Source organism: Megalobrama amblycephala, linkage group LG8 (genome assembly GCF_018812025.1).
Source record: "Megalobrama amblycephala isolate DHTTF-2021 linkage group LG8, ASM1881202v1, whole genome shotgun sequence".
In the NCBI taxonomy this organism is placed as follows: domain Eukaryota; kingdom Metazoa; phylum Chordata; class Actinopteri; order Cypriniformes; family Xenocyprididae; genus Megalobrama; species Megalobrama amblycephala.
The window spans coordinates 14,489,911-15,066,626 of record NC_063051.1 but is presented as its reverse complement, the minus strand read 5'-3'; the positions used below and the strand labels follow the sequence as shown (position 1 = coordinate 15,066,626).

General features: G+C 37.7%; 13 protein-coding genes across 35 annotated transcripts; 9 read left to right on the top strand and 4 right to left on the bottom strand.

Annotated features, from left to right (window-relative positions):
• Positions 1-39,938: 39,938 nt before the first annotated feature.
• znf644b (zinc finger protein 644b) lies at positions 39,939-76,243 on the bottom strand. The gene is made up of 7 exons (XM_048200941.1): positions 76,112-76,243; positions 70,346-70,445; positions 47,601-50,342; positions 46,909-47,445; positions 41,661-41,786; positions 41,461-41,566; positions 39,939-41,384 (listed from the first exon to the last, which is right to left on the bottom strand). The coding sequence occupies exons 1-7, from the start codon at positions 76,241-76,243 to the stop codon at positions 41,171-41,173; spliced, it is 3,957 nt and encodes a 1,318-aa protein (XP_048056898.1). The 3' UTR covers positions 39,939-41,170.
• A 40,644-nt stretch (positions 76,244-116,887) lies between these two features.
• tgfbr3 (transforming growth factor, beta receptor III) lies at positions 116,888-250,395 on the bottom strand. 2 transcript variants are annotated; one of them, XM_048199611.1, is made up of 16 exons: positions 250,152-250,395; positions 242,007-242,159; positions 206,847-207,034; positions 176,433-176,570; positions 152,541-152,724; positions 150,100-150,262; positions 147,668-147,815; positions 142,710-142,899; positions 141,860-142,152; positions 140,955-141,110; positions 139,997-140,143; positions 139,341-139,523; positions 134,729-135,025; positions 131,586-131,742; positions 127,214-127,324; positions 116,888-119,656 (listed from the first exon to the last, which is right to left on the bottom strand). In XM_048199611.1, the coding sequence occupies exons 2-16, from the start codon at positions 242,074-242,076 to the stop codon at positions 119,538-119,540; spliced, it is 2,544 nt and encodes an 847-aa protein (XP_048055568.1). In that variant the 5' UTR covers positions 242,077-242,159; positions 250,152-250,395; the 3' UTR covers positions 116,888-119,537. The 2 variants fall into 2 exon arrangements, with proteins under 2 accessions (XP_048055568.1, XP_048055569.1); XM_048199612.1 differs by having other exon boundaries at positions 127,214-127,321.
• Positions 250,396-257,480: 7,085 nt separating this feature from the next.
• brdt (bromodomain, testis-specific) lies at positions 257,481-278,708 on the top strand. 4 transcript variants are annotated; one of them, XM_048199607.1, is made up of 21 exons: positions 257,481-257,633; positions 260,125-260,421; positions 260,608-260,745; positions 260,844-260,985; positions 261,066-261,190; positions 263,560-263,925; positions 264,013-264,141; positions 264,312-264,524; positions 267,177-267,358; positions 267,484-267,758; positions 267,988-268,080; positions 268,182-268,310; positions 269,676-269,737; positions 269,896-270,058; positions 270,275-270,616; positions 270,891-270,979; positions 274,768-274,879; positions 274,975-275,042; positions 275,134-275,327; positions 275,601-275,799; positions 277,495-278,708. In XM_048199607.1, exons 2-21 carry the CDS (start codon positions 260,224-260,226, stop codon positions 277,561-277,563), a joined length of 3,288 nt encoding a protein of 1,095 aa, XP_048055564.1. In that variant the 5' UTR covers positions 257,481-257,633; positions 260,125-260,223; the 3' UTR covers positions 277,564-278,708. The 4 variants fall into 4 exon arrangements, with proteins under 4 accessions (XP_048055564.1, XP_048055563.1, XP_048055565.1 ...); XM_048199606.1 differs by having other exon boundaries at positions 257,523-258,241; XM_048199608.1 differs by lacking the exon at positions 270,275-270,616 and having other exon boundaries at positions 257,524-258,241.
• Positions 278,709-279,427: 719 nt separating this feature from the next.
• On the top strand, positions 279,428-301,026 carry ephx4 (epoxide hydrolase 4). 5 transcript variants are annotated; one of them, XM_048199604.1, is made up of 8 exons: positions 279,428-280,634; positions 283,093-283,272; positions 284,308-284,393; positions 286,951-287,108; positions 288,644-288,772; positions 288,849-288,958; positions 290,223-290,326; positions 300,108-300,241. In XM_048199604.1, exons 1-7 carry the CDS (start codon positions 280,392-280,394, stop codon positions 290,301-290,303), a joined length of 987 nt encoding a protein of 328 aa, XP_048055561.1. In that variant the 5' UTR covers positions 279,428-280,391; the 3' UTR covers positions 290,304-290,326; positions 300,108-300,241. The 5 variants fall into 5 exon arrangements, with proteins under 5 accessions (XP_048055561.1, XP_048055560.1, XP_048055562.1 ...); XM_048199603.1 differs by lacking the exon at positions 300,108-300,241 and adding an exon at positions 294,064-294,196 and having other exon boundaries at positions 279,435-280,634; XM_048199601.1 differs by lacking the exon at positions 288,849-288,958 and adding an exon at positions 294,064-294,212 and having other exon boundaries at positions 279,514-280,634; positions 300,108-301,026.
• Positions 301,027-316,878: 15,852 nt separating this feature from the next.
• Positions 316,879-356,363, top strand: btbd8 (BTB domain containing 8). Its single transcript, XM_048199600.1, has 19 exons — positions 316,879-317,115; positions 319,584-319,742; positions 323,357-323,536; positions 323,663-323,796; positions 323,989-324,106; positions 333,977-334,066; positions 337,590-337,670; positions 337,764-337,860; positions 340,317-340,405; positions 342,771-342,873; positions 343,465-343,647; positions 343,727-343,900; positions 346,814-346,943; positions 348,022-348,083; positions 348,904-349,489; positions 350,332-350,419; positions 350,528-350,649; positions 350,742-352,550; positions 355,428-356,363. The coding sequence occupies exons 2-19, from the start codon at positions 319,639-319,641 to the stop codon at positions 355,958-355,960; spliced, it is 4,683 nt and encodes a 1,560-aa protein (XP_048055557.1). The 5' UTR covers positions 316,879-317,115; positions 319,584-319,638; the 3' UTR covers positions 355,961-356,363.
• A 6,866-nt stretch (positions 356,364-363,229) lies between these two features.
• si:ch73-389b16.1 lies at positions 363,230-367,820 on the top strand. The gene is made up of 2 exons (XM_048199598.1): positions 363,230-365,029; positions 366,818-367,820. The coding sequence occupies exons 1-2, from the start codon at positions 364,849-364,851 to the stop codon at positions 367,033-367,035; spliced, it is 399 nt and encodes a 132-aa protein (XP_048055555.1). The 5' UTR covers positions 363,230-364,848; the 3' UTR covers positions 367,036-367,820.
• A 14,236-nt stretch (positions 367,821-382,056) lies between these two features.
• Positions 382,057-392,328, top strand: scinla (scinderin like a). The gene is made up of 17 exons (XM_048199597.1): positions 382,057-382,250; positions 383,583-383,768; positions 383,965-384,119; positions 384,847-385,008; positions 385,113-385,262; positions 386,357-386,446; positions 386,562-386,694; positions 386,812-386,900; positions 386,982-387,197; positions 388,310-388,443; positions 388,567-388,657; positions 389,823-389,993; positions 390,092-390,266; positions 390,397-390,512; positions 390,603-390,680; positions 391,498-391,558; positions 391,778-392,328. The coding sequence occupies exons 2-17, from the start codon at positions 383,588-383,590 to the stop codon at positions 391,936-391,938; spliced, it is 2,163 nt and encodes a 720-aa protein (XP_048055554.1). The 5' UTR covers positions 382,057-382,250; positions 383,583-383,587; the 3' UTR covers positions 391,939-392,328.
• A 5,135-nt stretch (positions 392,329-397,463) lies between these two features.
• On the top strand, positions 397,464-403,080 carry zgc:109982 (uncharacterized protein LOC553564 homolog). The gene is made up of 6 exons (XM_048199594.1): positions 397,464-397,868; positions 398,870-399,025; positions 400,020-400,199; positions 400,391-400,484; positions 401,226-401,409; positions 401,535-403,080. The coding sequence occupies exons 1-6, from the start codon at positions 397,772-397,774 to the stop codon at positions 401,757-401,759; spliced, it is 936 nt and encodes a 311-aa protein (XP_048055551.1). The 5' UTR covers positions 397,464-397,771; the 3' UTR covers positions 401,760-403,080.
• A 4,582-nt stretch (positions 403,081-407,662) lies between these two features.
• dr1 (down-regulator of transcription 1) lies at positions 407,663-411,614 on the top strand. Of its 2 annotated transcripts, none has more exons than XM_048199595.1 (4): positions 407,663-407,937; positions 408,017-408,401; positions 410,050-410,213; positions 410,351-411,614. In XM_048199595.1, the coding sequence occupies exons 2-4, from the start codon at positions 408,182-408,184 to the stop codon at positions 410,495-410,497; spliced, it is 531 nt and encodes a 176-aa protein (XP_048055552.1). In that variant the 5' UTR covers positions 407,663-407,937; positions 408,017-408,181; the 3' UTR covers positions 410,498-411,614. The 2 variants fall into 2 exon arrangements, with proteins under 2 accessions (XP_048055552.1, XP_048055553.1); XM_048199596.1 differs by having other exon boundaries at positions 407,677-407,937; positions 408,021-408,401.
• Positions 411,615-412,623: 1,009 nt separating this feature from the next.
• gng12b (guanine nucleotide binding protein (G protein), gamma 12b) lies at positions 412,624-479,849 on the top strand. 3 transcript variants are annotated; one of them, XM_048199592.1, is made up of 3 exons: positions 412,624-413,054; positions 473,986-474,098; positions 478,660-479,849. In XM_048199592.1, exons 2-3 carry the CDS (start codon positions 474,006-474,008, stop codon positions 478,783-478,785), a joined length of 219 nt encoding a protein of 72 aa, XP_048055549.1. In that variant the 5' UTR covers positions 412,624-413,054; positions 473,986-474,005; the 3' UTR covers positions 478,786-479,849. The 3 variants fall into 3 exon arrangements, with proteins under 3 accessions (XP_048055549.1, XP_048055548.1, XP_048055550.1); XM_048199591.1 differs by having other exon boundaries at positions 412,727-413,054; positions 473,981-474,098; XM_048199593.1 differs by lacking the exon at positions 412,624-413,054 and adding an exon at positions 427,136-429,238 and having other exon boundaries at positions 473,981-474,098.
• Positions 479,850-487,268: 7,419 nt separating this feature from the next.
• On the bottom strand, positions 487,269-489,625 carry gadd45ab (growth arrest and DNA-damage-inducible, alpha, b). The gene is made up of 4 exons (XM_048199590.1): positions 489,423-489,625; positions 488,970-489,071; positions 488,578-488,791; positions 487,269-488,037 (listed from the first exon to the last, which is right to left on the bottom strand). The coding sequence occupies exons 1-4, from the start codon at positions 489,470-489,472 to the stop codon at positions 487,924-487,926; spliced, it is 480 nt and encodes a 159-aa protein (XP_048055547.1). The 5' UTR covers positions 489,473-489,625; the 3' UTR covers positions 487,269-487,923.
• Positions 489,626-490,486: 861 nt separating this feature from the next.
• Positions 490,487-525,916, top strand: sec16b (SEC16 homolog B, endoplasmic reticulum export factor). 11 transcript variants are annotated; one of them, XM_048199576.1, is made up of 27 exons: positions 490,487-490,625; positions 491,778-492,067; positions 493,746-493,846; positions 493,928-494,021; positions 494,117-494,201; positions 495,085-495,205; positions 495,379-495,524; positions 497,876-497,937; positions 499,945-500,083; positions 500,231-500,467; positions 502,668-502,765; positions 507,651-507,732; positions 508,537-508,654; positions 508,768-508,879; positions 508,970-509,075; positions 512,620-512,757; positions 512,862-512,975; positions 514,779-514,860; positions 515,043-515,387; positions 516,643-516,671; positions 516,894-516,995; positions 517,105-517,197; positions 521,694-521,793; positions 522,663-522,684; positions 523,254-523,577; positions 525,085-525,134; positions 525,212-525,916. In XM_048199576.1, the coding sequence occupies exons 2-25, from the start codon at positions 491,802-491,804 to the stop codon at positions 523,354-523,356; spliced, it is 2,895 nt and encodes a 964-aa protein (XP_048055533.1). In that variant the 5' UTR covers positions 490,487-490,625; positions 491,778-491,801; the 3' UTR covers positions 523,357-523,577; positions 525,085-525,134; positions 525,212-525,916. The 11 variants fall into 11 exon arrangements, with proteins under 11 accessions (XP_048055533.1, XP_048055536.1, XP_048055534.1 ...); XM_048199579.1 differs by lacking the exon at positions 490,487-490,625 and adding an exon at positions 490,905-491,058 and having other exon boundaries at positions 516,897-516,995; XM_048199577.1 differs by lacking the exon at positions 490,487-490,625 and adding an exon at positions 490,905-491,058 and having other exon boundaries at positions 523,254-523,464.
• Positions 525,917-526,231: 315 nt separating this feature from the next.
• znf648 (zinc finger protein 648) lies at positions 526,232-529,587 on the bottom strand. Of its 2 annotated transcripts, none has more exons than XM_048199588.1 (2): positions 529,098-529,587; positions 526,232-528,670 (listed from the first exon to the last, which is right to left on the bottom strand). In XM_048199588.1, the coding sequence occupies exon 2, from the start codon at positions 528,576-528,578 to the stop codon at positions 527,127-527,129; it is 1,452 nt and encodes a 483-aa protein (XP_048055545.1). In that variant the 5' UTR covers positions 528,579-528,670; positions 529,098-529,587; the 3' UTR covers positions 526,232-527,126. The 2 variants fall into 2 exon arrangements, with proteins under 2 accessions (XP_048055545.1, XP_048055546.1); XM_048199589.1 differs by lacking the exon at positions 529,098-529,587 and adding an exon at positions 528,950-529,069.
• Positions 529,588-576,716: the final 47,129 nt, after the last annotated feature.

Sequence of the window (576,716 nt, the reverse complement as noted above, 5' to 3'; positions counted from 1 at the left end):
TAAGATAAACCCCCACAACTGTAAGTATACATTTTCGCAGTAGCTCTGAAGTGAACATATGAAACATGACAGTACGTTAGACATGCTGAATGTGACAAACACAACCATTTTCAACGTTGAAAACCAACATACATGAACACATGCCACACTCAATCTCCAGAAAACACACATGCATGCACATGCTTCAAACCATGCGCTCATAATTCATACACAAATGCTCACACTCTCACTCTCACACATATATAATTGAGATTTTTCACACAAGGACACAGAGAGCCTGAAGCCAGAGCTTAATTGCACCAGCTATCATTAGAGGGGAAAATCAACAATTTTAAAAATACACCAAGCACCTTTCATCTTCTCCCCTCTCTAATCGCACCAGTAAGAGGCATGGAGAAGAGGAGCTTGATGTAGTCAAACTATCTAAACAGCGCCGGCGGGTGCTGGCGCAATCAGCCGCTCTGAAGTCGATACTACAGGACGTGTCCGTGTGATGTGCGGCCTGTTCCCTCACTGTCAGGGCTCCGTTGGGAAATGTGATGTGACCTGTATCTCGTATTGGGCACATTTCCCCCCTGGTGAATACAGCTCTAAACGGAACCCAGATTCAGAGGGTTAGCTACACTGCTCAGCCAGCACCGCCACACGATTTGTTTGTTTGTTAACTGTAATTTGATGTAGTTTTCATCTGCTCTGCTCCTCCCCCCAACAAATATTCATGTCATGGAGTGAGAGGAGAGAGAGCACGCGTGAGGGAGAGAGAGAGCGTTTTCTTCTTGTCTTCCTCTGACTGAAAGGCTGCCTTTGCTCCCCCTGAGGGAAATAGGATAATGAGGATCTGTATGCCTCCGTTCTGTCTCATTTCAATTGGAAATGCCGCACACATTCTAGCAGTCACACACCCTACACTTTGGGTCGGTGATGGCCGTATTATCGTCCCTCGTTTCTTGTCTGACAGTCTATCATGTCCAAGCTCGCACACACACACAAAAAACACACATCCCCTCGTCGCACTCACTTTTTTGTACACTGTTTTCACACAAACTCAGTGAACATAACAAATGCGTTATTTAGCATTTCAGCTTGCTTTCTTTGCCATATCCTCTAATTTATATATATATAACCAATTTAAAGCATATTTAAACCAATTACAGAATCCATGTCAGTATGTCTTACTAGCCTGAAAATAAGATGAGCATCAGTTTTGTAAACAAAATAAAATAATTAACACAAAGTTAATGAAAAACTGAAATAGAGCTTTTGTGTTAATAAAATTCTGTCCTTACTTTTTTTTTTACATTGAGAGTAACTCTTGTATGAATATAGAGATGTAAGTTGATTTATCAAAGCTCTTGCATACTAAAGGATAGTTAAAAAAGAAATACATAAATTTAAAAACATCACTGCTGAAATAACTGGCAATATTCTGTTGAATGCTTCGTTGAATAATTTGTTAACTATATAGAACTAAAAGATAAAAACATTGAAAATATGCTCATAAAATAAAATTAAACTTAAACTACACTAAAATGTACCTTTGAAAATATAAAATAAAAACATTAAAATGAAAATAGACTCATTTGAAAATACAAAACTATAATATAAACCAATTATGATCTTTAATTTGTACATAAGAATGGGGAGGACCTATATTTTGTTGTGTAAATGCTTTAGCAATTAGCAGTGATAGCAGTGATGAACTCTGTGGTCATCTGGTACATTACAGTATAGGTCAAAGGTCTAGCGATATTTGTGATGGCACGGTGCAGCGAGCTGCCAATTTAAAGCCAGCGGTCCCCACCTATTATCCTTAATATTGACAAATGCATAAATGTGGTGTCAAGTGCTCATGGTTATCTGCTTGCCTTTCTCTGTGATGCCAGCCCCCCTAGAGTAAACGGCAGATAAACATATTCTCTTCAAACAATCCCAATGACAGCCAAATAGCCTGCTTGTCGCTTGTAAAAAACCCTCTAATGATGCGTGTCGAGGGAGCGGCCTGCCTCCTTGTAGGAGACGAGTCCCTCGTGTATGAGGATGGGGGGGGGGGGGATAATAACAATCCCTAAAATATTCCTAAACTCAAAAGTCCCGCAACACACAGGCAAAAAATCCTACTCACCAAACCTTTTCAAGATCTAGCACTGTTTTAATGTCTTATTCCCATTTTCCTGTTCTTCTGTTTGTCACGCTTCCCTTCGCATGCAGAGTCAACATCCATTAGGCTAACCATTAAAATGTAACTTTTGTAATTTCGTCCCAGCCATAGCAGAGTGGGATTTTAATCACAGACAATTGGACATGATGGGTACATGCGCATCAGAGTAGAGGCCTTCCTGTTTGAACTTAGTCTCTGCTCGAGATTTGTCTCAAGTGAGTTCTGGCTTCTGCTTAGTGCTCCACTTTTCATAATTAGAGCTGAAACGTTGACGAGACTCTCAGAGAAGCAAGCCGTTATTTCCGAAGCGCAAGTCCTGATACATTTTCCCCGAGGAGGGGGTGAGAGGTAATACGCAAATTCATATCCATGTTATTTTTATTCATTTTCGCTAATGTGATGCTGTGTTAAACATCACACTACTTCCCTCACCATCAGCACAATCAGAGCGCACTACTCCACCAATTAATGGTGAGAGGAAACGCAAGGGTCCGCTAAGCTAGCTTTTATCATCATATCATCAAAATCATGTTAACAGATTTTTGGTAATGAAGTGGCTGATGACACTCATACGAATCCTGCCATCAAAATGCTCCTTGGATCTCTTGAATGAGACATTTGCAATTAACAAGAACTGGAGGCATCATTTGAACTTTTTTATATCTATATATGTAATTGATCCATTACAAAAGTGCTAGGTTTTGAATGAGTTTTTTTTTCAAGATCTCATCTCTGTGTGCATACAGTAATGTTCTTGGATGAATGCTCTGTAATCTGAACAGGTATACTGTTAAAATTTTCTAGGCAATAGCTAAAGAGCTGCTTTGAAGCAGCCAATGAGAGAGCGAGAAGCCTGTGTGTCTTAATGACGAGACAGACAGAGCGCTAACGGCTCTTGATTAGCTCCGTTTATCTCTAATTAATTACCTTTACCTAATTAGACACCCTGTTTTGGCTAGACACGGAGTCAAGTAGACTAGATTATTAGCGTGCTCGTTGGGCCTTTACAAAAGGCTGAAATTAATGTAACGCTGGGAAAGAATCCTCTGTTTTAATTGCGCAGGTGTTGCCTTATGGCGCCGCTTTATCATCCGCTGGCTCCCTTGGATTATTAGTGGGGTTTTGTACAGGGGGACTATTCTGTGAAATTCACCTTGGCAACGGCTCATTAGTTTGGCTTGTTATTGTATTATTTATTACATTTGGCCTTCCCCCTATTACACAGATTGATTCATGGCTCCTTCCCTACACACACACACATTCTGTCTCTATCTCTCCCCTGTTCTCTGTGGTTTTATGCCATGGCTGGCTGAGGTGACTAAATGTGACCCTGGAAATACTTTAGTAGTTTTACTGCTAAAAAATATTATTCGTTCCCAGACATGAAAAATGACCACATATCAAATTATCATTGAATTAAAATCTACTCTACAAAATACTGGCGGCAATGTTTAACTAAAGCAATACACCATGAAAGGTTGTGGTAAATTCACTGTAACATACAGCCTCGAGAGGATTATTGCTGTTAAAAACAACATCAGGAGAAATAAAATGAAATACACCAAACAGTCACATTTCTGAGTAGTAGTAGTAGTTGTAATATAATAAACTCAGTAACACGTTATTTTAGTGTATTGTTACACATGTAGTAACAATGTAGTAACAATGTAGTTACTGTAGTAATAACTATAAATGATGCATAATTACATGCAATTAACCCTCAACCAAACCCTCATCCTAACATCCTAACTAATATAGTTCATTAGCCTGAATGTAGATCATTTACAGTTGCAGAGCAACATATCACCTTTTATTTTTTATTTTTTTTTATCTGTGTTTTACTATCATTTAATCAAATCGAGTTGGAAGCTATCCATTTTATGTTCAATCATTTTCTCATAACAGGATAAAGAATCCTCAAAAGCTTACAATAATAAAGAAAATAACAAGAAAATTAAACCAGTAACCCTGAGCAAAGTTCCTGTTCGACATTTCGTCTGGACAATAGCTTAATCAAAGATGCTGTTTTAACTTATAATTCCAACAAGCTCTATATATGTCACCCCTCCTCCGCCATCACATGAATATTATTTCAACAGAATGTGCATATATAAAGCGTATGGTGCACATGTAAAATTGATCACAGGCATTATGCATGGAAACAAGCATAAGAAGGCAACGACACCTTCCTCGACCAGCACTTGACATCAAATGAGGGAGTTGTTGAAGCATTACAGGTCTGCATGGAACGATGAATATTTAAACAGGGAATTAACAATTAACATGGTCCTCTTACTTTCACGGGCTAAATAACAAGTAGTTTTGCATCAGAGAATGAGACCTTGAGTGATAGAAACATGCAAGGTGAAATAATGATTTAATTCATTTTCACACCTGGTGTAGTATGATAATGCTTAGTCAGGCTAAATCATCACAGGACATCTTATGGATAACTACAGGCCCTGGAGATGTAGAATACTGTTTGGTTGTGTCTATTAAAGCTATGGAGCTTCTGAAAGATTTGCCAATAATTCTGATTTCAGTTATTTTTTGTCTATTATTTCACCTAGTGAATAATCTGTTAACTCTGTTCATTCCCTCAAATTTTAACATTTAGGTCCAGAATTGCAATTAAAGGGTTAGTTCACCCAAAAAATGAAAATTCTGTCATTAATTATTCACCCTCATATCGCTCCACAACTGTAAGACCTTCATTCATCTTCAGAACACAAATTAAGATATTTTTGATCAAATCTGATGGCTCATAGACCTGCATTGCCAGCAAGATAATTAACACTTTCAAACACCCAGAAAGGTACTAAAGACATATTTAAATCAGTTCATGTGACTACAGTGGTTTAACCTTAATGTTATGAAGTGACGAGAATACCTTTTGTGTGCCAAAAAAACTAAATAACAAATATATTCAACAATATCTAGAAATGGGTGATTTCAAAACACTGCTTCATGAAGCTTCAAAGCATTACGAATCTTTTGTTTTGAATCAGTGGTTCGGAGCACGTATCAAACTGCCAAAGTCATGTGAACCATTGAAATTTCGAAACACTTATGATATAACGAAGTCTTGTTTACTGAAATCAAGTGACTTTGGCAATTTGAAGTTTAAATTCATTTGCTGTCAATGCAGTGTTCCGAAGATGAACAAAGGTCTTATAGGTGTGGAACGACATGAGGGTGACAGTAATTAATGACAGAATTTTCATTTTCAGGTGAACTAACCCTTTAACATTAAAGGTTAAATAGTTTTAACATTATAGATATAGTTATAAAGGTATAGGCATTTTGCTGCAATCCTGTAAAAATAACTTTTTTTGTCCATAAAAGACAATGGGTCCAAAACAATAAAAACAGTTCAAAATATATTCTTTTGTGTTAAGGGGAGTAAATGATGACATATAGTTTACCTATCTGTTTAATGTAAATTGTAATGTTATTTTTGCTGTTTTACATTGTAATAATAATCATGGACCTAAATATAAAAATTAGAAAGAACAAAAGAAAGAACAGTCTTTATGCATTATGCACTAGTCAAAATAATAGACAGAAAATGGTGAAATAATCTGAAATGCTTCAGTGTAAATACATCACAGACTTGGCCTGACAGGTCATTCCACTGGAAGGCAAAGACATGCCATGACATGAAAAACGTTAGCCTTTTGAAAATGGCTATTGATTGTAAATGTCACTGTATAAACCTTGTGCAGGCTGACAGCTTACTGTGAGATGACTTAGAAAATGTCTGAGCTGAAAAATATCACTACAACCATCATTTTCGGTGGCCGGGGGAAGGAAGCGGGGGAATGGAAGGGTTTAAAGGATAAAAATAAGATGCACCTGTGACAAAGATGCATCGACTTGCGTCACGCACAAAGAAAGATGCCCTTGACCAGAGCTAGTGCAGGCTGAAGGTAAAATGCTGGCATAGTTTTTCAGCTTTGATTGCCAGGGCTTCTTCACCCATCAAACTCTGACTCATCACCAGCTGTTTTCTCTTTTCTCCTGGTGAAGCATGGCTGACAGTTTCAGAAAGAGGCTGACACACAGAGGGTCCAGGGTGAGGGTCTGTCACCAACAGGACAGAGAACTTCTGATTAAGTCTATAATAAGAGCATGAAAAATACAAATACCATTTAAACTTTATTCCTAGACTGCAATTAAAGGGTTAGTTTACCCAAAAATGAAAATACTGTAATTAATTGCTCACCCTCATGACGTTCCACACCCGTAAGACCTTCGTTCATTTTCATAACACAAATTAAGGTATTTTTGATAAAATCCGAAGGCTCAGTGAGGCCTGCTTTCCAGCAAGACAATTAACACTTTCAATACCCAGAAAGCTACTAAAGATGTATTTAAAACAGTTCATGTGACTACAGTGGTTCAACCTTAATGTTGACATGACAAGAATTCTTTTTGTGCACCAAAAAAAAAAATAATAATAATAACAACTTTATTCAACAATATCTAGTGATAGACGATTTCAAAACACTGCTTCAAACACTGCTTCAAAGCTTTACGAAACTTTTGTTATGAATCAGTTGTTCAGGGCGTGTATCAAACTGCCAAAGTCACGTGATTTCTGTAAACGCGGCTTCGTTATGTCATAAGTGTTTTGAAATTTCAATGGTTCACCACTGGGGGGCGTGACTTCGGCAGTTTGATACGTGCTCCGAACAACTGATTCGTAACAAAAGATTAGTAAAGCTTCGAAGCTTCATGAAGCAGTGTTTTGGAATCACCCATCACTAGATATTGTTGAATAAAATCGTTATTTTGTTTTTTTAGCGCACAAAAAGTATTCTCATCACTTCATAACATTAAGGTTGAACCACTGTAGTCACATGAACTGTTTTAAATATGTCTTTAGTACATTTCTGGGCATTGAAAGTGTTAATTGTCTTGCTGGCAATGCAGGCCTAACTGAGCCATAGGATTTTATTTGTGTTCCGAAGATGAAAGAAAGTCTTACAGGTGTGGAATCATGAGGGTGAGTAATTAATGACAAAATTTTCATTTTTGGGGGCGAACTAACCATTTAACTGGCATAGATATTATAAAAGTAAAGACTTTACTAACTCAATTACATTTTTCTACAGCATGACATTACTCCAGCTGTTTTCATAATAGCTTTTCCAGTACTAAGCTCATTTTTCCAACACCTTGCAGTATATTGTGACATTAAAATGTTTTTAAATGTTTAAACAATGCCATTCTTTATTATGTTTTCAACTCTGTTATATTCTATTTATTTAGAAGAGTTTTATTACTTATTTTTTCTTTGCAAATTTATATCCACTGTACCTTGAATCAATATTCATTCACGAAAACCCCTTATTTTTGGTTACATTATAAAATAAAGAATTTGTATAATTTCTACTTGTTGTCATTTCATTGATTTTTTTTTTTTTAAATTTAATAAATTTTAAATTATGCATAGCTTGTTGCTTCAAAAAGCTACAGTGTTAAAATAGCTTCCCCAAACCTGCATAAAGGTTGTAGATTCATGTAGTTTCTAACTGTACAGGGATTATGCATCACTTTCAAGCCATCTGATTTACCTGACATCCTCCAATCAGCATGACTAATTAGTACAGACGTCTCTGTTGCACAGCTTTCTTTTTGTCTTCTGTTCTTTTCCCGCTTGACAAAGGCTTTTATTTCATCAGTTATCTGTAAGCGATCACGCAAACTGACTGTATCTTATTGAGGCCTGTCTCTGCTTCTTTCTGCAGCACATTGTTCTGAAAGAAACACCATCTTGCCTTGCTCACTCAATCAGAATGGGTGAAATTAACAAAAATGGAATGACACAATCTGTCTTTAGCGATTTGATGTCATTCGGCTCAGCAGCGGCTAAGAATATTCCCAGCGGCCTTAATTTGTTAAACGTATGGCAGGTATTTAATATGGGATGAAAGTTGGTGTGTGTCATATTACGAATAAAAAAATGAGGGACACGTGTCTTTGGAAAACGAGACCTTGTTGTTAGAAATCTCTGTTTACACACACAAGAAAGGAAATCAGCGGAAGAGGAAACGGCTTTGATCTGCTGAGACACTGTGGTGTCACTTTTAAAGTCGATTAAGGCCCATTAAAGTGTGTCTGCATGTGGGACTGTTCATTTCAAACATTTAGTGATTAAAGACCATTCATGTCCTACTATAAATCTGCCACAATGACAGCATGTATTGCTTCCACATAGATAAGATTGAATCATTTGGGAAACTTCTAGTAAGTGTGCATGGCAGTCAGTAGTTTATTGTCCTATTTTACTGACGCAGGTGTTGGCCTCTTTCAGATGGAGCGCGGCTATTTAAAAATTCTGCCATCACATTTGTTTCACTTTGTTCTGCATTAAATTCACTTATGCAGTACTTTAACCAGTTCTGTTGAGCTGTCCTGTGCTGTTTCAGATAAGTAAGCAGATTTAATTGTAGAACGTTAGGCCGTGGCACGTGTGTCCGTGGCCCAGGACTCTGTCAGCGGGCGACTGAACAGAAATAGCACATCAGGGGCACATAAGGTTCTGCTAGCATCCAGAAGGTCATTCATAATAGCCTGAGTGTTTCCTCTTACTTTCTCCTTCCTTGTCTTTTCTCGGCAGCGGCTGAAGTGCACCTCTCTATCTTCCTCATGCACACAATCGTTCTTTCGCTCTCCCCTTCTCCATCCACCCCTCCTCCTCTGCTTTCTCTCTCTCTCTCTCTGACACTCTCGCTCCGCTGCTGTCCTCAGCATCTCCGTGGGGCGGTGACTAATTGCCCCCGTAAATCATTGAGCAGGCCGCACGCTCCTCCGTTTATTTTTCCTGACAGTAATTTACTGCTTGCTCTTTTACACACTTGTCATTGCGTGTTTTTCCTCACATTAGAGTCCTGTGGAAAAAGGAGTGTAATTAACGGTGTGGAGCTCGCCGGCCGCCGCTCTTTCATCATGGTGTGATAATTGTGCTCCTTGTCTGTCACTGTAACCTCTCTCTCCGTTTCCTACCCGGCTCTCCCCACCCTATTTGTCAACCACGGGAATCGTGTGGCTTTCCCAACGCCCTCGCTCCGACGCCGCATGCCAAGGCACCAGTTTTCCTATTTGTCCGAAGCCTGGGTCATTTATATCCCCAGTGCCGCTTGTCAAAAATATTAGCCTGATGCGCTGCGGAAGATAAAAGATTCATGGTAAACACACCTGGACTGGGTCCTGTGGTAACTAAGGATACCCGACTTTGTATCCGAATTACAGCGGCGCATTGAAATGAGGGTCACGCCGAAGCATTCACAGGTTCGCTGAGCTGAGCAACTACTTCCTGTCTTTATCGCAAGACGCGTGCTCATCAGCATACGCACATACTTCTCTTTCACAGACCGCCGTTCATGAATAATCTCTGCTGCCGAAACAAAACACAATTCTATTTGCAGGACATACAGTGGATTCTATTTTTAACAGGGGTGGGACAGTGATTCACGGCTCGTCTCATTATCCTGTGTGGTTCTCCGGTCCCAATATATCCATCACCACTAACCTGCGCCCAAGAGGTTAACTCATCAATAACTTTCGTTGGGAGATGAACCCATCCGAGAGACTCTCTGGCTTTGACCCTGCTCTCTGCCCCTCTGCCACAGCCCCCTAGCCTTCCCTCAAAGGTTTCAGTGGATTTTGATAATATCTTTATTGGGGCTGTCATGGACAGGGGCTAATGGGACGTCTGGTCAAGATTTCAGGATCCATCACGGCCAGGCTGAGGAATTAGCATGGAACTCATGCATCAGCTGCCAGAGCTGTCATCCCTCTTCCCGTCCCCCCGCTCCATTCATTACAGGCCCCTGCCGTGTGCTTCTGCAGGGCTGCTGCGCACCCTGTCTCCGCTTGCACCATCCTCTTCTCCTCAGCTACCTCAACCGCCCCACGGACGGTGCCACCGCTGCCAGGCTGAGCTGACAAAGACCCCTCACCACGCCTCTCGGTGTCAGCCCCCCGAACAGTAGCCGCTAAATTAGGATCCACCGTCAGCTCTTCCTTTTTAAAATGAGAGGACTAGTCGGGGCCAGAAGTGTTCTGGGAGGAGAGGGCTGATTCACCGTTCCTCCTTCCTCTTGTCCTTTAAACTCCTCCTCTCCACACGTGGGTGTGTTTTTGCAATACGTGAGGGGGTAGCGAGATGGAATTAGTGTGTTTAAAGCTATTAAGGGTAATTAAGGAGCCTTTGGCCCGTGCTGTAATAGAGTGGGCCTTGACTTTGATTGCTGTTGGCCCTCTCTGTGCTAGCAGGGTGCGTCGGTCTCATTTACGGACCGTGACCTGCGGCACACGCACCGTTGAGGGCCGGGGTCCCGTCGCTCCCGGAGAGAGAGTCGTCCGCTGTTCTCCAGTTTTCCCTCTCTTTGTCTCCCTCCTGCTTCAAAAGCAGCATCCACTAAGAAGGTCAGAGTGAAAATGAAGGCAGGCGAGCGGGGCTACAGCTGGGGATGGTGGCCCGGTCCTATCCCCTCTTCCCCTCATTAGCAAATCAAAGCTGCCCTGGATAGATTCACACTCCTCACCTGATTTTGTCCTTTTGCTCTAATCACGTAGCCACACAATCTTGACTGACAGTTTTCTGTATAATTGGCCCATGATCTGGCGCTGCTCTAATAACCAGAAAATCCCCTCTGAGAGACGGCCAGACACGGGTGACCTATCTCTACATCCCACACACACACGCTCTCGCTCCTCTAGATATACTGTATCACGCAATACTTACATAGATCTGACTTATATCCACACGTTCCACGCAAACACGCGCCAGTGTCACCAGCGGCCACCCCCCGTCGCCATCTGCACGGGCAGTGTTTGTGCCATGCTATTTGTGCATGGAAGAGAGCTAATCCTAATGTTCAATAATGATGTGAATATTGGATGAGCAGCTCAGACAGAGGAGCCTCACTCGCAGCCTCTAATTACTGTTCATTTGCCAGAGTATCAAAGCCTAATTACTGCTCATCTCAATATTCCCCAGGACAGAGGGGGAGTCAAGGCAGGGTTTGGAGGAGACGGCCCCAGGAGATCAGTCAGTCAGCCTTTATCTCCCTCTCTCGCTCTCTTTCTCCCTCTCTTACTCTGAATAGGTTAACACGGGTGTTTGTGTGTTCAGTTCCTTCCTGCAAGCAAACAAACAAAGATTCTACAAACAAACACACTGATCAGTCTGAGAGACAGCGAGAGAACTGGGGCCTATAATGCCAAGCTTATTGTTTCTTTTGCTCTCTTTGCCTTGTGTTTTTAATGTGTTTTGGGTAAATATGAGACAACGGGAGGAGATGGGAGAAAGCTGCCAGCATATCTCTCATTCTCTCTTCAGATAAAAAGCATTTTTTTCCCTTTTCCTCTCACCTAATCCTGACAGAAGCCACTGCAATCACTAGCTGCCACCCGTTTGACAGTTTCTGTCACCAATTAGCAGCTAAATCGACATCACCCAAAACAAGAAAACGAGGCAATTTATACGTCTGTTATTTATCGTTGGCTTGTGTACTGTATGTCTGGGTGCTTCCCTCTCATCTCTATCTCTCTTTTTGTCTCTATCTCTGTTTGCGTCTCTTTCTTCTCCTCAGATGCCTGTTCTTCCTCTCGCCCATCGCTCGGTCCTGATGGGCGGGGACTGAATCTATCCTCTTCCCTTATGAGTAAGTTTGGCGGCTGATTTTTACCAGCCCGTGCTCCTCGAAAATTTACAAGACGTCAACAAGCTTTTAATGAGGTGAGCCAAGCTGTTCGCCGGGCCCTGCCACTCGTTCCTGCCTTTCTCTCTTTCTCTCCAATGGGTCGTTAAATGAGGAGATGCTTGTAACTCGTGCACTTTGTTATCATTCAATCAACGCGAAACACAAACCGGTCATTGTGCTGCTGTTACACTGGTGATTTACTTTACTTTGTGATGCAGCATGTGTGTGCATGTCACATCCTTTATTTCTCCTCCCTGTATAACAAATGATGCTAGCTTGTGCTATTTGCATCTACACGATCTGGATAAGTAGACTATTTGACAGCCATCGTGATATTTGATGATGTTTTAATAGTAGATAAAAAAAGTGAAGGAAAAAAAAACTAAACTGGACATATAATTAGGTTAGACTTTTATATAATTAGGTTAGATTTTATTTTGATGGTCCCCTTTAGACATTTTGCTGACTAAAAGCAAAGACTACAGAATAACACAAGACGCGTCACTTATATTGTTTTGAATGGGAGAAAGTGCAACGCGCAATATGGCGGGATAAGTCCCGCTTTCTAAATAACAACGCGTCACTGCAGCGGCCGTTAGAAGCTCCGGTTCCTATAGAAACAGTCAGACACGTGCCTCTGAAATGAGACACAAGAGATACGCATTTAAGATTGCGTATGTGCATTAGCTTGAACCAGCCTGAAAAATACTGCTTTTTTGTCATGATTCGAGCGTTTAGAAACAAAATTTATGAGACAGTTGTTGTCGGATTTCATTGGTAATTTCAAATATGAAATTTAATCGAAAGCTTGGCAAACAGTTTTGGAGAATTTGAGGTTTCCCCATTCAAAGAGGTAGGAGATGCACTTGCATGCCCGAGAGGCATTTCTAAAATGGCCGCCGAGTGAAATGACCTGTCTTAAAGGGACTTTGCTATAAGTAACACAGCACCTAGATTGTATTAGTAGTATTAGTATTAGTACACTGTTAGGGGTAGAGTTAGGGTTAGTAGAATAAGTTGACGTATTTGCAAAGTTACTTAGGCCCCGTTTACACTAGTGCATTTTTATTTTAAAATGGCATTTTAAAATTAAAATGATCCTTGTCTACACTGGTGTTTCCACAACGTTTCAGAAACAATCTCCGTCTATAGACCTTATGTAGCCCCGCCCCCTTTCAGCACTGTGCATGTTGTCTTTTGACTTCCGTTTTGTATTTCCACAGTATTTATGAATGAACTGCTTATTTTAAAATCTTCCTGGTCTACTGACATTTGTTAAGACATCTGATTTAAACATAACAATGCTCATGATAACTTTCATTTACTCTACAACAGGTAAATCCACTTTACCAGCTAATTATTCTTCAGCAGCGATGCCATAGAAATGTACAGGGCTACCGTAAAACCGGAAGTTCAAAGACAATATTCTAAAGATGGCGGCGTGCTTGTTTCTCTGGTAAACAAGGTCTATACTACACGGCCGAAAACGCATGTCACGACCGTTCATGCACACTGGGCATACGCGTACAAGTGTAAACAGTTGCCTCTTGTGCATGTAGGCAGCTGCAGTATTAAAAAAATGCAGTGTTTAACTGCACAATGGCTGCTAAAAATGACAACAAAGCCAGCAAAGACTGCAGTTCAGTCTCCATGTTATTATTTACACAATCGTCAAGGATACGCAGAGCGAATGTGGGCAGCCACACCATCGGCGTTTTGGTCTCCGTTTTGGTCCGTTTATACTGAAATGCAACCCCGGTGTTTTCAAACTAAAACGGGGTTTAGTTTTCAAAAGTCTCCGTTTTCGAGGTTCGAAAATGCCGCCGTAGCGTAAATGACAGGTGTAACCGTAGTAAAAGTTATCCATTTTAAAATGAAAACGCACTATTGTAAACAGGGCCTTAGTCAGTAGAATGTCTTAGCAGAATGTCCATCAAAATAAAGTGTCACCAGTAACCAGTTTATTTTGAAATTGGCATGCAAACACACCCACATATAATAAATCACAGGATGTATTATTCTTTCCCTAGGCATGTATGGTGCATGTGGCGTCTGTCTGTGGACAGCTGTGCTGGTGTATGCTAGCTTTATAATTATCTCTACTATTATATAGCAACCCTGTAGTGTGTAAGATAATAGGTGTGGATTACAAGAATGCTGGAGATTCTAGAAAATCTATATTTCACACAGCAAGGTGCAGGGGCAACACATGTCAAATGTATTATAGCGGAATGCTCAAGATGTCAGATATGCTACAAATATGTACAAAACAGATGAGCCTCTCAGAGGTGCATAGCTTATTGGCAGGTAGGTAAACAGTATGACAATGGAGTTGTCCCAATCAATATTTGCTTTAGAAAGTAATTTGTTACTAAATGACATGTGATGAATATGCTGCCAATAAAGTGAGTGGATTGTCATTAAAAAAATGATGTAGAGGATTTAAATGATACCTTATTTTTATTTTATTATTTTATTATTTTATTTAAATTTACATCAAGTGAAGTAAATTTGAGTATTTATTCAAAGGTCCTTGTTATCATATATGAAACTTCTATTATATAAATTTATAATTAAAGGGAGAGTCTTTAAAAGACTTCATTCACCCATTGTGTCAAACTCTAGAAAATGTACAAAGAACAGATTATAATGTAATTATAGGATAGCAGAGCACATCTCAGTTGGTGTGAGAGTGTGTGCTGTAATTACTTGTAACATGGCAGCGTGGAGCTCAGTTAACCCAACAGAGGACTGATGGCTCAGTGGTGAGCTCTTGGTCTAAAGTGCTCCTTATTTAAACCGATCGAAAAAATCAATGAGGTGAAGTATGATTCTACACTCTTTCAGCTCTGTCCCTTACTCCCAAGAGCTCTCTGTTAACTCTCTTTTACCAGCTGAGCTCATTCTGCAGAGTTACTGTGTTCATGCACTCACTCACACACACACACACACACACACAGGTTTGTTTTTGTGAATCGTGGGGACATTCCATTGGTGTAATGGTTTTTATACTGTACAAACTGCATTTTCTATCCCCTTACACCTACACTAAACCTACCAATCACAGAAAACTGCACATTTTTACTTTCTCAAAAAACAAAAAAACAAACAAAAAAACTAATTCTGTATGATTTACAAGCCTTTTGAAAAATGGGGACATGGGGTAATGTCCTCATGAGTCACCCTCTCCTTGTCATACCCATGTCATTATACAAATTTGTGTCCTGATATGCCACAAAAACGCATGCGCGCACACACACACACACACACACACACACACACACACACACACACCATATCATGATGTTAAAACAATTTTAGATAATCCATTAAAGGTGCTCTAAGTGATGTCACGCGTTTTTAGGCCAAAACATTTTTTGTCACATACAGCAAACATCTCCTCACTATCCGCTAGCTGCCTGTCCCCTGAACACACTGTAAAATAAACACGGTCTCTGTAGTCGCCACAAGCTCCAAAAACGGCAACAAAAACTACCTGGTGCAGCCTGGACCACGAAACATAATAAACATGCTCCAGCCAATAACCGACAAGAATGATTTTAAATGCGCGTTCATGACTGTTTCAGGAAGCACGGAGGGGAGGGGGAGGAGGAGGAGGAGGGAGGGTCTAGCTAGCCTCTGTTTTGTTTGACAACACTTCGAACGTCAACAGGAAGTTACTCCACCCAGGATCGCTTAGAGCACCTTTAAATTAAAGACTTTACAAATGACAGATTATTTTGCCTTTTTATATAATTGCGTTTTAATAGCTGATACATACAAACACAAACATTTGTGACCTCAGGTACATTACATTCTTTATTAATTTGTCATGTCACAATCTTGCTTGGCAATCATAAACTAAACTCACAACCAGTTTTTCCTCATCTTCAACTGCTTGGGACACATCCCGCTCTACATTTGCTCCATGTTTCTTCATTTCAGTGTCATGCAAAATCGTATCCTCCCACACAATCCTCTTCCTCTAGTACTCCCAAATGGTGTAGAGCCATGTTTCAGTTTCCACCATAGACCTTATTCACAGCAGCGCCATCTTTGTTTTTTAACGAGAATGAAAGCGAGGCTGTGAGGGATAGACATCTCGTCAGTGGGTTGTGCTGTTATTTACTGTGCTTTCGTATTGTTCTGCTGATGAAACACTGCAAAAATATCTTTCCAAGACAAAAACTTTCATTAGACAAAAACTGACACAATATGAGCTGTGGAAAATTAAAAAATGATCTAAGAGCTTTATACAGCTTTTTACAGAGGATGCCACTGAAAACACAGTAAGTCTATCCCTCACAGCCTCGCTTTCAAACCTGTCATGGTGCTGCTCAGATTAAGGTTTATACTATAGCATACTATAACTATTTCCAATTCAGGTTTATTCGTATAGCGCTTTTCACAAAACATATAGTTTCAAAGCAGCTTTACAGAAAATGCTTATTTAAGTGCTTCAATTTAGGTATTCTGTTATCAGCCAGAGATGAGTGTATGAAAATAGTGTCCATGGCAGTAATATACAGCTATTTAGTACATTACGTGGTTATTTAACTGTATTCAGTTATCAGCAAATACAACTAGTGCTCGTAATAATTGCAATGTAAGGATAATATTACAATAATAGGATAACATGTGAAAGTTTTGCGTGTTGATCAAAAATTACTGTCATCTTTGCAATTGTTAGTGTCACCTAAAACCATTGCAAAGGCTGGATCCAAACTGGAGCTGGTGCAATCTGTAGTTACTCCAGGAAGGGCATTCCAAGGAAGAAACAGAGAAGCAAAAGAAAACAATTAGCATAGCTGCTTTTCATAGCATTTTAGGCAAAAAAAAAATTATAATTTGGTACTATTTCATGAGATATAATTGTAGTACAGTTTTATGAGAAGCATTATGTGAACGTTTATCTAAAGGGATGTGTCTTTAATCTAGATTTAAACACAGAGAGTGTGTCTGAGCCCTGAACATTATCAGGAAGGCTTTTCCAGAGTTTAGGAGTCGAATGTGGAAAAGCTCTACCTCCTTTAGGCTTTGATATCCTTGGTACTATCAAAAGTCCAAAGTTTTGTGACCTTAAAGAGTGTGATGGATTGTAGTGTGATAGAAACTCATTAAATACAAAGGAGCTAGACAGTTTAGGGGTTTTTAGGAAAGAACATAGGCAGAGCACGTCTAAGGCTGGACTAGGCCTAGCCTTCCCGTGGCCATGGATTTTTAGAGTGTGGAATTTTCTCACTTTCTTACTGACTGCTGCTGATTCCTATTGCTTTTAAGGGAAAAGCATTTTAGCCAACCCCGCAACCGTGACTGAATCAAAATTCTTATTTATTCTGAATCATTGCTTTAAGACCGAACAATAGAAATCTAAATTGTATGATTGATTTGTTTAAAAAAATGCTTTTTCTAACTCCTCCTAGGCTGTTTGTCAAATATTCACTAAACTTTGCATACATCAGGTCTAGACCATGCTGACAAAATGTTATCAAAAGAATTTCGACCCGTTATGACTATTATGCCTATTTCTTGTGTGCACAAAATACAAACTTCTCAAAACTTTGTATATGTGGAGAACAAGTCATTCTGAGCAAGTATGCTTAGTTTCATGAATTTGTGATGCTCAGAGGGCAAATTCAATTTTAGAAACCAACAAAAAAACATTTTTTCAAATAAAATTTTCCTGATAATTTACTTACCCCCATGTCATCCAAGATGTTCACGTCTTTCTTTCTTCAGTTGAAAAGAAAGTTTTTGATGAAAACATTCCAGGATTATTCTGCTTATAGTGGACTTCAATGGCCTCCAAACGGTTGAAGGTCAAAATTACAGTTTCAGTGCAAAAAACTTCAAAGGGCTTTAAACGATGCCAGACGAGGAATAAGGGTCTTATCTAGCGAAACGATCGGTCATTTTCGGAAAAAATTTAAATGTATGCTTTATATAAACAAATGATTGCCTTCCAAGTGCTTCCGCCAAAACCACACTTTCGTATTCTTCAAAAAGCTTATGGTGTATGTCCTACACCTTCCCTATTCTACTTATGGAACAAACGCACCATGTAGGACATACACCGTAAGCTTTTTGAAGAATACAAAAGTGCGGTTTTGGCGGAAGCACTTGAAAGGCGATCATTTGTTTATATAAAGCATATACATTTCCATTTTTTTCGAAAATGACTGATCAATTCGCTAGATAAGACCCTTATTCCTCGTCTGGTATCGTTTAAAGCCCTTTGAAGCTGCACTGAAACTATAATTTTGACCTTCAACCGTTTGAAGGCCACTGAAGTCCATTATAAGGAGAATAATCCTGGAATGTTCTCATCAAAAACCTTCATTTCTTTTCGACTGAAGAAAGAAAGACATGAACATCTTGGATGACATGGGGGTGAGTAAATTATCAGGAAAATTTTATTTGAAAGTGAACTAATCCTTTAAGATAAATGCTTCAGATAAATCAGTTTTGAGCAGCAAATGATATCTTTACATTTGTTTGAAATTGTCTTGTATCCTCTTATGACATGCAATTCATCTAAATTTAAATGTTGAATATGAGTGTATATATATATATATATATATATATATATATATATATATATATATATATAAAAGGGAGTCAAAAGTTTGAAAACCCCTGATAAAGATCTCCTCTCTGCCTAACATCACCAGGTGTGTTTTGGAGAGAGTTCGGTGGAAGCACCTGTCAGTCACGTCAAATGGCCCTGCTTAATCATGTAAGGCACTAAGGGGCTGAACTGATTCTGTTGGAGGGGGTGAGGATTGAAAATGCTGACAGACAAACCACTGTGCCGCAAGGAAACAGAGCGACCACCACCGACACACTTTCTGCATGTTTCTGCTTTACAGCCATCTTTGCAAATGACTTGCAGAACACTCAAGGGCAAGACCTTGTGCAACAGCGCAGTCGCTTAATGAATTTAACATCTTTTGTGAACAGTCACATTTACAGCACAACTCCCTGCAGTGACGCTGTGACTGAACCCCCTCAACCTGCTGCATTTAAATCCTTCTGTTCCTGTTAAAGAAAGCGCTCCTCCTTTTATGCAAACACTCACCTCGAGTGACTAGGATATGTCTCCACTGCCTCTCGCTCTGTACTTACCCACACACCACTGCCCATCCATACACATGACCTACAAAACAATAAATGACTTTTAGCCCTGCTGTAAAGTATAAAGTATTTAAAAATAGAGCCCTGGGGGCTGCTTTGTCCGTGGCTGGAGGCGTTATTATAGCCGGCCTGTCACGCGCCATCCCCTCAGGTCATTACTAGCGGGCAGAGCTGCAGCCCTTGGCAGCCTAACAGAGGCAGAGTGCTCCATTATCTGGAACAGGGAGCAAGGGATTGGGAGAGGGGAGGAGAGGAGCGGCCTGGACACTGATCTGAGGAATGAGAAATGGAGAGATGGCAGTGAAAGCTGGGGGAAAGGGGGAATGCTTTTCGGGACTGGCCCAGCTCCTAGATGCCACCCATTTGGAGGCTGATTTGCAAATGCTGGTGGTTTGGAGCACTGGCAAAGGAAAGCTTAACCTGATCAAGGACATAATTGCATGTTTTTTTCATCCGTTTTCTTTTTTTGTTTGATGCATATATTCCCTTTAGTTAAATTAGATCCTCCCTGCCAATGTTGAATTTGCGGAGCAGGGGCTGGTTCTGCAGATGAGCAAACACTGCAAGGTGCTATAAGAGGTCTTTATTTTACACAATTCAAAAGAATGAGAGTGCAGTCACATCGCAGATGGTCTGTAACTCACAGATCTTTTATTCGTCTAAAAGTCTCCCACGTCCCAAAAACCATGTATCAATGCCCTCCTGATTGTTCTAGTATGGCCTGACATGAAAGGCAGAGCCGACTGAGAGAATAAATGGTAGTAAGAACTCAAATCCTGACTTTTGACAGTGGATTAGAAGCATCTGGTCTTATGATGCACCAGTACATTAGAAGACTAAGGCAATAGGTTACCTGAAAGGGGTGCATGAGCAGGTTCCAAGGGGTTTAATCTATAAAACAGAATTGAGAACTTAAAAATGTTAATATATAATACTTTTATTAAACGTTCCATCTGCTCTCTCTCTCTCTCTCTCTCTCTCTCTCTCTCTCTCAAAAAAAAAAATTAAAATTCTGCACATATTTGCTAATGCAATTGTGACAGTTCACTTCCTATTTAAAAATGTAAGACTACTTAAGTCATTCATGTTGATTACTTGAATTATTTATATTACCATCAACTTGAGGTTTTTAAGTGTGATATTCAAGCACTTTTACAAAACTTTCAAGTAGCGAAACTTTCATAAACTGTGAAATTACTCAAAGAAAAAAAATACATTTATTATAAGAAACCTCTGTTAATATATTTTACGTCGGGTGGTCACGATTGCCTGGCAGAATGGATAAGTTAACAGCTGTCAGTGTCATGGATGTTTTGCAGCGCGAATTCTGACTGAACGATTATAGACTGGAAAATAAAGGTAATTTGGGTTTGTTATTTTATCTACAGTCGTTATCTAGAATTCTGAAGGGAAATAAAGTAGCAGGTAAGATTACATTTATTTGAATGAATGATAGAGAGCGAGCGAAGGAGAGACCGCACACGAGAGAGTAGCCTAGTGAAGCTTTTGGTTTATTAAAATATAAAAAACAAAAAAACACGACGGTCTTGAAACAGAGGTGTGTGTGTGTAATTTCTTTCAAGATAAAACTAGACATATAAAAAGTTTCTACCTCAATAATAGGTAAAGCTGCAATTTTTTTGTGCGAGTGCATACAAACATACAGACACGTCTGCTTCATAATACAACATTAAAGCTACCTTTTAGTAAGCAAACGTGTCGCCCTTGTGGTGGCTTGGAATTCGGATATGCATGTTTAGACGTAGGTTGCATGTCCAGAGAGATCGAATATGGATCTGATTTAAATCCACATTTGGAAGTGGCTCAGATTGGATGCGAAAAAATCGGATCTCGGATCTATTTTTGTGTTTACACGAGTGCAACTAATTCCGATATGTGTCAGATGTGAGCAAAAAATCAGATTTTTTTTTTTTTTTTTTTTTTTTTGTGCCAGTGTAAACACAGCCAGAGCGAACTAATGGCAATATACACAGCAAACAAATTATCTAAACAAAGAGCAGGTGAATGAAATCAATCAAACAATAAGTAGGCCTAACTATGCACTGGTGTCAAAAGTATTCACATTCAATACTCAAGTAGAAGTATAGATACTAGGGTTTAAAAATACTTCTGTAGAAGTTGAAGTATCAACTCAAGCTTTTTACTCAAGTAAAAGTGTAAAAGTACTAGTTTTAAAACTACTTAAAGTATAAAAGTAAAAGTAATGTAAGGAAAAAAATGCCATTAAGGACAAAAGCTTAGGCCGCGCCACAGGGGTCTATTGTGCACTCCACCTCCTCAAAATGTTATCAATAACATTTATTGGAATGTAAATGTACATCCAAGCTTAACAGCAGGAATCTGTGAGGGCAACGGAAAGAAAAATGCGGGTAGTAACAATCAGGGCTTGACATTAACACCCGCCAACCCGCCAAATGCGGGTAGATTTCAGCTGTTTCAGTTCACACCGCACCGACAAACACCAACAAACTCGTCTGTTGGAGTTTGTTGGATAGGTGTGATAACCCTGTTGGCGTTGGTTGGAGTCTGTTTTTACCAGACTGAACATGTTTAATCTGCATTTGTTTGGTCGTCTGAGCATCCAACAAACGGCAACAATCATGGCCGCCATATTGAAGGGTCGTTCCAAACCGAAGTGTTCAAAACTGGCCACTTTAAAGGGCCCTTCGGAATGAAGGATTTCGAAGGGTACAACTGATGGACACTTCGGGCCCCCATGATCCTTTGCACAGGGAAGTTGTTTGTCATCACAGAATGGGTACAGGAGGCTCGGAGTTCGATTTTACCTATGAATGAATGTATAGTATTTTTCTATAGGCTACTACTGTAATATTTATACGAGTTAGATTTAGTACATTATTATGGTCAAAACGACACTGTACTTAAAAAAAAATACTTTACAGCTTTATCAGTCCATTCAAATGTTTCAAATACATAGACACAATATACATTATGGTGCGATAAACCAAAAATAGATAAATATATAGGCCTAAACTAACGTTAAACAAAGGGCGCAGCTTGCGCAATCTAGTATTTTTGACCCCTACACCCTTCATCCCTTCGAAGCTCTCCCTCCGGAGGGTAAACCCTTTGAAGGGATTAGGGCACAGGGATGAGCCCTTCCGAATGGAACGCAGGGCCTGACGTAATCTAACCTGGCCACGAACCGTTGCCATGACGACGAGACAAGTCCCTGGCAAAGGCAGCTGTTTGATCGCGCCCGCGCCTCACGCACACACAACAAAGCACTGGAAACGTAACATCGCAGCTTGTTCGTTATAAAAAATAAAATACAGTTAAAAAAAAAAAAAAAAAATATATATAAATTGTACAATAGTTCGTAGTGCAATCCGTGCCATTCAGCAAGAGCACTACTCCACTTCACCGAAAGAGAGAGGTATAACACCATGAGAGCAACGCAGGTTTACCTTCAGTTTCGTTTTAAATTAATTCGTTTAGGCATGTTTAGCTACATGGTTGTATATGACTATGGGTCATATAAATAAAAAGGGTCGCGCTAAAAAAAAAAAAAAAAAAAAAGATTAAAAACCGGTGTATACGCTAATTTATTCAAACGTCTCTCTACCGAACTACCTAGCATAATTTGCAGAGGACGAAGAGAAAACAGCCGTTTGATAGCCTAAATGAGCCAGTAGTAGAGAAATAATAACTTTTAATAAATAATCTTTTTTGAGTAACGACCCCCAACACTGTCGTCCTTGCTGGAGTGTGACGTGATTTGTGATTTGATGTGATTTGTGTCATGTGCAGGTGTGATGGATCGCGTACAAACCAATAGGGTGTCAGAATGGTATAGCCTATGTTTATTCGAGCCTTCTCATCCAACCACAATCAAATTCACTCTATCCGGATGGTGCGATTTATGTGGATAGTTGTTTTTTTGTTTTTTTTCAAGCCGGAATGAAAACAAGCTGAAATGAAATAGGAGTAACGAGGCTATTTTTAAAATGTAAGGAGTAGAAAGTACAGATAATTGCGTGAAAATGTAAGGAGTAGTAGTAAAAAGTCGTCTGAAAAATAATTACTCCAGTAAAGTATAGATACCCGAAATTTCTACTTAAGTAAGGTAACGAAGTATTTGTACTTCGTTACTTGACACCTCTGTAACTATGACAACAAATGAAAACATGCATAGAAACCATGACAACAGAAAGGAAACACTTAGATACAAACTAATCTCAATAGGTTGTTTGCAACCACGTGGTTCTGGTGACGCGCGAAATACCGGTGGAGGGCAAGCAGTGAAAATTAGAATGGAAGAGATGGAGAAAAGTCCTTTCTGTGCTGGTTTAGAAAGGTATAAACAGAAAATCACAACATATGTTGGACGTGATCTTTATGTTATGAAGATGAGCAACTTTTCCATTGAATTGAAAGACTTTCCTGCCATCGAGGAGGTAGATATAGAGAATGTGAAGCTGCCGTCACGCCGCGTTCAGTTCTAGTCTGCGTTTGTTTATATTGCGCTGCCTTTCTGCTAGTTAAGTTAGGGCAGTATTTTTGATTTTCTGTCGCGATTGTGAAAAATGTTGCCATTGTAGGTCATGCTGAATCAAGAATCGCAACAGGAGCTCACGTCATCGTTCAGGGAAAAAACTGGACAGTGTAATATATGGAAAGCCGTTTTAACATTTAAAAGTTAAGTTCGACTATCCGGAATTAACGTTGTAGATATCACCGACGTCTTTCTGACTAGTCGTAATTACATTTTGGATAGTCGGAATTGTCATTCGAGATATCCGTAACGTAATTGTGACTAGTCGAAACGACCGACAGAGATATCTGTAATGCAGTTTTGACTAGGCAAAACTGAATTACAGATATCTGCAATGACGTCATTGAAAACGACATTCAACTCGTCACACATCTTAAATGACAATTGCAGATATCCGTAATTCAGTTTTGCCTAGGCAGAATGAAGGTTGAAGATATCTCAAACGTCATTATGACTAGTGACGGCATGGTGCCAATCAGTGCTAATTACGAGTTAACAGGTGCGATTTGAATGATTAGAACAACAACACGCTCTGCTCCCGCCTAAAAGTGCCGGCCTGATTTGCATAAAGATATCTGCAACGTCATTTCGCCTAGTCAAAACTCTAATTCGAGATATCTGCAATTACATTTTGACTAGGCGGAACGAAAGTTACAGATATCTCAAATTTCAGATATCTCTAATCAAAATTCATTTCAAGATATCCATAACTTGATAATAGATATCTACAATTAAATTATGACTATCCCTAACTCCAGTTCGAGATATCTACAACGCCATTTTGACTAGTCGTAATTCCGGTTACAGATATCTACAACGTCATTTCGCCTAGTCAAAACTTAATTTGAGATATCTGAAAAGGAACATGTAGATATCTTGAATTGAGTTGAATTATAGATATCTTGAACTGGAGTTGTGACTAGTCAGAATCAAATTGTAGATATCTCAAACTGGAATTACAGATATCTACAATTCAGTTACAGATATCCGTAATTCACATAGTGGATATCTGCAACTGAATTGTAGATATCTGTAATGATAAACCCCATACAAATGAATGGCAAAAGTGACGTCATTTGTCCTAGGAAGAATGTCTTTGTGGATATCTGAAATGACAGTTACGGATAGGAAGAACGTAGTTGCGGATATCCGAAATGTTCTTTTTGACGAGGCAAAACTGAAATACAGATATCCGCAACGCATATCCAGTCTAGCTGTTAAATGTTAATACGGCTTGCCATAGTAATAGGCTACAATTGTTGCCTTTTATACGTGAAAAAAAACACATTAAGGGAGGTTGGTTGAGGAGGTGACGGGAAGACGCCGTATCAAATCTAGTAATGTCACTAATTTAACCCACTGCATATCACCCAATAAAATAATCACATAGCTGAGTGTTTTTAAAAGTGTTGTCTTTGTTGATGAATCGACTTCTGTCAGCTTGTTAAACATTTATTTATTTGGACATTTTCTACCATATGATGGCTGAAGCAGCAGCGCGTGACACTGTTCTCATTGTAACCAGATCAACATTGTGAATAGGCAAAACTGAAATGAAAACACCAAATTATCATTCAGTGGGATAAAATAGCTTCTCTCAAACGATACCATGAAGAATGTGGATATTTAACCAAGTCAAAAACAAATAAGGTAAGCAGGTATCCATTCATTTCAGTATCAGCAAACGCAAAACGCTATTAAAGGCAACTTTTAAAGGTAGCCTAAAAAACGATATAAGTTATAAAAACGGTATAAGTTATTTAAACAATATAATCATGTAATGCACTAAGGGGCCATTTCTCATTATATGATGTTTTATTAACACAATTCGGGAGGAGCGCTCACCAATCATCACGTCATTCCAACCAGCTGTCAGCAATCAATAATCAACATGTCTACCCAATGAGCATAAGTGGAGGACATTTTAAGTAGCCTACACAGTCGACGCATCATGTTTCTCAACAGTTTTTCAGCCTCCCTCCACCACCCCGTCTCCTCACACTGGCCCGGTTATCTTCCTAACCAAATCTCACACTTGCCTTGTTATCTTCCTAACCAGAATACGGGGGCATACTCTGGGCTTGGGCCAAATACCGAGTTCGGAACCCTCTCCTCGGACAGTACGCCAAATATGCATACTATTTATGTATCTGACTTATTTGTAAGTGTGAACTCGTGAAGTGTTCTTATGTGATTTTTGCTACCTTGTGTTCTCAAACGTCATCATAAACCGTTGAAGTTCAATTCCAGTGCTCATGAACACAAGTACAAATGACACATGTAAGAACCCAGATGTGTTGATGATCTATCAGATGCAGACTTGAGAGAATTGAACTGTTAGAAATCCCAGAAGTCATTGCGGGTCGACAATACAGAAGCCCGTGAGCTCTCAAGTCAGCATGAAACTGAAATTGCGATAGTCTTTTCTTCCCTATTGTGATGTAGCCTATAGCCTATCTGAATGTAGCGGGGAATGTGAAAAAGAAAAAGGAAGGGCAGGACTGGATTTTTTTCCTCGGAATTGATTGGAGCTAAATAGGGGCAGATCTGAATGCTATGTTGCACGATAACAATGTAAAAACGGAAAAGTTTTTTTTTTTTTTTCAAATAGCTGACAATGCTATCAAAACTATCCCTGTTCACACAAATCTGCGCAAACGACTAAAAACAGTGTTGCCTACTAAGCATGCCAGACAAGTAGTTGGTGATGTCACTTTGTAAAGAAAGTCTACGCACCTGCACACATACGCATTCTTTTACAGAGCACTCGCCTCAAGCATTCCTATCCACCTTATTTTTACAGTTTAATGCACTTTGATATTTTTCTCGTTATTTCCCTATAGCAGCTAATAAATCGGAAGTCTCGCACATTCACAGAAAACACCTTATTTCCACGTTGAAAAATAAGGTGGATAGGCTAGACTAAACACGTAATACGCATGTGCATGCCGTCACTGTTTTCACAGATTCGCGTTTTTGCAGTTTACAGGGAGATGATAACGGTGTCATTTTCTAAAACTTCCTCTTCAACCCGAACAGATAACAGATATCAGGAGGTTAATGATTTTGATTATGAATGCACATGAATTTTTTTTATATATATATATATATATATATATATATATATATATATATATATATATATATATATATATATATATATATATATATATATATATATATATATATATATATATATATATATATATACACTGTATATGTATACTGTATATATAGAAGAAGAAGAATTGTCAATTTTGATTTCATGCTGAATATTTAGATTTTGTGCAAGCGAGAAGAGCATCTGTTGCAGAAATCAGCCTATTTCAGATGTCTATATTTAAGCAGTACATACAGCACCTAGGCCTGCACAAGCCCTTTTTCCAGTTTTGTAAATGATGTTTCAGACAAATCACCTGACTTTTGATTGTATGTACCCATTCAATATGTTTATTACAGATGTGAGAGTGTAACTGAGTAGAGAAATCTAGGCGAGTACCTTACCTGACACTGATATCAAGTCTGGCCAGTCATGGTAGATCCCGTGATTTAACTTCCCTTATTCATTTTTTTTTTATTTTATTTATTTGTTATTTTATGTTTTTCATTAGATGCCATCCATATTGAATGGCGCAGTATGCAGAAGATTGGCAGGCAAATTTAGACTATTTTAAATACAATTTACACTATTTAGAGGGGCCAGGATAGTATGTGATAGTATGCCCTTAACTGAAACGGGCAGGGGTTTTGTAGTTCCCAGAATATAATGCATGTGAATTAAAGAGTCTGTATGTGTTTTTGAGCAAGATGAGACCTGGTAGTTTTACATTGTGCTGAATTGAAATGAACTAACTATATTTTCTGCTAAATAATTACTAAACTAAACTAAACTAAACTAAAAAAAAAAAAAAAAAAAAAAAACATTTATATAACTTCATTGATTTGTGTGGAATTGGTGTACATGATTAAATCATGTCAATTCAAAGCACTTTTTCGTTCATAAATAAAGCCGTCTCATGAAAGGGAGAGATGAGAGGAAATTTTGGTGAGTCTGTTATTCAACAGTTTTGATTATTTTTGGTTAAATTATTGTAATCATTTTAAATGCATAAATGATGCTATATCATATTCACTATAATGAATACATTCCTGGTTTGGTGCCAGTTAAGGGTATTTGAGCCTTACTGATAGGGCTGTGCTGGTATAAGAGAAGGTCTGGAAACATTAGACTTGGGAATCCGGGTCAAGAGCTTCACACCAAACCTCACCGGAGACATCATTATCTATCTGCCCTCTCCTCTGTTCCATACACAACACACCAAATAAACACTAACACCACTCCAGTGCGATCAAAGCTTCATGATCTGTGCTCTCCACACATACACTCTCAATCACTCCATTATTACAATCTGCCATCAAAAACAGATCTCCAATCTGGTCGTTTTCAGTGTCAGTTTAAGCCTCAATAAACTTCAAGACCTGTGTTAAGTACATCAGAAAAACAACATTCATTCAAAGACACCACTGTATTGTAATATCCAACACGTTGACAAAGATGTAGGTGAAAAGCATGTGTCTTTTCCTGTGAGGTCCTTTCAGGTGTTCACAGTGTCTTACATCAATGACGACGTCTCATCAACCACTCAGTGGCGATAGAACAATACAGCTGTCGTAAATCATTACTGTGCTTTGTCATCGAAGATGCAAAGCTCGGTAACAGAGAGCAGGGATTAATAAACATGTTGTCCTTTGTGAAGTGAGGTGTTTGTCCCCTCATTGTAGTCTTTGTGGATGGTATTGATGACTGCTCTAAACATCTACCATTGTGTCTCCTTTCATATGAGAATGCCTGTTAAATTGGTTTAGCACTTTGAAACATCTCATTCACGTATCTTTGACCAGTCACAGCATGAAAGCAGTTGTAAGGAACGGCAGACATTGACTGTGATTAAAGGCAAAGCGAAAGATGTGAAGCATCTGTCTCACTCTCTCTCTTTTTGGCAGTGTGGTATGAGTTTGAACAGAGAGATGGAAAAAGCTTTCTCTTGACATGTGTCTCAGCTCTGGCCAGGCTGAGGGAGAGAACAGGGCTTTCACACAAGAGAGTCTGGCCATGTCGAGTGTATGTTAGCCTGTCAGTCAAACATGACAGCTGTTTCCAGACTGACTGAGAGAGATGAAAAAATAAGAGAAGGGAGAGAGAGAATAGAGCGAGTGCTTTATTCGGAGTCTGTTGAATCCATCCAATTCTTCTCGCTGGTGCCCACACTACCTGCTCAAAAATACCAATCACAAACACTTTGTCTTCCTATCAGTCTTTTACTATACCACACATCATACATCTAATATGTCATTACCAAAAAAAAAAAAAAAAAAAAAGATTTAGAATGTTTTACTCAGTTGCAAACATGGTACATGGGCTAATGATGTATATTAGTGTCCATGATAAAGAAAAGGAAAAATCTAGTTTAAATCATATTTAATGACTCGTAAGGTAAAACGTAATAACATATTTTGCTTACACTTTTAAAGGGGTGGTTGATTATTATGGTTTCACTTTTTTAACTTTTAATTAGTGTGTAATGTTGCTGTTAGAGCACAAACAACATCTGCACAGTTACGACACTCAAAGTTCAATGCAAAGGGAGATATATTGTTTTAAAGAATTTGCTGTTTAAGACAAATGGCTGGGAGGGACTACAAGCTTCTTCCTGGGTTAGAGACATCACTAACCCTAAAATGTAAATAACCCCTGCCCCCAAGAACACACAACAAAGGAGGCAAGGCCATGCTGGACTGCTTTAGAGAAGAGAAAGAGTTGTTTAGTAGAGTGTTGTTGCCATGCCGTCATTTTACGCCGGCACATTTTTGCACAAAAGATGACTGCACATGCTAGTTGATGAGTTGAATCAGCTTCACAGCAACTACATAAATTTATCCACTAACCATTCAAAAACTTCCAGCTGAATTATAACTAAATCTTGGCAGCTTGGCACTGCCGGACAACTGAAAATGGGCAAAGAGGCGGGACGTGGTTGGAACTGAGGTGCCTGGTTGCTAAAAAAACAGCTCAGTGTGACCAAGTTAGCTCAAGCAGCTATCTAAAATATTAATAAAGATAACAAGTTATATCATTTGAAAGTTCTAAAGGTTTACTGTCAACCTACGGTGTCTGTTTTACGATATAGATGCTCCAGCAACAGTAATATTGTAATTTGTGTCGTGTGTGCAAATGACAACATGCAAAAAAAATCAAAACGGGACTTCATACCTTTGTAATGAAATAGCGATCGCGAGATTTTAACATGGGGCCCAATGAGATTCTGCTCTCTTTTGGAGCCTGTCCCTAGCGGCCAGTCGATGAATTGCAGAATAAGTCACTTCCGTATTGGCTTCAAGAGAAACTGGGGGAGGTTGCCGCTTGTTTTGGTTGCGTAAGATTCTCCAGCTTTGTTGTTGTTGAGCAACCGAAGCGTGAGCTGTTAAAGCTCTGCACTCTTTTGGAAAGCGGTTGGGAGCAGCAGCTCATTTGCATTGAAAGGGACACATACAAAAACAGTGTGTTTTTGCTCACACCCAAATAGTAGGTCAATTTTTTGTTGTTTTTCATTGTTTGTTTTATTTTTTTTGTTTTTTTTAAAGGATTGACACAACATGACATTTTACGACCAAACTAACCTGACTGAACTAACTTTCCATGTAAAAAAAAAAAAATCATCTGATATTTTAAGAGATTTATTGACCTTGAAAGATTTTTTATTTTTTTTTGCTTCTGGATGTTCCATGCACCACAACTTTGATTTGGCTTTTTTCAAATATTAAGCAGTAAAGCAATATTATTAAAATTGCACTGTCTATATGCCATATATTATGCCAAACTAGTGATTTTTAAAAACAATTTCATTCTTCAATAAGATTTTTTTTTCTTTATAACGATATCTGAAGTTGTACCTCACTGACATGTTGACTTTATGCCACCCAAAAGATAAACTAAATAATAAAAATGAAATGAAACATTCTCATCATAAGTGTATTGTATGAATTGTATTTTTAACATATTATAGTTTAGTTACAAAACATTATTCACAAGCCATAAATCATGTTACCTGCACCAAGAATTTGTTAGAATATCAGTCACTGTCCATTTCTAACACAACATTTTATGCATATTCTATTAGATGTGCATCTGTTTTTGGAGAATAGAGAATCTTCACCTCCTGCATGTTCATATTTTACCCATTTGCTTGGAACGTTCTGGGTGAGAGCTCACACTGAGACCAATGGATAAGATAAGCGTAAAACTTATACATTTATCACCAATAATCACACTTCTCTCTGTGTGCCAATACTTTCAGACAGAAATAATGAGATGCCTTGCCGGGACAGGTTTTGAATATAAAACCTCTGCGTGTATGCGAACATCCTGGGACTGTCGCGCTGAAGGTGAGGAAAACACTATTAGACAGCTGTAAAGCACCATCAACAATTTACCAGATTAAAACGCCTTTCCAATTGATATATAAATAGTTACGATTTTGGTGCCTACTGTTTCTTGCAAGAACTGAAAATGATAACATCCTGTGTGAAATGGAGAAGCAGAGTCATTTTGAGTTACTGAAACATTTTCTCAAGGGATGAGGACCTATACTTAGTTCAACCCTTTAAACTCAGCAGTGAACTCAAAACTCTTGCTCCTGTGGGGTCAGAGCTTGTTTACTCCACCTACTGGCAGTGGGGTAAAATGCAAGAGTTGCTTTCACATAGTAAATTACCAAAGCTCATGTTAAATCTTTTGCTTTGCACTTACCAAAAGGACCATTTTAAGTCACGCGACTGGGAGCATGACCCAATATTTTCCAATGAACATGTCCATGACTTGGCCCACTAAGGGCTTCATTTTCTAAAGCCCACCTTAATTAAAAGTTGTTTGCTATTGTGAAGCAATTTGAAATCAAAATGGCGAATATGATAATGTAATACCTAGAGATTTGAGGCAATATCAAGACTAATCCGTAATATAAATTAAATCAGCACTTTATTACAAATTATTTCCCATAATCAAATGTTTCAAGGATAACACAACTTATTAGAAGTGTAACGTAATAGTTTATGATGAAAAGAGGGGCAGTGTGTCACTCTCTTTATAGAACGTCTCTGTGGTGCTGTGGTTCTTCAGTATATATTGCTCTGAACTCCACCAACTGGAGACTAATTTGCTGCGTTTACAACCAGAACAAATGGGCAGGGTACTGCTGTGTGCTGTGTGACATACGGACAGCCCTTTCCTGCTGAAATGTGAATCTGAGGGACTTTATGGAAAGGTGTATATCACTTGCCACTTGATCATTAAAGATATGATTACCATTGAATGGGCTCAGACGGCAGAACATTCATTAGTATGGCAACAGATGGGGATGTACATTTTCCCCGCACATACTTCGGAAATGGCTCTTCGGGTAGCCATATAAATATGATGCACTGCTTCACGTCTCACTTTATAGAGGCACAAAGTCAAAGCAACTACAGGGGACAAATAACACCACATATTTGGCAACCCTATCATGAATGATCTATTCCACACAATGGTATGGTTTACTAGCTGTCTTGCATATTTGCATTTCTCATAATTTATAGTGGGTTGCAAGGAATACAGAGTAGAAACATAGCAGGCAACCCTGATTTCTTCCTTCATGCAAGTACATCTCCCAAGTGAGAATACATCATTTTCTATTATATGAACAATTTTCACTGTCAGTGGAAATATAGGGCTGTAAAAAAGTGGGATTGGGTTTGACATGCACATCAGGAGAGAGTATCACTGTTGTCATATACATTGTTAAGCCAGACAAACTGAAAGCTCAAACCAATATTCATTACCATATTGATTGAAATAATTCATCATAGTGCGATTTTAGGTTTAGTGGTTGAGAGAGTGAGAGAGAGAGAGAGAGAGAGAGAGAAAAGGAGAGAAAGAGACAGGCAGTAAAGAATTATCTAACAAAAGAACAGCATTGTACCATGGGGACGTTTCTCTGTTCCAGTTCATTGATGGAGTTGATGAAGTTTAAATGAAGCAGACACAGGATAAAAGTGAGGGTATTGACCAGCGGGCGCTTGAAAAACCTGATACATGCGCAAAAGCAAGATTTGCTAAATGCTCTAATCTTCAATCAAATCTAACATCAATACAGACAAAGTTTGGTAATGAGAGATTCAATGAAGCATGAAGGAGAGAGAATTAATTCCCTTCGCCTAAACTGGGTTCAACTTTGAAGCTTTGCTCTTTGGGACAGACAGTTATCTAAATGCTAAATAAGAAACGTATTGTACTTTTCACAGTATGCTAATCATTTGTTCATTTCATCTCCATTATTTGTTCTCCCGTAGATTTGAGTTGTTGATCTAGTGATTAGAACAACATTGGACATCGTCTGGAAGTGGGCAGAATACTTAACAGTCAATTCAACAAGGCCCATGTGCCTCTAATTTAAAATCTCAATATTGTTCAGCCTGACTGACTCCAATTACGAACGTGACAAACTACAGATTTTATGTCCATCAACCCTATAATATAGTTCAACGCAAAAGCTAAATTTGATTTTCAGTTGAATCAAATAATACACTATATATTAATAACACTTGAAAAAGGGGGGGGGGGGGGGGGGAAGTGGTATAAGGTATTAACTGATTACATGTTGTTAATTTGTATTACTAAGTTATTACATGTGTAACTACTAAGTGATTACATATGTAATTACTAAGTTATTATACATGTAATTACTAAGTTATAACATATAATTACAATGTGACATGAATCTTGTAATCTAAATGATGCAGATTGGGGTTTTGATCTCACACCATTTTTTTTTATATTCGTGTATTAAATGTTACGATACTGTGTCGAGTGTGTTTTGGCCTTTTTACACATTTTGGACCTTGTATAAGAAGCCAGATGTTACACAGATTGCTTATATATCATGAAAAATTATGAAATGATAAAAATAGAATTAATTCGTTATCACCTCTTACAAACTCATGGTGAGCCGACATGTTTTGGCATGAGTATCACATTGTTTTTACAAAAATGTTTCTGAACTTTGGCAGGATCGAGCAATGATCACAGCTCAGGATGTAGCTAGTAAGCCTGGAGGTGGCAGACGCATAACAGGTGACAACTCCCTGGACGAGCTGTGATATCTACACACACTGTGTCAGCTATATGACCCTTAACAGCACCGGAAAAAAAGAACATGGAGAGAGGGCAAATTGTTAAAAAAAAAAACAATGCAATTTCTTTTTGATCGTGTCAAATCAGAGCAGTTTAACGTGTTGCATATATTGCATATGTTGCAATGTTAGTCTCTACACCAGCAGGTGAAATATGGCAACACTTTCCAGGCACACATATGTACCACCATATTTTCAGTTGAATAAGACATATGTTTGTGCCATGAAATAGTTTCTCTATTTTACATAGATAAAATGGCTTCATATTAATTGAAAGTTTAATGTATAATTAAATTAAATACAAAACAATAAAATGTTTAAGTACTAAATGTTTCCTTTAAATAAAATTTCATAGAACAGGTGTTATTAATTAGCATTATTGACCTGCGCTTGCGTATTAAATTTAATTGTAACGTGCCGAATGTAAACTATGACCATGTTTTTTTTGTTTTGTTTTTTTTTTTTTTGCTGAAAGGCAATACTACATTTAGTAAAGCAGGTTCTGCTGCTCTATTTGTGTTGGTATAAGCGCGATGGGACCTGGAATCTGCAAGTAAAGAGTGCCTGTCAAACCCCTATCTAATCTGCATGTTTGTTTCTTAAACAGGGCGTGTTAGTTTCTTTCTTCAGCCCGGGAGATGTGCACTAAAACAAACTGCGCTCTCAAAGCTCCGCGCGCCTTTGTACTGCTGCGTGTGTCTTTCTACTGTCACTTATTCCCCCTCTGTTTCTGTCATTTGCTCTATATATTCACGTGTCGCCTGACACATTTCACAACAGTAGTATACAGTTGGGTCGCAATTATATATATATCAACAAAGCAAAAAGCAAAAGAAAGCATTGCTTACGGTGAAGATATTCCACGTTTAAATGGTAAAGGAATAAACACACGGCAGGATGACGCGCGCGAACAAGTTTGTGTTTGTTTGTTTGTTTTTTGCACTGAAACAACAGACATGTCAGTGCAGTAAATGCAAAATTATTTCGTTTTTCTGTGTGAGGCGAAGCTTTCTAAAATTAGACAGCACTATCCCAAAGTGGGGGGAAATATAAATAGGCCTATAATATTGGAAGACAATATTAAATATTTGGAGTTCATTCATCCTTGCCAAATCATATGGTCTATAATGTTTTTGTGTAGGCTTTGGCTATATATTAAAGCAGGCTGTATTTATATATGTATGTATGTATGTATGTATGTATGTATATGTGTGTGTGTGTGTGTGTGTGTGTGTGTGTGTATATATATATATATATATATATATATATATATATATATATATATATAGGCCTATATATGCCAATAAATGTAATCTTACATTACCTATATTCTAAATGCATTAATAACTACAGTACATTTAGTAACCAATGATTAATTCTAAAATACAGAATATATATATATATATATATATATATATATATATATATATATATATATATATATATACAGTATATAGGCTATTTGAATGTTGTTTAATTTTATTTAGCGTTTAGAGTTGTGTTATATTCTAAATGCATTCTAAATGCATGATATTCATGAAATGCATGAAAATGATATTCTAAATGCATTAATAACTAGAGTACATTTAGTAACCAATGATTAATTCTAAAATAGAGAATATATATATATATATATATATATATATATATATATATATATATATATATATATATATATATATATATATATATATATATAGGCTATTTGAATGTTGTTTAATTTTATTTAACGTTTAGAGTTGTGTAAATCACAATACTGACTTAAAAATCCTCAAAATCGAATTTTATACACTAAAACATTTTTTTTAGGTGAGTAGCTAGATAGGTTAAAAGCCAGTTAGGCAGACTCATCTCAAACGTTTAATGTTGGCTCAACAAAGCATCCGTAGCCAAATGCGAGTGCATCTAAATTGCAGTGTAGCGACTCCTGGTGGCCAATATCTGCACTGCATGCATGGCCACTGCAGTTTACATTTCAAAATAAAAAATCCATGGCAAACAGAGGCTTCAAGCCAAACACAGCATACGCGATCTTATTTGATTGGCTCAATTCTCTCTACATTTTCATTGGTTTGAAACGATCAATTAACACTCGCAAACGGAGCTGGGAAGACCAAATTGGCGCCGCATTTTATTACAGAAGAGAGAGAAATCTTGCATTTTGATATGGTTGTTATTTCCCCCAAAGTGTGAGAAAAGCATAACATGTTTTTTTTTTTTTTTTTTTTTTTTTTTCATCATGAGTTAACCCGTTACAACCAATAGCCTACATAGCGAGATAACTTTAATGAGATACAGCAAGAATGAATTAAGTCGCTTAGTATTTAATTTATTTATTTTAACATAGCCTACGATTTAAGCAACACACTCATTAATCTTAGATCAATAACACAAGCATGTTATATGATGCTTTACATAACGCAGGGGAAAGATGTAGACTATTTATGTATTTTTTTAACAGTCTATATAGGGCTATGTGTTGTTGAAAAATATTTGAACGGAGAATAAAGAGGCGCCGTATGTTTCACGCGTGATGTCTCATGCCCGGGATACCCGTCCGACTCGTCACTTTTGGCTCATATTCTGCATTTCTTCCCGAATCCAACTCAAATCACTTTCATTTTGTGGCTTGTCAAGCCTCCAATTTAGCGTGGTATGAAAAGCAGGTCATGGTGCGCCCGGAGGGATGAGCGCCAGCTGCTCAGTGACCAGTCACACCTATAACTCTGCTATTCAGCCATTCATTTATCAAAGAGTCCACCAGCATTTCAAAACATTATTATTACTCTTATTATTATTATTATTATTATTATAGTTGCTGCTCTTGTTCGGATTTTGCATGTGACACCAAATCAAGAGCAAGCACAATGTGTTAGCCTATATACTGACTTATGATTGTTGCTGTTGTTATTTACAGCCTTTAACTTTATCTTCTTCTGTTACTCCAATCCAACGATCACATGCCGAGTTTATGTCCTATAGGCATAGGCTATTTAAACAACGGTGGCATATTAATACTAGCCTACAAAAACGCTTTAATCAAATTAAAGAAGAAGAACTAGAAGCACACTGTTATTGGAATAAAAAGCAACATATAAAAAATATATTGTGTTTAATTAAAATTCTCAAGGATATAATATTAGGCTTTTTTTTTTTTTTTTTTTTTCCCTTATACGTAACACATATTACATTTCAGCCTGACCATTAATTGGAAACATTTGAAAATTGCCGACTGTAATTATGTCGTCATAATGGTACGTAATGACGTGTCTTTAGGGCAGCTGATGATTAGGACCTGCTGTCAGCTGCTGAAATGAACCGAACCAGCCGAGCGTGCACAGCGACATGACTCGCTATTGTTCGAGGCTTGTCAACATATTAACCTGAATTCCCTGCAGTCATCCACTATACCGAATTAGTGCACTAGACAAGGCAAGGGAACTCAGGGAGAAAAAAAAAGAAGGCGGACTAATTGAAAAACAATTGGCGGGAAAGCGCATTAATTAATAGGCTCTATACCGCATGTCAGATGATGCCCCGAGAGCTTGAAGCCTTTTGAAAAAACCGTCCATTAGAAATAATTTAGAGGGAATGGGCGAGCTAATTTCTCATTAACCTTTGTTATAAGTCCTAGTTCCACATAATTAGTAATGATGCAGTTGCAATTTCACCTTTGTGTTTAAAAACAAACGTGTTTAAAATCATAGTATACAAGAAATACAGATATAAACAGTGAGACTGAGAGTAATGGATTTCCTGCTCCATAAAAGCTGACTGTGCCAGAACCTCAGACAAGCAATACAGATATAATTGAATGTGACAAGGGCTAAAACATATTTTTGGAGCACCAAAATGGTGCATCCCAAACAGGTTTCATCCTTGTCAAAATGTATTGATTTCTCTGGTTTTGTGGAGTGGTTGATGTCTCTCTTACTCAGCGGTCAGCGGGAGAGGGTTGGTTTAAGCGGGTTCAAATGGAGGGCTGATACTAACACCTCATAACGAGTCTGTACAACTGGATTTATCTTAGACTGTCTCTCATTGTTCTAGAGATACTCTAGAGGCAAAGAACTCTGCCCTGTTTTTTTCTTTTTTTTCTGTCTTTCTTTCTTTCTTTCTTTCTTTCTTCTTTTTTTTTCTTTTTTAAGTAAACTACACTTAAGTTACTGTGTTTGTCCAATTGATTTTTCCAACGTATTTGAATAAACAAAATAAAATAAAAAAGTTATTCTATGTTAACTTTTGAGATTAAGTAAAACTCAAAAAGCCCATGCCAAAAAGAGCTGATCACATTACATAAAATCATGAGATACTGTGTAGATTGCTTACATTTTTAATTATCTACATTTAGAGACACAAAATACACCTACATGCATATTCAATACTGTTTTTTTATTATTTATTTTGTGGGACAGGGAGATGGGTAGCAAAGGGGGGAGAAAGAGAAAGAGAAGAAACGGAACAGAGAGCTCGAGCTTGTGGCGACCACGAAGGTGATGAATTTCTCTTGGACACAATCAGTGCACCTGGGTTTCCTTTGGTGTATCCAGAGGTAAATAATTGATGGGAGGATAAAAGCGTTTGTGAGGGGGAGTGAGACATTCAGACAAGGGGTGAAAACCCGGCCAGAGCCCCCTCTACCATGCCCCCCATCAGCCTGAGTCTGGCCCCTCGTCGTTTGGTGGCCCCCTCACACCGCCCCCTCGGACGAGCGCTTGAAGTGCAAATCTGTGTTCTGACTTGTTCCTGGTTGCTGTCAGCATGTTTTCCTCTTGTCAGTGGCGATTGACTGGGGGCTCGTCTCACCCTTGTGCCGGGACTGTAGCGGGATCATTGACAGGCCAGTGACACTGCCCAACCAGATAATGGAAACCTATTGATTTTTTTGTTCTCACACTCTCTCTTTTCTTCTCTCTCTTTTTCACAGAGGAAGTGAAGGCTCTTACACTTTAGGAATGACCGAAAGCAAAAGCAAGGGCACGGTTGACAACGGCGAGGGCTCGGTCACTGGTCCTGATCCCCGAGTCGCTCCTGCCACTTCAGAGGAGGGGGAAAAGTCAAGACAAGTGGCAGTCTTAGGAGACAAGAAAAACACTAAGAAAGGGTTAAAAGAGTGTCCATCCATCAATCAATCAATCAATCAACAGTATCTCCTGGTGTTTGTGTCAGGTGCACCTGAGACTATGATCGGGAGATACATGTAATATGAGATAAACCCTCTCTATCCTTCCTGCGGTCCCTATAGTCTGCCTTTGTCACAACTGCGCCAATGAAATATTAAGAACATGCTTATCCGCCAGAGGGCGATTTTAATTACCACCTAAGGTTACACCATTAATATGAAACAACATAGCATGCAATCTCTTCCTTATACATTGTGGAGGTTGGATTTAACAAATAAAATATGGTGATTAATAGAAAGCCTCTTTCTTGTTTTCCAAACGCCTCCTGATTCAGATAAGATGTGCTCTCTTGCACACCGAGAAGTGATGACACTTGTATACTGTTTTAATGGAGGAATCTCCAGAGAGCAGGCCTCTTTGATTCACGGCCTAATGATAAGCGTGCTCTGGTCTGTCAGCGGCACAGCCCCGTGGCAGATGGCTGGTGTGGATCTTACACATTTCTTTATGTTCCTGCCTCCCCCCTCGTCCACCTCATTCTTAAAGCTGCCAATGGTATAATGGAAAAACTCAATCCTGGTCATGGTTAGCTCAATCTCATTATAATCCCTCGTTTTTTATTCATTCGGCCCTTTGGGACACTGTCTGCCCACCATGCAGCTTCCAGCCTTGGTGGAGTGCCTTTTGATTCGGCCAGGAGAGCCTAATGAAGTCACAGAGAGATACAATTATTTCCCAAAGCAGGGGCATTAATGTACTCCAAATTCCCTCCGGAGGAACGTGATGACAATTGGTTTGTACAGCTTTGATCGCCAGTCTAAGCCCTGCCCGGGACAAACTGTGAGGTCGCCTCCCGGTCCAGACGCTTACTGATGAACCCCGGTCAAGCCGCTTTCTCTGATATTATCAGAGCTATTCCTCTACACAAAGACAGAGCTGATATCATGGAGATCCTTGATACTTACATAACAACAGTGTTGGACAGAGTCAACAAAGTGTCAGTGTAAAGTAAATAAGTATTACAGCAGAAAAAGATACAAAGGTTTAAATCACAATTACATTTTAATTGGCTATTAGTGACTTAACAGAGACATAAGTACAACGTGTTAACGCTTGCTCGGCTCATTAACACATTGTATACCTTAATTGATCGGTATGTGCTTGCACATCATCATCACCAAGTAATGGTACATAGTTACATGGTAACTATTTGAAGGGTTGACCAGGGCATGGAGGACTATTGCTCCATTTGGTCTTTACAGCTTTATTTACAATCAAATGCTAAGAAATCATTTACCTCAGAAAGAATGAGTGGTAAAGATTCCCTTTAGTATCCTAAAGTAAAACATGATAATTAGTTGCGTTTTCATACTTTTGTGTGATATACCTTACATTGTAGCACCATAAAATGATGAGCAAGAATAGCATTTGCATGGATTTTAGCAACTTACAACAATAATATAGAACAATGACTTTTTTGACATTATATAGATAGAACTAATTAATATTGCATTATGACAGTATTGCCCATGATATTACTTAACAACTAGAAAGCTTTGAAAAATATTCATTGATGTATTCATAAAGTTCACAGTTCTTTTCTTTGATAATAGCATTAAAAATATGGTAATAGGCTGCATTACATGTTTTGGCCTCTAATGCCCAGTATACGCAATATGACATTTTTTCCCTAATGTGTTAAATGATGCATAAGAGTAAATATAAGAATTTTTAACCAGAAATAAAGCACTACTGTAGATATATTATTATGTTAATATACTCTCTTAAAAATTGGTTATACATGTTTTTTGTCAGTGTAAATAAACTTTGCGGCGCAAAATTACAGTAAATAGCATTAAGTCAAGTGACCTTGATCTTGATAGTCATAGTGCCATGTTCTAAACAGTGACCTCTGAATTCTACTATCTTGGATAGTTTCTAAAATCTAGCTGCTGGATTTTAGACTTGCAAGAATTGCAGTCTACAGCGAGACTGCCTAATGTGCACATCCAAGATATAAATATAGCCGAACTCTAAATCTATGTTGCAAATAGCATGCCCTTAAGAATAACCGAAGATCGATACAATAAAATTGGGATATAAAACAAAGAGAAAAATTAATAATATGCAATATAAGAAAATCTTTCATTTATATTATATATATATCTATTCTGTATTCATATATAGAGATGTATATGCAGTATTATATGTGTATTTGTTTATGAACATGTGCAGAACAGGTGTACAGCGAGCGTAGCTGGTGTGTAAACGTGGCTTAGGAGACCCCCTCAGGCAGACTGAGAGGAGGGTGTGTATCCAGGAGCAGGCGCTCGGGGGGAGATGGGGAACACAGCTCTTTACACAGCGCTGAAACCTCCACCATACCTGCACCCACGCCGGGGATACTCGTGTGCATAAGATGCCTCTGCAAGTGCTTGATCCAGTCTTCCTGAATAGACTGAGGACCCTGGAAGATCAGATCACAGAACCTGGGGGAAAGAAAGAAAGATATGAGAACTGGTAGGAGAGAGTGTGGTGATGAACTACCGGAGTGCTGTAAAGTACCTGCAGGTCATTCTGTAGATCACTTCAGAGGCGGCGTGTGAAGATGAAAACGCCTTCCTTTTTGGCCCAGGCCTTGATCTCGGCCTCTTCTGTTTACAATCATATGCTGTGAAACAAACAAAGTAATTATAATCAATGAAAAGCTGAGAGGCTAGATGATTAAATTAGAAAAGATTGGAAGAGCAGGTATGAAACCCTACTTGTTCCTTCTACTAAGGCAATTTTCTTCCGTCTCGCATACGCTCGAAGATGATTGGACAGGCTTACGCCGCTGTGGAACGTTGTGTTGCAGTGGATGCAGATCTTCTTATTCACTGCAAACTTCTCTGGATTACACATAAATAAAAAAGTTTTGAGCTAATGAGTATTTAAATAACAGTTAAATGACCTCATGCTTTTTTTTCTGTAGCTGCACTCCACTCATGACTGCTCTTTAAATAGCAAAAGCATGGTTATATGGCTGCATGACTGTGTAATTTAGAAAAGGAACACAGCAGCTTGAAGAAAATAAAACTGTGATTCCCTGAGTGTCATCACCTCCCACTCCATCTGTTTTCATATAATAAAGATCGGCTGTGCACTGTGTTTTTGAGGACATGTAGTTGTACTGTATATTCTCAGCAAGTATCTGCAATCAGTTTGATGGTTTGTTTGTTTGTTTGTTTGTTTGTTTTTAGGGGGCAATGTTTGAAACTACTCATCTGCTCTCATTGTACTTTCAGATGAAATGTATCCAGTTAATGCAAATCTACAGCTGTTATATGAATCTTGAAGCTCTGGAGATAATAATACAGGAAATACAACAAATACAAACTAGGGCTGTCAATTGATTAGTTTTAATAAAATTAATTGCATGATTCAAATGATCAATTAATCTGAATTAATTACTTTCCAATTTTAAATCTAACTCGCTGCTTAACTACCATATGATGCATCGTTGAAGAAATCAACTAGCTAGTAACGACTGTTAACCAAAACCTTATTGTCGCAAATGTGTTGTTCAAATGTCGTTGGTTAATGATGTCACGCAGGTGGTGGATAATAATTAATTAATTAGTTTGAGATTGAATAAATGCCAATTTTTTTTTGCGGTAAATTACAGACATGGCATCTGAGGACTGATTCTCTTTTTTCTATTTCTATTTTGCTTTATTTCCAAAATAGTTCTAACGTACTAGAGCTCCGGTTTGAACAATGTAAGGCTGAACACCGTTACTGACAATCATCATTTTGGCTGCGTAAGATTCTCCAGCTTTGTTGTTGTTGAGCAACCGAAGTGCTAGCTATTAAAGCCCCGCCCTCTTTTAGACAGCTCATTTGCATTTAAAGGGACACAAACAAAAACAGCGTGTTTTTGCTCACATCCAAATTTTACAAGCTCTAATAAATGATCTGTGGGGTATTTTTAGCTAAAACTTCACAGACACATTCTGGGGACACCAGAGACTTTATATATTACATATTGTGAAAAGGGGCATAATAGGTCCCCTTTAAATTTATATACATTCAAAATGAATGAAAGATACAGATTGTACTGAATGTCAGCATGCTTCTTTTGCTCCAGATAAGGATTTATTAAGTCCACATGTCATGCAAACAAAAACTATGCTTCTAACCACAGGTTGAGAGCAGTTGTTCCAACCACACAACTTTGCAATGCTGTTTGCAAATGTTCGTTGGAACTTTGTTTTCTGTAAAAAAACAGATTTGTTGAACTATGCTGAAAACGGCCAAACTTGTGACCATAGTTGGCTAACGATGCTTTAGGGAAACATAGAACTATCTGAGGTAATTTTAGGAAACATTCACACAGAACGCATTCTTGCATTCTGTCTGCATTATTTTTTAATGGTTGTACATGTAGAGGTCAAAATGTTGCTGTTTTTCAGCGTCTTGTACCTTGAGTGACACATTTTTTAAACACTGGGGAAAGATAACAAGGTTTCAAAACTGAGTCTCCAGACCCTTACATTATGTTCCATTCCATGGTCTTGATGTTTTTGAACACAAGAATGTGTCCTGTGCGGATGGTAACTCATTCTGTGCTGTAGTAGCAGCTGGGCCATGGCAGAGTTTGCAAAAATTTGATTTGCATTTAGGTAGTGTTTCTTTCTTGTATTGTTCTGATAATAGTACAATTTTATGATTGATTGATTGATTGATTGATTGTACCAAATGTTGAATTGATAGCCCTAATTCAAACAAAATGGAAGATGGAAAAATACACATATGAACAAAGTCATGGTCTTTTGGTCACTCTGGGTAATAGTGACAAAAGCTTTTGGTTCTAATTTTCAGTCGATGAGCCACAAGAGAAGCGATGTAAGTCTTTACTGCTTTACTAGCGATAAGCAGAGAAAAGAATGGGACGTTGTGAAGAATGTGGACGAATAAAACTTCCTAAAGATTCGCGTTTTTGTTCTCTTCTCAAGCCCTGGTGCCTTTGAGGCTTTTAGAAGACCACAGCTGAAAGAGCTTACAGTTGCTGATGGATATAAGTGTATGCTTTAACAAATGCCGCACCTGTCGTGGAGATGACGAAGGTAGCCTTTAACACATCTCGATTGAGACAGACTGCCTCAAAGCTCGCGTGCGCTGTGATGCACGAGATATCTGTGATCGCATAAAACAGCAGCATCTTCTCATCATGTTTAACTGTGTGTAATGCATTCGGGTGATCAGACGATTTTACCACGTCAATCATACAACAGTAGTTTGAATAGCTACAGAGACACTGCGCAGCTTCGATGTTTTCATCCTCACTAATTTTGTGCGTATGCGTTACTAGATTACCGTTGCACCAAAACATACAGATAAAAAGCCTCAGTCATCAGGACTAAAGTGAAGAGAACAAAGATGCAGTTAGGAAGTTTTATTCGTCCACATTCTTCACAACTTCCCATTCTTTTCTCCTTTTATCGCTAAAGCAGTAAAGACTTACATCGCTTCTCTTGTGGCTCATTGACTGTAAATTACAACCAAAAGCTGCACAATGTGGCATCGTATTTTATATTCCGAGTTGTGATGAGTTAAAAATAGCAATATGACAGTGTCAGTAGAGCAGTGAGTGCAACCATTTGACGTCACCGACATAGAACGCAAACAAAATGGTGCCGCCCATTGTCCAAATATGTCATGGATTTTTTAAATAACGTAAATCTTTCATGGGTTTTCCACTACATATTTCAGTAAGAGACATAATTTACGTTATATTAAGCCATACAAGTCATAACACCAGTGGTTCCCTTTTAACAAAATAAGACAAAAAAAATTGACATCAATGCCTGCTTTCTTTCTTGATTAAGGAAAAATATTACGATTTAAAAGTCACGATTTACAGGTGTATCTATCTAATCTACTCTGAAATGCACAAATGTCCTTTTTTTCCCCTAACTGGCCTCAGTAAACTTCCTGCAATAGTTGTCAGTGTTCCACCTCTGATCAGAGAGTTCTAGCAGAACATAAAGCTACAGACCTGATTGTATGAATCTGGTTGAACAATCAAATCAGATTAACTAATCATTTTAAATTGGACAACCTGTGAAATAATTTTGATTGTGGAACTTCACTAATTAGTTTTTTTTATTTATTTATTAATGAAATTAGAGTTTTATTTGGGTACGCATGAAACAAAGATGTGCAAATACAGCTGATGTGTTTCCAGTAGTACATAAAAGAGCGCTATGCGTTTTACATTTGAATTTCAAAGCCACTTTTGATGACATTCATTCTTTTTGTACCTGCTACAATATTTCAATGAGTGGCAAACTTTTACCCTGCACTCTCTGAATCTTGTGTTCCCTCTCTCTTTTAATGGCATCAACTGGCAACTTCAAGGTTACAGGAAGAGAACTTTGTCTTAAATATGAGGCGTCTGTCATACATATTTAATATGGAGTGTATGACTGAAATTGGGTTTTAAGGTGCACTGTAAATAATGAAGGCAGTAGAGGTGGGAAAACATATGAGAGCGGCTGTGAAACAAGACTGTGCAGTCATGCTACACTGTATTGATCATCTCTACCCATGCTTACTGTAAATATCTCAAATCAATGCTACAGCACTTAACAAACTACTTTATTATTTGCACTTCAAGGGCTATAGCTATTAACTAAAGACTAACAACAACAAAAAAAATCCTATGTTGTGGGAATAAAGAATGTTCAACACTGGATTGTGACCCAGATATCTGAAACCTCACCTGTCTGTCACTCTCACATTCTTTGATTCAACATCACTCGAAACAAGACAGATCACACGCTCAGCTGTCAGTGAACAGGCAAAAGATTCTTGTTATGGAGGGGTTTTGTTTTCACTAAAATTGCTCAGTATCAATGGTACTTCCAAGCTCTCTTTGTCCATTCACAACGCATGAGAAAACAGAAATGAATGGCCAATTACGAGCCTAATTATTTTTCAACCACTAACTTTAATGCTAAATGGACATATGTAATTAAACTTAAGTAAGGTATTGTCATCTTAAACATGAAATTTACATTTCTGAGCCACTAGGGACACCAAAAAGAATTTTAAAAATAATAACCTCTTTCTGTTGTTTGCCAAAAGAATATTCTGACTGGTGCGCTATATAACTTCAGTAATGTACGATATCTTTGTGTAAGGAACAAACAAAAATTTAAGATGCTATCCATTGATAATTTTCCCTCAATAAATCTATAATAGCTGTAACCAAATCAGTTCCGAGCTGCGCTTTTTGTTTTATTATTTATTTTTGACATACTCAGTCTTTATGAAGTGTTGTTTTCACACAGTTGCAAGTTTATATCTTACAGTTTTGACTTCTAGCTTATATCTCACAACTCTGAGAACAAAAATATCAAAATTGTTTGATAAAGTCATAATTAGCTTTATTTTTTTATTCAGTGGTGGAAACATGCTTCCACAGGACAGATGTGAGAGTGAGATACTTTCATATTTGGGTGAACTATCACTTTACGGAAGACCAGGTACAGCTTTTTAAGCATATCGAATATTGGTTTGTTGGTTTGTTTAATGCTATTATCAACGAAATAAAGTATCTCTGAACAAACACAAAGCTAAACAACTTTATGTATTTTGGTTGAGAAAAAAAAAAATTCTGTCACTGACTGGGGGTCTAATTATTAACCCGTTCCCTATATCTCAGAGACACTTACACAAGTGTAAGCTGTTGGTGAGAAAACACATAATTAGAAATGAAATGTTTCATCATTAATGGTTGAGGGCCATTTCTTCATCGAGAGACTACTATGGTTTTCAAATTTTAAATAAAGAAATTTTACTGAAACTTGTTACTAAAACAAACACATATCGGTGTCAAAAACTTTTTCATCTTAATTCTGAATTTCAGAGGCTGATATAAAATAGGCTTCCCTGTGTAAATTAATATTCAATTTGATTTCTGGATAACAGCAAATGACACGATTGAGTGATTGTGTGGTTCCTAACCTTGGCTCCAGGTAGGATCCAGCTTCACAGATGGCGATCTGGGTATACTGCCACTAGTGTAGGAGATGGTCAAAGGAGTCCCGGCATCCTCATCCTCCATTTCCTGCTCCACTTTCGTATTTCCCAGAAGATCCTCTAAAGTGCTAGATCGGACCTCATCGGCCCTCTTCCTCTCCCTGTCGACCTGGGGGGACCTGATCATAGTCCATTGCTCTTGGTCTGGTGTGCCCGTGGCATGATGGATCTTCATGGGAATGCCAGAGGATGTAAGAAACAGTCCATCGCTGCTGGCAAACTTTTGAGAGACAAAAGGTTTTGATAAGTGCGGTCTGGAACCAAACACCCTCATAATGTTCCTGTACTCCTCCTCATCCTGAAGAAGTTCTGTCAGAATGCAGAGAGGTGACTTGCTAGCACCCGAAATAGGCTTGCCAATCCGCTTCAGGTGACCCCGCACATGATTGGAGAGGCCGGTCTTAGTGTCAAACCAGCCCAGGCACAGCGGACAGGTGTGCTCGGTTTTAGACTCTGGCTTATCTGCCATGATGAAAGCACATAATTACTTTAAATTAGGTAACATGTAGAAATGTTTGTACACATACATAAATATAAGTTATGCATGTGTGATTTTAGTTTGAGAGCATTATCTAAAATCACAATGACTTGAACAAGGAAAGGTGAACAATAATCACCTTTTCTGATTCTGCGATTCACTGAGGGAATTTTTCTGCGTATGCGAGGCTGGCGGTCCTGAGATGCCACTTGCTCAGGTGACACCACGTGACGAGCATCATAACTCAGCCCAACCCTATGTAAGTGTCCTCTCACATGGTTAGACAAGCCCACCCCAGACTCAAACACTGCGGGGCAGTAGGGACAGCACTTCCTGCCGACCATAGACAAAGGGTTGACAATATACTCTGCATAAGGATCGCTTTGCTGATAAACAACCTGATCAGGGTTATCCTCACTTATTATACTCTCAATACACTCCTCCTTCACTATAAATGTACAAATATCATCACTGTCCTCCACTCTGCTATTGTCTGGATTATTAAGATTGGAATAGTCCAAAATGTTGTTGTTGAGAGGGATGAAATAATCACTGGTGGTATTGCTATAAAACTGATCTTTGGTGCAGTCGCTGAAATCCTGAGCACCTTCATTGTCATCTCCCTCTTGTGGTGTACTTGAGTCCCATTGTGGAGACTCAGGCTCACATTTTGGAAGACGCACATGAGGAATATTGGCATGGGTGTTGCGATACGGGATTGACATTTTTCTTTTAGATGGTATTTTGTGCCTCAGCGGTTGCAGCGCTAAAGTACTGCCAGTTGAAGGATCTTTGGGATGGCTCTCAGTGCCAGGGTTCAGACAGGCTGCTTTACTCACGATCTCTGTTTTCGTTGTAAGATGTACGTCAAAGCTGGAAAGATATTTTGTCCTCTTTTCTGAGACAGCGCTTTCATATTCTTGATTGTCTTCTTCGACATACGGGAGACCTGTTGTCACGTCTATTTTCTCTGTAGGCAGAGGGGATAATTTGCTTGGCTTGTCACTTCTCAGTGAGAATGGTGACAGCTTGTTTGCTGGGCTGCCAGGGCTCCATTTGATCAGCGAGGAGCTGAAACCGTCACAGGCTTTTTGTGTTTGTTTGCTTCTCACATTAAGGTCAGCTGAGCCATTGGGCCTAAAGGGCAGCTCACCTCTGTCCCTAACAGACCACTTCTCTGTGCTTTGAATCTTTGGCATCAGTAAAGATGAGTCCTTGGTTTTAGGTTGGTCAAACAAAGCTTTTATGTGATCATCCATATTGCGGTGTGGTTGAGCTTCATAACTCTCATAATATGGCTGCCCGTGGATGAGCTCCATATGCTTTCTGAGACTATATCTATTCGTACTTGTAAATGTGCAATTTTGACATACAAAAGAGTTGCCAGTCTTGCCACATGTGTTGTGGTGAGATGTACACTCGTGTGCCTCCATTGTAGTCGTAGTCATGTGATCACATTCCTCACAGCTATAAGACAACTTCTCCTTCTCATTAGTTTTGCCATGATGGACGAAAGTTTTGGGGCATTTCGTTCCAAAGACACACTGGGGACACTGGAGGCAAGCTCTTCTTCCCTCGACATCTATCTTACTGAAACCTTTAATCTCCTCCATCAGCCTCTCCCTCTGCACCTGGTGGATTATAATGTGCTTTTGCAGAGAGGTTAGGTCTCGGAATGAACGCCCACACTCTCTACATATAAAGGGTCGGGGAACGTGTTCTTGTCTCACCTTTTTATTCCTATCTAAATGATACATCATATGCCTATGCAAATGCCTCTTCTCCTTGAAATTATCGTTGCACTTTGAACACGGGAAGAAGGACAGCTCTTCGCCTGTTTTTGTCTCCGTCTTTAACCGTGCCGATTTTTCACCCATGTAGGTGTTTGTTTCTACGTCGCTGCCGCCTTCATCACATCTCTCTTCCTTCTCGCTTGAAATTAGCTCCTTCATGGCAGCTGACTTGTCGCAGAATTTCTCCAGGCGCAAGCCGGCATATGCTTTCAAACTTTCCGGCTCTTTCCTGAAGGCATGTTCTTTGTTAATGGACGACTCAAAATCGGAGTCTTCGTCAGATAGGGAATTCTGGGATGCGTAATCAAAGCCATCATAAACCTGTCCTCCAGTGTCAGCCCTCTCCATGGCATGATTTTTACGCATCCTCCGTCTTTGGTTGGCAGGTGGAGCTCCATCAATCTCCACCTTTGTTCTTACCCCATCACCTGCTACACTGCTTTTCAACAATATCCGCATGAACTTCTCCTGCAGGCCCCAAGTTAGACCATCACAGTCATCAGAAGAACTCTCTGACAACTCAGAATCAAAGTCCCATAAGCACCCTGCTTTGATTTCCTTTCTAGCCAACAGTCGGCTGATTGGCCTGTTATCCAAGCCTTCCCCCACCAGCACATCTAGGGGGGCCTCACCGTCACTGTTGTTTGATTCAGATGAGGCCCGTGCGGGCTGCACTTTTAGGGCGCACCCTTCTGCTTTCTGCCGGGTGTCTGATTGAAGCTCACTGGGAGGCGGTAACACCTCAGGGCTAGTGTCTGTCCCGGGCAGAGGGGACATGTCTTTGTTGTGGACGCAGGACTCCTCTGAGGTACAGTGTGAAGCAGCTCCATTAACAAGTGCTCCTGAAGGCAATGAGTCGTTTGTGCTGGGGGCAGCAGGAACGCTACCACAGACAAATGGGTTCGGCTGGACTCCATTTAAAGGGTTTTGGTGACTGTCCAAGGGCAGGGGCTCTGGTGGATCCAAGCTGTTATTGTTGTTGTTGGGAGAAGATGTGCTTGTCAAATCTTGAGTGTCAGAGGAAGATTCTACCTCTTTGTCTTCCTCTGTGCTCTCTTTTACTGCCGCCATAACAGAGACAACACGATCTGTGAAAGAGAGACAAGTGATGAGTTTCAAATTCGCATCTCCTTATAAGGGTCAAAGACATGGTGGACTGTGTCCTTGACAAAGAAAAGGAAAAACACATGTGCCAAGTTCTTAGACAAGTACTTTTTGTATTCATGTTTGTTTCATGTGTTTTTTAAACTTTTCATGAAATGCTTCAATTTAGTGAATATAATAATAATAAAAAATATATTTTTCAAGATAATAAATATCAATAATATTCATTAAGAAGGACCTCTCTATGATATCATTTCCTGTTGCATTTTTTTTCCTGCTTATTTCTGTATGTTGTTTGGAGCACATGACCTTGCACCACATACCTTTGCTGCTCAAAATAAATTCAAATATTAATAAGCAGTTAGGCAGTTCTGTTAAAATATTACAATTCATTATGATATAAGGATAGTTGTTTCAATGATTTTTAATTCAAAAATTGAAAACATCATCATAAAAGAGTTCATTCATGTATTAATTTACGTATTCATGTATTTTTATATAAATTCATAGATCCTATGAAAAAAAAAAGCATCCTGAATATAGGGAGCATCAAAGAATTTAGAGCTCTCTAAAATGTACTAATAGTGTCCTAAAGAAGATGGCCGTCTTCTTTTTTTTTTTTTTTTTTTTTGCCACAATATGAGTCCCAAACACCCACTGTCACCACTTCTTTTCACAACACACCCCAATGTTAGCCCTGGAAGTCCTGGTGAGGAAGCTTAATTATGTGAATGCACCTCTGGGATCTAACCTTCCTGTTTCTCCCACCAAAGTTCTCAGCCGTCTGCTAAAATTGACCAATTTCCATGGGAACAAAGCACACCACCAATAAGATCATATTATTCTGTCTTATCACTCTCTGATGGTGCCAAAGCACATCCCAGCACGAGACTGTTGTTGCTTCAAACCTGACAAATTGGCACACTGCACAAACATACACAGAGAGACACACACACACACACACACACACACACACACACACTCAGGTAGAAACGCTCCCGTTCATGACTAGCCAGAGAAATATACCTCAGGTGTCATCATCCAATCTAATTATATTTGATGGTTTTAAACAGCTCGACACCAGCAAACCTGTGGGACAACAGGACTGTGTTTAAAGGGTGTGTTAAAGGGGCCCAGGCTTGCTGTTGTCCTGCTAGGCCACAGTGTATGCTCTGAGGATTTGACATTCAGCACTAGCTGCTCTCAACAGGAAGCCGCGTTGCTAACGAAGTGTTAAATTCAGTGTTAATGAGTGGCTTCACTGTTACCACCTCCTAGGTAAACCTTCCGAGCTCCATATTCTCTCCATCTGTTGGGGTGTGAGGGGCTTTCGGAGGGAGAACAGACGCTCTGCATTTAAAAACGAACTTCACTGCAAACCCCTAAACAGCAGGGTGGCAAAGCCTCAGAATATGATTTTAGCTTTAAATTTACAGGCCTCATTAGCTTCCAGTTTCCACACTGATCTGTTCCATACATAACAAACAGGGTTCAACTGCAATGCGTCTTTTAAAAATTCATTCGCTTCTATTTACTTCATTTAGTCAATGTTAAAAGGCTGCCTTTGCCTTGCTGGAAGCTATTTACAAGGATTATGAGCTTAAATACATTTACGCTCAGCGCGGAGATCAATCTGAAGCGATTAGCTCTTTTTCTCAATCTCGCTCTAACTCGCTTTCTTCCCTCCTTGAAATATGCTCAGTAATGAACATGTTTGAATTCACAAACAACAATGAATCAGAGGAGGTCCCCCTGTGATCAGTCTAAATTAACTGCACAAGTAAAAGAGCACTTAACACTTACACGACACACATATGTCATATGCTCTCTCTCTCTCTCTCTTTCTCTCAGCCCTTATTCTTTCCATCAGCACTTGTTCTAACACTCAAGTTGCACCTCATCTTGAGGTTACTGCTGAAAAAATAAGAGGTGATAATTGCATATTATCATTACACATTATTCTAGAACCCCAGAAGGTAAACTTTTCTTGGATATTTATTAATCATAGGAGAACACAAACTACTTGCTATTTTCCATATGGGTGTCTTTAACTTTTTTTTACCATCTACTAGACTTGTATGTTGGTGACAGAAGGCCAAAAGTTGCAAGTATATGTTTTAAGAATACAATTATATGGTGTACTACAAATGCAGAGAACCATAAAGTGTGTTCTATAAATATGAGACACATTCACAGAACTCAAATTAATCTCTATTAAAAAATAACTTCTTAAAGTAGGGTGAAGGCACAGACCTATATTGCATTTTCCTTCTGTATTTTTTCCTAACACATTCAAACTACGTGACAGAAATTGATTACCCAAACACTTCAAACACATTCAGTTGGATGAAGCTGTGAAACCTCTCATATTTCCTTCAGACTCTTCCTCTAAAAGAGAGGACTACAACAAAAGTCGGAAAGACCAAATGGGAGAAGTCATTCAGAGCAGTTAACTGTTTATGTGAATCGGCAACATGCCCAACTCCATTTCACTTTGTCCATTACTCTCTCTCTCTCTCTCTCTCTCTCTCTCTTTATTTCTTTTACCTGTCCTTCTTTTTCCCATCCTCTCTTCCTCTATCACAGGAAAAAAAACTTCTAAACAAAAAAGAGAGGCCGTGGCCCCTCAAGTACAGAGCAGAGAATCTTCCTCGGTTAATGGGAGTTATTGATTTGTTTGACACACTGTGAATTTATGAAGTCGCCTCTCAAGTGTGAGAGACTAACAAAGCTCAGCTGTGAGCAAACAAACAGGTAGCTATTCAACCTGACACCTCACAGAGACTGAGGAGAGCCTGTCTTTCTCTTCTTCTCTTGCCATGTTGAGGAAAAGCATTGAGATCAACTCAAACAGTGTCCTTAACACACAGAGCAGCAGTGACAGGAGGAAACTCTTGCTGGGTTTCACAGCACATGCAGCTGATGGGACAAGAGATGTTTTGGGAAGGATTTATTTATTTACTTTTTGCAAGAGAATGCTCATATATTTAGGAATTTCATATTATTTTAGATTAATAATGAAATAAATGATTTGTAAAATGATTTTAGAGGTCTCAGTTAGTCTGAATATTTAATCATCACACCGTACAGTAGTGCCTATTACATTAGTACATGCACAGTTACAATCAAATCACAAATGTTAATGTTTAATATAGAAAATTTAAAACTTGACAGTTTGTACTAACCTTTCCACATAAACAAAGCTGCTTTACTGCACTGTAAAACCGAACAGTGAAATTAATTGAATGAAATTAGTGTTTCACTCAAATAATAATGAAACTTCATTGTACTTAAAAGAAAAAAGTTGTGTAAACTCAACATTTCATTGTAGTAAGTTGAACTTAATATGATTGAGTTGAGTTGCAGCAGATTTCTAATTCCCAGCATGCTTTGTGTCAGACTGTATAAATAAATATTGAAATTAAGCGTTATTTTGTGTGTTTTTGCACAAAATTAACATAAGTCAGTGTTTAATGTTGTGTTATGTTGGGATTTACAAGGGGTTCTGGGATACCATTGTGGTGAAGAGTAGCGACTGTGGTTAGGTTGAGGATGGGCTGCAAAACATTTAAAGGGTTAGTTATGAATGACATAGAATTATGTCATTCATGACTCACCCTCATGTCGTTCCGAACCCGATATTTTAGATTTAGTCCGAGAGCTTTCTGTCCATCCATTGAAAATGTATGTACGGTATACTGTCCATGTCCAGAAAGGTAATAAAAAAACACCATCAAAGTAGTCCATGTGACATCAGTGGGTTAGTTAGAAGTTTTTGAAGCATCGAAAATACATTTTGGTCCAAAAATAACAAAAACTACGACTTTATTCAGCATTGTATTCTCTTCCGGAATCCTTTCCATTGAATTGATTCCATTGAATCCTTTCATCTGTCGGCGTTGGTAATGCACTTTTACGTCATTGTTTTTGGCGATTAGGACATCCGCGACATGTACACTTACGCACCATTTTAAAAAATATAGCAATACCAAAATACAAACAATGTAGAATAGCTTGAATACAGTGTGCGTCTCCCTCAGACTGTAAACGAAGCTCGGGCGCACCGGATAACACGTCAGCAGCGTCTTACGTCAGCAGCGTCACTGCGGAGTCGTGAACCCGGATTGACAACAGACCCGGAAGAGAATATAATGCTGAATAAAGTCATAGTTTTTGTTATTTTTGGACCAAAATGTATTTTCGATTCTTCAAAAACTTCTAACTGGCCTTGCTCTGCTTCCAAGACTCTTGGCCCCACCCCACTTGTCACAAAAATTTTAAGTTCTACTAACTTAAAAAAAATGAGTTAGTTTACTTACTTTTGAGGTATTAAGTTTCCTCAAATGTTTTGAGTTTTCTGAACTTACTCAGCTTTACAGTGTGACTGAGTTATAGGAAAGCAAATATATGTCATGAGTTGCACACAATGCAGGTACCATACATTACAACCCTTGACAGTTTTTGATTTTGTTTTTCCCCCCTCTTTCCCCATCGTTTGGAAAAGAAAATATGATGCGCAGAGAGTGGCAAGAATCCAATTTCTTTTGAATGCTGTGTGGAAATTGAGAGCTCAGCAATAAATCTGCTTCAATACACAATCTCCACAGAGCGCAGGGGCAGCTACCTTAGCGATCTCTCCCTCTGTGTCTAACAAACCGCTGCTTAACCAGGAGCCAAGGCTGCCAACTCTAAGGTACTGGTTGCCACGGCACTGCAAAAGTTGCATTTTCCAAGGGGTTGCCATTCATAGCCAAGATGATGCAACGTTGCAACTCTGTAACTCTGGTCCACACAAATTTGGCTCTGGAAACAAAAACAAAAGAACGCATCCTTCCTCAACCCAAATTAAAAGAGTGCCAACACGTACTCAAAGACTCAATCACGCGTCTCTCCTCAATACTCTTTCCTAAAATAGAGCAAGTGAAATGGCTGCTCCTCCTGATGGTAGATTTAGAATCGGGGAGAGGGGAAAGGGGGGTCACTGGGCATGATAAAAGGGGACAGGGAGTGAGTGACAGTTGGGTTAAGACAGAAGTCATGTTCAATAGCAGGTAAGGAACATCAAAAGGCGAGTTCACAGGAAACCTATGCAACCTTATCTAGAAGGAGGATTTTCTGTTGTGTGAAGTAGATTAGTGGTGCCAGAGCTGCTGACATGGCCTCATTTGCTGCCCTGTAGTGTTAGAGGAGGATTAAACCATATAAACTTTGAAGCCTTAAACAATACCTTTCAAAATTAGACGGATTAAGGGAGGGATGTCTGATGGGGATTTCCCGTGGCTTTGTCAGTTTAAAACTTCTCTTTTTTAAAAAGGGAGTAAGAGAGCAAGAAAAAAAGCTGAGCAGGTCTGGGGTTTCAGTTTTAATGAGGGCGCTCTTATCATGAGCTGGGCAGTGGGTGAGAAGTAGCGCAGGTCGACAGGCCTTTAAACCAGTAGCCTCTCTCTCACATTAAAGAATGATGCAAAGAGTTTGTCACGTAAAGAAGGGGGCGAAAGTTTTCTGGCAGTTGCATCATTCTGGTACTTTTACATGGCAACACATCTCTTGATGAAAAATAAACATTGATTGTTGCACTTTATCCTGTGTAAAATATAAAAGCAATATGCCATGAAATATACTTCCTCTCAGGTCACGAGTTGCAGGCGCGTTTTCAGCTGTTGTACGGCGTTGATTTTTCTTTATGTGAAATGTGATGATTACTGGAGATCTGATTTAAATACGGCGGGGCTGCACGGGTACGTATCTGCCGCTGTGATCGAGGGCAGACTCACATACATCTGTCTTGCTTGAGTAGTGTGAAGAAAAAAGCTAACTTTGTCACTGCCGCTTTGCTGAAGACACGTGACCAATCAGATGAAAGCATGTCAGTGTCAACGCTTGTCTACACGCTGAGGACGGGATCGGGTCTAAGCGAGCAGACATCAATATGCTTAAATTTGGAGAAATGTCAAGCGCCGCGGGTTTCGGGATGAAACAACTTTTATTACCTTTTCGTAAAACGTAATGTGCCTAGCAAGCTAAGACATGAGCAACATAATAAAAGTGAAAAAAGGGCAAATAGTGGCAGAGGATTCCTATCTAAATCAGGACTAAACTGACGGATGTAAACACATTCAAACTGACTTTTGTTTAACCAAAACTTAATCTAAAATAACATTCTGCTAATAGAAAAAACAACCCATTCTTAACAGCATAAAGCAAAGCTTGCACTTTGTGGTCCATCTCCCCCTGAACAGGCTCCCTTAGGATATTAAAAAATCATCACATTTTTATCAGTCCCTGCTGCTTGTCAATGGCATCTATTAAAGCTGAATGAGGGGGCGGAGCTGCATCCAGACTGGTCATTAACACCAGAGCCCCACTCAATCAGAGCAACTCCCAAACATATCAAAGAGGAGGCTGCATACGTGCAGAAGGAGAGGTAGGGGGTGTGCTTGGTAGCCTGAGAGAGGCCCCATGGAGAGATGTAAATAACCTCCCGAGAGACTCCCGGCGGGCTGTAAAGAAGATGCTAGCTGGGAGACGACGGGAAGCTAATGAGTATAACAGTAAATGTATACAAAAGACAGAAGGATAGGCCCTCCCTCTTTATTCCTCTTTATTCCAATTAATGTGCTCTTATCAACATCAGGGCACCGAAGCCACTTTCCTTGGTGCACTGTCCGGTTGTACTCAATGAAGTCAAAATGCAGCCGACCAAACCAAAAACGTAACAAATGTGGCATTTGATAAACAAGAGATAAGGCAATCACTTTAAAAAATTCTATTGAACTATACAAACAAACAGGCATGGTGTATGCATTGCATTTCAGAACATATGTAAACATATCAATTCTGAATCGATTTTTAAAGCATCAATTCATTTTTATGGAATCTGTTTTCAAGTGGGACTCAGATGTAATCTGCACAATTTGAAATTGAACTGTGGTTCTCTTTAGCCACACAAAAGTGTAAAGTAAGGATCATATTTACTTAAATATAAAAAAAACGAAGTCTCCAATCAATAAATAATAATAACAATAATAATAATAATAATAATAATAATGATTCCACTTTATATTAGGTGGCATACCTACTATGTACTTACATCAAAAAAATGAGTACAATGTACTTACTGTGTTCATATAGGATTGCACTTTTGCTGCTATATTGAGGTGGGACACGGGTAAAGTTAGGGACATATTTGGTGGTATGGGTAGGTTTAAGGGTGGGTTAAGGTGTAAGGGATGGGTCAACAGTGTAATTTTAAATGTAATTACAGAAGTGAATTACAGATTTAATTACAAGTATTTTTAAAAATATAAGTACAATGTAAAAACATGTATGTACACAATAAGTGCATTGTATCAAATGATGCATTGTATAAATGTAAGTACATAGTGGGACCATAATAATAATAATAATAATAATAATAATAATAATAATATTTAAGCCAATAGCTGGCTGTATCAGTATTTCCTACTGGTAACTACCCCTGATGACCAACAGATGGCTCTGGCAACTTAACACTGGTCCAGACATTTCTACATCCGAGATAGCACAAAATATCTACATTAAAACAAAGAGACAAATACATAAATAAATAAAAAAAGAAAGAGAAAAAAGATGAAAAAAAAAAAAAAAACTTTGATATATATAGTCTGTATATATGTGTTTGTGGACAAAAGTAAAAGACTTACTTTCAAGCATGATATATATCAACGCAACAATATATATATATATATATATATAGGTACTCCATACTCAAAATTTAGTTGTACAAATTACGTTTTAGAACCTGCTTGTGATCAACACATCAATAAGCAGAATATCACTATATGTAATGACTGCACTGGTAAACCATTCACACACTCTCATCTAGTCTCTTAATACCACATATAATTCAGTGATCTCTTCCTGACAGAAATGCTCTATAATCGCACATCACCCTGCAACCTCTTTTCAAAGCTCTAAAATATCACATCCAACTCCAGGAATAATTGGAAAATTTAATGAGATTGGTGAACCACAACCTTGAAGGATTTCACAAGAAAAAGGTTTTGGGGGCTTGACAGTTAATTCTCAGGCAAACTTTTGCCTTTACCCTTTCAATCAATAGAAACAGTGGATTTAATTTTGGTTAATTGGTACTCAGTAAGAGACACCCTTCAGGTTCGATAGAACATTCTTACGGCCTTGGTCCTATTGATTCTGGAATCTCTTGTAGGCGCTTACAAACACGTCTGTTCCGATGGATTGTGTTCCTCTGCAGTCATCTTTTCTTTTTTCTTTTTTTAAATCGAGAACCTGCGATAAGACACTTCAAATAAGCGTGGTATTAAAGTAATTTCATTGAAGTATGTTCAATTTACCTATTATCATGCAGTACAAAAAAAAATAAAAAATCAAACAACAATGTAATTTTCCACTAATTTTTCAGCTGTTCTTAAGACTAAGTAGCACTGTCATATTGTGACCAACATTTCATACTGATACATCTATGATTATTTAAAACAGACTATGAATGCCAGAGCAGTAACTGAATCTTCAGAGAGATGCATTCATATCTTTAACTGTTACCAAGTTTAGCACCCCGCAGAGCATTAGTGATCAAATTCTGGCCCCTAGTGGTGAAGTCATCATCAGTGTGAGATCTGGAGCCTGAGGCAGCTGCAGTCTGTAGCATTTGGTGAGCTGAAAGATTTTACGTGTGTAACTTCCCTCATAAAGTCTTTAATAGGTAGAAGTGTTCTCATTTGCCTATCCAGGGTGTAGATAACTGACTGCCGGGGCACCCATGCCACATCTGTTTCAAAGTTGTAAGAATTGCGCTAAGAGAGAGGCAAGCTCTCAACTTGGATCGAGACTAACCGGTGACAATCACATCTGTCAAATAATTTTGGCACACATCCCAAGACAAACTTCAGAGACAAAGATATCTTTTGAATGCAGAACGCAGACAGGTTAACATTTTTCGCACTATCATCTCGATTCTGTTGGATCATTGTCCAATTACACAAAATTATTTTGGCAGTTTTGCTCACACAACATTATACCCAGATTCCCCTTTTTTTGGCCTTTTTCTGGAGGGCTGCTAGAGGAAGATGAAGGTTGCCAGGTTTCCAGGCTGACGGGAAGTATGCCTCTGACAAGCGTAACTGACAGCTCTGATTTAATTTGACTGGTGATCACACCCAGCTATAGTATCAGAGCAGTTCACACATCTGTGCCTCAGCTCAAGGTGTTGAGACATGCCACCAAATATCTGGAACATTACACACACCCCTGGTGCTGTGTACAGACAGCCAGAGCGCTGTCACTCCAGCTTTCCAGCAACATTAGCGAAGACACAAATCTTACGTTCACCGTTTCCATCCTAATTCTGTCAGTATTTAATCTTCTTATTTCTACACCATTTATAATAACATTCATTATTGCAATTACAGAGAGAAAACAAAAAGACACTAAATGATTATTTCAATAAATAAATAAAAAATATCCATTATGCTGTGTTGAAAACCTTGTAACACCTTTGGAGTTCCTGGTCAAAAATGGCAGGCCTTTAAAAAATTGCTTGTAAATCGCTCATTATGCTATATCATCACCAAATATTGGTTTCAATCTTTTTGTCAACTTGTTTTCTTTCAATTAGGACAGGTTTTGTATTTATTTTTGAAACTGATTGATCGTAGGTCTCATTGAACTGAGGTGCATAAGCTCAGAGCTGGATTTCCCATAAACATTGTCTCTTAGAGCGCTACGAAGACTCTAAAGGTATACCTTAACTGAAGATATACCTTTTCTAGGTGTGTTCCCCGAACTATACCTTAGAATCAACCTTTCTTAAGTGCGACGTTACCACATGCTGTCCATGGCGGTGGTGCTGAATTGCTTGATATCGATGGCTCGATAACCGATAATTCACTCTGTGCAGGGCTGCTTTACTGTGTTATGTGAGAAAGTGGTGGTCTTTATAAAAGAAGCACTTCAGAAGTGGAAACTGCATTTATCAAGACTCATGGGATTTTATAAAAATAATCCAAATTGCAAACTAAATCTATATTGTAATTTATCTATATTCTGAGGGCTCTATATTCTAGCTGAGCATCCAGCTTGAGTTTAAGGCGACCGTTATTTTAGAACATTATTTTAATTCTGGAGATGCGTCATGCAGCTGACAGATATGTAGGTATTGCGTTTATATTGTTTTTGCTTTTTTTTTTTTTTGCTTTTTTTTTTTTATATTCACAAACCTGTTAACTATATCATGAATTGTATGATATATTCCGATTGTAAAATATGTGGAAGTGAATGTGTTTTGTCACATGATGAGTTGGCACTGCAATTCAGAGCTGTTGGAATTATGAAATTTTCCCCAAAATACATAAAAGTATGTAGCCGGTGAACTAGGAGAAGAATAGAGTAAACGTTATTGTTTCATATACAATGTGTATCTGAAATGAATAAAACACTTCGTCATAATATATAATTGAAAGGGTTACTATTGCAGCTTCCATAGACATCACATCAGTGTATAGAATTTGATTTTAACAAACTATAAATGTCTTTTTTATATAGCCTAGTACTTCATTTGAATGTGTATTTAAATGTCTAAAACCTGACGTTGTTGAAAACACTGAATAGTTGTGATATATGACAAGCACTGAACGTGTCTGTCTCTAGCTCAGCACCAATGCACATTTGAATTTAGCAGGGAATCTTTGCATTTTATTCTTTGCCATTTTTCTAATTGAACACTGGGTGCATTACATCTTTAGAATTATATTCTTATAGACTGTAAACAGTGATAGGGTATAGTTAAGAGTGGTCCAGACCAACCTTACGAACGAATGACTTATCGAAGGTATACTTATCTAAGACCATTTTGGGAAACACGTATTAATGTTAAGGTATAGCTTAAGGTATACTTTAAGAACAAACATAGAGTTAAGAAGTTTTCAGGAAATCCAGCCCTGATCAATAAGGGCCTACAATCAATCAGTTATACCCTGTCTGAGCAAAGTCAGTAAGTTTTAGTCCAATGCAATAACAATAACTAACATTTTCGGGGGAAAGAATATCTTCTCCGGGTCCAAATGACCCAAACACAACATTATATATATATTCAGGTTACAGGTGAACAGAATAACACTAATTATCTCTTCATCATGGCACCTCTTAGTGGATGGGATATATTAGGCACCAAGTGAGCATTTTGTCCTCAAAATTGATGTGTTAGAAGCAGGAAAAAGAGGCAAGTGTGTTTGACAATGGCCAAATTGTGATAGCTAGATGACTGGGTCAGAGCATCTCCAAAACTGCAGCTCTTGTGGGGTGTTCCCAGTCTGCAGTGGTCAATATCTATTAAAAGTGGTCCAAGGAAGGAACAGTGGTGAACCGGCGACAGGGTTATGGGCGGCCAAGGCTCACTTATGCACATGGGAAGCGAAGATCGGACCACATAGGCCAGCCTAACAGACGAGCTACTGTAGCTCAAATTGCTCAAGAAGTTAATGCTGGTTCTGATAGAAAGGTGTGGACAGTGCATTGCAGTTTGTTGCGTATAGGGCTGCATAGCCGCAGACCAGTCAGGTGCCCATGCTGACCCCTGTCCACCACTGAAAGTGCCAACAGTGGGCACGTGAGCATCAGAACTGGACCACGGAGCAATTGAAGAAGGTGGCCTGGTCTGATGAATCACATTTATTTTTACATCGCGCTGATGGCCGGGTGCATGTGCGCCGCATACCTAGGGAACACAAGGCACCGGGATGCATTATGAGAAGAAGGCAAGCTGGCTGAGCCAGTGTGATGCTTTGGGCAATGTTCTGCTGGGAAACCTTAGGTCCCGCCATCCATGTGGATGTTACTTTGACACGTACCAGCTACCTAAGCATTGTTGCAGACCATGTACACCCTTTCATGGAAATGGTATCCCCTGGTGGCTGTGGCCTCTTTCAGCAGGATAATGTGCCCTGCCACAAAGCAAAAATGGTCCAGGAATGGTTTGAGGAGCACAACAGTGAGTTTGATGTGTTGACTTGTCCTCCAAATTCCCCAGATCTCAATCCAATTGAGCATCTGTGGGATGTGCTGCACAAACAAGTCCGATCCATGGAGGCCCCACCTCACAACATACAGGACTTAAAGGATCTGCTGCTAACATCTTGGTGCCAGACACCACAGCACCCTTTCAGGGGTGTATATATATATATATATATATATATATATATATATATATATATATATATATATATATATATATATATATATATATATATATATATATATTAGTCACAGTAAGAGGTTAAAAAGGATATATGTGACAACATACCTAAATTATGAGCAGTTAAGAAACAGTAAGAACTAGTAACCTTCAACATAGTGATCTATCTATCTATCTATCTATCTATCTATCTATCTATCTATCACAAAAACTCAGTCCCTTAATCATAAAGGTCAACATCTCATTTAAAGGGTTAGTTTACCCAAAAATAAAAATTATGTCATTAATGACTCACCCTCATGTCGTTCCAAACCCGTAAGACCTCCGTTCCTCTTCGGAACAGTTTAAGATATTTTAGATTTAGTCCGAGAGCTTTCTGTCCCTCCATTGAAAATGTATGTACAGTATACTGTCCATGTCCAGAAAGGTAATAAAAACATCATCAAAGTAGTCCATGTGACATCAGAGGGTTAGTTAGAGTTTGTTGAAGCATTGAAAATACATTTTGGTCCAAAAATAACAAAAACTACGACTATATTCAGCATTGTATTCTCTTCCGGAATCCTTTCCATTGAATTGATTCCATTGAACTGATTCCATTGAATCCTTTCAGCTGTCGGCGTTGGTAATGCACTTTTACGTCGCCGTGGTTGTTTTTGGCGATTAGGACATCCGCGACATTTTGAAGCATCAAAAATACATTTTGGTCCAAAAATAACAAAAACGACGACTTTATTCAGCATTGTATTCTCTTCCGGGTCTGTTGTCAATTCGCGTTCACGACTCCGCTTCTTCTTCTTCTTCTTTCCTGTTTTACGGCGGTTGGCATCCAGCTTATTGGTGCATTACTGCCCCCTTCTGCCCCGGAGTGTGTCGCGAATGTCCTAATCGCCAAAAACAACAACGTAAAAGTGCATTACCAACACCGGCAGATGAAAAGATTCAATTCAATGGAATCAATTCAATGGAAAGGATTCCGGAAGAGAATACAATGCTGAATAATGTTGTAGTTTTTGTTATTTTTGGACCAAAATGTATTTTCGATGCTTCAACAAACTCTAACTGACCCTCTGATGTCACATGGACTACTTTGATGATGTTTTTATTACCTTTCTGGACATGGACAGTATACCGTCCATACATTTTCAGTGGAGGGACAGAAAGCTCTTAGACGAAATCTAAAATATCTTAAACTGTGTTCCGAAGATGAACGGAGGTCTTACGGGTTTGGAACGACATGAGGGTGACTCATTACTGACATAATTTTCATTTTTGGGTGAACTAACCCTTTAAGTAATAGAGCATGTTATATTGTAATACACTAATGAGTCTGGTGGCTGTAATGAGAGGTCATGCAGGAGGTTAAATGATATGGAATGGGCAGCTAATAGTCATAGCATAGCACAGGATAAATAGGCCTCTCTCTCTCTCTTGGCCTCTTCCACTAATAGATTTATGCAGGTCTCAATGTTCTGGCTAGATCAACAGCTTACTGAAATATCTCTCCGGCCCAGCTGCAGTAGTGCTGGCTTGCTAATTCAGGCCAGTGTACTTCCATTAAAACAGTCCCCTGTGTCTTCATTTAGAACACTGCGAACTGGGAGCCAAGCAAAAACAGGGAAGATGGGACCGATTTTTATCATTCTGCACATTCCACAAATGCGTCTCAGTGCAAATATTTGACCTTGCTGAGTGACACATAATCAATTTTTGTGAAATTAAGTATTTCATTTACTTAGTCATGCTATGTAATCTATCTTTACAGGATTTGATTATGAATTTGTGAGCGTGCGTGTTGCAGTCTGTGTGTGCCTGAGCCCTGCTCCTGGTCTTGACCTTCTACAGTTAGCTTTAGTAATCTGATTTTTTTCCCCATAAATCTCTGTTAAGTCTGTGGTTTACATTATATTAAAATGACTACTATCAAAATGCACATGGACTGAGATATGATTCTGTCATGAACTTTTCTCAGGACAAAAAAAAAGGTCTGTGCCTTTCAGTGGTATCTAATGTATGCATTATAATATTACACAGCTCTCTGGTATTCTTGATACTGATTGGTCAATCGCTAGATTCAGGAGTGAAATATTTCAAAGTAATGATCGTTGTCTATAGCGTCAATTTATAATTGATCTCTCATCCAGGAACAGATTGCTCATTCTGACATCCACAGACTCCACAGTCTCTACAGTCTCTACAAGTAAATTAATAACAAAACTCAAATCAGTATTTAAGTAGGTGTACAGTAAAACAATAATTACCTCTTATTTATCAAAAACTAAGCAGAGAAAAAAGCTTTTTTTTAATTGTTGATTAAATTATGAAGTAATTTGTTATAATTGAAGATGATTCTAATAGACATGATTTTGAAGGGGAAATGACCATTAAATCTGCTAAAGTCTTTATCCAGTGTCTATGGTAACAACGCATCAATATCTGCATCATCATTGTGTGTAAAAATAGCTTCATTGTGAACACATACTTAGATGATTAAGAATGAGAAAACAGAGTTGCAAAGAACTAATGATCCATAATAAGGGTACTTGGAGCATATGAAAAAAAAAATTAGAAGAAAATTATGCAACTCAATACAAGGGTTAGTCACACATTAGCAATAACAGTCCACAGAAGCACCAACACAGAAACAACCTAGGTCATACTTCAAAGCAACCAGCCAAACTGTCATTGCTATTAAATATGTTTATATAACTATTCTGATTGGTGAAGCGGAGTTCAAAGTGTGCAGATATATATGGGGTTGGAGACTGAAACTGAAACACTGGCCAATAGTATTGGTAGTTTCATGCCTATATATGCGTGGCCTGGTGGCCAATCTTCACTGATTGTACATTTCATCAGTAAGAGCAGTGTGAAGGCTGAATAAGCAGAATAATAGCACAGCTGTACATAAAATATTGCAATCCACACAACAATGGGGGACATATCAGAGCTCAAAAGAGGACAAATTGTTGGTGCGAGTCTCGCTGGCTCATCTGTGACCAGGACAGCAAGTTTTGTGGTGTATCGAGAGCTATGGTATCCAGGGTAATATCAGCATGCCACCATGAAGTAGGAACAGCATCCAACAGGAGTAACTGTAGACGCAACAGGAAGATGTCTGAAAGGAATATCCGGGTACTAACCCGGATTGTATCCAAAAAACATAAAACCACAGCTGCCCAAATCACTGCAGAATTAAATGTGCACCTCGACTCTCCTGTTTCTACCTAAACTGTTCGTCGGGAGCTCCACAGAGTCAGTATTCATGGTTGAGCTGCTATAGCCAAACCTTTGGTCACCTGTGCCAATGCCAAACATTGGTTTTAATGGTTCCAGCAGTGGAAATATTGGGGAAAATATGGAACATGTATTGTTCTCTGATGAGTCCACTTTCACTGTCTTTCCCACATCTGTGGGTTACAGTGTGGAGAAGCCCAAAAGAGGCTTAACACCTGGACTGTTACAAGGCCAGAGTGAAGCACGGAGGTGGATCAGTGAAGGTTTGGGCTGCCATATCATGACATTCCCTACTGTGCTTGATGGGCGTGTCAATGCCAAGGATTACCGAACCATTCTGGAAGATCACATGCACCTAATCGTTCAAACATTGTACCCTGAAGGGGGTGTCATGTTTCAGCATGTTATACTACGGGGCTGTTGAATGCCCAAATCTGATTGGTTGACCATGTTCTAAGGTGTGCAATTATTTTCAGGGAAACACATGGCTAAAGTAGTTCTAGCAGGTCTTGACCGCATTACAGTTCCATATCACTTCGCCAAATTTTTTCAGTTATTTCAATAGGTCCTTACAGCCTACAACCACAAAAGAAACAAAACCCACAACGACACTGACCAAGCAAATAAACAAAGTAAACAATAGGATGAAAACGACAAATTATTGTCATGGTTTTTGCCACAAAATACGTTTTATTGTGTCCCAAAAGTGCATACTCTCTTGCGCGCTCTCTCTCTCTCTTTCACGTTACTGAATAGTACTGACACACACTTGCACAGAAACATTTGGTCAGCGCTGTTCTGACGAATTAATCAGAGTAAAATAGTTTAACAACTTAAGATACAAGACTCACCAGCGAGGTAATAATTGTGCGGTTCTTGAGATAAAGTTTCACTATTTGTAGAGACGCACAGATCAGGTAGGCTAATTCACATATGCTGCTTACTCTCACTCTCGGAACAGTGTCTTGAGGTGTGGTAACCATAGTGTAAGCAGAATAATTGACTCCGGGCCATTGAATTCTTAGAAAATAATGCACACCTGAGATCTAAATATTTTTGAGCCAAGTTGGGGTATTTTGGAGGAGCAAGTCAGAAAACATTTTCCTCCACCAGCATCACATAGTGGTGACTGTTCTGCAAGAGGAATGGCTCACAATCCCTCAGGCTCCTGTGCAGGACTAACTGATGTTGTATTGGCTGCAAAAGGAGGCCCTACACCAGTATTTTTCAACTGGTGGGTCGCAACCCAAAAGTTGGTCACAAGACCATTTTGAGTGGGTTATGGAGTGTGCAGTCAGAAAAACAGCAACGTTTTGTTTGTTTGTTTGTTTGATTTTTCTAAATCAAGTAGTGTTGTTGTCAAGACCACCTAATCTGAGACCAAGTCAAGACCAAGACTTTAAGGGGTTGAGACCAAGACAAGAAATTTTACATCTAATCACAATAATGATGTTAATAAATATATCAGACAATGCACTGGTAATTTAGTGATATCCTCACAGTTGTGGTCTTGACCGGTCTTGAAACAAAATCCGAGTCCTCTTAGTCTGAGACCGAAACAAGACCGAGTACAAATGTGGTTGAAACCGAGACAAGACCAAGAGCTCCAAAAATGGTCTTAAGACCAGTCTCAAGTACAACAACACTAGAATCAAGACTTTTATTTTGAAAGACATGTGTGAAAGCTGTTCTGTCAGACGCAGTTTAAATAAGTAGTGCCTCAGAAAAACGCATTCCTGATTCAGTATCTGTAGTCAGATGAGATAGTGTCAAGCTATATGTCAGTGACATTATTATAACATTATTTTCCTAACTTGTTACAAAATAAAAAGTCTCTCACCTCAGAAAAACAAACTTTCCTGTCCTGTCAAATGTTATACTGTGCTTGTAGAGCTCAATCTTCAATTGCACGTGCAAATGCGGCGGCGCGCACTATTTAACATCACTATATATAAAGAGCAAAATAAATTACGAGCATGCAATGTCTTAGTTACGTTGTCAATAAGTAAGTTATGAAATTACCAAAAAGTACCAATAAATTACGCATCTTCTACTTTGTGTGTTAGCTGGGAAGGATTAGCATGCGGGCATGATGCCCATTCTATTCATAAGGAGCAGTGTCCATATGTTTCATTAACAGTTCATTTTAGTATTGTGTATTTACCATGGTAACTGCTTTCAAGGCCAAATTATGTTAGTGGTGCAGAGAGGAGATTGTGTCATTGTGAGTGTGGAGTCTTTTTCACTGCTTGTTTCTATCCCTAGTTTAATTGTCTTGCTTATGGCTGAATCACGGCAGTGCTGATATACAGTCCAATTGCAATCTTTGTTATGATATTATTTTGTTATTTTATAGATTATATTAAATATAATCAAAGGTGAAATTTTATGTGTATGTAAAAAGTCTCTGAGTTACAGTTGACAAGTCACATGCTTTCAAGTTAACCATTGGACTAGTGTGCAAATGAAAATACCGAATCTTGACATGGTTGGCAAAGAGCTTTAGGGCAAAAAAAAAAAAAAAAGGTTAAAGTTGGCATGAAACCAAAGATGTGATAGTCTTTTCTTCCTTATCGTGTCCTATATCCAAGTGAAACAGCTTCTGGAACAAGAAAAAATGTAAGCAGGACTTGATTTTGTTTGACGGGAATTGAATGGATCGGTTTTGTTGTTTGTTATTGCTTCAAACTCATGCGAGTGACAGGTTGTCCCGCCCTCACGCCAGTGAACATGTCACCAGAGAAGAGAAGAGCTGTTGTTGAAAGTAGGAGAAGTTATTTCGATTAAAGATTAGGAGGGGGAACATGAATTAAAAATAATAATAATGATGATGATGATGATGATGTAAACGTATGATTTATTTATAATAAAAAGGCCTACTCAAATATTTCAGAGGTTTTAAGATTTTTTTCAATTTTGATTTCATGGTGACTTTAAAGGGTTAGTTCAAACAAAAATGAAAATTCTGTAATTTATTACTTACCCTCATGCCGTTCCACACCCGTAAGACCTTCGTTCATCTTCGGCACACAAATTAAGATATTTTACTTGAAATCCAATGGCTCAGTGAGGCCTCCATAAGGAGCAATGATATTTCCTCTCTCAAGATCCATAAAGGTACTTAAACATATTTAAATCAGTTCATGTGAGTACAGTGGCTCTATATTAATATTATAAAGCAACGAGAATATTTTTGGTGTGCCAAAAAAAAAAAAAAAAAATGAAATAATGACTTATTTAGTGATGGCCGATTTCAAAACACTGCTTCAGGAAGATTCGGAGCATTATGAATCAGTGTATCGAATCATGATTCAGATTGCGTGTCAAACCGCCAACGGATGAAATCACGTGACTTTGGCGCTCCGAACAGCAGATTCGATACACTGATTCATTGTGCTCCGAATCTTCCTGAAGCAGTGTTTTGAAATCGGCCATCACTTAATAAGTCGTTATTTTGTTTTGTTTTTTGGCGCACCAAAAATATTCTTGTCGGTTTATAATATTAACATTGAGCCACTGTACTCACATGAACCGATTTAAATATGTTTTTAGTACCTTTATGGATCTTGAGAGAGGAAATGTCATTGCTCCCTATGAAGGCCTCACTGTGCAATCAGATTTCAACTAAAATATCTTAATTTGTGTTCCGAATATTAACGAAGGTCTTACGGGTGTGGAATGGCATGAGGGTAAGTAATAAATAACAGAATTTTCATTTTTGGGTGAACTAACCCTTTAAAGCAGGATTTTACTTCGCCACAAAAGTTAACATGCAGCAAAACATAGTTTGTCCATCTGCAAGACCAGAACTACTGGAGGTGAAGCAGGATTTATCAAAAGGATGTCTACTGCCATACAGTAGGCCACACACGCATATCAGTGCTGTTATTTCATTTGAAAACACTATAAAATGTGCTTTTACAGCTATTAAAAGTTCAGGGGGCATGCAAGAATCTTTCACATAGGGCCTATTTTTAAGCACCATTCAAAATGATCGACTGTGGTTTACGAGTGAAAGCAATAGGCTGGCGGCATGTTTGTTTGCCGCGGTGCGCAAACGCGTAGCGCACAGATTCCCTCCAATCAAGGTCGCGCCGAGCGCTTTCAAGAAGAGCGTCTGAACACGTCTGCGCTCTTCAAGTGTCAAACCCGCGACTTAGAGGCCGCGACACAAACTCCCCGCTGACACGGAAAACGGCTCGTCTCATCCAGTGACTGACACCGCTTTGAATCGATTCTGACACCCACCTTGTAAAAGTGTGTATAAAGTGTTTTGCAGGGGGAAAACGAGAAACCTCAGATGGAAGAAGAGCGTCCAACTTTCCCCCAAATGCAATACTATTCAGAGCAATAGCGTGACAGCGGAGGGGTGAAATGTTAGCTTGCACGATTCGTGACTGGCACGGTGTTGACATACCTGATGCCCGTGTATTTAAGCTCTTGTGCCCATGCAAGGACTCACTGTACCCATCGCGCGCTCTTTTTTCAACACGGTTAAACACACATCCAGCAAGGGAAGACGTTTGTAAGCTTTAAACCTACCTTTCCAGAGAATGACACTATAACATGAGACAAGTTTGTCATGGTACTTGATTACAGTCCTTTTTTTCGTCCTCCATCTGTTACAATGTCGCCATTTTGCCTAAAATTCTGCAGGTTGAACTAAAACTCCAGGAGGGATGTTCGGTCTGTGCTTACTCAAATCACACCATGTACGAAGACCAAAAGAAATGTTTACGTTCTTTAAAAGAGAAAGTGAAAACGTAAGGTCGTGTTATTTTGTCAAGGAGAAATAGTTCATTGGGTCTTTATAAAGTGAGGTGATGTTGAGACATAGGCTACTGTAAATCCCCCGCTCGCGATATGGATTATTCCAGAGACAGAGGGTGAATTCTTCTTGGGTGAAGTTACTGCCGGTGTTAAAAAATAGACAGAAAAGATGGTGGGGAGGTGGACTTGCACACCTAGGGATGTGGTCAATAAAAATGTCATAATTGGCTGGAATGCTTATTAGGATGTGATTATAAGCATTTCTTGTTGAAAACTGTAACAATTTTAGTGGAGATTGCAGTTTTAAGTTGTTTGATAATAGATACAGGAAACAGTCTTGTTTATAAGGATACAATAATGAATTCCTGAATTGCATTTTTGTTTTCTTCTGGTTTTGTTGTTCACTGTTGTTTGTAATGTCAGATCACAATTTAAAGGAATAGAATAAGATGTTTTGCAAATCAGTTCTGTTACCATAAAGATGTGTCAAATGTATTTTAAACCACATATTTAAACTCTACATGCTAGAGTGTAATTGAAATTGAAAGTTTTCATTCATGACATTGTCAGTGACTGGAATCCATTTTTTAAAGAATATTTTAAACCACTGGGTAAGACTCATGACCTAAATTTCATGACTTTCCCACCAATTTGAACACCATTAATGGAACACTCCACTTTTTTTGAAAATAGGCTCATTTTCCAACTCCCCTAGAGTTAAACAGTTGAGTTTTACCTTTTTTGAATCCATTCAGCCGATCTCCGGGTCTGGCGGTACCACTTTTAGCATAGCTTAGCATAGTTCATTGAATCTGATTAGACCGTTAGCTTCTCGCTCAAAAATGACCAAAGAGTTTCAATATTTTTCCTATTTAAAACTTGACTCTTCTGTAGTTACATCGTGTACTAATACTGACGGAAAACACGATGTAACTACAGAAGAGGGGGGAGGGGGGGGATTGTTAAACAAAAAGTAAGCTAAGCAAAGTGAAAGTTAAGAAGCTAAAGTTTTAATAAAATCAAATGTAGTAAATGTGCATCAATAGTATTTTTTATTTTATTTTATTTTTCAATATTTTAGATTTTTCTTATTTTGACTCTGATTGGTGGAATTTTATATACAGCATCATGGGTAATGTAGTTTTTCACCACAAATTTCACTGTTAAACATGATTATTTTAAAACTAAGATGAAATAAGATTGGCTGAGGGCTTCAACAGAAGCAAATTCTATCAATTAACAGCCTCGTAGCTCACAGTATGGCTGTCTTTAAAGGTTTATAAGTTATTGTTAAAAATCAATTTCCCTATGGAGAATGTGAATGGAGTTTTTACTTCTGGAACTCAACTGTTGCACTCTATTAATGAGAGAGAGAGAGAGAGAGAGAGAGAGAGAGATGTGAGTGTGAATTACCTGTGTCTGTACACTGTCTCTGTGTGATATTGAAACTATGAGTTTAATTACAAAAACAGCAAAGTTATCACCTCGTTGCTGAGAAATATAAGGTAGCTTTCAGTAGTGACACTGTTTTATTTATAAAATTCACGGAGAAGAGGTTGAAAACCAGTTTCTATGCTCCTGAATGTTTCTGTGTGTGCACAATTTCTATATGTAAAGTTTCCACCTCAATAAAAAAAAAAGCCATTTGTTTTAGGGTCTGTTTACACCTTTTTTCCCCCCCACCATTTCAACTAAAAATGAAACACTTTGTATGCGGTTTGGCTATTCATTTACACGGCAATGGTATTTTGGGGGGCTTGAAAATGCAAAATTTTGAAAACAGGTTTCAAAGTTTAAGTTTTTGAAAACGATAACGTATCATCTCTGTGTAAACAACAAAAACGAGGATCTATGAAAACGGTGACTGCATGCACGTGCATCACGTGTTTAGTCTATGGGATGCGCATTTGGCGTGAGTGTTCTGTTAAAGAATGCATATGTGCGTAGGCGCGTAGTCTTTCTTTACAAAGTGATAGGCAACTACTGACCTGGCAAGCATAATACAGCGTTTTTAGTCGTTTTCACAGATCCGTGTGAACAGGGATCGTTTTTATAGCATTGTCATCTATACAAAGAAAAAACTTTTCTGTTTTTTTGGTAACACTTTACAATAAGGTTCATTAGTTAAACATTAGTTAATGTATCAACTAACATGAACTAACCATGAACAACATTTGTTACTGTGTTTACTAATCTTCGTTAACGTTAGTTAATGAAAATACAGTTGTTCATTGTTTGTTCATGTTAGTTCACAGTGCATTAACTAATGTTGACAAGATGTTAAAAATGTATTAGTAAATGTTGAAATTAACAAAGATTAAAGGAATAGTTCACCCAAAAATGAAAATTCTGTCAGTAATTACTCACCCTCATGTTGATACAACCATGTAAGTCTTTCTTTCATCTTCGGATCACAAATTAATATTTTTGTGATTAAATATGAGCGGTGGAATACTCCTCCATTGGCTTTAAGGGGGCCCAAACTTGTCCGTCCAGAAAGTCAGTGAAGAAAATGTTTAAATAGTCCATGTCACTACAGTGGCTCAACCGTACGTTTCTCAAGCGACGATAATACTTTTCGTGCGAAAAAAACAAACAAAAGAACGACTTTATTCAACTGTTCATTTTCTCTCTTGTAGGCCTCTTTAATAAATGCTGTATAAGTGCAGTTCATTATTAGTTCATGTTAACTAATGTAGTTAACTAATGTTAACTAATGAACCTTATTGTAAAGTGTTACCGTTTTTTTTTTTTTTTTTTTTTTTTTTTTTTACATCATTGTCGTGTAAACTTACCTTTAGTGTCAGTGCATACAGGCATGTCCGATTCTTAATATGACATTAAAAAAATCTATCTTTGCCAAGTGTGTCTGACTGTGTCCCACAGCAAACCATGCCCCTACTAATTACACCCCCTACAATAAAACTGCTATTTGTGATGTCATCAGAGCCTCTCTCAAATTGCTGTGTTGTCACTAGTACTGCTCTTCTTCTACTTCACTTTCCTTGCTTTTTAAGCTTCAATATCGCCACCTAGTGTTAAGGCATACAGATAGTACAGTGGGTACGGAAAGTATTCAGACCCCCTTAAATTTTTCACTCTTTGTTATATTGCAGCCATTTGCTAAAATCATTTAAGTTCATTTTTTTACTCATTAATGTACACACAGCACCCTATATTGACAGAAAAATACAGAATTGTTGACATTTTTGCAGATTTATTAAAAAAGAAAAACTGAAATATCACATGGTCCTAAGTATTCAGACCCTTTGCTCAGTATTTAGTAGAAGCACCCTTTTGATCTAATACAGTCATGAGTCTTTTTGGGAAAGATGCAACAAGTTTTTCACACCTGGATTTGGGGATCCTCTGCCATTCCTCCTTGCAGATCCTCAACAGTTCTGTCAGGTTGGATGGTAAACGTTGGTGGACAGCCATTTTTAGGTCTCTCCAGAGATGCTCAATTGGGTTTAAGTCAGGGCTCTGGCTGGGCCATTCAAGAACAGTCACAGAGTTGTTGTGAAGCCACTCCTTCATTATTTTAGCTGTGTGCTTAGGGTCATTGTCTTGTTGGAAGGTAAACCTTTGGCCCAGTCTGAGGTCCTGAGCACTCTGGAGAAGGTTTTCATCCAGGATATCCCTGTACTTGGCCGCATTCATCTTTCCCTCGATTGCAACTAGTCATCCTGTCCCTGCAGCTGAAAAACACCCTCACAGCATGATGCTGCCACCACCATGCTTCACTGTTGGGACTGTATTGGACAGGTGATAGCAAGTGCCTGGTTTTCTCCACACATACCGCTTAGAATTAAGGCCAAAAAGTTCCATCTTGGTCTCATCAGACCAGAGAATCTTATTTCTCACCATCTTGGAGTCCTTCAGGTGTTTTTTAGCAAACTCCATGCAGGCTTTCACGTGTCTTGCAGTGAGGAGAGGCTTCCGTCAGGCCACTCTGCCATAAAGCCCCGACTGGTGGAGGGCTGCAGTGATGGTTGAGTTTCTACAACTTAATCCCATCTCCCGACTGCATCTCTGGAGCTGAGCCACAGTGATCTTTGGGTTCTTCTTTACCTCTCTCACCAAGGCTCTTCTCCCCCGATAGCTCAGTTTGGCCGGACGGCCAGCTCTAGGAAGGGTTCTGGTCATCCCAAACGTCTTCCATTTAAGGATTATGGAGGCCACTGTGCTCTTAGGAACCTTAAGTGCAGCAGAAATTTTTTGTAACCTTGGCCAGATCTGTGCATTGCCACAATTCTGTCTCTGGGCTCTTCAGGCAGTTCCTTTGACCTCATGATTCTCATTTGCTCTGACATGCACTGTGAGCTGTAAGGTCTTATATAGACAGGTGTGTGACTTTCCTAATCAAGTCCAATCAGTATAATCAAACACAGCTGGACTCAAATGAAGGTGTAGAACCATCTCAAGGATGATCAGAAGAAATGGACAGCATCTAAGTTAAATATATGAGTGTCACAGCAAAGGGTCTGAATACTTAGGACCATGTGATATTTCAATTTTTCTTTTTTAATAAATCTGCAAAAATGTCAACAATTCTGTGTTTTTCTGTAAATATGGGGTGCTGTGTATACATTAATGAGGAAAAAAATTAACTTGCTATATAACTGTAACGATTCGGGACTCAGGCAGAGATCCATTTGCAAGCTTTTATTGAAGTTAGAGTGGTCGTACAGGCAGGGTCGAACAGGAGCAAACAGGAACAGCAGGGGACAGACAGAATCGTGGTCAGGGTGCAGGCAGTAGATCGAGGCAGGCAGAAAGCGTTCACAGTCCAGGAAACAATACACAGTCCAAGGGTATGCAGCAAGGAATCAAAAACGGGTAACCAGACAGGATCAAGAACAGATAGGCAGATATGGAATAAAGGCTCAGAATTGTTACAGGGGTAATCAAGACTTCGCCGTGAGGTGGTGTGTGTGACAGTCCTTTATAGTCCTGGTAATGAGCTGCAGCTGGGTGTGGTGATTAGTGGAGTGATTGGTGGAGTGAGTGCAGGTGATTAGCAGAGAGGATTATGAGGAATGTAGTCCAGAAAGTGACAGGAGCAGACGGTGAACGTGACATAACGCCCCCCTCCCGGAAGGCGCGTCCTCGCGGAGTAAAAGGAACAGCTAGGGAGGGGGGATGGGTGCATTGGAGATCTAACGGTAGACAGGAACGGAGTCTCCAATGCAGGTTCCAGGAACTCGGGGGGGGGGGGGCACGGCAGGTCAGGTGCCACGAGCAGCCATGGCGGGTCAGGTACCACGGGCAGCCACGGCAGGTCAGGTGGCTTAAGCAACCACGGCAGGTCAGGTGGCTCGGGCAGCCACGGCAGGTCAGGTGGTTCAGGCAACCACGGCAGATCAGGTGGCTTGGGCAGCCACGGCAAGACAGAGTCCGTAAATGACCACGGTGGGTCAGAGTCCATAAATGGCCATAAAGAGTTATAGTCCTTAAATGGCCATAGCAGCTCAGAGGCAGTTGCTGGCCATGGCCGGGCAGAGTTCCCACCCACAAGCTCCCCACCCTTAGGTATACTGGCTCTGGAAGATCGGCAGCTGCGTGGCGTGGGTCAGGAAGATCAGCGGAGACATGAACTGTTGTTGGTGTGATGGTAGTCGCCATTTTGTGCGTGTTCCTTGGCACGGCGGCCATTATATGATTCACCATGGTGTCGCATTCCTCCGCGACCCCCACAGTAAACAGAGAACCAACAGACAACAACGCATAGTCCATAAAGTTGCTAAGTGATGAACGCGGTCCCTCTTGTCTTAATTTATTCTGGAGAGGTTGGTTGATGCCATCACAAAAAAAGTCAATCAGTGCGCAGTCAGGCAGATCAGAGAGGTAAGCAATGTCCAAATATTCCTTCACATTCCTCTAACGATCGTGTGCGCTGCGTACTCCACAACAACAATTGAGCAATGTCCATACCGTACAAATGCTCTCCGGGAAAGCTGCTGGATCGTGGTGAAAATAACAAAGAGTGAAAAATTTAAGGGGGTCTGAATACTTTCCGTACCCACTGTATAACGTCACCAGACACCATAGTCATCCTGTTTGTTTTTCATCAGTTTTTTAAATTTTTTTAATTATGAAACTTTACAGTACATGTTATTTTTATGAAAGGTTTAGGTTTAGGGTAAGGTTTGTGTGGAGGATAGGTTTAGCTATAATTACCATAAGTCTGTATTAATTTGATATTATAATTAATTTTATAATTAGTTTTACTAGCTGTTGTCATAGGTGTAATTTACAGGGGGGTGGTTTGTAGTACTGCGCGACGCAGACAGACCCTTCTCATCTTTGTGGGCAAATGTGTCGCCCTCGCCTTGTGGTTGCTTGGAATTAAACGGGGAATCATATATTTATACATGTGCAACAAATGAAGGTGGTCGCTTCAATCCGTGGACTAAAAAATCACAACAGTGTAAAAGTAGACCAATTCTGTGGGAAAACCGTGGACTTCGCAACACTGCCTTGTAGCACTGTCTTAGGCATGCAATTTGCAGTTTATTGCTCTGGCCACATCTGCAGACCTCATGCCTCCCTGCTGCAGGACTATGGACTATAGTGTTTTGCAGAAAAGTCTCTTTAATGTCCTTTATTGTAACTGTGACCTTAATTGTCTAGCGCCTGTAAACTGTTAAGATACATGGGGCAACTTTTTGAGCAATGCTGCTGGGCAATTTTGCCGAGCAATGTTGCTTGGGCACTTTCCCATTTAGAATAGGCAACACATTTCTATCTGTATACTTTAGATCGAAATTTGTTGCCTATTCTCAATGGGGAAGAGCCCAAGCAACATTGCTTGGCAAAATTGCCCAGCAACTTTTCTCAAAAAGTTTATTTCACAGTCCTGTACAATTTAACATTTTAACATGATTGAAATCACTAAAGATTTATGAGCACATGACAACTTATAGCATCAAATGTGGGTTACACTTTATTTTAAGGTGTCCATGTTACAGTTTAATTACGCATTTAAGTACTGTGTAATAAGAATACATGAACTTACTATAGGGTTAGGGTAAGGATTGGTGTTTGGTTTAGGGTTAGTTGCATGAAATTATGCATAATTTATAGTAACAGTAACATGTAACGTGTAACAAGGATGCTAAAATGAAGTGTTACCCAAATGTGTTTCCCCGCTAGAAATTTTATGTTCCCAGAACATTCTCAGAACGTCCCCACTGGTGTTAAACGGATTAGTCCACTTTTAAGTAAAATTTTCCTGATAATTTACTCACCCCCCGCATGTCATCCAAGATGTTCATGTCTTTCTTTTTTCAGTCGAAAAGAAATGAAGTTTCTTGATGAAAACATTCCAGGATTATTCTCCTTATAATGGACTTCAGTGGTCTCCAAATGGTTGAAGGTCAAAATTACAGTTTCAGTGCAGCTTCAAAGGGCTTTAAATGATGCCAGACGAGGAATAAGGGTCTTATCTAGCGAAACGATCGTCATTTTTAAAAAAAAATGTAAATGTAAATGCTTTATATAAACAAATGGTTGCCTTCTAAGTGCTTCCACCAAAACCGCATTTCCATATTCTTCAAAAAGCTTACGTTGTATGTCCTATGCCTTCCCTATTCTACTTACGGAAAAAATGTAACTGGCGCTGCGTTCATTCCATAAGTAGAATAGAGAAGGCATAGGACATACAGCGTAAGATTTTTGAAGAATATGGAAATGCGGTTTTGGCGGAAGCACTTAGAAGGCAATCCCGGCGGGTGTTCATTTCATACTCACTAAACAATGATAGCTTATTTAATGTATAAATTAAGATATATGTCCATAAAAACAGTAAAGAAATGCTACATACTTTGCTATTGTGGCGTAACAATCTGTTTGGTTGTAAAATGTTGGCTATTGGCTGTATGAATTAAAATCGATACCTATGTGGAATGTGGCATACGCAGTTCAACTAATAAAGATCTTCATCGCTGGCAAACAATAGGATGCATTTGCAGATTTGCTTTTAATTGACTGTAGATCCACTGCCACTTCATCCAACGCTCCGAGTGAGAAACCGCTTCAGACGATTCAGTGCGTGCAGGAACTGAATCATTCAAACTGATTCGCGAACCAATTTAGACAGTTTTGCCAGCTTATTTGATCAAGGCTTTGAACAGAATCGATTCAAAAGAGTGATTCATTTGTGAATGGGGCAACGTTTACGAAAAAAAGAGACGGCGCTTGGAACTACGCATTTCTTAACATGTATAGTATTGCATTAAAATAAAGTAACAAGAGGAACGTCGCCAAATGTAGCGAAGTAAAAGTACAGATTTTTCATTAGAAATGTACTCAAGTTAAAGTAAAAGTTCCCACATTTAAATCTACTCTAAAAAGTACAAATTTTCCAAAAAATAAATGAACTTCGTTACTACCCACCTCTGGAAACCATATTTTATTTGTGATGTTCCCAGAATGTCCTTGCTGCCCATATCAAAAAATTGAATTGAAAAATACAAAAAGAACAAAAGAGGCTGTTCAAAGAAAAACGAATTTTTCTTAAACATCTTTAAAAAAAAAAAAAAAAAATGCATTTTACAGGTAATTCCTGGATTGTTATAATGAAAATTTTTCATTAAAATGCAAATCTCTTGCAGTAAGTCATTAGCTGACAACAGTATATGCATGAGATAATGTAACAACTGTATCACTGTATCAGCAACAACACAATTATTGCCTTTAAATAAAGCAACATGCAGCATAACATCAGTGTTTCTCAGCTCATCATTGACTGAAGCACAGGATCTACTCTCCAGCACAATGATAACCTCATAAAACTCAGATAACAGAAACAGAACATTTTCAGATTAACTCTGAGCATCACAAAACAAGCTACTAAAGTCACAAAAAAAGATTTTTGTTTATTGTCACCATTGTTGAGATTCATACGCTGATTCATGATGAATTTTAAAATCTGAACATTTGACTGTCATAAAAAAGGAAAAAAACTAACAGCTATCACACAGAGTTTAGACCCTGGAGAGGATCAGTGAATCAGGACACTCCATGATGATTGAATCACCATCACAAATAACCAAATTCATCCGACCAGAATTTCTCTTGCAATTTTTGCTATAACAAGTGTGTTTTGTAAACACAGTTAAAGCAGCCAGAAAAAAACTAATCAAGAGCCCATCTAAAGCAAAAGCTCACCTCCATAATAGTGACTTTAAACTTGATTATTTTCTATAAAACATCAACATCTAACTTGTCACCTGGTAACGTTCCCAGAACGTTCAGTGACGGTCACGATGTGGAGTTCTTTTAAGGTCTGGGGGACGTTATTTGGTGGACCTTCAGGGAATATTCAGGATGTTCTGGGAATGTTTAGGGGACTATTACTATAGGACACTCTGTTAACTTCCCAAATGTCCTCTTTGTAACGTTCTCGCACGACCATAAAATAACCTAAAAAGAACTTCCACCTAATGTCATATCGGGTACGTTATTAAATGACCAACAGAGGACCGTGTGGGAACGTTCTGTTAATGTCCCAAATGTCCTCTTTGTAACATTCTTATGTGACCATAAAATAACCAAAATGGAACATCCCCCTAAAGTCATATAAGGAACCTTGAACTGCAGCACTTTCATTACCAAACGAGGATGTTTTAGGAACGTCCCAAATGTTCTGTAAAGGTTCGGAATTTTCATCTCCTTTAGAGAACTTTTAGGGAATGTTGCGCAAGGTCACGAGAACGTCGCCTTCTACGTGGGTTGACATCTGAGCTGTGGGTTCAGAGAGACATGTGATATGAGAGACAACAAAACCAAATTGATCTTTAAATGTGAAATGATTATAATAAATCATTAATTTATAATAAAATAAAAAAAGAAATAACTGCCTGTAAACCTCAAAAACCGACACTTACAGTTTAAAAATATCTGGATCTAATGCTGGAGCAACTTATTTTCTTGCAGATAACATTAAACACAGGAAAGTTAATTAATCTGGAGAGTGTACTGTACATTTCTGATGAAATATCCAAATTAACATCAGGCCTCTGTTTTCAGAGCATGAAGTAATTCTTTTAATGGCCTGCCAAGCATACGGTGAAAAGTTTGATTTTGGTCTGCTGGAACAAGAGCAGAGAATCTCTAATAATTTATTATGCTGTTTGTGCCTCACGTTAGTAGTTATCATTCCCTACCTTGGGGTACAATGGGCCATTTTTATCCATTTTCACTGGCTCACATTTTTTCTTGATCCCATACGCTGCCGACTAAGCTTGAGCCTGGAGCAATGGTGTCGAAACATCACAGGAAACTACATTATTATACTGCTGCCTGTTAACAGGCAGAAAAGAGACAGTGTACCCGTTTAAATCTGGGGGCAGAAGAATGAATACAAAGGATTAGAGAGTTCATCATTTCACCAGAGGTGGTTTGTCTTTAAAGCAGGGCAGCGCACAGAGCTCACCGCGTTTCATCCATCCTGTTTCACTGGCAGCTCTGAGACCTAAACATATTAATGAAAGACTATTTTTCACTCGCTTCGCCCATCAACTCAAGGTCACTCGTCTGCGTTCACCTGTCCTTAAGGGAGATGTAGGAGAAGTTCAATGTTTGTGGGGGCACAGTTTAATAATGTCTTTTGATGACCTGATCACTTTGAATATGTGTGTGTGTGTGTGTGTGTGTGTGTGTGTGTGTGTGTGTGTGTGTGTGTGTGTGTGTGTGTGTGTGTGTGTGTGTGTGTGTGTGTGTGTGTGTGTGTATACAGGTTTATATTACATTGTGGGTTCCCCACAAGGATAGTAAAACCTGAAATCACCTACATAGGGACCAGCCACCAGATTGGATTAATGAATTGAACAAATGGATTAATAAACATACTTAATGATTTGTTTTGTTTTGTTTTGTTTTGTGTTTTTGAAAATATAAAAATGCCAAAAGTTTTCTGTTATGGGTAAGTTTAGGGGTAGGGTTAGTTTAGGGGGATATAATATACAGTTTGTACAGTATAAAAACCATTACGTCTATGGGGAGTACCTACAAGGATAGTGAACCAGACATGTGTGTGTGTGTGTGTGTGTGGATGCGATGGTAACTGCAAAAACATTTCTTCCTTCTCTTTGCAGAAGATGACAAAGCCACAAGGTGGCAGAACGTCTCAATGTGTGGACGGACATGCAAATCCTTGGACAACATGAACTGAAATTATTCAAAAGAATTCTAATAAATTATACATAATAGGGCATCAGCCTTTACGATGTGTTCATGCAACAATTCAGTAGATGTAACATTTTCATATAACAGCCTTCATGTTTTTAAGGAATATGTTGTTTTTTTTTCTTATCTTGTGTGCCGTGTATCAAACGGTATTATTTAAATCGCAGCATTTATTATTTATAACCATTTCATTTTATTATAATAGAAACATGATCTTACTTCACAAATAGCCAACAAGAATAATGATCTTATTTGCTTTCTCGTGCTTCTCCTTTTATTCAGTCTGTGAGTTGTTTTCAGTGTCACTTTATGCAAATGTATTGAATTCATCTCCACTTAACTTCGTGGAGTTTGTTGTTGTGGGTATAGTGTTGACAGGATTTTTTGCTATAGGTTTGATTCTTTTTGTTATCATTCGTAATCATTCACTTTTCCATTCTGTATTGTCTCTCTTCCTAGTTTGAAAGTGTTCTCTGAGTTTCAAAACTCTGAAAACTTTCCCTGCCAGAGGCTTTCTCTATCTCTTTTAACAGAGTATTGCATGTGTGTAAACTTAGCAGAGCTGTAGTTGATATTCTTTGTGCTGCGCTTTGTGAATGTTTTTAGCAAAGCAATTATGGCAAAACAGAGAGTTTAAGGTTATCACACCAATTCAATTATTCATGTCAGAAAGGTAGTGATGTCTTCCCATGGAGTTTTGTAGTTGATCTTTCTGTAAACAAGTTTTAAGAATGCAGGATTTGAAGTAGATTGCAAAGCCGGAGCTGTTTTAAGCGCAAGGCTTCGGCTTTGATGTTGCCTTTGTTGGGGGGGCTGAACAATGTTCATCAGAAATGGAGAGACCTTGGGCAAGAAGCGAAGACTGATTAGTTCTGCCCACTGGAGATATCAGCAGCAATGGATGTTTCTGTAATATTTCTTTTCATTCCTCTGAATTTCTGAGGAAGAATAAAAAGAGAAAAGCTTTACATATCACCGATTCTTTTTCTCTTCAAAAGACTGAGAAAATCTTGTGTTTCTTTTGGTATGTCCATTGTTCATGCTCATTACTGCAATAAGCCGTATTGAGCCTCTACAGATCATTCTAGAAAGAGAATTGTCAATGACCCACTGCTGTTTTCCACTTAATGTATTATTACAAAAGAATAAAAGATAGTGGTGGGTTTGTGCCAAGGCTACAGGAGCACTGCCCAGGAAAAAAAAAAAAAGAAGACCTCTGGCTGGAATGTTTGTTATGGGGTCCCGTCAAATAAATTGAGTCCTTTGGTAGATCGCTGTGTTTTAAGCAGAAAGCTAGAGATTTGCACTGTCTGTTCATCTCCATTATTTGACAATTAGAGGCAGCATCGTTGAGAAACAATGTTTTTTTGTTTTGTTTTTTTTTCAAAGAGAAACATAATTAAAGCAAGTGAATCGTATGTCTGTGCAGATGTGTATTATTTGCTCTGAGATCTGGATAACTACACCGGGGAATCAAAGTTGAATCAACACTGCCTTAGGAATCCATGATGATGTATCAAGGCGCTCTTTTTATTTCGCCCTCTTTTGTTTATTTTACAATTTTTTCTATCCCAGTTTTCTTCATACAATATCATCCAATTTTAGATTTTCACTTTAATTGGCAAAAGTGTGAAATAGAAAACAAACATTATATCAGTGGGAGACAGAGGCTAGTTGTCACTTTTTACCTCAGTGATTCCCCCCCCCCCCCCCCCTATTGAACATTTCCACCATTATTAAAATTATACAATTCACTAAACACACAGACCTTTTATGATCCAATGGCATGTTGTCATATATTGGGTAGGTACTACTCCATTTCAGGGTTTTAATATAGATTTAACAGGAAATAAATAATATAAATAAATAAATCCCTGCTTGGTTTTATTGCGTTCACTATTTTTTTACCAAACAACAAAAATATGATAGGCTATTTAGTTTAGTTTCACAAAACAATACCCTAATGTAAGGCACTTTGAAACCTACAATCACTGCTAGAGAAAGCAAAAAATTGTGTAATTGGACTTTTGACTTAAAACCTTGTAGTTACTGAAATACAGTTCTTTTAACAACTTGCCCCCGTTCTAGCACTTTTCTCAAAATGTGAATATCAATATAATGACAATGATAAAGACTAAATTAGTAGTAATTCAGGTTATTAATTCTGATTATTTACTGCTGTTATGGTTTAGTTAATGATTGTTACTGGTAAGGCTGCATCCTAGTTATTTGTTCTGACTCTTGAAACAGCAAAGACACCAGTGTTAAAGGTTTAGTTCACCCAAAAATGAAAATAATGTAATTTATTACTCACCCTCATGCCGTTCCACACCCATAAGACCTTCGTTAATCTTTGGAACACAAATTAAGATATTTTTGTTGAAATCCGATGGCTCAGTGAGGCCTCCATAGCCAGCAATGGCATTTCCTCTTTCAAGATCCATTAATGTACTAAAAACATATTTGAATCAGTTCATGTGAGTTCAGTGGTTCAATATTAATATTATAAAGTGATGAGAATATTTTTGGTGCGCCAAAAAAACAAAATAACAACTTATTTAGTGGTGGCCAATTTCAAAACACTGCTTCAGGAAGCTTCGGAGTGTTATGATTCTTCTGTGTCGAATCATGATTTGGATCAAGTGTCAAACTGCTGAAATCACATGACTTTGGCGCTGCGAACCGCTGATTCGACATGCTGATTCATAATGCTCCGAAGCTTCGAGCAGTGTTTTGAAATTGGAGAGAGGAAATGTCATTGCTCCCTATGCAGGCTTCACAGAGCCATTGGATTTCAACAAAAATATCTTAATTTTGCGTTCCGAAGATTAATGAAGGTCTTATGGATGTGGAACGGCATGAGGATGAGTAATAAATGACAGAATTTTCATTTTTGGGTGAACTAACCCTTTAAGACTTGATTTCCGCAGCTTCATCAGACGTTAGGTCTATATTTCTCATATAAAAGGTAATTATGTCTAATATGGGCCTCACATTTAAAGCTGGATACAGCTACAAGGTCTGTTTATCATCAGCAACTATGAAAAATTATCTGGTGATCTAGAGAAGATGTAGCAAATAAAAGTTACAACGGTTGTGTAGTTTATTTGATAAAGACAGCCAGTTTGAAGCCTACAGAGATTCTTGAGTGGTTGTCTCATTGTGCAGAAGAATGGAAGTTTATATTTCAGTAATTCGCCCCCTGTCTCCTTCCACTGGCATAGTAAACTGTGCCGTCCAGCCAAGTAACATCCTGTTACAACCAGCTGCAAATGTGCACATATTCAGGAAGCATACGGCAAATGACTGGAATGCAGACTCTGGCATGCTGAGCACACTCTCTCTCTCTTAACAGACAAGCGGCTGCCTTGCCAAAAGCACAAAACATGGCAAGAAATGGTCTTCAAACTGACAGTGTGAATATGCGCTGGACAGAAAATTAAAAGCTGTATGACCACTAGAGGTCGCTGCAGCTAATAAAATCAGCGTGACTGCGTAAAAACAGACGAACCTGACAACTCATAACAAACACATTCTCTAATGTTACATCTCCAACCTCTGTTATGTAACCATACGATATTAAATGTATTCATCGTGCTTAATGTGTCAGTGAAATCTATTTTATTGTAGCTAGTAGAAAGTAGAATACATTAACTTGACACCAGGTGCTGTGTAAAAATGGTAACAAACATTGAAGCTAAATGTGAGTAGAGGTCTAGCATAATTTATTAGGCTACAGTAAGTTTCATTACAGTATATAAATAAACTAATAAATACATTTATACGAGTACTGTGACATGTCAGTGTGATGCTGAGTATCATACTGATCTCAACACCTCACACTTCTCAGAGGAATAGAGATGAGCTATGTTACATTATCTGCCTTGAATATTGGCCTTGAGAGAACAACAAATGTGCTCATACTATGTCTTCCACACATACACACACGCGCCTGGACGTTGTCCAGCTGTGAGGGTGTAAACAGGAACTCACCAGAGAAGGGGAATCGGACACCATAAAACATCATTAGTGCTCAAACTTTCCCCGTCCACCACAGTCACATCCTTCTAGGGAAGAAAGACAGTAGAAGAGAAGGACACATAGAAATACTACAAAAAAATAAGACATGAAGTTCTTCAGTGAATAAAGCCACAGGGTTACAGCTGGGTGTTACAGTGATACAGTGCAGGTCTGTCTTACCAGAATAGGTCTGCTTTACCAGGGAACGACACTACGCATGGTGGCCGGGTTCAGTTCCTGATATAGGCCTATAATATATTTTTTTATAATGAACTCAGCAAAATTGCAACTGAACTTGATGGCTAGTGATCGCTCAGCATTTTCATGTATGGAAAACAACATAAATATTTGCGTTTCATGGAAAATAACTATTATTATTTTTCATAAATAATAAATAAAACTGTACTCAAAGCAACTGGCCCTCTAGTGGTCAATAAATAAAACTTCACGCGTCTTGCAGAATAATTGTTTTGGGTGTGTTTGGTTCTGAGCTGACAAATGTGTTTCCCTGTACTGATGTAGGCTACACATGTTGCGTTCAGACTGCAGGCAAAAGTGGCCAAAAAATGCTCATATGTGACTCAGGTCAGTTTTCTGTTTGTTTGTTTGAACAGTTGAACAATGTGTACAGCACAAACAACATGGAATGTGGGAATCTTTCATTTGGGTCATGTCAATATATGGTCCTCTTAAAACAGATAAATGTAACTGTTTTGCAATGTGACCAGTCAGAATTCTTGCGACTTTTACGCTATTTTGCCATAAATCATTCGTAACAGTTCTGTACAGATGGGAGTCACGCCCAAAATTTTACATACCATTCTTTGGTCACTCAGTGAAATGGAATGTATCTGTAAAAAGTAATACGCTCTATCGACTCAATAAAATTGTGGCAACAGATTACAAGCAATACTATTAATTAAATTCAACATATAAGAATTGAGTTAGAATTAATCAAATTAATTCCTTAAAAGTCAACCATTTAAAATGTGTAAAATTAGTACCATTACAAAAACCACAAACTGACATAAAAAGCAAATAGTCAAACTGCCCAACTAAACGAAACACTGAAAACCATAATGGTGACCAAACATTTTCAATAAAAACAACATCTAAACCTCTGTTAATTCTTGTGTTTCTCTTTCCTTCAGTGATTCTACTTGTTATCATCAGGTGTCTTCAATGCTGTCTGTTATTCAGATAGTTTTGGGAATTTATTTGATTAATTCCAACTCAATTCTATTTGTTGAATTTAATTAAAGATATTGCTTGTAATCTGTTGCCAAAATTTTATGGAGTAGATATAGCATATTACTTTTTACAGTGGCAGCGAAGTTAGTCAGTTGAGGACATAAAATTACGGCGACAGCTCTATAAAAGCAAATCTTGAGCAAAAACTATAGGCCTACGAGAAAAACTTTTTTCTTTCTCTTCATCATCGTCTGTCCTTTATCGCCTGCGCACAAATTCACTGGCCTTCGCAGCCCATCATCACATAATAAATGAATGCATAAACACTGACTTCAGTGGCCTCCATGTTTTCTTCCGTATGACAGATTGCTGTGCACCTTCTTTGTTAATGTTCCTGTGCGCAGCATGGGGTTCAGTTCAGAACTGTGACCAGTACACACTTGAATCTGATATTGGACACATTTAAAAACATAATGTGAACAGCCACACAAAGAAATCGGATCTGAGCAATAAATCAAAATTGAGCACTGAAGGGCTGTTTACACACCATTTTCAACTAAAAACGGAAAACGTTTTATGCGTTTTGGCCATGCGTTTATTTGACAAAGGCATTTTGTCTGTGAATCTGTGAAAACGTTGACGGCATGCACATGCGTATGACGTGTTTAGGCATGCGCACTTGACGCGAGTGCTCTAAAAGAATGCGTATGTAGTAACTTTCTTTACATCGACAGCTACTTGTCTGACATTGTTTTCAATCAGCTGAACAAGTTCTTAAGCTTGAATGGATACTTTGACAACTTTCAATCTGGTTTCCGTCTGCATCACAGCACAGAGACAGCACTCATAAAGATAATAAATGATATTCGCCTTAACACAGATACAGGTAAATTATCAGTGCTGGTTCTACTCGACCTCAGTGCTGCGTTTGACACTGTCGATCACAACATTCTTCTTGACAGGCTCGAAAACTGGGTTGGGCTTTCTGGGATGGTCCTTAAATGGTTCAGGTCATACTTAGAAGGGAGAGGTTATTATGTGAGTATCGGTGACCATAAGTCAGAGTGGACATCCATGACATGCGGAGTCCCTCAAGGTTCAATTCTTGCACCCCTCCTGTTCAACCTATATATGCTGCCACTGAGCCAAATAATGAGAAAAAACAAAATTGCATATCACAGCTATGCAGATGACACCCAGATTTACCTAGCCCTATCACCTAACGACTACAGCCCCATTGACTCCCTGTGCCAATGCATTGATGAAATAAAAAATTGGATGTGTCTAAACTTCCTTCAGTTAAACAAAGACAAAACTGAAATCATTGCGTTTGGAAACAAAGATGAAGTTCTCAAAGTGAACATGTACCTTCACTCTAGGGGTCAAACAACTAAAAATCAAGTCAGGAATCTTGGTGTGATTTTGGAGTCAGACCTGAGTTTCAGTAGCCATGTAAAGACAATAACTAAATCAGCATATTATCATCTCAAAAATATTGCAAGAATTAGATGCTTTGTCTCCAGTCAAGACTTAAAGAAACTTGTTCATGCTTTCATCACCAGCAGGGTGGATTATTGTAATGGGCTCCTCACTGGTCTTCCAAAAAAGACCATAAGACAGCTGCAGCTCGTACAGAACGCTGCGGCCAGGATTCTGAGCAGAACCCGAAAATATGAACACATCACACCAGTCCTCAGGTCCTTGCACTGGCTTCCAGTTGCATTTAGAATTGATTTTAAAGTACTGTTACTTCTTTATAAATCACTCAATGGTCTAGGACCTCAATACATTGCAGATATGCTCATAGAATATAAACCTAACAGATCACTCAGATCATCAGGATCAAGTCATTTAGAAATACCAAGGGTTCACTCAAAGCAAGGAGAGTCTGCTTTTAGCTGTTACGCCAGCCGCAGCTGGAACCAGCTTCCAGAAGAGATTAGATGTGCTCCAACAGTAGCCACATTCAAATCCAAACTCAAAAAACATCTTTTTATCTATGCATTTGCTGATTGAGCACTGTGCTATGTCCGAACTGTTTGCACTTTATTTTATATGTATTATCTTTTTATTCTTTTAATTCCTTTTCCTGTTTTTTTTTTTTTTTTTTTTTTTTTCATGTATTTTATATCTTTTATGTATCATCTTGTTATTCTGACTTTTAATGCATTTTAAATATTGCTGTCTGGTTGAAAGAGCTGGGAGAATTAGGAAGAAAGTGATTAGGTTAAAATTTGGTAAATTTGGATAAGGGGGAAATTCTCCAAATGGAAAACCATGGGGAAATTTAAGCTGTGGTGCATGGTTAAGATATCTCTGGATTACAGTCAGGACACTTTCCAAAGGGGGAAATTTCCAAAGGGGAAACTTGAACTGCATTGCATAGATATCTCCGGAAGGGGGATTAGGGCTGTGTGGTGCAGTTTTAAGGGTGTCTTGGCAAAAGGGGAGATTGAAACTGTGTTTATCAGTTTGAAGTGCCTTAACAGGTAGCAGTCCTGTTGTGTGAGGAAGATCCATTCTGATCCGCTCTGATGGATAGATCCGTTTAGAACCACTCTGATGGACAACAACAACAACAACAACAACAACAACAACAACAACAAACTCCCTAAGACTTCCTAGCTCTTCCTTCCAGATAGCAAAATTCTCTGTTTTTACTGTTATTTCTATTCCTTTCTATTTTTATTATTCTTTTTTATGTAAAGCACTTTGAATTTCATACACCATTGTGTATGAAATGTGCTATACAAATAAAATTGCCTTGCCTTGCCTTGCCTTGCCTTGCCTTGGCATGCATAATACAGCATTTCATTTTCGCGGATCACGACATCACACACAAATTCACAGTACTCATAATAGAATAGGCAAAAAGTGCTCAGATGACTTTCTACTTCATATGAGATTTTGAAGTCAAGATTTCGCACGAGAGGAGACCTGCGCTTTTAATTGGTATGTGTATACTGTATCAGTGGCATGCACTTTGATTGCGAAAGTGAAAGTGCCCTTTGCAGTCGCATCGTGGTGTCTCCGCGTTCCCATTTCTCTCGATGTGAAATCCAGTCCATTACAATTTAGGGCCCTGGTATACTTCATTTCCCGCATTCCGCGAGCCTTTCAAAGAAACTCTACACGTGCACCGTCCGTGGTCACAACAATAACAATAACAATCTAACCCCCCCACCAACCCCCATTTTGGTCCCCCCCCCCCCACTTTGAAAATGTCTCCTGTGCCCCTGGTTATGAACAAATGTTATGAACAAATATCTTACATGTTGAGTAAGGAATAAGCTATCTCTAATAATTACTACAATGTCTTCAGACCTAATTAATTATTTTGAATAATGAACCAAAGAGAGAACATACATTAATAATGGATAATGTCACTCCAGAATATTTAAAATATTAGGCCTTTTTTACATCTTCTAATGATTCAGTTTTCCATTTATTCTAGCTATAGCTTATAGAAACAAATTAATTTAAAACATAAGCTCTCTAGCATATACTGAGTTTGGTCAAACGGCCAAAGTAATTTTCACAAAAAAACAAAAAATAATATTTTGTAAAATATTGGACTGATTCCCCCAACCATACATGTGCATATTAATTTGGTACCTACAATACTCATGGAACTTAACAAATCTAAAAATTTTATTTTTTGTCTTTTGGAAGCTGCATTCAAAATTCATTTAAAAAATGCATGTGGGGTGCACGTGTCCCCACGGTTTGAATGAGCTTTCCCAGCTAACAAAAAAAATATTCTAAGAATGTTTTGCTAATGTTTCCATTAAGTTATGAATATGTTATTTCTAAATGTTCCCTGAATGTTCAAAAATAATGTTGTTGTTTTTTTTGTGTGTTTTTTTTTTTGTGCTAACATTTTGAGAACATTATTAAAGACCATATAACTTTGAACAGATGTTCTATTAATGTTACTGAAGGAACGTTTGTTCATAACTTTGAGAGAACCTTGCCAGAACGTTAGTTCTTAGAATGTCCCCTGTACACACAAACTTACAGTTTGGACATTCAGGAATGTTATTATTCTAATTTGCACTATTTTAAGTCTTAGGCTATTGCATTAGTTATACAGTGTATGAAAAGAAAATACAAGCCTGAGTACTGAAATGTGACTAAGCTTTTGTCACTGTTTGGCAGTATGGTTTACACAACCCAGGCTGGCCCAAATCCTTCTCAAACCCTTTCTGTCATAGTGAAAAACCTCAAGTTTCCAGTCATGCCAATCACTGTAGCTCAGAACTGCACTGCCAGCACCATCTAAACACACAAAGAGTGAAGAAGGACAGCTGGATAGGCTATACTCTCACCGCCACACACTCACAGGAGATGACTAAACAATATATGAACATGTAAAAATACTGATTCAGTTTATACCACCCACAGGTTTCAAGGTGCTTGTCATAAAACTGTAATCATTGGCCTGTGTATGACAGATTTGGATTTTGGATAATTAGGTCAGTTTCTTGTTGAATAGTCAATTGGATTAAACAGTTTATTCTGACTCAGAAAGACAATGATCTCCAAAGTCAACTCATATAATACTTGACATTGACGCAAGCACATTTCAAGTCATGGAGTCCCAGGGCCCTCTAGTGGTCTTTTTAGATAATTTTGGGGGGGGGAACATTTATTTCTGTCAATCTTTCTGAGAAAAAGGTAGGCACAAGTACCTTCTACCATTCATCTCCATGACTGTTGCTTGGCTGGTGGAAGCAAGTGCGCAATGCCCCCCCAAAAAACTGGGCACTGTTTAAACCTCTACAATTCTATAATGAAATATAGAAATATATAAGTTGCTTTCATTTTTCACATAAAATTTCTAATATGATCTTAGTCAGTGTAGATGCCATATTTCATTTTTTATGAATGAATACAACACTATGAGGGATAGATTTAAGGTCTTGTGTCATTTTTAATTTTCACAATATCATTTCCATAGGTGTTTTTTTTTTCTCTTCCCATTTGTGTTTAAATTAGAACACTAATGCAATGTCTTGTTTTAAATGATAGAGTCTTTAGGAAACAATTCCTATAATATAGAGTTGAACTTTTCAGAATCAAGGAATTGACTCTTTTCGAGTTGACTCCTTAGTTGTCCCAAAGTTATGGAGGAAAGATGTCCTTTAGTGGTAATTTAATTAGGTGAGAGTCTCTGAGAGCTCATCTTAATAGTCTGCCAAACAAACCCATCGTAAAGGTCCAGAGCGGCTTGCGGACTGCAGACGGTGGTGTCAGAAGTCTGCTAGCTGGATGAGTTATCCCTGCTCCTCGTCCCGCCAAGGACTAAAGCCTGACTGATCCATAGCGTCCCTGGCCAGAAGATCCTCACGGGAGCCCCTTCCTCACTGCACGGAACGTTCCGTCATCTCTGTCTCTCCTCCAATGTCTGAATGCATCTGTCTGCTGGCACAAGAGAGAATGTCCTGCTACACACACGCTCACACACTTCCCTTTCTCCTGCATTTCACCCCACTCTGCTTTTCTCTGTTTCCCTCATCTTTACTCTTCGTTGCTTTACAAATACAGACGGTTTTCTGGTTGCTGTCCTAGGACACAGCAGGTGGGACTGCAGCAGGTACATCTCAGATAAAAGCAAGAAAATAACACGATGTATAGGCAACATATCACAAGATACATTACATCTCAGTGTCAGTGCACAAAAATATACCAGTACCATATTTGTACTTCAAGCTATGTTAAAATGTAATTTATTCAATGTTTTACCTATTTTCCCAGCACAACACCTGAGCAATACATTTACAAGCACATTTGTTTGCTGTTCACACCAGGAAACCTGTGTCAAACCTGCTGAATTTATTTTAAGAGTTCTAAGTTCACATTTTACAGCCTTATTGGGTTAAAAGTACATAAAAAACATCAATATTTGTTTTCTTTTTTCTTTTTCTTTTATTACACTGAACTGGAAAGAAAGTTTGTGAAATTTGTTTGCATCAGCCATGTCATCTCTCATTCTCTCAGTTTCCAACCCAATCTCACAGGAAATCGTATAACCATTTTATGAGGTGGGGATTTTGCATGAATTCATACCCCAAACCCCACCCCTAAATATAACCATCACTGGGAAGTAAGAAGATTGAATTCATACATGGGTCCAAAGGCCTAAATAATAATAAAAAACAAAGATATGACATCCAAAGTATGTAAGGTAGTACAACTAGATCTCTTATATTGAATCCAAAAGGTTTTAATTATATTTTGCTACATATAAAGATATTTTAAAGATTTTGAAGTGTCGTCCTAAGGCCAATACAGCCAATTTTTGTAATTAAAATATCTTAAAATCTAATAAATGTATATATTTTTTTTATTCTGGCATAGTTTTATAACATCATATATCAACATAGCGCAAAATGTTATTAAGATTATGTGTATAAGTCATTGCTTTGTTGTGAAAAAAATGTCTGGAAAAATAAATTTCATTGATGTAATTCGGAGTAACCAATATAACCATTTTGGATTAAGTCATGCGCTCAATATCATGTGACAGGATGTGATTTCATTCAGGCACCTGCAAAGGACCACATGGTCGTGAAGCAAAGTAACTAACTCTCTCTTAACTATTAAAAAAATTAATGTTTTCACTTGCTCATACACATGTCCCAAAACATCAGGTCATTCGGTACAACCGATATAAAACATGGAAAATGTAATATTTTAAAAACTTGTACTAATTATAAAATGTTTGCTTGTCCTTTTGCCTGATAGCTAGCAAGCTAACTATCTAGCTAGCTAGATATCAGCCTATTAGCATTGTTTGAAAATATTGTCAAAAAGTGTCATTTGGTAAAACCGAAATTTTGGTTAAACCAAATGACTTTTTTGGTGGCAAATTTTGTCCATCTTCTAAACAATGACAAAATAAGTATTAATTGATTATAAAAACCACATAATCTCTTTCATAACATATAATAAAACTGCAAAATGAATTATATCTCCAATTCTCCATTATGTTTTTTTTTTACACTTTTAAAAACCTTATTCGTCAATGAACCACATATTAGCCACCAATTTTCCAAAACAAAATAGTTTTGAATTGCCATCAAATTGTGTTGGTGTTTCTCTCACTTCCCTCTGTTTTTTTTGTTTTTTTTTTCCTGTTCTGCTAGAGTAATTTCCTGCAGGACAAACAGATTTACAATTTAAAATGTGTAAAGTCTTCATTCCATAACAATGACCTGTTGTCTGAGCTTCTGCTGTCTGTTTAATTTGCTTTAATTTCTAAAGCGACAAACTGAAGAAGGCTAATGAAATTCTCTGTGTCAATCTTAGCAAAAGAGAGCCGTATGGTCAGTCAAAATCCTCCTCATATATACAAATTTTTTCCATAGTTCATGAAGTGCTAATGATACTATATGCTAATGAGAGTGAGATATATTCTTCCAAATTTAAGAGATGTGGCTGAACATGCAGAGTTAATAGTCCACTGGTAGCTGCAAACCACATCAACACAATCTTTAGAAAAGATGAATATTCCAGGTCCCCTACCATTCAACCAGACATAAACAGAATTGTAATTCAGCCTGATTATGTGTTAACATATATGTACCATATGTTTTCAGCCACATGGTACAGCACTTGCAAGACATGCTGCAAAAAGCATGCTTCAAAATCTCTCAAACAGTAAGTTAAAGGGATTATTCACACAGAAATCTTAATGTCCTCATTTACATACCCTCTAATGTGTAAATCCATATGACATGGAACATGTAAATATTACTCATTTATAGAACACTAAATGAGAAGTTTACCAGAAGGTCTCATGCATTCAAGTGAATAAAATGGAAGCTCTCAGGCTCCAAAATGACAAAAACGCACCACAGAAGTATCAGAAACATGGTAAATACTGTATAAGCTATATTCTAAGTCAACAGAAATTGTGTGAAGAAGAAACCTAAACTGTCATTCAATGATAATCTTCCGCTCTGTTTACCATTAATTTGAACCTGAGAACCGAATCAGTCTGATTAGAGCATGAATCAATAGATTCATTAAAAACTTCAGACTCACGAGCTCTCGTGAACGTACAAGGAGAGCGAGAGTGCTATTAAGAGCTCGTCCACATGGAGACGCGTATAGATGAATACGTAAAAATTTTGTATCGTTTCGGAATTTTGTATCATTTTGTCCAGTTGGATCCTGAAACCGCTATTTTTGAAACCGGGTCCCAGAGTAGATAAATCTGAAAACAATACCCTTGCATTTTCATGTGTACAGCCAATCCATATATTTTGTGAAACGATGATGTCATCACCCCACCTCTCGACCCTAGTCAGGCAACACTACGTCACGTAACAGCAACAACAACAACAATAGCAGACTACTTGTTTTCGTGCCCCAGAAGCTACTGAGCCTATTAGCTTTACTAAAGTAAAGCTTTATTTCTAAGCTTAACTAAAGTTTGTATACAGCGAGCAAAGTTTATGTGCATGCTCCAAGTCTTCTTCTCCATATTAAGTGTATCTCTGTGGCAGAATTACAGCACCACAAACTGCTGGCATGTATACATCGTTTTAAGTCGGTTTCAGTGCTTTCGTGTGTACGCAGGTATTTCTTGAGATGAGAAAAAAAAAAAAGATCTGATAGGGAAAGCTCTGGCTTCTTGTGGATGTAGCCTAACCCTCTTGAAAAATCAGCTTATGCTGGTTAGGCATGTTTTGAAACATGGAAGCTGGTTTAAGCTGGTTATAGCAGGTCAAGCAACTAGCTCCAGCTCAGGACCAGCTTAGGACCAGCACTTGACCATCTTAAACCAGCATAAACCAGTTAAAACCAGCTCAAACCAGCTAAGGACCAGCATAAACCAGCTTCCATGTTTCAAAACATACCTATCCATGCTGTTTTTTTCAACAGGGAAGATTTTCAGTGAATAACGACTTAATTTTTAGTATTTTCCAAACTCAAAGCTATGGCTTCAGAAGATATCAACAACTTTTATGATGCTGTTTTGTCATTTTGGACCTTGACACTTTGATTATAAAGAAAAGACTGGCAAGGATATTCTTCAAAAATCTGCCTTTTGCATTCCATGGAGGAAAGAAAGTCGTATGAGTTTGGAACAACATGAGAATAAGTAATGATGACAACATTTTTAATTTGGGGTGAACTTTTTTTCCCATAACTCTTAATTATGGACTGAGATAAAAAGGGTTGGGTTAGTTTAGCATCACAGGCTGTTCTTTTGTATCATTCACTATGGTATAATGTAGAAGGTCACATACTTTTACACAAGCTGTCCCAAATTATAACCAGTGTAGCATGTCCTCCATCAAACTCTGAGCCTTACATAAGATTTAATAACATATATTTTATTTTCTTCTATGGCTACAGTAGAGAAAGATTTTTGCACAAATAACATAGTCCCAGGCCGAGATCCTAGATAGAAAGCACAAAATACCCCATTCTTATGAGGTTTGGCCATGTCTGCTTTAATTTTATTCCCTAGAGCATTTTTTTTCTGGCCCTTCACTTTAATCATGCTTTTGAATAAACAAAACTGAATCAAAATCAAACTCCAGAACATTCTCTCGCCCAAATCATTGATTGAAACATCAATAAGCTTGTCCTAGATCTTTGCTGTGGAGTCAACATTTGGTTCTTTCATAAACAGACACACAGCTTTAATTATGCATTGATTACGTTAAATAAAAAGCCAACAAATGTCAAATCAGTGTGCTGAAAGAGTCCATTGGGAAATGAGTTTGTATGTAAAAATGTAAATCATTTTTAACATCTTGACTTATTGCTTGCAATTTTGTTGCCACACTTTCCTGTTAATTACAGTATATATCAAGCACCATTTATAGGCTGGCATATTAAAGTCTGGGGAGTAAGGGATAAAGACTGCTGAAAATGTAGTTAGCTAACATCTTAGTGCAAGCCTGGTAATTATTATTGCCTTTGCAGTAATTGTTTCCTCTTGTTTTTCTGATTGTTTAATTAGCATGATGGAGAACACCTGGGTTACAGATCCAGATATTTAAAAGGGGCTCAGGTAGCCTGTTAAACAGTGATGGTAAGATGAGAAAAAATACAATATGTATCAGTTTGCCAGCAATGTTTGCGTTGATTTTTGTGTGTGTCTTATATTCTTGAATCCCTCAGACAACATTTAAAAAAAAAAAAAATACTGTTTTTAGATTTTAAAAATATAGATTTAAACCTAATCTTATTTTAGTCTTCTCTATCAATACACCTGCAGTCAGACGGGTGAAGTCATCCTTCTGCATACAGGAACACTAAATGGTTTCTAGTTATAGGCACATTCCCTTGTGTGTACAAGTCAATGTTGCGAAAATATCTCGAGTAGAGGGTTGTGACAAAAATGTGCAGATGGAGAAACCAGCTGCTGAAAGCATTACTCATCAAAGTGTGTTTCTCTCATTGTGAGGTGTTTGTGCTACAGTTTGCCACCTGTGCAGGCCATAGAATCAATAAGAGCCCTTGATTTAAACAACCAATGAGGTGCTAGTGGACCAATAAAAAACACTTGTTAATCTGTGGGGAATTTGTTTTCCACTACACCACTATCATACCACGACACAACAGGGAGAGTAGGAATAGCCAATATTTTCATGAGCTATAATAAAAGATATTTTAATTTTTGGAAGTTTTAACACTCAAATGGGTGAATTTTAACCATTGGAGTCCTCGTTCATAGCCCTCCCAGTTGGCAAATAAATTAAACATTTGAAGGTTGATTCGACACATTTATGTCATGTGTTTTTCATAGTAATCCATGGTATTTTGCACAGCTGTGCTCCACTATAGGATAAGATACCTCAACAGTATATATAAGCATGAAAGAAAAATGGATACAGATAGTATCATAAACAAAAAGGTCACTGTAAATAAATGGTTCTGGAATTAACATTGTATTTCTTTTACTCTTGCCTTATTTGGGGAAGAACTTAACTTAGTTTGCACTCCAGAAGTCCACTGAGAAGCTGGTGGGGGATTGTTTACATTTGGAATAATCAAAACGGTATGATTTTTGTGAAAACCCATTGTGGAACTGTTAAGAGATCATTTATATCACAGTCCAACCATTTGACAGGTTCAAGAGCAAACAGATACAAATGTCTCAGTAAGGCCAATCCACAGATGAAAACTGGCCTTCAGATCTGGGTTTTCTCCGAGCTTTTTATGTGATCTACACATGGTAAAGTCTCTGGAACGTTATCGATCCTACAGGAGAGGGAGGTTAAAGAGATCTGCACTTTCTGACAGCATAAACTGATAAACAGCCTCCAGCCCCAGTTTCTTCTTTCTTTTTTCATTAAGACAAGAATGACCTTAACAGAGCAACTGACATGACGTTCCCGTGGCAAACTAGCTGTAGTGTTGCGTAAAGTGCTATTTAATATTAATATGAGAATGATTGAAGCATTTCTTTAATAAATAAATAACTAGTTATCATACATAGAAACAGGGCATATTAGAATGTAAGTAAAGTTGAGATGTTTAATAAAGAGACTTTCATTAACTCTCTACAACAAGTAAATCCACTTCACCAGCTAATTATTCTTTGACAGCAATGCCATAGAAATGTACAGAGCTACCGCAAAAACGGAAGTTCAAAGACAATATTATAAAGATGGCAGCATGCTTGTTTCTCTGGCGCATATTAGGGCTGTAACGATATGCGATATGAAACCGAAATCGCGATACGCAGGTCCACGAACCTGTATCGCGATGTGAGAAGGCAGAATCGCGACACACCCCTTCCAACTCTTAGGGTGCTTCTCAATTCTTATTTATGCATCCTCGTTTCCTTTCCTTGCTTCCTTTCCTCACGTCTTAGCTCCACCCCTTCAGGATGCCAGGGAAGGACGCAAGGAAAAGACGAGAGGACGGAGGAATTGAATCAAGTGAAATGATAAATCCTCACTCCCTTTAGCGTCACTTCAAAGCGTCATCAGCTGCGCTCGAGGGATCTATCCACATGTTGTTAAAGTTTGGTTATTTAAAAAATATAATAAATATTAATAAAGCAAGATGCCTAGTTGAAATATATGAGATATAAAGTTTATTTAATCTGTAAAAGTAAAGCATACATTTATATTATTGTGACAGATATGAAGGGGGAGGAGAATTTATACGTGCGTCACGTTTCTCGATGAGAAAGACTTCCGCAAAGGATGCACCTGTGTATCCTCGCTCATAACTCCTCAGGAAGCCTCCTCACTCCTCGATCCTCGCCTCCTCGCGGTGCAATTAGAGAATTGAGATATCCTTATAGATGGCTGAGCTCTATTGTTTTCCGGGTCATAGGATGGAGGACGGAGGAGCGAGGAGACGAGGAGGGATATTGAGAAGCACCCCCAGAGTTATCCTTCCTGCCCAGGGGTGCGTTTCCCAAAGCGAACTATGGTCGCAAGTTCCGTCGTTACCAATAGAGTTCAATGGACTTACGACCATAGTTGGCTAACGATGCTTTCGGGAAACTCACCCCAGATCCAATGCTACCACATTTTTAAATTACTATAAGTATTAGGGGTGTAACGATTTATCGTAGATGGTGTGTCTCAATCAGCTCTCTAGTTCAGTAAGTGTTTCGGGCACACATTGAATCTTGCAAGCAGGTTTAAACGTTTCTCATGTCAGTCTCTTGCATGGTCGCGTGAGAAAAGTCGTGGCTTTCTTTCACCGCAGTGCACAGCAACAGCTGTGCTCACAGAAAAGCAAAAGACGCTTGCGATGCTTTGCTTTAAGTTAGGGGCCGTTCACATATTGCGTCTTTTCCGCGTGCAAGTCAGTTATTATTTTCAAATGTAGCCGGGCGGCAGGCGCGCTCATAATGGGATCAACGCGGTCGCGACGCGCATGCAATTCTCAACTTCTCAGAATGCCGCAAGCGCACCGCAGGTCGTGTGACAAGAATCAACCGATCAGCTATGGCCTTTCCGTAACAAAACATCAAAAGCTCAGCCGAACAGCTGATCATAGCTGTTCATGGTGGTTTTTATATCTTATCTCCATCAATATATCTCGTAGTAAAACTAATGCAAGGGCTAGAAATCATTTATCCTTTGCAGAAACATCCTGATCCTCTTGGAGAGCTCAGTTCATGGTTGCATAGCAACGACCGACGCCACAGGAGCGCAAGCGCTTTGGAAAGAAGGAGAAGCGGTGCGGCCGCGCCTTCCACGCGTTTTTAGACGCGATATGTGAACGGCCCCTATTCATAATTCTAAGTTCATGTTAAATTTAACATTTTTTTTCAGTGACAGACAGCCCTATTCAACTGTTAATTTGAATACAGAAGGTTTTTATTAAAATTTTATATTTATTTATTTTATTGAAATGTGATCTTGTATGTACAACAAGGAAAATTATTGAAATTTGTTCATGTTTTTTTAATAAATCTTGTTTGAATTTCAGTTTTATTCTGTTCAAAATATCGTGATACGTATCGTATCGTGAACTCTGTATCGAGATACATACCGTATCGTGACCTGAGCGTATCGTTACACCCCTAGCGCATATGCATGTACTACGATGCATGAGATGAATTGAGGAATTGACAGTGGGAATGAACCTAGGACCTCATTCTTATAAATCATAAAGTTAGTTGTTTTGAACATCTAAAAATGCAGAACGTTTGGGTAGGTTTAGTGTAGGGGGATAGAATATACAGTTTTTACAGTATAAAAAAATCATTACATCTATGGGAAGTCCCAAGACCACTGAGCTACATCCGATTCAATGGGCTATTTTTTTAATGGTGTATGTTTTAGAAACTGATTTTCACCAATATGTACATATTGGGAGACAGTTGCTCTAAGGTGAATGGACAAAAATATTGCATTAAAGCATTGACAGCACTTGAACATGGATTGAACCCAGGATCTCATACATGTAATGCACTCTACTGCTGAGCTACATCCCCAAATATCAGCAATTTCTTGTACGCCTCCTTTTCACTTCGGTCATAATAAATTGGTCCATGTCAGGAGACTAATGTGCAAAAAGACAGTGCTTAGGGATTGAACCAATGACCTCATTCATGCTAAGCATGCATTCTACTATTGAGCTACATCCCTAGCTCTCTTTTTTTTTATGTGTATATGTGTGTGTTTTTTGATAGTTCTGTATGTTTGCAAGTGCTTTTTACTACAATTATAGACAATAAGAACTAATGTGCATGCATTACAGTACTGTATGTTTTCAACTGATTTCTTTTGTTTGATATATTGCTTTGAGTGTTTTTCCTCTTTTGTAAATCCTCTTTGGATACAAGTGTCTGCTAAATGAATAAATGTTAATGTAATATAAATTATTTCACATTTATAGACAATATATACACACTGGGAGACATTTGCTCTAAGGTGGACCTGGAGAAGCTGGAATTTACATGCAAAACATGTATTAAACCACTGAGCTACATTCCCATATATCAGCTCTTTTTTGTACTTTATATGAGTCATTCTATAATTTAGGCTACATTTCACTTCAGAAAAAAAGAGTAAAAATAATATGCTTTCTCAATAAAACAACTTGGTTTCAGTTTTTATATTTTAACAGTTTAAAAGTTTATCTGCTAGGTGCAAAGCTTAATTATTAAACACTAATGTGCATGAGATGCACTACAAGTTACATGTACTTACTTTAGTAATAACAGCAAATTATGCATAATTACAAGCAACTAACCCTAAACCAAATTACAAATTAAATATTCACAATTCCTCAAAGACACTGGGGTTCAAACCCAGAACTTCATGCAACACATGCGCTCTAGCTACACTGGAATGTGCTCATTAAAGGGTTAAGAGAAGAAAGATTGAGTAAAAGAGAATGACACATGGAGAGAGAAGAGACACAAACTGTGGCCAGGACTGACCTAAGTGCAGAACAGACTAGATGTCTGCTATTCTGTTATTGACAAAGCAGGAAGTGCCTCAGGACTCCTCAGGGAAACCTTAAGGTAACAAGCCTGAAGAATCCAGCCATTATGTCAGCAAGTGCCAACAGCACCGCCCTTCTCACAAATGCCAGCTGCTGGCAAAACACATTCACGGAAGTGCCAGTATGCTACTCACAAATACCAGCGGCTGGCTGCAAAGGGAAATTAGAAACACTTTATGCAGACAAATTCTTCTCTCATAATTTAGTAGACATAAACATGTGAATAAAGGGACGTATGATAACATATTTACATTCCAAAAAATCCATCAGAGAGATATGATGTGTGTGTGTGTGTGTGTATGTGTGTGTGTGTACTTGTATTAAAGGATTAGTCCACTTTTAAATACACTTTTCCTGATAAATTTACTCACCCCCCGTCATCCAGGATGTTCATGTCTTTCTTTTGTCAGTCGAAAAGAAATGAAGGTTTTTGAGGAAAACATTCCAGGATCCCACAGTGGATTTCAATGGCTACCAACAGATTGAAGGTCAAAATTACAGTTTCAGTGCAGCTTCAAGGGCTTTGAACAATCCCAGATGAGAAATAAGGATCTTATCTAGTGAATCGATCGGTCATTTTCTAAAAAAATACAACCGTTTATGCTTTATAAACAAAATATCGCCTTGAACGTACTTTCCGCTTCCGCATTCTTCATAACGCTTACGCTGAATGTTCTACGCCTTCCCTATTCTACTTACGGAACGAACGCGGTGCCAGTTTCGTTCAAAGTATGAAAGATACGGAATGTTTGACTTTGTGGGGTCCTTTAATTGGACCCCACAAGGACAAAATCTTTTATATGAGACTAAATGTTGACTCAATTTACTATCGTCCTTCCCTACACTATACCTAAACCTACCCGTCACAGGAACCTAACGTAATTTTAACATTCTTATATATATATATATATAAGAATTTTTTAACATTCTTATAGAAACTTATAACATTCTTATATATACAGGTGCTGGTCATATAATTAGAATATCATCAAAAAGTTGATTTATTTCACTAATTCCATTCAAAAAGTGAAACTTGTATATTATATTCATTCATTACACACAGACTGATATATTTGTTTATTTCTTTCAGTATCTCAGAATCAGTATCTCAGAAAATTCAGTATCTCAGAAAATTAGAATATTACTTAAGACCAATACAAAGAAAGGATTTTTAGAAATCTTGGCCAACTGAAAAGAATGAACATGAAAAGTATGAGCATGTACAGCACTCAATACTTAGTTGGGGCTCCTTTTGCCTGAATTACTGCAGCAATGCGGCAGTGGCATGGAGTCGATCAGTCTGTGGCACTGCTCAGGTGTTATGAGAGCCCAGGTTGCTCTGATAGTGGCCTTCAGCTCTTCTGCATTGTTGGGTCTGGCATCTTCCTCTACACAATACCCCGTAGATTTCCTATGGGGTTAAGGTCAGGCGAGTTTGCTGGCCAATTAAGAACAGGGATACCATGGTCCTTAAACCAGGAACTGGTAGCTTTGGCACTGTGTGCAGGTGCCAAGTCCTGTTGGGAAATGAAATCTGCATCTCCATAAAGTTGGTCAGCAGCAGGAAGCATGAAGTGCTATAAAACTTCCTGGTATACGGCTGCGTTGACCTTGGACCTCAGAAAACACAGTGGACCAACACCAGCAGATGACATGGCACCCCAAACCATCACTGACTGTGGAAACTTTACACTGGACCTCAAGCAACGTGGATTGTGTGCCTTTCCTCTCTTCTTCCAGACTCTAGGACCCTGATTTCCAAAGGAAATGCAAAATTTACTTATATCAGAGAACATAACTTTAGACCACTCAGCAGCAGTCCAGTCCTTTTTGTCTTTAGATGCTTCTGACACTGTCTGTTGTTCAAGAGTGGCTTGACACAAGGAATGCGACAGCTGAAACCCATGTCTTGCATACGTCTGTGCGTAGTGGTTCTTGAAGCACTGACTCCAGCTGCAGTCCACTCTTTGTGAATCTCCCCCACATTTTTGAATGGGTTTTGTTTCACAATCCTCTCCAGGGTGAGGTTATCCCTATTGCTTGTACACTTTTTTCAACCACATCTTTTCCTTCCCTTCACCTCTCTATTAATGTGCTTGGACACAGAGCTCTGTGAACAGCCAGCCTCTTTTGCAATGATCTTTTGTGTCTTGCCCTCCTTGTGCAAGGTGTCAGTGGTCGTCTTTTGGACAACTGTCAAGTCAGCAGTCTTCCCCATGATTGTGTAGCCTACAGAACTAGACTGAGAGACCATTTAAAGGCCTTTGCAGGTGTTTTGAGTTAATTAGCTGATTAGAATGTGGCACCAAGTGTCTTCAATATTGAACCTTTTCACAATATTAAAATTTTCTGATGAATTTGGGATTTTCCTTAGTTGTCAGTTATAATCATCAAAATTAAAAGAAATAAACATTTGAAATATATCAGTCTGTGTGTAATGAATGAACATAATATACAAGTTTCACTTTTTGAATGGAATTAGTGAAATAAATCAACTTTTTGATGATATTCTATTAATGACAGCACTGTATATATATATATATATATATATATATATATATATATATATATATATATATATATATATATATTTCCTGATGCAACGTCAGGGATTCTTCCAGCATGTTAGATAACCGTGCCGAGAATTCCGGGCCGAAAACGGATTGTAATCGTGCCGTGCCATACCAGGCTCAAGTGGAAACACAACTGGAACCATTCCTTACCATTCTAAGAGCCGTTCGGCCCGACGGTGGAAAATTCTTTCTGAACATTTATGATTTTTTTATCTGGTGAAGAAAAATATGTGGACTAAATTGCCAAATTTTATTTGAAATGTGCATTCTCAAAATAAAGTTCTTGTTTACTGAACTGTTGTATACAAGCAATATCACACTCGCAATTGTGCAGTTGAAGACTACTGAATATTAGCACAGCTGTGATTATCTGATTGTGTGGCCAAACCAGCACAATATGTGTTATGTTGCTTAAATATACAATACAGTAGCCTATATGATATACACTATGATAATGATATACATAGATTTCATCTACTGCCATTAGGTTCTTAAATTGACCTTTCGCCGGGAGTTTGATTGACAAGCGATCTAACCAATCAAAACGCAGAATCCGCCATTTTGTCCGACAAAGCAGTCAGGAATTAGAAGATTAACCTCGGTGGACTTGAACTAGAAAAATGGTGCATATTTACGTCTTTCCGCATTTCCTTCTCATGTTCATTCATGCTTATTTTATGCTATAAATTAACTAGCAGGAAGAGATGATTGGTTCACGAGCCGCTTGAGCTGAGGAGCTACAGCGATCTGTTACGACACATTAAAGAGCCACAAAACAGTTTTTATTGTTTGAATTTCTTAACAAATTACACAGCTTGAAATCTGGGACTTTTTTCAATATCATAAGTAACTTGCTCTGTCTTGTCTGTCGACGTGTTGTCAGTGTCCTCTTTGCTCCGCGATGTATTTTTCACTGCGTGTGGTGTGACAGCGCCATGGCTTGTCGGACAAGCCAGTAACTAAGGGGGACGGGTATTTGTGAAGGGTCAATTGTCTTCTTCCCTGTCTGTTGCAAGGATTTTGATCATCATTTCATATGTAAGGGAATGGGGTTTCTCGTTTTGAGAATAACCCATTTCCTGGTCACAGTATGAAAACAGTAAACATGCTCACATGCTTCTGTGAGTCCTTTCAATGAGGCTGAGCGGTCACCAACAAAGCAACCTCTTCTTCTCAACATGGGCCATAAATCAAACACTACGCTCTGATGACTGAGAGCTTGCTCTGAAAAACAGAGCTCTTACCACACATGCACTACTCCCTGACCGATTTCAACATTTCTCACATTTTTATCTTTGAACTGTACATGGCCTCTGCTCCCAGAGGAGTCAATGCAAATACACAAAATAACTGACCCCACACTCCACCGATGACCTTTATCTTCTACAGCCGTGGGACACACTCCTCCACTGGCTGCATAGAGGAACATACCAGATGGTTTTCAGGTAAAACCAAACAGCATTTAGTATCTATAAGTCTCAAAACTGAGGCTGTATAATTGCAGTGAAGAAAAGATTACATCTCTGGCAGTGTTTGTTTATTCATTTGTTCATTGGTTTCCTTCCTTCCTTGTAGTATTTTTATCCATTATTGAAATTTACTTTAAATTTAGTAGTTTAATTTAGTTTACATTTATTTTCATTACATTATAGTAATTAATGTTCTGCCCTGACATGGAGAGTCTGACATGGTAATAAGTATGACAATATGTTTGGTCTTGGTGGAATAGATTTGCTACACTGCTGCTTTTATTGCTGCTGCAGAGCAAGTACATGCCACTGCCAATACAGATTACATTCTGCTATGAGCAAGCAAGACACGCTGCTGCTGTACAAGCATATATGAATCACCCCAGTGGTAGATTTCTACAGGTGGAGCTGGGGAAGGTGGAGGGTTTGAAATGGGAGCATTCACAACATGACATTCTTATTATCATGTTAATTGGTTCAAGTTTATTACATCATTTTGTGCAGATGCACGTTATAATATAAAGTTTATAAAGCTGATTAATCTCACATGTACAGTATACAGTATGTTTTATATAAAGTAATTTAATTATCATCATAGTGCACATTTTTACTTGTTTTTGTTATCATTTATGAAATCAAATATCATTTTCATCAGTAATTTTGTTGTCACAAACACTGATCTTTGATCTGTCAAAATTTATTTGGATTTGTACGTAACAAGAAGAACCATGAAATGATACACAGTAGAAAGCTCAGATTGGTTGGCAGTCTCACACTACATCTGCCAATTCCAAACATAAAACCATGTGCAGCGTGACCTAATAAAGGCAGAGGCTTATTCCAGTCACGCTGTTTGACAGGAGGTCGCAGGAACATGTGATCATAGAGGCCCATTCTTGAACTACATTTCCAGTATTGAGACTTATGTCTTAACACCTGCAGCTGTTAAGTGCATGTCTGTTTCAGACTTATTGCAGAGCCAGTGACTAAAAGAACTTGCAGTCATGCTTCAGAACTTTCTGCATCTGCTTTAACTTTCAGCAGATTGATTGGGGAGTTTGTCTCCACTAATCAAAATTCAGGTGCTTAGTGATGGCAGGTATAGCATCTGGTTATGTTTACAGCTTGGTGAAAAATGGAGATACTGAAGGAGTGGTGGAGAGCAACTGCAATGATGTGGTCCTCCTAGAGAATCTAGGCCATCTTGCTTGCAAAAGACAACAGCTCTCAGGTCCTTTACTGAGGGAACTTCTGGAGATAGCTGTCATATTTTCACAAATGTCTACCATTCAAACAGTTAAGCTGCTGTCCGTAACTCTTTTTTTGTTTGTTTGTTTGTTTGTTTGTTTGTTTGTTTGTTTGTTTGTTTGTTTGTTTGTTTGTTAAAAATTATCCAAAATCAATTTTTGAGCAAAACTATCTCTTACCTTAGACCGATTCACATCGGTAAGCTTGTAATAATGTTTCATAATTCATGTTTTACTGGTGGGTTTCCGCGGGGAGCTACATTTCTGGGTGTAGTATGGTAATCAACTTTGATGCGCGCACGTCCAACTTAATACCTGTGCAGTGGTGGCTCAGGACCAGGGGGTTCTCCCTGAGGGGAAGCCCATTCCGCAGGAGTAGAGTTACGCGCAGATGCCTTCGTTCTCTAGGCATGTGGAAGAAATCATGGTTCCTGTCCCAGATTCCTGAGTTGGGTCCTTCACAGGCTGGGAAGCAGTCATGGAAGGCTGCTTTACAAGGGGATATGGCATCATCTCTCTTGGCACATAAATTGCCTGGAGATGATGGCTGTGCTTGTAGCTCTGAGGCACTTCCTCCCAGACCTCAGGGGCCATCATGTTCTAGTATGAACAGACAATATGTTGGTGGTCTCATACATAAATCAGCAAGGCCTGAGGTCGCGCCCTCTGTGCAGACTGGCGCATCAGATCCTTCTATGGTCCCAGGGCAAATTGCTCTCACTCAGAGGATCCCTGGGGATCAAAATCTGGGAGCTAGCATCCTGTCGAAGCAGAGGCTGAGGCCTGGGTGATGGAGATTCTACCCAGATCTATTGCCATCACAAGAGATGATCCACTGTCAGCTCTGGTTATCCCTTACACATCCAGCCCTGCGGGGCCGGATGCCATGGTGCAGACTTAGCTGAGGCTTTGTCTGTACACATTTTCCCCCGATTGCTCTGCTCCCAGGAGTTCTAGAGAGATGTGGGCTGACCATTAAGGCGATCAGTTCCTGGATACAGGTCTCTCAACTGAGGTTGTGGAGACCAGCCCCAACTCTAGAGCTTCCCCAATGAGGAATCTTCATACCATAAGCCAAAGTTCACTTTTGCTGTTTTTTGGACCCAGTTAACTGCCCAGTGGCTTCAGTGCTGGAGTTCCTTCAAGACCGTCTCTCTGCCTGTCTTTCCCCGTCCATACTTAAAGTCTGCGTGAGGACCAGTTGCCTTCCACGCACCACTAAGTGGTGGACCTCTGGGGGAGCATTATTGTTAATTGATTCCTTTGTGGCATTATGAGGGTGAGGCCTGCAGCTCAGTTTAGAGTCCCGGCAGGGGGATCAAGCCGTAACTTTAGAAGAGTTGTCCCTGGCACTCTTCAGACCTTTGGTCTTGGCTTATAGTCCTACAGGCCCTCATCCTTTGACTGTGTCAACGGACCAAGAGAAGCAACATCTACTTCTGTATGACTGCTTGGTGAAAAAGACTGACCAGTTGTTGGTATGCTTCAGCCCCCTAAGAGGGCTGCCCAGCTACCAAACTAACAATCAGCAGGTGGATTCTGGAGGCAATTTCCTGATCTCGAGGTGCGCTGTCTGCCCTTGCCTCTGCCAGTAAGCCCTTTCCACCAGAAGTATGGCATTAAGTATGGCAACAAAACTTTTGTTGTAAGGTTTTATAGCCTGGACCTGCTGGCTACCCCGGGGTCTTGAGTGCTCTCATCCTGAGCTGTGCCTGTACATTTTCACACCAGGACAGGCATTTGTCAGTATGGCGTAGTGGGCATTTCATTCCCCAAAGCATCATCATCGACGCAGCATGAGTTCCCTCGAAACGGAACGTCTCAGGTTACGACTGTAACCCTTGTTCCCTGAGAAGGGAATGAGATGCTGCGTCCCTATGCCATACTCCCTGCATGCTTGGGAGTGACTTGCTTCAGCCTTTTAAAGCTGATGCTACTGTGTTGCCGGCTTCAACCTTGTAGCTTCTGCATTTCACCATCACAAGTCACGAGGTGACACAGTACCAATCAGGACTGGACTAGTTGTACATGAGCTTCAGATACTGTCACGCTGAATGCGTTCCCCAAAGCATCATCATCGACACAGTGTCTCGTTCTCTTCTTAGGGAATAAGGATTACAGTCGTAACCCAAGACGTTTTTCAAATATAAATAAGCAAATATTAATAATATATTATTGCCTTTCAGCTAAGGCACAGTATTTAATATTTGCCTCTAGAGGTCACATTCAAAACAATAAAAAATGCGTGGCTTGATGATACTGTGAAGGAGAGTGGAATGATGGGAGCTGTCATCTTCACCACCACTGCTGATGGAAATCGATCCAACGGGACTCACAAATCATGTTCATGGATAAGGTAATGAAATACATTTTTTTTATAATCGTTACGTTTTATCACATGATTTTATTTCATTCTAATGAATGACCCACAAGTAACAATGTTGAATACTAAATTACTGCTCATAGATGTATGTATTTAATAACACTGCCATAGACTTGTTAAACTGTGTTTAGAAACACCACACCAATACTTATCCTTGTTTTATTTCGCCTCTTGTCCAAAACTGTTCTTGGGTCATTTGATTCGCCCGTAAGATTACATTTCTTGGAGTTATCTTTGGCGGCAGAATCTGCTGCAAGTGCAAAGGATAACAAATAATTGTGGTCCAAGACAACTGTGCGAAAAAACAACAGAGTGGCGTGCTAGACGCTACAACTACTTCTGCATTTTTTCATGACACTCACTGTGTTGCCATGGTTTCTACGGCAGAACAAGCATAACATGATGCCATTGACAGGCAACGCAATGAGGAGGGACGTTACACTGGTCAAAATTGCAAATTTCTCTGGATTTAAACATTGTTAGCAACATTTGGGATAATGTAAGTACACAGGTGAACAAAATATATAACACTGTGCTAGTGGTTTTCGAATATTTTAATGCAAAAATCTTGCATATTTTGCATTTAAGTCTTGAATCTCAAACATGCAAATTTGAGAAAATCTTTAAAACATGAACCATCTTTTTAAAGTTATAATCTTTAGTAGCCTATTATCTGCAAGAAATGGCAAAATCTGGTTTTAATCAATGATATTTGAAATTGCAAAGAAAGAAAAAGATTTATGTTTTTGATGAAAATTGACTAAAGGAGAGGAAGGGATTTGTGTATTTTGACTATTAACTCAGTTGTGGCCTCTTCAACGAGCAAAACAAAAAGAACAGCGGATGAATAATAATCCTTCTCTCTTTCTCAGGGAGTGCTGTGCTGTATTAGAGTCAGCCACAAGTGCAGTTTTACTGGTAAAGAGCCAAATGTCCATGACAGAAAATACAATTCATCACCAGCAGTGTTTTTCTATTGGTCATAGTGCAGTCATTACAGTTTACATGTGGGGTAGGGTCTCAATTCAGTCCCACTCCAACAGCTGGCCAATTTGCCACATGAGGGTTTAAATATATAGCATTAAATATGTCTGCCAGTATCAATAAAAAGCATTTAATTTTGCTGAGTCACCAACTCTGTTTTGATGACAGCACTGGGGTGGCTGTATATTTAGCTAAAGAGGGAAATGGAGCTCTCCCATGAAGGAGAGTGGAATGATGGGAGCTGTCATCTTCACCACCACTGCTGATGGAAATCGATCCAACGGGACTCACAAATCATGTTCATGGATAAGGTAATGAAATACATTTTTTTTATAATCGTTACGTTTTATCACATGATTTTATTTCATTCTAATGAATGACCCACAAGTAACAATGTTGAATACTAAATTACTGCTCATAGATGTATGTATTTAATAACACTGCCATAGACTTGTTAAACTGTGTTTAGAAACACCACACCAATACTTATCCTTGTTTTATTTCGCCTCTTGTCCAAAACTGTTCTTGGGTCATTTGATTCGCCCGTAAGATTACATTTCTTGGAGTTATCTTTGGCGGCAGAATCTGCTGCAAGTGCAAAGGATAACAAATAATTGTGGTCCAAGACAACTGTGCGAAAAAACAACAGAGTGGCGTGCTAGACGCTACAACTACTTCTGCATTTTTTCATGACACTCACTGTGTTGCCATGGTTTCTACGGCAGAACAAGCATAACATGATGCCATTGACAGGCAACGCAATGAGGAGGGACGTTACACTGGTCAAAATTGCAAATTTCTCTGGATTTAAACATTGTTAGCAACATTTGGGATAATGTAAGTACACAGGTGAACAAAATATATAACACTGTGCTAGTGGTTTTCGAATATTTTAATGCAAAAATCTTGCATATTTTGCATTTAAGTCTTGAATCTCAAACATGCAAATTTGAGAAAATCTTTAAAACATGAACCATCTTTTTAAAGTTATAATCTTTAGTAGCCTATTATCTGCAAGAAATGGCAAAATCTGGTTTTAATCAATGATATTTGAAATTGCAAAGAAAGAAAAAGATTTATGTTTTTGATGAAAATTGACTAAAGGAGAGGAAGGGATTTGTGTATTTTGACTATTAACTCAGTTGTGGCCTCTTCAACGAGCAAAACAAAAAGAACAGCGGATGAATAATAATCCTTCTCTCTTTCTCAGGGAGTGCTGTGCTGTATTAGAGTCAGCCACAAGTGCAGTTTTACTGGTAAAGAGCCAAATGTCCATGACAGAAAATACAATTCATCACCAGCAGTGTTTTTCTATTGGTCATAGTGCAGTCATTACAGTTTACATGTAATGAGGACGAAATGATCCTCACACTCCTCCCTTCTCAACCTCCACTCATATCGCTGCCCTAAGATAAAAGTCATCTGTGTCCAATTTTTCCATTATGTGTACATAGAAATATTAAGTCATTTTCATCTCTCCCCAGATATTGGATGCGTGGAGCTTGAAGCATTTGGTTCTCATTTGGGGCTGAGGTTACAATTTGGGGCACAGTTTCGTCTCCATGGTGATATGGTTGTTGATGTTGGTGTGTGGCCCATGGGTGGCATTCCATTATTCCTCAAGTGCAGTTAAAAAGTCTGGAGTCTCCGGTGATTTGAATGATAAAAACGAATTATAAACAGCTTTAACAGTTAAGAGCTATTACATAAATGTCAACACATGCTGGATGGTGACACAGGATAAAGAAAGTCTTGTTTTTGTTTTGTTTTTTGTTTCTTTGCTCTCATATGACCCTGTTGTTTAGTTTTTCTGGTAACACTTTACAATAAAGTTCAGTTTTTTGCAGGAATAGTTCACCTGAAAAACAAAAATTCTAGCATCCATTGGATCATTGATGGATCATTTACTCCAAACTTGTTTGACTTTCTTTTGTGAAACAGAAAAATATATTTTGAAGAATGCTTCAGCAGCATATTAAGTCAATGGGGTCCAACAGACAAGCTATTAAAAGGACATAAATGTAGTGTGCAATAAATCAGTACATCCCAACTAACATCAAACATCATTGGTTCACATGAATTTAAATCTGTTCATCATACTGCACTAACTCCAATAACTCCAATAACTTTTATTGTTATGCCTCAGAAGATTTAGAGTCATATGATTTAATTTCCTTTTTGGAGCTTGAAAGTTTTGGATCTCGTTGACTTTCATTATCTGGATATAAACAGCTAAAACATACTTTAAAATATATTTTTGTGAAAAAGGAAGACATGAGGGTGAGTAAATTATGACCAAATTTTCATATTTCATTTTTTTTTAACATTAGTTAATGCATTATGTATCATGAACTAACAATAAACAAATTAATTTAAATTAATGTTAATTTATAAATATAATATTGTTCAATGTTCATTCATGCTAAAAATGTATTAAAGATAACCTAGATTAACAAATGCTATAGAAGTATTGTTCACTGTTAGCTTAATATACCTAATGCATTAAATAATGTTAATTAACGTTACTGTATAAAGTAGTTTTTAAAGAAAAATGCAAAAGCATGTTTCGGTACATGGCAAACACAAATGTGTGGGTGGGTGAATGAATGAACTGATACATATATGCATGCATACGTAGACTTGGGATTTGTATGATGCAGTACATAAGAATACACACGTGCACTATATGTGCAGATGTGTGTATTTGAGTGTTGGTTTGTGTTGGCGCACAATCATGACAGAGCACTTTCATTATATGTGGTATAATTTTATGGCTATAGATTTCAGCACTGGAGACTCTCCAGTGTTTCCAGCCATAAATACTGAGCTCCATTTCCCTCTTTAGCTAAATATACAGCCACCCCAGTGCTGTCATCAAAACAGAGTTGGTGACTCAGCAAAATTAAATGCTTTTTATTGATACTGGCAGACATATTTAATGCTATATATTTAAACCCTCATGTGGCAAATTGGCCAGCTGTTGGAGTGGGACTGAATTGAGACCCTACCCCACATCTGTGGAGATTTCAGCCTGTAGAAAAGGCTTTGCCAAGTGTATAGAATTTCAGGTGCAGGTGTCAGACTGTTAACTAAATTGTATTCATTTCTTTATGGGACCATCAATACAACAAAGAATACAAGTGATATTCAGAGCAAATACTTGTGCCTACTTAAAAGTCATCATACCTCACCTCATTTGCTTGCTGATAAATTAGTTAAATTAATTTCATATTTGTGAAATGTTATTATCATTCCTGCCTGACAACACATAAAGGCTAAGCCCCAAGAAGCCGTGGGTTACTTAAGCAATAAGATATGAGAGGCTGTGCTCGTGAATAAGTCACGGCTGAAGGACGTTGTTAAGCATGACGCAAAGCGGAGTGCCTGCAAACCCTTCAGCCGTGACTTATTCATGATTACAGCACTAGCCTCGAGTACCTTATTGCTTTAAGAAAACGGTTACCACACAATTCTAATATTAAAGCCAGAAATATGTATCAATGCAACTTTCATGAAGTAAACTTTTTCTAAAAGCCTTCCTTCCGCCGGAAAAAATAGTCCCTGACCATGAACAGAAACAGAAGTTACACTTTCACACCATTAGATGGCGGCAAAGACTGTCTTTATGAGTGTGTCAGTCAGTAATAAAGACTTTTATATTGAAAAGACTGAATTGTTGTGAACACGGAACAAGACACAACCAACAAATGCTTGGACTAGCGCTGTCAGTCACGGGAAAACCCCTTAACTGTTAAAAGGACAAGATAATACATTGGACATTTAAACTGATTTTTTATTATGAACATAGGACTGACCTGAAGAAAAATGCTAAATCTGAATGCAGGTAATAAACTTGATCTCTTTCTCACAACACTCTTCTACATAATACAGTAAGCTTCAATGAATATCAATCGAGAACAAACGGTTTACGTTGCTAAGAGTGGTTGCTAAGGGTGTTGTTGTGTATTGATACACAGAACCGTTGGGTGAAGCAGTCATAGCTGTGTTTTACTGTGAATAAAACACAGCTATTGACCAATCAAACTCAAGGACAGGAACCAAATGTTTTATAAAGTGAATTTATAACAGCTAAGGGCGTTGTTAGGCACAACACGGAGCGGAGTACCTAAAACCCCCTTTGTGTTTTAAATTCACTGTAAACCATGGATTCAAGGGGCTTACTGCTTTAATAAAAAGGGTTACCACACAATACAAATATTAAAGCCAAAAAATATGTATCAATGCAACTTTCATTAAATAATATCATTAAAAGCCTTCCGCTGGAAAAAATTGTCCCTGACCGTGAACAGCAACAGAAGTTACATTTATTAACTTACACCATTAGATGGCGACAACGATTGTCTTTATGAGCAAGTCACTCAGTCACAAAGACTTTTATATTGATACTTGTTGTGAACACGGAACAAGACGTAAATGACAAATGCTTTGACCAGCGCTGTCAGTGTCAGCAGGGCACGGGAAATCCCATTAAAGTACAAGATCGCAGCGGACATTCAAACTATTTTTTTTATTATGAACATAGGACTGACCTGAAGGAAATGCTAAATCTGAATGCAGGTAATACACTCAGTCACTCGATCTATCTCTCTCACAATACTCCTCTACATAACGCAGTAAGCTTCCGTGAACAAAATCAATAGAAAACAAACATATGTTTACATTGCTTAGAGACAGACGCAGCAACATACACTTCCAGTGGCGCAGCGATACTTATGTAATGCGGTCAGCTGTATGTTTTCGGGAATTTTACAACGGCTTCAGACGTGGCTCAACCAATCAGAATCAAGGGCTGGAACTATCCGTTTTAGAAGTTATTTTTTAAACTATATGTTTAAAGAGGTAAGGAGTTTATATAAGGGTCAAGAATACAGTTACATGTTAAATATAGTATTTTGTATTTTAGGAGTTCTTGCTCCATGGACTAAAACGTCCTGTGCTTAGATCCTGGACAAGGCCCCTCATTATTCATATTCCACTTTATATATTCCACTTGAGTATTTTAAGTGGTTCAACCGTGAATATCAACAATGGGCCTCAATCTCAAAGTCAGCCCTTTACCTCACTCTCTTTTGAAACATCACCTAAACCCAAAATAAACTCTGATGACCTACATTGAGTCACTATTGTGTAAGACACAAAGCCTGCTCCATATCGAGTAAATCCCTCCTAATACGTTTTTTTCTGGAATCTATTGTGACTTGGTCATCTTATAATTATCATTTGATTGAGGGATTTGATAAACAATATGACAAATTACATTATGAGTTATATTACTCTGGAAAAGAACATTTATGGAAACTTTCCATAAATGACACAGTCAGCTGATCTGGTAGACTGACAGTCTGGGCTCTTCCTAGGAAGGTGATGTCATACTGAAAGTCCATTGCCCCACACTGGTCACTGTTGGCCAGTTTAAAAAATGATGTCACCACTTTGCAGTTCTCTCAGGGCTCCTTTCTTTATTATTATTATTTAAAAAAAAAAAAAAAAATTCCATTCCTTTTTATATTTTAGGAATATTTAACTTGACTCTGAGGCTGTGCAATTAAAGTATGGCAAAGGCCAATATTGTCCAAAAGTCATTAATGTTGGTTTATGCATATGTATACATATGTTCATCAGCGTGGATGCCAGATCTCCATATATGGTCTACATAAAGTAATAAACTCATTGTCGAACATAAGATGACTACACAGTACTAACACAGGATAACAATACTTTATAGAGGCAATCTACATAGCGATGTGGGTCTTATGACAAAATGCTTTATATATAAACAGAAGAATTCAAGTGGTGCTCACTGCAGAGCTGAATGACATCCTCTTTGGACATAATGTGTGGAGTCTGACCTAGTCCAGAATTTAGGGGCTGTTTACATGACACTGTTTTTAACCAAAAACAGAAAACTTGTCATGCATTTTGGCTGTTCATTTACACGACGATGGCATTTTGGGGGCCTGAAACGCAAGCTTTTGAAAACAAGATTCAAAGTGCACCTTTTTGAAAACTATCATCTCCATGTACACAACAAAAAAACACAAATTTGTAAAAACTGTCCTGTGTGTGCGTATTCAGATGCATAATGTTTCTTTACAAAGTGACCGCAACTACTGGCCTGGCCTGAATAACGTTTTTAGTCATTTTCATGGATTCGTGTGAACGGGGATCGTTTGTCATCAAAGGAAAAACTTTTCATTTTTAGAAAATCATTGTGGTGTATGTACGCTAAGAAATGTCTTCATTGACCCACTTATTGTGGTGCACACAATGAGCACACAAACAAACTCCCAAAAGATTACAAGAATTTATTTGGTATATACAGAGCATACATATAGCATGCATATTTACAGCACATTGTATTTACAAACACTACAAGGTTTCACATACCATTGGAGAAAAAAACAAAAACAAACTATTCACAAATAGTGTGTAGTTTCAGAGCAAGACAGCCTGAAAATGTTCACATTTACATCTTTCAGACTTTCCTCTTTTGTTGGAAAGCCTGGTGACTGATATGGAGAGAACTGGAAGATAAAACATTTGATGTGATATATTTTATGTAACATCAAGATCCACACAATATGTACAGTAACATATTCTTGATGTCAAGACAGTGAAACCTTATACACACATAGACACACTGAGGTAGATAAACAGAAAGACAGCACAATCATTTCACCATTCAACGTACAGGAAAACCACTGTGTCAAACACAGCAGTGTGAACTTACAATACAATAGTGTTTACTGGAATGAGAGAAAGACCTTTTTTATAAAACCAACAAGGCCTCTGTTACCTCTACAGCCATTACATGACTCTTGATTACACCTATAAGAGATTCAAACTCTGTTTGACATGACAGCATTGTTTTAAACATTCCCAAAAGACACAATACAAGGACTATGCATATAATCATTCATTTAAACCCACATACATGGATACATAGAGCTATAGTGTGACCAAACACACGCAGACACTTAAATGGTGAAGAGCTTAAAAGAGAGATAAAAAAATTTGCATCATCAAAATATATTTTGTATTCCAAATAATATAGTGTTCTCATATAAAAGATACTTGTAAAAAATATATCTATAATAAAATCTTATTTTATATGATTATGTCAGGAACATATAAGTGAATGCAGCTCACTTCAGCATTATGGACTATGTTTAGATTTAGAGAAAACACGCAACATTTTATAGAAATATGCCCACAAAAATTCACAGTATGTAGATAGAATTATAGGGTGGCTCTATGTATATATATATATATCTCTGGAAAAATATAACTTTATACACAAATAAATGTTAAAATTCTTACTCTCTTTCCTCTTACAGGAGACATTTATACACGTTTACAATGAAATAAAGTACATTCTATAGGTACAGTCTGTAGCAAGCAACACAAACAAAAAAGCAACATTAGATATTAAAAACAACCACATGCACAGATTTGGCAGATTTTCACATCAGAGGGTATATACTGTGCTTAAAGCAAAGCAAACACCACTTCCCTTCTTGCCTCATTTTATCTCTGAAATTATCATATACTCAAAGTTAAGGCACATATAATGTAATAACATTCATGTAAAGTTTAGACGGTGGGATTACTCTGGCTTTGTTTAAAAAAAAAAAAATCCCAAAATGTTAACTTCACATACACAGCAGAAATAAAGTAATGATTTTGTTGAGAAATGTTGATTTTGTGTTGACTTTAGTGGTAGGTTAGTACCTGAACGTATACGCCCATTCTTTGAAATCAGATTATGTACATCTTTTGTGACTAGGCACATGGAGACTGTTTAAATCATTCTCAACAAATACTCATTTTGATTTAGTAATTTAAGGACAAAATATAACAGTCTGCTGTTTCTTGAAATCATTACCTTTTATACTCATGTTGAATAATAATGCCCAGCATTTAAAAATAACATTCTATAAAATATAGAAGTCCATTTTGGACTCATAAAATGCTTATTATCTGTAATTATCTGTACAGAGACTAACAGTGGCTATCGAACATCAAAATTTGGGAGGGAATTAACTGAACATCATATTTTAAGTTAGAATTTTCTTTTTATTATTTTGCAACTATCTTTAAAAGGCTAATTCTGGAAAAGAGCTTATGCATGTATATATGTAAATTCTTTTATATTAGGCTTTATGATTAATTGTTTAATTTTAAAATTATCTTCTAAATGGTGTATAAAACGTTTGATAAATATTTGATTTAGCTTTTTATGGAGTTATTTCCACTTTAAATTTCTATGCATTCCATACAATATTAACAGAATATACATTATTTTACAATATGCCAAAAACTGTCCTCTGATAAAGGCTTTTTACACCATTCACTCTCGGCGTCTGAATCAAGAAGACGGCTGGTCTTCAAGAACACTATACACTATAATGTAGAATTCAATGATTGGCATCTGGGTATTAAAAGTCAGACATGGACAAACTGACCATTAAAATCATTTATCAGGACTAAGAAATGTAAAAGTAATTTCTCTTGTCAAATTTCTTATATATGTATGCTTGATTGGGCAAAGCACTAATCTTTGTTTAGGTGCAGACAGAACCCTTGCGAAACCTCACTGAGTACTAACTGTTCCTCTGACCGCCTTCATGCCATAATGGCTGGTGTAAACAGCCTTTGTTATTTTCACGTTGATCTCAACCATATAAGGCAAAAACAACACTCTCTTGTGGGGTTAAAAAAAAAGCAACATTTAAAAACTGTCTGGGATCTTGATTTTGTTATTTCCCTCACCTCTAAACGTAGCTTGTTTCATCCAGTTGTATATTCAGCCTAAACATTTCAGTTCAAATAATGAAAATAATAAGGCCTGGTGTTTTCAAGATGTGCTACTAAATCACATATTCTTCCATTCTTCTCCAAAGCATAACACCAATGGAAGCAGCAGTCTGTCCAGCTGCTCTATGCATTACTGCTGCTTGAACACGGCGTGCTCTGTGTGCTGCCGATACTGTGAGCCGCACTGCTGTTCTCAGACACCGGCTGGGATTTTGGCACCTGCTGCCTCGCTCCTGTGCCACCTGAAGAGGGAGATTGATAGTAGACGTTAAGGCTTTCAGGGACACTTGGAAAAACACATTGTTTTCTAGATGTCATGAATCTGAACACTATGACTCGCACTAAATGTGACTTTCTGTGGTTCAGGTCTTTCAGAATGGCAGAAGTTGTTAACCCCAAAGTCATGAAAACATTACGGGCTTTAGAGTACCAAGAACTGAACAGTTCTAGGTACTCAGTTAAAGGAACTAGCCACTAGGACAGTTCCCAGAGAACTAATTTCTCCCCCGAGCCATGTTCCTGGTTGCATTTGCACTGGGAATAGGAACTGTGAAGTGGCCGACAGCAGCGTCTCTAAACACGGCATTTACAAACGCTAAAAACCGGTGAATGGAGGATGACGTTTTCAGAGCTGTGTTTGTTGTGTGTCGTGGGTTATGTGAGAATGGAGATGGAATGTAAATGCATAAAGTAAATATGTAAATATGTTTACGCGGCTTTTTAAAAATGCAGGGTGCCGGTGTTTGACATTCATTTGACCAATCAATGTACACTCATGTCACTGATAGTTCCTATAGTGCTGGTTTAGACCCTACTCTGAAGTAGGAGCTAATTTAGTTCGCCCAAAAGGAGTTCCTAGAACTAAAATCGTTCCTAGTTCCTGTGGTGCGAACACGGCAAAATCCAGGGACTTCAGCCAATAGTTCTATGAACTATGAAAAGGTTCCTCCGGTGCGAAAGCCCCTATTGTAACCCTTTCAGGCACAGACACAACATTTATTTCATTTGTTGTTTTTCCTGGTGCATTAAAGGTGCCCTAGAACCAGTTTTTACAAGATGTAATATAAGTCTAAGGTGTCCCCTGAATGTGTATGTGAAGTTTCAGCTCAAAATACCCCATAGATTTTTTTTAATAATTTTTTTTAACTGCCTATTTTGGGGCCTCTTTAAATCGCGCGCTCTCTGCCCCCCGAGCTCTCGACTATAATACAGTACATTTACAAAGTTCACACAGCTAATATAACCCTCAAATGGATCTTTACAAGATGTTCGTCATGCATACTACATGCATGCATCGGATCATGTGAGTATAGTATTTATTTGGATGTTTACATTTGATTCTTAATGAGTTTAAGGCTGTGCATCGTGGCTAAAGCTAACATTACACACTGTTGGAGAAATTTATAAAGAATGAAGTTGTGTTTATGCATTATACAGACTGCAAGTATTTAAAAATGAAAATAGCGATGGCTCTCTTGTCTCCGTGAATACAGTAAGAAACGATGGTAACTTTAACCACATTTAACAGTACATTAGCAACATGCTAATGAAACATTTAAAAAGACAATTTACAAATATCACTAAAAATATGTAATCATGGATCATGTCAGTTATTATTGCTCCATCTGCCATTTTTCGCTATTGTTCTTGCTTGCTTACCTAGTCTGATGATTCAGCTGTGCACAGATCCAGACGTTAATACTGGCTGCCCTTGTCTAATGCCTTGAACATGGGCTGGCATATGCAAATATTGGGGGCGTACATATTAATGATCCCGACTGTAACGTAACAGTCGGTGTTATGTTGAGATTCGCCTGTTCTTCGGAGGTCTTTTAAACAAATGAGATTTACACAAGAAGGAGGAAACAATGGTGTTTGAGACTCACTGTATGTCATTTCCATGTACTGAACTCTTAACTATTTAACTATGCCAAGGTAAATTCAATTTTTGATTCTAAGGCACCTTTAAGTGGTTTGGCTTTGCCACTTACAGTAGCACCATTGCACAGAAGGTTCTTAGTGGAAAATGTTTCATAATTGAAATGTTACATATATATATATATTATATTTATAACATAACTTTTATATCTATCTTTAAAATGCTATATATATAGCAACGAATTATATATATATAATTCGTTGCTTCATAACATTACGGTTGAACCACTAGTCACGTTGACTATTTTAATGATGTCTTTACTATTTTTCTGGACCTTGAATGTGGTAATTACATTGCTTGACATTGCTTTACATTGCTACATTGCAATTGGGAATTAAAAAATATCTCAGATTTCATCAAAAATATCTTAATTTGTGTTCTGAAGATTTGTTCAGTGACACATTTTTGTGTTGGTTTTGATAGCTGTTTTGGATCATTGTCCTGATGGAAGATACAATCATGGCCCATTATAAGATTTCTAGCAGAAGCAGTCAGGTTTTGATTTTTATCTGTTAGTATTTGATAGATTCCATGAAACCATGTATCTGAACAAGATGTCCAGGATCTCCGGCAGAAAAATAGGCCCACAACATTAAAGATCCAGCAGTATATTAAACCGTGGGCATGGGGTACTTTTTATCCATGTGTGCCCCAAACCCATCTGGTGGGTTTGCTGCCAAAAAGCTCTTTTTTTTTTTTAGTTTCATCTGACCGTAGAACCAGGTCCCTTTTGAAGTTCCAGTCTTGTCTGACAACTAAATATGCTGGAGATTGTTTCTGGATGAGAGCAGAGAATTTTTCTTGAAACCCTCCCGAACAACTTGTGGGGATGTAGGTGCTGTTTGATAATTTTTTTTTAGGCTTTCTGACACTCAAGACTCAACTAATCTCTGCAATTCTCCAGCTGTGCTCCTTGAAGAGTCTTTGTCCACTCAAACTCTCCTCCTCACCGCACATTAGGACGATTTAGACACACGTCCTCTTCCAGGCAGATTTGTAACTTTTTTAGTTAATAAGAACTTCTTAATTATTGCCCTGATGGTGGAAATGGGGATTTTCAATGCGTTAGCTTTTTTCCTATAGCCATTTTCCATTTTGTGAAGCTCAACAATCTTTTTCTACACATCAGAACTATATTCTTTGGTTTTTCTTATTGTGATGAATGATTAAGGGAATTTGGCCTTTGTGTTTACACATATTTGTACTGCTGTGGAACAGGAAGTCATGGCTGGACAATTTCATGCTCCTAGTCACCCCGGTGTGCTACAAAATGCAAATATAAATGGGAATATACTTCAGAGATATTTTACTCATAAGAATTTCTAGGGGTGCCAATAATTGTGGCCAACATATATTGGAGAAAAACATCATTACTTTATTATTTCATAATGTGAGTTTCCCCTCACTTTCAATTGTTTTATTTCGATGGAAGGTTAGAATTTTGTGAATTTTTTTGAATGAAAGAGCAAAAGGATAAACAATGCAGATTTATTTTCATAGCCGCCTTTGCTCATATTTACTAAGGGTGCCAATAATTGTAGAGGACACTGTAAATTAAACATAATCCTTATTAAAGTTACAAAAGTTATTCAGTCAAGAGCAGTAAGTGATTTTTCTTAGTCTTTGTTGTTTGATTAACATTAAAAAACAGCAGCAGAAGGAATATTAGGCTGCTGTCACTTTAAGAGCTAATGCACGGATCCAATATACTGCTGATACACGTGCATTTTCTTTCTCAACTGTCTATGTACACTTAAAACCTACTCACCAATATGGGTATTTTGACATTTGTATTTGTATTTTGTTTGAATATGCCTGTTCAAGCGCAAGACATGAAAGAGAGCTCAATTCAGTATTTGAGAAATGTCTGAGATGCGGATTTCTTGCCACGTGCTTTGGATGTTAAATTGGCAAGGCTTAAACTTTCATGACGATGCAGCACTGACCCGTCAACTGTCCTAAGCGTCATTCACGTTCATGTTCTCACAACACTGCATTGTTAAAATTCATAAAAAATGTGACCGGCCAACTGGTGATTGACACTGTTTCATATACTCACCAACACCGAATCTTGCTCACATTTGGCTCTTGGCGAGTGCAAATTTTAGGCTCTGGATAGATGCAATGCTGTCTTTAAATTCTAAGGAGGCTGCATGCTAGGTTTTGGAACAAGGTTTATGTCCATCTCATTCTTCTGCCTTTTTCTTCACTGATTGTTGTTCTAGATAGACTTAAATATTCCACTATCAGAAGACTCAACCCTGAATCAGAGCGGCAAGTAAGAATGCATGTATTTCATCTTGTAGATAGTTTGCCTGGGTTGAAAAGTTTTTAATCAAATTCCAGGTTTGCTTTACATACTTGACATTTTAAAAAACAATATTAATAAGCACTCTGCTATCCTACACTACATACATCTGAATTCTCTGTAAAAATCATCTGTAAATAATTTCCACCAACCCACCATTGTAAATTGTGAGTGCGTTTATATATGTGTGTGCTTCTCTTCTCAGCTCAACTGGACGTGTCTCTGCTTCCCTGTTTTAGGCCCCTCTGCTGCTAATATGTGCCAGAGATGTGCTGCCAAGAGCTCCAGCTAAAAACAGCCTATTTCCTCACACAGTGCTGTGTACTAGACTCTCGCTTATCTGCCTCCGTACACCTCACTTTTACGACCAATCATCTTGCGAACGTACACAGTGACAGCACACAGACTAACAACATATGTTGGCTATAGTTAAATGAAACACTACCCCAAACAAAGATGCATTTTGTTGTATGTGTGAGAAAGAGTTTGATGGCAGCTTGTTGACCTCTTCCACTCAACCGTGTCATTTCGTTGTGTAACTCCCACTCTGTGTGCACAGGGGCAACGTCCTTAACCTATCAGTGTGATCTACGACAGGGATGGTGACAGGATTACAGGAGCTGTTTTTTAACAGACCCCTGCAACATTCCACACATAGCTTTCCCTAAAATAGTAAGTATCCCTAATGTATAGAACAATTATGTACTCATAAACATTATACACATCACTCTTTTAGTGTTAAACAGTAGTGTTATTATTGTTAAGTAAAACAGTAAAAATATAAAACAACTAATGCCAATGACAAAACCACACAGAATTAACTTAAAATTAAAATGAAAATTTTAAAAATCTAAAAATAAAACTTAATTCAAAATATAAACAAAAACTATATAAAAAAAGGATATAAAAATACTAAAGTAACTTTATACTATACTAGGAGTTTTCAAACTGGGGTCTGGTTGACCACCAGAAGAGACATGGGTTCCTCTGGGAAAAAAAAAAGCTAAAAAATAAGTACACACACACACACACACACACACACACACACACACACACACACACACACACACACACACACACATATATATATATATATATGTGTGTGTGTGTGTGTGTGTGTGTGTGTGTGTGTGTGTGCTTGTTTTTGTGATTTATGAGGACACAAATTTGTATAATGACATGGGTATTACACTGGTATTATGATGTAAACAGATATTTCACAAGTCCTCATATTTAAAACAGCTTTAAAAACATACTAAACAATTTTTATTAAAAATGTAAAAATGCAGAAAGTTTTCTGTGATGGGTAGGTTTAGGAGTAGGGGTAGTGTAGGGGGATAAAATATACAGTTTGTGCAGTATAAAAATCATTATGCAGACGGAATGTCCTCACTAAGATAGCAAAACAAACCTGTGTGTGTGTGTGTGTTTGTGTGTGTGAGACCCCCCGACCACAAAACCAGTCATAAGTATAACGGGTACATTTTTTAACAATAGCCTACAATACATTGTAGAGGTCAAAATTACAGATTTTTCTTTTATGCCAAAAATCATTAGGATATTAAGTAAAGATCATGTTCCATGAATATATTTTGTAAATTTCCTACCGTAAATATATCAAAAATGTATTTTTGTGAGTGGATATGCATTGCTAAGGACTTCATTTGGACTTTGGTCTATATTGTCCTATCCCAACAAACCATACATCAATGGAAAGCTTTTTTAGCTTTCAGATCCTGTATAAATCTCAATTTCAAAAATTGACCCTTATTACTGGTTTTGTGGTCCAGGGTCACATATTATACATTTAGCTGTATTCTAGTAAGTAGAAGAAAGATGCTGTTAATTAACAACATTAAAGTAAATAATTACATATAATATTTTAATCACTCTTTGGCTGACTTTGATTCGAACATGTTTTCAATAGCTAAATTAGGGCTTCTTGGCATAAAAAAGTCTGTAAACCCCAGTTATATTATTATATTATTATATTATGTTATATTATTTGTTATTCTTTGAGGACCAAGGTAACATACAGTACTAAGAGAAAAACAGGATCATTCTGTGGGTCTAACTGACAGAGAGAAAGGGAGGATTTTGCCTTTCATTCTACCAAAGCCTCTATTTGGCATTTTCCTGCACTTCCCGGGGGGGGGGGGGAAGCACCACCGTGTTTTTGATATTTTTCATCTTTTAGCATTTTTTTCCAAGAAGCTCTAAGTCAATAATTTAGTCTGTTCCAAACATGAACAGCACTTGGGGTTAACGTCAGTATCAAAAAATGATTCCATGTAGGGCTATTTAAGTAACATGATTGAATACTTTACAATACCTTGCTTAAATAGCCCTTTGGCTTGTATGAAGTAATCAATGCCATTATGAGAAACACATGGCTGGAATGATCAGTATGCCACAACTACACTTTTTTTTCTTTTTCTTTTTTTTGAATTTCAACATTTTACACCTGTTTCTGTCAAGAAAGTGTCACAGTTTTAACCTTAAATTAACTTGGAGGGTAGTCAAATGAAACACTGTGTCTAACCAGTAACACAAAAGTGACTCTGATCTGAAATGCTAGCATAAAAAGGTAAATAATAACAAACTCAGCAACTGGAGTTACCTGATCTAAACTCTTCAGTCTCATTTAACAACAACGAGCAGGAACACAGCTGGATAATATCATCCCAACTGAATACCGCAGGCAATATTAATAAAATTACACTGATTTATGTTTTTGAACAAACTCTAGAATAAAAATGAGAGCTAATAAAAGCTGAACATGACTCCTTTTATGTCAAGACACAGATATATCCAAGATACACATGTGCAAAAAATATAAATAGCTCGAATCCAGAATGGCTTTGATCCTTAGTCAACATACTGATACTCATCGGCCTACACTACAGATTCTGGAACAGTGCTCAAAATGGGAATCCCTTCAAATGTGTGCCATAAAATGGTAGCAGGTCAACGCCACTCAAGACAAAAACCAGAGGCCGGACTAAGGGTGAATGCAAATGGGCGGAAATGGGGGCTAAGAGCGAGTATGCGCTTCCTCTGAAAAGTCAACAGAGGTCGTCGGCCTGGCGACAACAGGGCAATGCAGGGAGGAGGGGTGGAGTGAATCTTGGCATTCAGCTGGAGGATTGTATATGTATTTTCCTGTGAGGCCTAGAGACACCCTCACAGTGGATAAGGGGAATTCCAGTCCCTTTCGGGCTATTGTACCCAAAATACTGCCGACCATCCAGCAGTCCCCCCAATGCTTGAAAGACCGGAAAAGACAGATGCGCTTCTGCTGACGAACGGGATATATTTACGGGCTGGGAGTCAATATGTTATTGTTAATTTATTGCTGTTAACAGAACTGGCTAGCCCTTCCGATGATCAAAAATGAACATGTTTGCTTTCTTTTTTTTGACGATATGATAAATTACACAGTGCATAACTCTCTCAATACTAATTAGCTTGAGGCAGGGAATGAGAACGAAGGTCAGATGAGTTCAAGGGTGTTCTGATGTGAATATGCAGGGACTTTGGATATTTTCTCACCTGTATGTGAGTAGATGAACCATAGAGCTCCAGTCAGAAGGGCTCCGATCACAAAGGCAGCAAAAGCGATGCCCACTACAGTCGGGGTGTCCAACATATATATGATGCCTGCTAGAAAGAAATCAAAATATAGATTAAAGTATGTCTGTTAAGCATGTAACAGTTCAGATTTTTCACTCTGTGGTCAGGGTTTCAGTACAGTTTGGTAAATATTTGGTACATCGCAATTAGGAGTGCATCAATCGGGAAAATGTAAGGAATGTGATGAAACCAATCCAATTACAGATATTTATTTTTTTATTAAAGAAATATTTTCAATCCACTTTTACATGCATTCAGCCATATACTGCAGAAACATGGACAAACACTGTAAAATTAATATGATTTTTTTTTTTTTTTCAAATATCAACATTTAATCAAATATACATGTAAACAGTTCTTTTTTTCCTCAAGTACCTGAGTTATGTTAAAAACGAATGTGGGATAGCCAGTACTTTATCCATTTATTTATTCAACTGAACTGATTTCATCTTTCTGCTGATTTACAGCAGAATTGAATTGTGTTTGCATCATTGAATAAAATAATCACTGTAAAGCTGCTTTAAAACAATCTATATTGTATAAAGTGCTATATAAATAAATGTGACATGACTTGATTTAGCTCCAAAACTATCCCAGTAAAGCAAACAAAAACAAAAACATGAATAACTAAACCTCTTTGGGTTTTATATGTTAATTAACACAAACTACTAATTCAATATTTGCAAGATTACCTAACAGTGCTGTTAATGTCTTTGTGTGTACAGTATGACCCTCTGCATATATACAAGTATTGGCCATTTATTTATTTTTATTTTTTCCATAAAACATTTCACTTCTAATGTCTGTAATTTAACTCAGGATAGTGTCGATGCGGTTCATGATGTTTACACGCTGTGTGGTGCTTGGTGACCACATGTAAAGCAAGAGCACACACTTGGTATGGGATTTGCAGAGCAAGCCATCCGAGAGCAAGCCAAGCATCCAAGAGTCTCCTTGGACTTGCGCCACAGACTGAATGACTTTCAGAGCTCTAATTAGCTCTAATGATCACTGATCACACAGCACAATAGACCCTGTGTGGCCACCAGCTTCATAGCCCGTCTGGACTAGCGCCAAAATCCCAAGCACAATAGAGGCTATTCTCAGAGAGAGCACCTTCATATTTTCATCCCCTCTGACAGAATGATGACAGACTATCACTGGAGCGCTCTGTTAAAACAAGAGCGAGTGCTATGTAACAGCTTCTACCTCAGGCTTTACCCTTTACCCCGAATCACCACCAGAACCACCCCCCTATATCATATCTGTGCAGGGCAGCTCAAAAATATGAAGCTTGTCATCAACACTCCTGTCTATGTACATGTTTTGAGGCCTGAGCAAAGGGAAGAGAGACAGTAAACACAAAATAAAACACTACAGTTCAAAAGTTGGGTCTCTAATGATCACCAAAGTTGCATTTATTTGTAAAAAATATATAATATATATTCATTTATTTCAGGATTCTTTGATGAATAGAACGGTTAAAAGAACTTTAAAATAGAAACCTTATTGTCACCTTCAAGCAAAATCAGTTAAATTCATTCTTACTGAATTAAGCATTAATCTGAATATATGAAGTATTAATTTCTTTTAAAAAAGCATTATTAACTTTCAAATGGTAGTATATCTTTGATAAATGTCTTTTTTCATGCAATGAATTTAATAAGGTCTAATGTTGTTTGGACTCCACTGACTATCAAAATATCTTATTTGGTGTTCAACATAATATGAAAAGTCATGCATGTAAATGATGACAGAATTTTCATTTTGGGGTGAACTATAGAAAATGAATAATAAATGTACTGTATTTATGGCTTAGAAGAGGAAGCAAAACAGAAAAGAGAACAAAAGCTTGTATGTTCAGAGGATTCCTGGGAGAAGCTATGTCAGCTCGAAGCAAGGGATGTGGTTTGCTCTGCCGTTGCCATAGGTTTGTCTGAGCTACTCCACCCACAAACCCTGTAAAGTATCTCGGAGGGAAGTAAATGAACTAGCCCTAATGACTTGGACAACATTCTATGTAGTCACCACCGCCCAAGATCTCCTCCTGGGTGTCAGAAAATATTTGTGATGTTCTTTACTGCGCCCTTTTTAGGGCTAACTGGGTTTCTCAAAGGAAGTATGAACACAAGAACAATACTCTTGTGTGTATTTTTTTGGACAAGCATGGGACAAACTTCAACAAGATGATGTGTTTGCCTGATTCAGCAGTATAGAGCACAGCAAAAAGTAAAAATACCATTCATTTTATTCATAAAGAAATAATTTAAGCAAAAACAAAAAGTCTCTCTACACTCTCAGTCATACATTTGAATATTACATACGTTGCATTTAGACAATGTCTTACTCAGTAGATTTAATTAGTATCGTTGCTGATTTGATTACTTCATTCACAATGCTTCAAGGGATGAGCCTCATACACAAAATCTAAACAAGTTTTCATCACAAATCAAATTTTGTAGTGTTGTGATTTATCTTGGAGCTGATTGGTTTAGGTAAATACTTAAAATTTCTTTGTTGAAAATGATTTTATTCAGAAGGTTTTGGAATACACTACATCATTTTTAAACAGATTTTTGCCCCGATTTGCAGTCTGGAGGAGTCAAAGCTAGTTGCTTAGACAGTCAGAACCACACGGTAGAAAGTCAGAGCCGGTCTGCAGATTTTTGGGCAGACTGAGTTGACAGATTTCGCTGAAAATCGCATGGTTTATGATGGGCGGAGAACAGGATTTTTTTAGCTTCAGATTATGAATCTGTCCAGTTGGAGGATATCATACATGTTTGATATGTTGAGAAACATTCAACAAGTTCAACATTTACAAATATTCAATTTGACATTGTACCTCTGCTTTAGACCAAAAGGGTAGGGAATTATTGATGTTTTCTGATCATAAATCTTGTTTTGGATGGCAATGTTTTGTTCTGCCATGTTTTTCTCAAAGCATGGCACTCCCATAAACTGCCCTCTTTGATTTGTAGATTAAGCCAAATATTTTGGGATCCTGTCCAGAGCGGCGCTTTGAGCCTTTTTGAAAGCTGCTTTTCTGCCATGTCTGTACAAGAGTCGTCTTTGTGTTCAAAATAAGACTCAAGGCCTGTTTCCATTACTTTTATGGCATATCTGAGTTTACTTAATTCACACCAGATAGAATAAGCCTGACATTGGCAACACACACAAGCTCATTCATCAAGAATGAGTCCACACTGGTTTCACACTGAATTCACATACAATCTGGATTCACTCCAGATTTCACTGGTATGTGTCATCTGCTTGCTGTGGAACAGATCTTTGATTTTGTTTCCATTCAGAAACAACTAAACCTACATAAAACTTGACTTGGGCCAATAAAATCCCAGCTTGCATCCTTTAGGAGTGGCAATCATTTACCTAATCAAGTGTGACTAATAGATGCATGCTCCATTTGCTACAAGCAGCACAGCAACATTGTGTTATTAAACCAGAATGATTTTCATTAGAGCTGCGAGTCAGTAAAGTTGATTAACTCCAACCGCAATAGGTGCAATAGTGCCAAGAGGATGCAGGGAACAGAACAAATCGGTCATGGTCAAATGAAGTTTCTTTGTGAAAAGTTTAGACACCACCCTGCTGTCCTCTTGTAGGCCACACAGCCCATCTACGGCAAATTAACTGCACTGTATATCAGGTACATAGTGCACAAAGGCCGCTTTCTTTATCATGATCAAGTTTTTTCCTTATCGTCCTTCTCTCCTTTTTCCCGCAGTCTGAATATCCCTCTCTCTCTGTACAAAAAGGGGAGGCCTTAAAGAATGTTTAAGTGAAAACAAATGCTACACAGAATTGGAAAGCTGATCTTTTTCCTCTCCTCTGATGCATCTGTGGGTCCCTTCTTCCACATCTCTAATGAACCACAGACACTTTAAAATCAAACCACATTGAATGCACAATAAACACACACATGCAAATGCACACATACTGTACTCAACACTGCCACATACTAAAAGACTCCAGATGGGTGTAATACGCCGCAAAGTGAGACAAGACAGGAACTCTGCGACCTGTGATCTGATTGACACACATATACAAACTCAGACGCACACATTTTCCCATGATGCTCCATATACACCACTCACAGCACGATGTACATCAGAATATCTAAGGCTTAAAGGCTCAGATATTAAATTCATCAAAACAAATTGACTGAGGTTTGCAAAACAAACAAACAAACAAAAAAAAAAAGAATTTTCAAAAAATTGCACCTTTAATACATGTCTGAATGTTGGATGTTGTATTGACTTGTGATCCTTACCTTGATGTTTTGGAAATATGTCCTCAGGGACCTTAACAGTGACAGGTGTGTTGTCGGAGATGACCACCATTGGCTTGGTGAAGGTCTTGGTATTCATCATCATGAGTAGGATGTTGTCCACACTGAGGGAAGTGCACGCTTCATCCGGTAACATACACTATAAAGAAAGAAGCAGAAATTTTAGAATAAGATCCAGCTGTACTCTTTGGCATATAGGCACCACAATCTTCAAAGAACAGCATGAACCTCACTCATAAGATAAAAGAGCTTATTATAATAAAAAGGCTTACAATTGCACTTCCTTTATTATGAGGAGAGGCCAGATTTTGGAAACTGTTTCAGTTCGGCAAGGAGAGAAAACACAAATATTCTGAATGTATAAAAGGGATGCTATTCATTATCCATTATATATCAATATTCATTTATTTTCCCTTTCAAAAGGTAGAATGGTGTATCCCCTGAAGTATTTAACATCCTTCTGCGTACCCTGCGTACTGCGTGATTTTCAGGTGATTTTTTTTTTACCTTTATAAAGGCAAAGTTTTTCTAACGCTATTAAATGCATGTGTGATGTTTAATGTCAAATTCTTAAAATTCAATTATTATAATTATTAAAATAATAAATAAAGCAATAAATTAAACTAAATCAGTAATTTCAATCAAATGAAATCAGTATCAACAAAAGCTATTGCACTTGCAGTGGTACAAACTACATCTAGATGTATTTATTTTAAACATTGTTTAATGATGCTCAGAGGTGGCATGTTTGAAAAACAATAGCATAAATAATGTTATGAGATAATGTTTTAAATAAAAAAGTTCAATATGAAATATGAAATGATGGTACCAACAAAGTGATAATTTTAAATATTAAACTAAACCCACCAAAAATTGGCGGCAAGTCACATCTTAATGAGCGAGTCATTGAGTCATTCAATAACGAAACAGATGGCTGTATTTATGAATGGGTCATTAAATCATTGACTCTCCCGATTTGTTCAAAGCTGCAGATTCGTTCACTAAGAAACACCGTTATGTGTTGCTTGGAGATAAAATAGTTCTGCTATGGCGTTCATTGGAACCATTTCATTATAAAATAGATCAAACAATATATATAATGTTGTGTTTAAAATTTATGTCACTTAATATTATCTTTTTGTTTGTTGAACTGTTGTATAAAATCAATGACGCATTTGCAATCACGTGGATATTTGGGAAAAAATGCAATCTTGCGCATATAATATATTATCAAAATTAAAAACAAGAGCTCACACAGGGTATGTTTCTGTATCAAAGAGTTTGGGTCTTAAATCAATCTCTATGCACAATCTGTGTCCATATTTATTCTTCATGCTAAAACCCCACTTTTACAAAGGTATGGTTGAGAACGGCAGTAATGTAGCACGATTTGCTAAGGCAGCTTACTCCGCACACAACCTATCATATGCATGCTGCTTGTGTGAATGCAGTCAGTTTTGACCACAAAAGATAAGGTAATTTGATTGGATACCATGTATTTGACCTTTTACGACACTACTATTTTCCTGTTTTTACACTAGAGGTGGCATTTTGCTTTGCAGAAATACATGCTGTTTAATGTTATTTTAAGGTGGTAGAATCAAATGAACAGCAAAACTCTGCATTTGTTTGGGTACCTTCTCTGTCACCTCACATGCCCCCAGGGGTACACATACCCCAGTTTGAGAACCAAACTAAATGGCAAAACTCGACATTTTGTTTGGGTACCCCCTCTGTCACCTCACTAACCCCAATTTGGCTTAAAGGTTAAAGGCCTTAAACTGCCTTAAAAGGTTTTTTGAAATGGTACAATCAACTGGCCCGAAACACTCTCAGAGTGACCCCATCTGACCATCCTTATTGTTGAGCCCTGTGGTGTTTAAAATTTTCGCTTTGTTCTTCATAAGCATGGATTAGTGTATATTTCAAGCCATTAAAGCCATCCCATTTGTAGCAAACATTGTGCCTGAGCCAAACCGAACACACGCTCTTCGAAGCAAAAGCACATATAATTTTATACACAGTTTATACGGTTTGACGTGTCACATCTCTTATCCTCATCCAGATTATGACTGAACTGTAAACATATACGACCAAACAATGAGTCACTTTCAAGACCATGTTAGGTGAGACATAAACAACCTTAAAGTGCTATATGATGATTAGAGTGGCTCAAAATGCAAAAGATTAAAATGATTACGACTAGAAGTGAGGGAGGAAGGAAATTTGAAATAGGACAGTGAAAGTTGAAGATTTGTTTTTCTTCTGTGGATGGTAACTGAAGTAACCTGAGATTTACGCATCCCGCACTCACAGAGAGTGGATTGATGCTAGCAGCTGGTGTAGAGCGACCCGTGCCAAGGCAATGAATTGAAAAGCAACACTTAGGATGGACAGCAAAGTCAAACAGATTATATAAATGAATTAAAGAGTGTGTTCATGTTATCCATATAATAAAGCAACTACTCTAAAAATATGAGCTAGTGTCAATAAGTTATATGCATTCCTGTGCTCTGACTTAATGACAAATCCGATAACCCCGTGCAGCCTAAAATCAAACAAACACACAATGCAGCTAATTTTGATTTTGTAAATGATAATGCAGTTCAATCTGATTGACTGAAATCAGCTTAAATTGATTAGTACTGGAGTTAAATAGTTTTAAGAATTGGAACTGTGTTATCACAGAGTCATCGATAGAGATCTTTATAAACAATACAAAGATATTAACAAAGAAACGAGGGAGAAATGTGCGTATGATGAAAGCAAAGATAATGGAGATGAAGGCTGTGTTCCGAAACCTAGTGAGCTGCCGCACTGCCTACTGCCAAAAAAAGGAAGCTTCCTTCTAAGGCAACATCATAACTGAAATGGAACTTCATGAGGAACTCATTTGGAAGGTTCTACATAGCAGTACCTCTGGGATTTTGCTACCTTGAACGTAAGAATTACTGCAAATGTATTTTGCAGTATGCATTTTTCCACAATTTTTCTGCAAAAAAAGTTAACCTCAGCATTTGCATCATGAACGCAACTTCTGTACAGTGTGACGACTTGAAATACTGCCTACGAAGGCAGCTCAAAAGATCTTGAACAAAGCTGATGTGTTAGATGATAGTTTGTACCTCTGGCAGGTTCATCTCCTTGTCATTTCTTCTGGAGCAGAGGGACATCTCACAGTGCAGGAAGAGCAATGATACGTTGAACTTTGATCTGTAGGTGAAACTGAAGCGTTTTTTGTCCATCTGGGCGTGAGGGATGGGGAAATCACTTCGCTGAGGGTAATAGAGAACAGAGTCATCCTTGGGACATATGTTCTCTATGACAACGTAGTCCGACGGCATGAGAGGATTGGAGTCTGGAGATATGAAGCAGGTCTGGATCATGAACCCAAGGTTAGGGTCGGCTTTTGTGGCTGAAATCTGCAGAGAAAGGTCACATGTCTCTGTTAATAAAGGAAAAGTACTTTTTCTGTGAGACAAAATATGCATCTGCTGCAAACAATAAAAGAGAGAGACAGCAAGACAAAGAGAAATAAAAACTGCTTTCTTTATCTTGAGTAATACAACACTTTGACAGTTTTTCATAAATATGAACAAATGTGATTCATATAGTATGAGATGGATAAGCAGAGTGATGCTTAGATGCTATATATTATGTCTAGTCCTCTGCCAGACATGCTCAGTCTATCTTTTTTGACTGATCTGAGTGATTTTTTTTTTCCACAAACTCTCAGGCATCGGTTCAAATCAGCAAATAAGGCACAGAGGCTGTCCATTTGTTTTAACACGGCACACTGTCTAAAGAAACATTGTCAGAGTGTTCACCGCTCCAAGAATCACAAATTCTTACGTCAGATTTCTGTGCCTCGAATAAATCTTTGACGATCTTTCAGTTGTAATAGTTTGGCCATCTGATGCTGTAAAAGCACGCATAACAGACGAGAGCTGCCACAAAAAACATCACATCCCATTTCCTCAATATAACTGTGCCAAGGTGGTGTCAAACTCAGAAGAGTGGGCAAATCATTTCAGGTAGGCAGACTGTGATCGTCAAAAAATAATGTGAAAAATGCATAAATAATAGTGACTTTTAGTGACAGGAACCACAAAAATGACTTGCTAGATTTCTGAAGGCATAAAATAGCTTTGTCTGAGAACAGTGCAAAATTGAAGTCATATTCCACTGAAAATCTAGCTCTCCGCATCTCATATCACTTCTGTATATATTGGAATTCATATTGGAATTGAGCAACACATTTGGTTACAAGACAAAGGAAAATCAATAACATCACTGATGTCAAGCCTAGTGTGAAATAATTGAGATAAGCAGACTTGGATTTATAGTCAGTGATCACTGTCTAAAATGTTGGAAAAGCTGGAATCTATGTTTCAAACAACATGAGTGAGTAACATGAGTCAGCATTTTTATTAGTGGGTGAACCTTTTGACATTGTAACGCTAGTAAATCTATAGATTTACTTGAGAGGCAATACTGTAGAAATGGACTCATTAATGAACTTGGCAATCGTTTCCCCTCAGTTTCTTCTCAGGTTAGGAACCTTGGTGTCATCTTAGACTCAGAATTATGCTTAACCAAGCAAATAAATTTGGTTGTTAAGAATAGTTTTTATCAATTACGGATTATTTCTAAACTTAATCATTTTTGTCTTTTCAAGATTTGGAGAAGGTCATTCATGCTTTCACATCGCGTTTAGATTTTTGCAACTCATTGTATTCGGGCCTTCCTCAGTTATCCATTGCTCGCCTCAAGATGGTTCAAAATGTAGCTGCAAGGATGTTAACCAGAGCGAAGAAATTTGATCATGTCACCCCAATCTTAGCATCGATCCATTGGCTGTTTGTTTTTAAAGCTCTTAACGATCAAGCCCCCTCTTATCTAAAAGATCTTCTTATTCCACATTCATCCACCAGATCCGTAAGGTCTTCTGATCAGTATCTCTTGTACGTCCCTCGATCACGTTTAAAAACCATGGGCAACAGAGCTTTTTCAGTTGCTGCCCCTCGCTTATAGAATCAGTTGCCACTGGATATTCGCCTTGCACCTTCTATTATCATTTTTAAGAAGAGGCTGAAAACGTATCATTTCTCCCAGGTGTTTCAATCAAATTTTAGTACTGTGTTATTGTAGGATTGTCTTCTATGTTGTTTTATTCTGATTCTATTTTTTTTTTTAATATATACTCTGTTCAGCACTTTGATCAGCTTCGCTGTGTTTAAATGTGCTATATAAATAAAATTTACTTACTTATTGTATATAATCTTACTCACACAGTTGTCTATTAAAGGTGCCGTAGAACGTCTTTTCAAAAGATGTAATATAAGTCTAAGGTGTCCCCTGAATGTGTCTGTGAAGTTTCAGCTCAAAATACCCCATAGATTTGTTTTAATTAATTTTTTTAACTGCCTATTTTGGGGCATCATTAACTATGCACCGATTCAGGCAGCGCGGCCCCTTTAAATCTCTCGCTCCCTGCCCTCCCGAGCTCTCGACTATAAGTGCAGTTATACAGTGCATAAACAAAGTTCACACAGCTAATATAACCCTCAAATGGATCTTTACAAGATGTTCGTCATTCATGCTGCATGCATGCATCGATTCCTGTGAGTATAGTATTTATTTGGATGTTTACATTTGATTCTGAATGAGTTTGAGGCTATATGCTCTGTGGCTAACGGGCTAATGCTACACTGTTGGAGAGATTTACAAAGAATGAAGTTGTGTTTATGAATTATACAGACTGCAAGCGTTTAAAAATGAAAATAGCGACGGCTCTTGTCTCCGCGAATACAGTAAGAAACGATGGTAACTTTAACCACATTTAACAGTACATTAGCAACATGCTAATGAAACATTTAGAAAGACAATTTACAAATATCACTAAAAATATCATGTAATCATGGATCATGTCAGTTATTATCGCTCCATCTGCCATTTTTCGCTATTGTTCTTGCTTGCTTACCTAGTCTGATGATTCTGCTGTGTACAGATCCAGACGTTAATACTGGCTGCCCTTGTGTAATGCCTTGAACATGTGCTGGCATATGCAAATATTGGGGGCGTACATATTAATGATCCCGACTGTTATGTAACAGTCGGTGTTATGTTGAGAGTCGCCTGTTTTCCGGAGGTCTTTTAAACAAATGAGATTTATAGAAGAAGGAGGAAGCAATGGAGTTTGAAACTCAACATATGTCTTTTCCATGTACTGAACTCTTGTTATTCAACAATGCCGAGGTAAATTAAATTTTTGATTCTAGGGCACCTTTAAATTATATGATATTTTTCTCAAGTCACTGGAAATGTTCATACTTACTTCACATTGCATATAGACTTTTTTTTTTTATGTAACAAGTTCGTCTTTTTGTGGTTTGACAGCTTAACTAAAGTTCATGCTATATATAGGGAAATTGTATGATATATATTGCCCTTTCATTTTATTTCATAGACCAAACTTTAAACTCATCCATGCCACTTTGTTCATTCTTAATAAATAACTGGAGAGTAATTAGATTAACTGTTATTGTTCTGCCACTTTGAACTAAAGCTAGCATGCAGCATGGCACTTTCTGTTCCGTGTGTGACCAGCTATATTAATATGAGTGTAATCTCAACTCACTGATATAAGCATAATAAAACAAGTGGGGGAAAAATCTAATAGAAAAAAAGAGAGTAATTAAAAACATTTTTGCAAGGCCCAAAAAGAAAGTGGACACAAAAAGCTCTTTTTGATTTGACAAAGCAGATCCTCCACTGATGTGGCCATAAATCAAGAACAAACTGCACTGATCTGATGTTTTCATATGACATATGAGGCGGAATTTCAGTGGAACACATTTAATAAAAGACTCTTACCCTGGAAGAGAAAGAGTTAAAAACATAAAACAGGGACCTGAGCATTTCACTCTGAGACTGTCAGCCTTGCCCCCTTGAAACCCCACTGATTAACGACAATATGACATGCTCCCGGACCAGACAAAATGTACACACACAGCAGACAGCTGACTTCTTTCACAGCGATTGACAGAGAGACATCTATACACACGTGTGTACTTTTGCAGCTATAAACGCTCACATACCCAGGACAATGTCTGATCAGACAGGCAGACACCAGGCGCTTATGGTATTAGAAACATGAAACCATACACAATGAGAACCACACATTATGGTTAAAGGGTAAAAGCAGATCTTGTATTTTAAGAGCTTTTGGCAGTGACTATATTTGTGTATATGGTTTCTCATTCAATTATTAAATTAGATTTCTAATGTGGTTACAGCACTGGAAATGGTTTTATTGAACCCTGAAGGAGTCTTTTCCACCATAACGCACATACAGAATGTATGTATTGCACATTGTAATGCCCCATGGTTTCCACATGTGCACTACTGTTTATATATATATATATATATATATATATATATATATATATATATATATATATATATATATATATAAATTAATACTATTATTCAGTAAGGATGCATTAAACTGATCTGATCAAGTGACAGTAAAGACTTTTTGGTAAAGACTTTTGGTTTGTGTGAAGTTTTTGTGTTTTTTTTTTTTTTTTTTTTTTTAAGTTTGTGTGTAGAGAGTATGTGGTCAACAAACCAGGAATGTATTGGAACATCTTGGAACCAAATTTAATCGATCAGAATCAAGAATTCAACCATGTTGTAGTATATGTATATGTATATGCATATATATATGCTTACCTCCACATAGATGGGCCTGTTCTCAGTGATGGTAAGGAATGACTGAGTGATGGGGTAGTGGAAGGGATTGTTATACAGCTCCATGTTGAAGGTAACATTGTCTAGAGAGTCTACAAGGAAATCATCAGATCCAATATCACTGTCAAGTGGAGTGTCCTGGTTCTTACGGTATGTGCAGTTGAACTAAAGACAGAGAAATAGAGAATTGAAAAATATTAATATGCATCTTCTATGTAAGTGACTCTTCAACTTAACTGAAGGGAAATGTAAAGGTGAGAGAGACAGAATATGTTATTATTATCCTGATGTATTTGATCACATACAGCAAATACAATCCTAATTAAACCTAAATATATTATGATAATATTATAAATTAATATTTTCCTATGGTGATGCCATTAAGAATGAAAAATATTACCATTCAAACAACTGAATATATAATATAAGAGAAAATAATATAATGATATGTAGCACTGAGAAATATGTGATATATAAAAGACTGATGTATTGATTGTTATGACTACATAGTAATTATAATATTATAATATTGAGAGCCACAAATGTTTGTATGAGGATACAATACATTGTTTGTATATACTGTAAATATATTGGTTCTATTCCTGTAGTACCATTTATAAATAATATAAATATCATACCAAGATATTCGCACGATGTCTGCTTTCTGGAAAAATTCTTTCTGTCACCTCCGGATCTCCTGGTGATACGACATCTCCTGACTCCAGATCTTCATCATCAACGGGCCAGCCGCTTCCATCCTTCTGTTCCGATTGGCTAATAACAATCTGTCAATCACAGACACACGTAGTTCGTGATAAGGTAAGTTAAACCCAACAATTTCCTAACATTGACATTTCTTCACTCTGGTGCTTAGCTCAGATACAGCCAGAGATAATCAAAATCTATACTTGCCAAAGGTCTGCCAAAACAGATGAGAAAGCTGGATTTAATACATGGGAATGCACAATTTCAGCAATGTAACTCCCAAGGCAGATGAACAAAAAAAAAAACCCTCTCAGTTCTTCTCATCGGAAAAAACATCGGCAATCCATTCCCATTATAATATGAGAATCGCCTTCTTATGTGACCTCAGGACAGTTTATGGGTTCAAAGGTGAAAGAGGCCTGTGAACACTGTCTAACAGAGGTAAAATTCATTCACGCAAGACTTGCTAATTTGTCACAGGATTGTCATTGCAACAACATCCTCATTTGATGCTCTGTGGATCTCGCTCTGTGAGCCAGTACTGTGCTCTGACCATACGGGTCACATCGTTTTAATTGCCCTTGAGGCTTAGAGTGCAGAATAAAGGATACATATTTGGGAGGTTGCCCAGTTTTTTTAATAGGTTCAAGGCTAAAAGTGTTGTTAGGAATTTCCGCTAGAAATTATCGCAGAAAATCAGTGTGGAAGTGAATCATCCCTGCTGGGTGAAAACATACATGCAGGACCAGGAAATACAGAAAACAGATACAGCGTGTCGGACGGGACACTCCAACTGACCCTGAACACCGGCACGCATTGGACAAAACAAAGCAAACAAAGACTAGATTTCACATTGGATATTATTGATTGTATATTGGCTTTAGTACTCACTGAATTGATATAGAGGACCACTGGGCTGGGGTGGGAGGGGAATTTGGTGGTTTGGCAGCCAGACAGGGGCGTCTCCAGTATATAGTGGGTGGTATTGGAGGTTGCTTTGCATTGGGAGTCCTGAAGAGTGATATTGGGTTTTCCAAACCCATTGGCCTGTGAGGACATTAGGAAAACATGACTTCACAGGAAAAATCTTAACCTTTGACAACACATCAAACAATATCTATTATCGGTCCTCAAGTTACTGCTGTCTAAATCTGAGATCCATTGTGTTTCAACTTCTGTCAGTGACAAACAAGACTCACGAGCTAGTCTAACTCTGTTCAAAAGCATTTTGATTGTAAAATGAGATTTCTCTCCCTCTGAAGTGGTCTATTGCACCACTTCTGGTTTCTGACGTCAGTGCATATGGCCCACACATTCTGGTAATATTCACACTGCTTCAGCTTGAAGGAAAAACAAGGTGCCTCTCACACATCACTTCTGCACTTCTTTAACCTCTTTATGTTGTTCTTACCACTGTTAGGGAAGCTACTTTAAAAGCTACACTATAAGCTTCTAACTATAAACTGTTCAAAAGTTTGGGTTCAGGATTTTAGTTTTTTTTAAGAAATTAATACCAGCAAGGATGCTTTAAACTGATCAAAAATGGCAGCAAAGACTTTTAGACTATTACCTATTATATTCATAAAAGAATCCTGAAAAAAATGTGCCATGGTTTCGACAAAAATATTAAGTTTTCTATCAAATATACGCAGTCTTGAAAAACATAACAGACATAATATCTACTTAAAAATTTAGTTAAGTTAGTATCCTCACTACTTTTAGTTAGTTACTCTGCAACACTCAATCCAATATTTGCATGTACAAAAGGTTGTGCATTTGTCACTTGTGTTTCCTACCTGTAGAGTTTCCTTGTCAATGCTGACCACCATTTTGTTCTTCTCACACTGCACACTGAATCCTACATTCTGAGATCCCTGCTGCTCCTCTGGACCCCCAGCCGGGTTGACTCGTTCCTCGAGAGATGGCATCAGAGGTGGAAATGACAGGCCCTGCTCCATGGATGGCAGAAAGGGGAATGGGAACCCATTCGGTGCAGGGGAATCCCGGGCGCTTGGCTTTGGAAGTGGGTTGGTATTGCGGAGAATGGACAGCTCTGGTGGGAATATTCCCTCATCCATGATCCCTAGGTCTGGAAGTGATCAAGAAAGAAGAGATTAAAACAACAATCTGGCTGTCAACTTCTTGGTAATGCAGATACAAGAAAATCACACACAAAGCAAACACAGAACCAACTGACAACAACTGCCAATGTATAGTTATTTTTATTTTATTTTTATTAAATAAGTATTTTTTTCTTGTTTTCTAGTACACAATATATATATATATATATATATAATTTCCAGTATAAAATATTATTAATATATTATTATATTAAGAATTGTTTTTAAAGAAAAATCTTGATTTAGGTTTTAAATTTCTTTATTTTCAAATTGGTTTTTATAGCTTTTAAAGGGACAGTTCAGTCATTTGCTCACAATCATGTTGTTACAAACACATATGACTTTCTTTCTTGTGTGGAACATAAAAGAAGATATACAGATAACAATTTATCTCTGTGTGTATTGTTTTTTTTTTTTTTTTTTGCAGTCTATTCAATTAAATAAGCATATTTATATTTTAAACTAATTAAGTGTATTGTAACTATTTTAAGTTGATATTATTCATGTCTTTGGTTACTGGTCTTGCCTTGTTCTCTGAGGCGCAGTTTGAAGTGGTTGGCGACAGGGGTGCTGGTGTAGGAAGTGACGGGTTTAAATCCATTTTCCTCTGCCCACTGGATCAGAGCCTGAGATCCTGCGGGCAGCTTCTGTTTGACCGTCTTGGACACCTGCATCAGTCTTTCTGTGTCATCATTCAGGCCGACAGTATCTGACGTCTGAGAAGGACGAATAGAGGAAGAATAAGATAACACATTCACTTCACATGCAGAAACAGAGGAACGCAGTCAAGTGTTCATTCTTTGCTGAATGGAAAGGAAATAAATTGATATCTACTTTTGTTCAAATCCATTTTTCATTTCTGAGACATATTTCACAACCCTTTAACAATAAGCCTTCTTGTTTTAATTGACAACATTGTCACCTTGGAATTACAAGGTTCTATCTGACATTTTTTTGTCAAAATTGAGTTATTCACATTTTTTTTTTCTGTGATAACTTATTTACATTATGTGATTTTTTTTTTAAGTTGTGTACATTTTGGGACTTTTTTATTTAGAAAACAAAAAGGTTCTACAAAGAACTCCCAATGCAAACCTATCTACAAAGCCAAATGGAATGCAAAAACATTGAAGCTCAATATCTTAAAACCGCTCAGAATGCAGACAGAACCTTATAATTCCAAGGTGGTGATTTTCTGATCTAATACCTTATCTTAAAAGTCCAAAATTACACACACACACACACACACACACACACACACACACACACACACACACACACACACACACACACACAAAAAAAAACACTAGCCAGTAAAGAAAAAGGCCAAAAAAGGAATTGCATGCATGAAATGCATGTTTTAAATCAAATTGCAAGAACTAGAGACTGATCCGCAATAATGGAAGAGAATTGACCTTTTCAGCATAAATTTACCAATAAAAAGTAATTCCTGATCTCTTTTTATGTCAAATATCCCTCACATTAGGTCACCCAAAAAAAAAAAAAAAAAAAAAAAAAAAAAAAAAAACATTTTTTTTGATGGTTTTACTGAGAGATTGGGTCCTCATCTCATAAATACTCATGTGACTGAGCTTAGGGTCATAAATAAATTATTTTAAAACAATAAATAATTAAAAAATATATGCAAAATGCAATGTGAAATGCAGTCTAATGCATCTGCAGTGTCAAATCACATGCCATTGGCAGGTACAGAAAAAAAATATTATTTTCTAATTATTTTGGCACATATTTGGCATGATAAATATAAATATACATGTATATATACTTCTAAAAAGTAAGACAATTTACCAGGTTCAACATTATCATGGTTTGAGATCGTTGCCAAATTATGTAGGAATTATACACTAGCTACTGTTTGTTCTCTGTTGGGTGTGAAGGGCAGATGGCCCTCATTCCCAGCCATCTTTCCCACAAATGCCTCACCAGGCTGGACAACGAGCTTGAGCCAATCTGCCAACAGTAGCAGGGCTTTGATTTTACAAGGCTGTGGATCGTATCACACGCATAACTTACATTCTCCTACGCTCCAAAACACTGTAACTGATTCACTCGGACACAGACAAGTGCAATCGAACACATTCATGGAGACAGATGCATTATACACACACTTAGACATTCACATTAAAATTCTCTAATGAACTTTATGACTCTTTGATTGTCAATGCCAGAACACCATAGCATAATGCAGGGCCTACTCCTAATAGTTTGATCCATATATTTGTTCATCATATATACACATTTATAAGAATTATAACACTTTACCTTAGCATTTATCTATATTTTTTTATTTATTTAATCAGGAAGGTCTCATTGAGATACAATATCTCTTCTACCAGGGAGTCCTGGTCAATGCATTATGAAGTTATTAAAAATGTACGTTATAATGCATTATGTCCTTTCATAAATAATTGTAACAAAAGTTAAAATACATTATAATATTTGCAGATTCCATGTTACATCTAAAATTGGTCGTTTGTCATGTGTTTTAACGCATTATACTTTCTAAAGGTGTAATGTTTTATAATGTATTATAACTGTCATTACAATTTTTCAATTTATATAAATTGTTATATGAATTGCTGTCTACTGTACTATTTTGATGTCTATCTTTGTGTATGCAGTGAGAGGTCAGTGTGTAAAAGAATTGCATGGCACTTGTGTATATAAAGTATTGTTCTCTTCATTATACTTTTCCAGCTCAGAAACACATCTATAAATTATCCTATAAACACCTTGAAACTTATATGACTTCTCCTAATGACAGTGTGGATTTTTTCCCATAAGCAGCACATAAAAAGCGCACAAATATTTAGCACTAGATTACACAGAGTGTGTGCAAGTTTCTCTCTGAGAGCCGTGCAGTGTAGTGACAGTTTCAGTGGTGTAAGTGTTATGCTGTGCTATCTGAAACCAGCAGACAGACACTCTCATAATTCATATTCTGGAGTGCCAGGCCAATGCTACAATAAAAACTCTCCAAGGATCTGGCTGAAGAAAAACTCACTACATGCCTCCTTCTGTTATTACTCCATCTCATAACAGGCCTCCAGATCACATAATTCATTGGATCAACTTATCTTTTTCTCAGCCTTTTCACACAGTTTGAAGAGTAAGCATCACATATAGTTTATTTACAAAAATAAAATCATATTGTTCAAAGGTTTGGGATCATCACTATAATTGCTTTTTTTTTTTTAAAGAATGTGATACTTTTATTCAGCAAGGACAAATTCAATTGATCAAAAAAATCTAACAGTAAAGACATTCATAATGTTATAAAAGACTTCAATTTAAAATAAATGTTGTTCTTTAAAAACTTTCTTTTCATAATCCTGAAAATATACACTGTATTATGGTTTCCACACTAAATTAAAGAGCGCAACCATTTTCAACTGTGATAATATTAATAAAAGGTTTCTTGTGTACCAGATCAGCTTGATAAAATGATTTCTGAAGGATCATGTGACACTGAAGACTAGAGTAATGGCAGCTTTACCATCACAGGAATAAATTATATTTTAAAATGTATTCAAATAAACTGTTATTTCAAATTGTAATAATATTTCACAATATTACTGTTTTTGGCTGTAATTTTCATAAAATAAACATAGCTTTGGTGAACATAAAAATGTTTCAAAGACTTAAAATAATCTAATTGATTCCAAACTTTTGAACAGTAGTGAATAACAGTAATATTTATCTAATCATTTTCAGCATTTTTTTCTCCATTAGCAGGACCTTTATATACAGTATCAGTGGCTGTCAGCACATCCATGGCTGTACAAAATGTAATTTTATAAAAATAATACATTTGTGCTAAAAATTACTTGCTTTATATGCATCTTTAATCGGTTTCTTTGTATTATTCTTCCTTTATACAATATAAATTACCACGTAAAGCAATGTTATATATATATATATATATATATATATATATATATATATATATATATATATATAAAACATCTGTTTAACTTATAACATGAAAATTAGGTTAATAATATAACTTAGAGAACAAAATTTTCAGTTTTACTCAAATTAGGGTGATGCAAAAATGAGTACACTCCAATGAAAGTCTCTGGAGCAAAGCTAAATTTTAGACTACAAATGTCTAATTTATCAAGAATTCAGCCACATGTGAGTCTAATTATTCATTACACAGGTGTCCAGCAGACAGTTGACTATAAAAGGGTGTTAAACCCCTTTCCCATTTCATGCTGTCAGCAATGGCACCACATGGAAGAGAAATATCACAAGACCTGAGAAAGAAAATAATTTCTTTACACCAGAAAAGTGAAGGCTACAAGAAGATCAGCAAAGCTTTACATATCAGTCAGAAACTGTAGCAAAAGTGGTACAAAAATTTAAAAAAGATGGAACTGCAACCATCTCACAGAGACGTCCAGGTCGTCCATGGAAGTGAACACCTCGACAGGAGCGTCTTCTGATGAGAAGGGTTGAAGAAAATCGGCATGCAAGTTCACTGCAGTTATCTAAAGAAGTAGAAAGCTAAACTGGGGTGACTATTTCCCGTGACACAATATGGCGTACACTGCAGAGGAAAGGCATGCATGGGTGCCGTCCATGAAAGAAGCCTCTCCTAAAGCCCAGGCACAAAAAAGCCCACCTAGAGTTTGCCAGGGCCCATGCTGACAAAGATGAAGACTACTGAGCAATACAAAGAAAAATGCATGATGCCTACAGTGAAACATGGTGGTGGCAGTGTTCTTATGGGGGCTGCATGAGTGCTGCTGGTGCCGGGGAGCTGCATTTCATTGATGGCATCATGAATTCACAGATGTACTGCTCTATACTGAAAGAGAAGATGCTACAATCACTCCGTGCCCTTGGTCGTCGTGCACTTTTCCAACATGACAATGATCCTAAACACATTTCTGAAGAAGAACAGGGTGAAAGTGATTCATTGGCTCTTGATCTGAACCCAACTGAACACCTATGGGGAATTCTGGAGAGACAAGTTGAGCATCACTCTACATCCAGCATCCAGTCTCTAAAAAAGGTCATTCTTGAAGAATGGAAAAAGATAGATGTTGCAAAATATTGCCAACTTGTTCATTCCACGTATAGAAGACTTGGTGCTGTCATTAAAAATCATGGAGGCCATACAAAGTACTAGATGTAGTAGTTTTTGTTGTGGGGTGTACTCATTTTTGCATCACCCTAATTTGAGTAAAACTGAAAAATGTGTAATCTAAGTTACATTATTAACCTTACTTTCATGTTATAAGTTAAACAGATGTTATATTAAACTTAGTCTTATCAACATTTTGAAAATTGTTTTTGTGTTCACTGAGATACTGTTTAAAATGTTACTTTTCAAAGGGGGTGTACTCATTTACGATGAGCACTGTAATATATACACACACACACACACACACACACACACATACACATATATATATATATATATATTGCATGTGGCCAACAATTTAAACAACATACCACAATGTCCAGTTTGCCGATGATGCTGTGGGCTTTGATCACCCAATTCACTGGCTTTTCACACTTCAGAATCAACACAATGTCACGATGGAGTGGGGTGTCACCATCCAGCGGCCTTAAATCCACGATCACATCCACTTGGAATGCACTACTCAGAGAGAGAGAGAGAGAGAGAGAGAGAGAGAGCGGGAGAGAGAAGAGAAAAGAGAGAGGCAATGGAAGGAAGGCCATAAGAATCTTGGAAAATTTAAACCTCAGTTTTAACATGCTTTCTGTCTGGCCAATTGATTAAAAAACTGGATCGTTTCCTAGAAAACAAAGCTGGACACATGTGAAACAGACCACATAATGCAGTGCTGGGATCCATCATGATGCTTGCATATCTTTAGATCTGTTTTTCATTTTTTGTCACTATTAGGCAACACTGATTGACATTGGTATGGGCGGAGAGTTTTACCCTGCAGTGTTTTCCAATATCAACAATACTCTAGTTCCTGCCTATTTCCAAATAAACTGTACAGAACCGGAGGAAACACAATGACAACCTAAAATGACAAACACGCACGTACACTTACACACGAAAGCAAACACACCCATCCATGAACAGTCAAGTGTAAATATACACATCATGGTATACTAAACACACCCCATATGCACAGAAATATTGTTTTTCATGTGAAATGGTTGTCTGGTAAGGCCTTTAGGTGTTCACTTTGAACAGCAAATTAAATGATGTACACTGCTGTTCTAAAGTCATGGGTTGGTGAGATATTTTTTTTTTTTTAGGATTTTTGAAAGATCTGCCAACAGACAAGAATGAATGAAAGAGAACATGAATAAGAATTACAATATAAAATCAGTATTTGTTTTAATTAGAGCAAAAACTAAATGGTATGACTTTAGCATTGTAAAATTACAAAAAGCAAAAGAAATAAAATCATTTAAAACATTATGTTAAGCAATCAGTTTGCAATGAGTAAAACAAATACCGGTATGCTAGAGCAGTTGTTGTTTTTTAAATCAAATTATGTCAAGGTAATTTTAAGATAAAAGCTATACTGTATTTATGGCTTTTCATTCAACAGTGTATGAAAGTTCATTTTACAAAAAGAAGCATTTTAGAAGCTTTAGGTGCGTTCACGCCATGTTATAATTACCAAAATTCACGTGCTGTCATCTCAAGACTATGGTAATTGCAACATGGCATGAACGCAGCATTGGTTATAAGCAAGTCTGTTTCTTTTCCTGTCTACCACATGATCAACTAAGCTGAACATGTTCATTGTCTAATGTAGGGTGCAGGCAGGTATACGGTCAGGCAACTTCAGCAAGCACAGGAAAGTGGCTCTTATTTGAATGTCAGCAGACCAATGCCTGTTCGCTTCTTGGTGTCTGCGTCAGTTTGGCATTATTAACATTTAAATTACTCATCACGGTCTTTCGGGTGATGGACTTTCAAATGTCTGATCAAATTTGTCATGCTGAATGTCTTGCTGTAATTAACTTTTCCTTTGTGCTTTGCAGACATTACAGTTTGCAATCTTAACGTCCTGTTCACAGATTTCATTTGGTAAATGATTCCAAATGCAGTCTGCGTGCCTGGGTGTACTTCTGGAACACAGATCAGTCAAAATAAAACACAAAAATCAGCCGGTTCTGATTAATGACCGGTCGACTGGTACATCTCTTAGTTTAATCGGTCCTTGCTGTTTTAATTTCTTTGATATAAATGAATAAATAATTTAATGCTCACTTCTGTTTATTTAATAGTTATTTAAAATAGTTATATTTAAAAGTTCAGTCATGAAAATATTCTGTGCGGCTGATTGGCTGTCTCGTTGCTGGCTCTGCAGCCAATCAATTGCTTCTTCCTATCTACGCTCGCCTTTCTTTTCCAGTCTGACTAGATGGAGCACAGTTCTGCACGCTATGTCTATATCCCTCCTCCTCCCCAGCATCACCTGTCTAGATCTGCTATAGGGTTCTCCTTTGTCTTGCAGCAGCACGTTTTACAATCATACACTCTTGGGTTTCACGCTTGTCTCTCATTAGGAATCGCAACGGCCTCGTTCCGCTCCAAAGGCTTTCAGCCACACCCTGCTTCATACTACAATCTTTAATACATCAGCTCATCCATGAATATGATTTTTGCCCGAGTCTTATCAGATTCTTTTCCACTGGCTGTAGACAACACCTCCCATGACTCCGTGAAATCAAGGCGTCATCAAGCTATGCCTTTGTTTTGAATAAAGCGACCTCTAGCAGCGAAAAATTACATATTGTGCCTTTAAAAGTCTAAAGTATTTTAAAGAGAAATTAACATGAATAAATAATATGAATGTGACTGTATTTTACTGTAAGGGCTGTATTACAGAAACATCCAGAAACTCTGACAGAAAAATCCTTGACTTGTACAACAGTCTTCTCCTCACCTGCTGGAGTTTGGTGCCTGGAGATCAATGATGTGGACCTCCTGCTCATGATCAGGACCTGAGAGAACACACCCTGTGGATGGCTGGGGCTGGATGTAGCTGGCCAGGTAGTTCAGGGAGAGGAACTTGTTATCAATCTTACAGGTCTCAGAGAAGACGGGGTCTGAAACAAATATGAGATATGTTTATGCCAAGGGCTTTGAGGACACAGAAAAAAAAAAGAAGTTTGACTGACAAATAGTTAACCAACAGTTAGTTACAGTCCTACAATCTGATTTTTTAATATAAAAGCCCTGGAACATTTCACTGTTTGTATCACTTGGCTTGTCTGAGTTTTGCGGTGCTCCAGACCACAGTACATGAACAGTAATGAAAGCAGAGTGGATTTTTCATAGTGGTCAAAATTTTTAGTGGTCAATGATGATACCGATATCTTGAAAGCAGGTTGACCAAATGCCAATATCATGCAAATGAATACAATAATTTCTTGTCACTTCTGATCAATTTAATGCATCCTTGCTGAATAAAATTATTTATTTCTTAAAAAAAAGTACTGATTCCAAACTTTTGAACAGTAGTGTACAATATAATTAAATGATGGCAAATTAGTTGTACACAACATTTACTAAAAATTCCCTTGAAATAAAATCAGCAGTCACTAACAAACCTGTCAGTGAATTTTGGAACTATCACCGTAGGGAGATAAACATTTCTGACCAACCAACTGGAGATGGTTATCAGTCAATGTTTATAGTTTTGAAAATGGCCAAATACTGGCAGATTTTCCTCATTCAATCATAAACACAGCATGACCTGTCCTGGCCCAGTTTAACTACTCCCTAAAAAAAATTCTCTCTACTCTTGAACACCGTCTCCTCCACAAAAGAGATGACGGCTCTTCTCTTTGCCCCAGAGAAACAGAAGACAGATGCTTCCTTATTTGGCCATTACACTTATGGAAAAAAAAGCGCAAGGGTGATGAGTGTCAACTCCTCATGAAAGGCTGGCATCTCTTACTCTCTGCTCTTCCTGGCTCTTTGAGGTACTGGGGAAAAGTTGCCTGTTCTCTACAGCAAACAGATCAGAAGCATGTCCGCTCTCATGCGGAGCTACAAAGGGTTGAGATAGAGTAGAAGGCCAGAACTCTCCTGTAGAGGTAAACACAGCCTTTTGAATCACTGCCAAACCTCAAATTCAAACACCGCAGGGCCAAATGTTTTACAGGGCTGACCGAAACAAGCTTAGAGACTGGAAAGAGAACTTTGAATGATGCAGTCATTACTTTCTTCCAGAACTGGAATCTTATGTTCTTTTACGGACTGAAAAATTAGCACCAGCAGTTTAACTGGGCAACCTGACAGCTGATAGATGCTGAAGTCAGACGTGTTGCTGGTTTGGTCTTAGAACTCGGCGGGGGAAACACAATGGAGCCCTGGGTGAAACACACAGCCGGATCTGTCCTTTTCTTCTTTCTTCAAACAATCCCTGCGGCTCGCTGTGCTAATGGCGCGTATTTGCAAGTATCTGTTTCTGCTTTCTCTCTTTCAAGCTCTCAACAAGTAAACAACAAACTATTTGAATGTGGCAGCCCTGTCTGACTCAAACATCATATCAAAGTCCAAGAGTCGGTTTTAAGTTAAACCCCCCCTAAACCGTTTCCTCTGATAATAAGCCAATTTCCCCCCTACGGCTCATGTCATTGGGCATATGGCTAAGTCACTTTCTTAGCAGAATCTTGCAAGGCTTCCTGGCACTGCTATAAATTTGGACTTTCTGTTTTGGGCTCTATTTTCTTTTGTGCTTCTTCTATACCCTCCCTGCCAAACTTTCCCTTTGCTCATTCCCTTTTTCCTCTAGGTCTGCTATTCTCCCTCATCCTTCTCTTTTTAAAAGGACTGTTGTGAAAGGCTTCAGATTTGGCAAAGGGCCCATACGCACAAGCTGGCAGTCAGGGCTTTCATCTGAAACTCTTCCCGTATGTTTACTTGGCCTTTCCATCATTTCTCCATCTCTCGGCTGCTTATGAGCCTGACATGCAAGCAAATCAACTGATTACAAACAAGAGACAGAGAAAGTCTGCCATTTAAACAGCCCACAGATTTTGCCATGTTGTTTTTAAATGAAACTGAATGTTGCCAAGTGGAAATTAGAATGACTTGAGGTGGCTTCACTGGGATTTGCTTTATTACCCAAGGGTCCAGTTACTAAACACAGTCAATAGGCACCATTGAGAGTGAATTAACATGTGCAGGGCCATGCCTGCAGTTCAGAGGTGGCTGAAAACAATGGCACAATTTATTATAGGCCAAATAAATGTATTTTTTAACAAAAAAATACTGATTAAGAAAAAGTGTCATGAGCTCTAAAAACATTAATAATTTTTTTTTTTTTTTTGCCATAGGAATAGGTAAAACATTCTGTGCATGCTCAGAGATACATACCCTCTCCAACCTTGATGTAGATGTCGTGGGCCATCTTGAGTTCGCTGAAAGAGGTAACAGCACGATAACGATGATGGGCCCAGGAAAGCAGGTGCTCATTGCCATGAGGAAGATTTTCCAACTTCACCTCACACGACTCAGAGAAATTTCCTGCCTCAAAATGCACTTCAGATCCCTCTGCAACCTAAGAAATCAACAAAATAAATTGGTTAATGTATTTTCTACCAGAGTGTTGATTCTGATTGGTTGATAGATTCATTTTCAATAACTAAACAAGTATATCGTAGTTCCAGGTTTGACACAGAACCTTCTGAATTAGTAATCTTGGCTTTTGTCAACATACAATAATTCTTATGTACCCATGATTTTTAACAACTGTGTTACAAAGAGAAATTAGCAGATTTTATCTATCTGAGCTACCCCGATGTACAATACAAACCCCTTTTGTTAACTCGTGGAGCATTTTTTCCTCTTGACAGTTCAAGAAACAAAGATCTCTCTGTTGATGAAGACAGGCCCATAAAACTCAAAGCTGTATTGATATGCACATCCCATTTCACGGGAGAAAGTGTGAGGTAATAAAGTTTAAGGGCAAGACTACAGATTATGAGAGGAAAGGAAAAAGAGTATCACAACAGGCCTTTCCAAAACGAAAGCTTCCACACAATCTTTGCCAAAACACATCTTTAACACTCTGTCTTGATGGTTTTCTGAAAGCCTCTTCGAATGCGTGCTCCATATTTTTACACATGGTCCTCTTACACAATAAGGTGTCTGCTTTCCACTGTTTATATAACACACTGCTGTGCATCAGAAGAGACGGGCAGGAGGCAGAATGGAGAGCTCATGGCTGCGATTAACCTTATAGACAACATATGTACACACTTTCACATATGCAAAAGCAATGCAGACAATCAAAGTCAGACTTTAAGGGGATCAAATACTTTGTCATGCAGTATGCAGACTCAGCACAGTATGCATATTGTACACATAACAGTACATTTGCGAAAATATGCAGTATACAAATACAACACACTACACTATGCACTGTATTGTACAGTGTACTCTAATTGATCCTTTTCAGTGTAACACTGAACTGAAAGTAATTTTTTTTTAATTATTATTATTATTCATTACTTGATTATATTTCAGTTTTTCTTGGATACCATTAAATAAAATATGGAAACTAAGTTAATATGCCAAAAATATAGCATTCTATGGTTTCAAATGGTTAGAATTAATATTAAAGTTAGGATAATGCATACTTAAAAAAATAGTAGGTAGTTTGCAGTACACTGGTATTACATTCTGGGGTTAACAAAGGCCTTCTGAAGCGAAATTATGTGTTGAATAGGGAAGGCATAGGATGTAGCGTAAGCTTTTTGAACCGGTAGAGTTTTACACTTTCTTCGTAAGTAGAATACGGAAGGTAGTATGGCAGAAGGACACTTATTAATATTTTTCTGATTGTGTTCATTAGAAAAAAGAAAGTCACCTAGGATGGCTTGAGGGTGAGTAAAGCTTGGGGTAATTTTCATTTGAAATTGAACTAATCCTTAAAAAAAAAAAAATTCTGTTATCATTTATTCACCCTCATAAACATGTATAATATAAAATTATATTCTGAAGAATTTTGGTAACCAAACAGTTTCGACTCCCATTGACTTTCATTGGATGGACAAAAATATAATGGAAGTCAATAGGAAACAAAATTGTTTGGTTACCAACATTCTTCAAAATACATTCGACTATTTTCCACAGAAGAAAGAAAGACATACAGATTTGAAACGGCATGAGCGTACGTAAATGATGACAGAATTTTAAATTTTTCGGTGGACTATAACTTTAATGTTTAGCAGACAGTGATTGTTTACATGCACAGACCTTTTGTCTACGTGAATAAACTGAAACTGATTGCAGATTGCAAAGTTGTAAAAGTTTGTTTACATCTACAGATGTGCATCACATGTATTCTGAATACAATATCTGTGCATGTGAAGAGCCACATTTATACTGGGAAATGTAACCAGCAGTCACGAGAAAAACAAGATTAAACTTTGAATAATTTAGAGTCTCAAAATAGTTTTTCCCCTCTAATAACTAGACATGGATAAAAGTATGTAGCAAAGATTGGTGGGAGAGAGATGTCCTGCTGGAATTCACAGTTTTAGGATAACATGGCATCGTTTTTTGTGCTATGGATTTTATTAAAGAAAACATGTCTCTCGCAGAAAATAAAATGAGAGCCCCTCTACCCCAATAATATGTGTTGTTTTATATATTCATAAAAACACAATAAAAGTTGCTTATTTATTCTGCAAAACAGTTGAAATCAGTTGAATTTAAAGGTTTACATGCCAATTATTCGTTAAAGGGTTACTTCACCCAAAGATTTATTACTCACCCTCATGTCATTCACCCATAAGACTTTCGTTCATCTTCGGAACACAAATTAAGATATTTTTGATGAAATCCGATAGCCTAAGAGAGGCCTCTATTGCCACAAATGTCACTGAACCTCTCATGATCCAGAAAGGTATACTAAAGACATATTTAAAACAGTTTGTGTGAGTACAGTGGTTCTACCTTAATATTATAAAGTGATGAAAATACTTTATGTGCACCAAAAAAAATTAAAAAAATAACGACTTTTCAACAATATCTAGTGACGGCCGGTTTCAAAGCTTTGCGAATCTTTTGTTTCTAATCAGTGGTTCGGATCACGTAAATGAAGCCTCGTTTACTGAAATCACGTGACTTTGGCACTCCGAACCACCGATTCGAAACAAAAAATTAGTAAAGCTTCAAAGCAGTGTTTTGAAGTTATTATTTTGTTTTGTTTTTTGGCGCAAAAAAAGTATTCTCATCATTTTATAATATTAAGGTTGAACCACTGTACTCACATGAACTGTTTTAAATATGTCTTTAGTACCTTTCTGGATCTTGAGAGGTTCAGTGACGTTGCTGGCAATAGAGGCCTCACTGAGCCATAGGATTTCATCAAAAAATATCTTAATTTGTGTTCCAAAGATGAACAAAGATCTTACGGGTGTAGAACGACATGAGGGTGAATAATAAATTACATAATTTTCATTTTTGGGTGAACTAACCATTTAAGGTAACAAATTATTTCAAATATGCACCTTCCGAATATGCTTCTTCCAATCACATAAAAGTTTCATGTCGAATCCAAATCACAATTTCTTTTTTCCCCAACTGAGGTGTTTTTATTTTAGTACTTTTCATTGTGATTGAGCTATCATTCTGATTATAAACAGATTATTATTTTATACGAAAACATAATTAGAAACAAGAAAGAAAGAGTAGTGTTAATGTAGTAGTGGAGGACAGGAAAAATAACACAGTATGTACACTTCACAGCTGTCATAGCAACTCATGACTGAGGACGCCTGTCAGCTTCTGCCAGCTAACCTCCAGGATACTCTAAATATGTGTTATGTGCTTGATTTCTTTCAAATGCTATGTTTAAAGAATGAGGTGCAAATTATAGAAATTAAAGAGAGTTAAATGTGAGCGAAAGATTAAAGTAAAGAGAGAATATGAACGTGTTTAAGTTTCATTTGATTGCTGGCAAATGTGTGTACGCTCTTGCAAACATATAAAGCATTGCGTTGTGAGTTTCTCTGCATGTCGTCTTGCTTGACTTGGGCGGGCTTTGCTCTGAAAGTCCTCCCTTTTGGCTCCAAATGGACCCTGGGTCCACATGCTCCATTTCAGAGAGATAAACATTCACATATGTTGAAAAACTCGCCGTACAGCTCCACACAGCCAAGCACACGGTCTAGACAGCCCAGACTCATTACATTTCCATGCTTGTGAGGTTTTTTCCAATCATTTCTCTCTCTCATTCTCCCTAAGGTGTTCTTTCTACTCTCAGCCGGCTCTGTGCTGGCAACCCCAATTAAACCATTATATCACACCACAGCTTTGATGGACCCCATACGAGCTGCGCAGAGAGCCAGACAGCCAATCTGAACCACAGCCAGAGACTTGTGTACTATTGTGCGGTGACACACAGAAGAGGTGGAGTGAGGGAGAGGGAGAGATAAAGAGAGGTATATGACGTGCTGAATGAGCTGAGATCTGTCCTGGTGCACGACCCAGTACCATGAGGAACATCTGCTTGACCTCTGGACGGCTCCCCAAGCAAACGCCCCATCCTTGCCAGGAGTGATAAATTTCAACAAGAAAAAGAAAAAACATGAGAAAGTCATGGAGGCCGTTGAAGAATTTAGGTCTCGGTTGAAGGTTATTTTTAGGGTTCCTCGGTACTGTAGACAGTGTGTAAAAGTGTGCAGTTTTCCTTTTAAAGGAATATTGAGGGTTTGACCCAACATCAGTTCAATCGATACCAAAAAAAGGGGGGCAATTACACTGGAGAGAAATAGGGTGTATGGAGTTGATATAAAGTACCATTCAAAAGTTTGGGGTCAGTAAGATTTGTAATGTTTTAAAAGAAGTCTCTCAAAAACTTGTGTTCACCCAAAAATGACAATTCTGTCATTAAGTACTCACCCTCATGCCATTCCAAGATCTTCCTTCATCTTCAGAACAGAAATTAAGATATTTTTGATGAAATCTGAGTTTTTTTTATTTTTTTTTATTTATTTTTATCTCCCATAGAAAGAACGAAAGAACTAAATAACCACATTCAAGGTCCAGAAGAGTAGTATAGACATCAATGACTACAGTGGTTGAACCTTAATGTTATGAACCTTAATGTTATGGAGCGCATTAGGGTCTGATTGCTCTGCTCCTGTTTGATTGCTCGATTGCTCCTGTCTGCCTCTCTGCCTCTCTGCTCAGTGTTTTGTATCTCCGTATAGCTTTGTTTTCTCTTACTTTTATTGAATCTCGTACTTTTTGTTGCTTATATTATCATTACTTTATATATACAGGGAGTGCAGAATTATTAGGCAAGTTGATTTTCTGATCATATTTTTTTTCCAAGTACATTTTACCAATTCCAATCCACATCAATCATAATAACTACTATTAATATTGTTTTTAATCATTTATAAGTGATACATAATTGTTCATGAAGGCTGGAAATGAAAAATGCCTTATATTCAGGTGTGCAGAATTATTAGGCAGGTTTTCTTTTACAGGCCAAATGAGCCAAAAAAGAGATTTAACTCAGACTGAAAAGTCAAAAATGATTAAATACTCATGAGAAGGACGCAATACTAATGCAATACTAGAAATTGCAAAGTTAAAGCATGACCAATGGACAGCAAAACGCTCATTGGGTCAGCGGGGTCATACAAAAACAGGTGGAAAAGAAAAGACGCATGTTAACTGCAAAAGAATTAAGAATTAAGGTGAAGAATTAAGTGTGAAACCATCAGGAACCCTTTAGTCTCCAGCGCCACCATTTTCCAGAACTGCAACCTACCTGGAGTCTCCAGAAGTGTGAGGTGTCAGGATATATACTATTGCCCACCACATTAATCTGACGTCGCCAGCTTGTAATCTTTGAATCTAAATCGCTGTTACAAACGCGTTTGCATCTCGCTAGCTTGTTTAACTTGTCATCAGTCTCGCGCGCTTCTCTTCCAACGCGTTCATCAAACAGCTGTGGCAACTCGGATCAGTCTACAAACACGGTGAGTTATGTCATCCTTTCCCAGTGTTATATCGTGTTCCATCTGTCACATGTTTAGCATAGCCCTCTCTGTCAGCGATGAGGGATTTACATGTCATAAATGTAGGGAAATAGTCAGGCTGACAGAGAGAATCTCAGAATTAGAGACATGCATCCAAACTTTAATCGAGGATAGTAAGAATGCAGGGGCTTCAGATACTGTTTTGGATGCGACTAGCTTAGTGAACTCTGTACATTGTTCGGTTCCGGCTGTAGAGCCTGCGCAGCAGGGCACTTGGGTAACGGTGAGGCGGCCTAGTCGCGGAAAACACCACTCTTCCGTTCCATTAAGAACATCAAACAGGTTCTCCCCACTCAGTGACTCACCCACTGAGAATCCTGTTGAAAGTGCCCTAGTAATTGGCGATTCTATTACACGGAACGTGAAAATAGAGACACCAGCCACCATAGTCACATGTTTGCCGGGAGCCAGAGCACCTGACATCAAAGCAAATTTAAAAGTGCTGGCTAATGCTAATCGTAAATACTCTAAAATTATTATTCACGTTGGCACAAATGTGTATTATTGTTTTTATAATACACTAATATGCCAATAGGCGATACACAAAAGTACAGATATGAATGAATGCGTGACTTTGTAGGCTAGTGTGTGTGCGCGTGTTGTTGTTTTTGGGGAAGTCTTCAGGACATTTTGAGAGGTTCAGAGGACTTGCAGGGAGAAGAAATACCTGAGCTCTCTTCTGCAGGGAGATGGCACGGCGTTGCTCTGTAGCCAGTGTTAGGAGCAAAGCGCTGCTTTGATCACTCTCGTTAGCCAGGGCGAATACAGAGTGCGAGCCATGTCGTCACTGAAGAACGGGACCCGAAATTTCAGAATGCTTCAGCAGGGAAAATGACACGGCATTTCTCTGTAGGCAGTGTTAGGAGCAAAGTGCTGCTTTGATCACTCTCGTTAGCCAGGGCAGATACTGTGAGCCGTGTCACGGAAGAGCTGGAGCTGGTTCAGCAGGTAAATCAATTCTCGAACCTCCCTCGAACACTTTACTTCCTCTCTCCAAGTTTTACTTCCCTTTTATCATTTAAACATAATTGTTTCCTACCAGATATAGGCATGGACGATCGGAAGGTTCACAGAACTTCCGCACCGCCACATACACAGACTCTGTATTGGCCAGCTCCTGCGTCAGCATTACACGCATGCGTTGTGATGTTCACGTGAACATCGTCGGTTAATACTAAGCCGCCGTTTAGACATAAACACGGAAGAGCTGCACTGTGTCAACTGCGTAGGAGATGTTGCTTTCTATGGGAGATAAAAAAAACTCTCGGATTTCATCAACAAATATCTTAGTTGATTTGTTGCTCAAGAAACATTTATTATTATTATTATTATTATTATTATTATTATCACTGTTAAAAAAAAAAGTTGTGCTGCTTAATATATTTGTGAAAAACATGACATTTTTTTCAAGATTCTTTGATGAATAGAAAGTAAAGAAATGAAAATCTTTTGTAAAATTATAAATGTCTTTACTGTCACTCTTGATCAATTTAATGCATCCCTGCTTTAAAATGATTCATTTCAATAAAATAAATCTTACTGACCTCAAACCTTTGAATGGTAGTTTAACATAACACAGAAAAGGTAAATAAGATGTTGTGAGGAGAGGAGAGGAGAGGAGAGGAGAGGAGAGGAGAGGAGAGGAGAGGAGAGGAGAGGAGAGGAGAGGAGAGGAGAGGAGAGGAGAGGAGAGGAGAGGAGAGGAGAGGAGAGGAGAGGAGAGGAGAGGGTTTGGGGTTTCTGTTGGCAAGCCCAACTGAACACAGAGGAGTTTATCGATTTAATTGCGGGAATAGGGCTGTAATTAGTCTCAAAGAATTAGAAGGAAAAGCCTAAAACTAAATTAGCTCCAGGCTTTGGGAAGAGTTTCAAACCTCAAGAATTTCAAAAGGGAATATGAAAGCAATAAACCCACTCTGGAGTTCAGCCAGACCCCCAGCCCCCAACCCCAAACCATCTTCATCCTTTCCAAAGCCATCAAACTCAATGCCAGCATACAGATGGACATACATGTTTTTAAAAGATTATAGCATATAATAAAACATGAGTCCAAGGCATCAAAAGTACTAGTTATATGACTGTCATCAAATCTCTAAAGAAATTAAACAGACTACCAAACCCTCCAACAATGCATCCTACACGAGCAAAAAACAAAACAAAAAACATATGCTGAGTCCGAAATCGAATACTTCTCTATAGTACGCAAAAAACAGTAAGCGAACAGAGTAGTATGTCCGAATTCATAGTATTCGCAAAAACAGTGGACGAAAAGTACCCAGATGACTTACTATTCCGGCGAGATTCTGAAGTGCGCATCCGATGGACACTTTACTATCCCATGAGGCAACAGGAGAGGATTTGTGAATAAAGTTGAAGGGCCGACACTGGTAGGTCATGTAACAGTAACAACATGGTGGATGTAGTACGTCCGGATTTCATTCATACTACACGCATCCGTACTATTAGAACATACTTTTTCAACGGTCGTGAAGTAAATTTAATGTTTAGTACCTACTCAGACAGTATGCGATTTCGGACGCAGCTATAATTTTAGGATAGCTCAGTGCTGGGTTTCTCTCACCAGTAAGAAAAGGAAAACTTGGAGTTTGTGTAAATGCTGTAACTCCACCCAACTCACACGATCGGCTCATGGTGACATGCAAAGCTTGATACTTTGACTTCTTTTGGACCTTTTTTGGCAGAGAAAGAATATACACACTAATGTGCCAAATATTGACTGAGGCAATATTAACTTCTTGTTTATAGAACTATTGTTTAAAAGAAGGACATGTACAACAGTAGAACCTTGGCATAATCATGTAAATACCATGGTGTATCACACAGACATTCAGAACCATAAAATATATCGAAGTATTGCCTGCTATAGAAAAGACTTGGCTTGATAGCAAATGCTGTATCTGAAAATGATGCACAATGTACATTTAAAAAAATATATTTGAGGTAATAATGACTTCAGAGTGACTTCAGAGTTTAAGGTAAGTAGGAACACAGGGCAGATACTGTTTTAGTTTACTTTACATAGACTTTTGTAAACAGAAATAAAACAGAGAACGATTAAAATGCGAGTTTCTCTTTAACGGTGTGTCTCATGAGTGATGTGGTAAGTGTCAGTAAAGTGTGCTGAAAGCTGCTGCTCACCTTTATTGAGCATAATTAGTGGTGTGTGTTAACAGCATAATCTCTCAGTGGGAGGCAGTTACATCAGGCTGTAAACCCTCATCTCAATCCAAATTACAAGTCAATTTTTACTTCTGCATCATGTGAAACAGGTTCCAGGGTAAATAAGAAAAAAAAAAAGCTTTCTTTATTTGTGTGTTAAAAAATATGAACAAACAATCTTTATTTGTCATTAGATTATGATTATATTTGTTATCTCTATAAACCATTTTTAACAGAGCATCACAAAGGTAGCTTGTGCTTTTAATTTAAATGGAAAAAAATTGCATAAGCAATGCATACAAAATATTTAAAAACATTTCTCAGGTGATAGTGCATCTTAAGAGCAACAGGAGTGAAAGTCCTTAAATGGATATGGTTTGGGTGTGTATATACCAATTACAAACTGTGTTAACAACAGTCTCTCATTTAGTAAACCAGATACATCAAAATTAGAGGGTAAGAACCAATTTATGTGTATACGCACCTGTTCCGGAAGAAGTTCTAGCGTGAGAACCACTCCTGTACACGTAGACTAAGAACACTTGCATGCAATTATTAGTGAACATGACCTCTTGAGTGATATTGCTCAGCTTTCCACTGCACCTATCCAACAAAGATGCAAAAAGGCTAAAAAAAAGTTTTATATCCACTGCAAAGTGTCTATATTGGAGCAGTGTCTCATTTGAGAAGAATGACGTTTCCCTCAGTGTCTTGAGTGTCATCACTTCTCAGTACTGCTCTTCTCACACTCACAAGAACCCTTCTGGAACATGTCAGCAGACTTAGCGCAGCATAAATCTTCCTGTTTATGCGTTATCTGTCGGTAAACAGGTCCAGACTGGAGCTTAGCCCTGGGTTTGCTCAGAGATATGAGCTAATGTCCATGCTCTGCTCTCTGGAGTCTGACTCTGTCTGAGTCTGTGTTCAGGCCCACATGATCTCCGAAAGACCCCGTGAGGTAACCTGACAGATTCAGAAATGTCCTACAGAGTTGCTGAGTCTTACACAACCCAGCTAAATCACATCATGCAGCCAAACCAGAATGTTTTATCTACTTCTGCTGAGAAAGCAAGAACAGCTTGACATCTGGCATTTGCTGATCCAAGGGTTTGAAAAATTGGGTTATGAAATTTTACACCCCACTGCTGCCATAGTTTTCGCACTGGTTTTGTAAAGGTACCTTCGTTTACACCTCGGCCAAAGAAGGCAACATATGCACCATTTCCATCACACCTGTGTCCTCCTAATATCTCAGATTAACATCTGTCCTCAACCTAGTAACCTACATGCATATTTCACTGGATTTCCTGCACCTTCTGCCTATCAGCATCTACATATTACAACCATATGTTAAGAATAAGAAGAGATGGTGTGCCAAATGCTATATCTCAATTATAAGTGCACACTAATCTCCAAAACGTTCACTATTGAAACACTCTCTCCTTGAGAAAGCACAAATATCTGCAGGAGATGATGAAGTGTTTAAAACTGACGTGAGAGTGGGGGAAAGAGATGCGTTGTGAGCTCCCGAGATGGGGGGAAACAAACGTGCCATGACGTGCTGAAATGATGAAGGCAGTAAATAAATTTGTGGGTGATTTGTTCTGCTCACTCCAGAAAGCTAATCAAGTTCCTGGCAAAGTTCCATTGTCGTGTTCCTGTGAACCGGAGAGAGAGTCTGTCATGGAACAAACAACACCATCTGTCTGCAAGCGCCACAGAAGAGCATTCTTGCAGATCAACCTCCATTGCAAAACCAATATTGGTCCCACAATGGTTTCAATTAAAAATCAGAGGGAGAGGGAGACTGCTTTTGCTAACTTCCCAAGGCAATAAAAATCAGGAAAACAGCCACTTGGCAAATACAGAAAGAGCAACAAATTTACAACAGCCAAACTTTTTAAGATGTTGCACCATCAATTATTTCAGAAATGTTTGCCAGATCGAACACAGTCCCCAAATTAACAAGGCCCTGCTGAAGATCACAGCTTAGACCAGAACAATTTGTGCAGTCTGGTTAGTTCTGCTTTAGTGCTAGTCTAGTTTGTGGATCATAACAGCTGTTGTTTACCAGAAAAACGTTCTTTTTGGTGAAGCATCTTTCTGGTGACCAAGAAAGCTCAGAAGCACGTTGAAGATGCCAATTTCCCATGCTGGTCACCAACAATGAAAGTTAAACATATGCCAACTATTCTGATTTTCTTTAGACCTCTCTTAACAAAAACAATGTTTTGAGATTATTCTGATAAACAAGTATCTACCCATAGCCCCTCTTGAGGCTCTTTCACGACTGGCGGAAGATTGGCAATAGCGTCACAGGAATTGTGTTTTACAATGAGATGTTTGGATTTCAGGCCTTTTGTTTTAGGGCGGGTGGTGAAAGCAGCCAACACCAGCTTTCTGCTCAGACTCCAGGACTCCCATCTGCCTCTTTGGACCTCCAAGTGCTGGAACCAGGAAACAAGGGTTGGCAGGGCTAATCCATAGACAACCAGCTTTATAAAGCCATTACTCAATTGTAAAAATATAGGGCCAACTTTAAGGGCCTGAGAGGTAGAAACTTGGTTCCAGGGTCAATGACAAATAACAGTGTCCAAAATAAAGAGATGGAAAAATCTTTTCAAAACAAAGTTTAAAATGGATGTAGAAAGTTCTTAGAAATGTATTCTTTGTATTCATATGGGGTTTGAAAAACATTTTCATCAAAAGTTTATATGTAATGTGATGTGGTGTGACCATCAAGTAAAGAGTAATAATATATTTCCTTAAAAAATATATTTTTTTCACTTCACTTTTTTCTCTAATAATTAATAAAACATGATGCTAACCTTAAGGTGTTTTTTATTATTATTATTATTATTATTATAATATTAATATTATCAAAATGAATTTTACAATTTAGAAACTTAAAACATGTTCATCATAGAACACGTTTACTGAAGTCATTGTATCAATTCATTTTTTATTATCTTTCTTTAAATAAATTAAAAGATCTAGACAAAATACAAATGAGCATCATGTCATTGACCCTAGAGTAGTCGGGTTGAACTAGTTGGGTTGATTTGTGCTTAGACGTGAGCAGATGTAAACCCTCTGCTTCCTCTCCAACCATGTTTGTAAGTTTTAAACAAAATCGCACATGACTTGGCTACGATGCTCCATGCACTTAAGCCATCTGCTGCAGCTATGTGCTGGAACTGAGATCAGTTCACGGAGCACTGAGCTGGAAATAGTTCCGGCATGGAACAGGGAATGTGTGAGAGTTTAGAAGAGCTACACTACGAAAGGATGAATTCTGTCATTGTGTCAGGATGCCTGGTAAGGAGGTTCTTGTAGTAAAAAAAACAAAAAAAACAATAGTGTGAGCTCATTGCCTTGGCTGATCCCACACTAACTGAGAGGGCTGTATGTGTATTCAGATGATGTCATCATTAGACAAGGGCTAATAAAATCAAAGCCAAAAGCAAAAGGAAGACGTGAAGTGAGGGATGAATGTAAGTGCTGACAGCTCAACAATGGGATCATGTCTGTTTTTTCACAGTCCTGACTCATTATTGAGATGTTCCAGTGAAGAAAGAGGGCTTGAGGAGTAAAATTCCCATTTGCGACAAAAGGGGCCAAACAGATCACATCATCGGCTCACACAAGGCACCAGTATTTCTGTGCTATCAGTAGTACTGGTCAGTGACTTTTCAATGGCCGATGTTGATGCTAATCCATGTAGAATAAAGGATGGCTAATATCAAATTATCAGAGGGGAACTGTCAGGGCCCTCAGAGAGGGTCTAAACTATTATAAATATAACATTTACAAACTTTTAAATATTAGTTTAAAAATTAAAAACTTTTTAAATAAAAAGTCATCAGTTCTAAAGTTATTTTTGGAATTTATAAATCGACAATAAACATCTAAATCTTTTTAAGGAAATAAACTCTTAAAATCCGCCTATTCAGTGTGTTGTGTGGAAGCCCATTTTCTCCATATTAGAATTTTTCCACCTTACGCTTTCAAATCTGTGATTGGCAATGAGAGTCAATGAGAGACTAATTTCATAAAGAGCTAGCGCTGTTCACAATGGAAAACGCAAGTAATGTTTGTGAGGAGGACATCGTTGCTAATGTATATTCCACACCGTTTAAGATTAACTTTTAAAGTGGGGGTGTAATGCTATTTCATGCATTCTGACTTATTTACACTGTTAAAGACTTGCATTCTCATGCTAAACATGGCCAAAGTTTCAAAACACGAGTTGGACGTATGATGCAGTATTTCTGTGCCAAATATACTACTTCCGGTTGTGGACACGTTTCGCCAATTTTTTTTCGAGTATGGCCTGTTTCACGTCATAAAGGGTGGAATTCCTTGCATAGGCACTTCTCCCTGATAAGCGTGCACACACACATCACCCAGAGCAAGAGCAAGAGCACGCCCATCAATACGCTTTGTTCGGGATATGGAAGCCGAGAGATTTTTCAACAATGTCTGTGTCCCAATTCAGTGGCTGCACCCTTCGAAGGCTGCATACATCATCGAGGCAGTCTCATTTAAGAAAAATAACCATTAGATTGCAAAGTAAGAAAGAAATTATAGTATTTTACACCTCACAATTAATATCAGTCAATTTTATTACAGTTACTTTTCTTAAATAAGTCATCCTTAATGACGTATGCAGCCTTCAAATGCGACCTCCGGAGGACGCAGCCTCTGAAATGAGACGCAGCTCCTGTCACCAAAGGAGTGTGTTTTTGGTTGTGAGAGAAAGATTACCTTTTCCAGCTTCCCAAAGAACCCAGTGTTGAGGGAAGAGTGGATGAAGTTTGTTTTTCCGGGGCAGCAAAGAAGTTTTGCACGTATGTTTGTTTGTTCCCGGGATTTCGGTGATTAATGCTTTGTAAACAAGTCCCAGTTCGGTGCTGGATTTGCAGATCGCAATGATGTCACAGCTTGCAGACGATCTCTACGCAAAAGCTGTGCGCGCTCGTGACTCTTTAGCTCCGCCCATGGCACTGACGGCAGGCACGCCTCCAGGAGCTTGGCTTTTTTCGAAAAGACTGATCTATCTTTTTATAAATATGATAAAAGTAAAGAATTTTCGGAGATATGGAGTAATATTGCATCCTTCACAAGTACTCAAGATTAACATGAGATTGGCAGAAACTGTGTGCGATACCCCCCCCCCCTTTAAAGAAAAGCTGTAGTTAATCGGCAATGGTAAACCTACACTAGAGCTTAATTTGGTGCAGAAAGCCAAAGCTTTTGAAAGCATTTCAAACAATTATATATGATACACCTGGATGACAGCATCAACCAAGAAACTAAAGCTTTACTGCTGGAATTGTTCTGTTTAGTTAAGTTATTGAAAATCTAATAGGTCACATGCCAACCGATTTTATTCTGATGCCTCTTTTTTATGTTACGTTTATTTGAGAGTCAGACTTACTGGTCAACCTGTAAATTTACCAACTCAGCGACCATTATGCACATTAACTGTAATTCTGCATACTAGTTAAATTTTTCCCAAGTCTTAAGTTTATTACAGTCTGTTACATTCATTTAATCGACTGCTGTGAAAATGCCACGATCGCTGTTCTCTGTCTGTGATGTGGAAGTGTCTGTCATTAATTTGCTATGGTCTGAGTGCTGTCATGATGTGTTGGCTTGCAGTAAATTTTGTTGGTTTTGTGTGCCATACGTTTTGCAACCCGGCCAGTTTTCACCATATTCCGCTGAAAAGCAAATTGTAAGATTAAAGCGATTTGAGAATAAAGTGGATTTCTTACATTTTGTTTTATTTTGGTGATAACTCTCAAACTCATTGAGCTGATTGCTTGTTGCATTTCTTGTCAAAGGTAGCTTATGCACTACTATAAAAGAGAACATGGTAAGCTAGGCTTATTTTAGGCTGAGTTTACTTTTTTCCTGACAAGGGAAGGGGTGAGAGGGCCAAGGTTCAAGAGTCACAGTTTGCTGCTGAAATTTTCGTTCATTTATCAAGTCAATCATATTGGTTCTGAGCACTTTAAGGATTTGTCTTGGCCTAACTGTAGCAACCTGCACAAACACAATCTTTACCCTTTCTCATAATTTGCATAAACATGCTCTTTATTAGCACTGCATAAAAAGCTAGACATTTACAAGAGTGCTGACATGCTAATAAACAACCACGGTTTACCTCAATACATTCTCCTCTGAAATACATTTTGGCCATATAGTCGTCTGCCTGAAATTACACGAAGCTGACATGAGAATACATCCTGTCTCTACAGGAAATAACTCAATTTGTGGTCTAGCACGATATTACATTTTTCTTTCATAATCTCAAAAGTATCTGTAACCAGAGTCTTGGTTGCAGACCAAAAAAACATGTTTCACTGAGGTTCGTTTTCATTCTGTGCTCAGTTTGTGCCATGCAACAAGAGTTGTGTTGATGGGCAGTTTTACAGAATTAATAGTCCCTTCCCACACCCAGGTGATGAATGATAACTACAATGTTATGAATTCTGGAGGAAAGACCGACTCTTACATGGTAAAATTGGACTGACTCACACAAAGAGAATGTAGGGTGTAGTAGAGTTGGACATCTCTCTGTGGCCACGAAAGGAATTATGAAGATAATTAATATACTTGTCAATATGCATATTTAAGAAAGTCCTTTACACAGACAAAGAAATAAAGCATGTATTTTATTTGCACATACAGAGTGTCTCTGTACATCCGCATGTACAACACAAGCAGGAGAGCAGAACGTATCTACACACATGGAAATAATAGTGGCTCTCAGCACTACATTCCTCTGGAATGCTATGGTTTAAAACACATTTGAAAATGATTATTGCATAGAACCGCTAGCTACATAAAGGCATTTACAGTGTACATAAGGCAGGAAGAGAGTGACAGAGTTAAACCATTGAGGCCTCTTGCTCTCATTGCATTGTGATTTTCTCATGTGATAGGGACATGATGGGGAATTAAAACCCGCTACCAGCCAAATTTGGGTATTTTGGTGCATAATTTATTTACCAGCCACTGTGGTGGGCGATCTGTCTCGGATTGGAGTTTACAAGGAATTCTTAGCAACAACAGCATGCACGTTCATTTCTAAGAGGAGAATTTGTATTATATGTATCTCAGGTTCATGTAAAAGAACGCAAATATGCCTAATTTTCACTTTATATGTGTAATTCCAAATATTTTAGTTTGTTAAGGATAATTCACATGCACCAAAAGACACCGATCACTGGCAAAAGGGGCACCACACTGATCCAACACAACCAGACGAATGCGTTTGTTGCCATTGGTCAGCGGCTGTTGGTGCAGTGTGAATTAGCCTTTATATACGATCAAATCGTGCCACACGAGTCCTGAAAAGTGGAGCCAAAGTGTCTTGATCATCTCCAGGTGGCTGGATGCGGTATAGGTCATAAACCCCGCCCTCTCTATGTAATGTAATGGGACATGAGACAAACTAAACAATCAAATTACACATCAAATATTTTTTTACAAAGATGGTTTCTGTCATTTTAGGCAGTTTTTAATCACGCTGATGTTAGTTCAAGTGTTCATTCCTGAAATAAGTTTGGTTTTAGTTAGTTATTTGATGCTATAAAAATGCTTTGATATCATGACTGACAGCTGAGATTGACAGCTTTTCTGAGCGAAGAAAACTGACTTTTTTCTGGCACTTCAGGAGGAGATTGGAGCTTTAACTTTAATTTTAACAGTTTATTTCACACCGACATAATGAGTTGTTCTGCAGTAAACTGCATTAACCGATTCTGCGGGAGTATGGGCGGGACCTTGATATCGCGGCTCCATTTCGCGTTCACTACTGCGCAGACTCGAGACTCAAGATATCAGGGCCATATTGGCACACTGGCGGCTTCACTTACTGCAATAGTAGAGAGTAAATGTGTGTCGTCCATCTTTTTTTACAGTCTATGGATCAAACTAATAAATAAACAACACTCGCAAAACATTATTGCTTGCAGGCAGCCATAGATAAGAGCAATGTCATTATTGTTAACTAAAGGCTGGCCAACACTAAAAGATTTAAAAAATTCTTATCAGATTTCCAAAATGTGAGAAACCACACACATGACGATAAAAAATATCTTCATATAGTGTGTGAAGTGCCGTGATGTGACCGAGACAGCACACCACAAACTAACAGATTCCATTCAAAAACAACCAGAGTCCTGACTGTGAACATGAGAAATCTCACAAATCTCACATTGTCAAACGTGACTTTAGAGTAAACAAACATGGCGGAGGACGGACAAGAAGAAATGGCGATAATAGTGTTTGGACTGCTTTTTACAGAAAATTTGAGTGTGGATGAAGTTGTGTTATGCTTCTGTCAGCTCACTTTCTGATTGGTTATTGTTTTGTTCCACGTGACAATCTACAGAGTACATGCGTCTGTCCTCGGGGTTCCCCCCACACAACAGGACTTCTGATCGTAAATATTCAACATGGACATTTATGATTTGAGATTGGTGACATTCTTCGGAGCATTCTTCGGAGCAGATTCAATCACTATTAAAGGTACCCTAGAACTTTTAAAAAAAAGATATAATATAAGTCTAAGGTGTCCCCTGAATGTGTCTGTGAAGTTTCAGCTCAAAATACCCCATAGATTTTTTTTAATTCCTTTTTTTAACTGCCTATTTTGGGGCATCATTATAAATGAGCCGATTCAGGGCTACTGGCCCTTTAATTCTCGTGCTCCACGCCCACGGAGCTCACGCTTGCCTTGAACAGTGCATAAACAAAGTTTACACAGCTAATATAACCCTCAAATGGATCTTTACAAAGTGTTCGTCATGCATGCGGCATGTATGCGTCGGATTATGTGAGTATTGTATACTGTTATATTGTTTACATTTGATTCTGAATGAATTTGAGGCTGTGCTCCGTGGCTAACGGCTAATGCTACACTGTTGGAGAGATTTATAAAGAATGAAGTTGTGTTTATGCATTATACAGACTGCAAGTGTTTAATAATGAAAATAGCGACAGCTCTTGTCTCCGTGAATACAGTAAGAAACGATGGTAACTTTAACCACATTTAACAGTACATTAGCAACATGCTAACGAAACATTTAGAAAGACAATTTACAAATATCACTAAAAATATCATGATATCATGGATCATGTCAGTTATTATTGCTCCAACTGCCATTTTTTGCTATTGTTCTTGCTTGCTTACCTAGTCTGTTGATTCACCTGTGCAGATCCAGACGTTACTGGCTGCCCTTGTGTAATGCCTTTCATAATGTTGGGAACATGGGCTGGCATATGCAAATATTGGGGCGTGCACCCCGACTGTTATGTAACAGTCGGTGTTATGTTGAGATTCGCCTGTTCTTCGGAGGTCTTTTAAACAAATGAGATTTATATAAGAAGGAGGAAACAATGGAGTTTGAGACTCACTGTATGTCATTTCCATGTACTGAACTCTTGTTATTTGACTATGCCAAGATAAATTCAATTTTTAATTCGAGGGCACCTTTAACACACATCAAGCCAGAGGAAAATCTGATAAGATAATTTGTAGAACCATCAAGATAATCAGGACTTTACATAGGATTGTTGGAAGGGGAAAACTGAGCCTAAAATCGGCCCTATTATCTTGTAGTGTGGGTGTCTTAAAACTAAATATGTTCAAAATAATTTTCAATAATTAATTAAAAAATAACACTGCAAATTGCATAGGCCTAAATATTAGATGTCAATTTAAACTCAAATAACCTAAACGGAAATCAGAAATGTTGCCTTAGCAACTAACTGAAATAAAAAAGAATTAAATTACTAAAAATAAAAGTGAAACAAAAAACTGAAATATATAAAAATAATAAAATTAACTAAAACTAAAATGAAACTAAAAAAATAAAAGCTCATTCAAAATATAAATAAATAGTACAATAGCATATAAAAAATAATGACTAAAAGAAGAGCATGTTATCGCTTAAAAAATCCATTATGAAAGTCCATTTCCTATAGCGAACTATGGTCGCAAGTTCCGTCATTACCAATAGAGTTCGATGGGACTTACGACCATAGTCGACTAACCACGCACCCCAGGATAGCAATGCTTATTATCAGAGATCCTGACCAGTCCACTTTCATTTTCTCATTAAGCCTGACTAAATATGGTTGGCTATTCAGGGGGTGGCTTTCTTTACTTAAACCAGCTCCAGCTCTCCTCTGAGCTCCCTCAGCGCAGGGTGGAACGCCCTGGATCTTGTCATCTTGTTATTTTGGGGTGAAGAGGAGTGAAGTAACTCTGCTCTATTTCACAGGAAAACAATAATGTTGTCAGGGAGAGTTGTTGTTACTGATCTCATTAGTTATTTGTAAGTAATGTTGCTTCAATCAAAACAGTGTCTCAATGGTTTCCATGAATAAATAACTCCATGACAACCAAATAAGAGATTCTATGTGTGTGCGTGTGTGTTTTCCTGGTTGTGAATATTCTCTGCCGTGCAGTAAATACTAAAGGGTTTTCGATTTAAAATAGGTGTGTAGAGATGGATTCTGATTATGTTCCAGGGGAGATGTTTTGAAAGCAGATACAGAGAAACGAAAAATCTCAAAGGAGATCTTTTAAGTATCTCAATTGTTTTTTTCTATAGTAGAAAACAATAGGCCTCATTCATAAAACACATGAATGAATGTGTATAAATCGTTTGTAAAATTCTTATGCAGAGACAGAGATATAATGGACATGGATGTATGGGGGGAAAAAAATCTTAATTTAGATTTACGCCATCGATAATGTGATTTAATGAGTGTTACTTAAAGTCTAACAAAAATAGTGACAGGCCATTACTTCCGTATTGTGAAGTACATCAGATTATCGAAAAACAAAAAAACAATCTTGGGCGGGGAGTTGGTTCTTTTCATCATTTGTTGATTGGATGGAGGAAGATCTGAATGTGAGATTGCAGTCAGCTGTTAATAAAGGACAGAGTTTAAATGGACTAAATGATTGGAGAAGTCTGCCGTACGTCACCAGAAAGGTCAAACGTTTTTTTTTTTTTAAAATTGAAACAATAAGATCATCAAGCTGCATACAGAAGATACTGTATGGTGAAATTCTATTTCATGTCAACTTTAATATAAAAAGGTGGATGACTATACAGTATTATGTTCAGTCCTGTAATAACATCCAGTTATTTGATCATTTTATAATTTAAGTTCAGAAAATATACAGTATATTTTGACACATACTGTAGTAATATTAATTTACCAGCATCTCACATTAAAAACATTGATAATAAATCCAGATGCATGATTAAGGCGGTGAAATTCATTTCATACCAAACACAAGAGTTGCCAAAACTAACTTCGGTACCAATCGGTACTGAAATTTAAAAAATGTGATGCTTTGAGCGCTGTTGAGTGGATTCGTAAACACCTCTGATTGGCCATTTTATTTACAGTGGGTACGGAAAGTATTCAGACCCCCTTAAATTTTTCATTCTTTGTTATATTGCAGCCATTTGCTAAAATCATTTAAGTTCATTTTTTTTCTTCAATAATATACACACAGCATCCCATATTGACAGAAAAACACAGAATTGTTGACATTTTTGCAGATTTATTAAAAAAGAAAAACTGAAATATCACATGGTCCTAAGTATTCAGACCCTTTGCTGTGACACTCATATATTTACATATATTTAACTCAGGTGCTGTCCATTTCTTCTGATCATCCTTGAGATGGTTCTACACCTTCATTTGAGTCCAGCTGTGTTTGATTATACTGATTGGACATGATCAGGAAAGCCACACACCTGTCTATATAAGACCTTACAGCTCACAGTGCATGTCAGAGCAAATGAGAATCATGAGGTCAAAGGAACTGCCTGAAGAGCTCAGAGACAGAATTGTGGCAAGGCACAGATCTGGCCAAGGTTACAAAAAATGTTCTGCTGCACTTCCTAAGAGCACAGTGGCCTCCATAATCCTTAAATGGAAGACATTTGGGATGACCAGAACCCTTCCTAGAGCTGGCCGTGCAGCCAAACTGAACTTTCGGGGAAGAAGAGCCTTGGTGAGAGAGGTAAAGAAGAACCCAAAGATCACTGTGGCTGAGCTCCAGAGATGCAGTCGGGAGATGGGAGAAAGTTGTAGAAAGTCAACCATCACTGCAGCCTTCCACCATTCGGGGCTTTATGGCAGAGTGGCCCGACGGAAGCCTCTCCTCAGTGCAAGACACATGAAAGCCCGCATGGAGTTTTCTAAAAAACACCTGAAGGACTCCAAGATGGTGAGAAATAAGATTTTCTGGTCTGATGAGACCAAGATAGAACTTTTTGGCCTTAATTCTAAGCGGTATGTGTGGAGAAAACCAGGCACTGCTCATCACCTGTCCAATACAGTCCCAACAGTGAAGCTTGTTGGTGGCAGCATCATGCTGTGGGGGTGTTTTTCAGCTGCAGGGACAGGACGACTGGTTGCAATCGAGGGAAAGATGAATGCGGCCAAGTACAGGGATATCCTGGACGAAAACCTTCTCCAGAGTGCTCAGGACCTCAGACTGGGCCGAAGGTTTACCTTCCAACAAGACAATGACCCTAAGCACACAGTTAAAATAACAAAGGAGTGGCTTCACAACAACTCTGTGACTGTTCTTGAATGGCCCAGCCAGAGCCCTGACTTAAACCCAATTGAGCATCTCTGGAGAGACCTAAAAATGGCTGTCCACCAAGGTTTACCATCCAACCTGACAGAACTGGAGAGGATCTGCAAGGAGGAATGGCAGAGGATCCCCAAATCCAGGTGTGAAAAACTTGTTGCATCTTTCCCAAAAAGACTCATGGCTGTTTTAGATCAAAAGGGTGCTTCTACTAAATACTGAGCAAAGGGTCTGAATACTTAGGACCATGTGATATTTCCGGTTTTTCTTTTTTAATAAATCTGCAAAAATGTCAACAATTCTGTGTTTTTCTGTCGATATGGGGTGCTGTGTGTACATTAATGAGGAAAAAAAATGAACTTAAATGATTTTAGCAAATGGCTGCAATATAACAAAGAGTGAAAAATTTAAGGGGGTCTGAATACTTTCCGTACCCACTGTATATGTCTGTGATTGGCTACAAATGTTCAATGCACGGGAACGTTTGAAAGTATATGGAAGTGTTTGAATTTGAAAGTGTTTTGAAAGCGGGAGCATTTGAAAGCAGGCGTCTATCAGTGGACTGGTCGGTGATAGACGCCTGCTTTCAAACCATCCCGTGTGTATCTGTGTAAGTGCTCGGTGCGTTGATCATTGAAGCCAATCACAAACATATCCGATGAGTGCGTTAACACAATGGCCAATCAGATGAGTTTACAAATTCACTGAACAGCACTCAAATCGTCACATTTTTAAAATTTCAGTACCGACATGGTACCGAAGTCGGTACTTTTGACAACTCTACCAAATACTATGTATGTTTACATGCACTCATTTTCATCAAACAGAATGCATCCAATCTGATTCCAGATTCTGAAAGTTCTGTGTAAAGTAGTTTTGAACCCTAAATGTTGCGATTCAATTCACATATTAGTTTACATGTGCATTACACTGCATTTGGAATGCCACCACGATAATGTCACTAGACCTACCATGAGTAAAATTGTCATTTTTGCCTTGATCACATATGCCAGCTTTCTTTTTAGATATATGTGAATAGAGTATTTTAGCAAATATTTAGTAAATATTCAGTCTCATAGACTGACCAGTTTATAAGACATGAGATGCAAATAAGATGTAAGTAAGACACACATTCATATAACGTAAAATGTATGAAAAACATATGCATCATGGCACTGTGCCTGGGCATTCAAGCATTTACATGCTTATTTTTTCCTTTTGATTGGATTATTTCAGTCCCCCTTTCAATCTGAGCATAATTTCATTCGGATTAAGCTCAAATGTATCGATTAAAGTGTTTACATGAAGGCTTTTCAGTTCAATTGAGCCCTCAATCCGATTATAAACAGATTATTTGGGTGCATGTATACATAGCTATTGAGGGGACACATACATCCCCAAAACTATGCAGATGGTCTCACAAATAATTTACACACACACACAAAAATGTTCATCTTGAGTTTCATAAATGAGGCTGTCCTGCTGCTCAGTTTTTTTTTTTGCTTTTTTTTTTTTTACTGAAAGCGTCCCGTCATCTCACATATGTCTCCTCTAGAGTTCCAGTAGAGCTCTCTGCAGACTTTTAAATTGCCAAGATATAAAACTCTGCAATCCAAAATGAGAGATCTCAACATGAACATTTCTCATTAAAGTTTTCCCAGACCAAATAATCTAAGCAATGCTATTCACATTAATAACTCTACACTCTTACATGCTTATGTCAACAATTGTCTCATTTTTGTCCATTTTTTCGATACAAAGTTGATGCATATCTAAGATCTCTACGTCTCCTGAGCTATGAAAGAGCACCCACTGAGCAATAAGTGTTTCTGTGGCAAAAGCGATGGGTAAAGCAGTGGGGAAGAGAGCGAAGCCACAAATAGAGAAAAAAACGCGACACCGTCTCGCCACCAAACATCCTTTTCTGCAGCGTGGTGAACATCCACAGCAGTCAATATAAACCTGTGAGCCTGTGCCAGATGCAATTACACAAGCCTCTGTCTGAAAGATGGTTGTGTTGGCATGGGGTGTGTTTACGTGTGTATATGTGTGCGTGTGAGCATGTTTGTGTTTCCTCTTGGTACACACACCTGAATGCATCTTTGAGCTAGTAAGACCTCTGCTGACAGGAGAGTGGAGAAGTTTATTTGAGGAGGGTAAGACGAGCCAAAGAGAGTGTAAATGAATTGTGTGTTTAAAGATGCTTGTTGATTTGGAATGAATGAGAATCTGAATATTCATTGCTGAGAAAATGTAGATGCAGTTGGCACAAAAGCAATGCTGTGGAGGAAGGAGAGAGAGAGAGAGAGAGAGAGAGAGAGAGAGAGAGACAGGGCGATGATAGAGAGATGGTTTGAGAGTCATAAAGCAGCTCAGACTCACATGGAAGATGCGTTTGACTCCTGAGACCAGTTTCTCTGTCCGAAGCTTCCAGAGGACTGGCTGAGGGGAGTTCAGGACAAAGACCAGTGGTTTCTGGTGCATTTGCAGGGACTGGATGGGCCGCAGATGTAACGCCACCTGAAAACAGCAAAGAAAGGGGTCAAATGAGAGCGAGAGAGAAAGGAAATTACATGAAAAGCATACAGTGCTGAAGACAATGAGGACTTTCACTAAAGACAGGAAGGACACATGGAGCTCTGAACTGTATAAAGTCCACAGAGCTTTTTGGCCTTACACACAAAACTTACACACAAAATCCTTACTTGTCACACACTTTCTGAAACCTGACACTGAAACACTAGAACCACACACCAAATCTGCAAAACCATACACTAATTCTCTGCTTTCAATTTCATAAAACACTTTTTGCAAAACACAACACACAATTCTCTATGTAACACACAAAAATCTAACAGGAAGTATCTTGATTTCCTTTTTCAAACCACTGTTTCTGTCCAACTTTTCTTTCGTAGTGTGTAATACTGTATTCACAACCACAAATGCTTACAGTAAAATATAAATTTAGTTTCAATCTTGCTTTCATGATACCGTGAATTTTTCAACATTTCACTGCCATTACATTCAATCTTGTACAGAAATGTACAAAGGAGCTCATGAAAGAAGAGCTTTAGGTTTTTAATAACTGTGTGTATATAATATATCCAAAAACAGAATATTATGGCAAAGGTGTTTGCAACATATGACAAAAGTTTGCTTTTGAGATGTGTTTGTGATATTTTGAATGCAGTGCTTCATTTTGCAATAGATGTAAGGCATTTTGCATTTTGTCTGTGTAATTCTTGGATTTGTGTGTAAAGTTTTGAAAAAAAGAGGCCAAGTTTTGAATATATATATATATATATATATATATATATATATATATATATATATATATATATATATATATATATATATATATATATATATATATATATATATATATATATATATAAATATATATACACACAGGTGCTGGTCATATAATTAGAATATCATCAAAAAGTTCATTTTTTATTGTAAATTATTTTTAAAAATGAAACTTTCATATATTCTAGATCCCCTACATGTAAAGTAAAACATTTCAAAAGTTTGTGATGATTAGAGCGTACAGCTCATGAAAGTCCAAAATCCAGTATCTCAAAATATTAGAATATTTCCTAAGATCAATCAAAAAATGGATTTGCAAAACAGAAAAGTTCAATTTCTTTAAAGTATGTTCATTTGTGCACTCAATACTTAGTCGGCAGCACATAATACAGCAAATGACTTGCTCCTAGCATAAATTACAGCATCAGTGAAGTGTGGCATGGAAGTGATCAGCCTGTGGCACTGCTGAGGCACCACTGAGCCTTCAGATCATCTTTATATTGTTGGATCGACTGTTTCTCATCTTTCTCTTAAATATATACCATAGATTCAGGTCAGGCATGTTGGCTGGCCAATAAAGTACAGTAATATCATGGTCAGCAAACCACTTGGAAGTGGTTTTTGCACTGTGGGCAGGTGCTAAAGTCCTGCTGGAAAAGGAAATCAGCATCTCCATAAAGCTTGTCAGCAGATGGCTGCATTGACTTTGCACTTGATAAAACACAATGGACCAACACCAGCAGATGTCACGCCCCCAGCCAGCTTGGATTCTGTGCCTCTCCAGTCTTACTTCAGACTCTGGAACCATGATTTCAACATGGAATGCAAAATTTACTTTTATCTGAAAAGAGGACTTTCGACCACTGTTCACTGTCCAGTTCTCTTTTTCCTTAGCCCAGGTAAGATGCTTCTGACGTTGTTTATTTTTCAGAAGTGGCTTGGTAGTCCTTTTCCTGAAGATGTCTGAGTGTGGTGACTCTTGATGCTCTGACTCTGGCTTCATTTGACTCATTGTGAAGCTCTCCCAAGTGTTTGAATCGGCTTTACTTGACAGCATTATCAAGCTTGTGGTCATCCCTGTTGCTTGTGCACCTTTGCCTACTCAATTTCTTCCTTCCAGTCAACTTTGCATTTAATATGCTTTGATACATCACTCTGTAAACAGCCACCCCATTCAGTAATGACCTTCTGTGACTTACTCTCTTTGTGGAGGGTGTCAATGATTGTCTCCTAGACCATTGCCAAGTCAGCAGTCTTCCCCATTAGTGTGGTTTTAAAGAACAAGAGATACCCGGAATTTATACTGTAGGGATGGTCATTTAATGAAACTCAAATATAAATATTCTAATATTTTGAGATACTGGATTTTGGACTTTCATGAGCTGTACGCTCTAATCAACAAATTTAAAAAAAAATAATAATAATATTTTGAATTGTTTTACTTTACATGTAGGGAATCTAGAATATATGAAAGTTTCATTTAAAAAAAAAATAATAATTTACAATAAAAAAATGAACTTTTTCACAATATTCTAATTATATGACCAGCACCTGTATATATACTGTATATACAAATCATTATTTTTGCAAATCAACAAAATGTTATTAATTTCTATTAGATGTTTACACCATATGACATTTTTAGAAAACCAATGATGAACATGTTTTTTTGAAACTGTGGAACTTTTAGAAAAAAAATATTTTATAATAATAATAATAATAATAATAATATTTTTTTTTCTTCATATTAAACCAACAAGCATTCCTACAAACTTGTCACCTGCATTTAAAACTAGATTTTTTTTTCCCTTTGTCTGGTCACTCTTATTTGTCATTGACTCTCAAACACTGATTTCACATTGTAGCCTACATCTCTCATAATATTGTAACCACAAATAAAGCTTCTGATTTTATTTTATATATGGGATTAGCCTACGGCTATAAAAATCATGCTAGCAAAGCTTTTATTTATATCATAAACAAATCCTGCTTCAACAGTTAAAATTGAAATCTCCCCCTCGACTCTATTTGCATTTATGGCGAACCCACGTAAGGCTGCGGCCCCAATGAGTAGAACCTCACTGTCATAAAAACCTCTCATTCCTCCAAATGTCTCCCCTGTCCTCTTTTCTGTTTCTATTCCATCCCCTCCTTGGTTGCATTCTGTAGTTGTTGCAGTGATGTTAGTGCCAAAAACATGACTACAGCAGCACTGTGGACGCCTGTTACTCCTTATCAGAGTTTGTGCTATTTATGTCTCCACCCCACTGATAATCACACAGAGACTGAGAAAGCCGTGTTTTTCTTTGGAGGTCACAATATGTGGCCTCACTGGTATTTAAACTTTCACACACACATGCTCTTTTGTTCAAAATAGAGAGCTGTACAGCATGGAAGGGTCAATTAATGAGGTTGTACAGGTTATATAGGCTTTTTTTTTATTTTTAGTTTTAGCTTTCAGTTGATATATATATATATATATATATATATATATATATATATATATATATATATATATATACACACACATATACATATATATATATATATATATGTATATATGTATGTATGTATGTGTATATATATATATATATATATATACACACACATACATACATATATATATATATATATATATATATATATATATATATATATATATATACACATACATACATACATATATACATATATACATATATATATATATATATATATATATATATATATATATATATATATATACACACAGAAATTTAGCCTATTTATTTGTTGAATATCTGCAAGTTACATGACTTTATATTACATTCCATCCGCATGGAATTTATAATAGTCCTTTACGATTGTTGCTTGTCAGACTGTATGAACATGATCCTCATGTCACACTGTGGGCTCTCAGTTGTCATTAATGTTAGACTGTGCGTTAAAAACGGACGCGTGCATGAAAACTTGTTCGGAGTTTTACATCATCAACCCATACACGTTCGGTGACAGTGAGCTGCATTACACGCTGGACTGAAATGGTGGCTAACGAAGAAATCTCTAGCGTTAATATCGATCATGGCTTGTCTTGAAAAACAAAGACAATATGACGTTAGTCACAGAAGAAGTCACACTGCAGGACTGTGTGCCAAATCTTCTGACACTGCCAGAATTTCATCTGAGGTAAAATTCAATCATTAAAGGATTAGTTCACTTCAGAATTTAAATTTCCTTATAATTTACTCATTTACCCCATGTCAACCAAGATGTTTATGTCTTTCTTTCTTCAGTCGAAAAGAAATTAAGATTTTTGTGGAAAACATTCCAGGATTTTTCTCGAAGACTTCCGCCTACATCGCGCGTGACCTTTCCAACATGATTACGTAATGCGTGCTGCATCACAGTGCTAGTGCAAGACGAGCATTTGTGGTTAAAAAGTAAATACATTTTTTTTTTTTTTTAGAAAATGGCAGATCGTTTCACTAAACAAGACCCTTATTTCTCGGCTGGGATCGTGTAGAGCCCTTTGAAGCTGCACTGAAACTTCAGTTTGGACCTTCAATCCATTGTACCCCAGTGAAGTCCACTATATAGAGAAGAATCCTGGAATGTTTTCTTCAAAAACCTTAATTTCTTTTCGACTGAAGAAAGAAAGACATGAAGATCTTGGATGACATGGGGGTGAGTAAATTATCAGGAAATGTTCATTCTGAAGTTAACTAATCCTTTAATTGGCTGGCGGTGAACATGTCAAACTAGCGATCAAAGACTACAGAGTTTAGCCAAGAATTATAGGAATCTTTTAGGATTCTCAAAATTTGTCTCGGACGACCAAATCTTGGCCAAAATTGCAGTGTGCACCCGTCTTTACAAGATGGCTACAAGATCACAGAATCTGCATTATTTTTTTAAATGCTGGTGTTTGCATGAAGGATTATAAAAACATAAAAACATATATATATATATATATATATATATATATATATATATATATATATATATATATATATATATTATACACACTTTGCATTTCCCTATAGACAGTGTAAAGTGACAACGGAAGCTGTGGATTTGGATTCTGTCGCTTCAAATATTAAAAAATCTGTTTCAGATTTTGAGGAGGCATTTAGATGGTGTTTTGTTGCACTATACCCGGCCTGCAGCCTCTGACGGGGCCCTATGGGCCAAATATAACCTGCTGATTTAGGGCCTGTGGTGGGGTCGAAACCAAACTCCATTCCAGACATGGTTTGATTAACTACCTCTCAACACTGACCTGACAAACAAGCACTGCCTCATCACCTTTAGAGCTTTATTACTCACCCTTTTCATCCATCAGGCACTGACCGATTACCTACACTTCAATTTGCAATCATTCGAAATGAAAATAACTTCTGTTTCTGTTAAATTTATATATATACACAATATATATATAATACATGTCTGTTTGTTCCTCACACAAAGATCACAATCAAAAGATCACAATTATGATACATTTATGATATTTTGTATTGGATGCTTATTCATTGTATTTGCAAGGAAAAGAGTGACCGGTGCATTCTTCAATATTTCTCCTGGAATGAAATGATGGTGAGTAAATGATGACAGATTTTTTTTTATTTATTATTTGTATTATTTTGGGGTGAAACATTATTTTAAACTCTGAGAGGTCATCCTGAATATTTCATATAGTTTGAAACAGTTTTGCTCAAATATTCTATAGATTTAATATAAATTTTAAAAAAATTGTGACCAATAAAATCATGTTGTCAAAATGCAGAGCCATTTATATTTATGAATAATTCAGGTAAAAGAAAAAAAAAATGCCTGAAAAAATATTTTTAAAAACCTTTTTGAAAATAATGTTTAAGATATGTAGACTCACATATATTCATAGTTTACTTTTATTAGTTATTTTTATTTTGGGGTGAACCATTACTTCAAACTCTCAGAGGTCATCCTGGATCTTTCATATAGTTTGAAATAGCTCCTTTCACAGTTGGTCCTTTAGATTGTACTGATCTAAACCTGATTCTCAGGCTAATACTATTACATGCCTGAGAACATATTCTCACGACTATATCAGAACAGCTAGTGTCAAATTATTCACTTAACACATTAGTCAGTTAAGCAATCAGACACTGAAAACTTAATTTGGAAATGATGTTATCTTAGATCCAGTCAAAACACAACTACAAAGACTTTGCTTTGATGCAGTTACTCAGTGTGTAAGATAAGGAAAAGTTCAATTGAACTGCATATGAAAGCTTTATTAATGTATTTATAATTATTTGTAAATGAAACATTGCATTATTTTATTCCTCTCTCTCTTGAGTGCAACATTCAGGCCTAGAAGGTCATGTCCATCCAAACCATTTTTTATAACTTAGATTTATGTTTATAGCGGAAAACCGTATAGAAATGCCTTATAACTTTTATGACCCATTTATGTACTGTATTTATGTACATTATTGAGTATGACTCAGGGTAAAGAAGACCTCATCCACATGGTAAAAATCCCAAAAATCCCAAAAATGTCCCAAATGAGACACTTGATGAAGACATGTGGCCTTGTGACTTTCTCTTGTGAGCATCTATCCACCAGATCACAGGCTGTCACATATTCATATTATGGTTCAAGTGGTGCTCAATAGCGCCCTCTATGTAGCCAAAATGTGCTCTTGATACTCCTTTTGCAAAACTACATTATCAAATTGTGGACTTGATCTAGTAATGTACTGTACATTACTGAGTATGACTCAGGGCAACAGAGACCTCATCTGCATGGTAAAAATGGACATGTCCCAAATGGAACACTTGATGTGAACATGTGGTCTTGTCCACAAGATCACAGGCTGTCACATTGTCTTCCTATGGTTAAAAAAGTGCTCAATAGCATGCCCTATGTAGCTTCAATAGCTGTGTTTCCACTGTCGGGCCTAAAGCGGGTGTGCTATTGCGTGCCAGGGCCAGTTGCGTTTCCACTGTCACTTACGGGGCTTGATCGTGCCTTGTCGGGGCTTCCTCTGGGCCAACGGCCCGGGTTTTTCGGCCCGCCGAATACCTTAGTCCAAAGCGGTCCAGCTCGGGCTTGAGGGAGTGGTTACGAACAAAGGCAGAGTTTATTTGTGTGTGGAGATGGAGGCGCTGATATCCATATTTAGCTCCACATATTTCATAAAATAAAGCAACACCATGTTTTCGGGATTGTTTCTCTGTCACTGGAGAGAGTGCTAAAGTTCCTCAGGTCGTATTTTTGGTGGAAAATTTGTAGAAATTATTATTCTTTGTAAATGTGATGTAAACATACTGTCCTATGACTACAAATAAACATAAACAGACGTGACTGAATAAGTAGGCTACGTGTGACGTTGTTCCAGAGAGGCGTGTTACGGGCGGGTTTTAGTGAAGCGCTACGGAGCTTCTGGCCCGACGGTGGAAATGCAGCGTGATTTTGGGCTCGGTGCTACAAGTCCGGGGCTGTTAGCCTAGCCTGGCCCGCCGAAAGCCCTGGCTCGCACTGGCCCGACAGTGGAAAAGCGGCTAATGTGCCCCTGATACACCTTTCTGGCAAAACTTAGGGCTGAGGATGTCATTTGGGACAAGATCAGTGTGTGCCTAGTCCAACAATTCCGAATGGGATAAAAAAGCAGTAAACCTTGCCATTTCAAGATGTCCGTTTTAGAGAAAGCAGATGTGTTCATGGATGGAACTGTGATGTGTTTATATGCTGCCCTAAATGACAGGCAGTTGAGTTACATCTCGAGTGAGCTCTGACCGAGGTTTGGAGCAGCGTAATAAGCATCTCCCCTGCAGATTTGTGGGAGAATGCTGGAGTAAATGAGAGTGTTTAGCAACAAGTGCAATAAAAGTGCAGCAATAATCATAACAGTGGGGCCTTTGGAGAGTAGAGAATGGAAGATATTACAGAGTGCTTATCACAAAGGGTCTGGCAGAAACAGAGCAAACTCAGACGCACAAGCAAAAGACCCTCGCTTTTCGTTCCACTATTTTTTTCCCCACTCACTTGCCTTCCTAATGTCTGTACTCAGTGGAAAATTTTCAATGAGCATCTAATAGGCCTATCTACCCAAGCCTCCTGCTTGGCTCAGTCTGAGCAGACATTCACAAACAAATCCAACCTGCATGGAAAGATTTTGAGTGGGGAGGAAAAAACTAAACTGATAAATGGATCAATTTGCTGAACTATTAAAGGGGTCATTCACCCAAAAGTGAAAATTCTGTCATCATTTACTCACCTTCATGTTGTTCTAAACCCATAACACTTTAATTCATCTTTGAAACACAAACCTAAGAGATTTCTCTCCTTCGAATGAAAGTTATTGCACCAACATTGTGATGCTTCAAAAAGTTCATAGAGATTGTAAAAGAAATCATTTGATTTGAGTGGTTTAACCCATGCTTTCTGAAGAGACATGATCACTTTATATTATGAACAGTTTTAATTTAGGCTTTTATTCAAGTATAAACACTGTTAAACATACATATCTAAAGCAAATATGGTAAGCGGAAGCTCAAACATGCTTGCTTGATGTGCGAACCAATGAGGTTCAATCTTGCATATCAAGCACAGCAACCTGTGTTTCGAAGATAAATAAAAGTCTTACGTGTTTGGAATGACACGAGATTGAGTAAATGATGATAATTTTCATTTTTGGGTAAACTACGCATTTCAGCAAGAAAGAGAAAAAGAAACAGGAGGAAAGTTTTGTCTGAATAAAGGAATGCAAAGAGTTATAAGGAGAGGGGTGCAAGCACACTCTCCTGGTTGTAAAAATCGTGGAATTTCAGAATCAGACAGAAACAATTCCAAAAAAGTGAGTCATTAAGAGGAGGTAAAAACACAGTCGTGCTGCCGTTCCAAAACTGCTCCAAGGTGAGAAGCAAATTATCTTGGCTAGGCATGAGCTAAAAACCCAGCTCTCCAGGGTGAGCTCACATACTCCGCATCACACATTGGCAATGCTGGGAATTGGGAGCGTTGATTAGTCCCACATTGCACAGGTTCTGTGAAACTCCATCTGCGATGCTGTAATGCATCTGTAATGCATGCACAAACTGAACAATACAAAAGGGTTTACAAAGGATTTCTACAGAAATTCAATATCATATACAGTATGTTCATAGAGAAATTTAGTCTCACATAGCCTGACCTTCAGACTGATGGCAGAAAGTCTGGACTCTATCGCAGCTTTCACTGGACAAGAACTGCCCAAGAAGATATTTGACTGACATGGAGAGTAACCAATCACAGTTTGTTTTGTTCCACGTCATGTTTATGGGCGTGCAACGTAAAGTCGATGTCCCTACAATAACAGACCGTGTGCATAAAATAAATTATTCATTTAAGAACATTGTGCAAGTTTACTGCAATAATGGAGCCACGAACTTCACCTACTTTTAAAAATCCAGCGTTTAGTTGATCCTGGTAAGCGCTCATTGTCACAGCTGTAAACATAACAGCGTTCTTCTACAAGGGGGTTTGGCATCACAGCATTTGTTTCCAGGCGGACCGTTAAAAAACACGACATACACAACACATCTCCCAGACATCCTGTAGATTTCAACCAACCAGATGACGACTTCAAAAATCGACTTTCAAAAAGTGTGCCATATGCATCAGATGTTCAGCCAACGGTCCGTGGGCAGAGAGAAATTAGTTCATCCTTCTATTTTGCAGTTACAGAAGGCATACAGATAATTAATTTCACTGCACACATACATATCTCTTTCCACTGACAAGGTGTCACTGGTTGTTCTTAAACCCGCTGGTCCTCAACCAGCTACTACTAAAGTTAGTTGTTCATCATAAATAACATTAGGATGCTAGTCCATCTGCCTCCATTTTTTGGTGCAATGACCAAAATATCAAAATCCAACCAACAACCAATGGATAGAACCAAGTCCATATTTCTTTTCCGATAATCTGTTATGCTTAAACGTACTTCACAATAAGGAAGAAAAGATCTGTTGCGACTTCCAACTTCCAATTGCAACTTTAAAATATGTTCTCAAAACCTGCATTAAGACTTATAAACAAAAGCATTGATGTACTATATTTGTTTGTAGACTGGCAGAGTGTGTAGTAACATACTAATTTAAGTCATCATTTACCCCTTTTCCACCAGCATGAACCAGGTGCTAGTTCAGAGCTAGTGCCGGTTCGGAGTTGGTTCGACTGATGAGCCTTCTAAGAACCAGTTTGCCTTTCTGTGGGCTAGAGAGCCACCACAGAGCCAGGTCTTAAGTCACTGTATACATCTCATCTTTCCCAGCAACCCTAGTGTGGCAGCGCCAACCACAAACACACTAACCCAATTTCACGGCATTTTGTACGTATTTTACGAGGTGGCTAATTCGTACAAACTCACTTGTACGATTTCATATGTTTTTTGCTAAAACTTATGTATTTTATGAGTTGCCAAATTTGTATGAATTTGTACAAATGACCTACCCCTAACCCTGCCCCTGAACCTACCCGTCACTGGGATTTAGACAAATCAAACAAGTGAGGTTGTACGAATTAGCCACCTCGTAAAATACATAAGAATCGGTCGTGAGATAGCGTTGAACACACCAGGCTTGTTTGAGATTCATCTACCGATGGGCGTAAGACATCAAAGTACCGCGAGAGAGATACAAAAGCATAAGGAGTTGTACGCTCTCTAAACGCTCTTTGCTCTCCAAATGAGGTACTTTGATGTCATAGTGTCACACACCAATCGGTCTGCGCAGCGCACATTCATCTCGAACAAGCCTCCCATTAACAATGGCAAACATTGCATTACTATTGATGCTCAAGGCTTTGCGAACATACATCGGCGTCCAAACACGCCGAATCCAACACGTTCGTGCAGCTGGCCATAATTTGTATATACGGAGATTACAACCAAACTGCTATTTGCTCGATTAGCTGCTATATAAAAAATGGTGGTCACAAGTTTCTGCTCATCTTGTTGGTCAGGGTTATCCTCGCCCCCAGCCCCTGACGCAAACAGTTCTTACTTCTAGACCAGCAATGTTTTGTAAGACCACTTTTCCTGGTTCAGAACTGGTGCTTTGGGTGTCGAAAGACAAATAACTGATTTGAAACTAGGCTCTGGCTCTGAACCAGCACTAATGCTACCTTGGTGGAAAAGGGGTAACAGTCAAGTCAGCAGAAATATGAGAAGATTCCAACAAGATTCTCGGATCTCCCAGTTGAGTACTGGCTATGGCACCAGCAACAGCACCATTGCAGTGGAAAACACATTACAGCCCTCTTCAATCTCAGTGTCACCACTGGAACTACCGCAGAATTAAAAACAGAGTTGTTAATCTGACCAAAGCCAGGCCTCAGAAGAAAGAACTGGTTGAGATGATCATGTTGAGAGATAAAAAGTAAGGCATGGCCAGTGCGAAGCCCAGAGTGGGAATCTGGACCTGATTTCACAGGTCACTGTGCTAACCGCTGTCTGATGGTTTTGCAAGGGGCCCGTCCGGCCAGATTGAGTTACAAAGAAACTACAGGCTCTGATAGGAGACAGCTGCACCTCCCCTTACAAACCTAGCCCAGAGGCTAGCGTCACTGCAGGGGGTGATGGGAAACTGATCACACCATGTCATTTAACACACCAGCAACCCACCATTCAAATCAACAAATCAACTTCAGTGAGAACAAACAGTGTCAGCAAGACACTGCAGTTCCTGTGCGGAGACCATGCTGTTCTTGTCTATCTGTCTGTGAAACCTTCATAATTCCTGCATTCTTGTGTCAAGCACTAATTAATCAAATCTGTCAGCTCTCGGTGTACTGTAAATCTCTCTCTTTTACTGCTGACACCGATTCCCTGCTTAAAGGGAAGGGTGTTGACTCTATCGATAGAGTTTGTTATGTGACTGATAGTCCTCCCAAAATTTCATTTCACTAAACATCCTCCAATTAGATGCCAAATAATTCAAGATATGCAAAACATTAAGCCTTGTTGAACATAACAGTCACAGTGTTCACTTGGGCCATGTGAAGTTTTGGGGATTAGGAGACGTTTGTGAGAAATGGCAGAACTTTTAGGGAAGATGACAGACAAATGATATGGAATAATTCAGAGAGACATGGGGAAACTGAGAAAAAGTTGGAGATCAGATAACTATTCCCTTTTAGGGATGTCAAACGTACTGGTAATTTGCTACAAATCTGAGACTAATACAAATAAATACTAATAATGCAGTCTTTCTACAGTCTGGGTAATATAAGGTTAGGCACAGAGTTTTTTCTTTATTTAATTACTAACTTTAACCATTACTTGAATAAGAGAGGATTTACTTTGAATATGTGAATTAGAGCTATTTAACTACTTAAATAATGTTACCATATTTGTTTTTTGCTGTGGTATCGAAATTGCTCTTGAGAATTTACACTGCCATTGACTGTAATCATGATTTTATTTCTTGTAATAGAAACTTTGGTAACACTTTATTTTAGGATCCTTTAACTAGTTGCTTATTGGCATGCATATACGTTTATTAGTAATTATTAAGCACATATTAATGCCTTATTCTGCATGACCTTATTCTACATTCTTAATCCTACTCAATACCTAAACTTAACAACTAACTTACTAACTATTAATAAGCAGTAAATTGGGAGTTTATTGAAGGAAAAGTTGTAGTTAATAGTGAATACATGTTCCCTATACTAAAGTGTTACAGAAACTTTTTATCTCACAACTGCAATCTATGTTAAACAGTATCTCAGATGTGGAAACAGTCTTTTATATTTAACTGCACACATTCAGAAAGGCTGTTTTATCTAAATGCAAAAATAAGAATGTTAGATCTCAAAAACAACTCTTTCACTTATTTATAATGTTTGTTTTCTGGAAGTAATGCAATGTTTGCACATTTTCTGTGACTGTGTCAGAGCAACACACTTAACTACACTTAGCAAAGCAGAGATTTGTGCTGTCAAGAGATTTTCTTGTAAATTTGATAAAATTATTGCCATGTGTCTGTACATGATCTTCGCTACGACTCTGTTTGAAACAATGTAGAGCTATGTGAGCGTTTGGCACTGTTCTACACTCAAATCTTTGTGTGTGTTGTTTGACTGTGCATCTTGGTTCTTTCTGCATGGCTGAAGAAGAATAAATGAGGTAAAGATTGAGGGTCAGATCAATCTGTTGAGCTCTGTTATCACCACGGCTCAGTGATCTGTGACCTCTCAACCTGAAGTCACTTTAGTGTACTGTGATGTCAGCATCTAAATGTGCAAACACACAGATATATCTACCTCATCAGCCCTCTACGCAGATACATCAGAGCATGTGGGTAACCGATAGCCATCACTCTGTGTGTTTGTGTGTACTTGTATGAATTTGGGGGCAAGTTTGGATGATAAATCTGATAGCCCTAAGCCTCTATGTGTGTTATGTGCACAAACACAAACTTGGATTCATTAAAGAAGAGAACAGACACAGGTTCCACTTTTTGATGAACATGCAATGTTTTGTCTGCACCAAACAGTTGCCAAAGACTCATTATATATTCATTTTATAGATTTGCTATAAAAAATATGATTTTGTCATTTTTTTAAATCTCAAAATTACATTTATGCATTTTACATAAACGGCTTAAATATTTAAAGGATGTCTGTGCTCATTTTCCAAATGTATAAAAGGATGAACAAGTATTTTTTGTCTACTTTTTCTTTTAAATTAACTAAAAAATACTTAATCCATGACTATAACTTTACAGATGTTAAGATTTGTTTTTAGAGAATATATTTTCAACAGAATATGTATATAGTGTACCATCTTGCTACAATGATTTTCACACCTGTTTAAAAGTCGGCATGAAATCAAAATTCACCCTATTTACTTTGTCAGTGCACATTGTGGTAAAAAATTCATCCTTGCAAGTTGATTCACAAAAAAACATAAATAAATAAATAAAAACTGTCTGTAATCTTTGATCAGAATCTGAAAATGAATGGCCTTCCTTCCCAGCAGGATATAACAAGCCACACCGTCTATTTTCAATAGGAAAAAACGTCACAATACTGAAGTAAAGTTGTTCGCAACTTCCAGTTCACAGTGATATTAAGTATAAACGTTAAAAAGATGTGAAAAAATATACAAAATACACTTAATTAGGATGCAATCTATGAGTCCACAAGTAAATAAAATAGATCTTCATTTAATGATTTTTAGCTATTTTAACTGTAAAACATATATCTGTAAAATATTAACAGAAAGACACCTTAAAAAAATCATTAAAAAAATCAGCACTATTTAGTGCAAACATTGTGCTACAACCAAATGTTGTGCTATTACTGCAGAATACAGCGATAATATGATAAAACAATCAAAAAACAAAAAAGACATTTTGTGTAATTTATCAACTTAATGTTAAAATGATGGAGAATAGCATTAGATTAAACGGCAATCGAGATTGATTCTCAGGCTGGATGTGGCAATGTCGCTCCTGTCCACTTCACCCCGTCAAAAACTCATGTTTGGGTTTGCGAGGCTCCAGTCTCTCTATCTAAGAATTCCACCTGATAAAACAATCATCCGCTCTGCCTCACACTGAGCCGCGGCCAAGAGCTGGTGTTTGATGTTTAACTTTCGCTAAATTGATTAGACAAAGATGGCCTGTGAGTTAGATTAAATGGCTTGACTTTGTTTATTTTCAGCCATGCTGTGGACTCACACTCTCAGAGAGGGATAAGAGACACAGGCTATCCGCTGTTTGCTCTCATGTTGCTAAGAGAAAATTATGCTTGTTTGTCAAAAGATAGAACGTGGTTATTTTTGTGACACAGACAGTTTGACAAGGGAAATGCCACACCCTGTAAACGTCTGATAACTCCCATGGCTCTGCGCTGTTCCGGAAGCGAAAGAATAAAAGTATGCCAAAACTGGTTTGCATAGAGTAGTAGACCACAACTAATACCACACGATTTCACCTGTTATCATGTTAATATAACTTCAGATAACTTGAGTCCTGACCCCAAACATCTTTATCTAAATGTTTGTATTACTGGTATATATTCAACATCTAAACAATTATTTTCTCTTCTTCATGATTGATTGATTGATTGATTCTTTCTTTCTTTCTTTCTTTCTTTCTTTCTTTCTTTCTTTCTTTCTTTCTTTCTTTCTTTCTTTCTTTCTTTTGCTATCACTGAGTTGTCTCATCATCTGCCATCCTTCTTTTGGAATCAGCCAATGAAAAACTGTTTGACAAGAGTATGGGGTTAAGACTGAAACAACAACAACAACAACAACAACAACAACAGGCTTATCAACTTAGAAGGGAAGTAAAAATGTTTGTCATATTCTTTGTTGTTGTTGTTGTTGTTGTTGTTGATCTTAAACCATAGACTTGGATCAACACAAATTGCCACAAATTCATTTGTGGCTTATAGAAATGAGCCAAAAACCTGCACAGATTGCATGACATGCCTTCAGGAATACATAAACTATTCAAACATTTGGGGTCAATAGATTTTTTTTTGTTTTTAATACTTCATACTATTATAATTTAATTAATACTTTAGTATTAAGAGACATTTTAACAAAAGAAACTATAAAGACTTTTACAAAAAGATTCTATTTCTTCTTTTGAACTTCCTATTCATCAATCTTGAAAATAATCATGGCTTCCACAAAAATATTAAGCAGCACAGCTATTAATATCAACGTTGATAATGATAAGAAATGTTTCTTGAAGACAAAATCATATTAAAAATGGGTAACACTCTAGTTTACAGTCCAACAGAAAGTTACTCCACCCAGGATCGCTTAGAGAACCTTTAACTAGTTGCTTATTAGCCTGCATATTACTAGGATATTGGCTGTTTATTAGTACTTATAAAGCACATATTAATGTCTTGTTTTGAATAACCATTTTCTACATTACTTAATCCTGCCACTATTAATAAGTAGTAATTAGGAGTTTATTGAGGCAAAAGTCATCGTTAATAGTGAGAATTGGACTTAATGGTGCCCTAGAACCCTTTTTCACAAGATGTAATATAAGTCTAAAGTGTCCCCTGAAAGTGTCTGTGAAGTTTCAGCTCAAAATATCCCATAGATTTTGTATTATTCAATTTTTTGACTGCCTATTTTGGGGCATAATTAAAAATGAGCAGATTCTGTGCGTGTCCCCTTTAAATGCGCATGCTCCCCGCCCCCAAGCTCGCAACTCTATAAATACAAAATGTTCGTCATGCAGCATATCAAATCACGTAAGTATAGTATTTATTTGGATGTTTACATCTGATTCTGAATTAGTTTGATATTAGCCTATGCTCGGGCTAACAGGGCTAAAGCTAACATTACACACTGTTGGAGAGATTTATAAAGAATGAAGTTTTGTTTATGAATTATACAGACTGCAAGTGTTTAATAATGAAAATAACAACGTCTCTGGTGTCCGTGAATACAGTAAGAAATAATGTTAACTTTAACCACATTTAACAGTACATTAGCAACATACTAACAAAACATTTAGAAAGACAATTCACAAATATCACTAAAAATATGATATCATGGATCACGTCAGTTATTATCGCTCCATCTGCCATTTTTCGCTATTGTCCTTGCTTGCTTACCTGCATAAAGTTTTTTAATTCAGCTGTGCGCACAGCTCCAGATGTTAATACTTGGTTGTCTAATGCCTTGAACATTGGCTGGTATATGCAGAAGTTGGAGGCGTACATATTAATGATCCCACAGTCGGTGTTATGTTGAGATTCGCCTGTTCTTCAGAGGTCTTTTGCACAAATCAAATGTACATAAGAAGGAGGAAACAATGGTGTTTGAGACTCACTGTATGTCATTTCCATGTACAAAACTCTTAATTATTTAACTATGCCGAAGTAATTTCAATTTTCAATTCTAGGGCACCTTTAATCTAAAGTGTGACTTTGTCACACTAAAGAGTGGAGTAACAGCTAAAATTTCAGCAATGACTATCACATGAATAAATTACATTTAAAATACACTGAAAAAGAAAATGTTCATTTTAAATTGAAATAATATTTCAAAATATTACTGTTTTTACTGTATTTTTTATCAACTAAATGCAGCCTTGGTGAGCATAAAAGACTTATTTCAACAACATAAAAAAAATCTTACCAACCCTAAACTTTTGAATGGTAGTTTAAGGGTTAAATCTGCAACTCTGCAAAACCAGTTGAGAAACACTGCTCCAATCTCCTCCAGCTGGTATATTTATTCACATTCTGAGTAGTGCATCTAATCTAGTGTAAATGTGCCATAGAGTAATTCTTCTCTTATCAGACTACAGTTTTCCTCTCCAGAATATACACTCTTGTCCCCACTATACTTACTGCCCTTATCACATCTACTGCCGCAGAATGAACGCTTTGTTTCGCCTCTCTTTGAGAAGCTCGATCCATCCACACACACACACACATAGGCAGAGAGAAAGGTTCTGGCACTTTGATCCTTGGGTCACTGTGGAGACTGATGAGATCATTAGAGTTTTGTGCATTGAGATGAAGGAGTGAGTTAACCTGGAACTAAAGGATTACCGCCCAAGCGGCCTGTGTCAAAACACAGCCATTCTCTGCCGCTTACCGCAAGGGTATCAGACTACCACCTTCCAGCCAGGCCTTTGTGGAGGTGGCAGTGATGGAGGGTGCAGATTGCAGGCCTGAAAGGGTCTCTCTGACTGGGCTGGTTTGCTCTCTGTAGCAGGGCTTTCAATGCAAGTGTGTTTGAAGTCGAGAAAATCCGTCTCCCTGAACTCTTTAGATAAGGACACTGAGATCCATGGAAATATCTCTTATTTCTCAACTCTCAAAGTGAGGAAAAAGCTGTCTTGATGTACAGGGCTGTAGGGATGGCCACAGACACAGCTCTTTATCAAAAGCACAGAAGGAAGACTCCTTAATGAGTCAGGATCTTACTGCTCTGCCAAAAGAACATTCCACAGCATCATCTAACGTCATTCTAACCTATATTCCCAGAAAAGCCAATGTGTCGTAACAAATGCATTGCGATTAAAACCCCAAGACCATGCCCGTTATACCTAAGGCCATCTATATGTTAATAGTTAACTCCTAAAAGCTGACAAAATATTTTAGCCGGTACAAATATTTTAAATGGTCAACATAAAAAAAATAAATTAATTAAAAAAATAAATAAATAAATAAAATATATATATATATATATATATATATATATATATATATATATATATATATATATATATATATATATATATATATATATATATGTATACAGTCAAACCAAAATTTATGTTCATACACCTTGAACATTTCATTAATACAATTTATTCACTATAGTTTAAATAGTTTTAATAATTTTACTGGTAGTCCACTGTATGAAGAATTTTTGGGTATAATGTCACAGGTTACTTTATTTTGCTATCCTCACTTACATAAATGAACTATAGTGTCCTGCACACTATAAAATATATCAAAAATATAAAAAAATGTCTGAATAATTTTTGGCTTGACTGTACACATACATGTGTATATATATATATATATTATACTTTGCTGCAATAACATTAATATTTATTTTACCTTATATTTCATAACATAATTTGAAATAATTTGACAATTTATTAACTAATAAATCATTTTAAAATAAATAATAAATCAATGCACTATTCTGAACTATAAAAAATATATATCTGTAAAAAAAAAGAAAGAAAGAAAAAAAAAGACACCAATTAGGAAAAAAGCTGCCAAATATTGGTTGAAGACTGCTAAATTTTGCTGAATTGACATAAACTGAAGGCTACTGGCTGGTTAAAAAAAGTTATTTGATAGACAGAGGGAATGGAATCCAGGGAATGTCGCAGACAGGACTCGAACATGAATTTCCCACATGAGCACCATTACTCAATATGTCCGCTACGCTACAGCCCTGACAAATTTTTCATAGGGAAAAAAATCTTGCATCATAAAAAAATCAACAACAAAAAAATCACTGAAGCGAAATAAAGTACTGTTATATTTTCAGTGAGAGTGATGAGGAAGTGAAAGCAGTATGCACAGTCACTGCTAGGTGTTTAGTTTCACTTAATTAGCCAGTGCTGCGGTTCAGTCTGGACCAGTGCCATGGGCATTACAGAGCAAAACGCAGCTGTGCACTTCTCTCTGTTATTGAGAGGATAACACAGCCTGGGCCGTCTACTGTAACACTGTACAACACACTGGCACTGGGAAAAGAGAGAGGGACAGGAAACCGTTCCTTATGATTTGTGCAGTAAAATGGAAATGTGTGTATGTGTGAGGGGAGCAGAAGGAGGGAGGCTGTGCTTGGGAAAGATTTTACACAAGGATGTTAGTTTAATGTGAATAAGAGGGCAGCACTGACACCTTGCAGCTGCTGTCTGTGTGAGTGTTAATGTATTTCTGTGCAATATACAATAAACAATTATTCATATTCATACTTTTTCAACATTTTATTTTTTTCCCTGAGGTCTACTTTTAATTTTAATCAAGGTTTTTGTGCCAAAACAGATATAATTTAATTTTACGTGAATATTTTTCAAAGAAAACAGGAAGGGAATTAACTATTAGAAAATAAACACCCTGTTTGCATGAGAAATAGGCAGCACTTACACACAGGCTGTAAGTGATCTGTCTCATCAAATATTGTTTGAGCTTCTTCATCCTTTAATAGTACTATAATTTTGTCCATTAAGATTTGTCCATTTGTTCCTCTGTTTAACACCATGTGTACACAATTAACTGCAGTTCAGCGCTTCCATGTTTATGTCTGAACGCCGGCTTAGTATTGGCCCATGCTGTTGCGTGTGATGCTGACACTAGAGCCGGCCAACACTGAGCCGGTGTTTGGACGTAAACACGGAAGCACTGAACTGCGTTCACTGCGTACGAGTCTGACAGGGTAGAGAAGAAACTGTTGAATAAAGTAGTTATTTTTGTTTTGTTTTTGCACACAAAAAGTATTCTCGTCGCTTCATAACATTAAGGTTGAACCACTGTAGTGGTCTAATGCACGGATATAGGCCTACTGTTAAGCGTTTTCTTTCTCGTAACCAACTATGTTTACATGAATACTCGCCTAGACAGGCATTTTGACATACTTTTGTCAAACCTTCAGTCCATAAATCACTCTGAGCTCCTTCAGTGTGCAGTTATGATCAGCTGTCCAGAATCTGCTGCAGTGGACGCTTTTTTCCAGTCCAAATATCTGGGTTTTTATTGGCTACCGGAATGCCGGTCAAAGGTTTGAATATTAATTCAAACTGCAGGCATACTCAGTAATGGATTGTGATTTTACAAGTAGTGAACAGACTTATAATTAAATATACTCCTAAAAGTACAAGTACCCCAAAAAAACTACTTAATTACAGTAACGCGAGTAGTTGTAATTCATTACTTCCACCCCTATCAATTACTATTGATACTTAATTATTAATAATGGTTATTATCAGTGTGGAAAACTGCTTATTTTTGACTAAGCAGCTCGATGCTTAATATTTCTGTGGAAACTGTTAGACACATTTTCAGGATTTTGAATAGAAAGTTAAAAAAACAGCTTTTATTTGCAATAGAAATCTTTTGTAACAATTTAATGCGTCAATTTAATGTGTCCTCGCTGAATTAAAGTATTACTTACCCAAAACGTTTGAATGATATTGTGTAAAACGGTTTCTGCTTAAAAATGTTATTGAGCAAGACTTCAAGCTTTAGTTGCAACAGTACTTGGATGAAGTGCAAATTCCCAAAAATAATACCTAAGCACGGCAATGAAGTACAATTACTATGTACTTGAGTTTTGACTATGACCCCAAAACACTCTTCCACACAATTCAGACTCAGTGTCTTCACCTCAATCTGACAGAGTTAAGCCTGTGAGGGGACGTGGAGGATCTGGAGCATTTGGAGACTAACCTTGCCGTAATTGCTGACTGACCGGCTGCATTCATGCTGACTCTGTAAACAAGCATCCAAGACCCAGTCCAAAACAAACAGGAGAATGGCCACTTCAAACAAAATGAGATGAATTCACGAACTCTATGACCTGACTTACATTCCAAGAGGATTGACAAACAGCTTGCAAATTTCACACAACATGAAGGGCAAGTGATGCTGTTATTTCTAACAGGAGGATGTGAGAAAGACAGGGTGCGTATTTGCTCAGTCTCTGAACTCAGAGGAACAAATTTAAATTAACACAGGATCCATGATTATAACAGAACAGTAGGTCATGGCTTATCATTATTTAAAATATTTTAATACATTTAGTATAGTTATATTTAATAATTTTCTAGAACTGTTGATTATAATATGAAACATATTTCATTTAATACTGAGAACTATCAACAAAAATAGTTCAATAATTAAAAATGGATTCTTTTTTACCCTATATTTGTCACTATATCAGCACACTAGGTTTTGGAACAGGGTTCATTGTGGGAAACAAGTTGAAATCTATCTTGGCACATTTCAATCAATAAATAAATCAATAAACATTATTTTTAAACTGAAGTTTAAATCAATGGCAATTTGATTCACATCTCCATACAGGCCACTGTCATGGATATTCAGAAATAAAGGGTTAGTTCACCCAAAAATGAAAATTATATCATTAATTACTCACCCTCATGTTGTTACAAACCCATAAGACCTTCATCTTCGGAACACAAATTAAGATATTTTTGATCAAATCTGATGGCTCAGTGAGGCCTCCATTGCCAGCAAGTTAATTTCCTTTGTCAATGCCTAGAAATGTACTAAAAATTTATTTAAAACAGTTCATGTGACTACAGTGGTTCAACCTTAATATTATAAAGCGACGAGAATACTTTTTGTGCGCCAAAAAAACTAAATAATGACTTTATTCAACAATATCTATTAATGGGCGATTTCAAAACACTGCTTCATGAAGCTCCGAAGCTTTACGAATCTTTTATTTCGAATCAGTGGTTCGGAGCACCAAAGTCACGTGATTTCAGTAAATGAGGCTTCGTTACGAAATAAGTGTTTCGAAATTTCAATTGTTCAAGTGACTTTGGCAGTTTGATACGCGCCGAACCACTGATTCGGCCATCACTAGATATTGTTGAATAACAACAAAAAAAAAAATAACAATGTTGGTGCACAAAAAGTATTATCAGCGCATTATAATATTATGGTTGAACCACTGTACTCACATGAACTGTTTTAAATATGTTTTTAGTACCTTTCTGGGCATCTGAAAGTGTTAATAATCTTGCTGGCAATGGAGGCCTCACTGAGGCATCGGATTTTATCAAAAATATCTTAATTTGTGTTCTGAAGATGAACAAAGGTCTTATGGGTGTGGAACGACATGAGGGTGAGTAATTAATGACAGAATTTTCATTTTTGGGTGAACTAAGTAATTAATTGATGATAAATAAATGACTATAGACTTACTATATCAGACTGTACAGTTGATAACCTCTGCAAATCAGAGCAAATTTTAATGGTCCATAGTGTATTACAGACAAGTCCTGCTAGTTGGCAGAACTGGGATGGCCAGTAATCCTATCGCCCCTCTAGGTTTTCAACATTGTGTTTAGGAGCAGTAAATCAGGGCTTCGCTGAATTGTTTATGTCTTGGGATCTGATCCATCTGTCGTTGAAGGCCGGTGGCGCCTGGGCACATGAAACACAACCCTACCACAGTCTCCATGCTGGATTAGAACTGAAGGACAGTGTGTGTATGTGTATGTGTGTATGTGTTTATCTGTGAAAAGAAAGAGAGAAGGAGGTTTTGGTTGTGCATTTAGATTGATTTAAGTGTGGGTGTGTGAATCCAGAAGGCCACATCTGTGCCAATGCCCCAGGTAGGTGGTTGGTAATGTCAAGGCTCATTGTGATTCAGCCAGATGTCCTTGGGTGCTTATCTTTCTCCATTTAAGTGAAAAAAAGAAGCAGGGCCAAACTTTCTCTCTAACAGCCATGACCCCACAAACTGGCCTCAGCCCCTTCCAAACCTCTCTTTGCCGCCAAGGAGACAGGCAGATTTATCTGTCCTCCAACCATCCAGCCAGGGACCACACAGGTGAACAAGGCCTAAGAGACACTGAGCTAGGTGTCAGGACAGAGTCAAGTTTCGTCAATACATAAAATCTCTTAAATATATAACTGGTGAGGAAAGTTTTGGCATGCCGGGTAACCCAGCACTCCTTCATTAGCACAGTGAAGCAAGCCAACGAATACTGTACACGCTAAGCACACGGCCCCGCAGAGAAATGGTGAACATCTGGAAGCGGTCCAAAACAAATAGTCCAGAGGGGTTCACATGTAAACCATAAGAAATGCGGCACTTTCTGCTGCATAAACGTGTCAAGGACAAATAGTCTTGCATGACATTAGAACACTTCTAAAGTCCGCAATCCCAAAGGAAGGAAACCAATGCCCGGGCTCAGCATTCTGTGTGATTAGCAAGACAATGCTTTTTTTTTTTTCTTGCAGAGGACCACAATGGACAAAAACATGAACTTCAACCACAGTGAGAAACAGATATTAAATAAATGAGAGTCTTCTGAGAATTTGACCATTAGAATGACCCTACAGTTCCCCTTTGGGACATTATTGTTTACTGGTTTCTGAGCCACACAAGCTGAATTCGAGACCAGTAACTGGAGTCATGGTTTTTAAAAGAAACATCCGACCGCAAAGGGCACTTTGGACACAAGGTTACAGTGTGTCCAAAAAAAATATATAAACAAATCATAATTTGCTTAATCTGTACTTTTGACTTCCATCATAATTGTCCTTAAAACAAGATACGTTATTTGGAAAGCATATTAAACTTTTTTAATTTTATTTTTTATTTTCCATCAGAATTATAACATATAGTTATGTCTATGCTTAAAGCAAGATGAAACATTTCAATAGGGAAAAAAATATATGTTAAATGTAAAGATTAGGGATGCAAAGACTTAAAAACTTAAAAAAAGGAACTTGCCATGGCAACTAACTGAAATAAAAACTGAAAAACTACAAAAAGAAATCTGAAAAAAAAAAGTCTAAGTTTAAGTAAAATTAAAACTAAAATAAAAACAAATTAAAGCTAAATAGAAACATTAAAAATAAAAATGTCAAAAGCACAACTAAATTTGAAATTAAAATAGAAAATAAAAATAAAAGCAAATTCAAAATATTAATATATACTACAATAGTATATGAATAATATATAGCCAATATTAATACTTGTACTATTTCTACACTGAAAACTAAAATTAAACAGCCATCAAAACATTAAAATTTACAGAATGTAATATGGATATTCATTTCATTTTGCTAAACAATACATTTAACAGTGTTATTGAACTATTAGAGTTATTAAAAAATGAAGTGAGTGTTGGAGAGAGCAAAGGTAATCTGAATATAAAAATTGTGAAAATGTGCATGCACAATTAAAAATCCAATATTGGTTGATACAAATTAATTTTATTTAAATATATATATATATATATATATTGGCCAATATCCAGTATGATATACGGATATATTGTGAATTCAATATGAAGTCTTATTAAGTACATTTATGTTGTTTTATGGATGTTTACATATTCATTACTTAAAAAGATAAAAATACAGATAAGAAAAACATCAGAATTGGTGTGCATGTGTTAACAACCTGGTTCTGTAGTTTCCAAATATGTGTGTATGATTACATTCTGATCCATAGTCCCTTAGATAGTAAAGATCACTAGTCCGGATGTGTCTACATCAACAGCTGTCATTATACTTTTGTTCAGTGAATCCTTAATCTTCTCTTCCAATCACTGAACACAATATCTGGACCGGTCTTTGAAATATCTGTGGCTTGGAATGCAGTGAGAGGAACGGTGTTATCTTCCTGTGTGTGTAGACAAAACTCACCTCATATAAGGCTTAAGGGGGAAGCTTAAAATCCGCTCATATGCACGGTGCATGAAGAGCACGCAACTGTTAAGTTGCAGCCTTTAAAGGCAAAGTGTCTCATTTTTGGGATGTTTCTCTAGTTTAATGTAAAGAGATCATTTTAAGTATAAGCATTTTTTTTTTTTTCAAAAATGTTGGTTGACAGTTTGTCTTTTTTGTAGTTTTGTTTGGTGCCACTAATGGTGCTGCAATTAAATCTCCACAAACTTTTTACATATTTTAGGGAGCTACATGGAAACTTGTAATGTTATTTTGTTGCATTTGTACTTGCCAAGCTAGCTGCAGCATTTGCTTTGTATTATTCATGTTATACATATCCTATTCTCCCTTTTTCCACTAAAATGAAGAAAAAATTACATAATAAATCTGCATAAGGAAAACAAATCAAGACATATTGCAGTCAGCACTCCAACAAGGCCCTAGAATGTGCTGAGTAAACACAGTCTTGGCCTCCATTCAATTGTTAACCAGTTATGTGCAAATAGCACAAAAAAATGGCAAATCTGTTACCAAGATACCGATACAAAACCACAACAATGGCATCATAGGGAATTGAGCTCTTTAGCCATTTGCCAACAAAAACGAAGGGCTAATGGCATTACAGCATAGCAGAAAATGACACGTCTCATTCATCATCGCCAGAGCTCCAGTCCGCTTTCCGCCGTAGGCTGCAGGAATCCTGATGGCTAGTTGAGACATGTTGATTTTCACACATCTCCAGCACATGGTTTCAGGCCATTGCAAAGTCCTGACAAAGCACATTTAAAGAATGGGATCCAATAGTATGACCTGTGACTCATGGTGCTCGTGCACTGAGGAGTCTTGCTATCAGACGTGCTGTTGTTTATCCATGACCTGCTGTTTGAATCAATCGCCTAGAGACGCTTACACCTTCAGAAATCCTGCTGAAAAAGCTAGTCTCCCAGTCTGTTCAGGCTGGGCTGGTTTGCGGCACTGTTCAGACTGAATACCCAACCAGCTACAGCAGTTTCTTAGTGCTCATGAAACTTTTCTTAATATTATCAGCATTGAAAACAGTTGTGGTTAATATTTCTTTTGGAAACCGTTATACACTTTTTGTCAGGATTCTCTGATGAATAGTTCAAAAGTTCAAAAGAACATTTTTTTTTTTTTTTTTTTGGTTTTACAAAAAGAAGGTCACTTACAAATTTTCCAATAGATTCTTCACACTTCACACTTCGAAGCTTTATGAATCTTTTGTTTCGAATCAGTGGTTTGGAGCACGTATCAAACTGCCAAATTCATGCCCCCCAGTGGTGAACCATTAAAATTTTAAAACACTTATGACATAACGAAGCCTCGTTTACTGAAATGAACAACTGATTCGAAACAAAAGATTTGTAAAGCTTCAAACAAAGCTTCATGAAGCAGTGTTTTGAAATCGGCCATCACTAGATATTGTTGAATAAAGTTGTTACTTTTGTTTTTTGGTGCACAAAAAGTATTCGTGTCACTTCATAACATTAAGGTTAAACCACTGTAATCACATGAACTGTTTTAAACACATCTTTAGTAGCTTTCTGGGCATTAAAAGTGTTTATTGTCTTGTTGGCAATGCAGGCATCACTGAACCATCGGATTTTATCAAAAAAATATCTTAATTTGTGTTCAGATGATGAACGTAGGTCTTACGGGTGTGAAACGACATGAGGGTGAGTAATTAAAGATGATTTTCATTTTTGGGTGAACTAACCCTTTAAAGAGGTTATATGTAGAATTCAGAAACCATTGTTATTAGCGACACCAGTGGCTTTTAAGTGAACTGCAGCCAGCAACATATCAGCTCATTCTCGCACTCGTTCTTTTTCGCTCTTTGCTTAGAAGTAAAAGGAAGTTCTAAATACCTTTGCAGCGATATAATGTTAACGAACATCCCAATGCGTCCACGCTGCTGAGAATGGTATGAATATGTAAATATGTGCTGCATGCTTTCTTCTCAACAACAAAATAAACACACACACACACACACACACACACACACACACACACACAAAAATGACAGCAGTGAGAAAACAGCAGTTAAGAAAGAATCTGATCATAGCAATGTGTGTATGTTTGCACAAGCTCTTCACCGGCATCATGTCGACGGATGAGGTAATTCAAATTTATACTGTTATGATAGTTTGATTATAAAGTATATTTTAGACTATAAACTATATAGATCTGGCTATGTGCGACTGTAGTTTGAATTAATCTCTTTTTTTTGCATGACATATTGACATTACAGTTCAGAATAGCCCTTTCGATATTATCCTGATTTTGTGATTTTGCTCATCATATTTTCATTTTAGTAGCTTAATGTTAGATATATTACACAGTATTTGTCATCACATGGAGTTCTGGAGATAAACTTGATAAATGTTACAGTAGCTCCTAATAAAGTTACAGGCCGATATAGCTTTATTTTATTTACTCACAATTGCATTTGATTGATGAGTCTTAATTTTTAGAGACTGGATATACAGAAAATAAAGTCTGAAAGCCTTGATTAAGATAGAAATTGAGCATGAGATTGTGGACTGTAGTGAATTTCAAGCAGCTGCCAAAAGAGTGGAGTGAATTTTGCCTATAAAAGCATTTATTTTGTTTATCAAACACTTGAATCTTTTGTTTGCAAATGACTTAAGGATTGACAACTTGCAAACAAAAGAAGCTCTTTCTCTCTCTCTCTCTCTCTTGCTCACTCCATGTTGCTTAGTCTTCTGAGATATGTCAGATAGCATTCCTCAGGCTTTTGTTTCACATACTGAAGCCACCAACAACAATCTGATCTCTCTGGCACGGATGTTTACAGCACTCCGCTCCTGTGCTTTGGCCAGTGCGCTTTTTCTTCTGCTTCCTGTCTGTCAGGGTGGAGGGAACAACAGCGATCCTGATTACAATGCTCGAGGGCACACAGTACATGGTATGGATATGAGCGGCAGTCTAATGGAGCGCCTCGGAGTAAAATCCAAGTGGGCTTTGAACCCTGGCAGGGCTGAAGAAGAGAGCCTTTTGTCTGCGCCGACCCAGTTGAGTGATACTTGCTCCCTGATGCAAAAAACACACGACAGTGAAAGCGAGGCGGTTTAAAGCCATCATTGTCTGTGTCGGCAGGGACCAATATTGTATTTCAATAGAGCTGTGAGCCCAAGCCACACAGAGTTCAGAGGGAGAAAAAGCCTCTCTCGATCCGCGTGGCTGATAGTGCCCGACAACTGCATCCATTTGCACTCTTTCTGTCTTTCTTTCTTCTTCTGGCCCCTCTCACTGCCTCGTTCTTCCTCCCTTTTCACTCACAAAAGTCCAGACTGAGCCTCAAAAACTTACCCCAACTTTCCTGAGGCCCAATGCTGTTTTTCTTGGGATATGTGAGTGCTGAAAACTTGAAGGCCAATCTTTCTCCAAGTATATATTCTCTTTCTATACTCATTGGTTACTAATGAGAATAAAAAATAAAAAATAAAAAAACCCACACAACTTGGGCATAAAGGGTTCATATCAGAATTGTATCTCATTATTTTGTGAACCCAAGTGTTTTTTGTGCATGTGATTAAAGAGAAAGCTCTAATTACAGAAATGATAACGCAAACACGAGATTGTACCGCCTCGCTGCGAACATCTAGAGTCAGCAGTGCTCTCAGCCAAATAGTTCTTCCAGCAATTACAACATCAATTCATAGGCGAACCCTGTGGACGCACCCCACGCTGTTTCTACAACACCCCCACCAACTAACAAGAGAACTAACAACTTAACAATCCAGCCAACTCACCTCAGCTCAGCCAAGTTCAAAATCAAAGTATGTTTATAACCACTTCATCATTGCAAGTTAAACCTACAAGAAACAGCTCTGCCAAGAAGCCATTTAAACAACTCTTGGTTTCCAGGTTTAGTGGTTTGATGTTTCATAACAGTGAAACTGCTATTTGAACAATCTAAAATAGCGCTCACATCGGGTCCTTAACATCCATTTTGTCATACAACATTTCTGCTGGTCTGTGTTTAAGGCTGCATGAAAATACCGAAGGATATAAGTTGGGGAAGCTATTTTGAAAATGTAGCTTGCGATGTAACAATCTCATCACAATTTCAAATTTATTCAAGCTACCCAGTAATAAATTACAGTTTAAAATAGAAGTAGAAAACATAACATTAAGGTTGAACCACTGTAGTCACGTTGACTATTTTAACAATGTACCTTTCCGAACCTTGAATGACAGTAATTATGTTGCTTTCTATGGGGAACAAAAAAAAAATTCCATCAAAAATATCTTAATTTGTGTTCTGAAGATGAAGGAAGGTCTTACATGTTTGCAACAACATGAGGGTGAGTAATTAATGACAGAAATTTCATTTTTGGGTGAACTAACCCTTTAAGTTAGCCTGTATGCTAATAGCATTTATTTACCGAATGCTTTTTGGCACAAGAGATTGTAGATACTAAAACATAACTTAATTACATAACATAATTATGTTTGGGGTTTGTTCAATTCTCATTTTTTATTTATTTTGCAAAACTGTTGCATGAAAGCAAGAGTTTATTTGAGGTCATGCTATTATTATTGATACCATACATCCCGCTCACATTCTAATGCTTAAGCCGAGTTCAGACTACGATATTCAAAGTAGTCAGGTCACTGTTCTTTTCACACTGCATGACTATCTTGGCCAGCATTCAGTCGCTGCAGTGTTCAAACTGCACGATAGATCGGCGACAGAAGGTTTCACACTGCATGACTTTACAATAGGAAGAATCGCCGACAACTCTTTCTGGGATGCAAACTACGATTCACAACCAAACACACGCGAGATGTGACAAGGAAACAACGCAATATCACGCAATGAGTTCTCACGTGAGACTTATTAAAAATGGTAGCCCGCAAAGAAGCTTGCAATACGAATTGCCTGTGTGCTGATTTGCAGCGAAAACAAGAAAAAGAAAAGAAGAATATGGAGGAGGAAATGGTTGGGGAGACGCGAGGAACAAGGATTGTGTGTTCTGCAACGAGAGTTGGAGGTAAATACATAACTTTTCAATGTGCTGCTGTTGCGGATGGTCAAGCAAATGTTTGTGCTTTGTTTCTGTTTGATAGAATTGTAATGTTTTTCTGAAACGAAGCCATGCTTGCTGATATTGTGGTCTATAACTCCTCCCCGAACTCCCCGCTGCTCTGTATCTTACTCTCTCATTGGCTGTCGGTCATCACCGATGTAATTTTCAGTCAGAACACTTTTCACACAGCAGGATTTTGAATCACCAACAGGTCCAGATATTTAGCATGCCAAATATCTCACGGGCGTCAGCAACTCGTCTGCGATTCTCTCAGATGGCGTCTTTGCTCTTTCACACTGCGTGATTGTCACTCGCGTGAACGAGCACAGATTTGCCTGTGATTTCAGGCATTTGTCAGCGATTTCTCAAAACCTGTTGGCGAGCCAAAATCGGGGCTAAAATCGTGTAGTCTGACATTATGACATGACTGAAATGAGCTGTTGGATGCATATAAAAAGGCTTGTGCACATAAGGACCTGAAGCTGCATTTGAGGCCTAGTAGTAAAGGAACCTTACCTCTGCTGGTTTCTCTCTGGCTCCTTGTGCATTGCCTTTTCGTAGGTTGATGATATGCACCTCCTGAGGAAGACTGGTGGTTCCTCGGCTAGCGCAGCCTGATAGGGCAGTAAAACTCTTTAACATGGCCTGAACCGGGTGACCCACCCCAACTGGCAAAAGTTCACAAGGGCTCCGAGACAATGGACCTGCGAATAATAGAAAACATGGCGTGAACATCTTAAATAAACACACTTTCTGCCTCATTATTCTGAAAACCTGGTGTTGCTTTTACTTATGCAGTGTTTGACTATTTAAATTTTATCACTGGCAGGTATACAGGCTTTTACATAGAACTCTATGAAGTAACATCAAATCCACGCCACAAGTATGCAGGAGTTTAAAGCATGTTCAAGCCAGTTCTAATAAAAACCCTTAACAACAATCGAAGATGAAAGCGACATTTTCATATTGCAGTTCTGTCATTGTTAAATGATAAGAGTCAGCCATTATGCAGCATGTAAATAGACAAAACAGACAAAAAATACCACACTGCAATATTATCATTTTGCAAAATTCATTACCTGCCCCAGCATAATAATGGGCATAATAAAGCACAGTTCAGAACAAGAGATATTCATTTAATGTCATGAAATATATTTACATCATAATCACTTTCTGCAATTTATACATAAATTTTATCCATATAGGTTTCTCATTCACACTCTTTATGGTGCAATTTGGTTTGCAACGAATTTCACTGCATTGAAGGTAATACTGAGGAAATATCAATTTGCTTACATCATATGCATGTAAAACTAATTATAAATTATACACATCATTAATCATTATTTATTTATTAAATTTATATAGTTTTTAATTATTTAAAAATAATTGATTTTATTTTCCATTGCATTTTGATTAACATATAGACAAAATCTAAAAATGCAATACTAAAAAATATATCTTATTTAGAAATTAAATTTATAAAACTTTTTTAAAATTATTTACATCAATAATAATAATAATAAAATATACTGTATATAAATTATTATTATATTATTTATATATTATATTATATTTTTTATTTATTATTAATTATTATTATTATTAATATTATTAATAAAGATTATACACAAACACACAATCTGGCACACAGCATACTTCCTGCTTATTACGAAGACTCCTATTCATCTGTCCTCTTTAATAGCCTCTACTCTCTCTACAATTTTCTCTCTCTCTCTCTCACTCTCTCCCTAAATGGGAAGATTTACCCTCTTAATCACTTTCACAAAGCAAAAAGGCTTCACACGTTAGTGCCCTCCTATGTCAGAGACTCCTCTAATTGGCCCACATTCGAGAAACTAAGCAAGCAGTGATGAGTTTGTACTGTAGAAATGGAACGGGCACACGCTCTGAGCCATGACCTTGAAACACAACAGAGAAAGAGATCATGGAATAATGAGGAGAAAAACAAGCACTGTGTGAAGATAACAGCACCTAATGATACTGTTCAGCCATCGGTGATGAATGTTAAACAGGACCCTCTTGGCACCGACATTGAAATGATGGCCAAAAGGTTCAAGGTGCAGTTCTATTTCAAATGGTCACAAGACTTGTCTGGTCTAATTCACCGCAGGTCATTAGATCTCCATTTATGTTTAGGTTGTGCTTTAATAAGCTGTGCACCTTCCAGCTGAAGGTCAACTTTAACAACAGACATGCCAAATGGCAGCAAGATCACAAGGGAGGATGAATGAAGAATGTTTCTCTCAAGCTCAGAGGGTAATCAGCAACCAAATCTAGTAGATGAAGGACCCATAAGGGTGAGGGTGTGTGTCTGTGAGTGTGTGTGTATGCTGCTGATTGTACAGACAGAGGTCCCTACAGCTAGGCTTATGTCTCTCCTGCCAAGAGAAACCGAAGGAGCATGGGATGATTATATTTACCCATCAGCCGATAAAGCTCAGGACAACCTGGGCAGATGAGCAGACTCAGACAGTAAAGCCAGTGTGTCTCCAAAGAGTCTCAAAGAAAAAAAAAAAAAAAAAAAAAAAAAGATAAAGTGGGGAAACTTTTCATTTTATTTCATTTCAACTGTGGCACATAATAACAATTTTGTTGATTGAAAAAAAAATAATAATAATAATCACAGGTTTCTGAGACACAACTTCAAAATTGGTAATCATAAATATATGTTAACACTGAATCTTAATTCTGATATTTTAAATATTTGTTTAATCAAATGCTGGGTTAAAAACAACCCAAGTTGGGTTAAAAATGGATAAACCTAGGGATTGGATTGTTTTAACCCAGCGGTTGGGTTAAATATTTGCCCAACCTGCTGGGTAGTTTTATTTAACTCAACTATTGTTTAAAAATTACTGTATTGCTTACTTAAAATGAACCAAAAGTATGTCAGAAATTAACATTAATTAAAATGTTTAATAAATGAACATTTATTAATAAGTTTAATGAATAAACAATAAACCTTTTTTAAATTGCTTGTTAATAAATGTTCACCTTTTGATTATTATTGTTGCCTCTAGTAATTGTGTGTCTCATTTTTAATTTCCAACCTATTTTGGGTTCATTTTAAACATGCCATATAGTAATTTTTAAACAACAGTTGGGTTTAATAAATCTGCCCAGTACGTTAGACAAACATTTAAATCAATCCAATCGTTGGGTTTGTCCATTTTCAACCCAACTTGGGTTGTTTTCAACCCAGCATTTTTTAGAGTAATCTTTGTTTGATGATTTAATGGCATCTTTTATGCAATTTTACAGTTTTTGGAAGTGAAAAAGAACAATGCATTTTGTAATTTACAGTAAAAAAACAAACAAACAAAAAACTGACCACATTCCCACAATTCTCTGTGCACCAGCACTCGATTGCTTTTCATTGAATAGCCATTTTCTTCTTAGTTTGTCCTTATAAGTTATGTACATTAGGGTTTTATTATACAGCACATTTTGCTCAATTAATTTTTATTGCATTAATTTAATGACGTGTTATCATAATAGTGTTTTTTGTGTGTGTGTGAGACACCGTACTCCTTTTATGCACCTCAGCTTGTAAAAAAATATATTTTATTTTATTTTTTTACTGTAAATTTATAGTCAATCTGTAAATGTTATAATGCTGCTACCATATTTTTTTTTACGGTAAAGTTCTGCCAACCACAGCTGCAAGACTTTTTTACCATAAATGGAGATGTCATAATCGATGTAGTATGTAAACACATGCATACTAATAGAGCATACCTTTGAACTTGTAAGAAGTATGATCTTGCATTCTTGCAAATGCATTACCTACTTTGACAGCACACAGTCTCTCGGATGCAGCGTTTGTGAGCGGCCAGCTGGAGCGGCTAGATTTTGCAGATTTCACCAGAGACAGCCATTTTAGTAAGCAATATGTAGGAGGTTGAAACTCATAATTTCAGCTTAGAATTGCAGAATATAGCTAGATAATCATATCTATAATCTATATACTGAATCATCATACAGCAGTGGGGAACTGCCCACTAACCCTGAATGTAGCCAATAATACTTAGAGCTGACTGACTGATTGTGAAATGAAGGTTTGTTTTTTTGACATATGGTAACTTTAATGCACACATTCTTAAACCGCACTGAGTGGTAAACGCACAAACTTTTTTCCTGAGGATGTAATCTCCCGTGAGAGAGCTTGAGGTTAAGTTCTCTTGCAGGTCTCTCTTTCTCTCTGTCCACAGGGACACACACCACTCACATTTCAGCTCTAACACGACAAACACACAACCACACTGCGATAATGATCAGAAAAACATTTGGAAACTATTATAGTGTGAGAGAGAGGGAGAAAGAAAGATTCCTCTCTTCAAACTGTCATATGTTTGTCTTCAGGTAAAGTGTTATCCAAAGACTGCTTTAGCTGTTTGTTCATCCAGAAATGAAAATTTGGTGATATTTTGCATTCCTTCATGTTGTTCCAAATCTGTATTACTTTCTTTCTTGTGTACAACACAAATTATACACTTTGAACAATATTATGGTCACTCTTTTCCATATAATGAAAGTAAATGAGGACAGGGGCTCCATAATAAGCAAAAAGTACTACAAAATAATTATAAAAATGGCCCACAGGACTTGTGTGCTATTCCAAGTCTTCTGAAACCTACTTTTTTTTTTTGTTGTTCCACATCAGAAAGAAAGTCATATTAGTTTGGAATGACATTACATTAAGTAAATAATATCAGAATTAAAATATTTCGGTGAATTCCTATATACGCTACCATTCAAACATTTGGGGTCAGTAACATTCAATTGATCAAAAATGACAATAAAGAATTTATAATGTTTATTTCACTTACATTTTGTTCTTTGAACTTCAGAAATACATAAGAATCCAGAAATACATCACAGTTTCCAAAATAAGCAGCACAACTGTTTTGATTTTTGGAAACATCATTTTTTATGTTTTTGAAATAAGACCGCTCACCAAGGCATTTATTTCATCAATAATACACTAAAAAAAGTATAATGTGAAATATTATTACAATTTAAAATTATTATTTCTATTTTAATAAATTCAAAAAAATAAATGTGATTTCTTCCTGTGATGACAAAGCTGAATTTTCAGCATAATTCAATCTCACATGATCCTTCAGAAATCATTCTAATTTACTGTAATAATAAAAAAATGTTTATTGAGCACCAAATCAACATATTAGAATTTGAAAGATCATGAGACACCGAGGACTACACTGTAAAAAATTACTGTGATTTTAACAGTAAAAGACTGTAAAAATGCTGCGGTGAAAAACCAGAAAGTTTCCATACTATATACGGTAAATAACTGTAATAGATCTAACGGTACATTTTACAGTAAAATACCGTTAAAGTCACAGTTTTTGGAAGTGAAAAATAACAGTTCATTGTAAAAATTTACAGTGAAAAAACGTAAATTGACATTCCCACAATTCCCTGGGTGACACTTCACATTTGATATATTTTCGTTAAAATAACTCTGTTTATTCTTAGTTTTTCTCATTTTTTTTCTAATCAGTTATGTACATTAGGGTTTTATGTTACATCTAATGTTGTTAAATTAATGTTTATTGCATTTTTAAAATTTCATGCATGTTACCATGATGGTGTTTAGTGTGTGTGTGAATGACACTGTGTGCACCTTCTATATGTTAGTGTTGTACTTCTCAGCTTGTGGAAAATCTGCTTGTGATGAACTTTGATTCATCATGTGACTGATTATCACCAGTGTTTGGTGACTGTCAGTGTATTATAAAGGTACAAAACAGATATTAGTACTTCATTAGGTTGGTAAATTAACATTATATCAGTTAATGAAATACGTTATTTTACCGTAAATTTAACATATTTTTTTTTTTACGTTGCTACTGTATATTTTACGGTAAAGTTCTGGCAACCACAGCTGCCAGTTTTTTACTGTAAATTTTACTGGGATTTTTTTTACAGCGTAAAATATTTTCAAATTGAAAACGGTTATTTTAAATTGTAATAATATTTCACAATATTAGAGATTTTTCATTTTTTGATCAATTAAATGCATCCTTGGTGAGCATAGACGTCTTTCAAAAACATGAAAAAAAAAATCTTACAGACCCCAAACTTTTGAACAGTAGGGTATTTGTTGTGACGACAGAAATGCTTGCATTCAGGGCTCAAATGACCTCTGAATTTCTGTTTTCTTCCTTTCCTATCGGTCTCACATAACCCTTGACGTCATCTCGTAAGCGCGCAAGGAAACTGCACTTTGATGTGCTCTAATAGGAACAGCCATTTTGGGAGAACACGTAGATCAAGAATGAAAGGTTTTAAAATCACAGATAAAGAGGTTAACAGTCACATGTGTGACTTCAATACTCCATCCTCCTCCACTACCTCCTCTTCCTCCCAGCGGAACAGAGTTTGTTGCCTGTCTAACTGACGGCATCACGCCTTCGTCCCTCACCAAAGTCTGAGATCACTCAAACTCACTTTTTCCTTCACAGAGTGAACAGAGGAATAACAAGCACCAGCCAGCCAGAGTCTGGAAGACAGCCAAAAGATTACGGCTCTTATTGGGCAGCCATGTTGTTTCTTTATTTAACTGCTTAGGGAAAAGGGCCCACAAGACAAAGAGCTTCGGGGAAGAAAATATAGATGATTTGGAGAATAATAGAGGGAAGCCAAGCATTTGTTGTGTGATTCTCCAACAAAAATGGAATTGAAATCAAGGGCCATAAATAAAACTGCATTCCCATCCTGACGAAAAGGATGTTTTTGACTGTGGGACATACCATTAAAAATCCTATGAAGAAAAAAATGAACCTGAATGCTTTCAATACATTCATTTTCTATAGTGTATATATTTTAAGAGGATATTTATTTTTAAAACATAGGTCTTCTGGGGGAGAGTTTTATTCTAAATTGATGAGGTAAGATTATTCTTTCAAATTATCTGGAAAAACACTACATTTTTTGACTACTATAAAACATAAAATACATATTAAAGAAAAAATCTAAAGGTGAGTGAAATATGCGTCATCCATGGTTTCCTGCTGAGCTTAAAGAGACAAAAAGAAGCCTTTAGTCCAACGCAAGACAAATAATAGTTATTAATACATTTCATTACATTCTCTTAACTGAACCAAATGGACTGTCCTCTCACATCTGGAAAGACTACCAAGGCTGACGCTCACTCCATTATAAAGCTCGGATGCGTCAGGATATTTATTAATAAATCTCCGATTGTGTTCATCAGAAAGAAGAAAGTCATATACACCTAGGATGGCTTGAGGGTGAGTAAAGCTTGGGGTATTTTTCATTTGAAAGTGAACTAATCCTTTAATTTAAAAAAACAGGACATGTATTGCTAAAGTCACCATATTGAGCTTTTCAATTTTTCCTATCAAGTTGCCTTCAAGTGGTCCATCTTGCCCCCCTTATACTGTCTCTGGTCATAATTTCTGTTTTATTGGTTTATGAAAGCCAAACTGATGCGTTTCCACTCCCCCTGGTTGAGAATCACTGTTCTACATATCTCCATTCTCCACGGTTTTTTTTTTTCTTTGCCTGTGTGTCTGCGCTCCCTCTTTCAGCGAACAGAGGACAAACTGGTCATATCTGGCAGCTGTTAGGGTCTGTGGCTGTCTGCTACCTCCAGGCTGGACGCCCACAGAAATACAAGAATGAGAGACACCGTTGTTCGGTTCAGCAGGCCTGAAGGTTTGAAAAGCAGCCCAGCTCTCTCGCACCGTAAAGAGCTCAGCTTCAATCCCAACACTTCAGATACGCCTCTGATCTTTCTTATGATGTCGTATTCAACCAGCTCTGCGCTTTCATCCTCGGTCCCTCCAAAGTCGTCTTCTTTACGCTCATGGAGGTTTCGTTGCCTTGTGTCCCCTCTGAGGGGTTTTAGGTCTGACACCCTGTAAAGCTGCTCTATGGGTCCAAAAAGTGCTAAATAAGTAAAAATGAATTTAAAGTTGTCATATAATGAAAAATTTAATTATCCTTGATCTTGAGAAATAAAAGTTCATTGTACTATGAAAACATACTCGAACTTTGAGAACTCAAAACTCCCTCCCCAGTCCAAAAAGACCATATAGTGAAAATTAGAGGTGGACGATATACAGGCGAGACATTATTAACCAGCAGAAATCTGTCAATTGGTAGAGATTTTGGACTATTGTCTTTATCGCGGTTACGCGTTCACATGACATTGCCGCGCTGCACCGTCACAAAAGCTTATCGTTTGCTTGCATTTTTAAGAATTGCTGTTTAAAAACAAGTGATTTTAAACTGCTGAAGCGCAATATGCAGAAGGGTTGCACAGTTACCGGTACTGGGAAACTATTGGTATAGATTTGATTTAAAACAGTACAATATCACGGCTTCTGTTCTGAAGTTCAGCGCTAGGTGGCAGTGTGCTACCCAAACTGATGTGAAACCGACCGTCAAATGTGACAACATAGAGGAACAAAATGGATAATTAAAAAATAAAGGATAGTAGAAGTCAAATTTGGAATTACTTTACTTATAAAACCAGTCTGGAAACATTGTTATAAATCATGTGTTGCCTCAGGAAGCAACACATCAAACCTTGCCAAGTATTTGTTGCTTGACCATCCTGACTTGTATAAGGCATTAAGAGATCAACAGGTGAGTGCATCGTTAAAACAATCTACTTTAGACTTTTCTTTTAGACTTTAGACTATTTTCTTTTAATACTGATCAATACTAAAAGTGTATCGTTTAAAGGGGTGGTTCAGTGTTTTTTTTCTAGGCTTGATTGTGTTTTTGGGGCACAGTTTAACATGTCCTAATCCTTCGTTTTTTTTAAAAAAGCCATATTTTTCATACATTTTACCTTTATTCTACACCTCTGTATCCATTGTTATATGAATGGCTCGTTTGACTTCCTGCTTCTCTGAAGCCGCTCCCTCCAAAATACGCAATGTGCTCAGATTGGTTAGCTGTCCCAGTGTATCCAGAGCCATCGTGATTCACTGAAGTGCCTGGAAACGCCACGCTCCTTAACATTTTAGTTGTTACCGGTTACGTGGGCTTCGGTGAAAATGTAAATAATGGCGTCTATATTGCTGTATCAAATTGAGCCCGAATCAGACCCAGATGAAGAGGGTCAAGCAGAACCTCTGCAAACACGGCTTTTAAAGGACGTTTATGAATGGTATTTCATTTAGTATTTATGTCATTTAAGTGTTTAGATATTCTGTCACTGCTGTTTGTTGCCTTTCAATATACAGTTTTATCCTGATTAAATCTTTACTGTAGCCGAATACATGACTGAGTAGTCGCATTTTTGTAAAGGTAGTGTTTAATTTATAGCATGAACAACTGTTTGTCTATGAACATAGAAGTTTGTTGGTGTTTGTAAAATTTAGCTAACTGGCTAGCTAAGCAAAAACGCATTGGTCTTTGTTTACATCCTTGATGCAACCAAAAAAATAGCAACAGAACTAACGTTATACGTTTAAAAGACATGTACAAACAATAAAACGTACTTACAGTTTGAAGCCAATAAACAGCAGCTTCTGCTTTTAAAGTGGGAATCTTTCATTTTTCAGTAATAGCCTTTGTGCAAATCCAGCATTGTACTCGTGTAGATTCTGGAAGCTGTCTTCCACGGCACATCCAGTGTAAAAAATATCACAGATTATAATGGGTTCTATTATCTTTTGACGAGTCGCATCGCGTCGCTCGCGTCCGGTGTACACAACTCTTCCGCTTTCATTATGCTGCGCCACATGGCCTCGCCCACTTTGTTTTGTGTTCCCGGGGGCGTGTTTTGCAGGGTTTATGATGTCACCAACCCGGGAAGAAGCTCGGTGTAGTCCAAACCGGTCGTTTTTGTAGGCATTAAACTGCCATAACTTAATATCTCCGTTTGCATTGAACTTTCAGCGCTGTAACTTTGTAGATACTGTTTATGCTCAAGCAGCAACATTACACACTAACTAAAGTTAAAAAAGTGAAATTGCATTGAACCACCCCTTTAAATAACATGAAAGCTCCAGCTCATGCATTTTCTGTTTAGATTCACTTAAGACATAACTGACTGTGTTTACGTGAATACTCACCAAGATGGACATTTTGACACAGTTTTGTGTATTTGACTGAAATTCAGACCCTGTATGGTATTGATTTAATATCGATACAACAGTATTAGCTTGTGATACTGAACCAACCCTAACATGCAGCGAAAGAGAACTCATTTTGTTATATGCACGTACTGTCTGACAGATGGATTCTGAAGGCTGTCTGAGAGATGTGCGCACATGAAGCCGCTGTTCATAGAGCCCGTGAGTACTGAACTAAGTTCTTTTTGCTGCCTTATTGGGTTTGAATGGTTAAATAAACATACTTATGTGACAAAATGCTCGTCTTTGCGAGTCATTTATGTCTTAAGTAAATGTTAACAGCTGAGAAAGAAAACACATGTGTGACAGTATGATGTTTAGTAAATTTGTGTAAAATGGTTATTATAATTGGGTCTAAATCATACATGGCAATTTTCCTCTCAAAACAGGGTTTCCACTTATTCTGACCTATGAATTTTCATGACTTGTCCAGTTGTTCTTGATTACTGATTGGGATTTGTTAACAATATTGCATTCACATTGAGCAATTTCTAGCTGATAAAATATTTTAGAATTGGAACAAGAACTAGAATACTTATCCACTCTGAAGATTTCCTGAATTTTAAAGACTTAATTTTCATTAACATTTCAAGGACTGGAAGTCACAATTTTGGTGATGATAACTCTCCAAAAAATATAATATTTTCAAAATGTATAAATGTATCACTCACATGTATTCAATGTGTAAGGTAAACCATGTGAGTAAACCTTTCTTAAAAATGTTTTTTTAAAAAAATGTTTTTATCATGAACTCTCTTATTTGTCAATGACCCAATGGGAGCCATTAACACCATAAACAATATCTACCTCTTAAAAAGTTGCCTTTTCTAGCTCCAGAAAAACTGTAATGTAAACATATACTGTGTGGCAAAAAAAAAAAAAAAAACATTGTGACAACCTGACAAAGCCTGTGTTGCCTTGCAAAGATAAATGTGTAACAAACGCCCACATGCACCTGTTTCATTGATGCTGAGTGACAAATCCACACCACATCTGTAAATGGGTCTACACCACACATTTCTGACAACACACACACAGCTCCCTGCCATTTACAGTAAATACACTTCTATCTCTACCAGCATCATTATCTTGCTTACTTGCAAAAAATACTGCATTTGCACCTCTGAACAAAGAAACCACACACTCACATCCTGTCACAAATTCTCAGGTGGGAAAATACAAACAGTGTCCGAACTCAGAGTTGCCAATTAAATGACCTGAACGGCAGGTTGTGGGCAAAACCAAGGAAAAAAAGAAAAAAACCTCCCACACTGTTCTGACCAAATGAGACGATACAGCAGAAAATAGAGATGATAGCGCAGTAGTGAGTGTGTACAAAAGTAAGAGTGTAAGAGTAACAAACACGTGCACGTGTGCGCAGCCCTGTTGAGCTCATACAGCGAGAAGCATCGAAGCATGACTTTCTGGAGCTTTACATGAGACCACGTGTTTGAGCTTCCGTACTGTACAACACAGAAACTATTCAGAGTGCTCACTGAGTGGGAGAAAGTGAAAGATGTGAAAAGAAGAACCCCTGCATCTGATGAGGCTCAAAAACCTTTCTGTTGCACTTGAGGCTTTACAGGAACAGTTCACACCAAAATGAATGGTCTGTCATTCTTTACTTTCTTGTGTCGTTTCAAACCTGACTTACTTACTTCAGTGGAACACAAAAGGAGAAATTCTGTAGATTGTGCTTTTCCATGCAATTATAATGAATGGCGACTGAAGATTTCAAGCTTCAAAAAATGGGTAAAATCCCCATTAAAGTATTATAAAAGTATAAAAATTTCTTAAGAGACTCAACCGCTTTATAATGAACAGATTTAATTTAGGCTTTTATTCACAAATAATCATTGATCAGCGAACATAAACAGAAGCTCAAACGAACCTGCGTGATGTGCAAGAACAAACCTCACTGGTTCTTGTGGAAGCTCAAACATACTGCGTAACACATGAGAATGAACCTCATTGGTTCTTGCACGTCAAGCGAACATGCTTGAGCTTCCGTTTACCATAACTGATGTGTGAGTTGATGAATGTTTATATGTGGATAAAAGCCTAAATTCAATCTCATCATAAAAAGCGATTGTGTCTCTTCAGAAAATTTGGACTAAACTGCTCAATTCATATGGATTACTTTTACAATCTTTTTATCAACTTTTTAAAGTGTCAAAGTAGTTGTTGTGTAGCTGTCAACAGAGGGACAGAGTTTTGGGTGAACTTTCCCTTTAATTTCAGATCAATGCATTAACACAAAGCTATCGTTTGACTGGTAGTGGGGCTGCACGAATATGGCAAAAATCATAACTGTTGATTATTCCCTTAAAATTGTAATTGTGATTATTAATTACGATTATTACAGTTTACACTGAATGATGTTTTGAATAGCTTTATACCATTATTTGAAGCAACTGCATGCTATATTTTTATTAGAAAATAAACAAGCTGAAAAAAATCTTCCTGAAAATCTTTATTGCTCTTCTATATCATTAAGCCTCAAATGTCAACAAATGTTTGGTTTCTTCTTCAAATAAAAAAATAAAAATATGCATGGCAATATAATGTTATACTAAAACTAAAAATGAAACAATGGGGAAAAAAACCTTAACCCTCTGGAGTCTGAGGCTGATTTGGGGCTTGGAGAAGTTTTGACATGCCCTGACATTTGTGCTTTTTTCAGTTTTTCATAGACATATAAATGACAAAAGTGTCATTACACTGTATTCAGCACAAACTAGGCTACAATAATATGTGAGGAACATGTATGTACATGTTTGTATTTTTGAAGGAATAATGTTTATGCGTGGTTATTGAAAAAACAAAAAACTTAAGTCACTGAAATAAGGCCAAAAAAAGTATATTAAATCTGTGTTCACAAGACTTTTGGGTATTGGAGGATGTAGACTAGAGTTTTTGCTTCAGAATTATGTAAAAATTATGCTGCCTACTCCTTCATATAAAACAATATATTGATTTAGTTTTTGTAAGACACTTTATGTCAAGAAACACAGTATGCGTGGAGGCGTGAATCTGCATGAATAATGGGCCATTTACACCTGAGAAGACAAAAGAATTACATAATAATGACCTGAAATGACTTGCATATTAATGAGGCCTTTCAGTCAGGTAGGCTGTGAAAAAAACCCTCTGTAATAATGTCTCAGCTCATCATAAACAGCAATACTGTGAAATATTATTACAATTTAAAATAATGGTATTCTATTATATTCTATAAAATATAATGTATTTCTGTGATGCAAAGTGTCTGAACAATTATGTTACCTCTATGGCATTTCATACAGGCTTTTAGCTTAAAAGCATGCACATTTGGAGAAATATTGATGGATTCTTATATATTTATGTCAATTTTCTATACTGAGAAGCAATATTTATTGTCAGTTGGAACACAAGTGCTGGATACTGTGTTTTCAATTCATACTTGCAGCCGGAGGGTGCTCTCTGTACACCTTTAGTCCACAAATTATTCTAAAGAAGAAGAGGACATTTCAGGAATGGTGTTTTCAATTCATACTTGCAGCCGGAGGGCGCTCTCTGTACACCTTTAGGCCACAAATTCATATAAAGAAGAAAAGGAACTAGGAACTAACGGCATGTCTTCTAGAGATCGCAAACCATTGCTTTAACATCCAAATAAACACTTTTCAAGACAATAAATACACGATTGAGACGATGAATGCATGTATAGACCACTTTGTAGCAGACGTCACAATGACGTCACTTGCAGCTGCGCGCGCATAGTGGTTGCAGAAAAATAGCGGTAGCAATTGGAGGAAAATGTGCAAAATCCACAGAATAAGAGAAAAATGTTTTGTTGTGCCTCTGGATGTTGGAATCAGAATGCAAAAAATATATAGTCTTCATTTTTAAAGAAAACCATCGTTGAAAACGTCCTTTGAAGCTAAACGGAGACGTTTCACAGCCTGGACTGATGACACCTGCAAGGATTAGTCTACTATTAAAGCAGGAATTTGATGCACACAGTAAGTCTACATAATATTCACACATGCAGTTCAGAGGACATACATACATAGCAGTTACAGCATGAAATAATATTTAAACCTATAACATTTTACATAGATAACTTTTAAACATAGTCTATCAAATTTTTATTTCACAATTCTGACTTTTTTCCTGCATTTGTGTGTTTATTACTCCCAGTTCGGACGTTATAACTCGCAATTGTGAGTTTATTTCACAATTCTGAGGGGAAAAAAGTCAGAATTGCGGGATAAATTGCAATTCAGAAAAGACAGAATAACGAGTATATCTCACAATTCTGTTTTTCTTTGTAAGAAATGTGAGATATAAACTCAGATTTGTGAGAAATAAAAGTCAGAATTGTGAGATATAAACTCGAAATTAACTTTTTTTATTCTTTTATTTCGTGGCTTCCATAGACTGCCACTGCTCAACTGTCATTTTCTGCAACTAGGTAGGCTCCGCCCATAAAAAACGTCATCGCTGTTTGCAAACACCAAATTGGTCTATTGCCTCTGAATTTGCGTCTGAATAGCGCTGGCTCCGTGGGCGTGGCCACATTAGCGGATAATGAGCTGAATCACAGACTTCTGACATGGCTCTCTTTTCATACAGATTACATAAACACAGAATGTTTGTTTTCGATTTGACTTGCACGATTTAAAACCTGACATTTCAACGTTTCTTTAGACGTAAGTGTCATTTTTTGTCATTAGTATTCATAAGTTACAGTTCATTTTCTGTGAACTATCAGATTGGACTTCGTTCAGAGGGAGAGGAGAGATCACGCATCATGTTAGTTTTCTTTATTTTACAAAAAGCACAACATTGTGTTTTTACTCTGAGTGTACACAAATAAAAGAAGACATTCTATAGTTTCAATTGATATATTACTTAAGTCTCTATGACAAGAAATGACGGAGTATTTTAAGTCTGTTTTGCTGCAATGTGAAAAAAATCCTGCAAAACGCGCCGGCGCGTTTTCAGACCTCAGGGAGTTAAGATAACCTGTATAAAGAAATCTTAATCTTAATCTTAAGTATGCAGAATAATGTAAGTGGACATTTTTATTTTTTTGTAATTGCGCATTTGAGCAATTACGTAATTGTGGCATTCGTAATTGTAATCACGATTAGAAATTTGATTAATTGTGCAGCCCTAACTGGTAGTATAGCGCTAGGGCTGACCGATATATCGCATGCGATTGTCACGCGCATTTCGTCAGTAAAGCCGGTTCCCTGATTGCCGTTAAATCGGCACAGAGCCGTAGTTCACTGACAAGCCACACAATATCGCGTTCATTATCGAAGGCGATTCATCTGCGATATGAATGCGATATTGCATGGCTTGTCAGTGATCTATGGCTCTGTCTATTAAATGCCGCTCCATTTGAAAGCAGGTGATGGCGATTTAGCGGTAATCAGGGAACCGGCTTTACTGACGAAATGCACGTGACAATCGTATGCGATATATCGGTCAGCCCTATATAGCGCAGAGTAGCCCAGATTCTTTTATGGTGCTTTTGCAGCATTTTTGAAGCTTTAAAGCTTCAATCCCCATTTATTGTAATTTGGCAGAAATGAGCAACCATCACAGTCTTCAAAGTTTCTCCTTTTGCGCTCCACAGAAGAAATTCATACAGGTTTGGAATGGAACAATGCGAGGGTGAGTAAATGAAGACTTTTCATTTTTGGGTGAAGCATTGCTTTTACAGAAGCAGAGAGCGGAGAGGGATTCTGGCACTTCCCTCTCACTCCACTTTTAATACGCTACAGTTTGCTTTTATGTCCTCGGATCTTCAGAGAATTATTTCTGCTTTCACGCAGATTAAATCTTCAGGGTAAAATAACAGAGGGTTTTCTAAAACCGCAGATACTCAAAGCAGTGTTTGAGCATTATTAAATTTAGAGTGAGTGAAACATGGCAAAGAGTTATAAGGTCGCATGGAGAGGCAGGAAATGCTCTTGTAGAAATTCAAAACAAGAACGTTTCTGTCACTGAGGGTACTCAAATTACTTCTAAAGTGGCCACTTAAAATGAAGCAATAGAAACTTCCAAGAATAATACTTGATTCCTAGTCACTTTTGGTAACAAGCCAAGGGCCTGGTTTTGGGCACAGGAAGTGATGTCAGTCCCTCATTGCCAGCCAAACCAAATCTAATACAGCATTTCGGAAGGGAAGCAAACAAACCCTCTAACTCAACATACAAAAAACTACAATGTTTTTCATTCTCATTGTTCCTGGATGTGAAAGTCAAAATAAAATTCGCTCTAAACATTCTTAATATGTGTTTTTGGACTTAATATGAATGATTCTGTGCACATTATTTAAAAAAAAAAATGTATATTTTGTCAGTCAGCTTGTATTAATTATCATGTTACTACTATGTAACTACTATGTAATAACTACACAATAACTTGTCCTAAATATTCACCTGTATATTTCAGTCCGTCTTTTTTAATTACTTTACAATAAAAAAAAAAAACAATTCCCACCCTACATGTATTTGCATTGAATATTCTGTTTCACTTCAAAAGCATTAAATTATTAAAGTAAAATGGTTTGCGAGCAACATTTCACATTATCATCAGTATTTTTAGACACACCTTGAACAAAAACAATGTTCCAACCATGCTGAGTTATGTTACATAACCTGAAACCTGATCATGTGCAGCAAAGCAATGAAGAATATGTTTTTAATTAAGCTAAACCATTGTAAGTCTAGTCTCATGACAATAAATGTGAGCAGAGAAGGATATAGGCTCTGAGGGGTCACAGATTCAGCATGATCATGGACTCTATATACATAAACTATAAGGAAACAAATCTTTGTTCTCATATAGAATGAGGGATTAAGGTCAATCCTCAAAACCTTCTGCCTCTTTCCTGCTCTATGAAATTCCCAGGCTCTGTGAAGCTACATCAAGCACTTTTAATGAACACAATATTCTCCCTGCTTGTGTTTTTATCTATAATCACTAGACCAGAGGCCACAAATACAGGAAGCCAATGTACTCCTTCACAGGGAATAGAGGGAGTTCAGTTCATCTGTCTGTGGATGAAATATGGTTTCACAGAACACCATTGAGGAGCAACATGTAGGTAAAGAGACGGGGAGAGAATATGGATGAAAGACAAGAAAGGTAGTGGGAGGTAATTCTGCATGCTGTTAGCAGATATCATAAACTTCAACATCAGTGTGATGTTAAACCAGCATATCAAATGCCAGAGGAAGCTATTTTAACATTAAGTGGTTGGTTTTAAACAACTAAATTATCAGCTACAGTTCTTTTTTGAAAACATGAAGGCAAGAAAAACACTCATGTCTAGGAGAATATAGTGGGCTGATCAAGGTATGGCAATGCCTTTGCATCTAGGGTGCAAAATTATTTTTTGCCACATTAATTTATGTTCCTTATAAAGTTATTAACCAACTGTCGAATAATTAAATTTTACTCAAAAAATGAATTTCAATTTTAACAAAGCTACTTTTTACTCACATTTGGCACATTTGGACCCCTTTGGCAGCCATCTAGCTTCCTGTAAAGGAACTGCAAGTGACAGATTTAAAACGCACTTCACGGCCGACATTGTTAATGGATTCTTGTGTGGCACATAAATAGATCATCTTTTTTGAATCCCACACAACACTTGCTCAGGTTTCTTGTTATCTGTCATCGTCTTGTCATAGCAGTGTGCATACTAAACAATGCTGAAGAGGTGCACAAACTACAAATTTGGTCAAAAGGCAGTCCAACCAACAGCGAAAAAAAAAAAAAGTTTTCTCACATAAATTCACACGAGAAATTCATGCAAGTGATTATGACATTTTTCCGTTTCATACCATCTGCAATGTGATTGGCCGAAATAGTTACAACTTGTCGTTGCATTGCACACACTACAAGATCACGAGGCAATAATAGCAAACAGGCTCGAGACAGGCTCAGATCACATCCCTGACTTGCTTGTACTTAAAAAGCATTAGCGACCGCAACGAACACAGAATTGGCCGCGATCTGGGGGTTTTGTCTTGTCCAGCCATTTTTGTCATGTAGTGTGAGCTTGCCTTAAACAAAATCCTTCAGACTGAGTAGGGCTGCACGATTAATCGCAATCAAACCGCAAACGATTTGGTAAAGGCTGCGATTATTTTTATGTGCAGCTTGTCAGTGCTGTACGGCTATGTGATCAGTAGCAAATGCTTCTCCATCTGAAAGCCAGAGGGCGCTTTTGTGCAGAAACTCCAAATATGCCCTGCCAAAGAAGTAGATAACATGCGTCATTCCAGGAAATCCCGCATCATACCATCGCTGTAGCTGAATAAACAGAAGATTGAAACGCTTTGATTAAACATGACTAATAAACACACCACTGCCTTATTTTGTGTAAGAAGCCACATCATCTCACAGAAGGATGCTCAACTGTCATTATGAAGTGAGTTTGGAGTAAAAACATGTTATTAAATGTTGTCTTTTGTTGGAAAAGATGTTAATAAATGCTTCTCTTGTCTGGAAAGATATTTGATACATGATTTTCCCTTGCGGTATTTTTGAGTGGCTCAATAGCGCAATATGCGGTTTTACCGCAATATATATAATCTGTGTAACATGGTCATATTCAATAATGAAACTAAATAGAGCATTAAAACAGGAAGTAAGTAACAGAAGAGAATGTTAAAATAAGGTTTTACATAACAGAACATAAACCTGACAGTAAGATTATAGGGCAATTGTTATATGTATAATAGTTAGTTCTGATCCTCAAATCTGACTAAACGAGAGACTTTCTGCTGATATTTCACGAGTATAAGCAGAACTACTCATCCCTGCGCGTTCCAGACAGGCTGTCAGTCAATGCAGTTACATTGTTGCGCCACAAGGTGACGGCAATGGACTGTCTTTCGGTGCGTTCCAAACGGGATATTATCGCCCTCCAAAGGGCACTTCGGAGTGAAAACAATAATGGCCGCCATATTGAAGGTTTGTTCCAAACCGAAGTGCTCAAAACTGGCCACTTCAAAGGGCCCTTCGGAATGAAAGTTTTCAAAGGGTACAACTGATGGACACTTCGGGCCCCCATGATCCTTTGCACAGGGAAGTTGTTTGTCGTCACAGAATGGGTACAGGAGGTTAGGAGTTCGATTTTACCTATACATGTATGTATAATATTTTTTTATACTACTGTAATATTTATACGAGTTAGATTTGAAATGTTATTATGGTCAAACCGACATCGTACTTAAACAAAAACACTTTACAGCACCCTTTATCATTCCATTCAAATGTTTCAAATACATAGACCCATGGTGCGATAAACCAAAAATAAATAAATATATAAACTAACAAACAAAACGCGCAGCTTGCACAATTTATCCTCCTTGATTGTCTCGTTAAGATGATGCAGAAGTGCGTTCCAAATGAAGAGGTTTTTTTGACCCCTACACCCTTAAACCCTTGGAAGCTCTCACTCCGGAGGGTTAACCCTTTGAAGGGATTAGGGCATAGGGATGAGCCCTTCCGAATGGAATGCAGGGTTTGAGTCTTTAAAAGTCATTCAACTGCACGTTCAAAAACGCTGATTCATTTAAAGAGCGATGTAATGAAACAAGCTGTTGAAATCATTTTAACTTTGAGCGCCACTTTATAAGGCTCAGCTGACCAGTAATGTGTCGATGCTCAGGGAGAGATTTCTATCCTTGGACATGACAACCTTTTTTCACGAATATATGTCTCGGCCTGAAGGACAGACGCAGGTAATCGCACACGCTCAGTCGATCTTGCTCACATTCAATGTCTGTTTAGGCTTGTTTAGTGCAAATCTACAGAGCCTCTGTACACATTACCATGGTACAAATTATGCAATCATTATTAACTTATTTAATATTTAGTACACACGCAAGTGTAAAACGAGAAGGACATACCTTTCAAAAAATAAAAAACAAGCAAATATCGCGGTTGCTGTGGTATTTGAAGTCCTCTGCGGTTGGCTCGTAAATAGCACAGTATTACGATATTGCGGTTATCGCGACAGCCCTAATTTGGAGCCATACTTCATTGACAAGCTGCGCAAAAAAATAAATCGCAGCCTCTGCGATTTCATAATCGTGCTATGAATTGTGTTTTAGGGTGATTTCTATGTTATTTTTCTAATTGTGCCATTAATTGTGCAGCCCTTAGACTGAGTAACTCTCTATTTCATGTCCAAATATGTTACCAGGTGTATTTTTATGTGTGGATAAAGGGCTGTAAATCAGAGTCTGGGCAAACAGTAAAAAAAAGTTCAGGGACAATCGTGGCATTGAACAGGGTTTCAGATGTTCAAGCATGTATCAATAGGGACACATCTTTCATTTCTCAGGCAGGAGGAGAAAGAGGAAGAGGCAGCTCCGGGGTCAGAGAAAAATTCATGACCACCGTTACTAGTCTAGAGAGACAGCAAAGCTCACATAAGACTTTCCCTCCATCCTGCTCTCATTTTGTTTCTCTCTCTCTCTCTCTCTCTCTCTCTCTCTCTCTCTCAACAGTACTTCTAAAGGTAGGTATAAATCAATGGTCTTTGAAGTAAAAGATGACATGGTCATTTCCCAGAGGACAGGAGAAGAAAAGAAAAGAAGAGAGGAGAGGAAGACTCTCAACAAACAGGTTGACAGCTGCTCCATACAGACCTGCACATGTGTGTGCATGAACCGCTTTAATGTCCACCTTTCCGAAACATACAGTCCACCTTTACTGCTGACACACGTAAAGAAAAAGGAATGTATGCATCATACATCAACATGCACATGACAAGGGAGATAAGAGAGCAGCTTAGCTAACATTCAACAGCAAGAGTACAGGCAACACAGTCTCATGGCAAATCGTAACTATTGTATGTTTTGGCGAATTGACGGATTTCCATGACAATATGTGGTGGAAATTAAATATTGAACATATTTGGAATAAAATGGCCTTGGTAAACTAACTTTTGTTTAAAAAAAAAAAAGAAAACAGGGAGGGAATAACTCCACAACTATGTGTCAGTTGTAATTTATATGATGGATTTCCATAGACTGAGTGGCAAAAAGTGGCAAAATTAATGATGAAGGCATGATTAAAAGTTTTCAAGACAACTGTAATGTCTTGAAATCTGTTACATTTTAATAAATATCAACCATAACCCCTTAACTGTCACTCCCATTTTTGGGGAACAGACCCCAACTTAAATTGTTTTAAATCTTCAATACTTTTGACTTAAGTTTGGTCTCCTTATAAAAGGGATAATTGGCAGATTATTTAAGAAGTGAAAGAAAAAATAAAATGAAATAAAACAATAATTTTTGAAGTTTAGGTTAGGAAAACGTAAAATGTAAAATTATGATTTCTTATAATATATATAAAATATATATTTTACAAAACTGCTTTACTCTAAAAGAAAATCAAAGCCAAAAACCAAAATCTAAAATCTAATCAAGTTGTGTTTCAAATTTTAGGTTGATATCTCAAAAATTGAGCTTTCAGTAAGATTTTGTTTGGGCGCAGTACCGAACTTTTCCACTAGATACTATCCAGGCTCCATTGGTAACCACATAAGAACTCTTCCATTTCCATACAGCCTATGGCTTGAGTGACCTGAACCATTTATTTCCATAATGTTCATACAATGTATCAAACTAACATTATTCAGAAGTAGTATGGGGAGAATTGCAGTATTTGGTTTGAATTCAACCATTAACAAACACATAAAAGACATGCAAAAAGAAGAACAAGATTTTTAATTTTCATTGCTATTTCAAAATAAATGTCTGAACATGCCTTATGAGTCTGAACATATTGTTAATAACTTACTGTTCCTCTGTCAATTGTCTAGAAAATCAGAAAACTACAATTTGTAAGCTTTCAAATGGTATATAGTTTGTCAATATTATTTTAGGTTTATAATGGCAAACGTCCCACTAGTAGGACGGTGACTTACAAGTGCCCAAAGCTGAAGCAGCCAAATACAAATGATTACGAATGCAACAGTTCACCAAGATCAATAGAGAAAACAATGACAGACACACAATCTCTCTTAGAAGGCTATTGTTTTTGCAGTCACTTCATCAAAATCAATAGTTAATCAATCAAAAGTGCCATGAAACAGCAGGATATTCATGGGACATGGTGTTTGATTGGTAGAAAATAGTCCTCCATTCAGTCAGGCAGGGAAGAGTGCTTTTCAATGATACTTGTACAGCTTGTTCCCCGTAGCGCCTCTTACCGTAATGGCAAACTAAACATTCCTCTGACCTCACTGCATTGTCAGCATAAGAACAGCACAGCACAACTACTGGCTGACTCCTCAACAATGGGGTGCACAAAGGGGAACATGCCTTTTCACTAGTTTTTAGCAGATACGTACACATTTTTATTTTTATTTTTTATTTTAATCAGAAAACAGTCCTTTGGATACTCTCAAAAAATAAATTTCTTGTTTGAACATACAAGGAATTGAAGGCAAGACTAAATTTCTTCATAAAGATTTGTTGTTCACGTATAAGTAAATTTCATCAATAATGTTCAAAAAGAAACACATAAGCACACACAGAAGAGTCTCTTCTGTAATAGCACCTGAATAAACTTGAGGGAACTGTTGTCTGTTGCACATAAACAGGGAAAGAGAGGGTCCAATATCAGAGTAAACACTCCAAGTCCTGTGGCTATTTGGACAGCGATTCTTCTTCCCTCCACGGCAGCTCCTCTACTAGGACTATCCTCAGATAAACAAAGACGTCATGTTTCTCGAGTCATCGGTGAGAGCCGCCACATCCTCTCAGAAGATATGATCCAAACCTTCCAAAATAGCTGAAACTAGCAGACTTAAATGCAAAGCTTTGCATTTCTGAACATACGTGGATTGACTGATGTTTTTAGTTTCAAATAATCTTTGGAAGAACCCAGATGCTATTGTTATAATTTTTTATTGTCGTTTTATGCGGCCACCCGTCTCAATGATTGATGCCACCCATGACAGGCCTGTCAGAGTGGGCACACAGGAAATAAAGACCATTCTGTAAGTGTGAGTCAGGAAGGGCAAGCTGAGGGCATGAGCATGTTAAATCAGTGTTTCACAAGCAGTAAAACACTCAGAGGGCATCCCATCAGCCCCTTTAAGGTCAGAGGGCAGGCAGTCAATAAAAGTCAGCCCTCGTTCTTCTAAGCACATAACAGTCTTTGGTACTCAGCAGATAGAGCGAGGTACAAAGGATTGGATGTAGTGTAAAGTTATCCCAAATGGCACCCTAAACCCTGCTATTCGCACTTTCGCGACATACTGTAACGCTGTCAGGGACAAGTCTGCTTTAGTGCGGGCTTGACAAAAGTGCACATCGAGGGCGCATATCGACTGCAATGCTGAAACTAAAAATGACAATGGGACAACACTACTGTCTCGTGGACATCACAATCACGTACACGCGGAGGCCATTGTAAGTCCACAAGTAGGGTTGGATGTACTGGACCGAATCAGAATGCAGATTTCGGTGTCTCATTTCGGTGCCACTTAAATGCCTGAGCTGTTGAATGAAATATTCAATGCCTTTTTTTTTCATTAATTTAGCCGTTCTTTAATGTCATCCACCATTGTTTTGTGGCCCTTTTGTTTAAGTATTGGTTCAGGCACTGTTTAGGGACCAGTACCATTTTAAAAGTATCGATTTGGCACCGGTATCGTAAAAACCCAGGCGATACCCAACCCTATCCACAAGTCCGTAAGTGCATGAAGTGTGCCATTTGGGACAGGGCCTTAGATGAATGTCCTCAGTAGTAGGGCTGCAATGAATTTTATAATCGATTAGTTGGGCCTGTGCGCTCTACTGATACCCCTTTTCCACCAAGGCCGTTTGAGTGCTGGTTCGGAGCCAGAGCCTAGCTTCAAATCAGTTCTTTGTCTTTCCACACACAAAGCACCAGCTCCGAACCAGGAAAAGTGGTTCGTAAGTAGCACCAAAACATTGCTGGGCTAGAAGTAAGAACCGCTTGCGTCAGGGGCTGGGGGCGGGGTTACCGTGACCAACAAGACACCCGTGACCGCCATTTTTGAAATAGCAGCTAATCGAGCTAATAGCAGCTCAATTGTAATCTCTGTCTATATACAAATTACGGCGAGCCGTGTTTGGATGCCGATGTAGGTTCGCAAAGCCATGAGCATCAACAGTAGTGAAACATCCGCGATTGTTGATAGAAGGCTTATTTGAGATGCATCGGAGCAGCGTGGACCCATTCGGCGGGTGCCGCGGATCCGCGGGAGCGTCTGTAGAGCATACGACTTCTTGGCTCCATATTAATTTTTCTGACAAAGTAAACTTGCTTGGTAGCTCACCTGGTACAGCATTGCACTTGAGATGCAAAGCGTTCGGATATGAGTTCCGTTAAACACAAGTCTCGTTAAAAGAGTTAAAATGGCATGGTTTATTCTAGAAATGTGTTTTTATCTCACATTTGCTTTTGGTAACACTATTGGTTAGGTTTAGGTCTGTTATTTTTAAACGTGAAAGCATTTACCTTTTAGTGCCACTTTTCAGACATGTAATTTCTGAACTGCCACGGTATGCACAACAACCAATGTAATAAAATCCTGCACTGAAGATCAACACTTTAAGGGTTTGTTCAAATATATAACACTATTAAACTTCCCTTAACAAGCATTTACTGCACAGATCGAGGAGTCCTGGAAATGTGATGACATTTTACAAAATACATCTTTGAGGTCTTTCAGAAATATATCTTAAAGGTAGGAAAGAGGAAAAAAAGCAAAGCCACAGCACCGTAAATATCTCAGGACTAACGTCTGAGCGAGAGACTCCTCATAACCTATGCTGAAGTGCAGAGAGTACTAAGCTCAGTCAACAGGACTGTGCATTGGACGGGATCAAATGGGGGGGGGGAATGGGCAAAGAAACGTCTGTTCATCTAAAGTAAAATATGTGTGCAAAGTTGTGGCCATAATGAACTTCATTATGCTAATGGATAACATATACCTGTGCATTATAGTAATACATATAGTTCTGATTGTTATTTTAAAAGAATTCTGTAAGGTTTATGTAAACTTGGCCCGTGCCATGTAAAGTAATTCATATAATGCTATATTTTTATTCAATATTTTTTTTAGGATTTTATCTCTCCTATTTTTTGTATCACAGGTTTTGAAAGTTTAACACATCTGTGTGAAGAGATTTATTACAGATTTCATCAGGCAGTTTTATCTACTTGTTCTTCACACACAGCCGGTACAAAAGGAGTTAACTGTAGCTACGATTCTTCTCATCTTTTTCAATGAATTCACGGCACGCTCCCTAGACCTCTCCAAATCTTGTGGCCTGTGTTTTTCGTTTTCTTTTCTTTTTTCCAGCACTCTATCAAACACAATGGAAAATGCAGGGTCACCCCAGCTGTTCTCCATTAGGTTTCTGGCTGAGGTCGTCTACGCACTCACTTACTGGCATAACGGTTGTGGTGGAGGGGAAAGAGATAGAGAGAGAGTATCAGACCGACGCGGAGAGATTGCGAGCCGTGGTGTAGATTGCAGTAACCTGTAATTAAGCCAATGGCGGGTTGCTGTTGCTATGTAAACATCCCTACACCTCTCCCTCGTGCCAACACAAGAGCAGCGAAGGAGTCTGGTTACTAACACTTAAATCACGGAGCAACATCTGGTTTAGGAAGGAGATCTCTCTCGCTCTCGTTCCTTCCAGTTTGGAGTGTGGAGTGTAGTGGTTTGGATCTCACTGCCTCCGCAGCACCACGGCTCAGATTGCAGTGGTTGCGCAATACAATTTGGAGGCCCTCATATATACACACACACACATACACAGACGAACGCACATTCAGACGTAGTCAGTCACACAAACCATAAAACAGCACATAGATCATTTGTCCTCAAACATTTGGAGAGGCACTATTATAGTCCGTCTGATTCTGTGCCTGGTTCTTAAGAGAGAGGGAAAGCAGACAAGTCATTTTATAAGAATATGAAAATAAAATGTTGTTTGGGGTCGTTTCTCAGAGCAAGAGACTAAACAAACATGTCTTTTACATTGCATGGCTCAACAATAAGGATTTTTTTTTCTCCATGTTTTTTACCTGCCTATTTCAAAAAAATATTCATCGAAGAATCCTGAAAAAAAATGTATCACGGTTACCACCAAAATATTGAGCAGCACTGTTTTCAACATTAAAAATAAAAAATGTCACTTGAGTACCAAATCAGCATATTAGAATGATTTCAAAAGGATGACATGTCATGATTTCTAAAGAATCATGAAGAGTAATGGCAAATGAAAATTCAACTTTGCCTTCACAGGAATAAATTATAATTTAAATTATATTAAAATAGAAAACAACATTAAATTGAAATAATATTTGATCATTTAAATAGGTTTTTATTTTGCAATAACTGCTGGAAATTATACAACTATAAATAATTTTTCCCAAAAATTAAATACGCAGTTTGGAAGGAAACATAGCTTGTTAGCCAGTTAGTTAAATGGGTGGTATAATGCCATTTTTACAAGATGTAAAATAAGTCTCTGATGTCCCCAGAGTGTGTATTTGAAGTTTTAGCTCAAAATACCCCACAAATAATTTTTTATAGCATGTTAAAGGGGTGATGAACTAAGAAATCAAATTTTCCTTGAGCTTTTGACATATAAGAGGTCATAATACTATAAGAATATCCTGTAAGTTTCAGAACTGAAAACTTCCTTGTTAGTCCAATAAAAGCTTTTATTGACACCAGACCCAGCAAACAACAGGTTTTTAAAAGTGGGGATCTATGGCGTCAAAGGGCAGCGAGCACCGCCTCCGCAGAAGAAGATCAACGCCTACTTCATCACTGCCTGTTTAGCCCCGCCCACCGTTTCACACATGACATGCAACAGAATAGGTAGCCTAAGTAACATAGGCCTACGTGGGGCTAAACCGGATCGAGCTACCAAGCAATAGACATGCCGTCAAGGATTACAAATTATTGTGCAGTGCCTGGACTCGACAGTAATGCGACAACATGTAAGTAACTGTGTTAATTCTAATGCCTGATCATTAAAATATAATGTAGTGTAATGATTCATGTAAAGTCATGCTCTTTGTCTGTGTATCAGTAAATCAAACCCCTGACTAAACGTCAACTTGCTTTGTTTCTCTTAGTAGGATGAAAATAATCAGTTATTTAACAGTGATTAAATCATATAAAGAAAGCGATCAAAGAAAGCTCCCTTTGCAAACGTTGGAGCAGCGCTCGCTGAAGCTGTCAATCAAACAGCGCAAGTTTATCAGTGACTGACAGCCGCAAAACTCCCGTTTTATTCAACAAATCTCTTAATTATATCGCGTTTGAACTGTTAGTGAAGTTGAAACCATTTGTCAGCGTACAGAAATTAATTGAGTTGCAATGACAAGATCACTGCTTTCATGCGCTCAACATGTCTGTGATTGGCTACATTGTTCATCTCTGCAACCTTTCATGCCATTGATCTAAATGTAATGCAACACGATTAGTTAACCTTGAGAGCTGTAATAGTAAAAACACGCTAAAAGAGAGAGTAATACTTAGCTATTTCAAATGGAAAGACTTTAGCCAATCACAGCAGTGGACGTTTACACTGAAGTCTCACAGCAGACACGCCCCTTAAAATAGAGCGTTCAAACCAGAGGGCTAAAATCAGGGTAGGAAAAATGCCTTTTATTTATAAATTATGACAATTTTGGATGTAAAAAGCATGCACCCCAGGAAACATTATAGAACAATAAAACAACGCAGCTCATGACCCCTTTAAATTTGTCACTTTTTGAGGGTGAACAAAAACGCTTTGTCTTTGTGTGTGTCCCTTTAAATGCAAATGAGCTGCTGCTCCGAAGCAGAGGGCGGAGTTTCAAGAGCTCTTGTTAGCAGCTGTGATTACCTCAGAATCACTGAAAATGTCAGAAACTGTTCAGCCTTTTATGTTCAAACCAAAGTCAGACAATGATGGAGAGACTTAAGAAGAAGTGACAACATGTAGAATGCAACAAGACGTTTCTGAATGGTTAGTTGCTTAATTTATGTAGCTGATGTGGGACATTGATTAGCACATTCTGTCATGATAATCTATAAATCCCTCTGTGGGAACTGTTGTAAGATACCTACAGATCCAGAGAATATTTGCTGCATGAAGATAGAACAGGTATAGTTTAGTTTAATTACGATTAAAACTTATGTTGGCATTTTGCTTTTATGACATGCTGTTGCATTTGTGTTACGTACTGTATCGCAATAACATGGCCTCACCCTTTTGTTGCGTGTTCTTGAGGGCAGGGTTTATGTAAATTTTAGGGCTAGTGATGTCACCAACCCTGGAAGAAGCTCGTTGTAGTTCCTACCAGCCATTTGTTGTAGTCCTTAAACAGAGAATTCTTTAAAAGAAAATACCTCCCTTTGCTTTGAACTTTGAGCATCGTAACTTTGCAGATGTTGTTTGTGCTCTAACAGCAACATTACACACTAACTAAAGTTAAAAAAAGTGAAATCATAATGAACCACCCCTTTAAAGTCACTTTAGTGACATGTTTAAAACAAAAACAAGCTAAAATATTGTTCAAAACATCCTAAAAAAAATTATGTTTAAGTCATATAAGCACATGCACATTATCAATGAACCTAAGATGCAGTGAAACACACATGACAGGGCAAGTGACAGTTCCGTCAACAGGCCTGAATCTTTCTCACACTGGCTGTGAGCCTATTGTTGAGCCCTGCCTTGATATGGTTTATTTAGTATTTCGGGTCATTTGTCTCCACGACGCAGAGCCTTTTTTGTTTTTAAATGAGAATGAAGGACGGATCCCTTTAAAGCGTGTCATTGAGCTGAATATAACTACTAGTATATTTCTGTAAACTCACCTTTCAGCACTAATTCTATTCATGTCTTTGTCACATGACAGAATGGAAGGTTAGACGAACAATCTGTATGGGGCCTACGGGCATGACAAGACTGTCACTCATCCCTGTGAGCTGTGGGAGGGTAAAAACTATGGAGCGATGAGGGGAAAGTGAGGCGTTTCACCCGGGTACATGAGCCAACGCGTGTTCCTGCAGCCGCCCCACAGGCCACACGCTCGGCCTTCGGCGTAACCAGCATCCTGCAAGAGCTGTTTTTGGCAAGTGCTGCAAATTAATTTCTGGCAGGATTTCTGCTCCATTCTCCACTTCACCAGTGAAATTTGAGGGCTTCCAACAGCCCTGCCATCCCATAATAACAGACCGTACTGAGAATCTACAGCTTGGCAAAATGAGAGACCAAAAAAAGGCAACTCAGATGTACAAAAAGTGCTTAGAAAGGAATGTCTGACAAATGAAGGGATGAAAAGAGGCAGTGAGAGAGAGAGAGAAAATGTATTGAAGAACAGACAGCTTATTTAAAAACACTTATTAAAGAGAATGTTCATCCAGAAAATGAAAATCATAGCATCATATATTCAACCTTTCAAATCTGTATACTTTTTTCCTCCATGGAACACCAACAGAGATATTTAACAGTTGATCTTTTCCAATAAAATGAAAGTGGATGGGGACCACTGAGAATGGCTAGTGCTTTTTTGACAAAAAACACTATAAAAGTCATTCAAATTACTTGTGGGTATCCTCTAAATTCATATGACAGTTTCATATGAACAGACAGAAATTTAAGTTGCTATTCATTTTATTCTTGCCTTGAAAATCTTGTGTGACAGCCATGGTCAAATGGCTGAATGACATGCGGGTGAGTAAATATGACAAATTTATATCAAATTTTGTAATAAAAGTTTAAAATATTAATCAGACTATTTAAATATTATCCAAAAACTTTAGGCCTGTTCAGACCAACACGAATCTTCCCATGCTCAGACTAATGAATAGTTTCACTCGGTGATAGTAGTTGGCTTCTAGAAAAGCAGAAATACTGTGGTTACCCCAGTAGAAAAAAAAAAACATTGTAGTTTCCTCCCAAATAAAAAAAACAATGAAAAAGGATGCCAGCTTTCACAGAAGTTTTCAAACTGATTTTTGTATTTGCTATGGTGTTTATCAAACAACACCAATTACAAGCAGACAAAAGAGTACAGAGACAAAAGAGACAGTTGAGATTTCTTACTAATCACTGTCTCTTAGGCAAGCACTCAGTTCATGAGTGCCACCAAGTCTTAGTTTTATGTAACAGCAGCGGCTCTGGGAATGTGACCGATGAGGTGAATCTCATTGGTTGGCCTGCTTTAGTCGCAGTGTGATAGAACAGAGATTAGAACCTCTCTCCGTAAAAAAAAAAAAAAAAAAAAAAGTCGTACTGAAAATGAACTGAAATGTTCATGTCGTTCTGAACAGACCAAGTGGCAACCTCCCGCGATCTCTCTTAAATTCATTGACTGGCTGCTAGAGACAGGTTCCAAAAGGGAGTCAAATCTGTATCTCCTCCATGTTAAAATGCCCAACATTACATCAAAAAAATATTTACAGCCTTTTACAAAAAGTGGTTTTGGTCTATACAGCTAATTTTGCCCTTCACGACAACTGTGAGGGTAGTCATTTTTTTTTATAACTCATCCGTTTAAATTATATTAAGCCTTAAAGTGCTGCATAATTATGGGCGTGGCCAACTGAGTGACAGGTGGATTGCCGCTGCTGTCAATATACTAGCCATTTGTCTCCGGTCTACGAGCTATCACATCACCTAAGCTAATTTCAGCCGCTGAACTTGGCATCTCTGCTGTGTTTGTGCTTTTTTGGGGATTATTTCATACAATTATCAAATAATATGGCTTTCTGTGCGGTTAATGGTCGAGACAGATGTACGTCTGTGTACATGTGCACCAATGCGGAAGATAAAAAGAACACCAATTGTTGGATCGTCTTGGCATTGGCTAAAAGTTTCATCAGATTTACAACAATGACAATGGCTGGAGAATATGCCTCTCAAGACACCACAAAATCCGACAGCATTGCTTGAATATTATTACTAAATCTGCTGCACTGTTTTGAAAAATTATATTTTGGACGCGGACTCCAATGTATACAATCATATACAGTTTTATAAACGGTGCTATTTTATAAACATAAACGGTGCTCAGATTGCATAATTTCTTGAAGAACGATGATGGAGAGCAGATCGTTCAGAAGAAATTTGATGCAAACAATGGACAATATATCAATATTTCATGTGGACATTTCTGTGGACAAAAAGTGCTGTTGGATGTTTTTCAATGGACGCTCATGGACATTTTACTCAAGTGCGACGGATTGGATTCATCTTGCGATCGCTATTTCATTACTTTTAATATTTTAGATAGTATCTAAGATAGATAGATCTTAGATAGATCTGCCAAGATGGTGACGGCCCACTTTATGCTTCAAAAATGCTCTTCAGAAACGGTGACGTCATGGACACTACGCCCATATTTTGGCATTAACCGCCATTCATTCAAATTAAAATTCTGAAATAAAAAAAAAACATGTAGATAAAAATGTAAACAGTTTGCACAGGATGAATAAGATGAGATGAAGGAAAAAGAACACATTTAACCCTTTTTTAACATACTTCATTAATTCATTATGGCCTAGTATTAAGCAATTACACGTGAGTCTCTTACCTTGCTTCATACATATTTAGACCAAAAATACACCTCAACTGTGAAACACTATTCCTACTTTTAACTGTATCAGTCACGTCACATTAGTACGAACCATCCTGGGACACACTGGGACAGATCTTCTTCCTAATATATCATATTGATTACACATTTCTCCATTATGACAGGAGATACAGTGTTGAGGAAGAGACGTTCTGATGACAAGGTCTCAGAAGACATGGAGATTTTCATATATCACACTTCTATCATCTCTATAATCAGATGACTACGGCTAAACACAGGTTATGACTGGCAGTGATTTGAAGTCCATGTGGAAAGGGCTCAGGGCTGCAGACACTCTGATGCTGCAGATTAGATAATGTCCTAGTTTTTTTAGAAAACAAGAGACTTCAGGGAGTTTCTGCCGCTATGCTCTAAAACAAAAAGAAAAAAATGGAGTACAAGGAAAATACTGAGCATGCCCAGATATGAGGCTCAAAAAGTTTGTTTAGACTCCAATTTTATCAGAGTCAACAACACCCAAAACAAGGGTTTGGAACAGCTTCATCAACAATAATAAATTAGACCTAATTAAAAGAAGGTAGAGCTTATTAATAAATATGCTCCAGGTAAATGTGCCAAAATGTCTGAGAAAGACTCTAAGGAAGCAAATATATAGTGCGAAGCAACAATGCTCGCTCAACAGCATTAAAGGAAGGGGTAGGTAGAATTGTATTCTGGCCAAATTTCACTAAACTCAAGGGACATTCTGACACAGTGGCCATTGTCCTCCTGCTTTACCATCACTAACAGGAACCGTTCCGCTTTGAGCAGCTCGAGACTCAGGTCAAACATCTCGCTTTACCAGCCGTGTTGATGGAGGTGTTTACCCTCTGTTAGCGTTACGCTGAACTACAATTCAGTTAACATTATTAAAAAAGTCCTCTACTTTCTTAGCTTATTTATATATGACATAATTCTTACCTCTGAAAATTGCATACTTTTATAGCCCCTGTTAAACTGTTAATTATATGGCTGGTTAACATCAGCTTCCTGACAGCTGCATACTTCATATAATTAGTAGATTAGTGAATTTAATACATCAACTTAGTGTAATTAATTAATTTAAAGTGTAAAAACCATAGATTTAATCATGACCCCGCCCCAGTCTTTCAGCCAAATATTTACACTACTTTCTTTCTTTTTTTATTTTTCTGGAGAAGAAAAGCATTTGGTTTGAGTGACAGAGAAATCATAAAACCGCTGAGAATGGCCAGTGGGATCTGTTACCAACAAAGAGACATTCGACAGAACAAGTGGAAGTAAAATCATAGAACGGTGTGAAATACATTCACTCTTAAGTCATAACACTCCATTCCGACAACCCAGACTTGATGACTGTCATAATTTTGCCTGTTCCTTCAGTTTGTTTGGTTGCTGCCATATTGTTTTCTTTCCCTTTTTCTCTTGGCATCTGTCAGGCTGTTGTGCCAGAGGGGAACAAATCATCACTCTTCTGAAGAGACTGAGCCAACAAGCCCTGATCAATCACACAGATAGAGCTGCATGAGTCGGGTTAGAGGACGCATAGCTGACGTGCGGCACTGGTGTTTCGGGCTGAGAGATTGAGGCTGTCAGCACTTTCTTAATGCAAATCCCCCCAGCCTTTGCTCTCTGACAGGCAGATCTGGAAGACTCATGCTGGGAGGAACCGGGGAAATTCCGAACACAGGGGGCGAATCGTGATTGCCTGACAAAACAGGCAACACTGCCTCACTCTGTCAAGACAATGAGCGCCGAGGCACAGCTTATCGAGAACACGCCCTGCGAAGAGTCCCTGCAAAGAACATGCCCCGCTTTCTGTGAAAGACTAGATCCAGGCATGCTTACGGTCAAATACAGTGTTCAGTGTCATTTCATCATGAATTTGTTAGTTAATGAAGGGTGTCTTTAATTTCGTAATTGATGAAGCACACAAGACGAAAACATATACATGAATTTACTTTTCACAAGTCGGGGGTCAGTACGATTGAAATTAAATTGATCAAAAGTGACAGTAAAGACATTTATAATGTTACAAAATAGTTTACATAAATTCTGTTCTTTTGAACTTTTTATTCTTCAAAGACTGCATGAGTTTTTACAATGATTTATGAAAGATCATGTGACAGTGACACTGAAGACTAGAGTAATGATGCTGAAAATTCAGCTGTTCCATCACAGGAAGAAATTTTTAAATATATACTGATTTGAAAATTACGGAGCCCCGCACATGACATGCAAGAAAAAAAATTAAATCTTGCACACGATTTACTAATTCTTTCCCTCGATTTACTAAATCGTGCACACAATTTACTATCTCGTTCCCTCGATTTACTAAAACCTGCACGCGATTTATTATTTCGCAGTCTTGGTAAGCATAAAGGCAGGAACACACCAAGCCAACGCCGACGAACTAGTGGCGACCAAAGCGGGGGTTGGCTCACGTCGGCAGCGTCTGTGTCCAAAGTTGGCCTGACACACAAAACCAACGCTCAACAGCCGAGAGCCAAGTAGCACGTCCGTTCTGCGCCTGCGCGAGATGAAATGTCTTTCCGTACCAGCAGGTGGCAGTAGCTGAACAGCCAATCAGAATGATCAGATGGCCCAACGGACCGACAAGCTCTGTCGAATCAGCCGAAAAAAAGCCAACGAGGACCAACTTCAGCCGATGGTGCAGAACATACTGAGAAGACGTAGTGGGCCAACGAACAAAAACTGCCCGACGGCCGACCGTCGGCTTGGTGTGTTCCTGCCTTAAGAGATTTCTTTCAAAAACATTCAAAAAATCATACCGACCTCAAACTATTGAACAGTAGTGTATATACACACAACATAAACGTAAAATTAATAAAAATGTTTTACAAACTAAAACATGTCTAATTCCCAGAAAATTCTAAACTAAAGCAAAAAGAATTTCCAACATTATATTATAATGTGTACTCATTATAATGTTATTTCAGGAGCTCAGGTAACTCAAAATAGTTTTCAAATGTTGTTTTTGTTAAATGTTGATAATTGAAGTCACTTTTACTTTAGTCAAAGTAAAAGTGACTTAAATTAATTAATATGACAAGAAATTGTAATGGATATTTTCATAACTAAAATTGATGAATTTAGACATTAGTGACTAAAATCACTGTAAAATGTTGGCATATTTATATTTAGCTACAAAAAAAAAAAAATATATATATATATATATATATATATATATATATATATATATATATATTGATTTTAATGGAACAAACATTTACAGGTAACTGTAATCACCACCTTAAGAGATAGTTCACCTAAAAATAAAAGTCATTATTTACTCACCCTCAAGTTGTTCCAAACCTGTATGAAATTCTTTTTTCTGCTGAACACAAAAGAAGATACTTTAAAGAACAACTTGAGTGTGACTAAATAATGACAGAATTTTCATTTTTGGGTGAACTATACCTTTAAGCACTGAGACTTGTCCCTGTCACAGTCATGCCACAATGCACGTTAAGCATGTTCAGCTGTCTAATATATCAGCTTTTGCCTATCTAACTTTGCCAGACTAACTGTTTGCCCCCAAAAAAAGGCAGATGGGGTCCATTTGGCACTGCTTGGTGACCAGAAATGTACGCTTCACCTATAAACACGCACTTTAAAACATAAAAATTAGCCTAGGGTGCTTGAGCACTGGTATTCACTTTATCATGAGCCATGGCACTTTTGAAAGGTTTTTAAAACACCCCTCATAAATTGTCAGCCTTCCCTTCATCTTCATAAGGAAAATGTAACAGATGATATAGACGGCTCATGCAACGTCATGCCACATTCACTCACTCTTGACCTGTTATTCCACAATCCCAGGAGAGAGATGATGGGTTACAAGGATAACAGCGCTTACCTGCAGAGGCCAAGCAGCTGAGGGTCAAAAACAGGATGGTGGAAGGGTGTATGTGTGCCGTTAGCCACATGGCTGGAAGAGAACGCTTTCCTGAAGCCAGACGTGGCAGAAACAGAAGCAGCGGGGTGTCTTCTTGAATGGTCCCCACACACTCTGTAGAATGAGAGAGAGAAAGATGTCAGTCAGTGACCAAGCAGCAGGGTATTAGGGTCTTAATGTCACATCCTGTGGGCTTAGATGGGAAGAGACAGCAGGGCTCTGGTTGATATGGCGGCGCTTTTTAATCACAACCCACTAATTAAGCCTCATGTGAATGGTGGGAATGAGGAGAAAATGTGATGGGTCATTATCTAACAACTTCAGCTGCAGTATGAAAAAAAGGCCAGTTTCAACTTACAGAGTGATTTAAATGAATAATAACACAATAAAAGAAATGCTGAGGTCAAGATAGCGGTCAGATTAGACACCTGGAGTTTGCCGTTAAGAGCATTAACAGATGACAGCTAATTAACACGACCACAACTGAACTCGAGAGATGAAGTGGCCAACCGGAGTTCACCGGAGGGTGGGCTAATGCCAACACATGCCACACCAATAGAGCTTAAATACAACATGCATTATCCACATGAAGTTTCACTTACTTCACTACCTGACAAAGCGTTGCAGTAATAAACCTACCATCTACATGGTGAAAGATATTTAGTCATCAAATAAAAACCTTTCAAACAAATCTACACTGGCATTTAAACATTTATGTCTGCTCAGAGAGCCTTAAATTTCACATCAGACTCGATTCAGTTAGTATAATTCCATTCTGACAAAATGAAATGAGTTTTCCATAGCCACCGTCCCAAATCTGAGATAGAGGTTTAGGGTTTTTTCAAAGTAAATAATGGTGATTTTAGGTTAATATCAAGCCCTTCTGAAGTGAAACATCAGCAAAAACTTGTCTTAAAATTGTTTTTAGATAGTTTATTATTATGGCAACGTTTTACTGTATGTTAAAGGATTAGTTCACCCAAAAATGAAAATTCTGTCATTAATTACTCACCCTCATGTCAGTTTTTAATAAAATCTGATGGCTCAGTGAGGCCTGCATTGCCAGCAAGACAATTAATACTTTCAATGCCCAGATAGCTACTAAAGACGTATTTAAAACAGTTCATGTGACTACAGTGATTCAACCTCGTGATGACTTTGGCAGTTTGATAGATGCTCCGAACCACTGATTCGAAGCTTCGAAGCTTCATGAAGCAGTGTTTTGAAATCGCCTATCACTAGATATTGTTGAATAAAGTCATTATTTAGTTTTTTTTGGCGCACAAAAAGTATTCTCGTCGCTTCATAACATTAAGGTTGAACCACTGTAGTCACATGAACTGTTTTAAATACATCTTTAGTAGCTTTAGTAACTAACCCTAAACCAAACCCTAACCTCAACATGTAATTAATTAATATAACTCAGTATTTATTTATGTAATTACCCTGTAACAACATCACCTTAAAGTGTTACTATTATTAAAAATTCATAAAAAGGTTCATATTTCTAAGAATTTATACTTCAGTGCACCGCAAGACTCGCACAACTCGCCAGTTTCGACATGGCTGCATCTCTCCTGTTTTTTTCATCAGCTTGTAAAGATTACCTATAATGAAAGTAGCAGATTTTAAGAGGCATACATCACCATGCCACACAGTGTGTGTAGATACGCATACACATACACAGGCCAATAACACTTTATTAACCTGACCAAACAACATCACAGGTTTGTCACACTAGTTTACTGAAGCATTTCACTAATGGGTTTAGCAGTTACATTCAGAGCAACCATCCAACCGTGCAGCAACGGGTGAGGCACAGTTCCTGAACCCACCACATGCTACTCCAGTGCATTATGGGGAAATCAATGTGTCAAATTTACACAAAGATGCACGGTAGCACAGGTGGATTAAAACCTCAAATGTCAATCTGAACATCAATGGTTAGAACAACCACACGCTACACCAGGGGGGGTTGTCCCGAAGAGAAGAGTAATGAAAGCCACAGCTTCATCTCTGAAACTGTCACTAGCTCACTCTCTCTGCTTGCTTCCTTCCTTCTACTATCTTTCTGCCTTTTTCTCATTCTCTCTCAGTAAGGTGTGGAGAGCACACTCTCTCTCTCTCTCAGCAAACAGCTGCAGGAACAAAGAGCCATTCACACACGGGCAGCTGCTGAGGCTGGGAAGTCATTTTGGAGGATCTCAACAAATATTGCACTTCCAGTACAGGGGCCCCAAGCCAGTGCCCTCTGCTTTTGATTTGGTGTCCCCCTCTCTTGCCACTCTCACACTGAGGGCAGAGGCATTTTGGATTCCTGAGATCAAAGGGGACATTATCAAAGGCAAAAAAAAAAAATAATTTAAACAACAACAACAAAAATTCTGCTGGCCTGGTTGGGGCAAAACAAAACAAAACAAAAAGATAAATAAAAGAGTGCTTTAAAAACAAAACAAAACAAAAAAAAAAGAAAAAATTACAAAATAAATAGAACAAAACAAATATATATATATATATATCTGAGCTGGCCTAGTTAGGGCATAAATAAATAAATAAATAAATAAATAAACAAAAACAACAACAACAACTAAATTTTTCTCCAGAACCAGGCAAAACAAAATACAAAAACTCATAAAATGAACTTTTTTTTGAGCATGTCAAAAGCGGATCAGTGAAGGACCAACCATGGGAACGTGGGCAGGTCGACTTGGTATAACTTTATCGGTTGTGATTAGATATAAAATAAAAGTGTGTTTGTTTCAGTTTAGAGACCGATCACCTCATATGACTCCCGCTGAAAGATTGTGACTCTCCCTCTATTTCTCGGTAGAAAGATATAGTACAATAACATTCAGAAACATTCTGGAAAAGTCATTAGCAAATTCAAGGCAGCAGACCCCAGACTGAACATAATAAGTAGCTACTCCACACTATTACTGTGTAGGTGGAGTGTCGAACACCATATGGTTTAATACGCAGCCTCGGTCTGAACTCATAGAATCACTTCACTCTGGAGGAAGAAGCGTGCCTTAAAACTATAAAACCATCCATATTCAGTTCAAAATGAGAAACTGACTTAACGAAAGATACAGATCATTCACAATCGGATCAGATTTAGTTTTGATCACATTCTGTTTCTTGTGTAAAAGTATATTCTGCATATTCTTTGCAGAATATGCATCCCACTGTGAAATGCACAACTTGGAAAACTGTTCCCATGCCAATCTATCCAATGTCAAAAGTTGTGTTTTAAAGAGCACAAGAAATGATTTGATGAAAGCATTTTTCTTTTCTTTGTTATTGTATTTCCTACTGAGACAATAAGTTGGGATGACACATTTCAAATGGCTTCTTTCTTCTTCTTTTTTTAAGTTTCCAATAGACTTAGAGATAGTTCACCCACAAATTAAATTTTCACATGTTTATCCTCATTTAATTTCAAACTCCTATGACTTTTAACATGATATTAGGTGGGAAATGTTCATACTATACTCTTAAAAATAAAGGTACCACAAATGAACAGTTCTTAAGCAGACCATTTTTTTTTCTTAGTGTGAAGAACATTTTAATCATCTAAAGAACCTTTTTCCAGTTTAAAAAATCTTTTTTTGTAATGGACAGGTTCCATGGATGTTAACATTTCTTCATTGAACCACAGATGCCAATAAAGAACCTTTATTTCTTTTAGGGTTAGTTCACCCAAAAATGAAAATTCTGTCATTAATTGCTCACCCTCATGTCGTTCCACACCCATAAGCCCTTCGTTCATCTTCAGAACACAAATTAAGATATTTTTGATAAAATACGATGGCTCAGTGAGGCCTGCATTGCCAGCAAGCTAATTAACACTTTCAGATGCCCAGAAAGCTACTAAAGACGTATTTAAAACAGTTCATGTGACTATAGTAGTTCAACCTTAATGTTGTGAAGCGACGAGAATACTTTTTGTGTGCCAAAAAAACAAAATAACGACTGGTGATATTGACTAATATCTAGTGATGGGCGATTTCAAAACACTGCTTCATGAAGCTTCGAAGCTTTACGAATCTTTTGTTTCGAATCAGTGGTTCGGAGACTGTATCAAAGTGCCAAAGTCACGTGATTTCAGTAAACAAGGCTTTGTTACGTCATAAGTGTTTCGAAATTTCAATGGTTCACCACTGGGGGGGCGTGACTTCGGCAGTTTGATACATGCTCCAAACCCTGATTCGAAACAAAAGATTCGTAAAGCTTTGAAGCTTCATGAAGCGGTGTTTTGAAATCGCCCAATCGTTCAATAAAGTCTTTTTTTTTTTTTTTTTTACAAAAAGTATTCTCGTCTCTTTATAACATTAAGGTTCCAACCACCATAGTCACATGAACTGTTTACGTCTTTAGTAGCTTTCTGAGTATTAAAAGTGTTAATTGTCTTGTTGGCAATGCAGGCCTCACTAAGCCATTGGATTTTATGAAAAATATCTTAATTTGTGTTCCGAAGATGAACGAAGGTCTTACAGGTGTGGAGGGTGAGTAACTAATGACAGAATTTCATTTTTGGGTGAACTAACCCTTTAAGACTGTAAAGACGGATTTGCATATACCCCTCCAAACAAGGTGAGTTATTAATATTTATGATCAATTTTCTTCAAGGGAAAGACTGTATGTTTTATATTTGTAATTGCCAGTGTTTAGAAGCACACTAGTATACAGACAACGTCAAAGCTAATAGACATGAACTAAAAGTCATAAAACTGATTTTTATTTCATGAGGTCTTTACGGTATGTTTGACCATGTCCTTCTGAAAACCATCTCAGCATGAAAAGGATCGACCAGAATACATCATGACCTCTAGAGAATAACACACCACAACTATTTCCAGCCATGTATAAATAAAACATAACTCACTCCAGCCTAGATTGTTCAAGCCAAGAAACATGGCATGAGTTTCTATGAAAATGTGGGTACCTATACAGCACATCATCTAGGGCCACTTTGGTAGTGGAGGCCTCCCGAAAGCCATAATAATGTCCAACACGGGCCTATGGCTGCTAATGAATCTTATTTGGATTGAGTCATTCAGCCTAAACAGTGTGGTTTCCCGTTTGCGTAAGTGAACGGTGACGGGAGCCTCTTTGACATGTTTATAATGGAAGATGTGCTCGTTGGCCCAAAAGGATCCTCTCCGTGTTGGCTGCGAGCGTAGCCACGTGTCAAACTGTGACACACTGGGGACATGAAGTGGCCAGCTGCACTCAAACAAAACCACAACCTCCAACAGTGATACAGATTGATCAATCTACTCGACTCACTGGGCCAATTCCACATCTTTAGCACTGGACACATTCATTCACACAGCATGCACACAAACAAAACTAAATCACACCTCAGGGCCACCGCTAAGACCACAGAGCATGCACACACACACTCATATGGAACATCTGCACATCTGTGTGTGACCTGTAAAACCTAACAGTTGTTCTAACTAACCTTTTTTAGTAAACTTTACTTAATGTCGAAGAATTTGTTGAACTTACTTAAAACAATTTAGTAATCTTTACTGTTTTCATGCTATGCTTTGTTACTCAGAAAGCACAAGTAAAAATTACTTAACTGGTTTGAGTACCATTTAGTCAAGCAAAAAAAAACCAAAAAAAAGGAAAGGCTTTTTAAGGCGGGGCAATTCTTAATAGACTTTTCACTCATTTTCTCCACTTCTGCAGTTATCTTTCTTTAGTTGCATTCACTCATTTTCTTAAAGTTATCTTGGATGTTAAATTATCAATACAAAACGTTTGGGATAACGTCACGTAAGTTGACCATAAATTCATGTTGATTTTACAAAAATTTCTTCTCACCATTGCACTTGGAACTTCACTTATATTACTATAACTCTATTCCTGTTGATTCCAATTGATTTCCAAATGGGAAATTACAGTTATTTGTGGTTTCAAAGGAAGAGACATATTAGATTGCTTTTATAAAAGTGACATAATTTGGTACTAAACCAATAACTATTTTAGACTGTGTAGAATTTTGGTTTATTAGATCATATCATATATATATATATATATAAAATCATAAACACCATACTATTGTGAAACATCAAAATTTTAAGGGGGTTGATTCCTCTCTAGATGAGCCAGTGCCTTGCAATCAACCTTGCTCGAGTCACACATAGACATCAACATTCAGTAACAGTTAAGTTTTGGGTTTTTTTATTAATAAGACCATTACAATTTAATTTGCTGTCATTGTTGGGGTAATACTGACACAAGACAGCAAATAAAATTGTAAAATAAAGACCAGTTACTTTATTTCACTTCCTCAGATCACAGATAAAATAGAATTAAATAGAATTAAACTGACAAAACTTAAATGGTTTAAGTAAGATCAACTTAATACAATCAAGTAAAGCTTACTTAATTGAATTAAGGCAATGAGTTTGCACATTTGAATTAAGTAAACTGAACACATTTTTTTTTTTTCACAGTGTATCTGTGAGTCACATCAGAGCATGCAAAGTAACACATTTACACTTGCATCAACATGCAATTTTTACTCATACGCCTCTAGTTATGAATCATCAGTGACACCGGCACTGCTCACAGAGCGTCGATATGAAAAAGATAGAAAAGAAGATGAAAAAGTTACTTAAAATTCATCAAAATACCTCATCTCATGTTAATCTACTCAGCTATGTGCAGTGAATTTAGTTCCCTCCAAAAAGCACTGAACTTCCTCTGTCTCCCTCTATCTTTGAGACTAGAAATTAATAAGTTGTGAGTGAGTGATCGCTAACCCTAAGGAACCTGAATCAACATGTCACTGGGGTCTTGAATCAGATAACAGTCACAGGTCTGTTGTCCTCACAAAACCACCTTCATTCTACACCTCATCTCCACTACATTAATCAATGTATGAACTGTCTCTTTAGGCAAAAGTACTTTCAAGAGCTCTGATTAGCCTTTCCCATTGAATTCACTGCCCAGCAACCCTCGTTTTCTCACGTAAGACACTTTCAGGGATCATCCAATGTCTGACAGGCATGAAAAGCCTGACCGGGACCCAGAACAAATCCCTCTGAGGAGATCAGCCACGCACCAATAATGAAAGAGACTTACAGCGAATGGTCTCAACTAAAGATATTACTTTAAATCTGTAACTAAACATGAATAGGTTATGGATTAGGTTATGAAATATTATATTAAGACACTTGCCAAACTGATAAAGTGAAAACCGTCTCTTTGGTAACCAAACACAGAAGCATAACAACAAGGATGTCCATTGCTTCAATGGATTATCTAATCAATCAGATAGATAGATAGATAGATAGATACATACATACATAGATAGCCCATGAGGACACAAGACATCATATTTATGAATATTTCCTGTTGTTTAAGTCTTACTCATAGTATCAAGTTCTGTGACAGATATCCCAGGAAGGTATATACCTTGAATTTTTGTCATGTTTTACATAATACTATTCCCAAAGGTTTGAGAATTTCACAATACCTGCAACTAAATGGAAGAGGCTTTTGTCTTTACATGCACTGAAAGAGAATCGTGTCATGTCTGTACTTTCAGTGTTATGTTAACTATGTACATTAATTTGATTCAATGAAATTCCTGTGCAGGGCAGTCCGCTCATCCTGAAAAAGAGTCGGGCTTGAAGTTAATGGGAGAAAAAGTTTTTCTATGCTGGACAGCACATTGTAGTTAAGCTGTCATATGGCACCACAAGCACCTCAAGTTTCACAGCTCATCCTGACCACATCACAACATCTGCAGAGACCGTGCAGACTTACAAAACTCTTTAGTTCAGTTTAAAAAAAAAAACATTTTACAATTACTCTAATGGGCTGTAAATCTTTGCATGCACTTGAAGAACGTCACTTTGCATAGTAGATAACAACTTCATAGATTATAATGGAAGAGCTCTGGTTTTGTCACGTCGCGAGACTCAACATGCTGTGAAACGTGCATGAGCGTCTATGGAATGAGCATGCGACTGTAAACATACTATGAAACAACATTTTTTACAAGAAACCTAAACCTGTCTAACAACAATCCTAATACAATGTATACGTCAAACTTAAAGCAACGATAGAAACAAAGTGACATACCAGCGAATCTTCAGTAATGCTGAGGAAAACTTTCGTAGGGAGTTCACGGTAACGTTTCCTTCGGCTGAAAGGAGCCTCGCGAAATCTTCTGTCAGTATAGTAATTAATCGTGCGACAAACGCCACGATTTTCGGGATGACAAAGTCTGTGACAGATCTCAAAAAGTTTTAAATACGTCTCCCGCTTTCTGCGTGTCTGTGTATGTGTTTCAGTGGGAGGGGCCAGTAGGAGGAGGCTGCGATTCACATCTATCAAGACAAATGAGAGGATGAAGTGGGCTTGAAAACCCATCAACTTCCGCAGCCAGGGGCGCAGGAGACATTTTCAAAGTGGGGGGGGGACCAAAATGGGGGTTGGTGGGGGGTGGTTAGATTGTTATTGTTATTGTTATGACCACAGACGGTGCACGTGTGGAGTTTCTTTGAAAGGCTCGCGGAATGCGGGAAATGAAGTATACCAGGGCCCTAAATTGTAATGGACTGGATCTCACGGTTCACATCGAGAGAAATGGGAACGCGGGGACACCGCGATGCGACCGCAAAGGGCACTTTCACTTTCGCGATCAAAGTGCATGCCACAAGTTATACACATACCAATTAAAAACGCAGGTCTCCTCTCGTGCGTCCTCCCCACTGTGTCGCCGGTCGAAGCAATAACTTTCGTTTCGCTTTTAGATATCTCTTTTATAGATGCCATCAATGCTTTTAACTTTCTAGATGTAATTACCGAAATCAAAACAGTCCATAAACTACAAATCCTCACGAAAACTTCAAGTCAGTCAAGCCAGCTCGCGCATCAACCTGAGAGATCAGCCTCCTTACCTTAAAGTGTCAAATTTATCAGTTTCTAAATGGACGGTTTGGCTTGATTGACAAACGCTAACGTTCGGCCACGATTTATACCATCGACCTGTCCTAAAACGTTAGCACGCTGTGATCGATTGCTTGGAGATCACGTGTTTCTCCGTTCGAGAGCGCATTTCCTCTTCTTCACATTTGCGACAAAACAGTTGATTATTTACGAACGAAAGCTCACAGAAACGTGAAAATGGTCTCATTTGAAAGAAAATATCCTAAGCTAAAAGACGATATATTGTGACTCATTGAAGCAGCCCTTATCAAAAGTGCGGGGGTCGATATCTGTCTTTTCAAAACTGCGGGGGTCCTGAGGCCCCTGTCCCCCGTGCCAACGGCGCGCCTGTCCGCAGCCATGACACATGAGTTTACTTTTAAAAAAATAATAATATATTATAATAATACATATTATTATTGTTGTTGTTATTATTATTATTAGGGTTGTTTAAAATTATAGAGTAGTTTGTTAGTTAAAATCATCATATTATTGCTATATGAAATTATAGTTGGCAGAATTTTAAAAGATCAGTAGAATTTGTATATTTTTCTGTTATTAACTGGTCACATTTCTCTTCTTTTATACAGTTTTTATGACATTTTTAAATACCATATTTCCTCCATTAGCACTTTAATTACTTAATTTTTACACACAACATATTCCAAGAAGTCTCTCAATTAAAATTAGGTCATAAAAATTATAATTATGCTAGAATAATGACGTTTAAATTAGTTTAAAATGGAGTGTAATATCTCACAACTTGCTGGCTCCCACCAGCATCTGCACTAACAAGCTTTTACTTATTTTATGCTTAAGGCTATAAAGCTGAAAATGTCTCTTTCTATTATGTGGAGGAGTCAGACTGTAAGATTGAATAATGATTCAACATAGTTATACTTCCACATATTAAAACCAAAAGAAGTAAACTCACGTTCTTTCAAGCATTAAAAAAAAAAAAAAAAAAAAAAAAAAAAAAAGTTTTTTGTGTTAATCATAGCTACATTTTCAGGAATCCCCAGGAGCCATTTAGAAATGGATTTTGCACTCCACACAATTTAATTTCATTTTTTAGATAATTAGATTTAACAATTTATTAACAACAATACAATTAAATAGTAGCCTAGTGCATATTAAAAAAAAAAAAAAAAAAAAAAAAAAAATTAATGAAAAACAAAAAGTCAAGTGCCCATATTGTTAATGTTAAAATATTTACTTGTCTTAATAACTTGAACAAGCTATATTTTAACAGTACATGTACATTCAAAAAGTGTATTTATTCATATTTGAATGCATTTTGTTCTAAGCAATGTTTCACAATTTAATGAATACTAATATAATTTTACTTTATTAACTTGAAAGCCCTGTCATATGCTCCATGTGTGAGATGTTTCATTTTCCCCCATTTACCTTATTTAAATAGGTCTCCTTCCCATGAAGAGTTAGGCGCCAATTTGCTCCTGCAGGTGGGTGCCATCAGTGAAGCAATGAAGCCAATCATAAACATATACACTGCCCTCCAAAAGTTTAGAAACGCCCTAGAAAAGTGGGGTTTTGGAAAATATTGGCATGAATCCTTTGTAATTTGTGATAATTTTGCAATGATAAGGGACAACACAAACTACGAAAACATATTTTATTACATAAACAGTTTATGCATAGAAAATTTAAATTTTCGATTCATCAAAATATCCACCATTAGCAGCTATCTGACCTAAACTGGGTTCTAATTGGTTCATTGTATTCTAAACTTAATTGTCAATCAATTGTTGAAGCTATTAAGATGTGCTGACCCAAAAATCTAACCAAGTTTAAACCAGTAACCAGGCATCACAGCTGGCAAAGGGGCATGTCTGACATTGATATATATATATATATATATATATATTGCTATTATTATGTAATCAAAATGAAAATTATTATTGCTGGTCTTCAATGATAATGTCAAGTTACTTTAATGTATTTGCACCAAAAAATGATAAGGATTTATGCTGATATCTTCCAAAACCACACTTTGCCAGGGGTGTTTCCAAACTTTTGGAGGGCAGTGTAAGTTGATTTCCTGAACGCAATGGCCAATCGCAGGTGTTTAAGTTAGCACTGAACAAAAACTCCAGCGTTTTAAGTAATGAGTGGATTCTGACGGTGCGTCTCAATCAGCTCCCTGTTCAGTAGTCAATTGCAAAATCCTACCTGTGCACTAAAATGTTCACGCTCTAAAAAGTCCCACAATGCGACGTAAAAACCAGGGAGCATCAGTGCTCACTATAGGTGCGTTCACGCCATGTTGTAATTGCCTTAATTACGATATTTCAACTTTTAAAAAAAAGTGTTCACATCCTCGTAAAGCTCATAACGACAGCTTGTAAGATGGGAATTTTTGGAGAGCTCCTACCTGTGCCATATGACTGCTGCAGATTCATTTAGGCGTTGATAGTTCTGCTGTTGTTCATAAATACCAGTAGTAATGTTGTACAATGAGGTAGTTGTCATGTCGCCAGAAATATGTCATCAGTGTCCCAATGTGTAGTGAGCCAGTGTCCTTACCAGTGCCATGATATACTGATTCATGACCTATAGGAAGCTAGGGAGCTGATTGAGACGCACACTTGCAAATCATTATAACAAACAATGTATGTAAATAAGAGATTCATTTTGCAGTCAGCTTCATTTATTATAAAATAACTGTGAGATCACAATGAATTAAGAAGGGTGACAGCTTTTTAGTGATTATAAATGGCTTTCTGCCATGCCAAATCCCACATGCTTGCTTTTCTGTTAAAACAGTGGTTTGTGAATGTAGCCCCTTTAATAACAAATCTCCTTACCCTGGTGTTGATTCACCCTCCACCTATGATTACCAACCGAACTAAACCACACATTCTTTCCATGAGTGTTGCCGCAAGTGGCTCTCCCACTGATGTACCTGATGATTTTGGAGTTAATAACGTAAATTGCAATTTACCATAGTGCAAAACAAAAAACAAACAAAAAAACACAGAAAGTACAAGCTTTTGTGTCAGGTTGTTATGTTGTAATGCTAAACATAACAATAGAATTGTGTGTATTTACGACCCGCCGGGACCTGATGTGAGATCCACCAATCAGAGAGGTTTTTGTTTTGTTTTGTTTTTGTCCTTTTCCTTAGGAACTAACACCTCTTTCTAGACCAAAAGCCATTTTGAAACCATTTTAAAACCATTTACTAAAGAGTAGTTGATTAACTAATTAAGCCATTGAAAATGATGTGAGATCCACCAATCAGAGGTTCCCGAATCTCAATCGTTTTTGTTTTGTTTTGTTTTTTTGTTTTTTTGATTGGATAAAATGAATGGAAAACATTCTGTGGTTTCTGTGGGTTTTCAAGTCCCCTGTGAGTTTGACCTCAGCCATAAACTAAGGTAAAGTGATGTCAATGTCATCTACACCAAGCACTATCCAACAGATCTCAATATGTGGTTCCACAACCCTCGAAATGCTCCACACATCTTTCCAGGGGGAAAAATATGTAGAATTAACTATAAAAATAAATCTGAAACAACTCATCTGCCTTATTTTCATGCACTTTCAGAAAAAAAATGGTACAAAAGCTGTCACTGAGACGGGACCCTTTCAATAGGTTCTAACCATTTACTACTTTTCGCTAATCGCTACTAATATGTACCTTTGAGGTATTAATGCTGCCTTCAGATGCTATCGGAATTGATAATTCCCACTTCTGAAGTCGTGATTACGAGCTTATCGCATACAACTCTTGAAATGGGAGGGCGCGAATGTGCAATTTTTACCTAGAAAACTCGTATTTACGATAATTTCAAGAGCATGTGAAGGCAGCATTATACCTTTAAGGTATTAATATGCACAAATAAGGTACAAAGAGTTTACCCCAGTGACAGCTTTTGTACCTTTTTTTTTTCCTGAAAGTGTATAAATTAGCATTTTGATGAAATTTTGCAGCAATTCAAGACATTATGAAAAATACTGTTTTCATGATATAAATTAATAAAGATGAAATTTGGAGTGAAATTCACACTAATATCTTTCACCAGACCAGTTTTTCTCTGATATCATAGATATAGTACTAAATCAGGTCTTCTGCTGTATGAGTCTTATCTTATCTTACATGATTTAGTGATAGCAGTATTACTCTGTCATTGCCAACTGATTTGATTCAAGGCAAAGAACATGCTGTCCTGACTTAAGCCACGCACACACTTAACGATTGTAAGGCCGATTATGAATGTAAATTGATACTTATGACTGATCGCACTCAAACGCATCCAGTCGCGTTCAGTCTGCGATTACAGTCGGTGTTCAAATTCCATGTGTAAGTATTTAAATCGGCTTCAGTCGCAGGAAACAATCGCTTGTATGTTCAGCACAGTCTTAGAATGTTTTAGCTAGTCGTTAAATGTGTGCCCGGCTTTAGACTGTCCTTTTCCTTAGGGACTAACACCTCTTTCTGGACCAAAAGCCATTTTGAAACCATTTACTAAAGAGTAGTTGATTAACTAATTAAGCCATTGAAAATTAACAAATAACCGCCATAAAAGAAGAATTGCATTTTGCTCATGATGTTTTCCATTTACTGGTCTCAGCTGCATACATCATTATTATAGTTTTAAACATAAACAAAAGGATAAATGCAAGATCCTTTGTATGGTTGTTCTTGAGTTAAACTCCTGCACAGATGTATGTTTGTGTGTTTGTGCAGGATATATTTGTTTACTTTTTCATTTCTCTCTCTCTCTCTCTCTCTCTCTTTTTTTTTATATTCTGTCTCTGCCTCCTCCTCTTGCTTGTTTTCCTGAACAAACAGACTTATGTTGTCTGACTGAAATGTTCCGCTCCGTTCTAAAAGAAATGGAAATGCATTACCACTGCTTACAGTGTAAATGTCAGAGTCGTGATTTGCCACTAATGAGACAGCACCCTTGCAAGATGGAAAACTTTGTTTTGGAGCTTCTTGCTGTCTTGAAAACATTGATATGCTGCTTTTGAGTGTCAATGAAGATGTACTCAGAGGCTTCATGTCATTTTTCACTTCTCATGCATATGTATGCCTTAGAACCAGGCCTACTCAAAGCATCCGCACAGATGGGGAGAGATGCGTCAAAATCTAGTCCTGAACATGAATCCCTGCCCTAAATCTTTGATTTCCTTTGTTTTGCTTACATTTGTGATCTTTGTCAAAATCTTTGTATTAAATTGTTCTTTAAAAAATGAAATAAAATAGGAAAGGAAAACCATCTGTAGATTTTTTTAATTTTTTTATGCAATACAACTATTGCATTGTAAAGCATAAGGACAGTGCACTGGTTGTATTGCATTTAAAAATGGAATAGCTCACCACATCTTCTTACAAGAACTGCATAGACACATATATCCCTTCTTCCTTCTTGGTCATGGCCTGATCTCTCTTGATCTTTGTGAAAGTGCTTTCCTGTATAACACTTTCTCATATATAAGAAGTGACCCATGAGGAATGTGGGGTGCTGAACTCTTGACCTTGGAGCCACATGATATGATGAAGCCTTTCATCTGAAGCATGAACAAATACAAGGGATGTTTATGTATAGTTACTTTAGAATCCCTTAAAGTTTTCTTAAAGACAGAAACGAGAATAAAAAACAAACATGAATCAACACATATGACATAAGTTATGTCATATAGCTCTCTCTAAATATTTATAAAAGCAAAGATAAACAGATGACAGTGTTCACCCATTTTTTGTACCTTTTGGTAAATGTGTCATTACCGTAGTAAGCTTATTCATAAGTACACGGGGCTATTTATAGATAATTTAAGTTTGGTACAGCAGCACTGCAAGCTAGAAAACATAATGGAAGTTTTTTTGGGTTTTTTTTTTTCAATCCAAAATAAGTCATTTGCTGCCCTCTTGTGGAAAGTTTATTTCAAACCGTGTTTTTAAATTAGTGAAATAAAAGTTCATCCAAAATTTAAAAATTCTGTTATCACTTTCTCTCTCACAAGTCGTTCCAGAATCCTTATAATTTTTCTTTATTTTGTGGAATACAATATAATGTTAGTTAGAATGAGTCACCATTCACTTGTATGGATAAAAAATGCAATGAAAGTGAATGGTGACTGAGGCTGTCAGGTCAGGCGATAATTACATTGATTAATCCCATATATAATGGCATATTGATTAATACAATATATATATATATATATATATATATATATATATATATATATATATATATATACACACACACATATATATATATATATATATATATATATATATATATATATATATATATATATATATATGTATATATATATATATATATATATATATATATATATATATAGAATGCTGTGTTTATGTTTAACAATAATAATGTCTGATTGTTATTTGAAGAGGTTTAATAAAGATTTAAAAATGCACGGAGATTCTAACACAAAAGATAAGGACAGCGTCAATTGAGAAGCCAATCACTGTGAAGAAAGTGCGCATGCGCATAAGTTTGTGTTCGCCTCCCCTCAGTATTGCTCAGTGCTCTATCATATCATAGTTCTCTTTGTGAGATTTTCAAGCTGCAGAGATGACTGATGTCCGACACTCGCTAGAAGCTGACAACCAAAGCCATGGAAAAGAGCCACAATGTAACCATTTAACAGACACTAAAAACGGGAATTGAGCTATAGCGATCGACAGAATGTTCTAGAATGGTCATGTGATGTCCGGAGACCAGTTATGTCGCAGTTTTAAAAAAATACTCTGACGTACGTGTCTGTTTCTTGTAGGAGTTCGTCCGTCGTCGTAAAAATAAACGTGAACAATTGTAAAACAGCATCTCGGGTATAAAAATAGAGTTTGGTTTCCGTGGGATACATTTTAAGGGAATATTTTCTCGGTGTTAGAGGCGCGAGGGGGAAGAAGGGAGCACGTGAGGGGTCTTGTCCAATGGGATTGGGCGCTTTCAGCAGGAGGGTATAAATACCAGGCGGTTGCCGTGAGAGACATCCGCCATTGATGACTAACCTTTCAAAGAAACAGAGTTATTACAAATGTGTATGATGTTAATTTGTTATGTTGGCGTTGAAAACTAAGCTCAAAAATCTTTCAGTCGTTTTCTAAGAGGGTTTTTCGGGCGCAAAGCATCAACAAGATCCTTCGATTGGTGAAGTTTTCCAGCAGAGCTCCTCCTGCACTGCAGCGTCTGTCTCAGTTCGGCAGTTTAAACTTTCTTTGTTGTGCCCGAGACGGAAAGGTAAAATTTTGGGTCCAAGTTGAGCTAGCTTCATTTAGCTGGCGGAATGGTTAGGGGAGGGACTGTTAACTGAGCTCAATGTCAGCATCTGACGGGGCGGGGTAATGTGTGGCTAACCATGCTAAAGCTAGCCAGGCGCCATTTTGTGGCTCGAGGCTTGATGACTCGTTTATCGGGGAATTCATGTAAACCTGTGACTAATTACTTCAATTGTGTTATATGCTTGTATAAGTTCCTAATACTGATAATTTAAGCGGAGGCGACACTTCTGTGGCGTTCATATTGAGCCGGAAGTTGGTATTGCGTCACCCATAAGGTCGTCGGGTTTATGTAACGCATGGCCCTGGATTGACTAAAGAAACAAAACAAAATTTTGCATCTAAACGCAACACATGGTGCATATCTCACTCTGTGATCATGTTAACTGTTTATATTTAAATTTTGTTGACCTACAGAGTCTCTTTCTGGTCTGAATAGATGAATGTTATTTTCCTGTATGCAGTTTTAAATTTGTCCAATTGGCATGCACTTGACCACAACATAGACAAATTGTCCTAACGTCGCTACATTTGTGTAGACTAATTGTAAACTTTGTTAGAAAATAAACATGAAACATTTCGTTTTCCTTCCAGTGGACTCTATCAATGAAAATGGACAACCTTTCCTTCCCCCACCTTCCCTCCAAAAGCAGAAATACTCCCTTCCCAATCATAAGCAAACCAGTGTGAAACTAAATGTTTTTATATAGCTTACGAAAATTTAATAAAGTGGCTTTTATTCATTTATTTTTAAATTGTTTTTCTTGTATAAATAAATTTGTAAGTCCTTAGGTTTCTTGTACAGTGATTTTGTTTTCTTTTACTTTTATTTAAATAAAGTACACATAATGATCAATATAACTTGTAAATGTTTTTGAGTATGAGGAAAAAATATTACTGAGCTGGACGATGACCTTTTAGTTTGGGGTAAGTGTAATGAAGGATAACCTCTGTAGTTGAGCTGAATAAAGCTTGCTCAGAGACTATTTAAATTAATTCTGTGACCCTTTTTTTTTTTTTTTTTTTTTTTTTTAATATATATATATATATAAAAGTTTTTCACTGTCCAAATGGTAAAAGTAAGAGTCTTACATTACTAATGGGTAACTTAAGTCTTGAAGGGCATTTTAAGTTGGTAAGTTAAGTGAAAATTGATTAGGGATACATTTCTATTACTACTAGCTTTTTTATATTAATTTGCCTTGGGGAAAAAAAAATGTTGTAGTGATATAAATTTCTTACCTTTTTTCCCCACCCTTTTTAAGAAGTTTGAAGTGTAGTCTTTGAGAAATGTCACATTAGCATTAAAAAAAAAAAAAAAACTAAACAGCACTGGTATTTTTTTTTTTTTTTTTTTTTTCAGTGTGCTGGATAATCTTTGTTTATGGGAGAAAAATGGTTAACGTTAAAACTTTGATTTACTGCATTTTAGCTGTAAAAAGTTTCCTTGCGCATATCCGTTTGTCTAGTGATTTTTTATTTTTTTTTATTTTTAAGGTTATTTTGGTTGAAATAAGACGTAAACTTATAAAGATGCCTTTTGTTGTCTAGTGGAGCTGAAAGGCATTGTAGTGTTCACTTATTAGGCAATAGAGGGCAGTGCATACCGCAGGAAGCCTGCAGTAGTCCTTAGCACTGGACTAGAGTGCAGTATTTGATCAACTAGAAATTTTCACAGTATGTATTTATTACTAAAAAGCTATTGCATTGACTTTTATATTTGTCAAAAGGATTTGTGTGATTCAAATAGGCTTGTTCTCATCTGCTGCTTATTCGGATTTGCCTAAAGATAAACAACAGTGCAGAATACCATGAGTATGTTGACACTGCTCTCCCTGTTTACAGTGGCACAGGCAGTGGATGTGTAATGCTCGCTGAGCTGCCTAGGCGTAGCTGCGAAAACCCTTTCCGTACTGGTCACCACTCCCTGGATCAGTTCAGGTGATGTCTGATGTGAAACCCCCACTGAATTTCACCATGAATGGGAACCCCCCTCCCCCCGAGTTCAAGAACCCCAAAAAGCCTGGGCGCCTCACCAATCAGTTGCAGTATCTAGAAAAAGTGGTGATTAAGTTCCTGTGGAGACACCACTTCTCCTGGCCTTTCAGACAGCCTGTGGATGCAGTCAGACTCAATTTGCCAGTAAGTCCCACAGTGCTCTTGTTATTTGTTTTGTTTTATTGTTTTTTTTTTTTTGTGTGTGTTTTGTTTTTAATTTAAAGCTATTTTTCATGAATATACAGTTAAAGTACAAATCTTTAGCAATTAAAAAAAAAAAAATGTTCTTGCATAATGTTACTTGTGATCTCAGTTTTTTATTTATTTTAGGATTATTATGCAATCATCAAGACCCCAATGGACTTGAGTACCATTAAAAAGCGTCTTGAGAACAATTACTACTGGAAAGCAATGGAGTGTGTAGAAGACTTTAACACCATGTTCACAAACTGTTACGTGTACAATCGGGTGAGGACCTTGGTCTTGTTTTGTGTAAAATTGCTTTAAGTTGAAAATTTGATTTTCGACATTTGGTCTCAGACATCTTTGTATGTGTGTGGTTCTAGCCAGGAGATGATATTGTTAAAATGGCTCAAATCCTTGAGAAAGTTTTTTTGGAGAAGGTGGCAGAGATGCCTCAGGATGAGTTTGAGATCTCTGCTGTGACAAATAAAGCTCCTCTGAAAGGAGGAAGGAAGTCTACAACAGGTATTCTCAACCTAATTCACCCTATTCTTTTTGTGTTAATTGACGGTGGAAATAAATTTTACATTTGCATGTTTCTGCAGTGTTAAAGATGAGGCCGCAGTCTCCTGTGTCTGAGGTGGTTTTCCAGCAAACAGTGACTGTCATCCCTCCAGATGCTCTACACACAATTCCCTCCACTCCCTTGTCTGCACAGCTCACAGCCAAAGTCAGTTCCACTCAAACCACCTGCACTTTTAACACGTCATGTCTCAGCAGTATCATAAGTGTACATAGGCATTGTTGTAAGCCTCAAAATGAACACCTGGTAATTACAGCGATTCGATTTGAACATCCCATTACTTCCTTACTTTCACAAACTATATGGTAAAATGCAAAGAATTAAAGGGTTAGTTCACCCCAAAACGAAAAATGTCATTAATAATTACTCGCCCTCATGTTGTTTCAAACCCGCAAGACTTTCATTCATTTTCGGAGCACAAATGAAGATCTTTTTGATGAAATCTGAGAGATGTCTGCACCTTCATAGACAGCTACGCAACAACCATTTTATGCTTTAAAAAGCTCATAAAGAGATCGGAAAACAAATCCATAGGAATCGGGCAGTTTAGTCCAAATTTTCTAAAAGGACTCGATTGCTTTTACTGATGAATAAAAACAATTTCTGGAAGCTCAAATGTACTACATAACACACAAGAATGAACCTCATTGGTTATGGCTTGTTCTTGTGTGTCATTCACATTCGGTTGAACTTGTGCTTATGTTCGCTGTTCAATGTATACATGCGAGTAAAAGCCTAAATTAAATCTATTCATCATAAAAAGTGATCGAGTCTCTTGACTAAACTACTCCATTCATATGGATTATTTTTCCGATCTCTTTATGAACGTTTTGAAGTGTTAAAGTGGTCGTTGGAAAGGCAGTCAATGGAAGGATAGACATCTCTTAGATCACATTAAAAAGATCTTCATTTGTGTTAAGATGAACGAAAGTTTTAAGAGTTAGGAATGACATGAGGGTGAGTAATTAATGACAGAATTTTCATTTCACACTTTAAGAATATCTAGTCTTGTTGGGTGTTTTTTTTTTTTTTTTTTTTTTAATGCAAATTACTAACCTTGGGCATTAGGGATTTTCAGACTGGTAAATAAACTTGCGACAACACTGGTACTACTGATAACAGGTGGGGGGGGGGGTGGTGTATTGTATATAATTTGCAGGCATTTGGGAGCCGCTATGGGGGTATTGAAATGTGGAGTATTGAAAACACTTTTGAATGCACACTCGCTTTTCACTTTCGTATTCGCATTTACGCATACTTTGTGTATAGGGAGTGGCACCTGACCACACATTATACAAAATAAGATGTCAATGACGCACAGGATCTGTTGTGCACCAAATCCTCCGCCAGCGTCCTTTCAGTCATCTCTCCATACTCTTGTCGTGTGATCAGTGAAAACTGACTCCTGTCTTGCTGCACTGTGACATCACTCTAGAGTATGGAGCAGAACAGTTTATAATCTTAGCGTCTGTTGTCCAACTGAACTAAATGGTTTTTCATTTCTATAAAAAGGCAAAAATTGGGGGCTGTGCTGCAGTGGCCCAGTAATGTAATCGTGTACGGCCAAATGGATTTATTCTATCTAACTCAAGAACACTGTTCCAAACCAGTCTAAAACATAAAACATCTGAAACAGAGATTCAGATTTATTTATGAAGCTTTTCCTGGGCAATACAACCCAAAAGTTTGCATTACCAGCACATTTTACAGAGGACGGCTTCCTGAACCTGGGAGAGCACAATACCAGCTATATTTAGGCTATTTACACTGTGAAATGTTCTGCCCAGGTTCGGCTTGATAATCCGCATTTTCAGAATACGACTTGTGCTTGAACTGCTACGGCAAAACAGACAACATTAGTAATGGTTTTTACAATTGGTTAAAGCCTTGGAAGCTGAAGCTCGTGGTTATAGTAAGGGGCGTTACATTTCTGACACACAGTTGTGGTGTTTGACCAATCACAACACACTGGGTCTTCTGGCCAATCAGAGCTTTTCAGAAGGAGGGGCTTTGTAGAAATCAGTGTGCTTCAGTCAGACTGGGAATAGAGGAGCTGCAATATACAGTATTTATAAAAAAAAAAAAATTACTTTTTTTTTTTTTTTTTTTTTTTTTTTACATTTTAAAGTGTGTTAACCTATACTTTTTCACCCAATAAACAAAATAATGAACTTTTAAAATGGCTTCTTATGACTTCTTGATTACAATGAGGTTAGTAGCAAATTTATATGTACGCATGTTAGGAATTAGGCAGAAATTTGTTCTATGTGTATAAATATGAATAATCCACATTTATTAGTGAATGAGACCCAATGTTTGGCAACGGTTAAATGCTGTAGTCTTCCCTCTTTGACTCAGATGAGGGCTTCTTTGTTTTATCTCTGTGTAGTCACTTGGTATGTTACAATTATGGAAGTAGAATATGCTAAAGGTGGGATAGTAGGGGAAAATTTGAGCATTAGTTGTTTTAACCGTAATCCACCTCTATCTAAATGAATGGTCTCATTTTCTTTCAGTTGAAAAATGGCGTGAAAAGAAAAGCAGACACTACAACCCCTTCTGCCTCTTCCATCAACAGCTGTGAGTCATCCCCTTGTGTAACAGAACCAAAAGTCCTAAAGCTATTCTCCAGGCGAGGCAGTGGCCGACCCATCAAACCTCCCTGTAAAGACCTTCCTGAATCACCACCACAGCATCAGGTGGGCAGAAGGACCAAACTCTCTGAGAGACTCAAATACTGCAGTGCCATCCTAAAAGAGATGTTTGCCAAAAAGCATTCTGCTTATGCCTGGCCCTTTTATAAGCCTGTGGATGCTAAGGCACTGGGCCTTGATGATTATCATGAAATCATTCACCAACCCATGGATATGAGTACCATAAAAGTGAGTACCACTATTGTGTCAATATTACTGGAAAATATTTGTTCATTATTATTGAGCCATGTAATTGGCATATTTTTTTTCTGACAGAAAAAGATGGAAACTCGTGAGTACACGGATGCATTGCAATTTGCTGCAGATGTGCGGCTCATGTTCTCAAACTGCTACAAATACAATCCACCAGGCCATGAGGTAGTGGGAATGGCAAGGAAACTCCAGGTGTGTCTTTTGGTGGATAAATCATTCTTCAAAACCTTTGCTTGTCTTATTTTCCTATTTCCTTTTATAAATGCAATATCTGCATATTGCTCTCAGGAAATTAAATCTTTCCTCACAGGCTGAATGTTGGTATTATTATTATTTATTTATTTATTTTTTTTTTTTCCCAGGATGTTTTTGAGTTTCGCTTCTCTAAGATTCCTGAAGAGCCGAGGAATGCTGCCTCAACCTCGAGTCAGAACAGAGTAAGGAAGGAGAGAGCACACAGTCCGTCCAGCTCTGAGAGCAGTGACAGCGAATCATCATCTCCATCAGAAGACTCCTCAGACACAGAGGAGGATGAAGAGGAGAGAGCGCAGAGGCTCGCCAGCTTGGAGGAACAGGTAAGACTTGCTGTTCCAAAACAGTTCATCATAGGCACACTCCCAATGTGACGACTCTTGCAAAATATATGTATCAATATTATGCTGCCTCTGTCAAAAAATTCTATCGCAGCATGGAATGTATCCTCATAGGACTGCTCCCTAATAGTGGAGTAGATAACAGAGAAGAGGCTTAGTCTGTTAGTCGCAGAAAAAGGAAAACTCCACAGGAAGTGGAAAAGTCACACACTCCGTGAGGTTAAGGTCCAGTGAAGAAAGCATTTGAATTTGCCACAAAATTAATAACATTTACTTCATTCCCAAATGAATCAGCCGTTTTAATTAATTGAATGAATGACTGACTTATTTAGACATTTACCACCACCTACTGGCAGTTTTAGTTCCTTATTTAGTGTATTATTTCATTAAAGGGTGCCTATTATGCCCCTTTTTACAAGATTTAAAATAAGTCTCTGATGTCCCCAGCATGTGTATGTGAAGTTTTAGCTCAAAATACCCCACGATCATTTTTTTAAAGCATGTTAAATTTGCCACTTTTTTGGGGTGAGCAAAAATGCAGCTTTTTAGTGTGTGCCCTTTAAATGCAAATGAGCTGCTGCTCCTGGCCTAAGAGGGCGGAGCTTCAAGAGCTCATTCTCTGGTGTCAGGATGCTTTAATAATGTCAAACTGAGAATATATGCTGCATGGCGATAGAACAGGTATAGTTTAATTACAGTTATAACTTATCTTGCTTTTATCCATTTATTGGTACAAGCCTGTTGTACCGGATCCCGTCCGAATGATGGCCAAAAATTTACTGATGAGTTTTATGATGTTTATTGTACTTAACACAAAAGATGAAGCATCTGTTTTCATTCCAGAAAATCACTGTAAGAGCTTAATAAAACGCAGTGCAAATGTGCATTAAAATATTATCCATAAAATCTCTCTCCCTTGCTTTATCATCAACATACACAGCGAAGTACACAGAAACACTCATTACAATTAACAGTAAACAAATATACAGACCTTATGCCTTTTCAGGTGGTGCTTAATAAACTGGCAAACTTTATATCCGTAAAACAACTCCGGTGAACTATAATGAAGCGCGCGCTTTCACCTTCATTACTGCCGTATCTAGTATCGCTCTGGAGACTATAAGCTGGATCGAGAACAGTTTGTATTGATCCATCCTTGAGTTACAACGTTTTAGCAAAGCCTGTGTTTTGTATTGTCCCTTTGTATTGACATTCATTCACAAAGCAGAAATTTTTTTTCATTACAAGGTTACAAAATATAAAGGAAAAAAAGAATGTCAGACTATTGCTAACAATCTCTCTTCAGAGGCAGATCGTGAAAGCATTGCTCACAATCTAAAACAGTGATATTGCGCATATACACCCATACTTGTGTATTATTCTGCTTATTAAATTCTTGTGCTTTTAGTTTAGTTGCTACAGTGCTTCCCACACATAGACTTTACTTGGGTGGGCTGCCCAGGTATATTAATGGCTGCCCAAGTATATTTTACTAGACACACTTTTGCTTTATTATTTTTATCCTCTTAAACTTTTGTATCAGCCCGAGATAATGAAACCATCCACTATCGATTAACTAGTGGAAAATGCGTTTCGTACCTGTTCGTTCTGTGCGCGAGAACGGTTTACTTCTGCTGGCATTCCCACGTGCGCTGCAGAGACGCGGTGGATATTTCACAGTTGCAAAGTCACAAGGCGGCGCTGTTGCGCGTTCTACAGTGTCGCGCAACAGCGCTTCAGGCTGCTTCAAAGTGATTCTCAATCAATGAATAGCGCACATTTATGCCAAGCAATTTCTAATGAAGTCGAATTGATTTATTATGATAATGTGTACTTTATGGCCTTTACATAATGTTTTAGATGGTTGTAAGAATGCATATTTTATCTCTCTCAACTGAAGGATCTGCCCGCAATAGTACATACATTTCAAAATAAGAGTCCAGGTGTATTTCGGGCTTGTTTATAATTAAAAATAAGTTTTTTTTTTGTTTTTTTGTTTTTTTTTTTCTCTTCTGGGCATTATTGGTATTTTGGTTACACAATAAATTGTATTTAATATGAATTCCATTTAATTCATAGTCTTTTCTTCCTGTGGGGGAGAGTAATAAGAATAATTTTCTAAGAACTTTATTTGACGTATTCATTATATAAATTTTACTGGTAAAATCTGTGTCCCATTTACTGAGAGAGACACTATATGACATAGTGAGCAGAACTCTACCATTTTTAAATGCTGTAATTTTGCATAATTTACAATGCATAATAATCCATAAAATTAGTATGTAATTTAAATGTAATAGTAGGATATGTAATTAAAATTAACTTCAATAAATAAAAATACTGTTAAAAATCACGTTATTTGTACATGTAGTAGGCCATTTTTGTGCTGTGGATAATAGGAGGATTTTCCACCCCGCTACCACTGCAAGTATATTTCAAACCTGTGGGAAGCACTGTACTGTGTTATTAACGTCAAGCCCTGTTGAAATCTAGTTTTATATGCCAATGTGAGCATTCCAGATCAGTCAGTTATGAAGTTTCATGAGGGTTTGGATAGGCAGTGAGGTAGCTTGCAGGGTTTTGAACTATAGATTGAGCTTAATTCTTAATTCCATTTCTGTCTTTTCTCTCCAGCTGAAAGCAGTACGAGAGCAGCTGCAGTTACTGACCCAAACACCACTCTTGAAACCAAAGAAAAGGGAAAAGTCCAAGAAGAAGAAGAGGAAGAAAGAGAAAGAGTCCAGTAAGCGAAAGGGTGAAGAAATAAAGAAATCTGCAAAAATACAGAAAAGGTCAAACAGCAGCAAGTCATCAGGGTAAGAAAAAGTTTTGTTTGTGTGTGTTGGTGCGCACACCATCCCTGGCCACACAATTTTTTTTTTTTTTTTACTATGGCACCTTATTCTCAGAGAAATAAAAATGATGTCAACTCTGTTCTCAGGCGGAAGGAGAGTAGAGCATGTGACTCTGAAGAAGAGATGAACACTTTACCCATGTCTTATGAGGAGAAACGGCAACTGAGTCTAGACATTAACAAGCTTCCTGGGGACAAGCTTGGCAAAGTAGTGAACATCATCAAGGCGCGAGAACCGCTGCTCAGGGACACAGACCCTGAGGAGATCGAGATTGACTTTGAGACTCTTAAACCTTCAACTCTTCGAGCTCTTGAGTGCTACGTTGTAACCTGCCTTCGAAAGAAACCAAAAGAAACCGATAGTGAGTCCGATTATCATAGTACAGTATTTTGGCCTCCATGTAGCCAGAATTTGCATAACAAATGGCTTCCAACAAAGGCTATTTTTCTATACAAAACAGACACACTCTAGATACCTATTATTATTATTATTATTATTATTATTATTATTATTATATTTTCCTTCTCATCAATTATGTGTAAAGGGAGAAATTTTAGATTAATGTATGGGTAATCTGTTTACATTTTTAGAAAAGAAGTCCCAAAAGAAGTCTAAAATCAAGGAAATGGATAAAGAAATGCAACACACAACTGGAGAACCAAACTCCAATAAAAAGTCCAAAAGTGAGTATATATTTATTTATTCCTTTAAAATAATAAAAGTGTAATCTTATAGATGCAATATAAACGTGTATGGTTTTTTGTTGTTGTTGTTTTTTTTGCAGTTGAAACAGAAGGTGAGTTTAAAGACATGAGCCATCCGTCTCGTCTGAGTGACAGCAGCAGCAGCTCGTCCAGCTCTGACAGCAGTAGTAGTGACTCTAGCTCCTCTGATAGCTGTGACTCTGATTCAGGTTAGCTGCTTCACACCTACCTACCAACCCTTTCACTCACTGTCTCTCAGGCCAGTCTGTGCCTCCAGCTAACTATCTGGCAACTGATGCAGAAAACAAACCAAAAATTGTAAAGCTTACTTGGACATCCCCAGTGTTATAAACTCTTAAATTTATTTCACTACTGGACAACAAAACACTTGAAATATTACGCAGTTCAGATTTTTTTTTTTTTTTTTTAAATGGTGTATCTTCCTTTTTTTTTGTTTTCACTACTTGTCCCATCTCTTTTTTCTTTCTTTTTTTAATAAAAAATTTGTACTTTTGGCTCCAAAAAACTAAAATTATTAGTCTTGTAAGGGGTCTCACTTCTTTCTTTTTTTTTTTTTTTTTGGGGTGCTATTATTTATTGTTTTTCCTGTGTTTGACATTTTGTTCTTGTTTTCATCACAATCACTTATTTATGTTGGTGCTGTAGTTTAAGACAAGCTTGAGACCAGTTGGCTCTTGGTGTGGGGTTTTCCTGAATTCCCCCAGCATTTAGGTTAAAAATACTCTGTGGTAAGGGCTTAGAAGAAAGACAAGTTTTTAATTCAGACCTTCATCAGACATAACTGAGAGCACAGTAGTTTATGTGCCATGCTGTTGTCCCTGCTAAGAGTTACATCTGGTCTGTTTTAAATTGCACTCGTTCATTACTATGTGATTCTTTTTCCATTGCTTTGTAATTTTACATTTTGTACTTGTGTGATAGGTTATGCAGAGATGTATATGTAATGATGATCTACAATAGATTGTAAAAGCATACGTCAATATGTTGTATGTAAGGTACTTGGATTGTAAACTATAGTTGGAACATGGAAGCTAGGACCAAAACAAGCTTGTCATAAGTGGCAACCACTTATCCTGCTTTATATCTATTGCTTATTTGTAGATTTGTGCATTTTATTTACCTAAACAGGTATACAGCTTATCCATTGAGCTTGGTGATTGACACCCAGAAATTTGAATAAAACACATTTTCATAGACAACTGTTGTATATTAAGATTAGTGTTGTGTTTTTTTCCCCCTCCCCCACCTTTTTGTCATTTCAAATTTTTTCCACTTTTACTCACATCACAAAGCACTTTCACAAATTGTGCACATTTTACTTGGAAAATACCCAAATACTACTTGAAATGAAACTAATTATTTTTATTTTTATTTATTTTTATTACAGTGATTGATTGACACTTGAAACACTTAATTCATACAGTTTATTTTTTATTAGTGGAGCTCAAACAAACTAGGTAAACCAGCAGAAATGCCCATGGGATGGGGTTGGCCTTTCCCGTGGCCATGACTGAAGTGAAATGACCTCAGTGTGCATTGTGCGTGTCTTACAGAACAGAAAACTAAGAGGAAGCAAAGCAAAGCCCCTGGCCATGCCAACAAAAATAAAAACAAGGTAAAAAGCACACAAGCCAATAAGAGACAACAACCATTATTAAATGGCCTACTCCCACTCCTTTAATCTTTGATGATGGCACATGGAGCATTTCACTTCATGTAGTGCCAGATTTTTCCTGAGTGAAATATTGCCCCATTGTCCCCCTCCCCAAACAGGCAATGCGGCAGGCCGTTGCTGAGGTAAAGGACTCTTTTTCTGCCTCAGTCGTGACGAGCCAGTCTCGCCTAACATCACTAGTCTCAGAGGCAGACTCCAAAGACCTGTTTGCGTCACAGCAAGCAAAGCATCCTGCCGAGGACAACATCACAGCAATCCCAGGTTAGGCTCGGTGCCATTGTTCATACTTCTGTTCACATTAATGTGTTTTCTGTGGCCACAATGTACAAAAAGAATGATATGACCTCCAAAAATGAACACGGTTTCTTTTTTATGCCTCGTCTAAATCTAAAACTGCATTTGGAGACCAGATGGATGTCTGCAGCATTGATTTATCAGTTTAACACCTTTCTGTCCATCCCTCTCCTTCCACGACAGCCTTACACAGCCGGCTGCCTCCTCAGCCATCCAGACCTAGTGGCAAAGCTGCCCCGCTACCTCGTAAAACCTGGACTGCCCCCTTACCTCACAGCCCACCTCCAGACCAGGCCCTCAGCCCTTTATGTAACACTTCCGCCTCCTCCCCCTGTAAAGAAAACACAACCACCCCACCCAAATGTTCCCACGTTTCAATCACACCACACCCACCCACCTCACTCCTCGCAGACCCATTGTTCCCCTGTAGTCCCTCGCTCGATCCCCTTGACCCGCAGGTATCTCAGGTTGGCCCCCCATCACCTGCTGCTGCAGAGAAGGCTCCACATAAGTCTGAGCAGGAAGGTAAGAGGTCGCTTGATGTGTTGACTCCCAACTCCCTCCGACCTCCGTCCCTCACGCTCTCCTCTCGCTCTGTTAACGTTGTGCATCTGCAACTTTCCCCTTCCATTGTAGGTTAGCATTGTATGTTCGTCCTTAACCGGTGGTTTGTCCTCGAGTTTTGTCGATTTAGTTTTTCTCTCTCTAGCTGCATGTCATTGCTGTCCCCGCTTGAATGTATGTATAAAACAGGATGCCAGTCAAGATAAACCCCCATCTCTCTTTCTCAATCTTGCAGGCATCCCTCCTCTTTTGTCACCACTGACTTCACCTCCTGCAGCCATGCCCGTCACAGGATCCCAGCCTACCTCCAGCTCTCAGTTCGAGGTAATTCTCTTTCTGCTAAATACATCCATATGGAGAGAAACTTTTGTACAGTTTAGCTCATTCATTTGGAGTCATTCTTGACCCTTCGCAAAGACCCGCCCTCTTTAGTTACTGTTGCTTTGTCCGACAAGCCATGGCACTGTCACGCCACACTGAGGGGAAAAATGCATCGCCGAGCAAAGAGGACAATGACAACACATCGAAAGACAAGACAGAGCAGGTTACTTATGATGTTAAACAAAGTCCCAGCTTTCAAATTGTGTAATTTTTTTTTTATTTTTATTTTTTAAGAAATTCGAACAATAAAAAATGTTTTGTGGATCTTTAATGTGTCATGACAGATCGCTGTAGCGCCTCAGCTCAAGCGGCTTGTGAACCGATCATCTCTTTCTACTAGTTAGTTTATAGCATCAAATAAACATGAATGAACATGAGAAGGAATGTTGTCCACCAAGGTTAATCTTCTAACTCCTGACTGCTTTGTTGGACAAAATGGTGGATTCGGCACTATGATTGGTTAGATCGCTTGTCAATCAAACTCCCAGCGACGGGTCAATTAGGGGTACATGTCAAGTCCATGGACTCTATTATCAATTTTACTAATTTTTCATTAACTTTTCACTTCAAGCAATGATCACTTTTATATCAGGGGACATTTCTAATTAATTTAATGTAAAATCCAACAGATATCCATCTTTTATCTTGCGGAAAAAAAGGCACATTCTATACTGGAATTTGCTATTTTTTGCTCTTCAGATTAGCTCTAAAATGCATGTTTCTGTATATATTTCTTATACATATTTGGCCAAAATAATCATTGAATTATGAGAAAGGTCTTTTTAAAAATATTTTGCTCATGCATCTATATGAAATCATCCATTTTGTGTATGTCCGAGTCACATGGCCAATATCACGTGATGCAATTTCCTTTTTTGGAAGGAAATTTGAAGACGGTGTGGGAAGTCATAACTTCTCCTCTACAATATTTTATCTATATTACTGTCTGCACATAGAGTAGATTAATTGACTGTCAACTGTGTTATCAACACGTTCTGGTGAACTGGCATCACATGTTATATTTAAAAATATGTAGAGAAAGAATATAAAAACATAAGTTAATCAAGGTCATGTACTAACTGGTCCCAAGTTCAGCAGTTTGCACAAGGCCCTAAAATGGCCGAAATGTCAACTGTGTTACCCATCAACTGTAACACGGTTGACAATGTTGGCAATTCAGTGTCAATTTATGCTCCCACTGAGTGTTGCTGATAAAAAAATATATAAATATTTTCACAAGCTATTGTCATTAAACAGAAATTACATAGGAATTGCCTAAAACCATGATTTGCATTACAATGGATAAACTTAACGGATCTAATCACGGCCGCACTTTCTATGATCTCAGTATCCATAATATTATATACACATTATATTCACATTTGTCAAGGCTTAAAGCATTCAGAATTCCTCATGATTGACTTAAACCTATATAATATAGATTTGACATATCTATTTCTGCTTAGTCATGACTGATAGTGTTAGGATGTTATTGTATAAGTCCTTACAACTTGAAGTGTCATGATGCATTAACTTCATTTACCTTTATAATATAATATATTCATTAACATTATAATATGTATTACAATGATTTCATGGAGTATTCATAAATTCGACATTACTCCATGATTTAAAATAAGCCTACCATAATATTAAACCTACAATATGTAAATTTTTTACCGATAGAGGTCGCCTATTCAAAACAAAGGCATAGTTTGATGACACCAAGTTTGAGCGCAGAATCTTGGGAGATGTCGTCTTCACCTCACAGGCAGTGGAAAATAATCGGGATGGGAGTCGAGCAGAAATCGTGTTCATGGATGAGATTATTACCATTACTGTAGTATGAAGCAGAGTAGGGCGGTGGTGGTAATTACATGAATTGGGCTTTGGCTCAGCTCTTCAGTGCCAATTATTATGGTTTGTGTCATATGTGGTTTCCAGCAAACATTTTATGAGAGCAAATGCTACCATGTCAAAACTTGCGCCCTCATTAAAGAAAAGACATGAGAAAAATTTGCAAATGTCTTTTGAGTAATTAACTGCCTTTCACTGTCATTTCTGGGACAGTTTTAAATCCCTTAAAGTCAGAGTTGTCAGCACCTCTGAAAATCCCGTCCAAATGTTGATACGAGTTGTACCATGTCTTTGTTTTCCTTGGCAACCGTTCTGCTAAATATTGCTTGTTGCTTGATGAAAGAATTTCTCAATAATAAATATTTTTGTTGTTTATTTTATAAAACTTTGCCAGTTATGTAATAACACTTTGATTAAAGCAATAAGCCCTCTGAAGCCGTGGTTTATGGAGTTCAGAATGCTTCGCGTCGTGTTCAAATCACTGTAAACTACAGCTTTTTGGAGCTTATTTCTTTATCCATGTCACTACATAATATGTGACCAAGATTGTATTTGTAATGTAATTGAGGATTTGATGTGTCTTTGATTTGATTTGTCTTTTTTCATGATTTTCTTATGAATGATGTTCTCAAGCTAGCTGACATTTATTGGGCCTATAAGGACTGGCTGATTATAACGGTTGTACGTGGTTTGATGAAGGGAAGGAACTAGACCAATGATTGCAGTTGTGTGATTATTCAGAGTAATTGGTGTAGCTGAGAAAAGAAGCGGTCAAAGCACTGATCCTTGTTGTATCCCACAGTCAACAGTGGAGACTAAACCTTTCTAGCTGACTTGGTATTATATATAATTATATAATTACTTGGGGAAAAAATTGTCAAGAGTTGATGAAAATCTGCAATTTGCCCAGGTGCCAAAAGAAACAGTCCATAATTTTGACTGACTACATTGACTACATTCAAAGCTTGTACAATTATTCTTGGACAGTGCTGCACCAATATTTGCGCTACCACTGTTGCACAACAGTCAATTATTTGATCTCTTTCTGGAATACCCACCCCTAAATGTGTACTCGCACTGTTGTTCCGCCATCCTGTTAAAACCCTCTTTTTCTTAGGCTAGTTAACTTATGTTCACGTTTCCCTCATTCCCTCACGCTGCCCTGAAGTAGTGACGCTGGGAGCAGGGAAATCTATTTAGAGCGCCTTATTTTATTAATGAAAATATCAATATTTGGAGCCAGTGTAGCGCAGTGTAGCGCACAGAGAAGGACAACTATATCGACCTATCGATATTTTGTCCCACCCCTTCTCACCTGTTTAAGTATGCAGTGCTTATCCAGTGTCTTACAGATCAACAGCTGTAAAAATATTCTAAATGTGATTCTAACAATATCATTACTTTATCGTTACGAACTTTGTTTGTAATGTAAGAGTGGGTGTGGCTATTTGTAACTTGAAAGTGCCAGACTTGTGGTGTCTTGCGCTTGCAATTATTTTTAGCTGTACAAAACAGCTAGTTGTGGTGCTTGAAATTGCAAACTGGTAATTCTTATATTATGTATTGACATAATTATAATAGTTTTACCATTTATTGCACTCTTGTTATTATTCTAGATATTTGCCTATAGCCACTAATGAAGTCTGACACATTCACAGCTTCAAGATAAGGTGGATAACTGTGGTTTGGACTTCCCTGTTCTCATTAGAACAATCTGGTTATGTTTGATATCACCATTTCTGGGTCCAAACACACTATCAGATCCCAAAAGCAAACAACAAACAGTACTAATATATGCTCACGGTATGCTTTAGTGGTATTGAAAAAGCATGTTCGACAACAAATGACTTTTTGTACGGTCTTTCTCTCTGCAGCAATGTAGATTGTTGTCGCCTCTGCATGAGAGTCCATTAACCAATATGAGGGATGAGCAGGGCTGCCCAGAGACACTGGAAGAGCCCTCTGTTCAGCTGCACAAAATGCCCGGTCAGCATTTCTTCTGGATTTTTTTTCTTTGGAGTCCTTTCCCTTTTCCTTTCCTCATTGGCATCTTCTAATGAGTTCTTTGTCACATTTTCTAGGAGCGAAACTTGATGCCGGTGAACTATGCAAGTCTATTCAAGATGCCAAATCCACCCTGCCTAAAAAGGTACAGATGCTTTATCTGGGTACCAAGCAAAATATGCACTCAATCTTTAGCGTTCTCTCTGATAACCTGTATCTATTCATGTGTGTTTAAGGATATTGTCCTAAAGCATGCTGACTCGTGGACAAGCCTGGGTAAGATGGCTACTCAAACTCCTTGCCCCATCAAATCGTCCAAGGAGAGTTTTCAGCAGTTTCGCAAAGTTGCCATGGAGAAAGAGGAACGAGAGAGAGCTCGTAAACTTCAGATGGAGGCTGGTCGAGAAAAGAGCAGCACAGACAAAAGCGGGTATAAACAGAATCCTATTTTTCTGTCAACAGCGTGTAACGTTATGTAAGTTTCATTTTGGAGGAGTTTCAATCTCTGCCTGGCTGGAGACATGATTCCAGCTGACCACAGCTTCCCATGGCTCGGTTTCAAAACCTAGCAAGTTTGCGAAATGCATTCAAAATTGTATTTCTATTATTAATTTACACTCAGATCCTCATAAGTCCTACATGTGATTATTGTACGACTATTCTCACTGAACTAGCTGACATTGTGGCCTTTAATGATTTCTAGTCTGACGCAGCAGGTCCAAAAGACCAAGCTGGACTGCCAGCCTTCAAAGCCAGAAGTGGAAATAGCAGAGCTGCCTCTGATGGCAGCCATCTTGGATACCCCCAAAGCGCCTGAGCCCTGCTCTCTTCCGCAGAGCTCTGTGGACAGAGAACGAGAGATGGCTCGCAAGAGAGAGCAGGAACGGCGCAGAAGAGAGGCTGTAAGTACTTCATACAAGTATTTATATATTCAATTAAAAAATTTAAATATTTAATGCATTTTAAACATTTAATCCAAATAGTGATTCAGATATTTAATGAAATCAAATCATTGTAATTGTTGTATTATTGGTTTTGTTGTTGTTCTTGTCCTTGATTAGGGCTGGGTAAAAAAAAAAAGATTTCTCAATTTTTTTCTCAATCTATTCTCATTTTTAAGAACCAATATTGATTTTAAAATCCCAAGTACTCAGTGACTCCCTATGTAGTTTACAGCACTAGTTGAGAAATTTTTTCTTTTCCTTGAGAAAATTTGCCATGTATTGTACCCAATATCCAAATTAATCAATATTAAATTAAATCGGAATCGAATCACAAGCTTGTGAATCAAATTGTGAAATTTGTATCAATACCTAGCCCTAATAATAAAATAACCACAAACATTGATACTATTATTGGTATTACTATAATTAAAGCTGCAGTCCGTAACTTTATTTTGTTTTAAAAATGATCCCAAATAAATTTTTGAGCAAGTACATAACCAGCCAGTGTTCAAAACTATCTCCTTACCTTAGCCCGATTCACAACAGTAAGCTTGTAATAATGTTTTATAATAAATCGATACTGGTGGATTTCTGATGGAAATTCGAGCATGCAGAGGTTCATCTTTGCATCATTGCATCCCGTCTGTAAACGGAAAGGATGAAGTCCCTGCATATAGGACGCTGCTGGTAGCAGATCATTTATAGCCTTTTCTCACAGCAGCTGCAATAATTAAACATTTTTATGGCGGATTGTAATCCAGAAAGATCCAAATGACAATCATCAGTGACAAGTGGAGATTAACCCGTAGTCAAAAGCAAAAGACTTTGGACTGTGGAGTGGCTACAGAAATTGAAATCTTCAGGTAACTCTAATATACACTAAATACACAGTCACGCAATGCTGATGTTGTTAACATTAACAATTTGAGAACAAAGTATAACAATAACAATTTGCAAGGTTTGATGCGATATGAGCTAAACGATCGTTAGATTTAATCACCATTGGCAGCGCGATTTATTGTAGGCCTAATGCTTTTTCCCCTGAGTTGGTCAGAACAAAAGTGGCAGACATGTTACTTACTTGTTCAGATGACATTTTCCGGTGAAAATTCCTACTTTGGTCATACTTCAAGACTACAATCTGTGATTCCGAAGTACAATATCCACACCGGAGCAGTGACTGACAGCAAGCATTAGATTCATCCGCGCTGAGGAGCCATGCCGATGCACAATGCACGTAAAGATAATTCCGCATATAACTGCAATTGCAGGTTTCAAACAGAGATGGCGACTAAGAGGCAAATCTTACGGGCAGCAGCTTTAAGTGTTGTTATAATGATTAAAAACATAACACATATTCTTGTTTATTCTGATTAATAACAAGTAATATATCTTCAGGTGGTGTTGTTATTATAATCACTTAAAAACATGATTGTAGCTATTATTACTATATGATTAAAAGTTGTTTATCACTGTGATTAATAACAAATGTTATGCAAAAACATATTTGTGGTGGTTGTTGTTGTTGTTGTTATTACCAAATTATTGTTACGATTATTGTTGCTATTAACTAATGTTTTAATAGAAGTAGTAATAATGTTTTTATGGTGTTATTAATGATGCATGCTTTTCTTTTTAATGCTCTTTCTCTAGATGTCAGGAGTTATTGATATGACCATGCAGAGTGACATAATGGCGACCTTTGAGAAGAACTTGGACTGAGATATAAACAAATAAAAAATCTGCTTGTTTGTGTTGCGCTTCTGTTCGGTGAACAGTGTAGGCCGTCTTTTCCCTTCCCTTACCTGCTCCATGAGTCCTGGTGACTGAAACGGGTCTTAGTCTTTTGACGGACAAAAAAATACTGCAATACAGCTGCATCACTTTACATTTGTACTAAATTAGTAGTGGACATTGTACAATGTTGTAAGACCAATATTTGCACCATTAACAGTGTTTAGTGTATATTCTTGAGTTTTTGATATTTTGATAAGTTTGATGCTTGCATCCAGAAATGCCTGCACTGAAACGCTGCTGATTGTCTGAGGCAGTTTTGAAAGAGAAACACGTCTTGACGTTTCACAACGGTTTTTGTTATTCTGTATTTTTGTTTATAAAGAAGAATGTTTACTTCTCTTGATTATTATTGCAATCTGAATCTTTGACACATTCCATCAACTCTTCTGCTGTATGAATATTGCATAGCTGGTCGTCTTGCGCTAGCTGTTGTCAGAACTGTAAAGGATATTCCTGTGCAGGGCCCCGTCCCTGTTTATCCTATTAGCTGGTATTTCATATATTTGACTTGATGCAGCAATTTAAACAGAAAATGTGCTGGCTGCGTTAAACTTGTCCTGTTTAAATTATATAAATATATATAAAAAATATTTCTGTAGTGTCAGAAATGTAAGCATGTGTGTGTATAAATATTTAGCATTTTGTTACTTGGGGGGGATAACTTCTTTTTTTTTTTTTTTTTTTTTTTTTTTTCCTTCCTCCAGGTGTCTGCCTTTAACAAATCAGAATTATTTAGAGGAGTTGTTGCACTTCCTGTATTTGTATCCACTTGGAAGTGCAGTGCCATATGTTTCTCTCTTGGAGATGATAGGCAGTTCTTTGTGCCTAAAGTTAGTGGATTCTCCAGAGCCGTGTTGATTCCAAGGTGTGATCTGGTGATTGTACTGCACTGAAAACATGTTCAAGATCATTTCTCTGACTATAACTGTTGTGGCAGTTTTCATCACAAGCACTTTATTCATTACACCGCCATGCTGAGGTGTCACATGCTAGTGAGGGAAAGACATTTCAAAGAAATCACATTCTAAAGATAAATCAATAAAAAAGAAAAATAAGTATTTTCATTAAAATGTGTGTTGTGGTCATTTACAGTGAGGTTGAAAAAAAAAAAAAAAATTTTATATATATATATATATATATATATATATATATATATATATATATATATATATATATATATATATATATATATATATATATATATATATAAAAAAAAATTAGGTCATTCTTGTTGCCCAAGTACATATTCATATCCCCAACAGCAATTGCTATACTGTTAGAAAGTTAATTAATTACAGAAAATAGAAATTATAGAAAAAGTATAGAAAATATTACTTTTCTGCAAGGGCACATATATAAATAACAGTAAAGTCATAAAAAGCATGTATCTATCAAATCAATGCTGTTCCTCTAAACTTTTTATCAAATAATCCTGAAAAAAAAAAAAAATTAGTTTCTACAAACATATTAAAGCAGCGCAACTGTTTTCAACATTTGGTAATAAGAAATGTTCCCTGAGCACCAAACTGGCATATTAGAATGTCATATGAAGGATCATGTGACTCTGGAGTAATGGCTGCTGAAAATTCAGCTTTGTCATCCCAGGAATAAACGACATTTTATAATGTATTGAACTAGAAAACTTTATTTTAACAATATTACTGTTTTTACCGATATATATATATATATATATATATATATATATATATATATATATATATAAACATGGGGATGAACATTGGCTTGACCATCTGTTGCCATAACGTGAAAAACACTTCATAGAGATTTTCCAGGTATTTATTTATTTATTTATTTTATTTTTTATTTATTGCTTTATCTAACAAATGTTACAAACAAAAATATTTTTAGAGAATGTCGTTTGAACTGTTAATCATTATACATAAATAAAAATTATATTATATAAATTCACAAAACTTGGTATATAAAATTGCCAAATATGTCTTAGAAATATCAAAACTGAATCAAGTATTTCACTGCAGCTGTTAACCCTTTTTCCTTTCCCATCGTATCACGTTCCATCAAATAATCATCAAGCTATAATTATTAAAATGTACTTGCGTCTTTTGGACTATCCTTGTCTTTAACGATAATTTGTGTTTCCTAAATGCGAGTCAACAGCAGAATAGTAAGATTGTACAACTTTTCGTCCCTGCATCTCATTTAGAAACACCAAGTTTTTAAATCTCTGCGTTATGAATGTCTAATATGCTCTAGGCGGAGCTTAAGGTCTCATTGGTCTCGAGAAATCGTTATTTTAATGCACCATGAGGCACAGTATATTTTATTGTATCCTTTGTAAAATACTAGAAAGAGATGTAAGCCTCATTTACACTGTGAACGCGACTAAAACGAGATCTCTCATATGACTGACGAAGCTTCTGCTCATTGTTACCGGGAGCGTTCGCGAGAGTCCAGAACTCTGCGCGTGGACAGTCCATGAGCTCGCGCTTGAGCGCTAGGTGGGCCCAGGCAGCTGCGTTGACTATTATGGGAGCCTTCTAGTTTAGTCAGTGTAGATGGGGTGTAATGGTTTAGTCCGAGGTGCGAACACCTTTGGGACTGAGCATCTTTCCTGTCATACGTAAGCGCGACTCTACACAGGGATCCTCCCCGGTCAGGATGCGCTCGTGACGGTGCGATTATGATGCACGTCGTTTTTGAAACACAGGCAGTTGAGTAAACAAATCAATAGAAGCCGTGATCAACAAGCGCATTTCTGCAGTAATGTAAAGATGGCGAGACTGCTTCATAACTTGCTGTTGTTGACAGTCGCGCTGACGCTGAAGATCAGAGTTATGGGATACTGGTCTCTCATCTATGGATATTGCGCGCTATGCACGGGCGTAGCGCTGCTCAAACTTGGCTGGAATATCATCCTACGACCGTCAACAACCTTTCAGTGGACGGTTCGTGAGACACCCCCCGCGTGCCTGAATGACACGTCCTTGGGAACCCACTGTTATGTTAGAATCAAGGTAAGACATTTCGTTAGAGATTGGTTTAAGATGGATGCGTGACAGTATATGAAAGAATGTTTACATAAATATAACTTTGCCCTTCGCTGCTTCTCAGAGGATTTTTTTTTTATTGCTCAGATGTCATTCTTGCTTAGCTCGGGAGTTCTCATTTATATTTCTTTAAAATATTAACTTTATTGTCTCAGATGTTTCTCCTAAAATTTTAAGAGAAATAAATGAGACGGTTGTTGTCGTGCAGTAAGAGTACTTACATATAAAAAAGAAAAAAAATCTTCAAAGAATTTAATATTTGTGAATGATATCATATGTGACCCGATCTGGCGAAATGAGTCGGAAGTCGCAACGTTCTATTTTAAGATATGGGCCGATAATGTGGAAAAACAATGAAAAAATCGATTTTTTTTTTAAAAGCTAATTTCAAAGAACAGACTTTCAAAAATAATCTCCCAAAGTTTCGTAGTCCAGATAATTGAGTAAAGGTATTTAAATGGCTATTAAATTTGACATGGTTTTACTAAATTAGCTGGAAATGAACTTCTCAACTCCTCTCGTCACTTATGAGCATTTCCCAGTATCCCCTGAAACGTCATTATCTCTGCTCTACAAATATGGTGTTACATGTTGTATAAAACCGATCAAAAAGCTTAGAAATGTAAAAACACTGACCTAAACGCTGATTTTTAACACTGAATTTTAACGTTTCGACTGACAGGCACGTGATCGTTCCAGCCATCCTCCCGTCAGACTAGCGCGCCTTATAAAATAAAACTCCCATTTGCGCCTCTCTTTAAAAGCCAATAAAAATTGAATCCATATAGGTAGCACAAAAATTCTTTTTGCATACAAAACCAAAGACTTTAAACTTTCGTATCAAGCCTCCAACATGCTTCTGTTGTGTTGTTTTCACCCTCTAATGAGTCTGAGAAATATGTGTTTACAACAAAAATAGCACAGCAGCTAACTGAATACAAGTATGTATTTCACGTGCTCATAACTTCATGAAAAATGCACAGATCATAAAAATCGCACATCAATATTTAAAGCAGATTCTCAAGATTAAAATGAATCCAAAATCAATATAATATATTGCGTTGATCACAAGATATTACTCACGGAATGATTTAACATACTTGGCTAAAAACATGTCTCTCATCTCTCCGGGATGCAGTGTGTATCCAATGTTCCTGGACCCATCCATGTTCGTTTTTCAACGTGGAATAACACAAAATAGATATCATTTTAAAGCTTAGAGTCTCATCTTTTTAATGCATCTAACCATTTTGAAAAACTCCTAACGATTGCTGAGAAGCACCTCTAAACCGTAGTTTACCGCCCGTTGGCGCCACCTGGCTGCGGAAAAAATGAACAATTTTTCAAACTATTCTTTATAATATCACCACGAAATTTGAACCAGATGCAGCTCACATATAGGAGAGCATCACCAAAAAAGATTTTTTTAGCGATCTTATTGTGTTCCTGAGTTATTCCATGTCAAATAAAAAAAAAGAAAAATTATTTTTTTAAAATTATATATATTTTGTATATATTTGTATCAAATGATACCTACCTTTTGACTCTCCTTGCTACAGTTTTGGAGTTATGAGTCTTTACTTTTATGTGTGTCGCTCAGAAAAAGAAAAAAAAAAGAACTCTAAAAAAGCCTTCAGGTCTTAAAGGGTTAATTCAAATAAATACTTTAAAATAATTTGAGCTTCAGCCTGGTTTAATAGCATTTATACATATATAAAAATGTCTTTGGTCAAATTAAGCTGTAAAATAAATAGTTTATCCCTTTAAATGCAATGGATTTTGAAAGACATCAACAAAAAAAACGGGCAAAAAACTTTAAAAGCGATTTTCTCAGGTTTTCAATTTGAAAAAGAGGACAGACAACCATAATTCAAATGGGTATATCTTTAAAACCATTCAAATTCATTTTGACTAGGATATCATTTGAAAGCTTATTGTCTCATCTTTCCATTGATACCAAAATCTCAATTTTGAAATTTGGGTCACTGTGACTCATTTTGCTGGATCAGGTCACATATTTTCAGGTCTGGTATGTTGCCAAACCTACAGTTTGAGACATTGCTGAGAACAATATTGTATTTTTGAGAAGATGTGTAAAATTACTGTTTGTTTTCTCAGAATTTGAACTCCTTTTAATCTCATTGAGAAACATTTGAGACATTATAGATAGATCACCCAAAATGAAAATTCTGTCATAATATACTCATACATAATACATACATAATATACCCTCATGTTGTTCCAAACCTGTATGACTTTTGTCCATACAGTGGAAGTCAATGGTAAACAAAAACAAAAATATCTTCTTTTGTGTCCTGCAGAAGACAGTCATGCAGGTTTGGAAAGCCACAAAATATAGAATTTTCTTCTTCTTTTTTTTCTCTCTCATTTGTGATTTTTGTCCCCATGGGTTTTCTCCTGGAAGAAAGCAGTGACCATGAGTGAACATCAATTCAGCACCATTTGGGTGGACAGCAGTGTGATCAGTTTCCCACAAAACGATTGTCTGGACTTTGCTGTCCACCCGAGCAGTGCTGAAAACATCTCCTTAGGCAGTCTCAAGATAGCTGTGATGAGAGCTTTGAACATAGTGTTCAAATGTGAGGTAATTTAGTGCACCTTTCTCTAAAACGTAGCGTCCTTTGAAGTCTTAGACTTGAAAACAACCACTTTAAGTTTTGTTACCGAGTATGTAACCTTTTTGTATACAGCCATTTCTGAGGGAAAATATTGTAAAACAGTCCTTGCAACTACGGGGAGTGGGGGATTTGATATAAAAACTATGACAAAAAAATTACAACTGACCTTAAATGTGACCCTGGACCACAAAACCAGTCATAAGGATGTATAATTGAGATTAAAAAGCTTTTCATTGATGTATGGTTTGTTAGGATAGGACAATATTTGGCCGAGATACAACTATTTGAAAATCTGGAATCTGAGGGAGTAGTACAAATGAAGTCCTTAGCAATGCATATCCACTCACAAAAATAAATGTTTTATATATTTACGCTAGTAAATGTACAAATAATCTTCATGGAACATGATCTTTACTTAATATCCTAATGATTTTTGACCCATTCAATGTATTGTAGGCTATTGCTACTTATATACCCATGCAACTTATGACTGGTTTTGTGGTCTAGGGTCACAAATAAGCAATATCCTAATGCCCTGGAAAACAGTCATAAATCATTTTCCTGCAGAGTTAAAAAAAATAAAAAATAAAAACTTAATATAATTATCAGGTATTTTGTGAGGTGGGTTGTTTTCTGTATTTGAACAGGAACCCACAACTTTGTATTCAAAGGAAAATTTTGTATTGCAAACAAAGTGCTTAAAATAGCCACACAACCCGAGGATACTATCACATGCAGTTTGAACCAGGCTGTCATTTAACAGGGTATGAATTTTCTCATAAATGTCAATGGAAGATATTGCTTTAATATTAGCTGAAGCCTGCGGACAAGACTCCCTCTCTCCTTTTACATTTTATAGCTCTATCAAGCAGAGAGTAATGTGAGAATGGATTTTACATCAGGATGGACAGGCCTTGTGTGATTAAAGAAACCGGGCTGCTTTTATGATATCCTCCATGTACGGTGAAGAATAACTGCCTCTGGTCTCTGTACGGTTTTAGGAGTCTGGACTCAGATTTCACTATGTTGCTGCCGGGGAACGAGGAAAGCCACTTATGCTGTTTCTGCATGGATTCCCTGAGTTTTGGTGAGACTCAAAACACACTCGCACACACAAGGGAAACACTTCTCTACTGGGATGCTGCCAGACACAGATCGGAAATATGTTGCTGTGGAATCAGTCCACATTATACATATGGATTCAGAGATAATTTCCGAGGCACAAGCCTTCCCTTTCAACACATAGGCCTACTTCTCTCTTTTAAAGACACAATGTCTAAACATTTATACAATACAGATTGTTTTAAAGCAGTTAGCAGCTCAGCATTCAAGCTGTTAGCAGCTCTAACAAGCCAACAGTGTCATTATTCAGCTCAAGTCAGTTCAGTTCAGTAACTATAAAGTTAATCAATTGTACAACAATTTTGCATGCATGCTGTATATACAGTGTATTTGTGCACATACATGTACATGTGACAAAATCCTCTATATTTTTCACATCTGTGTGTAGTTGGGCATGTATATGGCTAATCATTTGATGGTTTGTGTTTAGAGTTAATATACAAAAACACCGAGTTAAAATAGTTTTGAATGAAGTGTTACTTCTGCAAGAGATGTGTAATGTTTTCGAGAAAAGGAGTTTCGAGAAAAGGAGCCATAGTTTGAAAAATTGTAAGCAATTTTAAAAAAACTGTAATATCTGAGGTGTGATGTATTATTGTTATAAAATGTAAAAAGGCCAATATATTGTATTACTGTACTGGAATGTGAAATGGAGTGTCGTGACATTCAGACTATCTTGGGACCAGTGAAGCTGTCATTTCAGTGAGCTGCCAGACAGCAGAACTGCGATCAGGACAGGACTGTGCCTAATTAATGTGGCATGGCTTCTTTCTGCTTCACTGGTCAATCTACTGCTCCAGAATCAGTGATGAACTCTTGGACGAGTAGAGGAGACCTGAAGGACGCCTTTTTCTTCGGACTTCTGCTCCACTTTAGTTTGCTGCATTCAAAAAGTGCAAGTCAAAGGTTTATCTCACTGCTGAGCAAATAGGGAAGTGTTGAGGTTAGAATAGGGTATGCGTGTGTGTGTCCTGGGTCCTGAGAACCTCTTCTGCACCTGACTCATCAGAATCATAGTCAGGCTTCCTTCTTCTGCATGCTTCTCATCTCTCTCTCTCTCCCTTTTTCTTCTCCTTCTTTAAGATGCAGTCACCAATGAGGGAGTGCTACCAGTGTGGCAGAGTGTACTATCTTCCTATAATCTTACTATGTCAAACTAGTTTCAGGGTACTTTCACTCCATACATTTGATTTTGAACAGGCCATTTCAGTTAAAGTGCTAACCAGTGGCACAATTTCAACACACGTCATTTTAATTTGTACTATTATTGTAGGTTAAAAAAAACTGAAATTACCCATTCAGGTCTAAAGTCCAATAAAGTCGCTCTTACCACAAGGTCTTTTTCACAGAACTTGCAAGATCCTCTAAAATATAAAGGCAGCTAAATTAACATTTATGGGCTATATTTACATTTATACTATGGAGAAAAAAAGTAAAATATTGGAAATATTCTACTTAATTATTCTACTTATCTTCTACTTAATTATTATCTTTTATTATCTACTTAAATATTTACTTCTTATTAGGTTTACACTGTATTTTTACCCATCATTAGAGACCTGTTACATGTAGACTACCGTTTAAAAGTTTGGGTTCGGTACAATTTGTAAAAACCTTTTTTAAAAAGAAGCCTCTTATACTCACTAAGACTGCGTTTATTTGATCAAAAATACAGTAAAAACAGTTTCAATATTGTGAAATATTATTACAATTAAAATAACTGTAACTGCAAAGTTTAAAATATTTTAAAAATGTAATGTATTTCTGGGGTAGCAAAGCTGAATTTTCAGCAGTCATTACTCCAGTCCCATGATCCTACAGAAAATAGTAATATGCTGATTAGGCGCTCAAGAAACATTTTTTTTATTATTATCAGTGTTAAAAATACTGGTTTCTTACAAATTATTTGATGAACAGAAAAGTGTTTTATTATTATTATTTGAAATAGAAATATTTTTAAACATTATAAATGTCTTTACTGTCACTTTTGATCGATTTAGTGCAATATAATATAAAATAGAATTTCATTTCTTTTAAAAAAAATCTAGACTTTTGAATGGAAATGAATAAAACTAAAACTATGACTGTCAGTACAATAAAATAATTGATTGATTTGATTGATTGATTGATTGATTGATTGATTGATTGATTGATTGAATGAATGATGCATTTATATAGCGCTTTCAAAAGTCGAAACCTCTTGATAGAAATTTAACAGCAAACTGGGTTACACTTTATTTTACAGTGCCGTAGTTACATTGTAATTACTCAAATAAGTACTGAGTACTACATGTAACTACTACATAAACTACATGTTCTTACTATAGAGTTACAGTTAAGGTTAGGGTTTGTTTTAGGGTTAGTTACTTGTAATTATGCATAATTTACTGTTATTACTATAGTAAATACATGTAGTAACGTGTAACTATGGCATTGTAAAATAAAGTGTTACCGCAAACTGTATTACTTGTGTAACCTTTAGAAATCATACTGTATCAAAGATGTACCCCTTGTTTTTCCAGGTTCTCTTGGCGTCACCAGCTGAGGGAATTTAAGAGCGAGTTCCGTGTTGTTGCCGTGGATATGCGAGGCTATGGGGAGTCTGACCTGCCCTCCTCCACTGAGAGCTACCGACTGGACTACCTTGTCACTGACATCAAGGACATTGTGGAGTATCTGGGTAAGAACAGACTGCCTCCATTATCTCAGCCCTATTTCCATTTCACATTCCAGCCTGTCTAGAGGTTTTGATAAGGCTGTTGTAGTGGTGAATGCTAATGTAGTACTCTTCCCAATAGTCTGTAATATGAAGGTGACCCATTCACAGATGTCCTTGACTTTTTAGTTTTCAGTTTAGTCTGCTTAACGTGAAGTCTAATTAGCTGTCTCTAGATTTCAAATACACAGTTACTAGTTAAGCTACGTTAAAGTGAGACTTAAGGACAAGGACAATTGTAAATGAACTATATATCATGTCAAAGTTAAATTCATCTGTCTGCTTGCACACAGTGGCATGTGTGTAAGCGGCTGGCGGTGTATTATGACAGGCCATCAATGACACGTTATTAGGATTCATGATGATGTCTTGCTTCAGGGTCTCAGCTCCTTGACATTGGAATCACTCTATTGCAGACGGTGGAAACTTCCACCCTGGCTCACAGCAATGGTGTCATTCATCCTTAGTCAGTCCTTGATATGACACTAAATGAACTGCAACATGATATTTTTGCAAAAAAAGAGGACTCGCACATGAACCACAGTGTAAACAGTAGTTATATTGCAGAGTAAAACACAAGGCCCAATATAACATCATTGTTTTGTTATATATTGTTAAATAAAATTAATATTTGAGATAGCTCTGAGTTCTGAGGTTAATTCGTTGGTTTTCTGTGTCCATATATTTTATATGATTTCATTTATATTCTAATCCACACATGGATTTTTTGTGGCTATCATTTAAGAACTTGTCCATAAATTACACAAACCGAACTCAAACTGTAGTCATCATTGCCTAATGTGTCTAGTAACCACTAGGAATGAATGTAAATTAAATTATAATTTTTATGTTGAAAATTATGGGGGGAAATGTAATTCATGTTTTAATAATTAGTTACCTCATTTTAGGTCAATCGTGACTGGTGCATTCATTTCCTCATTTTAATTTAGGAAAAATGTTACCATGTTTTAACTAAAACAAGGAAACAAATTAATAAAAAACAGTGTCCATGAATTAATAAGTGCAGGAACGGATTCCTAATGTCATGTGGGGCAATTAAATTAGAGGACAAACTTTTAGGTTGGAACTGTGGCCTAGTGGTTAAGACATTATGCTCTGGTGCTCATTTGGAAAATATGAGTTTGAGTTTGGCTTGTGTCATTTCCTGATCCTATTAAAAAGTGATGGACCAATTCTTAATTCATTGCCACAAAATCTTGTTTTTACCCATGCATATCATGTGCAGGGCTCTGTAGAAAATATATGAAATCATATAAAATATGCCACAGAAAGCCAATTAAGTAAACTCAACTGAGTAAACTGGTTATGGTCATTTGGAAAATATGAGTTTGAGTTTGGTTTGAGTCATTTCCCAATCCTGTTCCCCTTGTTTTCGCTACCATTTCCTGTCTTGTCTCTCACTTTCCCTATTAATTATGAGGCATACAAACACAACAAACACAAACATGTCAGCTTCCTCCTTCTGATCCTCTCCTCAGGATACAACAGATGTTTTCTCGTGGGGCATGACTGGGGTGGCATCATCGCATGGCTCTGTGCAATTCACTACCCTGAAATGGTGACTAAACTCATAGTGCTGAACAGTCCTCACCCCTGTGTGTTTACTGGTAAGAGCCATATACATCTGACAGACAGACTTTCTGTTCAATCATGCCAGTTTCAGAGGCTCTGCTTTGTTTTTAGGGATCATTAGTATGATCTGCATCATTCACAATGAAATATTGTGGTTAGGCCCAGGGAATCATGGGGCTTTGCCCTCCATCTGTCTTGTGCACTCCAGCCTGGAGGAGGAGGTAATTACAGGCAGGCTTTTGGCAGAGACACGGGACCCTTTCATAATAATACCCAGTACCTGCCAAGAGTGACACGTACACGAATACACCTTTTGCATTTCTTGTTCTTTTGAAATTTATCTCCTCTAAATTGGGTGTATTGAGTCTGTAATGCACATGTTATGAAGATTCAATTTTCTTACATAAACTGGATCTCATTACTGAAATCAAAAGGTATGTTGCCTAGAGACAACACTGTGGAAAAAAAAAAGATCAAAGACTGATAATAAAAGCTACCTACAACATGACAGAATTAGATAAAATGGCCTCCTAGCTCATCTTTTAATTAAATTAGTAAATACTTAAAAGGTAGATATTCTATATATAACAGTTTTTTAACATGTAGATAATGTATAAGACACTAAATGTTTTACAATTAGGTTACAAATTACAAAAAGTGAATAATATTTTTTGATGGCTGAAAAATCAATAAAATTTGCTTTTCTGAGGACAGTTCTCCAGAGTGATGCATGTCCTCCATGCAGTGCACCAGTTTTTAAATGATTTTAAAATGACTGCTAGGATGTATTGTGACCAAAAAATCTCTTTATTAATTTATTCAAAATCAAAATTCAAATCCATTTGATTGCCATTTTATATCATGTGATTAGAAAAATGGGTTTGTTACCTTGAGGTAGAGACCCTCTTCCGTGGGATTCTGTACCACTCCCTCAAAAATATGTTACCTTCTCTCGCTCTCACCTGCAACATTCATGTTTTGTCCAGTTCCTGCCCACAGGTAAAAGTATTAATAGATTTTTTTCAGTACATCCATGAAATTGTTTCAAGTTACGTGTCGCCTAGCCACAACATACACATCCCAGTGAAAACACTCCTGATAAATGATTTGTTATCAAAGCGTCCACATTCACAGACCACTATTAATTTTAACAGAAAAGCAAGCATAGGCTATTGCATGCATTATTTGGCATGGCAGAAAGCATGCAAAGAGCGCTCCTTTTATAATCACAAAAAAAGCTGTCACTCATTTTAGTTAATCACAATCTCACAAAGTTCTGTTATGATCAATGAAGTTGTCTACACTGCACGATGAATCATTGTATCAGTTTTTTTCTTCTTCTGCGAGAGAAAAGAATATATTTTGAAGAATGTTGGTTACCAAACAGTTTTGGTTGCCATTGACTTCCATTGTATGGATAAGTCAATGGGAACCGAAACTGATAAACTATAGTTCTTTTTTTAAATTTGTCTCTTCTCTGTCCAGATTATGCCCTTCGTCACCCCAGTCAGATGCTCAAGTCAAGTTACTACTTTTTCTTCCAGTTGCCACATTTCCCAGAGCTAATGCTCTCCATCAATGATTTTAAGGTGAGCTTGACTGAGTATAATACTGTTTAAAAGTTTGGGGTCAGTAAGGTTTTTTTTTCTTTTTCTTTTTTAAGAAATTAATGTTCTGCTAAGTTATTAATTAATAACTACAAAGTAAATATGCATATGCATTAAATTGATCTGAAGTGACAGTAAAGACATTGTTACAAAAAAATATGTGAAATAAAAACTTCATCAATGAATCCTGAAAAAAAAAAAAAAAAAAAAAATGTATCTTGGTTTCCACAAAAATAATAAGCAGCACAACAATTTTCAAATGTGATAATAATGAGAAATGTTTCTATGCAAATCAGCATTGTAGAATGATTTCTGAAGAAGACTGGCATAATGGCTGCTGGAAATTCTGTTTTGGCATCAACAGAACAAATTTTGTTGTAAAATACATCAAAATAGTAAACATTAAACTGTAATAACATTTCACAATGAACAAAAAAAAAACCCTTATTGGGCATAAGAGACTACTTTAAAATCTTAGTGACTCAAAATTGTTGTATATACCTATGTTACTTGTAATGAATGTCTTGCAAACAATAGATTCTGAATTTCTGAACTGATTTCAGAAGAAACTATACATACAGTGCTCAGTGTAAATGAGTTCACCCCCTTTGAAAAGTAACATTTTAAACAATATCTCAGTGAACACAAAAAACAATTTCCAAAATGTTGACAAGACTAAGTTTAATATAACATCTGTTTAACTTATAACATGAAAGTAAGGTTAATAATATAACTTTGATTACACATTTTTCAGTTTTACTCAAATTAGGGTGATGCAAAAATGAGTACACCCCACAACAAAAACTACTACATCTAGTACTTTGTACGGCCTCCATGATTTTTAATGACAGCACCAAGTCTTCTAGGCATGGAATGAACAAGTTGGCGACATTTTGCAACATGTATCTTTTTCCATTCTTCAAGAATGGAGACTGGATGCTGGATGGAGAGTGATGCTCAGCTCGTCTCTTCAGAATTCCCCATAGGTGTTTGATTGGGTTCAGATCAGGAGCCACTGAATCACTTTCACCCTGTTCTTCTTCAGAAATGTGTTTAGGATCATTGTCATGTTGGAAAAGTGCACGACGACCAAGGGCACGGAGTGATGGTAGCATCTTCTCTTTCAGTATAGAGCAGTACATCTGTGAATTAATGATGCCTTCAATGAAATGCAGCTCCCCGACACCAGCAGCACTCATGCAGCCCCACATAAGGACACTGCCACCACCATGTTTCACTGTAGGCACCATGCATTTTTCTTTGTATTCCTCACGTTTGCGACGCCATACAGTTTTGAAGCCATCAGTTCCAAAAACATTTATCTTGGTCTCATCACTAAAGTCCTAGTATAGAGTCCCAGTAGTCTTCATCTTTGTCAGCATGGGCCCTGGCAAACTCTAGGTGGACTTTTTGTGCCTGGGCTTTAGGAAAGTCTTCTTTCGTGGACAGCACCCATGCATGCCATTCCTCTGCAGTGTATGCCGTATTGTGTCAAGGGAAATAGTCACCATAGTTTGGCTTTCTACTTCTTCAGATAACTGCAGTGAACTTGCATGCCGATTTTCTTCAACCCTTCTCATCAGAAGACGCTCCTGTCGAGGTGTTAACTTCCGTGGACGTCTCTGTGAGATGGTTGCAGTTCCATCTTTTTTAAGTTTTTGTACCACTTTTGCTACAGTATTCTGACTGATAAGTAAAGCTTTGCTGATCTTCTTGAAGCCTTCACCTTTCTGGTGTAAAGAATTTATTTTCTTTCTCAGATCTTGTGACATTTCTCTTCCATGTGGTGCCATTGCTGACAGCATGAAATGGGAAGGGGTTTAACACCCTTTTATAGTCAACTGTCTGCTGGACACCTGTGTAATGAATAATTAGACTCACCTGTGGTTGAATTCTTGTTATATTAGACATTTGTAGTCTAAAATGTAGCTTTGCTCCAGAGACTTTCAGTGGGGTGTACTCATTTTTGCATCACCCTAATTTGATTAAAACTGTAAGTTATATTACTAACCTTACTTTCATGTTACAAGTTAAACAGTTGTTATATGAAACTTAATCATGTCAACATTTTGGAAATTGTTTTTGTGTTCATTGGGATATTGTTTAAAATGTTATTTTTCAAAGGGGGTGTACTCTTTTACGCTGAGCACTGTATGTAGCCTATAAACTGAGAAATGCTAGATTACTAAAGTGTGAGTTGCTGTTATCTCTATTGTTTTAATTACCCATCATTCTGGATGATTCTTCATAACTGAACAGCTTTTCGTTCCAGCATGTGAATTTGTTTGTGTCAGAATTACTAATACAGAGTGAAACAGTAGGCCAAGTTTATCCATCTGTCTTCAACACACACAGCTCAATCATTATGAATCAGCTCTGGATAGACACTACTTATAGTGTGTTTCATGCATATCACACATCCTAAATGGAAACCTATAGTAAGCGTGTATTTAATACAGTATATTTAAATAATCCAATGTGTAGTTGTCTAGTATAATGTAAATTAAGGACATAATATAAAACAAGTAACAATTAGAGCAAAATATTTAAACTTAATTTCTCAGCCACCTTTGTAAAATGACAAATATTTATTTAGCATAACATCTATAGAATTGCTGTCTTTCTTTTCAGTTACTACTTTGGTTGGATCAGATTGAATTATGGAACCCACTTTATATTAAGTGTCTTTAACTACTATGTACTAATATTTATTCACTTGATACAAAGCACTTATTGTGAGCATTCAAGTTTTAAGTTGTACTTTTACTTTTTAAAAATACCGACATGCAATTAAATCTGTAATTTCTGTGATTACATCTATAATTCCACTTGTGAACATACTCCTTAACCAACCCTTAAAATTAGCCATACCAAAAAAATGGCAAAAGTGTTTTGCAATACAACATGAACACAATAATGAATGGGAAGGTTGAATTAATACAGCTGGATATAAAATATTGTGATCCACACAACATAATAGGAGACATATCAGAGCTCAAAAGTGGACAAATTGTTGGTTCGTGTCTTGCTGATGCATCTGCGACCAGGAAGCCTTTGTGGTGTATTGAGAGCTGCGATATCTAATGTCAGTATACCACCACAAAGTACGAACCACTGTTTTGTGCCCAGAGCGAAGCATGGGGTGGATAAGTGATGGTTTGAGCTGCAATATTATAGGTCCACTACTTGTGCTAGATTGGCACGTCACTGCCAAGAACTATGGAACCATTCTGGAGAACCATGTGCACCCAATGGTTCACACATTGTACCCTAAGGGTGGTGCCTGAAGGTGGTACACAGAGCAAGACTGGTGACAGAGTGGTTTAACGGGCATGACAGTGAAGTTGACAGTGTCCCATGGCCTGCACAGTCACAAGATCTTAATATTATTGAGTCACTTTGGCGTGTTTTGGGTGAGCAAGTAAGGAAATGTTTTCCTCCACTACCATCACATAGTGACCTGGCCACTGTTCTGCAAGAGGAATGGCTCACAATCACTCTGACCACTGTGCAGGACTTGTATCTGTCATTCCCAAGAAGAATTCATGCTGCATTGGCCGCAAAATAGGGCCCTATACACCATACTAATAAATTATTGTAGTCTAAAACCAGGTCTTTCAGTTTCCAGTAGTTAAAGTCCACAGTAGTTAAAGACACCTAATATAAAGTGGGACCAAATTATGACTTTTTTCTCATTGCTTGCTAATGTGCATTTACAGGCGCTGAAGAGTCTATTCACCAGCCGCAGCACAGGCATCAGTTGTAAAGGCCGCTGGCTCACCACAGAAGACATTGAAGCATACCTGTATGCCCTCTCACAGCCAGGGGCCCTCACAGGGGCTCTTAACTACTTTAGAAATGTCTTCAGGTACTTGTGTTTCTTATTTAAAAATCTTATAACAAATTATGTCTTTTAACTGGTTTGTTGGTGTCTTAACACGCAAAAATACTGCATAGTTACTGTTAGAAAACATCGCCCTCTAGTGCCTGAAATGCATTTTTTTATATACACATATACAGGTGCATCTCAATAAATTAGAATGTCGTGGAAAAGTTCATTTATTTCAGTAATTCAACTCAAATTGTGGAACTTGTGTCTTAAATAAATTCAATGCACACAGACTGAAGTACTTTACGTCTTTGGTTCTTTTAATTGTGATTATTTTGGCTCACATTTAACTAAAACCTACTAATTCACTATCTCAATAAATTTGATCAATAAAAAAAAGGATATTTTAAACAGAAATGTCAGGCTTCTGAAAAGTATGTTCATTTCTATTCACTCAGTATTTGGTTGGGCCTCCTTTTGCATGAATTACTGCATCAATGCGGCGTGGCATGGAGTCAGTCAGCCTGTGGCACTGCTCAGGTGTAATGGAAGCCCAGGTTGCTTTGATAGTGGCCTTCAGGTCATCTGCATTGTTGGGTCTGGTGTCTCTTATGTTCCTCTTGACAATACCCCATAGATTCTCTATGGGGTTCATATCAGGTGAGTTTTCTGGCCAATCAAGCACAGTAACACCATGGTCATTGAACCAGCTTTTGGTAGCTTTGGCAGTGTGAGCAGGTGCCAAATCCTGCTAGAAAATGAAATCAGCATCTCCATAAAGCTTGTCAGCAGAAGGAAGCATGAAGTGCTCTAAAATTTCCTGGTAGGTGGCTGTGTGGACTGTGAACTTCAGAAAACACAGTGGACCAACACCAGCAGATGACATGGCAGCCCAAATCATCACTGACTGTGGAAACTTCACACTGGACTTCAAGCAACATGTTTTCTGTGTCTCTCCACTCTTCCTCCAGACTCTGGGACCTTGATTTCCAAATGAACTGCAAAATTGACTTTCATCTGAAAAGAGGACTTTAGACCACTGAGCAACAGTCCAGTTATTTTCCTCCTTAGCCCAGGTAAGACGCTTCTGACGTTGTCTTTGGTTCAGAAGTGGCTTGGTACGTGGAATGTGACAGTTGTAGCCCATTTCCTGAAGACGTCTGTGTGCGGTGGCTCTTGATGCACTGACTCCAGCTTCAGTCCACTCCTTTTGAAGCTCTCATAAGTTCTTAAATCGGCTTCGCCTGACAATCTTCTCAAGCCTATGGTCATTCCTTTCACTTGTACACCTTTTCCTACCACACTTTTTCCTTCCAGTCAACTTTCCATGAATATGCTTTGGCACAGCACTCTGCGAACAGCCAGCTCTTTCAGCAATGACCCTCTGTGGCTTACCCTCATTGTAGAGGGTCTTGATGATCGTCTTCTGGACAACTGTCAAGTCAGCAGACTTCCCCAAGACTGCTGTTGGGATTACTGACCTAAACCCAGTATTTACACCCTGAGAATAGTAATTTAATAGAACTTGAAATTAAATATTCTAATAATTTGAGATACTGATTTTTTATTTTATTTTGATGAGCAGCAAGCTGTAATCATCAAAATTGAAACAAAAAAAGTCTGGAAATATTTTACTTTATGTCTAATAAATCTAGAATATATTTAAGTTTTACTTTTTGAATTAAATGACAGAAAAAAAAAATGTTTTCATGATATTCTAATTTATTGAGATGCACCTGTATATGAAGCAACTTTTTTGAGAAGGTTTTTTTTATTTTATTTTAAAATGTTATAGACATCAAAGAAATCTGTATCATCATGATTCAGGTGGACAGAATGGGAACTAATTTCATAAGTGCATATGTCCCTGTCAAGAGGGAGAGAGATAGATTTCATGCTCTCTGAACTATGCATGAACAGCCATTAACTCGCAGCCTATGTAGTAGTGAACATCATTCACATTGAGTTTGTATCAGCAACAGATCAACTGCTGGGTGTATCTCTGAGAGTACTAAACAATCAAAATCGGTGTTTCAGTTAATTTTAATATAACAATTGTGGAAATACTCTGCTTTAATTTGCTTGCGGAGTGCATGTGTTTGAAACATGTGAGAAGTGCATGCCTGACTGAGCCCTCCATCTGCTCTTGAAGCACACTTTGATTATGTCTCAGGGCAGAGCTGCGCTGACTGTGTTTGTGTGTGCGAGTGGGCATGTAGGTGGGCAGGTGGGTGTGTGTAGGAGGGCACTGACATAACAGTTTCTACAGAAACTAGAAACACAGAAGTCCATATCAGAGAACTGAGGAGAGGAGCCTGAGGTGTCCAAACCTTTAAACATGTCTTAACCTCTTTAACGAACCACTATGTCCATAGTGGGTTTTTAGGGCTGTTAGAAAGCTGCAAGTGGGTTCTAGGGAGTCAGTGGAAACATTATAGAGAAAAAAAAATAGATCTTGTAGATGGTAGAAAAATGCTTTGGCTTCAGTGCTGTAATAATTTAAAAGCTAATTATTTAATTTAGCATAATATCATACTCTCACATAGTACAAATAGGTCTTTATACATATTCTATATATAGCTGCCTTAATTTTTTAAGAAGAGGGTCTTTTCCAAATGAATCATTATGTATGAGGATCCATACCATCAAAAAAGTTGAAAACCCCTATAGACTGTTCTTAAAATAGCACTTATAGTTCTTATTTAGTAAATGTAATATTTCATGTTTACCTATATTGGTATTTGTCATGGATTGTCTTTGTGACCCCAAATGGCATTTGCTAAATTAATTTAAAAAAAAAGTTCTCTTTGTCCAAATGGCATGAAACTTTGTACAGGGATTAACACTTTCTAGATCTACAAATAAAAAAATTGGAATGATATCTTGTTTTTATGTTAGTGTAAAAAAAAAAGTCACACTCAGGGTCGTTTTTTAACAAATGCAATTTTACTTTGTTTATTACTGTTTTTACTTCATATTTGTGCAGTTTTTGGAGGATTTATCATATCTTTTATATTTATATAAATAAATAAAAATTATTTTTTTAAATAGGTTTTTATACAAAAACGGCTTTTTATGTAAAATTCACCCACATTTCTAACTTTCATTCATGGGGAAAACATAATTTGACATGGTTTATTGTAAGATTTTTTGCCCATCTTTTGGAAAATGCAGTTTTAAAAGTAAAAAAATATATGACTTTTACCAGTAGATGGATGCAGAGCTCCACTATTTGCTATGTGCTTTTTGACTAATGGAAAGTTTTTCAATAATGTTGATCTTGAGGATGAATTTTGCCCATTTTCTAAGCAGGGTCTCATCATAATGTAACAATATTGAAAAACTTTTTTTTTTTTTTTTTTAGCGCAAGCTTAGGTCAGAATTGGCAAACACGAAAGAGCAGAGGATAGAGAAAAACAAAATGCTGGTCACGAATTAGAAGTCTAAAACAAGAAGTTTTAAAGAAAAATGTCAGAGGATTTCGTTATAAGAGGAGCTACGTCCTACATTGGGCCAGAGGTCACCCTTCCACTGGAACTCAACTCTCTCGTGAATGCGTGAACGGCCATTGCCGGAAGCCAGAGATTATAGTTTATAAAGTTTACATAATGGATATTTTTCATTAAAAAACCCATCACTTCACTTCAGAAGGCATTTATTAACCAACTTGCATATGGATTACTTTTATGATAGATGTATGCGCTTTTTAGAGCTTCAAAAACTCTGACACTATTCAATACCATTACAAAGCTGGGAAGAGCCAGGATATTATTTAATATTAATTTAACTCCAATTGTGATCGGCTGAGAGAATAAAGTCATATACACCTAGGATGGCTTGAGGGTAGGTTACGGGAAAATTTTCATTTTTTAGTGGAACTATTTCTTTAACCACGCACACCTGTCACTCATCAGCCCTCAATACCTTTATCATTATCATCATTGCCTTTGGATACCAACCGTAAACCTCTAGTTTTACCTTCAAGCCTTTTTCAAATCGTCTCAGTCGTCATCTAGCCATCCAAGTCATCTTATCTCATTTTGTCTGAGCCATATCATGACAGAAGACCAGATGTAACAAAGATAAGAACAGCAGGATTTTCCAGTCACTTCCTCAAAGAACTTTTCCTTTCCCTTTCACAAAATGGCCGTCCCCTGGAAGACTACTTGGAGGAGTTCCTCAAGCTCTGCCACCTGGTGTCCTGGATTGATGGCACCTTAAAAACCTGTTTATGGAGTGGGCTGGATGACCACCTGTTCCAAATACTACCAGTGGGAGCTACCACCTGCACGCTGGCACAATACCTTCTGGCCATTCACGGTCGGTGATATGAAAGAGGACCTCGCCACTCAGCCGCAACCTCCACCAGCCCACTTCTATCATCCAGTCAACAGTTATCCTTGTTTCAGTGACCCCACCTGCCTCGGAACTTCTCCCTAGTCTTTCCTCACACCTCCTCAAGCCCACCTTTTCATAATTTGAAACTAAAATAAAAAGGTGTGACATTTTTAGGAATGTGATTATTTCATATTTATATGGATTTCCACATTTTCTAAGATGTATGACCCATTTGAATCGTGAAATAGCATTAAACAATTACTAAAACTGAAAAATGCTGCATTCTCAAATACATTCTTTTAATGCATTGATTCGACAGCACTGCAAAAACTATCTGCATCATCCAGTGGCTGGATGTGGCTACAGTAGATGCAGCATGGCACGACATGACAAATTCATGACAAATTCTCAATGGTAAACTGATGCCCTGTTCTAATTCTTCTGATATGAAGAACAAATAGATTGCTTTGTCGCATCCAATGTGTACAGCTTCAAGCTGTTTTGGCACAACGTGACAGCGATTGAGTCTGGTGTAGACACAGTGTTAATATGTGCGATTATGTCACGATTTTGTTTTTTTGTGCTCAGAGACTCTTAGTTTGAAGATTATTTTATTCCATTTTTTCCTGGTTTCCCCTTTTCCTGTTTCTTGATCAGTTCTTATCATATGTACTTAAAGCCCTCATTTTGTTCTGTTCTTTTTCTTGTGTTGTTTATTTAATTGGTAACACTTTACAGTAAGGTTTCATTTGTTACCATTAGATAACTACTTTAGTTAACATGAACTAACAATGAAATTTTTTTTTTTTACAGCATTTATTCAGCATTTAATAAATCATTAAAATTAAAAGTATTTGTTCATATTATTTACTTGCCCTGGGGCCTATACCATGAAGCTGGTTTAGGTGGATAGGCAGGTATGTTTCAGTTTAGTTTGTGCCAAACCTGGGTTTAGGCACCATAAAAGTGGCTCGGCTTTATATATATATTATCAACTATATAAACTAACGTTACAACTTTCACTTGCACTGATTTAGCAAGGTATTTTCTTCTTGTTGTGCAAATGCATTTATGTACTTCATATTCTTCAATCTCATAATCTTCAGCAGATGAGAGAAAATTTTGCTGATTCTCTTGCAAGAATTTAATCACGGTTTCAAGGCATGTGATTGGCTGTTCGCTACTGATGTCACACTTTCATGTGCACATGCTCCATGAACTCAGGATCAAAGCCTGAGTTGACAGAGAAAGTTGACGATCAGCATCATGGTAACAACAAAGCCTGATTGAATTGGTTTGGTTTTGTCAACGTTAAACTAATTCTGTAACCTTGATTTTATTAAACTACCATCATGGTATAGGCCCCCAGGCTAACATGAACCAACAATGAACAGTTGTATTTTTATCAAGTAACATTGACAAATGTTAACAAATACTGTAACATTGTTAATGTTAATTAGTGCATTAAATAACATTAGCGAAACCTTATTGTAAAGTGTTACCGATTAACGAATCATCATATTGTGTAATTATTTTGACATTTAACATTTTGAACCAATTGACAGCCCTAATTTTTGTATTATTTGTATTCGGCAGTGTCCTCCCACTGAGTCAGAGTGAGGTGAAGTCTCCTGTATTACTGCTGTGGGGAGAGAGAGATGCCTTCCTGGAGCAGGACATGGCCGAGGCCTGCCGTCTGTACATCAGAAATCACTTCCGCCTCAATATTATCTCTGGAGCCAGTCACTGGCTGCAACAAGACCAGCCCGACATAGTCAATACACTCATATGGACTTTCATTAAGGAGGGAGAAGGCCGGAAAAGCTACAGGAACTTATAATGGAGTCCTTCCTCCTCTGAGCTTGTCTGAAGAGACAACCAGGGAAATGCCTGTGAACACAAACCAATGTAATGATTAATGCAATCATCAATTTAAATTTGATACATTTAAGATATAGAAACAAATCAAACTTCAGTGAAGCGGAAAAGAACAAAAGCACATTTAAATTGGAGGGGTTGCATAGAGAGTAGTACGTTTAATCTATTTTTCTCAAGTTTGCACATGACATTCGCCTTAAGGTTTCTTGGTGACAGTGTTTAAAAGTGTGTTGCAAAATATCTGTAAGTTGTAATGTGTGGTGCCTTTCAACATACCATTTTGCAGCATAAAAGATGTGCCATGACTTTTTAAGACCGAGCTGTGGGGTTGTCAGCCATTTGTATCATCAGTTTTGCTACTCTTAAACACGTGACAGTCTTCAGGTAGTGTTGTCTAAGTGGAAAATATTGTTCCTCTTCTTTTTTTGTATTTTTGACAATATTTGGCTTAAACATTTGAGAATGTCATTATTTTGATCCTCCTGTATGATAAAACAAAGTGATGTTTCAATATTGTACACTTTTTTTGTATCTCTTCTCCTAAACACTGCATCTAAGACAATAGAACCAGCTCTGCACCATTTTGATTTTATAAGCAAATAAACAGGCCCTAATATTGGGAACCCACTCACTTGAACTGTCTGTTACATTTGGTTATTGATAAGAAGGATCTACAAATGTTTGGTTGGTCTTCTTGTGAGGGAAAAAGGTAGCTGCAGTTACAAATTATTGTGGCAAGACTGCCAGAATAATTTATAATAATAAATATATATAATAATTTTAGAATAAAATAATAAATATATAATAATTTTAGAAAACATTCAAAATAATCCAGAATTCATAAACATTTAATTTTAATATTTAATACTTTGTGCCACCTTGGTCAATTATATTTTTTTTCAAAGGCTTTGTTCATAAATTGACACTTTGCTTGTATAGTATTGAGTATATTCAATAAAGTAATATTTCAAAAGTTATCTTTTAATAATGATCCAATAATTATATTAAAGTTAATAAAACTTGTATTATTATTATTTAATTATTATTTAATATTTTGTTAAACAGCAAAATCCCCAGAGTTAAACCAACTCTGCTCAGATTACATATGGTCCCGCTCTATATAGTGTTAAAGTAACACTGAAGCAGAGTTAAAGTTAATGAGATAATTAAGTGATTAATTAAGATATGATTAGTGATGAACACCTGCTGTTAACAAGCAGAATCATTGAAGAGAAACATAATAACAACAAATGACTTTCAGCCGCAGCCTTAGATGTAATCGACTGAAGATAAAAGACATTAAATTAAACAACTCCACAAACAGCATATTATCTCATTAACTTTAACTCTGCTTCAGTGTTATTTTAACTCTATATAGAGAGGGACCATATGTACTCTGAGCAGAGCTGATTTAACTCTGGGGATTTTGCTGTGTAGTTGTTGTTCCCTTTATTATTTTAATGCTTATTACAACATTGGAATGTGGTCAGTAAGTTTTTTATATATATTAAATTCTTAGGTAACACTTTATTTTACAATGCCATAGTTACATGTTACTACATGTACTTACTATAGTAATAACAGTAAATTATGCATAATTACAAGTAACTAACCCTAAACCAAACCCTAACCCCTAACTGTAACTCTATAGTAAGTACATGTAGTTAATTACTATTACTCAGTACTTATTTGAGTAATTACAGTGTAACTGTGGCACTGTAAAATAAAGTGTAACCAATTCTTATAAAGACATCTGAAAAAAAAAAAAAAAAAACAAACAAAAAAAAAAACCTCCATACTCCATATGGTTTATCCAACAAATCCCATCACATTTGAACACACTCAATCTTGTTTTCAGTCCAAGTTAGTATGGTAATGCAATAAACACTACTCCTGTTGCCAGACCAAATTAGTCAGCAGCCAACTGCACTCCCTGTTTAATCAAATTCAAGCACAGTCTCTACAAATATATATACTAATTAGTATAAATGTCACTTTTCTTTATTGTTACTTTTTTTTTTTTTTTTTGGAGGAGGAGGTTTAATGAGTGCTTCTTAGACAAAATCTGAAGACATATCACTTCTATCATTTTAAAATATAATATTAAATTAGTTGTAATAGAGGACCTACAAAGTGTTACAATTTAATTTTTTATGGTTTACTTTAGACATTCTACTAACTATAAGTAACTTTGCAACTACATGCCAACTAACTCTCATTACAGTATCAGTAGTTCAATCAAGTTCAATTTTATTTATATAGCACATTTACAACAGCCACTAGGCTGACCAAAGTGCTTTACAGCAGAGCAAGATTAAAAGAAGAATATAACATAGAAAACAAAAATAAGAGCAACATAGTTAAGTGTTACCATAAAGCAGGAAGTCCAGAACTAAAATCAAAAATTAAAAAAAAAATCTATATGCTAGAGAAAACAAGTAGGTTTTAAAAGAGATTTAAAACCAAAGAGGGGGCCGTTCTAATCTCTAGAGGCAGGGAGTTCCAGAGTCGTGGCCCAGCCACCGCAAATGCACACTCCCCTCCACGCTTTAGTCTACAGTGAGGGACTGCCAGCAAAGCCTGGTCACAGGATCTTAAGCTTCTAGACGGAGTGTAGTGATGAAGAAGTTCAGAAAGATAAAGAGGAGCTAGATTATGTAGAGATTTATATACCAAAAGGAGAATTTTAAAGTCTGTTCTCTGGTGAACAGGCAACCAGTGAAGATATCTGAGAACAGGAGTGATGTGTTCATGTTTACGACACTTGTGGAGAAGTCTGGCCGCAGCGTTTTGGACTATAGCTGAAGACGAGCAATTTGAGATTTAGATACACCGCAATATAGGGAGTTGCAGTAATCTAGCCGAGATGTAACAAACGCATGAACAGCCATTTCTAGAGTTTTTGGAGTGAGAAAGTCTTTGATTTTAGTTTTGATTTTTAAGTTCCGCACCCGTGAGGATCTAAAAACAGACAACTCAGGCAACTCTCCAACTCAGGACTTGTACACTGAGAATTCTCATTTGGGCCGAAGACAATAACCTCAGTCTTATTTTCGTTTAGGAAGAGGAAGTTTTGGGCTAGCCATGATTTACAGTGGGGATCGAAAGTTTGGGAACCCCTTTCAGAATCTGTGAAAATGTGAAAATTTTTAACAAAACAAGAGAGATCATACAACATGCATGTTATTTTTTGTTTAGTACTGTCCTGAGTAAGATATTTTACATAAAAGATATAGAATAATATAAAAGATAGTTTACATATGGTCCACAAGACAAAAAAATAGCTGAATTTATTAAAATAACCCCGTTCAAAAGTTTGGGAACCCTTGGATCTTAATACTGTGTATGGTTTCCTGATGATCCATGACTGTTTTTTTGTTTTGTGATGGTTGTTCATGAGTCTCTTGTTTGTTCTGAGCAGTTAAACTGAACTCTGTTCTTCAGAAAAATCCTCCATGTACTGCAGATTCTTCAGTTTTCCAGCATCTTTTGCATATTTGAACCCTTTCCAGCAGTGACTGTATGATTTTGAGATCCATCTTTTCACACTGAGGACAACTGAGGGACTCAAACACAACTATTAAAAAAGGTTCAAACGTTCACTGATGCTCCAGAAGAAAACATGATGCATTAAGAGTTGGAGGGTGAAAAGTTTTTGAATTTGAAGATCAAGGTAAATTGTACTTAATTTTTCTTCTGGGAAACATGCAAGTGTCTTCTGTTGCTTCCGATGGACAGTACTAAATGAAAAAAAATATATATTTCAACAAAATAAGAAAAATGTAGACTTCTTCATCCTGTTAAAAAGTTTTCACCCCCCAGATCTTATTGCATCGTGTTTCCTTCTGGAGCATCAGTGAACGCTTAAACCTTTTTTAACAGTTGTGTTTGAGTCCCTCAGTTGTCCTCAGTGTGAAAAGATGGATCTCAAAATCATACAGTAACTGCTGGAAAGGGTTCAAATATGCAAAAGATGCTGGAAAACTGAAGAATTTGAAGGACCTGGAGGATTTTTCTGAAGAACAGAGTTCAGTTTAACTGCTCAGAACAAACAAGAGACTCATGAACAACCATCACAAAACATAAAAACAGTCATGGATCATCAGGTAACCACACACAGTATTAAGAGCCAAGGGTTCCCAAACAAGGAACAGGGTTATTTTAATAAATTCAGCTATTTTTTTGTCTTGTGGACTATATGTAAACATCTTTTATGTAAAATATCTTACTCAGGACAGTACTAAACAAAAAATAACATGCATATTGTATGATCTCTCTTGTTTTGTTAAAAATTTTCACATTTTCACAGATTCTGAAAGGGGTTCCCAAACTTTTGATCCCCACTGTAACCTCCTCTAAACATAGCAGAAGAGGTGTGATCGATGCAGGATTGTTTCGTTTGCTAGGTAGATAGATTTGCGTGTCATCCGCATAGAAATGAAAAGATACACCATGTTTCCTTAGAATAGAAACCAGAGGTAGCATGTAGAGAGAAAATAGAGAGGAAGCCAAAATAGAGCCCTGCGGAAGGCCGCAGGTCAGTGGTGCCATGGAGGAGGTAAAGTTACCCATCTTCACAGAGATCTATCAGTAGACTGTTAGCTTAGGGTTAGGTGTTAGTAGAATAAGTTGACAGTTGCAAATGTAACGCGCACCTCGCGGCGCAAGTGCGACCCTCCCTCTCAAACAGTAAATACCGGAAATGAGTGGAAAAGGAATACACGGGTTCTAAATTTGGACCAGCGACCAGAAGACCAGACTCGCTCAAGAGACTGTGTCAGCAACAGGGGTAGAAGAAAATGACAACAACACTGGCTGCATCAGAAACAGGTAAAGTATATTAAAGGGAATGTTAATAATGCAATAATAAAAGAAAAAAATATATGATAATAATAATAATAATAAGTCAGGGTTTCAATACATCATCAAACCAATAAACAAACAAACAAAAAAAATATATTGACCAAAAAGGGGTAATGGAGAATAAAATAAATGAAAAGAAGAAAATAAGTAAATGTATTCTTCTTATAACCCTTATATATTTAAATTTTCTATTTTTCTATCTATTTATTTTTTCTATTTTATTAATTGTTTGTCTATATCTCTTTTTTTTACCTATTTAGATTCAGTCTAATAAAATTAATTAACTCTTATTCTGCTAATATGGAATATATAGAATAATATAGAATATATACATTTCAACTATTTATTCAATTTGTTTCTAATTGGCTTATTTAATATAGATAATAACTTTGAATTTGACTTTGAATACAATTCTTCCAAATGACACTTTGAAATACCTTTTTTCCCTCTTGTTCTTCAGAAATACATCAGCAACAAAAATAAAATAAAAACCAAATAATTTGACAGTGGATTTTGAGAGTAGAAATCAGAAAAAAAAAGAAAAGAAATTACAATAGATAGACCTTAATGCTCACAATAAGAGTCCCAATGTGGATTAGGGTTTCACCAAACTTTAACTCAGTTCAGTGCTGCTTACACGAGATCCGTCTTCCGCAATTTAGTTCTGAGCAACGTAGTTCGGTCAGGAAAAACGAAGGAAAAGCGTGTGCACAATCCTACCACTTTCTTGATTCACGTAGCTCGATCCTTATATGGGCATGGCTCGCCAGTTCCTGCTCGCAGGCTCTTTCTAGTGCAAGGGACCAGGGACAGTTCAAGTTCAAAATCTTCTTCGACGATCGTCCGATTCCAGAAAATATGCTGCACCCGACTCAAGAGATGATGAAAAGCAGAAGATAGGCAAAAGAAAGACAGAGATGGGAAAGAAAAAAAAAACCCAACCAAGAGAATTCTACTTTTCTAGTTATGAAGTTTCCAGACAGGCAAAACTCCAACCTCCGGAAGTTTCTCTCTCCTCTATAACAGTTTGCGCTAGCATCAACCGTGATAATCGACTGACGATGATCAATTCACATTTCTTCTCTCAAAATCTGTTATTTTTGTAACACAACTGCTGATTTATATGTTCTAATTCTGTTTTCTTCTTCTTTTTCAGGACCATGTCGTAACTGCTGCTTCTCTCTCTTGCATTCGCGCTTTCTCGCTCGTACTCTCTCTCGCACAGCTCCGATCATAGGGCGGGGCTAACTCCTCGCTCTCCTCATTGGACCAAATTTCACTTTGTTTTATTTGAATAATTTTTCAAATTAGTTTTATTTCTTTTTGAATTTATGCATTTTCCTATTTTCTATTTCACAAATGTTATTAAAATAAAGTGCTGATTTACAGATTCACGAGTGTTATGGTTTTTATTCCCTTTTCTATTTTACATTAACAGGGCTCTCAGTAACCTGGGTTACACCCTCCCCTCCTGAATTCATGCACGTCCCGCTGCATCTGCATATTTCTGTGGTTGAGTTACAACCACAGGCACAGTATCAGCAGAAGCAACATTCGCCTCTAAAGAAGTGCTGAATGCGGCACTCAGACCTTGCAACAGAGATTGAATCACCACGGTAAGCGGATTTCCCAATTGGGGATACTCAAGTCTTTTTGCAGGTTGTCTCTCTCTTTGTGAACGCCTGGGATTCACTCCGTGCTCAAACTCAGTGTCATTCACTTGTTCACTCTGGTCACCTACAGCATCCATAGTTTCACTTGGAACTGGACTATCTCTACTCCTATTCTCACCCTCACATTCTGCTTCTATTTCAGTCTCCTGGGCAGGCAACTCATCTACCGACTTGGAACAGAGATCCAATCCTGTATCGGTGGGACCTAACTCTAGCTCATCAGAAGACGTTCCTACTTCTTCTAATTCAGGTAAGCGTTCCTCTACAGGTCCGCAATCAGGTAAGGCTTCCTTTACAGGTTCCTCTAAGCTCTCCTCTGATAACCTACAGTTAGGTACACGCTCTCCAACAGGTTCACCAACAGGTAGGTCAATTTTGACATTCTGGGGTCTTGGGCAGGGTAACAGCTCAGGATTCACTAAAACTCGAGTTTCAAAGTTCAGCCTATCCCTACACAGAGGACTAAGAATCTGTTCATCCTCAGACCCACACACAGACTCTGGCTCTTGTAACTCATTATCTGCACAAGCTCTAGTCCTAGGCCTGCAAACTCTTTGCTTAGGCTGCCGCTCACATTGATCTGGCTGCAAAAATCCACAGGGCAACAACAAATCACGATGTAACGTCCTGAGGGGACCACTCTGCCCAACCGGCCGGACAGTGTACACTGGTAAGTCACCTGCTCTCTTGACTACTACTTGGACACCTTGCTCCCACTTGTCAGCGAGCTTATGCTTTCCTCGCAACCTAACATTGCGCACAAGAACTCTGTCACCTTCCTCTAAAGTAGAAGCAACTACGCGTTCATCGAACCTTCTTTTGTTACGCTCTGCTAATTTAGCAGCATTCTTCTTAGCTATCTCGTAGCTCTCTCGCAACCGGTCTTTCAAATCTTTCACGTACTGAGAGTGGGCCTAAGCTCATAAGGAGCATACCCAGTTGTATCATTGCGCGTACAATTGTATGCGTGCCCTAGGGGCTTTACAAACTCCTTCCACTTAGACTTTTTCTCATTCTCCAAAGTTCCCAGCATTTGGAGGAGTGTCTAGTTAAAACGTTCTACCGGGTTACCTCTGGGGTGATAGGGCGTGGTACGAATCTTATGGATACCCGCAACATGACACAATTCCTTGATTGTGTGGGATTCGAAATCGGGCCCTTGGTCACTATGTAGCTTCTCAGGAAACCCATAGTGTACCAGGAAATTTTCCCACAGGCATTTTGCGACCGTACGAGCTGTTTGGTTCTGGGTCGGTATCGCCACGGCGTACTTCGTGAAATGGTCGGTGATAACCAATATGTTCTTGGTATTGCTGTGGTCTGGCTCTAACGATAAAAAGTCCATGCAGACCAACTCCAAAGGCCTACTGGTTTGAATATTGACCAGAGGAGCGGCTCTGTCTGGAGGCGTTTTTCTGCGCATGCATCGTTCACAGGTTTTGATCTTTTTTTCAACCGTTTGGGACATTTTAGGCCAGAAGAACCTGGACCTCACTAAGTCCAGGGTCCTCTCAATACCCAAGTGCCCCATGTCGTCGTGGAGGCTGCACAACACTATCTCCCTTAGCCTAGCTGGTAGCACTAACTGATAATGAAGAGCCCCTTGTTCTTGCTTCCTCCTATACAGCACCCCATTCCTCAGTTCAAGTCGACTCCACTCCCTCAACCACAATACCATATCAGGTGGTTGACCCCTCAGAGTACCTGGCCTAGTCCCATTCTTCATCCATTCAACTACTACCTCAAGCTCTGGATCTTCCCTTTGCCATTCTGCTAATGTGGCCTCTGAGATGTTAGAGAGATCAGGAAGACCATGCTCAACCTCGTGTTGAAATTCATTCGGCAAAGCATCAACGCTATGAGTGAGGGACTCGACCAATGAAACTGGAGAGTGTGCTAAGTCAGGGCTTTCAGGCAAACCAATCACCTGATGCCTCTCACAAATGGCATTCACCACATCCGCCATGAGAACCTCAGACCCGGTTTCAGGCGCTGCCAGGTGGTGGAGTGTAAACTGCTTGATCCTTTCTCTTTCTTTCTGAGAGACGAGATCATCCAGAGGCTCACCATGCGGACGCCGGGAAAGCCCGTCCGCGTCCTGGTTTTGACTCCCAGCCCTGTATTGGAGCTTAAAAGTATATGTCGACAAACTAGACAACCAACGGTAACTGGTAGCGTCAAGCTTTGCAGAAGTCAAAACATACGTCAGGGGATTACTGTCGGTTACCACAGTGAAATCTGCACCATACAAATAGTCGCTGAACTTGGCTGTGACAGCCCACTTTAAGGCCAAAAATTCAAGCTTATGTGCAGGATATTTCGCTTCACTCTTTGTCAGTCCCCTACTGGCGAATGCTATTACCCGCATCTGCCCGTCCTGCTCCTGGTACAATGCCGCACCAAGCCCAGTAGTACTGGCATCGGTGTGAAGCATATACGGGAGCTTGGGGTCAGCAAAACCCAGGACAGGAGCGGAGGACAGCTTAGAAATGATAACATCAAAGGCATTCTGACATGCAGTGGTCCACCGATCACCAAACTGCTCTTTGGTGTTGAAGTACTCACCCCCCTCTCGTTTCCCACTGCGGCCCCTACGAAGCGGAGGGTACCCTTCAGTGAGTCCCGTGAGAGGTTTGACTATCTTCGAGTAGTCACACACAAACCTTCTGTAGTACCCTGCAAATCCTAAGAACGCTCTCAGTTCTTTCAAATTTGTGGGCCTTGGCCAAGTCTTAAGAGCTTCAATCTTAGCCGGGTCAGTCTTTACCCCATCCCTCGAGACTACATGCCCTAAATACTTGACTGATGTCTGAAAGAAACGACATTTTTCAGGCGACAACTTCAACCCGTATTCTTTAAGCCAGTTGAGGACCTGTACTAACCGCGACTCGTGTTCTTCCAAGGTCTCTGAAAAGATTATCAGGTCGTCAATAAAGACTAGTACCTGTTTCCTGTGAAGATCACCCATGTACCGCTCCATTAATCTTTGGAACGTACTTGGCGCATTCGTGATTCCTTGGGGCATTCTATTGAATTCCCAGAATCCAAGAGGGCATACGAAAGCAGTCTTGCACTTATCAGCCTCATCCATCTCAATCTGGTAAAACCCAGACTTTAAATCAAGCACAGAGAACCACTTTGAGCCTGTAAGTACAGAAAAGACTTCTTCCAGATTGGGCAGAGCGTATGCGTCTTTGATCGTCTGGGAATTCAACTTCCGAAAGTCGATACAGAGCCGTACCGAGCCATCTTTCTTTCGGACTACAACTATGGGCGAAGAAAAGGGGGACTGCGACTCATGAATAACTCCAGCAGTCATTAGTTCCTGAAGATGCTTTCGAACAGCATCAATGTCCTGTGGGTGAATCGGACGCGCCCTATGCTTGAATGGTGTCTCGTCAGTTAGTCTGATTTGATGTTTTACTTGACCTGTACAGCCATAATCAAGATCATGTAAAGAAAAGACCTCAGGCATGGAATTTAACAGGTTGGTTATCCGCTCCCTCCAGTCTGAAGACAAGGGAGAGTCTCCGAAATCAAAGGTAAGATTGGCGTGGGTAGGTGCTGGTGACTCAACCTTACTTGAATTCTGGGCTGGTTTCTCTACGACTCTCTGTATAGCATGGATCTTAGCCAAAACGGCTTTAGGGGGGATAGTTAAGTCTGTCTGAGTACTATTCTTAAGCAGAACGGACAGCTGAGAGGAGCGTTTAGAAGGCAATGTGTGCACACAGCTCGCAACCAGGAGGCCGCTTGGAAATGGAGCTGATGGGGGCTCAAGAATTACCCATTTCTCCATACAGGGTTCCCGAAGCTGAACGTATCCATTCAGAACTACAGTGCTCCTGGCAGGAACGACTTCATGAAGATTCCCTACCAGCCTCACTTGTCCTAATGCTTCACTGCTAGTTTGCCTCCACCTTGCCTCAAGGACTTTAAGCACCGCCTGATATCCGTGGAGACTCGAATGAAGGCTACTCTCACTTTCCTTAATGCAATGGCTGTAAAGCACGTCCAGGGAGTTGGTTCCGACAAGAACTTGCGACAGACTCTTTAGATCTGGAACTATTAAAGCTAACGTGGGGACCTCGACTTCAACGCCTATGAACTCTCTAGGAAACTTTAAAGTCAGTTCAGTGTACCCTAAGTATGGCACCACTTGCCCATTGGCTCCCTCCACTTCCAACAAATTTCCTAATGACTTCAGCGGGTGATCAGACAAATGTGCCTCGTAGAATGACTGGGGAACTGTAGTGACCTGAGACCCTGTGTCTAGGAGACAATCTACTTCCTTTCCATCAATAATGATCTGCGCAGTACACTTAACCCCTACTAACCCCTTCGGCTTTATGATGACTGCTCGTGACAGGCTCTTGCCTGTAACATTTAGGGCGGATCCTTTTACACCTCGTCTCTGTATGCCCCGCTACAGAGACTTCCCTTAGTTTAAAGGCAAAGAGGAATGACCACGCAGCGAGTCCCACTGAGCTTGTTGCTCCCTCAACTTACGCCTCTTTTCCTCAACCTTTGTGGGGTTCGCAGCGTTATCACAAGCAACGGCCAAATGCCCGTCTTCTCCGCATCTGAAACAATATCCAGGACGAGGCCGATTGGTCATTGGTTGGGCCCTTCTAGCACTTCTACCAATGTCTGTCTCTAAGAAATTCTGAGGCGGGAAAACTCGGGGACTTGCAGCCTCACGGGAGTAGTCTCTATAACTCTTTTGAGCAACACTCTGAGCCTGCAGTTCAGCAACTTGTTGTCGCAGCTTAGCGATTTCTAAGTCATCTGAATTTTTGCGCCTTACTTCTTGGGCCATGGATGCCTTCAGAGTGGTTACCTGAGTACGCAAATCTTCCACTACTTTCCTCAAAGTGCTCAACTCCACCTTCTCAGAGGATGCACTCGGTCGCTTATGGCCTGTGGTTTGACCTAAATTAGCAACTTGGGCCTGGACCTCTGCAAGTTGTTTCTTTATGAGGTCTGTTTCAGAAGTGTCAGAATTTGATGTCTCATAAGAATAAGCTGATACTTGGTGAGGGGCAGCTCGTGGTCTCGGGTAGGAATTAGGAGCTTTTGACAACCCAAGGTACTTTTTCATCCGCTCTTCCTTGGAAGCATGCTTACCCTCCTCTGTTCGGATTAATACAACTAATTCAGCAAAGGTGGGTGGGTGAGCCTCCCTCCTTCCTAACTGAAGGCTGGCTATGAGACCATCATCCCAACACCCTCTCATGAACTGTTTCAAGAGGCAACGATCGTGATCTCTCTCCGCAATGCCTCCCCTCCTAATCGTTGTACTCAAAATAACTTGCAACCGATGCAAAAAATCTGACGACTTTTCTCCCTGATTCTGTAAGGTGCCCATGAACTTGGCTAAAAGTTCATCACCATCCTCTACAGAACCATAGACTGACTCCAGCAACTCAAGATATACCGCCGGCAAAGCTGGAGTTCGCACATGTTTCACTACGTCTGCAGCTGGAGGCAACAAGCTGTCTAAGATCCTCCGCGCTCTATGCAAGTCTGAAACCGACGGGTCACTTAACAGGAGATCTACACTTGCTCGCCAAGTATCAAAATCAGGTTCATTTGGAGGGCGCGGGCTCCTCCCTGAGAAAACTCTAAGTCGAACTGAGGCCTGCTGTGCCATTGTGGCATCAGTAGTCTTCACTATGTGCTCTACTACCATTCTTTGAATACCCGGTGGGTCAGCAATGCTCGCAGGAAAGGTAGGGATAGTAGTCACAGTAACACCATCAACAACGTTTTCTGGATTTGGGAAGGTCATAGAGGCCTCCCGTCTCTTGGTTGGGTCTTTTGATTCTGGGGTTCGCATTTCAGCAGAGCTAGACAAGGGCATCGGGGAACAACACACAGGTTCTGGAACGATTGCTTCCACACTCTCAGAATCATTAAAGCTCGCATTTTGTGCTCTTAATGGAGAACGGTTAGCGGAGTGGGCTTCCTGAAGCTTTTCCAACTCCCCCTGAAGCACATCTAAGAAAGACTTCCCACTTCCCCTAGCAAGGGCCTTCAACGTTTCAAGATACTCTTCAGTGACCGTACCACTAGCTGTCTGCTTACAGACGCTAGCCAGGGCTCGTACTTGGAATGTAACACTCGGGTTTGAGAGACTTCCCAGGGTTAAAGGTAACAGAGGTGTTAAGTTCAGCATGGAAGTGCTGTGAGCATATTCCACAATACCATGGTGATGGAACTCAGAAGTTTGGTCATCAATTATCAAATTACGTCTAATTGATCCATACTTTTGCAAGTATGTCTCTAGCTCGCAATCTGTCTCAGTTAACGTGAGGCCTTTGACTATGAGCGCATTTTCCACATTCACGTTTTCTCTCTCTATGATTTCCATTATCGCAAAGTAAAGTCAGCACTTTTTTTCTCGTAACAAATGTTCTCGTTTTCTGCCTTTCCAACCGCTGTCCTTGTTGCTAAGCAACAGTCTCCTGGCTGGCTCGCCAACTTTCTGTAACGCGCACCTCGCGGCGCAAGTGCGACCCTCCCTCTCAAACAGTAAATACCGGAAATGAGTGGAAAAGGAATACACGGGTTCTAAATTTGGACCAGCGACCAGAAGACCAGACTCGCTCAAGAGACTGTGTCAGCAACAGGGGTAGAAGAAAATGACAACAACACTGGCTGCATCAGAAACAGGTAAAGTATATTAAAGGGAATGTTAATAATGCAATAATAAAAGAAAAAAATATATAATAATAATAATAATAATAATAAGTCAGGGTTTCAATACATCATCAAACCAATAAACAAACAAACAAAAAAAATATATTGACCAAAAAGGGGTAATGGAGAATAAAATAAATGAAAAGAAGAAAATAAGTAAATGTATTCTTCTTATAACCCTTATATATTTAAATTTTCTATTTTTCTATCTATTTATTTTTCTATTTTATTAATTGTTTGTCTATATCTCTTTTTTTTTACCTATTTAGATTCAATCTAATAAAATTAATTAACTCTTATTCTGCTAATATGGAATATATAGAATAATATAGAATATATACATTTCAACTATTTATTCAATTTGTTTCTAATTGGCTTATTTAATATAGATAATAACTTTGAATTTGACTTTGAATACAATTCTTCCAAATGACACTTTGAAATACCTTTTTCCCTCTTGTTCTTCAGAAATACATCAGCAACAAAAATAAAATAAAAACCAAATAATTTGACAGTGGAATTTGAGAGTAGAAATCAGAAAAAAAAAAGAAAAGAAATTACAATAGATAGACCTTAATGCTCACAATAAGAGTCCCAATGTGGATTAGGGTTTCACCAAACTTTAACTCAGTTCAGTGCTGCTTACACGAGATCCGTCTTCCGCAATTTAGTTCTGAGCAACGTAGTTCGGTCAGGAAAAACGAAGGAAAAGCGTGTGCACAATCCTACCACTTTCTTGATTCACGTAGCTCGATCCTTATATGGGCATGGCTCGCCAGTTCCTGCTCGCAGGCTCTTTCTAGTGCAAGGGACCAGGGACAATCAGGAAATCTTCTTCGACGATCGTCCGATTCCAGAAAATATGCTGCATCCGACTCAAGAGATGATGGAAAGCAGAAGATAGGCAAAAGAAAGACAGAGATGGGAAAGAAAAGAAAAAAACCCAACCAAGAGAATTCTACTTTTCTAGTTATGAAGTTTCAAGACAGGCAAAACTCCAACCTCCAGAAGTTTCTCTCTCCTCTATAACAGTTTGCACTAGCATCAACCGTGATAATCGACTGACGATGATCAATTCACATTTCTTCTCTCAAAATCTGTTATTTTTCTTAACACAACTGCTGATTTATATGTTCTAATTCTGTTTTCTTCTTCTTTTTCAGGACCGTGTCGTAACTGCTGCTTCTCTCTCTTGCATTCGCGCGTTCTCGCTCGTACTCTCTCTCGCACAGCTCCGATCATAGGGCGGGGCTAACTCCTCGCTCTCCTCATTGGACCAAATTTCACTTTGTTTTATTTGAATAATTTTTCAAATTAGTTTTATTTCTTTTTGAATTTATGCATTTTCCTATTTTCTATTTCACAAATGTTATTAAAATAAAGTGCTGATTTACAGATTCACGAGTGTTATGGTTTTTATTCCCTTTTCTATTTTACATTAACAGGGCTCTCAGTAACCTGGGTTACACCAAGTTACTTAATAGTCAGTAGAATGTCTGCTGGGGGACCATCAAAGTAAAGTTTTTGCAGATATTAAGCAGACAGTGAACTAATATTTAGTTGACATGTTGCAAACTAAGTTGCTTATATTTAGTAGAATGTCTAAAGTGGACCATCGTAAAGTAAAAACAAGAGATAGCAGGGACTAACCAGCTCCTTTACTCCATTGGCACAGCTTCTTCTACCAACTGGGCACGGGTGCTCCCTGAGGAAAAAACGGAGGCACAGGTGTTGCCTGTGGAAAGAAGGTGGGCATGGGTGCCCCCGGGAGGAAAAGAGCGAGAATGACTGTGCAAGTGGAAACAAGGCAGGCATGGTGCTCCCTATGGGAAAAGAAGCTTATGGGATAGTTCACCCAAAAATGAAAATTATCCCATGATTTACTCACCCTCAAGCCGTCCTAGTTGTATATGAGTATCTACTTTCTGACAAACACAATTGGAGATCTATTTAAACATATCCTTAGTCCTCCAAGGTTTATTTGGTTGTGAATGGACGGCCGCGTTTTGAAGTCAAAAATAATGCATCCATCCATAAAAAAGTAATCCATATGACTCCTGTGGGTTAATAAAGGCCTTCTGAAGTGAAAGCAATTCGTTTTTGTAAGAAAAATATCCATATTTAAAACTTTATAAATTCAAATAACTAGCTTCCAGCGGACGACTGTACGCAGAATGCACAAGTCAACTTGCTCCAAATGAGTAATCCTCTGACGCGACGTAGGACGCAGAATGTAGGAGTATTGTAAGATTAGATGCCTCTAGCGGTTCAAACAAATGGGGCTGTGCAACAAATTTAAGCTCCTCTTCTCTCATATTGAAATCCTCCGAAATTTCCGAAATAATAAAAATTATCGTTTTAGACTTTACGTTGTGCGTCAGGTCAAAGGATTCTCTTCTGACGGAAATCAACCTGCCCATTCTATGTACGGTTGTCCGCCGGAAGCTAGTTATTTGAATTTATAAAGTTTTAAATATGGATATTTTCTTACAAAAACACATGTTGAATGAATGCATGCATTATTTTTGACTTCAAAACTTCACAACCATTATAAACCTTGGAGGATTAAGGATATTTTTAAATATATCTCTGATTGTATTCGTCTGTAAGAAGTTAGTCATATACACCCTAAGATGGCTTGAGAGTGAGTAGCCTAAATCATGGGATAATTTTCATTTTTGGGTGAACTATCCCTTTAAGGCTTGTGCTGCTTCTACTTTCTCTGCTTTTGCCACTCATTCTTCCTCTTCTGTTGAAGGATACTCGTAAAGCTGACGCTGTCCCAGAAAAGTGTTTTCCGCACTGCTAAACGAGGATCATGGCATACAAAGTCGGCATGAAACTCGAACAAGAAAAAATGTAAGGCGGGATTGTGAGTGATAGCTTGTCCCGCCCCATTAAACACGTCATCAGAGAAGAGAAGATGTCGCTGCAAGAGGGAGGGAGGGGAAAATAAGATTAAAGATTACGAGGGCACATGAAAAAAAAGCACACGGTGAAATCATTTATAAATACTCTAAATAGTCCATAAAAAAATAAGAATTGTCAATTTTGATTTCATCATGTCTAAGATTAGGTCTAAATTTCTCCATTTAGATTTTTTTAGTTTCAGTGTTTTTTTGTTTTTTTGTTTTGTATTTTTAATTTGTCAATTTATAATTTGCTTTGTTTCTTAAAAGGTTTCGTTCTGTTATATTTGGTACTGTTGGCACACATCTAATAACCTCACACAACCTTCACCTAGTTTCTCACTTTGCACGCCATACGATTCACACCAGCACCGCATGAGGGCAGCAAAACAAAGTCAGAAATACTCCCAACTCCCAGACAGCACTCCCCATGTAAATTGTGAAGGTTGTGTTAGTTGTCGGCTTTTCATGGGCTATTAAAATTTACTTTCGCTATCGGAATCATTTGTGGACATTTAAGTGCAGATGCGGATGTTTAACTGTGAGGATGACACGTTGTTCAGTTTGATAAAGTGTGAGGTAAGCGTGCTCATCCAGTTGTCATTGACAACACGACAGTCTCACTGATGCTTTTGAAATGTCATTGTGCCTCAGTGAGTAGTCTGGTAGTTTTGTTATCGTCTCCAGCGCGATATGAATATTCTTTTTGCTTGTAGAAAAATGCAGATAATATTTCTATTATTCATAGCGAAGTTTATCTCTTTGTGGTTAATGACAGTTTATAGGCTAATGGCTAGCAGTCTGGATCATTAAATACGCATTCACACCCTTTATTTAAACATTTAGCACACAAGATGTGATAGATGAAGTGATTTTGTGTAAATATGGTTTAATGGCTGGTTTATTAAAGCAAGCTTGTTTTAATAGCTCTCTCATATAACTCAAATGTGCGAATGCTAATCATGCTAACAGATCAGATTTGTCCATCTAAGCTTTATAATACATCATGGCTGCGTCAGATGAGTCTAACCATAATAATAAATCATTTTCATGATTAGAATTGTGCATACTCAGAGCTGCTGACCCATGTTTGACTTTATGGTCTAGTGATCAAAGATTTGTCAGGGTAAAGTTCAAACCCCATGTGTCAGTTCTAAATTTAAAAGTCCTGTCAATGGACAATTAACGCTTTTCAAAACAAAAAAATAATACAGCTTTAAATTTTGTTTTTTTCCTGTACATTAGAATGTGTACTTTTTATTTTTGTATTATGAGCAAAAAATAATGACTATAATACATTTTTTTTACCATGATTTAGATTACAAAAGACACCCACTAAAATGTCATTAAGTGTAACAATATATATGTATCTAAATAAATAAATATTTATAAATATAAATAAATCGTATTAGGCATATTTAAAACAGGAATCATTTGATGTCATATTAAAAGACTCTATTTAAGGATCACAGTGCAGCCCTCAAATACTAATTAATTGTAATTTTTAAAATCTTTATACTTTGCTGATGTCCTCCAAACCACTAGGTTTTACCCATTTGCCACCAAGAAGTTTTTGTAAGGAAGTGAAAATCATTTAAAATAATATAATAAAATTTAGTATGATTGGTATGATTGGGAGCTCTGTTCAGAAATATTGGTAAGCTATTATTCTGACCATCACAATCCTGAATACCTTTCTCTTTACACCAAGTATGATAATTATAATGATAATGATAAAGATATAGTTTAAAAGAGAGAGAGAGAGAGAAACAATATTGTGGAATCACTTTCAGATTTTTTCCATGAATAATAAAAACATTGACAGCCAATCAGAATCCATTCCACTTTCAAGAGCTCCAGCATTTAAAGAGGCAGACGACAAAACTGTAGTACATGCTTAGAATGAACAGTGTTATCGTTCATTAGTGTGGACGCTAATATAGCTATTGTTATAGTTATCTTTATAGTTATTGTTCTTGGTGTGAATGGGCTTTTAGAGTGCCACCCTAGCTATTGGGCCTATTTACTTTTTGACTTTTTTTTGCATTTTTCAGTGCCTTTCAACTCTCTTGGTTTGTGGGCATCTAAAATAAATCAATAACATAAATTAAACAATACATAATATTTAAAAAATTCATTAAAATATTAACCTATATATATATATATATATATATATATATATATATATATATATATATATATATATATATATATATATACATATATATATATATATATATACATATATATATATATGTTAATATTTTAATGTATTTTAATGTATTTTTTAAATATTATGTATTGTTTAATTTATGTTATTGATTTATTATAGACAAACCAAAAATTATTGAGACATTTTTTGGTATTTTTGATATATTTTTACTAGTGGCTGCAGGACACTATAGTTCATTTATGTAAGTGAGGATAGCAAAATAAACTGTGACATATTATACCAAAACATTCTTCATAATAAAGTGGACTACCAGTAAAACTGATAAAAATTTGGAACCAAAAATTATTCAGCCACTTTGACCTGACCATGTTTTGCTTAAGCTTTATCTGACATAATTAAGATAAATTTTTTTCTGACACAGTTTAACTCTGAGATATTGTCATATTTTATTACCATTTTTTAAACTATAGTGTATAAACTGTAGTAATGAATGAAATGTTCAAGATGTCTGAATACATTTTGGTTTGACTGTATATGTATACATACACATTAATGTACATTTGATGTACATTGATGTACATAGTTTTGTCATATTGGGTGAGATTTAAAAAAAAAATCAACAATGTTTATATTATTACATATAAATATATACATGTATAAAACAAAACTAAAATGAAACAATGACAAAATATACAAAAAAAAAAAAAAAATTGATTGACCATGGTTGTTATTGTTGTAAGTGTACATTATAGGACATTTAGACAAAAGAGTCCCTCAATAATAAATTGGTAATCATCATCATTTATTTGTTGTAGAATAAAGATAGTAAAGATGTGGTTAGAAGACTGAATTGTTTTTCTAATTTCTCTATCAGATGTTCATCATGAGAGAAATGTGCTGACGTTTGTGCTCAGCAGTTTGGCAATAACATGTCATCCACCGAGGTTGCCAGGGAGTTCCAAGCTAAAGAGCGCAAATGCAGAAACCAGCTGAAGAAGCGACTGGCAAATGCTCTGTCAGAAGACCTGAACCGGTAATTATCACCTTCAACATGAAAGACCTTTGTTGTTATTTTACAAAACGTGTCTGAATTGCTCATAGCATGGAGTATCACTGTTGTTATATGATGCAGTGCACTCTTAGCAACCAATGTAGTCAAATCACGCTGACCTGCTTTGGATGTTTGCATAGCTCATGCCACTCCCTTTGGTGATTTCATACTGTATGCAAACTCTGATCAATGAATTGACTCTACCATTCAAAAGTTTAGGTTAAATAAAATAGATTTTTAGTAAAAATATTTATTTAGACATTTTTGAAAGAAATAGAAATTCTGTTCATAGCATTGATCAAAACTGCTGTCAAAATCTAAAAAAAAAAAATATATATATATATATATATTTTCTAATATTTTCTAAATATTTCTAAACACATCTGATATTAGAATTTTTTTTTTCCATTCTCATTTTTTTTTTAATTTATACTACTTTTGCCATCAAATGGTACTCACTTAAGTTAATCTTTAAAACCTCTAAAAAATTAAATTATTAGTAATAATATAAACAAAGTTGATTTGTAATATCGAGCAAATCGCAAAATAATTTTCCCTTTTTTGATACTGCACATTATTATGCAGTAAAATTTTGAAAATTTTGAAAAACAAAATTTTGCTGTGATACCTAAATTCACTTTTAAGCATTTATTTTAGTTTGCAGTGTTTTTTTTTTTATTTAGACAAAACAGTATTTGAATTGTACGGAAGAGGATTAGGGCCAAGCAATAATAAAAAAATAAAACCATCTCGAGATTAAAGTTGTTAAATTTCGAGAAAAAAGTCGAAATAAAATGTTGAGCATAAAATCATTAAATTACAAGAAAAAAGTTGTTAGATTATGAGAACAAATTCGTTAAATTATGAGAAAAAAAGTCGTTAAATTTCGAGAAAAAAAGTCGAGATAAAATGTTGAGAATAAAGTCGTTAAATTATGTTTATTTTCAACATTTTATCTCGACTTTTTTCTCGAAATTTAACGACATTTTTCTCATAATTTAACGAATTTGTTCTCGTAATTTAACAACTTTTTTCTCGTAATTTAACGAGTTTATTCTCAACATTTTATCTCAACCTTTTTCTCGAAATTTAACGAGTTTTTTCTCGAAATTTAACGAGTTTTTTCTTGTAATTTAACGAGTTTATTCTCAACATTTTATTTCGACCTTTTTCTGGAAATTTAACGAGTTTTTTCTCGAAATTTAACAACTTTAATCTCAAGATGGTTTTATTTTTTTATTATTGCTTGGCCCTAATCCTCTTCCGTAGAGTTGTAATATTGTCCACCATTTACTAGTTATTGCCCAAAACATGAAAATTATTATAGACTAATCGATATTGAATCAGTATTGGCCAGAACTGTATTACCAGTACATCCCTGCTGTTGTTGTTTTGCGATATGAAGACTACTCAATGCACTATTAGTCTTGAAAGAAGAAAGCAATCACATTTACTTAGTAATTCAGAACTTTTAAGAGGTTATGTCCTCCTTTTCATTTGTGCACTGTGCACTTCTGCCATCCGATGGTCCACACAACAGTTTTAGTTAAGATGGAAATGCAACTCTCTTCTCTCCCATTTCTTCATCTTACATCGGACGAGAGAGGACTGCAGTCACACCGATGGCCAGCACAAAGGCCTAGAGCAACATAGGATTCTGGGTCACCCAGATTCGTCGCACTGCAGCAGAAGATGCCAAAGTGATGCTGACAATGATGTTGAGGATGTGAAGTGGGAGGAAGAGCCTCCATGAGTAAAGACTCACTTTTTAGATTTAGTCCCCCAGTGATACTTTAGTAATAGTTCTGGTGTTGTCTAGAGTGAGTGCTGCTGTGTGTTTTTATTGTGTAGTAATTCAGCCTGTTTCAACACAAAGCAAGTTTCAGTAAAACATGAGATAACTGAGATATTGCCATTACAAGAAGTGCGGACAATGGTCAATACACTGTTTATAAACATTTTTAAAATTAATTTTAAATATTGTTTCAAATAACTTTTATCTATTGTATACAGTGTATACATCCAATTTGCTATTATTAAAGGGATTGTTCGCCTATTTGAGTTTCTTTGTTTTGTCGGTAACTAAATAGCTGCTGGTCCCCATTGACTTCCATAGTATAAAAAATACTATTGAAGTCAGTGGGGACCAGAAACTATTTGGTTTCACTCTTCAAAATATCTTCTTTTGTGTTTGACAGAAGAAAGAATCTTATACAGGTTTAGAAAAGTGGTTTCAGGGTGAGTAAATGATGGCAGAATTTTCATTTTTGGGTGAACTATCCCTTTAATCTTACAAAATAAACCTGTTTAAACTATATTTCATCTGTTAAAGATTTATCATGTCCTGATATAAAGAATCTAATATTTCACAATTGTAACTTTATTTCTTACTTTTAAATTTTTTGTAATTGAGACTTTATTTCATGATTGCGACTTTATATCTCATAGTGTGACTTTATTTCTTATTTTAAACATTATTATATGATTTCCTTTTTGGGTTTTTTCTCCATAACACTACAGACCCTTAAAGGTTTAGTTCACCCAAAAATGAAAATAGTGTCATTTATTATTCACCCTCATGTCGTTCTACAACCATAAATCTTCGGAACACAAATTAAGATATTGTTGATGAAATCCGATGGCTCAGTGAAGCTTCTATTGAGAGCAAAGCCATTCAAACTCTCAAGGTCCATAAAGGTACTAAAAACATATTTGAAACAGTTCATGTGAGTTCAGTGGTTCTATCTTAATATTATAAACCGAAAAGAATACATTTTGTGCGCCAAAAAAACACTTTTCAACAATATCTATATGAGCCAATTTCAAAATACTGCTTCATGAAGCTTCTAAGCTTTATGAATCTTTTGTTTCAAATTAGTGATTCGGATATCCTATCAAAAGGCAAAACTGCTGAAATCACGTGATTTTGGTGCTCCGATTCACTGATTCGATTCGTAAAGCTCTGAAGCAGTGTTTTGAAATCGGCCCATATATATATTTTTTTTAAAAAGTCTTTATTTTGTTTTTTTGGCACACAAAAAGTATTCTTGTCGCTTTATAATATTAAGATAGAACCACTGAACTCACACGAACTGTTTCATTATGTTTTTAGTACCTTTATGGACCTTGAGAGTTTGAATGGCTTTGCTCTCAATAGAGGCTTCACTGAGCCATCGGATTTCATCAACAATATCTTAATTTGTGTTCGGGAGATGAACGAAGGTCTTATGGCTGTAGAACGACATGAGGGTGAGTAATAAATGACATTATTTTCATTTTGGGTGAACTAACCTTTTAATGTACATAAATATGAATGTAAATATTGTTAGTTGGTGTTAGCTGAACGATTGGTCTTTCTGGGGTTCAATCCTTTTAGTTTCCATCCCAGATCTTCAAACACTAGACTACACTGCCACATATTTTTAATATTAAAAAAAACATAACATCAAAAAAGACTCAGCAGTGTGTTGCTGAATGCAACAAAATAGAAAGAGGCATTGAGCAATTCGATTGTTACAAGACAAAATGTTATTCCAGTAAAAAAAAATATATATATATCTTTCATCTAATTTTTATTTTATTTTATTTTATTTTAGACTGCTGCAGGAGGAGCAGGAGACTGACGTCACTCTGTGTGTTGGTTCTGTTGTTCGGCTGAAGGCCCACAGGGCGGTGCTGCTGGCCAGAGCTCCTCACCTCCTGCAGGGAACCGAACCAACTACACCTGTCATCCACCTGCAGGGGATTGAACCTGCAGCCCTCAAGGACTTTATACAGTACATAATGGCATTTTCTGTGTTACTCTTGTAAAAATGTAAAATAAAACCATGGATCATTATTGTAACTGTAAAAAAGTTGAGCTATGTGTTTTGTAAAACATTACATGTTGTTTGCTATAACAGAAAAGTGTACACAGATGACAAGTGCCTGGCGAAGGAAAATACTGCCTTAAATATACACAACGGCCAGTCGCTGGTAGTGAACGGCACTTCTGCACATGGCCCTGATGTTGACTCTCAGGTCAACTCTGACCAAGGTAAGGACAACATTTCCAGTTACACTTTACTGATTTGTTTCTCTACAGATCTGATGCAGAAAACATATTTTTCTTTACTGATTCTTTTTGTTCAGCTGCATTAATGCTGCACTCTATTTATGAATAGTAATAACCACCATTACACGTTTTAGCCTTTTTACTCATTCTGCTTAACTTCTCTTTGCTTGTCAGGTTCAGAGAATTTAGAGTCAGCATCAGGGCTTGGGGCAGATCTTTTGGCTCTGTATCAGAGGTCTGATATGTCTGACATCAGCATTCAGGTGGCAGATCGTGTCTTTTCAGCACACAGGTAAAAGCATCATGGCCAGCTTTCTGCAGCTTTTGCTTAAATTTACCAATGTGCTTGTATCGCACTATTCTTAAATTGTTTATGTAGCAGGGTTCAGAAGTTGCAGACCATTTGGAAAATGTGGTATTGTTTTTCATTTAAACATGGAAATAAATTCTAGGATTTTGAAAAATTTTAAACTTATGATGTAAAATCACGAAGCAATGTTTGAAATTACAAATACTTAGATGGTAATCAAATAAGCAAATTTGTGACTTTGACCATGTCAACTTCTACAAAAGGTCATATTTCCATTTTTACCATTGAAGCACAAGGTTGTGGAGTTCATGGTTGTTGAGTTTTATGCAAACTTGTGGAGTTCATGCAGCTTGAGCACTGCTGTCAATAAAGCAAAAGTGGGACATACCAAATAGTAATAAATTGTAAATACATTTAAAAATGTAAAATCCTGACAATTTGAATTTCCATTTACTTTGGAAATGAATGGAAAATAGAAGCTAGGGCTGCACGATATAACGTTTGAGCATCGATATCATGATGTGTGCATGATGTGAGTCGGGATATGCAATGTCAAGTGTAGGGATTGTAATTGATCCCTACAGACCAGGCACCACGGTTCGAAATGCATGCGATTTTTGGATTAATTGCAATGTTTAACCATCATAGAGTGAAAATGTATCATTTTTATGTGTTTTAGGTACTGTCAGTTTAAACATTCAAGTGATTTTAAAACATTTGAGGGCAAGAAGATGCAAAAGAGAACTCAATTCGAAACTCGTGCGCTGTTTTCTCTGCACACAGAGCCTTGCGGACAGCACGCAAAGGCTGAATTCCGCTCTCTTTTGCGTCTTTTTGCGCTGGAATGAACACATACACGCAAAATTATGTCAAAGTGCCTGTCTCGGCAAGTATCCTTGTAAACACATTCAATTATGGCTTATGTGAATGTAAACAATTGAGAAAGAAAACTGATGCCTATCATTATATTGGATCTGTGCATTCGGTCTTAAAGTGACAGCAGCCTAATATTCCTCCTGCTGTCCATGTCATTCATACTAATCAAACAACAAAATACAGAGAGAAAGTCACTTTTGTAGCTGTAACATATTAATAATATTTAATTCATGCATTAAAGACTATGCAGTGTTGTTTTACATTTGATTATTCAATTTCTGTACCTGTATTTAATTTGTATCTTTGTTCTATTATATTTATCTACGCTTGTAATTTGTTAATTATTTTCTATGAAGATTCACTCCCCTACAAAATCACCCAAATCATTCCAGAATTATTCATTCTTTCCTAATAAAGCAATTCAAGTTATCCGGTGAATTTTTTCATATCCCAAAATATATCGCCGAAAAACGAAATATCGCAATGTCATTTTTTTCCAGTATCGTGCAGCCCTAATAGAAGCATTTTCCGTGTTGTGGTCTTAGACATTTGGCCCTCTATTACTTGGAGTTTCACTAATTCCAAATGTATAATTTAATCAGCTGTTCAACCATGACATTCTCTTTCACTTTACACTATTCACACTATATAGTCACTATACTCTTTCACTTTTAGCCTCAGTACTTCATGCAGAAATTCAACACCCTCATGAGCAAGTTAATACTGTTAATGAAAATATTCAAAAACTGATCAACAATACAAAAAATGATTGTTACGCTACTAGCAGCACCAAATCGAAATGGCACCCAGACGGGTTTGCCAAACAGCCTTACTTTGGTCAAGCATTGTTTAGATAAACTCATATTATAACAAATTGTAAACAGAATTACAATAGTACTTTTGTATTTTCAATAGAGATGCACTGATGTTAAAATTCTGTCTGATACAATAAGCCAATAGTTCTTTTCATGTTATAGCCAATAATCAGTATGTGGCCATTTATTAAAGATTTATACTAAATGAAAGATCTATTAAAGGTTTAGTTCACCCAAAAATGAAATTTCTGTCATTAAGCACTCACCCTCATGTTGTCCTAAACCCGTTTATAAGACCTTCGTTTATCTTCGGAACACAAATTAAGATATTTTTTTGATCACACATAGGCAGCAACGTCATTGCACTTTTTAAGGTCCGGGAAGGTAGCAAAGACATCGTTAAAATAATCAACGTGGTTCAACCTTAATGTTATGAAGCGACAAGAATACTTTTTGTGACAAAAACAAAACAAAAATAACGACTATATTTAAAGCTGCAGTCCGTAACTTTTTTATTGGTTAAAAATGATCCAAAATCACGCATGCGTCGTGCTACTCACGTGTATAGCATCGGTCAGCATTCTGATGTAAACACTGAGCCTGCATTGCGTTCACTACGTCAGCTGCGAATGACAACATTTTAAATTCTTAAATAAAGTCGTTATTTTTGTTTTGTTTTTGCGCAGGAAAAGTACTCTCGTCGCTTCATAACATTAAGGTTGAACCACTGTAGTCACATGAACTATTTTAATGATGTCTTTAATACCTTTCTGGACCTCAAAAGGTGCAATGATATTGCTGCCTATGTGTGGTTCAGAAACCCTCGGATTTGTGTTCTGAAGATGAACGAAGGTCTTACGGGTTTGGGACAACATGAGGGTGAGTACAGAAATAAAATTTTTGGGTGAACTAAGCACTAAAAACTACATATATACATTTTTAAATACTACAAATAAAGTTAGGCATCACATTATAATATACAGTATGAAAAAATTGATATTCATTTTGAGATTTTACATTTTTAGAAAAGCGTTTTTAAAAATGTATTTTGTGAGCGTTAGATGATGACAAAGTTAAAGGTGCAATATGTAAGATTTTTGCAGTAAAATATCCAAAAACCACTAGGCCAGTGTTATATATTTTGTTCACTTGAGTACTTACAATATTTCAAATGTGTCCAACTATTTGTAAACCGTGAGAAAATTGCAATTTTAACCAAGGCTCCGGGACGTGTGAGGAGTCGCCTGTCAATTGCGTCATACCTGTGTTACCCTAGGTTTCAGGTTTTATTTTGTAGAAACCATGGAAACACCAAAGACGCTTAAATATATTACACATTTTAATAGTCAAGGGAATAACTGTTTTGATATATTTATAGACAGAAAACTAATTATTGTTATATAGCTCAACACATTTAGTCTTATTGTTTAAATCTAATTTTCTTGATTTTTTGCGAGTACCATGCTTTACCATGCCTCAGAGAAAAACACTATTTTGTGAAGTAGCTAACATAGCATAATCAGATGCAGCTTTATTTTTAGTAACAGTAATACAGCATTTTCTCCACCATACAGTACGTTTTAAAATTAATTGCATGCCATTTATCAACACAAGCCATCCAGCATTTAATATGATATTCTAAAATCGATCTAGCTTACTGCAGTGTGTCTCAAACAAGTGTATCACAGCAGCCACCGAGCGAACGCACAGAGTAACGTTATAACATAATTTTCAACACTCTCAAATGTATCTAATATGATAAACAGAGCTGCGTTACCTCATACTCATGACCGGAAAAGCGGAAGCGGCGCCGGCGACTGTGGCATAATAAAAGATTGTTAGGCGTTTTTTGCGCAATCGGTCCAGCAGCCTCGTTCAGCTCCCACAACACTTGGTCCTGCTCTGCTTCATACTACAGTAACGTTAATAATCTCATCCATGGACATGATTTCTTCCCGAGTCCTATCTCTATTCTTTTGCACCGTCCGTTGAGATGAAGACCACATGTCCCAAGATTCTGCGCTCAAACTTGGTTTTGAATACGCCTCTAGCCACCTCTAGCGGACAGAATTCTTACATACTGCACCTTTAATCCAAGCATAGCAATATAGAAAATTAGCATGCATAATTTAATTTATCAGTCAGCTTGATACTGATAAAAAGTTAAAAAGTCCCCAGTATCAGCCATTATATGGTACTGTGCATCTCTGATATTCAGTGCTGGATGGTATGACTTGAGTGGAACAAGCTAATGTTGCTGTATCATAAATTCCCAGGAGGTGGCAGAATTACAGTTTACTCCTACGTGAAGCAGCAAAGTCAAAGCTAATGAGAAGAAAACTATAGGAACTGTTTTTACTAACTGAATATAATCTAACTGAATATCACTGAATATAAACATTGAAAACCAAAATACAAAAAATGATATTTTGCATACAACACACCAATCTGTAGTGATGAAATTGCTGATGAAATTAGCATGCGACACGGGTACGATCGTGTCCTGAAGATGAATGACAGCACTGTTGTATTTGTGTAGTTTTCTGTCATTGAGTATCTCGTTAGCACCTTTGTTTGGTGCTGCAGAGGTTAGAGCAGTTACCATGACCTGTTACTATAGCAACAGGCTCTCCCTCATCATCAGCCAGGAGCAGCATCTCTGCGGGTTTAGGTTGTATGGATGGAGAAATACGTCTGCAGTCCTGATCAGTATGTCAGGCTTGAGGTGACTGCTGCAGATCTGTCAGTCTCACTGCAGGATACACATGCCACAAGAGCACTGGTAATGCCTGTCTCATCTCCCATTCACTTTCATCAACCCTCCCTCATCTGTCCATATATCTCCCAGGAGACAATGATGATTATTCATCACGCACATATGTGCATTTTACAGACATACACATACAGGTTAAAAATGTGCATAATCAGCTGTAGTTCAGTGTAAAGCAGTTGCATCAGTATAATTTTGTTTTAAAAATTGGTGGGGACAGCAGGCGTGCTGGTTATGACTTCACACATGGCTAGCTTATGAATATTAAATAGACCATGTACAAATAATTTAAAATCCCAATTTTAAATAGATCATTTATTAAAATAGATTTTTCTAATCTGAAACGGAAATGATAACATTACAATAGCTTCTATGGCAAATTGAATTGCTATATTTCGACATAAAACAACTTAAAATATTTTAGAGGGAGAAATAAATCCTATTTGCCAGCTAAAGTGCTTGAATAAACAACATATTTAATTTGACAACATCAACCACAGCCATTGACAGTCCCTGAATTTTGTAGGTCAGTCGATAAATTTGTGTTTCATCAGTTGAATACAGTATTAAATATGACTTGTTGGTTCTGTGGTAATATTTCTGCTTGAATGTGACACGTTCAGGCTGATAATCAGCCTTAATGTAACCAATAAATAGAACCCAAAATAGCAGTTGTACAGATGTATGTCAAAAGCGGAATTTTGTTTTATAACTTCAGTGGAAATGGAAAAGCCGCGGAAAAGCAATAGAATGGAGTGCACGTATGGAGACTGTATGACAGGATGTGTCATACAGTATGAACAAAATGCTCTACAATTGGAGATGCTTCCTCTAAAAATGATCCAAAAAGGTCCTTACTGTATAAGACCCCTATGAGCAGATCTGTCAGAATAAAGTAGAATCCATAATGTGTTAGACAATTTTATGACAATTTTAGGCGTTATTCTTAGCCTCCGTCAGTCATCACTCTTAGAGCTGCAGTTTGTTCTGATAGGGGACCAGAAGTGACACGTTATAAAATAAGAATCTATTTATAGCGAATGTTTATGACAGATAGAGAATAATAGGGCTGTTGTTTGAGAGAGATAAAGGAGAACTGGGAGGAAGAAGATGAGCGACATAAGAGAGCAGGATGTAGACTGTAGATCATATGAAGTAGCACCAGCTGTGTCTAATGCTGCCTTAAGGGAAGTTTTGACTTGTGGCTTTAGAAATTGTAATTATGATTTGGTGCAACAAATGAAGAGCAAAGCATGTACATTAAGTGTGTAATGTATTATCTATGTGTTTTATCATTCTTATTCCACCTCAGAGAATAATGTAAAATAGTTTGATAGCACAAGACTTTTTTTTTGTCTGGTTCTATTAATTTAAAAGTACATTAAAAATGTATTGTATAATTAACATGACTTGAATGCAACCCTTAAATGTATAACATTTTCTCTAGTGCTGGGCAACAATAAAAAAAAATTAATCGCGATTAATCGCATGATTTTTCTGCGATTAATCGCATTATCACAAAATTCAATAATGACTTAAAAAGTTGTGTATTGCGCACTTTTATTTAAAAAGTACTGCTATATGAACAAAAGTACAATACAAACATAAATAAGGTGCTTTTTTTTACAGCAGTATTCCCTTTACATAGAAGCAGTTAAAATATTTCTTGAAATCTCATCTTAAACATTAACATAATCAAATTAAATATAAAACCATTTTTTTTTAATAAAACCAAGCTATTTGCCACTGCCAGGGCATTAACATTTTGTCTAGTTTGTTATAGGAAAACAAGTTATGCTCAGAGTCCAGAGCCTTATAATTATAATGGGTACCTTCCAAACAACAGCAAGTTAACATTTATAAATCTTTTTTTTTTTTTTCTCTGAACAGGTACCCGCAGAAACATTTTATTTATCAGGGAGCAGCATAAACAGTCTATGTTCAGTAGCAAGCATAGCTGTGAATTAGAGCTTAGATTCTCTGCCCGAGCCCGAGCCCGGACTCGATATTTCTCACCACCGTCCTCGGGCTGGGTCGGGTCGGGTCGGGTCGGGCCCTTGATAAAGCACGTCACGTGTCATGCACAGCGCCTCGTCCACTCGCACTCGCAGTCTCGCACGCGTGACACATCACACCTGCTGTGTGTGCTGTACTATTCAGTAGCTTAAACAAACAAATGCCTTTCAACTTACATGTGCAAAATTCAGAATTAAATGAATGTGCTGCAATTTGTACAAAAAGAGAGTCTGTGTTAGCCTACGTGTTTTAGCCATTAAATAAACACATTTAGTTTCAATTTTGTTAAGTTTTGTTTTGAAGAAAGATTTTCTTTAAAGTGAATTTCGTTTAGTATAAATTGTATCTTAATTTTAATACATTTATCATCTACCAATTGCCTGGATTTAATACATAAAAAGCAATATAGCAGACAATATAACAATGACATGGAGGTGCTGGCGCGCCTTATTTCTTCTTTTATAGCGCCTGTTAAAAAGAAAACGCTTAACGTGAAATTTTCCAGTTGCATTATATTCTAAGCTTCTTTTCATCTGCACATAGTATGCTACATTAATAAGGTATGTAATGTAGGCATAGTCTGTACATAGTAGGCTAAAGGCGCCGATATACTTAAAGGATTAGTCCACTTTTAAATAAACTTTTCCTGATAATTTATTCACCCCCATGTCATCCAAGATCCATGTCTTTCTTTCGTCAGTCGAAAAGAAATTAAGGTTTTTGATGAAAACATTCCAGGATTTTTCCCCATATAGTGGACTTCAATGGCCTCCAGATGGTTGAAGGTCAAAATTACAGTTTCAGTGCAGCTTCAAAGGGCTTTAAACGATACCAGACGAGGAATAAGGGTCTGATCTAGCGAAACGATTGGTCATTTTCGAAAAAAAAAAACACAACCGTTTATGCTTTATAAACACAAAATATCGCCTTGAACATGCTTCCCGTTTCCGCATTCTTCAAAATGCTTACGCTGTATGTCCTATGCCTTTCCTATTCAACTTACGGAAAAAACAAAACTGGCGCCGCGTTCCTTCCGTATCCTTTCACTTTCTTTAATCCCTCTATATTGTAGCTTATAATACTCTGAGCAATGTCTGAAACTTGTTTTGTGAGCACTTCTTGCATCTGTTTGCCTCTTCATGATGACTCGCTTGTTGTATTCCTCACTTGTAAGTCGATTTGGATAAAAGCGTCTGCCAAATGAATAAATGTAAATGTAAAATTGATTCATGTAATTTATATGTAGACATTTTTAATTAAAGTATTAGTTAAAATGAAAATTACTCCAAGCCTTACTCACCCTCAAGCCTTCCTAGGTGTATATGACTTTCTTCTTTCTGATGAACACAATCAGAGTTATATTAATACATATCCTGATGCATCCAGGCTTTATAATGGCATTAAACCATTATAAAGGGGACCAACGAGTGTAAAGCTTAAGAAAGTGCATCCATCCATCATAAACGTACTCCACACGGCTCCAGGGGGTTCATAAAGGCCTTCTGAAGTGAAGCGATACGTTTGTGTAAGAAAAATATCCATATTTAACGAGTTATAAAATAACATTTCTAGCTTCCATCAGACTGCCTTCCATATTCAACTTACGAAGAAAGTGTAATGCCTTTCGCAGTTCAAAACACTTACGCTACGTCCTACACCTTCCATATTCAACTTACGAAAACAGCATGACTGACACGACTTCAGTTACACTTTCTTCCTAAGTTAAATATGCAAGGCGGTCTGGTGGAAGCTAGATATTTTATTTTATAACTCATTAAATATGGATATTTTTCTTACACAAACACATCACTTCACTTCAGAAGGCCTTTATTTACCCCCGGAGCCGTGTGGAGTACGTTTATGATGGATGGATGGATGGATGGATGGATGGATGGATGGATGGATGGATGGATGCACTTTCTTCAGCTTCATACTCGTTGGTCCCCTTCACTGCCATTATAAAGCTTGGATGCATAAGGATATTAATATAACTTCGATTGTGTTCATCAGAAAGAAGAAAGTCATATACACCTAGGATGGCTTGAGGGTGAGTAAAGCTTAAAGCTAAAGTGAACTAATCCTTTAATGCTATATGTATTATTCTGATATCAATTATTAAATTCTTGGTATGAAAACAATGTTAAGTTGATATATTAGGCCTAATCTTTTTTTTAAAATCTAGTTCTGTAATGAAACTCTAGATGGCGCAGGATGATAGTTCCATAATGATTCTGCTAGCACATTATTAACTACTTGGCACAGGCTGATTGGTTGCATCTGCATCCATTGAGCTTGTTAAAGTTTTTGCTGTAAGCAAGTCTTGCAGCATGCTATCAGAGACCCTCCAACTTCCCCAGGTCCACATGTATAGATCTGCTATTGGTAATCTCATGTATGCTATCAGTACGTGTTACATGCTCACAACAGCTTGTATGTATGTATTGGCAGTAGCAAGTCTCCATATTGCTCTGCAGCAACAGCAACAGCATACCAGCAGATCTGCCAAGACCATATACATTAATATTGCCATATATAGCACAACATACCATGCTAGAGAGGTGTCATGATAGAAACATATTTAAAAACTATATACAGTAAGTTTTTCAAACTCAAAATCCACATAAGTCAAGTCAGATATATTTATATATTATTTATACAATACAGATTGTTTCAAAGCAGCTTCACAGTAATAAACAAGAAAATAACAGTGTTAATATTGCAAAGTTCTTTAATTATTCAGCTCTGAAGAGACAATAGTGTCAATATTCAGCTCAATTTTGTTCAGTGTTGATGTATTCAATTTAGTTCAATAACAGTGCAAAGTACATTAAATTATGCAACAAGCTAAATTCAGCTATAAGCAGCTTTACAGATTCAATAGTGTCATTATTCAGCTCAAGTCAGTTCAGTGTTGATTTAATTCAGTTCAATAACAGTGTCGGTGTTGCAGAGTTCTTCAATTATGAAACAAATTTGATTCAGCTATAAAGCGGCTCTACAGAAGACAGTTGTCATTACAAAGAGTACTTTTCTAAGATCTTGGAACATGACAGCCGTCTGGATGTGTCTGTGAAGGTAATCAGCTCACTGGGTTTTGAGTCAGAGCCACAGTCATCACCATCTTCTAAAATATTACTTCAAGAAACCATTACATCTCCTTCCCACCATTTCATGATGTCTTCTTTATATTCTTAATTTTTTTTTCTTTTCTATATGCCCAAACATATCAGTCAGTGAATAACACACACAAGCATGCACACACATTTTTCCTGGGGCTGCTTTACAAATATCGAGCCTGGGTAATGTGGTAAGAAGCGTGTGTGAGTGATAGGGGAAGCTGACGTTGTCTGTGTGTGTGTTTCTCCTTTCCCACAGGGCCATTCTGTGTGCACGCTCGCAGTATTTCCGAGCAATGTTGTGTGGCAGTTGGATGGAGAGTTTGCGTCAGTGTATCACTCTGCAGGGGTAGGTTATGCAGTATAATCATCAAAATGGGACAAATCACTGCAACTCATCATCTAGCCTCTAAAGGTCTTCACACATAGTACAAATACAAATCCACAGAGTTAAATCAACTCTGCTCAGATAACATTTGGTCCCTCTCTGAATAGTGTTAAAATAACACTGAAGCAGAGTTAAAGTTAATGAGATAATTAAGCTATTAATTCAGGGATGATTGAAGATTAATGATGAACACCTGCTGTTAACAAGCAGAATAACTGAAGAAAAGAGAAACACAAGAACTACAAGTGACTTCAGCCAAAACCATTTGGTTAGTAATAAGTAAATCAGATCTTTTAATCAGATCTTGAGAGATTTAATGTCTTTTACCTTAAGTTGATTTCAATTAAATGGTTTTGGCTGAAGTCACTTGTAGTTCTTGTGTTTCTCTTTTCTTCAGTTATTCTGCTTGTTAACAGCAGGTGTTCATCATTAATCTTCAATCATCCCTGAATTAATAGCTTAATTATCTCATTAACTTTAACTCTGCTTCAGTGTTATTTTAACACTATTCAGAGAGGGACCAAATGTTATCTGAGCAGAGTTGATTTAACTCTGGATTTTACTGTGTATCAATACCCTGTCATGTTTATTTTTTGTCATCATTCAAAGGTAAAGTATATGTAAATGATAATGAACAGCTGGCCAGTCATTATATTAAACTCTTTGTAGCTCTTGCTGTTTCCTCTTTTACCAGTTCCTCTTACTATTCAAATTTATACTTGAGTCAAATTTTACAACATTGCATAACATTTTATATTCACAATTTAGTTATTCTAAGTTGTGTTGGTATGAAAAGAGATGTGTTACTATAGAGAGAGCCTGGAACATCCTGCATTTAAGATGACAAAGGGTTTTGGTTTTAGAGGATCTGTAGTTTCTACAGTATATTGTTACTTTTGGTAATGTTTTGGATTGAACCTGTGGCCCTTGTGCTTGCAGTCCATGCCCTTTAAAAATCCAGACTCTCTGTGTCAAGTTAATAGGTCATGTGTGTAATCTGACATGTCGCAGAGTTCAGCGTGAGTTCTCAGTCAGACCTTCTACCTGAGGAGAATATTCCAGCCTACCAGCAATCAATTATTCATTGCTCAGTCTGTGTCTGGGAAAACCAGGATACTGTGTGTAGTATTTCATGCCAGGCAGTTCAATCCATGATGTGTATCAAAATTACACTTTTGTGGATTTTAGTCCATTTGTGAAATCAGAGCTGATATATCCTAAAACCACATTTAGCTTTTACTATATATGGTCAAAAACACAAAATTGAGAAGAATAAAATACTTGATGCTGATTTTTCTGAGCTCTGTGACACAATTTATGGAAATGTAAGGGCTTTTTTATTTTATTAATTTTGATATTTCACTATTGCCTTCTTCATCAGAAGATCTACATCTTTTGATCTTTTTCTGATAGTTTGAACTCTGATTCTGGCTGTTCTAGAAGTGTAGGTGAAGATGTAGGTGGTGCCAATGATTGAATCTAAAGTGTCTTGGTTTTGCCAGGCTGTTACATAAACTAAATATGTCCACCCCAACTTTTATTTTTAATAGAACACAGAACTGAAAATTGTGTTCTGCAAATAATTTCATGGATTCTTTAACAGCAATAAAAAAATAAAAAAAAAACACATATTGGTAACACTTTATAAGATCTATTAAAAAAAAATAATAATAATAAATAACTATATGTGTTAACATGAATACTTTTGCAGCATGTATTAATCTTAGATAATGTTAAATATCACATTTTTTGTTCAACTTAAACAAAGTTAGATAAATACTATAAAAAATAGTTAGTATTAAGTAATGTTAACATTATGTAGATGCATTAAAGTGCAGTAAGTGAAACACTGTTGATATTTGAAAATCGACACCCAAACAAACACACCCTTACTCAAAAGAAACACACCCCTTCCTTCATTGCTCCGCCACCCAAAAATGTACACGCTATGGAACACAGGCAATGACTAAAGCCCTGTTTACACTAGTGTGTTTTCTTTTTAAAATGCATAACTTTTGCTACAATTAAACTTGGTGTCTACACTAATCCAGAGTTTTCTCCCCTTGAAAATGGACACTTTTGGAAATGCTGTAGACCCCATTATAGTTTGAAAACAATGTAAACAGACCAAAATGGAGACTTTAGAAAACAAAGGCGTGGCTGCCCACATTACGCTACCGGAACACAACATTAACAGACCAGAGCCATCTCTCAACGGCTCTAACAAACCAGCCTCAATGACCATGTAAACAATAAAATGGAGACGGAACTGCAACCATATCTTGGTTCTTTGAAATGTAGCAAAACCAGTGTTACTCATGTCTCAAAGCAACTTCTGTGTCCGTTCTTTAACATTTCTCCAGTGCCGGAAAGCTTTTCCAATAATTTATAAAACTATATCCATTATTAACGTGGGTCCTAGCTTTTGCTCTTGCCTGTCTTTCCACAAATGTCCCACTTGCTCACTCTCTCTCCTCCCTCTTCATGAGTGTTATGGTGATCAGTGGATCGGTCCCATCCACTTTGTTTTTTGTTTTTTTTCTTATTTACACAGACAGGACGATGTACAAACACTATATTTTTTTCAGAACAGGCATCTAACAAATATTCACAAAATTGTTTGGGTGTTGATTTAAATTTTCAACAGCATTTCACAGATATTTCTTACTGTACCTTTTAAAGGGTTAGTTCACCCAAATATGAAAATTCTGTCATTTATTACTCACGCTCATGCCATTCCAGACCCGTATGACCTACGTTAATCTTCGAAACACAAATTTAGATATTTTTGTTGAAATCCAATGGCTCCGTGAGGCCTCCATAGCCAGCAATGACATTTCCTCTCTCAAGATCCATTAATGTGCTAAAAACATATTTAAATCGGTTCGTGCGAGTAAAGTGGTTCAATATTAACATTATAAAGCGACAAGAATATTTTTGGTGCGCCAAAAAAACAAAATAACGACTTATTTAGTGATGGCCGATTTCAAAACACTGCTTCAGGAAGCTTCGGAGCGTAATGAATCAGCGTGTCGAATCATGATTCGGATCACTTGTCTCCGAATCTTCATGAAGCAGTGTTTTGAAATCGGCCGCACCAAAATTTTTTGCCGCACCAAAAATATTCTGGTTGCTTTATAATATTAATATTGAACCACTGTACTCACATGAGCCGATTTAAAAATGTTTTTAGTACATTAATGGATCTTGACAGAAGAAATGTCATTGCTGGCTATGGAGGCCTCACTGAGTCATCGGATTTCAACAAAAATATCTTAATTTGTGTTCCGAAGATCAACGAAGTTCTTACATGTGTAAAACGTCATGAGGGTGAGTAATTAATGACAGAATTTTCATTTCTGTAAAGTGTTAGCCAGATATCTGAATTAAAATGGTCTTGTGGAGCTTGTAAGATGTCAATATAATCTGAATATATGTCAGTTTTTTTTTTTTTTTTTTTTTTTTTTTTGTGTGTATCAATCAGTCTGGGTCCAGATGAGATGGAGATTCTGCTTCATTTCATGTACGGTGCCATCCTAGACTTCCCACCAGGAACAAATGTCAGGTAAACATGCTCTGTAGTGACATTTCCTCTCATCCAATGTGGTCAGATTTTGCAGAAATGTCAAGATGTGTGTGTATTTGTCTCTGATCTTAGTCAGGTTGTGTTAGCAGCAGACATGCTGGGCCTGGAGGGGCTAAAAGATGTGGCCGAGATGGTCCTGACTCGGGACTACTGCCGCTTTTTTCCCAAGGTAAGAACCAGAGGGAGGGGTCACGGCTTACACATTCAGTCTATTTGAGGTAAGGAGTGTAAATAGCCCTGTTAAGCAGTGAGTCTGTTGTCAGATAGTGCCAATAGTACTATCATCTTGTTGTTTATTACCCTTTAGGGACACATTATGTGATTTGTATTTGTGAGCAAGTAAAGTCTGGGCATTGGTTCAGCTTTTGTAGAGCATTTAATTTGTCAGCCAAAAGTATATGGCCCTATTCCTCTGGTGTGGCTCCAGAGGACGAATCCTCCCATTTACGTTCCTCAGATGTGGGTGTAACATCTCTTTTTTTTCATCAGTAGTTGTGCCATTTTTCTACTTCTCTTGGAGTAGAAGTACAGCAGCAGACTCACCCCAAGTTTACACACAGCAAGTGCAGATTGTCGTGAACATGCACTCTCTGATTCAAAAGCAGTAGTGGGAGGCAGCGTAAGTCAGGAAGCATTGTGTTTGACAGCCCTCTTGCAATTCGTGAAGAGCTGTTTTGTTTGTGCTTCGAGTCGCTTATTTTCACTCCCACCTTTCAAGAATGCTTTGAGACCAGTCCAGTTTGTATTCCTTTCAGCCAGTAATTTCATCCTACTGTACACAGAGATGAAAGAGGAATGCATTCACTCCCCCACCTCTTTCAAAATAATTAGCCTCTGTTTAAGTGTAGGAAAGATTCAAAGTACGCTGAGAAATTAGTTTTCCCCATAAAGAAATCGATAGTACATTTGACAGATTTGAACTAGGACTGTCAATCAATTAAAATATTATACACTAAGGATCAAAAGTTTGGGGTCGCTAAGATTTTTTGAAAGACGTCTCTTATGTTCACCAAGTCGGCCTGTATTTGATTAAAAAAATACAGTAAAAACAGTAATATTGTTAAATATTGCTACAATTTAAAATAACTGTTTTCTATTTCAGTAAAATTTATTTTACTCCTGTGATGATAAAGCTGATTTTTCAGCATCCATTACTCCTGTCTTCAGTGTCACATTTCTGAATTCATTTTAAATTGCTGATTTGGTTCTGAAGAAACAGTTCTTGTTATTATCAATGTTGTAAACAGTTTAAACAGTGCTGCTTAATATTTATGTGGAAACTGAAACAATTTTTTCAAGATGGATTTGATGAATAGAAATTTCAAAAGAGTAGCATTTATTTAAAATTACTTACTGCTTTAATTGTCTTTACTACATTTAAAAGTCTTTGCTGTCACTTTTAAAGTTTGTGCCCTTGCTTAATAAAAGTAATAATTTCTTCAGTTTTATTGCATTTAATGCATTCTTTAAAAAAAATCTAATTATAAAATAAATTAAATGCATAGCATTAAAGGTGCAATGTGTAAATTTTAAGAGGATATATTGACAGAAATGCAATATACTATACATACTATGTTTTCAGTGGTGTATTAAGACCTTACATAATGAACCATTTCTATCTACATACACCGTGGGTCCACGTGTTAAATTGCCATTTTGCGCTGGCATGTTTCTACAGTAGCCCTAAACGGACAAACTGCTCTACTGAGCAAACGCGCTTGACTGGCTACTCTCTACTGAAATCTCAGACGACATCTTTGTCCTGTGTTGGCCACCGTAGCTTCTCTATAGTGCCATTCGCAACCTCACTGCTAGATGCCGCTGAAATTTACACACTAAACCTTTAACGCATGTAGCAGACTTCTTTTCTCATATCAAAAAAAAAAAAAAAAAAAAGTGTGTATTTCATGAATATGCATGCAAATGCAATATATAGTGTAATGAGAATAATTCAATAAAATAACATTGGTCACACTTAAATCTTACATCCACAAACAGTTAACACCTAATTCGATAATTAGGTCCATAATTCAGTGGTCCAGGCTTTAATGCATTTGATTCTATTTTACAGATTGTACTTTTTTCTTACTACATGTGTCAAGATGCAGTTTTTCTCTGGTGTTCACTTTGACATTTTTGTGATTTACAGTGATTCACTCGTAGGTGTTTTTTTTTTTTTTTTTTTTTTTACTTGTTGAGCTTTAATGAGCATGCAATTTCATCTTACAAATATTATCAATGGCTTTAATTTCCCTCTTATTATGTATGATTTATAAATAACCCATAAAGATGTATTTTTCAATTATTTACTAATAATCAGGTGCAAACAAAACACATCTTCGACAGTAAACTGATGCCTCGTTCTATTTATGATGTACAGGACAAATGCTTTGCAATGGGCAAAGTAGTAGACAGCTTTTGGCTGTTGCGACATGAGCGACAATGGTCGTGTCCGGTGTAGACACAGTGTATTTGGCTCATCAGTTGTATAAAATGGAAATAAACACACAAGTTGAGGCAGCTACACTTTATACTGTAAATTAGAGTTCCAGGCTATTGATCCACTAAAGTGTGTGAGATGAGGTGTGACTATCAAGAGTCATTCCCTTTTCTCATTTTTTGCAGCATGTTGATGGAGTTCAGAGATCCATACTGGAGTGCCTCGCCATTACCCACTCTATTGGCCTGCACGATCTCTACTGCTCCTGTGTGAGGTAAAGCATTTTCTGCACTTCTATGGATGCTACTGCTTTTAATAATGGTTTTAAAATGACTTTTTGGATTGTACTGCCCCATTAGAGTTCTTTCCTCCATCTACTGCCGTATGCGTATACTGTACAGTGCAAATGAATCACTAAATAATAAATGACTAAATAAATCAATAAATAATATGTGTTCCAAAATGCTCTCTATTTCTGAGATTATGCTTCTGTCCAAATGTGCAATCAGTTTTGCAGATATTTACTCAACTCACTTTAAAACAAACCAATTTTCTAGGTCTTTTCACATCAAATGTTAATATTTGGCAAAAAAATACATTTGCATCAAATGAGCAAAGTTTTATCTTTGGTGAGTGGGTGGATTTTGTCATCAAACAATACACAGAAGGTTATTTTGCCAACTTCCATTAAATACCAAAGGACAAATAATCTTGAATATAGACAGACATAGAGCTAATGTTGTCTTTGAACACCAGACCATTCTCCAAACATTCACACCTCTCCTAAGACATTTTTTTTTATCCCAATCAATATTCTTTTGTCTCTATTCTTAAACCTGTGCTTCCATGTATAAACGTTTGCTCCATCAAAAAATGTTTACTACATCTTTAACATTTACACATTTGCCTTTGCATCAAATACTTTTAATAGTTGATAATTAAACAATTAATAATAAATCACAAATGATTGATTTCTTGTCATTAACGTGTTGGGTCAAGCAATTTATTTGACTTGTATTAAAATATATGTGCTAGACACCAGACAGAAGCAGATTTCTAAAATGCTGTTCACTCACACAGAATCATTTCTGTTTTTCTCAATACCTCAAAACATACAGTACGTGGAGAAAAAACAAAAAAAGAATAAGTGAAAACCAGCAAAAATGTTATTTTACAAAAACTTTTCCCAGCACTTTATGGACATCTATACCAAGTGTGAATGAAATTAATCTCTTTAAAGCATTACAATTTGAACTTTTTTGTGGGGTTTCTTCACAAAAGTAAGGAAATATTATTGTTGTGACTTATATAGCTGACATTAGGCAAGAGTCTTGAGCTCGTCTTGCATCTTGCTTGTCTCGCATCCTATATTTCTCTAGCAGAGCTGTTTGTGATAGCCGGATGGCAAACCAACTCACCCTGTCTTGTACCAACAAATATTGGCTTCGCTCTTGGTATATTAGACTATTCGTCAACAATTTGTTCGTTTCACATTTGGTGTGAAAGAACCTCTAGGCAGTGCAAAAAGATTGATTTGAAAGAAATATCTTTCCATCTTTAGATTGTGGTGTCCATGGAAAAAATGTCTCCAATAAAATCATTCCTGATTTTACTCTAATTTTGTACTGGTAACACAGATAGATGGAAAAATTAATAACTAGATGTCCATAGATTCTTTGATTGACAACATGAATAGCAGAAAAAATGAAATCTTCGACCTTTAATCATTTTGTACCATCTCCATTACTTAATTACTCAACTCTCTCATTTAATTCTCTTTGCTTTAAACTCAGTGCACTGCGGTAAACCAGCTCAGAGAGGCGTGTGAATGTAGGTCGGGATTTTTCCAGTGCCTCAGAGATAGAAAGAGAGAGACAGTGTGCGTGTGTGTTGTTTCTCTGATGTTTTGCCTCTGCCTCGGCTGCGGGTAGGAGGGTGAAGAGTCACGCATCAGGATGAGAGGTTCTCGGTACAGCATCAGTGATCTGATGGTACAAGACCAGCGCAGCACTGCAGCTTTCAGTTCAGAGCCAGTCCAGCGCTAGCTGAACCTACAGTCCTTGTTGCTAACCTAGATCATTGGGATATTCAATCCAAAAATAACAACGTTATTTTATAAACAACACCACGTATGATTGGCATGAATATTTATCAGAATATTCGGGCTGCTCTTTTCTATACTGACACAAAATTATGCTGATAAACTTCAAAAAGGAAAAAAAAAGGCAATAAAAGTGCTACGGAAATAGTACATATGACTTGTGCACTCTATTCCAAGTCTACAGTAGCTTTGTGAGAGGAACATAATGAAACTGAAGTTGTTTTCTACTAATAATCTTTTACTTTCATGGTAATATTTTGTCCTATTGCAGTCTGACAGAATAAATTACTCCTATACTTTGGTTGAATGAAAAAAAGAAATCTACAGGTTTGAAGTGACACAAAAGTGGGTAAATTATGTATTTTCTTTTGGGTGAAGTGAAAGATTTTTTTTTTAGGTTACAGCCAAAACTGCAATTGTATGTCAGCAGGAATAGCTAGGAAATAATTTTTGAATTTTTGAATTGCTTATTTGTACTTGGATTTAAAAGCAAGAATGAAAACGGCGTATACTCATGGATATGTGTTTCAATCCATAGATGGGTAGCTGAGCATTTCGTGAAGTGCTGGTCAGAAAGGAATTTTGTCCTCCTCCCTCCAGAACTACAGAGAGATTGCCTTAATACTGTCACCAAAAACATGGTGTGTAAAATATGTTTTCTATTTTGGTGGGGATTTAGCTTTGACTTTGTTTTTATATTGAGCTAATAAAATTTTCTATCCCCTAATCCTACTGTAAAACTATTTCTCACAGACAATTTTTCTTTCTTTTTCTTCACTGTCTTCGGTCTGCAACTTATAGTACAATAAGACATTGATGAGATGAGCTGTGGCCTCTGTTTTGAGGATGGCCATTGACTAAAGAGCAATTATAGGTCTTGATTGAGTGTGTGTGGTAAAGCCACAAACAGCTCATTAACTTCATCTGTAGTCTGGCAGTCCCCTAAATTTCTCTCACTCACACACACACACACACACACACACACACACACACACACACACACACACACACACACACACACAGACTCAGACCTTCAGCAGCTGCACTCAGCCAAGTGTAGTTGTATAACATTGGGTTTTCCCCCTCCTGACATCCAGACTTGATGTAAACCACTGCTGAAGCATATTGAATTACACTAGGAAATTTGCAGTCACTAACAGTGCGGCCACTGTGTGTCAGAGGAAGAAGGGAAGATGGATCTATGGATGAGACAGTGTGTTTATAATTTTCAGACGGTGCAGAGTGTAGTATCTGTGCTGTGTGGCAGCGAGCAGCTGATCGGCAGCCTGCCGGAGGTGAAATGGGCCAAGCAGGTGCTGAGTCTGGCCAGCGAACTGCAAGAGGAGTGTCTGCAGATGATTGTCACACACCTGCCCCAGGTCACGCACACCGCTGCCTTCCACGATTTCCGAAGGGTACGACCGGTCGATGATGTTTAGACATAAGATATAAGATGTCTTATCAGCTATGACTGTCAGACGTGTACTGTTTCAGAGAGAGGAGTTCACACGTGACCCCACTCTACTGAGGAAGGTGTGCGTAGCTGTGCGGGAGGGTGTTACTGTGGAGAACTGCTGTGACCTCTTTACTGCTGTGAATCGGCTGAGTGGTGACCCGAGTGAGCTAGACATTATCACAGAAGACCAAGTCAATCAGGAGGAACTAGAGGTAAATAAAACAGGACACTAAAAGCCAGCATTTCATTACAGCTCATTAAGTAAATTAATCATTTATTTAAACCGATCTTAACAGAGCCTTTAGATCAGTCAGTGCAATAATTTTTCAGTCAGTTTATCACATTAATTTAGTGTGATTTATATTTATTTTGATAGTAAAATGTTTATATTAATTATAAATAGCAATAAATTACACTGATGAGCCAAATGATGAGCTGCTGCTGGTCAGCAGTTCTTAGAATTTACCAACAGTGGTCCGAGAAGAGACAAACCACAAACCAACATGCTGTTGGACGCCCAAGGCTCATCGATACACAAGGGTGACAAAGGCGATCCGGTCTGGTCCAAGCCAGCAGAAGGTCTACTGTGGCACAAGTCATGCAAAATTTTAGTGATGGTTATGGGAAGAATGTGTCACAACACAAAGTGCTTTGCACTCTGCTGCGTACGGGGCTGCATAGCCGCAGACCAATCCGAGTGCCTGTGATGAACCCTGTCCACCGTCAAAAGCGCATACAATGGGCACGCAAGTGTCGGAACTGGACCTTGGAGCAGTGGAAGAAGGTCGCCTAGACTGATGAGTCCCATTTCCTTTTACATCACGTGGACAGCCGTGTACGTGTTCACCGTTTACATGGGGAAGTGATGCACCTGGATACACTGTGGGACGTCAGCATGCCAGTGGAGGGAGTGTGATGCTCTGGGCAATGTTCTGCTGCAAAACCCTGGGTCTGGCCATTCATGTGGACATTCATGTACCTAAAACTTTGTTGCAGATCAGGTACACCCCTTCATGACAATGGTGTTTTCTGGTGGAAGTGGCCTCTTTCAGCAAGATAATGCACCCTTGCTACACTGCACACGTTGTTCAGGAATGGTTTGAGCAACATGATGAAGAGTTAAAGGTGTTGCCCTGGCCTCCAAATTCCACAGATCTCAATCTAATTAAGCTGTGGAATGTGCTGGACCAATATGTTCAGTCTACGGCAGCTCCATCTCACTACCTACAGGACTTGAAGGATCTGCTGCTAACGTCTTGGTGCCAGATACCACAAGAAACCTTTAGGGGTCTTGTAGAGTCCTATCCTTGGCGGGACGCCACTGTTTTGGCAGCACGCAGAGGACCAACAGTATATTAGGCAGGTGGTCATAATGTTTTGGCTCATCAGTGTATATTATAATAATATTAATTATATTATAATATTTCTCCATCAGATTTTAAGCTTGCAGTCAGTACTACTACTTTAGGCATCTCGCCTCGGCAAAACACATTCTATGATTATTGTGATTTCTTCTATTTATTATACATTTTTATTAACAAAATAACTAAATATCTCGTGGATATTGAGACAGTATCTTTATCTACACACACACACACCATGAGAGGCCATTACTATATTGTGAATACAGTCATGGCTAAAGGGCATTGTTAAGCCACCTTTCCATTATCTCTGACATTCGCATTGATACGATTGTTGCATTGCATTGTGGCCCTTAGTGACAGTCGTACAGTAACAACTTATTTGCCATAGCAAAATGAATGAATGTGGATATAATCATACATTCAGCAAAGCAAATAACTGATATGATTAAAAGAAAAAAAAGCATATTGGTTTTTCTAGGGCTAATCAATGTAAATAATTATGTAAAAATTATAAAATAATTATTTGGACATAACCAATGTTTAAAGAATAATGTTTTAGTGCAAAAATATTGGTAATTTTCATTTTGCACTCGTAGTTTTGATTCAAATACATCACATTCGGTTGGACAGTCGGATAAGACAATCCAGGATAAGAGCTGTCTATTATGGTCAATATAAAGTAAATGTGAGGAATACATAATCACAATTAACTTGTATGGATTTGTATATACAAAGGAGTTTACTTCTGGATTAACTTCTGGAATTACAGTATGTACATATGCTTTTACTTCTAGAATCTCTATTCCAATAGAAACAGGATATTCAAAGTATAGTGGCACTTCTGTCCATTGTGTGTTACATACCAGAATTGTGTTTAGATGTTTGGATTAAAGTTGTTGTAAAAGTAAGAGGGATTTGTGACATTGACTGAAAAGAACAACCATTTCAGTCATTAAGTGGAATAACCTGCACTAATGCATTAAAAATAGATTATGATTTCATGTTTATTTTGTTATGTTTTAACTGAAGCTGTGTTGTAGTTATTAAAATACTTGATGAATAGATTCCCTGCTTCATCAAGCATGCCTGCCGCAATGGTCTGCTGAGCACATCTTGTGTGTTTAATGGCATGTGTACAAAGTGATTCGTTTGATCCTGGGATTTAAACTCGCTATAATGTACATGACCAAGCCTGGGCCGGATTACAGTAAAGTGACACTACAAATAGAAAAAGTCATAGTAAACAACCCCACCTCTCAGGCTCATGGTCTCTCTCTGTCATTTTATGTTTTTCTTTATTTCTCTCTGCCCATTTCTGTCACTTCCTGTCTCTTTGTGAGTTAATTCACATCCCAGGGGAAATGGCAGAATGGATTAGTCTGAGAAAGACCAAGAGTCATGGGTGTGGCCATGTCTAATCTGGCTCTATGCCCATTATAAAGGAAAGCAGGGAGGAGATATAAATTGCGGATGGAAAGGCTGAGGCAGGATCTGAAAAATACAGAGGTTCTTATTTTTAATGAACATTCGATGCAGAAGGCGTGAACACAAGCCTCTGCTACTGACATCATCCATTTAGCCTGAGAGGATCCTGTTAACGGTAGAGGGAGGCAACGGCAATCGTTGCCAAGACAACCAGCCTTTGAAGCAGCTGCTGATTCGCTCCTCTTCTCCTGCTGTTGTATGCACCCTCCCTCCTTCTCTCTCTCTCTCTTTCTCTGTCTCGCTCACCCTCTCTCACTCATTCTGTCCCTCTGGTAGCCATTCAGGCGTGAGCTGTGTTTGCTGCGCACGAGGCTCTGGACCTTCCTGTTTCAGTCCTTCTTTGCAGTGCGGCACACACAAGGATGGGACAATCTACAACCCAGATATCGCGAAAAAATACTTGCAGGTAAGGAGAGGAAATGAGAAAAGGTAAGAATTTAACAATAGAAAAAGAAAGAGGAATGGAAAGTAAATGTGAATAATGTGGGAAAGAGAGTACAGTATAAATCAGAGGAGAGAGAAAAAACATAAGAAATGAACAGCTTTCTGTAGAAGCTCCGTATTCAAAACCAGGCAGCAGTCAGAATGCGCTTGTGTGGAGGAGGAGGAGGGGGGTGTTTTTTTTTTTTTTTTTTTTTTTTTTTTTTTTTTTAAAATGGTCCAGTGCAGTGATGAAGAGCCCTCTTTTGCATGGATAGTAGGAAGCCAGTGCTGATGAGAGAAACCCTGCTGGATATCCTCCAGCTCCTGTCAGTCCATCAACAGCCATCAGAACGAATCACTTTAATATGCTCCTGTGATGCTTTGACCATCGAGGGCCTGAATACTCCCAAACACATCAAAACAATATTTCCAGAGGGGGGTTGGGGAATGGGGTCCATAATTAGATACAATGGGTTTTGTGTTGTTCTATTCTTCAAGTGGAAACATATATGCTTGTGCATAAATTATGCATTGCTTTAGGTGTCGGGATCGTGCTTACATTCTGCTTTCTAAAGATTCCCCTACATATGCAAATGTGGTGCCTCCTTTGCAAAGCATTCGCTGTGCAACAACAAACACAAACACTCAAGCTGCATTCCTTCACAAGAGATATTTGATCCATGATTTGGATTGTTTTCTGGTGCGACAGCAGTGAAATCAGAGCTCAGTTGTATTGCTGGGAAGAAAGCCTAGATCTTTCATTTTTTTATGATGATATTAAGGATGCTTTAGATAAGCCGTGAGGTGATCAAAGGCTAGATCTGTGCTGTCTCTATCTGAGATGAAGGAGTAGGAAATCAGTGGCTCTCTGCAGATCTGCACAGCCACTTTTACTGATTGGGGTTGTGACTGATTGTAAGTGTGCAAGTATGTCCGTGTCTGATTGAGGAAATGTTTGGCAAATGTTGATTATGCAGGAGTGGATGTTCTAATTAAACGGAAGCTGTCTGTAATCTAAAATTATTTTTTTATTTTTTTCCTCCCTCCACCAACCCTCTCAGCTGCTCTTGATAAAGGAGACTGCAGACAGCTTGGAAAAAAACCTGTGCTCACCAGCTCTCAGGTAATCTTTAATTATTTTACTTATTTTGATAAAAATGTGAGAAATGTTAGACTAAAGAGAGATAAATTGGACCAGGTTGATTAATCAGCAATATTTGATCATTTTTATTGTCTGCATCAACTGATATATAGAAATGAGTAAATATATATAAAAATAAAAGTTATTTTTACTGTAAATTTAACAATCCTTTTTGCTTCCATTAAATTGTATGGTGTAATAATTTGCATTATTTCAGCCAATCTGCTTTCTAGATATGTGTGTCAGCATCAGCCATTAAAAAACCAATATCCACTTTATATTGACCACTTGAAATAATGTGACTTACTACCATAGGCTCTGCTGTGAGTTCTGATTTTGTAATGTTTTCTTTTACTGAAAGACAAGCTGACTGAACTGACATTAAATGGGTGTTAGATGAGTGCTATTTTGTCACAGCAATCTTAAGGATGATTCAGGGAATGTGTGCTGCAGAATTACTCATCCTGATAACAGTTGGATTACCTGTGAGAATTATTTTCTTAAAGAGGAGGTGAATACCTGTTTAATTTTTTTAGTCTTATTATTGAGCAATAAATAAATAAAAAACTATATGCATGACCTAAGTGAGATGGATACAAAGACCTTGGGCTAAGGAAACAGCTGTCCTTCAGTCATGATTTTCTTTGACTTGCAAGAATATGCTTTTTAGCCTTTAATCCAAAAATCATGGTATAGTGCTTTGTTCTTATGTCTGAGATTACAGTCAAATGGGTTGCTGATCTGATTAATATTGTGCAAAGCCGACATAATCATTCTCTTTCCGTATCTCTCACTGCAACAGAAACCTACAAAATGCCTCTCGGGCACTTCATCTCCATGTGATAGCCCTACTCATCGTCCCATTAAGGTATCACAGGGTCTACGTGCTTCCCCTGCAAGATCTGTAGCTGCAGCATCAGGCACCATGAAGTCTGATGCTCTAGGGCCAACAGCTCATACGGTTCCTTCTGGGAAAACAAAATCTAGTAACAACACCTCTCTTAGAAGCAAGAATGATAAAGTTAAGCCAACTCTCACGCCAGCTAAAACCAAGACTACATCTACTGTTAAACCAGTGTTGAATGGCACTGCTGGTGGTGCTCCATGGGAGAATTCCACCACTTCAGGTGCCCGTGGTTCACCTACAGGGAAGACGGTGCTGGACAGGAAGCCAAACCCAGGAGCAAGGCCAAAGTCTTCCTCGGCTGGGTCTGATCTCTCAACAGGCCAGGCCAAAGGAGGAAAAGTGCTGAAGAACACAATGTCAGGGAAAGATCTGCCTCAGGAATCAGCCAGCAATGCTCAGAATACTCTATCTAACTCTGGCAGCACCTCACCAGACAACAGCACTGGGAGTCCACGCAACAATGGCCACAGTACACCAACAGGTGAATTTACCTAGATTGATCATTATCTTCACACCACACATATCACTTAATGATACTCTACTTCTTCTCGAAGCTAGTCCCTTGTTTTAAAGTGAAGAGCGGAGGCTTCCAGCAAAGCCAGAGCTAGTAAAACTGTCTGAGCAGAAAATCAGACCTGAAAACAGCTCTATAATTAGCAAGACAGAGCTTTAGGTCCATGGAAGTCAAGAAGCTATCCTTAGTTCTCAGATTAGCCCCTGATATTGGAGATTACCCCCTATTGTTTACTCTTCTGTCTCCTTAAATAAAAGCTACAGTATGTATGTGTGCCTCTGAGTTTTAATAAAAGTTCGAAAAATAGAACGGGAAAGGAAGGATAGAGAATCTTGAAATCCAGAGGTAAAAATATAGGTATCTCTCCACTTTTCCTTGCTCATTAGCTGGTGTTTGCCTGGTACTGACTTCTCTGTGTCAGAGTCTGTGCTCAGCAGAGTAGGTTTTAGCGGGGTATGCCAGAGTTAGCTTGTCATTAAGCTGCTTAGCACTTCTAAAATTGTACATGCCTGTTACCTTGCTCACAGTTCTTAAGGCAGGTAGGTTTAGATAGCACAGAGATGCTGCAGGATATATCAGTTTACTACGAGGTACTACAAATATCACAACTTAATACATTTTCTTGAGTAGACCATGTTGAGAACAGGATTGTGATGAATAATGATCTGTTTAATTAGATAAGTAAACTATACATTACAACATACACACAAATGTTTTATATGATTTACTTGGAATTGTTTTTTGTTGTTGTTGTTTTAAAATTGTTTTTGCTGTTGTTATAAAGACTGAATAATCCTTTTACATTGTAGGTCTCAGGTCAAAACTTCAAGCCAAGGCAACAACAAAATCTCCTTTGACCAAACCTGCCCAAAAGCCAGACACTGAAAAGACTAGCAGGTGAGTTGTTGTATGAATGCAACCAGCCTGTGATCCTCACACTTTTTTACTATCTCTACTTTCTTCCAGTTGATAGTCAATCTTTGGTCTTTTATTGTGTTGCTACAGCCCCACTAATAAGTCAAGCAAGACTAAACCTACCACAACTAGCCGTGCAGTACCTGTAATTCCTGCATCCCGCTCTGATCCAAAGAGCAAGAGCACTGTGTCAGGCCTTTCAGAGAACCATGGTAAGAAACAGTCAGGCTTCAGAATGGATATAATGGTAAACTGTTATTAACAGTAATGAGTTTAAGTTTTTTCTGTTTCCTCTTTTAAACAGCTTCGTCTAGACCTGGCTCAGCCCTTAGCTCAAAAAAGCCTGCCTCCCCTAGAAAAGAGGTAGAGAAAGATATATCCAAACCTTCAACTATTAAGAAGACAACAAAGGCCATTTCTGAGTCAAAGCCGAGCGTCAAAGCTTCCACGTCTTCCTCTAAGCAGTCACTTACTGCCCCAAACAAAACAGGACCTAAACAGAAGGCTCCAGAAACACTTCCAGCAAAATCATCTCTAAAATCCTCAGGGGCAGTCAAAAACTCAACTCCTGTTGGCTCTAAAAAACCAGGCACTGCTGTAAAAGATTCAATATGTAGCCCCAAACACTTAAAAAAGGTCACTCAGCAAAATCCAGCTTCTACCGAAGGTAAGACAAGAAGCAAGGAAGTGGTTGCATCTTGTCTAGAGAGTTCCAAAGTTCCTGTGTCCCTGGAGCAGCATTCACTAGTAAGCCCGCCTACACTAGACCAGCCAGAAGTGGTTCCCAAGGGTATATCAGCACCTTCCACTAAGATTCATGATATGGAGAAAAGCAGTGATCCAGTAAGTAAATTACGTAGCACAGAGGTGAAGACTCAGTCAGTAGCTCCGGACATGCATACTTCTACTTCTGGACAGAATGAGGTGAGAGGGAGCACATTGGTCACAGACCATGCCAACTCCTCAAAGGACTCAGATCTCCCTCCTGATACACCTTGCAGTCAAGGGAGCATTGAGACACCCCTAGAGGACTCGTGGAATGGGCTTCATCCCCAAGTTAGCCCAGAGTCAGAGACTGGCAGTGCCACTACTTCTTCTGATGACATAAAGCCACGGTCGGAGGATTATGATGCTGGAGGCTCACAGGATGACGACTGTTGCTCTCATGAGCGTGGCATTTCAAAGTGTGGGACCATGCGTTGCCCTGACTTTCTGGGCCGCAGCAGCAGTGACACCAGCACACCTGAGGAGCTCAAGATGTATGAGAGCGGGGCTGGACTACGTGTGGAGGTACGGCTCAGAGGACGGGAGGCTGAGACTACAAGTGAAGAAGAGGTAGGGTGTCAAAGACCACGATCGTGGATTAGAAAGGATGAAGTGCCAGTGGAGGAGGAACCTTGTGAAATGGATTCCGCATTTAAAAACTTGAAGAGTGTACAGGACCACCAACTTTTCTCCACTGAGGAAGAAGAGGAGGAGGAGGAAGAAGAGGAAGAGACTGAAGATGAAAGATCAGAAGTTGAGGTGCTACCAAGAGGAATGGCTCCCCCACTTAACGAGCCACCTCCACAATTCCAAGGTATTGTCAACCTTGCATTTGAAGACCCTGCAGACCAAGAGAATGAGCAAGCAGAGTACCAGTCAGCTTCTAACTTCCGTCGCTCTGTTTTGCTCTCGGTGGATGAGTGTGAGGAGCTTGGATGCGAAGAAGGAAGCGCCCAGACTCCGACACACCAGTCAGGTGATGTCTTCGACAGTGAACCTCAAAATTCTCAGATAGACTGCTGCTCCCAACAATCCACAAGCACAGTGAGGGGAAACCATATCTCTAACCACCAAGAAAATGAACGGGAGCCCAAACCTGCAGTATTCCTGACAGAGGTCCAGGGATCTCCACAGGAGTATTGTGCATATAATCAATCAGATGCCCCTGTGCAAGACAAAAACACCAGTGACGTTCCTGCTCAGGAGCGCCCTAGTCACCTGGACCTCCGGCTGACAGAACAGTATGGCAATCTCCAGGCCAAACATATAGACAGCAGGAAAGCTGACCTGCGGCTAGACTTACCTGAGCCGCAGCTGAATGCGAGCTCACCTGCACACTCTCCAGCAGGTAATGTATAATGTTAGAGCCCATCCCCCCTGACTGCAGTCTCAGAAATATCCACTCAGTTTCCCATCCTGACACATTCAACTCAAATGTTCAGACAATTCTTTTTCAATGGGGTAAATCCTGATTTCATTGATTTAGATAGTAGCACACTACTGCCTCTTTTTCCCCTTCATTTAATCCTCTTCTTTAAATGTCTGTTGTTTGCTAATAAATAGTTATATACACAACTAAACTGCCTTCTCTGAGGCGCTATAGTAACTCAGCAAACAAGTTTACAAGCTTAATTTTTACAGTAAAATATCTATATGTGTGTGGTGTAGTATGCTGAGTCAGGCCATCTGTTATGTGGTATGGCTGGGCAATCTCAGTTGTACTAGAGCAGTGTTTCCCAACCCTGTTCCTGGAGGCACACCAACACTATGCATTTTCCAACTCTTCCTAATCAAACACACCTGATTCAACTCATCAGCTCGTTAGTAGAAACTCCAAGACTAGAAATATATGGATCAGATAAAGCCGAGTTCAGACTGCACGATTTTCAAAGTAGTCGGGTCACTGTTCTTTTCACACTGCATGACTATCTTGGCCAGCATTCAGTCGCTGCTGTGTTCAAACTGCACGATGGATCGGCGACAGAGGGTTTCACACTGCATGACTTTACAATAGGAAGAATCGCCGACAACTCTGTCTGGCACGCAAACTACGTTTCACAACCAAACACACGCAAGATGTGACAAGGAAACAACGCGATATCACGCGTGCAGGACCGGAGTTATTATTATTATTAAAAACGGTAGTCCGCAAGAAGCTTGCAATACGAGTTGCCTGTGCGCTGATTTGCAGCGAATATAAGAAAAAGAAAAGAAAAATATGGAGCAGGAAATGGTTGGGTAGACTGTGGATTGTGTGTTCTGCAACGAGAGTTGGAGGTAAATACTTAACTTTTCAATGTGCTGCTGTTGTGGATGGCCAAGCAAATGTTTGTGTTTTGTTTCCGTTTGATAGAATTGTAATGTTTATGTGAATGAAGCCATGCTGGCTGATGTTGTGGTCTATAACTCCTCCCCGAATTCCCCGCTGCTCTGTATCTTGCTCTCTCATTGGCTGTCGGTCATCGCCGATGTAGTTTTCAGTCAGAACACTTTTCACACAGCAGGAGTTTGAATCGCCGACAGGTCCAGATATTTAGCATGCCAAATATCTCACGGGCGTCGGCGACTCGTCGGCGATTCTCTCAGATCGCGTCTTTGCTCATTCACACTGCGTGATTGTCACTCGCGTGAACGAGCACCGATTTGCCTGTGATTTCGGGCATTTGTCGGCGATTTCTCAAAACCTGTCGGCGAGGCAAAATCGTGGCTAAAATCGTGCAGTCTGAACTTGGCTTTAGGGAGACATCCAAAACATGTACTGTTGGTGTGCCTCCAGGAACAGGGTTGGGAAGCACTGTACTAGAACACTTAATATATAGACAAAATTTTTGTTTGTTTGTCAATATCCATACTGAACAGTAAGCTTCTTCCTCTCAGGCCAAGTCCTTTATATATTGACTTTTCCATAAGAGATCTTTATGCAAAAGACAAGCACCATGTGACTTGGCCTTCAACTATATACATATATATGCACAAACATACAGTGAGCTAAGCTTCCTTTTAATACTGCACATAAAGGACCACACCTTATACAGAGGCCACGATGCTTTGAATGTGTTAGATATAGATTTTTTTCTTATACTCAGTATTGATGTTGAGTGTTGTCTTTTCAAGACTATCTGTTTAGTCATCCAAACCAGGGAATCTTGCATGCTAATACTAGGCTTTGTTATTGATTTTATTAATTTATGAAATCCCATCTATGTTTGTATCCATCCTTGCGTGTTTGTTTTTTCTTTTATTTCTCATTCACAATATATCACACCATTTGTAGTTCTGTATAGGTAACCATTTTCTCAACTCTAGATTTTTACATTATAGATTTCATTTTATTCAATGTATTTCTGTAGAAGTAGTAGTTTTTTTCTGTATGTTTCTAGAAAAAAATCTCCAAGGTCCTCCTTGTGTCTCTCTTTTTTCACACTTGTATCATGATTCCAATCACTGTTAATGGTTTTGCTCGAGTTTTATCTTTACAAGAAGCATATCTTGAGTTTGCCAAGTAAAGCAATAAGCACTTATTTGCCAGCATGTCCCTCATATTTTCAGTGTAGCTTTAAGTTAAAACATAAGAAATGAACTGAAAAGCTCTAGTGCTTGCTTACATTTCAGTGTGTATATTTAAGAGAAAAAAATGCTCAGTTTGATCAGAACTAGAGAATTCATATCTTTTGTGTGTGAATAAAACATAAGTTATACTGGAGATACAGCGGCTGGCAAAAACATGCCTTTTACTGTTATAGCACTTGTGAACAAAAGAGACACATTCAGTGTAGATTTTCCTCTGTGCATCACCTTTATGGCAGCTGTCCATCCTTATCCTAAATTCAGAAGTTGTTCCATGGATAACATGGAAACTTCATGGAAAGTCAAGCGTTGCTCCATGGAAAACTTTGGATTTGCACATCTGCTTAATTGTAATGCATGTGTCATTTAATCAAATCTTGATTAATGACAATAAAAAGTGATTACTGCCTAAGACAGAATATATTTTTTTCATCTATTTAGTCTTTAAAAGGATTCGTATTTCAAGCTTGTCTTAACTGCATCATGGAGGACACAGTTGCACTAGGGGTGATTCTGTTCATCATGTGAAGCTAGATACAACGCATGTCTTCAAGAAAATTCCTGCTTTTTTTTTTTCTTTTTCTTTTTTTTTTTAAAAAAAAAGCCCACATACGGATAAAACACTTGGTCATTGTGCAGTATTGTCAATTATTTTTAGGGGACATTGATGGTTGTGACACATTGGATCAAACCTGCACACATGACCGGCGGTCGTCTAAAGCCCTGTCCCCCATTTACGAGATGGACCTGGGAGAAGCCCTCGAACAAAGCATGGATGCAGACAGGAGCAATGATCCCCAACAGGAGTCACATTGGGATGGTAAAGGAGTAGAGACAGGGGATGTTAAAGAGGAAGTGGGCAATGGAGACAGTAAATTTGCAGAGAAAGACTGGAGTCTGCTTCGACAGCTACTGTCTGACCAAGAGTCCAATCTGGGCATCATAAACTCAGTCCCAGAGGATTTAAACCTTGCACAGTACCTTATCAAGCAGACACTGTCCTTGTCTCGAGACTGCTTGAATGAACAGGACTACTTGTATCATGAAAAGGACACATTTAAGCGCTGGGCTGAGCTTATTTCTCCACTGGAGGACTCCACCACCAGCATCACTGTGACCAGCTTCTCCCCTGAGGATGCTGCCTCTCCACAGGGCGAGTGGACCATCGTGGAGCTGGAAACACATCACTGATGGCGTCCTGGACTTGAATACAGCCACTGTTTTGATAGGACTATTTGGATTACTGCATCGTTTCCTCCTTTCCGTGCTTCTTATTTGTTTCGGGGAGAAATACAGACCAGTTGCAGCTTAAGTGGAGCGAAGTTACATGTCAATTTGTACTCATTGTACAGGTACTATATGAAGGAGTGGAATAATGACCTCAGTGCAGTTATTTTGCATGTGGGCAATTTTCTAAGTTATACTGTTTACTTGATGGGTGTTGCTTGAATCTTTGTAGAATACCAAAAATGCATTTTCTTGTTGCTCTTTTTGTCTCTGAATGATGACGCTTCTAAAATGAGTTTAGAGAGTATGTAAGTGGTTCTGGTTTACATTTGTTGTATTTAAAACAATAAAAGCCGTGATGTTTGAATTTTGTTGCTGTTTTCTTTTAAAGGTAATAGAATGATGCATTTTTAAAAATTTCTGCCTATATCTTTTTGAATATAAATCAGTAATTTCGTCTATTCAAATAATAACTTTTTTTTTTTTTTTTTTTTGCAAATAATATTGCAAAAACACATTAAAAGCTGTAATTACACAATTATATCCAATTATTATATCCAATCATAAAAAGAGTATGGCAATGATATTTTGTGTTATGGGTTATATGGTTTAATAAAGCAATAAGTCCCAAGAAGCCATGGTTTACAGTGAATTTATAACAGTTAAGGGGCGTTGTTACCCTAAAACCCCCTTAGCTGTTATAACTTCACTGTAAACCAAAGCTTCACGGGGATTATTGCTTTTATAAAACAGTTACCACACAATACAAATATTAAAGCCAAAAAATATGTATCAATGCAACTTTCATGAAGTAAAATCATTAAAAGCCTTCCTTCCGCTAGAAAAAATAGTCCCTGACCGTGAACAGCAACAGAAGTTGCATTTATTACACAGACGCAAATGACAAATGCTTTGACCAGCGCTGTCAGTGTCAGCAGCGCACGGGAAATCCCATTAAATGTTACAAGGACAAGATCGCAGCGTACATTCAAATGGATTTTTTATTATGAACATAGGACTGACCTGAAGGAAAATGCTAAATCTGAATGCAGATACACTCGGTCACTCGATATCTCTCTTACAATACTCTTCTAAGCTTCAGTGAACAAAATCAATAGAGAACAAACATATGTTTACGTTGCTAAGAGTGGTTGCTAAGACACTCAGTGGCGCAGCGATACATGCTGTATGTTTTTGGGAATTTTACAACAGCTTTGAAAGTGGCTCAACCAATCAGAATCAAGGGCCGGAACTATCCGTTTTATAATGTATAAACGGTTAGTTCCTGTCCTTGATTCTGATTGGTCAAATGCTGTGTTTTATTCACAAGAGTGCCTCAGGGATGACGCATTTTTGTAGGCAAAACCCGGAAGCGAGTTAGCATTTCTGGACTTCCGGTTCCAACGCCATAAAGTCTATGGGTTTTTTGAATGGGTTTTTGCTAAATCGCCTGAAATAAGGTCTGTGGTTAATAAAGCCTCTAAATACTTTCACATTTTGATCTATGATATAAAACACACCAGTTATAACCCACTTGTGATTTTTTTAAACTTTTACTGTGTCTTAAAATCGACGGTTGTTAACAAATTGCTAAAAGGGACTACTTCCTTTGGCGGGGACTTTAGACGTCATCATTAAAAACAGGACATTTGGACAGCATTTCTCATGAAAAAGTGGATAAGTATTCATACACAGTGCATATCATAATCAGCGAGCATGTTTGTAAATAAAGTTGTTTTTTAAATACAGTTTGAGGAAGCTTGGTGGTGACGACGTTGATCCGCGACCATGGTGTGCTGTAGTCCGTTTATAGCCTAATGTTAGCCTTTTATATCTGACGACTTTATTTAGGCTTCAAAATCTATAAATGTTGTGTTCACTTGTAAAGATTATATTGACAGACAAAACGTGTAAGTGTCATAACCCTTTGTTAAGCACAGAGCTTATTTTCTGCGATTTTCCAAAAGTCTATGGGAAAAATGCATAGGCTTTCAACCGAGGGAACCCGTGCGCCGCTAACTTCCGGGTTGGCCTACAAAAACGCGTCATCCCTGGGGCACTCTATAAAACACCGCTACAACCGCTTCACCCAACGGTTCTGTGTATCACTACACAACACCCTTAGCAACCACTCTTAGCAACGTAACTGTTCTCAATTGATATTGTTCATTGAATCTTTCTGTAGCCTATTCCAGCAGGGCCTGGCGCTCCCTCTGGCAGCGGCAGGTCGCAGCGTCACTTCCGGTGGCATCGGCAGTTAGGAGAGCTGGACAGGGGCATGGAAGGTCCTTAACCCATCAGCAGGACCAGTATCTGCTCCTTTGTGCAAGGAGGAACAGGATGAGCACTGCCAGAGCCCTACAAAACGACCTCCAGCACACCTCAAAGCCTGACACTGTGTGCTGCTGAATTCCAAAACTAAAGCCCTCCAATACTCATACGCTGTTTTGTCTATACAAACCGCAAACAGCAGCAACATCGTGAAACTCCTAGAAAGACCGTGGCAGCTGCCTGAAGAAATCCGCAGAGTTGGTGGCAGCTGCCACGGATTTTTTCTGGCAGCTGCCACGGATTTCTTCAGGCAGGATATGCGCTTGCTCTCTCTCGCCTATTATGTAGAAGAGTGTTGTGAGAAAAAGATTGAGTGAGCGAGTTTATTACCTGCATTCAGATTTAGCATTTTCCTTCAGGTAAGTCCTATGTTCATAATAAAAAATCTGTTTAAATTTCTGATGTATCATCTTGTCCTTTTAACATTTAAGGGGTTTTCCCGTGACTGACAGCGCTGGTCAAAGCATTTGTCAGTTGCTTCTAGTTCCGTGTTCACAACAATTCATTCTTTTCAATGTAAAAGTCTTGGCTACTGACTGACACACTCAGTCTTTGCCGCCATCTAATGGCATAATAATGTAACTTTTGTTGCTGTTCACGGTCAGGGACTATTTTTTTTCCGGCAGGAAAAGGCTTTAGTGAAAGTTTACTTCATGAGAGTTGCATTGATACATATTTTTGGCTTTAATATTTGTATTGTGTGGTAACCGTTTTATAAAATCAATAAGATACTCGAGGCTAGTGCTGTATCGTGAATAAGTCACAGCTGAAGGTGACTTATTCACGATATACAGCACAGCTTCTCGTACCTTATTGCTTAACCCATTTTGTTTTTATATATTATTACTACCCAATTTATTAAATCAAAAATAAATTGTATCACCTTTATTTGAAAGAGTTGGAAATAAATCTGCAGTTTCATTTTTTTGTGACATCAAATAAAAGCAGGACATAAAACAGCCTAGCTAGATGATTTGGATTTGACTAACAAAAGTAACTGACATTTCGATTGTGCTACACTTACATGACCATTACAAAGACCTTCATCTAAAAATGCTTCAAAACCATACCTTATCACTTCAAACATGAAAATAGCATTTAAGGCCTGTGTATTTCTGTATCTCTTGGACAGTTAAATCAGGACACTGTGGACTTGGAGGACAAAAAAGTTGCCCATGCTATAAATGAGTCTGTTCTCCACTGCTTAGATTAGCTGAGTGTGATAGATGAAGCGCTGAAGGGAAAATCATTCCGTGTTCTTGCAGAGGAAAAGTAAAAGTGTATTTAGAAGAATACAATAAGCAAGCACTTAAGAGCAGAGCAGGCCATCCATAAAATGCTGCTGCTCCAAGAGGTGTACAGTATTGTAAACTTCCCCCCATATAAACAGCTCCAAAGCTTTTTGAATAGATATCCTTTTTACGTAATATTTAAGTTCACTGAAATGAGTGTGGGAAAGTGTGCAATTCTTATTCACTTCATTTGTTACAGAAAGGAGGTGCCAGACCACGTCAGCTAAAAATCTGGGCCAGGGTGACAATAAACAAAACATCAAACAGGTTCTGCGACTACACAGATAATTACAACATAATCAGGTCAGCGTGACAAGAAGAGTGAGAGTTCCTGGAATGTCTCCTAACGAATTTGTGTTAATGTGCTTTTGTCTGGATGTACATACATTTGATTCAAAGCCAAACACTGCTGGAGAAACTGGACCAGGTTCAGGCAAATCCTGACAAACCTACACTGAAAAGGTCTAAAATGCCTGCAGAAAACTATAATGCTGGCATTCTTATTTATTTCTTATTCACTGTTTCAATTGGCGGAGGATATTATATTATAGTATAGTATAATTTCAAACATTTAATGATTTAAATGGGTTCATTTATAATTAACATTAAAATTACCCTCTGATATGCTTGTGGTGGTCTTATCTATCTTTGTCTCCACCTAGTGGAGATATACTGACAGTTCAAGAGGATGACCACAAGAATGGCAGAGAAAAATGCTCTGGTAATGGTAAAAATACTTGTGCTTAACCAAAATCTGTAATGACTCAAAACAAAGTTATTATGTTAGGAGATCCATGGAGACCTTCCCATGTAATTTTGCAAGGTACTTTTTAGAAGAATATCCAATGTTAAAAAATGCTTTTGATGGGAAAAGCAGAGATTATTATTAGTGGATTGAGTGTAAAAACTGGATGTTCATACCACTGATTGTATAATAGAATTATAAGTGTCACTCAAACTTTTTATTTATTATTTTCCCTTGGAAGAACTTACACTAATGTAATGTAATGTAATGACACCTCCCTAATATGATAATGAGACACAGCCCATTAGCAACCGCAACTTCGAGCAACTGAGGAGGCTGATGGTGCAAGTTACTTAATCTCCATCTCATCCGTTCTCTTATAAAACACAGTAATCCTCTTTAGAATTATGACACCCGCTGCCGTTCAGCTAAACTCATTTGTCTTTTTAATTGCAAGTGAAGTTTCTAAAGTTTCACTGTCGGGAGGAATTTAGTCTGAAGCAGATGGAATGAAGATGTAGCGAAGGTTGGGCCTGCAGCAGCTGCAGCTGAAGAAGAATAAAGTGGACATCCTTATTTATTCCTCATTTCCTGTGAGAGAAATAGTCACTTTCCTTTAGAAAGTTCAGAAAATGCCATAATAATAAACCAGCCCATAAAGCATCCAAGTTCTTTCAAAAAATCATTTCACTTTTCAGCTGTGATATTGACAAGAATGAGAAATTACTAAGTGTGTTAGGTGGAGAGACTTTAATATTTTGGACAAATGACAGTTTAGATTGGTCAGTGTTAATGTAAAACTCCAAGATGATATATTTGCCTTAAACTTTTTTTTTTTTCATCTATTTCTTTTTCTATGTGTTTACAACACCTCAAAATGTTTTGCCTTGTATGTCAAGCTACTTTTAACTATAACTTGATATGACAATATCAAAGCAAATAAAGGAAGCTTTTTACACTGAAGCACACGCCTGAGGCCCTGAGTCTAAATTTGCCTATTTTCCTTTAATCAGTAGATCTTATTGGTGATGGGACAATACTCCCAGTGTTCAGATATAAAGTCAAGTGTGGGTTCAGTTGGTGTGACAAAGCCCACATACACACATACACAATTGCAGTTCATATTAGAAACAGAAACTTAGAATAACCCACAGTTCTGGCAGGCCTGAAATAATTTGACTATTTTATATGTGTATATTTTAAACACACACACACACAGTCAAACCAAAATTTATTCAGACACCTTGAACATTTCATTCATTAATAGGCCTACAGTTTATTCACTAATGGTAATAAAATATGACAAATGTGTCAGAAAAAATGAATCTTAATTATGTCAGATAACACTTAAGCAAAACATGGTCAGGTCAAAGTGTCTGAATAATTTTTGGTTCCAAATTTTTATCAATTTTACTGGTAGTCCACATTATGAAGAGTTTTTGGGTATCAAAAATGTCAGAATAATTTTTGGTTTGACTGTATATATATATATATAGGGCTGTCAAAAATAGCGCGTTAACGACGTTAATTAGTTGTTTGTTGTTAATTACGTCAATTTTTTTAACGCATTTCACGCATGCGCAGTGTGACAAATTATTCAGGTCAGGAAAGTCAGGGAAGTGGATTCAAATATAAAAAGAATGATGATGGTACAGTTAACAAGTACAAGGTTATTTGCAAGATTTGTAACAAGGAGTTTCAATTTCACCGGAGCTGTTCAAGCTTGTATGGTAAATCCTACCCATGCAGGTAAATCAGTCTGTAACTTATCAAATAACATTGCTTTGATTATTTTCTGGAATGAATTAAACCAAGTCGAGTGTTTATTTCGTCAGACAAGACGAAATATGTTCGTCAACGACCTTTTTTTCCATGACTAAAACGAGACGATGGCAAGACTGCACCACTGTCCAAAAACGCTCACTAAGACTAAATTAACATGAATTTGACGAAAAAAGACGAGACGAAAATGTTTTGCATAAAATAAAAACTAAGATAAAATCTCTCTTAATTTTCGTCTACAATCGTCTCTGCTTTTTCATCAGCTGTTACACCTTTAAAATATTCAGAACGAGTTCGGATCCCGCTTATTACATTGCTACCTACCAAATAAATCAATAATTTGACACAAAATTATGATTTAAAAAGGAGTTTGATTTAAAAACGATTGTATTGCTTCCGCTAAAGAAAATAGTGCGCTCCGTCTCTACGGTTAGAATCCTGTGTTCATGGCAACGCTCTGTTTTTCGTGGCGACGGTGTGTTATAGTTAGCAGCGGTCTGTTATCAAGAAACTAACAAAAAAAGATATGTGAATGACTAAATATGACTAAAACTAACAAGGACATTTGGCACAAGACTAAGACTAAGACTAAATTAACTGTTATTTATGTTATTTATCTTTTGGTATGCATTTCAGAAAAAAAAATGGTTAGGATTCAGGTGTAATTGCAAATAGTGATTAATCCTGATTAATCCACTGAAAATTCTGATTAATTTGATTAAAAATGTTAATCATTTGACAGCCCTAATATATATATATATTGTGTGTGTGTGTGTGTGTATGTGTGTGTGTGTTTTAATAAAAGTATTAAATATCAAATGTTTAATAAAATTGCTTTTTAATTATTATTTTCACTCATTTATTTGTATATAAATAATTTATTTAAACTTATTTTGGATACATATATAGTTTTAAAATGAACGAGGTTGCAGGTAAAACCCAACATTGTTCACATTTTGTTGGCTTTATATTATCAGTTTTTTTTTTTTTTTTTTAGTTTGTTTTAGTAATTTTGATTTCTGCTTTTTGTCATTTATATTGTTTCTATATAGCTTTAACTAATTTTATTTCAGTTTTAATTTCAGTAATTTTAGTTCTTCATCTTATTTATTTCAGTTAGTTGTCAAGTTTTCAACTAATATTTATATTTTATTTCAGCTTTATTTCAATTACTGAAAATTGTTTTAGTTTTACTAAACAATAACAACGCTGACACCACAGTAAGTAAACACAACCTTTACATTCACATTAACATCAACTTTTACATTTTACATTCACAAAAGTATGGCAGAACTCCAGAATCTAAAGATCCCTGAATCCTACACTTATTAAACTGTAATATTCACCAGTTACTTAACATAATTAAGCCAATAAAGTGCTCATGCTGTCCCAGATACTGAAACTCCTGTCCCAGCATGTGAGGAGGACACCCATCCTTTGTCTCCTGCTGACCATACATGCTATAGCAACAGTGTTCGTGATTCATCACAAGACTGTTTCATTACTAAGTGACTACACTGTCCTCAGTAAGAACTAGAACATGGAAGGAAACACTCTTGACAGAGCCAGGGCTTCTTTGATAAATAGCCTATGGCAACTTAAGACCATTTATTTTTTGTACTTATTGACATGGAAAGCTGCTGTGCTCTGTGCTGTGGCGCTATCGGGTAGAAGAGAGAGTCTTAAAGTCCTAAAGTGTGTTCAGATCTTCATAAATTATGTGAGAGACACAACTGCACTGTAAACATTTTAAAATCCTCATTAAATTATGATTAGCTTTCTTGGGAACCTATATGTGAGAGATTTAAAAAAAGATTTTGTTGATCCTGGAACAACATTCCTGTCCAAAAATGTATTCCCAACCCTTAAACCTACTGTAACCCTACATATAAGTTCTCCCTTCAATCAGAAGGAAATGATATAACACTGATGTAGAAGCACCTAACCCCTAAGCCTAAACTTGACATAAACTGTAAACTTGTCCCTTAAATCTAAATGGTTGATTGGAATGTTGTTCCAAGATCAACAAAGATGTTGATCGAGGAACATGTTGCACTTGGTGAAATCAGGTTCTGCATCTGACAGCACTTACCTAGAGTTTATGATCAATAAACTGTAGAAGAAGAAATGTGTTCGAAAGTAGATGGAGAAGTGCAGTGCAAGTGCCTTCTGGTATTGTGTAAAAATGATATTTAACAGGAGCATTCATTGACCAAAAGTGTTTTTAAAGTTGAGTTCCCCAGAATACCTAGTTGTATTGTCCATCAGTGCGTGAAGTGTAAAAGGCCGTGTTGCTGAAGGCTGTGAATCAGGCTGGTCTCATGACTGCCACGACTCTCTATTCACTCTTTGTTTGTTTGCCTGCAGGCTAAATTTGCTCTCGATAACAAGTATAAAAGAACACCATCTTCTCCTTCCTATCAAAGAGAATACTTTCAGTTACAGAACTGCTGCGGATGATACAGAAGACTTGGGAAAAGAGGCAAGCATTAGGAAAAAAAAATGCAATGGGAAACTATCACAGGAAACAAAATGACAAGGTGTTCGGTTGAACATCATTGTCTTTCTTGAATTATTTTGTACAAAGTAGCAGGGAAATCAGGCTTAGTATAGGTAAAAAATTATTCCATCTGGAGTCTTTATACTAGCATTCTAGAGTTTGACTGTGTGCTGCTTTTGTACACTGGCCACTAACAGAGAGGATGAGTAAGTGTAAGAGAGATCTGAGTGAGAGAGAGAAAGAACGGTTGCTCATCCGCAGGGCCAGCGGAGCCAACGCCTCTCAGCTGGCTCATATGGAGAAGATGCTACAAGAAACCAAAGGCCTGCTGGAGAAGAAGACAGAGCCGGATTCAGATAGCAAAGCCTGTGGTGACACTATGGGTATGTATATAACTATCTGTAACACTTTACAATAAGGTTCATTAGTTAGCATGAACTAATAATGAACTGCACTTCTACAGCATTTATTAATCTTTGTTAATGTTAATTTCAACATTTCCTAATACATTATTAAAATTAAGAGTTATATTTGTTAACATTAGTTAATGCAACTAAGATGAACAAACAATGATCTGCTGTATTTTTAACTAACGTTAACAAAGATTAACAAATACAGTAACAAATGTATTGCTTGCGGTTAGTTAATGTTAACAAATGAACCTTATTGTAAAATGTTATCGAACTATCTTCAAATGTAATGCCTGTGAATGTGAGCCTTGCATTACTAAGTCAAAATAATGTAACTACAAAAAGTACTTTGTTTTTTCTTGTTTTACAGTATAAATATCTTAAAACAAGAAACATTTTCTTGGGATATATCTATAGGCAATGAATTAAAAAAATATATATCAAAGTGATACACAACATACAAAAATCATTTTCCACTAGAAATATCTAAACATTCTTAAAGGTGCAATGTGTAAATTTTAGGAGGATCTATTGACAGCACAAACCAATATAATATACATAACTATGTTTTCAGTGGTGTATAAAGACATTACATAATGAACCGTTATGTTTTTATTATCTTAGAATGAGCCATTTATAGCTACGTTTAGCTACATTTTCATTAGTGAGCGTTTAGCGCACTGTTTATGTGGCCCAGGCGCTCCGTGTTTTAACCGCTTGCAGCGCCTCGCGTTTTTGCAGGAGCGCTCTGAGCGCCTGAAGTTGAAAAAAAAGCAACGCCCGACATCATTCGCGTTTTTTTCCATTGTCCAATCGAATGAATGGAGAGGCAGGCCTTCCGTTGTGCTGACGAAAGTTTACAGTTGCTTGGACACTGCAATGATGGAGGAGAAACTTGTTGTGGCTGTCGCGGGTTACCCGGAGATGTAAATAATATGACAGTTTAACAGCAAACCAAAGAGCGCCCGCGCTACATTGACAGGACAGCTGATTCAGTGGTTGACGAGCAACTCAAAAAAATAATTCTAAAATCAAAAGAAAAAAAAAAAAGGCAGTGCAAGCCCCTTCTGTCTGATCGCCTTACGCGTTAAATCGCCATTTTGCGCCGATATGTTTCTACAGTAGCCCTAACCGGACAAACTGCTCTACAGAGCACGTTTGCTTGACCAGCTTCTCTCTGCTGTCTCAGACAAAAAAAAAAAAAAAACTTTTTGCACTGCATTTCCCTCTTTTTAATACTCAGCTAACAGGGAACATTCTCATAAGGTTTAAAGTTATGAACAAACATTGTTCCAGTAATTTAAATAGAATGTTTGTTAAAACTTATCTGGTCTTTTTTATTGTTCTCAAAATGGTAGCACAAAAACATGGAACTTTGGACAGTCGTTTAACGTTTTTAAAATGGTAGGCTATTACTTGTTTCAGAATGTTGAGATCATGTAGAAGTAACTTTCTCCGTAATGTTTGCAAAATAATAAAATGGAATGTTCCATTAATTTCTGTATAACCACGAAAAAACTTTTTAAAGTTGTCTTGAAATAGAAGTTGCAATAGTCTTATTATGTAGGATGGGACTTGATTTTGTCTGTCAGGAATGTATTGGATTGTTGTTGCTTGCTATCTTCAGAGAACATTCACAAATATTTTCATCACTTAATGGAAATGGTAAGAAAATGTTCCCAGAAATCTTATACAGGCTATATTTCACGATTTTCATTTTGACAAATGAATGTGTATTCAGTGTTTTTGCTCTGGTCTTAGTGTCTGATCTGGAGCAGAAGGTCCAGCGCAGCAAGCGAGACCGTCGTAACTCCCTCCATCGCACACAGCTGCTGGAGAGTCAGATGAAGACGGTTCGCGGTGAGCTCGTGGGCACGCTGGACCACCTGGAGGAACTGCGCAACATATTGCGACGCTCACAGCAGAAATCAGAAGAACGGGATGCAGCCATGCAAAAACTTGCTGCAGGCCTGAGGTGAGACACCACCTGTCCACCTTCAGGTCATGGGTTACCAAACCGCTCATCGTGAAGACTTTGAGACACCACTGTTCATCTGAAATATTTGTTTGACTGCGCATCCAGAATGACATAATTTTTCACATTGGCTCACACATTCCTGTGCAACCAAATGCTGTCGTAATATCTCTGGTAAATAATTAAAGCAAGCCACAATTATTTAAAGGGCGTGTTTACCCTCCAAAGATAGACACAGTTCTCTCATTTGGTTGCCAAGATCTCTGATGTGTGTGTATCGTAGCATCCTGTTGTTATTTCCTGTTTTCACTGAAATGTAGCCTTAAACCACAATTTACAATTTAAGTACATAGACATCCACTCAATGTCCTGTTAACTTGTGAAATAAATTTCACACCCTGTCATTTTTGACACGTTATGGTAACAATTAACCGTGTGTGTGATGGCTTCAGGCAAGTGTTTTTTTGTTTGTTTTTTTTTCACTGGATTTGTTTTGTAAGACAAAACAGATTGTGTACATTGTCTTAAGTTGCTTTATATGTGGTATAAGGAAAGTGTCAAATGTGTCCAGCATTTCTTGATATGGATGCTTTAGTCACCTATATTCATAGCTGCTTTTGCCTTATTATTAATTATAAGGTTTATTCCTGTGAACTTTTACATGATTTGTAATATTACAGTAGCCTACATGCTTTTTCAACATTATTTTTAATCACCAATTCAGTAATGTAGGTACACTTTAAAGATTGTGTGTGTTTATGATTTTATTCATTAAAATATTGATATGTCCTCTAGGTTGTACTTTATGAAAAGAAAACAGAAACTTTATATCCATTTCAGTTGTGGATTTCCTCCCCTTATATCCTAAAGATCACTTTTTCATGTTGCTTTGAGGAGCTTTAGTATAAGATTCAATCCTAAATCTACTTTTCAGATCCTCTGCTTTGACTGAAGTTCTCTCATACTTCATGACCTCATTCCCCTCTTGGTAGTGAGATATAACATCACCGACTGACCTGTCCTCACTTCACCTTGGGTTGAAATGGGTTAGTTCACCCAAAAATGAAAATGATGTCATTAATGACTCACCCTTATGTCGTTCCAAACCCGTAAGACCTCCGTTCATCTTCGGAACACAGTTTAAGGTATTTTAGATTTAGTCCGAGAACTTTCTGTCCCTCCATTGAAAATGTTTGTATGGTATACTGTCCATGTCCAGAAAGGTAATAAAAACATCATCAAAGTAGTCCATGTGACATCAGTGGATTAGTTAGAATTTTTTGAAGCATCTAAAATACATTTTGGTCCAAAAATAACAAAAACTACAACTTTATTCAGCATTGTCTTCTCTTCCGGGTCTGTTGTCAATCCGCGTTCTAAAATACTAAATACCTAAAATACCTTAAACTGTGTTCCGAAGATGAACGGAGGTCTTACGGGTTTGGAACGACATAAGGGTGAGTCATTAATGACATAATTTTCATTTTTGGGTGAACTAACTCCGAACCACGGCTCCGAAAATGGCAATAAAAACAAACTGGTGCAGCCTGGACAACAAATCATAATAAACATGCTCCAGCCAATAACTGACAAAAATTATTTTAAATGCGCGTTCATGACTGTTTCAGGAAGCACGGAGGGGAGGGGGAGGAGGAGGAGGAGGGAGGGTCTAGCTAGCCTCTGTTTTGTTTGACAACACTTCGAATGTCAACAGGAAGTTACACCGCCCAGGATCACTTAGAGCACCTTTAATTGTGGGTTTGCCCAGCAGTTTTTGAGATTTTTAGGATTCCCTCGTTCAAATAGATAGGACTTGGTCATGGATACCGGAATAGTTGCACAGAGGCGTTGCAAATATGGCCGCCAAGTGAACAGACTTTACTTTAAAGGGACTTTGGCTTAGATTAAGCTATGATTAGGCCTTAGTTCAATTAGGACAATTAAGTAACTTTTATAAATGTGCCTTAGAAAAAAAATCACTGGTGATGTGCATCTTTTAAGATCTGTCAGTGCAAGGCTTAAGCCTTTTCTGTGAATTTGGGCAGTGGTTTAATGCCCATCACAAATAAATCACTAAAAATATGACCCTAAACATTTCCTATACATACTACAATTAAATGTATGAATGAAAATGGGAAAAAAAAAGATATAGTAACTGCTTATTAATTTGTTCTCTTTTTTTAGTTAAACTGTGGCCATGTTGTATACAAATCTGTTCCCTCATTTTAATTTAGTTAAATCGTGGCCATGATTTTCGAAAAAGATTAAACAAATTAGTATGTCGATTTAACTAAAATGAGGGTATTCTTAATTTGTGGCCATGCCACAATATCTTTTTTAGTGCAAACAGATTTAAATGCAAACAGATTTAGATGGTTGTTTTCTCCTTTTTTTGTACCAACTGAAGTTTTCTAACTGCCTCACACAGTTCTTGTAGTGTATTAACTCTTTCCCGCCAGCGTTTTTAAAAAAAAGTTGTCAGCCACTGCCAACATTTTTATCATTTTCAGAAAAATGTAATGGTCCCCAGAATATGTTGTTTTATGCATATCTTAACATGCAATATATCAAAAGAAAGAACAGAGCCTCTGCTTAAAAAAATAATAATAATAATAATAATTTTAGCTTCATGAATTCTTTTTTTTTTATTAACACCTGAATGTGATTACATTTCATAAAAAAAGCAACATTTTGAACAAAAAGAAAATCATATTTTCCCAAAGCATAAGCAATGCTTTTATCACTTGTTTCTACTCCTTTTTTTGCCTGTTTTGATTGTGAGATTCTCTACTTTTTTACAAGATAGCGCCCCCTACCATATAACAGTGCAGGAACTGTTGTCTCATAAATGATGGAAAATTATGTCAAACAGATACCAAACAGATCTCGCCCCCCATTTACTACCATAGTAGGAAAAATAAATAGTCAGTGGGGGGCAAGATCTGTTTGGTTACTGACATTCTTTCAGATATCTTCTTTTGTGTGCAGCAGAAGAAAGAAATTCATACAGGTTTGGAACTACTTGAGGGTGAGTAAATGATGACAGAATGGAGTTTTTGAGGTGGAGCTGGAAAAACTGTACCCAGAAAGTGTGCTTTTAAATCAAATAAGAAAAACTGGTATGAAAATAAAAGGAATTCAATGCATGCTCTCAAGTTATGTTTATTTTTTTGTTTTTTAATTGTTGAAAATGTGCATACGTTTAGATAGGGTCTAAGTTGTAAGGTCATGTGCAGGGCAGTGAGAACATGGACTGTTGAATCCAAGTAATCTTATGGGATATATAAATTGAATCTTTAGTATTCCAAAAATTGCATTATGCCTATGTCAGGTTCCCTCTGGCAGTCATTATGAATCTCAGAATATCAACTTATCTGTTAGCTGATAAGCATCAACAGTACAGAACTCTGGATGGCATGTGAATGAATATCATCAATAATATTATTAATATATACTAAAATCTCAGGTGCTTTATCCAAACCAAACTCTCTAATTACATTATAAACCCTCTCAGGTCACTGCTCAGAGAATGGAATATTACAATATTGGAGACTGTAGAACTTGGGTCATTCTCAGGCAACATGCCACTTGTGCTCATTTCTTTTATTTTTATTATTTTGTAATTATAATGGTGATGAAAGCAAATAGTCTGATATTATAAAAGAAAAACAAACATTTAAAAAAATATTTATTAGTGTGTGATCCATTCACACCTTTATTAAATGTGTGAATGGATCCTTACAGAAGAGTTTCAATTGCAAATCTATCTATATGTTTACCAACTTCAAAGAGTATGTTTAATAATTTTTTTAATGTTCTACTCATACTATGGTCTCCCTGAAATGTTTTATGGTCATCACTGTCATAATAATGTAATGAGTACTTGTTTTTCATGTGGTATAATGTGTCTTGTAGTGTGAATTAAAATCAAGAGTTGGATCTATTGCTGAAAAAAAAAAAAAATGTAAATAACCTTGTCTTGTGGATTTAAGAGTGAGATGAAACATTTGGAAGAGGACCTGCAAACAATGAATGCAAAGAATGAGAGATAAAAAGATTTTAGATTTAGAAACACACTCATCCAAAACCTCCACACACTACCAGCAGCACCAGACACCACTATTCATGCCGATACATGCTCAGACTATGCAGGAAACTTGCATGAATTTTATGCAACACTGCAGTGCACCTATGAGATGTTGTGTGTATGTTTATTTGTTGTATTTTATGTGGATGTGCTGAAGGAAGATTGAGTGTATGCTAAGTGTCAAATTTTTATTGTGTTATGTTTGTTAAGAAACATAGTCATGAAAATGTACAATTAAGTAGCCTTTTATTATATTAATGTTATATTATGTGCGAGTACACTTTTAAGATTTGAAGTACAAGTGTACATTTGAAACATATTTTAGCGCACTTCTTTTTCACAAGGCTGGCCCTAATCCAATCTGCATACATAAAGGGTATTAGACTCATTAAATGTATGGTTTTTCACTTTTTGTTATACTGGTTGAAACTGTATTAACATCCTGATAGCAATCAATAATAGATGTGGTCCCAATATAAAATTAAATGTGCATATATCTTCTGTGGAAGTCTCAGGACCAAAAAATGTTCATCCAATAATTGCATTCAGTCCGAATGCAATGATAGGATGTCCTATCTGCCTGTCAACCTGTATTTGCATACCTCCGCACACCCTGCTTGCGGTAGCCATCAGCGTGTTTCATGAAGCTAAGCGTTGTAGACAGACAGTTGCGTGGCTTTGGAGAGTGCTCTGAGGAGTGGGATCGTATGCTTTCAAAGCTAGCTTGCTATTGCTAGCCTCTCCGAAGTTGCCTACCCTACCTTTAAAGGGATAGTTCACCCAAAAATGAAAATCATCTCATTATTTACTCACCCTTAAGCCATCCTAGGTGTATATGACTATATTCTTTCAGATAAACATAATCGGAGATATATTTAAAAATATCCTTAGTCCTCCAAGGTTTATAATGGTTGTGAATGGGAACCCAAATCTAAAAAAAAGAAATGCATCTATCCATAAAAATAAAATATATCCATACGACTCCAGAGGGTTAATAAAGGCCTTTTGAAGCAAAGGGATGCGTACTTGTAAGAAAAACATCCATATTTAAAACTTTCGAAATTCAAATAACTAGCTTCTGCCAGACGACCGTACGCATACTGCGCAAGTTGACTGGCTAATTATTTAAATTTATAAAGTTTTAAATATGGATATTTTTCTTACAAAAACGCATTCAAAAGGCCTTCATTAACCCTCTGGAGTCGTATGGATAACTTTTTTTATGGATGGATGCATTTTTTTTTTTTTTTTTTTTTTTTTTTTACATTTGGGTTCCCATTCACAACCATTATAAACCTTGGAGAACTAAGGATATTTTTAAAATATATTTCCGATTGTTTTTCTCTGAAAGAAGATATACACCTAGGATGGCTTGAGTGTGAGTAAATCATGCATGGGATAATTTTCATTTTTGGGTGAACTATTCCTTTACCTTTAATGAAAAAGCAAAAATACACAGATGACCAGAGCTATTAGATTAAACTATATAGCTTTTAGACATATGATTCTTTATAAATATAGGCATATGGAAACTTAATAAGACAAGGCTTAAGCTTAATCCCAGACTAAAATACATGTCTGAGCTGTTTTAACTGAAAGCACTGAAATATGTCAGTGTCATTGTTTTGTCTCAAGATGGACACCAGTTAATTTTTTTTTTTCTAAGACACTTTTATAAAAGACACTTAAATGCCCTAATTTAACAAAGGACTAATTTTGGCTTAATTTAAGCCCTGTCTGTGAAACCGGGCCTATGAATGCCATGCATTAGAAAACAACCTTTCCAAGTATAATATTTTATTCAAAAAAGATAGCACAAGCACACATTTCAAGCAAAGCATTTAAAAATGCTATATTATAGCTATATTATTCAAACATCTTATAAGTTAACAACACCTCTGTTATAGGGCACCTGTGTCCTACTTCATGCATCCACTAAAATTACTTTAGGCCAGTTAGGTAAATATTGCAAAAATGGCTAAGAATGGTTAGATCTGATAATTTCTTTGCAAATACCACTTGGTTTAATATTTTTGTATCTAATGCAATGACATTCATTTACAGTATGTAAGTGGGGACTTAAAGAGTTAGTTCACCCAAAAATGAAAATTCTGTCATTAATTACTCACCCTCATGCCGTTCCACACCCGTAAGACCTTCGTTAATCTTCAGAACACAAATTAAGATATTTTTGTTGAAATCCGAAGACTCAGTGAGGCCTCCATAGCCAACAATGACATTTTCTCTCCTAAGATCCATTAATGTACTAAAAACATATTTAAATCAGTTCATGTGAGTACAGTGGTTCAATATTAATATTATAAAACGACGAGAATATTTTTGGTGTGCCAAAAAAACAAAATAACAACTTATTTAGTGATGGCCGATTTCACAACACTGCTTCAGGAAGCTTCGGAGCATGAATGAATCAGCGTATCGAATCATGATTCGGATTGCGTGTCAAACCGCCAAACTGCTGAAATCACGTGACTTTGGCGCTTCGAACAGCTGATTCGACACGCTGATTCATTTGTTCTCCGATGCTTCCTGAAGCAGTGTTTTTCAAATTGGCCATCACTATATAAGTCGTTATTTAGTTTTTTTGGAGCGCCAAAAATATTCTCGTCGCTTTATAATATTAATACTGTACTCACATGAACTGATTTAGATATGTTTTTTGTACCTTTATGGATCTTGAGAGAGGAAATATCATTGCTCCCTATGCAGGCCTCACGGAGCCATAGGATTTCAACGAAAATATCTTAATTTGTGTTTCGAAGATTAACGAAGGCCTTACGGGTGTGGAACGGCATGAGGGTGAGTAATAAATGACAGAATTTTCATTTTTGTGTGAACTAACCCTTTAAGTGTCGAAATGTTTTTTGGAGCCAGTGTTTGAGCATGTTTATTGTTTGACTTTGTAATTTCTACTTATAGTCAGGACACAGAATGACTGTGACGAGGTTCTAAATGACCAAGACAACTTTAAATTTTAGACCTAAGACATTTTAGTTATGTGACTGCATATGATCACAATCAAGCCATTGTTGCATGTTTTCTTCAAATTAGACATAAAATTGTTTTGCAGCAGTCCAAGAAAAGAGTTGTAGTGCTCTCCTAGGAACACAGGACTTGTGTTTTTTAGATTAGCGTCAAAACAAACCACACACTCTGTCATACAGTATAAGCAGCCTTTTGCCAGCCCTTTTGATAACTGTTTACATTAAGTTAGGATGGTTTACTTTGTCATAAACAGACTGCAATGCATTATAATAGTTAAACTCTTCACAGATGTTTTATGAAACATCTTGGTCAAAGAGTGAGAACATTCTTGTTTTGTTGACAGAATACCTCATAAATAACCAATTAGGCTTCCTGTACTAGTGAACTCAATAAAAAATTCAATTTTACTGTCACAGAAGTTTTCCTTTTATAGTCAGAGCTGAAGCGTATTATCTGTTCACACATGTTCGAATGGTGGTCATGTGGGTAAGGTGTGGCATAGTGCTACCCTCCTGTTGTGAAGTCTGGTGGAATTAGTATGGCTGTTCTGTAAGATCCCAGAAGTCAGCAACAGGAAATGAAAGTGCTGGAGCATCTGTTGGCCATTCCGCACATGTGTTGCTCCCAAATCTCTTTGATATCCACATTCACAAGGGCACAGAGCACTTGAATACAGGTTAACCGTTATTTATTTTGCCTGATATAGGGAGGGTCATTGCTGTCTCATATTTGAGCTAAACTTTTCTTTTACATGAGATGGACAATATAACTATCAAATCCAGCGGTGGCAGTTTGAAATATTTGTATGTGGTTTTTTTTTTTTTTTGGAACAAGGTTTGGGAAAGGGAGCCAGGGTAAATTTCCATTGGCCCTGGAACAAATCTTGAGCTGCAGAGAGAATAAACGTTCTCTTCGGGGATTCACATCCAATCCTTCAATGAAATTGGACATTTAGTCACTTCACAGGCCAGTTTGTGATATAATGACCTAAAACTGGTACACCTAGCAAGATTTTAGATCATTTTGAAATAGCATCCATTAGACTTTGTCTGGAATTGTTGAATAATCTCATGAAGCCTTATTCATCCACATTCCTGACCGCACGCTCTGCTCACACTCCTCTGGTCTGAAGACAATAGCATTATATCCCTGTCTTTTGTTGCATGTGGGCACCAGAGCACAGTTTTGTATTTGTGAATATGTGCGTGAAAGCGGTCTGTGTATGTTTCGATAACTGGAGTGTGTTGCTGATCACTTCAGGAGGTATGTGTGTGTCAGTGTCTAAGAGTGTATACATACACATGTGTGCAAGCATGTGAATAGGTATGTATTTCTGTGTGTGTGAGATGTAAGGGCGTGTGTGTTTAAAGGGCAGACAATAGCAGAAAGTGCTGAGGTTGCGGTGAGGGGCTTAGGAATTCTGCAGGCCTCCCGCCAGTGGTCCATGCAGGTGCACTCTGCCAAACAGCCATGTGAAAAGTTCTGGCGAAAAAAAGGGCGGATTCAGATATACCAAATCAGTTATTGCCATAGAGTGAGATCCACAAGTCCAAAAGTCTGAAGCCACTTTAAAAATCTGGGATTCAAAATTGAATTTAAATCTGTAAATAAAAAGAATGGGTTTGATTCACTAATAACTGTGTAGATAATTCATATTTACTGTATACGAAAAGCAGAGCTCCTCATGAAAAATGCCTAATACATGACACGTTTACAACATTAGTGTTGTCACTATACTGGAATTTCTATCTTTGATACAATACCTTAAAAAACATGTTTTTCAGTTCCACAGGGGATAAGTACAGCAACATTAAGGATAATCGTGGAAATGTTCATACACAGATTTCACACACATAATTTGGTTGTATGCATGGTTAGTGAATGTTTCTACTGTTCAATTATTATTAAAAAATATTTCATATTCTGCACGATTTCTATATATATATCATAGCATTTGAAATAAAAACTATATATATATATATATATATATATATATATCATATTTAAAATATGAGGTAACACTTTACAGCAGGGTTCCTCAAATCCAGCCCTTGGAGGGCCACTTTCCTGCAGAGTTTAGTTCAAACCATGATCGAACTCACTTACCTGCAATTTTTTTGTAACTCTGAAGACTTTGACTTGCTTGTTCATGTGTGATTAGGGTTGGAACTAAAATCTGCAGGGCATGCCCTCCAGGACCAGATTTCAGGAACCCTGCTTTACTGTGTCCTTATGTTACACATACAGTACTTACTGTTGTAAAGACAGTAAATTATGCATAATTTGCAACTAACCTTAAACCAAACCCTAACCCAAATTATATAAGTATATGTTGTTAAAGGTGCTAAAGAGGATCTTTTCGTCGACTGAGAAACCAAAGACTTGTTAGTGAGTTTTTGAAATGAGCGCATGCGTAAGAACAACCCCCCTCCTTCACAGCTCATTTGGAGGGAACGCCTCCCAAAACTCATGCACGAGTATTGGAACATGAGTGTTTGTTTACCACCAGCATTTGCTGTGTCGTGTTAGTGGATTCATTATGTCGGACTCACTGCAGGTAACTCATAATCTGCAGTTGTTACTCCTGTCTCTTGACAAAAACATTGCATGTGGCGCCTGTGGAGTGTAGAAAGTTACTGGAGCGCGCAGCCGCGCTCGTCTCTCACAAGGAACGTCATGGCAGTGATTGACAAGCCAGAGAGCCAATCCGAGCACGTCTTTCACAAGGAACATAATGGCACTGATTGACAAGCCAGAGGGCCAATCGTTTACGTGATGATCGCGTAAACAATTGGCTGATGTTTTTAAGGCCCTACCTCGTAAACAGATGATGTATATTAATATTATTCCTTTCAGTGCACCTAATAAATAGTCTTTTATCAGTTAGTAAAGACAGTTTCAAGTAATATTGCAAAAATGTATAAAACAAAACATCCTCTTTAGCACCTTTAAAGTTAAAGGGTTAGTTCACCCAAAAATGAAAATTCATTAATTACTCACCCTCGTGTCGTTTTACACCTGTAAGACCGTCATTCATCTTCGGAACACAAATTAATATATTTTTGATGAAATCCGAGAGGTATATGACTTGTCCATAGACAGCAATATAATCAACACTTTCAAGGTCCAAAACGGTATAGACATCGTTAAAACAGTCGACGTGAATGCAGTGGTTCAACATTAAAGGGTTAGTTCACCCAAAAATGAAAATGATGTCATTAATTACTCACCCTCATGTCTTTCCACACCTGTAAGACCTTTGTTCATCTTCAGAACACAAATTAAGATATTTTTTATAAAATCCGATGGCTCAGTATGGCCCGCATTGCCAGCAATAACACTCCCTTTTTCAATGCCCAGATGGTATTAAAAACATACTTGAAACAGTTCATGTGACTACAGTGGTTCAACCTTAATATTATAAAGCGACTACAATACTTTTTGTGCTCCAAAAATAACAAAATAGCGACTTTATTTAACAAAATCTAGTGATGGGCGATTTCAAAACACTGCTTCATTAAGCTTCGAAGCTTTACAAATCATTTGTTTCGAATCAGTGGTTCAGAGAGCCAAAATCACATGATTTCAGTAAATGAGGCTTCGTTACGTCATAAGTGTTTTGAAACTTCAGTAGTTCACGTGACTGTGGCCGTGTGATACGCGCTCCGAACCACTGATTCAAAACAAATGATTCAAAACAAATGATTCAAAACAAAAGGTATTCTCGTCACTTTATAATATTATAGTCACATGAACTGTTTTAAATATGTTTTTAGTAGCTTTATGGGCATTGAAAAAGGGAGTGTTGTTGGTGGTGATGCAGGCCTCACTGAACCATCGGATTTTATCAAAAATATCTTAATTTGTGTTTTGAAGATGAACGAAGGTCTTACGGGTGTGGAACGACATGAGGGTGAGTAATTAATGACAGAAGTTTCATTTTTGGATGAACTAACCCTTTAATTTTATGAAGCGACGAGAATACTTTATGTGTGCAAAAACAAAACAAAAATAACGACTTTATTCAACAATCTCTTCTCTTCCCTGTCATTATCCTTACGCAGGTGACGCAGTAAAGGCTTCTGTGATTACATCCGATTGCTGGCTCTGTATTGGCCAAAGTTGATCATGTGAGCAGCACGACACATGTGTGTGATGCTGACGAAGGAGCCGGCCAATAATGAGTCAGTGTTCTGATGTAGAACCTGGAAGCACTGGACGTAAACAGCGTATGAGAATGACACAGAAGAGAAGAGATTGTTGAATAAAGTCATTATTTTTTTGTTTTTGCGCACAAAAAGTATTCTCGTCAATTAAGGTTGAACCACTGCAATCACATCAAAGGTTTTAAAGATGTGTTGATTATATTGCTATGGATGAGTCATATACCTCTTGGATTTCATCAAAAATGTCTTTATTTGTGTTCCGAAGATGAACGAAGGTCTTACGGGTGTGGAACGTCATGAGGGTGAGTAATTAATGACAGAATTTTCATTTTTGGGTGAACTAACCCTTAAGTATATGAAGTTAAAATTACGTTATGTTCTTTTTAGTCTCATTGTGTTTTGGTTCTGTTTTCCCTGTTCCTGTTTCCTAGTGTGTGCTAGTTTGTTCCCTTAGTTACTGATTACATTCACCTATTGTTCATTTACTTTCCTCATTACCTCTCCTTGTGTATTTTAGCCCTTAGTTCTCCTCACTGTTTTGTCTTGTGTTAACGTTGCATGTTAAGTTAGTGTCTATCATTCCTGTTCCTGTATTCTTCTGAGTGTCAGTTAATTAATGTCTACATATTGAAATTTCTATCATTGTGTTTACTGACCAGCAAAATGTACAGTAACAACAACATCCTGAATTAAAGTGTAACCAAATATAATTACAAAGCACAAGAGTCTGCTATTCATTGATACAAAGTGTACTAAACAATGTACTATAAAGTGCAGTTATACCTGTAGGTTTACTTTTATTTATACAGCAAAAGCTCTGTTGACACCCACTATTGTAGTCATTGGAAACATTTGTTTGTGCCTGTGGTTAGAGGAAAGAGTTTGTATCATTGCAGTACCAGCTTCAAGAGACACTTGTTCAGCTTCCTTAGACAGGATGTTATAACGATAAGTTATAAAAACTGGTCTTGATACACATTCATCACTTCAGAGTTGTGGTTTTGTTTTGTAGTTCTGCATACTCTAGCTGTATTTCATCATTTAAATATTAAGAAATAAGGAATACAAAGTGTAAAGTACAAAATTTGAAGGTGATGTTACAGTGTAATTACACAATATTAATTAACTACATATACTTACTATAGGGCTAAGTTTATGGTCTGGTTTAGGGTTAGTTACTTGTGATTATGCAAAATGTACTGTTATTACTACAGTAAAACATGCAACTGACTCACCTTGCCTTTGTATTTAATAGTATTTTAAAACTTTGATAATCATAACAAAGACTAAAGTAAATGAAAACCATTTTAATATTAATTGTGTGAAAAAAACAAAAACATTCCATACATTTTTAGCCAACATAAATAATGACTTAGTTGTTGTCACAGTCTCACTTGGATTGGACTTGTTGTCATGTTGTCATGGTTGTTAATATGATTCATCAATCAGTTCCGACGTCTATGGTTAAGTTGTGTTGGATTGCTGTTCTCTGTTTGTGGATATACCTGTGCATTTATTAAAGACTGCCCTATTATTCTGATCTTTGTGTTCTTATGCATTCACAACACAGTGGTGTAACAGTTGTGGTGTCATTTCCATCAGCAACAATCATGTCACTAATGCCTTTTTTTAAAGTTATTGTACTTTACCAAGGCTGTTTCAAGAGCATGCTTGATTAAATATCATATTATTAAATATTATATGTATGAAGAAAATATGCAAAACTTGCAAAAAGTGTGAAAAAATTATTTACTTGTATATTTAGGACACCAGCTAGCTAGCTAGCTAATGCTAGCTAATAAGTTAGCCTTAACAAAACAAAGAAGCCATTTTAATCAAATATTTTAATCAAATATATATAACTCTCATTAGAGACAGTAGACTGTTAGTAGGGTTAGGGTTAGCATTAGTTAGCGACCATAATAAAGTGTTAGCAGATTTTAAGCAGACAGTCTACTAATAGCATACTCTAATGAGTTAGTTGACATACTTAGTTGCAAAGTTACTTAGTTACTAATGTCTATGTGCTACATTACTATATTTAGTAATGTCTATGTCTAACTATGTGCCCATAATTTTGGCCCTGTGGACAAAAATCTGTTTTATACATAATTGTGAGCACCGTGTTTCTGCAATGGAAAACAGCCATAGACAGTTGAGGAAACACCACTACAAGACTAACTTTAGCACGGAGAGCCTGTGACTCTGACTCACTCTGACTCACTCACTCCACTCCAGATCATGTCACTCCTCTTGTTATTCTCTCATTTTATAGAAAGAGTCAGACTTTAATGTTTTAAATCCACAGGCCTAGTTTCGAGCAAATCTTTAGGCAGATTTCACCTTGAGCTTTCCGAACCTCAAGAGATGCACCTATGATTTCTTTACCCTTCACTTTATGGAATGCCTGAGAAATCCTACTTGGTAGCTTCATAAACCAAAAGCATAGTCAGACAAAGCACAGGGCATTACATGGTGGATCTGACGAGAATATTAAATAGAAAGCTTGGGTGCTCAATGGTGTCTTGATGGAATATTTCAGATTCTCTAGTATATTACAGTAAATCTTACAAGCTTTTTGTTGCAAAAGGTTTCTGCCAGCTCCTATGAGGTAGATTCACAAGTCTGCAGGTGTAGCAGAGCTCAGAGAAAGCCTTGAGATTGTAATGACAATGGAGAGCCATGAGGGTTGGGTGGAGAAGTGTAGGAAAATACAAGAACAGGGTAGGGCGGCACATATAGTCAGAGAGCCTTATGGAGGGAATGACTGACATGGGGAAGAGTGAATTGTTAGCTGTACTGTGAATTTAATGTGCATGAAGCACAAACAAATAGACCTGACTGGAGCTATAATTACATGAAAGGTGTGGTCATTCTTTCACTGAGGACAGAATGCCACCTCACTGGAAATATGTGTTGTGAGCTTAACCTAAATGTGGGAACAATTCAACTACCAACTGCAAAAATAATGTTGAATGATACGCATAATGCATATTATCAATAAATCAAGGAAAAAAAATAAGAGGTGAACACCTTTCTTTGTCCTTTGCATGCACTAAAATGTGTTTTTACACAGTCTTTGAGACATTTACAATGCTGTTCCTCAAAGTGGATGACATGAATCACACATTTAAATGACATTATTAAATTTCTTTTGCATTGTGCATTATGAATAATGCATTTGACATTGACATGGAATGCACAATATTGAACTTTATTTATGCGTCTGTGTGATGAACCATTTAAAGTGTGCAACAGCACGAAATACATGCCTAAATTTGTAAATAAGCTATTGTGTAGTTGAGCATCATGCAAATGGGAATGTTGAAATAGACTGAATACGAAATCATTTTTGGGAAGTTGACATGTCCTGCAGTGTGACGGTTTTTCAAACAGCATTTTGCAAATTCTTTAATAGGCTATTCATTATTATTATAAATAATAAAATAAATCAGTCACAGTACCTAAAAATGCACAATATACAATTACATATTCCCTTTCACATTCACATCAATTTTAACCTAAAATCTAAAATAAAATAAAAAATGTTATGCATCAGGTGCGTACATTGTCGTTTTTAATTGCCTGTTGCACCATATAGTTTTATAATGTATTTAATTGTATCATAGGCTGTAATGTATGTTACACTGTTCTATGTCTATGTAAGAAAAAAGAAGAAGGCGTAATGCTGCTTTATGGTGTGATTTGGTTTAGGGGAGTGAGATGACTTCGTGCCATAAAGTTGCATAATGTGGGTTTAGAGACCAGCCTCAGGGGGAAGAGAAACAGAGAGTGTCATTGGCTGAGGACTCGCATCTGCCTCTCCCCTGAAAATACGGCAGATCATTTAAAGTCGGTTTACATCCATCGAAACTTGTGAAACTGAATCTGGACTAAACCAGGAGCAGCTTCTCAAACCAGATCTGTCTTCATCGCCTTCTGTGCATTTCTTTGACCAGTAAGGTAAGGAAACTGAACAACCATCACTTTTAGTTCCGTAGGCTACTTCACTGAGTCTCCGAAAGACAGCTGAGCTCAGAATAAACTATGTTAGCATTTCTCTGGGTCAGCACTTTATATATAGACTATATAGGTATGTAACTTTCTGGAGTCTTTATGGGGTGTTTCACGGTAGCGGATTTTATTTCTTTGTTTGCATTTTATAGGCAACTACGCAGATCCCAGCTTAATGACGTAAAGTGAAGCACAGGAAATAATAGTTTATTAATGGAGACGTGGAGTCTTGCAGACCGTTTTCATACTGCTGGCAACTCTTTATATATATTTCCTACAACAAATATATAGTTGCCTTTAGTTTTTGTACTTTTCAGACAACTGTATCATGCGCGGCACTTTTACAACATAACAGATAAACTTCAGGCTAAAAATAACATTTTGTTTGCTAAATGTGCATGTATACTTTCATTAGTTCTTATTTAATAAAAAACAAACAAACAAACAAACAAAAAAACAACCTAATAGGTCTTATTTATTTTTTGTATTTTTTTGTTCAAAATCCCGGCTTGAATTTGGGGCGTGGGCGTGTCCATTCAAACACGGACATGAAGGCATTACAATAATTGTTAACCATACTTTACATTAAAAAGTTAGGCATATAACGCTTGTAAATTAAATTATTTAAAGAAAAGAATAAACGTGGCTACGTTCTATTAGAACTGCAATAAATAAAAATATTCATGGGGCAAACACAAAAAAGTCACAAATAAGTCAAATTATGTAATTAATTTAGTCTACTTTTTATGAGTTTTAACAGTTTATCAAATTAAATTTAAAGTACAATATATATATGACTGCTGGGTTTACATTTGCACCATGTGGCTTTGTTCAAATCATCTCTTATAGTTTAAGGTAAATCATACTATCAGATATCTCTTTTGATGCCATGAATCTGTAGCTGGAAGATCTCATGCAAAATGTATGCTTTGCATAAAGTCAAACTCAGACTGGTAAACTCAAAGGAACGGGGCACGCATGTCTGCCCACAGCTGTAATCGTGCAGCATGACTCATTTGTTGACTGCCTCACCCTGAATACAACTTCAACTGAGTACATCCAGCCTACAGCTGATCAAATCTTCATTCATTTTTTCACGTGATTGAAAATATAAGCACATAATATAAAATAATGTAGTCCTCTGAGAATAAATGCGCCTGATGCTCCATGTGATGTTTTACCATGTGCATGTGCACATTTGCCTTATATTTAAATAAAAATGGTATTTTGAATGAAATGGATGTTTACAGTTTCATAGTTCAGCATTCTTGTATGTTCCAGGAATCATGGTTTTCCACAAGGAGTTCCAGAATGCAGGTAAAGAGCCTGGTCTGCAGATTTGGAGAATAGAGAAGATGGACCTGAAACCGGTCCCCAAACAGCTCCAAGGAAACTTCTTCACTGGAGATGCCTATGTTGTCCTTTACACCACTCCTGCTCCATCCTACAATGTCCACATGTGGTTGGGTGAGTAGAAGTAACTACATTTAATAATTTAATCCTTTGCCAAATTTGTAATATGCCAAAAAAAAAAAAAAATCTGTGCCCTTTCAAGGACATGGCACATGTCTTTTCTTTCTTGTCAGGTAGGTTAGCAGATACAGAAACACACCTTGATGCTGTTTTTATTTAGGATTTTTGTCTGTGTCTGTTTAAACTGCAGGTAATGAGTGCTCTCAGGATGAGGGTGGAGCTGCTGCCATCTTTGCTATGCAGCTGGACGATCATCTGGGTGGAGCACCAGTCCAGTACCGTGAGGTTCAGAACAACGAGTCCGTCACCTTCCTTGGCTACTTTAAAACTGGAATTAAGTACAAGGTAATAATAACCCTTACAGATAGCTGATTGAAAAAATAAACCCAGATCTGTCATATTTGTTGCTAAATCTGACAAATGGGTCAGTTTAGTAACATGCTTAATTTTACATTCAGTGCTCCATTATAACCCACACTTTTTCTCATTGGTTAAAAATATGCTGTCAGAAGAATAATTTAATCTCTGCTGGCATCACTATACTGTATGTTACATTTCAGTAATCATTTCTTTGAAATCCTATATTGATGGACCACTATTGAAAAAAAAAATATAAATAAATAAATATATAATAATAATAATGTGGATGCATCAACATTAATGTCTATGGTGGCTATAGTAGTTTATGAGAGTTATTATTACTGTCAAGGATTATTATTATTTTTTCTACAGATAACAAATTTGTTTATGTAAGAGGATCTCACAAACCACATTCAAATCAGCTTTTCCCTTGCATATATCTGCCATATTGTGGCAGGTTTGATGTACTTTTTCTCTGAGATGGTTTTAATAATTTAGAAATAAGAATGGATCCAGCAGAAAATTTCATAGCGTATTGCTTTGATAAATATTCCTTTGCTCCCTTTTACAAATGTGACATTTTCCCTTTCAGATTAAGTGCATTTTACTTTTGGCTATAATGCCATCTCCAATTATTTTTCTGTGTATCAGGAGAATTTCTTTTTAATTGTAATGTGAGAGCCTTAAGACATTTCTTTTTCCCACTTCACAGCAAGGTGGTGTGGCCTCTGGGTTCCAGCATGTGGTGACCAATGACATGAACGTGAAGCGTCTGCTTCACATTAAAGGGCGACGTGCCATTCGCGCCACTGAGGTCAATATGTCTTGGGCCAGCTTCAATCGTGGAGACTGCTTCATCATTGATCTTGGCAAGGTTAGAAATATGTTGGGGTGAAGTGAATAATCAATCTCTTTAGTGCTGTCCTTTTGAGAAATCCAAAATTCCCAACCCCACAACTCTTATTATGATTTTCCTAGGACATCTACCAATGGTGTGGGAGTGAATGCAACCGTTTTGAGCGGTTGAAAGCCTCCGAGTTGGCAATCGGCATTCGTGATAATGAGAGAAATGGGCGCGCCAGTCTGCAAATGGTTGAGGATGGTTCTGAGCCAGAGGCTGTCCTTAGTGTAAGTCTTATCTTCTTCTTCTACTTCAAAACCTATGTACCACTGTTGCAGGTTTAAACATGCAGTGTGTAAGAAGAATAAGCATGTCTTTGGATCTGCTGTGGCAGGAAGTGAAAACATGATTAATTGGGTCAGTAGTGGCATGCTTCAGAGTCTTTATTTGATGGAACTCAAATAAAACACGGTTTAGAGTGAGATCAATAACAGCACTGACCTTCTTGATCAGTTTGTTTTGGCTTTTTGAATTGTAAACTAAGGATACTGGTGACTATGAACTGTTCTACTGCACACCTTGAAAGAGTTTATAATCTATTTTCTAAATGCATAACAATTCATCCATGCATACACTATATCTCATTTTTAACAATTTCAACAATTTTGGATTGAACCCTCCTACATTTTTTGATAATTAATTTTACGTGGAGGTATGTCACAATACTTAAGAATAGATCTGCCGCTGCTTGTGTTACATTGCAACTTTAAACTCAGTTTATGTCCAAACATTTGCCTTTACATCATCTGTAGCTTTCAAGGGACAAGTTTTGTCTGATTAAGCATCATTCAATTACAGCATCTACCAGCCTCAACTATCATCAGGAGTTCTGAGCAACTGTTGTTGAAATGAATGGGACTGCTAACAGATAATTTTCTCCAATTATCATAGACCATCTTTGTAGCTACATAAAAAGGCTTCAGTAATACAAAAAAAGACATAGGCAGAACAAAAAAACGAAGACACTAGATAAATTACAACAGAAAGAATCTGTAAACATTTACTGGCACATTTATCTAATTTACAGTGTATTCAAATTCATGCATTCTCTGGGAATTGAACTCATCGTTAGCACCATGCTCTAGTGTTTAAGGTACAGAAACACTAAAAGAAAGCTGGAATAAGTTTGTCACGGTAAATATTAGTAAACGGTACATTTTTAAGGGAACAAGTGTTGCAGTCGGCATAGAATGCCAGTTCATCTGGTTTTGATTTTGACTTTTTGCTTGAGGTTCTGCATAATGGTCTTTTTTTGTATCCTGAGTTGACTGCTGCCATGGAGAAAACTGGTGGAAACTCTTATGTGTTTGTTTATTTTTAGGCTCTTGGACCCAAGCCCAACATCCCAGCAGGAAGTCCTGACGATGAGACGACTGACAGAAGCAATCAGAAAAAGGGCTCACTCTACATGGTACCTTTATGTATTATGCACATATCAGAGTTACCACAAGCACTGTATTATGCAAACAGTGTAGTATTCATGGCATTTTATAAATCTATGCATTTGTGTGTTTTGAATGGGTTAGGTATCAGATGCTGCAGGCTCTATGAAGACAACACTGGTGGCCCAGAGCAGCCCTTTCAAACAGGAGATGCTTACTCCCACCGAGTGCTACATCCTGGACAATGGAGTGGACAGCAAGATCTTTCTTTGGAAAGGTATGGTCAAATTTTCTTCTGAAGTCCTTATATTACATATATATTAAAGCTGCAAAGTGAAATATATACCTTAAATGGCTGCTTATTGACAATTTCATTACCATTTTAACATCTCAGGACCAAGTGCAAACATTGAAGAACGTAAGACAGCCATGAAGGTCGCAGAGCAGTTTATCAAAGAGAAGAACTACCCTAAAAACACACAGGTATCAGACTCTAGCCTGTTCATGGAAGTAGATTAAATAGAAGACAAATTCTAACCAGTCTATCTAACTTTTTCTGATCAGATCCAGGTTATGCCAGCTGGAGGTGAGACCACACTGTTCAAACAGTTCTTCAGTAACTGGAAGGATAAGGATCAAACCACAGGTCCAGGCCAGGCCTACAGCATTGGCCGCATTGCCCGTGTTTCGCAGGTTCCTTTTGACGCCTCCAGTCTGCACTCCAACAAAACAATGGCTGCTCAGCACGGTATGGTGGATGACGGCTCTGGCAAGGTTCAGGTAAAAATATTAACGCTCATGACATCACCCCATGGACCATAAGGCTGTTCAGTCCTTAAACCCAGAGAATAATTAAGGCCTGTTCACACCACGAACGATAACTATTATGATAACGATAACTATATTAGCGTCTACACCAATGCACGATAACATTGTTTATTATAAGTATACACTGCAGTTGCATGTCATCTTTTAAATGCTTATACCCAGACGGCAACATAGAGTCGGCCCAGATCCGGCCCACATCTGGTCCGTATGTAATCCACATGTACCAGATGTGGGCCGGATCTCAGCCACGCTATGTTGCTGTCTGGGATAAGCTCTTCAAAGTCAGGTGGATTCTGATTGGCTGTTTTTATTGTTTATCAGCTGGAAAAATCGTTACGAAAGTGATACCAACACTAATATTTCTTTGTGACATTATTGTTATAATTGTGATCTAGATTCTGCTATTCTTTTATATTTAGTACAATTTTTTTGGTATGAATGGGCCTTTAGTGTTTTTGAGCCAGGAATTATCTCAGGAATTGTTAATGGGTTTTTAGAATTACGTTTTCAATTTAAAGGTGCGGTCACATTACAGAAATTTTGTTGAAATTTTGTGGGCAAAAAGGTTTATTGTTCATTGTCAATAGTGTAGCAATGTATGAAGCACAGCACATACAGAAGTCACTTTCAAACCAAGCAGCTTTCTGTTGGTGAACGCAACAAATTCGCGTGGGGAAATGTTTCGCTCAGATACCACAGATTTCTATTGAAATGACTCGATTTCCATTGTGAAAATCTTTGGTTAACATTGCTTGAAGAGACTTTAAAGTAATCTGTCCTACAACATGTCAAACCAGATTTTTGAATAACTAACAAGTTGCTAAATAAATATTGATGAATAAGACTGTGGTTCTAAAACTTGTGTCAAACTGTTAGCATAAATTGCTAATGCTACTATAACATTTATTTAAAGTTAACTACAAACTCTTAAATGAAGCACTATTCTAAATACCCATTCGAAATGGCTGAACTATAGTTGCTTAAAATTCAAGATTACTGTTGATTTTAGATTGTTAACTACAACACTGCACTTGTATGAAGTCCATTTCTCTGGATCTTGCCAGGTATGGCGCGTCGAGGGTGGGGATAAAGTTCCTGTGGACCCTTCTAGCTATGGGCAGTTTTATGGTGGAGACTGTTACCTGATTCTCTACACCTATCGCCAAGGAAGCAGAGAGCAACACATTATCTACACCTGGTAAGTCAAGACAGTCACAGGATGACATGCCGGAATGTACTCATTAACCACCTGATTAGCCAATATTTACACAATCAAGTCAATGTTTAATATTCTGATTCGATTTATTGATTTTCTTTTCAGGCAAGGACTGAAGTGTACACAAGATGAGCTGGCTGCCTCAGCTTTCCTAACTGTCAAGCTGGATGATTCCATGGGCGGTTCCCCTGTCCAGGTACTACCAAACACAGGCCAAATTTCTTGAGTCTGGTCATTATTCCATGCTTAAATATAGGGCTGCTCAATTATTATAAAAATCATAATTTTCCAATATTATATTAATATAACTGTCAAGCAATTGTCATTTTTTAATTTACCTTGTTGATTATAATGGGAGTTTTCTAGTTTGGTCATACTGCTCACTTGTAGTATATATTGGGTATTATACCGTCAACTTTTCAATTGACCAGAGCAAAATAGTCTGATGCTTTTCACTTTGATTCTAAAATGTTTCTGTTTCTAGGCATACACAATATATCTGTACTGTGCTGTTATCATTTTATTTTTTATTTTTTTTTAATAAGTCTCTCAACAATGCAATTTGATCTAACAAACAGTAAAACGGTAATATTTAAAATATAAAATTTACATAAATTGTAATTATATAAGTGTTTTCTATTTTTATATATTAATTAATTTTTCTATTTTAAAATGTAATTTGTTCCTGTGATGGCATAGAGGAATTTTTAGCATCATTACTCTAGTCTTCAGTGTCACGTGATCTTTCATTAATCATTTTAATGTGGTGATTTGATGCTCAAGAAACATTTATTATTATCACTGTTGAAAACATTTATGCTGCTTAATATTTTTGAAAAAAACGTGATACATTTCAACTCATTCAGCTTTGTTCAAAAGAACAGCATTTGTTTGAAATATAAATATTTTGTAACATTATGAAAGTCTTTACCATCACATTTGTTCAATTTAAAATGTCCTTGCTGAATAAAAGTATTAATTTTCTTTAAAAAAAATCTTACTGACCCCAAACCAGCAGTGCATATTGGTTGAATATTTAATTTTTAATAATAATTCATTTTTAGATTAATTTGCCATCATCTAATGCTCACTTAAAGGTAATCTTTAAAAATAAATAACTAATAATATAAAAAGATTACTTGCATTGGTCAAACTAAAAAAAAAAAAAAAAAAATGAAATGAAATGCTGCAATCAACATTTGATAATCAGATAATTATGGCAGATCTTATATATTTTACAATCTTAAATATTTTTCAGAGAAATTATGCACATCTCTAGTTTCCATTTTTATAAAGGATTCTTTGGGTTTTTTTTCAAGGAAATAACTTGATTTACAATTAACTGTTATGTCACCCTGCAGGTACGTGTCACTCAGGGCCAGGAACCGGCCCATTTGATGAGTCTGTTCAAGGGGAAACCCATGGTCATCCACCTGGGTGGGACTTCACGTAAAGGTGGTCAGAGTCGGGCTGGCAGCACACGGCTCTTCCACATCCGCCAGAGCTCCACCCGTGCAACACGCGCTGTGGAGGTCGGTGATGGCGAAAAACACATATGTGGGCACAGTCAGGAATGATCATCAGGCAATAATTGTCCTCTCTGACTTTTTCTGTCTTTCTTCTCACCCAGGTGGAACCTTCTGCATCTAAACTGAACACTAATGATGTGTTTGTGCTGAAGTTTCCTGACGGCCTGTTTGTGTGGAAAGGAGTGGCCGCTTCAGAGGAAGAAATGGCTGCTGCAAAATATGTCAGCAGCTTCCTTGGAGGCAGTGTTACGGAAATTTCAGAGGGCAAAGAGCCGGGTGGGTGTCTGCCTTTTATAAATGTTCAGACACTGTAATTTATACAGTTAAAAGGCATTCCTAACCTAATCACATTTCCTCCTACTTTGCACTGATTGGTCGGTTTTATCTGTCTCTTTGCTCCTTTTAGCTGCATTTTGGTCTGCTTTGGGTGGAAAGAAGGACTATCAGACCTCCAAAAGTCTGCAGAAGAGTGTTAAACCTCCTCGTCTGTTTGGCTGCTCCAACAAGACTGGACGTCTAATTGTGAGTTAACAGATTTAATTTGCAACTAGTTCAATTTTCTTTGTTAAATGGCTACATTCACTTTACTATACCTCTCCTTTTCCATTTCAGGCTGAGGAAGTTCCTGGAGATTTCACCCAGTCTGATTTGGCCACTGATGATGTCATGCTTCTGGATACCGGGGATCAGGTTAGCATTTGAAGTACTGATGACTTAAGTTTAAGTCAAGATGAAATTACAGTATGTTTAGAACACACATTAATTTTGTAATCTGATAAACTTCTGAGTGAAACAGGATTTCCAACCAGAAAAAAATCAGGATGAGAATAGATGTTATACATAATCATATGATTGGTTCTTGAAAAGTGGGTGTTATAAACCAGAATGGAGCACAGAATAGTTCAGTTAAAGACCTTAATCAGGGTGGCACCATATTTTAAAAACAGGAATGAAAACAAGGCTGTGAGGGAAAAAAGTGCAGTGCTTTCAGTGACTTGTACTGTTGTATACTAACATACATACATAGATTGTTTTAAAAAAAAAAAAAAAAACTGTTAACAAAAACTACATAAAGCAGTTTTGAAAGTTGTGAAAATTATGTATATTGTGGAAAATTATTACAGTGGGTGCCATTGTAAAGACTGTAAATCTGTCTTTTACAGCCTTGTTTTCATCTGTGTTAAAGGAACACTCCACTTTTTTAGAAAATAGGCTCATTTTCCAACTCCCCTAGAGTTAAACAGTTGAGTTTTACCATTTTCGAATCCATTCAGCCTATCTCCGGGTCTGGCGGTACTACTTTTAGCATAGCTTAGCATAGTTCATTGAATCTGATTAGACCGTTAGCATCTAGCTCAAACTCTGTTTAACTCTAGGAGTTGGAAAATTAGCCTATTTTCAAAAAAAAGTGGAGTGTTCCTTTAAATTTAATATGGTGTCTAATGTGACTAAGATCTATTGCAGAACTATAAATGTAAGCTTCAATTTTTGAATCTTCTTCCCTTAGATCTTTCTTTGGATTGGTAATGATGCCAACGAGGTAGAGAAGACTGGATCAGCTAACATAGGTAAGTCAAGATGCTGAAGCACTAAACAACATAATATTCCCACATACCTATAAAAATTACCATTATATTTTTAGGAAAACTCAGTTAAGGCACCAAATACCAAAATCTCAACTGGAACAGTACATATGTACCAATAATGGAGGATTAAGTTTGATCTAGCATTGGCACTGAATGTAATACCTGATTGTTAAATGTCATAAAATGTTTCTTTGTCATCAGCTAAAGAATATGTGGACTCTGACCCCTCTGGTCGCCGTGGCACCCCAGTCATCACTATAAAGCAAGGCTTTGAGCCCCCAACCTTCACTGGCTGGTTCCAGGCTTGGGACTCAAAGATGTGGGACACAGACCCAATGGATCGCATCCGTGCTCGTTTCTAAAACATACAAACTGCTATATATTTTTGCATAGCTTCCAGAATACTCACCTTGTGTCTTTAATGCATTGGTGGTCTGCAAGGGATGCTGAAGGAACACAGTTTGCAAAAATACTGCATGATAAGCCACTATGTACCGTATTTTGCTACTATTAACGACTTTTTGCCTTGTTGTTTCTGTGCCTTGACTTTGCCTTGTTATACCTTTAAACTCTTTTATATATCTTTTTTTTTTTTGTATAATTCTGTATTCCAGTGATGTTTTCAACCACATGATCATTAAGATTTTTTTTTTTTTTAAATGGCTATTAAAAGGAATGAAAAAGGAAAATGTAGAATTTTATATGCAAGACAACTTTTATTTGCAATTGACAGACTTTTGGATTATTAAAAACTGTACAAGTGAAACTGTACAAGTGTATGGATAATGCATAAACATCACAAATATGCAAAATGAAATGTAATCTGAGAATATATTGTAGTTGCTAAAAGATTTTAATGTACGTCTACAATTATTCTGATTCCCAGTATATAATAAAAAAAAACTTCAAAAAACTATGAGTTATGTGTTTGTAGATGTTGGCATTGTTTGAAGGGTCAATTATACAGTAGCATTCAAAAGTTTGGGGTTATAGTAAGATTGTTGGTTGCGGCAAGGAAGAGTAGGATCTATACTCGGCAGTCACTTTTTTTTTTTTAACAATTTACATTTTTTAATTTTAACAAACCAAAAAAAACTGGAACGCAGGAGGATAACAACCAACTAAAAATAAATGAGACTGGACAAAGAATGACTCAAACTAAAGGAAAAGTTCATGAAAATGAAACTGAACCAAACTGAACGTAACAGAACGAACGAAAAAAAAAAAGGATGTGTCAAATTGACCAAAAGTGACATTAAAAACTTTTACATTGTTACATAAGTTTATGTAAGCAATAAAATACGAGAGGCTGTGCTGTATCATGAAAAAGTCATGGCTGAAGGGCATTGTTAGGCACGATGAGAAGCGGAGTGCCAGCAACCCCTTCAGCCGTGACTTATTCACGATACAGAACTAGTCTCAAGTTCCTTATTGCTTTTATAAAACGGTTACCACACAATTCAAGTATTAAAGCCAAAAATATGTATCAATGCAACTTTCATCAAGTAAAGTTTCATTAAAAGCCTTCCTTCTGCTGGACAAAATAGTCCCTGACTGTGAACAGCAACAGAAGTTACATTATTACACCATTAGATGGTAGCAAAGACTGTCTTTATGAGTGTGTCAGCCAGTAGTGAAGACTTTTACATTAAAAAATTGTTGGGAACACGGAACAAGACGCAACTGACAAATGCTTTGACTAGCGCTGTCAGTCATGGGAAAACCCCTCAACAGTTAAAAGGACAAGATAATACATTGGACATTTAAACTGATTTTTTTTTAATTCTGAACATAGGGCTGACCTGAAGGAAAATGCTAATTCTGAATACAATACAATACAATACAAATTTTATTTATATAGCACATTTAAAAACAACTGGTGTTGACAAAAGTGCTTTACAAAAGCCATAGTAAACAAACAATAAAATGAAGGCACAAAACTTTAAAAGAATAAAAAAAACAATGAAACATAAGGATTAAAGTTAAATAGAATGCAGGTAATAAACTCGTACTCTGTGTTCGGGCCAAATTCGGAGCCCTCTCCCCAGACAGCACGCCAAATACGTATACCATTTATTTTATCTGACTTATTTGAAAGTGTGAACTCGTGAAATATCTTTTCAAAGCAGCTTTACAGAAAATGCATGTCAACATTACGATTTAAAGAATGCAGTTAGCAAATAATGTCATATTTTAGGCAATTAATTTACAAACACTGTTAGCAATTTACTTGAAGGTAGAAGCAATGAGCTCCTGGAAAAATTAATTACATATTAACAATAATTAGGATATATAGAAATTTGGGAATGTGCATGTTGATCCAGATGTTGCATCTTCTGAAGTCCTCGCAGTAGTTGGCGCTGTCTCTTCATAGGTGTTAGTCATCTGAGGTCTTCTTAAGAGGCTGGATCCAAACTGAAACTGATGTACTCTCTAGTCACCTCGGGAACGGGAGTCCCGAGGTAAAACAGAAATGCAAATGGAGAATAATTAGCGTAGTTGCTGTTCATAACATTAAGCAAAGATAGTCATGTGCAATTGATCTGATATGAGATGCATTATGTGAATGCTTGGCTAAAGAGATGCGTCTTTAATCTAGATTTAAAGGTCCCGTTCTTCGTGATCCCATGTTTCAAACTTTAGTTAGTGTGTAATGTTGTTGTTAGAGTATAAATAAAATCTGTAAAATTTTAAAGCTCAAAGTTCAATGCCAAGTGAGATATTTTATTTAACAGAAGTCGCCTACATCGAACGGCCAGTTTGGACTACATCCCTCTACTTCCTTCTTTAATGACGTCACTAAAACAGTTTTTTGACTAACCTCCGCCCACAGGAATACACAAGAGTTGGGTTTGTAGAGTGTGTTTGTCGCCATGTCGTCGAAACGCTGTTATTTTCATCCCGCAGTCCAATCACCGGGTCTGATTCCGGCTCAAATTGATAGGGTAAAATTAAAGACATGTTTACAATAACACTGAGCGCGTGCATCTCCACGTTATGGTAAGAGGCGTGACCTTTCCGGGCACGGTGCGCTAAACTGCTGTCGAATCACAACACAGGAACCGCTGGCACAATCAGAACTCGTTACGTATTTCTGAAGGAGGGACTTCATAGAACAAGGAAGTCATCAGCCCGTTTTTATGACAGTGGAAACAGCGGTATACAGATAAGTAAATTATGTGAAAAATATTGTGTTTTTTTACACGCGAAACATGAACACATGTTATATTGCACACTATAAACACAATTAAAGCTTCAAAAAACCACGAAAAACGGGACCTTTAAACTAGGTAAGCGAGTCTGAGCCCCGAACATTATTAGGAAGGCTATTCCAAGGTTTCGGAGCCAAATGTGAAAACACTCTCCCTCATTTAGTGGACTTAGATATCCTAGGTACAACCAGAAGTCCAGAGCTTTGGGATCTTAAAGAGCGTGAAGGATTGTGGGGCGATAGAAGATCGTTAAAGTACACAGGAGCTAAACCATTAAGAGCCTTATAGGTCATTAGCAAAACTTTATAATCTTTATACGGAACTTAATAGGTAACCAGTGTAGAGATGATAAAATTGGTGTTATATGATCATATTTTCTTGACCTGGTAAGAACTCTAGCAGCTGCATTTTGGACTAATTGTAGCTTGTTTATTGAGGAAGCAGGACAACCAGCTAATAATGCATTACAGTAATCTAGTCGAGACATCATGAATGCATGAACTAACTTTTCTGCATCATAAATAGATAACATATTCCGTAGCTTAGCAATGTTTCTGAGGTGGAAGAAGGCTGTTTTTGTAACACATGAAATATGATTTTCAAAGGACAAGTTGCTGTCTAATATAACACCCAGGTCTTTTACTGTCGAGGATGGAGTAACAGTACATCCTTCTAAATGCAGATTGTAGTCTGAGAGATTCTGTGTACAGGTTTTTGGCCCATTAAGTAATACTTCAGTCTTATCTGAATTTATTACAAGAAAATTATTAAATTCGGATAAGACTGAAGCAGTGGCGTAGCCACGGGGGGGCCTGAGGGGGCCTAGGCCCCCTCATTATTATGCAGGCCCCCCCAGATTTCTGAGCGATTTTTTATTTTTTATGTTGATTTGTTACACTGATGCATATGCTGCGCGGTAAAATGCAACAGCTGTTTTTAGACTTATTGGTTTGATTATTTCACGTGTTGCGCGTATTCTGCTGTTATTATCTTTGCGCGTGAGAGTTCGTTATTATGCGGTGAGTGACAATGTGAAGCGGCACCCGAGGCTTCCCGTTACGCGCATCTCAATGCAGTGAAATCCGGTGGGTGCTCGGGCTTCTAACTCTACATTCGTTTTAACCAATAAAAAATCGTTAGAGAATCAAGAACCTCTGACTGCAGCGCACACAGCTTTCTTCTCGTCATTATAGTTAATTTGAGGCAGTTTCCGTGGCGTATTTGCTCTCGCTCAGATATTGCGTGCTCGGCTGTGCGCGCTCAATATGTAAATTGTTATATGTAAATCAAACATGCTTTTTCTTTAGAATTGTCTTCTCTCCTGGATTTAATGTTGCTAGAAGCTATTAACCATCAAACTTACATAACTGACTGTTAAAACAACACCTATAAATTGTAAAGAAATTAAGTATCTTTTTATATAATAACTCCATGTACAAATGATATCATTTTCAAACTTAGCCTACTTTAGTCAGCCAGCTATCTAGATATTTTTATTATCTATTTAATATATATTTTTAAAGTTATATATTAAAAGTTAAGTGCTTATTGTAGCCTAAATGCTTATTGAATTATTATATTTAGCGAACCACTACTGATCATCAAATAGTACAATATCAGCATGAGTGTAATCAAAATAGTTTATGGTCTGGTCTATGTATCCCTGCCTCTGCTGAATTATTTTTATCCCTGGTGGGGATAAAAAAATATATCCCTCCCGAGTGATGCTACTCCACAAACCACCAACAGAGCATATAAAATAAAATAAAAATCGTTTTTTTAAAACATTGCCAAGTAAAACGCTGCGTTTATATACAACAAACGGGACACTTTTCAGACACGCATTCCCGCCTCAGCGCCAGGCGCCAGTCAAACGAGCGCGGGAAAGGTGCAGGTGATGACGAGGGAGCTTCAGTTGAACAACAGTGAACAGATGAGATGTTGTCAGGCTATGTCGGTAAAACTCAGAAAAAATAACACGACTGTCCAATCAGTCATTATACTGTGCTCGTGGCGCGCACTCAAGAATTGCATGCGCAAATGCGCCGGCGCGCGCTGCATAATTACTTTATTATAACTAAAATAAAGCGCAATAGAAACTACGAGCAATGACCGTCGTTTGAAAATGAAATTGCCAAACATGCGATTGAAGCTGCCTCAAAACTGTGCATGCATGCATGTATTTGTTTACGTGGTTTTAAAACTATTGTTAAACAATTTGTTGGTCTTTAACGTCTTAAAAATGCACATATGTACACCAGGGAAATCTAAATTTTCTCGGGGGAGCATGCCCCCGTACCCCCCTAGGAAACTACATTTTATGACCTGGGTAATTATGAAACCCAGCGTACATGTTCTTTAAATTCCATCGAATGAAATCTGAGGTAAACGTGTATTTCTACAAATGCACTTTGAGAGTAAAAGTTTGTATTTGTAGTATGCACTGTGATCAAAAATAAATGGGACCAAACGCGATTGAATGTAAAGGTTTGTGTCTCGTTATTCTATTAATAACTACCGATTGATTTTGCATTTCTTTTAGAAATTATTATATATAATATAGCGGCCCCCTCATTTTTAGATGGGCCCCCCCAAAAATAAAATTCTGGCTACGCCACTGGACTGAAGTATTACTTATTGTTAAACATTTAAACAGTAGTATGCATATATGATTTTATGTTTTACAAAATCACAGTGAAATTGTGTTTTATCAGATATTTCTTTTAGACCACAGTGGTGCATAGAACTTCTGTCCCACCAGTCGTATTGTTATGTATTGCCTACCACATGTCTAGGATGGAGTTACACGTGGGCCATTCTGCTGAGTCTTTATGTACTGGATTAGCAACTAAGTTTTAGCTCATCTCTCAAGCTCCCACTCATTCTGTCTCTTTATCTTGTTTCCAGTGCTTCTTAGCTGTCTTTTACTTTCTATACTTTGTCTCGCTGTATAGTCAGAGAAAGCAAGATTTTTGTTACAGCCATGAATCAAAAGGTTGTACTTATCACTGGTTGTTCTTCTGGCATTGGATTGGCACTTGCTGTTCGTATTGCAAGAGATGAGAAGAAGAGGTTTATGGGTAAGGCCAGTAAATAAAATACATACAAATATTGTGTTTATAGGTTAAAGTAGTATAATAGTGGTGTAGACCACTTACAGTTGTAAAATTTTGCTTCTGTATTGCACAAATACGGTTCAGAATAAACAGAAATCTCATGGAAAAAAATGGTGTAAAAAATCTATTCTCAGTATAAGATGTGTAAAAATGTTTAAATCAGTGTAATAATGTATGCATATGTATCAGTATGTTCAATATTTTTGTGAATTTTATGCTCTTAATAATTTTCAGTGGTGAAACAACAGTTACAACTCTTCTCACTGATCACCTTGGAAGTTTGCCTGATTTTCAAAGCAACTTCGCACACCAGCATGTACCAAAAATGCTACCCTGTTACAACTGTACTCAGCCTACCCAATATTCTGAATAATTGCAGTTAAAAAAAGAAAAAAAAATTCTCATAATGTTTCTTTATGTGTAACTTTTTAAAATTTCTTCTAAATACATTGACTTTGCATGTTGAATTCTTCCAAGTAAGCAGCTGAGTAGCATTAATTAATTAGTCATTAAATTATGACTGTTCACCATGTTTACATGCAAATGTTAACATTTTAATTCAAATGAACATTAGACTACATGTTTTAGCCTTGGAAGTGTATGCCACCATGAGGAAACTTTTTAAAGGAGAAGCTTTGGAGGAGTCATTATATCATTGTGAAAGTGCACACGGATTATGTCAGTTTGAAGAATGGAAATATTCACATAGTTACAACAACTGTGCTCTGTTTGCTTGATATGCTGAGAAAATTTCTCATAATATTTCTTATTGTGTAACATGGATTGTTCTCAATAAATTGACTTGGCTTGAAGATTTTCTCAACGTAAGTAGCTGAGAAGCTTTAATCTATTAGTCATTAAACGATGACTGTGTCCCCCATCTGTTACCTGAATCACTGGTCACGGCAAATGTCAGCAGATTTTAGTTTAAATGGAAATTAAGCTAAATATTTTTACCTTGGCAGTGTATGCCACCATGAGGAACCTGGCTAAAAAAGAAGCTTTGGTGGAGGCAGCAGGTTGTACTTTGGGACGCACACTGGAGATCAAGCAGCTCGATGTGTGTGATGAGAACTCTATCAAAGCCTGTGTGAAGAGTCTGCCCAGAGTCGACATTCTCAGTAAGATTATTAGATGTACTTCTTACAAACGCAAATGCTTCATTGCCATTTTCAATTGTCTCTGTGCTCTAAACAATATTATCTCAATAAATAAAATGCTATGTTGTATATTAAAATGAACACTATATACACTTATTGGCCAATGCATTTGGTAGCTCTAATACTACTACTGATATTAGTAATAGTAAGTAGTAACAATACTAATCTTTATAATACTAGGTAGGATCAGAGATATGGAGCCCTGCAAATGACATTTAGTTGAAAAACATTGTGGCCACAAATTAAGAATTAGTTCCCACAAATTATTAATTTGTTCCCTCGTTTTAGGGTCTGTTTACACAACACACTGGTTCATGTTGACTTTATAACACCATACATTTGCTGTACATTTGGCCATTAGAGTACATTGAATTTAGTGTCATGTTTGTTCCGATAAGAGACAATTTGGACTTCACCCAGTTTAAGGTTCAACAATTTGCATTCAACATTGCTCTCCTACATTGCACTGTTGTAACACTCAATTACTGTAACCTTCCTGTCACCTTTAATCTGTCTTGCCATTCAGCCCTGACATCTCTCACAAGGTATTATTTTTAATTTTTGAACTGTGCATGAAAATCCCAGCAGTTTACAAGATCACTTAAATCAGATTTCTTATCCATTCTGATGTTTGAACTTAACCATATTCGCATACCTTTATGCATTGAGTTACTGCCACATGATTAGCTGATTACACATTTGCATCCGGGGTTAGTGATTTACCAAATAAAGTGTGTTTTAAGATCACTGATCATACAGCAATGAACATGCAGAATCAGGTTATTTACAAATTGCTTTTGAAATTGTAGATATTTGTAAAAAGAAAGAAAGAAAGAAAGAAAGAAAGAAAGAGAAAGAAAAAGCCAATATTTAAGACTTATGAATACTTAATGATTTCTTTAATTTATCCTGAATCAGTATCGTTGTTTCTACTCTTCTGTACTTTGTGTTTCAGTTAGTAATGCTGGAATGGGAATGGTTGGCCCCATTGAGTGTCGGACCATTGATGAGATGAAAACTGTCATGGACACCAACTTCTTTGGGCTTGTGCGACTCATGAAGGAGGTTTTGCCTGATATGAAGAAGAGAAAAAGTGGCCACATAGTGGTCATTAGCAGTGTCATGGGGATTCAGGGTGAGCCATACAATAAAAGTAAAAAAGAAAAGAAAAGAAAGAAAAAACAACCATTTGATATTTACATTTGAGCTCTTTACCCCAGTATGTGTGAGATCAAACTTTGGATACTTAAAGGATTAACAACAACGACTTGAAGATCTGAGAGGATTCAACAGGATCTCTAATCACTGTTGTGTTCATGTACACAGGTATTTTGTTTAACGATATTTACGCTGCTTCCAAGTTTGCTGTTGAAGGGTTCTGTGAGAGTCTGGCAGTTCAAGCTCTGAGATTTAATCTAAAGTAAGTGATCTGAAGCCCTGGGTATACTTCAGCACAGTCGAACGCACAGCCTTGCACAGTATACTTCACTTGACCCGTACGCTTTCGACACGTGCAGTTTTGAGAAATCTCTTGCCATGAGTTACAAGCAATGTAAATATATTTGTATTCTTTCATGCTAGAGTTGTACAAATTAGGATACTTTCTAACCTCTTTGCTCAATCTGTCATCTATATAGCCCTCCATTGTTGCTGTAGCTTGCATGTGTTCCGATCTGTTCTGTTTATGCAGGTTTTCTTCAACTGCGCACTGTACGCTGACCCTCACGTACGCATAAAAAGTGACGTATACTTTGGGCTATAGTATACTGAGAAGTACTGAGGAGTACATTTATTCCTTTAGAAGATGCTTCTATCCAAAACAAGCAATATTCATAGTATACAATACCAGGTTCAGTATAAGACTAGTAAACACGCTAAAACAGAGGTGCAGTGAGTAGCCTACATTTACGCATCCATCCAAAACTATGTAATGAATTTACATTTATAATAATAACTCTTTAAACATGTGAGTTAGAATCAACTTACGGTTCCCCTAATTCATTCAGATCTCTAAATTTCAAAAAAGAGCTCAGTTCTAGTGCATGATAATGTATTGATTCATTTAGAAACTTCTGTTCTGATGTGTTTTTGAAAGCATTGAATGCCTTGGCCCTCACATTTAAGATGTCATTTTAGGTCTATTTTTTTTGCATCTGTGCAGTATCAGCCTCATTGAACCAGGACCTGTCATCACAGAGTTTGAGCATAAGGCGTATGAAGAAAGCTTGAAGATAGACCTCTCCAAAGCTGATAAAGTGACTGCAGATATGTTCAACAACATCTACTTGAAGAATTACAAGCAGATATTTGAGAGTCTTGGACAAACACCAGAAGAAGTTGCAGAGGTACTTTCACGGCCCATCAAAACACTTCCAAAATGTTTCATGCAGCAATCTACCATTCCAATGGATGTTTTGTTTCGTCTCTGAATTACTAATAGTGTGTTATATGTCATTTCTTCTCTAATCAGCACACATTCAAAATGATTACCATGAAGAACCCACCATTTCGCCATCAGACTAACAGTCTGTACACACCCATGACCACCATGAAATATGCAGATCCAAATGGTGACCTTCCCATTGGAACCTTCTACAAGATGGTGTTTGAACATGACAAGGTGTTCACTGCAAGTCTCAATATCCTCAAGATCTTGCGCTGGAGAAGCCGTAAGAGTGTCACTTTGGGAAAGTAAAGACAACCTCTTAAAGAATATTCTGCTAGAAAGGGAGGTGGAGGCAGGTTGAGCTATTTACCTGGGTATGTTTACTTAGAGTAACTGGATAACTTTCAGTTCCAAAAGCTAAAGTAACTTTCAGGGTATGTAGCCACATAGAATCTTACTGTCTGAACATAACTTTCTCCAGAGCAGTTTAGGTTCCAGGCAGTATCACCAAAGTGTAAGTAAAAGTGCTAAATCAAAAAGATCTATACATATACAGAAAGGGTTGTCTAATCTTGCTCCTGGAGGGCCACTTTCCTGTAGAGCAGAGGTCTTCAGCCCTGTTCCTGGGGACCCTGTACTGTAGAGTTTAGCTTCAACCCTAATCAAGCACACCTGAACCAGCTAGTTAAGCTCTTCATGATCACTTGAAAATCATAAGCAGGCGTGCTGAAGCAGTTTGGAAATAAACTTTGCCAGACAGTTGGTCACTTGGAGCAGGGTTGAAGACCTCTGCTGTAGAGTTTAGCTTCAACACACCTGCCAAGACATTTCCAGTGATCCTAATGACTTTGATTAGCTGGTTCAGCTGTGTTTAATTGGAGCTGGAGATAACCAGAGCCGCTTTGAGATGAGCCTTTAAGGTTCAGGGTTCAAGGCTATAATAGGATTGTAATTGCCAATAGTAGAGCAGCGGTAGTTGGTATTTCCTCATAATGAGAAGATCTCTGGATAAACCCTGCTGGATGGTGTGCTTCCAAGAACTGGATGGGACACCCCTATTATACAACCATATTATCTTTGCAAGCAAAGACTGTTTTCATACTGTCATTATACACTTATCAACCTCATAAATGGTTACAGAGATAAACTGGGCATCATACACTAGACAAGAGTATCACACACTACCAGACATTCAAGTAGTTTTGAACGCAATAAACTCGTTGACAAAACAATATGTGTTGTAATATGTGAAACATGTTTGATATCCTCCTACTGGATGGAATCAAAGTCTGAAGCTTAAAAAACTGTGCTCGTCATACACTATGTGATTTTCTGGAAAATCTGTCAACTCTGACTGCTGAAAATCTGGATTTCACTTCATTTTAAGGTGTCTTTGTTACATTTAAGTAATATTAGGGTTTGGTTTAGGGTTAGTTGTATGTAACTACGCATAATTTAGAGTTATTACTATAACAGTTATAGCAGTTAGTAACTGCATGTACTGTACACTGACAATGACACTGTAAAATAAAGTGTTACCAAAATCTGCTTAGCCTACTAGCTCTGACTTTCAGCATCTAGCATCCATCCTAGTCAAAAATTTGATCTCACAGTGATCTCACCATGAGCTCCCAGGATACTCATAATGTGGTCACAATGTGAGGTCACAGTGAGCTAAAAGCGTAACCTTACAGTGCACTCACTGTGTGCTCATACTATGGTCAATATGAGGCCACAGCGCACTCACAGTGTGCTCATACTGTGAGCTCACCATGTAAGACCACTGTGATATCACTGTGTTAAACTCTCATTCTGTTAGTTCACTGTGATCTAAAATTTCTCTAAAATTGGTCAGTTGTATCACAAACATCATGTAGAAGTTCATATTTTATTTCCATAATGTATTTCAAAAATTCAATTTCCTTGTTTATTTTGTATTCTTTTCAGCCTGGTGTTGGCATTACACAAATATTTCTATTTGACAGATGCATTCAGATTCTGGTGTTGTTTTGGTGACTCCTTTTCACTTCTTAAAGGGGGACTCAATAATATTTCAAATACACTGTTTGGAAGTTAGCGATACCATCAACTAACCAATCAGCATTAGGGGGCGTATGATGGTCAAGGAGAGAGAACAAGCAAGAGGGAGATTTGAAGATAAGAAAAAAAAAAACTGCAGAACGAGAAATGGGACAATACAAAACAGCTGAAAAGAATATCACTGGAATGAAGGTTTATGCCTGGGCAAGCACTTTAGGACCGCGTTTATATTAGAAAAGCTTTCCAGTGCTGGAGAGAGCTAAGTGGGAAGGCCTGAAAACAGACGTGGAAGCTGCTTTGATTCCACTTCTCATGTGAGGATAACTGTAAAAATACTTACATTTGTCAGGTAGCTGTGCGTTTAAACAGTACCCTTACAGACAAATCTTCCTGTACTAACTCTGTCCATAGCTCCATTAAGGGATAACTATACCTATTATGAGCTAACTCAACTTTGTTTTCCATCAGAGTGGATCTACAAAGGACTATCCATCAGAGCGGATCTAAACAGATCTTCCAGGAACACCAGGGCTAACAGCACAAAGGCTTACTTCCTAATTCTCCCAGCTCTTCCAACCAGGCAGGAAGATTTAAAATGCATTAAAACAGTCAGAAATAAAAAGAGGATGCATGAGAGATTGATATAAAATGCATTAAAAAGAAAAAAAAGAAAGAAAAAGAATTAAAAGAATAAAAAGATAATACATATAATGTATCAAAAAGTGCAATCTTTTTGTAGGTAGCACAGTGGTCAGTCAGTAAATGCACAGCTAAACAGATATGTTTTGAGTCTGGATTTGAATGCGACTACTGTTGGAGCACATCTGATCTCTTCTGGACTGATCTCTTCATAACAGCTACAAGCAGACTCTCCTTGCTTTGAGTGAACCCTTGTGACTTGATCCTGACGACCTTAGTGATCTGTTAGGTTTCAGTACTTTAAAATCAATTCTAAATGCAACTGGAAGCCAGTGCAAAGACCTGAGAACTGGTGTGATATGTTCATATTTTCTGGTTCTGCTCAGAATCCTGGCAGCAGCGTTCTGTATGAGCTGCAGCTGTCTTATGGTCTTTTTGGAAAGGCCAGTGAGGAGTCCATTACAATATTCCACCCTGCTTAATGAACAAGTTTCTCTAAGTCTTGACTGGAAACAAAGCATCTAATCCTTGCAATATTTTTAAGATGATAGTATGCTCACTTATTGCTTTTACTTGACAACTGATACTAAGGTCTGACTCCAAAATCACACCAAGATTGCTGACTTGATTTTTAGTTGTTTGACCCCTAGAGTGAAGGTATGCGTTCACATTAGGGCTTTTTGCACTTGAAGTAGTTAACCCTGGGTCATTCTAAACCCCTGTGGCCTGTTGCATGAAGCTATGTGAACAAACTCTGAGTTTCAGAGTAGGTTTGGAGTTGACAAATCCAGATAAATCCAACTTTGTTTTAGATCAGGATCAACTGTTATACAACGCTCGGTATAAACTTTCTCTGTCAACTCAGGTTTAATCCAGAGTTTGCAAAGCGCGTGCACCTGAAAGTGTGACACGTGCGGCAAACAGCCAGTCACACGGAACAAGGGAAACGTCAGTTTGATTCACTTCTACTTTTTCAATTGTTTTCAATGGGAGCGCCGCGTTTTTTAAACGCCAGGAGTTTTTCAGCGTCTTTTTCACGCTCAAGCGCTGAGAGCTCAGCGTTTTTTACTGGTCGCCTCGAGTTGAAGAATTCTCAACTTTGAGTAAAACGCTGCGCTCATCACTGTCACTTTTTAGCCAGCCGTCCAATCAGAGTGGAGGAGGGGCGGGACAAATACAACTCCGACCAACTGTCACATTCTTGCTGTACAGCGACATCAACAAACAGAAACAAAATGGATGAGAAATTAATATTGCTGCTCTCCGAAAATACATAGCAAAGTAATTTCACATTGTGTCAACATTTTAAGTCTGAAACAAATTACCTGCAAAATCAGTTATAAGTAACAGTGCCGCAGATATTCCGTATCATAGCAACAAAGCGTCTCAACGGAAAAAAACGCTGCGCTGCAGAAGCGCTCTCAAGCGCTCACAGACGGGCGTTGTAAGCAGAGCGCCTAGCGTTTTCAGCTGGCTAAAAACGCTCTGGTGGACACACGGCCTAAATGAAAACAGACGCATAGCCTACGGCGCAGAGGCTCCGGCGTAGGTCTGACGCAGAAGTATAAATCAGCCTTTAGTATTTTCAACCTATAATGGCGGCCGCGCTACCGGAGCGCCACCTAATGACTGTTACCCAAAAAGTATCAGAGTGTCACCTCTTGGGTATACCCTTTGCTCAGAATAAAACCTGCTCCAAAGCAGGTTAGCCGTGTAGCGTAAGTTACCATAGCAATGAACCCCGCTGAAAAACAATCCACCTTTCATACGCCCGAAAAAACAGAGTCTGCTCAAACTAATCTTGAACTTACCTGTAGTAAATGAAACCTGCTAAACGAAATCCTGGGTTATCTTTATTCACGTTTCATACTGCTCATACTATACCCAGGGTTAACAGTTAATCCTGGGTATTCATAACCTAAGTTACCGTTTCACACTGCACATTCCTAAACCCCGGGATAAAGTCCTTATCTGCATTTTGCGGTGTCAATGTCACTGACTGACTGTCACTGAAATGGTTACAGAAAAGCTGGGCATCATACACTACCAGACTTTAAAATCGTTCGGAACACAAACAGAAACACTCGCCTGGTTGCTAGGAAACGCATGACAGACAGGCGAAACAAATGCAGAAGATTCACGCATGTCGTGCGCGAGCTCGCGGCCCCATCTAGCGGCTGTAAGCGGTAATAGTGTCTCAACATGATTACTCTTCAAGCGCCGTGATTCGTGAGCTGAATGAGGTACGTTTTTCCTTATTACCCGATCTTGTACAGTAGTCTTATTTTTTTCTCGATCTTTGTGACTTCGCACCCTTGATTTACATTGCTTGGACAGCGTATGACTGTACAGTGTAATTATACTGTATTTATTAGCAACACATATAGTTCACTGATATGTGTTCTAAAATCGGCTCAGAATATAAAACAGTTTTTAATATAAAATATAATATAAAATATAAATTTAATATCCTCCGGCTGGATGGAATCAAAATCTGAAGCTAAAATCTGCAGACTGGCTCTGACTTTTATCAACTAGCGTCAACTTGTTCAGACTGTAAATCGGGGTGAAAATCAGGGCAAAAATCGTGTAGTGTATTCCAGCCTTAAGCCGGTTCTTATCTAGAATAAGCTGCATTATGGAGTGTGGGTCATATACCTTTTGATGTGAATTCAGAGGTCTGGCTATGCGAGGTTAAAATCTGACCATCCAGCTCTAGTGTGTATGGGCCACTTCCAAAAAATAAGTTTTGCATTTTTCTCCATAATGGCTTGACGAGGCCCTCCTGAATACTACAATTTGAATTTAATGCAAATCACCTGACTGGGTGTGGTCAACAGTTTTTTTTTTCCTTCTTTTTTTTCAATTGAAAAGACTTTAAAAATGATACAAAGTTTTATAGGCAGAAATGAAACCATGCTGATATTAGATTGCAAACTATCAAGGATTCAGAGGGAGAAAAGGATTGTACAGAGCTTCTAAAATATAAACAAAAATGTCAAATCACTTGTTACAGCACCACCTTGTGGCCAGGTCTCACAAAAAACTGCCTAAATGTCATAATGATCATCAAATAGCATTTGAAACGATCATATGGATTATGATTTGACTGGTTGTTCACCAAGTTTTCTAAATTGTTCTATTTATATTTTAAGACGTGATTCTACCAAAGAAAAACATCAAATAATTTCAAAATCAGCATTTTGGGTTCCTTTTTACCAATAGGCTACAATATTATAGGCCTATAATATTACAATAATGTACAATTGTAAATGTATAGTAATATAATACACAGTAGTAAAATAAGAAGGAAGAAAAGAAAACCATAACAAACAACAGAGCTCTTACAACTACGCTGCTTGGACCCAACTATTTAACCACATTAAGTTTTAATTCAATGCTAAAATACCAGGAGGGTACACAGAATATTTTAATATTTTAGAGATTTCGAAGGTCGAGATGAAATTCATTTTCATTTCTTACAGTAGGCGGCAGTATCGAGCAATCCCATGAAACAATAACAAGCAGAAGAATCACCGGATATCCGGAAGTGTTGCATTGTGGGGTTCATTTCGTTGATCGCTGACCGAATGGTTAAAGTAATGAATTAAGAGCTTCGGGTGCTTAAAAATTTCCGCTCCGTGCTTTTAGCAGAACAAGCGCGGCGTCTGTTAGTTTATCCAGGCAGCTTGAGAATGAGTGATCGGAGGTGAATCATGAATATAAAGGCGCACAGGAACAGCAGCAGCAGCAGCAGCAGCACTGATGTGTGGATGTGGAGAGTCAGCGTAAACTGATCAACCAAAAGGTACTGACTCCTCATCCTCCAAACACACTCTCTTCATGAATTTGAATTCAGAACTATATTTAAAATTGCACTCTCTCAGACAGTGTTTTAGAGGTCTACGATAAGAAAGCCGACTACATCGCCTGAATCTCCACACAAAGCCGTCGCTGCGGGTGCATCATCATCATCATTAACAACCCACTGAACCTCCTCGCCTGGTTTCGATTCCCTTTAAACTCTGAAGCGTCACGGCAGCTCATCCCTCATGGCCTCTTCATCGGGGAACGACGATGACCTGACGATCCCGAGGGCGGCGATCAATAAGATGATTAAAGAAACGCTTCCCAATGTGCGAGTAGCGAACGATGCCAGAGAGCTGGTGGTGAACTGCTGCACAGAGTTCATTCACCTCGTCTCATCAGAGGCCAACGAGATCTGCAATAAATCAGAGAAGAAGACTATATCCCCTGAACACGTTATAAACGGTGAGGATGATTGTGAGATCACTAACAGCTAATTTTTCATTTTGGAAGAGGGTTTTATTACCTTCTTGTGCAGTAAGCTGGAGTTAAAGAGGTAGTTCACTCAAAAATAAACATTCTGTTATGTACTCGCTCTCATACTTCTCTTGTATTTCTCGCTTGCTTCTGTTGAACACAAAATGAGATGTTTGAATGATAGGGACTGACAGTCTCAGTCACCATTCACTTTCAACGCCTCATTTTCCATACAATTACTGTTGAAAACAGCCTAAACTGGTCTAAGATGCTCTCCCAATGTTGTCAGGGTGGTCGGATGACTGATTTTAAGGGGTTTTGGACACTATTCAGCTGTTAAAATTGTTTGACAAACTCCAAACCTGTATGCGTTTCATTCTTCTGTGGAACACAAAAGAAGATATTTTGAAAAATGTTGGACTTTTTGTTTATAAAATGAAAGTCAATTGGTTCTAATGTTGTTTTGGACCCCAGTGACTTAAATTGTATGAAGAGAAACAGTTCTTCAGTTCATACATATATATATAATCATACAGTTCTTCCTAATCTGTTGTTCTAAATAATAGTAGTAGAAAGTAAGTCATACCCTCATGTTGTTCCAAACCTGTAAATAAAGCGATCTATCCCTTTTAAATGTTTTAAACAAAAGCACAGTGGTGGGTTTGAAACTACTACATTTTACTCAGATCTTGAACCAGGCTGTTTTAAAGGGTTAGTTCACCCAGAAATGAAATTTCTGTCATTAATTACTCACCCTCATGTCATTCCGAACCCATAAGACCTTCGTTCATCTTTGGAAAACAAATAAAGATATTTTTGATAAAATCCGAGAGGTATATGACTCGTAAATAGACGGCAATATAATCAACACTTTCAAGGTCCAGAAAGGTACTAAAAACATTGTTAAAACAGTCGATGTGACTGCAATGGTTCAACCTTAATTTTTATAAAGCGACGAGAATACTTTATTAAAATAATGACTTTATTCAACAATCTCTTCTCTTCCTTGCCATTATCTTTATGCAGTTGAGGCAGTAAGCACAGTGTTTGTGTCAATTTTGGCCAAAGCTGATCATGTGAGCAGCATGTGTGTGATGCTGACACGGGAGCCAGCCAATAATGAGTCGGCTTTCGGATGCAGAACCTGGAAGCGCAATGTGACACAGAAGAAGATTGTTGAATAAAGTCGTCTTATTGTTTTATTTTTGCACAAAAAAAGTATTCTCGTCACTTCAAAATATTAAGGTTGAACCACTGCAGTCACATGGACTGTTTTAACGATGTCTTTAGTACCTTTCTGGACCTTGGAAGTATTGATTATATTATTGTCTATGAACGAGTCATATACCTCTTTGATATCATCAAAAATATCTCAATTTGTGTTCTGAAGATGAATGAAGGTCTAATGGGTGTGACAATTTTCATTTTTGGGTAAACTAACCCTTTAATATACACAAGATTCAGTATTAAACTCACATTTCCACAACACATGGATGGGTATGATTGTATTACAGTCATGTAAAAGATTTACAGTGTTAAGATAATAGTTTTTTGTTCACTGGCAGTTGTGCATTTCACTTCAAACTTGTACATCTCTCCTGAAAACCAATGTAACAAATTCTTTGTTTTTCTTCAGCACTTGAAAGTCTAGGTTTTGGGTCATACATCGCAGAAGTAAAAGATGTTCTGCAGGAGTGTAAAACTGTAGCACTTAAACGGAGAAAGGCCAGCTCCCGACTAGAGAACCTTGGCATTCCTGAGGAAGAGCTTCTTCGTCAACAGCAGGAATTATTTGCCAAGGTAAATATCCTGGAAGAGCTTATTAAATTATTCATGAGACAGATAAATTAGCTTTTCACTCTGTAGCTTTCCAGTTTGTCTGCAGCCTTGTAACAAGATTTCAAGTGGCTCTTCTGATGAGTTGTGCTGTCTTGCAGGCACGACAGCAGCAGGCTGAGTTAGCACAGCAGGAGTGGTTACAGATGCAGCAGGCCGCCCAGCAGGCACAGTTAGCGGCGGCCTCAGCCAGTTCCGCTCAGCAGGCCGGATCTTCCCAGGATGAAGATGAAGAGGACGACATGTGAATCCTGGCAGGCTTTCTCAGAAGCACACAGATAGATTGAGATATATATATATATATATATATATATATATATATATATATATATATATATATATATATATATATATATATATATATATACAGACATGTATGGTCTCCCACACACAAGCTGTCCTCTGTAAACCTTAGCAGAGAAGGACCTCTGCAGTGTTGTCTCCTATATAAACTTTTAAATCCCAGATCACCAGTATAAATTCATACTGACGGTTCAGGGGCAGTCATGGGTGCTCTCCTGTGATTTGTTGCTATGTTTGCCTCGATTCACTTGTTAACTAGAATTATTAGCTTTTGAAAATCCCTTTCCTTTCTAGTTTGTTCCTGATTTAATTGAAGGCAGTTGTCATAAGTTTCACCGTATGTGTGTGGGAAGGATGTTAATTCATGTAATGTGGCTGTGACGTAAGACGCGCCATGTTATTAATCGTCATTGGTTAAATTCAGGAGCCGCTGTTTGAATCGCTGCATCCTGTTTTAGGTGATTTGCGTATTTCTCTTATATTTGTCTTTGTAATATAGTTTGAAGAGACACAATTGGGGAACATTTTTGCAAAGTGATTTTTACAGCCGTTCATCCCCGCTTCCGTATTTCTCTTTGTTCTGCTGAGTGAGATCAGAGAACGTGATTTGTAATGTAGGATGTTGCTTTTTGGTTCATTTTAGTTCAAGTCAGGATAAAGATTGTGTAGATAGGCTTTTACCTGCCCTGTGTTCACATCAGTATTCCAAGGAAAAGATTTACATGTGCAGAATAATATCTGTCTTATAGTACCAAAGATAGAAGAAAATATGATAAATTCAGTCACCAGATAGGCTTTGGAAATCTGCTCATGGTATTTGCTCTCTGTATGACACGAGTGCTTTGGTGCAGACTGCGCTAAACGCTCGAACTCACACTTTGTACAATGTTTTGATAGCAGATTTTTTTACAGGTGCAATGTGTAAAAGTGGAGTTGTGAATGTGTGGTTAATTCATATCTTGTGATGACTGGTAAGGTGTAGTTGAGAAGCGTATTCACATGCCTTTGCAAAAGCTGTAAGCTGTATTCTCTAAGCAATAAAGTCAACCCGTTTTATAGACAGCCTGTGTTCTGTTCTTTTTTTTTTTCTTTTTTTTTGGTTAATGAAAAGTTTTAAAGTAAACATGGAATGGGAGTTATGTTTGTCTTTCCTTGTGACATATGTCTTAGTGAAACGGCTTCACAAACAAGGAAAAATGTAAGGTGGGTCTTAATTTTGTCCATTGGGAATTGGTTGGATGGTTGTTATTGTGACAGGTTGTCTTACCCTTGTGCCAATAAATACGTCATTAGAGGAGAGATGTCATTGCAAGAGGAAGGGAAAATTTGAGGTTTAAAGGGTTAGTTCACCTGAAAATTAAAATTCTGTCATTAATTACTCACCCTCATGTCGTTCATCTTCAGAACACAAATTAAGATATTTTTGATGAAATCCAATGGCTCAGTGAGGCCTCCATTGCCAGCAAGATAATTAACACTTTCAGATGCCCAGAAAGCTACTGAAGACATTTAAAACAGTTCATGTAACTACAGTGGCTTAACATTAATGATATGAAGTGACAGGAATACTTTTTGTGTGCCAAAAAAAACAAAATAACGACTTTATTTAACAATATCTAGTGATGGGCGATTTCAAAACACTGCTTTGAAGCTTTACGAATCTTTTGTTTCAAATCAGTGGTTCGGAGCAGGTACCAAACTGACAAAGTCACGCTCCCCAGTGGTGAACTACTGAAATTTCGAAACACTTATGACGTAACGAAGACTCGTTACTGAAATCACGTGACTTTGGCATTTTTGATTAAAATAATAATTTAATTTTCATTAAATAAAAGTGAAAAAAATAAATAAATCAACATCCGGCCAACATCCAATGCAAATTAAATGATCGCAACTACGTATAACCCCCCCCCAAAAAGTCAATTGTGAACGTTTCTATGACTGAACTTGGAAATACTGCCCTGTAGTCTTTGAACTGTGTGGTGGTGGGTGTATTATGGTGCATCTGACAGATGGCGCTCCTGTAGCCGTAATAAAGACGAGAGTCTTACTATGGCGAAGGCTCGAAACATTAATATTAATGACGCTAGGTGACGTTCTCTCAGTAGCTTACGTGACTGGACGCTACCGGAAGGTTACCAAGCAACGTCGTCATGACCTAATTAATATTTATAAGCTCTGCCTCTGTCATAGTAGAATTCGTAAATTCCCGCTGTGGACGTGAAGAGAAACTGTTGCGCTCCAGTCCTCCACCGTTCCCACCATTCCGCTTTATGTTCGTGTACAGAAGTGAAAGGTCGATCGGTGTCTGAGTTTGGCTGTATCAAATAATAAAAGGCAGTCGTGCAGAGCGTTCAAATAGAATAAAAGAGTTAACAGTTGTTAGAAGGAGAACTTTATATACTTGTGAAGAATTGCTATCGACAGATCGTTCTGGGTCGGCAGTAATACAACAAGGTTGTTCTTTTATTCCCGTTTTTTCTCCCACTGAGCCGAGATACGGTAAGTGTCAATCTGACTGCATGTATACTGTATGTATATGTGTTTATACTGCATCACTCTCGTAAAGTGTTATTCTGTTTAGAGGTAAATAATCATGTAAATGTTTATAAACACCGTTGCACGGTTTGATTTGTGTACAGTAACGTTAGTCATTTTGATCTGGCTTTAGTCGATTTTTATCTGTCTCGTGTTTGATAGTTGCTCTAATTTTCTTTTGCTTAATATTATAATGCTACAGTATGTTGCTTCATGTTTAACAATAAGAATATTATTGCTGTTAAGATATGTGGTGCATTTATTTATTTGACATAGATAAATTGAATTTTATGCATTATGAACGATACGATTTTTGTCAGTTTAAGATCAGCTAAAATGTGTCCTCTATGGCATATAGCTGTCATTAGACAGAGTATGACTAGTAATATTCTGTTCTTTATGCTATGGCATTAATGATGAGAGACTGATCATATCACAGGACATTCAACAACATACTGTTCATGTTATCCAGAGGAAATGTTATCATTCTGACTGACATGAACCAGATCTGTAAACTTACTGTAAAGGACTTTGTACATTGATCTATTAAATGCAGGCAATACATTTCAGGTTAGACATGAATCGGTGTTCTGGGTATTCTCATAACCAGAAAAAAAGAAAAGATAGGAATTGATGTTGACATTTGAGCCTGTTCTCTCAGTGGAGTTATTTTTTTGGAAACTTTGATACAAGATATTTTTATACTATTGTATTTACATACCATTTGTAACAGTGACGGATGTTTATAGTAGTCTGTTGTTCCTGTGAAGTTTTTTTTTTTTTTTTTCCTTTTTTTGGGGGGGCAGTGGCTCTTAAATCTTTACCAGTATTGCCCGCTTAATTCATTTATTGTACTTTCAGGTTGAATTTATTTAATGAAAATAAAATGTACAGTTATAGTTCATCCATTTTTTTTGTCATTATTTATTAACTCTTATGTCTTTCCAAACCTGAATGACTTTCTGTCTTCTGTGAAACACAAAGGAGGATATTTTAAAGAACTATTTAGGGCTTTTCATTTGGGAAAGTTAACCCTGGGTCATATTAAACCCTGGGTAAACAAAATCCTAGGTTATCTTGTTTCATGTTTCACACTGCTCATAATTTACCAGGGGATAACAATTAATCCTGGGTATTCATAAGATCACATTTCACTGTGTTCCTGTAGTGCACTCTTAGACGAAAAGGGTTCTTTCAGGTGTATATTTCAGCTGTTTTAACTAAAAGCAACTTGCACTGGCATATCTTAAAATATATCAGTGGCATTGTTTTGTCTCAAGATGCACAATTTTTTTTTTCTAGGGTACATTGTTAAAAGCTACTTAAATAGAACTAAGGCCTAATCCTGGCTTAGGCTAAGCCCTGTCTGTGAAACCAGGCCTTGATGGATTTAGTTTTAATTAATTTGTTTTAAAACCATTTTTAATTTTAATTAAATATTATAAACTGAACAGCTTGTAATTATAGTTTATCACTGTAAAAAAATGAAATAACCTCTTAAACATGAAAAAATTATGCAATCATTTAAGACATTTCTCCTTATATAGGCCCTATTATATAGAATCTTTTTGGCATTAAGCATTCTTTAAGTCATGAACCCTGTAGGGTGTCTATAGAGGAATTGACTGATCTACGAATGCAGCACACAACATGTTTACATAGAGACTCTAGCATTGCTCATCCTCATATTGCCAGCAACTGCTACCAAGTTCTTCCGGAATGGATTTTTTAGACTATAAAGGTAAGAATGAAGAAGTCTCTCCTTCACAGAAATTGACACTCAAATGTTTTTTTTTGAGTACATGATTACTTAATATTCACAAAATGGCCGTAAATTATTCAGAATTCATTGAATTATTTTTTTATCTCTTAAATTTTCCTTTCCCAAAAGTTTTGTGGAATTGCACACGCAGATTGCCAACTAGTCAAGCAACTATACTTACAAATGGAGAGGCTGCAGAGAATAAACAAATAAAATATTTAATATTTTTTAGTTTGTGTTTTGATTGTTTTATTTATTTATTTTAGATTTAATTTTTTATGATTTAAGTAAGCTTTTTTTTATAAATGTATGAACCCCCTGCAGTTCCTTCCCAAACCCAGGGATTCAAAACCTGGTCAAAAAGCACCACTAATAACTTCTAAATTAGTGTGAAATATGTACCTGGGGTTAAATGTGGGGTTTGGAACGATTATAACCCGAGGCTAAGTGCAGTGTGAAAAGCCCTTTTTTGTCCATACAATAAAAGTCAGTGGGGTCCAAAACAACACTGGACCCCATAGACTTTCATTGTATGTACAAAACAGAAAAATACACAGAACATTCAAAATATCTTCTTTTGTGTTCCACAGAAGAGAAAGTCATAAAGGTTTGAAACAACTAGAGGTTGAGTAAATGATGACTGAATTATAATTTTTGGGTGAACGAACTATTGCTTTGAAGGAGGGTGCCAGAAGTGGTTCCAATATAGATTTTCAAAAATACACACCTCAAACAGGTTTAATGAGCACTCCCCCTATCTGTTATTGATTGGACAAACATAAAGTTCCACCCCAGACTCATGCCATTGCTTGAGTCTGTGTTGCTTAGTTGTGCTCTAGGGGTCAAGGTTTGGCTGGTCACAGATATGCAATTTGAAAAGCTATTTTACCGGATACCTTTCTTCAGGTATCAAAGACCTCCTTGGTTGGGATCCTCAAATAGCACCACAGAGACAGTCGATAAACACTTATCACACAACCTTTATTTGCCCTACTTTGCAGCATGTTTGTAATATCATTTTTATCTTTTTATCTATAATGCAGAATTGCATGCCGTAACATTCGGTTGGATTATTTCTTATAAATATTTAGTGTTCATTTCATAAATTCATACTGAACGTTAAGTCAGATTACAATCCGATCACTAGATGTTATCAGGCCAGTTAATTAGTGAATGTGGATTTACCAGTTTGGTCCAGCTTTAGTTCAACACAAGTCGCAAAGTTAGCCATTGGCTTTCCCTTTGATCATAATCTGATTGCTCTGCAATGGGTATTAATTTTAGGATTTGCTAAAGCTTTAACAATGTTATTAAATTGTGTTTTTAAAGATTAATTATTTAATTTGGTTTGAGAAGAACTTCACTAGACACTGCTGTGCTGTTGGCTTGACAAATTTGCTAAAAATGCACGTTTTAACAGCAAAATATTAAACATGCTATCAACTAAATACTAAAATATGCTATATGTTGATAGCACGTCTCCGTTCTCCTCTTTGCGTCTGTCTTCAGTCTGTACTGTCTGGCCTGTGTTACTGTAATGTTTACAGACTTTGTAATTTCCACACATATTACATTTTGGGAAATTATTGCAATGCAGTTTGTGTTTAAGTCTGGAATAGAGATTGGCCAAAATAAAACTAAAAACCGGTCCAGACCAAAAGAAAAAATTATACATTTAGTCCTGATTTACTTAACATTCACACATTTTTAAGAATGAACCTTAAGATACAAAACAACACCAAAAAAATTACTTTTATGACGTTAATTTTGTGACAGAACTTACTGAACATCCAATACAATGCTGTGCTGCAGAGAAATTGCGAAGAGCTTATAAAACGTCTAAGGCGAGTCAAAACAGTACCAGGAATTCTTCTGTTGAACACAAACAAAGATCTGCTGCAAGGAGACTGTGTTTCTGATGCCACCTTCTCAGGGGTCTTGGTCCGCTAGTTTGGTGTGCACCAAGGTTCAGATGGCAGTATTTACACTTACTCAAATGCAATTGAGTAATTGCAGCAAAGTTTGTTTTAATTGAACCAAACCTGCCAAGTGTTTGGTTGAAATTGCGGTGGCACAGAAAATCATCACCACCTTTTTCCCCTCTAGCAATGGCCCTGTTCTAGGGCTGTCAAACGATTAATCGCGATTAATCGCATACAAAATAAAAGTTTGAGTTTGCATAATATATGTGTGAGTAATGTGTGTAAATAATATATATAAATACACACAAATTAATGTATATATTTAAGAGAAATATGTTATTTATGTACAAAAAAAATGTATTTATATATAATATAAATTATATAAAAATATAAATAAATACATATAATTGTAAATATTTCTCAAATATATACATGGATGTGTTTGTATTTATATATACATAATAAATACACACAGTACACCCACATATATTAGGCAAACTCAAACTTTTATTTTGTATGTGATTAATCGTGATTAATCATTTGACAGACCTACCCTGTTCCCAAGCATAACTCTCAATCAAAGTTTAGTGATCATTTTATCCTGTTGCAATTGAATCTCAGGCCCTGTTTACACCTGGTATTAAGATCAGTTTTGCTTGATCGGATTACAAGTAGACAAGGGAGGTACTTCCCCGTTTACACCTGCTGTCTCTTTTGTCCACTTTCATCCACTTGTGTTCTGATTTCTTCGAGGGGAGGGTCTATGGGCAGGTAAATTTATGTTTTTTTTTTTCAGATCTTTCGATGTAATGGACGAAATAAGCTTGCGCAATTTACATATGAATGTGATCACTCCAACGGAAAACATGCGGAAAACAGCAGCTTTTGTTTCTGCTCTGATAGCCACAAGGGCATGCCATTGTGAGTGTGTGTTCGAAATCAGAAATGGTTTATAACATCGTACTTGGAAAGTTTTTTTTTTTTTTGTATTTAAAACAAACTTGTGTCTTTAGTTGACAGTTTAAATCCCGTCTGGCTAGCGCGCTTCTCATAATGTCTACGCATTGGGTCAGTAGGCGGAGATAGGTGGTCTTTTGTTGCTGTTCAAACGCATGTTTGAACACAAATGTTTTCTGGAAGTGGTCAAAAGTGGACAAGCTCAAAATGTTTTAGACCCCGTTTACACTTGTATTCAGCGTCATTGAATTGTGATCCGATCGACCAAACGCATCTTAATACCAGATGTAAACAGGGCTCAGTTTCAGCATATATTTATGGTCATTTTTCTTCCAATTTATGATTAACCCACACAAGGCAATAAATGTGTTATAACAGACACACTTGCTTTCTTTTACCTATTGATTTTTTTTACAAACACACCCTGTACACACACACACACACACACACACACACACACACACACACACACACACACACACACACACACACACACACACACACACACAAGAATGACACATTCTACCACTGGCCTGTGGAGACTTGGTTTGATCTCTAAGAGTTTGAAGCAGGATTGTTTCTCCAAAGAATGAGTATCATTCATGGCCATAAATTACACGCATCAACTTTAAAGTTTTTAGTCTGTATGTGTTTGCTTTGAGGTCATTTGCTTATCTCTCCCTAAATAGGGGTGTATAATATTAACACAAGTTATATTTTGATATTTTCTGGAATTTTGTAGATAATGATAATTAGATGACTTGCTTAATGTGTTGCCGGTATCTTGGCCGGTTTGAGGCCGTGACACACCAAGCCAACGGTCTGCTGTTGGCCAGTGTCAGGCCATTGTTGAGCATTTATCAGCTCAGTTTTTGAGATGTGATGTGCATGTAAAATATGTCATTAACAACTAGTTGTTCAGTTCTATACACACTGCGTAGAGTTTTTGTAAATGCGGTTGTCACTTGCTGCATTTTTAGGGAGTTAATTCAGTTGTAGAATGAGGTTGTCACTCCTGTAAATGACTGAACTCTGTGTGTTCAGAACAGGATTAAGCACTAAAAGGTGAATTGACAACCAAATTTTGCTGCAGCATGTATGTGGCTATATATGATTAAGCAATGAGGTTTTGGTTGCTACAAGTTCTGTGTAAAGTTACCTCATGTTTCCTGGAAGTCAGCAATAAGTTATGTGTGACTCAGAGTTTAGGAAAGATGAAAACAGAAAGTTATGTTTCGCTTATGCAAATAGTTAATTTAGCACATCTTTATTGCAATGTCTGCAGATAAATACACGTAAGGCTACATCTTAGTTAATAACATAATATGCAGGTTTAATCTTAGATGGTGTGATTCCTAGACTAACCTGACTAACCTAACATTTTCCCTCATCTTGTGAGTATAAGAATGCTAACCTGCTAATCGTTAGCAGACTCTTTTAATAGCATCTGATTTCATACTTTGGTAGCAGAAACATTAGTCATTGTAAGTTTAATTCAGTTATGCAAATAACTGTTAACAGTAGGTAAAACCCAGAAGATTGCTCATTTTTAATCCCCCAGAATGGTGAGCAGATTGGAAGCAGGTCTGGAGGGGTGGGGGTTCGGAGTTCAGATTTTTTTGGAAGCAGCTATCAGCAGTGTTAGTTGTCTCTAGTGATGCTTGTGATTGCTGTATGGAGACATTGTTTGCTATTTTGAACTTAATTCATTGAATCATTTTAATCCTACATAGCATAGCAGAAGAAAACTGGAATTACACTGGAATTACATTAAGAACAATGTGTTAGGGACAAGACGGATGCTCTTAACTGTCTGTTTACATAGGCAGCTAACTTCTAAGGTACAATCACAGTTAAAGGGTTCACCCAAAACTGAAAATTCTGTTCTGAAAAAGAAAAAAAGAAAGAAATAACTCATGTCACTTCATAAAATTGAGTTTAAGCCACTGGAGTCACATAGAGTACTTTAATGATGTCTTTTTCCAACCTTTCTGGACCTTGGAGTGTTAGTTGCATTGGATCTCTATGGAGAGACAGAAACCTCTCAGACTTCATCAGACATATCTTAATTTTTGTTCCGAAGATGAACGAAGGTCTTACAGATGTGGAACGACACAAGGGTGAGTAATAAATGACAGAATTTCCATTTCTGGAATAAAAATTCTGTCATCATTTATTCACCCTCATGTTGATCCAATCCCATAAGACTTTCGTTCATGTGAATTAAAGCCTAAATTAAATCTGTTCAGCATATAAAGTGATCGTGTCTATTAAGAAACTTTGGACTAAACCACTCAAATTCATATGGATTAGTTTTATGATCTTTTATGAACTTTTTGAAGCGACAAAGTAGTGGTTCCATAGATTGTCAAAGGAGGGACAAAAATTGGAAATTGGAATGACATGAGGGTGAGTAATTAATGTCAGAATTCTACCATTTTTGGGTGAACCATCCCTTTAACTGTTACTCACAGACTTGATTCTTTAATAAGGACAAAAGGTGTGTAGATTAAAGATGTTTAATTTGGATTAATCATACTCCAGACACATTTTCAAATGGCCCTGGGTGTGGTTCTTCAGCCCACCAACCATATTAACCAATTCTGACATCAAATGATTCATGTCCATCCTGCAAACTCTTGTACTGTCTGTCATGTACATGAATGAATGAATGAGTGAATGAATGAATGAATGAAGATGCTGAATACTACAGTCAATGCAATTAAAAGCTTATTTTTCTCAGTGGAACTGTGTATCTGAACTCAACTCCTGGCTTTCTGCAGCCATTCAGGTACCAGTGCACATTGGCTTAGGGGATTGAAGGTAAAACTCATTAGTCTAACCATCAGAGAGTACTTTACCTCACTCATTGACTCACTTCAATTCATTAATCTCCCAGAAGGCTTTGCTGTACTCAGTCTGAGGCACTGGTAATTGCGCCCTGTAAGGCACTTAAAGGATCACACCTATTTAAAAGCTCAAACTCCCTATACCAATTTGCAACTAGATTTCAAAACATTTTCCAAAAGCAGCTTTCCTGTCCTGCCTCCATATTTGCCACAGTGGACTTTATTTTATTGGTCATTTTATTGACCTCATGACAATGGTTACATAACCACACCAGCCGGTTTCAAGTGTGTGGGTACTCTGTCTATGTCCATTAAACACAATGATGTCATGAGTCGGCTTGCTCTCTGATGTACCTATTGATTTTGGAATAAATTACTTCAAATGCAGTTCATAATAGCACACACACACACAAACAAATCACAAGCTTTAGTTTCAGCCTATAGAAATACTACATAGAAACATGGTAGAAAACAAAAAACAATGAAGTTAGTGACGTTAGCCAAGGAAATTTACCCAAGAAGTATCAAGAAGTCACACATGTAATTAAAATTGACTTTAACACAAAGAAAAAAAATGTGTAGCAGACATGTTCTGTAGATGGGTAAATAACATATATATTTTTTCAGAATTACATGTAATAACAACACAACTTTATCATAATGTTGGAAATTTGGCAAAAAAAAAGGTTTGTATGTCACAGACAGTTCAGAAAGTTTGACGGATAACGGCGGATAACAACAACGCTTATCAGAGTAGTGATTTGGTTGGCTTGTAAGTCATTTATCTATCGAAGGTCAATTGTGTTTACAAATGCTGATTACCAAATCAACCCTAAATGTCTAAAGCCCATAGAATCCCTTTCACTTACAAGACATGGAGCCTCAGAAGATGGTAAATGCAGTATTTATTGAGGTCACAAAGTAATGTACCAGATGCTCTTGTCATCTGAGATGTCAAGTTGAGGACCTCCAAGCTGCTTGTGGGGAAGCTTATTGACAAGGAGGTAAATGGACTGCAGGAATCACTTGTATAATGATGCACAGGGTCATTTGCCGAGAGCTGGTTAATTAGGTGTCGGCAGATGAATGCCGTCATCATGTTATTGCCTTCATTGAAAGGCAGAAAAAGGAGAACCCTGTATAAACTCACGACAAGGGCAGTAACTGGTTGCCTAGAAACTGTAAAACACAGTAGGTAATAAAGAAACAGAATAGGTTCAGCACCTAAGCCAAAACAGCACACACCATGATGTTTGGGTGTAGATAAGCGTCTTTCATCTATGAGACAAATATGATCAAGTAGATGATTGAAGTGTTGAAGAATGAGAGATTGTGGATGTGCTTTGAAAACAGAGATAGGACACACTAACTCCATCAGATTTTATACTTCTGTTTATACTTATGCCTTGATTTCCCTCAGAATGAATAAAGAGATCTGAGCTTGTGTTTTGTGTAAGCGTGACTGTGAATGACCTTAGCACTCAGTTCTCACCATCTACAAAGCCTTATCTCCTGTCACAGTGTTGTGTTGTGACAACTAGATTACTCAAATTGCAGACACATAGAGGGAAAATGAGTCCTAAATGAATTTGAATAGATTTTAAGCTGACAAAAAAAAAGCATAATAGTGATTTATACTGACATTAAATCAGCAGTGAGACATAGTATTTGGACTTTGCCTCTACTTTATGACTTCTTGTTTTATTAAGCCATTTCATATGGAGTGCTTTCTGTCCCCCCATCTCCTGTCTCCATGACGAGTTTCCTGCTTTGTTGCCTAGCAATCTATAAACCTAGAATTGGCTGCAGCCCCTGTCTAAAGTTTCTCTGTAGAGCCGCACTCTCAGTTTTATGTTGCTGTTACTTACTAGTGCATTTACTGCCAGCATTCACAAGCTTGCACATCTTGGCAGTGAAATGATAACAGAGATTTACTGCAAAGATCTCTTATTTAATTGAGTCAGTAACATGAAGTAACATGATGCACTTTTTTTTGTTCATAATAATTCATACATACAATGACTTGATTTTTTTTCTTTGATGAACATATTTTGAATTTATGAATTAAAATTAATTTTGATATTTTTGGGGGTGTAAAGTTAATATTAATTATTAGAAATATAGCAGTTGTTTTTTTTTTTTTTTGTTTTTTAATAATTAAATAAATAAATAAAAATGTATGCCAAATCCAAGGCATCTGGTTCAATGTGCTGGAACATGCATAGTAAAAAAAAAATAAAAACACTGAAGAAATGATTGTGTGTCAAGGTCAATAAATTTCTTAAAAATTGCAGATAATTTGACCTTTATATGGCAAGGTAAGGTTAAAGTTGCAAAAAGTAGGCTCGGTTTCACAGAAATTTGATTAAGCCAAGATTAGGCCTTTTAATTAGGCCTTTTAGGACATTTAAAGGGATAGTTCACCCAAAAATGAAAATTTGATGTTTATCTGTTTACCCCCAGGGCATCCAAGATGTAGATGATTTTGTTTCTTCAGTAGAACACAGATGATGATTTTTAAAGGGTTAGTTCACCCAAAAATGAAAATTCTGTCAATTATTACTTGCCCTCATGCCGTTCCACACCCGTAAGACCTTTGTTAATCTTCGGAACACAAATTAAGGTTTTTTGAGTTGAAATCCGATCGCTCTGTGAGGCCTTCATAGGGAGCAATGACATGTCCTCTCTCAAGATCCATAAAGGTACTAAAACTAACCCTTTAACTCCAACCGTTGCCGTCTGTCAGTCTTATAATGTGTGCCAACAATAGGAACTCCATCTATAAGAGTAAAAAAACATGCACAGACAAATCCAAATTAAACCCTGCGGCTCGTGACAACACATTGATGTCCTAAGACACGAAACGATCGGTTTGTGCGAGAAACCGAACAGTATTTATATAATTTTTTACCTCTAAAACACCACAATGCATGTCCAACTGCATTCAGCATCCGGTTAGTGAGGTCAAAAAACGCATTCTGATGACGGCAGTGATGTCTCGCACTTTGCTTCAATGAGTGCGAGAGATCACTTCCGTTGTCAGAGCGCATTCAGACCTCACTAACCGGATTCTGAACGCAGTTGGATGTAGTGGAGTATTAGAGGTAAAAAAAAAATATATAAATACTGTTTGGTTTCTTGCACAAACCAATCATTTCGTGTCTTAGGACTACAACGTGTCGTCACGTGCCGCAGGGTTTAATTTGGATTTGTCTGTGCGTGTTTTTTTGACTCCACTATAGATGGAGTTTCTATTGACACGCATTAGCAGCAACAGCAGCGTATCAGATCTATTCCACCAAGACCAAACATAACAAAATTGTCATATCCATTACCATGCCAAATACTCAAGAGAGTTGTCATGGCAGAAATATATTTTAAAACAGTTTTGAAAATAATGATTAAGATGTACACTCACACTCATTTAAGGTGTGAGGCATATATGCTATTAATTTTTTCTTGATGGTAATATCACATTTGATCAAATAAAATTAGATTATTTTTATTAAAATGGTAAAATATTTTTTAAAACCATGAAAATAATTGTATTTGTAAAGCAGCCCTTATATAGGGATAAAACTGCACCTTTGGCCATCACTGATTTCCAATGAAATCATGCCAAATATGAACAAGTTAGACAGTCTGTACAGAAACATTAGAGGAAATAAAGACCATAGGGATTTTCCATTCTCAGGTTTTATCACGCTTCTGTATTTATGACAAACAGCATCTGTTGGTTGACGAATGGAGAGCCTTAGAGGTTAAACTGGTTTCACTAGAATGTGGTCAGATCATCTTCCTGATAATGTCCAATCTGATGACCAATCAGAGCCAAATAATCAGGGTTTCAATCTCTTTCCAAGTGTTTTATCCCCTTGGAATATTTTTGTTGTTACAAGTAGAACTACCATTCACATTGTCTCTCTGTTCATTATGGACATTCAGAGACATCCATTTTAAATCCTTCAGTGAGCACGTTTCATAGTAATAATCATGATAATATATTTACAATACTGTTCAAAAATTTGGAGTAGGAAAATTTTTTAATGGTTTTGAAAGAAGTTTCTTATGCTCACCAACAGAGCTGGGTAGTAACGGATTACATGTAATCTGGATTATGTAATCAGATTCCAAAAATCAAGTACTTGTAATTAGAGTAAACTACTTTTTAAAACACTCGCAATCAGACTACAGTTACTTTTTTATGGATTACATATTATTTATACAATGGCAGTAAGTTGTTCACAATTCAATGATTCTCCTATTTTTTCATTTTTTTAACGTTTATATTTGTTTCATAATAAACCTGCCGCTTATATATGTTCATGATTCTTTTAGTTTTTCCGGCGATGAGGGGGAAATATAGATGAAATATATATGAAATACAAACCCGATTCCAAAAAAGTTGGGACACAAATTGTGAATAAAAAAGGAATGCAATAATTTACAAATCTCTTAAACTTATATTTTATTCACAATAGAATATAGATAACATATCAAATGCTGAAAGTGAGACATTTTGAAATGTCATGCCAAATATTGGCTCATTTTGGATTTCATGAGAGCTACACATTCCAAAAAAGTTGGGACAGAAGTACATATAAGGAACAGCTGGAGGACCAATTTGCAACTTATTAGGTCAATTGGCAACATGATTGGATATAAAAAGAGCCTCTCAGAGTGGCAGTGTCTCTCAGAAGTCAAGATGGGCAGAGGATCACCAATTCCCCCAATGCTGCGGCGAAAAATAGTGGAGCAATATCAGAAAGGAGTTTCTCAGAGAAAAATTGCAAAGAGTTTGACGTTATCATCATCTACAGTGCATAATATCATCCAAAGTTTCAGAGAATCTGGAACAATCTCTGTGCGTAAGGGTCAAAGCCGGAAAACCATACTGGATGCCCGTGATCTTCGGGCCCTTAGACGGCACTGCATCACATACAGGAATGCTACTGTAATGGAAATCACAACATGGGCTCAGGAATACTTCCAGAAAACATTGTCGGTGAACACAATCCACCGTGGTGCCATTCGCCGTTGCCGGCTAAAACTCTATAGGTCAAAAAAGAAGCCATATCTAAACATGATCCAGAAGCGCAGGCGTTTTCTCTGGGCCAAGGCTCATTTAAAATGGACTGTGGCAAAGTGGAAAACTGTTCTGTGGTCAGACGAATCAAAATTTGAAGTTCTTTTTGGAAAACTGGGATGCCATGTCATCCGGACTAAAGAGGACAAGGACAACCCAAGTTATCAGTGCTCAGTTCAGAAGCCTGCATCTCTGATGGTATGGGGTTGCATGAGTACGTGTGGCATGGGCAGCTTACACATCTGGAAAGGCACCATCAATGCTGAAAGGTATATCCAAGTTCTAGAACAACATATGCTCCCATCCAGACCTCGTTTGTTTCAGGGAAGACCTTGCATTTTCCAACATGACAATGCCAGACCACATACTGCATCAATTACAACATCATGGCTGCGTAGAAGAAGGATCCGGGTACTGAAATGGCCAGCCTGCAGTCCAGATCCGCATCATAAAGAGGAAGATGCGACAAAGAAGACCTAAGACAGTTGAGCAACTAGAAGCCTGTATTAGACAAGAATGGGACAACATTCCTATTCCTAAACTTGAGCAACTTGTCTCCTCAGTCCCCAGACGTTTGCAGACTGTTATAAAAAGAAGAGGGGATGCCACACAGTGGTAAACATGGCCTTGTCCCAACTTTTTTGAGATGTGTTGATGCCATGAAATTTAAAATCAACTTATTTTTCCCTTAAAATTATACATTTTCTCAGTTTAAACATTTGATATGTCATCTATGTTGTATTCTGAATAAAATATTGAAATTTGAAACTTCCACATCATTGCATTCTGTTTTTATTCACAATTTGTACAGTGTCTCAACTTTTTTGGAATCGGGTTTGTAATAATATAATAATAATATATGAAATATAGATGAAATATTTGATGTAGCAGTGATATTGCTGTGAATTTCAAATTTTTCAATATTTGTTTTTGTAATGTTGCTGTTTTCTAAATGTACTTAATTTGAAGTAAATATGTTTTAAAATCATAAGATGTGATTTTGTTTTATTCAGTGTTACTATCAGCAAACACTAACAGGTACATTAGTGTTAGTATTTTGAGGTATTAACTCTCCATACATTGCACTTTAAAAAGAATCTGTTGAGGCTCTTGTTGGTGAATAGAATATATTTTTTGGAATATATTTTTTCTGTGTATCTGTCAAAATATTTTACAAAAAAGTGTCAAAAGATTATCCTACAATATATGTGACATCAAATAAGGGTTAGCACAAAAGTAATCTAAATTTAATCCAAAAGTAGTCAGATTATGTTAACAAAAATGTGTAATCTAAGAGATAATATTACTGATTAATTTTTTTTTCATGTAATTTGTAATCAACTGATTACAATTCATAAGTAATCTACCCAGCTCTGCTCACAAAGGCTGAATTTATTGGACTGAAAATAGAGTACAACACTAATTTAAAATAACTATTTTTTTAAGCAGTTTTTTTTTTTTTTTTTTTTTTTTTTTAAAGTAATATAAATGTAAAATGTCCTTTATTCTTTTAATGGGAAAACTGAATTACTCCAATCTTCAGTGTTGCATGAGCCTTCAGAAATGTCTTTCCTGCCACTTTTGTCCAAAATGCATCCTTGATGCTAAATAAAAGTATTAATAATTTCCTTCTAAAAAAATGTTTTTTTTTAAACAGTAGTTTATATACAGAGAAGGGGTCATCTTTATAATGTATTTAACATTTACTTTTAAAATGTACTACTCATATTCTGTTATTGGAACCCCTTTCCCCCTGCAGTGTCTATAGTGATGAAATCTCCCGCTGGGGAACACTGACCCCTAATGGGATAAAGACAGCACTGCATGAGTACAACTACACAATGATATAGGCTATTAATATTGTCAAGCTCTTTCTAACATGCATGGAAATTTCAGAGAAAAACAGTTAATATGTTCAAAATGTGCTTTCTGTAGACTGGTAAAAAAAAAAAAATCATGAAATTAATCTTTTTAGCTAGTTATTTTTTTAATGAACAACAACAAAATCTTACGTGTTCATCTCTTGTATCATGCCTTGTTTACTTTAGATTACTCACTGCACGTTGCAGAGTAATATTCTCTGGAAAACTGCTTTAGAATAGGGGCAGTCATGGCCTAATGGTTAGAGAGCCATACTAGGTACCATGAAAGTTGTGGGTTTGATTCTCAGTACCGACAGGAAATGACTGAGGTGCCCTTGAGCAAGGCACCCAACCCCCAATTGTTCCCTGGGTGCCACACCAAAAATGTGTGCCCACTGCTCCAGGTGTGTGTCTCCACGATTTGCAGCGTGTGTTCACTACTCGCTACTCCTAATGTGTGTGCACTAACTGAATGGGTTAAATGCATTGAAATTCCGAGTATGGGTTACCATATTTGGCCTTCACATGTCACTTTCACTATGAAAATCACTCTACAATGAATTTAGAATTGAAATAAAATGTTTCTTTTCAAGTTGATGCATCAAACATTTATTTAACAGAAGGTAGAAATAAAATATATTTATAAACCTACTTGAAAACAAATATTTTCCAAGTAATGTTTTAATCACTTTATTAGCCATTGTCAATATAAAACAACTATTTAATTAAGCTACCTTTATATTTTAGGAAAGGAAATTTAAGGTCCTCTTGCAAAGGGATCATGGGGATCAAAAATATATATATATAGTCAATTCCTCTGGGACACATTTTCTGGTGTGTTTCTAGTTCCTGTGACAGATATAATTGCTTTAGCTACAGTTGGTGGCTAAAGGAATTTGATTTCACTGATTTACAAGGATTTCGTTAAACTGTGCCCATTTTCCACTAGGGGGAGCCACTGAACTATAGAAGAGTTTATGCTCCTTCAAAAACACCCAAGTTTCCATCAACATCTTAGACTGGACTTTTTTATTAATACACCAGGTCCATATATTTACAATAGGTAATACTGATTGTACAATGATTATACAATTAATACCATTATGCAGCATTATACTGGACTATGTTTATGTTGATTACGGCACAGGTGTGAGCACATACTCGCTCCTCCAGCTGTCCTCCACTTCTCACAGTGGAATAGTGTTTTTCTGAGTAAAGGCTCTGTTGTGGAAAACTAAAAAAATTTTTTTGTGAAAATCTGAAGTTTCACTGTAAAAACTAGCCTAGTGTTGTAAGAACATACTCAGGATAGCAGTGAAGGCAGGACAGGTGCTTATAGTTACTCAGAACACAGCCATAGTTCATGTGTATAAAAGTGTATTAAATGCTTATAAAGAGAGCAGTCTGGAATGCATAAAGTGTAACACAATCTGTGATGGAGTGTCATATTGAGCTACTTTGGAGGAGGGAGGCTCTTGGCCGAGAAAGGTTGTTTTCACCCCTGCTGGAAGAAGTGTGGGAAAAATTCCTTTCTCTTGTAGGAAAACAAGTGCAGCAGGTTTTAGTTTCAGTCTATCTTTTGTGTGGATCGATGGCTTACTCTTTCTCAGAACTCATAACCGTGTACGCTCTTGGCTGGTGGGCTTGCATTAATGATATGCTATATCTAACGGACATGGCGGATGTCAGTATCCGTCGGTGGGACGTATTGTAAGTATAAGAGAACTGGCAAGAACGCTGGGTGTTCTGCAGCTGTTTTCAAGCAGAATGAGAGTGCATTTGTGCGCCTGCAGGAGACATGCATTTGCACAAGTTTATATGTGTTTTTGTCTTCTAGGATCATACAAGATGTGAACAGTGCTGTTATTGTCTAAAACTATTAAAAATGTGATAAAAAATATGATAAATAATAATAAAAATGTGATTAAAATTAACTAAAACAATAAAAACTATTACTATGAAAGACTAAAATGACACTGGATGTCAAAGTGAAAAATGACACATCACCTCGTGATTGCTTTATTACAGGCCATTCCCATGCAAGGCATCTCTACCTTCCTGTTTCGCAAACACCTGCACATATATGGGCATTGCATTAAATGGATGTGGTTGAGTTCCGTCTGCCATTCTTTAAGCTCCCCCCTCACAAGCACGTAGACTCGCACTATCCCACATCCTCCACACAGACACACTCACTCAACATCCGTGCAAACCGGCCTGAAGAACAGACAGGCGTGGCCTGGCAGGAAGTGATGTTACTTGGCTTTGTAGGACTGGTGTTTTTGATCATGTGTGTTGTAGTGCGCCCCACAGGAAAATGAGGAAGTGCTTCATTTAGGATTTGTTGTTCTCTCTGTCTGTTAGTGTGGGTGCTGACCACAGATAACTTTGTAGTTCCTTGTTCCTGTATGTGTGTGTGTGTGTGTGTGTGTGTGTGTGTGTGGGGGGGGGGGGTCATGTTTTGCCTACACTGGGGAGACAAAATGGACCACAAAAGTAGTAAAATCTGTTAACGTTTTTTATATTTTATTTTTACAATTAGAGTAATACAAGATCTCTTCAGTACAAGTCAAACATTCCCTTTAACATTTAATAATAACATTACACTTTTTTTTCTCTCTCAAATTTCCATTGACCCCTTTGCTGCACCATGTGGTTCCTCGGACCCCAGTTTGAGGCTTAAGCAACGTCAGCAAAAAAAGAACACTGTTTACTTAAAAAACTACAAGACAAACAATTTTTCACTGATGAATAATTCACTATAAGACCAAAAAGGTGCATTAAATTTTGTTTTAACTTAAAGGTGCTAAAGAGGATGTTTTGTTTTATACATTTTTGCAATATTACTTGAAACTGTCTTTACTAACTGATAAAATACTATTTATTAGGTGCACTGAAAGTAATAATATTAATATACATCATCTGTGCATGAGGTAGGGCCTTAAAAACATCAGCCATTGGCCCTCTGGCTTGTCAATCACTGCCGTGACGTTCCTTGTGAGAGACGTGCACGGCTGCTCGCTCCAGTAACTTTCCACACTCCACAGGCGCCACATGCAATGTTTTTGTCAGGAGACAGGAGCAACAACAGCAGATTATGAGTTACCTGCGGCGAGTCCGACATAATGAATCCACAAACACGACACAGCGAATGCCGGTGGTAAACACTCGTGTTCCAATACTCGTGCACGAGTTTTGGGGAGGCGTTCTCTTGAAATGAGCTGTGAAGGAGGGGGGCTGTTCTTACGCATTCACTCATTTCAAAAACTCAGTAACAGTCTTTGGATTCTCTGTCGATGAAAAAATCCTCTCTATCACCTTTAACTGAAAATCAAAAAATGCAGAGCAGTTACTTTCAGGATTAGGTTTAGGGGCTAGAAAATATCACAAGCTCATAAAAAAAAAAGAAGCAAAAAAACAAAAACAAAACAATGGACAGTCTCCTTCATGATAGTGAATTATGCTTTTGTGGTGTCATCATGCCAACTGTTGCACCTGGTGACTTGTAGAGCCGGTTCCTGGTTATGACTTCATTTGGGGAAAAATAGGGAGAAACCTTCCTAGAAGAGCAGTGAAAAACAAAGGAACTGAGTGTTACAGTGGAGAGAATACAGGATCTACCTGTGTGTCTGCTGCCTGAATCAGTCATATGTTGTGCACACAGCTATGTTCCAAAACCTGGTGAGCTACCTACATAGAGATCAGATGTGCTCCAACAGTAGCCACATTCAAATCCAGACTCAAAACATCTTTTTAGCTATGCATTTACTGATTGAGCACTGTGCTATGTCCGAACTGTTTGCACTTTATTTTATACATATTATCTTTTTATTCTTTTAATTCTTTTTCTTGTTTTATTTCATTTTTTAATGCATTTTAAAGGTGCCCTAGAATTAAAAGTTGAATTTATCTTGGCATAGTTGAATAACAAGAGTTCAGTACATGGAAATGACATACAGTGAGTCTCAAACACCATTGTTTCCTCCTTCTTGTGTAAATCTCATTTGTTTAAAAGACCTCCGACGAACAGGCGAATCTCAACATAACACCGACTGTTACGTAACAGTCGGGGTGTACGCCCCCAATATTTGCATATGCCAGCCCATGTTCAAGCATTAGACAAGGGCAGGACATCTGGATGTGCACAGCTGAATCATCAGACTAGGTAAGCAAGCAAGGACAACAGCGAAAAATGGCAGATGGAGCAATAATAACTGACATGATCCATGATAACATGATATTTTTAGTGATATTTGTAAATTGTCTTTCTAAATGTTTCGTTAGCATGTTGCTAATGTACTGTTAAATGTGGTTAAAGTTACCATCGTTTCTTACTATATTCACGGAGACAAGACTGTCGTTATTTTCATTTTTTAAACACTTGCAGTCTGTATAATTCATAAACACAACTTCATTCTTTATAAATCTCTCCAACAGTCTGTAATGTTAGCTTTAGCCACGGAGCACTATCAAACTCATTCAGAATCAAATGTAAACATCCAAATAAACACTGTACTTACGCGATTAGACATGTTGCATGACGAACACTTTGTAAAGATCCATTTTGAGGGTTATATTAGCTGTGTGAACTTTGTTTATGCACTGTATTATAGTCGAGAGCTCGGGGGGCAGGGAGCGTGAGCATTTAAAGGGACCGCAGCCTAAATCGGCTCATATTTAATTATACCCCAAAATAGGCAGTTAAAAAAATTTATTTAAACAAAATCTATGGGGTATTTTGAGCTGAAACTTCACAGACACATTCAGGGGACACCTTAGACTTATATTACATCTTTTAAAAAGACGTTCTACGGCACCTTTAAATCTTGCTGTCTGGTTGAAAGAGCTGGGAGAATTAGGAAGTATGCATTTGTTATCCCTGGATGGAGCCCTGACAGAGTTAGTCCAGGAAGATTTGTCTGTAAGGGTACTGTTTAAACGCACAGCTACCTAACAAATATAAATATTTTTACAGTTATCCCTCCGCGTGAGGAAGATCCATTTAGATCCGCTCTGATGAACAACAAAAAACTCACTGAAACTTTCGAACTCTTCCATCCAGATAGTGGTATTCTCTGTTTTTACTCTATTTTTATTTCTTATGCATTCAATTTTTATTCGTATGTATTTAGTTCTTCTTTATGTAAAGCACTTTGAATTACCATTGTGTATGAAATATGCTGTACAAATAAAATTACCTTGCCTTACATAGGCAGCATTTTTAAGTATTTTAGACATGCTCCTGATGTAACTGCCAAAGGATTATAATTGTGACTTTAAAGACACAAGTCAGCAGAGCATTTCCTGAATGCATTGTGCTTATAAGATGAGATGGTGGCTCTGTTGTGAGAAGTGCTGTTAATAAGTACATTTCTAGCATGACAACTCTCAGAAAATTGTTAGCATGGTAATGGATATGACAATGTTAATGTATTTGGTCTTGGTGGAGTAGATCTGCTACGCTGCTGCTGAATTGCAGCTGCTGTAGATTATTGCTGTTGTTGTAGATTATTGCTGCTGCTGCAGAGCAAGTATAGGAACTTGCTACTGCCAATACATGCGGTGATACACTGCTGCGAGTAAGACATAGTGCTGCTGCACAAATAGCATCAATAACCCATAGCAGATCTATACAGGTGGAGCTGGGGAAGGTGGAGGGTTTTAGAGGAACTCTGAAGCGCACTGCAAACTGCTATAGTGAATGTAACCAGCCATTTAAATGTGTGAGCAACTAGCTCATTGGCTGCAGATGTGACATGGACCAATCAGCTTGTGCCAAGTAGTTAATGCTGTAATTATCATCAGCTAGCTTTAAGACCTATCAGCCTGCTCCATCTAGAGATTCATGCCAGAACTATGCATTTCATGCAACACCAAAAAATGAAATGAGTTTGAAAGCTTGTTAGAGTTATTTGTTGTAATTACCATAATTACGAGATGACAACTCGTGACATTCTTTTTGGAGCTGTTCACATCCTCAGAGCCAAAATGAATCTGTAGTGGTCAGGTGGTACAGCGGTCACATGGTACAAGTTGGAAGTTGTTACGAGTTCTACGAGGACGTCAACTCTTTTTATAAGTTGGAATCCTTTAATTACGGTATTTCGGAAATGCTGTGAACGCACCTTTAGAAGTGATTAGCTTAGCAACATGCTAAAGTCATAGTAAAAATTTTTTGTTGATAATGTTTTGCAGATTGTATGTGTGATTTTTTTTGTTATTATATTAATGTCAAAAGATATTTAAAAGGCGAAATATATCATTCAAATTAATTAAAAGAACTACTCTGAAAATGCAACTAAAACACAACATTTTATATATACTTTATATATATATATATATATATATATATATATATATACATATTTATACTTTTTTGTTCTACTGTAACTGTGCTTTGCTGTGATAATACAGGCAAATATTATGAACACGCACACAATAACACTGAGACACTTGGAACATAAGGCGTTCACAGATCTCCCTCGTGGCTGAATCTGTCGGATATCTTGTGCAGTTATGGTCTCCTGACAGCAGTCAGATTTGTTTAACAGTAATAGGGTTGATAAGAGTGTCTGAATCCTGTGTTGTTGTGTACCCTCAGCAGCTCTCTCCTCTGGGAAAGGGGCCAGTTCAAATCTTACAGTCACTAATTGACTAACAGGAGACAGGAAGTGCTTTTTATGAGTGTAATGTCCACCCTTGGAGTCAAAATCAGGGCTTGGACATCTGACTATGGATGGGCTTTTTTCTTTTTTCCTTTGTAGAGGAGTGTGGTAAGATTATCTGGTGAGTATCAGAGCTCTGTGTGTGGGTTACCTGGCCCCTGTCACACTGGCCTATTTCACCTCCTTTAAGTGGGTCATCTCAGATCACATTCCTGGCTTTCTTTCTCACACTGACAATGGATGTCAATCGTGGGATCCAGTGCATAATTTTTGTTCTGTTTATGTGTGTTTTTTAAGAGTATGCATGTGTTTATTTGAAGAAGGACTGTCATAAATATTCTTTTATTCTTTAACTTTATTTATTTATTTTGCCTATTTGTATAATGCTGAACAGCGATGTCACGATATAGGCATAGTGGTATTGACGATAATCGCGATATTTAAAATGAACAGTACAAAGGGCTGGGCGGTATATTGAGTTTGTAAAAGCACGTTGTCGGATATGACAGATGAGACATTCTACCCACATTCCAAGAAAGTTAGCTCGCCCGTGTGGAAGTTTTTTGGATTCTGTGAAACAGTCTGCAGGATACCACCAACCTGTTTACCAACAAGTGAGACTCACAGGAGTGATAAAACTTATAACATTCCAAGAAATCCATAATTTGGACAAAGATGTCGCTGTAGCTGAATAAAATGCATTTTATAAAAGACATTTTGACAGATTAAACATGAAGAGAATTAACACACCATTGTGACAGTATAGGGTTAATATATGTTAATTCTTGCTTATATATTTTCATAAGAATATTTTTTTTATTTATACGGCAATAACAATCGACATAGCCTTTATCACTGAATAGAATTCTATAAAATACTATAATTTCTGCCTCATTCTGTGATAAGAAGCCACATCAGCTCACAGAAAGAAGTTATTTCAAACTGGTTGCCTTTAAGTGTAATTGCTCCTTTTGGATGCAACAGTGTGATTTAAATAAATAAATAAATAAATAAATAAATAGATAGATAGATAGATAGATAGATAGATAGATAGATAGATAGATAGATAGATAGATAGATAGATAGATAGATAGATAGATAGATAGATAGAAGAAAAATTCTACCATATTCTACCAAAATCCTACCAAGGGAAATACAAAATAAATAAAAATAAACAAAGTAAAAATTAATTTGATAGCATTATTATTATTTTTTTCAAGATTTCCATAGATATCGCTACGGAAGAGGATTAGGGCCAAGCAATAATAAAAAAAAAGAGAAAAAGGGCGTTAAATTAAGAGAACAAATTCGTTAAATTACGAATTTGTTCTCATAATTTAACGACTTTTTTCTCGTAATTTAATGACTTTATTCTCAACATTTTATCTCGACTTTTTTTCTCGAAATTTAACGACTTTTTTTCTCATAATTTAATGGATTTGTTATCATAATCTAACGACTTTTTTTCTCGTAATTTAACGAGTTTATTCTCAACATTTTATTTCGACTTTTTTCTCGAAATTTAATGAGTTTTTTCTCGAAATTTAACAACTTTAATCTCGAGATGGTTTTATTTTTTTATTATTGCTTGGCCCTAATCCTCTTCCGAATATCATGGAATATCGTTATTGTGAATTATTTTAGCAACGATAATCATGTAGTGAAAAATTTAATATTGTGACAGCCCTAATGCAGGATGTTACACTAGCTGTATCTACATGTCAGAAAACTGGTACGGGGCCGTAGAGACATTTTTATCATATTTTATATAATGTATGTGCTAATGGGAACTGTTTGTCTTTTCATAAAGCTTAAGTATGTACATTTTCCACTAAAATACTTTCTTATATTCCATCTATTTTTAGGTAAAACAAAACTCAGGAGTAAAACAAAACATTGCTTTTGGCAGTTTAGTGGTATATTTGGGAGAGTTTACTTATCTTTTTAAAAGAGTTTTAATATAGATTTTTTTGATGGCTGTTGCCGATATCAGAAAGTAAAGGTGTCTGATAGTTGATATAAAGTTAATATGATATCACAGTATTTAATCTGAATAACACATAATGCAATGAAATTTATATTTATTTTACATAATATTTGCATTGCAATATTTGAATAGTTTGAAAAAAAAAAAACTTATCAAAAACTTATATTATAAAAAAACCCCCCTGCAAAATAAATAGGAAAAAAAAAATTGTCACTTGTGCGTGTCCACTGACAGGTGAACTCTCCTGTCCATATTCGATTCACACAGAGGAGTACATGCATTTTTATGCAGGCTTCAATTGCACTCCAGAGGATCTAACAGCTGGGTTTGCTAAAGTTTACAAGGTTTGTGGAATTAACCGACGGTATAAGAGAGAATGCTAGTGCCTTTTTGTTATTAATAATTAGAAAGAGCTGTCAAACAAGACAGTAAACTAATAAACACGGAGAATTGGACTTCTGTGCGTTTGCACTCAGGTGCTGTTTTTCTCAGCGATGTCAAATTAAAAGTCCTACTCCGACACTTACTGGCCGAATAGAAAAAGCATATCAGTTGATAATGGCACCTGCAAAATGTACACAAAAAAGAAAAAAAAAAAAACTGTTATATTGTCTTTGCTGATATATTGATTGACAAATACATATCAAAATGCGAAAAAGAATATCATAGAGATTTGGGGGTGGGCTCTTTTGATCCAGACTAGTTTAGCAACGACTTTGCAACACCCTAGTGACCACCCTTAAGACCAATGCTATCAAAAAAAAAAAAAAAAAAAAGGAATAATTTCCAGCAACCTGCAGCTTCAGCAGTCTGCAGGATGTGAGGCGATATGTTCAGTGATGATCACAGTACAGTGGCATGTGACCAATCCCTCTGTGGCCTCACAGGAAAAATCTCTACATGCCTGAAATTCTCTTCGCAGTCTGCCTTTCATGCCGTTTTTGTCCCTTCTTTTTTGTTTTGTTTCTGAGGTTCATTTGAAGCCATGTCTCTTGGCAGACAGAGGAAAAGGAAATATTTGCCTGGCCATAAATAAGTAGAGATTAATTGCAGCGGCAGTGGCTGTCGGTGGGCAGAGATTATTGATGTGTTGGAAAGTAGAGGGAGGCAGTTTTACCGGCCTTCTCACCCCCACAGTCTAATGACTGTTAAATATTCCGGTTTCATACAAGTTAAGCTCTCTCTCCCCTTTCTACTTTCATCATTTCTTACATCTCTTAAAGAACATTACATTGTTATTATTTGTAATCTTATATTGCACACGCTGCCTGAGTCAATCAGGTCCATCTACATATGGGTTTACCAAACAGCGTCTTGTGAGGGAACTGCAGGGCATTTGAGTGTTGATGAAAAGCTACTTAATTAAAGCCAATGTAAAATAAAAGAATAGGGCTGTACAATAAATTTAAATCAAATTGCGAGTATCAAAGGCTTTTTATTGAAGAAGTATATAGTCTGTTGCGCTGCATGTTTCAGAATGAAGAGCAGCATTGACTAAAGACATGCCTCTTGAGCACTTGACTGACGTTTTGCTTTTTTTGGCTTTTTGCACTTACATTCAAAACGAAAATTCGTATTTTTTTGCAAGTTCTCAGCAATTTTGCTATTATAGCACTATTTGTATGTTGTCTCTTGCTTTAGTTTGTATTATTCTCATTTTAAGTCACTTTTGATAAAGGCGTAAATAAATGAATGCAAATGGTTGGTTTAACTGTACTTGAACCACTTTTAAATTATAAGTACCTTGAAGCTTAACAGTCTGCAATTTCAAAGGAGCTTCCCATCACTGCTGGTCATCTGTCTGTAGATGTGGGAGTAATGTGCTGTTGCATGTGCAGTTATGTATGTTTAGTCTGTGTGAATCACAGGCAGTTTAGACACTACTTTCCTGTGGGATAAACCTCGTCTCCCAATATGCACATCAAGATCATTAGGACAAATGGGTGTTTCTCTTCATTAAAAAAGCAGCAAAACTTATGAACAACTTACAGTTGACTTGTGACGCTTGTGCTATTTGTGTGCTTCCAACGCATTGTCTGCTTGTGTGTGTGTGTGTTTTTCTTAGAACTCCCTCAGTGTTTATGTGTATCATATCTGTCATTGATAGGAATCCTTATCTTATCAGACTCATTGATATTTATGAGTGCACATGTTGTACATTCTCAGAGTCTCTCAGAGCAGGTGAGTGACATATATCACTCATCCAACATTTTACCTAATTCAAAATGCAGTGAAAGGAATATTCTGGGTGCAAGTTTAGTTCAAGTGTAAGCATTTCTAGCAAACTGAATTTCCACTTGGAAAAAATAGCTAAAATCTGGGTCACTATGGAGCCTGTAGTGTGGAAAAAATATCATGGCCACATATTAAGGATTCTCTCCCTTGATTTGTTAATTTATGGTCATGTTTGAGTAATTTGTTTTCTCATTTAGGTTAAATCATGGTAACACTGTACTAATTTGTTTCCTCATTTTAATTATTTTAATCATGGTAATGGAAAAGAAAATGTTTTTGTGGTAATCAACATTATGCTACAAATGCATGATTAATCTTAAAGGGTTCCCTTTCGTGGGAACTATCGACGCTGCGTGAAACGCATTGGGAACCTTCTGCGTGATATCGTCATTGAAGCACTCCTGTATCCAACCAATCGTGTAACGAGACGTCAGAGACGGGTGACGTCACGGACCAGGAAACTATAAAGCATGCCCGGATGCAGAGAACACTAGCTTCTGCTATCTTCAGCAAGCGCTCCATGTTATCCCATGTGTCTTATTTAGTGTTTGTCTGTCTACCCAATATTGTGGTTTCACTCTTTGTCTGAGGACAAGAGTTTTCAGCAACACTCGTGTGTATATTTGTGATCGCTGTTTGTGCGTCCTATTTAGTGTTTGTTTGTCTCCCCTCTTTGTCCGAGGACAAGAGTTTCACAACACTACATACATATACACACACTAGACACAATATATATATATATATAAAATGGCGGATGAAGGCAAGCGATTCAGGAAGTGTGCTTTTCCCTGCACTCGCTATATTCCTGACGGGGATACACACGATATGTGTGTCGTTTGCCTAGGGGTTGAGCACGCGCAGGCAGCTCTCGAGGGGGCTGTCTGCGTGCACTGTGAGAAGCTCACCCTGAGAGTGTTGAGATCTTTGATAATAAGGAGGGTGCCTCGGTTGGTGTTCCCCGCGGATCGGGTCCCGCTGCTGCCGAGGCAGAGCGAAGACTCCATTCGTGGGGTTCACAGATGGATCTGGCGGCGGGGGTTGAGACGGGCCCCGCCCTATCTCTCCCTTCAGCCGCCAGACCCAGTGTCTCTCCTGCCGTGGTGGAAGCACGCTCAGCGGTTTCTTCCCCGCGGGGAGAGACATCGGCGCTTCATCTATCTTCATCTGAGGAGGTTGATGTGATGAGCGTCGAAGCAGGGGAAGAGGAACCGCCATCCTCTTCCCCCGCACATGAGGAGCTCTTGGAGGTAGTGACCAGAGCTGTAGCCAAATTGAATATCAGCTGGTCAGAAGCAGAGCGGGGAGACGTTAGACCAAAAAGCAAGCTTGATGAACGCTTTCTCCCCGCGCGGTCACTACCCCCACGTCGGTGCTTACCATTTTTTCCAGATCTGCACACTGAGGTGTCTAGATCTTGGAACAGACCCGTTCAACATCGGGTTTTCAGCCCCCAGACCTCGATCTACAGTAACATCGTGGGGCTGAAACAGCATGGTTATGCGGCGATGCCCCGGGTAGAAGAGACGCTCGCGGGCTATCTCTCGCCTGCATCGGCATCGTCCCTAAAAGCACCGACGCTGCCCACCAAGCCCCTTAAAACTACATCTAACTTGGTGGGCAAGGCTTATGCGGCGGCAGGTCAGGCAGCAGCGTGTCTCCATACTATGGCGCTGCTGCAGGCTTATCAGGCTGACCTGCTGGGGGAAATTGATACCAGCGGGGAGGCCACATTCGAGTGCATCCAGGAACTGCGCATGGCGACAGACCTGGCTCTCCGTGCTACTAAGGAGACGGCTAAAGAAGTGGGCCGTTCTATGGCAGCCCTGGTGGCCACGGAGAGGCACTTGTGGCTGAACCTCTCTGACATAAGGGACAGAGACAAAGCTGCCCTTATGGATGCGCCGCTGTCTCCTGTGGGCCTCTTCGGCGACGCAGTCACAACTGTCGTCGAGAGGTTCCAGGAGACCAAGAAACAATCTGCGGCGTTTCAGAGGTTCCTCCCCCGCCGGTCTAAAATCCCCGCCGAGACTGTTGAGCGGGAGCAGTCTCGGCCCGCAACGAGCTCCTCAGCGCACCACAGAGCGCAGCAAAAAATTAGTGTGGCCGCCCGTGCTCCCCCACGTAGATTCTGGGGACAGGGGCGGGCTGCACAGAAGCCTTCTCAGCCCAAGATAGACCTGCGGGCTGTTATTGTGGCGCGGAAGGCTTCTAAAAAGCGGTCCTGATATCTGTGGATCAGGACCCAGGAGGGCGGCCCCCGTCTGGAGGAAGCGTGGTGTTGAAACACCTGGCCCCCGCTTCCATCCAGCGCCCTCCGGGGACCACGCTATCTTCACCATCCAGTGTGCGTCGGGTCCCCACCAATCCTCTGAGGAGGGTTGGCCTGCACTTGATTCGGCTGACTTCTGCCGGCACGCCGTTTCAGAGTGCCGAGCCAAGTGCTCAAAAAACACCAGAGGCCAGTCTCGAGAGACTGGTTCCCTTAGTAGATTTTCTGGAAGAATGGAAAACTCTACCGAATATATCAAATTGGGTGCTGCTCATGATAGAAAAGGGGTACAGAATCCAGTTCGGGTCTCGCCCGCCCAGGTTCAATGGGGTCCTTCCCACAGTGGTGACCCCCGAGCAGTCTCTGGTTATGGAACAGGAAGTTATGACACTTTTGCAAAAAGGAGCTATAGAAAGGGTTCCTCCTCCCAGCAAGCTGTCAGGCTTTTACAGCCGCTACTTCATAGTTCCAAAGAAGGATGGGGGACTTCGTCCTATCATAGATTTACGGGTGTTAAATCGGTCTGTACAAAAACTGAAATTCAAGATGCTTACACTCAAACAGATCATTCCCCAAATCAGGTCCGAGGACTGGTTTGTGACGATAGACTTGAAAGATGCATACTTTCATGTGTCCATCCATCCTTCTCATTGGAAGTTCCTCAGGTTTGCTTTCGGGGGCGAAGCTTACCAGTACAAGGTTCTTCCGTTTGGCCTATCATTATCACCCCGCACATTCACGAAGTGCGTGGATGCAGCCCTGGCTCCTTTGAGACTCCAGGGCATTCGCATACTGAATTACATCGACGATTGGTTGATTCTAGCTCGCTCAGAGCAACAAGCAGTTCAACATCGAGATGTTGTTCTGTCTCACATGAAAAGGCTTGGGCTGAGGCTCAATGCCAAGAAGAGTGTGCTGATACCGGCTCAGACCACCAATTATCTAGGTGTTATGTGGGAATTCACAACAATGCGGGCACGTCTGACTCCTGCCCGTGTGAGCTCTGTTCTGTCAGCCGTAAAAGGGGTGAAGTTAGGCCAGTATCTCACTGTGAAACAGTTTCAGAAACTGTTGGGTCTAATGGCAGCTGCGTCCAACATAATTCCTTTTGGCCTCCTGCATATGAGACCCCTACAGTGGTGGCTCAGGACCAGGGGGTTTTCCCCGAGGGGGAACCCTTTTCGAATGATCAAAGTCACACGGCGATGCCTTCGTGCTCTAGCCGTGTGGAAAGACCCCTGGTTCCTGTCCCAGGGTCCCGCGTTGGGAGCCTCTGGTCGTCGCGCAATGCTTACGACAGACGCTTCCCTCACGGGCTGGGGAGCGATCATGAGCGGTCGCTCAGCTCAGGGTCTTTGGGAGGACCATCAACTCTCTTGGCATATAAATCGGCTGGAGATGATGGCGGTGTTTCTAGCACTAAAACACTTTCTCCCAGACCTGAGAGACCATCATGTGCTGGTCCGCACAGACAATATGTCAGTGGTCTCTTATATAAACCATCAGGGGGGTCTACGGTCTCGCCAACTAAATTACTTGGCCTGTCGGATCCTCCTGTGGTCTCAGGGGAAACTGCTTTCGTTGAAGGCAGCCTATATCCCCGGGAGTCAGAATGTGGGGGCAGACGCCCTGTCGAGGCAGGGGCCGAGGCCCGGGGAGTGGAGACTCCATCCAGAAGTGGTGGATCTCATTTGGAAAAACTTTGGTCAGGCACAAGTAGACCTGTTTGCTTCGGGAGAGTCAACCCAGTGTCCGCTCTGGTACTCCCTCACGCATCCAGCACCCCTGGGTCTGGATGCCATGGTACAGACGTGGCCGAGGCTACGTCTGTACGCATTTCCCCCGTTCGCTCTGCTCCCACGAGTCCTGGAGAAAGTACGCCAGGAAGGGGTCAGCCTGATACTGGTGGCCCCATACTGGCCGACCCGAATATGGTTCTCGGACTTGGTGTCCATGATAGACGGCGCTCCGATGGAGCTCCCCTTGAGACGGGGTCTTCTATCTCAGGCGGGCGGCGCGATAATACATCCCCGCCCAGAAGTATGGAAACTATGGGCCTGGCCTCTGAGGGGGACAGGTTCATAGAGGCTGGTCTCTCATCTGAGGTTGTTGAGACCATACTTAGCTCCAGGGCTCCCTCCACGAGGAAGCTTTACTCTTATAAGTGGAATTTATTCTCTACCTGGTGTAGACGGACATGAAACGGACCCTGTCCGTGCTCCTATTAGCTTTGTGCTATCTTTTCTCCAAGAAAAATTCTCGGAGGGCTTATCCTATTCAACCTTGAAGGTTTATGTTGCGGCTATATCAGCCTATCATGTTGGGGGGGATTCCTCGGTCGGTCGAGACCCCCTCGTGTCACGCTTCCTCCGTGGTACACTGAGGCTGAGGCCTCCAGTGCGCACAAGGACCCCGGTCTGGGACTTATCAGTGGTTCTACGTGGGTTAGCTGAGGCTCCCTTTGAACCACTGGAGGAGGTGTCTTTAAAGTTCCTGACTCTAAAGATGATATTTTTACTTGCTATTACATCTCTGAAAAGAATTGGAGATCTTCAGGCCCTTTCAGTGGCCCCCTCATATCTGGAGTTCGCTCCTGGAATGGTGAGAGCATTTCTTCATGCTAGACTCGGCTATGTGCCTAAGGTCCCCACCAATGTCCCGGGTCCTATTGTGCTTCAAGCTTTTCATCCTCCTCCATTTATGTCTTCGGATCAGGAAAAACTGAATCTGCTCTGCCCAGTAAGGGCTTTGGATGCATACGTCCACAGAGCTGCCCTGTGGCGTAAAACAGAGCAACTGTTTGTCTGTTACGGTTCTCCTAATAAAGGTGGACCGGCGTCCAAGCAGAGGATGAGCAAGTGGGTGGTTGAGGCCATCTCACTTGCATATAAAGCGGTCGGACAGTCCTCTCCTTTTAACGTCCGCGCTCATTCCACAAGGGGTATGGCGGCATCGAAAGCTTTGATGTCTGGCGTCTCTATGAGTGACGTTTGTGATGCAGCTGGATGGTCAAGCCAGCATACATTTATCAGATATTATAACCTTGATGTGGGCCCCACTCCAGGGTCCTCCGTACTTTCGAGCTAACATGAACAAGCATTTGAAGTACGGCACAGTTGGGATTGCGTTCCCAATGCGTTTCACGCAGCGTCGATAGTTCCCACGAAAGGGAACGTCTCGGGTTACGGATGTAACCCTGGTTCCCTGAGTAAGGGAACGAGACGCTGCGTCTCTTGCCGTACCCCTGCATGCTTGCGAGTGCTTGCTTCAGATTTTCCACAGAAGCTAGTGTTCTCTGCATCCGGGCATGCTTTATAGTTTCCTGGTCCGTGACGTCACCCGTCTCTGACGTCTCGTTACACGATTGGTTCGATACAGGAGTGCTTCAATGACGATATCACGCAGAAGGTTCCCAATGCGTTTCACGCAGCGTCTCGTTCCCTTACTCAGGGAACCAGGGTTACATCCGTAACCCGAGACGTTTTCTGTCATCAAGTACTCACGCTCATGTCGTCCAAAACCCGTAAGACCTTCTTTTTTCTTCAGACACAAATTAAGATAATTTTGATATAATCCAAGGGTTTCTGAAGTTGAACCACACATAGGCAGCAATGTCATTGCACCTTTTGAGGTCCAGAAAGGTAGTAAAGTCATTGTTAAAATAGTCAACGTGACTACAGTGGTTCAACCTTAATGTTATGAAGCGACGAGAAGACTTTTGTGTGCAAAAACAAAACAAAAATAACAACTTTATTTAACAATTTCAACTGTTGTCATACGCAGTTGACGTAGTGAACGCAGTAAAGGCTTCCATGTTTACATCAGAACGCCGACTCATTATTGGCCGGCTCCTGCGTCGGCATCACACACAAGCGTTGTGCTGCTCACGTGTACAGCGTCAGCCAATACTGAGCCGGCGTTCTGGCGTAAACACGGAAGCCTGCACTATGACAACAGTTCAAATAGTTAAATAAAGTTGTTATTTTTGTTTTGCTTTTGCGCAGAAAATGTATTCTCGTCACTTCATAACATTAAAGTTGAACCAATGTAGTCACGTTGACTATTTTAACAATATCTTTAATACCTTTCTGGATCTTAAAGGTGCCATAGAATGGAAAATTGAATTTACCTTGGCATAGTTGAATAACAAGAGAAATGGAAATGAAAATGAAACATGGAAATGACATACAGTGAGTCTCAAACACCATTGTTTCCTCCTTCTTATGTAAATTTGATTTGTGCAAAAGACCTCTGAAGAACAGGCGAATCTCAACACCGACTGTGACACAACAGTTGGGATCATTAATATGTACGCCCCCAATATTTGCATATGCCAGCCCATGTTCAAGGCATTAGACAAGGGCAGGACATCTGGATGTGCACAGCAGAATCATCAGACTAGGTAAGCAAGCAAGGACAATAGCGAAAAATGGCAGATGGAGCAATATTAACTGACATGACCCATGATATCATGATATTTTTAGTGATATTTGTAAATTGTCTTTCTAAATGTTTCGTTAGCATGTTGCTAATGTACTGTTAAATCAAGTTACCATCGTTAATTACTGTATTCACGAAGACAAGAGCCGTCGCTATATTCCTTTTTAAACACTTGCAGTCTGTATAATGCATAAACACAACTTCATTATAAAACACAACTTCATTATAAATCTCTCCAACAGTGTGTAATGTTAGATTTAACCACGGAGCACAGCCTCAAACTCATTTGGAATCAAATGTAAACATCCAAATAAATACTATACATGAATGACGAACATTTTGTAAAGATCCATTTTGAGGGTTATATTAGCTGGGTGAACTTTGTTTATGCAATGTATTTATAGAGTCGAGAGCTCGGCGGCGGGGAGGGCAAGATTTAAAGGGGTCGTGCGCTGAATCGGTGCATTTATAATGATGCCCCAAAATAAGCAGTTAAAAATAATAATTAAAAAAAATCTATGGGGTATTTTGAGCTGCAACTTCACAGACACATTCAGGGGACACCTTAGACTTATATTACATCTTGTGAAAACGCATTAGGGCACCTTTGAAAGGTGCAATGACGTTGCTGCCTATGTGTGGTTCAGAAACCCTTGGATTTCATTAAAAATATCTTATTTTGTGTTCCGAAGATGAACGACGGTCTTATGGGTTTCATTTTTTGATGAACTAAGCCTTTAACTTGTATTAAACCTGGGATATTCCTCTAACCAGGTTTAGTGTTCTGACATGATGCCAAATGCACATTTGTGTCTTGTAGCTTTTGTTATTGGCAAAAGCCTTTAGTCAGTAATGCATGAGGCTGTATGGACACTGCATTTGTTATATTAGAGGTTGTGTCTATGAGATTCTAGAGCTGTGAAAATAGACATTGAAACCAACTGCGCTGGTTTGCTCTTTCTAAACCAGCACAGACTGATTAATAAGGCTCCTCGCCTTGTTTTGGGGGGGGATTTCTTCCCAAGGTTTTCAATTCATCCTCCTTGTACAGAGGAGGGAGGGAGGAACGTTAAAAATGAACAAGAGAGAGAGAGGAGGGACCTTCCCATGAGCCGTTTGACTCCGTGCTGTCTCTCTAGGGGTCGTATTATCGCCGGCCCCCCACTGAGTTTGCACCCAGTACACATTCCACCTGCAGGTCAAGAGAACGGCCTCCAGACCACTGCGGGACCCGTGGTCGGTCACACACATTTACAAACATATGCTCACTCCTACCTTGTCCTGTCCTCCCACTAGAGCAAGGCAGATGACCCCATGTGCATGGCTCTAATGGAAAAAAGATTGAATAGTGAGTGAAAGATGTGTGTGAGTACAGAATAAGATTTTATATTGTTTGTATTTGATTTTCATGCACATGGCCATGGATTTAAACATTTGACCCTGCTGCACTGGCTCTATCTTAACAGTCATCGGTTGTGTTATATTTTCTTTTGGCTCAGCCTGAACACAAGACAATCATATCCTCTTTATAGACAACCGTTTCTCTGAAATGTCCCCTTTGCCTTCTAACTGACATGTTATTGCTCAACAACACCACAAGCAGCTACCCTCTTGTCCTTGGCCCTGCAGGCGCTGTTTTTTTCAGGTAGGCTAATCCTTTTCCACCTGTTCAGAGAAATCTTTCAATTTCAGTTCACTAGAAATGGTGCTATCATTTCCAAGAATCATGGGAGGAACTCAACTGAACTGACGCCCAAAGCATGGATTCCAGTTAAGCATTAACTCTGACTTTTCTGCACACCTCTCAAGATTGCAGCTGTGCAGAGAGGTCAGAGATTCACAGTGTGTAGAGCATTAGTGTGTGCAAAACAATCAATATTGCAAAACAATATGCAAGAAACAACATAAAAGAAGTCTATAAAATCAGGGTTGCACAATATACATTATATCGGAGTGTATATATTATCAGCATATATTGGATATGTTATAATGCAATCACTAGCAGATCTTCATTTTTCATACTGTAATGTTGTGATGCATTTCCACTTTTAGAATTTACAACAGTTGGCTGTATTGTGTTTTTTTTTTTTTTTTTTTTAAATAGTAATTTATTCGGAAAAAATTGCATTGAAATCTATATGAGTCATTTATTCTTTATCAGCCATAACACATATAAAAAATAATTAGCACACATAATTTTAAAGGGGTGGTTCAGTTTTTTTTTTTTTCTAGGCTTGATTGTGTTTTTGGGGCACAGTTTAACATGTCTTAATGCTTTGTTTGTTTTTTTTGAAAACGATGTTTTCATATATTTGACCTTTATTCTACACCTTTGTTTCCACTGTCATATGAACGGCTCATTTGACTTCCTGGTTGTATGATACCACTCCCTCCGAAATACGCAATGTGCTCAGATTGGTTAGCTGACCCAGTGTATCGTGATTTGCTGAAGCGTCCGGAAACGCCATTCGTTGTGGAAATGTAAATGATGGCGTCTATATTGCTGTATCAAATTGAGCCAAATCAGATCCAGATGAAGAGGGTCAAGCAAAAGCTCTGCAATCGTGGCTTTTAAAGGATGTTAATGAATGGTATTTCATTTAGTATTTGTGTCAAAGTGTTTAGAAATGCTGTCACTGCTGTTTGTTAGATTTCAATATACAGTTTTATCCTGATTAAAGCTTTACTGTAGCCGAATACATGACTGAGTAGTAGCATTTTTGTAAAGGTAGCATTTAATTTATAGCATGAGCAACTGTTTGTCTATGAACAGAGACGTTTGTTGGTATTTGTTGGAGAAGTATGCACTAGAATTAAGCTAACTGGCTAGCGAAGTAAAAACGAGTTGCTCTTGTGTATGTCCTTGATGCAACCAAAAAACAGCAACAGAACTTATTTGTTATAAATGCCATTAAATTTATTGTTCATGTGAAATATGTTTCGCATATAGGACTTCAAATTTTAATTAAGATTCATTTAAAACCTAGATTTGATTTAAAACAGCAAAAATTGTTTGGATTCAGATGATTGCACTCCCTTTCTGTTGCACTCTGTTTGATTGCATGTGAAAATAGAAAACATAAATTATATATTTAAAAAAGTTTGATGACCACAATTACTAATAACTTACTTGCTGTTAAGATACACATTGGTGTAAAATGCTGGGTTTATATGAATATAACAGTCAATTGTATAAGTAAATGCACTGTGCAAGTTCATGTGCATTAGTGTGTGTTCTTTTTACTGCACTGAGGAGGTGACTAACTGTGCAGGAATGTGTTCTCTGGTCAGGTGTCTTATCATCACCCATTGAAATGTTTCAATGGTTGATGAGATTTCCCCGTGCTACCTTTTCCTACCCGCTGAGGTCAGCCTGACCCTGGCACACACACACACACGCACATGCATGCATTGAAATTTCTTCCTTGTACACACTCTGTGTCCTCTCTCTCTCTCTTCCTGTATTTCTGGCCAGCAGGGACAGTGTGCAGTCATTTAGGCAAGAGCTTAATGTCTGTGAACACACACCATAATTGAAGGACACTCTTGATTATGCCATGATGAGGTCATCCTTATGTTTTTTTTCTCTCTGTTTTCCTCTAGAAAAACAAAGATGCAGTTTTCACCTGCATCAGGGACTTTCCTCATTAAGTCACGTTGAAATATCTTAAAAATGCAGTACAGGGTAATTCAGTTTCTCACAGATATTTGTTATTACTTAATGACTGCTTCACATGTTTTCGAGAACAATTTTCTCTCTCATCTCCATTTAGTAGGTTTTGCTTTTTAGAATTCCTTGTGTTTCCTGTGTGATGCTAATATATATTTTATTTAAAATGTGCACAATTGCTCTTAATTGTGTCTAATATGCCAAAAATGGCATATTCTTTTTTTTTCTTGTTACATTCATTTAGGAAATACAATACATAAATCACATAAATTATAATTTCAGTTAAAAACTGTGAAGTTTTTGGACAATTAGGCTTGCGGGCATCGCTCTGACGTGTTGCAGCTGTGCTTCAGTCGACCCGAGTTTGAGTCCCTGCTTGGATCACTGGATATTAATGTTGGTTGTTTACCATTTATATTGCTAAATGGTTGTCAAATATTAAATGTTTACTTCTTCCCTAACATACCATTTTGTTCACTTTCAAATACATTTTTCCTGATAATTGACTCACCCGCATGTCATCCGAGATGTCCATGTCCTTCTTTCTTCAGTTTTCAGTTACAGTTTCAGTGCAGCTTCAAAGGGCTTTAAACGATACCAGACGAGGAATAACGGTCTTATCTAGCAAAACGATCTGCCATTTTTGAAAAAAATACAACTGTATATGCTTTATAAACACAAATGATCGTGTTGCAAGTGGTTCTGCCATTCCGTTTTCTGCATTCTTCAAAAATCTTACGTTGTATGTCCTACGCCTTCACTATTTTACTTGCGGAATGAACGCAGCACCAGTTCCATTTTTTTGGTAAGTAGAATAGGGAAAGCGTAGGACATACAGCGTAAGCTTTTTAAAGAATACGAAAGTGTGGTTTTGGCGGAACCACTTGGAAGACAATCATTTGTTTACATAAAGCATATACATTTACATTTTTTTTCGAAAATGCCCGATCATTTCGCTAGATAAGACCTTTATTCCTCGTCTGGTATCGTTTAAAGCCCTTTGAAGCTGCACTGAAAAAATTTTGACCTTCAACAGTGGAGTCCATTGAAGTCCACTGTAAAGAGAATAAGGGATGTTTTCATCAAAAACCTTAATTTCTTTTCGACTGAAGAAAGAAGGACATGGACATCTTGGATGACATGGGGGTGAGTAAATTATCAGGAAAATTGAATTTGAAAGTGAACCAATCCTTTAAAAACTTGGTAACCTGTAATTTGCTCATATTCTTTAATTTGATTGGCCATCTCAAACATTTTAACATTGAAGGGTGCTTTCAGACTGCTAGGGCAGACCACCCTAAAAATACTTTTTAAACCTAACAACATAAGAGAGTGGTATGTAATGGGGTGCATCAATAAGCCACTATTCACTGTCGGGCCAAACAGTTCTAAGAATGGAAGGGAACTGTCCAGTTGTATTTCCACTTGAGCCTCGATCCGTGCTAGTAGAATGTGTGTAGTGACATCGCAAGTCAGGATTGGTCACTTTTCTGTTGCCTGGCTACCAGTTTATCTTAATGAAATTAAAAGAAATATCTGACCATTCTCCTCAACACGGTCACTATTTACATCTCATCGTATGTAAACTCTTGCGTTACCAAGGTAATGACTGACACATTTGTATTACATTCCAAAGAGCTCCGTTATCAGTCCCACAGTGGAAAATGAAACCATATCCATGCTGGCTGGCCCTTATCAGCACAGAATGGAATGGTTAAGCAAAGAGAATGGTTTGGCTAAATAATAAAAGATATTGAGGGCCAGTTTTGGTCAATTTGGCCAATTTGGATTATTGGAGGGGACTTGTCCCCCCCACCCCCCCTTCTTGTTTAGTTGTTTGCACATACAGTAATGTGTAGACAGTGCAGATAATAACTGTTTGTTAGTGCGTAACATATGAAAGAGATTGATTGTTACTGCGTGATTTCTGCACGGAAAGTTTGCTTGTGTCAGAAGCCATGTCCAAAAGAAAATATATTACTCCGAAGTCAGGAGATATAATGCAGCGCTCAATGATAAGGATGGTCCGGGGCCAGCGTGAGAGAGTTTTGGGCCAATCAACTGAACTGTCACTTGCTTTTTCGGGCCAGTGCTGCATTGTCTCTGTCTTGCATTCATTGGTGATATGCAACTTTGAACTTAAATGTTTAATTTTATGTTATATATTGAATATTGTTGTTGTGAATTCTGCTGATATAAATGTCACAGAGTTGACATTATCTAACTGACTCACATAGTTGAGTTCTTTTTGAAAGTACAAGATTGACTTAAAAATATTGAACGGATCACCATATGCCATTGCTTTCCAAACGTATAGGCCTATTGTAGTTTGAATTTATAGCTTAATTGATTCAATTTCCAGCTGTTTTGCCAGTTACACATTTTTTGTTATTTGTATATGTCTTGTTTTTGTCAAGAAATATGAGAAAATTACTGACGTACATGAGAGTTACAGAGTTATAAAATAAAAAAGAATGCTAAATAGCAGGGATGGGTCCTCGAAGGCCACTGTTCTGCAGAGTTTAGCTCCATAATCAAGGACACCTGAACAAGCTAATCAGTGTCTTCAGGATTAATAGAAAGCTACAGGCAGGTGAATTTTTTTCAGGGTTGGAGCAAAACTCTGCAGGACATTGGCCCAGGACCGAAGTAGAACATCCCTGTTCACTTAGATAATTTAATCTTAGAAGAAAGTCATGAGAATTTAAATGTTTAAATGTTTGTTCAATATGGTGTTTAACTACAGGCTTGGCCCCCATATAACGTCATTGTTGTCTAGGATAACCAATTGAGATATAAACATGAAATATTTGTGATTTTTCTTTCTTTACGGGTGTGTAAGAGACTGTCGCCATCTTAAAGATAATGAGCATATAACCTCACACAGTGTACATGTGACACTATGTTTCAGAGATAAGAATGTACTGTTTTACTGTAAAACTCAGTGTGTGTGAAGCTGTACCTCACATTCCTGGCTCATGCCATCACTGTCCTTTTTCTGCATGCAAGTCTCATCTGAAATTTCTCTCATAATTTCTGCACTGTTTGGTTGTCATGAAAATGTTTTCCTGAGAAACAGCAGGTTGATTGAAAAAGATCAAAGAAGTAAATCAGGGTGATTTTAGGAGATTTAAATATTACTTTGCTTTTTTGCGTCAGTAATGTCTTTGATGTTCTTGGCGCGTAGCTGGAGAATAAACATAGATTTGCATGGAAATGTGATGTCATAGCATACAAGTCACTGACGCACAGATAGGAATACTAAGCAGACTGATGCATGTTTCCTTTTTTAATACAGTTTGGCATAGAATAGTCATACTTGCAGCATGCACAAATCAGTATATGTTGTTAGCAGAAACGTAGCTAAATCTCAGAATGATTGTGCACATCTGTTATTGTGGTGTTCTTTCTTTCTTTCTTTCTTTCTTTCTTTCTCATGAACATAAGCTGACTATTCAAAACACAACAGAAAAGATTTTTAAATGGAAAGAAGGTAAAAGGTCACTGAACAAACTTGCCATGCATCCTTGATGGGGCAGTTTCAGGAACACACCCAAAGCTTTACTGTACAATTTCTTGATTCCGGGCTGCTTTTGCTTACGTTATAAGGCATTGTGCTTTCGTACATATGCACACATTGCCTGCGCATTTACAAATCTTTACTTTGCTCTTTTACTGTGACTGTTTGCTGAGGGATTTTTGTGTTTGCATAGAGATACTGAGAGTAAATAAAATTTACATGCAAAGACGGACGGCAACATTTTTGTTTCTAACTGGCCTAGGAGCATTTGATGTTTTTTCATTTAGGAAATAAAAGCATTGTAAGCCATGTGATTGAAAGGCAGGGCTTAGTGATTAGTTATGTACAATGACTCCAAAAAGTATTTGAACACTTAAGACACATTCATAGAAAAAAAGTATCAGTAACATTGAATTACATTACAGCAAGTGTTACAAGTGGCATGTATTTTAAAGTGGCATTTATTTTATTAGAAAAACAGTGTAGCAGGTATGTTTAAATGAATGTAGAAATGACCCCAATAATCTTTGTCAGAAGGCTTTTTATGACATGGCAAATTAGATCATGATGTCATATAGTACAACCCCTCAAAAATCATAAATTTCTGAATTAATAATGCATGATAGTTGTTAAATATACATATTACCTGGGATAATAATGATTGATAAAGATGTTTACACTTCTATGTTTGTACAAGTTTCAAGGAAAATGTATTAATTACTTGATGGTTACACCACATGACATTTTTAAATAACATTTTTTTCCTAAATGGTTTTTCAAAACCATTATAAAACCAATAAAAATACTACGGTTGAATTTCTTGGAGAGTGCATTTTAAACTAAGTTTCTTTTCTTTAACTTGGGCACTCATATTTGTCTTTGACCCAATTGAAAAAAATGGCTCAAAAGTTAGTTTGCAGATGCCATTTGGTTTGATGTTTTATCTTATCCATTTACATTTATACATTTTAAGTGTGCCTTATGTGTCTAAATGCTTACTGTTGTCACAGTATGTGTTAATGTAAGGAACCGTGAGTTTGAACCCGGATTCTTTTGAAATGAGCTCAGTCTTGCCTGGACCCGAATGGATTCGTTGGCAGGGCCTAAATGTATTTGCTCAAGCAGCACAAAAATAGCCTAACTCAGTGCTCAGGGCTCCAGGAAGTGGTGTGTGAAGTGAAAAAATGGGATTGAGCTTTTGTCAGCATCAGCCCCTCCTCTGTTGACCCTAGGGAGGGAACTGTGGCCAAACCGCTCCTCTCGAGCGTAAGATACACGCTCTTCCTGTTGCAGCTTTCCTGTGTGGAGGCTTGCCGGGGAGCCTCTGTTATTCTGTCCCTCATTTTTACTCCGCTGAGAAATGATGACATCCCCTCCTGCTCTCTTGGAGCGTTGCACGACTGATGGACGTCAGAATTGTACGTCTACACTTCAGCAGGAAACGCAGGGTTGAGCAACTTAACATGAAATACTCCAGATACTCAGTGTCTTTCCACAATCTTTACGCAACTATCTAGTAGCGTGTTCCAGTAAATGACAGCGGTGATGAGGTTTTGTTTTAAAGCTTGAATTAAAGGGATAGTTCACCCTAAAATAAAGTTTTCATCATGTACTAATGTCATGTCATTCCAGATCTTTCTTTCATGCAACACAAAAAGAGATCTCAACGGTGCTCTTTTCCATGAAAGTGAATAAGGGACAGGAACAGTTAAGATCCAAAAATGACATTTGCATAAACATTATCATAAAAATAGTTCACGCATGCACTGTATTCCAAGTCTTCTGAAGTCACAGATTATGCAATGAGTTCAAGTTGTTCACATGGATTTGCCAAGAAAGCTGTTTGGTTTGAAAGCGTTTGAAAGCCTCGTACATCACTACACTATTCACAATAGAAGGTAGACCTTTTTACCTGCAAAATGTTGCTAATGTCATGCCCTTAATTCAGCCTTCACGCTGTCATCATAATTACTGTAATTACTAGATGACAACCCAGAACATTCTGCCTAGAGCTGTTCACTTCCTCGAATCAATATACAAATGAAATACAACAAGTACCAGTCGTTCTGCAAATGCCTTGTTAATAAATGTATAGTTAGTATATGTATAGTATGTATAGTTATAAATGTATATGTAACAGGACATTAGATAGTTATTTAACTTTAAGCTAGCTACATTAAACTGTATTTTAAGTGGTTTATTTTCAGATTATTCTTGACGTTAAAGGGTTAGTTCACCCAAAAATGAAATTTCTGTCATTAATTACTCACCCTCATGTCGTTCCACACCTGTAAGACCTTTCATCTTCAGAACACAAATCAAGATATTTTTTGATGAAATTCGAGAGGTATATGACTCGTCCATAGACAGAAATATAATCACCACTTTCAAAGTCCAGAAAGGTAATAAAGAGATTGTTAAAACCATCTATGTTACTGCAGTGGTTCAACATTAATTTTATGAAGCATCAAGAATATTTTTTGTGCGAAGGCTTCCATGTTTACGTCTAAATGCCAGCTCAGTATTGGGCAAAACTGCACACGTGAGAAGCACGATGCATGCGTGTGATGCCGACGCAGGAGCCGGCCAATAATGAGTCTGCATTCTTACGTAGAACCTGGAAGCACTGGACTTAAACAATGTATGAGAATGACACAAAAGAGAAGATATTGTTGAATAAAGTCGTTATTTTTGTTTTGTTTTTGCGCACAAAACGTATTCTCGTCTCTTCATAAAATTAAGGTTGAACCATTGCAGTCACGTCGACTGTTTTAACCATGTCTTTAGTACCTTTCTGGACCTTGAAAGTGGTGGTTATATTGCTGTCTATGGACGAGTCATATACCTCTCGGATATCATCTCTGAAAATGGACAAAGGTCTTATGGGTGTGGAACGACATGAGGGTGAGTAATTAATGACAGAATTTTCATTTTTGGGTGAACTAACCCTTTAACAATGGTCAATTATAAGAATTTTTTAACAGAAATATTACAAAATAAAAGCTTACCTACATTTTACTGCTATCGTTTCCGTTAGATGTTACAGGGGACAGGTGGTACATGTCAGAGCTCTCAGAAAATTGAGTTTACAAGTTAAACCATGTCATTTGACCAATCTTAAATTGGTGCATTTGAATGTTTTGAAATGAATGCAAGTGAGGGTAAGCAAACTGTTTTTCTTTCATTTTCTTGTTATATAGTTTTTTTTTTTTTTTCCAGGTTCGCATTTTTTCAATATTTGTTTAACATGCAGCATACTTGAGTGTTGTTTCTCAGCAGTGGCTGTGATTCCGAGATTCTTCTGCTTGCATGAGCTAAATGTAGACCTCACAAGCAGAGTTCATCATTGCAACATTTTCTGAGCAGGTCAATGAGTCTTTGAAATTTTGAGGAACTGGAATCCTTATATTTGCTGCAATCATTTCTGGTAATCTTAACACAATTCTTCTCGTATTTTCAATACAGAAACACACATGCAACCACAACTTCCTTATTGTCTGAATGCAGAGATCACAGAAAATAAGGATTCTCTTTGATAGCATGAACCATATGGCTTTGAAAAATGAAAGTGTCTATTGTGCATCATTGAAGAACAAACAGAGCCTAGATAGACTGCTCGTCTTCATGTCTGGTATGTGTTATCAGGTTTATAAAGGTGAGTCAATGCTGCACAGTGCACATTCTGTTTGTTCAGAGACAGACGGAAGCCTTTCTACTTTTTCGCCACACACAGAGCCCCTATCACACTCCACGATAAAACACCTTGAGAGAGACCAAAACAAAAGCTGCTCATACAGGCTTTCAGCAAAGATGAGCATGCACACTGTCATAAAAGATGACCTCCACATGACTCACTCTTCTTCTTTCATCTCCTCAAAGATGCACTTATACAATACATGACAGTAGGGTGAAGAAAAGGTGATAGGCCACCAGCAGCTCTGAGAATACAAAGTGATTCAAAGTGTTTATCTCTTTGTCAGTGCACTTAACACAGCGACAGTGAGCATAAAAGCTGCTGATCCCACGAAAGAACACAAAGTGTGTTTCTGGATTTGTTTTTCTGTTCTCTTCGTGGTACATACCAAAATGATTCATGTGGAGATGAGCTTTAATAAAGTTATGGGGTAAATATTCTACAGGACTTGCAAAACAACAAATCATTTCCATTGTGTTTACTCTTTAGAACAGAGCCATCCAATTTAATTCTTGTAGACTTTAGCTCCAACCTTAATTAAACACAGCTGAACCGGCTAATCATTGACTTCAGGATACTTTAAGCTTCTAAGCTGAGCTAGAAATGAAATTTGGACGTACTACATCTGCCATGTTGTCATTGTCATGTGACCTACCAGCGTCAGTTGTGTCGATTCACTGCCATTCACAACTGCTCTCCTGTAACCTCATGGTATGGCAAATGGTGTTCATCAGATGTCAAGTCAAGTCAGCTTTATTTATATAGCGCTTATATTGTTTCAAAGCAGCTTTACAGTGATAACAGATAAAATGAAGCATTACGGCTAGAGTTCAGCTGAAGTAATTTCAGTGTTGATTCTGTTCTGTTGTAAAGATCATCAATTATTAAATTAGGTCATTTCATCTATGAAGCAGTTCTGTCATGACAACTCTCAGAGTGTTTGCATGGTAATGGATATGTCAATGTAGATATATTTGGTCTTGGCGGAATAGATCTGCTACGCTGCTGCTGCTTTATTGCTGCTGCTGCTGTTGATTATTGCTGCTGCTGCAGCAGAGCAAGTACGGGACTTGCTACTGCCAATACATACACGACACGCTGCTGTGAGCAAGTAAGACATGCTGCTGCTGTACAATATAGCGTACATGAATAACCGTAGCAGATCTATACAGGTGGAGCTGGGGAAGGTGGAGGGTTTCTGAAGCACGCTGCGCTGCTAAGCAATGCCAACTCATGTATTTAAAGATTAAGCATGCAAGCTCATTGGCTACTAATACAGCAGGAACCAATCATCTGTGACCTGTAGATAATGATGCGATAATTAGCAGGTTGTGTTAAAGGACCTATTAGCCTACCCATTAGTTTCATGCCAGAACTTTGTATTTCTGCAAAAAAAAAAAAAAACATACAACATTCTCATACAACAATGTCGGTTCATTCAGATCAATAATATTGTTGTATCTCAGGTGAAAAAAAAAGTACACTTCTATAATGTACTTAAAGTGCTCTATTTTCGCGCACTAATTTTGCACAGAAATATATTTAGCTACCACTTGTAGTACACTATGGGTTCAAATGTACTATAAGTGGTATCTGAATACATTTTTTAAATACAGAGATAGTATATTAAAAGCACATTTTAGTTCATATTTCATGCTGTCTCAAAATAGCACAGTTGAGTACACTTAGATGTTCTTAAGATGATCTTAAGAAGTACTAAAGAAGAATTTTTATTATATTAAGTACAAAATTAGTGCACGAAAATAGAGCACTTTAAGTATATTATAGAAATGTACTTTTTTTCACCTGGGATATTAAGTGTCCCCAACTAAGCCAAAGGCGTCAGTGGCAAACCTAAACTCCATCAGTGACAGAATGGAGAAAAAACATTGGGAGAAACTAAGCTCAGTCGGGAGGAATGAAACGAATACTGTATGATTATGATTCAGGCGGCACTACAAGTCAGAATTCAGATCGGGATTGGTAGCATTTAAATATTCATCCAGTTCCTTTTACTTCATCATGCCGATATGGAGTCGAAACTGGCCATAAGGGTCTGTGCGGAGGACCTGTCTGGTTCTTGTGGTCTTAGATGTGCACTACAAAGATGTATGCTACAGAATCTCATTGGAAGTATTAGGTTGTCTGAGTACTTTTTGCCTACCTTCTTATGAATACTGTGAAATACATACTACTCATCTCACATACTGTTTTATGCCTACTATATAGTAGGGAAGTACTCACATTTAGATGCAGGGCTAGACAGTTGTATCGGAGCAGGTTGGAACTAAACTCTGTAGGAAGTGGCCCTTCAGGAATGTAATTTGACATTTGTGCCTTAGAAAGTTTCTGGAAAGCATGATTTGCCCAGCTAAAGGAGCCAACTATAAAGTATAGAAACACCAAAGTCTGTTTATATCTGGCTTTTTTAACACTATTTGAGCATAAGAAACAACTCTTATGGCACAGTTAATGTCGGGTTTTGTTGCTGATTTAAAATTTCATTTAAATGTGAGATTGTCAAGCAGGTTTTGAGATTTCAGTATTTCCTCAATTAAGTAGATTAGACTCGGTCTTGCATGCCAGAAAAATAGCTGCCGCGAGGCACTGCAAATATGGCCACCAAGTAAACTGCTTTTCTTAGAAAGAGACTGTGGGCATACTCTCACACTGTCTTAAAGGAGTAGTTCACCCAAAAATTAAAATTGTTCCATAATTTACTCACCCTCAAGCTATCCTATAAGTGTATATGACTTTCTTCTTTCAGCCGACAATTGGAGTTATATTAAATAATATCCTGGCTCTTCCCAGCTTTGTAATGGCATTGAATAGTGTCTTAGTTTAGTTATAGTTTAGTTTAGTAATAGTTTTTGAAGCTCCAAAAACATAAATGTGACTCCAGTGGGTTGAAGGCTGAAGAAACTCAGTTTTTATTTTTTCCTTTCAGTTCAATAAAACAGACTAACACTTGGCCTGTTGATTTCCTCTGTGCGCAGAAAATTGTCAGTTACTTCACGTGAGGTATCGGTCTTTGGTATCGGGAGTATTTTTACGAGTAAGAGTACAAGTACATGAGTTTGGTATCGAGCCCGATACCGATACTGGTATCGGTATCGTTGCATCCCTAGTTTTTACAACCGTCTTGTGCATTTCATTCAGCTCATTAGACAGGTGTTTGCTGGCCGGGGCTTGACGGTGTGTCATACAGTGAAACACAAGACAGTGGGGAGTCTTTTTCTTCAAACATTTATTAAAGCCCTTATTTTTTTACCATCATTAAAGCAGCTCCATATGTGCAGCATGCTTCTAAATTATTAAAGGGTTATGTTTTGCTTGGTGAAGTACGTTTCAATCGCGTGGAAAATATCTAAAACTATCTCTTCATGTCATTGTGGACAAATTAGTAGACAAAAGAATGTCCTGGTTTATTTTGGTGTCTTCAATGTACTGCACATATACAGTGAATGCTTTGTCAGTGGAAGTTTCATCAAGTTCTCAACCAACTTTTCAACCAACGTGTTCACAACATCATTTGCCGTTCTGTCGATTCTGTCTTTTACCGTATTATTAGCTAGAGGTACAGTTTTAAGTTTGGAAGCCACCTGTGTCCTGCACGTTATTTCTGCCATTTTTACACATGCAGGTTTAAACTTTTCCCCAATGGCAGGAAAAAGTGGAGCGTCTGCTTTGGGTGCAAACGTACTAACAGTACAAGTGAAAAAGGCTACAAAAGGCTATTTGAGGCCACTTCAAGGTGCATGAACTCTCTCAACCCATTTTACCAGCATTTTATGCCAGATTGTCTCGCTCAATAGTCAAGGTCTAAAAGTAAACAGACTTCTGGAGCAGGTCTGTGTTCTCTCCCCCACCCATCTCTCTTTATGCCATGCTGGTGTATTAATAGAAGCAGATGGTGGGTTCATTCATTGATGTTGCATCTGGTTGTTCCTGACTGAACTCTCCCTACTGTGCTGCCCCATTTCCTGTCCCACCATACCTCAGAAAGGGCCGCCTATCCCAAATGCAAACATCCTTCCTCGCCGCTCAGTTAATGGCGATTCTCTCTTTTGGCCTCGTTCTGCTGTGCAGATGTGGTGAGATGTTCATACACTTGAAAGTGAAGCCGGTGTTTCTGAAGTCTCTCACCTGGCCCGTCTGTATTGCATTGGGCAGAGTTGTGTGGGGACCAGTTCAAGGAATGTGTAAGGAGGGAGAGATCTAATATCTATGTGTTTGGTGACTGAGAGTCAACAAATGCATTGTAGCGCTGCATTTTTAGTCGCTCCAGCACTGGCCTGCTCACATTGGATCATGAGAATGACTGTGCCAGTTCTGTTCACACAATTCAGTTATTAAAGGAACATTCTAGCCTCAGTACAAGTTAAACACGATGTTACAGGGTGTTAAAATAGTCAATGTTTCAACTGTATTGTCTCAAGACAATATGCATAAAATATGCATATTACCATGAATTTAGTCTGAAAATATACACTTGTGTTATGGCCAATGTTACAGCTTCTTTAAAATGACAACATAAAAACATAAACACTAAAGCCCTAAAAAATGAGTGTTAAAAAAAATTATTGAAGCATTATTTAAGGTCAAATGATAACACAAGTTTTAACAGAAGAATTAATGTGCTTTGGTAAAATTATAAGCTTCACATTTCTGCTTTCTTCAAAAAAATTGGCCCCATTTATTTTCATTGTATTTTCATCATTTTCTATGTAGTGTAGTTATTCACAGCTATATCGTGAGCAATAAGAAGCGCCTTGACTTGACTGTTATTATGTATAGTATTCAAGCCACTTTTGTAAATTGTTTTATGAATAGGACAATTTGAGAGTCACACCACTTAGTAAATGTGGTAGTCAATCGTAAACACTGTGTAAACATCACACTGCAGCAGAATACGGTTGTCATTTCTATATTGGAGTCCTTAATAAGGTTGTGTTGGCACACATAGTTCGGTTATTTACATTTTCAGGACTCACAACTGTTTTTTAAGCGAAATCCTGCTGTGTGAACAGAACCATAGTTATCTGTAACATCATAAAGTGCGAGTGATCAACCACTGGTCGGTGACCATAATGTTTGTATAAACTGTAGGTAACAACTGGTAAAATGTACACCTAGGTCATAAAAACCGTAATGAAACCTACACTTAAATATTTTCTTCTCAGCCATGTCATCAATTGCTCTTGAGCGAAATCTCCTCCCATCCGTTGTCCGATTGGCATTTCGCAAGGATTCCTGGGTAGTTAAAGTGTGCGGAGCCTGCATCTATGCGGGCTTCGTGGAAGACCGCTTCAAGGGTACAAAGGGGGCGCTGCTGAGCACACTTCAGAGCGTTAAAATGCTGAATGGGACGGCCTACGGACTCGTAGACTCGGCGAGCACGCGCAATTTAAGTCCACGAGACCGAAAGTCCACATGAAGTGCGCCATTTGGGACAGGGCCTAAATCGTGCGCATGATTTACTAATTCATTCCCTCAATTTACTAAAACGTGTGCACGATTTACTATTTCGTTCCCTCGATTTACTAAAACGTGTGCATGATTTATAAATTGAGGGAACGAAATAGTAACTCGTGTGCACGATTTAGTAGATCGAGTGAACAAATTAGTAAATTGTGCGCACAATTAAATTTTTTTCTTCCATGTCATGTGCGGGGCTTTGTACATATCACCGTAGTTCAGATTTGAAATGTACAGTGTTTGGCACTAAGCTTAATACTCCAACAAAAGCAAATGTGACATAAAAAGCATTAGTAATCATGCCAGTTTAGCTTGTTAATTTAGCTCAATTAATTGACCGTTAATGTAAACAACGATCGATTATGGAAATTTATGTTTAAAATGACATCCCTAATCTCATGGATGAATTTGCGCCTCAACTGAACATTTGTCATGTCAGATGTAATAAGACCTTCCAGTTTTATGAACGTCACCATTTTTTATATTACTTTACTTACTGTCACTATGAAAACAAACAGTACAAATTTGTCACTGGGGCAGTGCTCTATAGTAATATATATCATATATGTACTAATCCAGTGGTGTGCCAATATTGGCAAAAATGTTATCTTAATTTTTTCTGGGATTTTGCCACTAATGAGACGATATATATCGATGAGTGTATCTTTTTGCTGGTACATCAGCTGCTTTGGTTTAACAGCTGATTCACAAAGTTTGTTATATTCTTCATATTCTGTGCAATGGTTAGTTCATGCAGTGACAGCAATTAACTTTCCTATTAAGGGGTGATATTTGCCCACTTAAATGAATTTCCACAGGATGTATACCTTTATAATGGCAATTGTTTATAACCTTATTGGGCATAAAGTAGGCATAAAGCTATAAAGCTGTTACCAATCAATTGAAAGCAATATCAACAAAATCCATCTTTGCACTGCAGAAGTGGCACAGAAGCTTCATCTGAAAAGGCATTTAGATACAAAGAGTTTAATGCAGCTAATGGTTATAGATAGCATTTACAATTGCTTGAATAATGCTATGAGATTTTTTCTGTGTGAACAGGACATTTCGAGACCTTTAAGTAAATTCAGTTCCCAAATACTGAGAATGTGAACACAGCCATAGCCAAAAAGAAAAAAAAGAAAAAGAAAAAAAAAAACCCAGCCAAAAAATGGACATGATGACATTGCTATACTGTATATGAACCGTTGGAGCCCTACTGTCCCGGATGTGTCAGGGATGTAGGTGTGCACTTGCATTTCACCTCTTTTCTTCATTCCCTCAGTCCGAGACACTCTGGAGACATGGGAGAAACTATCAGCCTGTGACTCACAGGCTAAATGTCCCGAGTACACACTGTAAATAAAACAACCTCTGTTGAGCACCTATACCTGACACCTCTAAGGCATTCACTCAGCAATCTGTCATCTTTTGTCTGTCATAATCAAATCTCTTAATGTGTTCTTATCTATAGAATTACCTTCATGCCAATTTTATGTGGGTGGGGATTTTTTTTTTTTTTTTGTGACTCCCAGCTCTCCTTTTAAACAAACACATGCACGTACACCTCTGTCAACACTCCTCACCCCCTTTTTTCTCTTCCCAAAGCCCTGCCTCACTGTGAGAGAGACTGTCTCCCTTCTTCCCCATGCTTCATGGCTGCAGCCTGTCTGTCTGATAACATCAGGCTCTCTGAGATTAGCTCCCATGAGGGTGCTGTTAAACTGGTTACCTCGGCCTTCCATGTTTAGCCGTAAGCTATCTCCTACTTTACAAGCTGGAGTGCGGCGGTTCTCTGATAGCACAGTCTTCATTGTCCTTTCTTTGCACTGTGCGTCCAGGACTCAACGGCCTTATTGTATTACGGCAGCACAAGGCACAATTTTAGGCACAACCGTCGCTTAGCAATCAGGCCGTGTGAAGGAGAGATAATAGACCTGCCAAAAGAACATAGTGGGACAGGTGATAAAAAATAGCTTGTTCTTCTTAGAACTTTGTAACCAATGCCTCCACCCAGTCATTACAGAGCACAGTGCTCAATTCATGTACATCTTATGTTCAGAATGCTAAAGACTTAATGTGCATACTTGCTGGATTCTGTCCCAGCGATGGTGGTCCAGTCAGACTTGGGCTGTCACTGTGGTCAAGGGCTCTCATGAGGTACGACCAGCTGACAAATTCCTGTCTGAGCATTGGAAACACAGCTGTATATATATTTCTTCTCACGTCGTGTAAAAAAAAAAAAAAACTCCTAGTCCTGCGTGTGAATTTGAATAACGCTAATGTGAAAGGCGTACTGTAGTATACATACCAACAAATACTCTTGTGGCAGAGATCACATAGTAGTACTGAGAAATGCATTTTTAACATTTTTTTCATGCTTAAAGTAAATGTGGGTAGTTATTAGTACTAAGGCAAGCATCATTATATCATTTATGTTGCTCATAACAGTTTTTTTTTACACCCTTCTCATATTCTGTCTGTCTGTGTGTGTGTGTGTGTATATATATATATATATATATATATATATATATATATATATATATATATATATATATATATATATATATATATATATATATATATTAGCCTTTGCTTGCCATAACATCTTTTTATTTAATTACATTTGGTTCCTTAAATCATTCAGCTTGCAACCACCTTGCAAGGCCCTAGCAACCACCCATAATACCATAGTAACCACATCAGCCCGTATTAAACATTCAGACCACCCTAGCATTGCAGCAACACATGTATTCTTCAGAAAATGTAAAAATTTCATTTACAATTTGTAAAACAGATTTGAAAGCCATTTCCCACTCTCTGTGCTGCCGCTGTGGTGGTCTCAGTATGCCAGCGCTCTGTTATTCCTGGAGTGCTACATCAGAGGCTGGGCCGATGGCTGGAGCCGTCTGGTTCTGGCTGAGATCCAGCAGGCAACAGCAGTGCCAGAGAGGGAGGGAGGAGTGGGCCCGTCTGCAGAGGTGTGGGTGGCCCAGTGGGCAGCTCAGTCAGCAGCAGTATTGCTCTGGGACCCAAGGTGGTCTGTACCCTGCCTTTTGGTGGTCTTACTTAGTTTCCTTTTCTTGTTGTTTGTTAGTGATTTCAGCTTGAGTCACACACTTCAAAGCTGGTTACAGTCCCCTCTCTTTTTCTCCTTTTACTCGCTGTCTCTCACACTCTTTCTACACATTTGCAAGACAAACAAACAAACACCTCCTGGCCTCCACATCTGTCCATGGATGAACACCAGCAATGTAATATCTGCTTTTCATTCAGTCTTTATTGCGTCTTTTCATCCTACCTCATTACGAATGTTCAGTGTGAAAAGTCTGTGCGACAAACATTTTAATTTGAATTGAAAGCTGTTAAAGAATTAGTTCATTTCTGATTGAAATTTTCTTCATAATTTACTCACCCCCATGTCATCCAAGATGTTCATGTCTTTCTTTCATCAGTCAAAAAGAAATGAAGGTTTTTGAGGAAAACATTTCAGGATTCTTCTCCATATAGTGGACTTCAGTGGGGTTCACCAGGTGGAAGGTACAAATTGCAATTTCAATGCAGCTTCAAAGCGTTCTATGCGATCCCAGACGAGGAATAAGGGTTTTATCTAGTGAAATGATTGGTCATTTTCTAAAAAAAATAAAAATGTATATACTTTTTAACCACAAATTCTCATCTTGCACTAGCTCTGCGATCCGTACGTATGGCGTAATCACGTTGCAAAGGTCATGCGTGACGTAGGTAGAAGTACCGATCCAGTGTCTACAAAGCAAACGTGCAAAGATTAAGCCAAACGCCCTTTACAAAAAAAAGGTAAAACAATGATATCGGACGATTTTGAAGTTGGAGGAGAAAATTAGATTAAGTTTTTCACCCTACTGTGGTACTTCCGCCTATGTCATGCGTGACCTTTCAACGTAATGCATGGCGCATTGCAGAGCAGTGCAAGGCGAGCATTTGTGGATAAAAAGTATATATATATATTTTTTTTTTTTTAGAAAATGACAATTTTCACTAGATAAGACCCTTATTCCTCTGCTGGGATCGCTTAGTGCGCTTTGAAGCTGCACTGAAACTGCAATTTGGACCTTCAACCCAGTGAAACTCACTGAAGTCCACTATATGGAGAAGAATCCTGTAATGTTTTCCTCAAAAACCTTCATTTCTTTTCAACTGAAAAAAGAAAGACATCTTGGATGACATGGAGGTGAGTAAATTAATAGGAAATTTTCATTCTGAAGTGAACTAATCCTTTAATGCACCTGTTCAGACAGACACAAACATGATTGCATGCTGCCAATGTGAAAGATTTTTTAACTGAGAGTTGTTCTAATAGGGCTGCAAGATTCAAGCTATATAATAAGAGAGTGAATTTGTACTTTCATTTAGCCCATTTTGCGTTTTTTTCCCCGCATTGGTCTGAACAAACAAATTGCATGCGAATATCTGAATTGTCACGCCAAACATTTGTGCTGGTGTGAACAGGCCTTCGCTCTTGAAATGTCACAGTTGTTTTTGGGGGCAGGGTCACAGCGAGGGCAGAGGGGAGAGATTTAACAAAAGACTGAAGGGTGCGGCGTCAGCCCGAGCTTTTGGAGTGTGCTTGACTCTTGAGTCTCTCTTTCTAAAGCTGTAATTACAGTCGAGACGTCCAGATGAGCTGTGCGGCACAACTCAGTGCACTTTGAGTGTCCTCTCTCCTCAGCGGCCAACTATACTGGCCGATATCCTATGTCCACTCCACAGCATTTAAGCCAGCGGTTTGCCTGCTGGATGATTCAAAGTCACTGTTGCGTAGACAGCAGAGGATATACGCTTACAACACTATAGAGGCGGAAATGTTACACACCGACTTCCCAGCACAGAAAGGACAAGTTCTAGAGCAACGTGAGAGGGATAATTGAAATCCCGTGGGTCAGGATATGCAGTTTGTCATGATCACCGTCTGTTCCTGTCAGTTCCCGGACTACATCTCCCATCATCCTCTCTGCCACTCACCTGCACACACTTAACACTAATCACTAATCACCACACCCAGCTGCAGCTCATTACCAGGACTATAAAGGACTCTTACACACATCACCTCACTGCTAGGTCTTGTTTTCACTTGTGTTACACTTCCAAGCGTTTCTCCTGTCTCTCTGTCTGTTCCGGTTCCCGTTACTGATCCCCATCTGGTTCTATTGTTCTATGATTGATCGCTGCCTGCCTTTTGACTACTGCCTGTTATCTGACTACGTTCCTGCCTGTCTCTGATGTTCCTGTTTGCCCCGTTTGACCATGCCTGTACGACCACGCTCAACATTTAATAAAGCTTTGCATATGGATCTCACTCTGAGTCCCGCCTGCGTTACAGAAGACCTAGCCCCATCTAGATCCAGCAGCTTTGTTGGGCGTCCTAGTCCCAGCATGGATCCCGCAACACATCTGGTCAGCCTTCGTCAAGGTAACTGCACCCTGGAGGTTCATATCCAGAAATTCCTGGACATTGCCCATTTTTCTGATTTACCGGACTGTGCCCTCATTGACTTTTTTGCTTATGGACTAAATGAACCTCTTAAGGGGTATTTAATCGCTAATGGTCCCCGAGGGACGTTTATGGAATTCTTGGACTTTGCCCTGCTTACCGTTGGTTCACATTTTACTGTAGGTGTCGCGGGGAAATGCGACACCGCAGTGAATCCTGTAATGGCCGCCGCATCAAAGAACACTCACAAAATGGCGGCCACTACAACATCACATCACGTCTTCGCTGATCACCCAGAGTCAAGTCACGTCTCCGCTGATCGCCCAGAGCAACGTCATGCCTTCGCAGATCGCCCAGAGCAACGTCACGCCTTCGCTGATCGCCCAGAGCAATGTCACATCGCCGCTGATCGCCCAGAGCCACGTCACGTCTCTAGATCAGTCAGAGAACGGCAAGGATTACGTTCCAGTGTGGTTGATCCACCGCTGATTTCAGCGCGAGCGGCTGGCATTCCAAAGCGTCAACCGGCCGCTTCGCTCTCAAGCCCATCGGCCGCTACGCTCTCAAGCCCGGTGGCCGCTTCGCACTCAAGCCCGGTGGCCGCCTCGCTCTCAAATCAGCCGGCCGCGTCGCTCTCGAGCCCGCCGGCCGCGTCGCACTCGAGCTCGTCTGTTTCAACGCACTCAAGCTCGTCTGTTTCAACGCACTCAAGCTCGTCTGTTTCAACGCACTCAAGTTCGAGTCCGCCGGTTGCTACACACTCAAACTCTCTGGATGCGAAGGACGAGATGGCCGCTTTGCCAGTGCCCACGGGCAAGATGGCCGCCCCTGCAGTGCTCAAGGATGTGGGGGGCGTTCCAGCCATTGAGTCCGCTCCAGAACCCGATTCAGCCAGTGAGTCTGCTCCTGAACACGCTCCAACCGGGGAACCATCGCCTCATCCTCGGAAGAGGAGGAGGAGGAAGAGGAAGGCTCATTCTATTCTTCCCCTTCTTACACCCAAGCTCCTCGCCCTGCCGGCGCCACCTGTGCTTCTTGCCCTGCCGGCGCCACCTGTGCTTCTTGCCCTGCCGGCGCCACCTGTGCTTCTTGCCCTGCCGGCGCCACCTGTGCTTCTTGCCCTGCCGGCGCCACCTGTGCTTCTTGCCCTGTCAGCGCCACCCAAGTTTCTAACCCTGCCAGCGCCGCTCAAGCTTCCAGCCCTGCCAGCGCCACTCAGGCGTCTTGCCCTGCCGGCTTCACCCACACGCCTGGCCCTGCCGGCGCCACCCGAACTCCTTGCCCACGAACCTGCGACGGGCCCTGCTGAAATCCCCAAGAACTTTTTTGGGGGGGGCAGTGTACCTGAGGGTGGGGAGCTTGTGGGTGGGGACCCTGCTCAACCATGGCCGTTAAGGGCCTCTGAACTGTTATGGCCATCTCTGAACTGCGAATTATTATGGCCTTTAATGGACTCTGACCCGCTGGGGTCACCTATAGACTCTGTTCTGCCGTGGCCGCCCGAGCCGCCTGACCTGCCGTGGCCGCCCGAGCCGCCTGACCTGCCGTGGCCGCCCGAGCCGCCTGACCTGCCGTGGCCGCCCGAGCCGCCTGACCTGCCGTGGCCGCCTGACCTGCCGTGGCCGCCCGAGCCGCCTGACCTGCCGTGGCCGCCCGACCCGCCGTGGCCGCCCGAGCCTCCTGACCCGCCGTGGCCGGCCGAGGCTCCTGGACCTGCATTGGGGACCCCGTTCCTGTCTGCATGCAGGTCTCCAATGCACCCACCCTCCCTCCCTAGCTGTTCCTTTTACGCCGCGAGGACGCGCCTTCCGGGAGGGGGGCGTTATGTCATGATCACCGTCTGTTCCTGTCAGTTCCCGGACTACATCTCCCATCATCCTCTCTGCCACTCACCTGCACACACTTAACACTAATCACTAATCACCACACCCAGCTGCAGCTCATTACCAGGACTATAAAGGACTCTTACACACATCACCTCACTGCTAGGTCTTGTTTTCACTTGTGTTACACTTCCAAGCGTTTCTCCTGTCTCTCTGTCTGTTCCGGTTCCCGTTACTGATCCCCATCTGGTTCTATTGTTCTATGATTGATCGCTGCCTGCCTTTTGACTACTGCCTGTTATCTGACTACGTTCCTGCCTGTCTCTGATGTTCCTGTTTGCCCCGTTTGACCATGCCTGTACGACCACGCTCAACATTTAATAAAGCTTTGCATATGGATCTCACTCTGAGTCCCGCCTGCGTTACACAGTTATTAGCAAGCCCTTTCTCTGCTGAGTCCAGGCATACAGACACCCCCTTTTCCTGTTCTTTTGCTATTTATACATTCATACACATCTTTAATCATTTATACTGCAGGGAGAGGAGTGAGTGGGTTAATGAAACGGATGTGGGCTCTTGAAGACTCACTTGGCACTGGTTTTGGCGGTTAATCATATTGTAATCTTGATTCTGTTTCTACATGTGAACCTCTGCTTGGTTGGTGTGAGTGGATGAGAACAGCAATCGACCTGAAAGGTCAGAGGTCACCAGGCTATGAATGGTGGAGTTTGATTGGCACAGCTCTTGAGCCATGTTTGTCTGCGTCACAGTTCTGCTCTCTGTGCTGCGTACGCAGAAAATTGACTCGTTGTGCCTAAGAAGCCACTCTGAGCGAATGAACCGTTACCTCACTGGAACACTGTGCCCTTTTATAGAGCTGCATTACTCAACCTTGACTGAGATCAACTGAACAAAATCTATCCTTAGACAAATCAGATTGTCTAGGTCTGTTAGTCAGACTTTGCAAAACTCGGACTGGTATGATTTCAGACTAAATCAGACATTAAAAAAGAAGAATTATTGTTTTGTCAGACTGAAATCTTTTAAAGCACATTCTGAATACTAGGGCTATAACCATCATAGACATTGATAATTAGAAACGGCCAAATCGTCCCCCCCCAATATTTGAAATTCTTGCACTGCACTTTATTGTGTAACACTCTGCATGTTGTTATGATGACAAAAAGGTTTAAAAGTTAAATTTTTAGTCTGGTCTGCCTCAGCCGTCTAAGAACGCTCGTCAATGTCAAAATGATTGAGATGGCCAATCAAATGAAAGTAGGTTGGGTTTACATTCTCTTTTTGCTTGTGAACAGTCTTCACAGAACAGACGAGCGCGCCAATCGATCGATTAACGTCATTGCGGAGGTTCTGTTCTTTCCGATAAAATCGCAAAACAAATGCACACAAACTTGTCCCTGCTCTTACAACTATAGATGGACATCTTTGAAACTATAAGAGGGCGGATTAGAACACGAAACCTTTGATACTGTTAACAAAAGTTCTACCACTAGACCACTAGGGAATTTGAATATTAATATATTGAATGTATTTCACTAAATTGAAGAATCTCGGAATTAACAATATATTCTAATATGAAACTATCATATTAAACATGAGGGGCCCTATAATACACCCGGCGCAATGCGACGCAAGGCGCAGTGCAAATGTGTTTGCTAGTTTGCGTCCGGCGCTGTTCGCGTTTTCCCGTTCAGCGCCACGTCCTTAAATTAGTAAATGCATTTGCACCAGTTAGTGCGCCCATGGGCGTGCTGGTCTAAAAAAGAGGCGTGTTCAGGCGCATTGCCGGCGCATTGCTATTTTAAGGAGCTGAAAATAAACTGCGCCATAGACCAACTCAAACCTGGTCTAAAGTCTAAAGTCAATGGCGCAATATTTTTTTGTTAGAGCGCGTTGGTAGAAACTGCGCCTCTGGGCGCGTCCACAGTGCGCGTTGACTTTGCTTATTACACACAGGGATGCGCATCACACAAATATGCCAAATATTAAAAACAAAAGGATTACAGTGTAAAAGAATATTATTGTGTAGGCTACATAAATATAAAAGCGTTCAGCTTTTCCACCAACAAATTCCGCCATGTAAATAGCAATCCGCCATAGCGTGAGCGCATCTCGCTCTTAAAGGGAATGGGAGATGACACTCTGATTGGTTTATTGAACGTTACGGCCATTACTCATTAAGAGAATAGGGACAACCCATTTCAAAAATGCGCCCTGGCACACGGACCGTTTTTCCGTCGTTAAAATAGCAAAAGTGGATTTGGACACGCCCTGAGTGCACCTGCGCCGTGCACTTTACACTTTGCGTTTAGATCGTTAAAATAGGGCCCGAGATCTCAATGTACTATTGAAATTAAATTCTGGACAACGTAATGTTTTTTTTTTTTTTCTCTACAATTGTTTTTGTACATATCTGATATAGCATTGTATCAGCAACAATTTCTTTCACCGTTTTGTTTCTTTATGCTTTAAAAAAAAAAAAAAAATGTTCAAGCCTGGTTATGGCCTTGCTGACTACTTATTACAGTTCATCCTAACCACAGTTATCATCATTGTGTATTTAATTCTTTAGAGTTGATTCTTTCGATTACAAATTGTTTTGTATACATTGACAGACATGAAGATGGAGACATACACAAAATGTACTTGTAGCTCAATTGCAACTGTGCATGTAAACACATGCATTGTTAATAAATTTTGTCATTTTGCGCCTTCAAACAAAAGACATGCCAACCACTTAACCTGTTCGATTTTAACTAATCTTCATTCAACTAAAATTAGCAACCTGGGATGCTTTATTGTTCAGAAAATGTAATCGTTAGTAAACTGCTGTCGTCAGAGGCGTCATGTTTTGTCCATGCTTGTTAAGCTGTAGCTAAGTAGTGTGTTCTCTGGACCGTAATGTATGGATGGCCCCTTGACCTTAGGGCTTGTGGGAGCAACTTTGGCCTCTGTCTCACACTAATTATGTCACTACATTAACAATTAGTTGTTATCCAAACCTCTTAACCCCTTCTAAGCATGTCTGGTGTGCGACCAGATAAGGTCACCCCCCCAACACAGACCTCCGTGTAGAGATACCAGCCCTGTGCCGGTGGGACAGGAGACAACTACACACTCTTCCTCTGAATTCTTGATAAAGCTGTGTCTGGGCTTCTCAGGAAGTAGGATATAAGGGTTTGTTGTGCTAGAGATTATGCAGCTGACCATGTAGCAATATGGAAGCCACTCTAATAAACATTTCCCCTGTTGTCAAAACTTGACAGTTACACTGTGTATACACCAGACATGAACAGCAAAAACAAAACCACTTCCATAATTATCAATGGTGCTATTTACAGTGAAAGCTAAAAGAACTGCTGCTGTCTGTTATTTCATTCAACAATGATAATGACAGCAAAAAGACTATTTTTATTTATCTTATATTTATTTCTTGACTATTTTCTTAAATATTTACAATGAAGTTTACTTGATCAAAATACTTGAAGTCTGCATGCCATTATTTAATATATAGGGTAACACTTTATTTTGACATATTTTACAACATTACATTTTACATGTTTTATTTTATTCCCTACATATGTTGCATATTTTTACTGTAGTAATAACATTAAATTATGCATAATTACATGCAACAAACCCTATAACTAACCCTAAGCCTATAGCCCCATGTTGTTAATTAATATTACTCAGTACTTAAAGGGAGAGTTCACCCAAAAATGAAAATTTGTTCCAAATCTGTAAACATTTCTTTGTTCTGTTGAATACAAAGGAATATGTTTTGAAGAATGTGTTAAACTGAAATGTTTTGGGGCACCCTTGACTTCCATAGTAGTTTTTTTCCTACTATGGAAGTCAATGGTGCCCCAAAGTGGCCAGGTTACAAACTTTCTTGGCAAAAAATATCTTCCTTTGTGTTCAACAGAACAAAGAAAATGATACAGATTTGGAACAACTTGAGGGTGAGTAAATGATGATAGAATTTTCAGTTTTGGGTGAACTATCCCTTTAAAGGGTAATATTACTCAGTACTTATTTAAAGTGATATTTCACCCAAAAATGAAAATTCTGTTATCATTTACTCACCCTCAAGTTGTTCTAAACCTGTATACATTTCTTTGTAATGCTGTACACAAAGGAAGATATTTGGAAGAATGTTTGTAACCAAGCAGATCTCGACCCCAATTTCCTACCATAGTAGGAAAAAAATACTATGGTTGTTAATGGGGGATGAGGTCTGCTTGGTTACAAACATTCTTCCAAATATCTTCCTTTGTGTACATGATAACAGAATTTTCATTTTTTGGGTGAACTTTAAGTGTGAACTTTAACAGTAATTATACTGTAACAATGACAACTTAAAGTGTACCTTTATATAGTATTTATATTTTATTTGTATATATTTTTATTTTTTTATTTATATTATTAATTTTATAAGTTATTTGATATGTATATTCTTTTTTATTATTTTATTTGCATATTATTATTTTTTTATTAATTGTGAAGTTTCACTAATATTGGTATCTACCAAAAATTTTGTATTGATTTGTGAAAACCTTGCTTTATTTCACACTAAAGTTAGGAAGTGAGAAAGCTTACCATCCTCTCTTTATCTCCTGATCAATAAGAGACCACCTGCCTCACTCACACCATTTCCTTTTCTACCATTTGTATTGCACAACTCCTTCCACTGACCCTGTCTCTCTGTGCCTGTGCATGTGTGTGTATTGTGCATGATGAGTTGGCAGAGTAACCGGTGACGATGGTTTACGGAAAGAGTGCTTTGCAGGAACAGTCAGTAGCTGCAGAGACTGATCTTCTGTTTAAACACACACAGCTTGCTTTGGTTCGCCCTCCTGCAGCCATAAAGCAATACAGAGGCTGCAGGCCCAGTGAAAAAGCCCCTTGCTGGGGATTTGACGCACTAAACCCCCCCACCCACTGCAGGAGTCAAAGAGGCCCTCAGTACCTCATCAGAGAGCTTTTGCTGTCTCACTATGTGTGTTAACATGCATGTACATATAGACAAATATCCTGTCTTGCACATGTTTTGCATGAGAATTCTTCTGTATGTTGGTAATGAATCATGGGACTGGAATGATATGTAAATTTGATCAGTTGCTGGTTGCTCATAAGAAACAAAACAGAGTGCATGTCAACTTTTTATTATTTGTTTTCAGTTCAGGTCTGTGAAGATAATCAAAGATGTCATCTAAGATGCAAAGCTCTAATAATATAGCCCAGGCCAGAAGGACTGTTCAGCAACTACGGATAGAAGCTAACATAGAGAGAATAAAGGTAAATGAATTGTTCATTATCATTACAAAAATGTACTGTGACATACCATGATTTTGATATATATACAGTGGGTATGGAAAGTATTCAGACCCCCTTAAAATTTTCACTCTTTGTTATATTGCAGATTTGCTAAAATCATTTAAGTTCATTTTTTTCCTCATTAATGTACACACAGCACCCCATATTGACAGAAAAACACAGAATTGTTGACATTTTTGCAGATTTATTAAAAAAGAAAAAACTGAAATATCACATGGTCCTAAGTATTCAGACCCTTTGCTGTGACACTCATATATTTAACTCAGGTGCTGTCCATTTCTTCTGATCATCCTTGAGATGGTTCTACACCTTCATTTGAGTCCAGCTGTGTTTGATTATACTGATTGGACTTGATTAGGAAAGCCACACACCTGTCTATATAAGACCTTACAGCTCACAGTGCATGTCAGAGCAAATGAGAATCATGAGGTCAAAGGAACTGCCTGAAGAGCTCAGAGACAGAATTGTGGCAAGGCACAGATCTGGCCAAGGTTACAAAAAAATTTCTGCTGCACTTAAGGTTCCTAAGAGCACAGTGGCCTCCATAATCTTTAAATGGAAGACGTTTGGGATGACCAGAACCCTTCCTAGAGCTGGCCGTCCGGCCAAACTGAGCTATCGGGGGAGAAGAGCCTTGGTGAGAGAGGTAAAGAAGAACCCAAAGATCACTGTGGCTGAGCTCCAGAGATGCAGTCGGGAGATGGGAGAAAGTTGTAGAAAGTCAACCATCACTGCAGCCCTCCACCAGTCGGGGCTTTATGGCAGAGTGGCCCGACGGAAGCCTCTCCTCAGTGCAAGACACATGAAAGCCCGCATGGAGTTTGCCAAGATGGTGAGAAATAAGATTCTCTGGTCTGATGAGACCAAGATAGAACTTTTTGGCCTTAATTCTAAGCGGTATGTGTGGAGAAAACCAGGCACTGCTCATCACCTGTCCAATACAGTCCCAACAGTGAAGCATGGTGGTGGCAGCATCATGCTGTGGGGGTGTTTTTCAGCTGCAGGGACAGGACGACTGGTTGCAATTGAGTAAAAGATGAATGCGGCCAAGTACAGGGATATCCTGGACGGAAACCTTCTCCAGGGTGCTCAGGACCTCAGACTGGGCCGAAGGTTTACCTTCCAACAAGACAATGACCCTAAGCACACAGCTAAAATAACGAAGGAGTGGCTTCACAACAACTCTGTGACTGTTCTTGAATGGCCCAGCCAGAGCCCTGACTTAAACCCAATTGAGCATCTCTGGAGAGACCTAAAAATGGCTGTCCACCAACGTTTACCATCCAACCTGACAGAACTGGAGAGGATCTGCAAGGAGGAATGGCAGAGGATCCCCAAATCCAGGTGTGAAAAACTTGCATCTTTCCCAAAAAGACTCATTAGATCAAAAGGGTGCTTCTACTAAATACTGAGCAAAGGGTCTGAATACTTAGGACCATGTGATATTTCAGATTTCTTTTTTAATAAATCTGCAAAAATGTCAACAATTCTGTGTTTTTCTGTCGATATGGGGTGCTGTGTGTACATTAATGAGGGAAAAAAATGAACTTAAATGATTTTAGCAAATGGCTGCAATATAACAAAGAGTGAAAAATGTAAGGGGTCTGAATACTTTCCATACCCACTATATATATATATATATATATATATATATATATATATATACAGTGCTGCTTGAAAGTTTTGTGAACCATTGGCAGAATCTGTGAAAATGTTAATAATTTTAACAAAATAAGAGGGATCATACAAAATGCATGTCATTTTTTATTTAGTACTGTCCAGAGTAAGATATTTTACATAAACAATGTTTACATAAAGTCCACAAGACAAAAATAAATAAATAAATAAATAGCTGAATTTATAAATATGACCCCATTGAAAAGTTTATGAACCCTTGATTCTTAAAGGGTTAGTTCACCCAAAAATGAAAATAATGTCATTTATTACTCACCCTCATGTTGTTGTACACCTGTAAGACCTTCGTTCATCTACAGAACACAAATTAAGATATTTTTGATTAAATCCATTGGCTCAGTGAGGCCTGCATAGACAGCAATGGTACTTCCTCTCTCAAGATTTATAAAAGTACTAAAACATATTTAAATCAGTTCATGTGAGTAAATTGGCTCTACCTTAATATTATAAAGGGATGATAATATTTTTTGTACGCCAAAAAAACTAAATAATGACTTTTTAACAATATCTAGTTATGGCCGATTTCATAATACTGCTTCATGAAGCTTCTGAGCTTTACTAATCAAATCAGTGAATCAGAGCGCCAAAGTCACCTGATTTCAGCAGTTTGGCGGTTTAATATGCGATCCAAATCACTGATTCGACTCAATAGATTCATAACGTTCTGAAGCAGTGTTTTGAAATCGGCCATCACTAGATATTATTAAAAAGTCTTTTCTTTTTTCTTTTTTTTTTTTTTGCGCACAAAAAATATTCCCGTCGCGTTATAATAGTAAGATTAAACCACTGTACTCACATTAACTGTTTTAAATATGTTTTTAGTACCTTTATGGATCTTGAGAGAGGAAGTACCATTGCTATCTATTGCAGGCCTCGCTGAGCCATTGGATTTAATCAAAAATATCTTAATTTGTGTTCCGAAGATGAACAAAGGTCTTACGGAACGACATGAGGGTGAGTAATAAATGTCATTATTTTCATTTTTGGTGAACTAACCCTTTAATACTGTGTGTCATTACCTGGATGATCCACGACTGTTATGTTTTGTGATGGTTGTTCATGAGTCGCTTGTTTGTCCTGAGCAGTTAAACTGAGCTCTGTTCTTCAGAAAAATCCTCCAGATCCCAAAAATTCTTCAGTTTTCCAGCATCTTTTGCACATTTGAACCATTTCCAGCAGTGACTGTATGATTTTGAGATCCATCTTTTCACACTGAGGACAACTGAGGGACTCAAACACAGCCATTAAAAAAGATTCAAACATTCACTGATGCTCCAGAAGGAAACATTATGCATTAAGAGCCGGGGGGTGAAAACTTTTTGAATTTGAAGATCAAGGAATATTGTACTTAATTTGTCTTCTGTTGCTTCTGAAGGGTAGTACTAAATGAAAATATTTAAACACAATAAGAAAAATTTGGACATCTTTATCCTGTTCAAAAGTTTTCACCCCTGACTCCTAATGCATCGTGTTTCCTTCTGTAGCATCAGTGAATGTTTAAAACTTTTTTAACAATTGTGTTTGAGTCCCTCAATTGTCCTCTGTATGATTCTCAGATCCATCTTTTCACATGGTCACTGCTGGAAAGGGTTCAAATATGTAAAAGATGCTGGAAATCTGAAAAATTTTTGGGGCCTGGAGGATTTTTCTGAAGAATATTGGGCAGTTTAACTGCTCAGGACAAATAAGGGACTTATGAGCAACCAAAAAAAAAGTCGTAGATCATCCAGGTAACCACATGCAGTATTAAGAATCAAAGGTTCACAAACTTTTGAGCAGGCCGTTTTTATGAATTCAGCTAATTTTTTTGTCTTGTGGAACATAAACATTTTTTATGTAAAATATTTTAGGACAGTACAAAATAAAAAATAACATGCATATTGTATGATCCCTCTTATTTTGCTAAAATTGTTCACATTTTCACAGATTCTGCAAGGGGTTCACAAACTTTCAAGCATTTTATATATGTGTGTGTGTGTGTGTGTACATATATATATTTAGCAACGACATCGAAGAACCCCTTTTACCCTACCCATTAATTAAACTAACCCCTGGTTTCACAGGCAAGGCTAAACTAAAATGCATGTTTAAGCTGTTTTAACTGAAAGTTACTTGCATTGACATATCTTAAAATATGTTAGTTCCATTGTTTTTTCTCAAGATGCACACCACGTTTAGCCAAAAACAAAGCCACGTTTATAAAAACTACTTAAATGTCCTAATTGAACTAAGGCCTAATGCTGGCTTAGTCTAAGCCCTGTCTGTGAAACCGGGCCTATATGTAATAATTTGCCGAAAATTTTGAAATAATTGACAGTGCTAGTTATTTAATACTTTTGATGACTTTTATTTTTAAATGTGTTATTGTAACGATTAAAGAACTGAGCTGGTTACCAAAAGGTTGTAGGCTCACAATTTTTCTTTGTGTTTTGCAAGAGAACAAAAGTCAGTTAATAAACTAACTCTTTGTTTTGCAAGAGAACAAAAGTAGTTAATAAACTAACTCTTTAATGACTAATTAATTGTTAATTTACTTGGACACAAATCAAATCTATACACACTTGTTTGTTCTTTTGAATGTATTTTGAAAAAAAGGTCTCAGAGTTTTTTGTTGAGTGGGATTCAGTATTATTTTGGACACCACTAATGTTTATTGCATGGACAAAAATAGTTAAAATATTCTCATTTTGCATTTTGCATAGGAACAAAAGTCATAGAATTGACAGAATTTTCATGTTTGAATGAACTATCACTTTAATGACTAAGTAATAGTTAATTTACTTGTACATAAAACACGCAAAATTCACATTGTGTCTCTTCTCTGCAGGTGTCTAAAGCTTCTGCAGACCTCATGCATTACTGCAGTGAACATGCCAAGTATGATCCTCTGCTTATGGGTATCCCAGCTTCAGAAAACCCTTTTAAAGATAAAAAGCCCTGCACTATATTGTAGTGGGATACTTGAACTTTTGATGTGTGTTTTGATGTTCCTTTTATTGATATTTTTTTTTAATAGAGAGAATATGATCTTCAAACATTCATTCCCTATTCGACTTAAAGTGAACTAAACCCCAAGCCATTATTTGATTGTATCCACAAATCTCCTGACTTGAAATGTTCATGTTGTCCATGAAAAGGAGAGTCAAAGCACCTAGTAAACAAACCATTTGTGCCGCAAAGACAAAACCAACCCATGAATGAATTTTAGCATTAGGGCACAGCACAGATGAGTTGTTTGCTTTGTGATGGTGTCCATTGATGTGGTTGTGTCTTCTGCAAATAAAGGGTGAGGTCAGAGTGGGCGGTTCTCAGCCACACTAGTATCAGAAGCACAGGAAATGATCATTTAATGACTGCACTCTGTAATAATTATCTGCAGATAAGCAGAGCCTCATCGGTGGTGCTTTTGACCCCATCTGATGCTTTTAAAGGCGTCCAGTCGCAGGGAGTGTGGGGGATTGCTGTGAGGGGTGAAATGTCAGCATCACGAATGTGTGAAGGGTGCTTGTGCTCACTGGAGAAGGAAACAGGTGTCTTTTGAGGCGTCACATTGACGCAATGCTGCTCCGGCCCTCCCTCATTAACTCACTCTTTGAACAATGGACTGATACAAAGCTAACTGCTCCTGTCAAATCAGTACATACAACATCGTGCCCTTTTCTTTTTCTCTCAGTGAACCAAGGGAGCTGTGTTTCAAAAGTTCAACAACTGCCAAAACTTGCAGATTAGCATTTTAAGAGTAATACATGATGATGTGTTCATGTTGTGGTTTGGCAATGTTGTTTATTACCCTTTTTTCCTCCTTATAACTAGCCAGACAAAATGTGGGTGACACTTTACAATAAGATTCAATTTGTCGATATTAGTGCATTAGGAATCATGAACTAAAAGAAATGAATTTCTTTTTTTTTTACAGCATTTAATAATTTATTGTTAATTTATAAATATACTTCACTATTGCTAGTTGTTAAAGGTGCAGTAATAATAAAAAAATAATATTATCTGTCCGCTAGAGGTCGCATTCAAAACAAAGGCGTAGCTTGATGACGGCAAGTTTGAGCGTGGAATCTTGGGACATGTGGTTTTCACCTCACAGCCGGTGGAAAACAATTGGGATAAGACTCGGGAAGAAATCATGTTCATGGATGCGATTATTAACATTACTGTAGTATGAAGCAGAGCAGGACCGAGTGCTGTGGGAGCTGAACGAGGCCGCTGGAGCGATTGCGCAACACGTCGCGAGCAGTGGAACTTTTATTATGACACAGTCGCCGGCGCTGCTTCCGCTTTTCTGGTCATGAGTATGAGGTAACGCAGCTCTGTTTATTATATTAGATACATTTGAGAGTGTTGAAAATGATGTTATAACGTTACTCTGTGCGTTCGCTCGGTGGCTGCTGTGAGACACTGTTGTACACTGCAGTAAGATAGATTGATTTTAGAATATCATAATATTAAATACATAAACATAATTTTAAAACATATTATATGATGGAGAAAATTCTGTATTACTGTTATTAAAAATAAAGCTGCATCTGATTATGCTGTGTTAGCTACTTCACAAAATAGTGTTTTTCTCTGAGGCATGGTAAAGCATGGTACTCGCAAAAAAAAAATCAAGAAAATTAAATTTTAAACAATTTTAAACAAGACTAAATGTGTTGAGCTATATAACAATAATTTGTTTTCTGTCTACAAATATATCAAAACAGTTATTCCCTTGTCTATTAAAACATGTAATATATTAAAGCGTTTCTGGTGTTTCTAAGGCGACTCCTCACACGTCCCGGAGCCTTGGTTAAAATTGCAATTTTCTCACGATTTACAAATAGTTGTAAACATTTGGGATATTGTAAGAACTCAAGTGAACAAAATATATAACACTGGCCTAGTGGTTTTTGGATATTTTACTGCAAAATTCTTTCATATTGCACCTTTAATTTATTCTCACTGATACTATATGAACTAATGTTAAATATGTCAACTTGAAATGTTAAAAATATAGAAGTATAAACTATCATTCAAAGGTTTAGGTTCAGTAAGATTAAAATAAATAAAAAAATAAACGCTAATAAACTTTTTATTCATAAAAGAATCCTGAAAAAAAAGGTTTCCACTGTTTTCAACTGTGATAATAAGAAATCTTACTTAAGCACCAAATCAGAACATAACAACTGCTGTGCCATCACAGTAATAAATTATATTTTAAAATATTTATTTACGTTTAATTTTAATAATATTTTACAGTGTATCCTGTTTTTCCCCTGTATTTTTTATTAAATTACAGGGTTCGCTCACCCAAAAATAAAATAAATAATAATAAAAAAAACTTTCCAAACTTTCATTCATCTTCATAACACAAATGAAGAATGAAATCTGAAAAACCCTCCATTGACATTCTACACAACTACTGCTTTGTCGCTTCAAAAAGTTCATAAAGAGATAGTAAAACTAATCTGTATAAATCAAGCGGTTTAGTCCAAATTTTCTGAAGGGACATGATCACTTTATATGATGAACAGATTGAATTTAGGTTTTTATTCAAAAAAAAAAAAACAAAAAAAAAAAACATAGGTTTGGAATGATATGAGGGTGAGTAGATTATGACAGAATTTTCATTTATATATAGGCCTATATATATATATATATATATATATATATATATATATATGGTGGGGGTTTTTTTGTCTTTATCGAGATAGGACAGAAAGCAAAGAAGGAGATATAAAGTAAAGAAAGAGAGAGAGGGGAACAGGACTGGGAAAGGTTGGGATCAGGAAATCAATATCATTGTTGGTTCATGATACTCGCATTAACTAATGTTAACACATTCAACATATTGTAAAGTGTTACCAAAATATAATGCATTAACTAATGTTAACACATTGAGCCTTATTGTAAAGTGTACACCCATTTCACAGAACCTCCATTCTTTAAAAGCCCACTTTCAGTAATTGGGATCAGATTTTACATTAAAAACCCTTCTGAATTTGCTTTAGATACACTGAATTGTATTATTGCCCAGTGTATGATAGATACAACACTTCATTGCAGATCATGGTACATAATATATTGTAACCCTTTAATGATTATTTACAAGATGCCTTATACTTTAATGTACGCATTTCTTCTGATTGTTTTGTTATCATTGTCTCTTTTTTATAAGAAACTTTTAATGTCATTGTGCCATCTCATTCTGGGATCTAACCAGCAATATAAACTCACAAAGGGTCACATGATTTTTCTGTAGCTACACACTGAGCACATAATGATTTCTCTAATTGTAGTGATTTTTGTGACTGTTATAATAATGCATTTTGACATCATTCCATGTTTACAACTCCTGTACCTTTTTTTGTTTGTGTGTGTGTGTGTGTGTGTGTAATACTCTTGTGAATTGTCATGCATTTAATGAAAGTGAGTGTGGAATGCCTTTATGACACAGCTGGCAGAAACAACTTCACCAGACCAGCTGAACCAGCCTTAATGAAGTATTCCTGACACGTCTACTGCCACGCTCCTGTCTCGAGACGACAGCCAGAGTTAAACTACTGTGAACTAGTGGTGCTGCTGTCCCACAGACATCACTGTGTCTTCATCATTACACATCTGTGTCATCAGTCTGGATATATACCCAGGAAGACATCTGATCCTTGCCTGTGCATCAATAATGATTTCTCATGCAGCTGAACTTGCAACTGTGCTACACTACAATCTTATCTGAACAACCGTATGCTTTGAATGGCAATTTCAGGCATGCTTTCTTGTTGAGTGATGCTTTCAAAGTGACATTTTTGTAATGTTTCCCAAAAGTAGTATTGAGTTGTCACAGTGGCCTGTTGTTATTTTGGACAAATGTGTTTTTCTTGATGCAGTGGTCATTTCTGAAGGTGCTTTTGTATTGTAAATATGACATGCTCAAGCTCTTCAGTCTGCCTTATCTCTTTTTGCCTTTAAATTTGAAGAGCATTCAGTGTCACCATATTTGAGTGAATTTTCCATCTTGCTTTCCTTGTGCAGAAGAGCTGGGTCCCAATATATTGGGTTTAGATGTTGTCTTTTTCCAACAAAATATAGTTTTATTCCCAGTCTTGTTGTCTTGTTTGTGTATGTTTAAGTCCAGTCTTAATTTTACATTTATTTGTTTATACATTTATTTAATTCATTTTAATTCAAGTTTATTTACATTGCACTTTTCACAATACATATTGTTTCAAAGCAGCTTCACATAAAATGCATGTTTAAATGTTACAGTCATAGCATTTGCTAATACAAGCAGAAGCAATATTACAAAATTACTGTATATACATTAATTATAAGTTTGGGGTCAATAAGATACTTTTAGCAACTGATGATAACTGATACGTTTTATCCGGCAAATATATATACATATTACACATTTACAAGTACATATTTATCTGGCAAGTGTATATATATATATATATATATATATATATATATATATATATATATATGTATATATATATATATATATATATATATATATATATATATATATATATATATATATATATATATATATATATATATATATATATATATATATATATATATATATATATATATATATATATATATATATACATACACACATATATGCACACAGTGGACTACCAGTAAAATAAATAAAACATTGGGAACCAAAAATTATTCAGCCACTTTGACCTGACTGACATAATTAAGATTAATTTTTTTTAATCATATTTTATTATCATTTTTAAACTATAGTGAATAAACTGTAATAATGAATACATTTTGGTTTGACTGTACCATATTACCATATTATCAAGGTTTTTTTGATGTCACCATCAGGAGTGTGTATAACTGCCTTGTGCTTTTTAACATAGCCAGATGTTCATGGTCTCACTTTTCCCACTTGCTCTAATTTCTCTGATATTGTTTTATTTGGGGCTCCAGGTCAAAGCCTTGTTGTTATGCAATGATCTCAGTAGATCTCCCCTCATAACAGGTCAGGCTGTATTTACTGCCCTATATTGATGTAATCAGTGGAGCTTCTTGCAGTTGATTGATGAACTGGCTTTGTGCTCATGTCAGTTTTAGTGATAGAGTTACATGTCATCTCGGTGGAAAAGCTTTCAGGATAAACCCTGTAACCCTGTATAAGGAAAACAAGGAGCCATTTATTTGTTATTTCAGCTATACCATAGCTTTCCATGACCACAGGTGTCCATTAAATGAGTAGGATATTAATACTTGAATTGGTATTTCAGGATTTATGTCTGTTCAGTACTATAGTATTGCTCTCCTGAGGTTAAAAGAGTTCATTTTTAATATTTAGCACTATGAGGCAAAAGAGGATCTGTTAGCCACAGTCTTAATTTATTAAACTAAATAAAACAAAACACTGTAGCACAGGAGGGCACAGGAGAACTACATAAGAGAATCAAAAACAAACCTTATAACACCAGATGAACAACTGAACAAACCAAGGGCACTAAATAACGAGGAACTCAACAAGAAACAGGTGAACAACATAATTAGCAACTATGGAAACAAACTAGAACAAAAGGAAACAGGAATGTAACACTATTGTTCAAAAGTTTAGGGTTAGTAAGATTTTTAAGTCTCTTATGCTCATCAAAGCCGTGTTTCCATCAAATTCCAAAAAAAAAAAAAAAACTTTTCCCCCCAGACCTGTTGCTGTCTAAAGTACCGTGAAGAAGAATCCGGTGACGTAGTACTGCGTGTGACTTTCCAGTTCCAGCTGGATTTCTTCCTCTGCATATAAGCTTAATAAAGCCTGAACCTCGTCTGCGGTCCATTGGGCGTATTTTTTAAACTCTGCTGTTGAATAGCAAACAACTCTTACTGCACACACCGAAACAGACTTTTAAAAATGGTGGTTGAAATAAAATGCTGCGTGAAGTCAACCAGTCAAAATGCTGCGTGAGCTCAACCAATCAGCATGTTCAGTGCCCAAGTCTCACCACCGAAAGTTCCTGAACTTTGAAAATGTACTACTTCGTGCGCAGGGACATTTTGAGGGGAGAATATTTACCCTGGTTCCTGTGATGGAAACACACTGAGTACCACCACAAAGTCCTTAGCTCCTGCGGAAAGTTACTGCGGTGGAAACGCGGCTCAAGGCTGCATTTATTTGATCAAAAATACAGAAAAACAGAGTAAAACTGAAATATTGCTACATTTTAAAATAACTTTTCTATTTTAATATATTGAAAAATGTAATTTATTCCCGTGACGGAAAAGATTACTTTTTTCTCCAGTATCACATGGTTCTTCAGAAATCAAATATAATGCTGATTTGGTCCTCAAAAACATTTCTTATTATTGTCAATGTTGAAAACACTTGTGATGCTTAATTTTTTTTTTTCCAAGATGCTTTGATTAATAGAAAGATTCATTTATTTGAAATAGATTATTTTTAATAACAATGTAAAAGTCTTTACTGTCACTTTTGATCAGTTTAATGCATCCTTAATGAGTAAAATAATTTTCTTTAAAAAAATGTATAGTGTAGTTTAATAATACATGATTTTGCAAGTAATTACTTTTTACTCCTCTCAGAAGATGAACATTAAATTGTTTGATCCCTTCAGAATCATTTGCATTCCTCATGCGTGGGAACAGCCGACATTTCACTTCCACCTTTAAAACTCATGGAGTTTCCCAGCTCTAGGCACTTTTAGAGAGAAAGTACCACTGTGTCACTCCATTTACCTGCATACCTGTATTTAGCAGGATGAGGTTAATAGCAGGCCAGGTGGTAGAAACTCCAAAGGTCACTGCAGCAGGGGCATAATGTCGGCCCTATTTACTTCAGTCTAGTACAGAAATATCCCTCCCTAAATGGCCAAGTCTGGTTCTCTGATAGGGCTTTTGCACCACAGTTGTGTGTGTGTAGTCAAGTGTAGTAAAGATCCAAGCGTAGGTACAAATTTATTTTTTCACTAAAACACTTAACTCAGTCCTTCTCCTTGCCAGAAACCCTAAGGTATAAAGACTAAGGTAAAGAAAAAAAAACTTACTGATTAACTGTTACAGATTAACTTTAAGTGAGTTTGATGATAACAAAGGTCATCTACATTTAAAAATAGGGAAAATGAACACAAACAATTGAATATCCAGCAAATTTAATCTTTTTTTTTTTAATAAGGTTGGATGACCGATTTGTTCCCATGTTGTGCATGGGAACATATCGAACACTGAGGATCAGTTTCCCTTTTGAAAATATGGCCTAATGACCCAGTTTCTTTGTATAAAAAGTCTGATTTCTGCTTCCCAACATCAGCTGCTTGAGCAATGCAGCAAAGCTTTAGCTGGAAATGAAGCAACAGTTTACAGTGGTATTCAGTGTATATTAGGGTCTTTCCAGTCTTCTCTTTGTTCTGTCTCACTCTTGCAGTGAACTCAGCAAAGGGAACAGAGGGCTATTTTTAGTTGCTGCAGCCTTGAATAGCCTTGCCTCATTCCATCTTTTTTTGTTTTCTTTGTGCACATTTGAACTCAGCCATTATTTTGCATGTCCCCCCGTCTGTATGCTGATGCTTTCAGGTATGATTCACTCTCTCAGCGCTGTTTCTATTTCTGGCTTGGTCAAGGCCCGGATTATCTTGTTTTGTGTAAAGACACAAGGCCATGATGACCCGACGTCATGCGTCTCCCAGCTGCCGTAGCGAACGTAATGGAATTCTCTGTCCCGCCTACTTATGGAAATAGCTTTTTTTAGCAATAAAAGAGAAGAAAGCTGTTGGACGGTTTTCAAAATGCTGTTGACAAAACAAACCCCAATGACACTTCAAAACTGCCCTCTACAACGTCAAAATGTACCTGCCTTGTGAAACATTTACCACATGGTGCATCAGATTATATAAAGTTTAGTGCAAATAAATGTCCTTTTTTACATGTTCATTGACCATGTTTAAAGTACTGTAGGAATGCATTGATATTAAAATTCCGCCTGATTCCGATAAGCCAATATTGTTTTTCTTTATGGCCGATGATGATAAAAAAAATAAAAAAAAATTAAAAATTCTAGTTTCTTCCTGAAGTAACTCATTTTTAAACATCAATAAAGACAGTTTTATATTCTACATTAAATGTTTATATATTTCATATTAAAAAATCCAAAACCAATATATCGTGCACTCCTAATTTATGGAAACATCTTGTGACCCATTTGTACTGATATTTAAATTATGGAATATAAAAATAGGTTTGTTATTGTTAGATGATCTCAAATCTAATCCAACAGTAAAAATAGTGGAACTGAGCATGCACAATTAAATTTTCAAAATAATCTGATATAAATAAATATCTAATATCGGTTGATAACTGATGTGGTACCAATATATTATGCATAGTTTAATGCACTGTTTTCAGACACTAAAATAGATGCATGAACTCGCAGACAATAGAAACACTGCCAAATACATATACATTGGTCAGAAATTTTATTTTTAACAATTTCTGAGAATGAAAGCAACAATATAAATACAATGAATAAATTAACAGTTTAAAATACAGAGAACATATTAGTTAAAATAAAATTAAAACAAGTAACTCATTTCTATCTAAATCAATAAAGCCTGTTGTATATTCCCTTTTAAATAATTATAATACAGGACAGCATTAATATCATAAGTTATGTCTTTAAATTGCAGTGTGTCTGCAAAAGGGTCATGCCCAACATTTAACAGTCCATCAGATCACATTTCATTGAGTAGATTCCCGTTGGACTCACTCCAGTCTCTCAGCTCACTCTTAATACTCTAATCCAGCATGTGTGATTCAGTTTCCTGTACAGTCTCGTTTCCCGGCAAACTGCGGGACTTGTCGTTCCCTGGCAGCACTGCGAACATAGTGCTGAGTCATTCTTCCTGCTCTGGGGTGAAACCATGAATCGACTGTCCAGCAGGACACATAAAATCCACACTTCTGAACACTGGGTTTGCTGGAATACATTTAATCCATTGCATTTCGTTAATCCCCCTCATGTCTCCTTCTCACTGGCATTAAGCTTCATCCAGAGTAGAACACAAATCTAGTGCAGTAGCCCATGAAAGCCATTACATAGTTCATCCATTTCTGTTCATCGTTCGGGCAGATTGATCACCGGCACCCACTGGTCCAAACCCCGGCTGTCTCTGCAGAATCGATTTAGTTTGCTGAGGGCTGGATCCTTCCATGTGGATGACTGTGGATTCTGTGAGAGAAAAGAGTAATGTTGTAAATGTGAAGTGTACTTGTATATTGCATGTATTCTAGATCAATTCAGAAGGTCCACAGCAAGAGCCTGGCAGTAAGTGGTTTTAACAGCTGCTGTTAACGGACAAGCACTTGTTTTCAAAGGGCCTCTCTCTAATTTGTTAAAGATGGTCACTTCACAGAGCTTTTCTTCCAGGAAACGGTGTTTGCAGAAATGCACCACTGTTGCACAGGAAGTTCTCTGAATACTAAAGGCAGCCACAGAAGTTCAGCACTGCTATTAGATCGCTCTGAAGAGCTGCCAGTTCACTGCAGCTCCAGACTGGCTGGAATTCCACATCACAGACACTCTGATGGATCATTGAACTTTAAACTACTTCAGGCGTGCCGCCCTCAAAGAGTTTAACTAAACTTTCCTGGCAGTTAATATGAATATGAATGAACAATTCTGCAGCTGTGATCGAATTGTGCGTTAAAGCTCGAGGCTACCTCGCGTGCGAGCGATAAACTGATGCGAGGAGAATGAAATGACACTTACGGTGACTAATACGCAGTGTAGGTCCATGGACTCTCCTCCCGGTTTCACACCCTCCAGGATCTCTGCCAGACGTCTCATGTTGTTCACTCGCAAGATATTAATGTCATTCTCACAACAGAACGCTTGAATCAAGGTGAAATGAATCTGGAGTGCAACATCTTTCACATCCTCCTCATCTGTGGCCAGCAGACATAAGACCACATTGTCTGGGTCCCTGTAAAAATGTCAATAAAAGTACATTTGAAAATGCGCAAAAGCAGAAAAGTATCCAATGAAACTATAAAGTGCAATCACATTTTGTGGGCAAAAAAGGTCCATTGTCTATTTTCAGATTTTTAAAATGTGAAATGTCCCAGGTATGGTTTGGAAAAGATCTTCCAATGATCACTTACACGTTAAGTGACTTGGCTGCCTCATAAACTCCCACAGTGATGCATCCCTGAGGTAATGCAGCAGTCAGAACCTCTTCCAGTGCCTTTTCAACCGTGTCCATTCTAAGAGACGATTAAAAAAAAAAAAAAACACATTAGCTTTAACTTATAGGGAATCCCTCATACAAAACGAGCAATACGGTTTACATAAATGGCTAAATTTAGGGAAAATAATAGAGGAAATCTGATCAATGTCACACAAGTATTGTTGTTTGATCAAACTTCTGCAGGAGTTGCAGCAAAGAAAGTAACAAGAGACAAATGTGCAATGAAAGACAAGCAGAGGAAAACTGTATTAAACATTTCGGGAAATGTTTTGTGACCCTCGTGATTTTTTCAACGGCACAAACGGACAACATGCGCGTGATGTTCGGACAAACATGCAACAACTGTGAGTTTAATATGAAAACGTACCTTTCCGTTGCGTTGTCTCCACACGGTTCTTCAAAAGTCATATTGCACATTAGAACCGGGTATCTTTAAAGTATGTGCTCTCTTTTAGCATGTAATCCTGTGCGATCCAGACAGGAATATGCAACTCGTGCAGAGTGGAGTGATAAAATGACGCTCGTATCATGAGACAGTAGAGTACTCGCTCCGGTCTCATTTACATATCGTCCCTGATTGGTCAGCTCACATGGACGCGCACACATGAACACGGAGAGCGACTACTCATTTTACAAAGTAGTCAAATTAAGTAGTAAAATACAGTTATATTTAATATTGATTAATATATTTTCTAAATATTTTATATGCATGGAGCATAATTTGTAGTCAATCACTCAAGAATATACTAACAAAACAAAATAAATAATGTTGCTTCAGGCCAACATAATATTTCTAAAACGACGAAATTTGAGGGATCAACGTGATTAAAGTGACATCTGGTGGCGAAGTAGTGAAGTCTTCGAATTTATTGTTTAACTTCAATTTGTGAAACGTTCTTGCTTATTAAAATTATATTATATAAATACGACGAATAAGGGTTAAAAAAAAGCTAAAATAATAATATGGACATTTTTGGACAGTTTGCTAGTTTAGAAGTCTGCATAAAACTTCCCTGCCAAGAAAGAAACAGGCTATGTAGCCCCATACATTTCTGGCTTTAATTACTTAAGGCATTGTATTATTTTACTATTTAACACATATCTACATTTTATTTATTTATTTATTTTTTTGTGGTGAAGAAAATAAAATCTGTGGTACTTCACTTAGTACTTGAATCCTTAACGAGAACCATAACAAATGCAGTTAATTTTGAACTGATTAATGACCAAAGCTTGATCAGTAGGCTACATTACTTAATTTCAGTACAATCATAATTTATTGATCTAAATCAAGTTTATAAAGAATCACTTGTAAGAACCGTTTGAAAAATGTTACAATCACTTTTCTTTATTGATCTGAATGCATAACTGTTGTGAAATTTTGCGCAATTCCCTTCACAACATGGCAGTGATCTGCTCCCTTGAGTAATACTGTGTTTCTCCGAAGTGTGTCCGAGCAGCTCCAGCGTCTGTGCGCGATGGTTCCGCACGACGTGGCAACTTCAAATATTCCAGTTATGGGAGTGAGTACAGAACGCTCAGGCGCCTGTCAAACCTATGCAAACACACTGTAAGTCCAGCTTTGATTTATTTCAGATTTACTGTTATTTTATCTGTATATATATATATATATATATATATATATATATATATAACTTTTTTTTTGTTTAAGCGCATATTAGTGCTTTTCACACAAATGTTTTAAGTGATGTATTTAGGGTAAAAATAATAAAAAGCCGATATCCAGCTGTTGGCTGACAACAGCAGTTTAGAATAGCCACAGAGAGATGCATCAGATATAAGGTGTATTTTGACTCCCTTGATTTCCCTTTTAGGGTTTAAAGGGCAGAGAAGAGATACTTTGAGATAGAAAAAGGCAGGTCCATGAGTCAGCTTTGTGTTATGCTTTGAAATGATGTGGCATGTGCACTTTGAAACTGTGACAGGACACAGTACACAGTGAACTGCGAATGTCTATTTGGAAACATCTAAAATAGAAACCTGTGAGTTGTTTGAAATTTGATTTTAAGAGAAATGCTTATGTAATACTATTGTGAATTATGTTACAGTTTTTGGACCAACTTTATTTTGTGTCTTTAACTGCTATTACTTACATTTAAATTAATAATTTGATACAATGTCCTTGTTGCGCACATACATGTTTTTACATTGTACTTATATTTTTAAAAATACCTGCATATAATTACACCCGTAATTAATTTCTGTACTTACATCTACTGTATAATTACACTGTGTTAAACTTTCCCTTACACCTTAACCCTGACTTAAAACTAACAACTAAACCTGTTCTTAACCCTACCTGTATTCCATCTTAATATCAGCCAAAGTATTTTGCAATACAACATGAACTCAATGAGTACGTTATACCAAACAAACAAATTTTTGCCATTGCATAGTAAAGACAACGTATAAAGTGGGACCAGTTTGTCATATGCCCTGGTAAAATACAAAATGTAATATACACTTGGTTCTGATCTCATACTGATGTATTTAGGTATATCATAAGTTACCACTAAAACACTTACAGAACTAAAAAACAAAGGTTGTTTTTGATTTACTGCTCCCTTCCTGATAAACAGCCTCTGTATCTATGCTCACTGATAGCATTTGACTTAGTGTGCATACAGCAGGCAAAATCTTACTCTGTTCTCACTAATAACTGACTTTTGTCTTTGACTTTTGTCTTTCTCTTTTTTTTTAGGTTTATCCTGCACTGTTTCGTGTGATGGAGCCCAGAGGGCAAGGCTGGCATATGCCAGGCCATCAGTACCAGTCTAGTGACAGAGACGACCAATACAGATCCTCCCACCAATCGCCGTATTACTACCCACATACAGACCCAAGAGGGAGAGAAAGACAGTGGCCCCATGTGGATCCTCGGTATGGAAGCTACATCGCCAGTCCTCCTCCTAAACCAGAGTATACAGAGTATACTGGATATAGCAGCAGTTATGCATCAAACCAACCATCGCACTTCAGACCTCACTCCAGGTAATAGAAAGATTATCAGTCATGCAACATTTTTTTTTCTTAATATATATATATTTTTTTCCCCCCAGTAAACATGTCTGAATGTCTATAAAACAAAAATAAATGTACTTGAGAAACAAGAATTGTTTTTAGAGTGTATATCTGAATTAAGTTGAGTTTATTTACCCAATTATCTAATCATTTTATTGGCATAAACCTTAATGCACTTTGTTTTTGCACTAAGATTTTAAGCTCGTTTTGCAGATTCGAAAATAAGACTAAGGTAATTGTGAGATTGTGAGTATACAGTAGGAGAAAAGCAACATTGTGTGATATGAAGTTGCACTTATTGATAATTTCCAGATAGAATAAGAAAAATAAACACAAAATAGTTCATAATAATTTATATAATTTTGCTTCTCAGGTAAATTTCTTAAGTACATTTATCTTATTTTAAAAACATTAACTGAGAGATATTTTTACCTGAAATCAAGACAAAAATACTGAATAAGAAATCTTTTCACTATCTCTTGTTTTGAACATACATTAACATACATTGTGGTCAGTATGATTTTTAAAGTGTCATGACCCCCCCCCCCCCCTCCCTATTTTATCCTGGTTGTTCACATCTCAGAGCTGGAAAAATCTGAGAAAATGGGCATGTAAAGCTCTGTAAAAGTGGGAGAGGGGGGAGAACAACGAATAAAACACAGACCTACAACACACTCATTATACAGAATAATGAATATTAATATATGAGCACAGAGAAAAATGACAACTCCCAACCACAAGTGAGAAATGAGGAAGAACACTTAAAAGGTCTAATAATATCATTACATTTATGAGCACTACAGTCTCAGGATAAATGACACTCAGTTTAACACAAAAAGAATAATAGCAAAGTTACTTTTTTTGTCCATTCGTCTTTGAAATTTCCGTCTAAAACAGTGTCTTTGTATCAGAATAATACATCGTGTCACAGGTGCACCACTGCACCAAAAACCACCTGCACCAAAACTTAAGCTCTGGTCGCATTGCAGGGAAATTTTTTAGTATGCAATAGTTAGTTAAATGCAAGAAGGGATATGCATGTGTTTGGGGCAGTCTGTCATGATGTTATTAACCGGTAGGTTTGTTGTGAATTGTTATGTCTTGTATGTGTTTTCTCTGGACAACGAAATTCTATTTATCTGCAAAACAATTTCACCTGCAGGTACGAAATAAAGATACCTTGACCTTGACCTTGGAATGCATTTTGTATTGTAGCACTGAGGAAACAAGCTCCTACGACCCATGTCTCTGAATTACAACAATATTATTTTAGGCAATGAGACAGAAGCAACAGAAGTGATACTTCCTCATGCATAATACTACCGCAATTATAATCATACTATGGCGCAGTGATTGGACTGGATTAAACAAGCTCTTTCTCATGAATAAATGCAGAGAAGCGCTCAGAGCCGGGTGACATAGATTCGGGCCTCTCCCGCCCCTGCAGCCTATCTATCACACACTCCGAGGCCCGAATCTACATCAGATTCTGTGACGTAGCTTCACTTTGCTTTTCAAACCGGAAGTATGGAATTGCTCTGAAAAATGCAAAAATAACCAATTTCCACTTATTGATTCCACTTATTGTTTTCAGTTACACCTTGGATTTTAGACTGTACTCATTCACTAATATCTAATATCTGTTCAGGCAGGAATATGACTACACCACTCCCAGCTACTGGCCCTACAGAGACGACTACGGGTATTATGATTATCATGGTTATCACAGACCACAGTACAGCTCCCCAGGTACATATTCAATCGGAGGACCCTCAGTTTTTAATTCTCAGCAAAATTCAATATCATGTTTACAACATTGCTGTTTTTTAGATGGTGGTGGCTGGAGCCAAACAGATGATTGGAGAACAGACGGCAGAGGACTGCAGCAACAGTCTGCAAGAGCTTCATACATAGATCAGCAGGGGTCTGTTGATGGCTTATAGTCATGTACTACTACTTTGTCATGCCTGAAAGATGTTTTCAGAACAATCAAGTGATTTTGTACATTTTATTTAACAGCTATAGCCTTAGAACAGACACTCAATATGGTGTCTCAGAGAGACAGCACAGAGAAAGTATGGAAAATGGAGATGGAACAGGAGAGGTTTGTTTCCAGAAATTACTTTTCATGAGACTTTAGTATAAAGTCTTTATACACATAAGAGCTTTAATATACTTTAATATATACATTACCGTTCAAAAGTCTGGGGTCAGTACAATTTTTTTTTTTTAAAAAAGAAACAAATATTTTTATTCTGCAAGGACATAAAATTGATAAAAAGAGATTTTTTTTTGTTCTTTTGAAATTTCTATTCATCAAAATAAATAAATAAATAAATAAAATCATGTTAAAATCATGAAAAATGTATCATGGTTGCCACAAAAACATAAAGCAGAACATCTGTTTTCAACACTGATACTAGGAAATGTTTTCTAAGCACCAAATTATTATATTAGAATGATTTCTGAAGGATCATGTGACACTGAAGTCTGCAGTAATGACTGCTGAAAATATAGCATTGAAAACAAAAGATTTAAATATATATTTTTAAATAGAAACGGTATTTTTTTTATAAACACAAAAGTCTTCTTTCACAATCGTTAAAGGTAAACTTTTTTTTTTTTCAAAATTTACAACATTTATATAATGAGCGAGCACATCATGAATCCATCTTCCAATCTGTGTTTTGTCTTATCCTGAATCACTATGGTGATTAGGAATAAGTGTTTATATTCAGACTATTTTAGACCTGTGGGATGACAGTCGCTGCGGAGTAGACCAGCATTGCAAAGTGCCAGACAAGCAGAAAATGACAATAAAACAGAGAAATATTTTGAAACCGGTGGAGACGACAGCACGGAATAAAGCCGTGCATACAGTCAGCCTCCTACATTGCAAATAAGACAACATATAAGGTTACTGCCCCTTAAACTTTAAACGGTAGTGTATGATGGCTCTCAGGCTGTTTTGTTTTTTTCTTCTTCAGGTGTATGATAGTGGAGCTCTTGCCAACTCTAAAGCATCAGGCTTGTCCTCAAGCAGCTATGAGCTCAGCCAGTACATTAATGGAGCTGAACAGAGTGAACCAGAGCTCATATCTCACACAGGTTTGTCAGAACCGTAGTTTAGACACAAGATCTGTCCAGTCTTTCTTTAATGCTTTGTGTTGCACTGCAAATGTGTAGTTTCCTTTATACAGCAGTTAGTTTCTAATCCTTGAATCTGATTGGTCACTGACTGGACTCTGAATGGCTATAATTTATTTGGTCATTTGATTTAGATGCTGTACCCATAGAGGTAGTCCCACTAAAGTTCTGCATCCCTCATGTGGCAGTGAGTTTTGGCCCTGCAGGTCAGCTGGTAAGAGTCAGTCCAGTCCTTGCCTCTGAGGGTGAGCCTGCTCAAGTGGAAATCCACAGCTTGGAGGTTAGAAAGACACGGTACCCTAGTGCAAAAAAAAGTATACTAAGTATACTTGCAGCAAGACTAATTATTAGTATATTTCAAGTGTGTTAATGATTAGTTCATTTAAAGTGCGCTATTTTGAAACAACTAATTTTGTACTAAGTATATTTAAGTTGAAATTAATTAGTATTAAAATACAACTTTAAGTATATTTAGTATACTTATGTGTGCTAAATTGGAACAACTTCAAGTATACTTAGTACACTTTAAGTATATGTCTGTGTAGGAATTAATTACATGCTTAATTAGTGATATTAAAGTGTACTTAAGTTGGGTTATAAGTATACTTTATTTGTGTTAAAAGTATATTTTTTTGTTATAATATACGTTGTATTATAAGTATACAAAATAATTACGAGTGTCTTCAGAAAACACAAGCAATATACACTGAATATATTATTTTACAGGTAATAGTATATACTGTATGCTCAGTACCTTTGGCTTATTCCAAATATTAAACATTACACACTTTGCAGTCTTTGTATAATATAGTCAACATTTGAAGCGGATCAAAACCTTTAATCAGAGGTGTCCTAACTTTTTTGATCCACTTCAAATGTTGACTACTGTACTTTGAATTACATAATCTCACACAATACAGTTGTGCTACTATTTAAATACAGTTTAACACATTTTCCCAAAGTTGAATGCATTTGTTTTCAAGGCCATTAAAATAAATAAAATGTAACAACATCACTAATGAAGAGACATATTTCATTGACAAATCCAATAGTTTTTATTTAAACTTAGATTCAGCAAAACTTACCATGTTTTTCATTAAAGAAAAAAAAAAATATTGGCCCATGGTGACCCTCTATACACAAATACAAATTACACATTATATTCCATTTACTGATGAGCTTCCCATTGTGTCTGATGGCACAATGATGACCGCAGAGACTCGTGAAGAACAGCATCTGTTGACAGAATATACCAAAGATATAAGACAGCATGTTCAACTCTTTATTCGCGTTTACAATAGTCTGTCTAAATCCTACATTGAACCAATACTATTTTTGAACAGTAAATGAGGATTAGCAGCAGGGAACTGTATCAGTATGGCATGTCGATATTGTTTTCGGTACATAGTCAAGCATAAAACACTTTATGAATTAATATCGTACAGAATACGGACCGATTTGACCAATCATATGAATGTTTTGGTGCTGCATACAAACATGTGCCATAAACCACCACACAAAAACTCAAAAAGGAGATTTCAAGCCGAAATATCGCTCTCCGTTTGTTAAAGAAAATAAAATAAAGTTTGTTAACTGGTAGACTACAACTCACCTCCCAATAGCAGCACTTTTCTCCGGTTCTTTCAGGATTGCGTAGGCCATTAGATTAGCCGGTTGTCGTCGCCATCACGGTCAGTCTGCGATGTCACTTGATTGAACTGGTCAGAATCCCCAAGATTGAGCGATGTATTGCGCTTTCAGTGTTTTATTAAATAAATTATACATTGCGACATTATACTTCACCTGAGTGACAGAGCGAGGGGATTCAGACGACGACCGTGACGTCAGCAGCTCTGATTGGCTGAAGGCAGTGAGCAACAAAATCTGATTGGTCACAGACCAAGTTGAAGAGACATTTGAATTCCGATAAGTTTAACCACTCGACATATTTTTTTTCGCATTACTTGTGCTGCTGGTGTGTTGTTTAATATAGATTTGTGTGTACGATTGTAAAATGATTCTGCCAGTGTAAACTTAATAAACATTTACACATATTTGGAAATTGTATAGGCTACACTGCATATACTAAATGGGCTTGTAATGCATTCATACTGAAATAAATAGCACAAGTAATATAATGAATTCCAAGGATGAAGAAATAAACTTAAAAATATACTCAAATTTAACATTAGATACACTACAACTTCAGGATATTAAATAATGTATTTTTTAAATATACTTTCAGTGCATTGTTACAATGATCATTTTCAACACACTGTTAAAATATACCTCAAATATATTTTTATAAAGTGCAAATAAATACACTTTTAAAAAATAAACTGAACTTACACTTCAAGTATATTTTTCTAAAATATATTTTTTAGAAAATATACTAAAGTACAATTATTTTAAAGTGTGTTAAAAGTTTCATTGTGAAAATATGATACTAATATACTTTTTATATATTTAATGATAGTAAATTTTTTGTTAGTATATTTGCAGCGTACTATAGAAAAAGGGAATATATTTAAAATACAATAAAGTATACTTTTTTTCACTAGGGTAGAAACATCTTTTAAGTTATTATTTGAAATATTATGGTGGATTAAATATGTTCTTTAATGATTCCAGGTAATTCTCTGTGACACAGAAGAACAGCAGAATATGAGAGACTTTCCTGGACCATTGGCTAGGTAAATTTCAAAATATCCCTTACATTAACACTGTGGTGAGTTTTAATGTTGTTTCTATATCTATGTGGTGTTTTAATATGCTTTAAGACAAACCATGTGCAAATTCATATGTCAACACTATCACTATTTTTCTCCTTAAAACTACAGTGAAAAAAGACTCAAAATCCACAGTTTGAAATCGCTGGTGTCTGTGACGTCACAAACTACCTTGTAACCAATCATTTCTAACGGCTTTAGCATATCGTTAACAGCGAACTAGCAGGGGAGTCTTGAGAGAAGCCAGGTTATCACGGTAAATTTTTCTGTTGATATAAAAAAATCGGGTACATTTAGAAAAATGGCAGGTGTATGATGTTATTATGAACTATATGCCTTTCTCCATTGATGGTCTGAGTTGTTAATGATTTGTAAGGATACTGATTGTTAGAAGGCAGCTGTCTGACTCCGACATGGGGAACAGTTTGTGTAACATTAGCAACACATTATTAGTTGTTTGATGACATAGTTAAGCAAAAGGCTAATCAAGTTAATTACCATTATGTGTCCGATGTTGTAAAGAGCGATACCATTGTGCAGCGTTTACCTCTGTAAGTTGTCTGAGTAGATTTAATCTCTGAGCTGGCGCGAGCAAGTGGAGGTGGGGCTAATTTGCATATTCATTGATTCACGTGTATTCAATGAGGCAAGAGTGTAGAGTTACATTTAAGCTATATTAAGGAATGAAGATTTTTTTTTCTCAGGAAAAAATTTTTAAATATGTAATTTTGGTGATCAAAGATGAGTTTTAAGGGATAAAATTATTCACTACAGTGGGACTTTAAAGTTGCAAGACAATCTGAAAATGTATAAATGCAAAAACTTTGTATAAGTACAACATCTGAAAACTTAAAACTTATAAGTGTAATAGTGTTTTTTACTCAAAAGATTCTGCTAGGGACCATCATTAAACAGCATCATTTATTAAAGGGTTATTTCACCCAAAACTGAAAATTCTTCATGTCGTTACACACCCGTAAGACCTTTGTTCATCTTCGGAACACAAATTAAGATATTTTTGATAAAATCCGATGGCTCAGTGAGGCCTCCATTGCCAGCAAGAAAATTAAAGCAGAACTAAGTAACTTTTTTTACCTTCATAAATAGTTTTAAGTCCTTACGATGGTTAATTGACTTGTAGTGGTGTGTTTGAGGTGTGCACTAACCCCCTCTGGCACGTCTATGCCAGAAAACAGCACTTGCAAGTTGAGCTGCGCCGACCCGACACAATCTCGCCTCATGTTTACGTTCACACGAGAGTGACAAAATGCTTTATGGTAATTCAATAACAATGTATATATTACGACTTTATAAGACAATTTCGAAAATTACCCACCTTCATCGAGATTTCTTGTACTGTATTTGCAAAACTACTGCGCTGGTGAGCGTTGTAGTCATTGTAGTCCAGAGCTGCGCTTGGAGTATTTACGACAGTGTGATTCACTGAAGAAACCTGTAGGGGGAGCTTTGCAAATCTGACTGAGTTCCGCTTTAACACTTTCAATGCCCAGAAAGCTACTAAAAGACACATTTAAAACAGTTCATGTGACTACAGTGGTTCAACCTTAATGTTATAAAGTGACGAGAATACATTTTGTGCACCAAAAAAACAAAATAATGTCTTTATTCAACAATATCTAGTGATGGGCGATTTCAAAACACTGCTTCATGAAGCTTTGAAGCTTTACAAATCTTTTGTTTCGAATCAGTGGTTCAAAGTGTGTATCAAACTGCCAAATTCACGCCCCCCAGTGGTGAACCATTGAAATTTCGAAACGCTTATGACGTAACGAAGCCTCGTTTACTGAAGTCATGTGACTTTTACGTTCCGAACCACTGATTTGAAACAAAAGATTCGTAAAGCTTCGAAGCTTCATGAAGCAGTGTTTTGAAATCGCCAACATCTTGAGTGATCCCAAATGAATATCTTAGAAGGGTTAAACAGATTGCTGCTTTTCTTCTTTTGTGAAGGGAGGATTTGCATAAGGTTGATGCCATTAACTTTGCCCTGCAAATGTCAAAAGAATGTCTGAAGGATGAGAAATTAGAAGATGCCACTTCTGCTGCCCTCTTGTGGTATCTCCTAATACTGCTGTGCAGACAGAATGGAGTAAGTCCCATTACTCATTACAGTATATTAATGTTACAATTACTAAGACACTAGAATAATTCTGAAGCCCATTCTTTTCAGCTTTGTTTGTGAGGTCTGATTGCCCATTTTACACTGTTAATATGAGTATGTATTGGTGTTATGTAGAGAATTATGGGTTCAGATGTTGCAGAACTGCTGATGAGGGACTCCATGGGTACGTGTGCGGTCTCTGGTGAGCTTGGAGATGAAAAAAGCCTTATTGATCTTAATGAAACACCCACATCAGGAAATGAGACCCTCAATATATCTGACCTTCTGACTGGATACCCCCCAACTGACAAAGAGGCCACAGAACAAAATCTTCAGAAATACACAAAATTGTTGCTGTCTGGCAGGAAGAAGGTTAGTAATTTCTCTTATTATTCTATTTTTCTGTTAATGACCATGTGAAATGGTATTTTGACCAATGCATTTTTTTCCTTTGTTGACATTTTCTACTGAAAGGGACATTAGGGTGGGACATAATGAATGGTCTCTTCATATTTTTTTGAAAGCCAATATCCACATTATAAATTGTATTGGACAAAATATTTCCATGCCACTGCGAAGATAAATAATCAATATATATTGTAATCTATTTTCCTATAAGAAAATGTCTATACATTGTAAATGTATACACAATAGGGGTGTGACGAGATCTCGTGGCACGAGATCTCGCGAGACTAATATGTGACGAGATTTCTCGTTGAGGCGAAAAGTAGTCTCATGATGTTGTTGCCATGACAGAGTGTTAGGATGATTAGGAAAGAATATGCCACGCTCCGTTTACATTACGCCTCCACTGTCGTTTTGCTTTGTATTTAAATAAAAACCATTTAATTCAGTTGGATAACGGTTGCCACCGCTCCATATTTACAGAGTTACGCGCTAAAAGTGAAAGTAAACGCGCGCGCGCATTCAAACGCGATTTCAATACCCCAGATTTTGAAAGCGGCTCCCTGATGAATGCAAATATCTCTCAATATTAAAGCTATTTTAGGCTGGGCAGCGTAGTTGTAACCATCTCTTAGCTCTGTATCAAAGAAAAAAATGGTCTTATTTGCACTTTGGTTGCACTTATTGTAAAGTAATTACCATAAAAAATGAATAACAGTTTCCTCTTAATCTTATTAAGCACAAACAATAAGGTTTCATTTGTTAACATCAGTTAATGCACTGTGAACTATCATGAACTAACAATTAATGACTATTAACTAACATAAAGATTAATAAATACTGTAGCAAATATATTGCTCATTGTAAGTTGATGTTGGTTAATTAATGTTAATAAATGAGACCTAATTGTAAAGTGTTACCATTTTTATTTATACTGTTTTTATGATCAGTTTGAGGAAAGGAGTTCAGTTAGGAGGTCAAAAGTTGTAGAAGCTCATAAATCATGTAGCTACAGTAAGGTCTGAAGAGACTGAAATCATACAGAAGAGAAGCCAGTCAGTTGAGTTAGTGGCAAAACCTTTTACAGTACTTGAGTGTTGTTGTCTTTTACTGCATATGATAATTTATACTCAGTAGAACTGAAATTACATTCATTACAAGATGATTAGTTAAAACATTTTAAAGACACCTGCAGAATATTTTTTCTAGTCATGTATATCGCCATTGAGGATTTCTTAAAAATAGTGTGTAAAATTCTTGTCTCGTCTCGTCTCGTCTCGTGAACTCAATCTCGAGTCTCGTCTCGTCTCGTGAGATACCTGTCTCGTCACACCCCTAATACACAACCATTCAAAAGTTTTGTGGTCAGTAAGATTTTTTTTAAGATGTTTTTGAAATAATTCTCTTATGCTCACCAAGGCTGCATTTATTCGATTTTTCAGCAGATGCTGCTCTAGCACTCTAAAAAACAGATGTAAAAAAATGAAACAACTTTACACAGTAAAATTCTGTTTTCCATTGAAACAGTAAAAATATACCATAAAACAATGCATTCTGGGTAATATTTGTCATTTTCTTTTTCTTTTTTTTCAACTTAATTTTTATTTTCCATTTTTTCTTTTTAAGAACAAACTTACATACATCCCGTGTGTAACATACATCACACATATCTGTTTTTACATTTGTTGCAGGTCCACCTATAGTCACAAACCATAAACATAAACAAAAAACATATTTAACAAACATTATACAACAATAATCTTCACAGGAAATAAATATATAAATAAATAAGCAAACAAAAATCATTTTAAAATAATTATTAAAAAACAAAAACAAATAATACACCAAAATAGGAAACAATTAACAAAACTATATAAATAAAATATTCATTTTAATTCTAGGTATTAATATTGCTGGGCATATATCAATAGATTTGCCATGCATGGAAAGCCGCCAGTCCCAGTCCAAAGCCATTCCTTCTAACCAGGCTGCCCAACTTTTTTTTAAAATGAGGCCTGTTGCAATCTAGGAGTATGTTATTTTTTCCATAACCCTAAACTCCTTTGTGTGTGTGTGTGTGTGTGTGTGTGTTTGACTTGACATTTGTAAATATGTTTTCAGATCTCAAATATCTAATCTGTTCTCCCCAATGCTCCCCTCACTGCAGGAGGCACTGGAGTCAGCCATGCAGAGTGGACTTTGGGGTCATGCCTTATTTCTGGCCAGCAAAATGGACAGTAGATCCTACAACATGGTGCTGAGCAGGTTTGTAAAAGATGACTGACACATCTACTCTTGCATTTTAGTAGCAACCACTACCCATAAATAACTGGCACGGACGGTTTTCAAAAATAATGAATTTCAGAATAATTGTCATCCCATAATCACAGTGTAATGTCTCTATAAATCCCAGTTTAATTGCAACTATACATTTTACAGTCTATAAACATCCTGGTATGAGGTCTGATCAAATAAACAGCAAGTGAAGACAGCAGAGCTGAGCCACAGAAAGGTCAAGTTTTTATTTATACAACCTGGAGGTTGCCAGGTCTGAGAAGTCTGATATGTTTAATTTATTAGCAGTGGTTTGTCTTGATATAAGCTTCATGAAGAAGACCCCTTAACATGAACTGATAGCAATCTTAGTGTTGTTCCATAGTGAAATATGCAAAATACGATTTACAGGTACTCAACCTGCACCATCTGAGAGACAGGGACATTACTATTCCCTCTTTCTCTCTCAAGACACCTTCCTCCATCTTGGTTGAGTTTACAAGCCTCTCTGGGTAATCAAATTGGCATCCCTCCCCCTTCCTCTATGTTTCTTCATTTTATGCCCCTGAGGGGGGTGTTCGACGATTGAACCAGCGCCCAAGTTCCACCCCCTCTCTCCACCTTCAAACTCAAAATGTTCTTAGCCCTTCACCATGTTAGGTCTGCCCCTGCTTGTTCCATTTTATCCATATCCACTGGGGTGCTTACTCTGTCTGTTTGGTGATGTTTGCTACCAGCTGCTTCCTAGCCTGGCCTTCCATCCTAAGCAGGTCCTCTAAGGTCCCACAGCAAGGTCCTCTAAAGTGACTGCCCTGCAAAACCCATGCAGCCAAGTCATCCATCCTTTCCATTGGAACTCGAGAACCAAAGCCTGATATTTCACATGTTTACACTTGTCAACACCCTAAAAAATGTCAGAGAAAAAATGTCACAAAGAATAATAGGCTAAATATCACAGAGAAAAATAGGCTAAATTAAATAGCTTACAACATGTCCCTCAAAACTATAGGCTAAGCCAAAATTACATAAATGAAAACTGTTGGCTTACTAACTACTGCAAAATGAAATCTTTTTTAACATCCACGCAAGAACAGAATGACACTGACTGACGATCGTTTCAGAACGTCTCTCCTTCAAAATCCGATCACAAAGGTTGAATGTTCTCTGAAGGTGCACTCGCGCAGACCTCTAATGCAAAGAACATATCTTGCCAGGTTTCTCAGGACAGGGAACTGGTGACTGTGTGAATGCCACCACTGCAGAAAGTTTTGTTCACTTCAAGTTCAAGCACAGATGCGCTGATGTCAAAGCATCTCGGGAGCAACCGGGTTATTGTCAGACCGCCCGCTCCTGTACTCTATGTACTCTATAGTTACCGACCACAATCCGCCTTTCATTCAAAATTGAATCCCGCGCAGCAAGAAATCTTATCGGGTCCCGTGGTTCCTGCAGGAGAGCCGCGGGAATGCAGACCTCTACGCTACAGCTGCTCGACCGCGGAGAAAATGGCGGACAGCCTACCACTCGCTGAGGGCAGAAACCATGGTAATACAGTACTGACAATCAGCGGCCGTGGGTGGGGCATGAGTAATGTGACGTCACATTACTCAGTGATTCAAAACGGCTTGTCTAATGAGACTGCTTTTGTTTAATGGGGATTTTAAAAAAAAGCAGTGGGTGGATTTTTATCATTGTGGGATGGTTGTGTTCACACACTGCTAACACACATTTATATCCAAACACCTTGTAAAAGTGGATTTAACATAATAGGTGACCTTTAAAGCAAAAACCTCAAGAGGAGAAAGTCCACAAAAATTGAAACAGAGAAAGGTATAATCCAAAGGCAAGAGAAATTAAAACAGAGATCACTTACTTAGGCAACTGGCTTCAGAACAACTAAACACCAAGCAAAGAAACTAGGAGAGAGACCCTGATTCTCAATCAGCTCCCTTGCTTCCTAGGTTGTGAATCAGTATATCGTGTAAATGAATGTGGCTGACTCCCTGATCAGACTACTGAACTAGGGAGCTGATTGGGATGCACCACACGTAGTCACTTAAATACACACAGCTGAACAAAACACATGTGAACATAATTCACGTAAGTAAGCTAGGGATGAGAGCACCATGAGGACCTCTAGAGGCCAAAACACAACACATGCAAAATACTGACAGATTATTTACTCTGGGAATTTGAGTTGCTTCTTAAGGTCTGCCCGCATGTCCCAGTTCTTTGCCGTGGCCAGGACCCCTCATCTCTGTTGCCACGCTCTCCCCAGACCTAAGGATTTCTGAATGAAACAAGGCCTCTTAAAACAATGTTTTGGCTTCTTTCTTGCCTGCTTCACCCCAGCAGCCAGCTGAGTTAAAATTTGGTCATGTCGCCACCCGAAATTTCACATCCACCAAACTTAACCTGCATGAGGAGAGGACTAGCTCAAGATTTGCTGGCCTTTCGCAGAGCGTTAAGCTGTGACTCTCTGATAAAACCCCATGTATGGAGGTTTGATGGAGTAGGTAGGACACTGAATATTGAACACAACAGAAATTTAATCTAATGGTCTTTCATGTTCCAGATGTCCTGCCAGGTCAGAACCCTCTCCCACACACTCTCCCACTTCATCCAGCTGCCCTGCTTATTCATGTCGATTTAACATGCAGACTTAAAATGTCGACTTTCCTCTTCTGCCTTGAAGACCTCCCTCTGCACCATGCCATGCTGGTCCTTCGGATTCCCCCACTTCCAGCTTGCTCTGGTCCAGCAGCCTAGCCCTTGCCTTCCCTGGGCCGCTGTCCCGACTATGTCAGCATGCTGCAGATGCTCCTCCGCCTCCACCTCCTGGCCAGCTAACCACTTGCGACCCATTGTTAGAATGTTGGAATGGTGTCCTCTTTTATTTCAAAGTGAAACTGTTCCTGGACGGCACCCTCCTCAACACCAAACTTCTGGACTTAGGTGTGAACTCCATCCTTGTCAATTGGCAAGTTCAACCAAGTCCTCCAAATGTCCATCTCCCTTTGGGTACTGATCTTACCGAATGGTCAAGTCATCCATGAAAACCTGTTGGGTGCCATCTGCCAGTACTGCACCCTGATGTAACTTCTCATCTGCCTTGATATGGAGGTTCATTGCTGTTGAGAACAGAATGACTGAGATTCTAACCCAATGTGACAATGCTCACCTCTAGCCTCTGCCAGTCAGTGGTAAATTTCCCGCAGGTGAAACACATGTTAACCTTACTGATTTGGCACTGCAGGAGCTTCTTGAAGTGCCCTGGGACTTCAGTGTTAGTTCCACTAACTTGTGGAGTTTTGTTTTATAGACACTGGTCAGATCAAGCCACAGAACTATTGGGTTGCTATGGATTCTTATTCCATCTTTAATGATTTTTATGCTCTATGCTCAAGACAAACAGGGACCCTAGGAACCCACTTTTTGAAAGGATGTGTTCAAATACTAATTGTCCAACATGAAAGCCCTCCACACTGAGGAGTGATATAGTAGGAAATTGATTGATATCTGTGGAATTCTCCTCCTTAGGGATGAAACACACCTTATCAACCAATCGTCAGCTTGGAACTTCTTCTTCCATGTAACCTCCAGAGTCATCTCCTGAGCCTTTCATAATCCATGTACACCTTGTATGGTCTTTCCGTGCTTCATGGAAAGCTTTATTAGCCGCCACAGATCTCCTTAAGTTGTTCGGTTTAACCTTCAGCTCTTTCTTTCCAAAGCGATCATTTTCCAGATGATTGATGACACGGCACTAAGCTTCTTTCCCACATCTCCTGCAATCACTGCTTCCAGCACGTGGTCCACATTGTAATCAGACATCTCACACTCCTTCTTTTCTGCTACATTAGGCCAGTTCACTGGCTTTTTCTGCACATCTACTACACTAGTGTTCTGTTTTGCTTGTGCATCTAGAGTGTTTTAACTTTTCCCTGGTGTCCTATCCCCTTAGATACTTTGACAATGCCATTGGTGCCCCCTACTTCATCATGTGCCTGGAGATTAAGGGGACTGGGGTTTGCCTCTTGCACCAGGGTCTCTTCCTTCTAACCAGGTTGCCCTGTGCATTGCACAATACTGGTAGGCTGCGAGCACTTTATCTTTGTCTGGTGTATGTTCATATCCCTCTCGTTTTTGCATTTCTTCCCACATCTAAAGACCCAAAATGGGTCTTCCTTGGCTCTTCCATCATCGATTGTCTATCCTGGCATCCTCCCCCACTCTCACCCAATCCCGGTGGATATCTTATAATATAATTTTCCATAGCAATCAATTATGGGTTCATTCTCACGGACAATGTGCTTCAACTTGCCAAGCCTCCGCACCCCTGCTCTGGTCTTTCCTAATGTCCATGGTCTTTCCCAGCTGTCACTGTTCTTCATCGGATGCCAGCTAGTCTTCCTGGGTTTGCCAGAAAGAAGTATGCAAAATATCATGGAGTTTATCACAACCAGCTCACCTTTACAGGTACTTGCCCTGCACCATCTGCGAGTCAGTGACATCACTATGTCCTCTTCTTCTCTCAAGACACCTTCCTCCAACTTGAATTTATGGCTTCTGTGGGAAATAGTAATCCCAGAAAACAGTACATGTCTTATAGTTATACATGCTCATGAGGATACCAGCGGAAGGGTCTGGTTTCAGTTCTGAGTGGATTGCCTCGAAGATTGCATGCATGTCCCTGTAATGTTTTATCTGCTTTCAGTTAATGGAGGTTTCTTTCACATTCATTTTTGGGCTGTGTTTTGTGTTAATAAGGTAGAATTTTCATTTGTTGATATGTATGTTATGAACTCACTGATTAATATGCATGTTTTGTACATATGTCACAGTGTAGCAGACTGAATATTTATATGTTTGACAGATTTACAGGCAGTCTGGCTCCTAGTGACCCTCTGCAAACTATCTTCCAGCTGCTCTCTGGGAGGATTCCAGCTGTTTCCATGGTAATGTACATTCTGTGCTGACTTAGTTTATCGTTTTTAAATGTTTTTTTTTTACTTTTTTAATGATTTTTAAATTATTTCATTTTTAGTTTTAGTTATGCAAGTACATCAAGTTAAACTAAATGAAAATAAGAAATGTTGCCTAAACCAGTAAACTTTTATATTTGTTTTTTAAATTAATTTTTATTTTATTTCAAGTAAAATTATAATGGTTTTACCATAAAAACAACTAAATCAGCATTTTAAAAGTATTTCTGAAGGATCATGTGACAGCTTTGCCATCACAGGAATAAATTACATTTGAAATATTTCACAATATTGTGTTTTTACTGTATTTTCCATTAAATAAACGTAGCCTTGGTAAGCATAAGAGTATTCTTTCAGAAACATTAAAAAGTCAGTAACACTTTATTTTACGGTGTAATTGTTACATATGTGACATGTAGTTACTATAGTAATAACTATAATTTATGCATAATTACATGCAGCTAACCCTAAACCAAACCAAACCCTAATCCTCTCCCAACAGTAAGTACATGTAGTTACTTAATAATATGCAGTACTTAAATGTATAATTACAGTGTAACAAAGATATATATATATATATATATATATATATATATATATATATATATATATATATAAAATTTTGACAAATGTACTGAATGAATTATTCCTTTATGCAAAAATGTAAAACAGAAACCTCCAGTCACACCTCATGTAAAACTTTTTATTTTCCTCTAAATCCTCCTCTTGACCTTCTCTTCTAAATGTTTTCTTTATGTTCTCCTCTCCTTTTTGCAGTCCTGGAGTTGTGAGAAGTGGGGAGACTGGCGACCACACTTGGCTGTTATGCTGTCCAATGAGACAGGAGACCCAATTATACATCAAAGGTCCATCATCGCCATGGGCGATACCCTAGGTAATGTCCTGTCCAGTGTCTAGAAATAACCATTTGTGTATGTTCTTTCATATTTTGGTTTAATATAAAATGAATCTTAAAGTAGATCTTGACTTTAAATGTGTTCTTCTCAGCCTCCAGGGATATGCTGTATGCTTCCCAAATCTGCTACCTTACAGCTCAATGTCCCTTTGGCTGGTACAAAAACAGATCAGAGCGCCTGGTGCTTCTGGGCAGCAAGCAAAGGTGAAGATTCAATGTGAATGCAAACATACGAATCTGAATGACTGTGTTCCTGACCTGAATTCAAATGACTATTACATTTTTTGATTGCAGTGTACAGTTTTCCAAGTTCTGTCACAACTCTGCCATTCGCTGTACTGAACTGTTTGAGTACTGTCAAAGGCTTGGAAATGCTGAATTTATCATTCCTGCTTTTCAGGTACAATTCACACATTATCTTTTTTATATATTTGATATTCTTGATGATTCTCTGTTGCACTCCACAGGATGACTAAAAGTTCAGCGGTCTAACAGCACTTGTTAATGTCAAAATTGTTGTGATGGCCAATCAGATAAAAGAACGTGGGGCTTACAGTTCACATAAAGCTCAGAATATCCACTGACCCTAGAACCGCCCCTGAAACTATTATTTAGTTTCAAAATAGAGCAAACAATACTGACAGTACTGTTTAAATATACATCACTTAATATTACCTTTGTGTTTTTTGAACTTTTGTATAAAATGTCACATTTGAAATGTGGATATTCAGGTAAAACTGCATTCTTGCTCATATAATAGCTATATCAATATTAAAAACAAACTCACAGGCTGTTTTTGTATCAAAGAGAGTTTAAGTCTTAAATCGATCTCTATGCACAGTCTGTGTCTGTATTTGTTTGTCATGTTAATAAGTGCTAAAACCCAACATTTACAAAGGTACATTGTCAAGAACGGCAGTAATGTAGCACAATCAATGCAACATATGCACACTGCTTGGTGGGTGCAGTCAGTTTTGACAGCAAAAGATATTTAATTTGATTGGATGTCATGTATTTGACTTTTTACAGCACTACCATTTTCCTGTTTATACATTAGAGGTGGCATTTTGCTTTTTAGAAATGCATGCTTGGTTTTAATTATTTTAAAGGTGGGGCAGAATTAAATGAATGCAAATCTCAGCATTTTGTTTGGGAACCACTGATCTACAGGAATCTTAGCAGATCAGGGGGTCAAAAAGTCTGAAACCACTTTTGAAAATGATTTTATTCTAATTCAATTAAAATAAATCATTATAAACATGATGTCATGTACCGTGGTGGATAAACACTCACGAGGAGGAGGAATGTAGAAAGGAAGACTTTAATAATCCAGGAAACAAGAGTAACACCATCAAACACAAACATATAATACAGACGAGAACCAACAGAGACTGAGGGAGAACACAGGGAATATATACAAGTCAAACAAAGGGGCAGACGAGACTAATTAACAAGACACACCTGGGACCAATGAACTCAAATCAGGGAAACCATAGAAACAAACAAGGGACAGGAAAACTGAGAATAAAGAAACATGTGACACAGGAAACATAAACACAGAACCCTGACACATGACTACATGACTATTTTTTATTTTTTTTTATCGTTCAATGTGCGCTCAGACTTCTGGACCCCACTGTATATCCTGATTCATCACTGTTTATGTTTCATCACTGTTTATGTCAGATTTATAAAGGGTATGCAATGACGTAGTGGCAAAAGATCCTGACAAAATTTTCATTTTTGGGTAAACTAACCCTTTAAAGGGTTAGCTCACCCAAAAATGAAAAATCTGTCATTTATTACTCTCCCTCATGTCGTTCTACACCCGTAAGACCTTCATTAATCTTTGGAACACAAATTAAGATATTTTTGTTGAAATCCGATGGCTCAGTGAGGCCTCCTTAGCCAGCAATGACATTTCCTCTCTCAAGATCCATTAATGTACTAAAAACATATTTAAATCAGTTCATGTGAGTACAGTGGTTCAGTATTAATATTAAAAAGCGACAAGAATATTTTTGGTGTGCCAAAAAAACAAAATAACGACTCATTTAGTGATGGCCGATTTCACAACACGGCTTCAGGAAGCTTCGGAGCATAATGAATCAGCGTATCAAATCATGATTCGGATCAAACCGCCAAACTGCTTAAATCACGTGACTTTGCGCTCTGAACAGCTGATTCAACACGCTGATTCATAATATCACTATATGTCGTTATTTTGTTTTTTTGCCGCACCAAAAATATTCTCGTCGCTTTATAATATTAATATTGAACCACTGTACTCACATGAACTGATTTAGATAAGTTTTTAGTACCTTTATGGATCTTGAGAGAGGAAATGTCATTGCTCCCTATGCAGGCCTCATGGAGCCATCGGATTTCAACAAAAATATCTTAATTTGTGTTCCGAAGATTAACAAAGGTCTTACGGGTGTGGAATGGCATGAGGGTAAGTAATAAATGAATACATTTTTGGGTGAACTAACCCTTTAAGCTGTCAAATGTATACAAGGTTCACATAAACATAAAGTCGGTTATCTCTGTGAACATAAACAGCAGGGAAAGAAATCACATGTGTATATTAGATCAGTATATTAAAGTGACATCAGCGTAATATACAGTATACATTGCTGTAAGTGCTGTTAATATGAATCAAACAACAAAAGAAGAACAGAAAACCACTCACTGCTCTTGACTGAATAACTTTAGTAGCTTTAATAAGAATAAATTTCTTACTCGAATGCTGGATGTGAAGCTGGATTACTAACAGTTGGTACTGATCCATACTAAAGTAAAAACGTTTTAGAAAAACCTGCTTTGTATTCACAAAGCAGTCTGGTGTAAAGTGATTCAAGTGATTGAAAAAGTGAAGACATTCTTCTTTTCACTACAGCTGCTCCAGCATGGAGAAAATCGAGGATTGTGTACAGCTCACTCAGGCCAGGGTCTATGCTAATAGGGCAGAGTCCATCAGCAGCCATGGGCGGGGCCTGTGTAATGTGACATCACATTGCATAGAAACTGCAAACGTTGCTATTTTGAGGCAACTGAAAATGACTGTGCCATTGACCAACAAAAACCTAGTCTAACATCAATGGTGCAGTATTTATTTATTTATTTTTTTAAGGGTGCATTAGTAATATGCGCCTATAGGCGGGAGCACAACTCGCGTAGACTCTGCTTGTTACAAACACAGGGATGCGCAGCAGCACACAAACATTTTTAAATATTAAAAATTAAAGGATTCCTCTCTGGAAAAGCATTCAGTCTTGTCGCTTGCAAATTCCACCATGTAAATAGCAAATCTGCCATGGTGTAAGCACACCTGGCTTTTAAAGGGAATGGGAGATGTGACAGATTGGTTTATTGCATGTTACGTCCAAAACACTCTTATGACTCATTAGAAGACTAGGTACAACCCTTTTGGACCATATTCCTGGTGCGGCGACCATTTATTCCGTCATTAAACTGGCAAAAGAGGATTCACTTAGCACATGACTCAGTGCACCTGAGTCATGCACTTCAGACCATGTGCTTAGATCGTTAAAATAGGGCCCATTATGTTCAAATACTATATATGACATTGGGTATGATCTACCCCAAAATCCAACATATCTGACACAAAACGGTAACTGCAAATCCACATGCTCTTTCCTATATTAGATGTTTTTTTGTATAATTTGCGGCATTCACGCTGAACACCAATGCTGCCATTTAGTCTTTTTGCCACTCAGTGGCTGTAACCACAGTGACTCCCACCTACTCTGACGACGTGCATACCCTCTATAGGTCATTATTTTCACTATGTCATAAATGCTCCTTAATTTTCAAACATTCAGATTATATGACTGTTTCGCATTTATATATTGTTGTACTATGACTTAGTCGGTGATTATGTGTTTTATCTGTTGCATAATATTGTGTTGTGTTCTGTGTAGGTGTATAAATTCCTGTATGCATGCCGACTGCTGGACTGTGGTCTGTTTTCTCAAGCCTTCCACTACTGTGAGGTGGTGGCAAAAGCTCTGCTCAGGATAGAGGAACCCCATGTAGTGCTGCTTGGAGAGCTTATTAATGTAATGCACACCTGTACAGTACTAAAAAAAAGAATCCTGTAGTATTTTGTGTATGCATCAAAATGTGTATGTCTTTTTTGTGATCTGTCTGTTTGCTAATATAGTTGGTGGACAGACTGAAGTTCTCTGAGGCACAGCTCAATGACACAGGTGTCAATCAGCCTTTCCTGGACCCCGACTGGCTGGTGCAGATCCGCTGCAGACACCAGACCATGCTGGTAAACCCAATGTTTATACACTATATATGATAGTCATTAGTCCACTTTAAAGGGGGCCTATTATGCCCCTTTTCACAAGATGTAATATAAGTCTCTGGTGTCTCCAGAATGTGTCAGAATGTGAATCTCACACAGCCAAAATGATGATTGTCAGTAACGGTGTTCAGCCTTACATTGTTCAAACCGGAGTCAGACACTGATGGAGAAAAAAAATGAAACTTTTAGAATGCAACTGGACATTTCTAAATGGTTAGTGGATAAATGTATGTAGTTGCTGTGGAGCTGATTCAACTTATCGACTAGCATGTGCCGTCATGTTTATCTTTTGTGCAAATCCAGCGTTGAATTGACCCTCATTTGTGAAGCAGTCTGGTGTAAAATGATGGCATGGCAACAACACTCTATTACAACATCTCTTCCTCTTCTCTAAAGCAGCCCGATATGGCCTCAACTCCCTTTGTTGCATGTTCCCTGGGGCAGCGTTTATGTAAATTTTGGGGTTTGTGATGTCACCAACCCGGGACAAAGTTCTTTGTAGTCTCTACCCACTGTTTGTTGTAGTCCTTAAAGAGCAATTTCTGTAAAAGAAAAACCTCCCTTTCTATTGAACTTACAAATGTGTCCTAATGTGCCCTGTACAACTGTGAAAGACAGCCAACTGTATGTGTTCAGTTAAGTTCAGTTAATATGGTTATATTTTACAAAGATTTGTATTAATATATGTATATCATATTTAATTATTAATATATACATTAAAATATATATTTTTTTGCGATACACATTTTTTGTCTTTCACAGTTGTTATTTATGCTCAAACAGCAACATTATACAAAAAGTGAAATCATAATCAAGGACCCCTCGAAGATTTTCAGGATTGTCTATAAGACCATATGGAGCTTAATGAACAGACCACACTAACAATTTATCTTTAAATAACCTATGGTGCTGCTCACTGACCTCTAATGACCTTGTATTGACATCTGTCTCGGGTAATACGGTCAACAAGTTGTCAGCAAAGACATATACCTATTTTTAACGTGTATCCTGTGACCTCTTTTCATTGGATTTAAAAGAGGCCATGATTTTGTGTTCATATACATTAGTAAGTATTACTGCATATTGATAACATGCAAAGAAGCTCCCAAATGTACTTTTCCCAAATGTATGCATTTTAATATCGTAATATATATATATACATACAAAAAAATGTATATCACAAAAAATATTAATATATTAATGTATATATTAATAGTTATATATAATATACATATATTAATACAATTTTACGTAAAATATAACCATATTAACTGAACTTCACATACAGTTGGCTGTCTTTCACAGTTCTCCAGGGCACTTTAGGACACTTTTCTATTTATACTGCAAATGGTATGTGCTGTCATACAAAAAAATAAAGTATCACAAAAAAAATTAATATATTAATGTATATATTAATAGTTATATATAATATACTACAATTTTATGCAAAATATAACCATATTAACTGAACTTCACATACAGTTGGCTGTCTTTCAGTTGTCCAGGGCACATTAGGACACTTTTGTATTTATACAGCAAATGCTATGTGGTGTCATCTGTTTGTGTTTAACTCTGAACTTGGACTGAGTGATGTTTTGTACCCTGATCCCAGCTGTATTTAGAACTAACTCCTGATCATTTGATATTGATGTGATACCTGGTATAAATAAGGCTTTAGACATCCAGTAGAACTGGCCACTTCACTTAATGATCCATATGATGACCTTTCCACTGGTTCCACTATCAGTGACCTGTTTATTTGCTTAGGTGGGGAACTACTGTAGTGAGACATACCAGTCGCCAGTTGGGGAAACTACTTGGACTCATGAGGACAGCAACAAGTGTTCAGGTTAAAAACATATACCAGAGTTTTTTTGTTTTGTTTTGTTTTTTAAGTATGTGCCCATGATGTTGCCCTTTGAGCCACTAGATCACAATAAAACTCAAAAAATCCATTAGTGTTTCCTGTAATTTCAGTTTTTTACTATGCTGCAAAAATGTCATGTGTTTTGTCTTTTGTTTTCTCTGTAGATTTTACAGAAGGTTCCCAAACAGAGGCAGCTAACCATGCTAGCACTGAAAATGAACCCCCAAACCCATCTCAATCCATGATATCGCACACTGATGTCCAGTTTCAGGAGTCACCAGCGAGCATCTCTTCTGAAGAACAGGCTCCTATGACTGTTGCCCCAGTGCCACTGTACCCGACTCAGCAACCAATGACACTGCCCCCAGTCTTCCCTATGGAAACGTTTGGGCCTCCACCAGTTTCAAAAGACCAAAGCCACGCTAATCTTGATAGCAGCAGTAAACATGATAACTTTCACAGTCACACTGCTGCTTCCACTTCGCCTCCAAAAAGCTACAGTAATACAGGTTAAGATGACTATGGAATCAGTATATGTTTTAGGGTCTGTTTACACAACACCATTTTCAACTAAAAACAGAAAAACTTTTTATGCATTTGAAAACTTTTGCCTGAAAACATCTTCAAAACAAAAAAACTTTTAAAAATGGGTTTCAAAGTGCGTGTTTCTTAAAACAATACCTTTATCGTATTTGTGTAAACTTCAAAAATGTGAATTCGTGAAAACTTTGACATCATGTGCATCCGTATTACATGTTCAGTCTATTGGCATGTAGTGTTTCTTTACAATGTGGCAGGTAATGGCCTGACATGCATAATACAGCTTTATTAGTCATTTTCGTGGATCTGTGTGAATGGGGATAATTTTGATAATGTTGTCGTCTGTATGGGGAAAACGCAAAGAAACACGTTTCTATTTTTAGTACATCGTTGTTGTGTAAATGTACCCTAAAGGCCAATTCACACCTTACAAACAAATGGCAACACCAACAAACAAGTTGGCCATTGGATTTAGAATTTTATGAAGAATAACTGTCTTGTTCACACTCCCCCAAAAGATGCCAACAAACACTGATTGAACATGTTTGACACTCGTGTCAAAACAAACCCCGACCAACACCAACAGATGCCGACACACTGATTCAACAAAATCCAACAAACGTGTTTGTTGGCATTTGTCTTTGCGGTGTGAATTGGCCTTAATATACCATTATTTAATGATATCTTGAAACTAATGTATATGTACTGTACGCTACCGTATAAAAGTTTGGGGTCAGATTTTTTCGAAATAATAATTTTATTCTGCAAGAATGTATTACATTGATCAAAATTGACAGTAAAGACATTTATAATGCACACAATTTTTCTGACTCAAATAAATGCTGTTCTTTTGAATTTTCTATTAATCATACAATCCAGAAAAAAAAAATCACAGTTTTCACAAAAATATTAAGCAGTACAACTGTTTTCAACACTGATAATAATACGGAATGTTTCTTGAGTACCAAATAATCATAATTAAAAAGTATTTGAGTTTTTAAAATTTCAAACAATTTCAATTTCGTTATTTTAAATTGTAGTATTATCATAATATTACTGTTTTTACTGTATACTTGATCAAATAACTAGTCTTAGTGAGCATGAGAGACATTTTCAAAAACATTTTTAAACTTCTTACCGACCCCAAACTTTTGAACAGTATTTGCAACACTAATTTTAATAATATTTATTTTATTAAAATAATTTTAAAAATTCTTTTCTAAGGAGGTGACTTTTCTGCTGGTGCACTAATGGTGAGAAAAACAAATAGATCCATTTCAGTTCCTTTTTATTTTTTATTTGAAAGTCTGAAAAAAATTGGGGAAGATGTCTCTGCATGTTAAACAGAGACTGGAGAAAGGATTTTAACACAAAAAATTACACACATTACCTCTATGTAGTTTAATTGTATATATCTGTGTGTGTGTTTCATACGTTGGTCTGTAATTGTCAGTATGTTTTATTTTAACTTTAAGCAGGGTGCTGCTGAAATTGATGCTGTAGTTGGGAGTGTTAATCAGTCCAGGACAATTCCAAGTGAGGACAACAACAGAGAGGCCAACACACAATCACCTAAGGTATATATTACATCAAATGCTTACATGATTCCCTCTTTATTTTGTGTTCTTGTATGTATTTGTTATTTTTTTATTATTGTTGTTGTTGCATTGTTTCATCTCTGAACAGAGCTCTAAGCCTGGATGGTTCAGTGGCTGGTTCAAGTCCAAGCCTAAAGAAGACCCAAAAGAACAAATCCTAGAACCCAATCCTACCACGCAGGTAGACACCCTTACATTTCCCACAAAGTGATTTTATCTGTCATGAAACAAGTTTTTTGAAAATGGCTAAAGACTTAGCTGCTCTGATAGAGCTAGGCAGGTCATTCCACCAGCAGGGAACAGACAAGGAGAAGGTCCGTGAGAGTGATTTAGTGCCCCTTTGGGATGGCACCGCAAGGCGCTGTTCACTTGCAGAACGCAAGCTTCTGGAGAGCGCACAAGTCTGAAGTAATGAATTTATAATGGTGCAGAGTGGTTGTCTTGTAGACCTTGAACTCTGCATTTGTTCAGTGTGCGGTTCCCCTTTTCTACTTATCTTGCTTATTGACTGAATCGACACACCCAAGTATATTTTTGTATTTATAAACTGGCACAGAGAGATATCTTTTTGCTCTGTCTTGTAGGCAAACATTAGAGCCTTGCATTTAATGCGAGTAGCTATTGGCAGCCAGTGCAAACTGATGAAGAGAGGTGTAATGTGTGCTCTCTTTGGCATGGTAAAGACCACCCTTGCTGTGGCATTCTGGACCAGTTTCAGAAACTTGACCATGCATGCTGGAAGAGAATTACAATAGTCCAGTCTGGATAGAACAAGAGCTTGGACAAGAATTTGTGTGGAATGCTCAGATAGGAAGGGTCTAATCTTCCTAATGTTGTACAAGGCAAATCTGCAGGACCGGGCCGTTGTAGCAATATGATCTGTGAAGCTTAAACTATCATCCATCACCACTCCAAGGTTTCTGGCTATCCTGGAAGGAGTTATGGTTGATGAACCAAGTTGAATGGAGATGATGAAGTGTGATGAAGTGTTGGGTTGTCACCGACCACAAGCAGTTCCATCTTTACAAGGTCGAGTTGAAAGTGGTGGTCCTTCATCCAGCCAGAAATGACTGTCAGGCAGGCTGCAAAGCAAGCAGCTACCGTCGGATCATCTGGTTGGAATGAGAGGTAGAGTTGTGTGTCATCAGTATGGCAGTGATAGGAAAAACCATGTTCCTGAATGACAGATCCTAGTGATGACATGTAGATGGAGAAGAGAAGTGGTCCAAGCACTGAGCCCTGAGGTACCCCAATAGCAAGGTGATGTGACTTGCCACCAGAGTGCGGTTCCTGAGGGTCGCTGTGATTTTGCCAAGTAAGACATGTTCCTGGATCAACATACTTTGTTGATCCTGGAACAACATTCCTGTCTGAAAATTTTAGTTTTAACCCTATTCCTACCCCTAAACCTAATCCTACCCATAACTTATCCCTAAAATCAGAGGGGAAAGATAGGTGAATAACATTGATGTAGAAGCACCTAACGCTGGTTGCAAGGCTAAACTTGACATAAACTGTAAACTTGTCCCTCAAATCTGATTGGTTGATTGAAATGTTGTTCCAGGATCAACAAAGATGTTGATCCAGGAACATGTTGTACTTGGTGAAATCACATTCACCATGTCAGGAGGATCTGGTGGTTAAAGGGTTAGTTCACCCAAAAATGACAATTACCCCATGATTTACTCACCCTCAAGCCATCCTAGATGTATATGACATTCTTCTTTCAGATGAATATAATTAGAATTATATTAAATAATGTCCAGGGTAATCCATGCTTTATAATGGGAGTGGATGGTGCCTCAAATTCTAAAGACAGAAAAAATTTACTCATCCATTATAAAAGAAGTCCACACGGCTCCGGGTGGTTAATAAAGGCCTTCTGAAGCGAAGCAATGCATTTGTCTAAGAAAAATATCCATATTTAAAACTTTATAAACTGAAATCTCTAACTTAAGCTAGCTGTCGTACGTGCGTTCACGAGAGAGTGGCGTTCCAGCTTGTGACATAAGACGCATGCACAGCGGTGAGAATATGCTAGTCTTGTGAGAACCAAGTTGTGCACAGCAAAGGAAATCCACGTGAAGAGACAAATCATTTGAGCTATACTCTACATTTTATTAGTGTTAAAATGTTGATTCTTTGTGAATATCCAGGTTGCTTCAACAAAGCTAAAGTCTTGAGATTACGTGCGCCGCCATCAAAGGGAAATGCAGAGCGCTGTGTGTGACTGGCTGCCGCTTCAAACCTGGATTTTTTTGTTTTGTATGTTTTACTGCACTGATCGGATTACTGCTTTATTTGTATTTCTATATCACCATCGGATTACTGTGCTTTTCGGATTACTCCAATTCTAACTGTTGCTGCTCTGGACTTGATTGTTGACTGCAATTTTTACTGCCTGCAAGTTTTGCCATCGGGCTACTGCGATCTCTCTACCCTGTTGCGTCTTCTACCACTTTCGGCTCATCAGATGGGTGAGTTACCGCTCTCTCTATCAGTTGCGCGGTTTGTTTACTGCTTGATATCTGGGTGTGCTGTCACCCTCTTAGCCTGCTGTTTTTGGTGATGTTACTTATGGGGTTTTGGCTAACGTGGCTTTCGCTAGTGATTGGCATTTACTCCAACAATATAAACATGCCTCGGCCAACAGTTTTTCAGTTTGTTTTGCTGCTGCAGCCTTCACCATCTCCCAGAATTCCTGGTCAGTATACTCCAGTTCAAACATATGGCTGGGCAAAAAGTCTTCTCTTGGCTTATATCGAAATCCTCCAACATTTTTCTTAACAAATCCTAGTTTTGTACTTTTAATTCGTGACCGGTGTTTTGTTTTGCTCTCTTCTCTGCACTTCTGTGTTCGTCACCGGAGCTCACACTACGCATGCGTCCTACGTCATAAGCTGGGACCCCACTCTCTCATGAACACATGTAGGACAGTTAGCGGAAGCTAGAGATTACAGTTTATAAAATTTGAAATCTGGGTATTTTTCATACACAAATGCATTGCTTCACTTCAGAAGGCCTTTATTAACCCCCAGAGCCATGTGGACTTCTTTTATAATAGATGAGTGCATTTTTTCTGTCTTTAGAATTTGGGGCACCCATTATAAAGCATGGATTACCCTGGACAATATTTAATATAACTCAGATTACATTTGTCTGAAAGAAGAATGTCATATACATCTAGGATGGCTTGAGGGTGAGTAAATCATGGGATAATTTTCATTTTTGGGTGAACTATCCCTTTAACTGTGTAAAAAGCAGCAGACCGGTCCAGAAAGCTGAGTACTGATGATTTGGAAGTTGCTCGTGCCAGTCTCAGGGCTTCAGTAACTGAGAGCAGGGCAGACTCAGTTGAGTGGCCACTCTTGAAGCCAGACTGGTTGTTTTCCAGGAGGTTGTTCTGTGTGAGATAAGTAGACAGTTGGTTGAACACAACTCTCTCAAGTGTCTTTACAATGAATGGAAGAAGGGATACCAGTCTGTAGTTTTCTAAAAGTGCTGGATTTAGAGTGGGTTTCTTAAGCAGTGGGGTAATCCTAGCCTGCTTAAATGCTGTGAGAAATGTACCAGTATGAAGAGAAGTATTAATAATATGAGTGAGTGCAGGTACAATTGAAGAGGAGATGGCCTGAAGAAGATGAGTGGGGATAGGGTCAAGTGGACAGGTAGTAGGGTGATTGGAAAGGATGAATTCAAAGTGTGAGCATAGGTTATGCCGAAAAATAACCTGTGGGGGAGTGTGTGTTGAGGTAGGAGTCAGGTTGAGGTTAAGAGTGATGAGAAAGTGGTTTGAGGTGTGTAGTAAAACGTAATGCCTATCCTATCTAGGACATGTAACATGTTAGTAACATGCTAAATATGCTAGTAGTGTGCAAATTATGCCAGAAACATTCTAAAATATGCTTGCAATGTGTCAATTCATGCTAACAACATGTTAACAACATGCTCATCATGTCAACAATTTGGTACATGTAAGTAAACATGATAAAAGCATGCTAATCATGTTAGAAACATATTAACAACATGCTAATTCATGTTAGTAATGTTAGTAATGTCTGGTGGTGGATGAGCAGAGACCCCTGATATGATTGTAAAGCGCTTTGGGTGTACAGTAGTACATATGAAAGTGTTATATAAATACCTAATTCATTCATTCATTCATTCATTCATTCATTGTTAAAACATGCTAGCAACATGCTAATTCATGCTAACATGTTAATTAATGCTAGCATTGAGTAAAAACATGTTACCATCATTCCAATTCATGTTAACAATGTGCTAAAACATGCTAACAACATGCTAATAATGATATCAATGTGCTAAAACATGTTAGCAACGTGTTATAATCTGCTACAAACATCTAACAAAATGTAAAATATGGAAACATGATAAAATAGTAAAACACATAATAAAACATGCTAGGAAGCTTATAAAACTTTTAAACTTTCAGACAAACCAACATAAGTTTTTACCAAATGAACTTTAATTTCTATTTACAATTATTACATTAATTAAACCTGACAAACCTGACATACCTACCTTTCTAAGTTGTAAATATCCTTCTGCTGTTCATCTTTACAATGGCCCCAAAAATCATTTGCACAGTAACAGTATTAATGATCACAGAGCCTTGTTTGCAGTCAAGTAACAAAATTTTGGTCTGTTTCCTGTAAGGAGTCAACAGCCAACTTTCCTTTCCCTTCTCCTCCTCCACCGATCCCAAAGGCTTCACAGGCTCAATTCAGTGGGATCAATCCCTATTCTAGGAGTGCTGGTGAGTGAAGATCATCTGTACATCTGCCTGATACAGAGCTTTCAGACTGTTGTACACTGAGTGAGCATGAGCTGACAGAATCAAAGCTTCCTAAATCACTGCACTTGTTCTGTTTGACAGCTGTTTTAGCTCTTCCTTTCTTTTACCCTCTCTGGTAACACTTTATAGTAATGTTCAGTTATAAGTCATCTGTAATTTATTTGTTAATAAAGAAAGAATTACTTACAAAACATGACGATATGTTCATAAATAATTAATAAGTGATATGCTAACATTTTATGAATGTTTTAGTTCAGGTATAAGTAATTTATAAGTTCTTAGTTAATAATTAAATAATTTACAAAGCATGACCTTATGTTCATAAATTATTAATAAATGATATGCTAACATTTTATAAATGTTTTTTTTCTAATTATGTCATTTATAAGTTATTAGGTAATTATGATCAAATCATTTAAAAAACATGACTATATGTTCATAAATGATTAATAAGTATGCTAGCAATTTACAAATGTGTAAATCATGAAATAATCAGATCATTAGTAGATGGTTAATAAGTTATTAGTTGATATATTATTAATCACATATAAATCACTGACTTATTTGTCAAAATCTCAATAAACAATGGTTAATCATGAACTTATCATGAACAAACGATCAGTATATAATTTATTGATGTATCATGAAGTTGTAAGCTATAGTCTCTGTTCAAAAGCACAAACATGCATGCTTACATTGCAGTGCAAACTACACAGTGTTCAACACCTGTTATAGATAATGTGTAAATGCATGATTAAATTATTTACAAAGCTTTTTGCATCCCCTAATCTAAAGTGTAAACTATTCATGATTTGTTGTATCATTTATAGATCTTTACCCTTTACAAATGGTGTAAGTATACAAGTCATTTACAACACTTTCTGCATCCCCTAATCTAAAGTGTAAACTACTAATCACACATAAACATTTTACATATTTGTAGATCTTCCTTATAAATTATGTGCAAACTGCAATTTTTAAATGTATTATTTATTTGCCATATGCAAAGCTTCTGGTATACCTTTCAGTTACAGGATATAAAAATCTATACAAATGCCTTATTTGATATTTAAATTATAAATATACCCAAATGTATTTTACTATATAGATATCTTTGAGCCCTTAACTCACCCCATACCTAAATATAACCACTTTTCAGACACTTCACAAAAACAAAAACGTAATATAGATTTATTTACAGTGACAATTATCTTAGTTACAATATACTATTGTATGGATCATTTTAAGCTCCCTACCCCACCCTATAACCCTAAACATAACCATTTTGACAAAATATTCAAAACAGAATAGGCAGATAAATGTACAGTCAAAATAATTTATTTAAAACATGACAAAAAGCAGTATAAAGAATACACATACCAGTGCTCTGACAGCAAAACTTAATTTTGTGTGTGTTACAGAATGAAATTAAAGTTGTCAATCACTGCAAACGTTCCTCTGATCTGCATGTCCATCCTCCAAAGCTTCAAGCTGCATCTCACTCAAACTGTTACCACTTTGTAGTTTGTACTGCAATATAAGGGCTGACTGGTGAGGGTATAGACAGCTGTCTTCTCTGATACACATGGAGTCTTTAAACACTGTGAACCTGCATGTGAGCTTCAATGGAAGGTAAAACTGGTTCTGAGGTTCACTTTATTGCTAGATCCACACACTTCACACAGAACCCAAGTCTGTGCTGATGAGTGAAAGGATTTAACGTAACCTACTGGAATCCCCAGACTGTGAGTTATTTAAAAGTGTTTATCCACTTGAAAACAAAGAAATTACTTTCGTAACACTTTACAGTAAGGTTCATTAGTTAACATAAACCAATAATTGACTGCACTTATACAGCATTTATTAACCTTTGTTAATGTTAATTAAAATTAAAAGTCTTGTTAACATTAGTTAATGCACTGTGAACTAACATGAACAAACATATAACAACTGTATTTTCATTAACTAACGTTAATGAAGATTAGTAAATACAGTAACAAATGTATTGCTCATTGTTAGTTCATGTTAGTTAATACATTAACTAATGTTAAACTAATGAACCTTATTGTAAAATGTTACCATTACTTTTATTAAAAATACTGCTGTAGCATACCTGCATGTTTGTGCTTTTGAACACAGACCAGCTTACATCTTCACAATATATCAATAAATAAAATACTGATCATTTACTAATGGTTTGGTCATCATTGGTTAATCATTAACCATTATTTATTGAGATACTAAATGATACTAAACAATTTGACAAATATTTAAACGATTTATAAGTGATTAATATATCAACTAAAAACTTAGTCATCTACTAATGATCTGATTATTTCATGATTTAGTATTTTTTAAGATTGATTAATTTTTTTGTAACTTACAACACATTTGTAAATCGTTAGCATAGCATAGTTCATTTATGAATTTTTGTAAATGATTAGTTCATTATTAACTAATAACTCATGAATGGCATAACTGAATTAACAAAACATTCATATCATTTGTTAATCATTTATGAATGTATAGTCATCTTTTGTAAATGAAAATAACTTACAAATGACTTATAACTGAAAAAAATATTTTTATTATTAATATTAATATTAAATTCTTTCTTTCTTTCTAACATTTAGCAGATGGGTATGTAAAGTTATGTATACACTTTAGTATAAGGGAGCACATATAAACTATTAACTATGATTTTTCCCTCAATAAACTCCTAATTTACTGCTTATTAATAGTTAGTAAGGTAGTTATTAAGTTAAGGTATTGGGTAGGATTATGAATGTAGAATTAGGTCATTCAGAATAAGGCATTAATATGTGCTAATAATGTACTCATAAATAGCCAATATTCTAGTAATATGCATGCTAATAAGCAACTAGTTAAAAGTGTTACCGTTATGACCTCTCCTGCTCATCTGGGAGCAATTACTTGCCGAGAATTATCTCATTATCTCAAGGGTAGCGCTTTATTTTACAGTCCTGTTCCCCATATACATTATATGCATTTATTATAGTAATTACAATAACTGGTAATAACTAATTACTAAACTTGAACCTACCCCTAAACCTAACCTTAACCCATGTAGTTACCTTATATTACTAAGTACTTTCTTAGGTAAGTACACTGTAAGTATACTTAAGTGCACATACTGTAAAATAAAGTGCAACCAATTAAAGGTTTCAAAGTTTTCAAAGCTCAAACAAGAGCTTAAACAAGTCTAATAAGAATTTTGTCTCTTTGTTACAGGACAAAAATTGTCTGGGACAATGAGTCAGAATCAAGGGTATATGTCACAGGTAAAAATCCTGATAAATGTAAATATACGCACCATAGCTGTCATGAAAATATTCAGGTTTTATTGTTTTGTCCATAGGGTCCCTAATGAAGGTTTGCACTGAAGAATAATCGTCATCTTTGGAACTCAACGATGGGCTTTTGGGTTCGAGCCCAGTGTTTACATGACTAAGGGATTTCTCAGGCAAACCCCTGCAGTTCCTCTAGAGAAGGTCAGATGAGCGTCTGTATCTTCATATACAGTAGCATCTGTGGTTACAAAAATACATTGAGGACATAGAGTTCTTGAAGTAATCTATAAAGGGTTTGGTGTCCACTCGTCTTTGAATGAAGACATTGAACAGCTGAGGCACAGCTCCCCATGCTGACTCTAGGGATTTGTGTAATGCCCTGTGAGGCCGGGAACATGATGGAATGAGTGCTGAGCAAAGGTGCTGTGACCCATGGAAACATGAACTTAAAATGTCACCACAGCTGGCAATGTCAGTAAACTGTACAACATGTAACACCTCCACCACTATCTCACCTCCTTGCATGCAAAATTACTTTAATAATTTAAATGGCTTTTCACATACACATATATATTTGGGACAGGGAGTCGGACAGTAGTGAAGATGTGGGAAGTTGTAATTTGGAAACTGAACAGGTGGTCCCTTTGGGCCACAGCCTTGATTTATCCCAGAGGGAGAGATATTGATGTTTTAAGCTGTTTTACTCAATATCACTTCCAAACATGTATACAAAGGTGTTGTATAAATTCTAATAAAAATCAATTGTATTTGTATATGTCAGTGTATTTTATTAATGACTAAAATATAATTAGTCTTATAATTGACAACTAAAAATATGGAAATATGAGCCAACTTCTCTTATTACAAAGCAGGGCAGTGGAATTTGACAAGTTGAATGCCATCTTCTTTTACCATGAGTGAGCAGGTCTGGCAGCAAAGGGACAAATGTTACAGAAGTGGCACTCTGGGAATTAGGTCTCATGTCCTCAAGAGAGACATACGGAGCCAACAACAGTAATCAATCACTATTCCAACACCCTCTCATGTCTTCAAAACCACATATCACACATAAAAAATGACATGAACCCTAAATAATACTGGATTTTATTTAGTCTGTCTATGTGATATTTTTTGATGAAGAAAAAAAAAAAAACATTTTTATTTGTAATGGTAATGACATGTTCATATTCATTATTATGCAATACATAATCTCATGTAAGTCAGTGATTTTAGCTGCATAAAAGAAGAGGTAACAGTTTTATAATTAATTTGATTCATCATATAATATGCACAATTAGCCCCATCCCTTCAACCACAAAATACACATTTTTCCTGCTGTATACATTTCATACCCAAAAAAAAAAAAAAAAAAAAAAAAAATAGTAATAGTAATATCATATAGCTTTTAACAACATATCTTGAAACTTGAAATAGCACTATGAATGTGACACCACTAAGAGAATTCACAATACTCCTCCTCACTTTCTGTTTCTTTCACACACTGAGTCTGCCTTGGTCGGCAAGAGGCCATCAAGTGGCATTGACGTTATAAATGGGTCACCAGTGTGTTTACAGTGTGTTTTTTGCTAGGAATATACACAGTGATTTATTTGAAATCCAAGCCTTATAACAGTGGTCCCCACCATTTAACACTGGTAAAAATAGATACATCTTCAATGGTTTTTAAACTCTAGCTAAATGTAACTGTTGTTACAGCTGAATTGTGATAGATGGAAAGGTAGACAGATAGATAGATAGACAGACAGATAGATAGACAGATAGAAAGATAGATAGACAGATAGACGGACAACACAGAAAGACAGACAGATGCTGTCTGATTATTAGATAGATAGATAGATAGATAGATGCTGTCCGATTATTAGATAGAGAGACAGAAAGACAGACAGAAAGAAAGAAAGAAAGAAAGAAAGAACCCATGCTTACTTACAATCTTCCAGTTACTTCAATGCATAATGGGCAGGTTTAGGAAACGCGAGTTTTAGCATCAACATGGCTGTGCATGTGTTCTGTGAGCAGGGAATCCCGAGGGAAAGATTTACTGCACAGCCCACATACAAAGATCATGCCCTCACCATGCTGCTTCTCATGTCTCTTGAGTGCTGCAAGGTGGCCAAATGACATATCGCACCCCTGACAGCGGTAAGACCGCACAGCTACATGAATACGCTGGTGCCGCACCAGTCGGGACGCCATGGCAAATGCTACCCCACATTCTGAGCACTTGTGTGGCCGCACTCCACTGTGAACTGTGAGATGTTCAGCGAGATTGGAGGACTTAGTGAAAGCTTTGGAGCAAATAGAGCAGGTGTACGGACGTACACCGCTGTGAATTTTTCTGTGCTCTGTCATGCGACTGGCCAGGGCAAACGCCTTCCCGCATTCCGGACAAATAAAGGGCCTCTCGCCCAAATGTGTACGCTCGTGGCGGAGAAGAGACAGGGGTTTGTTGAAGGTTTTGCCACATTGCTTGCAGAGGAACGGCTTGTTGTTGGTGTGCATGTTGCGCTCATGTTTCCGCAGGTCAGAGGAGCGCACAAAATTCTTTCCACATTCTTCACAGATGTACGGCTTCTCTCCGGTGTGTGTTCGGATGTGTTTGCGGAAGTCAGAGGACCAAATGTAGCTTTTCTCACAAAAAGGGCATTGGTAAGGTCTTTCGCCTGTGTGGAGCCGCTTGTGCTGCTGAAGAGTCCCCTGGTGCGAGTAGGCCTTCCCGCACATGTCGCAAACGTGTGGTTTAAGACCGCGGTGAGTATCAATGTGGCTCAATAGGTTGCTGGACTTTTTGAAAGCCCAGTTGCAGTAAGTGCACTTGTACGGGCGGTTTTCCGTGTCTCCCTCTATTCCTCGCTTCCTAATGGTCGCAAACACTACCTGATTTTTTAAAACCTGCTTCTGTGAAGATTTCGGGCCATCCGCTTCGTTTCCTTCCACCTCACATTCGGCCAGCATAGCCTCCGGCTGAGCTCTTGGAATCGCTGCCAGTTCACATGAATTAGTGATATCCACCTCCTGTTTCACCTTGATGCTGGTCACTTCCGAGCGCTCATGATTGAGTTGGGAATTAGGATTAGATCCAGACACAGCCTCCATGTCAGCTTCATCCACTCTTCTTTCTTTTCCAGAGGATTGATCAGAACTTTTCTCATGAAGGTGGCATGTAGATTCATTCCTTGAATTCTTAGAAATCATCACTTGGATTCTTGTTTTATTGTTTTTTCTTTCATCGCAACTGGTAGAAGCACTAATATCCTCTTCACTTTGTATATTAAGACTCATTTTCATGGTGTTAGTAATGTTACTCTCCTCTTTAGGCAGATAATGCCTCTTGTTGATGAGAATCTTTCTAATACTTCGTTTTGATATGTAGGCATTATCTCTCAAAAAAGCTGCTGAATTCCACAGGTCATTCATTTTAGCCTTTGTAGATGATTCACAGTTTAGAGTTTAGAGCATTGACCTTTTTTAGCAAATTGCAATGTCTGTGTAATCTATGTTTGAAATGCCTGAAAAAAAATAGTTCATAAGTTTAGTTGTCAGATTTATATATAATATCATTAAAAATACAGTTGATCTCAATTTTATAAAATAGAGAGGCTAATACTTTAAACATCAAATAACAAAATTAAATAATTGAAAATAATATAAACTGCATTGTACAGCAGATAAATTCAATTCTAAGAGGCTCTTGTTTCTCTTATGTTAGGCTATGAATTAACTCTGGATTTGAGAGTAATGATGGTGTAAATGAAGCTACCAAGATATCCAGTATAAATTATACTAACTGGGAGACGATCCAGCAGATCTCCTTGATCTTAGAGTTACACAATCCTGAGCCAGCAAAGAACAACACTTTATTCCCAGCTGTCATAGTGCATAGTATGCACTCCAAAGAAACATTCAACTCTACTACACAAGCAAAGAGTCTCTTACCTTGGCAGCTCCAAGTCCACCAATGATGATTTCTAAGAGAGCAATTAATGCACTTCCTCTTTATGGTGGATTTTAGGCAGACGTTAAAGATACCATAGGAGGAGCCAGAGCAGAGTTACACTTACTTCACATGGGGGAGTGCAGCATTTTCTGGCAGTGGTCAGCACTTTAGCAAAACCATTTGCTCTCTGGAAAGATCAGATCATTGACCCTTTTACCCATGACAGACTTGAGGTACACAAGCTATTTCCCAGCAAACAGCACATAACATGCATACATAGATGCAGTTACAATCCTCCAGGATTATGTTCAACCATTATAATATAAGTATATAGCTTTTTGTTTGTTTGTTCTTTTTTACAAGCCATTTCATCCAGCCTATATCTCTAATAGCAGTTTGATGTTCACAGGACAATTTTGACTTCAGCATTATTTTATTTATTTATTTATTTTACATTTTCTCAGTATAAATGTATGGCTATTTTTGTCTGACTGAGGAGATGTGTCAATGTTCTACATTCTTTAGTTAATTTAATTCGCATCTACATATTTCTACTAATTCACTTGGAGATTTGAAGAATTAGGTACAGGAATAACCTGCTGATGCCAGACATAACTAACAACCTGATACCTGTCCAGCAGGAATGCATACAGATCAAAAAATTAAGAGTCAGAGGAAATATGAGAGGAAGAGAACATACTGTAGATCAGCTAGTACAAGACACCTGTTTGCTGCTTAAGGTTCAATCCACCCCACAGCGCAAATGCTGATGACAGGGGTATCCTGACAGTGAGGCTTAGTCTCTAGCAGTGTTTCCCAACCCCCACTAGAGGTCACTAAAGATTTACAAGGGGTCGCCTAACATAGGGCAGGGGTGTTCAAACTCGGTCCTGGAGGGCCACTGTCCTGCAGAGTTTAGCTCCAGCCCCAATAAAACACACCTGAACCAGTTAATCAAGGCCTAACTAGGCATACTAGAAACTTCCAGGCAGGTGTTTGGAGATGGTTGGAGCTAAACTGCAAGACAGTGGCCCTCCAGGACTGAGTTTGGACACCCCTGTCATAGGTCCTGGTCCTGGAGACCCACAGCACTGCACATTTTGTATGTCTCTCTTTTCTGACAAAGTTCTGTGGGTCTCCAGGACCAGGATTGAAAACCACTGGCCTAACTTACTCTAGTTTGAGGGAGTTACAAGTAGGGATGAAACCGTTACCGGTTTGAGGATAAACCACAATACAATTCCCAGTGGTTAGCATTAATATTTTAATCATCATTAAAACTGTATTTGATTAACAGGATTTGAAAAACTCATGGTAAATACTGTCCAGCATTAAGCAAAGTTAGCAATAGTCTCATGCAGGCGCAGCATGCAGCATCAGACCAAATTTTTATGTGCTGTGCTGTTGTATTTTTTTTTTTTTTTTTTTTTTTTTATATATTTTATACAAACAATGTTGAAGTCTGTGGTAATATGTCAACAATGGTGTACTAGTTTCTGTAAATAGTTGTGAGATAAATCTTGGCATTTTTGATGTGTTTATTAAGGCAGAGAAATCAAAATTCCCAATGTGAAATCAAAAATCAAAATCAAAATAGTGATTTAGTGATTTTATTTACATTTGGCCTGAATTACATTCCTTATATAGATAGCATCTTTACATCTACTGTCACCATGGAATCAAAATTGATGATTCTTATTTATGGAATATTACAGTTATTATAAATAATTTGTACACATCTTTTTTTACAACCGGACTTCACGGAGAGCGAACATGCCAGTATCCCACTGCTTAAAGGGATAGTTCACCCAAAAATGAAAATTTGATGTTTATCTGCTTACCCCCAGCACATCCAAGATGTAGGTGACTTTGTTTCTTCAGTAGAACACAAATGATGATTTTTAACTCCAACCGCTGCCGTCTGTCAGTCAAATAATTGCAGTAGATGGGAACTTCATCTATAAGAGTAAATAAAGCTTGCTTAGACAAATCAAAATTAAACCCTGCGGCTCGTGACGACACATTAATGTCCTAAGACACGAAACGATCGGTTTGTGTGAGAAACCGAACAGTATTTATATAATTTTTTACCTCTAAAACACCACTATGTCCAACTCCGTTCATGACACACAAACCGATCGTTTCGTGTCTTAGGACATCAATGTGTCGTCATGAGCCGCAGGGTTTAATTTGGATTTGTCTAAGCAAGCTTTATTTACTCTTATAGATGAAGTTCCCATCTACTGCAATTATTTGACTGACAGACGGCAGCGGTTGGAGTTAAAAATCATCATTTGTGTTCTACTGAAGAAAAAATGTCACCTACATCTTGGATGCGCTGGGGGTAAGCAGATAAACATCAAATTTTCATTTTTGGGTGAACTATCCCTTTAAGTCATGCAGGTCTGGCACAATTAAAATGTACTTAACTGTACGATTAAATGTACAATGCAGTTTAAAGAAGGGAACAGATCCTTTGGATTCACATTGGGAACATTTCTGTTGCTGCACATAATAATGCTTACCTTTACACTCAACCTAATATATGCTTCTTGTATTCTGTGAGCTACTGGAGACCCAGAATGAGATGTACTGTAACGCTAAAATGAGAAAAACAAACCACTAGAAAGGATTGTTAATACCATTGTCGCAGTCAGGTTCAGTTAGTTATCATGGACTTTCAGTTTGTTTTCATTGATCACGTGTTCCTTTGTTCTACTTTCCCGCTACAATCTGTCACCATGGACACTGATCCTATCATCACAGCTGTTTGTCATTTGAGTTAATTGTCTATAAATAAGTATTTTATTATTTTTTCTACTTATTGTGTTAAAATATTAAAACATCAGCTGAACTACATGGTATGTCTGATTTACCTTATGTTTAATATTAAAAAGGAACTGGATTGTTCATCATAACCCTTTATTTGTGACATTGTGACAATATTCAAAGAACGTCATGCAAAAACAAGAGATAACCAATCAAATATTAATAACTGATTATATTGTAATCAATGTGCTGTTTTTGTCAGCTTTTTTTTTTATGATTTTTTTTTCTTATACAAATAGGAGTTATAAAGTCAGAATTGCAGGATATACATTTGCAATTGCATGTTGTAAAGTCAGGACTAAACAGAGATATAAACTCACAATTCTAAGAATAAAAGCCAGTTTTAATCTCAATTCTGACTTTATAACATGCAATTGCAAGTTATAAAGTCAGAAGTGAGATATATAAACTCACAATTTGTAAGAAAATGTCAAAAGAAAATGTTTTCCCTCAGAATCAGACTTTTAACTTGCAATTAAGAGTTTATATCTCACAATTCTGAGAAAAAATGTTGGAATTGTGAGATGTAAACTCGCAATTGGACCCAGTGTGTCATTTGGCGCTCTGGGCGAGGACCAGATGCAGGATGTTAATAGCTTCATCAGAGAATGGGCTACCGTCCTCTGGAGGGGAAGATGAAGCTGAGCTCTTCTGAGGTAATTGCTCACTCTGAATCGGATTCAGAGTTGATGACCATACTTTCCCGGGCTGCTGCGGGCATCGGATTCGAGTGGAGCCCTCCACCTTGTCCCAAGCGCTCGCAGTTGGATAGTTGGTTCCTGGGTGTGGCACGAGGTTCACAGCCGTGTCCTGCACCAGTGCCTTTCTAGGAACTGTACAAGGAGGCTCAGAGGTTGTGGAAGGCACCTTTCACTGCCCAAAGCTGCTTCGCAGCCTCCTTCACGGTAGGTGTCCACTGGCGCAGGGCGGGCGTTTTCAATTCATTCCTATGGAAGTCGAACTTCACAATCCCACAATGTACCTCGCGAGCATGAAGCTCGACTTCCATAGGAATTAATTGAAAACGCTCGCTCTGCTCCGCCCGCCCCGCGCCAAGGGACACCTACTGTCACTCTCACTTCCTTTGATGGTGGGGCCGCCAGGGGGTACGTGAAGATTTCCTAGGTTGAGCATGCTATTGCGGTGCTAGTGGGAAACAGACAAAAGAAGTGCTCACAATACAAGTTTCAGACATTGCTTAGAGAAGTATACGCAAGGATAGGGAGGGAATAAAGGAAGTGAAGGCATAGATTTTTTTATGATGAGGTTAAAGGTGCTCTAAGCGATCCTGGGTGGAGTAACTTCCGGTTGACGTTCAAAGTGTTGTCAAACAAAACAGAGGCTAGCTAGACCCTCCATCCTCCTCCTCCTCCTTCACTCCGTGTTTCCTGAAACAGTCATGAACGCGCATTTAAAATCATTTTTGTCGGTTATTGGCTGGAGCGTGTTTATTATGATTCGTGGTCCAGGCTGCACCAGTTTGTTTTTATTGCCGTTTTTGGAGCTTGTGGCGACTACAGAGACCGCGTTTTTTTACAGTGTGTTCAGGGGACAGGCAGCTAGCGGATAGTGAGGAGATGTTTGCTGTATGTGACAAAAAATGTTTTTGCCTAAAAACGCGTGACATCACTTAGAGCACCTTTAAGTGCTCACGAAAGAGATGAGTTTTCAGCTGTCTTTTGAATATTGCCAGGGATTCTGCATTCTGGATGAAGGCGAGGAGATCATTCCACCAGCAAGGAACAGTGAATGAAAATGTTCTGGAGAGTGATTTTGTGCCTCTCATTTACCACTCATTTACTGATTGCAGGCTTCTGGTAGGGATGTAGACTTTTAAGAGTGAGTGGAAGTAGGAGGGTGCTGAGCCTGTGGAAGATCTGTAAGCAAGTGTCAATGCTTTGAAAGCACATCAAAGTGCACCCCCTTCTGGTGTACTGAACAAATTGTGTCTCTTTCTTTAAATTCATTCAATCATAATTAAAATTTTATTTAGGATGAAAAAAATCTATCTATCTATCTATCTATCTATCTATCTATCTATCTATCTATCTATAATATTAAAGGATACAATTAAAGGTGCTACAGAGGATCTTTTCGTCAACTGAGAAACCAAAGACTGTTACTGAGTTTTTGAAATGTGTGCATGCGTAAGAACAACCCCCCTCCTTCACAGCTCATTTCGAGGGAACGCCTCCCAAAACTTGTGCACGAGTATTGGAACACGAGTGTTTATCACCGGCATTCGCTGTGTCGTGTTAGTGGAGTCATTATGTCGGACTCACCGCAGGTAACTCATAATCTGCAGTTGTTACTCCTGTCTCCTGACAAAAACACTGCATGCAGCGCCTACGGAGTGTGGAAAGTTACTTGAGCGCGCAGCCGCGCACGTCTCTCACAAGGAACGTAATGGCAGTGATTGACAAGCCAGAGGGCCAATCCGCGAACGTCTTTCACAAGGAACGTCATGGCAGTGATTGACAAGCCAGAGGGCCAATCCGCGCACGTCTCTCACAAGGAACGTAATGGCAGTGATTGACAAGCCAGAGGGCCAATTGTTTACGCAATGATCGCGTAAACGATTGGCTGATGTTTTTAAGGCCCTACCTCGTGCACAGATGTATATTAATATTATTCCTTTCAGTGCACCTAATAAATAGTCTTTTATCAGTTAGTAAAGACAGTTTCAAGTAATATTGCAAAAATGTATAAAACAAAACATCCGGACCCACTTTATATTAAGTGGCCTTAACTACTATGCACTTACATTTAAATTAATCATTTAATACAATGCACTTATTGTGTACATGCATGTTTTTACATTGTACTTATATTTTAAAAACACCTGCATGTAATTACATCTGTAATTAATTTCTGTAATTACATTTATAATACTGACCCATCCCTTAACCCTTACCCCTACCCTTAAACCTACCCATACCACCAAAGCTTTCCCTAACCTTACCCGTATCCCACCTCAATAGCTGCAAATGTGTTTTGCAATTCAATATGAACCCAATAAGTACATTGTACTTATTTTTTTGATGTAAGTACATAGTAGTTAAGGCCACTTAATATAAAGTGTGACCAAACATCCTCTGTAGCACCTTTAACAACAGAGCCCAAACTAATTAATTCAGTTGCTATTTATTTTTTTAGATATAATCAACACTCAAATAATTAAAAAATTGTATGTAAACATGGAAACTGCACATAAGGCAGTTTTTGCAATAACTTCTAGATCTACTTATAAAATTATGTTTCTCCAATTCGTGGTTGAAATATAAACATAACTTGTTTTCATGATGGATTTATTTAAACATACATTAAATAATTAAGATATAACTAACAGGTAAAATATGATTAATATACAGGCTAATACAGTGCATATATTTAATGAAAGAGTTTATTTCTCTAGCTAAACTAACCAGTTATGGAAACTGAATGGCTTTTTTGAGGTAGCCTAAATGTAATGCTATGTGACATGTTATTTACAAGCTTTTTTATTGACATCTTTCTGCGATTGAAACACTGATTGAGCGATTACATGCTCATTTGATACATTTTAGTAAGTTGTACTGTATCTTTCAACATACCTTCAGATGTTCATTCCTGTTTATTCTGTAACTAGTAGTAAAGAGTAAGGGATGAATGCATTCACTCACACTCCGCATTGCCGCTTGAACTGATCTGTTACGCCACATTAAAAAGCATCAAAATGGCATTTATTGTTTGAATTTTTGGGATAAAATTGACATAATTTCTTATCTAAAGTAACAAAACTGTCTTTTCACTGGGATCTCTCTGCGGTCCTCTCTGGACTGCAGAGAGTCCCCTTGGAGCCTCTGGAGTCAGTCGAGCTTAAGATCCTGTCTCTAAAGACAGCGTTCTTGACTGCACTTCACTTCCATTAAGAGGGTGGGGAACCTGCAGGAATTTTTGGTCAGTGAATCATGCCTTGAGTTCAGGCCGGCCTTTTCTCACATGCTTCTGAGACCCCGGCCAGGAGACGTGGCCAAAGTTCCCACCACTCCTTTTTGGGACCAGATGGTGAACTTGCAAGCACTGTATTTACTAAAATTTTGGGCTTACGTGGAGCGCTGGGTAGGTTACTACTCAACGAGAGCAGTTGCCAAAAGGGCACGTTCAGCTTGCCAGCATCTGCATCTCCAACACTCGTAACACAGTTCAGTGTTTGTGGTGCTTTCCTTAGGGACAATATTTGTCAGTCGACATACCGTAGTGACTGGCAGATATGGAACGTCTTGGTTAGTTTCGTAACCCACATTCCCTAATGCAGGGAACAGAGATGTTATTTCCCTCCTGCCACAATCCTGAACCACCCTGCTGAATGGCTGGGACCCCATCTCAGCTCCTCAGCATAAACCTGAATGAGTGGATAAGTGTCACCATCTAATATATCCGTATGTATGGGGGAGTGGCTTGGCATGCAAATTCCACTCGCCAATTCCCTTGTCCGTTTTTCTAAAACTCAGAGGTGATTGTAGCTCCCAAGAGAGACCCCATTTGTCAGTTGATATAACATCTTCATTCCCTCCATCAGGGAAGGGTTACAACAGTAAACAAGACATTCTGTCTTTATAACACGCAATTGCGAGTTTACTGATGGTACTCCACCAGAATGCGTTTTTTTGTTGCAACGGGTACCATCGTGGTTGCGGTTGGAAATTCATTTCTGCTCTTTACCGCTAAGTGGTGCCATAATCACGAGTAGCAGTCAAATGTGCCATGTGGAGATTAAAAAATACTATCAATAAAATCACATTCACATTACCACATGTAGTAAATGTAAGCGTTCGTGTAAGCATTTGCTGTTTAGAATGAATTTAATACAATAAATGTCAAACTTGTGTTCACTTTTTCCATGGACTGCCCTTTAATACAGTACTAATAACCCGTATTTCATTTAAAAAAGATTTCTTAATATTATGTTATTTTCTTCTTGTAATAAAATTTAAAAAATAGAAATTTGAATTATATAGGCTACACATTTGCTTGGGCCTCGTAATTCCTGTAGTTACGAGATTCTAGCTTGTAAAAAGCATTCACGTCCTCGTAGAGCTCGTAATTACTGCTCGTAAACTAGGAGTTTTCTGAAAGCTCCCACATGTACCACGTGGCCGCTGTACCACCTGACCACTGTAGATTCATTTAGGCGTTGATAGTGGTGTCATGGAAAGCATAATTCCCAGTCCAAGGACCAAAGGACGTGAACAGTTCTGAATAATAACGTGATGTGTTGTTATGTCAAGATAAAAAGCCCCGGGTATACTTCAGCCGTCTACATGATGTAAATTTCGTCATGCGGAGGGCTTGCGGCCAGTGCATGCAACATGCGCAAGCAGGAAAGAAGAGTCTACTTGGTGGCAATACGCACAGTACTGAGCACAATGTGCAGTCTTCGAAGAAGAGTGATTCAAAAATAAGACGAATAAATTCAAAAGCATGCCTTCTCCATCATTTTTGAGTCATGTTCTCTTGGTGTATCTTCTGAACTACGCTGCAATGGTGGATGCACTATTTTTCTTCCCCGATCCTGCCCAGCGAACGTCCGGTTGATGACACAATGTCTGGTAATTTTATAGAAAAAATTGCACTGCGCATGTGTCGAACTCGGTCATCCTTGCGCATCCTTGGTTTAGTATACTTTCAAAGATGCGCGGACACGACTGCACGCTTGACGCGTCCGGGCGCGGAAAGTGAAGTATACCCGGGGCTTTACACTGCGGCCTCACGGCAGCGTTACACGTTATGGCTACCTACTGTATAACTTGCAATTCTGAGGGGGAAAAATCAATTGCGAGATGTAAACTCGCAATTGTGAGATAAAAAGTCGCAACTGTAAAAAAAAAAAAAAAAAGTCAGACTTGTGAACTGACTTTTTTTTCCTCAGAATTGAACTTTATGGGCCCTATAATACACCCGGCGCAATGCGATGCAAGGCGCAGCGCAAGTGTGTCTGCTAGTTTGTGTCCAGCGCCGTTCGCGTTTTCCCGTTCAGCGCAACGTCCTTAAATTAGTAAATGCATTTGCGCCAGTTAGTGCGCCCATGGGCGTGCTGGTCTAAAAAAGAGGTGTGTTCAGGCGCATTGCCGGCGCACTGCTATTTTAAGGAGCTGAAAATAGACTGCGCCATAGACCAACTCAAACCTGGTCTAAAGTCTGGAGTCAATGGCGCAATATTTTTTGTTAGAGCGTGTTGGTAGAAACTGCGCCTCTGGGCGCGTACACAGTGCGCGTTGACTTTGCTTATTACACACAGGGATGCGCATCACACAAACATGCCAAATATTAAAAACAAAAGGATTACAGTGTAAAAGAATATTATTGTGTAGGCTACATAAATATAAAAATGTAATAATGAATAGTCATTGCGTGTATTAGAATTAGGCTACCTATTTTCAATTCAGCCTATTACTACTTATAATGATGAACGAAATTGGCTAATTAATTGAACAATCGTGCCAATACACACACACATATATATATATTAACTGACTCATCGCGCGGAGCTATTTGAAAGTCTGCATCCAACGCAGACGACTGAAAGATTGACTGGCCACTTAACAGGTAATTTCAGCAAAACATCTGATGCCAAAAGACGAGGACACAATCACTGCTAATTCATCCCATGCCTTCTTCACCTCGGGAAGCTTTGGTGGATTCCTGCTTGTCCCGTAGATGATCTGCTCGCGCGCTTTAACTTCGCGCACAAGCAGATCGGTTTCTTCACTTGAAAAGCGTTCAGCTTTTCCGCCTTTCCGCCATGTAAATAGCAATCCGCCATGGCGCGAGTGCATCTCGCTCTTAAAGGGAATGGGATGTGACACTCTGATTGGTTTATTGAACGTTACGCCCATTATTCATTAAGAGAATAGGGACAATACATTTCAAAAATGCGCCCCGGCGCACGGACCGTTTTTCCGTCGTTAAAATAGCAAAAGTGGATTTGGACGCCCTGAGTGCACCTGCGCCGTGCGCTTTACACTTTGCGTTTAGATTGTTAAAATAGGGCCCTATAGCTTGCAATTGCGAGATTATATCTCACAATTCTGAGAAAAGAAGTCAGAATTGTAGTAACTAAACTAAAATGTCAGAATTCTTTTAAGTTTATATCTTGTAAGTCTGACTTTTTTTTTCTCACAATTACAAGTTAATATCCCTCAATTTTGACTTATTTTCTCGGAATTGTAAGATATAAACACAACTAACACGCAATTCACATATTCTTCTCGACTATCGAGCCCCTGGTTGCATAATTATTCTTCAATCATGGGTCTCAAAGAGAACGGATATGGGATGGTGCCCAGGGTTAAAGAGACATTGGCAGGTTATCTCTCCCTTATCCCTTAAAGCCTCGACATTGCCCACCAAGCCATGCTGTACCACATCTTCGCTGGTGGACAAGGCCAACAAGCATGCAACAAGTGTGTAAGCGTCCAACAAGCGTGCAAGCGTCCAACAAGCGTGCAAGGCCTTGGACAAGGGCGAAGGTGTGGGACTCAATGGCATTAAAGAACTGCGTTGGGTCACTAATTTATCTCTCCATGCCACCAGGGAGACGGCCCACACCATCGGCCACTCCATGGCTGCTATGATGGCTACGGAGAGGTGCCTCTGGCTGAACCTCTCTGGCATCGGGGAGAAAGACAAAGCCTTCCTTCTTGATGCCCCACTGTCTCCTCCTGGTCTCTTTGGTGTTGCTGTAAGCTCAGTCATTGAGAGATTTCAGAGGTTCATCCCTCATCACCACAAGTCCCTGGGACTTTTGGCAGGGTGCAGCCCCAGCCATCTACATCCGGCTCCTAATATCAGCAAGAACAAAAGGAGAGTATTGCTGTTTGAGCCCACCCTCAATGATCTTGGAGGTTGAAGCAACACACTTGCCCGAATCAAGTGTAGGAGAAAACGGATCTGAGAACCATTATTCTCTCTAAGCGGGCTTAGGGAAAGAAGTCCTGATGGTCGGTTCAGGCCTCTGAGGGTGCCCCCTCCCAGGAAGGAGCAAGCTACATTAGCTTCCCTTGCGGAGCTCTCAGGAAATCGATTTGTTAAACCCGCTGCCCATGGCACTTCGAGGCACATTGGTTTCCAATGAACCAAAGCCTCATTGTCCGCCCGAAAACACTGCAGCCATGAGGGGCCATGAGGGCTTTCCCTAGAAAGGTCTGTAGAAACATCGATTTGATCAAACCTTGCCATAAATTCACTTCAGGGCATGAGTTTATTATTCCAAACATACCCGAGGTCAGCCTCGAGAGGCTGATTCCTCCAGTAAACCATCTGGAAGCCTGGCAACCCAATATATCACAGAGGGTTGTACGTACAGTTCACAAAGGGTACAGATTCCAGTTTGGGTCTTGTCTACCAAAGTTAAACGGTGTTTTACCTACAGTACCCCGAACAATGTTTCTGGAACAAATCACCTACCCTGCCTTTAATATTTCTTATTTTTTAATTAAATATTTGTATATTAAGTATACTACAATAATTTTAATAATTTATATATTTTGAGGACGCATATTGACTACAATGGGGGCGTTTGCGAGCACACTTCCAAAATCTAAAATGACAAATGGGACACCCTATGGTCTCATGGACTAAACGGGTAAATGCACACGACAGCCATTGTAAGTCCACAACACCGAAAGTGCATATGAAGTGTGCCATTTGGGACATAACTGTGTTGTCATAAAGTGTTTTGATGACAAACCGATTTAATGTTGCATGGCAGAGTATGATGGGGTTAGTTGACACTGGGTTAATTACTGGCTCATGATTAAATGTCACTCAAGCTAACATATATCCTGGAACAAAATATGTTGCAGCAGTGTATGTAAAATTAACTAGTACATTAATAGTGGCCAACAGCCACCCTAGCTCCTACGCTGACACAAAACCCTTTAAAATGCACTTGTTGCACATGCATGTCATCGTGTTAATATAATACTTGAACTACTTGCGTACTTGCCTTTTCAGCAGCCCATTAAAAGAACCAGAAGCTTCAACAACAGCTGCAATCCGTTGTCGCCTGTGCTGAGCTGAGAGGATATGCAAAGTGGAAATAGGTGTTATCAATTATAGAACCTGGCCAACCAAAAGCATGTCATTGCTTTCAGATTTTCCAGAAAACAAACAATTAGTCTAAGAGCAATTTCGGCTAATTGCATTTAACTCTCCAAGCCACTTTAAAATGTAATTTGGATTTAAATAGAACAAAGGCAACATGCCAGTCTTGCACATTCCTATTACATAAATGGTTATGTAAAACATGATCTAGTTTAGAATACTAATTGAAAATATCATTTCAATTCTAAAGATAAATAATTTAGAAGTATTAAAACATTTTGTATTAATTAAATCAACATATTTCAGAATTTGTATAGATTTGGCATAGGTTTAAAATCCTGGAGAGCGCAAAGGGCAGTGGAAATGTTACTGGTGGAAAAAAAAAATGAACTGAATTTCCAACACCTCAACATAGAAAGGAAACCTGGTTGGATAGAATGATATTGATAAAGACATTTGGACTGGTTGTGAGAGTGGAGAGAAAGGAGTCAATTAGGTGAACTGCAGTTCAGAGTGTGAGAGTGAAGGTAAAATAGGCCCTTAGTGTTGTATTTCCCAGTGTTTCTGCAAGTTTCTTATTGAATCCATGATATCTGAGGGTGTGTTTCAATTAGCTCTCTAGCTCATGAATCACTAGCTCATATATTGTGTACACGAATTTGGGCACTAGTAAGGGCCCTGCCTCACTACATTGGGATACTGATGACTCTATTTCAAGCAACATGACAGCTGTAATATGTTCCCTGTGTGTTGGATTCGTAGTTTATATTTTTGCCCTACTTTGTTTCTGGTTCCTTTTGGCATGTTTATAGTCCTTCGTTGTTCCCTTGTTCCCTGGTGTGTCTTATTTGCCTATTAGCCCCTGTGTATATATAGCCCTTGTCTGTGTGTAGATGGGCCTGTTCCATTTAATTTAAAGGTGCCCTAGAATTAAAAATTGAATTTATCTTGGCATAGTTAAATAACAAGAGTTCAGTACATGGAAATGACATACAGTGAGTCTCAAACACCGTTGTTTCCTCCTTCTTATATAAATATCATTTGTTTAAAAGACTTCCGACAAACAGGCGAATCTCAACATAACACTGACTGTTACATAACAGTCGGGATCAATAATATGTACGCCCCCAATATTTGCATATGCCAGCTCATGTTCAAGCATTAGACAAGGGCAGGACGTCTGGATCTGTGCACAGCTGAATCATCAGACTAGGTAAGCAAGCAAGAACAACAGCAAAAAATGGCAGATGGAGCAATAATAACTGACATGATCCATGATATCATGATATTTTTAGTGATATTTGTAAATTGTCTTTCTAAATGTTCCGTTAGCATGTTGCTAATGTACTGTTAAATGTGGTTAAAGTTACCATTGTTTCTTACTGTATTCACAGAGACAAGAGAGCCGTCGCTATTTTCATTTTTAAACACTTGCAGCCTGTATAATGCATAAACACAACTTCATTCTTTATAAATCTCTCCAACAGTGTGTAATGTTAGCTTTAGCCACGGAGCACTATCAAACTCATTCAGAATCAAATGTAAACATACAAATAAACACTGTACTTATGCGATTAGACATGCTGCATGACGAACACTTTGTAAAGAACAATTTTGAGGGCTATATTAGCTGTGTGAACTTTGTTTATGCTGTTAAAGGCATGTTAAAGCTCTGTGGGTGGGGAGTGTGAGCATTTAAAGGGACCGCAGCCTAAATCGGCTCATATTTAATGATGCCCCAAAATAGGCAGTTAAAAAATTAATAAAAAAAAAAAAATCTATGGGTTATTTTGAGCTGAAACTTCACAGACACATTCAGGGGACACCTTAGACTTATATTACATCTTTTAAAAAGACGTTCTACGGCACCTTTAATAAACTAGAGGAGCACGGGGCACAAACTAACGCGGGGTTAGTGGTAACACACGTGGTTTAAATACTTCCACACATGCTAGCATGAAGAAACTTAGCATATTAACTAGTTGCCATATCGACAATATATAGAGAAAAAATTGTGCGAAAATTCAGAAATCTTTGAAAGATATACATTTATTTAACAATAGCAAAAAGTAAATTTATTACTTAAGCTAATTTTTCATCTATATTTTTTGTGTTTATTTAAAATGAGACAAATTTGATATTATTTTAATCTCCAATTTGTTGTTTAGCAGTTTGGGTAGTTCTTTAATGCTTAACAGAAGACACTTCTTCTTCCTAGCGTTGTTCCCGCTGTGGTGCAGGAGCCTCATCCCATTTTTGTCCAGACGTTCCTTCCATAGGCGCGTCTGCCTTTCTGCTTCTCCTCTCTCTTCGTCCGAGAGGAAGATGTCATCCACGTAGAGGAGCGACCATGGCAAAGGCGTATGCAGGTCGGCAGTGATCGTGTCCATGCATAGGATGAACAGGAGTGGTGAAGGCCGATCCTTGGTGCACTCCGATGCTTAACAGAAGACACTAACCAGGTTTAAAGTTCAGTTGCGCAGATAGGGTTCGTTGTAACACTGCGTTACAATATGCCCCGCTATTAGAACTACTATTCTATACAGTTAAGATACAACTGGCATAATCAACTTTTATGAATTTCTGTTGAGAAACCATGGAAAAAAGTGACTAAAGACTGAGAGGAAGAACCTAAACATCCAGAAAGTATTATTTCAAGAAATGTTCAGCATTTGTTCTGGCTTGTCTATTTGTCTCGTGTTATGTGAAAGCTGTGAGTGGAGGAAGGGGAGTGTTTTTGTTCTGTTTTTGTTTCTTCATCTGTTTGCCTGTATTGTTTTGACCTGTGCTGTATAGCTGTGTTTTAGAGTGTTCATTGTCAAACTACAAAATTATTTAAATTTGAATTTCTAAAAAAATGCTAATATTTTATATGAAAAAAATAATTATCGTCTTTTATTGACAAAATATTTTAGTTTGTCATGTATATTTATTTATTTTTTTAATTAAATCAGATAACATTTTTAGCTGTCATATGGTCATGTTGGGGCATGTTGTCACATTTCACTTCCCTTCTTTCGGGGTAAATAAAGAAAAAAGCATACACCGTATTAATGAAACAAAGCACATATTTGTACCAGACATGTGTGAAATTAATGTGGAACAAAATAAATTCTCTGAATCCTACGTAGATTTACACAAACTGAGAAAGACAAAAAGCGTTAGGTTGTGCCCTGCTCTCCCCTACCCTTTGCATTTAGATATATGTCTATGTCTCTTATCTGCAGATTACAACAACCTCAGCGTACAACATCACTACTGTTATTTATGAACAACTGCAGAACTAATGTGTTTATGAAATGAAACTTAATTGCACTGAACACAGGAATCTGGTCACACACACACACACACACACACACACACATATATATATATATATATATATATATATATATATATATATATATATATATATATGTGTGTGTGTGTGTGTGTGTGTGAGTATATGTATATATATATATATATATATATATATATATATATATATATATATATGTGTGTGTGTGTGTGTGTGTGTGAGTATATGTATATATATATATATATATATATATATATATATATATACATAGAAGGAGGCAGGTGGTGTATGGTGTCCTATCGGGGGCTACAGCCTATGTATTTTTGTATGTCATATTTGTACCAGACCCCAAAAATAACTCGGGTGACATCCCCCACCCTATTGCTTCTGCAATCCATGAAACAATATAATACTGTGTGTGAAATTAAATTACATTAAAACAATAAAATAAGATGATATATTAACACATATATGTATATTTGTCTATTTTTGTAGCATTTCTGCTGTTTGAATTTTTTTTTTTTCAATAAGCATTGTTTAGAATTGCATAGATCTGAATCTGAATTTTTGAATGCCAGCATAAACATTTTGGTCATAAGGAGGAGGTCCTTTTCTTCATAAAGAGGACATTCCGTTCTCTTTCCTCACACTCTAGTCCTGGCTTTTGTTTGAGATTGACATTAAAACCAAATGGAGTAAACAAGCTGGTATACCAATGGTGGCCAGCAGAGGTCGATATTATCTAATTAATAGTACAGTAGGCTATGTTTACCAACACTTTTCAGAGGACTTGAAGAGACCGTATAAGCATCTTATAAAACATAAAGAAAGTATATATGCATATATTAATTTCTTTAACCTGAAATCCCGGTTTCATAACAAAATGATAATTTGTAAAATTGTTGATTCAGTAAATTGGCGGTGTTACAATCGACCTCGTGTTACAGCCATCCACGTTTTCCCTATCGGCTTAAATTATTGCACTGAAGTAAAATTTTTTGTTCCAAACCTGTGATACTATATTTTAGTTAGTTGTTTCTTCATCATGGCAAAATGTTTAGCGGAAACTTTGGAGTCCAAAGACTGTGGAGGCCAATGTTTTTTGTCAGTTTTTGTTTTCTTCCCCATTTTGTCAGGAATTTTCTTCTAAAAGTCATACAGGTTTAAAACGAAATGAGGGTGAGTAAATAGGGACAAAATTTTAATTTTTGAGATAACAATGTTGCTTAGCCTTTTGTTTACTGCATGTACAGTATTGTTCTGTGACTTTGCTAAAAAGGCCAGCATCTATGATCATCAGTTGTCTTGACTTGTCTTTATCATCAGACTGCATAACTACAGACATCTGACCTCAAACTCCCTAATCGGTAAGGTTGCATTAGGCCTACTTGACCACTTAACCAACAAGAACCTGCTGCTTCACTAGCTAAACCAAAGACTGTCTTTGTCAACCAGCTTCACCAGAAAAAAAACCCTCTAGTTTTAAAGCACAAATTAAATTACTTTTCCAGATGTTATTTTACTTTAATCCAGAGTAAGAATATATTTGTATTAACAGGTAAAGTGCCCTTTCAGTTGTATTGCGGTTCCCCCTGGAAAACCCAACCCATCCCATCCTCCAGTATGCGATCTCAAACGATGAGAACCCAACACTCTGTGCACGTCACTGTGGGGATGTCTTGAACCTGATGATCTTGAACCTAGTGTCAGGTCTTATGCAAAACCAGAATCAGTGCCAAAATGAAACTGTTCTTTGCCTCATGATACTTGGAATTGCCAGCCATTTCCTGGATATTATGTTCAACCATATAGGCTTCCATTCTGCCTAATCTCGTGATACTGAGATTTTGCTTGAGGCTATTGCTGATGCCAAAACTTTTGTAAGATGCTAGGCGGAGACTGTGTAGACTTTGTACTGTGTGGTTTTAGATTCTCTCTCTCTTTCTCTTTGTGTGTGTGTATGTGTGTGTTCTGGCATATGTGGATTATGAGGACACAAATGTGTATATAGACATGTATTACAACGTAAACATGGTTAATTAGGACACTTTCTGTGTCCTTGTCAAGTCAAGTCATCTTCATTTATATATAGTGCTTTTTACAATACAGATTGTATCAAAGCAGCGTCACAGTGATAATAGGAAAAGTAATGGACAGATTATTTTGGCTTTACAGCAGCTTTTATAAAAAAGTTATCAAGCTAAAGTAAGTTTTTGATTGAATCACTTCTGTTGTAAAAATCGTTAATTATTAACTTATGGGCCACTTAAATTACACCTTTTTACCGGAAAACAGAATACTTTCAATGTGTTCTTTACGTTCATTTTTGTGTTTAGTCTATATGCACATTTGAATGTGTATGTGCACAGACGCTTAGTCTTTTTTACAAAGTGACATTGCCAAATTACTTGTCTGGCCCGCATAATACAGAATTATTAGTCTTTTCCGCAGATCCATGCGAACTGGAATCATTTCTGATAACGTTTTATCTTTACATAGGGAAATGAAAGGGAAGGAGGCCTTTGCAAGGGATAGTTTAGTTGACACTTCAAGGCTGCTTTGTCGTCATGTCTAGGTGCAGGTCCTTCATCTCATCTAGATACGGCCTGGATCTGGCAGATATGGTAAACCTCGGAATAAACAGAGAGAGACTTATATTAGCATAGACGTCATTCTTCTTATGATGTAGTGAGTACATCAGGTGTTATGGGAAGTGTTCCCGGTTCCGCCTGACCTAATTTATGCAGACTAACAATTTACATGATTTGAATTATAGAAGTAGATAAGGTCTTATGTGTATGCTAGGTTAAAAAGTTGTGTTTTTAGTCTAGATTTAAACTGACAGAGTATGTCTGCTTCTTGAACAATGCTAGGAGGACTGTTCCAAAGTTTAGGTGCTAAAAGGGAAAAGGATCTACTGCCTGCAGTTGATTCTTATGTTCTAGGTGTAATCAACTGGCCAAAATTTTGAGATCACAATAGACATGTGTTAAGACCTCGCACAAGTATTTTAAAATGTATACGATGTTTAATAGGGAGTCAATGCAGTGTTGACAGAACTGGGCTAATATGGTCATACTTCCTGGTTCTAGTAAGAACTCTAGCTGCTGCATTTTGGACCAGCTGGAGTCTGTTTATTAGGCGTGCAGGGCAACCACCCACTAAAGCATTACAGTAATCTAGCCTTGAGGTCATGAACGCATGAACTAACTGTTCCACATTTGTCATTGAGAGCATATGTCGTAATTTAGATATATTTTTAAGATGGAAGAATGCAGTTTTACAGATGCTAGAAATGTGGCTTTCAAATGAAAGATTGGTATCAAAGAGCACACCCAGGTTCCTAACTTACGACAAAGACTTGACAGAACATCCATCAAGTGTTAGACAGTATTCTAGGTTATTACGTGCAGAGGTTTTTGGTCCAATAAGTAGAATCTCTGTTTTGTCAGAATTAAGTGGGAAATTGCTAGTCACCCATTTTTTTATATCAGCTATGCATTTAATTTTAATATTAATATTAATTTTGTGAATTAGTAAGATTCGTCAGGGTGCGAAGAAATATAGAGCTGAGTATCATCAGCAAAACAGTGAAAACTAATGCCATGCTTCCTAATGATATCTCCCAAGGGTAGCATGTACAAATGTGAACAGTAATGGTCCTAGTACTGAGCCTTGCTGTACTCCATACTGAACTTGTAATCGATATGGCATCGCTTCGTTTACTACTACAAACTGATAACGGTCAGATAAGTATAATTTGAACCATGCCAATGCAGTTCCACTAATACCAACATAATTTTCGAGTATATTCAAAAGAATGTTGTGGTCTATATCAAATGCAGCACTAAGATCCAGTAACAGTAATAGAGAAATACAGCCACGATCTGATGATAAGAGCAAATCATTTGTAACTCTAATGAGAGCCGTCTCAGTACTATGGTACGGTCTAAATCCTGACTGGAAATCCACACAGATACCATTTCTTTCTAAAAAAGGATCATAGTTGTGAGGATACTGCCTTGACTTTTCTAGTATCTTTGACATAAAAGGTAGATTTGAGATTGGCCTATAATTGACTAATTCTGTAGGATCAAGTTTTTTTTAACAAGAGGTTTAATAATAGCCATCTTAAAACTTTTCGGTACGTATCCTAATGACAAAGATGAATGAATGATATTAAGAAAAGGATCTATAACCTCTGGAAGCATCTCTTTCAGTAGCTTAGTCGGTATAGGGTCTAACATAGGCTACATGTTGTTGATTCAGATGATTTAATGAGTTTAAACAATTCTTCCTCTCCTATAGCAATGAATGAATGGAATTTATCCTCAGGGACACTACAATGCACTGTTTGATGTGATACTGTAATAGACGGTTGCTTATCATTTTCTCTCTAATATTATCAATCTTATAAGTAAAGAAGTTCATAAAGTCATTACTGCTGTGGTGTTTGGAAACATCTGGGGTTGAAGATTTATTCCTCGTCAATTTAGCCACCGTATCAAATAAATACATAGAGTTTTGTTTGTTTTCTTCTAAGAGGGTTGAAAATAAGCAGATCTAGCAGTTTTTTAGGCATTTCTGTATGCAATCATGCTCTCTTTCCACGAAATGCGAAAAATCTCTAATTTTGTTTTCTTCCAGCTGCACTCCATTTTTCTGGCTGTTCTCTTAAGGGACTGAATGTGCACATTGTACCACAGCATTGGACTATTTTCTTTAATCTTTTTTTAAGCACAAAGGAGCAACTGTGTCTAAAGTGCTGGAAAAGAGAGAGTCAATAGGTTCTGTTGCAACATCTAGTTCTTCTAAGCTATCTGCTTGTAATAACTGAGACAAATCAGACACAATTATTTGTTATAGTTAACCAATAATTGTTTAAAGCACTCTGGGGCCTGTCCCTAATCCCCGAGAAGCTCTTAGTTACAAGTTTTATTGCACTAAAGAATGTGGTTGCCACATTGAGAGCAGAGAAGAGACACACGAAAACGTGCATCTTTCCTGCATTATCCCCACATAACACAGACTCTCTTGCATTAATGTATAGACAGACTGTTCTATAAATGAACATGCACATACCCAGGAAATGGTATCTATTATTACCGTTGTTGTATTACAATCATTGTATTCACATGTTTTATGATACATTTAAAGGATTAGTCCACTTTTAAATACACTTTTCCTGATAAATTTACTCACCCCCATGTCATCCAAGATGTTCATGTCTTTCTTTCGTCAGTCGAAAATAAATGAAGGTTTTTGAGGAAAACATTCCAGGATTATTCTCCTTACAGTGGATTTCAATGGCTGCCAACAGGTTGAAGGTCATAATTACAGTTTCAGTGCAGCTTCAAGGGCTTTAAACGATACCAGATGAGTAATAAGGGTCTTATCTAGTGAATCGATCGGTCATTTTCGAAAAAAATACAACCGTTTATGCTTTATAAACAAAATATTGCCTTGAACGTACTTTCCACTTCCGCATTCTTCATAATGCTTACGCTGAATGTCCTACGCCTTCGTTATTCAAGTTACGGAAAAAAATTAAACTGGTGCCGCGTTCATTCCGTAAGTAGAATAAGGAAGGCGTAGAACATTCAGCGTAAGCGTTATGAAGAATGCGGAAGCGGAAAGTACGTTCAATGTGATATTTTGTTTATAAAGCATAAACGGTTGTATTTTTTTCGAAAATGACCGATCGATTCACTAGATAAGACCCTTATTTCTCATCTGGGATCGTTCAAAGCCCTTGAAGCTGCACTGAAACTGTAATTTTGACCTTCAATCTGTTGGTAGCCATTGAAATCCACTGTAAGGAGAAAAATCCTGGAATGTTTTCCTCAAAAACCTTCATTTCTTTTCGACTGACGAAAGAAAGACATGAACATCTTGGATGACAGGGGGGTGAGTAAATTTATCAGGAAAAGTGTATTTAAAAGTAGACTAATCCTTTAAGGTAACTTCAATTATGCCATGTTTAGTGTGTATGGGTTCGTATCGAGAAGATTTAAATGCTTGTGTATGCGGTATGTCCATACCTGTGCAACACATCAGTATTACAAGAATCTTTAATAGTTCTTCTTCAAAAACTCAGCCAGTTAATCTTGCTTGGTCATAAAAGCCCTGACAGGAGGCGTGTTGTCACCCAGAAATACAACATCTTCATTGGTCCGGTCAACAACTAGGAGGTGTGATTTTGACCAGAGGTTAAAAGCCAGTAAACAATGCCACTCCCCCTCATTCTAGCTTCTTGAACGACTGAAGAGACCCCCTTCTTGCTGCATGCCTTTTCAGGCCAAGGCCTGTAGGCCTAGGCCTGCAGGACTCAGCACACAACCCAGCCATGTGCTCATCTATAAGTTGTTTCATAGTACTTCATCTAACGCAGAAGATACTGGCAACAACTTCGGACTGAATCACGGTTCCCCTTCCGGTTCAACTCTATCATTGCTCATTCTTACCTACGTATGTGTGTGACCTTCATTTATGTTATGTGTTTGTTAGTTTAGTTATGTGTTTGTGAGTTATTTAATAAAGAATTGTGCACAACACATGTGTGGTTCTGACTCTGTCTGCTAATAAATTTCCTCTTAAGTGATTTAGATCCTGACTACATGCTCTTAGTAGTACTGTACAATAAGAACATTGTTTTTCCATAACCTGGAAATGAACATTTCTTAGAATTAATAAACAATCAACACTGAGTGTCCACTGGACGAACAGGTTAATTGATTGTAACATTAATCTTAATGTAGCTACATCCAGTTAATCCGATTAACTGATTTACATATTCATAATTAATCATAATTAATAATCATAATGAGTTATGAATAATTATTAATATTTCCCCTTTGAGTTAATTCGCTACACTGGTATGCTGAGGAGATGAAACTGCTCAGGAAGAGTATTTATAAAGCAATCTTTAGTGCTAGAAGTGATAGTTCTACCATATTTGTGACCCGGAGTCGGCTTTCCAACCTTGGCTAAATTAAGGCTAAATTACATGAGACTAGATAATGATCTGAGATGTCATTGCTCCGCTGCAGAATTTCAACGGCATCAATATCGATTCCATGTGACAATATTAGATCTAAAGTATGATTACGACAATGAGTGGATCCTGACACGTGTTGTCTAACTCCAACAGAGTTTAAAATGTCTGTAAATGCCAATCCCAATGCGTCGTTTTCATTATCTACATTGATAGTAAAATCACCAACAATAAGGACTTTATCCACAGCCAGTTCTAACTCTGATAGAAAATCAGCAAATTCTTTGATAAAGTCTGTATGGTGCCTTAGTGGCCTATATACAGTAGCCAGCACAAATGTCAAGCAGGATTCATCACGTACACTAGATAACGTTACATAAAGCACCATCACTTCAAAAGAATTATATTTGAAACTAGACCTCTGAGTAATACTGAAGATATTGCTATTACAGCAACACCTCCTTGCACTTAGCAGTTAGCAGTTAGAATAACTACAATATCTATTACGATACTATAACGATAGACTTTAGCACATTTCTACAATAGCAATGATAACTAAAAACAGAGATGGATAATTCTCTGACAACCTTTGTCTGTTGTGTGTTTAAACATGTCAAATCATGCAGTCTGAGTATTCTCACCTGGGCACATAGCTGTCTTATTGATCTCTGCTTACAGGTCTCAATTTACCTGTGTTCTCATAGGCACAAAAAGAACTCAGTCTCAAATTCTCACACTATTTCTCTGTCCCTTTTTGTTTACATCTTTGCTTTACTCACACTGGTTCTTAAAAAGGTTTGAGATCAATTGTAATTATTACTGTTTGCACAGACATGTTGTATTAAAGAGTTAGTTCACCCAAAAATGAAATGAAAATTCTGTCATTTATTACTTAACCTCATGCCATTCCACACCCTTAAGACCTTTGTTGATCTTCGGAACACAAATTAAGATATTTTAGTTAAAATCCGATGGCTCCGTGAGGCCTCCATAGGGAGCAATGACACTTCCTCTCTCAAAATCCATAAAGGTACTAAAAACATATTTAAATCGGTTCATGTGAGTACAGTGGTTCAATATTAATATTATAAAGCGACGAGAATATTTTTGGAGCGCCAAAAAAAACCTAAATAACGACTTATTTAGTGATGGCCGATTTCAAAACACTGCTTCAGGAAGCATCGGAGCACAATGAATCAGTGTATCGAATCTGCTGTTCGGAGCACCAAAGTCATGTGATTTCAGCCGTTGGCAGTTTGACACACGATCAGAATCATGATTTGATACACTGATTCATTTGTGCTCCGAATCTTCCTGAAGCAGTATTTTGAATCACTAAATAAGTCGTTATTTAGTTTTTTTTTTGGCGCTCCAAAAATATTCTCATCGCTTTATAATATTAATATTGAACCACTAAACTCACATGAACTGATTTAAATAATGTTTTTAGTACCTTTATGGATCTTGAGAGAGGAAGTGTCATTGCTCCCTATAGAGGCCTCACGGAGCCATCGGATTTCAACTAAAATATCTTAATTTGTGTTCCGAAGATTAACGAAGGTCTTACAGGTGTGGAATGGCATGAGGGTAAGTAATAAATGACAGAATTTTCATTTTTGGGTGAACTAACCCTTTAATATATGACAAACATTTGAGGACTGAACCCATTGCACTTGGGTTCAGATTTCAGTCTCAGTCTTGAGATCTGCTTGAATATATTACTGCTAGTTATTCCAAAAGGTGTAAATATTTAGACTAGACAGACAGACAGACAGACTGATAGATAGATAGATAGATAGATAGATAGATAGATAGATAGATAGATAGATAGATAGATAGATACATACATACATACATAGATACATACATACATACATAGATACATACATACATAGATACATACATACATACATACATACATAGATACATAGATACATACATACATACATACATAGATACATATATAGAAACACACTTTCTTTTAGCATTCATATTTTGTAATATCAGTTTTGCTTTAAGAGGAGCATTTGATCTTTAAATATGAGGCACGAGACAGAAAGTAGGTCAGAAATGACTTATGACATACTGTTAGCACATTGACTTATGTGGGAAAAGGCTGAACTCACACATCCTTTGAATGAAAGCAAACACAGCTTCTGTCAGGGGCCACAAAGTGTCCTTTCTCCATTTAGGACAATTAATTAAATGCATGTGCTTGGTGAAACCACTGTAATTCATTAACTACAGAGGACTCATGTAGCATGCCATCTCTTTTAACTCTTTTACTTAAATGTCCGAAGACATTCTCCCATTGAGGATTACAAAGAGCAACCTTGTTTTTAAAGCGTGACAAAAACCAATGCACAGAGAGAGAAAAAAAAAAATCTTATATTATTTCTGATTTAAATAGCACTGCAGGTAAAAAACATTCACTGTATGTTTGAAGACCCCTCAGCAACTTAAATTAAATTAAAATTGAATGACACTCTAGTAAATGTTTGACGTCAGATCATTGCCAAATTTTATTTTGTGCATACTTAACTGATGCAAAGATATTGGTTGCGCAAGAGATTTAAATCAAAGCATACCCACATTACACTAAACAGCGACTGAGGTTTTTCCTCAATGGTGCCTCATGCAAGATTCTTTCATGGAATTTTCCACAGCATCAGAGTCTAGGTCTAATTTCGAGAGAGAGAGAGAGAGAGAGACAGCTAAAAACAAGCTTTTAATTTATAGGACAGCACTGTTTTTAATAGAAGAACAGATCAGAATCTTCACAAAAGAAGATACTTTTGTGAATATGAAGTGCACTTTATAGTTTTGAATGTGCACTTATAGTGTACTTCAAATCTTAAAAAAGCACAGTAATTATATTAATTATATTATATTATTTTAAAGTATATTAATTCCATAATATTCTTTTTAAAAGTATGCTGAAATGTACTTCTTTTCATATAGCCATTATAAAAGAAAATCAAAGGTTTGATTTATTATGGTAAATTGCTGTAAAGATTTATTTAGAAGCTTTTGTCATAGTTTAGACCTGCTTTGTCCAAGCACTTCCCCCATCCCAAAGCCACCTTTGACCTTTTAGATACTAGAAGCTCAGATGGAGCTGTGGATATAGGGGGGTTAATATATTCCGCTCCAAGTCAGAACAGATGAGGCTGACGTGTTCAGAGCTGGGAAAGAACTAAATAAAGCCAAGAGATCGTCAGGATCACACCTCTAAACTCAGCGGCACAGGTCAAACTGTCCAAGCTGAGCCAACAGAAAGTCTGAGCTCTCTGAGGCTGTGTGCAGGGAAAGTGTGTGATGTGGTGACTAGTGCTGAGAGTGTTCCTGATGTTTATCATCATTGGCAGATCTCCAGTGGCTGTTGAAGAGCCACCTGCTGTAGGACTGGATTTAGTTTGTACTTTTGTCCTTTGTACTTTTGTCCTCTCTGTTCAGCAGGGGTTTGACAACAGACAGCATTGTTATAACATTGTTCTTTTCTTAGGAGTTAGCAGTTAGCAGTCCTTTAGCTAAGATAAGTAATAAAATATTCGTGGCTCTAAAAATAATTTGGACATGATTTCAGACATTCACATTTAAAATTATATGATTATTATTGCATTATATTTTTCAATTTCAAACAGCATGAAAACTTTCAACTTCAAGCAGAATGATCACACAGGTGTCCTATCAGAATAACGTCTTGGTTAGTGTTGTAACCTCCTTTCCCTGATGGAGGGAACAAGACGTGGGGCTCTATTTTAACGATCTAAGCACATGGACTAAAGTGCACTTAGGCCGTGTCCGAATCCACTTTTGCTAGTTTAACGATGGGAAAAATGGTCTTAAAGGGTTGTCCCTATTCTCCTAATGAGTAATGGGTGTGTTTTGGGTGTAATGTGCAATAAACCAGAGTCAGAGTCTCATCTCCCATTCCCTTTAAAAGCCAGTTGTGCTCGCGCCATAGCGAATTCGCTATTTACATAGCAGAATTTGCAAGCGGAAAAACTGAATGCTTCTCTAGCAAGGAAATGGATCTGCTCGTGTGTGATGTTAAAGCGTGGCACAGGGTGTGAAAATGATAACTGCATCGAGCTGAAACTAGCAAAAAACAATTGCGTTCCGCCTGGCGCCTCATTGAGCGGGTTGTATGATAGTGCCTGTGGTGTTGATGACTGACACTAGGGGTCATACTTGGGAGCTCCAGTCACCTCTGGTACTTTGAGAAAAGACCAATGAAAATTGGCAAGTGGAATTTGCATGTGCCACTCCCCCAAACATACGGGTATACTCATTCAAATTTGTGCTGAGGAGCCGAGACAGTGTCCCGGCCATTTCTGTGGGCAGTTCGGCATTGTGGCAGGAGGGACACTCACGTCTCGTCCTCCATCGAGGAACGGAGGTTACAACAATAACCGAGACGTTCCCTGTCTGTGGTGTTGATGACTGACACTAGGGGTCCCCCAGCTGAACAGTATTACAAGGTTTTGGCAGTGCAGATGTCGACAAGCCCCCATGGGCTGGGTAATAAGTGCACCCACAACATCATAACCTATCCAACGCTCCACGTAAGCCGTGTAGTCTTTTGTACCCTGCAGGGACAGAGAGGACAATACTTACCATGGGAATAGGTTGCTTCTACCCAGATGAAGACCCAAGTTTTCCGTCAAGGAAACCACATTGTGGAGAACACCTTATATGGGATTACCATCAGGGAATCACTACATATGGAGCACTTTGCTCCAGTACGCTGGATCTATGGTTGAAACCTCTGCAGGGCCAGCAATATGCCACTTATGTGCAATTGATGTGCCACTGCAGTCAAGGTCCTGTCCAGGAGCTTGAAGCTCCAGCACTGTTATTGTGACTGAATCTAACTCTATCCCTCGAAAAGACTCGATTGCATCCTTTGCTAATAGGACTGCAATTTCCGTACACAGAACAGGGGAGTCTTTGCCTGCCAATGAGGTAAAGAGAACGCTGCTAAACCTGAATTGCGTAGCGAGTCTGACTGTCCTGGTGAGCCTGGGCATTGTTGGGAAGTGCTAACCAGGCCTCCAAACTCCATCTAAGTGGCACTAGAGGAACAATCATTTTTGATGTACCTGGCGAAGCGGAGCTTTGGCCGCCATGTTGGGAAGCCATGTGTCCCGATCCTGTGGCTGTCAGTGTACTGAAAAACTTACCTTGCTCCGTAAGCCCCAACTGGAACTGGTCTATAATGGGTGAGGAAGCTGCGAGTCCTTTAAACACGCCACTCTGACCTGTGCGGGGCTTTGTGTGAGTCGCATCTGGACATGAGACGTCCTTAAATTAATAATTTTGTCCCTCTTTATGCAGATATGCGGGGCTTTGTGTGAGTCGCATCTGGACATGAGACGTCCTTAAATTAATAATTTTGTCCCTCTTTATGCAGATATATATATATATATATTTCTTTTCATCCTGTGACCAAGAAATATGAAACTGATGAGGGTGGGAGATGAGGTCTGTTTTTAAGGAATTCATGGAACATCAAATAAATAAATGATTTTTTTATTAATAAAATATTTCAAAAACATAATGTATAGATAAATGTATAAACAATGTATAGACAAATGTGCATTATTATATTATATTATATTATATTATATTATATTATATTATATTATATTATATTATATTATATTATATTATATTATACATATTTAATTGCAGCTAAAGTGTTCATATATTTTTGGGGTCACTGTATATACACAACTGCCAAATTTTCTATGTATTGTAATCATTATGATCACTTGTAATAATTGCTTTAATGAGGTCATTGTTTTTGCCTAAATGAATACATGATGTTAGCTAACTACATGATTTGTATTATCTTAGACCATTACTGACATATGGACATTACTTGAACACAGTAATCTCTGATAACAAAGTACTCTAAATTGCAATGTAGAAACATGCATTTTCTGTAATTTTCTGTGCTTTAAAAAACTGTATGGTGAAAAGCGCTATATAAATAAGTGTGAATTGAATATATACAATGTTAAAGGGGGTTTGCAAAGAGGGTTTAGAACAACACTATAAATCCTTATCACTTCTAAATGCATTAAAGTAACTTGCAGCTATCATTGAAGCAATAACTGACTAGCAATAATGATTTTATTTTTGATTACATTGTAATAGTATGGCCCTTTGGCAGTGGTGATGCCTGATTACTGGATTAGACTTGGCCCAAGATTGTCCCCCCCCTGCCCCCAAAATTACAGCTCTGGTCTGGTTTCATATATTTATGTAAAAACAAACAGCTTGAAGCAGCCTTATCTGGTTTAAGCTGGTCTGCCAGCCTAGTAAAGCTTGTCTTTAGCATAGCGAAAACCCACATGTTTCTTTATGTTCACTAAGTATTTGATCACTATGTATTTTCTTTATGATCACTACAATTACAATACTACAATACAATTCATGGAAAGATGGCAAAACTAAAATGTATTAAACATAATAAAAACTGAGAAATATATGTCATTAATAGCCATAAAATTAGTACATTAGCCAATTTTGTTTAAATTAAGGATTGCAGAAATGAGTACACCCTAGATTTAATTCAACAAATGTATTATATTCTACTACTTAGTATGCCCTCCATAATTTTGAATATACTGCTCTGACCCTTCTTAGCACAGAGTGTACAAGCTCATGACAAATTGTCACATCTGTCCTGTTTAACTCCTGGATGATGAGCTCCTTAAATGCCCTGATCTTTAATGGGGAGTGTTGCTCAACTCATTTCTACATAATCCCTCACAGGTGCTCAAGATTGTTAATATTGAGTGCAATACATGTCCACAGAAGGTTTGGGAGAATGCATATCCACATTGTCATGTTGAAAAAATGCCCAACAATGCAGGGAATGAGGAAAGGGTAACCATCATCTGTTTCAAGTTTGTGTATTAAATTACACAGTGGTGTGGGAATTCATGACAGCATTGATAAATCACAACTCCCTCACACCTTCAGCACTCATACAGAGCTTTACTACCACTGAACTTTACTGTGGGAACCAGGCACTTCTCACTGTTCTCCTCCTCTAGCAACACCATAACATTTTGGATGCTGTTAGATCCAAAATGATTGATTTGGTCTCATGAGACCAGAGTATTGATTCCCAGAATCTATATTTTGTAAATATGGGCTTTGGAAATGGCTAACTGACTTTATTGTGCTTTGGCTACAGTAGGTAGTTCCAGTGAGAACAACAACCATGCATGTCATTTCTGCAGGCTGAATTTTACTCTGTGAGATAAACAGTCACTCTTTTCATAGCTTTTGCTGGCTCTGAGAAACTCTGAGAAACTCACAGTAGGTAGTTCCAGTGAGAACAACAACCATGCATGTCATTTCTTGGTATTTCTCCTGCTCTTTGTCTAGCAAAAAAAAAAAAAAAAAAAAATCCCTCATCACTAAATGAAAGCTTAAAATGAAGGCCTGATTATTTCAGGGGCATTGTCACAAGTCCATTGTTTTTGAATTTCTGTGTTACTTTTGCTATATTTTCACACTTAAAACAATGATTTGGTAATCCTCTTGTACCACTGTCCTCTTTTGTGCTAAGAAATAAGTCTCCTGACAGTTCTCTCCCAAGTGGTTCCATTGTTGTCAGCATTAAGTCTGAGAATGATTCAGTGGGCTATATAACACTTTTAATTGTCAAAAAATTACTTCTCTTTAAATGTTTTGGTTCAACATACTTACCTGTTGATCAAACATTGCCTTAAACTTACACCAGAAAATTTTTATTTCAAGAAAAATTCTATGCTCTCATCTAGAAACAATCTCCAGTATATTCAGTTGTCAGACAAGACTGGTACTTCAAACGGGTCCGGCTTCTATGGTCAGATGAAACTAAAAAAAAGAGAGTTTTTTGGCAGCAAACCCACCAGATGGGTTTGGTGCACACATGGATAAAAAGTACCCCATGCCCACGGTTAAATATACTGCTGGATCTTTAATGTTGTGGGCCTATTTTTGTGCTGGAGGTCCTGGACATCATGGATTCTATCAAATACTAACAGATAAAAAATCAAAACCTGACCGCTTCCGCTAGAAATCTTATAATGGGCTGTGGTTGGATCATCCATCGGGACAATGATCCAAAACAAACATCAAAACCAGCACAAAACTGTGTCACTGAGCACAAAATGAAGCTTCTGCCATGGCCATCCCAGTCCCCTGACCTGAACCCTAAAGAAAATGAGTGGAGTGAACTGAAGAGAAGAAGCACCAACATGGAGCTGGGAATCTGAAGGGTCTGGAGAGATTCTTTATAGTGGAATGGTCTCTGATCTCTTGTCAGGTGTTCTTCAAACTCATCAGGCATTATAGGTGAAGACTCAGAGCTGTTCTCTTGGGAAAAGGAGGTTGCAAAAAGAATTGAATAAAAGGGTGCCAATAATTGTGGCCAACGTGTTTTGGAGAAAAACATTTCATAATGTGATTTCCACCCCACTTTCAATTATTTTCCTTCAATGAAAGGTTAGATTTTTGCTAATTTTATAAATTAAAGATCAAAAGGATAAACAATGCAGATTTATTTTTTAGTCAACAATTTTGTCCATGACTGTATATATATATATATATATATATATATATATATATATATATATATATATATACTGTACACTACCGCTCAAAAGTTTGGGATCGGTAAGATTTTTAATGTTTTTAAAAGAAGTTTTGTCTGCTCACCAAGGCTTAATTTATTTAATTAACAATACAGTAAAAACAGTAATATTGTGAAAAATTATTACAATTTAAAATAATTGTTTTCTATTTGAATATATTTTACAAAGTAATTTATTCTCGTGTTGGCAAAGCTGAATTTCAGCATCATTACTCCAGTCTTCAGTGTCACATGATCCTTCAGAAATCATTTTAATATGATGATTAATTCCTCAAGAAATATTTGTTATTATTATCAATGTTGAAAACAGTTGTATACTTTTTTTCAGGATTCCTTGATGAATAGAACGTTCAAAAGAACAGCATTTATCTAAAATACAAAGCATTTGTAACATTTTACACTACCGTTCAAAAGTTTGGGGTCAGTAAGAATTTTTATTTTTATTTTTTTGAAAAGAAATTAAAGAAATTAATACTTTTATTCAGCAAGGATAAATTAAATCAATCAAAAGTGAGAGTAAAGACATTTATAATGTTACAAAAGATTAGATTTCAAATAAACACTGTTCTTTTGAACTTTCTATTAATCAAAGAATCCTTAAAAAAATATTGTACACAAATATTTTGTACAATTGTAAACAATAAATGTTTCTTGAGCAGCAAATTGACATATTAGAATGATTTCTGAAGGATCATGTGACACTGAAGACTGGATTAACGATGATGAAAATTCAGCTTTGCCAACACAAGAATAAATTACATTTTAAAATATTTTCAAATAGAAAACAGTCATTTTAAATTGTAATAATATTTCACAATATTACTGTTTTTACTGTATTTTTTAATTAAGTAAATGTACCCTTGGTGAGTAGACAAAACTTCTTTTAAAAACATTAAAAATCTTACCGATCCCAAACCTTTGAGCGGTAGAGTATATATGTATATATATGGAAAAATGCTCACTTTTTTATACATGGAAAGAGTTACTCACATTCACTGGTCCTGCAATTGTGTTCAAGGAGACTTGGCCTTCACCTAAACATGAAAATTCTGTCATTGTTTACTCACACTCATGTCATTCTGCAGAACACAAAAGAAGATATTTTGGTTACAATTGACTTTCCATAAAGTAAAAGACAGAATTTTCATTTTTGGGTGAATTATTTGTTCACATCACCTCAGTGTAAGTAGTTATGTACAGGTGCTAGTCATATAATTAGAATATCATGAAAAAATTCATTTTTTTATTGTAAATTATTTTTAAAAATGAAACTTTCATTTATACTAGATTCCCTACATGTAAAGTAAAACATTTCAAAAGTTTTTATTTTTATTTTTTTATTTGTTGATTAGAGTGTACAGCTAATGAAAGTCCAAAATCCAGTATTTCAAAATATTAGAATATTTACATTTGAGTTTCATTAAATGACCATCCCTACAGTATAAATTCCGGGTATCTCTTGTTCTTTGAAACCACACTAATGGGGAAGACTGCTGACTTGGCAATGGTCCAGGAGACAATCATTGACACCCTCCACAAAGAGAGTAATTCACAGATGGTCATTACTGAATGTGGTGGCTGTTTACAGAGTGATGTATCAAAGCATATTAAATGCAAAGTTGACTAGAAGGAAGAAATTGGGTAGGCAAAGGTGCACAAGCAACAGGGATGACCACAAGCTTGAGAATACTGTCAAGTAAAGCTGATTCAGACACTTGGGAGAGCTTCACAATGAGTCAAATGAAGCCGGAGTCAGCGCATCAAGAGTCACCACACTCAGACATCTTCAGGAAAAGGACTACCAAGCCACTTCTGAAACAGAAACAATATCAGAAGCATCTTTCCTGGGCTAAGGAGAAAAAGAACTGGACAGTGAACAGTGGTCAAAAGTCCTCTTTTCAGATAAAAGTAAATTTTGCATTTTATGTTGAAATCATGGTCCCAGAGTCTGAAGGAAGACTGCAGAGGCACAGAATCCAAGCTGCTTGAAGTCTAGTGTGAAGTTTCTGAAGTTAGTAATGATTTGGGGGGCCGTGACATCTGCTGGTGTTGGTCCATTGTGTTTTATGATGCTGATTTCCTTTTCCAGCAGGACTTTAGCACCTGCCCACAGTGCAAAAACCACTTCCAAGTGGTTTGCTGACCATGATATTACTGTGTTTTATTGGCCAGCCAACATGCCTGACCCCTGAATCTATGGGATATTTTCAAGAGAAAGATGAGAAACAGTCGATCCAACAATATACAGATGATCTGAAGGCTCAATAGTGCCTCAGCAGTGCCACAGGCTGATCACTTCCATGCCACACTTCACTGATGCTGTAATTTGAGCTAGGAGCAAGTCATTTGCTGTAATATGTGCTGCCGACCAAGTATTGAGTGCACAAATGAACATACTTTAAAGAACTTGAACTTTTCTGTTTTGAAAATCAATTTTTTGATTGATCTTAGGAAATATTCTAATATTTTGAGATACTGGATTTTGGACTTTCATGAGCTGTATGCTCTAATCATCAAAATTTAAAAAAAAAAAAACTTTTGAAATGTTTTACTTTACATGTAGGGAATCTAGAATATATGAAAGTTTAATTTTTAAAAATAATTTACAATAAAAAAATGAACTTTTTCACGATATTCTAATTATATGACCAGCACCTGTATGTATGTGATCATTTTGTATTGAATTGTATCAAAGTTCAAATTGAATTGGCAAAAGTTCATTCTTAGAACCAGTTCAACAGGTTTAATTATGTAGATCTTTAATTCTCTAAAACGGTTTGACGTCAGATGTGGCACCATTTGGATTAAGTTAGTGCAAGTTATGAGGAAAAAGAAAGACAAAGAAAACAGAAGACTGAAGAGCTTAGAGCTGAGCTTGGCCTTAATGAAGAAAATTACTATTTAGCACACAGCTCTGGAGTTTTATTCAGCAAGTTCATTATAAGTGAGTTTGTGAGGCCGCAAGTAAACTGAAGCTTGACCTTCGATGAATAAACATTTTATAGACAGTTTTTAATGATAAACAAGAAATTGGTCATTATACCACTGTCTTAGATCATCAGTAAAAGTGGATGTATTCCTTTTTGAAAATGAAGTACACTGGGCAAACTTTTAAGATTATTATTAAAGTACTTATTACAAATAGTTCAATAAATGAAATGAAATTACCTGAACTTTCAAGTTTTTTTTTTTTTTGATCACTTAGGACTTAAGTACATCTTAAGATTGTTACGTGTACTGGTGCAGAGAGACGAGGCAGATACGGATTTCCACAATACATATATTTCTTTACTTAAACAAGGCAGGAACACCAACATACAACGGTAACACAACAGAGAACGGACGAGGAGTGAAGGGAGTGAGTGCAATATGAGGAGTGCTGACAATAGAGTCCAGGTGCAGGTGATGAGTGATGAGGAGCTGACGAGGGAAGTGAGTGCAGGTGTGGAGAACAGAAGGATCTTGGGATATGAAGTCCAGGGAAACAAGGGTTCTGTGACATTACCCCCCCTCCCGGTAGGCGCGTCGTAGATGAAACAACCGGGAGGGGGGTGGGCGCCCTGGAGACCTCAAGCCGGAGCAGGGGGAGGAGCAGACTGGAGTGGAGGTCTCCAGGGCAGGTTCAAAAGCCATGGCGGGTCAGGGGCTGAAGGCAGCCACGGCGGGTCAGGTGCAGCGGGCAGCCACGGCGGGTCAGGTGCAGCGGGCAGCCACGGCGGGTCAGGTGCAGCGGGCAGCCACGGCGGGTCAGGTGCAGCGGGCAGCCACGGCGGGTCAGGTGCAGCGGGCAGCCACGGCGGGTCAGGTGCAGCGGGCAGCCACGGCGGGTCAGGTGCAGCGGGCAGCCACGGCGGGTCAGGTGCAGCGGGCAGCCACGGCGGGTCAGGTGCAGCGGGCAGCCACGGCGGGTCAGGTGCAGCGGGCAGCCACGGCGGGTCAGGTGCAGCGGGCAGCCACGGCGGGTCAGGTGCAGCGGGCAGCCACGGCGGGTCAGGGGCCGAAGGTAGCCATAGTTGGTCCAGGACCGAAGGCTTAGGGCCGTTGAGCCCAGGCGGCGGTGAAGGACCGGCGGGAGATGGCGGAACCGTAGGCTCCGCCGACCGAAGCGCAGCCGGGGCTCCAGAAGGCCGCAGTGGAAGCAGGAGGACAGCCAACAAAACGAACACCGGGGGAGTGAGGAGGCCAACTGGAACTGAGGGACGGAGTGACGGAGCGGAGACGGAGGAGTGTAGTCCAGAGGGGAGGGCAGGCTGACGAGTGAACAAGGTGTGAGTGGAGACAGGATGGATACTGGTGAAGCTGGTGGACTGATGGGCAACGGTGGAGCAGAGGGAGGTTGGAGCCGGGGTGAAGGTAATCGCCCAGAGGTCTGAGGTGGAGATCTGGGCGAGGGGGCTTGAGGTGGAGGTGCAGTGAGTACATTAGTGGGAGGAGGCGGGAGAGGGAGGCAGGGAGGGAAAACAGTCTTTGAATTAGAGACTTTAAGAGCAAAGTTCATCATAATAAAGGGCTCGGTGGCGGCTGGAGCGGCAGGCTCGGCGGCGGCGGCTGGAGCGGCAGGCTCGGCGGCGGCGGCTGGAGCGGCGGCTCGGCGGCGGCTGGAGCGGCAGGCTCGGCGGCGGCGGCTGGAGCGGCAGGCTCGGCGGCGGCGGCTGGAGCGGCAGGCTCGGCGGCGGCGGCTGGAGCGGCAGGCTCGGCGGCGGCGGCTGGAGCGGCAGGCTCGGCGGCGGCGGCTGGAGCGGCAGGCTCGGCGGCGGCGGCTGGAGCGGCAGGCTCGGCGGCGGCGGCTGGAGCGGCAGGCTCGGCGGCGGCGGCTGGAGCGGCAGGCTCGGCGGCGGCGGCTGGAGCAGAGGGCTCGTAGGCGGCGGCTGGAGCAGAGGGCTCGTTCATCCCCTCAAATACAATTAAAATCCCCACAGGCACTGGAGCTGGCTCTGTGGGGACTGGAGCTGGCTCTGGAGAGACTGGAGCTGGCTCTGGAGAGACTGGAGCTGGCTCTGGAGAGACTGGAGCGGGCTCTGGAGAGACTGGAGCTGGCTCTGGAGAGACTGGAGCGGGCTCTGGAGAGACTGGAGCGGGCTCTGGAGAGACTGGAGCGGGCTCTGGAGAGACTGGAGCGGGCTCTGGAGAGACTGGAGCGGGCTCTGGAGAGACTGGAGCCGCTTTCTTCCTCCTCCTCCGCTTACTGGGCCCAGTTGAGGAATGTGGGTCCAGCATGGGGCAGGCAGGGAGTTCGCTAGGCATGGGGCTAGGCAGGGAGTTCGCTAGTTCGAGAGGCAAGGCATGCGGAGGAAGATGGAGCTTGGCAGACCGGCCGGGCTGACCGTGTTTTTGGAAGGACTGGACGAGAGGAACACCCAACATTCTGAACCTCTTGGACTAAGAATTCGGAGCAATTTAAATACAAAACTAAATTTATAGCATCAGTTAAGGAAACATAATCATTAGGTTCAATAAAGCGAATAGTGTTCTCATCCAGTCCATCCAAAAACAGGTCGATCAACTGAGCATCCGACCAATCTGTCAAATAAGCGAGCTCTACGAACTCCTCCACATACCTCTCCAGCGAACGACCAACCTGCAGAAGCCCGATGAGGCGATCGCCGGCCGACAGATGGGAGAGAGGCTTTGGAGGAGCAGGAGCCAAGGAGCTGGGGAAAGTCTCCATTTTTTCCTTGTGAAAAATCCGGTTGGTTTAAGGGTCCGTTCTTCTGTTACGTGTACTGGTGCAGAGAGACGAGGCAGATACGGATTTCCACAATATATATAGTTCTTTACTTAAACAAGGCAGGAACACCAACATACAACGGTAACACAACAGAGAACGGACGAGGAGTGAAGGGAGTGAGTGCAATATATGGGGAGTGCTGACAATAGAGTCCAGGTGCAGGTGATGAGTGATGAGGAGCTGACGAGGGAAGTGAGTGCAGGTGTGGAGAACAGAAGGATCTTGGGATATGAAGTCCAGGGAAACAAGGGTTCTGTGACAAAGATTTCATATTTACTTTGATTGTCTTTGAAATATGCTTAAAGTGTTAAATGTACTGACAAGCATTTATGGTTATTTAATATATAATATAATTTCTATTGAAACTTGTATATCATTTAAATATATGTATAATTACACATTTGTAATGATGAAGTTGCATTTTAGTAGATTTAAAATAAATTAAATGTAATATCAAATATTTAAAATCAAGGACTTTTCAAGTATTTTATATGGTAGTCAGCACATCAACATAAGTGTACTTCATTAAAGAATGACAAAATATATATAAAACATTGATTTAAGCATTTTAAGTAAAACGTTTAAAAACTTTTAAAGGCTTTTTTAAAAGTGCACTTAAGTTTGTTAAGAAACAGTCATGAAAGTGTACCCTTTTTAAGTAGGCCTACATTTTAAGTAGGCCTTTTATTTCATTAATATTATATTATTTGCAAGTACAGTTAAAAATATACTTTTAAGATTGGAAATGCTCTCCAAGTGCACATTCTATACAATTAAGCACATGTCTTTTTCACAAGAGTTGATGTGACCACAAACTCCTGCTTGAATGGCTTTTTTATATTGCGTGTTTGAATAAATGGGTTTGAAGAATCATTACATAACTTGGATCAGTGCACAATAAGATTTATGTGGCAGAAATAAACAAAGCAAGTCTGACGATATACAGTACACAAAATAGATAATCCATGCATACTCGAAATGACGTCACAGGAGGGCCTGAGTGGGGAGTGCCCTGAAGCAATAAAGGTTAAAAGTGTCAAATATTCTAAAGTTTCTCACACAAAGACGGTGTGAGGACTGGTGTGTGCACTAGTCTCATGATGGAATGTATGATATGACGCAACATTTTGATTGGTCACTAGTGTCATGCCATGAAAGAAAAATTTACTGTAAAGTGGTGTGCTGTTGAATTTGACTTTGGCTCTTGCACTGGATTCCACTGATGTGTCTTTGAGTTAAGGAAAACCTGTAATGTACAAATATTTGAACTGGTTATTACACTAATCAAAATGATATGTTTCCTGTTTCATATTTTAATACATAATTTTATCAGATTAATATATATATATATATATATATATATATATATATATATATATATATATATATATATTTTTTTTTTTTTTTTTTTTTTTTTTTTTTTTAACTTAAACTAATAATCAGAAAACCCTTTGAAGGTTTATTGGAATGCTATACAGTATACAAAGTTTTTTTTTTTTTTTTTTTTTCTGTGCTAAGGTTTACTGTCTGATTGTGCATTAATACATCTGATATAATTTCTTAAGCATCTGATAGAGCATATAAGGTGAGACAGAGGGCGTTTCTTTACCCGGAACTTTAGTGTTTGTTAAGTAATCACATCACTTTTGTTTGCTGTGAAACCAGTAAACTGTATTATGAGTCATGGTGATTATCAAACTCATAAGATGATTAACAAACTCTTCTTTAAACATTAGGATGTATGCTTTTATGATGCAAGATTGGCATGTAGTATGAAATATATATTTGCATAAAAAATGTGAACAGGAAAATCAGTGATAGTATTCAGAGGAAACTTTTATTGAGAGATTCAACAGAGTTCTCAGTTATGTCTCATTTCAGTATCAGCTTTGTATGAGATGTTTCTACTGAAGTTCCTTTGGATCTTTTACCCTTTACTATGGGTGTAAATTGTTTTGAAAGTTAATGGTTATATTTGGCCCACGCTTTACGTGCACAGCTCAGCTGTTTGTTTGTGTGACGTGAGCAGACGGACTGGTTTCACTACTACAATATGCCGGCACACCTGTTACGCAGCTTAACTCTATTTTAGGTGTCACATTATCTTGTTTTCTGAAGTAAGAAAGAAAGAGAGTAAGTGAGAAATACACTTGAGATAGATTTTATATTTTTATATAATATACATAAAACAATTTTTTTTTTAAAGGAAATTAATACTTTATTTAGCAAGAATGCATTAAATTGATCAAAGAGTGACAGTAAACTTTTACATTGTAACAAAAAAAATCTGTTCCAAATAAAGTATTTTCTGTTGAACTTTTTATTGAAGAAAGCTTCCTGAAAAAAAATATTAAGCAGCAACTTTCAACATTAATAAAAATAGGAAATGTCTCTTGAGTACTAAATCAGCATATTAGAATGATTTCTGAAAGATCATCAGTGACACTGAAGACTAGATAATGTCTGCTGAAAATTTCACAACAATTTGATCAAATAAATGCAGTCTTGGTGAGCATAAATAATTATTTTAAAAACATTAAAAAATATTACTGACCCCCTAACTTTTGAATGGTAGTATATATAAAATTATGAACAGGACATCTTCAGGATGCAGCAGTTATTGGATTTTAACTCTCTGTACAATATAGTTTTTGAGTTAGTGAGTATTTTAAGATTTATTCTTTCCAAGCTGTGTGCTCCTATCAAAATCATCAACTTGTCTGTCAACAGCGGAAGAAGTTACTTCTTCTCATTCTCTTTTGTCTGCCACTTACAGTATGAGTCAAAACAGACTCTTCAAAAACTGAATAAGAATCCCTTCATCTGAGAAGGCATGAATTTAAATGCTGCATTACATTTATTGTTGGGTGGGTTCCAGCATCATGAATGTCATTGTTTGACCTGCTTAGAAGGTGTTTTTGTGCTTAGTTATGTTTGTTCTTTAGTATTCTGAGAGTATTAGGCTCCTCCAATTAGTGTGTAACAGACAAACGTCTTCGGTTACTAAACGTAACCTCGGTTCCCTGAAATGAGGTAACAAGACGTTATGTCAGAAGCTGACTCTATGACCTTTCACCTTAAAATACTGAAGCCTGCTTGGAATAATGCCGTTGTTTAACGATGGCCAATGGCGTTCAAGCACATACACTAGAGGCGGGAAAGGTCCATATATAATGCTGCTCTGAACCATATTTCACCAGAATCTTTCAACTGAATAGAGTGAATGCGAAAAACCATGAGTTTAAGTCAAACAGCATTATCGGAGGTTATGTTCAGTAACCGAAGATGTTCCCTTTCAATTTTTAGTCACTTCAACATTATGTCAGAAACTGACACTATGCCATTGTTGTTTGTTCTGTATTTAAACTGTCAGAAAAAAAAAAAGGTACAGTGCTTTTCACTGAGGCAGTACCCTAAGGTACAAAAGTGAAAAGGTACATCTTTGTACCTTACTTACCCCTAAATGGTCCATATTACTACCTTAAAGGTACATATTAGTAGTTTAAAAGTACATATTAGTACCTTTTTGCCTTTGTACCTTAGGGTACTGCAACAGTGACAAGCACTGTAGAGGTGTGTTTTCAATTAAAGAGGCGTGGAAAAAACTGAATGCTTTATAAGGGATTTGGGTGATTGCAAATTGTGTTGTATGTCAAGCAATAGATAACCTCAGCATTACTATATTTTTGGACTACATCAGTGACCTCTTGTCCCTATGCAAACCAGACTATAATGAAAACAAGCAGCTTTATTTTTAGCCTCTGACTGTCCCCATTGCTGTGGATAAGAGAGATAATTTTACTGAGAATTTTACTAATAATTTTTAAATGGCTGAAAACAGAAAAATGAACAAGTGAAATAGTTTGTTGTGGTCATATTCTGCATCCAGTTGGGCTTGAACAAACTTGTCAGACATGTGTCTAAGAGTTTCATTTATAGCCTTAGCAGTTTCTTATTTTGGTAATGTCTTCTTGAGGTCTTTCATTAGCAAAAAAGGAGTCTCCAGTCTGAGTGGATATGAGAGAACACAAAGATGTATTTGTCTGTTGGATAGCTCTTTGGCTAGCTTCAGTGCCACTGAGAAAAACAATGACTTTTCCTGGCAGTCTGGATAGCATCAGTTCAAGAGCAAGAACACAGAAGATCACCTGTCTTAATCTCAACATGTTTGTCTAGACCATTCTCATTAGAATCCTGCACATTTCAATGGGCACTAGAGTTTACCTGTTACCTGTTTACTAGACTTTGTGCTCCGTTCATTTCTATTTATTTATATGCATGTAAATGGAAACAAGTACTTGTATTCCACTGAAAAGCAGTTTGGTGAAATCTGCAAATTCTTATAGGAAAAAGACGCTTGAGCAGCATATATACACTGCTCAAAAATATTAAAGGAGCACTTTTTAAATCAGAGAATAGCATCAAGTCAGTTAAATTCCTGGGATATTGATCTGGTCAGTGAAGTAGCAGAGGGGGTTGTTAATCAGTTTCAGCTGCTTTTGGTGTTAATGAAATTAACAACAGGTGCAGTAGATGGACAACAATGAGATGACCCCCAAAACAGGAATGGTTTTACAGGTGGAGGCCACTGACAGTTTCTTCCCTACTGATCTTTTCTGACAGTTTTTCACTAGTTTTGCATTTGGCTAGGGTTAGTGTCACTACTGGTAGCATGAGGCGATTCCAGGAGAAATGCAGTTACTCTAGGAGAGCTGGCCGTAGAAGGTCCTTAACCCATCAGCAGGACAAGTATCTGCTCCTTTGTGCAAGGAGGAACAGGATGAGCACTGCCAGAGCCCTACAAAATGACCTCCAGCAAGCCACTGGTGTGAATGTCTCTGACCAAACAATCAGAAACAGAATTCATGTGGGTGGCCTGAGGGTGGCCCGACATCCTCTAGTGGGCCCTGTGCTCACTGCCCGGCACCGTGGAGCTCGATTGGCATTTGCCATTGAACACCAGAATTGGCAGGTCCACCACTGGTGCCCTGTGCTTTTCACAGATGAAAGCAGTTTCACCCTGAGCATGTGACAGAAGTGAAAGGGTCTGGAGAAGCCGTGGAGAATGTTATGCTGCCTGTAACATCATTCAGCATGACCGGTTTGGTGATGGGTCAGTGATGGTCTAGGGAGGCATATCCATGGAGGGATGCACAGACCTCCACAGGCTAGACAATGACACCCTGACTGCCATTAAGTATCGGGATGAAATCCTTGGACCCATTGTCAGACCCTACGCTGGTGCAGTAGGTCCTGGGTTCCTCATGGTAGACACCCATGCCCGGCCTCATGTGGCGAGAGTATGCAGGCAGTTCCTGGAGGATGAAGGAATTGATACCATTGAATAGCCCCCACGTCTGCCTGACCTAAATCCAATAGAACACCTCTGGGCCATTATGTTTTTGTCCATGCTACACTGCCAGGTTGCACCTCATACTGTCCAGGAGCTCAGTGATGCCCTGGTCCAGATCTGGGAGAACATACCCCAGGACACCATCCATCGTCTCATTAGGAGCATGCCACATTGTTGTCAGGCATGCATACAAGCACGTGGGAGCCATACAAACTACTGAGTACCATTCTGAGTTGCTGCAATGAAATTTCAGCAAAATGGACTAGCCAGCTGCATCATTTTTTCATTTTGATTTTCAGGTTTCTTTGAATTCAGTCCTCTGTAGGTTGATCATTTTCATTTCTATCAAACAATGTAGCATCCTTTCATTCCTAATACATTACCCAGTCCATATCAGTTTAGATATCCAGCATATGTTTTTCCCCACTGAGATCTGATGTGTTTTCAAAGTGTTCCTTTAATTTTTTTGAGCAGTGTATACAGGTGCATCTCAATAAATTAGATTTTTATTTTTTCTGTAATTTAATTCAAAAAGTAAAACTTAAATATATTCTAGATTTATTAAACATAAAGTAAAATATTTCCAGACTTTTTTGTTTTCATTTTGATGATTACAGCTTGCTGCTCATCAAAATAAAATAAAAAATCAGTATCTCAAATTATTAGAACATTTAATTTCAAGTTCTATTAAATTACCATTTTCAGGGTGTAAATACTGGGTTTAGGTCAGTAATCCCAACAGCAGTCATAGGGAAGTCTGCTGACTTGACAGTTGTCCAGAAGACGATCATCAAGACCCTCTACAATGAGGGTAAGCCACAGAGGGTCATTGCTGAAAGAGCTGGCTGTTCGCAGAGTGCTGTGCCAAAGCATATTCATGGAAAGTTGACTGGAAGGAAAAAGTATGGTAGGAAAAGGTGTACAAGTGAAAGGAATGGCCACAGGCTTGAGAAGATTGTCAGGCGAAGCCGATTTAAGAATTTAGGAGAGCTTCAAAAGGAGTGGACTGAACCTGGAGTCAGTGCATCAAGAGTCACCACACACAGATGTCTTCAGGAAATGGGCTAAAACTGTCACATTCCATGTACCAAGCCACTTCTGAGTCAACATCAGAAACATCTTACCTGGGCTAAGGAGAAAAAGAACTGGACTGTTGCTCAGTGGTCCAAAGTCCTCTTTTCATATGAAAGTAAATTTTGCATTTCATTTGGAAATCAAGGTCCCAGAGTCTGGAGGAAGAGTGGAGAGGCACAGAAACCATGTTGCTTGAAGTCCAGTGTGAAGTTTCCACAGTCAGTGATGATTTGGGCTGCCATGTCATCTGCTGGTGTTGGTCCACTGTGTTTTCTGAAGTTCACAGTCAACACAGCCATCTACCAGGACATTTTAGAGCACTTCATGCTTCCTTCTGCTGATAAGCTTTATGCATTTTTATGGAGATGCTGATTTCATTTTCCAGCAGGATTTGGCACCTGCCTACACTGCCAAAGGTACCAAAAGCTGGTTCAATGACCATGGCGTTACTGTGCTTGATTGGCCAGCAAACTATCTATGGGGTATTGTCAAGAGGAAGATGAGAGACACCAGACACCTTTTCAGAAGCCTGACATTTCTGTTTAAAATGTCCTTTTTTCTTATGAAGTATTCTAATTTATTGAGATTGAATTGGTGGGTTTTTGTTAAATTTGAGCCAAAATCATCACAATTAAAAGAACCAAAGACTTAAAGTACTTCATTCTGTGTGCATTGAATTTATTTAATACACAAGTTCTACAATTTGAGTTGAATTACTGAAATAAATGAACTTTTCCACAGAATTCTAATTTATTGAGATGCACCTGTATATACCCTAGTGAAAAAAACCTATAGCAAAATGTATTTAAAACACATTTATTTCATTATAAGTATACTACAAATCTATTAGCTTAATATATTTACTGTCATATCACTTGAGACTTACTGATAAATAATTAAACTTTATTTGGAGTACTTCTTTATTATTCTTAATATTAAGCCTAAAATGTGTTTTAATATCACTATTAGTAAGGATAGTATGATCACTGTGTAATATCAGTCTTTTAATGCAAGTCATTTAAAGTGTACCTAAAGGCGTGTGCACACTGTGCGGTTTTGGCCACGATTTGGTCGTCTGAGACAAATTTTGAGAATCCTGAAAGATTCTTATAATCTTAGGCAAAAATCTGTAGTCTTTGATCGCTAGTTTGACATGTTCACCGACAGCTGATTAATGACCGTTGCGATCAAATTTTACCTCTGACGAATTGATGGTGTAAAACTCTGGACAAGTTTTCAAGTGCGCATCCATTTTTAACGCGTCTTGACATATAGGACAGCTGAGATCCCACAGTCTGACATGAGGATCATGTTCGTACAGTCTGAAAAGCAACAATCGTAAAGGACAATTATAAATCGCACAGTGTGCACCCAGCTTTAAGTATACTTGCAATAGTTCCATTTTAGCACAATCAAATATACTGTACTTCAGTACATCTTTGGTTGGACCTCAGCACTACTTCCGGATAACTAAAGTGCATTAAGTACAAAATTACTTACCAATTTTGCAGACTTTAAGTATATCAATTTAGTATACCAAAAGTACAACACAGGACACATGTTTTACCACTCAATATATATCGTGATGGTTTTATATATTTTGAGAGTTGTCTTCGCCATTTTATTCCTCTTACCTGTTTTAATGTGTGTCTTTAAGAGAGTTTGGGTCTGCCTGGGTCACTCACATGACAGGAACCAGGAAGTAAAACAACATAAAGGAGGCAGCATGCCAAGCAATCAAGGGGTGCTTCTCAATTCTTATTTGTGCATCCTCATTTCCTTTACTCGCTTCCTTTCCTCAGCGTCTTAGCTCCACCCCTTCAGGATGCGAGGGAAGGATGCAAGGAAAAGATGCAAGGACGGAGGAATTGAATCAAGTGAAATGATATCCTCGCTCCCTTTAGCGTCACTTCAAAGCATTATCAGTTGCACTCGAGGGATCTACCCACATGTTGTTAAAGTTTGGTTATTAAAAAAATATATAATAAATATTAATAAAGCAAGATGCCCCATCGAAATATATGAGATATAAAGTTTATTTAACTGTAAAAGTAAAGCAAAATATAGTGACAGATATGAAGGGGGAGGAGAATGTATATGTGTATCAGGTTTTTTGACGAGAAAGACTTCCGCAAAGGATGCACTGGTGTATCCTCGCTCATGACTCCTCAGGAAGCCTCCTCACTCCTCGTTCCTCGCCTCCTCACGGTGCAATTAGAGAACTGAGATGTCCTTCAAGATGGCTGAGCTCGATCGTTTTCTGGGTCATAGGATGGAGGACGGAGGAGCGAGGAAACGAGGAGGGATATTGAGAAGCACTAATCAAACACCACATGGTACACCATCAAGCTTGATTGGTGTGTTGACTTACCTTTCCTGCCAAGCACATCACTTTTAACTGGATTATTACTTTTGGGGACTTTGTATATGAAAGGACTCTGTTCTTTTAACAGCCTAAGTTTTTTAATTTTACTGAGTAGTTTTAAGTTCCATGTACACTTGATTTATTAACTTTACAACTTTTCCCATTTTTTAAACACTCCAAACTCTCACACAGTATATTCTGACCAATGTTAAGTACATAAATGTGTAAATGTATTTATTGTATACTTAGCATAAAATAAATGTATTTCAAATACATTTTGGTATATTTATTTTTCTCTAGGGTACACTGATCAGCCACAACATTAAATATCTAATATTGTGTAGGTCAACCTCGTACTGCCAAATCAGCTCTGAAGCGTTGAGGCATGGACTCCACAAGACCATGTACTGTGGTTTCTGCCACCAAGACTTTAGCAGCAGATTCTTTAAGTCCTGCAAGTTGGGAGGTAGGGCCTCCATGTATTGGATTTTCTGGTCCAGCACATCCCATAGATGCTCAATCTGGAGGCCAAGGCAACCCCTTAAACTCTTTGTCATGTTCCTCAAACCATTCCTGAACACTTTTTTTTTTTTTTTTCCCCTCAGTGTGACAGGGTGCATTATCTTGCTAAAAGAACACTGTCATCAAGGAACACCATTGCATGTAGGAGTGGACATGGTCTGCAACAATCCTTAGGTATGTATCAAAGTAACATCCACATGAATGCCAGGACCCAAGCTTTACCAGCAGAACATTGCCCAGAGCACAACATTGCCTCTGCCGGTCTGCCTTCTTCCCATTGTGCATCTTGGTGCAACTATATAATCAATGTTCACTTGACCTGTCAGTGGTTTTAATGCTGTGGCTGATCAGTGTATATGTGTATTATTATTTATTATAGTATTGTTAGTGTTGTCATAGATATAGGCAGTCTTGAGAACTTAACACAATGTATTTTGTCTAATGAATTGGAGCTCATTGTGTTCAAGAGGTTCTCTGTGTTCAGTAATCTCGATTGTTTATCTACTCAGTATTCTGCTGGGACTTCTATAGAGTCTTTGTACTCACTATTGTTCAGGGTGCTCTGGAAATTTCTGTTGTCAGAAAATGGAGGAAGTAGGCTGAGGTGAAGGGCATGTTTAGGCTGGGAATGGGATATAGGAGGTCTTTAGTACATCAGAATAATAAGGACAAATTATGAACATTAAATGGACATTAAAGTCCATTGTGATACCAGAATCATTGAATAATCAGTCCACTTCAAACCGAACTGAAATATGAATGCCACACAGATCAAAGACGTAAATGGACAGAATGCTCAAGGATACCTGGTTCTTCTCATCATATAAGATTGTTTTGGATGTTTGATAAATTTCATCGCAAAATTCTTTATAAAAGCTGTCTAATAAGGTTGTGACCTTATCTTTATGCCTTTTGTTTTGTAGCTTTGGGTTTGGTATTAAAAATGACGTGTGAATGCTAAGTGATCATTTTCTTTTTTAGTCCGGAAAAGCATGCTGTGATTGAATGAATTGATTTAAATATTAATGGTTTTATAGATTATATGATTCAGGTCTACTCATATATTCACACTAATGTAATGAAAGACAGAAGATAATGTGGGATCAGTTTTCCCTTAACAAATTCAAATACTATTATCACACAAAATCTTGTCTATTAATTAATTTCAGTTGCAAGAAAAAGTATGTGAACCACTTGCAGAATCTGTGAAAATGTTAATAATTTTAACAAAATAAGAGAGATAATACAAAATGCATGATATTTTTTTATTTAGTACTGTCCTGAGTAAGATATTTTACATAAAAGATGTTTACATATAATCCACAAGACAAAAAAAAAAAAAAAAAAAGCTGAATTTATTAAAATAACCCAGTTCAAAAGTATGTGAACCATTGATTCTTAATACTGTGTGTGGTTACCTGGATGATCTACGACTGTTTTTTTTTTTTTTTTTTTTTTTGTGATGGTTGTTCATGAGTCCCTTGTTTGTCCAGAGCAGTTAAACTGAGCTCTGTTCTTCAGAAAAATCCTCCAGGTCCTGCAGATTCTTCAGTTTTCAAGCATTTTTTTGCAAATTTGAACCTTTTACAGCAGTGACTGTATGATTTTGAGATCCATCTTTTCACACTGAGGCCAACTGAGGGACTCAAAAAAAAACATGATGCATTAATAGATGGGGGGAGAAAACGTTTGGAATTTGAAGATCAAGT

Excerpts from the sequence above, each read along its gene's own strand:
- znf644b (XM_048200941.1), bottom strand. The coding sequence starts at position 76,243 with ATGGTGAATCATATAATGGCCGCCGTGCCAAGGAACACGCACAAAATG. Across the intron at positions 70,446-76,111 it reads CTGCCGATCTTCCAGAGCCA|GCAAAATGGCGACATTGTAA; the intron begins GTATACCTAAGG and ends GCAGAATTTTAG. Across the intron at positions 47,446-47,600 it reads GAATCGCAGAATCAGAAAAG|ATAAGCCAGAGTCTAAAACC; the intron begins GTGATTATTGTT and ends TCATCATGGCAG.
- tgfbr3 (XM_048199611.1), bottom strand. The coding sequence starts at position 242,076 with ATGTGGCTAACGGCACACATACACCCTTCCACCATCCTGTTTTTGACC. Across the intron at positions 152,725-176,432 it reads GAGTCAAACGCATCTTCCAT|GTTGCAGAGGGATCTGAAGT; the intron begins GTGAGTCTGAGC and ends TTGATTTCTTAG. Across the intron at positions 147,816-150,099 it reads CAGGCACCAAACTCCAGCAG|TGCATTCCAAGTGGATGTGA; the intron begins GTGAGGAGAAGA and ends CTCTCTGAGTAG.
- brdt (XM_048199607.1), top strand. The coding sequence starts at position 260,224 with ATGTCTGATGTGAAACCCCCACTGAATTTCACCATGAATGGGAACCCC. Across the intron at positions 260,746-260,843 it reads ACTGTTACGTGTACAATCGG|CCAGGAGATGATATTGTTAA; the intron begins GTGAGGACCTTG and ends GTGTGGTTCTAG. Across the intron at positions 270,980-274,767 it reads CCTCCAGCTCTCAGTTCGAG|CAATGTAGATTGTTGTCGCC; the intron begins GTAATTCTCTTT and ends TTCTCTCTGCAG.
- ephx4 (XM_048199601.1), top strand. The coding sequence starts at position 280,392 with ATGGCGAGACTGCTTCATAACTTGCTGTTGTTGACAGTCGCGCTGACG. Across the intron at positions 284,394-286,950 it reads CATGGATTCCCTGAGTTTTG|GTTCTCTTGGCGTCACCAGC; the intron begins GTGAGACTCAAA and ends TTGTTTTTCCAG. Across the intron at positions 294,213-300,107 it reads TACTTTAGAAATGTCTTCAG|TGTCCTCCCACTGAGTCAGA; the intron begins GTACTTGTGTTT and ends TGTATTCGGCAG.
- btbd8 (XM_048199600.1), top strand. The coding sequence starts at position 319,639 with ATGTCATCCACCGAGGTTGCCAGGGAGTTCCAAGCTAAAGAGCGCAAA. Across the intron at positions 334,067-337,589 it reads CAGTGTATCACTCTGCAGGG|TCTGGGTCCAGATGAGATGG; the intron begins GTAGGTTATGCA and ends TGTATCAATCAG. Across the intron at positions 348,084-348,903 it reads CTGTGCTCACCAGCTCTCAG|AAACCTACAAAATGCCTCTC; the intron begins GTAATCTTTAAT and ends TCACTGCAACAG.
- si:ch73-389b16.1 (XM_048199598.1), top strand. The coding sequence starts at position 364,849 with ATGAGTAAGTGTAAGAGAGATCTGAGTGAGAGAGAGAAAGAACGGTTG. Across the intron at positions 365,030-366,817 it reads AGCCTGTGGTGACACTATGG|TGTCTGATCTGGAGCAGAAG; the intron begins GTATGTATATAA and ends CTCTGGTCTTAG.
- scinla (XM_048199597.1), top strand. The coding sequence starts at position 383,588 with ATGGTTTTCCACAAGGAGTTCCAGAATGCAGGTAAAGAGCCTGGTCTG. Across the intron at positions 386,447-386,561 it reads AAAAGGGCTCACTCTACATG|GTATCAGATGCTGCAGGCTC; the intron begins GTACCTTTATGT and ends TGAATGGGTTAG. Across the intron at positions 391,559-391,777 it reads GACTGGATCAGCTAACATAG|CTAAAGAATATGTGGACTCT; the intron begins GTAAGTCAAGAT and ends CTTTGTCATCAG.
- zgc:109982 (XM_048199594.1), top strand. The coding sequence starts at position 397,772 with ATGAATCAAAAGGTTGTACTTATCACTGGTTGTTCTTCTGGCATTGGA. Across the intron at positions 399,026-400,019 it reads GCCCAGAGTCGACATTCTCA|TTAGTAATGCTGGAATGGGA; the intron begins GTAAGATTATTA and ends TTTGTGTTTCAG. Across the intron at positions 400,485-401,225 it reads GCTCTGAGATTTAATCTAAA|TATCAGCCTCATTGAACCAG; the intron begins GTAAGTGATCTG and ends GCATCTGTGCAG.
- dr1 (XM_048199595.1), top strand. The coding sequence starts at position 408,182 with ATGGCCTCTTCATCGGGGAACGACGATGACCTGACGATCCCGAGGGCG. Across the intron at positions 408,402-410,049 it reads CCCTGAACACGTTATAAACG|CACTTGAAAGTCTAGGTTTT; the intron begins GTGAGGATGATT and ends GTTTTTCTTCAG. Across the intron at positions 410,214-410,350 it reads AGCAGGAATTATTTGCCAAG|GCACGACAGCAGCAGGCTGA; the intron begins GTAAATATCCTG and ends GCTGTCTTGCAG.
- gng12b (XM_048199592.1), top strand. The coding sequence starts at position 474,006 with ATGTCATCTAAGATGCAAAGCTCTAATAATATAGCCCAGGCCAGAAGG. Across the intron at positions 474,099-478,659 it reads CTAACATAGAGAGAATAAAG|GTGTCTAAAGCTTCTGCAGA; the intron begins GTAAATGAATTG and ends TCTTCTCTGCAG.
- gadd45ab (XM_048199590.1), bottom strand. The coding sequence starts at position 489,472 with ATGTGCAATATGACTTTTGAAGAACCGTGTGGAGACAACGCAACGGAA. Across the intron at positions 488,792-488,969 it reads GCAGCCAAGTCACTTAACGT|GGACCCAGACAATGTGGTCT; the intron begins GTAAGTGATCAT and ends ACATTTTTACAG. Across the intron at positions 488,038-488,577 it reads TACACTGCGTATTAGTCACC|AATCCACAGTCATCCACATG; the intron begins GTAAGTGTCATT and ends TTTCTCTCACAG.
- sec16b (XM_048199576.1), top strand. The coding sequence starts at position 491,802 with ATGGAGCCCAGAGGGCAAGGCTGGCATATGCCAGGCCATCAGTACCAG. Across the intron at positions 493,847-493,927 it reads ACCACAGTACAGCTCCCCAG|ATGGTGGTGGCTGGAGCCAA; the intron begins GTACATATTCAA and ends GCTGTTTTTTAG. Across the intron at positions 517,198-521,693 it reads AACCCAATCCTACCACGCAG|GAGTCAACAGCCAACTTTCC; the intron begins GTAGACACCCTT and ends GTTTCCTGTAAG.
- znf648 (XM_048199588.1), bottom strand. The coding sequence starts at position 528,578 with ATGAATGACCTGTGGAATTCAGCAGCTTTTTTGAGAGATAATGCCTAC.